This window comes from Balaenoptera ricei, chromosome 5 (genome assembly GCF_028023285.1).
Source record: "Balaenoptera ricei isolate mBalRic1 chromosome 5, mBalRic1.hap2, whole genome shotgun sequence".
Classification (NCBI taxonomy): Eukaryota; Metazoa; Chordata; class Mammalia; order Artiodactyla; family Balaenopteridae; genus Balaenoptera; species Balaenoptera ricei.
The window spans coordinates 109,118,275-109,665,599 of record NC_082643.1 but is presented as its reverse complement, the minus strand read 5'-3'; the positions used below and the strand labels follow the sequence as shown (position 1 = coordinate 109,665,599).

The following is a 547,325-nucleotide window of genomic DNA, read 5'->3' as shown; positions in this document are numbered from 1 at the left end:
TACCTTCAAGTGTGAGGAGCTGTGAATTCTGCCTTGGTAAGCTTTCCCACTAGCTCTGACTTCCTAACTTCAGAGATGCTGTTTTGAGTCAGTTGTGTGGAGCAGCAAGCTGAAATTCCCTTTTAGCCCCTGCCTATTGCCAACATGTTCTCTTGCCTTTATCCTTAACGTGCATGCATTTCCTAAAAGCACAGCGAGTTAACTCTACTGCAGGTGGTGATGGCATGCCTTCCCGGGCACCTCAGCGGGGTAATTTTATCTTGATGCGCAGGTTAGCACATGATTCTGACGCCACTGAGCAACATAAGTGCCGTGATAAATCTTCTTTCTGCTGCTTAATTATTGATATTAGTAGTGAATTCGTATTTTGACTATCTGAGGATTCATGGGCTCAGGTAAGAGGAAAGTAATTTTAATTCACAGCATTGTTGCTCCCTTTCTGTTTCTGTTCTAGAAGCAGTCTAATTGCTTAATCTAAAAAAAAAAAAAAGAAATACACACACAATAATTCCTTGGAACAAGTGTTCTATTGGGACTCAAGTTTAAAAGCTACCTTAAATGTGTCTCTTATTACAAACACTCTTACTAAATAAAAGTGGAGCTAAAAGTTAGCAGGTTAATTGTTTATTTTTATTGTTGCTCTATATCTTTTCTCAAGGAAAAGTACTGGCAGATCATCTAGGAATGTATTCCCTAAGAATACTTTGATACGTTTAAATGCATTTGTAATGGTTGGAGGAGGAGTGACTGCACACTTTGCGCTGACAGGGTGCTCTAACGCGGTGTGCAGAACAGCATGAGGCACTGCAACAGAATGTGTGCATGAGAGTCATGAGAGATGGGTACCTGACTTTCCCCTTCCTGGCTGTGTGACCATTTAATTTAACGTTGCTGAGCTTCTGTTTCTGTATCTGTGAAGCAGGTTTAATAACTATATGTGCTTCACAGGGCTACAGTGAAGATAAATATGATCATGTATGTAAAGCACTTATCAAAGTGCCTAGCACACAGGAAAAGACTCAGCTAATATTAATAATATAAGACACCATGTGCCCATGCTGGTGTGTGCTTTTTCCACATTCTCGTGCTATTGAATGTAAGCAATGGTGAAATTGGGCAAGCAAGATGCATTTCTTGGCTACTAGAAGTAGCTTCCTTTATTCACGGTGTCTACAGACCCAGGAGGGGCTAGAAATACAAAGGAAGGGAGCAGCTGCCAGCAGCAATGCCTTCAGAGGAGTTAGAAGACGGCCACGGGGAGGTCGGTCACTGTGGAGCCAGAACGCAGAAAGCAGCCTGGGTCTGCTGGGGGCAGCGGGGAGACCGTGTTGCTGAAACCTGGTGAGGAGTAGGAGTTTTACTCTCTCAGGCAGACAAGGAGGGCAGGGCCAGCAGAGGAAGAAGAATGCCCAGCTCTAGGAGATGAGGGGAGCAGTGGGGAATGGATGAGGGGGCACACTGCCTGCCCTGAATACTTCCTGGGCCTGTGTAAGGACACAAACGGAGGCCCTTCTGCACTTTGTGCAGCAGGAACCCCAGGGTTCTGGATTTCTGGATTGGGGGCAGAGTGGGAGGTGGGGTGAGGGCACAAGCTCAAGTTGTGCTCGGCCCTCGGGGAGGGGGACTTGGGGGGATGGGCCTGGACTGAAGCATGGAGCAGGACCCAGAGCGGAGGCCACTGATGAATTCTGAACAGCACCACGATCTGATCGATTGTAAATGTTAGACATGTCAGTCTCTCTTAGAGCAGAGAAGAGGGTTGATTGGAGGAAAGACCTGGGGGCAGGGAGTCCAGTGAGGCTTCTGTCCATGTGGGGACAGGGGGAGAGGGGGGGACGGGGATTTAGCGGGGACCAAGTGTCTGAAGAAGAAGAGGAACAATGGGCATGGCAATGGAAGAATAGAGACAGCAGAGAGTAAGGATATGGAGTCAACAGGACTTAGTAATGTTTTTAAATGTCTGTGGGTGTGGGTGAGGGACCAGAAAGGAAGATAGAGAAATCCATGCTGGTTGCCTGGTTTTAGGCTTCTTCAAGAAGCAGTGCTGACCAAGACACGGCGTGGTAGGAGGAGAAGATTGGGTTCAGCTCTGGATTTGAACTGACTGGTGAAAACCCAACTGGAGTTGCTGGGAAGGAAGCTGGATAAATGAGCCAAGGGCTCGGGGCAGCAATCTGGGCTGGACAGACAGGTTTCGGAGCTTCAGCACATTGGCAGTCATTGAAGACATGGATGTGGGTGAAACTGGCTGGGGAAGATGTTAGACTAGAAGGCTGAGGGTGGGACCCGGAACAATACCTAACAAAGGATGGGCAGAGAAAGAGGGGAAAGGACTGGATGGATTGAGAAAGAGATCAGCATAACAAGTGTGTGCAGTTTAGTTGAAGAAGAAAAGAATAGTTAGGAGTGTCAAATGCTTTGAAAGGAATTTTAAAAAGGTTACCTTATCAGTTTAAGTGTCAACTGCTCTAGAGACCATCCTTAACCATTCTATTCAAGAATATCCCCCTCCCATTTTCTTTCAAACACTTACCCCAATTTGTAATTGTATCTCTATTTCTAAGTTAATTTGCTTAAAATCTGTCCCCCCCAACTAGACTGCAGGCTGAAGAGAGCAGGGCCCTGCCTCTCTTGTTTACTCTCTATCTTCAGTGCTTAGCTCAGTGTCTGGCACACAGTAGGTGCTCAATAAATGTACAGTGACTTGGCTGAGAGTAATTTCAGTGGCACAGAAGCTGGTTCCAGGAGTTGGGGGGTAAACTGAAAGTGAGAAAATGGAGAAAGAGTGAGAAAACTGCAATTTCTAGAAACTTGATTGTGAAGGAAAAAAAAGAGAGGGCAGAAGCTAGAGGGAGAATATAAGGTTAAAGAGGAGCTTTTTATTTCTTATTAACTTTTAGAATAGAAGAGACTTGAATCTGTTTATATGATGAAAGAATGGAACTTACGCAGCAGAAGCAGCTGGAGACACAGTGAGAGGAAGGCGGGGATCCAGAGCGGGTGGACAGACTGCCAGCGACAAGAGATGGGATGGTTCCTGGTGGGCAGCAGTGGAGGAGGGCGCCGTGGAAAGCAGAGGAGAGGGTGTAAATCCGGATGAGTATATATAGTTGTGGAAAAATGAGGTTGGAAGAATTCATACCTCGTAGTTTCCAATTTCTCTGTAAAATAAGAACGGGGGATGGTGGCCTGGAGAAAATAAGGAAGATGTGAATTACGTGCTTAGGGGAAGGAGGCAGCTAGAAGGTAGGCTTTGTGAAGACAGGGACTTTTTCTGTCTTTTTACACCTGCAGCCTCAGCACCTAGAATAGTGCTTAGCGTATGAATCCGCTGAATAAATAGATGAACGCTGTTTAGGTTATCAACTGCTGCACGACAACCTCTCTTTACCCTCAAGTGGAAGGAATAAAACTTCGTGGCTTAAAACAACAACCTATTATTATTTATCCCAGTTCTGTGAATCAACCAGGCAGTTCTTCAGCTTCACATGGTGATGGCTGGGGTGCTGGCAGGTGCTGGCTGCAAATAGCCCCGCTTGCTGGCTGGCACCAGATGAAGCTGCTGGCCGGCAGGTCCGCTGAGGCGCTTTGCTGGGGTCCTTGGTTCCCTCCGCGTAGACGTCTTCCTCTGGCTGCTTGGCCTCCTCAGAACGGTGCCTGCCTTCCAAAAAGGAGCGGTCCAAGTGGCAAAGGCCTCCCAGCAGCCATCTTGATGATGAAGACAAGGACCACGTGAAGGGCAGAGCAGAGACCTGGAAGGATGAAGCCTCCCCACCCCAAACTGCCTACCTCTGAACATCTTTTGTGTGAAACAGAAATAAGGATCCATATCATTAAGCCACTGTTTTGCTTTGTTTTATTTTTCCGTTATAGGCAGCCAAACCTAATTCTAACTAGTACAACCAATGAACAAGAAGCGAGCAGATCCCATACCTTTACTATAGTCAAGAAAGGCAGTGTGGCTGAGTTATTTCTATCAAACTGTCCCTCTTTATTATCAATATTTTGCAGCACCTACTTTACTCACCTGTAATGACATAGAGAGTATTACCTTCTGGCGTCAATAATTAAACACACACATATTGCCTTAACTGTAGAAAAAGGATAAATAAAAGAAAAGTAACCCATAATAACATATTTCATCACATAAATGCTAGAGTAGGACCACCCTAGGAGACACAAAGAAGCTTGTCCAGTGCTGACACCTGCATATAATGAATAAGCTTGAATTTAAGGGAGGTAAGAATAATTACTCATATGAATATTAGGTAGGACACTCAAAAAGTATGTGAGGTGGAGAACTATGGACTGTCTGACACATTACGGGACGTCTGACCTTTCTTCCAATTGTCACAACCAAAACTGCCCCACAGATTTCCAAAACAGAGGCAGTGTCCACTCATATTTGAGAGCCTTTGGTCTAAGCAGGTTAGGAGCACCTGGGCTCTTTCCTCGGCACAGAGAGCTCAGGGGCTGGTACCTTCCCCTATGCTCGTTGCCTTCCTGAAGCAGAGGATTGGCCTGCCTGTCACTGAAGGCTCTTACTCTCCTCCCTTCCTCTCATCTCCAGAGCAGCTCTACTCAGGGCTCTCCCAGTTAAGAATGCCAGATTAGCAAATAAAAATATAGGATTCCCCAGTTAAATCTGAATTTCAAATAATGATGAATTTTTTTTTAGTATAAGTATGTACCAAATATTGCATGAGACATGTTTACACTAAATACTTATTTGCTGTTCACCTGAAAATAGAATTTAACTGGGTATCCTGTTCTTTATCCAACAACCTTACTCCCAGTGCACCTTGCTCCCCTCAGGATCTTGGGCAAATCTGTTTTTTTTTGTTTGTTTGTTTATTTGTTTTAATACATTTATTTATTTTATTTATTTATTTTTGGCTGCATTGGGTGTTCATTGCTGCACGCAGGCTTTCTCTAGTTGCGGCGAGCTGGGGCTACTTTTCTTTGTGGTTCATGGGCTTCTCATTGTGGTGGCTTCTCTTGTTGCAGAGCATGGGCTCTAGGCACACGGGCTTCAGTAGTTGTGGCACGAGGGCTCAGCAGTTGTGGCTCACAGGCTCCAGAGTACAGGCTCAGTAGTTGTGGTGCCCGGGATTAGATGCTCCACAGCATGTGGGACCTTCCCGGACCAGGGTTAAAACCCGTGTCCCCTGCATTGGCAGGCAGATTCTTTTGTGTGTGTGTGTGTGTGTGTGTGTGTGAATTTTTAAATTTAATTTTATTTATTTTTTTATACAGCAGGTTCTTATTAGTTATCCATTTTATACATATTAGTGTAGGCAGATTCTTAACCACTGAGCCACCAGGGAAGTCCGGCAAATCTGTTCTAAATGGCATGGATCCAGTGGTGAGTCTTTAAGAACTATGTACATAATGCAGCATTTCCCAAAGGGAATTCCATGGAGTATTACTTCTACACAATGCTCTGAGGGAAAAAAGAGGCTGTCTACCATAACCTCTCCTGGAGATTCATAATATATATCTCATAGTAAAGCTTAAAAGGACTCTACCAAAAAGATATTCATTTAATGATTAACCTAGCATTTCCTAAACTGATCTCACCTAGCACGTGCTAACTTCCTCAAGTACCGGTGGGCCACTGAACACTCTGCAGGAGGCTGGCTTGAGGCAGCTCCAATGCTGGAGCCCCAAACTAGTCCCAGGTGGCCACACTCAGGCTGTGTAGTTATTGATTCTCTGGGCCTCAGTTTCTCATCTGTAAAATAAAGGAGTTAAATGAGATTAACTTGAAGATCCCTGGAGTTCATGAAATTGGGGAGGTTCAGCTTTCACACACTTCCTTTCCCAGAGGTCTGTTCCTGTCCCATTGTTGCCAAGAGCCACCTTAAGCCAAACTGCAAAGTTGGAACAAACCAAAAGATCAAACCTCACACTACATGAACTGTCTCCAGGAGCCTGGCTTCTCCATCCTAACTTCTGCTTTGATCCATCACAGGCCCAGTAGATGCCATAGTGATGAGCTCTTTAATTCCATGGGAAAGACATGGAAAACCCAATCATAACAGCAATAATTCAAGAGCCTAGCAAATGCCAGATTTAATTTGTGCTTCCCCCATAGCATGACAGGTGATAAATATATGAGAGCAAAAGAATGTTCGTCTCTGACAAAAGAGCAACACATTTACTGGAATCTCTAGTTTGCAGCAAGTTGAGTTCCTGCTGGTAGGTAAGTTAGTGTGTGTCTTCCCATGACACAGAAATATTTGACATGGTTTAGACTCCCAGGAAAGTCCTTTTCTCAAAGCCCACTTAATCCATGATGAAACTATAGCTCTGAGAGTACTCCTCAAAGGCTGGACATGGAAGGCATCCATTTAGTCCTCTTTCCCCCATTTCCTCTCCCTGGCTTTACAGCTCTTCTTATTTCACCATTCAGACTTACCACACATCACTAACTTTACCAATTCACCAAGGGAAAAAAATTGCTATCCCCCAAATTAATGCTTTCTGTAGTCAGAGGGAGAAGGCCACACAAATGGTCATTGTCAACATTTTTTTAAAAATATTTTTTAAATTAAATTTATTTATTCATTTATTTTTGGCTGCATTGGGTCTTTGTTGCTGCACGCAGGCTTTCTCTAGCTGTGGTGAGTGAGGTCTACTCTTTGTTGCGGTGCGCGGGCTTCTCACTGAGGTGGCTTCTCTTGTTGTGGAGCACGGGCTCTAGGCACGCAGGCTTAAGTAGTTGTGGCACATGGGCTCAGTAGTTGTGGCTCGCGGGCTCTAGAGCACAGGTTCAGTAGTTGTGGCGCACGGGCTTAGTTGCTCTGCAGCATGTGGGATCTTCCTGGACCAGGGATCGAACCCGTGTCCCCTGCATTGGCAGGCGGATTCTTAATCGCTGCACCACCAGGGAAGCCCCATCGTCAACATTTAAGCGAGAGCCACCCACCCCACCCCCAGAATGGTGTTGGTCAACCACTCATACATAAGCCACATGCAAGTCTGAAGTTCCTAAGTCAAATCCTAAATTGCCAGAATGCAGGCAAGTAATGTCTGCTTTAAAAGCAAAACACGGAAGGGTCAGCTTTTTCTCATCTTCTATGATGGTATTGGAGGCGCCAGCTCGAACCTAAATTGGGCCCTCTGCTAAGATCCACGTATGTCTCGGCATGTCTGTCCTGTTGGTGGGCAGGAGCTACCAGCAAGGTAGTTGTTGGGACGGGGTCCTGGGTCAGCCCAGTGCTGATCTAGAACAGTGGTTCTCAAAATGTGTTCATCAGACCAGCCGCATCAGCATCATGGGAGAACTCATTAGAAATGTAACATCTTGGGTCCCACTCCAGACTTAACTAAATCAGAAAGTCTGGGCTTAAAACGCAGAAGGGCTTAAAACCCAGAAGGGCTTAACAAAGCCTTCAGGTGACTCTAATAAATGCTAACATTTGAGAAGGCTGATCCTCCTACCTAGCCTCCTGAATTCTTATCCGCACCGCATGGAAAGAGACGGCTGCAGGCAGAAGCTGAAAGATGTGTTTTCGCAAGGTCATGCGTGACCTGGTAGCTTGATCGTCGCTACCTAGGAGGTAAAAGCGACAGAACGGGGGAGATGGGTGGCCTCGCCCACTGAGAACTCCGGAAAGTGCAGCAGCTCTTCAGCATCCTGCTAATTTGGGCCACGAGGAAAGGGAAACCTTCCTGGCCCGGGCATCTAGACTGTCGAGAAGAACGCTGGAGCCGTGAAGAGGTAAGGAGAGGCACAGCCACCCTCAGGTGGCTTCTCGGTCCCCAGCCAGGGAACCCTGAACAGAAGAGCATAAAAGGGCTGTTCCTGAGGTCACGGGAGACCCCACTGGGGAGTATCTGAAACTGGATGGGACTTTAATGGAGCTGCAGTTTCTGGGCCATGAAGCTGGGGGGAAAATCTTGTGATATTCAGGCTTTTAACCATTAATCTAATCCTGTTAGAGTGGGGAGGCCTGGGGAAGCTTGAGTTACAGGAGGAATGGAAATTCATCTTTAGTGTAGGGTTTAGTACATAGAAAACTTTGATGCCTTCACCTCTCTCTGATGACGCTGTGATATAAACACCAAACCAAGAAAATTCTTGGCTTGGATTTAAAAGCACAGAGGGGCCAGTCTTCCCCCTATGCCCCACCTCCAACATGTGCACACACATACACAAGGGTCTGCAAGGCACATTGTGGTGAGTAATTACTGAGGGCTTCCTGGCTGACAATGAAAGCCTGCTTGCCCAAACATCAATCAGATGCACAGCTTTTCCTGACAATTACCCCACCAGCTTCAGCCCTGGTAAAATAAATGAGCCATTTAAAGGTTGCTGGAAGCTTCAGAACAAGCAGTGCCTCCTCGGATACAGTGGTTTGGCAATTTGGGTTCTCCCTGGGCTCTCGCGAAAAGGGTGTCACATTTCTGACCACTTTCCCTGTGGTTGGACTTATTCCTCCTCTTTTGAAGGTCATAATTTCTGAAACAGCTCTCCCTTTTCTTTCCTACTTGTTTACTCTCTTGTAACTTGAAGGCAATGAAACCCAAGTCATGGAAATTGTTAATTGCACCCTTCAGTTTCATTGAACAAAAGAACTGGTGAGGGCTTTGGCTGGGGCTGCCAGGAAGTTCAAGGCCTGTTTATTTGGCCCAGGGTGACTGGCGCCCACACTAAATGTCTTCTCATCTTCTGGAGTTGCCTCCTTCCCAAGATGTCAGCTTAGCACTCAAATTGTTACTTTTTAAGTTACTGAGTATCTGGGCATTTCATTCTTCAGAAGGTATTTTTTAGAAAATTAACTTTGGCAGAAAGGGGGTTAGGGGGGGCTGTTCGTGTGTTATAGTAATTCACCCCAGACACCATCAGCTTGGAAGTGAAATCTCCAGGCATTAGTCAGCACTGGTTCCTAGTGAGTGTATCACTTCCCCCAGGGCATCAAGAGATCAGACCCACGAGACAAGCACACTAAAATTCCTGTCAATGGCTCCATGCCCACTACTTTTTATCCCCTGTGGCTTTGTGCCACTGGGTCATGTAATACAAACCTCGTCTTGCTTGCTATCTTTCCTTCCCAACTTGCAACTGAATTTCCTACACTAAGTAGCGGAAAGTCAAAGAATACAAATCTTCTTCAAGGCCAGGATCTGTCTGGAGCTCAGTCCCCAGGGAACTCGGCCTCAAGAACCTTTCCAACTGCCCACCTGCCAGAGGACCCAAAGCAAAAAATCTTCTTCCTGTCATCTACCTTTCAGTCCTTTTGATGAGGGGGCCTTAATGCTGGAAAAATGACAAAATAAAATGGAGCCAGAGGAAGAGACTAAGTGAGCTACCACATCACAAACTCCACCGTTTTGAAGTAGAGACCAAGAGTTGTAGGAACCAGTGAAGGCCACCCTGACAGGGGCAGCCCCTACTATGTGTGACGGAGATTCACCAGAGCCCACGTCCCAGCAGGGGCTGGCCGGGGCGTGTGTAATCTCCAGGCTCCCTGCGTCAGGATGCACTGCTTAGTTCTGTGGTGGAAATAAGTCTCTAAACTGAGATCAGGTGTCTCCTGTAGAGGCTAAAACAGAGTTGGTAACAATGGCTTCTTTGGTGTTCTGGAAAGGGACAGCTGTTGGCATGGCTCACCCATCTCCCTTTGTGAGGGACATTGCTCCATCTTCCCTGTTTCCCTTCCTTCCTCTCCTCATGCTGTGTGATAAACAAACCAAACAGTATCATCCATTTCACCTTGAACGAGCTCTCTTATCCTCCCATATCGATGTCACTGACATTTGATTCCGAGGTATTGCAATAGATGATAAACAACTTTACCTTTTACAGAGGACCTAAGAAGAAAGGATAGTGAGAATAAGCAAGTTCATTGTTGACAAAGAGGCAGCCTATTCACCAGGATTCTTTTCCTTCCTTAGAAATGGCCTTGCTAATCTGGCAGAGCACAGTGATAGAGGTGGGGGGTGGAGGAGGTAGGGAGGTATCTGAGAGTTTGAGAGACTCTATTTAAATTGGCTGTGTTGCCCCTAAGTTGAAAGGTTTTCTGGCCTGATGTCAGTAGTGGTAATGTTAACTAATGGGCTGGGTTCCCATTCTGTGTTTCTCTCCCTAATAAATCCTAATCATATTTTGCTCATTCATGATCTCATATAACCTAGTGGTGAGATACAACATCCTTTGTTTTCAGACAAATAGTGGAAATAATTATCAAGAAATCGATAGTCCCAGTTATGGCTTCCCTTGCCCATTTTGTGGAAACCAGTCTAGACCTTTCCCTGAGACAGAAAGCTTGACCTCATAAATAAAGAAGTGAGTCCTGAGCTCAGAAGACACGATGATTCTTACCCTTTAAACTAATTGACGGGGAAGCCTTATAGGGTCATAGGAAGGACCTGGGCTCCAGAGTTAGCCGGACTGGCCTTCAATTCCCAGCTCTACAACTTACTGACACGGTGACATTGGGCGAGTCACTTGACCTCTTTGAAAGTCAGTTTCCCAATCCATAAAATACTCATCTTGTGAGGATTTGATAATCTAATTTAGGCTAAATTCCAGACACTTTCTCACCAACCATTGCACTTCCTAGACCTTAATTCTGTTCTGTTCTTAGCTCCATGAAGGCAAGGATATTTTGCTTAATCCTATGCCCCATCACATATTAAGCATTCAGTAAAAAATGTTTAAACAAATTATTTAGAGAAAAACATCCCTGGGATTTCTCTCTTCCTCACTCTATACTCCTTTTCTTATCCCATTCTATACTTCTCCACTAGACTTCTGCTTCTGGCCAAAATGGAATAACAGGGGCCCAATTTACTCTTACATCTTGTAATAGGTTGAATAATGTCCACCCAAAGATATCAAGTCCTAATTCCTAGACTAGTAAATGTTACCTCACTTGGAAAAAGGTATTTGCAGATGTATAAACTGAGGATTTTAAGATGAGGAGATTAACCTGGATTATCTAAGTGGGCCCTAAATGTCACAACTGCCCTTATAAGAGAAACAAAGGGAGTTAACACAGACACACAGAGGAAAGGTGATGTGAAGACAGAGGCAGAGCAGGAGGTGATACAGCCACATTCTAGGAACGCCAGGACAGCCATCAGAAGCTGGAAGAGGATTCTCCCCTCGAACCTTAGAAGGAGTGTCATTTGACACCTTGATTTCAGATTTCTGGTCTCCAGAATTGTGAGAAAGTAAATTGCTGTTGTTTTCAGCCAGCCAGTTTGTAATTTTCTACAACAGCCCTAGGAAATGAAAACACACCTTAAACAGCTAAAAAACTGGATGAAATATGTGAAAAAATGAATTTCAGATATTGGTCAACAGACAGTGTAAGACATCGATCGCTGAGAGAAGGGAAACAACTGCCCCAGCTTACCTCCTAGAGAGTTTCCAGGCTGCAACACAGGGAGAAGGTCATGGCTCTCAGAATCTGGCCATTTGGCTAGGCATTCATGTGGAAGGGCTGGGTTGCTTTCCCAGCATTGGTCTGATAAGTTGTCTATTGTATGATCTCCTGAAAGAGTCCTTTTTTTTTTTTTTTTTTTTTTTTTAAACATCTTTATTGAAGTATAATTGCCTTACAATAGTGTGTTAGCTTCTGCTTTATAACAAAGTGAATCAGTTATACATATACAATATGTTCCCATTTCTCTTCCCTCTTGCATCTCCCTCCCTCCCACCCTCCCCATCCCACCCCTCTAGGTGGTCACAAAGCACCGAGCTGATCTCCCTGTGCTATGCGGCTGCTTCCCACTAGCTATCTATTTTACATTTGGTAGTGTATATATGTCCATGACACTCTCTTACCCTGTCACATCTCACCCCACCCCCTCCCCATATCCTCAAGTCCGAGTCCTTTTTTTTTTGCTTGGGTAGTTTTTGATTTAAAAACAAAAACAAAAACCTTTAGTTAGCGTTTTCATAGATTGTGAATCTCATTTAACTTAAATTTGTGTTAAATTTGGCAATTTTTAAAAGGGGAAGGGAAAAGGTTTCTTCCTGTAGGTTATGTTCTTGATTAAAATGTCCATAAAGCTGTTCACGATTTGTTCCTTTAACAGAATGGAAAGAACTTTTAAACCTCTAGTTTGAAATATGACTTGCTTTGGGGCACCAAAGTCCCCTCACCTGTGCTGTTTTCCTACTTCTCCACTAGTATATAAATTTCCTAAGGACAAGATGTTGTCTCATTCTCTGCCATATCCCCAGAGTCTAGACTAATTCCTGCCACATAGTGAGTTCTCATATTTGTTTACTGGATTAAATGGTCAGCGTCATTTAACTTAAGGAAATAAACCCTGTACAGTGCCTGGGACACAAGCACCAAAAATAGAACGTGGAAGATGGTGGCTTCTTGAAGAGGACTGCACAGTGCATTAGTCTGCTCACGCCGCCATGAGGAAATGTCACAGGCTGGGCCACTTACCCAACAGAAATTTATTTTCTCACAGTTCTGGAGACAATAAGTCCAAGATCAAGGTGCCAAAAATATTCAGTTTCTGGGGAGGCCTCTCTGCCTGGCTTGCAGACGGCTTCCTCCTCATTATGTCCTCAGGTAACGTTTTCTCTGTGTGCACTTGGCAGAGAGAGCTCTGGTGTCTCTTCCTCTTCCTTTTAAGGTGCCAGTCTATCAGATGGGGACCCCACCCTTATGAGCTCATTTAACTTTAATTACCTCCCTACAGGCGCTATTTCCAAGTGCAGTCACACTGGGTGTTAAGCCTTCGACACACACATTTGTGGGGGACACAATTCAGCCTATAACACACAGGTTGGTTTGTGTGTTTGTTTCTTCCTAGTAAATATCTAAACCAATGTGAATCTGGTCTACAGGTTTGGAGAAAGGAAAGTATTTTTATACAAAATTAATCATAGTTGTTTAATATCATCAAATATCCAGGCAGTATTCAAATTTCCCTGATTCTCTTGTTAATTTCTTTAATGTCTGTTTTATTTTATAGTTGATACATACAAATTAGGATACAAACAAATAAGGTTCATAAATTGCATGCATTTGTTTGATATGCTCTAAAGTCTCTTTTTTTTTTTTCTTTTTCCTTACAATTTACTTGTTGAGGAAACCAAGTTGTTTGTTCTGTAGTTTCCCACATTCTGGACTTTGCCAATGGCTTTCCCATGGAAAAGCATATTTAACATGTTTCTCTATTCTCCTTATTTCCTGAAAACTGTTGCTTTGACTGTAGGCTTGAGGGAAATGGAACATTTAACTCCTAAAATAGTGAAGAGGACACTAAATTAGAATTAATTAAGTATTTATAAAGAGAGTGAGGGTCAGAGGTTATTCTCCAGCAGCCACAGAGGCTCTGAGGTGGTGGAGGGCAGCCGAGGGGCTGCTCCAGCCTGCGCCGAGCACACGACCCCGGCGCCGTGGAGACCCACACCCTGGCGCCCTGCGCGCTGTGTGCGGCTCCGCTCAGTGTGTGCCTGGCAGAGACCCACCATCTGCAGGGCGGCATAGTAAATCCACCCGTAAGGAAAGATTTGAAAACTTGGGATGTTCTACTGTTGTCCCCTTGAAGGATGCCCTAGAAGACCGGATGGACCCTTTTCTCTTGTAAAACTGCACTTTGTAAAAATGCATGAGGACAGGAAACAAATAAATGGAGCAATTCCCTGTGGGACTGAATGAGACTCGAAAAAACTTCAGAGGATATGGCAAGACCTTCAGGCATACACGTGGCTGTCCTGATGCCCTTAGAGCTTCGTTAGGATCACACATTTATCCAAGAGGCAGTGAGAGCCCTGCAGAACACAGGAATCTTCAAGGAGAGGAAAATGGAAAGCTCCAGGCACAGCCAGAAGTTGTCAAATAAGACCATTACCTTGTCAAGTCGTCTGCATGGTCAGACATTGGATAATCGAAGTCTGCCCTGACATGACTGCTGGACCCAGCAGCAACCATCTGACCCAACATTATCCCAGAGCTGACTTTTATACCAAAGGTTTCTTTTCAGCCTCAAAAAACCAAACTCAAACTGGAGAATGAACTTTACAACATGAGCACTGAACCAATTTTGAAATCACAGGACATGGGAACCCAAATTGACATTCCATTTGCAGACACCTCTACTCAGTCCTACAGTTATAGAGGAAATTCTAACTTCCTGGGCCTAGAAAGGTTTGAAATGCAGCCCCAGACAGACCTAAGCCTCTGGTTAGACAGTAGCCCTCAGCTGCCTCTGGGATGTATTCTGAAAACACTCCAGCTTTTCCATGAGTCTTGATTCATCTGACTCAGAAACTCAACCAGAGGAAATCTTTACTACTAAAGATACACCTGCTCTAGAAAGCAAGGTCCAACTGATAGAAACACAGACAATGAGTCCTGGTTTTGAAAACTTAGGAAGTCTGTTCCTCACCAGCAATGGAACTTCAGCAATGGACGATTTTCTTTTGGTCAACTTGATCTGTTACATGTTGGAATCTCAGTTATGCAGAAACTCAGATTCGTGCGGAGCTACACACAGTCTCTAGCTTGAAGAGTTGAGTCTACCTATGCTATAACATTTACAATCTTCTTTTAAAATTAAAAAAATAGAGAACAGGGACAACAGTATTATTTATATTGAATGTAGTCAGTTATGGTTGCTTTGATTCTTTGTAGTTCTTTGCCTTTTGCACTTGTAAACATGAAATTTGTATATCAATGTGACTGTGTTATAAAGTGTAAGATGCGGATCAATATATATTTTTAAAGGTTTCCAGCTGGAATAATTCTGGTATTTGATAACCTGTGCCTGGAAATTTCTATCCACTTAGAGTAATGAAGCCATGAGGTCCTTAATGAGAGCAATAAAAAATGCACAACACATGTTCATTTATTTTAGTTTTTTATATTGCTTTGTTTGTTTAACAGATTTTGAAATGTAGAAGAGAGTGAAAGGCATATCTCCAGTTTTATTCCTAATCTGCACAAGTAAGAAGCAAAAATATAATCTGTCAGGCAGCCCTCCCCTGATGACTCTGGTTAATGTTTCCAAGTTTCTCTAGAAACAATTACCCTCATTTCAGAAATACTGACTTTCTAGTCTATACCAGATCCCACCAGCTCGTTTTGTTTTCAAGAAACAGGTCATCAAAAAGGAAAGATCTTCCCTCCAGCCTTCCAACCTGCTTTTCAGAGAATTAGAGCCAGATTATCTGATGTATCTGGAAAGAAGCCTTTCCTGGTTATAGCAAAACCAGTTGTGTTCAAAGGTCTTGAATTTAGAGATAAATTAAGCACTTAACAGAGGCTCTTTGAGAAAGATTTTCTCCCTGGAAGTTCATTAGAGAATGATTTTATTAATGATTTGCTCGACAGGTCACCATTTGTTCAGAAGGTCATAGAATTTTTTTTTTAAATTTTATTTATTTATTTATTTATGGCTGTGTTGGGTCTTCGTTTCTGTGCGAGGGCTTTCTCTAGTTGTGGCAAGCGGGGGCTACTCTTCATCGCAGTGCGCGGGCCTCTCACTATCGCAGCCTCTCTTGTGGCGGAGCACAGGCTCCAGACGCACAGGTTCAGTAGTTGTGGCTCACGGGCCTAGTTGCTCCACGGCATGTGGGATCCTCCCAGACCAGGGCTCGAACCCATGTCCCCTGCATTGGCAGGCAGATTCTCAACCACTGCGCCACCAGGGAAGACCCCGAAGGTCATAGAATTTATTTTTACATTTTTTTAATACAGAAAAGTAGATAAAACAAATGTACAATTAAAAACTAATTATAAAATGAACACTTACATCACAGGTCAAGCAATAGGACAGTGTAAGACTCCAGAAGTTTCCAGTGTGTCCCTTCCCAGTCATAATATCCTCCCTCCCCACTCTTCTGACTTTTGTTATAATTACTTCCTTGGGACCTTCTCCTGTGCATATACTTCCCTTTGTTCTTATCTGTCTTAAGATGTTATTCCCAGAACTGAATATTGTCTTTCCCCAGTAATGCAGTGGGTGTGAATAAGATTCGAGGAGAAATTATTCTGAAGCATCATAAAGATGTGTCAAGATGCAGGCTACTTGCCAAGAAAGCAGAAGCAGAATCAAGACAAGGCACCACTAGACTTTGTCTGCAAGGTGAATGTGATCTGACCACTTAACTGTTATAAAATTCTACGTTTTCCCTTCTTCTCAGATGAACTGAAAATTAATGGAACCACTGGTGAAGGGAGCTATGGATGTGTTTCTCCAACCCAGCAAATGGCCAAGCTTCAGTGTCTTCACTTAGTGAGGCTTTGCTCTCCCTGCCACATACTGTCTGTGAGGAAGGGGACAAGGGCGTCCTTTCTACTGCTGCTTGAAGTCTTCAGAGTATGGTCATGCCTCTTTAGAAGAGCACATATGAAATAATGCTGGTGAGATTCAGAAAACCACTTGAGAGTTAATGGAGAACATTCATTCTGAAGCTAGAAATGTGAATAGAGAAATACATGTATTTCAAGGGTTCTAAAATAAGGAAATTACTACCCTTTACAGAGCAGAGACAAATTGCTGGGCACTATATTAACCAATTTGCGTGCATTGTCATAGTTTACTTTCCCAACCATCCGAGACCTGAGTGCCCTTTCCCCTCCCGTTTCCCTGTGCCTACTTCAGCCTGGATCCCTCCTACTCATGGTTCAGGGCTCACCTTAAAATCCAGTCCTCCAGGGAGCCGCCCCTGACACTCCCAGCCCAGGGTGAATCTAACTCCCATGCATTTCCATTGAACCCCTGAACTTCTCCATCTTCGTGTACCATGTTGCTATCTCCTTTTTTGTCTCTGTTTCTCTGCTAGATTATAATTTCCAAGATAATAGAGACTATTATCTGTGTATAGTATTAACTCACTATTATCTCAGTTTATGGTCCAGAATGGAGGCAAAATATATATACATAATGGATGATTATTTTCATTTTAGGGAGAAAGTAGGAAACTAAGGCAAGATTGGAGTCCTGGTCAGCCTGAACTCCCAAGCCTGTGTTCCTAACCAGCACAGGACCATGTTTTCCAGGAGGTACCTTCTTCTCTGTAACTGGTTAGGCTCTAACTAGCTAGACTCAGTGCTGGGTGCTTTATACACTGTATGAATTTCTCTTAACTCACACACGAATTCTGGGAGATGGGTCTCCCCCCACTACCCCTATTACAGATGATGAAATTGAGGCTCAAGGAATTTGACACCTTGCCCAAGAGCCAAGAGTTGAACTCCCTCAGGCTGCCCCCTCCCACCACCATTCTCCTCCTTTCCCCTCCCACACAACTTCTCTCTCTGAACAAACTAGTTGCACGGAGTTTAGCTTTTGCAGAGGAGACCAGGGTGCATGAAGGAGAGAATGTGCTTTGGAACTGTGGCTCAATTCTTTCTTTTCACTTACTAATAACTCTTGGATAAAGTACATCAACTGAGCAATGCACATGTTACCTAATTATACGTGAGAAACGTGAACGGAACCACTGTGAGAGGGTCAGATGGGGACTCTCAAGTCAGGCAGTCCGTGTTCAAACACAGACCAGCCTCTCCACGGTTGTGTAACCTGGGTGGGTTGCTAAACCTCCCCAGGCTGCCCTTCCTTGTTTTCCAACAGAGGCTGACAATGGTGTGTCTATTGTGGGGTTGTGTGAGGATTGAATGAAGTGATACACACGAAGCCGAGACACAATGCCTGGCACACAAGTGCTGGTTAAGTGTGGGTGGATTCATTAGGAGGCTTCTGTTGCCAGTATAAGGGAAACCCATGACTCTACTAGTTTAAACAACAACAGAAAGTACTATGTCAGATAACAAGGCCAAAGCTCAGGTGGTGCTGTCGTTAATTCAGGGTTAATTCCTCAAGGGCTCAGGGGCTCCTACCCACTCCAGCCTCCACTTTGACATCTCCACTTCTTTACAGATGTTAACCTCCCGGCTCCACACTCTGACTAGCCCTGCACCTAGGTCCAGGGCTTGACTTTACCAGGCCAAAGACATGATTCCACTTACACCAACTTCACGGACACTTAACACTAGCTCAGACCAATTGCTGAGATAGACTGTGGGTTCATCTTCCATCCATCCGGTCATCCTCCCTCCTGTCACCAAGAGCAGGTGCACTCCTGTTCCTGCTCCCCTTTCCCATCTCCTTTTACCTCCTTCTAAGATCCAGGATTCTATGCTTCTCAGGCTCTACCCGAGAAGCTCTGTCCTCCCTGAGAGCAGCCCCTCTACGTGGCGCAAATGCGAATCTCCTGCAAGGCCTGCTCCAGGTTTTTCTAAATGGGGGTTGGCTCTTCTTTCTCTAAGCTGTGGGGATGTGAGAGTAGAAATTAGTGGCACTGCCCCAGGAATTCATGTCTTTTGAAATAGTTCTCATCCAGAAAGTGATAATGGTAGAAATTCCAGACACTGAGATAAATCAGTAGGGTGGACATTTTAGTACAGGTAAACTCTTAACTTTTCCTGTAGAATTTGTCTTTTTCATTCTCGCTTTTTTGTTTTGTTTTCATTTTTAATTCTTATTTCAAAAGCAAAATCTCAAACCAGAAAAATTTAAGAATAAAAAAAAACCAGAAACAGGCAAGCATGAAAACACCCACAATTCCACATTACTAGTGATCCTTTGATATATATGTGTATGTCATTGGTTTTTGTTTTGTTTTTGCTGTGCAAATATTTTTTTATTTTCAAACAGAGAATTTTACCCCATATCCAATTTGGTAGCTGCTTTTTCTAACTTAGCAATATAGCATGAAAATCTTTTTATGTTAATAGACATAGGTCCTCAGAATAGATTTTAATGCAGAGTATTCTACTGTTTAGGTGTACTGTAATTTATTTCAGAAAGCCACAGTGTGGAACAATGTTTTGTCGTTACAAGCTGTGTCTTGGTACATGGTTAGGCAAGTGCATCCTTGGGTTTGTTCTTAAATATCGTTGTAAAAATGGGTACTAGTCCTTCCAGCTGTGCAACTTTGAATACGGAATTTCTTTTCTCTGTCACCTGTTTTGTTCATCTTAAAATGGAGATGAGGCCTACCTTTCAGGGTCATAGACTTGACATCAGTGAAGGAATATAAACCGTAGAGCATTTTAGAAAGGAAGCTGATATTATTATAAGTACTCCTGGATACAGTTCTCTTAGAATATAAATTAAGATGACGAGTCCTTGAGGAGCTCTCTGTTTACTTGTGTTAACCTTAAAAATGATTGTGGGTGGTGTCCCACTTTATCTGGGTGAGTGGGTTTGCAGTGTTTTGAAGGCATCTTGCTCACGTGGTTTCTCCCCCCTCTTTCTATTGCTTCATATCCAAGTGATCTCATTTTAGGAGCTCAGGCTGTGTTCACAGACCAGGCTCATGGCTGATGTGCTTTTCCTCCAGAAATCTCAGGGTGTGAGCTGACTTGGGGCACCCTTGACTAATATTTAACCTAGCAGTACAAGCCATAAGTCATTGTCCAAGGCTGGATGGATTGATCTGGAATGTAAAGGTTTATTTATTTACTGGCTCCTTAATGTGTGGGTTATGTTACCAATGGCGTTGTCTTGCCATGCAGGAAATGTGCGCACTCTGAGACCGAGGCTTAAGTCGGGGCCGTAATATTCTGCCCCCAGTGAGTGATGATTTTCCACAGCAGTAAAAAAGGCTTTAAAGATATAGTAGCGGCAAGAGTCCCAGCTGACTGAACCAGAAGCCAAGGCAGAGCAGAGACTCAAACATTAGATTTTATCTTAACTCCCTGAGCCTTCTTCCTACACACACACACACACACACACACACACATGCGCGCACGTGCCAAATCCTTCTTTTTTTCTCAAGCCCTTTATCTTCTGTAAACCTCCCCTGACCTTTTCTACCCTCTAAGTATCCCAGCCCTCTAAATTCTTTCAGCTCTTCACAGTCTATGCCATAGACATTGGCACTTAATTGTGAACTGTCATCTCTGTTACTGTTTCATGCATGTTGGGTTTGTCTCTGCAAACAGATAAGCAATCTGAGGTGAGGGCCAGATAACTGTTGCCTCTACCCTTACCCAGAGGTAGTGTTCAAGCAATTCTTTGGATAGACTGATTCGAGCAGGACTGGCACTTCCCTTCTTGTTTAAATTTCCTTCCACCAACATTTTTGAAGGGCCCATGTGCTCCAGGCTCCAGACAAGGCACTTCATGGAGGAGGGCAATTCCAATCACTTCTGAGTCCCTTGAGGAAAACACCATTGAATATTCAAAATGCCAACTGTGTATAGTAAACAGCTAAGTAATATTAAAACAGAGAACTTTCCTGAGACCCACTCGTGTATCTTACAGAGGAAGATCTGGCCCAAAGAAGTTAAAAGACCCACTCAAGGTGACACAGGTATGTTTCAGGCATCAAAATCACAGGCTTTATGCAAAAAGCTATAAAAACTTTTGTATTCCTCAGAGATGGGCACTAAAAAAATATATACCTTTTTCAGTAAAATAGTTGTATGTCAAGATTCCACCATAGCGATAGACTCTAAGAATTTAATTCCTTTAGTTGTGTAGAAAATTCTAATTAATTAGAAGTTTCCCAAGGAATTCTTTTTAATGTGACCAATTCCGTATAGGGTAAAGAATCCATCAAATAAATAAAAACTCACGGCTTTCTCTGAAAGGCCCCAGTAGTGCTTGATGGGCCAAAATCATTCCTGTTTAGGCTAACACGATACAGCTCACCAGTCTCACTTTCTTTTTGGGCTCTCCACCTGCAGCATTCAGTGTGTGTTAGAAAACTGTAAATATTTTCAGCCTCGTCGTAGCAGATTAGTGCACAGGTCCAGCTATGAAAAACGTTTGTGCCTCAAGGAGAGTGGTAAGCACCACAGGCTGGTTTCACAGATGTACTGAGGGATGAATAATGAAGTACTTTTACTTTGCAAAAGTGTCTTTGCACCTAGTCTGAGCAAAGCACAATATTAGCAGATGTAGAGGAAGCACAGACAAATAAGTCATGGAAGCAGCCTTCAAGGACAGGTGCATAGCCCTCTGTGTTACAGGGACAGAAAGCTGGCTTAGACTACAGAGAGAGTTGCCTGGCTCACATAACTCAAAAGCTGGGAGAGAATTCTGCCTTCAAGTGAGTCTTGATCCAGCAGCTCAGCCATGTCTCCAATGACCCAGGCTCTCTCTGTCTTTCTCTCTGTTTTCCACAAGCTCAAGTTTATCTTCAGACTCCAAAGTTCTTGTGGCAGCTCCAGATGTTCCCCTGATGGTGGCAAGGAGCTGCCACTCCCACGAGACTGTCACCCTCACACCACATTGTCTAGGGAAGGGAGTCGCTGTGTTCGTTTTCTCAGCAATGACTGGGAGATCTACTTAGTTTGGTCCTGCTTGGGTGGAGGGCTCACGTGTGAACCCGTCACTAGAGCAAGGTCACTACGCTGGTCGGCCCGGGTCTGTGTTACAGGCCGGTGCCTGAACCACTTCCTGCTAATTGATTAGCTTAAGTGAGCAGGTCTATCCTGGAGCTCGAGTGGGGTCGGGTCTCCCCGAAGCACTTGTCACAACTGGGGAAAGAGCGTTTTCACCTAATTAGCATCAGGCTTCTGTCGTCTAGAGAAGGGGAAAGTAGGGAAGCACCCAACAAATACCCAGGAGAAAACTCAGGGTGAGGTAGGCGTGAGGAAGCCCCCTGACCAGGAGCTGTTCGTTGCGCTTCTGCAGCCACTGTGCAGACAATCAGCAACGCCACGTGAGCTACGGTGAAGTTACTCACTTGTGAGAAGGCTGTGTTATCTTTCAGCTGGAGGATTAATTTTGCAGGAAGGTTGGTTGTGCTACAAAAGACATGTTTCAGGGACTTCCCTGGTGGTCCAGTGGTTAGGACTCCACGCTCCCAGTGCAGGGGGCCTGGGTTCCATCCCTGGTCAAAGAACCAGATCCCTCATGCCACAACTCAGACCCGGCACAGCCAAATAAATAAATCAATATATTTTTAAAAAAAGACACGTTTCACTCTAACTGAAGTGGTAGCAGTTAGGAACTAAAAAGCAAGTGCCGTCAGAGCCATCTGAAGAAAATCAGATTAGGGGCTGTTACCAGGACCAGCGCCCAGTGGTTCTATGTCCACAACACCTCCCTTGGCAGCTACTTCTTCAACACACGTTAATAACACACTCACAACGTTGGCCCTGAGGCGTGTTAGGAAAAGGTGACATAGTGTTCAGTTCATCTCAGGGAGGAAAGCAGTGTAATGACTGGAAAGGGCTTTGAAATGGCTGCAGAAATCTATGCTTCTAGTCTGGTGTGTGCCCCTAACTTACTCAAAGCAGTGTCAACACGTGGGCTCTCGAGTGAGTCAGTCAGTCAGTCAGTCAGTCAGTCAGTCGGCACAGTTCCTAACTGTGTGCCCTTGGGCGAATTACTTAACCTCTCTGATCCCAAATTTTCTCCTTTATAAAATACGAATAATAATAATCCTTATTGTTAGTGTGGAATCTTGCTATGTCTCAGTTTGCTCCCATGTAAACAAATGAAGGAATGTTTTACATGGCAATTATTAACTGCCTGGTGGATATAAGGGAGTTAGTGTGTCTGTGGAATGGAAAAACATTGGGAAATGAGCGGAGTTAATTGAAGCTCACACAGAGGGGAAGATTTGGAGGTGAACGCAAACCTCCTCGTGCCACGTGTAAGTGACCTGACCGCTCTGCTATTGCCCGGAGGACAGGACAGGATGTGGCACGTGGCCGCGCACCTGCCAGACAGGATCCAGGGTAAACTGAGGGGATCTCCTTACTGTCATTGGAAGATTTCCTGCTTCACTAGTAGCCACTGCTTCTACTCTAAGAGCGCGAGAGTCAGACGCATCAGCCCCCGTGCGAAGTGAAGCCTTTTCAAACAATTACCAGGAGAAATGCTTCCAGACCCCCATCTATTTCTCCTGCAGGTTCCTGCCCTGCCCAGGAACATACCTGCACCTTCGTAACAAAAGTCCAGCAGTGTGGACAGCACTGTAGAGTCCGTGGTTTGGATTTGATTTCTGGTTCCACCCTGTGACTTTGGACAAGTTATTAAAACTCTCTGAGCATCAGTTTGTTTCCTCATCTGTAGAAGAGGGTGTGGGTAGCAGTTTCTTGCAGGGTGGCTGTAGGGGTCACTTCAACGGAAAGTACTTTTCTCCATTCTCGGCACACAGGGTCAGGGAGCGGGGCTTTATTTGCTGAAGCCCTGAGATGTGAGGTATTTAAGTGGAGATATTTCAGACACATGGAATCATTGCTGTATTTTAGAATGTGGACTCTGAAAATTACACTATCTTTGAAATAAGAAATTTATTGAAAATGGAAAGTACAATTGGCCCTCTGTGTCTGCGAGTTCCATATCCATGGATTTAACCAACAATGGATTGAAAAAAATTTTTTTTAATTCCAGAATGTTCCAAAAAGCAAAACTTGAATTTGCTGCACACTGACCACTATTTATATAGCATTTACATTGTATTAGGTATTATAAGTAATCTAGGGGTGATATAAAGTATACAGAAGGATGTGTGTAGGTTATATGCAAATATTGTGCTGTTTTATATAAGGGATTTGAGCATACTTGGATTTTGGTATCTGCAAGGCTCCTGCAACCAATGCCCCTCAGATACTGAGGGACAACTGTATTTAGTGTTGTTGTGTCAGCTTGTCAAAGTGCCCAGGTATTATTTTGAAACATAGCTGATGGGTTGGGCTGACATATATGCTAATGGAAAGCATGGTTCTGGAACCCATCACAGGATTTCTGAGAGGAGAGAATCCCAAGGGCTCATTTGAATGCCCTGTCCATGAGCCCCCACCTCCACCTCTCCCATTCTACACTGCCTCAATTACTGTACTTTAAAGGGGCACTGTCTGTATACAGTACAACCGACTAGAGCAATAATGGTGTTAGTACAATAGAAACCACAGCGGCATATGGTTTATTTGAAAGAGTGTAAACTTCAGAGCCCCACTGCCACGTAAAAACTAGTGTGACTCTGGGAGAGTTGTTTAAACTCCCTAGGCCTCAGTTTCCTCATCTATAGAATGGGGACAACAATATTTCTTTAAAAGTTGTTGTGAAGTTTAAATAAAATAATACATCTCAGCAACAATAAATGAAGAGTTTTTATTCTTTTTTTGTGGTTTTGAGGCTTTCTGATTTTTCTCTGGTTCTTTGCCAGTTGTTGGGTGCATTCACTTTATCCCTATATTATCTTTTCTAGATTCACACAACATGAAAAATGTGTAACTCATTTCTAACACCATGTCTTGTCCTGTTGGTTAATTAATGATTTTCGTTAGTTTGGATTCCAAAGGTTTATGCTCTTTAGGAATCTGAGCCTGTTGCCCCAGATGGAATTTGAATTCCACATGCCTTTTGACTCATGGGTATTGTAAGATGACTGAATATTCAAAATTAAACAGTCATGGTCTCGTAACCACTAGCCAGTGAGGTTTTTTTGTTTTTTTGTTTTTGCCCGAGATCTGTTTCCTGAAGAGAATGTATCACATAATGCTATTTCCACTTATGTTACTTTCTCCATCTTGGAAAATATCCAAATCCTTTGCTGGACTGATCTATATCTAGGTTAGAGACAGCTAAACATGCCTGCCATGGACTGAATTATGTCCCACCCAAAAGCCATATGTTGAAGCCCTAACCGCCCCCCCCCCACCATTTTGACGGTATTTGGAGGTAATTAGGTTTAGATGAGGTCATGAGGGTGGGACCCTCATGATGGGATTTGTGCCATTGTAAGAAGAGATACCAGAGAGCTTTGCCATGTGAGGACACAGTGAGAAGGTGGTAGTCTGCAAGCCAGGAAGCAGGACCTTTTTAGGGAACCCATTTGGCTGGCACCTTGATCTTGGACTTCCCAACCTCTATAACTGTGAGAAATAAATTACTTTTGCTTAAGCCATCCAGTCTACGGTATTTTGTTACAGCAGCCTGGTTAGCCTAAGACAATGGCCATCTTGCTCCCCCAACCTACTGCATGGTGACAATGGGAAATAAAACTCAAATACTGCTCTTGTATGTCAAAACTAGCTGTAGAAATAAAATTTCATTGTATGTTGATCCTGTTGCCCTGAAAATAACAGATATATTCTATACATAAATTATGTGTGCTATGCCTCATAATACAAGTGCTGGTCATTCAAAGATCTAATTGTTTGGATGCAGAAACTAGTATGTATGTATGTGAATATAGTTGACGCTTGAACAATGAGGGTTTAGGGGCACTGACCCTCCATGCGGTTGAAAATCCAAATATAACTTCACAGTTGGCCTTCCTTATCTGTGATTCCACAACTGTGGATTCAACCAACCATGGATCATGCCGTACTGTGGTATGTATTTAGTGAAAAAATCTGTGTATAAGTGGTCTCATGCAGCTCAAACCCAAGTTGTTCAAGGGTCCACTGTATATACATAGCAAACAAATTAGCAGAGGCAATCTAAGCCACCAGTAATGACAACAATAACAGTGTTAATGATAACACTGGTAATAATAATAATAACAATAATAATAATGACTTTTTACTTATTGAATGCCTCTTATGGCCAGATGCTGTGTTAAATGCTACACAAATATTATACAAATTAATCTGCTCATAAATCCTGAAAGAAGTATTATATCTCTTACTTTAAGATAAGGAAACTGAGGATCAGAGAGGTTGATTAATTTGCCCAAGGTCACACAGCTGGTGGAGAGCAGAGTTGCATATCACTGGATTGTGAAAAAAGGCTGTGACAATGATGATAACAAGAAGCCTCCTGGACCCATGAGCCAGGAGGACCTGGGCTGCAGGATGAGGACAAGTCACCATCAGATAGATAGAGGTGAATGAGCACACAGTTAGTGCCAAGAGGGGCAGGCAGCCCTGCAGCCCCTTCTTGCCCACTCCATTTGCCCCACACCCCCTGAGGCAAGCACAGACCTACAGGAGAAAGGAGGGGGCTGCAGAGAGAGAGTCAAAACTGCGGGTCCTATGGGGCTGCGGCTGCTGCTCTTGGTGACATTGTCGTGGTGACAGGGTCTGCCATTTCTCTGGGGGCTCATGGAGGCCTCACTGAAGCATCCAGGGTCAGACACTGCATTTCGTTTGGTTATGAGACATCTCATTCAATAAACTTGCTCCCATCACCAAAGAGGGAATAATAAAGGCCTTCCTTCCCCTTCCTGCCTGCCCAAGACACTTATCTTCGCTCGCCCAAAACCTCAGCCGGTGCTAGCAGGGGGCTGGGGGAATTCTTTATGATGTGCCCCTGGGTGAAGCAGAGCATTTTTAGCTTCTGTGTGGATAGTCTGTTCTCTACATCCTGCTATGGCCATACCACTTTCCTAGTCATATAGGGCCCCCTCCCCTCTTTTTAATAGAAGCCTTGTGTTCACCTCACTGAAGTCTGGGTTGGTCAAAGTCATGGTTCTTAATTTGGAGGATGGCAATCTGAGGACACATTGTTGCTTCTGCCTCAAATACACTGGACATCACTGCATAGAAGCCGTGAGTGAGCCCGCTTCCCGTCACTGCATAGAAGCCGTGAGTGAGCCCGCTTCCCGTCACTGCATAGAAGCCGTGAGTGAGCCCGCTTCCCGTCACTGCATAGAAGCCGTGAGTGAGCCCGCGTCCCGTCACTGCATAGAAGCCGTGAGTGAGCCCGCGTCCCGTCACTGCATAGAAGCCGTGAGTGAGCCCGCTTCCCTCAGGGCTGTGGCCAGCTTGTCCTTTTCTGTCATCATGACTCACTGAGGACGTCCACTTTTTGGGTCTCTGAGCTGTGCCCTGGGCACTCGCCGGGCGTGTTTTTAGCAGGTTTCTCAAGCCTGGCTTCCTGCCCAGAGTCTCCACTGAAACCTTGGTATCCTGCCTGTGATTTGGCTGGAATCAGAAAGAACTAAACTTGGCTTGGTGGCCCACATGCCAAATGCCCTCATTTCACAGGACATCCGGCTTTTTTTCTGCTTTCCTGAGCAGGACCCGTGAAGTTGCTCTCAAGCTCTGCTGCCCACAAGACTCCCGTTGCCTTCCTCCCAGTCTCTCTCCCTGGGAGGCAGATCCAGGTTGATAGCACTTTATTGGTATTAGAGGATATTAATTCATAGCACCCGCCTCTCCTCTAGATGAGGAATAAATGAAAAAGACTCGGTTGTCAAAGACCAAACCACTAGCTGTAGCACTGCTAAACAAGATTCCAGAAGGCAGCTCGGATCTGCAACCTAAATGGCTTCCTCCCCATTCATCTAAGAGTAGTTTTCAGCCAGAGCAGCTGGACAATTACGGGACTGAACCCCATCCCGCTGCAGAGGCAAGATCTTCCCTTGGTGGGTGGGGGGCTTACAAAATTGAGAAAAACATGTGGAGACTACAGGGAAGCAAAGAGAGACAGAAGTTAGGCCCCACTAGCCCCACCCAACCAGGAACCATGGACCGAGAGTCTAACCTGACACCATTCACTACTCTTGAGAAGACAGAAGGGGAAGAAGGGAAAATGCAGTGACTTCCTTGCTCCTTCAGAAAAGGAAGAGTTCCTACATTTGTGGACTGGTGGGAACCCAGGGAAGGGAGAACAACAATCACCGCCCATCCCTACACACATCCGAGAGTTGTATGGACAAGCAACAAAAAAGAAGACTCTGGAGGGAAATAAGAATGGCAAGGAAGAAAAAAGTGGCCCCCGAAAAAGTGTAAGGATAGAAGGAAATATTAGAAATATGAAACATCCTGAAGAATGATTCAAGGATCTAAATATCTACTATCTTGTAGCCAGTTTTAAATTTACTGAATATTATGCACTGAGGTCTAGACACACTAAGGTTACAGAGGAAGGAGTGAAGGAGAAGAATGGTTGACATGCTCAGGTCACAACCTGTACACTCAAAAATATACCTTTCGTGAGTTTTGCTGAGACTGAAATTTTTTTTAATGAATGATACTTTTTGTTAAAGCAGTTAAGAAGTAAGATCATATCTTCATTATTCAATGAGTTCAGGATTTTAAAATTACTAAAATAACCAGATTAACCCATTTTTCAGTATGGCACTTTTCATCTCCTCTGAAAATGCTGTGAGTTTAGAAATGGCATTGCCAGGTCAAAGGGAAATGTTGCAACTTGGATAAAATAGCCAGTGATCTCATATCAGGAGCTGCCAGCAACTCCCACCAATGGGAGGATTTCCTTCATGCCCAAAGAAATCACAGCTTTTGTATAGTAGGAGATCAGGAGGGTGGGAATTGAGCCAGTATTTAACAGTGAGCACTGTTAAATGCTCTGTTAGTAGGCCTCTCCAGGGGTGTTATAATAAGGCCACACAAACTTTGAAGCAAAAAAAAAAAAACTTGTTTAGGACAGCTGGCTACTCTTGGATGAGTCAGGTTGCAACCAACTTGAAAATATATAGACTTGGTAAGAAGAGCAGTGCACACTTGACAGAATTCTCCATTAATACTATTTTTAAAAATACCTAGCAACTTAACATTTTTACAAAAATAACTTGGTATTCTTTGCATACAAATGTGACCCATTAGAGGAGAAATTTATGGCAGCTCCATTCCTCAGTGAGCTCATAAAAATATGAATAGAGACAATTGCTTTTACATGTAGGATTAAAGCTAGCGCATCAAAATGGAAACAATGTTTTGCAAAGCTTTCCTCTCAGGATTAGCATAGCTCTTTGGAAGTCTGTGGTATACAAAGGAACTTTCTTCTGATCCTGGAGGAGATAAATAATTCAAGGCTTTTGATTCCCATGCAGGAACAGGGCAGACACAAATCACATTTAAGCATATTATAGGGCAGGACTTAGGATAATCTTTCTGTATTACAAATCAGATGTGTTTTAATGGACCACTGGATTATTACATGTACATGCTTATGTGATTACATTGTAAAATATTTTAGTACCCATCTTGCTGGTGTCTCTGTCTCCTTTGCTGGCTTTGAAGAAGCAAGCAGTCATCTTGGGGAGCCCCATGTGGGGAGAAACTATGGGTTGCCTCAAGGAGTTAAGGGAAGTTTACAGCCTACATCCAGTAAGGAAATGAAACAGATGCAAGGAACTGAATTCTGCCAACAGCTACATGAGCTTGGAAGTGGATCCTTCCACAGGCGAGTCTTGAATGAGACCACATCCCTGGCTGACATCTTGATTGCAGCCTTGTAAGACCCTGAAGCAGAGAACCCACTTACACCTAGAATCCTAACTCACAGCATCTGTGAGATAATAAATGTGTGTTGCTTTAAGCTGCTAAGTTTGTGGAAATATTGTTAGACAGTAATAGAAAACTAATATAATCTGTTTCCTACAGTGGAATGACAGTCAGTCATTGGTGTTGGGATATTTTTAGGGAAGTCCATGAAAAAGTCAAATGGGCAGTTAGTGGTATAAATACGTCAAGTTATAGTTAAAATGATGCCAAGTGTCTAACTCAAACAAGGACCTATTCACCACGTAGGCTGTAGGAGGGTTGGGCATTTAGAAGGTCTTCATACTCTTGCAGCAATGCATACACACCTTGGAGATACAGAACTCTATACTCCATGAAAGACCAGACAATTGACTCTCTGCAATATGTTCTCATCAAGCTTTGAAAGAACACAAGAAAAGCTCCATTTCCCACATAGTTCTTATTAGACCGAAAAGATACCTTTAAAAATTAACCATAATGCAAATGCAGAATCAGTAGGTACATCTTTCTCATTCCTTAAAACGAAGAACAGACTTCTTCAAAACATAGGTTCAAAGGTCACTACTTTTCTTCTTTGTTAGCAACATAACATGATGTGGAGTGAAGAAACTATAGAAGAAAAAACTGCTTAAAGCAAATTCTCTTCACCCTATTTTGTTTTCTGCATCTGGAGCATGACTTCTCCAGGTTAATGGTGCTGCCGGATCAAGAGGTCCTTGGGAGCAACCCAATACAGCTGCAAACAGCTCTCACTGCCTCCCATGACCATGAGAGAGAGAGGCCCACAGAGACCCTAATCTCACATTCCCCTGTGGGAGAACAGATAGCCAAGCTTTTTTCCTAACCTGAGGGTAGGTATATTACAAAGCTTGACTGAATTCAACTTTCAAATGGGAACCAGGACCTTTGATTTGTAGAGACATCTACTCTGCTTGGAGAAGATCAAACTGTATGTAAATGAGGGAGAATTGTGTGAACTGGCCAGGATAGCCCTGAATCTAAAGTAATGCTGGAGGGTGGGATGAGGTCTCCTAGCTCTTTGAAAGCCACAGAACCAGTTTAGAGCATTGTTTGGAAATCAAAGTACAAACTAGCTCTAGAATGGCTCGTGGGTCTCAGTGTTTAATCCTAGCTTGAACTGATTGGAAAGGCTGGTCTGATTATGGCCTAGAGAAGGAACTTGAAGGTGAATCCACTGCGATGGAAGAGTGATACAGGCCATGTGTGCTTGGAAGCCCAAGGACAGTGAGCCAGTGGCAGGGAGGTATGACTGTCTCCAAGTACGCACAGGACAGCCCTACAGGAAGGGAACAGACTGCCTTCCAAACAATTTTAACCTCTGTTGAAAAAAACTTCTTTTGTTTGACGAACACAGTCAAGGCTAAAAATCAACACCTTTCTAAGCAGAATAAGGCAAGGTGTAATTTGGTTTTGTGTTTGTTAGTTATTTTGCTGGTTTTGTTTTCACATATCACCCAGAAGCCCCTGGACTTGTGGGCTTTTATGAAGAATTCTCGCAACATTTAATCCCAAGCAACGCAATTTTGGCTAACATCCAGCAGTTTAAGTAGCTGTTGAAGAAAAATGCCATTTTAAAGCAAACCAGTGTAGAAAATCATTTACTGTACTTTGCTTATCAGAAGCGCTCCACAGTCATTTAGACATATGATTACAAGTTATTTTTCCAACATTGGCACTGGTCTGGCCACAGATTCACCAGATTTTCCATCTTCAATGTGGCCCCCAGGCATTTTGCCCTCTTTGGTAGTCTTCCAGAACAAACCTGAGTTATCCACAAAGACATCTAAACTTGGACTTTAGCGTCACTATTATAATGCTTTAATTACCAAAACCTTAGAGAAGGAACCCACTGAGCTCAACTGCAAAACCTTCAAATCTACAAATTTCCATTACTGCCCATTGCTAATTCCCCTGCAGGTGGCCCACAGAGCAGCTGGGACGGAGCAACAAATTTTTCTGCCCTTTTTCTTATGCTGTTTTTCAATGAAACGTTTTTGGACCTAAAAAGAAAGATTCCTACTGGCCCGTGTCTTCCCTATTTCTATTTCTAAAGGACTACCAATTACTTAGCCCTGGCTTTTCTAGGAATCTAACCTCCTTGCACTATATCCCAGGGCTTCAGGGAATGTTTCCATGGTTCACTGGAGCAAGTGAAGGGAAGGAAAGAGGCCAGCAATCACAAACAGATTGTGACTCATTTCCTGCAGCATAATTGGGCTCCTGGAGTCCCTAGAGGGCCCGTCCACAGAAGCGATCCAAAGTCCTGGAGAAACAAATGTTCATGGTTTATCAATTCAATTGAATATTATGCAGCCATTCAAATGAGTTGGTAGAGGCATGTCCAACTTCAGGGAAAGCTGTCCACAGAGTGTTGTTAATTATAAGCCTCTACCTGGAAGTTTGGAGAGCATAGGTTCAAATAAAACAAAAAAGTCTAAAAGAATACATACCCAAGTAGCAGCCATGGCTATTTCCAGGTTGAGGTACAATGTCTTCCTTTCTTCCTTCTCTCCCTTCCTCCTTCCTTCTTTCCTTTCTCCCTTCATTTTGAATTTTCTCAATATTTTCCAATAAGCATTTCTGACTTTAGGCATTTTCAAAAATGTTCATTGGGCTCTCTGGGTACCACGGAGTGGATGTTCAGACCCTAAAGCCTCTTCCTGTTCTGGCCTTGCCCTACAGCCCGGTATGGCCTCTGGGACTTGCTACTCTGGCTCTGCAGTAAAATCAGACCTGGTACCGACTGTCCAAGTGACCTTGGGAAATTTGGTTACTCAATGGCCCTCATCTTTCTTGTCTATGAAATAAGGAACTTAACACTCAAGCACTGCTGTCAAACGAGGGAATCGTATATTATCCAATGAGGCCAAATGAGACAGTAAATGGAAAAGTGTTTGTCAGCTGTAACCCATGTGCAATTGTTACCTCTTACCATAATTTCCTTGCTGTCCACACAGGAATAGGAGGGGTCGAGAGGACCCAAGCCCAGCATGGCAGGACTGCTCCTTACAGGTGGCTTAGGGGTGTGTGGTGGTGTAATCATTCATTTTTGACAGAAATGCTGTTACTGAAATCAAATTTCCCTAGTTGTCTCAACAATGTTTTTCTAGTCATTTTTTCCCAATTGAGTATTTAATCATAAAGGCTTTTAGAAACACTAGCTGTGAATCATGAGGAAAGTGGTCTACAAGAAGAAGAACAGCTAATGAAAAGTCCTGAGATGTAGCCGAATGTGGGTCCTGGCTACAAGGAGAATTGTAGCATCAGGGTGGCAACACATTCAAAAGCCAGGTTCTCTGAAGATGCCCCAGGAGTCTCCGTGTGAGACTGGTCTTATGCCTGGGGTTAGACTGAAAACAACCATATTAATAAAAACTGCAACTCAGAATCGCCCCTTTGGCAGTGAATTATTGACCCCGTGAAGAATATTAGCATAAACGAATGAGCTTCACTGCAAAAGAAAAAAATGCAAATAAATCTTGCTTGTTACTCATATGTCTATACCCTGCTTCCTTACAATGTAGCCATAGATAAATTCATTTATACTTAGAAGCTTTTTGACAGAAGTCCTAAAAGCATATGCAATGATAGGTAAGAAGTATAGTGTCTCATCTACTTCAGCACACAGACACACATTAAAGCCCTGTGGATTTTATTTTTCAAAGAAAAGTTGCTGAAGTTGTGCAATGAAAACTCAGAAATCTTTCCTCTAGATTCACCAAATGTTAACATTTTGCCTCATTTGCTTTATCTCTTTCTCTGTCTCTGTTCATAGTTTTGCTGTTGTAGTTGAACCTTTAGAAAGAAAGTTGTGAATTTTATTTCTTATGGGTCTTTCTACATTAATCTCAATGCTGGAAATTTGTTTCCCAAAAGTTAAAAACATTTTGGCGTTTTCAGCTTCCTTTGAAACTCTGCCTCCATTTAACTTTTCAAACAGCTGGTAGAAGGTCTCTTTGCGATGGTGTTCTTGGGTTCCAAGCCTACCCTTGCCCCCTTCACGTCCACGTGCCCTTTAAAAGGCCACTGAACCTTTCTCAAGCTTAATTTTCATATCTGTTGGGGATGCAATTATATCTATGTCCTTGTACTGCAGTGAGGATTAAATTAAATAGCATGGAAAGCACTTTGTAAACTACAAGTTTTCTGTGTATTTCGGAAATGTTATTATTCACAGTGCCAATGAACTCACACTGACTTAGGTTCTCCTGCTTCTGAATTAGCCCTAAACCACGCTGTAGGCATTTGCTGGCGCCTGTAGGAGAGCAGGCATTTGCAGGTGCTCAAGAAGCCACCGGGGAAGGCAGGGAGCTTCTCTGGGCATCTGTGATGCAGAACTGTCGTCCCTAAGGTGGTGGTTCTCTAACATTAGCGTCAGAATCACTGCAGGGCTGTTAAAAGTCAGACTGCTGGGCCTCTGCCCTTAGATTTTGATTCAGGAGGGCTGGGGTGGGCCTGAGAATCGCATTTCTGACTCATTCTCTAGTGGTGCTGACCCCGCTGTTTCCAGGACGACACTGTGAGAACCCACTGCTCTGAACATGGTAAGGCTGGGTAGATTTGTTCACAGGTGCTTATATGTAGGAAAAGCTAAGGTCTATAGAAAAGCTTTATACTCTAAAGCGGTGCTTTGCAAACCCTAATAGGCATGCAAGTCACCTACAGACTCTTGCTATGTGTGGATTTTGCTTCATTAGGTTTAAGGTGGGCTCCTGAGCCTTGTTTCTAAAAGCACACAGGTGATGCTTATGCAACTGGTCCGCTGACCATTCTTTGACTAACAAGGCTGAAAGGTACAGCTCATGGCCATGCATCTGATTTCTATTAAAGAAGAAAGAGGCTGCTCCCTATTTATTCCTAAATATCCCAAGCTTCCTACTCTCAGCCAGTAGCCTGCGCCTAATTTCGGCTAGCATGGACGCCACGTTCAACCCCGCAGGAACCAAGGTATGTCCTGTTGTTTTGTTTTACGTACCTTATGGAATAATATATTAGAAAGAGCTTGTGTGAGAACATACAATACAAAAAGATAACTGAAAAAATTCCACGGTGCATCCATGGCTCTTGCCTGTCAAAGAGACAAAACTAGTTCATGAGAGGGGACCAAGCAGCACTACTTACCCATCATTTAAAATGCCTTCTGAATTAAATCATCATTCTCTCTCTTAACTTAAAATTTTAAAATGTCATCTCAAATATTTTGCATTGTGTGTGTGTGTGTGTGTAACAGAGTCAGAACAATTAGAATTTGTCAGTGATTTGAATAAGTAGAAATAAGAATATATACATTAAAAAAAAAAAAACAGTGGCAGATATCAAGAATTGGTGACCTTGAAAAGATACTGCTTTTATTCAGACAAGGTGGGAATTAGCAAGGGGGAGCAGGTTTGGGGGAAATGACAAGGGAGAGGAAGAATAATAAACTATAATTCATACAGTTTGGGACTTGGTAAGTTTGGGGCTCCTTGGATTTTTTCAGTAATTGGTTGGAAATGTAGGGGTGTAGTTTGTGGAGCCTGAGGGACGAGAATTTCAGGAAAGTCGGTGTGGCAATCACCGTTGCCAAATGCTGCTGGTGTGATGATGCATGTGAGTTGAACAGTGCAACTGTGTACATGATAACGAGCAGGCTTTGAAAGAGCAATTTTGATAGAACGGTTCTGCTAAAGTTCAGAGTTAAGTAGTGGTAGTAAGGCGCTGGAAGGTGGATCTCATGTAAGTCCCTCTTCTCTGTAGTTGGTGGAAAGGAGTAAGGAAATTTAATCTCAAACCAACGCTTATGCGAATCAGCTGGGGAGCTTGTTATATCACAGATTGCTGGGCTCCACCTCCAGGGTTTCTGACTGTACAGGTCAGATGTGAAGCCTGAGAATGTGCAATTCTAATACATTCCCAGTACTGGTGCTGCAAGGTTGGGGACCACACTTTGGAAATCATTGATTTAGATCAGGCTTTTGCAACCTTGGCACTATTGCCATTTTAGAACAGATAATTCTTTGTTGTGTGGAGCTGCCCCGTGCTTTACAGGATGTGTAACAACATATCTGGCCTCTACCCACTAGATGCCAGTGGCACCCCCAAGATGCTACAACTAAAAATATTTATAGGCATTACCAAATGTCCCCTGAGGGTCAAAATTGCCCCTAGTTGGGAACCACAACTCTAGATAATTCAACGCATCTGAAAAGACTGTCTGCGAGCAAATCCAGAACCCCTGAGGGGGCTTGGTCTGAAAAATGAAGATACACGTGAAACAGTGAAACAGAGTAGTAATCCATGCTCTTCGAAATTAAATGACCAAATTATGATGAGGGCTCAATTTTTGGCTTCTAGTGTATTAACCCCAAATAATCAGCTTGGAACTAACCTGCACTGTAATTCCAAGTTGCTTTCAGGTTTCTGCATCCTGGAGCCCTGAAAATCATTTCTAGTAAATTATCCCCAGTTCATGAATGTCCCCTTGTCTTCTAAAATGTGGGCTTCCGGCTTGCTACCTCACTTACATTTAAGTGTCTTCAATTATGACTTTCTTATTCGGAAGGCCCTGCCATTTATTAGACAAAGCAATGTTCTGCACCAAGTTAGTAAGTTTAAATATTCCATGCTCCAAAGTTTTGTTTAATGTCTTTTTTGTGTGTGACTTCTAGGCAGCATATAGTTGAGTCTTGCTTTTTGTTTAATCCAATCTGACAGTTTTTAAACGGGGTGTTTAGACCCATTAGTCCCGTTTATACATAATATTATTACTATTAGAGTTTGGTTTAAATCTACTAACTTGTTCTTTGCTTTCTATTTGTTTCATTTGTTTATTGTCTTTTTCCTTTTTTCTGCTTCATTATTTGAAAATTTAAAAAATATTTTATAAGATGAAACCACCTGACATAAAATTACCCATTTTGAAGTGAACAATTCAGTGGCATTTATGACACTCAAAGCATTTTGCAACCATGACCTCTAGTTAGTTCTGAAACATTTTAATTACCCAAAATAAATCCCTTACCTATTAAACAGTTACTCTCCATTCCCCCCTGGCAACCGCCAATTTACTTTCTGTTTCCGTTGATTTATCCACTCTGGATATTTCACATAAATGGAATAATAGAACATGTGACCTTTGTGTCTGTCTCCTTTCACTTATCATAATATTTTTGAGGTTCATCCACACTGCAGCACGTAGCAGCACTTCATTCCATTTTGTGGCTGATTAATATTCTATGAATTGATGTACCATAATTTGCTTATCTATTCATCTGTTAATGGACATGTGGTTATTTCCACCTTTTGCCTATTGTGAATAATGCTGCTATGAAAATTTGCATACAAGTATTTGTTTAAGTACCTGTTTTCAAAACTTTGTGTAGAGACCTAAGAGTGAAACTTCTGGGTCATAGGGTAACTGTTTAACTTTGTGGAAAAACAGTTTGGCAATTTCTCAAAGTGTTTATACCAAACATTTTATATTCCCATCTGCAATATTCAATTCCTCTATAATTTCAACGACACTTGTTACTTTCCATTTTCTTGATTATCACCTATTTAGCGGGTGTAAAGTGATATCACATTGTGGTTTTAATTTGTATTTCCCTAATGACTAATTGTGATATTGTAATTTATAATAAGAAATATACATTCGGTCTTTGTCCCATTTCTGGCACAGAGCTTCTAAACCCTTAATTTCCTAAGTGAGGTGAGCAATAAAGCTTCTTTTGTTATGAGGTGAATTTTGGACCTCACCTAAGGATGGGGACTGGTTGCCAGGGGAACCAACCAAGTGATTAGAAGGTTGGAACTTTCAGTCCCACCTCCTGACCTCTGGAGAGGGGAGAGGGGCTGGAGGTTAAAGCAATTACCAATTGCCAATAATTTCATCCATCATGCCGTGTAAGGAAGCCTCCATGAAACCCCAAAAGGTCAGAGTTTGAAGAGAGTCTTTGTTAATGAACACGTGGAGGTGCTGGGAGAGTGCAGCCTGGAGAGGGCATGGAAGCTCCCTGCCCCCTCCCCATACCTTGCCCTGTGCATTTCTTCCATCCTTCTGTTCCTGAGTTATATCCTTCTATAACAAATAGTAATCTAATAAGTAAAATGTTTCTCTGAATTCAATGAGCCACTCTAGCAAATTAATTGAACCCAAGGAGGGGGTCGTAGGAATCTCCAGTCTGTAGTTGATCAGTCGGAAGCACAGAGCTTGCAACAGGGGTCAGAAGTGGGGCTAAGGGGGACAGTCTTGTAACACTGAATCCTTAACCTGTGGAATCTGTTGCTATCTCCAGGTAAATAATGTGGATAGATAATGTCAGAATTGAGTTGAATTCTTGGATACCCTGCTGGTGTCCAAGAACTCTTTGTCGGTGTGTGGGGAATGCCCCCCCCCAACACACACACACATTGGAATTTGAGTCTCGGAATGCCAAAAGACTAATTATGATGAGCGTTTTTTTATGTGCTTATTGACCATTTGTATAGATCTTTTTTTGAGAAATGTCTATTCAAATTTTTTACCCATTTTAAATTGGGTAGTTTGTTTTGGTGAGTTGTAAAAGTTTTTACATATTCTGTTTACTAAACCCTTATGAGATATACAATTTGCAGATATTTTCTACCATTCAGTGGGTTGTATTTTCACTCTCTTGATTGTGCCCTTTGACGCACAAAATGTTTTAATCGTCATAAAATCCATTTTACCTATTTATTTTTCTTTTATTACTCATGCTTTTGGTGTCATAGCTAAGAATCCAGTGCCAAACCTGAAGGTCATGAAAATCTACCTGTATATTTTCTTCTCTAAGTTTCATAGTATTAGCTCTTACATTTAGGTCATTGATCAATTTTGAGTTAATTTTTGTGTGTAGTGTTATATCCAGTTGTCCCAGCACAATTTGTTGAAGAGGCTATCCTTTCCCCAGTGAATGGTCTTGGAACCCTGGTCAAAAAACAACTGACCATAAGTATGGGTTTATTTATGAACTCTTAATTTTATTCTGTTGGTCCATATGTCTGTCCTTATGCCACTACTACACTGCTTTGATTACTGTAGCTTTGCAGTAAGTTTTGAAAATGGGAACTGTGAATCCTCCAACTTTGTCCTTTTTATTCAAGATTATTTTGCCTATTTGGGGTTCCTTGAAATTCCATGTCAGTTTGAACATTGGTGTTCCAATTTTCTCAAAAAAGGTCATTTTGAAAGGGATTTTTCTAAATATGTAGATGACTTTTGGTAGTATTAAGATCTTAATAATATTATGTCTTTTAATCCATAAATACAGAATTCTTTCAATTTATTTAGGTCTTCTTATATTGGTAGACAAAAAAATTAATCAGCAGTTGATCTAAGAAAGAGATGGAAAATTTTATTCAGGCCAACCTGAGGATTATAACCCATGAGAAGGTCTTTCAGAAAGTTTGGAGGACTGTTCTGCCTGTTAGAGGTCAAAGCACAATTATATAATTTTTGAGACAAAGGATTATATGTCAAATGATGTATTACTGACAGTTTACATCCAGCTCTACATGTACAGAACGAGTAGTGGATCATGGGTCATTGTGGCCCCTTACAAGATTAAGAAGGAAGGTTATTTCCTAAGGAGGTCTGGTTAATGCAAATGCACACTACATACTAAAGGGAAGGGAGGAGGCCCAAATGGGCAAAGAAAAATTTTATGATTAAACTTTTCTTGTCTTGACAAAAAATATGAATTTTATTTCATCACATTATTTCAGCAATGTTTTTAGTTTTCTGTATACAAGTCTTTCATCTCTTTGGCTAAATGTATTCTTAGTTATTTTATTCTTTTGGATGTTATCATAAATGAAATTGTTTTAATTTCCTTTTCATATTACTCATTGCTAGTGCAAAGAAAAACTGAGCTTTTAGTGTTAATTTTGTAGCTTGCAACTTTGCTGAATTTGTTTACTAACTCTAGTAGCTTTTCTGTGGATTCATTGGAATTTTCTATATGTAGAATCATGTCATCTGCAAATAGAGATAGTTTTACTTTTTACTTTCCAATATATTTCTTCTTCTTGTCTAATTGCATTAACTAGAACATCCAGTAAAATGTTGAATGATGGATTTTCTTATTTTGAACCAATTTTGCCTTCCTTGCATAAATCCTTACCTTTCTGGCATAAATCCTGTCATGATATATAATCTTTTTAATGTGCTATTGGAGTCAGTTTGCTAGTATTTTGTTGAGGATATTTGCACCTATATTCATAAAGGATATTGATCTGTACAGTTGACCCTTGAACAATGCAGGGATTAATGGCGCATTAATACCCCCCAGGGAAATTGAAAATCTGTGTATAACTTTATAGTTGGCCCTCCATATCTGTGGTTCTGTATCCATGGATTCAACCAACCTCAGATCATGTAGTACTGTAATATGTATTTATTGGAAAAAAAATCCATGTATAAGCAGACCCCAACAGTTCAAACCCGAGTTGTTTAAGGGTCAACTGTATTTTTTCTTGTTATATCTTTATCTAGCTTTGGTATCAGTAATGCTGGCCTCATAGAATGAGTTAGGAGGTGTCCCTCATCCTCTATTTCTTCATAGAGTTTGAGAAGAATTGTTGTTAATTCTTCTTTAAATTTTGGTAGAATTCACCAGTGAAGACATCTGGGTGATCCTGGAGTTTTCTTTGTTGGGTGGTTTTGATTACTGCTCCATTCTCTTTACTTGTCACAGGCCTGTTGAGATTTTGTCTTGTTGAGTTTTTGGGTTTTTTTTTTAATTTGTAGAAATTTGTCCTTTTCATCTGGAATATCTAATTTGTCAACATATAACTGTTCATTGTTGGCATATAATTGTTCATAGAATTCTCTTATTTTTATTTCTGTAAGGTTAGTAGTAACAACCCCAGTTTCATTTCTGATTTTAATTATTTAGGGGTTTTTTGGTTGTTAGTCTAGCTAATGGTTTTAAAACTTTGTTGATCCTTTCAAAGAACCAAATTTTCCCTTTGTTGATTCTGTGTTTTTCTTTTCTCTATTTCATTACCTTCATTCATGTCTTTATTATTTTTTTCCTCCTGCTATTTTTGGGCTTAATTTGCATCTTTTTTCTAGTTCCTTAATATCAATTTAGGGTATTGATTTGAGATCTTCTTTTTCACTATTTACTGGGGTTTACTGCAGTCCCTGAGCACTGCCTTTGCTGCATCCCATGTTCATGAAATGAAAGACTTAATATTGTTAAGATGGCAGTAATCTCCAAACTCTTCTATTTGCTGGTCTCATAGAATGAGTTGGAAAGTGTATCCTCCTCCATATAGTTAAAGAGTTGATGAAGACTTGGTACTAATTCTTAAAGTTTACTTCATTGCTTCATTGCAGCTCTTTGGGAATTGGCTTTCTGTTGTGGAAAGTTTTTGATGATTAGCCCAATCTACTTACTTGCAATGGTCTCTTCAGGTTTCTATTCTTCTTGAGGCAGTTTCAATAGTTTGTGTCTAAGCCTCTGTCCATCTAGGTTATCTTATTTTGTTGACATAAAGTTGTTCATAGTATTCCCTTAAAATCCTTTGTATTTCTGTAAGGTCAGTGATGATGTCCCCTCTTTTATTCCTGATTTTGTTCATTTAAGTTTTTTTTTCTCTTTTTTGGTCTAGCTAAATGTTCATAAATTTTGTTCATCTTTTCAAAGAACCAACTTTTAGTTTCATTGATTTTCTATATTGTTTTTCTGTTATTTCATTTTTCTTTTTGCTCTAATCTTTATTTCCTTCCTTCTGCTTACTGCGATTTAATTTTTTCTTTCAGTTTTATAAGGTTGAAGTTTAGATTATTGATTTTTTTTTTAAATATAGGCATTTATAAATATAAATTTATAGGCATATATAATTTATATAGGCATTTATAAACAAAGCTTTAGCTTATCCCATAAGTTTGGGTATGCTTTTTATTAACCTCAAAATATTTCTTAATTTCCCTGTGATTTCTTCTTTCAGCCATTGGTTAGAAGCACGTTATTTAATTTCCACATATTTGTAAGTTTCTCAAATTTCCCTTTGTTACTGATTTCTAATTTCATCCACTGTGGTGGAAGGACTTATTTTATATAATTTCAATTCTTTTAAATTTGAGGTAGTGTCTTATGGCCTAATTTATGTCTGTCAACATCTCTACGCACTTGAGAAAAATGTATATTCTTGTGTTCAGTGGCGTGTTCTACAGATGTTAGGTCTGGTTGGCTTATAGAATTTTTCAGCTCTTCTGTTTTCTTGTTGATCTCAAGTCTAGTTGTTTATCCTTACTGAAGCTTTATCCTTTCCTCAAATTAGATAATCTCAACTGCCCTATCTTCAAGTTGACTGATTCTTTCTCCTACCAGCTCAAATCTGCTGTTGAATACCTTGGTCAGTTTTTCATTTTCGTGATTGTACTATTATAACTGTAGTTTCTGTTCTTTTAAAATAATATTTGTCTACTTACTGATATTCTCTATTTGTCTAAGCCCAAATGTTTTTTGAAGGAAAAAATTCACTGCAACTTAGTGAATATTTGTGAATGTAGATCTTGCAACCAGGGACCTTTATGCCTTCCAGCAATGAATGTTAACAGAGATGAAGGCCCCAGGCCCCTCAGTGTATTATCACTAAGGACCTGTAATCCAAATTTGGCCCCAACACCAGCAGCATGGGCATCACCCAGGAGCTGGTGAGAAATGCAGAATCTCAAGTCCCACTCCAGATCCACTGAATCATAAGCTGCATTTTAACAAGATCTCCAGGTGATTCCCATACACACGCACATTAGAGTTTGAAAGACAATGGGCCAAACGTCCTAGAACCCACCATACTTTCAGAGCCTTCCTTCAAAGTATGCCAGTTTTCAGAATAGCAATTTTGCATTTATATCTATATAAATTTGATAAATGTCCATCTTCCTCTCTAGATTGAAACTCCACAAAGGGGAGTCTGCTTACTGTTGCAGCCCAGAGCCAGGCACATAGTAAGTGCTGTAAAATCTGTCAAGTAAATCGATGAACTGGACTCTGGGATCTCATATTTATCTGCTTCCTCCCACCTCAGTTTCAGAAGAGGTTTAACTTCTTAACGTATTTGGAAAACCTCAGCGTTATCAGATCTCCTGGGGATGATTAGGAAGGACCTCTGAGATAAGGAAACAACTTTGAGATAAGGAAGCTGCAGTTTTTCTTTACCTTTTGCTTAAAGTATGTATTTATCCAAAACTTGAGTTTCCTTGCCACTAAGGGTTCTCTGAGTATTGGAAAGAAAGAAGCCATTAAGCATATTCTCTATTATAATTCTGTAGGAGGACTAATTTTTGATCTTGAATGATTTCATTAATTTTGTTTCCTTATAATTATTTTTCTCCATCATCAGGAAAGGTTATTGGAATATGAGTAAAATGTCATAAATTAACAAAATCAACACTAGTAAAAGACTTCATTTATAATTCATATATATTTATATCTTTACTTATCCTGCCTTTATACAAAAGGATCTGAGGCAACTGTTTACAACTGAATGAGATATGAGAAAACATAACTAAAGCAATACTATAGATGGCTTTTGTGAAAAATCAAATTACTTCGATAATTCTTCCAGTTTAAAAAAAAAAACGAGAGACAGACAACTGGTATTATTGTTTTTATTTATAAAGAATTACTTTTATTTGGCTGTTTGGAAAACCACTAACATTTTTCACTTTAGAAAACATTAAATAATAAACAAGATGTTATACAGTACTTTGGATAACTTCTTCCATCAGTGTAGTGCAATGCATTATTGGCACCTAAAAGTGAAACTTTCTATTATTTTCCCCTTTCATCTCCAGTTGTGCAGTTATATGACCAAAAAGGAAATGAATCATTAAAAAATGGATCTAAAGCCATATTTTCTGGCCGCTACTCAAAGGCTTACTGATTTATATTCCCCCTCTGGCCTTGCATCCACCAAGTTAAATGATGAAAGACCTACTGTTGTCTATTGTACCTATTGTTCCCAAAACAATACCATTTTGTGGGACTTGGGAGAGTCCCATTGATAAGAGAAACTTTTACCATTAGGAGAAGGAAAGGTCCTGGCAGTGGTGTTGGGCATGGCACTCTCTTTTTCAGTCGCCAAATTAAGCTGTCACACATGTTGCAGAGAGAATGCACCAGATAAAAATCTCTCTAAACTGTGTTCTTTGCTATGGTCTCTTTAAAAATCTGAAATATCATCCATTAAGCAAGTGAAAGGGTTATACCTTTACCAAGAAAAGAAATATACACCACCACATTAGGACATTACTGAGATACTAAAATATCTGCCCATCATACTCTTTTGGAACAAACAGATTTTTTTCTGTTTTTTGTTTCTGTATTTTAAATACTGCTAGGTTTGCCATAAAGGGATAGACATTTTCATGACCTCAGCATTTGGTGGCTTTTCCCCTTTTGATTCCTCGCTATTAGGCTCCCAAGAGGGAAGTACCTAAATTAGACCTTAGCCCTGGTCCAAGTTACTTAGACTTTCATTACATAGTAATAGGATCAAAACATCTTTGGGGGAGATTCTGTAATGTTACTCTACCTTGAGGTAAGAATGTCTTTAACCATCTTAAATAGAAAAAAAAGTTATCAAATTTTTAAAAAGTCTCAAAAAAAAATGCACACTTTTTCTTTTAGACAAAGGATTCTAACTTAATAACTGTCCCTGCCAGGAAATGCTCCCTCACACTCCAGTCTAAGCCTGTTTCCTCTTGTTCTGTTCTCAGTGCATATGGACAACAGCTGGCCACCAGCCTCTCTGCACCAGCCCTTCATATACTTGAAAACCAGCAGTGGTTTGCCCCTCAGTCTTCTCTTCTCCACGCTGAATAATCCCAGTTCCTTTAACTTTTCATCATAGATCTTTTTTTTTCCAACCCTTTAATCATCTTTGTGATTCCTGGCAAAAACAGCAGAAAATAGTTTGATTACTTAATCGGAAGTAAAGAAAAGCCTCAGGAATAAGTTGCCTTTTAAAAGTTATGTCTTTTGTTTAAATCTAAAGGTAAACTTTGCAGGGAGGAAATAGGGGTTCATAGATCTTAGAATTCGAATCTTGTCCTGTTGATCTAGTGTGTGTGTGAATCCCATTCCAACACGTCCGGTGCCGCAAAGCATGAGACTCGCTTCCCATCCCTTCCTGACACAACAGCACATAGGCTGTGATCTAGACATGCCTAAATCTATACGCATTGAAAAGTCAGTATGAAAATCTATTTCAACGAAGCTTCCCCCATGCTTCCCCACACCCAGCTTCCACAAACAGAATCTTTTCTCTGAAACAACCAGAACTTTCATAAAGCTTCTTACCTATTACCGGAAAGAACCACGTTGTTATGGTAAAGGCTGTTGGTTTTAAAGTGTAACCTGAAACAGTGAGGGTTTTACATGTTAACTACAGTTTCCTGTCTATTACTTTGTAGTGATCAAACTCAAGGCCGTTAAAAAATTCATCTCCCTACAACCACAGACACCTCTTCCAATTTTCTCTTGCTGCCAATATAAGGTCATGGAACTGGATGCCATTCCACCATGTATTTTTTTAACTCGAGATCATAAGCTGCCTTTCCCTTGCAACTAGAGTCTGTAAATATTAGGAACACATAACTACTTAATACCAATAACACACTTACACAAAACACAGTACTAACGAGGGATTGCGTGCCCACTCTACATAATTGTCTTTAAAAGAAAAATACAGATAACAAGAATAAATGCATCTTGATATGCTACATACCCTTCTTTTATAAAGCGAATGGCAGTAAAAGTCAGAGTTCAGGTCAGACCAGAACTACCAAGTAGAGAGGAGAAACCAATTTCACAAGCACATTGTACAACGCATCTTAGGGGAAGTCAATACTACTCGTGGTACAACACTGAACAGATAACAGAAAGGTCATTTGCACAGATTTCTTTTGAAAACTTCTCCTATAATTTGCTACAAGGAACACCTTGTAACCAGGATGAAGGACGGTATAGGTCACACACACTGAAGGCCTTCTTAAGAGACACAGGATGAAAGGTAACACCCAAAGATGGCTTTGCACACATCTACAGATGCCCCCCTGTATTTCAAGGAAGGTGTCACTGTTCACTGGGATTGCACAAAAGCAGGCCAGCAAGATGTGGGTCACCAACCAGACTTTCTCCTGACCCACTCTTCTCCTAGGCCTGATAAGAGGGAGGAGAGGACAGGAGGTGAAGACTGGAAAAAGAAAAGGGAGCAACACAGGGGTTCATTGCTAGTTCTGGAGTTGCTCGTGTTCTTCAGAGCAGTGGCCTTTTTTCAAGCTCACATCATCCAATCCAATCTCCCCAGTGTGACCACGCCTTTTTTCACCTTTGAAGATGACCTAGGGAGAGAAGGTACACACCGGTCAAGCCTCCTCTGCCCCTTTCCAATGCCTGCTCGTTTAGCAAAATAAAGACAAACTTTCCCCAAAACTAAATAGTAAACTTACTTAACAGAAGGAAAGACTAGAACAGAGTTGCCAGTGTCACTGAGGCTTGCCTTCTGGTGGAAACTTAAGTCATCAGTAAATCGTTAACCAGACCCCATTGCCCACAATCAGTTACTCTTTAAAAAGTCATTCTAAACAATAGACTACTTCCATTTAGGAATGATTATGAAGTGGACACTTTTGTCAAAGATTACCAAGGTCAGAAGTAAGGAGCATGATGGAATATAAAGGTGTAGAAATTAGGAGCCAAAGATCTGAAAGATCATAATCATGCAGCCTAGCTTAGATGTTTTCTAGTTCCTCCTCTGGGTTAATTTAATACAGTTTTGTTGCCTAAAATGGAACAGAATCAAACACCCTAATGCAAACACAGTGTTGTTTCACTTATGTAAAGACCAAAATCTTTCCTGTATTTTATCTAACAGAAACCTACGTTAGGATGTGAAACAACTTATTTTTATATTTCCAAACAATGTAAATATTAAGAAAAATTTTAAGAAAGAAAAACAGAGTAAAACAAAATCCAAGACTCTGATACAAGCTGTCTTCATGGAGTCTATTCTTTCTTTTAAAAAGTTTCTAGACACTACACCTATAGGTAGAGAGGCAGAATTTCCTAATAACTGTTTCATTAGGATCAACATAAAGAAGACACTTTTTCCAAATACATTCACTATTTCAGTGGGGTGTTATAGATCATTTTATTGCTACCTATGACTTGATTACTTAGGATAAAATTTATATATGCAATCAAAGCTTTTCCCACCACCTGTCCTGAATAGGATAATACTTTCCAAGCATAGTGTTCTGGTTCCCACCCAAGGCTGCTTAACTATGATCTCCGAGGCAAAGAGAAAACAAAGACTTTAAAGAAACATTCCCCCCCCCCCCCAACAAAAACCACTTTAGGGTAACTCATGGTGGTCAAAGTTCGAAGTACAAGGAGTTTAAGGAAAAGGAAAAGCAGGTACCCCGTCGCCACCCTTTGAAGTTTCTGTTAACTTTTTTTTTTCACTTTTTCAACTCCTACAATTTTTTTTTTCATTAAAAATAGGGGCTATTCACCAGGGTGGGGAGAGTGACGGTGGTCAGAGGTTGCCATGAAGAATGTGTACGAAGGGGCAGAGGGGGTACAGAAAGAGACAACGCATGGGATCACCACACCCGGCCAAGGCACAAGCCTTGCGCCTAAATTCAGGAAGAGACGGAGGCGTCCACCGCAGACTCCCGAGTTCTCCTCTGAAAGGAGAACCTCCCCGGTTCTGCCTCCCCGGCGGGTCTACTTACGCTCTTGACGTCAGCCCCTCGCAGGGCGATGCGCGTTTGCCTCCAGCTGTGGCCACCATTTCTTCCCCACAGGGCTGCTCCGTGGGCACCGTGTTTTCTCACCAACACCTGGAGCGTGCCGGCGTGCAGCCCCGTCACCTTGTGCCTGAACGACAGGCACAGGTCCCCCGAGTGCAGGAGGTGGCCGAGGGGGAGCAGCAGGCGAGCGGCCTTTGCCGCCGGGCCTTTGGCCGCCGAGACCGTCAGATACCGTCCACCTGCAGGGGGAGAGCAGGGCCGTGTGTGCGCGCGCCCAGGTCCCTGCCGGCGCGACGGCGGGGACGGGCATCGCCCTGCTCTTGTTTTAGTGAACTTCAGACGGTGCCAGTCATCAGGAAAGAATTCCAGATTCCCGAAGGAGGGAAATAGGACTTCGGCCCATGGCTGTCTTAAATTCTACGGTTTTGTATTTACAGAAAACACTTCACTCACGAGGAGTACAGATTATGCCAGGGACAGGCAATAAGTAGTCATCCTAACGCTATAAATATTTCCAGTTAAATATGATCAGACATACACAGGCATACACACATTCACCACCTCTTGACCCTCTTGCACCTAGAATCATAATGTCATGCTGGCTGGCTGGTGTGGTGGTGAAGTTACCAGGGAGAATTTTCTAGGTGGATTTTCTGTCTCCTGGCAGTGATTTAAAGGGGCACTAGATCTGTTTATTCTCTCCTCTCCCCTCTTTAAAAAAAAAAAAAAAAAATCTCTAAAGCAGGGGTCCCCAACCCCCAAGCCACAGACCAGTACCGGTCCGTGGCCTGTTAGGAACCAGGCAGCACAGCAGGAGGTGAGCAGTGGGCAGGAAAGCAAAGCTTCATCTGTATTTACAGCCGCTCCCCACAGCTCGCATTACCGCCTGAGCTCTGCCTCCTGTCAGCATTATGGTGAGTTGTATCATTATTTCATTATATATTACAAAGTAATAATAATAGAAATAAAGGGCACAATAAATGTAATGAGCTTGAATCATCCCCAAACCATCCCCCCTTCCCCGGTCCGTGGAAAAACTGTCTTCCAAGAAACCGGTTCCTGGTGCCAAAAAGGTTGGGGACCAATGCTCTAAAGGGAGAAGGATCCTTTAAAAACGAGTTTGCTGTGCTTCTCATACCTGACCTCAAGAAGATGCAGAAGTGTTCTGGAAACCTGCCACATCTTCCTGGAGCATCAGTAATATTTGGAGGTAAGCAGTTTAAAAGATTTTTATATAAATACAAATCCATAACAATCTAATTAATATATAAATTTTCCATTACACATACATGAACACAAAATGTTAGTAAAATCTTTCCCTTTGGAAAGGTCGCTTTGATGATGTCCTTGGATCCCTAGGGCTCCAGAGTTTGCTTCCCTCTATTGTTAGAGGAATTGCAGTTAAGGGGGAAAAAAAAGTTTGAGCAGCAGTGACATGCGGGACGGTGCTTCTCAAGAGAGACGGAAAGTTGCAAATAGTAGTTTGAAACTCAGTCCAAGTACAAGTGACATTCCCCTCAGGCTGTTTTATTGCAGCCACCTGAAAAACACACTGTAGTCTCAACACTGACTTATCCATAGGAAAAATGTGGTTGGAATGCTGGACCTGTAACTGTTTTGGTAGAAACCCCACTTATCTTTCATTGAAAAGCATTCCTTATGCTTAATCTGTACAAGACATGACAAGGTTTGGGATGTCCTATTCTTCAAGTGACTTCTCCTCTACCAAGTCTCCTCTGAGCCTTTAAAGGCCCGACTGGGTGAGCTGTGTGTACCTGTGAGGGCCAGGTTCTGTACGAGGGCTCTCCAGGGAGCATCTCATTTAACCTTGCTAACAAGCCCTTGAAGTGAACACTTATTAGCTTCTGCACCTGCAAAACAAGCCTAAGGCTTTGAGAGATGAAGTCACCCAAGGTGTCACCCAGCCAGTAGGCAGCAGAGTAACAGTTTAAGTTCAGAACTGCCTGAACCCCTATTCAGCACAGGAATCACTGGTTTACACGTTTCTCTCCCCCCGTCAAAGAGGGTCTCTTACAGTCAAAGAGACTGTGAACTCTTTGATGTCAGAGCCAACCTCTCTCCAAACCCCATTACACTCCTAGCGTATGGTAGGAGTTTAATACCATTTGTTAAATAAATGACGTTCCAAGAATATAGCAAAAAACAACAGAGAAATAGATCCTTGAGTCAGGTACTTGACTCACCAAAAACAAACACAGTTTTTTGTACTCCTTCCACCCCCGTCTTCCCCAATTAATCCAAACAATATTTTGAGCCAAAATATTTAGATGGATTTATAATGTCTCCCCGTTAGTCAGCTTTTTGAATCATCACAGGTATTTTGGTTAAGACTAAGATATAAGGTTATTACAGTTAACCTGCAAGTTTTAAGAAAACAAGGATTATCTTAAATCCCTGTGGAATGTATACTAATATCACTATGCCAGATGCTGCCTGCAGCAAGACAACCTAACAAAAACCAAGACATCCTAATAAAAGAGTCAAATAATCATTTTATATAGATATTTAAAACTCTATAAATGAGGTTACTATTGCGCTTCCCCTATAGGGCTACTCTGTGGCCACTAGGATTTTGTTTCTTTTTACCATGAAGAATTCTTTCCCTTTTTAATAAATGGAAGTATTACAAAGTTGGAACAGTAGCTAAGGGAAAAATTGATCTAGCACTCCAAATTACCTATTAAATAAAAATTTCACTTCTGATTCCAAAATACTGGTTTAAGTAAAAAATTACATTAAATATTTTCATGGATTCAGTTTAAAGCATCACAATATCTAAAGTTGTTTTTTGGTAAATAATAGATGCTGTAACACCTGCCAGATATATAGGTGATAAAATTTTAATTTCAAACATATATGAAATGATATCTGGACAGGGTTACTAACTGCAGCATTGTCTGAACTACCAAAAGGCTGGAAACAACTGAAACATCCCTCAATGGATGTCTGGTTAAATACGTTTAAAAAGTGATGGAGTAACCGCCATTCATTTAAGAATGAAGGTGTTCTGTATGCACTGATACAGAACAATCTTCGACAACAATGGCTAATACTATTTTAATGGTAACTCTGGGACAGGGACTGCTTTAAATGCTTTACATATGTTTACTAGACACTACTGATGACCCCATTTAAGTAACTTGCTCAAGATCAAAGCTCGTAAGTGGTGATGGTGGGTTTCAGCCCAGGCATTCTGGCTTCAAAGTCCACTCACGTTTTGTTTTTTTGTTTTTTTCCTTTGGCGTATAATTGCTTTACAATGTTGTGTTAGTTTCTGCTGTACAATGTAGTGAATCAGCTATATGTATACCTATATCCCCTCTCTCTTGGACCTCCCTCCCACCACCCCATCCCACCCATCTAGGTCGTCACAGAGCACCGAGCTGAGCTCCCTGTGTTATACAGCAGGTCCACACTCAGGTTAACTCTTAAGATAATATTGTTAAGTGGAAGAAGCAAGGTACAGAAGAGAGGGCTGTTGTGAGGAAAAATAGCTCTCTGGAAAGGTAACCAAGAAACTGGTTGCATCTGGGGAGGATGATGGGAGCCAGGGTTGGGAGGGAGCTTTTATTTTCACTGTTGATTTATTATTCCGTTTTCATGTATTTCAAAATAATGTTTCTTAATGCTGCAATAGACATAGTTGTACGTACACGCTGGCATATTTTATATTTAAACGAATTCCTTGTAGCTACCAGTAGCAGACAGAGTGCTGAGTCAGTTGAGATTAGGGTTCCAGGAAAAGGGCCCCAAGTTTAGCCTTGACACTACAGGAGAAGGGTGTGTGTTCAGGGCCACAGCTATAAGTCTGTAGCACATTATCACATCTGTCAGGAGCACAATTTTCCATTCCCTAGAGGATGGATTAATTTCACTATCTCGCAATTAAGTTTAAGACTGAATGTGATAACAAAACCTAACGAGCACCAGGAAGGTGACTAGCAAATGCACTTATTTTGCAGCTGTTTCTCAAAGTTATAAGTTTGTTTAAGGGAGGGTTTTTTTAGAGATTTTAGCATATAAGAATATTTGCAAATCTGGATCTTGGATAAGCAATGCACAACATAAAAATCATATGTGGAAATCCAAACATATGTTCCTTTACAAATGGTAATAATCTAGATAGAATCACGCAAACAACTAGTTTGGTAGTTAGAATGATACACAAAAATAATTGATTAAATTGCTTATAGTCTTCTCTGGCCTTAACATGTGATACATACATAACCTCACCTGAACTTCCTAGAAGAAAAATAGGCCCGGAAAGTGAGCTTCATTAGCATTCTCCATCTGAATATGTCAGAATCTGTATATGGTTAGAATTCCCCGACATATTCTAAAAAGCCCGCCTACGATTCCGCCCTGACATAAGCTATGCCCTCCTACCCCTTCTAACTAAATCTCTGCCATCTTTGGTCTTCCCATCCATTCTCCAAGCGAGAACCCTGCTCACTGAGCTCCTGGGATTACCTGGGACATTCCATTCTGAGTCAGAGGCTCCCAGAGCCGGTATAAGAGGCTTTCTAATCCACCCTTTGTCTAATTCTCAAAACAACATCTTCATACGTCACCCAGTCAAACATCTCCACCAACAGAGAGCTCCCTGCTTCCGCGGCCGCCTGATTTCTCTTTAGACAGCTCTGACTATGGTGAAGTTCTGAGAGGGAGCAAAAATCGATCCCCCTGTAGTTTTCACCTACTGATCCGACTTCTTATTCCCCTTGTGATCACAGAACAACTGAGATAGATGTTGTCGGTCTTGTATTTGAAAAGCTGCCCTGCTCCATTATTTCTTCTCCAGGCTAAACATTCTGGGTTCTTCACCTGTTTTTCTACAGGCTCTGAGACACCTCTCCATCCAGGTCATTCTCTTTTGAGTGACCTACCATTACCTCTATACTTCTCAGACTGGTAAGAACCTACCAAAGTGTATTTTCCATGCTGGAAAAAAATCCCTATTTCTATGGAGATGACCCAGCTTTTGGGCAGCAATGATACAGGGTTCACTCATATTGATTTATTACCCACAAAAAACTCTAAAAGTCTTTCACACTTTCTGCTAAAAGTCACATCTTCCCCCTCCTACAGCTGTGTAGGTGGTTTCTCGACCATGAGCTACACCACGTATTCATCCCCAGCAGATTTCACCCTCTTAAGTGTGACCCACTGATCTAATCTTTGGATGCTGTTCGTGTCAGCACACACAGTCGCGTTCTCCTCTGGCTTTACGTTATCCACAAATTGCTTAGTATGCCTTCAATATCCAGTTCATCCAAGTTGTTGGTAAAAACCTGGAGCGACCCCAGAAGAGCATCCTTGAGGGACCAGAGCCAATCACCAGGAGCTATCCAATCACCCAAGCGGCCACCACTTCCTTTCAACTTGTTCTGTATTATCACAGCCAAAGGACCATTATTTCAAACCTTTTTTTTGTCTACCACTCTGTCAATTCTCTTCTCATTTTTCTATGGGAGAGCAAGTGGATTTGGCGTCACAACAAATTTAAACATTTACATATGTGACGAATAATAGAAACTGTTGAAAAGTGCTAAATTGGTTCTAAAAGATAGTATCTAAGTTCTAAAGGTCAAATATTTTACATAGACTGTCTACAGAGAAGTGCAATGAATTCTTCTGACTTTAGCATGAATTATTCTCCCCAGTGTATACCTTACTTGAAAGAGTTATTCATTATGACCATGAACATTATTCACCGTTCTATCACACATGGTTGCTAAAGATCCTTCCTTCTGTAGCACACTACTCCAGGTCAGTGGTCACTCACATCTACAGGCCCGAGATCTGCTAATCGGATCATGCACACAACCAGGACACAGAGGCCAGACTGGGTAGTGAAAACCCCAGAATAATGCTGCAGATGTTCTGGGCACTGAACTGCTGAGATGGCTGCACAGGCAGTACAGAGAGGCCTGGATGGGGGGGTCCATTCTTCAGCTCGGTGGCCTTAGGAAACTGATGTAACCTCGGGCCCTTTGTGAAACAAAAACAGTATTACCTGCTTCGCAGGGTAGATAAGAGGATTAGATAAAACTGAGATGATGAATGAGTCAGGACTGTAGTTGGTATTAAATAAATGTTGGTTTCTCTCTTATTCACAGTTATCTATGACATTAATAATAATGTGGTCTGGCTCAGGGTTAACCTTAAATAAGTGAGAGGGAGAACATGAAAGTGAGAATGAGAGGGCGTGTACCGGTGTGTGTGTGTGTGGGGGGGGGGGCATTAAAAATTATTTTATAGTTAAAAGAAATCTAAAAACTCCTTTGAGTTTGTTGGATACTCATTTTTTAAAAGCTTACCTCAAATTTTCATTTTTTTAATATCTCTAACATTTCAATATTAGGGGATCTAATGAATATATTTTTGCACTAATTAATTCTTTAATAACTTGCTACTCAACATGTGCATTAAGAACGAGCCCTAAAATTATCCCCAAGGAGCGTGTGAGAAATGCATCAAAATCTACATTTTAACAAGGCCTCCAGCTGACCTGTGTGCACACTGACCGTTGAGAAGAGCTGGTTTTAATAGAGCATATCCTCAAGTTAACTTTTACATGTTTTGTGCTCTATCTGGACACTTGGGATGGTATTTAGGAACTAGGCTTTTAAAAACAAGTAATATACTTTTTTTTCATGTCTTGTATCTTTCATTTCTAAGTCTAGAATCAGGAGTATAAAAAGGAAAAAAAGAAACCAAACTCCTCACCCTTCCATTAAGTTGGACTCACCCATATAAGATTTAACTACTAAAGGGAGGGTAAAAAGCCAACAATAATATGTAGCTTTGCTTCCTGAAATAAGACGACAAAACATATTGTAAGTTCTGAAACTTTATAGATTCATAGGAAGTGTGCAATTTAAAAGTCTTAATTTTCCAAGGGACTATATTTAAATCTCCCTTTCTTATAACATTTTCTTGTGGAATAAGTGGTGGTAATTTATAACTATTTTCTCCAGCATCCAAATTAGACTGAAAATTAGACTGTGAGAGATATTCACAACTTTGCAGGAATTTCCACTGTCTCCTTCTGCTACGTCTTAAAAAAGAAAGACATAATCAAGAAAACAACCACAGGCTACTATGATGGCTGCTGTACCACAATATTATTTTTATGCTTGGGAATGGGGCACTACACGTAACTTGAAAATTATATTTTAGAATGAGTCTATATGTTTTATATATACAAAGCTTTTTTTGAGAGAAATTAGCTGGCCTTTTAATAAACTGCTTGTCTACTTAAAATTCTAATTGATAGCTAACAAATTCAGATCACCTAAAAAAACAAACAGAAGATGAATGCTGGACAAGCTTTCTTTATCTTCTCTATTAAGTAAACACAGAGCTGCGTTATGGTATCCTTGATTAGCAGAACTGTAGTCCTCAGATAGGATCCAACCGAAATGTGTACTGGTTAGATGAATCTGGTTAGATTCTGGTTAGATGAATGGTTTTACCTGCTGGATCCCTCACTGGTTCCCAGTGCAAGTCACTGTCTTTTTCTCGGATCCATCCACAAAGCCCATGGTCAAAATTACAACTGTGTATCAGAACACCTGCAAGGAAATAACCAGGAACATGAGTAGACCACAAACCCAACAGCTAATGACAAAAATGAATTTGTGAACTAGGGGTATCTGTACAAGTGTTCTCTCCTGTCTGCACTTAATTATCCCACCAGAATGTCTCTTCGTGAGATCGAAAGGAAATCATATGAATCCTTTTCTCAGCACAATTGTGTATCAGTGCTCAGCTGTAAAAATAGAACACACAATTGTTGCCAAATTATGACCTCCTTACATCATCACTTATAAAATATGATTTCCTCCTCAGCTTAAATGCTGCTTTTATATATTTTTTTTTTAAAAAGATAATGATGGTTCACTGTTTTTGCTCAACTGATTTAACTACAGAGGAAACCAAGTGGTAAAAAAAAAAATGTATAATTTTCCCAGATGTAACCGAACAATCTACAATTTAAAAGTTATTTTAATGAAATGGAGGGAAAAAATAAAATGTCATTATAACGGTACTAAGAATATAGGGATCTACCTGGATCATCCTTTGCTTCATCATCTGCACTGACTCCTCTTTCAATTTCAAATATTTCAAACAAGTCATTTGAAGGCTGCCGTGGAACTACAAGAGAGAGATGCATTTTGTTTTGTTCTGATGAGGCATTGACAAAGAAGCATTACCTTTACCGATGGGGCAGGGGGAAAAGACCTAGGTATTTCACTCATCTGGAAGAATCCAAAATATTTAATCACATTTCACATGAAGATTCATGAAGTTTGTTCTGCAGAGATCTTATACTGTAACATTTATCTGGGTAGAATTTTAAAAAATGGGTTTCAAAAGTTTCTAAAATTCAACATAAAATACATTAAAAAGTCTTTATCTGGAAAATACATTTTAAAACAGCTACCAATTGCGAGCAAAATATCTCTATGAAATTCTAAAACTTAAAAGAGTTCATACATTATGAACTCTAAATTAAGGCTGTTTTAATGGAAAAAAAAATGCCCGTAATTGCAGCAAATGGTTTGACTTTCTAACCTAAAACATGGACTCCTCTCCAGTGAACCCTACGTATGCTATGGCTTCTGGGCTTAAGCAGGTTCCTTGGCTCCTTTAAGATCAAATCCAAACTCCAAATTGCACAGCATTCACAATCCACCCCCCAAAACACACAATACTGCCCAAATATGCCATTCATGTTCACGTCTCTGACCCCATCCCCAGCTTGGGATGCTCTTCTTCCTGGTAATTAACCAGCCAAACTTCCCCTCTCTGTTCAAGGGTCAGTGTAAATATCACTGCCTGGGTGAAAACTTTCACGTTCTAGGCGAATTCAAATCTTCCCCCTCGTACTCTGATGGCTCATGTTTACATGCCTCTATTACACTCTTTCCTAAAGAACTGCAGTTATTTACACACATGTGTGTCTCTCCCTCTGCTGGTCTCTGAGGTCCTGGAGGGCATCGATCATGTCTTACTCATGTGGCATTCCCAGGGCTTGACCTAGTGACAGGCACTCAATAAGTGTTTACTGAATGAATGGGAAGGTCTTGTCAGAAACCCACGTACTTTGTCAACCCTTTTCCTCAAATGAAACAAGTGGGACAGAGCTGAAAAATACACTTTAAAAAATGGATTCGTATAAATCATTATTTGCTCATTCATTCAATGTACATCTGATTGCCACCCATATGCCAAGCACGGGGGTAGGTCCCGAGGAGACAAGGTAAAAGGGTGAACAAGACCAACAAGGACCTGGCCCCTGTGGAGCTTGCATTCTAATGGGAGAGGCAAACATTAAACATGTAGATAAAAGAACACCACAGCTCTAAATTCTGATGAAAACTAGGATGGAAAAACACCAGATGATGTGAGGGAGAATAGCTTGGTTGGTAGTGGGGAGTGTGTGAGAACGTTGGTGGCAGTGGAGGGGAATTCTTGGCTAAAGATCAGGGAATCCTCCCTTTTCTTTGCCAGAACTTAAATTAATTAGCTCTATTTTTATAAGGCAGGGAGTAAAAGATGTAGAACACCAAGGAACACACATCAGTCAAAACGGTTCTCTTTCATTAATGTTCCAATTATTTTTAGCAGTAATTTTTTAAATTAAGTAAACGAACCCATAATATTTGCACTGATTTTTTGAGCTTACTGCTTTTGAAGTTTTTCCTTTTTGTTGCAAAAGTCCAAACAGTGAACCCCTTCCTCTTCCACTCCCCCCACTCACATATACCCCTCTACACACAGCCTGAGAAAGATGGAAGAAGAGAAGCGGGTCAACGGACAAGATCTGGGGACACAGCCTGATCCCAGGTGCCCTGGGAGAGGCAAACGGCCGCCCTCTTTTACACTCAGATGACTGACAGCAATGGCATCCAATTCCAGCTTTCCTTTCCTCACTTGGAGCTCTGAGAGGGAGACCGCCTCTTATTTACTAGAAATATTACAGAGTTGTAGGCATACATGCTTCATTTCTCATGACAGAGAAAGTTAAAAACACACACACACAACTCTATAGAACAACACTTTTTTGTTCCCTTCTCTTGTTGTAACTTATAGAAATCATCTCTGGATTGTAATAGTTCAAATCTTACAGTGCCATATTTTAGGGGCATTATGTTGGTTTGTCAGCACCCTTTTCTCCAAGTGAAGGATGGTCAAATGGTAAATGGAGTCTTGGTGCAGAGGGAGAGGATCCTAGAAAGGTTTCCTGGCACAGGGACCTGTTTTATAAAAGGAGATCAAGGACGTCTTCTCTGAGCAAGCACCATTCAGTCTGAGAGGGAAAGAACATGGAACCATCCAGGCAAAAGCAAAGTGCTGGAGTGGGGGAAGACGGAGTATTTCAGGCAGTAAGTACAAAGATAGCGCTCGGGAACATTAGAGAAAGGCGTTCACAGTGTCTGGAGGATGCTCAGAAACGAAGAAAGTGGGATGGGAGGAGGTTAAAAGGAAGGAATGAGACCACACGTTTGGAAAACAGTCACCCAGAAAATCAGTTATCTAACAACTTGCAAAGTGCCAGATGGTTATTGGTATTTTAGGCACTTGGTTTCCAAGAACCTTTTAATTTAGCAGTGGACGATCATGCACACCTTCATTGCAATTCACTGGGAAACATGCCAAGGAATTTAGACCTGAAATGCTCAGCAGCTATTAGTTCTTACAATTTTGTGTGCTCCAGTCTGTAGCTCTGCCCAAGCACTGAACGAATCCTCCTTCCTTACACATACCAGTATGCATTGGTAAGCATCCCACTGAAATGTCGAGAGAAGGTTCACTACTCACTCCCTAGTATGTTTTACAGTTTATATAAAAATATTAAGTGAAATAATTTCCACTATGTACAAGAGAAACAGATGAACAAACAAAAAAAACCAGACTAGAAAAAACAGTGATAAGAAATACACTCCCACACTTCACACTTATATGGTCGATTAACAAGACAAAGGAACCAAGAATATACAATGGGGAAAGGGCAGTCTCCTCAATAAATAATGTTGGGAAAACTGGACAGCCACATGCAAAAGAATGAAACGGGATCATTTTCTTACATTACACACAAAAAAATGACAGAATGGGCTAAAGACTTGAACGTAAGACTTGAAATCATAAAACTCGTAGAATAAAAACCATAGGCGTTACGCTCCTTAACGCTGGCCTTGGAGATGATTTTTTTAGATCTGACGCCGAAAGCAAAATAAATAAGTGGGACTACATCAAACTAAAAACCTTCTGCGCAGGAAAGGAAATGATCGACAAAAATGAATGGGAGGAAGTATTTGCAGATCATTTATCTGATAAGGAGTTAATATCCAAAATATATAAAGAACTCATACAACTCCATAGGAAAACAACCAATCTAATTTAAAAAAATGGGAGGATCTGAAGAGAGATTTTTCCGAAGAAGATATACTAAAAGTGCATGAAAAGGCACTCATCATCACTAATCACCAGGGAAATGCACATCAAAACCACGATGAGGGCTTCCCTGGTGGCGCAGTGGTTGAGAATCTGCCTGCCAATGCAGGGGACACGGGTTCGAGCCCTGGTCTGGGAAGATCCCACATGCCGCGGAGCGGCTGGGCCCGTGAGCCACAACTACTGAGCCTGCGCGTCTGGAGCCTGTGCTCCGCAACCAGAGAGGCCGCGATAGTGGGAGGCCCGCGCACCGCGATGAAGAGTGGCCCCCGCTTGCCGCAACTGGAGAAAGCCCTCGCACAGAAACGAAGACCCAACACAGCCAAAAATAAATGAATAAATAAATAAATTTATAAAAAAAAAAAAAAAAAAAAAAAAAACCGCGATGAGATAGCACCTCACATCTATTAGAATGGCTACTATCAAAAAGACAGTGGGCCCCGGAACAACACGACTTTGAACTGTACGGGTCCACGCTTATGCATATGGGTACTTTTCACTGAACACGTGCAACACAGACCCACCACACCGTCCGCAGCTGGTTGACTCCGCCACACAATATGGAACCTTGGATGGGGCGGGCCAAATGTAAAGTTATATGCAGATTTTCAACTGTGCAAAGGGTCAGTACTGCAACCCCTGAATTGTTCAAGGGTTGACTGCCCAGGAAATAACAGATGGTTATTTGCATGCGGAGAAAAGGGAACTGTCATGCACTGTTGGTGGGGATAGGAATTTGAAAACGTTATGGAGAGTCCTCAAAAAATTAAAAATAGAACTACTGCGTAATACAGCAATTCCACTCTTGGGTATATATCTGAAGAAAGTGAACACACTAATTTGAAAAGATATATGCACCCCTGTGTTCATTGCATTGTTTACAACAGCCAAGACATGGAAACAACCTAAGTTCCCATCAATAGATGAATGGGAAAAGAAGCGGTGGTATATATATACACACAATTAAATGTTCCTCAGCCATAAAAAAGAATGAAATCCTGCCATTTGTAACAACATGGATGGATCCTGAGGGTATTATGCTAAGGGTATTATTATGTCAGACAGAAAAAGACAAATACTGTATGATCTCACTTATATGTGGCATCTAAAAAAAAAAAAAGCTCATAGAACAACAGATTGGTGGCCGCCAGAGGCAGGAGGTAGGAGGTGAATGAAATGGGTGAAGGGGGTCAAAGGGTACAAACTTCCAGTTATAAGTAAATCATGAGGGTGTATAATGTATGCATGGTGACTGTAGTTAATAATACTGTGTTGCATATTTGAAAGTTACTAAGAGCAAATCTTAAAAGTTTCCAATCACAAGAAAAAAAAAATTATAACTATGTTTGGTGACAAGCGTTAACTAGACTTATTGTGGTGATCATTTTGTAACATATGCAAATATGGAATCATATTGTACACCTAAACCGATGTAATGTTATATGTCCATATACATCAATAATAATAATAAAGAAATACACCAATATGCTAATAGAAGTAGTCTGAGTACTGGAAATAAAAGTAATGTTTTATCATTTATTGGTTTGTCTTTTGTAATTCTGTATTTTTTAAGATTGTTTATAAAAAGGATTTCTATTATGAAAAAAAAAGTACCTAAAACATTGAAAGAAAAGAGAGTTCTGTCAGAGTATATACACAGTCTCCTACCCCATAGCAGCTATATGTCTGTTATTTGTATTTTGATTGCTTAAAGAGAACTTTGAATAGTCTTGATACCTGTTATTAAATGTGAGGCTATGAAATTGAGATGTATTTGTGAAATTCAAACATATTCTTTGATTCAGTGCAGAAAATGCTAATTAAAATACATGACTAGCCTTATCTAAAAACAGAATTACAACCGGGAGAGATGCTAACACACACACACACACACACACATATATATTTATATTTATAAAGACAAACACATATCTGATATTTTCTGTAGTTGGACCATTAATCCTTAGAATCAGAATGGTGTAATTTTAGAGATTAGAAAAGGATACGAGAAATGCTAACAACACAATTCCTCTACCGTCTGTCTGTCCATCCTCCCTCCCTCTAGTCCATCCACTTATTAATGCTCTCAATCAAGAAACTGACCATCCACTGAGTACGAGGCACTAGGCTCACTTTTGTGAAGCAATGAGCGTACTCTTTCCTTCATGGGATCTACATTCTAGAGGTGAAGACAGGCATCTGACAATCTCCCATGTAATGGATGCTTTAGAGGAGAACTAGAGGATGCTATGTGAGCCTTGGTGGTGAGGGGGAGACGGGGGGCTGTCTAAGCTAGCCCAGGAGGAAGGTGCATGAAAATCCCTGAGAGGTGCTGCTTACACCGCGACCTGAAGGATGAGTCACTGTGAGCTAGCGCCCTAGAGAGTGAACGGGTGTGAACTCAAACATCATTCTAGGTGTAGAGCTCACACGGGGAGAGGGAGGGGGAGGGAAGGAGGGAACCAAATGAAGCTGGAGATGCAGGCAGACTCCGCAGGGCCTTTTAAAGCTCTGTAAATATTGTGGACTTTATTCTGGCGGAAACTGGAAGTCTCAAGGATTCTAACAGAGGAGCGCCAAGATCAGGTACATCATTCTGGCTGGAGCACAGAGAACGAACAGGAGGGAGGAGGGAGTGGCTGTCAGAGGGCAGTTATGACCGAAATTAACATTAAAAAAAAGAATGTTCATATACTCTTTAGAAGATTTATTTCCTAAACATTTTTCTTCCATTAGTTAACGTTTCATCCACCAAGACGTATGTCTTATAATCTTCCGCATGAACTAAAACATAGGGAACGTACAGGCACTGAAGCGAGCAGACAGCCGGATAAAAACGTGGTTGGCGGGGGCTCAGGGGCCCAGTACGTTCCTAGCGGCTGGGGAACCCCGGAGCCCTGGAGCCTGTGAGAAGAACTGGCCACACAGATAAGCAAGAAACTTCTTAAAAGGAACTCCATCCCAGAACATTCTATTAAATATATTTTCCCCAGGGATATAATATTAATCTATAGCCTGCGTTCATGAATGAAGTTTCCCAAAGAGTCGACTGCATATTTTTACCAAAAAGCATTAAAAGTAAGCACAGTGAAGTAAATGTAAATATTATCACACACACCTACCACTGCCAGACTTCCTCCAAACAGTAACTACTATAGCAGAATGTAAGCACAATTTATTAAAGGTAGGTTTAGCTAATTCTGTTTCTGTTCTAGGGTGGCTCCCATGACATTACCCAGGCCAGTTCTGGCATTTGTTGTTGGACTAAAGATGAAAGATAACACGGTCTTAAATTCTTTCTATGCTTAGGGATTTAGTTCATCTGAAGAGAATGGTATGTATGTAACTTCCCTAATATCCTGAAGGCTCTTTCTGGTGGCGAAATGTAGAGATGACAGAGTGGGGATGAGTGGCAAGGGTTTTAAGAGGCCACCTCTTGCATCTCCCCTCCACACTGCTTTCTCTTCTCCTCCTCTCCCTCTGCCCCCCTCCCTTTTCTCCTCTGCCCCTTTTCTTCCCTCTCCAGATGAAGCACATACACATTATAGCTTTAAATTACCAGAGAGAAGCAATAAAAAGATTGGAAAAGAGAGTCTGACATTTCCTTAACTACGTCAGAGAAAATTCCCAGCCATCTACTGATTACTAGCAAAAAGCAAAAGGCTGCTGCGCTCCACAGAAATAAGCCCTTGTGTGCTAAAGCTTTCACTGCGTAGGAAAAATCCAAAAAGTTCAAAAGACACCTTTGGACTGAGAGTACAGAGCACAACTGGGAAAAATTAAGTCTCTAGTGAAAGGTGGAACATACACCCAGCTAACAATAATGAGCCCCAATGTGTGACTCTCCTCTCTCTCTTCTAATAAAGTTTCAGAACAACTTGAAGTACTGCCTGCAGCAATTTCTAAGTGTGGCCATAAAGGTGATGACTCAACTTTTCTAGATCAGGAGATCATTTGACAGCGAACGTGGAGGGACAGAAGAAGGGAGGAGGTGAGAGAGGGGATGCAGGGGGGAGGCAAGAGATGGCATCTTAGACCCCTTGTCTTTCATCCCCACTCTGTCATCTCTAAAGATCCCTGGGTTTTGCCACCAGAACCGTTTTTATCCCCTTGCCCTCTTCTAAGCCAAAGGAAGTCAGAAGGTTAGGCGTTGTCAGGACTGAGTCTGAGCGCTGGAACAGAACGCAGGCGGTGCCATAGCCGACTATTTGACTACAGTATAGCTGCTTGGGTGAGTGTGGCACGAACACCCCCGAGGTGACACAGAAGCCCACCTACTGTGGGGGACAGGGGTCAATGCTCTCAAGCCGAATCACTTTAGAGGAAGAAAGGAAGCTTTTATTTCTGATATTTATCAGACCCATCATGTATGTTTCTCATCTAGACAGATCCATCTCTGAAAAGGCTGTTGTTACTATTCGCTGGGTAGAGAAGTTGAGGTGATGCTGTCTCTGATTAAACATCACAACTGTTCAATTAGGTACCGTAAACACCTAAATAAAACCGGATGTTCCAATTATTTGGTCGTAAGTAAAGGGTCTATGAAATAGCAGCTTTCTATTTTCATTTTCTCTGCTCCCCTAATAGCTCATACTTGCACATCAATTTGTTTCTAAAGGATCTGGTTAGCCAAAAATAACATTTAAAATATTGTGAACATTAAAACTGTAATGAACCATAATAAAAAGCATCAGAAAAATATAAACTCAAAACCAGAACACAAAATAGGGCTGTGTTTTTATGAGTTAAGTAGGAAATGTTATCATTACCATATCAATGAATTCAACAACATCAACAGAAGTAGTATAGCTATTGTGTATTGAGTTCTTATTCTACGCCAAGCACTCTCTCACCTAATTTTCACAACAGCCCAATGTAGTAGATACTATTATTATCACCACTTACGGGTGAGGAAACAAAGTCATAGGAAGATTTAGTAACATGCCCCACATCTCAGAGTGGCTATGGCACAATACTTTTCATTACAACTCTATACAAAAATGTGCATAAAACTCAACAAAAAATCTGATTTCTGACTTTGGTCACGTTCACCAAGAACTCAATTTATACTTTCCGGAAAGAGCTATTTTTTTCTTTACCAGCCATCATAGGATCCAATTAAAATATACATAAAATGCCTTGAAAACTTTCAGAATTCACAGCACCAGAATCTGACCTACAAGGAGTCCTTCAAAACACTCGCTGAAATTTCATCTTCAGGGAGATGTCAGGCATCTTCTCAGGGTCTCTCTAGGCCTTACGGTTTACTAGGAAGCAAACTAGTTTGAAGACCTGTTCACCCCTCAGCAGAAACAATCTTTCTACTCATCACCACATAGAATCAGAAAAGATCATATTTCCATGACTAAGAACAATGTGATCACACCAGCCAGACTCCGTAAAATCCGTAAAAGGGAAATGAGCGAAAAAACCTGTGGACAGCAGGCAGCAAAGCAGCAATCGTTAAAGTGCAAACAGTTTTGTTCTTACTGGTGGTGCTTGGAATTTCAACACATTCTCATGAACATCACAGCAACAATGAGTCTGGTTTTCTGATATGGCCACTGGTGAGAGCACCTGCTACGTATTACAATGTACTCTATAATCTTTACTCTGCAACACTTTTTTTCTTTATATGACCCAGATGCTATATGCTATATTTTAGGCACAATTTTAAACAACCCGCATCTGGCTAATTCTGTCTCCATTCAAGACATGGCTCTGCTGGGTTGGAGCTGCTATTATGGTTGAGAGAGCCCTACTCTTCAATGTACTCAGCAGATCAGCAGTGTTACTTACTTCTGAGCTTGTTAAAAATGCAGAATCTCAGGCCCTAACCTAGACCCACTGAATCAAAGTTTTCATTTTAACAAAGTCTCTGTGTGACCTGTACACACACTAAAGACTGAGACGTACTTCCCTAGAAAGTCCGATTTAGTAAATTGGTGGTAGGCATTAGGCATCTACATTTTCAATAAGCACCCTAGGTTATTCTGGTTCAACTGGGCTTCTGATAACACTTTGAGAAAAATCTACTTCCTGATCCAAGTGCTATTATATTCCTTACAGAGCTTCCTAGCTAAAACTGGACAGATCTGACGTGCTCAATTGTAAAGACATTTTGAAAGGTTAAAAATAAGTTAAAACTTTGAATGAATTTTTAAAAACCAGTAAGTTCTAAATAAAGTTAACATGATTCACGATCAGAATCCCCCCGGGGTACTTTTTCAAAGCACACGACTCAACTCTCCTGCTGGGAGAGCGGGATTCCATTACCCCTGGCCCTTCTCCTAAAGATTGACTACTACAATAAATTACTGTGACCAGTGACAGTGGGAATGGGAAGATTAAAAATCACTGCATGAGGATAACACAAAGACAATGAAAATCACCCCAAATATCAACAACTGGATAGATCCATGGTTACTATTCTGGTCTTTTTTCTTCCAGACTTTTATATTCATCCAGACATACGAAGACGTGTATTTTACACGTAATTGGGATCAAATGGTATGCACAGTTTTGTATATTCTTTTCACTTAACATTTTTATAACCTAGGTACTTTCCCAAGTCATTAAACATTTTTTTAAAAAAAAACATTACTTCATACTATTTCATGGTATTGCTAGACTGGAATTGCATTTTCCCCTAACGTCCTTTACTTTGGATTCTACATAATGTTTTTCTTATGTTCTCTGCTCTGGGATACCTCCTACCTGCTCTTACACTAGATTTTTATCTTTGGTGTTCACTTGGTCTCCAACTTTTTAGCAATCCCCTACAGCATACCTCTGGTGTCCAGACAGGCAGCCCACCAGTTAAATCAGCCTTTCTTGCTCTAAGTCTGCCCAGCACTTTTCTGCTCTCCCCTCTCTCCCAGGCTCTTCCAGAGTCCAAGATCAACCCACTGGTCTCAGAAACCATGCAAATGAGAGCTAATGGTAGAAGGCTGTTCGATTTGTGGAGCATGGTCTCTATAATTCTGAGTTCAGCCCAGCCTGATCTGAAGTGGGTTACAATAAACTCTAATCCCAACAGTTAAATAAACCCAGTTAAATCCACTCAGGAAATGACGCACATTATATACCTCTCCAAGAGATTCACAGTGACCATTAGCATATTGAAAAGTCCCACACTTAACAAACCTATTTAAGTGGCTAAACCAAGGGTCTCTTAAATTTATTTGACCTCAGAACTTTTTTAGGCATACACTTGCATAATATTCCAGAGAACTAATGTTCTATGAAACACACTTTGAGAAGCACTGGTCTGTCCCATTAGTGAAGGAACAAGAATTTCATGCTATATCAGGTAACTTTAGTGTTGCTCAAATCATGTCTATAGGGCTAGCCCTGCAAATACATCTGGTTATAATTCTGTTCACACAATCTGAAAAACCCAGGGTTCCTCAAGTTAAAATTATTTTTAAAACACATGTTTAATATTTCATATCATACATAAAAAGTTATTTCCTTAATCATGTATTATTTAAATGCTCCTGGGACTTCCCTGGTGTTGCAGTGATTAAGGATCTGCCTGCCAATGCAGGGAACACGGGTTTGAGCCCTGGTCTGGGAAGATCCCACGTGCTGCTGAGCAACTAAGCCCATGCGCCACAATTACTGAGCCTGCGCTCTAGAGCCTGTGAGCCACAACTACTGAGCCCATGTGCCACAACTACTGAGCCCACACGCTCTAGGGCCTGTGAGCCACAACTACTGAGCCCGTGCGCTGCAATTACTGAGCCCGCACGCCATGACTACTGAAGTCCGTGCTCCTAGAGCCCGTGCGCCGCAACAAGAGAAGCCACCACAATGAGAAGCCCGCGCACCACAACGAAGAGTAGCCCCCGCTCGCCGCAACTAGAGAAAGCCTGCGCACAGCAATGAAGACCCAGCGCAGCCAAAAATAAATAAAATAAATAATAAAAGTAAAACAGAAAAATTATTTGAGCTAGTTTCAGGAGCTAGGAAATATATACTTTGAAACATTATCTCTAAATTAACATCGTTTTCCTTCTCACTAACTTTGACTTTTCAGATTTAATAATCCACTGAATAGAACATCAATCTCCAAAAAGGAAGGGAGGAAAGGGAGAAAGAGAGAAAAAGATGGTGGAAGCACAATTAAAAACCTCCCCATATTATAAAAATAAGTAACAATCAGGAAAGAATATTTTTTATTTCTTAATATAGATTTAATGTGTTACTAAACTAGCGTTTGTATGGAAATTGATTACATGATAATTTTTATTTTAAAATGTCATGAGTGATTGACCTAATCATTCATTTCTATGTCCCACAAATAGTATTCAATTGCTGATTATGTGCCAGGCATTATTCTAGGTTCTTGAGATATACCAATGAGCAAAACAGAGAAAGACCCCTGCCCCTCAAAAAGCTAATATTCTAGTCAGAAGAGACAAAAATAGACATTATAAATAAGGAAACAAGATAGTATATAGAAGGTGATAAACGTTATTTAAAAAAACAGTAGAGAGTTGTGAGATCAGGTGTGCCAGCAGTGGCTGCAGAGGTCACAGTATTGAAGGGGGGGGTCAGAGTGGCCTCACTGGCAGGTTGAGATGTGCATGAAGAGGTGAGAAAGTGAGACAAGCTGACAGCAGGAGGAAGAGTGTTCCAGAAAGAGGGAAGAGCTGGAGCAACAATCCTAAGATGGGAGAAGCTGGAGGAACAGCGAGGAGGCTGGAGTGACGTGAACGAGGGGAAGAGTGCTAGGAGATGTGACCTGAGGACTTTGGAAGCCGCTGGGAGGGCTCCTGTTCTCACTGAAGGAAGTGGGTGCTAATGCAGAGCTCTGAACAATGACATCTCATTTAAGTTTTCAAAGATGACCCTGGCTGCTGGGTTGAGGAGAGACAGCAGAGGGACAAGGGTGGGAGCAGGCAGATGGGCCGGAAGGCTGCTGCAGTACGGATCCGCGGGTCCTCACCCGTCGTTCTCAAATCCGAAAGCTGCTTCCATAAACTCATTAGGTGGCAAATCTAACCTTCACTTAACCTAACTTAAATGGCTTTAGTAGCCAAATGAGTGTAAATATTCATGTTTCCCTGTAGAAACATTAATATGCTTCAGGGTATGCTATACAGCAAATGCGCCTTATTACTTTTCTAAAATCTAAAAAAAATGCTGTATTACTTATCTGGAAAAAGGATTTTGGACCTGTATACACCACGGGGAAGGATGGCCTGGGCCAGAGTGGTAGCCCTGGCAATGGTTGGCAGTAGCCACACTTCAGATATAATTTGAAGGCAGGGCTGACAGGATTTCCATACAGCTTGGATGTGGGTATAAAAAGTAATTTAAAATGACTCCAAGTTTTTTGGCCTTAGCAATTGGTAGGATGGAGGTGCCATCTCCTGGGGTGGGAAAAGCTGTGGGTAGAATGTGTTTGGGGTGACGATCAGGAATGATTAGACAAGTTGAGTCTGAGACATGTATCTTCATCCAACTAGAGCAGTTAAACAGGCAGGTGATATACAAGTCTAGAGTTTGAGGAGAAGTCTGGGCTAGAGATGTACTTGTGCTATAAGTACTTCCTTGATTTCCTTTTAGAATATCTTTATAGTCTTTTCTTGGGGGGCAATACATACCTACACACACACACACACACACACACACACACACACACACACACACACATTACAGAGGAAAGTTCTGTTTAACAACCTCTTCCATTAAACATATATTATCTTTCAATGTAAAGAAAAACACAACTGAAGTATGGGGCTATTTGGAGACTGCCCAACAGTGGCTGTAATTAACATCACCTGAAAATTCATGGAATGAGGAGAGCCAAAGTCTACTCTCAGACCAGTGGAGAATAAGGATGGCTTAAGAAATTATTATGCCAGAAATGAAGAAAATAGTCAATGAATAAATGGTGTTGAACTAAAATAGTGCTAAGGTTCCTTTCTGTTTTCACCATGAATAAATACTAGTTATTTGTTCTGAATTAAAAACTTAGAACTACTCCCTTATTTGGAATATATGCTAAAGTCTCCAGACAGCAAATTAAGAAGTGTCCAAAATATCCTCATCCATGCTGACATTAACCAGCAGCTAGGGCTGAAGATGAAATGAGAGTGGAATTTAATTTTTGGCAGGAATATCCAGAGGCAGCAATGCTATCTGTGGCATGCAACAGCCTTGGCATGGGATCAAGGTAATTCTTTCCCAGGGCGTGTCTTTAAGATCACACTCTCTTAGAACAAGTGCTCTCAAACATCATCGGAACTCCGTGTCTCCCCAGTTTCATCCTGCTAAATTCTGTTGGTGAACTTCCATGTTATTTTTAATTCATATGTGTATTGGTATAGAGAGGAATAATGGGAAGCAAGAGAGACTTTTAAAAAGAGAACACATTAAAAGGCTAAGAAAGAGGTTGAAAATTGCAAATTTTGTTCTGGTAATAAGGGAACAACCTCTTCCTCCTTCAAATCTTCTTCTTTACCTATAGCCTCTAACACCATTGGTGGTACCCAGTCACCCATTAAAAATCTGGAATCTTTTTTTTTTTTTTTTAAATGACAAGAGTCAGATCATGCGGTCTAGAATTGTGGATTTTTTTTTTTAAGATTGATTGATTGATTGATTGATTGATTGATTGCTATGTTGGGTCTTCGTTTCTGTGTTAGGGCTTTCTCTAGTTGCGGCAAGTGGGGGCCACTCTTCATCGCGGTGCGCGGGCCTCTCACTATCGTGGCCTCTCTTGTTGCGGAGCACAGGCTCCAGACGCGCAGGCTCAGCAGTTGTGGCTCATGGGCCTAGTCGCTCCGCGGCATGTGGGATCGTCCCAGACCAGGGCTCGAACCCATGTCCCCTGCACTGGCAGGCAGACTCTCAACCACTGTGCCACCAGGGAAGCCCCAAAAATCTGGAATCTTTAAATCCAACCTAGCTCCAGTTTAGATTTAACCACCAGTTTACAGTAAATACAAAGGGTAGCTGTCCAGTTTTTCTCATCAATCCTTGGCTCAACCTGCCAGTTTGTTGGTAGTTTATTGCACATGCTGTGCTGCTTCCTACGCTTGTGCCTCTGTTGTGTGGTCCCTGTGAACTATAATGCCTCCCTTTTTTCATCCCCTTTGCCCCATTTCACTCAAGAAGCCTCCCCACTCCCCAAACTGTCCCTGGCCAAAGATGGGTTAGGTACCCTTTCTCTCTACCCCCATAACGCCCCACACAAATCTCTCCCACTAACACAGTACCACAGTTATCTTCGGGGCAACTGTCTTTTCCACCAGACTATAAGGTTTTCTGTTTTACCTTGTAAGCCCAATGCTTAATATAGGGCCTGGCATTCTAAAACACACTAAAAATGTTTACTGATTGAATGAATGAACACTTAGATTAAAAGTTAAATGGCACATGCTATATTAAGCTCCCCATCTCTGAGAGTTTTCAAGTAAATATGAATATGTTAGGAGAATTCGCATACTGGATAGGAGCTGTGATCTACTATATAACTTTGTGATACTCCTTCCATTTCTATTCACATTCTTATTTGCCCAACTGACTGGCTTCTATACAGCTCTTTATAATATTTAACAATAGGGATATATAACTCACACTTTGTATAACTAATTCTTTTTATGAGTTTTATTCTTATTCAAGCCATGTCCTGTGGTTGAAATGCCATCATAAAAAGCTTATTAAAAATGTGCTAACATAAAAGACCCCAAACAGCCAAAGCAATCCTGAGAAAGAACAAAGTGGTAGCATCACACTTCCTGATTTCAAGCTATACTAAAAAGACATAGTCATCAAAGAGTATTGTACTGGCATAAAAACAGACATATAGACCAATGGAACAAAATCAAGAGCCCAGAAATAAACCTAAGCACATGTGGTCAAATAATATTTGACAAGGGAGCCAAGAATACTCAAGGGAGAAAATTCAGTCTCTTCATAAATGGTGCTGGAAAAATTGGATAGTCACATGCAGAAGAATGAATCTAGACCCTAATCTTACACCACTCACAAAAATTAGCTCGAAATGAATTAAAGACTGGAACATAAGACCTGAAACCACAAAACTCCTAGAAGAAAACGTAGGAAGAAAGCTCCGTGACATGGGTCTTGGCAATGATTTTTTGATATGACACTTAAAGCACAAGCAATAAAATAACAAGTGGGATGACATCAAACTAAAAAGCTTCTGCACAGCAAAAGAAACCATCAACAAAATGAAAAGACAACCTATGGAATGGGAAAAAGTATTTGCAAATCATGTATCTGGCAAGGGGTTAACATCTAAAATATATAGGGAACTCATACAACTTAATAGCAAAAAATCCAATAATCCAATTAAAAAGTGGGCAAAGGACCTGAATAGGCATTTGTCCAAAGAAGATATACTAAATGGCCAGCAGATACATGAAAAGATGCCCAGCATCATTAATTATTAGGGAATGCAAATCAAAACCACAATGAGATATCATCTCATACCTGTTAGAATGGCTGTTTACCAAAAGGACAAGAGATAACAAGTGGTGAGGGTGGAGATAAGGGAAGCCTGATGCGATGTTGGTGGGATTTTAAGCTGGTGCAGCCACTATGGAAAACAGTATGGAGGTTCCACAATAAACTGAAAACAGAACTACCATATGATCCAGCAATCCTAGTTCTGGGAATATATACAAAGGAAATAAAAACACTATGCGTAAGAGATATCTGCACCTCTTCGTTCACAGCGTTATTTACAATAGCCAAGACATGGAAACAACCTAAGTGTCCACTGACAGATGAATGAATAAAGAAATTGTGGTATATATAAACATATATACGGTGGAATATTAGTGAGCCGTAACAATGAGAATATCCTGCCATCTGAGACAACATGGATGGACCTTGAGGATAGAATGCTAAGTGAAATAAATCTGACAGAGAAAGGCAAATACTGTACATGACCTCACTTATATGTGGACTATTAAAAGAAGACAAACTCATAGAAAAAGGGATCAGATTTGTGGTTACTAGAGGTGGGAAGGGAGAACAGGATGAAGGTGGTCAAAAGGTACAAATCCAGTTATAAGATACACTAGTACCACGGATGTAGCGTACAACAATATATACAACAACGACTATAGTTATACCTGCTGTATAACTTATATGGAAGTTGTTAGGACAGTAAGTCCTAAGAGTTCCCATACCAAAGAAAAAAATGTGTTTTCCTTTTTCTTCTATTTTGTATCTACATGAAATGATGCATGTTAACTAAACATACTGTGGTAATCATTTCATGATACGGAGAAGCCAAACCACTAGGCTGTACTCAAACGTATACGGTGCTGTATGTCAATTACATGTCAATAAAACTGGAAAAAAAACCCTCAGAAAATGTGGTAACGTTTATGACTTACTGAACACATCTCCTCGGGGTTTCTGAGGCTCTGTCTGTATCCTGTTGTCAACTGTAATCCTTCTTGGAGACGCAGTGGCAACTGGTGCTACACTTGTCAGTCTGGTGGTTGGTCTTCCTGGGGTTGCTGCTGGCGGAGGTGTTCGGAGTTCTGTGGGTGGGGCAGGCTGTGGCGCTGGCTTCAGGGCAGGTCTTGCTGTTGGCTCAGGGGTGGGCCTGCTGGTAATGACAGCAGGTACATAGGGCGTCTTCAGAGGCCACCTAGTACTTCTGACATCAGGGATCCAATTACTGTGTCCTCCATCACCCCTTGAAATGGTACCATTTTCCTTTGGTACATGAATTGGACCTGAAGGTTCAATCATGACTTTTGGAATATCTAAAACAGTAAATGTATTTAAATTAGTGTACAACCCTCTCTCCTTAAGAAATAAAATATCAAATTGTAAAAAACAAACACATCAAAATACCTCATGCCAACTGGCTTACTTTTCACATTGAGAATATTCCCCTGCTGTTAAGTCAGGCTGTTTTCCAAAAAAAATTAATATGTGTGTGTATATGTAATATATATACATATATACTCATACACACATATATCTATTTGGTGGGTATACACAAAAATTATATTGTGTTTCTGTAATGAAATGTATCATTTGAAACACAAAATGTTTTAAGTATTTGTAAAGTGGAAAGAGAGAAGAATCAATGAGATTTTTAAGTGCAGAGACATTCTAAAATTTTAAAATATGAGAAATGTATATTTAGAGTCTACGTTAAGTGTCTCCATGGTATGTGTATATTATAAAATCATGTTTAGAATTGTCTGAAGACTAATAGTTTTCTCTTCCACACTTTATATAAATTCAATTCACACAAATACATTTTCATTAAATGCTCTACTCACTGTTTTATATTTGGTTTTCCTTCCCCTTTACTAATTTATACAATTGCTTTTTAAAAAAAATTTCAGAGGTCACCAAGATCACCTGTGGAAACTCTGTCCTTGACTGTATTCACCAAAAGGAATTAATATTTAATCTTCTTGGAAGCATATATTCCAGACTGAGTATAACTACATGACCCTTCAAAAATCCTTTAATCCTCATGATTTTATGCCCCATGATTTTCAGTAAATATTTTACTCCAGAAATTTAAAAAATGATCTATCGTTGCATGAAATGTATGCTAAATTGTGGCCTTTGGTTTGTGAAACTTTCACCTTGGAGGGTATTTTTTTCATGTTTATCTACTGGCATAGCCATACCACAAATAGAGCTTATAAAAATTTAAAAAGCAAAACAGTTCTGAACGTAGAGAAAATAAATATGGAAATGATTTTTTAAGAGCAGAATTGGAGGCATAAAACAGAGGAACGAATATATTCAGATTATCCCACCATTATAATCTAATGCTAATGACAAACATACATTTAAAATCAAATTCTCAAGGAGGGCTCTATAATTTCGTACCAGCTAAGGAGAAGCTACTGAGAGAGTTTAGTCAAGGAACTGAATGCTTTTAAGAGTATAATGTATTACTGAGTCTTTAATTTTTAAAAATTACGGAGCAAGTGATTTTATTGTTTGTGGAAATCACGGACTAGTATTACTAGATATGAAAAGTGATATTCCTTTGATAATTAATCTTGTTCCTTATCTTTCCTAGTAATGGCCTTTGTGTAATCTTGTACTTCCTGCTGGAATTTAGAGCTGGGAGACAAGCATGACTCACAAACACAATTCAGTCCATCGCCCTGGTATCCGTCTTTACATTTACACTTGTAGGACCCGTGTACGTTGTAACATCGAGCAAAGCTGCTGCATTGATACTGACCAAGGGAGCATTCATCTATATCTGCATCAGGAAGTAGGAAAAGAAGAGGTTTATTTGGGAGATAAATATGATTACACACCAAAAATACACAGTTTCAAATAAAAATTTTCTTTGCAATGTGAAGGTTCACATAAAATTGGCAGATAAAGAGAAGAAATAAAGTAGTGTGCGTCCAGAACTACTAGTGTTTGAGTTTCACTTCTGTTTGTTTAATTTAATGCCAGTACCCTCCCCTGCCCTTGACATCCCAGTCATCACCATAATTAAGAGACCTTTCCGCTCCACAGGATAAAACAACACAAAGCAAGGGTTGGGGTTCATTACCGTGACATTGGTATTTGCCTCCAATGTACATGAGGTCGAAGCCTTTATGACATTTGCAGATGTAACTCCCAAAAGTGTTGACACACTGCCTGTATCTAGGGCAGGAGGCTCTTCCAGTAGCACATTCATCAATGTCTAGAAACATAAGCCAACTGTGTCTTAGGAAGGGCAACAGCATGTTCAGATGGAGTAGCTTTTAAAATATACAACTATCTGCAACGGTTGCGTGGCACGTAGTGGCTCATCATAAATGTTATCCAGCTGGTTGCCCGGACAGGCAACATAAATTCCAGATCTCCAAATTTCAACTCATCCTTCTAACCCAAGCCGTCCTCCTCCTGTACTGTATCCCAGCACGTACTGCACCTGTATCCCTCCTAGTTGTTCGAACTAGAAACATGAGTCATCCTTGACAACCATATTTCCCTTAACCCCAGCGGATTCTACCTCTGACAAATTCTTTGAATTTGTAAATTTGTAAAATTCATTTACTCTGCTCTTCACCCACTGCCATTACCCTAGTCCAAGCCACCATCTCCCAGGATAGACTATTCCAAGAGCCTCCAAACTGGCCTTTTCCTTGCCAATCTTAGCCTCTCCAAAGCATTCCCACTCAACTGTCAACAAATGATTTTATTAAGACATAAGAAGGGATTGTTCCCATGCTCAAAACTCTCAACTGTTTCTACTTGCTTTCTGAATTCCTTCCTCACCACATCTTTGACGACCTTGTAATAAACAGTCCTCACCCACCTCACTGGCTGTATCTCAAGCCACCACCCCTCATACTCTGTACTTAAGGATATGGTTTTCTTTCTTTCAAAACCTCAAACAGACCAACCTCTCTTTCACTGCAGTGCTCTGCAACGTTTTCACCTGCTTGGCTGATACTTCATGTGGCCAATGGTCCATGTCTTACTTCAGGGCTTTCCTTGACCATTATTTTCCAAAATAGATCCTTTTTGTTTTTCACTCTCTTAGTTACTCATATTAACACTTGGCACTGTTTGTAATTTTACTGAATATTTCTTTCTTTTCTGTCTCTTCCATTAGAATATCAGCTTTGTAAGGACTGAAATCTTGTCTGCTTTGTCCATTACTCTATTTCCTAGCACTTAGCACAGTGCCTGGTATATAGAAAGTACTCAGTAAATATCTCTTGAGCCCCCAAATACCTCCATTCATTCAGTGCTTACTACATGTGAGGTACCGTGCTAAGCTCTTTGCATTCATGATCTCATTCAATCCTCACAAGGACATTACTCCCATTTTAAAGATGAGAAGACTGATGCTCAAAGAAAGGAAGCCTCTTACCTAAGGTTACATATCAAGTCAATGGCAGAGCCAGGTTTAAAATCAAAGCCCAGACTCTTAACCACAATCTTTTACTGCCTTCCTAATTTACAGGGGGGAAAAAAAAAAAACTAACCCTTTAGTGCAATACATACAGTCTAGCCCTGTCTACCAGCTCAGCTTCAATACTTATTGCCTCTTACGTCCTAGAGATACTGAGCTCTTCTTGTTCCCTGAATATTATGCTCCCTCTAAACTTCGATGTCTTTGCACGTGTGGTTTCCTCTGCCTGAAGGTCCTCCTGTCCCTCATTTTTTAGGGAAACAAAGTTTCCACGGTCTTTTCACAGAGAGAGGTCCCCTTCTGAGACATCTGATATTGTCTAAAGGATAGCTAATTACCTGATGTTAAGTAACTGCCCTTTTTCCTTCCTGCCATCACATTTCACTTTCTTCCTTATCCTAGAGAGGCTGCTGATAGAGATGCTTGATTTTACAACTCACCCACGCAGGTCCTCCCATCAGGAGCCAGCCGTAGGCCAGGAGAGGGGCACTGGCACCGAATTTGTCCTTTGACAACATCACAGCCATACTGACAGTTTGCCATGGAGCATGTCAGGGCACCTGGAAAGACAGTGACTGTCCGAGAGAGGCAGAGAGCATACTCTGTACCTAATATAACTATGTTTTCTACCTGTTCTGAAATCAGTGACACTGAATCAACAATGCAGATGAAAAGGGCTTAGTTCTCCAACAGTCTAAAGAAAGTAAAAAATAGGAGGAAAAACACAAAGACCTTCTTCCCTCAGGGATAATTAAGAAGTGAACCAGCTCTGTTAGCATCTGGGGAAGACCTTTAACGTATTTGAAGAAATAAAAGACAAATGTAAAACTTTATCTCACAGAGATTATCTGGAAGCTTTTCCAGTGGCCAAGGAAACTGGAGCATTGAGGTATTTTTCCAGATTACTCATGTTAAGTGCTGGTCTTAACTAAGGCATCCAAGTAACTGTCTCAACCATCCATTAAACTTCTCCAGGTACAGCAGATTTCCCACTGAGTTGTACAATGTTAGAGGATTCTAGCATCACTGCCACATGTTAATAAACATGAACTCACCTTATTGCAAAAAGTTCCATGCCAAATATGCAATGATAAATAAAATTAGCTAACCTTTTTTATTTTATAAAATGCAACCCAGTTAGAGAGAGATAACTGATAATTAACTGATTGGTAATTAACTAATTTAACTGACAGTTCAGTAAAATTAAAAATCAAGTCATCAATTGTTGGATATCATATAACCACAATCTCAATTCAATGTTCAGCCTGCAGAGAATTTCAGGCCATTGTCCGTTTTATAAACACATCAAAAACACCATCCATTTCTTTCTTACAAAGACACACATGAAATCTACTTTTATGTTATTATAATCATTTATTTTTTCATTTGAAGTAGGTTTTTTTTAAGAAAAGAGATATAACTTAGTCTTCAGACTATTATAAAGAAATGTAAAAATGAAGTAAGGAGGTACTTATGGACGGATTATACTCAATCACCAGGCTGGATGGATTCTCTACCAGCAAATAATTTAGTGTCCATCCTTACCGAGAGCACATGAGCCCTCAAATGGTCACCAATGTTCTTTTTCTACGTGGAATAGTTCTATGACCAGATAGAAGACAAGCGGAAGACTGCTAGGAAAAACGTTAGAAAATACATTAGTTTTGTGATTCTTGTTCTAAAGACCATTTCCGAATCAATTTAACATTGGCACCCCTGATAAAAGAATGTTAGACATCTACAATGGGCAACTCTTATTTTGATTTCCATTCCTTAGGCACACATACAAACACGTGCTCACATCCTGTTTAGAAGGAGGGCTAGGAGGCCACTTTTCACACACTCCCAGAGCACAGCATGAAGTCAAGCCCAAAGCACTTATAAAGCAGTTAAGATTCTTGACATACTTGAGCAGGATCCATCCGGCATAAGCATGTATCCGTTGAGACAGTAGCACTTGTAGCTGCCGTAAGTGTTCATGCACCTGTGCTTGCAGGGCCGCGGCTTCAGGCCACACTCATTTAGATCTGAAAAGAATGGGGTTGAAGCAGAAATTTGACAAAGCCTCAACATTAATGCAAGCCACTGAAAATGCTTCTCTATTCCGAAGAATGAAGGAGTAGAGTCAGTCAAGCTATAGTAACCAGCCATTTACATAAGAGATAGAGTCTGTTCACAGTGTCTTCGTTTTAATGCTGGTTACACTGGGGGCCACCAGGAGTCTCCTAACAGAGGTGACTGAAAGCCTTATAATAATGGAAGGCCGTGTGAATTTCTGGAGCTTAAGTAATGTAGTACATGTGATCTCTGTTTACAAAGGACAGTTGGGAAGATTCCCCTCACAGACACGTGGCTTATCATCCCTAGAAAGAGTAGACTACAAACCATCTTTCTGACTCCATAACCTCAAAATATCTGGGTGATACTACTAGATTCACTCCTGACAATGTGATCTTCCTATTTCAATTTCTTCCTGTCTCTGTTTAGAACATACTGTGTGAGCCTATCTTAGTTTACAGAAAGTACATGGATTTTTAACATTAGACTGCTTCGACCTTCCCAAAGAAAAGCTCTTTTTCCAGAGGATAGAAGCTCATTGAATTAGAGTGATCAATATTGAGGTTCCTCTTGTTCAATCTTATAGAGTGTATATTCATCTCAGATTAAAGAAATGTCAGTCTCCTACTTTAGTAAAGCATTTGAGTCACAAAATAAACTTAAAAAAAAAAAAGACCCTCCAACATCATATTTTCATTCATCCTGCAGTTAGGAAGGGCATACAGAAATACTAATGGACAGTATATAATAGATTATCATTATATATTTTAGGTTTATTGGTTTAAATATCAATACGAAGTGAGTTAATAAACTTCACTTGAGAATTTTCCAACTCAAGTTGAACATTGCCTCAAGTGAAAATAAATATCATAATGACAAATATACACTGAAACAGTAATGTCCAAAATATAGACTTCATTAAGAAGAAATGACATGTTTATTTTGTCTGCACTGCCAGCATAATTTAATTATCTACTAATCCATATCGTCAAATCAGAAATAAGGATATATCTGGTTGCAAGTTGTTTTCAAATCTAATCAAATTTAAATCTGACCTGCTCACTTATTAAAAATCTATACATATTAATATATATATACTTAATGTAACCACCAAGTTACATTGTTTTTTAAAACCACCAAATAATTATTCCATCTCAAAATTTTTTAAATATTTTACTAACTTGCCAACTTGGCCTTTTTTCTAACCTTAACACAACTGGAAGCAGATCCCCAGCTGGGTGAAGCCTGCGGAGGTTACATAAATAAATCAGATGCCTTCATCATCTCCTATGCTTTCTTTAATTTTAAACTTCATATTCTCTTGCCCAGTCAAGGGTATTCACTTCACTTCTCATATTCTTCTACCTTGTATTTTAATATTTATTAAAAATTAGAGTCAGGGAATCTTTTCTCATGTTCTAAAAGGAGTTAATTATCATGCCTAATATGTCCCTGCAGATTCACATCTGGCTTTGATAAATCCCTGATTGATATTATAGTAAATAGTATTTAAATCTGAATACATTGTTAGAGAAAGGCTTTGTGTTTTAAATATGCTTCTGTACTAAGCAGAAATATAACAGAATAGTACAACAAATAACAGAGTAAGACCGAATTCTATACCTCAAGGGTAGGATACTGATGGATATAAAATGTGTCAATTAAGAACCCTTAAGTTTATTCTTAACGAGCCTCAGAAACTTCTGTGTGTTCCTGATGGGAACTGGTTAGATATTTATAGCTCCAGGCAGCTCACAAACAAGGCGTATTTACACTGATGGAAATTTCTTCAGACACTATGGCCATGAACTAAAGCTGAGGCCACTCTAGCCTTGGCTGATAAAGGGCCCCTTAGGATGGCTATGAGAGTCTTTATGATCCAGACTGGGGTTGCTGGTGGTCTTCAATCCAAATTTATCTTTCCCTTCCCATAGCGAAAGCACTTTGGGGTTAAGAATCATGAAATTGAAAGGAAATGTAAAATCGATAAGATGTCATAACTCCAATAAAAAGACCCAAACCAACCTGAGAATCACCTATGAAATAATATGGAAAAGGAAATAAACATGCAGCATTCAGTGGGCAAATGTAGAGATGCTTGTTGGCTATTTTACTATTAATAAACTGACACGTAAGTAGCCAAATAGGCTGAAAGCAATTTGAGAAATCCGTACTCTAACAGCTGGTGACGGGCTGGATGATACTCCCTGATAGCTGGCTGCTGTCGACGTCCCCCGTGACCGCTACCATTGCCATCGGCCACATGCACCTGTCTCCTAAAAACTTCCCGCTGACCCTTACAAAACCACTGCAGAAACGATGAAATAGGATTCCATAATAATCAACAATGATCAATTTTTACCAAATATCAGAACTTTGCTAAAGCAGGGAGCTTCAAAAGATTAAAAGCATCTGGCGTCCTGGTGATGAACTTTTTCCTCAACATTCTTCAGGGTTTCCAGTCTATGATTATTATATCTTATTTTCTTATTGACCAAATGCCTTATAAAATTGAGTTAATACTTGCTGCTTCCAAAACGTCTTGGATTATAGACCTAGTGACAGTTTTATTACTATCAAATTAAGTCAGAAATTCAAAAATGACACTTTCAATTTATAGTAAATGCTCCTATAATAATAAGTAAAATGTAGAGAACAAGAAAATTACTCTTGATCTCGCTTTCTCAAATCAATCTTAAAAGTTGATAAGAGAACGTAGGAAAGAAAACTTTAGTGTCTTTATTTTAAATTTACTTAAATCTTGCTCTTTTTTCTAGAAGTTTGTAATATAACATACATTATAAGGAAAATCTATGATAAAAAATTAATGAATTCTATCATGTACCTATCTTACATCAAGGACAGAACTTTACAATTAAACCACTTATATTCAAATGCTTAAATTGTTGTATATACAATTCTTAAAGAGCATCTATTACAGTCAGGAGTATATTTAAGCAAGGTGGTGAATTCAGGAGCTTGGGTGGGGGGAGAAGGGGAAGGAGCTGGTTCAGAACAAAAAATGCAAGCTGCGTAGCATTATAATTACACTTCAGGAAGAAGAAAGAATCAGAAATTTTATTAGCATGCAGACACTGGAAAGTGCTTGAAAATCTGGAAGAGATTAATTGAGTATGATAACCCAATGGATTTTTAAGGAAAATAATCTTTCATTCATTTAATGTAATTTGGACCTTTTTTTTCCCTTTGAGGCTTAAACTGTGCAATGTCTCAGAAGTCTAAGCTTTTACATTTTATCTGACTCAAGTGGAGGTCACAGGCAAACAGATCTCAATATGTCAACTGCCATAACTTTTACTCTTTAAATTTTCAATTATATACTTCAATAAAAAATTTTTTAAAAAGAAAAAAAATAAATTTTCAATGATTCTGAAATTCATCCCATTGCCCTAATTTCTTGATCCAAATGCATCAAGTTCCCTATGAGCAGAAACAGCAATTAACAATTTAAATGAGTTTAATTCAGTCATTCTAAGTTCCTAAATCTATGAGTGAGTGAGGAATAAAGTCTTTTAGAAATACTGTAGAGTCATACTGACACCTAATTTTTCTACAAAATCTTCCAGCCTAATGAAGACATTAATACTTTTGGTGTTTCTATTCTCACACCAGCCCTGTAGGTGAAGAGAGCAGGAATTACTCTCCTCCTATTACGAACCGGTTTGCTAAGACTTGCTCTCAGTCATTGAGCTACTTCAGCGCTGTGCTAGAACCAGAACTCAGGCTTTCTAGTACCACAAAATGTTCACCAAAAGAAGGAAGCTAATGTATGGTCTGATTTCCAAGTGACCTAAAAATTCTACGCCCCAAATGTGGTGGTGGGGAAGAGGACTTGAGCACTTCTAAAATCTATTTAGCGAAAGTCATCAAAACCCCAATCTCAGGTGCTTTGGAATTCCTGACTTCACCTACACAGGAAAACAAAAGTTATTTTGTTATCTGATTTTTTAGAAAACATTTTGAAACCCAGAAAAGAAGAAGAAAAGCAACGGATACTTGAGGCAGGGAAAGGACAGCGGAGGCTCCAGGCTTTGTAGAGCACAGAGAATCAGCACCAGGTGACAATTCCTGCTGCTTGCTTCACATGCTCAGGAATGCGGAGGACTGGGCACTCCTGGGGTGAGTCTTCAGAACATTGGCAAGAAGTGACAACACTGCAGGAAGCCGTGCAGGTGGGAGGAGCAGACCACCTGAGATAACGCACGCTCACCCCTTGAAGGTAAACTTGTGGCTTGATGATCCAGGGGTTGTGAAAGAGGCTGTTCACTGCCTTGGTCAAGAGGAGTTGGGTAGAAGTGTTCGTCTTCACACCAGGAAGAAGGTAATAAGAGTCAACTTTGAACTGATGTCATTTTTAGCCCTAAAAATCTTTATAAGTGTATATTAAACAATTACATAAAGTTGGTGGAGTTCAAAAAGAATGCTTTAGATACTTTACAAAAATTAGTTTCTAGTTCTTCTGGTTTCTCTTTTTTAATTTCTATGCTCCTTAAAATTTATCACTGCCATCTTGTGTCCCAAGAACACACAAACATTATAAGTTAACATCCACGTACATCCTCATATCAATTTTTTTAAGCACCAAAAAGGAGATGGTCCTTTTTCAAAAGATGATTTTAGTCATCAACACAGACAGAAAACTCAAAAAAACAGATTATATAAAAACTGATTATTATCAACCTGCTCTGTTTAGGTACACCTAGGTCTTATAGGACCAATTTAAAATCTTTTCCTATATTATTATGTTGTCCAATAGTTTAAAACACTCCAGAGTTATGCATAAATTTATGATTTGCATAAAGCTCTCATTTAAATAACACAATAGATCATGGATGTTTTAATTCAAGTGTAAGAACTTATGTCACATTTAGGTCACACTTAATTAGAATATACATAAGACACCCCATGCAAAGACGGATAGGACTGAGATATCTGGGGCTGGAAAAAGAAAAAGAAGAATATACATAAGATGCTTTCTGCAAAAAATGGTAACTGTGGCCATTATTACCTAACCAAAATATTATAAGATGGGTGAGACCCAAAGTAGAGTCAAAAAGGCAATCCCATCCTGTTTCAAGACTTCATATTATTAACAGCCAGTTAAACTTCCAAATTAAATGAACATTGGTTCCTGGGGTTGAAATCACATATCGTTCAAAAACTAAGGCCTTAAGAAACTACCTTAATATTAGGGTTAAAGCACTTTGACTACTGTGCTAAGGAAAGCAATCAACTGAGGCTTAACTAGCTGACCAAAGTTTACCATCTGGTTCTGTGCTATGAGATACTGAGTCTTTTCCTGGGAGAAGGAATTCAACATGTGAAACATGAACCATGTCAAAACGTTAATAATTGATATTTATAAACTGTTTCCTCTGAAATTATTATAATGCCTGCTGTAAATTCAAAAGAATATCTTTCATTCCTGCAAATATGCAATGATATGGTATATTACATGCCCCAAATTATTCTCTAATGGGAAAGTTATGAAAAAGATTATTATCTATAATAGTATCCCTTTTTGGCTGAGGAGATTTGTATGGGTACAGAGACTCAAGGAGGGGGGAAATCTGAATGAATTAAAATTACCAGAGAAAGTAAGGTGGGAAAAAGCACATCTTGCCAGAGTTCAGGTTAGAATTTCATCTACTGTGAAAGGCACCTTGTGCCTTACAGAATATGGTCAGCCCAAGGCCATGATTCGATACATGATCTGGCTATGGCAAATCCAGAGGATAACTCAGAGGCAAGCAAAAGCCACCACCAGCAGATTCACACTAATCTTGTAACAAGTCTGCTAACTTAAGCCAGTTCCACAGTGGGCCTGCCCTGCTATTCCTGCAGCTCCCCAGGCAGCTCTGAAAGCACTCATCTACTCAAGCTGTTCACTCAGCCAAGCAAGTTCCCAGGGGGTGAGTTCCTAAAGCACACAGCTCGCAACACAATTTTTAGCGGATATAATTTTTGCCTCATACCAAAACTTACTTTTAATCAAATGTTAATTTCCAGTTCTGTGGAAATTAACTACTTCAAGTATACGTCTTCTTAACATTTCTCTCCTCAAGAAAAAAGAAACTAGGGACTTCCCTGACTGTCCATTGGTTAAGACTCCACGCTTCCACTGCAGGGGGCACAGGTTTGATCCCTAGTCGGGGAACTAAGATCCCACATGCCTCGTGGCCCAGCCAAAAAATAAAAAACAAAACAAAAAAACCCCAAAACAAACAAACACCCCCTCCCCAAAACCTCTGTGCTTAAAAAAAAAAAAAAGAAAAGAAAAAAGAAACCTATTTGATTTCCCATATCTCTGAGGCATGTTTTCCATTTTATTAAAATGTATGGTCTGGATAAAAAACTGTCTAAGTTAATTTGTTATGTAGCAGATACAGACAATTTGCTCTAATAACGTTTCTGGGGGTCTCTGGACAGCTCTCCCACTTACCTGGCTCACTCCTGGCTGCCTCTCTCACTCTGACAGACAGTCCACGGATTCAGAGACTAAGGAGCTATACCAGACAACTCCATGGAACTCTTTCCCGTTCCTATGGTGTTCAGGACCAAGAGCCATTATATGAAACAGTCACTAAGCAAATATTTAATGTGCACTTATCATCTGCAAATCATTCTGATAAAAGTTTTTGGGAAACTAGAAATCAGAGGGACCCCACAAAGGGTTCCTGCTCTCAAAGAACATAAACTTTCCCATCAGGAACTTGCCACAATTGCTTTTATGGTAAGGAAGGAAAAGAAACAGATGATTAAAACACATAGGTTTACTGTGGACTGGAGTTTTATATTCAAGACTGAACCTGAAATTACATCTTCAGTGGCAGCACTATTTTTACAGGTGTCAAATCCCATTTTGCCACTAATAAAATCCTCTTCCCCCCCTAACTATATTTAGTTTTGGGAGGCAAGATTTCAACTCAGTATACTTCGATTTTTCTTAAGAGAAATGGGTATGTATTGCAGGGTAGAGTACATGGTAAACTGTGGTTTTCTGAAAATAAGAGATACCCAGAGATGGATCCATGTTCCAATGATAGTTTTAGTCTCTGAAGCACATTAAAGTTGATGTAGTTCCTGCAAATAAATTTAAATGAATTCCTCTGCAAGCTCAACAGTGCCTTCTTTTAATGTCTTCTATGTATACATTCCTGGCATCAGGACAACAAAGTTTTATGGTGTTGACATATTAAGGGAACCTTTGATGGTTTATGTTCAGCACTTAAAAAAAAGAAGCATGCTGGCACTCTCAGATGAACACTGAAAACTCAATAATCAGAACTGAACATGCTGCTACCTGAGAACTTACACTGGAGAGGAAAAATCAAATGGGTTTTTAAAAGAGTGAACTGAGATAATAAGAACCCCACTTATTTTGAAAATACTACCCACGTATGTTAGGTAAATTTCAAGTTAAAAAAATATATTATAAGATAGAAAAGAAACTTTGGAAAATATCAGCTATCAGTCAAGTAGCTGATACTAAAGAACACACTTTAGAATAAACAGCTTGTCCTACCATTGGGCACGTCACATTTTACTAACATGGATTTCATCTGGTAGTTCAGGAACAATTACATATACTTTCAAATTTCAGTGTTCCTAATTCTTGTGAAAACTATGTCTATAAATCACAAGTTTACATGACACACTTAAAGGAGTATCAGATACTGAAGAGTAAGAGTATTTCAACAGGATTATTTCTGTATGAGGTGAGGTCAACTATGTATCTATGGGACAGTTAGACCCTACATAACTCCTTCATTTGACATTTAAAATGCTAGGAAAAGGACTTCCCTGGTGGTGCAGTAGTTAAGAATCCGCCTGCCAATGCAGGGGACACAGGTTCGATCCCTGGTCCGGGAAGATCCCACATGCTGTGGAGCAACTAAGCCCACGCATCACAACTACTGAAGCGCACGAGCCCTAGAACCCGTGCTCCACAAGAGAAGGCATGGCAGTGAGAAGCCCACGCACCGCAACGAAGAGTAGCCACCGCTCGCTGCAACTAGAGAAAGCCCGCGCACAGCAACGAAGACCCAGCGCAGCCAAATAAATAAATAAATAAATAAATTTTTAAAATGCTAGGGAATATTACTGAAAGGAATAAGTGAAAAATTTTACTCTTTTATCCTTGCATCTTTCTAGTGAAATCTAACCCTATCTCTTCTTTATTTCTGTTTTTTTCTTTTTAACACCTAATGGTAGAACGTTTTCGGTTGAAATTAATTAAAGAGACAAGTCTTGTCAGCCTTGTAATGCAGCATGCGTCAGAGGATCACATTTCCAATGACGTTTTCTTCATCCAAAACTACACTGGTAGAAAGAACAGGAGTTATATAGACAACTGCTCTAAGTTGACATAGTAGATCTTTTACAAACTAATTTTGTGATCTTGGACAAGACACTGAATATCCCTGATGTCTCTTCAAATGAAAAATGAAATATTATTTATAGCTTATTATAATAAATAACACTCTACCTCCTAATGCTATTGTAGTGATGAAAACAGATAATATATGTAAAATACCCAAGCACTATGAGGGCTAAATAATGATTTGCTTTTATAAGCATCTGACGCCAATTAAAAATAACTTGCTAAGTTAATCAAAATCCTTCTCAGAGGAACATTACAAACTGGTCAACAGTTGAAGGGAATTTAATCACAAAGATCAAAGAGCTCAGAATTGGAAGGGACCTCAAAATTTAAAGCCAAACCTCCTACCTGACTTTGAGTATTAAAGTGTTTTCATCTAACAGAGATCCAAGGAGGCTATCAATTTGCCAAAGCTTCCCAACTAGTTAGTGGAAGAACAAGGAGGAGCAGAATGTAAGGCTTCTAAGGTTACTGATGCTGCAATTCTCTTTTTCAAAATCCATTTTCATTATTAATAGTGAATAAAAGTATAAAATTATTCCAATTGCACTCCGATTAAATAGATTTTAAAAGGTTTACCCTTATTATGATTTTGTCTTTCAGCAAAATGGCATCTCATATATTTGGTGACAATAGTTATAGAAAAGTGGTTTGCATGAGAACTTAAATTTTTATATCAGGCAGGAGTTGAGAGGGCTTATGACTGTTTACTTGTGTCACACAGTTTCCCTACCTTGATTGCAGGTTTTGCCGGCATATCCAGGATGACACTTGCACTTGTTTGGTCCGATGCATTCACCGTGTTTGCACTGTGGCTGGCACACAGCTGTGAAAAAGGATATCATGCATTATTTCTAGGTCAGCAGCATGTCAACCAAGTAGAATCTACGTCATGTACTAGTTTGATAATAAAAGAAAAGACTAAGAACTTACAATAGAGTAATAGAAATATACAAGATCATTGTGTCCCGGAGCAGTAAACATTGTCTAGACTACAGACTCACACACATGTGTTGTGTGTGTGTGTGTGGTGTATTGCTTGGGGCTGAAAATTTTGCTAAACTTGAGGACAATACTCAAATAGCCAAATAGAAGAAAAATTGGAAAACTATGCATAAACACAACTGATGTTTGTCAATAGTTACCACTTTATAATAACCTGCACCCATACTTTCAAAATCATTTTCTCAAATATGCTTCAAAACATAGTTCTTAATCCAAAGATATTCGTTAAATATGAACTCCAAATAAATTTCCAATTAAATAATATTTTATTGGAAATGGTATTTCCAAGAATGGTTCAAAATGAATTAAAAATTAAAACTAAATATTTTTGAAACCTCAACTTAAGAATACTTCTGTCATTTTGTCCATTCTTAACCTTAAGTTGCATCGTAATTGCTCATCAATCTGTAATACACTTTCTACAGCCTATCACAGAAAATAGAAAGTTCTATTTTACATTTCCAGTCTTCCATCAACTGAGTTTGTCTTCCTTCAAGACCCCAAAATGCTATAAATCATCATCACTCAAATCTTTTCACAGTCTTCAACTCCTACCAAGATACTGGTTACAATTTATTCTGTTTACACAGTGATTCTCAACAGGGGGTATTTTTGCTGCCTATGGGGCATTTAGCACAAATGGAGACATTTTTTACTGTCACACTGGGAAGAGGGTGCTACTGGCATCTAGTGGGTAGAATATTGGGATGCTGCTAAACATCCTACAATGCTCAGATGACCCGACAAAAACAAATTATCCAGCCCAAAACGTGATGGTGCCAGGTTGAGAAATCGCTCCATACCAAATATACATATGGTGCTACACCAGATACTAAAATAGATGAAAAATAACTGTATAGTGTGGTCATTGGTCTCAAAGAGCTTACAATCTAGACGAAGAGACAAAACAATCATGTTTTAAATTCAAGGCAATATTTATTTATGAGCAAAATTGGTGGCACATATGAAATTTGTGAAGAAATCATCACTCAGAGTTGCACAGAAAACCTCGAAGAAGAGATCTTGAGTTGGATCTTGAAGCCAGGGTAGACAGAGAAGAGAGTGGACCATCCAAGGTGTGGAGAAGTGTAGAGCCAAACAGGCCATCGTTTATTTAGAGGACACTGAGGAGGCCTGTCAAGCTAAAGAGATGGGTAAATGCTGGGGGAAGAGTAAGAGTGGACAATCATAGGTGAGTGGTACCAGCCAATGATGTTCCCTAAATTCCAGATTGAGGATTCTATACTTTATCTATAAATGAAAACTTCATCATCATCATCATCATCATCAGGAGGATTACCTGATAAAATAAAAACTCTGGGAACAGGAGCATGGGGAGGATACGTAGGATAGACCAGAGTCTAACTGACATGCAGAAGGCATGACTTGTTCTTGGGGCAGGAGGGGACGGGCTTCAGTAACCCCTGAGTGAAGAGCAGACAGGTCTTGAAGACCAGGTGGAGGGGGGTCAACAGTGACCCTGTGTTCTCCAGTCCCTGACACCTGCTCCCTCTCACATCAGCCCATGCTTTTCTCCATTCTGGGAGATGCTCCCATTTTCGGACAATTCTCAAACATTCCCTTCAAAACTCCAACACTCCTGTGAAGCTGATGTGCATGCTATTTTTGGTGTTTTCTACATTTCCTCATTCAACTCTCACCAACCCTCCCCTCGCCTGGCACTCCACAGGCTTATTTGCCAGTCTTACTTTCAGGCCTTTTCTGCCTGTATATTTGTCACCCCAACTGGACCCTGTACCATGATGAATCCTTACTGCTGCTCTGTAGGTATTTAATGCAAAAGTTTGCAGAGAGAAAGGGTGAGCAGGGTGTAAATGGTACAGAAATGCAATGGGGAAATTCATAAAAATCTGATTTTAGATATGGCATGACATTCAACAGGAAACAATTCTGTTCAGATCTGTGAGAAGAAATGCACTACCTAGGAAGGCCCTCCAATATTATGCTTCAGTCAATTATATACCTGGTAGATGGTTTATATGCAGTTTTAAAAACAAGTCCCAGAAATAAGCCACCTTTTATGTAATTTCCAGGCCCAATCACCAAGAAATGCAAGTTAAAAAGAAATTTCTTTAATCTTAAAAAAAGATGTTCCATAAATTTTAACAATTATATATGAATACAACCTGAATGAATCAAGTTATCACGGAGGCATCCAAAGTGCCATATTTAAAAAGAAAAAGTAGTATATCAACTACACTTGAATAAAATAAATTTTTAAAAAAGAAAAAGAAAAAAAAGAAAAAGTAAACATCTCAAAATAATTAAATGCAAGTCTAGGTAATAACCTCCCCAAATAATCGGAATTTGAAAACATCTCAAAAACATGAAAAAGAAGTTTAGAAAGTGCCACTAAAAATCATGAAAAAGTTTATTTATGAAACAAATATAAGGCGCTCAGGCTGTGTTGCCTTTTGACCTACTGACCAGCTTGAAGATCATCCATTTATAGTACTTTCAGGTGCTTTTCAGGAACAAAGGTTTTTATTGTCACCCTCCCTTTCTCATTGTTTGTTCTCAGTGGAGTGCCCCAATCTGGGGCACATCAAATGCCCTCATTCCAAGAGATCCAGGCTGTTAATGTTTCTTACATGTTTAGGGAGCCAGTATTTTCAAACAAACTGCTGTTTGCACGTCTACCCAACAGACTATCCACTGAAGTAACCAATGACCTATATATTAGCCAACAGGTATTAAATGGAACAGGATACTCACAATGCTGATGTAACCAATTTTTTTTCTCTTACAAAAAGAACAGCCTTTGAAAACGGCTGCACAAAAGACTATCTCCTATTATCTTGCTGGCATTAGGTCTGCAATGTGATGTTCAGTCCAATAAACATGAACTGAATATTTAATAGATGCAGTTTTTCTGCTAGGCAAGTAAGGGTGATGAAGGAATCACAGAGGATTTGAAAATTAACTGTGAAACTTTAATACACTGGCTGAAAGTTAACAAGGGCTATGATAGAGAGATGAGATAAAAGAAGGGGGGAGGGGCAGATCATAACTGTGACTGGGGTCTTGGAAAGGCCTCCTACAGGAAATGTGATCTGAGCAACGCCTTAGAGGTAAGAGGCAGAGATAGTTGGGATGGGAGACAAAGCCTTTCAAACTATGAGCAAAGGATGGGGGAAGGACAACGAAGGGAGTTCTCAGGGAGCACCATGGCTCTGGTGGAGCTACAGTACAAAGTGCTTAGAACAGCGGATGGGAGCAAAAGACAGGCTAAGGCAGGTCATAAAAGGTACTGGTGGCAGAAACTGCTGGGTGCTTACTAGTATCTATTTTTCGCTTCTTCTTTAAAACAGAATGGCTTTTTTTTTTTTTTTTTGGAGTGGATAATGAGTCAGCAGTGGAAAATTACATTCCCTATCCTCCCTGACATATTTGGGTAGCCAAGCGACTAAATTCTGGTCAATTGTATGTAATCAGAAGTTATTGGGTGGGGCTTTTGGAACTTAAAAGCTACTTAAAAAGGTGAGTCTGTCATACAGAGTGAAGTAAGTCAGAAAGAGAAAAACAAATACCATATGCTAACACATATATACGGAATCTAAAAAAAAAAAAATTGGTTATGGAGAACCTAGGTGCAGGACAGGAATAAAGACGCAGACATAGAGAATGGACTTGAGGACATGGGGAGGAGGAAGGGTAAGCTGGGACAAAGTGAGAGAGTGGCATGGACTTATATACACTACCAAATGTAAAATAGATAGCAAGTGGGAAGCAGCTGCATAGCACAGGGAGATCAGCTTGGCGCTTTGTGACCACTTAGAGGGGTGGGATAGGGAGGGTGGGAGAGAGACGCAAGAGGGAGGAGATACGGGGATATATGTAAATGTATAGCTGATTCACTATGTTATAAAGCAGAAACTAACACACCATTGTAAAGCAATTATACTCCAATAAAGATGTTAAAAAAAAACAAAAGGTGGCTGACAGGTGGCTCCTCTGTCTTCTCGCCTGGAATATGGAAGTCATGGCTAAACTACAGCGCTACTTTGTGATCATGAGGTGAATCTTGAGAATGGAAAAGAGGCAAAGCTGGAAGTCATAATATTAACCCTAAAAGGCCATCCAAGTAATTTAGGACACTGGTCTTTGTGTCAGTGTTACTTGCAGCCGAACACAATTACAATACAGTTACAATTACAATTCAATACAGTTACAATTACAATTCCTAACTATCCTTGAGCACAAGGCTGAGGAATCTGAACTTAATCTGTGTTTACCATCAAGCCAACAAATGCTTTCTTTGGATACACACTTAGGACAGAAATGTTATGATTAAATCTTAGTAAAGAAATACAATTTGTCAAAGTTATCTTATACCTATAATATCATACATGTTAGAAGTATCTAAAGAATTTCATTTCTACATCTAAAAATTAGATTAGAAAATACTTAGCCACCTCGAGACTAGAGGAAAATGATTCCCAACTTCTGTGTAAACAGACCCACCTTTTGACAACCCACTTCACTGTAATGTGAGTTCTCAGTGGCCAGCACACACCAACCTTCACAACCTGCTGTGAATAGCAGGTCAGGAAAGAAATAAGTGGACTATCTTTAGTAGTCTATTTTAGAATGATCTTCTCAAAACATCAAAAATAGATGAGACACTGATTTGTAGGAAAGAATGTGTCTGTTGTCGCTATAGTTTAATCACAAAAGTCAGCATTGTTTCTCTGACCTTCACGTGGATCAGTGACAAGAAGTCTGGGCCACATTTGGTCCAGTGGCCACTAGCACCCACATATGGTTTAGCAGCTCAAGAAATAAAGTTCAGGTGAGGATCACAGGTAGTCCATTAATGACAGATTCTTTTCCCCCAAAAATCAGATGCTGGAATTAAGGTCAAATGGGCAAATCACACTCAAAATTCACTCTCTAACATTCCTGCAACACGATCTCCAAAGTGCCCTTAAAATAACCCCTAAGTCATTACTTTAACTAGAAAAAGAAACATGTCTCAACTGGCAAAGCAAACATAGCTCTTTAATGTCACATGTTCCAAGCCTCTTCTGTTTGACTGCAATCTAAGAGATTTTACTCTTAAAAATTCATCCTAACTGATGTAACTGGGGTTCTGAGAGTTGGACAATGTTTTCTGACACTGAGTTGGACAATGTTATCAAATAAGTTGGGGGAAAATTAAACTCCCACATCAGTTCTATATAATATTTTTTATGTAATCTAATCACACTTGGGAGTCAAGTGCCAACATTTGTAAAAAAAAAAATAAAGACATGTTGAGTTGCCCAAGCAGGTGGTGGCTCTGGAAAGTGACAAGGGAAAAGCCAACTCAACCTCAGGTGTTGTTGTAACTTGAAAATGATTTTTTTTTCTTTCTTTTTTTTTTTTAATTTATTTTTATTTTTGGTTGCGTTGGGCTTGTGGGCTTTCTCTAGCTGTGGTGAGCAGAGGCTACTCTTCGTTACGGTGCATGGGCTTCTCATTGCGGTGGCTTCTCTTGTTGCAGAGCACGGGTTCTAGGTGAGCAGGCTTCAGTAGTTGTGGCTTGTGGGCTCTAGAGCGCAGGCTCAGTAGTTGTGGTGCACGGGCTTAGTTGCTCCACGGTATGTGGGATCTTCCTGGACCAGGGCTCGAGCCCGTGTCCCCTGCATTGGCAGGTGGATTCTTAACCACTGCGCCACCAGGGAAGCCCGAAAATGATTTTCTTAATGTAAATAAGATTGTCTTTCGAATCCTAAGAATCATTTGTAATTTTTGCAATCTCCATCATGTTGCTATTCAGACATGGAACACTAAAAGCAGAAAAAAGAACCCTGTCCTCCAGAGTCTGTAATTTAGAAACAGGTGACATAAAGTATGCAAGTTGGCCTTGGGAGAGAAAGAGTAGCTGAAAGAGGCATTAAACAAGTCATTGCTATATTGCTATATTAACGGGACCTGGAAGGAATGGAGGCAGAATTTTTATAGGGCTCCACTGGAAAGGTACCTCGAGCTTCCCTATATCATAGGTATAACAAATCCAAAGGGAAGAATCCTACAGATTCCAAGATCTCCAGAGGAAAACAACCCTCCAGCCTTCCTAATATCCCGTATTCTAGTGTTGAATATCCTATTTTCAAATCTAAATTCCCTCTGTAGTAAAAACTGAAATAAAAGGGCCTCTGATTGTTACCACTATAAAATACTATCTGTTAAACGATCTCATGAATACAGAATGCAAAACCACTTTATATGACTGATTAAATTTACCCTCACAGTATCCATATAAGGCAGGAGAGAGAAAGACATTATCCTCATTTTACCAGCAGACAAGCAAAAGCACAGAAAGTTAAGTGACTTGCCGGATTTCAGTAAAAATTTCTTATCCCAGTTCCATGGAGAATCTGCTAATACTTCTGGTAGTCAGAAAAAGGCCAGAAACCTAGCTTTTTGAGTGGATTTGGAAGAGAGTGAGATTATAGTAATATTAAACAGGAAAGGATGAGAGGGATAGAGAATATCAAAGGTAATTAAAGGCATAAAGGTATTTAGGTTACATTTCTAGGAAGGAAAAGGCGCAGTTAAGAATACAATCTGTAAGTTAAGAAAATTAAAGTAACCCTGCCAGAATGTTTCAACATAAAATAATCTCTTTGCTCTACTGCATGTTTTGTGCAGAACCCAGATTTTGAATCATTAATAAAGTATAGAATTGTTATCTCTTCTGATGTATTACTACAACTATAATTTTTTTTGTTCTCATATTTTAAGTAACATTATTTTTATTAAGAATTTAAACTAATCATAAACTACAGTCAAATATTAAGTCAACCAATTGATTAATAATTTAGAGTATGAAGTTAAAATAAATAAGGATTTCTGCTCTATATAATGTTATCTCCCAAGAGCTGTCTGGCTACCTTATTTTATTTTTGTCTTTGGGAAAATCCAATTCAAATTTCTCAAGTACCTATTTAACCTCTATTTAACTTTTAATTCCTTAAGTAGACCAAAGAAAATAAGTGCCTGCATCTGCATCTTTGAATCTCAAGCTAACTTTTATTTACCATAATTAAGCAATATCCATTTCCACTTAAGAAATCTTCTGAAAAATATTGTCATTTTTGGTTTACTTGAAATTTTAACTTTTCTTTCTGTTTTCATTGTGGTAGAAGAGTGGAATTTAGATTAATGCCAAATGAGACTTTAAGAACACATCAGAAAGTGTTATTACTTATCAGGGAGTGTGAAGTAGATTCTTGTTTTTGTTTTTTTAAGTAGGGTAACAGTAGCAATGAGCAGACATAACACCCAGATCTTTGTTTCTTTTTTTTTCAAGATTTTTTTTTTTGATGTGGACCATTTTTAAAGTCTTCTTTGAATTTGTTACAATATTGGCTCTGTTCTTTATGTTTTGGTTTTTTGGCTGCAAGGCATGTGGGATCCCAGCTCCCCGAACCAGGGATCGAGCCCAGACCCCCGCACTGGAAGGCGAAGTCTCAACCACTGGACCACTAGGGAAGTCTCCAGATCTTTGTTTTTAAATACCGTCCCACAATAAAAGGAATCAGAGCTGGGGCAGAGAGGCTGAAATATTTTGCTGTGACAAAAAGCAAGGACATATTGAAAGAATGATGGAAACAAGTGAAAAGGACACAGGAGCTACTTGGAGGTGTTCCCATTGGGCAAATTTGGGATAATTTGAGCACCAAGAAGAATACAAATAGTAATTGATAACAATTGAATAATAAAAGAATCCACGGGTCCAAAGTGATTCTAAAAAAGAAGAGAACAGAGCTCCTCTTTACAGAATGCCAGTGAACACGCAGAAGGAACGACAGAACCTGAAAAAAACAACTTTATAACCACCATTAAATAATTTGAGTAAAAATTATCCAAAAGTTTGTTGGGGAACAGGATATTCAAGCAGTTTCAATGTATCACCCCATAAATTACTTACTAATTACAAAGAGAAGAAGGTGCCTTTCAGTGGAAAAATCTGGTAGTCAGAACCTTAATCTAGTGATCAAACTTAGCACCACCAGTAATAGAACAAACTGGCATTATGTGCAATGTGAATGTTATAATATATGATCACCTAGTAATATTCTTGCAAAAAAGGTTTAACGAGTATCTAATAATGAGGAAACCTTAGACAAATTTAGATTGTGCAATATTCTACCAAGCAGTTGACCTGGACTCTTGAAAAATGTTATTGTTAAGAAGGAAAAAAAAAAGTAGATCTAGAACTCTTCTAAAACTGTTCTAAATTAAAGAAGACCAAAGAGGAATGTCAACTAAGTGAAATATATAATCCTTGATTGGACCTGGATCAGAAAAAACCATAAAAATCATCTGGAGATAATTTGGCAAATCTAATTATGGACTGCTTGTTACATAACATTATTGTACCTATGGTAAATTTCTTAAGTGTGATAATGGTATGCATGCTGAAGTATGTAGGTACAAAGAGCCATTATGTCTGTAAGTTACTTTCCAATGGCACACTAATATGTGTATATGTGTGTGTGTGTATATGTGTGTGTGTATATATATATATATATATAGAGAGAGAGAGAGAGAGAAGAGTTAGCATACATGCAAATATGTAATATGTTAACAACTGTACATGAAGAGTATATGGCTATTAACTGTTGCGATACTTTCAATTCCTCTGTGGATTTGAAATTTTCAAACACAAAAATGGGAAAAAATTTATAAACATGAGTAGATAATATGTATACTTTGACAAATATTTCTTAACATGTGAGCTGTTGTTCACTTAGTGCACTCTAGAGAAGAGGGTAAGGCACACATGCTGGAGTTAGACTGCTGGGTCCCAGCTCTACCACTTGGGAAATGAATGACCCATGCAGATTACCCAACTTCTCTCTGATCTAAAATGAAGATCATAGGTTGAACCAGAGGAAGTTGTCAGCACTGCCATTTTTTACTTACAAAATAGAAAAGCAACATGGTGCATATAGAATTTACCCATATGTTTATTGGGATGATTAAATGAGAAAATCCAAATAAAGTACTTAGAACAGTACCCATCTCATAGTAAGAGCTCAATAAAATGTTATCTATAATGAGAATTATAAGAATGACAAAGAGGAATAGCTACAGTGTCTAAGAAACTGTATTAAGAACTGGGGGTTTCACCATGCCACTCTCCCCCTTATACTCACTGACTCCTCACTATGTTTACTTATCATCATACTTATCATACCGGTTCAAACTCTCAGTATGGCATTCAACCCCACCTTTCATAATTTGACTCCTGCCTGTCCCACCAGCCTCCTCTCCAATCATATCCACAAACAGACCAACTGATGGCAGTTCCCAGGAAGTAACATACTCTAATACTTGCATGCTTTTACATGGAATGTCATTCTTCCCCTTGTCTGCTGGACTAACATCTAGACAGGCTTCAATACCCAGCTTAAACAGTATTTGCTTTAGCCCCTCCAAGATTTGCTTTAGCTCCTCCTTCTGAGTTTGGAGCCCTCCTCAGCGCTTTCCTAAACCTCTGTGCATACCTCTGCCATAAATTTTATACACATATATTTACATATACACATATATCATGCTTTATTACCACAATCATTCTTCTTATCCTGCTCCCCCACTAGGCTTTCAGCTCTTTGAATACACAGTACCTGCTCTGAAATCTCATACAGTCTCCTGACAAAGACAGACATGACAGGTGTACAAGGTGTTAAAAGAATATAGAAGGAAGAATTTCTCTGCAGACAGGAGGGGGTAGGAAAAATGTCAGGAAAGGCGGCAGGAAGAAATGTGAACTGAATCTTAAAGGATGAGTAGGAATTCACCATGTGGCTGGGTGAAGGGCCTAATTCAGACCAAGCAGCATAAGCAAAGCCAGAGGGGCATGAAGCAGCAGAGGGTCTGGCAATGCGAGGGCAGTCCACTGGGATTGTGTCCACATTGCAAAAAATACTCCCTTTTTAAAATAAGGCAATCATCAGCCTGAAGACTCTCGCACTCAGAGAACCAGTATTCTATCCATAATGGCGAACAATAATGGATTATAAGCAGTAGATGACACAATCAGATTACACTTTATGTGTTTTCAAGCATGTAAATTGATTTAAGAACCTTCATCAAGAGTTAAGATCTCTAATATGTAATAACATCATAAGACAGGCAGACAAATTAAATATATGTATTTTCCCAGTAAACAGTCTTTCCTAAAACTACAATCTGCTTATTAAGATTACATCACGTTCACACTTTTCAGGCCTTTTATATAGAAGTGCCTGGTCCTTATACCTTCAAAGTACTCACTGAGCTAGACTAGGCACTGCAGAAGCTAAAGATGTATAAGACACAGTCCCCAGCTTCCTGGAACTAACAGCCTAGCAGAACAAATGATATAGATCCACAAGTAACCACAACGTAGGGCAGGATGAGATAGGCTCCGTGCCAGTGTTAATAACTAAATGTAGAGAAAGAAGAGACTTCCTGCCGCTAAAATCAGGAAGAAAGAAAGGAGGAGGTGGCATCTGAGCCAGGCCTGGAGGCAGGGCTGATTCTCAGTATGTTCAGCTAAGAAAGAATATAAACTTCAAACATAAGTACAGTCATTCATTCCTAACAGTGATTTACTTTTAGTTGAATATTTGCTTTTAGGAGTGATAGTGATTGGAAACAGAAAAAGCCAACCAAAAGGGGAAAAAAGATAGAATGTTTGTAGAGTGTGATGTTTTTCAGCCTTTGATATAAACAAATGCTGAATTACTCATTTCTTTCGGCTGGAGGCCAAAACGGTAAACTGGAAAGAAAGTTTTTCAAGAATTGAAAACTCTCAGAAAACATTTCAGCCGACAGGCAATATAGTATTTTACCTCTCCCACATTCTTCTGATACTGTGTAACATGGATCCTCTATGGAGGTAGTTGTGAGGATCATTAATGTTGACTGAAGGTGACGGAGGGGAAGGAAAGTTTGGGTAGGACAGGGGTGGAGAGATCATCAAATCACAGCCTGTGCCCCTCTCACATCTCGCCCCTGAGCTCCAGGCCCTGGAATCCAACCACGTATCACATCTCTCCACTTCAAAGTCTCATAAGCACTTCACACATATCACATCCAACACTGAAGTCTTCATCTGCACTTTCTCCCGTGTTCTCCAGCTCACCAATTCCTTGCAGCAATGCAGAGCTACTGATTTATCAACAAAACCTGATACCCATTTTTCCTCGGAAACACTGGCGACTATTTCGAAAAATGTTAGAACTCTCCGTGAGCAAAATCAAATTCACCTGTATGCTAGATCTGACCCACTGGCACCAGCTTATAACTTATGAAACATAAATCTGATTATGTAATTTCCCTGCTTAAAATCTGTACAATTTCCCTCTGCAACTCTGGGATAAACCCTACTCTATTTAAGATGACATCAAAGGCCTTCCATGAGTCAGCCCATTCCTACCTCTCCCACAGCATCTCTCATCAGATATCCTTCAAACACATACCCCAATGCCAAATGAAGGTTCTTACATTTCCTGGAATATGCCTCTCACTCTGGCTTCTGAAGTTTCAGTGCATTTTTCTGTCTGGCCAGGGTGCCCTTTACTTGACTTACTTATCCCTCGGGATTTAGCTAGGCCACCAGCCCATCACTCTTGGGCGGGGATACTGCCCACTGAGACGTGCTCTCACAATATCCTATCTCAAAACACACCTCTCATCCAATATTGTCTTCATCTGTGGGCCTTCAACATTGACAGGGAATGACATAAACGCCTGTAGTTTCATCTTACTGATGTATCTGCAGTGGCTGGCACAGGATCAGACAGGTAATCGCCCTCAGTATGTAGCTATTGAATGAATGAATCAACTGAACACTACTGAGGCTGTGAAATCTTCCTTGATCCTCTCCAGCAGGAAGTCATTCTTCCTCTAAACAGCCTCAACTCTTTATCCTTAACTCTTGCCTACTTTAGAATCCTGGAAGGAATAAGAGACAACCATCTTACCAACTCAGCTCCTCCCAAGTAAGAGTCCATGTTTTACTAATCTCTGTATCTCTGCCAGCCCCTAACTTAGCTCCTTGCCTCTAGTAAACTCTCAAATGTGTGTCAAATAAATGACTAAGTAACTCTACATGTAATTCTACAATTCAATTCTCGATCCTTCCAGTTCCTTTTCCTTGGGTTAGGTAACCAAAACCCTACTTCACTCTGACATTTGCAAATGGGTGCTATTAAAGAAGTGGAAAAGGAATGGTTCAAAAGCACAGACGGTCATCCAATGACAGTTTTTATTTTAGAAATGAGTAATCTGAGAAATCTTCTACTACTTCCAGTGGATTTTTCCCAAACGATGGGCATGGTAAACAAAATGTATTTTAAAACATGCTATACCATGGATGCCACCATGGACCCTAGTAAAAATAAAACACTGTTTCAAAGTTCATTTGTATTCTTTATGTTGACCATACAACAATAATAGCAAACATTTATCAAGAACTGTTCTGCATGAGGCATTCTCCTTACGGCCAGCAACAATCTTGCCAAGTAGGTTTAAAGATTAGGAAATTGTGGCTCAGAAAATTTAAATAAAATATCTAATATGTCATAGTTGGTGAGTCACAGGAACAGGTCCTGAACCCACATCTGTTGGTGACAAAGCCCACATTATACTCTTTGTTTGTTATGACCTCCTTAACCTCTGCCATAGCTCTGCTAGTTAATACTACAGCTGATAGTAAATATAAGATACATATGCTTTGGTGTTTTAAGTGTCCCTGAACAGAGAAATTTCTTAACTTTTATTTCTAGAACTATCAATTTTGTTCCCAAGTGATTTTATTAAAATCTCCCCTTAAAAACATTTTCTCTGACATGTCATAGTATCTTCCATCTATCAGTTTAAAGTACATTGTCTTCTTGGCCCCAACTCCATTAAATAGAATTTCACATATTTCACCAAAAATTTCCACAAAAGTATCACAAGGGTGATTTGTTAGGTAACATTGTTCACTTCCAAAAATATTTAAAACAAGAAACACTTTATGCACCAAAACAATGGCATGAATACTACGAGGTGCTATTATAACATCTTACATATCTTATACAATAAAAATATTTCTTACCTGATTCTTTCCATGGAGAATTAATGAATATGAGATACAATTCCCTCAGGTTAATGATAGGATGGTGTTAGTAATTTCATTTGGTGGACTTTTTTTTTATTTGCTTCTTTAAGTATTAAAAACATAAACTGTCCTTTAAGTTAGAATGGAGGTCAATTTATTAGATTTATAAAACAGGAGAAAGGAATTATAAACTGAAAGGGAAATGTTTAATGTAATAACTGAAATAAAATTATAAACAGAAGAAACAAATCTCTAAGGAATATAGTTCCCCCCCACCAAAAGCAACTCAAAAACACAACTAGTGTTAAGTTTTATTAATAACTTTGTAAAGTTATTATTTAGAAGTACTGTATGTCTTTCAAGACATAGATTAGCCAAAATTATTTCAAAAAATATGTTCATCTAACCTTTGAGCTGGCACCTTATCCTGGCTATTCTCTGCCTTAAGACGTAGAAAGCTGCAAAACAAATGTCCAAAAAAAGAAATTCCAGATCTTTTCTCTGTAAGGAGGCTGGACTTGGGTATTTATCAACTTGTTACATTCCCGGAGACTTACACATATGCAACTTTCAGTGCTTTTCTGAAACAAACAAAAAAATCTAGGACATGTTCAAAATAGTATATTTTAGTCACCATTTTGTCATTAAAAAACATTTTGTAACAAAAATATTAACCAATAATTGAAGTTGTGCTATTCTTTCATAGTTCAAATTCTAAATTAAAATATTTCAGACCTTTTGTGACACTGTACCTTCCAATCCAATTTTTCATTTTCAGAATATTAATTTTTGGTTCCAAGAGACAGTATCCTTTTATTTAAATGAGTGTTGGACAAAATATCTGAAAAAAATTAAAACTTTTGATAAATTAGTAACCAAGTCTGGTAGTTTTTAAATTGATATATCTTTACTTACCTGTTTCTTACATACTGTGTGTTCCCTTTTCTCTCCAACTTTGCAGAGGAAATATTAAGGTTTTTTTTTTCTTTCCTTCCACAGCATTTTCTTCTTGCATGGCTGCTTTGGTTGTCAATAGCAACAATAATTAGTGTGAAAGCTCAGCCATTTCACTTGAAGATACGTAAATTACCCATTTTAATGAAAGTAAATGGAAGAAACTTGAAACACTACTAGTAATAGTCAGCGTCCGACCAACCTAGAGATCCTAGAGGTAAGGGAAGAGATGACTGTATGACTTCTCTTTTGGATTAATGTCTTTCCTCTTTAAAGCATAAAATATGCTTTAAAGAGGAAAGACTTTAACTTTCCATTTGTGTATTTATTTGTGTAATTTAAAATTAGGTGAATGGAGCCTTCTTTTAGGTAATATTAGAAGAAAAAAATTCTAAGTCCAATTTGATTCAGTTGAAGTAATAATTTAACTATCGATCCAGAATGATTGCTCTGTACTTTTAAAGGTACACATTACATTTGCTTGTTAGAGGTTTTTTTGTGTGTTGGTTAGGTTTATAACTTTAAAAGAATTCACCATATCTTGATGTTGATACATTTCTTAAAAAAAAAGTAATGAAATATATCAGGCACAATCTAAGCAAAAAGCTGAAAATAAATCAAAGTATAAATTGCAAATTATATTCTGGATCACATATTAAAGAAAACTGTTTATGACTATGGTTATGTATGAGAAGGGAAAAATATAAAAGGATACCGTTTCTCTAATACTCTTTAAATGCCAATTTTGAAAAATCTAATTTATCAAGAAAAAATATTAAATGATTTTTAAACAAAGGTAAAACAAGCCAATGAAGAATAGCAAACGTCATTGTTTTCTAAGTAGTTATATTAGTACCAAGCATCCAACAGTTCTGTATAGTTTATTTTTGTTCATAATATCTTAAGTTGGGTCACATTTCTCTTACTTAAATCAGGCTTGACACACATAGATTTAGCAAGTTTTATGTTGTCAGTATGTATAGCCATTAAGTAAGACTTTTTAGCATGAAATTTTAGCCAATGCCCCATATTCTAAAATTTGCATTTTAAAACTATACAAAACTGCATTTTAAATCAAAGCAATTTTAAACATGGAGAAGATTATTTCCAGGAAGTTTCTGGAATCTATTCTCTATTGACACAAGGAAATTTTCACAGGCAACCATCACCACGGTTTTTGTGAAAGCTGCCAAAAATAAATGCCCTACATGTATTGTTTTGTGGTAAACCCCACTAAAAAGCACTAAAATAGGATTCATTAGTAGCACATAATATAGAAAAATCTGTCCCATTTTTTCCTGATAACCTGCTTCCCGACAGCCACTGTAAAAAGCCACAGTGGTTAACACATGCAATCTTGCCAGCAAAGCCACCTGGTGAGAACTCACAACTGTAGAACTCTCTCCTGCAACTTGTCCCAGACCACTGCTTCAGTTCACCTGAGGGCTCTCAGTGACACTACACTCTACTGAGGGGTCTCAGTGATTATCAGGCATGGTTAAAGATCATAAGCACCCTAATGATTGTATAAAATTGTGACTAATATAAACCAGAGAAACGGAACTATTCGGGGATGACTTTTCTTGCCTGCTAAACACAGGTTACAAATTTGGAGTCCATCCTGGGCTTTGGACAGAGTTAGGGAAAATGAGGGATAAGAAACCCAAAGGAACTGAGCCTCCTTATTAGCCAAAGGTATCCCTATCTTCTGGCATATCGTCAGACAGTCTCTTAAGCATGATACAGGCACCTCTTTCCAGGTTATAAATGCCAGGTACACAGATGAAAGGGAATGGTCCTCCCTGACACTGTACTTCTACCTTCTAACCCTAATCTCTAGCTAGAAAAAAAGTAATTCTAAGATGTTCTCCATACCCCAACCCTAAATTTCACGTATTTCTCATTGTCAAAAAAGTTAATATTAGCCTGGCAAACTCTACTCATAGACAGCTCTGCAACTCTGCATGTTTATAACACCAACATCCAGGACAACAGATCCCATGCCCACGAATAGCATTTTGAGTAAGAATTTGGATGACCCCAACTTTCAGTCTACTGCTTTATAGGCATTAAAGCTATAGCATTCATCAGACCTCAACACAAGATTAGAGAACAGAACATTTAACAAATCTACAAATAATTTCTTCATAATTTTATATTTTCTCCCCCAATTTACCTGTTTCAAAAAAACACAATTCTGCCTTAATTAGGAAATAAACTATACAGGGGAATATCCTAATTTTTGGCCATACCTAGACACCAAGATGCAATGAACCTTTTAATTCATCAGTAAAAACTCAATTGAGTTTTGATTTAAAAACTCAATCCAAGGGACAAAAGAACTTGAAACCATTATCTATATGAAACACCACGAAATATTTATGTAATCAGATGAGCTTGGGACAATTTACCCAGTAGAAACTATTGCCACAGTAAGTTATATAATATAAAATCAACTCTAAACATCCATGTACATTAAAAAAAACACACTTAAGCATGAGCTGCAATTTGTGTTTTTCTATTATTTGCTATTTGTTGGCATGAAAGCATTCGGCAGATAGTTACTAAGTACCTACAAAATCTTAACATTAAAATAAAATAGAAGGTAACAAAGGCTTTAGCAAAATATTTTGGGTGGCAGGAAGCTTATGTTCGGAAAATCTATCCAAGGAGTTAGTCTGTGTGCTAAACACACACCTTTGACCATTAAGGGATTTTTCACAGAAACTGAGTTTGAAAACTCTGATCTATAAATACAAGGCTAGAGATTTTTGAAAAACAACACTGTTTTTGGCAAGGTAAGCATAAATCCAGAAATGTCTAATAGTTTCTTTTGTGTACATTAGCACAAATTTAAACTGTGATGACATAGTTCTAAAAGTTCAGAATAAGTCAGTAATATTTACAAAAGACAACCTTAACCTTGTGATCTGATGATGTTATAATAGGAAAACAATGTCAGTTTTGGAGAATTTATATCATTAATCTACAGGACCATTAAAGAGATACTAACCAAATGAAGTGTTCAGTTTTAAAATTTATTTGATTCTAGACTATCCTCATGCAAATCACCTACAGCAAATCCTTAGTCTCAAGTTGGCTTTCCCCAGCATCTAAAACCTACCAAGGCTGTCTCCAGCCTTTGGTTAATATATGGCAGAAAATGAGGGCTTCTAATTAAATATAATTAGGAGGAAAACTGTTTCTTCTACAAAATCAACTACTATATTATAAAGCTATGAAACCAATTTGATTATTCATATCTCTTTTTCCTTCTATCAGACCTAAGAATAACAAGTTGACTTAACAGTGTTTCATCAGGTTAAGTTAAAACGAAAATTCTTGAGACTATCTATGAAAGAATATGTAATAACACATGGATATCTACACTATTTTACCATACATAATAATACTTTATCACATCTAGGCTGTAATGTACTCTTTTATGCTGGCTTTATTAGGAATTTTATTAGTATTTATATTATGACCATAATTATCTCAACTAGGCACTAGTAGTAATTACATGATGAAATTGGAAAATTTAAAATGAAGCTTTAGTGCATTAAAATGCACTAAAAATAATTTAAAATGCACAAATATAAATTTCTTTATATTTGATATTACTTAATTGAACTCTATACCTTGTAACACACTGATGATTTTTAAGTAACTAGATATACATTTTGAAACCAATTTTCTCTGGTAGATTCCCAGGGATGCACTGTCAATCACATCAGGCCTATGCTACAGTATTTTTCTATGGTCAGCGATTGATATCACTTTGAAATTTTTTCAAGCGAAATTATCTTGGCTACAGTCTATTATATTTGAGAACTGATCATTTATTTATTCCCACAAAGAAATGTAAGATCTTGGCCCTGGCAATGTAAACTCCTTGGCTCCCCTCCAGGTTGATATAGGGTGACAATTCTTGGACAGGTTAGATTCTTGGTTGGTGCTGATCTCTGGGGAAAGGCATTCAAAGTCCCTTTCTCCCAAGGAGATGGGGCACTTACTGGATTGGGGCCCTCTCCAGACACATCACGTTGAGCCTTTTTCTTTCTCTTTTTTTTTTTTTTTTTTTGAGAGAGAGAGATTCTCCTAGGGCATATGTACCCCAGAGTTTCAGGTTCCATTGCCAATGGAGCTTCAGGAGTGCATGAGGATTAACCTTTCCTCATATCCCAGTGAAAACAAGTTAAGTTTGTGTCTGGACAGTGACATGAGACTCTGCTTTGAGTCTATTCAGGCCTCAGTGGCTTATTTAAAGCAGCCCTCCATGAGATCCAGATGAACTAGAATAAAAACTAAGGGTCATTTGGGCTCCTTTGCACACCTATAACAATCAGGAGCTTTGGGGAAATGAGCACTGCTCAAAGATTTTGTTGTTCCTGGGCTCACTGGCCCTTATTCCATGTAACAGCATAAGCAGGATAAATGATTCCTGGAAGCAATGTTTGTGCCTCACCTCTTACCCCAAGTTATAATTTGCATGAAAATGAGTAAGTACATACAAAATGGTAATGACTTTCTATACTGATATTCAATGAATACAAAAATAATTAACTCATACAAAATTGATACAAAAAATTCTCCCACTGATTTCTTTGCAGAGTCTCCTAATACTGGATCCTAGGAGACACCTATCTGTATTCCATTCCCAATGCCTCTGGGTACCAACTCCATCAACTGCTGACTAATTTTTAAAATACATGGGCTGAAAAAAAAAAAAAGAAAAGAAAAAATATATGGACTAGCTTTGAATTAATATTACAGCAAACTTGACATTGTTAGAGATCTTAACTTGAAACTGTCTTTTGTCTAGCCTGGAATTGTCCACCCAAAGCCCTATACTATACAGTTCACCCATCACTGCTAGATATTCTGGGCTGAATCAAGCTGAGTCATCAGAAAGCTAAGCATGTATAACGTTTCTTAAGCTGCTTGTAAAATAGTTTTCTATGAACCGCAGTTCTAGAGTAAGGGCCTCTTCTTAGGTTGGAGGCTCTTCTATGGAACAGCTTTACAAAACCACCACTTGCTTCATGATAAAAACGTTGCTGTAGCCCCTTCCACTCCATCATTCAACCCCACTCTCTGAAGACCACATGAAAGTCTTTTTTCAGTACTATATGTGGGAAAAGCCATAATTTCCCCAAATAACTGGCTTGATTTTTCCCTAACAAACAACATGAATTATATAAGCAATGAAACTTCCCTTTTTCCTTTGGCTAGCAGAAGCTAAGAGCCAAATTATGAAACATAATTTAAATCCTATGGCTTACATATCTGCACTTATTAACTCACCTCCCAACATCTTACCTTTTACTCTATCCTTTTTCCTTCCTCTAGCCATTGTTAATTCTATCTTCCTATTTTACTGCATTCATTCCTGGAAGCCACTTCACATCCTTTCCCAAACAAGGTAGGGCATAAAAACATAGAAATAAATCCATTCTATTCGTTTTTTAAGGTATCTTCTAAGGAATCAAAAATAGAAAATGACTGAATGGAAGGTTTCCACTCTGTAATATTATCCATGATTTAATCGCCTTTAAGTTACATATTTTATATAAGAAAATCTATAAAAATAAAATGAGAGCTCTTCAACAATTGTACTTACATAAAATAGGATGACTATCTGTCCCATATCTGTATGTATATAACAGTGATGATGAATGTGTAAAGATATTCACTACAGCATATTTTGTAAAAACAAAATATTGAAAACCACCTAAATGTACATAAATAGGGGATTTTTAAATTAATTAATTTAAAATTAATTATGGTACATCCATATTTAAAAGATATGATACACCCATATTTAAAAGAATGAGTCAGGTTTACATGAATTGATAAGGACTAGCCTCCAAAATGTAACATTACATGAAAAAAGAAGGTACAGACTAGTTTTACATTGTGCCATCATTTTATGAACAAGGAAAATTTTTGAAATGCCTAGAAATCTCTGCAAAGATCAACAGGGAACAGTGGTGGCCTGCTGGAGGTTGGAACTAGGTGTCAGGAAAACAGAGAAGTTAGAAAGACTTACCTTCACTGCCTTCTCTCTCTCCCAATCTGGTTCTTTTAATTTTTAACTTATGCACGCATTTCTTAATTTTTAAAAATAAGATGACTTAAGATATAATTGGAATAAGGATTAGAGTAACTAATGGAAATGATATGCCCCTACAGTTTTGTTTTTTTTTTTTTACCCCTTTGGCGGCGCTGCGTGGCTTGTGGGATCTTAGTTCCCTGACCAGGGATTGAACCTGGGTCCTCGGCAGTAAAAGTACAGGGTCCTAACCACTGGATTGCCAGGGAACTCCCACCCCTAGAGTTTCAAAGTCACTTTTTAAAAGTATTTTGGTACAATAGTTTAGTATTTCCTGAAAATACTCATGTCATAGCAGGTGTCCCAAAAAACTTTATTCAGGTATCAAAATTCTACATACTTCTCCCTAACAGGTAATGGGTCTAGTAAAAAAGCAAACACTATATACATAGCTGTAAAAATTACGGCTGAACTATAAACATAATAAAAGGTCAACGAATTAAGCAATTCCTAAAAGAATGTATGAGTCTTTCTTATAAGTAAAAAGGACCTCATATCCATAAAGAGTAGACAACTGACAGGCAGGACGCCAGGTGGGGATCCTGGCTGATGGACAACCTCACCCCATCCTCCCAACCAGTTGCCTCTAGTCCAAGATTAAACAGATGAAAAATGGGGGCAGAGGGACCTTCACTGACTTGTCAGAGGGGTTTTTTGGGAAAGAGTAGGGATTAGAGCATCCTAGAGTCAAGCAACAGATCAGATTCTGGATGTGGAATTGCCAGAACCTTAAGTCAGTATTGCAATCCAGTCTTTCATTTACCTGCTTACTACCAAGGAAGAAACCACTGGCCACCTGGTCAAAATTACAACTGTATATGTCATTTGACCACATATAAAAGTTATCTTGCAGAACAATATTTGTTTCAATGTATGTTTAAGGTTGCTTATTTTAGAATTGTGTTAGCAAAAGATTAGAATCAACATAAATGTCCACCAATAAGAAACTGGTTAACAAATTATGGTATAGCCATACAGTGGAATGCTACACAGCCATAAAAAAGTAAGCAGGCTCTTCATGTGCTGATGATAAAGAAAGTCTTTCAAGATGCATTTTTAGGAAAGAGAAGGTAAAATGCTGTATATAGCATGCTATATATATATATATATATATATATATATATATATATATACAATACATAAGAATTTACCCATAAGTACGTAAAGTATTTCTGAAAGGTATACAAAGACCTGGTAACATTTATTGCTCTAAGGAGGGGTATTTGAGGCGATGAACGCATTTTCTCTTATAAAATATATAGTTTTAAAAGACTGATGGGAAAATTGTTAAGCCTGCACAAAATCGGTGGGAAAGGGGCAAAAGTGTCTGTTATGGTGGTGGGGGAGGGGAGGAGTGATGAGGATTAGACCATTATAACCCGTCTCTCGTTCCCTTTCATCTCCCCCGTGATGAAGGCGCAGCCCCTGTGATGAATATCTTCCATTACTCACTGAAGGAAACTGCAGGGAATCACTCAGCATCTCTGGATTCGCTTTAAAAGCATGCAGTTGATTCAACTGACTGAAAATGCATATAACATGAAAACCACCATTACAATTGCTACAGAAGGGGGTGTGGGAAGCACACCTACATTTTCCAAAGCTTATCAAAAAGTTTCCCAGTAGCAAAGTGCTGTTTCTGGGCTGGAAGCAGCTCCTCAGGACCAGGTGTACGCGCACGTGCGCTTTCAGGCAGCATCTCCTTGTGGCAGGTATTGGAGGGCAGATGGAGAAGCTGAACTTGCAGCCACTGAAGGGCTTCCCTTTACTTGACCTGACCTCCCAGCCTGAGAAGTGCTAAAATTTCTAGTCTGTAAAGGTTAAGACCTGCCCAGATTAATTTATGAGGGGATCTTAGGAAATTAGTAGCTCTCAACAGTATGATATAAAGATCAGTCCTAATGGGGGGAAAAAATGAAGGAACAAGGTAATTTCTGTGAACCTTAACTCTCAAGACGACACATACTCCAAAACTACCTACGGAAAAAGGTCAAACTTCTTCAACACTGATTCTAGTTTGGAATCTGCATTCCAAGACCACTTGAAGTCACCCAAAGTACATGCTGTTCTTAACCTTTTCATGGAAAGTGGTGGTTGGATAATCTTAATCAAAAAACTGACTTCCTAAGGATTTGGAGATTCAGGTTTAGCGCTGAAAGTAGTTATAAGATTGTCCACTGCTCTGCATTTATTCCTACCTCAAAAAATAAAACATGAGATTTTGCATTCTCACCCCTAAATTAGAGGAGGAAGCTGATAAACTTTAAGACAGTGAAGCGTGCTCAGCTCCATTAAGCTGGCCTGGGACCTGCTGGCAATCTGCACCACGGCTCTGAGCAGCACAACCTGCCTTGAGATTCCCAATTACTCCTGGAGCGCGTACGGTTGTATGGATGTAAGAAACTGCTTCATCTATAAAATTCTGATTCATGGCCAGTGGAGGTTGCCATAGTTGTTCACTGCTAATGGAAAGGCACTCACTAGGAATAGTAGGGGAACCCTATGTGTGGCCTTCAAAGTCACTTCCAATATTTCTTGTTTACTCTTAACTATTTTAAAGAAAGTACTCAAAATCCAAAAAATCAAAGAAGGGTGTAATCTATATACTTTTGTGACTAGGGACAGGAAATCAATGACCAACATAGGGAGCAAAAACTTAAAAATCATGTTCCTTTTAAGAGGCTGATTCCTGAACCCAGATATGAATAAGGAATGAAATATGAAATTTAAATGTTTCACTTACCAAATCAAAATTCTCTGCTTAAACTAATAACCATTTCATTTGAAATACAGAAATAAATAATTCAATGATTTGTTCATCATTTTTTCTAGTGGTCCACGATCATCAGCCATAACATACATTATCCAAGTGAAATTATACGACAACTCCAAAACAGTTTCAGAATGAATTACTGTTTCTCAGTCCTTAAGTTGCACTAACCTGTAAGTTTATCTAGCGCTGATAAAAATCCAGAATTTTCACTTTACATGGCAATTGTACAGTTGTAGCCTTTACTAACTTCAGAGAGGAGGGAGGAGAAAACAAGGTTTAGAACTAATAAAGCAAACTCTAGGAGTAGGTTTCACTTCTCACAAAAATCTCCAAAGAAACATAACAAAACACCTGCATTTTGCCTGGTCTTAAGGAAAAATGATCCAAAACCATCTTAATTTATATAAATTCTTTCAAAAACCACAAATTGCTCAATGACAGCCAAAGAACTCAGGAACTGAATAGCTTTGTTGAAACCTAGAACTAGTTGTATTTTGAGTTTTTCTTCATACCTTAACAAAGTGCTTTCAACAGAAACACTATTGTTATAGCCACAGATAGAGCCAAATGTCCAAGTAAACAGAAAGACAACCATACAGAAATGCAATATCTAGACCCTATATACCCTTTTCAATATTAAGGAAGTTCTCAGATGGGGTTTAGAGCTGCAGGGCACCTTAGAGATCCACTTGTAAAATAAGAAAACTGCAGCTGAGAAATGTTAAATAGCTAATCAGGTACAAAAGTCAGGGCTCCACTCAGCTGTCCCAAATTGTTTAGTGCTTTTAGTTAAGAACTGTTTCCACGGAATACATGGCTTTTTAAAATCAGGTATACAAACCCTGAGAAACCTTTATTACAGAGATCTCCACTTGGAGTAGAGAAATTGTTAAAATAATTAAAACGAAATGTGCCATTAACAAGATGGAAAAGTTAAGGAAGTTAAATAAAATAACTACAGAGCAAGAAACAAGTATTTTGTGATAATCTAAGTGATTAAGGTGCTGTGTGCTGTAAATATGGAAGCATCGGTGCGTTACAAACATATTAAGAAATTTTCCCTTTACAATCAAGAGCCATATCAATAGTCAATAAAGGTAAAGCCCAAGACGATTAACTGGAAAACCCAATTTTGAATTCTCAACGTGTAGAGATCTGTTTTTAAGTCAAGAACATAGAACAAAGAATCAAAGGATATTAAGAAGGTACGGGTATGATCTCTAAAAGAACAATGAAAACATAACCTGCCTATGTCTGGAATAGGTCATGCTTTCGCCAGCGGGGCGGGAATATTGGGTGGCAGAGGCGGGAATATTGGGTGGCACAGGCGGGAAGCAGAAGGACAGCTCCTGTGCCTGTTTGGGTAGCAGCTCTGGTCCTTCCTTCCTCAGTCCCAGAGGGAAGGGCGGGAAGTCTGGCTGAGCAGGGCTTTGTGGCTGGACTTGGTGAGGCAGGAGCGAGGCTGGGCAACGCAAGCCCCCTGCCATGTTCGTTGTCTTCTCCCAACAAGTCCATGGAAAGGGGGGCAGCAAGTGAAAATGAAATGCAGTATGTTTTGTGTAAATACATATACTCGACTCACACGAATATTGAGTCAATATGTCTCACGTATGCTCAACCAAATGGAAGTAAACACTCACCCAAGGGTCAGTGCTCTAGGGTGTGAGACCTGACAAGTAGTACGATGAGGGTATGGTCTCCCCCAACTTACACATCTTCTAAGGGATAAATTGGGAGCTTCTACATGCAGGTGGGAACAGTTTCCTTTTGCTTTGCTGTGCTGATTTGAAGGAAAATTCCAAAGTAAATCATTCAGAAAAACGAGAACCAGGGCACTTTTGCTAAGGAAGGGAGAATGCTCCTTATGGGAAAAAGAACTCTGAGATTATCTAAGGGTCAGGAAGGCAAAAACATTTTTCACATTAGATTTTCCAGAAGCTATTTGGAATTTTTATAGGTAATCCATTACCAGATGTAACTGTTAACGAATAGCAAGGTATTTTCCTTGAATAAATATAGTGACAAAGGTTTTAATTTCACAAAAGCTTTCTTTAAAAACTAATCAGGAGTTTTCCATTTGTCCCCTACAAGCCTCGTTTTGCCACTGTTCTTCCTTCCCACTCTGAGGTGACCTCCTCTCCCACATTCCTCTACCTGTTTACAGCAAAACAAAGACAGGGGGATCTCTGAACTGGCAAGAGACATTTGGACCATCTGAGGTTCTGCAAAAATAAAACACAGACAAGGAAGCATCCATCTTTGAACTCATTTTTACAACTCTGCCATCTGTAATATTAATGGTAAAGATCCATCTGGCCCTTTTTAGTTTAAAGGCATTTTGTTTTATTGCAACACAGAACCTTGGAACCATTTTTTTATTTCAGCAGTATAAATGCAAAAATGCATATATCATGCCTAAAGAACAAAGAATCTGATAGCATGGGTATGTCCCATCCCAGAACATTGTGTCAGTAGCAGTAGTCCTTTACATTTCTTTAATTTCATCAAACACACATAACAGTGTTTACTCTGTGCCAGGAGTAGTTTTACGCGCTTTACAAATCATAACTTACTTAAGCTGTGTTGTGGTCCTAGGAGGTATTGTACTATTTTAGATGCATTTTAGTGATGAGGAAAATAAAGCACAGAGGGATTGAATGACCTACTCAAGGTCACACAGCTAATAAGAGGTGGAACTAATTTAAACCCAGGCAATCTAGCTCGAGAGTCCACGTTCCCTCCATTATGCTGCCTCTCAAACTTCCACCAAATCTAAGGTAAACTGTGATTTGTGCAGGATCACCTTACGCATTTATTACCATTTCAGTAATTTACCTCATGCCATGTTGTAGCTTCCTCAGATTCAATAACAGGAAGGAAAAGATAAGTACTATCCAATACTATATTTGACCACTGTGCAGTCTTTTAGAAACAAAATGAAGGTATAGAAAATAACAGAATAGTGTCCCATATCTGCTGGGAAAGCTACTGTGCAGAAAGTGGAATGCTAGGAAATCACTTGGATGTTTAAGTTTTGTAATGCCACTGGACCTTTCAAAGGTCTTTACACTCATTCAAATTCAGAACTGCCAAGTCAGTGTATATTAGGGAAAATTTAATTCCAGGGTAAAGAGACATAAAACAGCTCCTAGAGGTTCCTTCTGGGGAATTCCGCAGTTGATGAACCTCTAAGAGATAGAGTTTTCTCCGCGGAATTCTTTTAGCACATCTGGCAGAGTGCAAATACACTCCTCCGCGTGCGTCTGCCGACTGCCCTGACACGCGGCCTTCGTGGAAGGTGTTCTCCACTGAGCTCAGGGCACTCTGCCAGGCGGACTTGTGCTGGGTGGGGCTGGCGGCCTGTGCACACCCAAAGCACTGCAACATTTGCTCTGGGAGTGTCCTGAAAATGAAGGCAGTGAAGGAGGAGGAAACTGTCTCCCTTCCTGCAAAGAAACTACTTATTTTTTATGCAGGAGAGGTGTGTGTATTGGGTCAAGAGAAGAATCCTCTCTTCACCCTTTGCTTATCAACACCGGATTGCTCTTCAAGTTCCACACCTGTGGCCTCCAGCTGGGCAAATACCTCTGGCCCTGTGGCATAAGACTTTATTTCACCAGGTACCATTCTTCTTTTTTGACCATCTTCCATTAAAAACAATGGGAATAGACTAACCAGTGGGGGCACAGAACCTTTACCTAGTTCTTTTGTTTACTGAAAACTGGAGTTACCACCATCTGCCTTTATAAAAAGCAGCAACGACCCAACTGTGCAAAAAGTCTGGCCCAGTGGCTTGCAGGGAGCAGGTAGACAAACTTTAGTCCCCTTTACCTTTCCGTCCCTAACCAGAGAGGTCAACCTGGGACTGTCACTCTCCCTCCTTCACAAAGGACAGGCATCACACACAGTTCTCAAAGACTGAAATAGCTGAGGGAGTGCCTAGCTTTCCAAACTGAAATTTACCTGATTCCTCATCCTGCCAGCACTTCTCTAAGGCAGGCTCCTACCTTTCCAGCTCCAGACTTAACTATCCTTCCCTCTTTCTCTAAGCCCCTTTCTCATCAGCAGTAAACACTGGGATATATGGCACCCAACTCAGTTCCCACTATCTAACCAGACATGCCAACCTCGTGCTCCAAAGATATCCCAGAAATTTACTTGATAGTTTGTGGATCCTTTTGTTAGGGGGAGTGGGATAAAATTTTAAGATCCAGATAAAATGCTGGGAATGAATTTCTCAAAATACTGGGATGTGGCTCTGATTTCTACCATTAAAATATCCATTTGTGATCATGTAAAATTAAAAATCAGTGTTCTGATTGGGCACTTATTACAGGATGTTGATTACTCATGGAACTTAAAGGTGATGGGTTTTTTCCCAGAGGTATTATTGGATTATACTGGGTGGTCCATTTAGAAGCCAGTCAATACAATCTCACTTCAAAAAAAAGATTTACAAATAGGCCACTTTATACAACAGCCATGGTTTAAGGAATTTATAAGTGCTATAAGGTTCAGAGTTTATTTAGTGTAAATACAGTCTAGACTCATGATCTTACCCACACCTCAGAGCCCAGAGCAAAGAAAAGAGTAAGCCTGATGGGAAAACAAGAGCTGGAAGTATGGGGGACAAAAGCTCAAAGGAGCATCCTAGGTGGCTCTCTGTGAATAACAAAACTGGCACCTTCCTACAGGTGGCTCAGGTTGGAAAGGGGCAGAATAAGAGGTCAGGGACTGCAGACTCTGTCAGAACCACACCACCAAGCCTTGCTCAGGAGTGAGCTCTCCGACGTGCAGAGCGAAGCCATGACGGACGGTGGACGGCCCGCCCTCAAAGGAAGCTGAAGTCCCAGGGGTGATACTCACGCTGACACTGTCCCCAGGACCGGCGGGCCCAGGCCCAGCAGCAGTCAATCCTCCCACCATAACGACACAGGCCAATGGATGACACTATTTGCCTGGGCCACCTACCAAACAAAAAGATTCGAATTAAATAAAGACACTTTTCGAAATTAAAAATAATTTCCTCTTTGTTATTACTTTAGAAAAAAATTTTAATCACACCCAACAATTTTCTATGGACTTCTTCATGCCTGAAGAAATAAAACAATCACACACCTTCAGGGAAATAGTTCTGCCATGATCTAATTTCAAACATCAGACAAACGCAGATACAACCACCCAAGAGTGGGGGGGTGGGGGGGTGGGGGGGTAAGGGAGGGGAAGATCCTTTCTTACAAGGAAAGAGCGCCAGCTAAAACCAAGAATTCTCAAGGCTGCCACTCACAGGATGGTTTCTTAAGCTTGAAATAAAAGATTCCTCAAAGGCCCACACCTGTTCCTGAGAGGAAAGTCAGTTTTGACTGATAACATCTTAAACTGAAAAGTATTAAATAAGACATGTCAAAGCAGAAAGAAAAAATTTTTCTGCCTTATATAACAGGTACATGTGGGAAGGAGAAGGAAAGGAGGTTTCTCAAAATCAAATGAAACAGAACTCTTTTCCAGATATGACTCTTCTTCAGAAAAAGTTCCCAGAAAAAAATGTACTTGAGAAAGAAGACTAAATAAAACCAAGGAGAGTTTAAAGTGTAGCTAACATCTTAAGTGTCCTTGTGGTTTGAAACTTTCCTGCATCAACGATTCGTGTTACCGTCCTCTCTAATGTAAATAAGGACTAAAGCAAGCACTCGATTTCAGGATAAGATTTACTACCGGATTCCACTTTGGCACCTTATTTGGTAAATCGGTTCGTTGTTTAGATTCACGCCTACCTCAATGACATTTTCCCCCTAGAGGATCAATTTTTTAATTGTCTGTTTTAGACATCTTTTTAAGGCTGTATGGAAATCTTATGCATAATCATGTGATGTATTTCTTGTTGCAAATATGTGTGCAAGAAACGCACAACAGACCCGAATGTGGGCAAATTATTACTTTAATAAAAAAATAAAACAGCCTCTGGCCGCTACCCACGTTTTTTTTAGTTCCCTAATCTTTTCAGTTCCCCTTCCTTTCATCTCTCCCTTAGGCCCCCAAGCCCAAAGGACAAATAACCACGAACTTTCCATTTCCTCCAACCAGGTGGTAAACAAGAGGCTGCGCTTCTTCTCTTCAGCGCTCCACTGGCTTCCCTCCGTTCCTTCCAGGTACAAGAAAACCAATCAATCGTGGAATTGATTCGTTCCAAGATTGCAGGAAAAACAGGTGCGGCAGTCTTTCCGGCTGCGCGGGGGCGGGAGTGTGGGTGCCGATCGTTGCCTGAGGGCGACTGCAGGGCGGTGTGACCCAAGTTAAAAACTCTCCTGGATGCTCCTGCCTAGTTTCTGCGCAAGCAGCAGCGAGCGGCGCTCGGGGCGAGTCTGGTCTGCAATTGCACCGAGGTGGGGAAACCGAGCACGCCCTCCCGACACACACACACACACACACACACACACACACACACACACACACACACTCGCGGGAGACGATCCGGCGGCAGGGAAGAGGGCTCCGCGCGCAGCGGCGGGAGGAGCGGCTGAGTGACAGCGGAGCGGAGCAGAGCCTTGGGTTGTTGGAACCTGTCAGAGCACGCAGCAGTCAGGCTCACCCTGAGTCTCGGGAGCTGTGCATGCGTACAGACACACAGACACCACACAGACACACGCACGCACGCACGCAGAGTTCCCCCACCCCCGCCAAGAAAACCAAGAGGGGAGGCAAACAGGTCCCCCCCGGAAGCCCAGTCGCTTCCTCTTCCCCACCCTTTGTGTGAGCAGCCCTGACAGCTCCTAGCCGGGATTTGGTCCCGGCCACCTGGAAGTTCCCCACCGCAGAGCTGTCTAAATCAAGAGCGAGAGTTTCCCAGCCAAGGGATGTCCCGCGCGTCACCTCCTCCGGGGCGGCTAACCCGCGCCCTCAGAACCCAGACGCCCGGCTCCAGCCTCCCTTCTCTCCCAGCCCTCTTTACCGAGCCGGGGGGTGGGCGGCTCGCGCCGCCGCGCAGCCTCTCCCGGGGAGCCGCGGCGGGGTTCCCGGACGCGCAGGGGGCGCGCCCTCCAGGCCTCGGGCAGCCACTGGTAGAGAGGGCGGCTCGACGGCTCTCCTCCCGCCGAGGCTGCGCGGTGGCCCAACTTCTGGACCGAGAGCAGAGAGGGGGAACCCCAGGGCGGTGTGAAATTAGCGCTGCATGGAGCAGGAGAGGGCGCCCCGGGGGCCGACTCACCTCCCGTCGAACTCCGCGGCCGCCTGCAGATAGAGCGAGGACCCGAGCACCAGCGCCAGGAGGAAATCCATGGTGGGCGGCTCAGCTGCGCGCGGCGAGCAGGTTGGGGGTGCTGGGCTCGCAGGAGAGGCGCGCTCGGCTCCCCCGGGGAGCTGCGGCAGCCGGGAACCCCTGCGGCCGCCGCGGCTACTGCTGCCACTCTCGGAGGAGAGCGGCGCGGCGCGCAGCCGGAGCAGGTCTGCGCGCGGCGTCCCGGGCCCCCTCCGGCTCCCTCCGCGAGAGGGGAGGTGCTGCAGGGGAAGCTGCGCCGCCTGCGGGGAGGGGCGGGGGGCGCGCGTGCGCCCGACTAGCCGCTCTCGGGGCCCCGGGTGAGGGGTGAGGGTGCTCGGCCCGGCTGCGGGAAGCTCGCGGGCGGGGGCGCCGCGGGAGGGCAGCGTCTCTTGGGGACCAGCCAAGCGGGGTGGGCGCCAGGCTGGGAGGAAAGTTGCGAGCCTGGCCTGGGCTGGGGAGAGCGGGGTGCTCGGCAGGAAAGTCAGAGCCGGGGAGGAAAGGGGCCCGGGCCGGAGGTGCGCGCTCCGCGGGTTCCTTCCGAGCAGGTGGTGATCGAAGGGGCGAGCCGCAGCTTTCACCGGAGGGCGAAGTCCAAGATGAGAGAGGTTTGTGGGACTGGAGCTGAGCAGTGTCTGCATGTAGTGAAACCGCAGCACGACTTGGACAAATTAGCAAAGGCAAACTCAGGGAGTTTGCTTCTCCCGCAGAGTTGGCAGAGGCAGATTTTTAAAAATTTTGTAACCAAGCGAAAGAAATGCTTGGCTTCTTTTTCGAGTTTTGAAGAAGAGACGTGCAGACTGTTTCCATCTCTGCCAGCTCAACAATGAGCGCATTAGAAGGAGAGCGACGGCTGCCCCTTTAGGGGCACGTGTCCCCCGGAGAGGGAGGGCGGTTACTACTTAGCAGTCCTGTGGTGCCCGATACTGTGGAGATCATTTAGAAAACCATTTTGAACCATCATTGCTCTGTTATTGCAGAGTAAAATGTATTATAAAAGGACTGTGTTCAAATGAAAACACTCAGTGATTAACCTAAAATGCACGTTAAAACATCAGTCCAATCAAGTCACCTCTCTTCCCAAGCCCTACCCGGAATAACTGCCCAGGCCGGTGATCTGGTCTCCCATACCTCTCCTCTAATCCATGGCCTCCGTGCCTTTCTCCCACACTCCAGGCATGCCCCTTGCCTCGGGCCGTTAACTGTTACTTCTGCCTGGACCCAGATATCGGCATGGCTCCCATTCTCACTTCAGTCTTTGCTCATATGTCACCTCTTTGTGGAGACGAACCTTGACCACCCTATTTAAAATTGCAACCTGTCCCTGCCTGTTCTAATTTGTCTTTTCTCCAAAGCACTCATCTTCTAGTTTCCTATATAATTTGCTTATTTCTTGTTTTGCATGTCTTCTTTCTGCTAGAATGCAAACTCTACAAGGGCAAGTTTCTTTGTTTAGTGCCTGGCATGTAGTAGGTGCTCATAAATGTTTACTGAATGAGTTTGTTACGTTACAAACTCCCCGCCCCATCTTTATTGTTTTTTTGAGATTTCTCCAACTTTAAATTTTTAATGGAAAGTTCTGTGGCAGAGGGACCTCATTATCTCAATCTCTTAGTGTGTATAAACACAGGAATTTTCTGCAAGAAAAGGAAAAATAATGGTTTCAAGTTAAATGACTCTTTGATTTCCAAGTTGTTTTCTGTTAGCAAAACAAGTTTCTATTTTAATCTCAGGAAATATCCATTCCATTTCAGGCTTGGGACATTATTTTAGGCAAACAGCTTGGTGTCATCCATTTCAGATCTTTCTAAAAACGTAGGAGTCAAAATATTTTTTCTGCAGAAAATCAAATTTTTGTAAGTGTAATGTAGGCCTGGTTCCAGGTTCCAGTGGCTGCTTCTTAGCCATTTTCTTTGTTTCTAGGTTCCTGGCTTGAGCAATGGATGATTAGAGAGAAAGGGGCCAACCTACAGGCTAAAAACTGGAGATGGAACAAAAGGAGGATGAGTGGTAGGTGAAAATAGGACAAATGTCTGGAGTAAGTGTGTAATACACCCTCTGCCTATCTCTTCTTTTTTTTTCCATATATTTTCTTTGGCCTAGAAAACACTCAATTCATCTTCCTTCTTCTTCTTCTTCTTCTTCTTTTTTTTTTTAAGTTTTATTGGAATATAGTTGATTTACCATGTTGTGTTAGTTTCAGGTGTACAGCAAAGTGAATCAGCATCTTCCTTCTTCATAGGGACACTCTCCACTTACCGTTTGGGTACAAGCTTAGCTGACAGTTACCCAAGAAGGAAGCCTTTGTGATTTTTCGCGTGCCTGGGACTCCTGTGGCATGTGCTTCTATAGCCCTATGCGTCCCCTAGAGTAACTCTTTTTTTTTTTTTTTTTTAAATTTTTATTTATTATTTATTTATTATGTTTATTTTTGGCTGTGTTGGGTCTTCGTTTCTGTGTGAGGGCTTTCTCCAGTTGCGGCGAGTGGGGGCCACTCTTCATCGCGGTGCGTGGGCCTGTCACTATCGCGGCCTCTCTTGTTGCGGAGCAGAGGCTCCAGACGCTCAGGCTCAGTAGTTGTGGCTCACGGGCCCAGTTGCTCCGTGGCATGTGGGATCTTCCCAGACCAGGGCTCGAACCCGTGTCCCCTGCATTGGCAGGCAGATTCTCAACCACTGCGCCACCAGGGAAGCCCTAGAGTAACTCTTAATGTACTGTGGTGGAACTACTTCTCTAATCAAATGTAGTTTCCCTCGAGACACTAATCTAACCAATAGGAGGGCAAGGGCAGTCGTCATTGTATCCCTTGCGCCCAGCACGATGCCTGGCACAAGGCTTAAATTCAGCAAATATTAAATAGATCGCATTGGGTTGGATTAAATTCTGCCTGGTGAACTTTAGCTTCTCCCTTGAGTCAGCCATAGCTAATTATATCAGTCTTTGTTGAATCATGGAGTGAGGAGACTCTAAAGGAATTCCAAGGTCTAACTGGGTAATCTGCTGCCATTATGACCACCCGTGCCCATTCCAAAAAAGAGGTGGAGTTCCTATGGGAGTGACATTTCACTATCTCAGTCTTAAAAACAAACAAGAGGACTTCCCTGGTGGTCCAGTTTTTAAGATCCACCTTCCAATGCAGGGGATGTGGAACAATCCCTGGTCAGGGAACTAAGATCCCACATGCTGAGGGGCAACTAAGCCCACGTGCTCTAGAGCCCGCGTGCCGCAGGGAAAGATCCTGCGTGCTGCAACTGAGACCCAATGCAGCCAAATAAATAAATAAACAAAATAAGAAAGAACCATACCAAACAGCTTTTAGCAATATCTGTACTTTTCCAGTAGGACAACGTTTTGGTTAGGTTTCATACCAGATAATGCCACCTTGCAAGGAGTAATCCCAATTTCCTTGCACACAAATAATCATCTATCACTGGCCACAATGTAATACAGATAAATGGCAAAATAGAGCTAAGCGAACACAACTTCCAATACCTGGGAATCAGAAGCTCTTAATTATTTAGTCTTTTTTTTTTTTTCCCCAACAAATATTTATTGAGAGCCTACCCTGTATTGGCCATTTCTAGGTGCTAGGACTTCAGCAACAAGACAAAGTCATGCCCCGAAAGAGCTTGCACTGCACTGGAGGAGCAAGACAATATGTGCTATAAAGAGAGGGTAAAGGTGTAAATAGAGTAAAGGAAGGATAAGGTGATAGAAAGAGATGGGCTGTGATTTTAGGTGGAGTGATTTGGTCACCTCTGGGAGATGACATTTGAGCAGAGTCAGGATAAAGTGAGGGTGTTGGGTAGCGGTAGTGTTCGGGCAAAGGAGAGAGAAAATGTGTTTTCTCTACCAAGTTCTCATAGTCCGTGTCGTGCAAGCTGTTAAGCAAGCGATTGCTTCTCCTGTCCCATATGCGGCCGTGACACAGGGACAGGGCTACTGCTTCAAAAAGTCCTGTTAAGAAAAGAGAAGGATGAGGAACACACAGCTGCTCATTCGCGGCAGTTCTGGCCCCAGGTGAGCAAGAATCACGGAGATGCTCTTCTCTGGCAGCAGAGGGAGGAGCAGACAATCAGGTCACCCCTGCTTCTACTACCTTGTCCATTCATCCATCCTCTAGGGCCACATCAGAAGTGACTATTGGAGCATATGCCTTCCTTGGGGACTGTACATCACTGACAGTTCTTTTTCTACTGGTACAGATTTGAAGGCCTGAGTGTTGCTTTTAAGGAGCTAAGAGAGACAGCACATTTTCAGGCCAGACTCATGGTTTCTGTGGCTTTAAGATCTCCTTAAAACCCTAATAGACTTCTGATCTAATTGCTTCCAGTCAGTTCCTTGTGCAGATAACATAACCAAAGTCTTTTCCAGTCCTAGTTCTTAAGCCTGCTTTATTTCTTTGATTCCTCGTGTCCATACCTTACTCTTTCATCTTAACGGAGGCCCCCTTGAGGCTAGCTCAAATTATAGGGTTGTTGGGGAGGGCCACACCCGTACCCTGATCCTGGCCACAGGGATCAGATATATATTTATATTAATGTTCAGGGCCTAAAAGCAGTTGTCTTTTTCAACCCTGGGAGGCCCGAAATTTCTGGACATTCTCATTTCCTGCCATTTCTGCTTGTAAAACAGCCAGTTCTTGCCTGAGCCCATCCCCTTCTTAAGATACCTTATAAAAGCAACAAGGAGCAGCAAAGATACTAACATTCTCATTTTCTATAATGATATTCCTTTTATCTGGATATATACTGTACCTTCCAAGTGAGCATAGTAATAATTGTACAAAATAACATGTGTCACAAGCTTTCCAGCCTACACACAGCAGCTGTAGCTATACCACAATCAGAGCATACCACCCCTTCAAAGAACAATTCTAATACTATTTAAATTCTTCTAAAGTATCAAAAAAGAAATGCTTACGAATTATTCCTGAGAAGTCGTTGATATCTACACCTGAAAAAATAGCCTTTTCATATGTGCACAAACATACACACATATACAGATACGAATAGCAATGCAAAAGCCCTAAATAAATGATTAGTAAGTACAATCTAGGAATATACTAAAAGAATCCATTACAGTCAAGTTGACAGAAACCTCTATGTGGGTAAACGGTTAACAAAATCCTTTCCCATTCTTCATGAGAATTTGACCTTATGTTAACTTTTTAGCATTGTTCCCCTGGCAACCTGATAAGGTGATTTGTGAACTGTGTAGCTATGTGGCTGGTAAAAATGGACCCCTGATTGGTAAACTGCATTTAGACAGGGAGAACCAAATATGCCAGATGGCAAACCATAGCTTTGGAACAACCTGAGTTCAGTGACTGCACATGTCCCTTGCAGAGACTGGACACTAGGCCAATAGGGTTGTCACAAAGATGGAACTGAAGGTGGATAACCACTGGTTGAATCTGCAAATGTGGGAACCGGATAAGAGAGGGCCAACCGTACTACACCATTTTTTATTTAAGGAGCTTGAGCATCTGTGGATTTTGGTCTGCGTGGGGGTCCTGGAACCAATCCCCTGCGGATATGGAAGGACAACTGTACTTACTGTCAGTGATTCTCATCCATCTTCAAGTAATTCTGCAAAGACAATGGAAGACTTTATTTGATAGGCCTTCAATTCTATTTTAATATCACTGGAAGAATTGAAATAGGCATGAATGGCTGACCAACACATTAGAAAGCAGTTTCAAGAATTATGAAATAAGTTATGTTTAGTCTCTTACCTTTCAGCTGTTTTAAATTTGTATCTTAATGATCTGATACAAATTTAAAAAATTTTTCTTCATGTTTTTATGTATAAAAGTAGAAAGATTCTTCTTCACTGACAATAAATTTTTAGTATCACAAAACCAAGAGTGGTACCACTAGCCAGCTTCTTTAACACATTACTCCTAATATCTTTGGCTTAACACAATTCAGTTCCTTTCATTAGTGCAAAATTGTAATGCAAGTTGGACAGCTCTCCTAAGAGATCCTTTGCAAGTGGCTATTCAGGCAGCTGGCCTCCTTCCATCCTGTGATTTTATCTTCCTGGAGTTCTCCTGTAGCCACGTGGCCAAGGGAGAGAGAGAGCCCAGGCAATTACACCTGGGGGGTTTGTGGCATTCCACTGGCCACTACCTAGTTACATGGCTCCAATTTAACTAAAAGAGAATTTGGAAAATATATTTTTCCAGTGTGCCAAGGAGGAAAATGAAAACTTTTAATTGAATATCTAGCATTGTCTTTGCCGTAGCCTCAAGAAATCAGTAAACTTAGTATTTAATTATTGCCAGAAAGAAAACTTAACACTAATTATGACATCACTGAAAAATCATTGTACTTGAAAATCATTCTCCAAAATTCACTTAGTCTATGATTTTCATCATACAGTAAGTCAATATGTTTATTTGGTAATTCTTAACGTATAATTCACCCAATTAAATTAGGTAAATTGTGTAAAGTACCTAGTCAAGCACATGGTACATGTAATAAGTGCTCAACAAATACTGATTGGTTTTACTGCTGGGAATTAAATGCTTCTCTAAGATTTTTCTGTGTCTAAGACAGGCAACTGTAAACACTTGCCTGAACATCTTCTATGCCTAAACCAGCTCTGACAATGCTGTGTTGTGAATCTCTAATCTCAATTTAGCTTTTATCAAAGTATTTGAGGAAATTCAAAGTTGCCTAAAATACTCTTGCATCTCACTGCCACACAGGGGAAGTACTAGTTAAGCTTTTCACCTTTCATAATAAACTATCAACCTACTCTTCTGGTCTCTAAAGCATGGATCTGTTCTCAAACAACATGGAAGACTAATTCTTTAGGCAAAACTTTAGCGCTTATAAAAATCCTTCTTAAAATAAATGATATTTATGGAAGCCAACCTAGATAAGGGGATGTGCTATCTAACAATTCCTCTGGATTTCCCAAATATTAACCTTGGATCAAGTTAGTCTCTTGGAACTTAACTTAGAACCTGGAAGATTCTTCTCTTACTAAGTTGGACCTACAGCTTAAATGAGATTATTATAAGATATAGTTAAATAAGATCTTCACCTGCACTTTCTGGAAGATTGTTGTGGATGTTGTCTGATGTATCTGTTTTGATCCCATAAAGTAATTTCTTATAGAATTTCAGGCCAATAAAAATTTTGTTTCTTTGGAGAAAATTTTACGTCTTCTATTTTCTGATGAACACTTACTATATCAAGTTTCCCTTTTAAAAGTGGCTTCCAGAAAACTATGGAGACAGCAAAAAGATCAATGATTGCCAAGTGTTAATGCGGAGAAGGGGATGATGAGCAGAGCACAGAGAAATTTTAGAGCAGTGGAACAATTCTGTGTCATATGGTGATGGTGGGGATGCATGCCATTATACATTTGTCAAAACCCATAGAATGTACAATACCAAGAGTGAACCCTAGTGTAAACTACGGACTTTGGGGCTTCCCTGATGGCGCAGTGGTTAAAGAATCCACCTGCCAATGCAGGGAACACGGGTTCAAGCCCTGGTCCGGGAAGATTCCACATGCCGTGGAGCAACTAAGCCTGTGTACCACAACTACTAAGCCACAACTACTGAAGCCCGCACACCTAGAGCCCGTGCAGCACAACAAAGAGTAGCCCGCACTCGCCGCAACTAGAGAAAGCCTGCACGCAGCAACAAAGACCCAACACAGCCAAAAATAAATAATTTTATTAAAAAAAAACTATGAACTTTGGGTGATTATAATGTGTCAGTGTAGGTGCACTGATTGTAACAAATGTACCACTTTGGTGGGGGATGTTGATAATGGGGGAGGCTGTGGGTGTGTGGGAGCAGGGGAGTGTGTGGGAAAACTCTGTACCTTCCATTTAATTTTGCTGTGAATCTAAAACGCCTCTAAAAAATAAATCTATTAAAATTTGTTTAAAAGAAAGGGTTTATATATCTTACCATTAATTTTCCCCAATAATTTAAATTTCATATGGCAGTTGTGTTTAATGTTATTTACTTTAAATTATGGACAATTAAAATTTTCATGTAAACTTGGAGGATAAATAAATAAATAAATAAATAAATTCATATATATTTTCTAAAGTGTCTACCAGGAAGCTCTGAGTTAAATTCTTTCTTTTCTTTTTTTAAATTTAATTTATTTATTTATATAGCAGGTTCTTATTAGTTATCTATTTTATACATATTAGTGTATATATGTCAATCCCAATCTCCCAATTCATCCCACCACCACCACGACCCCCGCCCTCCGCTTTCCCCCCTTGGTGTCCATACGTTTGTTCTCTACATCTGTGTCTCTATTTGTGCCTTGCAAACCAGTTCATCTGTACTATTTTCTAGATTCCACATATATGTGTTAATATACTATATTTGTTTTTATCTTTCTGACTTGCTTCACTCTGTATGACTGTCTCTAGGTCCATCCATGTCTCTACAAATGACCCAGTTTCGTTCCTTTTTAATGGCTGAGTAATATTCCATTGTATATATGTACCACATCTTCTCGATCCATTAGTCTCTCGATGGGCATTTAGGTTGCTTCAATGACCTGGCTATTGTAAACAGTGCTGCAATGAACATTGGGGTGCATGTGTCTTTTTGAATTATGGTTTTCTCTGGGTATATGCCCAAGTAGTGGGATTACAAGGTCATATGGTATTTCCATTTTTAGTTTTTTAAGGAACCTCCATACTCTTCTCCATAGTGTCTGGGGAATTTACATTCCCCCCAACAGTGCAAGAGGGTTCCCTTTTCTACACACCCTCTCCAGCATTTGTTGTTTGTAGATTTTTCTGATGATGCCCATTCTAACCGGTGTGAGGTAATACCTCATTGTAGTTTTGATTTGCAGTTCTCTAATAATTAGTGATGTTGAAGAGCTTTTCATATGCCTCTTGGCCATCTGCATGTCTTCTTTGGAGAAATGTCTATTTAGGTCTTCTGCCCATTTTCTGATTGGGTTGTTTGTTTTTTTAATATTGAGCTGCATGAGCTGTTTATATATTTTGGAGATCAATCCTTTGTCCCTTGATTCATTTGCAAATATTTTCTCCCATTCTGAGGGTTGTCTTTTCGTCTTGTTTATGGTTTCCTTTGCTGTGCAAAAGCTTTGAAGTTTCATAAGGTCCCATTTGTTTACTTTTGTTTTTATTTCCATTACTCTAGGAGGTGGGTCAAAAAGGACCTTGCTGTGATTTATGTCAGAGTGTTCTTCCTATGTTTTCCTCTAAGAGTTTTATAGTGTCTGGTCTTACATTTAGGTCTTTAATCCATTTTGAGTTTATTTTTGTGTATGGTGTTAGAGAGTGTTCTAATTTCATTCTTTGACATGTAGCTGTCCAGTTTTCCCAGCACCACTTATTGAAGAGACTGTCTTTTCTTGATTGTATATCCTTGCCTCCTTTGTCATAGATTAGTTGACCATAGGTGCGTGGGTTTATCTCTGGGCTTTCTATCTTGTTCCATTGATCTATGTTTCTGTTTTTGTGCCAGTACCATATTATCTTGACCATTGTAGCTTTGTAGTATAGTCTGAAGTCAGGGAGTCTAATTCCTCCAGCTCTGTTTTCTTCCCTCAAGATTTCTTTGGCTATTTGGGGTCTTTTGTGTCTCCATACAAATTTTAAGATTTTTTTGTTCTAGTTCTGTAAAACATGCCATTGGTAATTTGATAGGGATTGCATTGAATCTGTAGATTGCTTTGGGTAGTATAGTCATTTTCACAATATTGATTCTTCCAGTCCAAGAACATGGTATATCTCTCCATCTGCTTGTGTCATCTTTGATTTCTTTCATCAGTGTCTTATAGTTTTCTGAGTACAGGTCTTTTACCTCCTTAGGTAGGTTTATTCCTAGGTATTTTATTCTTTTTGTTGCAATGGTGAATGGGATTGTTTCCTTAATCTCTCTTTCTGATCTTTTGTTGTTAGTGTATAAGAATGCAAGAGATTTCTGTGTATTAATTTTGTATCCTGCAACTTTACCAAATTCATTGATTAGCTCTAGTAGTTTTCTGGTGGCATCTTTAGGGTTGTCTGTGTATAGTATCATGTCATCTGCTAACAGTGACAGTTTTACTTCTTCTTTTCTAATTTGTATTCCTTTTATTTCTTTTTCTTCTCTGATTGCTGTGACTAGGACTTCCAAAACTATGCTGAATAATAGTGGTGAGAGTGGACATCTTTGTCTTGTTCTTGATCTTAGAGGAAATGCTTTCAGTTTTTCACCATTGAGAATGATGTTTGCTGTGGGTTTGTCATATATGGCCTTTATTATGTTAAGGTAGGTTCCCTCTATGCCCACTTTCTGGACAGTTTTTATCATAAATTGGTGTTGAATTTTGTCAGAAGCTTTTTCTGCAACTGTTGAGATGATCATATGGTTTCTATTCTTCAATTTGTTAATATGGTGTATTGCATTGATTGATTTGCATATATTGAAGAATCCTTGCATCTCAGGTATAAATCCCACTTGATCATGGTGTATGATCCTTTTAATGTGTTGTTGGATTCTGTTTGTTAGTATTTTTTGAGGATTTTGGCATCTATATTCATCAGCAATATTGGTATGTAATTTTCTTTTTTTTAAATATCTTTGTCTCGTTTTGGTATCAGGGTGATGGTGGCCTTGTAGAATGAGTTTGGGAGTGTTCCTTCCTCTGCAATTTTTTGGAAGAGTTTGAGAAGGATGGGTGTTAGCTGTTCTCTAAATGTTTGATAGAATTCACCTGTGAAGCCATCTGGTCCTGGACATTTGTTTGTTGGAAGATTTTTAAACAGTTTCAATTATATTACTTGTGATTGGTCTGTTCATGTTTTCTGTTTCTTCTTCGTTCAGTCTTGGAAGGTTATACCTTTCTAAGAATTTGTCCACTTCTTCCAGGTTGTCCATTTTATTGGCATAGAGTTGCTTGTAGTAGTCTCTTATGATGCTTTTATTTCTGCGGTGTCTGTTGTAACTTCTCCTTTTTCGTTTCTAATTTTATTGATTTCAGTCCTCTCCCTCTTTTTCTTGATGAGTCTGGCTAAAGGTTTATCAATTTTGTTTATCTTCTCAAAGAACCAGCTTTTAGTTTTATTGAACTTGGCTATTGTTTTCTTTGTTTCTATTTCATTTATTTCTGCTCTGAGCGTAATGATTTCTTTCCTTCTGCTAACTTTGGGTTTTGTTCTTCTTTCTCTAGTTTCTTTAGGCATAAGGTTAGATTGTTTATTTGAGATTTTTCTTGTTTCTTAAGGTAGGATTGTATTGCTACAAACTTCCTTCTTAGAACTGCTTTTGCTGCATCCCATAGGTTTTGGATCGTCGTGTTTTCATTGTCATTTGCCTCTAGGTATTTTTTGATTTCCTCTTTGATTTCTTCAGATCTCTTGGCTATTTAGTAACGTATTGTTTAGCCTCCATGTGTTTGTGTTTTTACGTTTTTATCCCTATAATTGATTTCTAATCTCATAGCATTGTGGTCGGAAAAGATGCTTGATATAATTTCAGTTTTCTTAAATTTACCAAGGTTTGATTTGTGACCCAACATGTGATCTATCCTGGAGAATGTTCCCTGTGCACTTGAGAAGAAAGTGTAATCTGCTGTTTTTGGATGGAATGTCTTATAAATATCAATTAAATCTATCTGGTCTATTGTGTCATTTAAAGCTTCTGTTTCCTCATTACTTTTCTGTTTGGATGATCTGTCCATTGGTGTAAGTGAGGTGTTAAATTCCCCTACTATTATTGTGTTGCTGTCGATTTCCTCTTTTATAGGTGTTAGCATTTGCCTTATGTATTGAGGTGCTCCTATGTTGGGTGCATAAATATTTATAATTGGTATATCTTCTTCTTGGATTGATCCCTGGATCATTATGTAGTGTCCTTCGTTGTCTCTTGTAACATTCTTTATTTTAAAGTCTATTTTATCTGAAATGAGTATTGCTACTCCAGCTTTCTTTTGATTTCCATTTGCATGGAATATCTTTTTCCATCCCCTCACTTTCAGTCTGTGTGTGTCCCTAAGTCTGAAGTGGGCCTCTTATAGACAGCACATATATGTGTCTTGTTTTTGTATACATTCAGCAAGCCTGTGTCTTTTGGTTGGATCATTTAATCTATTCACATTTAAGGTAATTATTGATATGTATGTTCCTATTCCATTTCCTTAATTGTTTGGGATTTGTTTTTGTTGGTCTTTTTCTTCTTTTGTGTTTCCCACTTAGAGAAGTTCCTTTAGCATTTGTTATAGAGCTGGTTTGGTGGTGCTGAATTCTCTTAGCTTTTGCTTGTCTGTAAATCTTTTGACTTCTCCGTTGAATCTGAATGAGATACTTGCCAGGTAGTGTAATCTTGGTTGTAGGTTCTTCCCTTTTATCACTTTAAATACATCATGCCACTCCCTTCTGGGTTGTAGAGTTTCTGCTGAGAAATCAGCTGTTAACCTTACAGGAGTTTCCTTGTATGTTCTTTGTCGTTTTTCCCTTGTTGCTTTTAATAATTTTTCTTTGTCTTTAATTTTTGTCAATTTGATTATTATGTTTTGGCATGCTTCTCCTTGGGTTTATCATGCCTGGGACTCTCTGAGCTTCCTGGACTTGGGTGGCTATTTCCTTTCCCATGTTAGGGAAGTTGTTGACTATAATCTCTTCAAATATTTTCTCTGGTCCTTTCTCTCTCTCTTCTTCTTCTGGGACCCCTATAATGCGAATGTTGTTGCGTTTAATGTTGTCCCAGAGGTCTCTTAGGCTGTCTTCATTTCTTTTCATTCTTTTTTCTTTATTCTGTTCTACAGCAGTGAATTCCACCATCTGTCTTCCAGGTTACTTATCCATTCTTCTGCCTCAGTTATTCTGCTATTGATTCCTTCTAGTGTATTTTCCATTTCAGTTATTGTATTGTTCATCTCTGTTTGTTTATTCTTTAATTCTTCTAGGTGTTTGTTCTTTAATTCTTCTCGGTCTTTGTTAAACATTTCTTGCATCTTCTCCATCTTTGCCTCCATTCTTTTTCTGAGGTCCTGGATCATCTTCACTATAATTATTCTGAATTCTTTTTCTGGAAGGTTACCTATCTCCACTTCATTTAGTTTTTTTTTCTGGGGTTTTGTCTTGTTCCTTCATCTGGTACATAGTCCTCTGCCTTTTCGTTCTGTCTATCTTTCTGTGAATGTGGTTTTCGTTACACAGGCTGCAGGATTGTAGTTCTTGCTTCTGCTGTCTGCCCTCTGGTGGACAAGGCTATCTAAAGGCTTGTGCAAGCTTCCTGATGGGAGGGACTGGTGGTGGGTAGAGCTGGGTGTTGCTCTGTTGGGCAGAGCTCAGTAAAACTTTAATCCGCTTATCTGCTGATGGGTGGGGCTGAGTTCCCTCCCTGTTGGTTGTTTGGCCTGAGTCGACCCAACACTGGAGCCTACCCGGCTCTTTGGTGGGGCTAATGGTGGACTCTGGGAGGGCTCACGCCAAGGAGTACTTCCCAGAACTTCTGTTGCCAGTGTTGGGTAGAGCTGGCTGTTGAGCCATAGTCACCCCCCGCCTCTGCAGGAGACCCTCCAACACTGGCAGGTAGGTCTGGTTCAGTCTCCCCTGGGGTCACTGCTCCTTCCCCTGGGTCCTGGTGTGCACACTACTTTGTGTGTGTCCTCCAAGAGTGGAGTCTCTGTTTCCCCCAGTCCTGTCAAAGTCCTGCAATCAAATCCCGCTAGTGTTCAGAGTCTGATTCTCTAGGAATTCCTCCTCTAGTTGCCGGACCCCTGGGTTGGGGAGCCTGACGTGGGGCTCAGAACCTTCACTCCAGTGGGTGGACTTCTGTGGTGTATGTGTTCTCCAGTTTGTGAGTCACCCACCCAGAAGTTATGGGATTTGATTTTATTGTGATTCTGCCCCTCCTACCATCTCATTGCAGCTTCTCCTTTGTCTTTGGCTGTAGGGTATGATTTTTGGTGAGTTCTAGCGTCGTCCTGTTGATGATTGTTCAGCAGTTAGTTGTTATTCCAATGGTCTCGAAAGAGGGAACAAGCACACTTCCTTCTACTCAGCCATCTTAAACCAATCTCTCTGAGTTAAACTCTGCCACAAGAGGTATTTAAATTTTTTTGTTTTGTTTTGTTTTAATTTTTTTAAATTAATTAATTAATTTATTTATGGCTGTGTTAGGTCTTCATTTCTGTGCGAGGGCTTTCTCTAGTTGTGGCAAGCGGGGGCCACTCTTCATCGCGGTGCACGGACCTCTCACTATCGTGGCCTCTCTTGTTGCGGAGCACAGGCTCCAGACGCGCAGGCTCAGCAATTGCGGCTCATGGGCCCAGCTGCTCCGTGGCATGTGGGATCTTCCCAGACCAGGGCTCGAACCCATGTCCCCTGCATTGGCAGGCAGACTCTCAACCACTGCGCCACCAGGGAAGCCCGGTATTTAAATTCTTGAGGTGGATTAGCATGTGTGCTCTTTTTTTTCTTTCACTAGTCCCGATTTTCTCTTTCTGTTTTATTACCTAACATGTTGTGATATAATAAGAAATATATATTTGGTCTTTGTTCTGGCTTCTGGCACAGAGATCCTAAAACCTTTGTAATTACCTGAATGATAAGGGTGAGAGGAATGTCTTTTCCTATTCATAATAAGCCCCTTTTGACCATTCTTGTTTTTCAGTTAATGAGGTGACTCTCCTTGGGACCCTAGGTAGCCTTAGGATGGGGGCTGGTTGCCAGAGGAACCAACCGTGCAATTAGATGGTTGGAACTTTCAGCCCCACACCAAGACCTCTGAGGAGGGGAGAAGGGCCAGAGACTGAGTTAATCACCAATGGCCAAAGATTTAATCAGCCATGCCTACGTAAGGAAGCCTCCACTGAAGTCTTAAAGGACTTGGTTCAGAATGATTCCAGGTTGTTGAACACATCCACATACCAGGAGGTGGTGGTCTGGAGAGGGCATGAAGCTCCTCACCTGTTCACACATTTGTTGCCCTGTGTATCTCCAGTTGGCTGTTCCTGAGTTGTATCCCTTATAGTAAACTGGCAATAGTAAGTAAAGTATTTTTTTGAGTTCTGTGAGCCATTCTAGCAAAGTATTGAACTCAAGGAGAGGGTCATGGGAACCTCTGGTTTATAGCCTGTTAGTCAGAAGTACCAGTGACAACGTGGGACTTGTGACGGGTGTCTGAAGTGGGGGCAGTCTTATGGGACTGAGCCCTTAACTTTTGGAGTTTGTGCTAAATCTGGATAGTTAGTGTCATAATGAATTAAATTGTAGGACACCCAGACGGTGTCACAGAGAACTGGAGAACTGCTTGGCGCGGAAAACCCACACATTTGGTGTCAGAAGTGTTGTGAGTAGGAAGAAACAGAGTTTTCTTTTATTACCCTTATTTTATATTGCCATATCTTTAGGCTTTTCTCCAAGTCCATTTTGGAAAGAAGCAGGACCGAAATAAATTCAATAAATAAAAAGATAAAAACATAGTCTCCCAACTATTAAGATTTAGGCTTGATCTAAAAGCTGTAGCTTAGTTGCTTGTTAGTTTGTTGTTTTAGGATTTCCCATCAAAGTTTTTTTTTCCTGCTTCTAACATTGAGTTGTTCCCAGAAATTCTTTAAATTTCGAATTGTACTATCTTACCTGTATGTATATAGTTCACATTCTTTATAACAGTTTACTTTTGCTCCTTCTGTTCAAACAGTAAAATCTGTCTCCCATAGCATAGATTGCTTTTTCCTAAATGAAGCTGCAAAATACAATTCCAAGACCTCTCAGCTCTTTGTTGGAAAGTTTCTTATATATAACCTAAATCAGTGAAGACCATTTTTTCAAAATTAATTAATTAATTTTTGGCTGCGTTGGGTCTTCATTGCTATGTGTGGGCTTTCTCTAGTTGCGACGAGTGGGGGGTACTCTTTGTTGTGGTGCGCGGGCTTCTCATTGCGGTGGCTTCTCTTGTTGCGGAGCACAGGCTCTAGGCACATGGGCTTCAGTAGTTGTGGCGTGTGGGCTCAGTAGTTGTGGCTCACAAGCTCTAGAGTGCAGGCTCAGTAGTTGTGGTGCATGGGCTTAGTTGCTCCACGGCATGTGGGATCTTCCCGGACCAGGGCTCGAACCTGGGTCCTCTGCATTGGCAGGCAGATTCTTAACCACTGCGCCACCAGGGAAGTCCCAGTGAAGACCATTTTTACTTGCCCTGTCCCAGCTGGAGAAAACAAAACACCATACAGCTCAAGCTATATGGTCTATTGAATGAGCAAAGCCCTACTCCCCAGTGCAAATAACATGAAATATAAAATTTGTTAAAATTGATCAGTTGAAGAATATTGGTTGATGAATGTTTTTAATTACAGAGTGTCTTCAAATCTGATAACTGTGCATATTAACTACAGTTAATTTGCAAAATAATCCATCAAAGAAATCAAATCACTCTAGCAGTATTGTCTCATTTTTCTAAATACATATCTAGAAATACTATGACTTGGAAGAACTTAAGAGAAAAATTAATGCAGGATAGCAATTAACGGTCATTCAGACTTCAAAATTAACCTTACTCTGATAAATACCAGTGGAGCTCTAAATGAACCTCTCTGAACCTCAATTTCCTCTTCTGTTATATAGGAATACTAATATATTGTGTAGACATAATTTCTTGTATATTATGATGTTTTGACATCATAAGAAACCATTCTAGCTGCAGAGAGACTGCCCCTCCCTGGGCTAGCTGATTCTTAGAGATGGCAAAAGGCCCAGCCTGGAGCATGACTTTGTTATGCAAGCTAACCTATCCTGAGCCCTATCTCTTCTATCTGGCATGTACAGAGGCAATATTCCTCTGCCTTAATCATCCCAGGGCCAGGTGCCAGGCAACTGGTGACCACCCTTATAGGCCAGAGCCAAATGAAATGATTCAAACTCACCAATCCTAAACTGTTTACCCTGCCCTGCTTTGCATTTCCCATGGAAACCTCAATGAAGTAGCTTAAGCGCTTCCCCACCCCCCATACCATCTTCTGCCTTCTGACCACCCTGTTTTTTTCCATGTGGCCCTGCCTGGTGTGCCTCCTGCCTCTAGGACCTGTGAGTATAATAAACTTTGTTTCTTCCTAAGCTTCTCCTCTGACTCCTCTTGTGGCCTCACCTGACTGACCATCTCATTAAAGAATATAAAACAACCAACATGTGTCTTGCAGACTTACTGTGAAAATATAATGAGTTAAAATATAATGCCGTCATTACAGCGCCTAGTATGTGGAAAACCTTCAATGAATGGTAGCTGTTAGGAAAAGTAAGCCTAATTAGGAGGTGTAACTCCAACGTTATGATCTGGGTCACTGTCCAATGCTCATGCTTTATCTAAATATAAAGCCATGGAGTGTCTGCCCCTCTATCTCTTGACGTAGCATCTGGGATGGAAAGGAATGCTGACCATTTCTGCATTATTATGAGCACATCATTTTTTTTTTTTTTTTGGCTACAGGGATTTCCTATCTCTTACTGTAATAGAGGCTAGAAGCGGAAGACCTCCTGTCTTTCAACAACAGGTATGAATTCTGCCAACAGACTAGCCAACTGAAGCTTCCAGAGAGGGAAGGATTCACCTGGACTAGAGACATAAAGAGTTTATTATTTTAATGAAATAAAGATGAAAGTGACACATACCAACTCAAAAGAATGAAAAGAAAGCGCCGCCTGGATTTGATATCCAGGTTCAGTTTCTAGGAGCAGCGCCAAATGCTCCCTGCCTGGCGGGAGATGTCCTCTCAGCTCATGTCACCCCTTGGTGAAATCAGCTCAAATTTCTTTATAGTCTAGAAGAGAGATTTATTTTTTTCAATAAATAATTCAACAGGTATCTATTGCATAACTCTCGTGTGTGTTGTACTGCGATACATCTAAGTCCTATCCAACCTTTCAGTCTGGGATTGAAGACAGCTTCATCCCTTACAGTCATTTAATTTGGTTTCGTTTTCTCAAACTACCCCTCCCCCCCCCCGCCCCCGCCGCCCCAAACCTGTAAAACAGATTATTGTGACCATGCTGTTGCCTTTTGTATGGTAATGAATCAATCTTTTTTACTCATCAAAAGTAACCTTAGAATGGGCTAGGAGAAAGGAGATTAAAACTTCATGGGTCAGATGTAAGCTATTATATATAGAATGGATAAACAACAAGGTCCTACTGTATAGCACAGAGAACTGTATTCAATATCCTACGGTAAACCATAGTGGAAGAGAATATTTAAAAAAGAATGTATATATATGTATAACTGAATCACTTTGCTGTACAGCAGAAATTAAAACATTGTAAATCAATTACACTTCAAATAAATAAATAAATAAAAATTTTAAGATGTCCAAAACAAAAACAAAAACAAAAAAACTAACAGGTCAGGAACAAAGGCTCCCAAGGAATTTAGAAACATCCTGGAAACTAAAGGGGTCACACAAGATTCCTCAAGGTATAGATAATGTGATTTATAACCTGAAGGAATATGTTGGCCTTACCATCTGTGGTAAAGATTTGGATCTCCTTAGAGATGCTTCCATCTTTTCCCATTGACCTACCTATGTCTTTAAAATTCATTTTCTCCACTAAAGGTTTATTTGGCAAGCTGTTTGGAACTTTATCACTTTATTAATATTATTTTTTTAGAAATCTGCATGCTGCTTGAAATATGAAGAGTAAGATCATCAGATTTTCAACAAAAGCATAGTCAAGAGTTCTGCTTCTAGCAATGGTGAACTACAATGTTTTGAACCAACCCTCTCTTCAAGAATTAGAAAAGCTACCTAGGTGGTAAGGACCTGGGTTAGTGGGGTCTGGACATGGGAACAGAGGGAACCCCCAAAAAATGAGCCTGAAATTCCCCGCTTTGCTTCTTCAGGCAAATGTCAATTCTACAAGTGGGAGCTGAGAGGTAGGATCCCGAGCAGAGCTCTCAGCAGATGTATGGTTGGGGGAAGAAAAATTAGAATTCAGAGCTTGCCGAGGAGGATGGGACCTGGGAAACCCCCCAGATGTTCTTTTGGAATCTCAAAGGGGTGTACCCGAGGAGTAAAAGTATGCTGGCTACAGACTAGCCTCACAAAGGTCAGAGCCTAATTGATTAGGTGATCTCTATCTGCTACCGCTCTAGCCCAGCTGCTCGCCAGAGGCCAAACAAACCCTCTCTGGAGGAAGACAACATCATCTGTGGTCACAAATCCTCTCTGAATGTTTTATATCAAAGTCTGGCTATCAATTCAAAAGTATCAAGCGCATAAAAAGATGAGACTGAAAGAAAAACAGAGGACGGTAGAAACAGGCTTGTAGGGAGTATAGACATTGGAGTTATTCAATAGAATTTTTGAAAATTAGGATAATATGTTTAAGAAATTAAAAGGCTGGATTGAGAAATTTGGCAGAGAACGGGAAATGAAAATAAAAGTTAAAAAAAGGCAATTCTAGAATTGAAAACACAATAACTGATACTAAGAATTCGATGAATAGGTTTAAATAACAGATTAGATACAGTTGAAAAAGAATCAGATGAGTCAGAAGACAACATCTAGATTGAATCATGGAGAGACAAACGGATAGAAAATATACAAAAGAGTGTGAGCGACATCTGGGACAGGTGAAAAAGTCTAATACATATGTAATCGTATTCCTAGAAGGAGAGAGACATCAGGACAAAGAGAATGGGGCAGAATAAACGTATGTAGAGATAATGGCTGAGAATTTTCCGAAATTTTTGGAAAAATATCAAGCCAGATTTAAAAAGCGTCACGAATCCCAAGCAGGATGTATACAAAGGAAACCACACCTAGATGATGCTGGTAAGATCAAAGACAAAATCTTAAAGCAGGTAAAAGAAAAAAAAGACATAAAAAATTCATTGGCTATTCCTACTTCCTTTCTTAGGGTGGGGCTAAGAGGAGAGCTTTGTGTGGCAGGCCTGTACAGACCATAGGTGGTCAAGTGAACTTAGCTTTGCTTTACTCTGTGTTTCTGTCCATTGTCAGTTACTTTGGGGAAGTTGAGGCAGCATTCCTCATTTTCAAAATCCTTATTGTGTTTTCTTATGACAATGGATATTCACTTGGTACTTAAATCCTGCTCTGCACCATATATATAACTAACTTTGAGCACTTGTGATGTGGTAGCCCCTATTATTATGCCCAATTTTAGGTAAGCGAACCAAGGCTTAGAGAAGTTAAGTCATTTGGCTAAGGTCAGAGGGCTAGTAAAGCCTGGGTCGTATGGTAGTTCTATTTTTAGTTTTTTTAAGGAACCTCCATACTGTTCTCCATAGTGGCTGTATCAATTTACATTCCCACCAACAGTGCAAGAGTGTTCCCTTTTCTCCACACCCTCTCCATCATTTATTGTTTGTAGATTTTTTGATGATGCCCATTCTGACCGGTGTGAGATGATATCTCGTAGTTTTGATTTGCATTTCTCTAATGATTAATGATGTTGAGCATTTTTTCATGTGTTTGTTGGCAATCTGTATATCTTCTTTGGAGAAATGCCTATTTAGGTCTTCTGCCCATTTTTGGATTGGGTTGATTGAACTACTACCATACGACCCAGCAATCCCACTACTGGGCATATACCCTGAGAAAACCATAATTCAAAAAGAGGCATGTACCAAAATGTTCATTGCAGTTCTATTTACAATAGCCAGGACATGGAAGCAACCTAAGTGTCCATCAACAGATGAATGGATAAAGAAGATGTGGCACATATATACAATGGAATATTACTCAGCCATAAAAAGAAACAAAATTGAGTTATTTGTAGTGAGGTGGATGGACCTAGAGTCTGTCATACAGAGTGAAGTAAGTCAGAAAGAGAAAAACAAATACCGTATGCTAACACATATATATGGAATCTAAAAAAAAAAAAATGGCCATGAAGAACCTAGGGGCAGGACAGGAATAGACACAGATGTAGAGAATGGACTTGAGGACATGGGGAGGGGGAAGGAATGGACATGGGGACGAAGTGAGAGAGTGGCATGGACTTATATACACTACCAAATGTAAAATAGATAGCTAGTGGGAAGCAGCCTCATAGCACAGGGAGATCAGTTTGGTGCTTTGTGACCACCTAGAGGGGTGGGATAGGGAGGGGGGAGGGAGACACAAGAGGGAGGGGATATGGGGACATATGTATATGTATAACTGATTCACTTTGTTATAAAGCAGAAACTAACACACCATTGTAAAGCAATTGTACTGTAATAAAGATGTTAAAAAAATAAATAAATAAAATCAACAGGAAAAAAAAGAAGTAAAGCCTGACTTCATGGCCCTTGTTCCCCTCACTTATGTCATCCAGTAGAAAGAGTAAACTCCTGTTGGGAGATTATGACTCAACTTTCCATTCTCTTTCATACCGCCTAGGCTTGACTTGCTCAAATAATACTAACGACAACCCTCATAACGACAGCTGACTTTCTTGAGCACATACAATACAGCAGGACTCATTTACTTCTCACATCCTTCTTGTGAGGTAGGTGCCAGTATTCTCCCATTTTACATATTAAAACACAGAGAGGCACAGAGAGGTGAAGTAACTTGCAAGGTCACACAGCTGTTCAGTGGTGGAGCTGGAGTCCAAAACCAGGCAGTCTGGCTTTAGAGCCTGTTTGTAACCATCACATTTCCTGCTCTTGCTATACTATTATTCATTAATAAGAGAAGTAGAGGGACAGAGAGTGGACTGTTTCCACCAGGACAAGGTTGGAAGCATCCTAATCGTGGCTGTTAAAAATAGCACACACCTTGGCTGTGAAAGACCGTTTCTGTAGAGATGTCCAAGTGAAGGCAAATGAGCACATAGGAAACTTCAAGCTATTCCATTTGGCTCTAAGGACTTCTTCAGAACCTATGCAGTCATGTGTATTTTCCCCACAAGGTAAATTCTTAACTCATCTCTTTACCACAATTATTTTTATCACGTATTTTTCATTCTCCTATTTCTGTATCTCCCCAAGTTCATTTTACTTTTACCTATCCCTTAGGTTAAAAGGTAAATGAACTGGCTTTCCATCAGAAATAGTCCTTTGCTGGGTCCCAAATAAGTTGAAGTTGGAGAAAAAGGCTAAGGCCCTCAGAACTCGTTTAGCAATGTTTAGAAGGAGAAAATCACCATGAAAAGAACAGGCCTGCTGCTTGGGGAAGATGGTAAACGTTAACAGATGCCAGGAGGAGGCAAAGCCTTTCAATAGCTGCCGTTCTTCTTCAAGGAAAATGGAGCATCTTCACATTGAAAAGAGTAGGGCAAATGTAAAGCGAGTCTTAATTTTACAACTCACTCTCTACAAAGGAATTAAGTTATAAAATATTATGGTCTGATTTTCTCTAAGGCCATATATATCTAATCCAATAGTGTAATTAACATTGAGTTGTAAATGTCATTAGTCTCAGAGGAGTGAATCCACAACTCTTTGGTGGAAGTATTTCAGAGAAGATGCCATTATCAAATGCTCCCTTGCTGTCAATGGGGTGAAACATGAACAATTTCTAAAACAATAAGGCTTCACTTGGTCTTAGGGCTCATTTGGTTGCAAGGAACAGAACCTCGCTCTGGCCACTACACGTAAATGAGGATTTATTTTACAGCAGCTCTTCATGGGATTCAAGACAGGAAGGAGAGTCGAGCCACATGGGGAATTAGACTTGGAAACTGAAAAGACTTCAGGACTATGCAGCTGTTCTCGGGTTGCAAGTTCTCTTGCCTACAGTTTCTGTTTCTCCTGCCTTGTCCAGTCTCTCCCTGCAGACTGGGTCTCTGTGTGAGCCCCTTGCATGCATGGCCCTTAATAACTGTCATAGCCTCTCATTCCACAAGACCTTGAAGCTCTAATGACCACCGGCACCTGACCACCAGCCTGTGTCTCTCAGTTCAAATTCTCAAGAGAAAAATAATCAGACTTGTCTGGTTCATGGGTCAGGTGTCCACCTTTTATCTAATCAAGGAGGGTTGGGTTTATTTGGTATAAACATAGGAAAGAAGGGCCCAGGGCTGGTGCTCTAGTTGCCCGAGGGAGAGAGGTGTTCTTCAAGAAGAGAGCTGGGAAGAAATCTCAAAATGTGTCTCTAATCACTACAGTCTGGACCCAGGGCTTCAGTGTCCTGGAACTCTCACAGTATCGTAAATAACTTCCAAGGACAAGTTCAAATATTGGGGCAGGCTTTGGGAGAAAAGCCATTAAAATGGAAAAAGTAATATATATGTAAATTATTTTCCACCAAATGAAGTTTAAATTCATGAATTACTCTCCACCAATGAAATGAAATTCTAAAATTGAAATAAAAACTTTTAGTGACACATTCGAACATTAACTGAAGATTTTTAGGACAAACACGGATGGAGTTGTGTATCTAAGATCAACATAATGTGATACATAAGGCAGACAATATCCAACTCAGGTATATGCAATAAATATTTATCAATACATGATTTTGAAGCAAAATGCCTCTTTATTGTGCTATAGCTTGACTGAGACAATGTGAACATTTTCAGGAGAGTCAGCAGAGAGTAGAATTTTTCATTTTTTCTCTGATACCTTCACCTAACCTGGTTGAAGTTTGTTTCTAAATCAGAGAAGGGCCAGGATCAAGAATTTCCTAGACAGACAGCTTCTGTTGCCTCCATCACCCCCAATAGGATCAAAGCCAGAGCCAAATCCTAGCCCTGCCCAGATTTGGGGGCCAGAGAGAGGGGACTTCACAGGATGTAATCAACTGGCTTGACTCAACTTCCTGGGGCCATCATTTCAGATCAGAATTTATCTCTGGCAGTGGAATAGTTTAATAGCAAAATATTCTCATTTTTTGAATATTACATTATTTTTAATTTCAATTTTTAACTAAAATGTAGGATATGCAATCTTTTAAATATTCAATGTTTATATCCACTGTTTTAAAAAAATGGTTGTACATCCTATTCAAGCAAAAAAATAATCATTTGATTATGCAGTTATATATATTCTTTAGAAAATTTTGAAACTTGGATTTTTTTATTTTAGTTTTTCGGTTATAATTAAAGTAAAATTTTTATTTTTGTCCATTACTTTGATTTTGTATTGTTTGACGCATGTGTGATTGATCTTTTTTTCTTTTGAAATCCAGTTTCCACATCACTTTGTCACTGTATTGTTATTTTGTTTGAACCCTTTTACATTAAACTTTTGTGTATAATTGAGTGGTTGTCATTTTCAGCCAAAAGTTAAAAAAAAAGAGTTTTATATGGTTCTAACACTTGAGGATATCTTATTTTAAACCCAGCTATAGTTTTTAATGAAAGACAACATTCTTCCAGAGGGGAAAGAAAATGTATCTGCAATTAATTGGGCATTGGCACTTGGCATACACTACTTATTCCTTGGCCTTTTTTTTTTTTTTTTTAATTTATTTATTTAGTTTATTTACTTTTTGCTGCATTGGGTCTTCGTTGCTGTGTGCGGGCTTTTCTCTAGTTGCAGCGAGCGGGGGTTCCTCTTTGTTGCAGTGCTCAGGCTTCTCATTGTGGTGGCTTCTCTTGTTGTGGAGCATGGGCTCTAGGCGTGTGGGCTTCAGTAGTTGTGGCATGCAAGCTCAGTAGTTGTGGCCCACGGGCTCTAGAGCACAGGCTCAATAGTTGTGGCGCACAGGCTTAGTTGCTCCGTGGCATATGGCATCTTCCCGGACCAGGGCTCAAACCCGTGTCCCCTGCATTGGCAGGTGGATTCCTAACCACTGCGCCACCAGGGACGCCCTCTTTGGCCTTTATTTGCAGAGAGGGAAAGGAAGTTGGACAAATAAGCAGAATTTTTCAGTTACTTTTCCAGGAAAAACAACAGCGCTGGTAGGTCAGCACTATTCCTGGTTTTCAGATGAAGAACATGAGACTTAGAGAGATTAAATAACTCACCCAGGGTCACACGGCTAGTAAGTGACAGAGTCTGGTTGCTAATTCAGGTGTGTCTGATCCTGAAACCCATGCTCTCTCACACCGTGTGGTCTGATGGTTCCACAAACTTGGATTCACAGCAGGTATTCCTAGGGCAGACAACATGTATGTTTGAATTAGTTACAGCCCACTTCAATTTAAAGCTCCATTTTAAGTGTCTGTATATGTAGAAGCATGCTAGGGCGATAGGAAAGTGATTTTCTCACTCCATCATTACAGAATTACACTCACTGTAACGTTATGACAACCCACTTTCTCCTGTAAAAGAGGAGAAAATAGCTGATAATATATCGGCTATAGAGCCTTGTTCAGTAACCTCTCATTAGGTTTGAATTATTATATCTAGAAGTAGACCCACAGACATTGCACTGTAATTACACGAAAAGAGCAACATCAAGGCTTTCTTTTCTCTTTTTTTCCCCAGTCTCAGTCGGTTCTCAGAACACACCCCTCACCTGATCTCCAGGATGCGGACTGCACAGTGGTCACGGCATTGTCCACCAGGGCTCACGGTCACGGTGGCAGAGGGCTCCCTAAACCTCCCTCATCTCTAGTTTAACCCACTGTCCCTAATCTCCCCCACCCCGGTCCCCTGGCCCTACTTCACCAGACACACTTTTGTAATCCTCTCAGGCTCCACGGCAATAAAGAAAATACTGTGGGTTCATCCAGGTGCATCTGGGACCCAGGGGGCACCTCTCACACTCCAATTTCCTTCCTCCCACCTGGTGGGGCCCGGGTCCCCCCGCGGACCAAGTGGCCTAGGGCTCTGCCTCTGGTCTGTGCAGCCAAGGCTACTCTATTTCTGAGTGTTCTAAGATTGATGATTATTACAGTTATGGTAAAAGGAACATTGTTTTTTCCTGGAGGATTCTGGAGATTTTCTTACTGGGAAAAGGTCTCAAAGCCATTTATACTCAGCTGACTGGGTAAAAACTGAGATTAAGAAGAATGGATATGTCACAGCATCTTCTGTAAGTTAAGGTAAAGAGTCATGGATGGAACTAGTAAAAATCAGGGCATTCCTTTGGCTTCCCAAACAAAATGTACCATCTAAGTGAGCACTGAGGTGGTGTATCAGACCCAGGAGGCTGGCGCCAGGAAATGCCTTATCCAAGCACTGTCTGCACAGGCGTTTTGAGCCGGAGACTTAGTTTCTTCCTCCTGATCTCTCCTCAGAGCCTCCTTTAGGTTTTCTGTTACCTTCTTCCTCTTAAGTAGTTCCCCCAGAGAGAGAACCATGCACATCTGTTTTTGTGAGATGATAAAAAGGAGCTCTAACCATGACAAAGATGCCATGTAGAAGCTACAATGGAAACAGTTTCAATAATTTTTTTCCTTCACTGATGAGAAAAAGAAATATTTTAAGTTCATCAATCTAAAATTTCTTATTTGTGATTTTAAGTAGTGAGGGTATTTAAAATAATATAAACAAATAAATAATAGATTTATGGTTATTTCATCTATATCCCTAAAAGTTTTTTTTATTTTTTATTTTTTTCTGGCCTTGGCCGTGCCATGCGGCTTACGGGATCTTAGTTCCCCGACCAGGGAAGGAACCCGGGCCCTCTCGGCAGTGAAAGCACAGAGTCCTAACCACTGGACCTCCAGGGAATTCCCTATATCCCTAAAAGTTTATATGTACAAGTGGGACCAAAAAATTGGGAGAAGGACTATCTCATGGAAAAATGGGGATCCCATCATTTGTCATTAAACGATTGATTTTTTAATCTCTCCATTTGTTCAAATGTTTGTTTCTATCTCTCAGTAAAACTTAGGTAGGGGGCTTCCCTGGTGGCACAGTGGTTGAGAATCTGCCTGCCAATGCAGGGGACACGGGTTCGAGCCTTGGTCTGGGAAGATCCCACATGCCACGGAGCAACTGGGCCCGTGAGCCACAGTTACTGAGCCTGTGCGTCTGGAGCCTGTGCTCCGCAACAAGAGAGGCCGTGATGGTGAGAGGCCTGCGCACCGCGATGAAGAGTGGTCCCCACTTGCCGCAACTAGAGAAAGCCCTCGCACAGAAACGAAGACTCAACACAGTCATAAATAAATAAATAAATAAATAAAAGAACGTGAATGTCTTAAAAAAAAACTTAGGTAGGGAATAATATGATGACAAATAAGAAAGATTATTATGCCAGCTATATGTAAATGACCTGGAGAAGTGGAGATCTGGAAAGGAGGATACCGTAGTTATAAAAGAGCACAGGGAACTGAAAAAGAAGTGAGGTTTTCAAGAACTTTAACCAAGAAAACCTCAACAGGTCTTGATGACAGATCAGGTGTAGAGGATGGCATTATGAATAATGAAGTCAATGTGATGCCGAATTTGAGGACTGTTCCTTGGGAAGGTTCACAGGAGAGGCAGTATTAAGACTGGCCTGGCTCTGATTGTCTTGATCCTGATTCTTCACACTCTATCCATCTAATTAAATATTGCTGATGAGGATGGGGATGTTAGCTCTTGGTGATGCAGTAGTTTGTCGTTTCTCTAGGCGGTAGTATCAGAGAACCAACTTCTGTTCAATTCCTACACCCTCATTTAAGGGAGAAAGAAGCCTGAGATGTGAGAGCTCTGAGGAGAAATGGGAAGGACATAATGGATTCCCTGGCAAGCCTAGTCCCCAGAAATCCTGCACGAGTACAATCCTAACCCTTCTCCTAGGCTGATAGTTGTTAAATTGATGTTAGTGTCAATTGGGTTGTACAAAGATAAAGGTCCTTTCTTGGAGAAATTCCAGTGAGAACTTGAGCTCATGTTGCCTGATGCTTCAGCCCTTCTTCCTCATCCCGGTCAATGCATCTACCTGGTATAAATATCTCCTGACTCATCGTAGCCCCAGCTAGTGGAAGCAACTCTTCATTCTCACTCTGTTACTCAGAAAAAAACTGTGGGTAGGAAGTAAATCCCAGTAGACACACTAAACATCTCCCCTCCAAACACATGCTAGGGAGATTCATACTTACATTGTTTGGGAGATACACAAACACTCACAAATATTGATAGTTTGGAAAGAAGGAGAATTTGATGTTAAAATTCAAAATTAGCTAACTGCTCAAATACTCCAAGTGATTGCATATATGAATGTTGGTGCAAAGAGTGCCTGGGTATAAATTGTGAGCTACTGAGTTGGGGTACTATTTAAAACATTATGGCTCTCAGTTTTCTCCAAATTAATATACCAGTTATTCAGAAATGCAATTTTTAAAAAATTAAATGAGTTGTTTTATAATTTTGAAGTATTGCCCATACATGGTAAATCAAATTAAAGCAGCAGAAAGCAATACACAATCAAAAGTAAGACACTGTTCTCCCTTCCTGTACCCTCAATCTCACTCCCCAGAAGTAACTGTATCAGTCATGAATACTTTGGCTGCAAGTAACAGGAACCCCTATTAATATTGGCTTTTGTTAACTTATATGAAATTCAGAGGTAGGTGGTATCAGGGTTGATTCTGTACTTTCTGACGTAATCAAGAAGTCACCCTCTATTCACAGTGTACCAGCAGTGTCACACCTCATTGCCACAAGGAGCCTAACACAGCTCTAGGCATTTTCAAATCAAAGTTTCCTAAGCAGGAGGGAATGGGCTAGAAGCAAAAAGACCTTTCTCCTCATGCACATCCTTGTTTCCTGAGGCGGGAAATCCTCCTAGAAGCCCTAAGCAGACTTCCCCTCATCTCTCATGCCCCAGACAAGAACTGACTCCTATCCCTAGAGCCACCATGGGCAGAAGAGAATGAGACCCGTGACTGATTTAGGTTCATAGTAACTCCTCCCCTGGGCCGGCACATGGCTGCCTCAACAAAACCAGTGTTCTGTTGGCAAGAAAGAAGGGCGATGGCTATTGGGCAGGCAACCACCAGTGATGGCCAGAATGAAAATGATCAACTGTGTCTTAATATCTGCCCAGAAATTTTCTGTATGTATTTAAGTAAATATATTGTGAGTACTATATACTGTATCATATGTATGGATATGCCATATATATGGTCAGATATGTATATATGCACATACACACAAATATTCACACATGATACTTGCCTAAGTATCTTACATTTTTTTAGATAAATGAAGTACTCTATGCATATTGCTTAGCATATAACTAGCATATAGTAAGTGCTTTATCAATGCTAATTACTATTATTCTTACTTATAGTTTTGTTATTATTATAGTCTTTAAGACAACATACACCCTTTTTAAAAAGAATGAGGCTCATTTTCTAGCAAATGCTAAATTTTACTTTGCCAGTACTTTAAAAAATTATGCCAGCACTTTTATTTTGGGCTATTGAATACTCTTGAAGATATGAGCTGCATAGCTCCTTTTATGAGAGATAAGAATTACTGTGGTCAGCAGTAAATTCCATTGAAACATAGTGAAATAATTTTGTGAATAATAGCTAGGTGACTAAATGTTTACTTTCTGATGACTATCGAAACACAAATATTTTCTAATCATGTTAATATGCAGGCAGAAGTAAAAAGGTTAGGTATTAAACATTTTTTGGTGTATTTGCACAAAATACTATGTTAGCAAGTGAATTTTACATTATTGACAGATTTTTTTGGAAGAAAAAAATAACTTCACAACTATTTGCCTAATTTATGCAGCACAGAGAACATGAGAGTTGTTTGAGAAATTCTCATTGGAAGAGAAGGCCATTATAGATACTTCAAGCAAAAGCAAAACACTTTTCTTCAAGGATTTGACATAACTGGATGAAAGTCTGTGGGAGTGAAAGGGAGCAGAGGAGGGAAGTCTCCTTAGTTATCCCTGAAACAGGATCCTGACCAAGAGTCTCAGGTAGGTGAGTGCCCTTCAGCTGACCTCTTATAGTCCTTAAGGCCAAGTTGTAAAATGGCTTGTCTTGAAGGTAAAAGCAATATCTTTTAATCCAAAATATATAAACAGCTCATACAGCTCGATATCAAAAAACAAACAATGCAATCAAAAAATGGGCAGAAGACCTAAATAGACATTTTTCCAAAGAAGACATACAGATGGCTAACAGGCACATGAAAAGATGCTCAACATCACTAATTATTCGCTAATTATTAGAGAGATGCAAATCAAAACTACAATGAGGTATCACCTCACACCGGTCAGAATGCCTATCACCAAAAAAAAAAAAACAAACAAACAAAAAACCCCACAAATAACAAATCTTGGAGAGGATGTGGAGAAAAGGGAACCCTTGTACACTGTTGGTGGGAATGTAAATTGGTGCAGCCACTGTGGAAAATAGCACGCAGACTCCTCAAAAAACTAAAAATAGAACTACCATATGACCCAGCAATTCCACTCCTGGGTATGTATCTGGAAAAAATGAAAACACTAATTCAAAAAGATACATGCACCCCAATATTCACAGCAGCACTATTTACAATATCCAAGATATGGAAGCAACCCTTGTGCCCATCAGCAGATGAATGGATAAAGAAGGTGTGGAATATTACTCAGCCATTAAAAAGAATGAAATTCTGCCATTTGCAGCCACATCAATGGACCCTGAGAATATTATGCTTAGTGAAATAAGTCAGACAGAGGAAGACAAATACTGTATGATACTACTTATGATATGATACTACTTATATATGTAGAATCTTAAAAATAACACAAATGAATGTATATGTGAAACAGAAACAGACATACAGACATAGAAAATAAACTAGTGGTTACCATTGGGGAGAGAGGGGTAAATTAGTGGTATGGAATTAAAAGATACAAACTGCTATGTATAAAATAGGTAAGCAACAAGGCTATATTGTATAGGACAAGGAATTATAGCCATTATTTTATAATAACTTTTAATGGAGTATAATCTGTAAAAATACTAAATCGCTATGCTGTACACCTAAAATTAGCATAATATTGTAAATCAACTATACTTCAATTAAAAAAAAAATCTTTACTCTAGCCACATTGGCATTTTAACACACACACAAAGAAAAAGTGTATCTTTTAGTCTCCCTTTCTCTTTGTTTCTCATCATGTGTCCTAAAATGTGTTGCTAAGTATGAAAATATTATGATTATATATGTTATTTAATCTCTCAGACTTCATGTTTTTCCATTTCCAAAGTAAGTGTGTTGAATTAAATGCTGGCTAAGATCTCCTCCAGGTCTAAAATTCTAAGATAAAGATCAGTGTTTTGGGCTTCCCTGGTGGCACAGTGGTTGGGAATCCGCCTGTCAATGCAGGGGACACGGGTTCGAGCCCTGGTCCGGGAAGATCCCACATGCCGCAGAGCAACTAAGCCCGTGCGCCACAACTACTGAGCTGCGCTCTAGAGCCTGCGAGCCACAACTACTGAAGCCCGCGTGCCTAGAGCCCGTGCTCCACAACATGAGAAGCCACTGCAATGAGAAGTCTGCGCACCGCAACGAAGAGTAGCCCCCGCTCGCCGCAACTAGAGAAAAGCCCACGTGCAGCAACGGACACCCAACGCAGCCAAAAATAAATAAATAAATAAAGTTATTAAAAAAAAAAAAAAAAAAAAAAGGTCAGTGTTTTCCAGAAGTGATTGGTCAGCAGAATCACCTGGAGGCCCTTACAAAAATACAGGTTCCTGGATTCAACCTTCAGACATTCTGAGTCATTCATTCATCAAATGATTACTGAGGGCCTTGCATGACATTCTGGATACACAGTGATGAATGAAACAGATATAGTCCCATTCTGCCCTAGCCTCCACAGAAGGACTGAGATTGCAATCAGTAATCTGTGGTTTAAAAATGCTCTCCAGGGCCTCCCTGGTGGCGCAGTGGTTGAGAGTCTGCCTGCCGATGCGGGGGACGCGGGTTCGGGCCCTGGTCTGGGAGGATCCCACATGCCGCGGAGCAACTAGGCCCGTGAGCCACAACTACTGAGCCTGCGCGTCTGGAGCCTGTGCTCCGCAACAAGAGAGGCCGCGATAGTGAGAGGCCCGCGCACCGCGATGAAGAGTGGCCCCCGCTCGCCGCAACTAGAGAAAGCCCTCGCACAGAAACGAAGACCCAACACAGTCATAAATAAATAAAATTAAAAAAAAAAAATGCTCTCCAGGCAATTCTGACAAGTAGACACTTTAGAGAAGCAATGTTTCAGACCAAATGCAAACAGGAGACATTTCTGAGGGACTGTTTTAATTTTACTTGGGATGAACTCAAATCTACACTCTAGAAACACTTCTATTTTTCACTGAAAAAACCTTAAATAGCTTCTCTAAAACATGTGTGTGTGGGTGCCTGTGTATCTTACACCGAGACATAAATGTTAACAAGAAAACACGCTTAACAGATGTAGTTATAGTATGCTAGTACTGGGTGAGGTTTTAGCAGATTAACATTGCTAGTTGGTACATTACTACAGACACCTGCACAAGATAAAAGAAATTAGTATTTGATTTGGAATATTGAGAGTTAAAGTTCAGATTGCTTATGCAAATAAGTGAGTTATTCATTTTGAATTCTATTACTGACTTTGATTTGATCTTTGAGGCATTTTAATGCCCTACCTACTTTAATGTTCAACATTTTGAAACTTATGCTAAAGTGTTTGACTTTATGACCAATGAATGCTGAGATTTACTAATAGACATTTTATGCTTGCTATGGTCATACAACTCTATTTTCCTTCAAATAATACCAGATTGAGAAGTTACCAAATTGAAATAAATGAAAGAATCCCTGTTTCTATGCTACTAAATTATAAACACGATGACGATCTGACCTAACTTCAGGAAGTGTAATTCTAGGAGGCCACCATGATAAATGGTTAACAAAGGAGCTATGAATAGCCAACCCTTAACTGTTTGATCTGTAAATTAGTCAGAGGCTTGATCACAAGATTTTTTCCCCCCCATGCACACCTACATTCCAATATGGCCAGTAAAAAAGAAAAAGATACCATTCAAAGCACTCCATGGCTATTCACTGTAGTTTCTTCGTATCAATCAGGGTTGCAGCAGGTGGTTCAAATGAAGAGGTTTTACTGCAGGGACCACAAGCATGTGAAGGCCTGGGGAAGGGAATAATGAAGGGACGTGAAAAGCTAAAAGACCAGCAAAAGTGGGAAGCAGGTAAACAGCCTTGTGTGTAAAAGGACAAGAGGAAACCATAGCCCAGACTGGAACCATGGAGGAAGAGGAAGGGCCCATCAGAAGGAGCTGTACTTTTTAGGGCAGACAGAGTACTGGAGAACCCTCCCTGAAGCAGCAAGTAATACCCTTACCTCTCTCTCCCTTCCTTTCGACCTTCAGAATTTCTGCGCATGCTCCCCCAATGTCAGTTTCCTGGGGGCACTGGCAGGGCGGGAAGCGGTTAGGGGGTGTGTGGACGATATAAGGAAAACCCTCACTAAAAAGACAATTTATAGCGGGCGTTTAAAACCATGCTCCATGCTTTAGGCATAGACTGTTTACTTTGTGGATCTGTGACTTTTCAAATTTAAACTCTGTTTTTGATTCCACTTTTTTATTTTCTATGTGTTTACTAAATTCTAGCTGCAAGAATTAACATGTTTTTGTGCTGCCTCCTCCTCTCATTAGTTATTATGTTGTTAGTAGTAAATTGTAACCGAGAAGCCAAATCTAATACAAAAAGGATATTTTGGATTAGCTGTAAATTGCTCCTCTAATATAGGAAGGATAATCCAGAATTTTACTTTGGTGATTAAAATAATAGATTAAATCACAATTCAGTTTATGTGTGCATTCACTCTTATTACAGGGAGTTGGCTGTGTGTTTACAGAGCCTCTGTCATTAGCGTGGGTGTGGGCCTGAGTCAACACACACAAAAGCTGTCTCCTTGAATGCTTGGGTAATTGAAAATGCCAAGACACATTTTACAGATTCAGCAAGGGAAAGAGTAATCAAACCTGGAGGAAAAATTGGCTTTGAGACGCTGCAAGATGAAACAGCACCGCACAAATGTTATTGCCTAGAGGAGGACAACCAGAATTAGGGTAGCTGCCACTCATGTGACTTCACAAAAGGTTACCCAGAAGGGACAGCACCCACTTCAGGAAGCACAGATGTCGTTGCCAGGACCTGATGTTCTTGGAGTGCAGTGACATAAAAAGACCAAAGGCAATTTGATCCAGAATGATCGATTGAGCATCATATAAATGATTCGTACATTCAGAAAACAGAATACCTTTCCCAAGAAAACACTTGTAAAGGAGAGCATCGGAACATTAGTATCACAAAGAAAGATGCTGGTTACTAGTTTTAAAGGGTGATTTAACATATTAGTGATTTTACAGTGGAAAAGCTACAATTTCCAGTGTTTCATTTCTTTTTCTCACGTGTAGAAGGCACCAAAGGTGTAAGGTAGAGGGTGGGCAGTAGGAAAGCCCATTCAATTCCATTCTATTTGCAAGTTACATTTTAAGGTAGATTTTGGCCATTTGTGTATTTGCACCTATTTTCAAGTAACCTCAGTAAACTTTATTTCACAGTAATTTTATTGTGAAATAATTACATTGCGAAAAGTCTAAGGCTTGATTCTAAGTTTGCAGCAAATATGTGTTTCCCTTTTCTTAAAACAATGCTTCCATCCTTCACTCCCCTCCACAAAGAACCAAATGGCTTCTCATTGCAAATAAGACTGTCACATGATAATGTATTTATAAATTAGTTTGTGGTTTGGTTCTCTTTACCTAAATGCACTTATAACGCTCCCACTCCACACACACACATGACCAAGTTTGTATTTTTTTGGCATAAAGGTTTGTTCAGGGTCTAAAACAGACGCAACTTGAAAATAACTCTCTCTCTTTTTTGAAAGCCTGAATTCATTGCTAAGGCAAAGCTATGTATCAAAGCCAAGGAGGGGGTCTTCCCTGGTGGCGCAGTGATTGGGGGTCTGCCTGCCAATGCAGGGGACACGGGTTCGAGCCCTGGTCTGGGGGGATCCCGCATGCCGCGGAGCAACTGGGCCCGTGAGCCACAACTACTGAGCCTGCGTGTCTGGAGCCTGTGCTCCGCAACGGGAGAGGCCGCGATGGTGAGAGGCCCACGCACCGCGATGAAGAGTGGCCCCCGCTTGCCGCAACTAGAGGAAGCCCTCGCACAGAAACGAAGACCCAACACAGCCAAAAAAAATATTACAAAAAAAAAAAAAAAAAAAGCCAAGGAAGGGAGAGAGAGGAATGACTTTGAGGAAGGCATTGGTGAGAGGAAAATTTTCCCCAGACTGTGGAAAGTCAGTGAGTTCTCTGAAGAGAGTAGCCATCTACTCCACTCTCTAGAGGTGATCTGAGTTCAGAGGGAAGAGTTGTATAATATTCCTTGTGGAAATGGACCTCAAGCATTGGGCTTCCCAGTAGAGCAACAAGTGAAGATTTTTCTCAATTTAAAACGAGCATTAAATTCCTTAACAACATGTCATAGACAACTTCTGATAATGTATGAAACTTTGGTGAAAAGGGTGTGTGGTACACAGTCTTAGGAATCATATGCTCTTTCAAATCTTTACTATTACTTGACAATAAATTATGTATCCTTAGTGAGCCTTAGTTCATGCTTCTGTAAAATGAGGGGTTAATACCCATCAGGCAAGGTCATGAAAACTAGACATTATGAACAATATGTGGCACATAATCAATAGGAATAGATGACTTGGACTTAACTCTGGAGAGTTATAAAATTCTTTCTCTTGCACACAAAATTCCCTTAGCCAACAGTATTTACCAACTTCCTCATTCTTTCAAAAAACTCTTTGGGTCAGTTTTTTAATTATTATTATTGTGGTAAGAACACATAATGTGAAATCTACCCTTTTAACAAAATTTTAAGTGCACAATACAGTTTGTTAACCATAGGCACAGTATTGTACATCGCATTTTTTGTACATCGGATTTTTAGAACTCATTCATCTTGCGTAACTGAAACTTTATACCCATTGAACAGCATTGCCCCCGTCCCCAGCCCCTAGCAACCACCATCCTGTTCTCTGTTTCTGTGAGTTTGACTATTTTTGATAGCACGTATACGTGGAATCATTCAGTATTTGTCCTTCTGTGACTGGCCTATTTCCACTTAGCACAATGTCCTCAGGTTCATCCATGTTGTCACATATCACAGGTTTTCCTTCTTTTTTAAAGCTGAATAATATCAATATCACATTCTCTTTACCCATTCATCAATTGATGGTCATTTAGGTTGTTTTCATAGCTTGGCTATTGTGAATAATACTGCAATGGACATGGGAGTGCAGCTATCTCTTTGAGCAACTGATTTTATTTCTTTCAGGTATATACCCAGAAGTGGGATCGCTAGATCATATGGTAGTTCTATTTTAATTTTTTGAGGAACCTCTGTACTGATTCCGTAGGGGCTGAAACAGTTCACATTCCCACCAATATTGTACAAGGGTTCCAATTTCTCCCCATCCTTGCCAACACTTATCTTTTTTTTTTTTTTTTTTTTTTTAATAATAGCCATCCTAACAGGTCTAATGATATTTCATTGTGTTGGGTCAGTTTTATGAACTGCTTTTTCTTCTAGCCCATAGGCCTTCAAAAGAACAAATAAACAGTAGTCACCTAAAAGTTAGTTCTTAACACATTTTGGATCACAAGACCTCTTGGAGTATCTGATGAAAGATACAGGACTCTCTTACCAGTAAAATGCACACATACAATAAATAACACAAATTATTTCTTGGAATGACGGACCCCGGATACATATTTATGAAGGCCAGTTTAAGGTCACTTGCCTAGATTAAGTGATTCTCCAGCTTTTTTGACACCTAATGATTTAACTCAGGGATTAGCAAGTGTTTTCTGTGAAAAGCAGGAGGTTACATATTTTCACCCTTGGGGGCCAGTCTCTATTGAAACTGCTCTGCACTTGTAGTGCAAAAATTGTTATAGAAAATACATAAACAAATGAGCATGACTGCTTTCCAATAAAATTTTATTTGCAAAAACAGGCTTTGGGCTGGTTTGGCCCTTGGGCTGTAGTCTGGCAATCCATGAATTAATTATTTCAAAGGATTGAATGGGTTGCAGTAGTTAGGAACTGGGAAACTCTTGAATACACACATACACACACATACACAGACACACTATAAAGGCCATACAAATCCACAGTAAGAGTAGCAGCAGCTATATAGCCTTTCCTCTGGAATGCCTAAGATGGGATAAGATGATCTTCCTCTCCTATTATGTTTGATAATAACAATCTTTTAATCTGCATCTGATGGCAGCTGGTGTCTTCTTTCAGTTGTTTTGGAACATCACCAGAGCTATCCATTAGTGCTTGTTATCAGTGACATAAGTCATAATATATTTAATTTCTGACTGGGGAGGTAGCAAACGCTCAGGATTTAGTACACATTTCTCTATACTGACATCCCACCTTGTCTTCTTAAGGACAAGAGGCCTCTTTAAGGAATCTGTTCAGGGTTCCATTCCATTGTCTATTATTACTGTTTCTAAAATTTGTTCTTGGAAACCACTCTTGATGACATTCACAGTAAAATCCTCCAAAAACTGTAGCAATGTGAGTATAAATTGTATACAGTAAATGTCTGTACATTTAAACATCACTGAAAGAAAAACTTGCAAGCATCTTGCTGATAGCTGCCAACAAGTCTTCGTGAAGAATAAACATTGTCAGACTAACCTCATCTATTAGGATAAAAGTCCCAGGTAGATCAAGAAAAAGAGATAGTTCTAATTTATCTTGGCTCTCGGAAGGTTAGGTGATTCAGTTGTATGAGGCAATAAATTTAGAAAACGTGGTCTGGACAGCATAACTATTAGATGAGGATACAAATTGCTAGAGGGTCAAAAAATAATACAAGGTGTTTTTCAAAGTCAAGTAGGAGCCTAGATTTTTTTTTTTTTAAAGTTTTATCACCAACCTATAAAGAAATAAAAAAGTCAACCCAGACAGTGTCTTAGAAAAATACACTTTAGGAAAGTGATTTAAGAAGAAATAGAAAATCTAAATATACCAATGATCACCAAAGACATTTAATAAGCAGCTTAAAATCTAATTCCTATTATCCTGTCCCCAAATATACTGCACGGTTTTGCAGGCCAGTGAACCAAACATTTGAGAAAGACAATCTCTAGGTTATAAAAACTGTACTAGAGAACAGAAACAATATTTTTCATATCAGTTAATGGTGCTAGAATAGCCTTGATCCTGATACCTAAACCAGATCAGGATAACATCAGAAAATGACAATCACATGACAATAATGCTTATGAACAAAGATGATAAAATTAAAAATAAAACATTAGTAGCTAGAAAAAAACTTATCTTGAGCAATTTATGTTTTTCCCAAGAGTATAAGGACAGTTTAACATTAGACAATATATTAATGGAATTAGCCTCATTAAAATACTAAAAGGGTTAAAACAGATGATCACCTCAGTGGACACAGAAAAAGCATTTGCTAAATCAGCAATCTATACACAATAAAGTTGGAATTGAAGGGAACTACCTTGTTCATATACGCCAAGCTCAGAAATAAGAAGGCTGGACATTGTTAAGATGTTAATTCTTCTCTACGCAATCTCTAAATCCAGTAAAGGCTTTTTCGTAGAACTTGACAAGTAGATCTTAAATTCTAGATGGAAGAGAGCAAAAGGGCAGGAATAGCCAAGATTATTTTGAGGAAGAACAAGGCAGGGCTTCTCCCTGCCAGATATCTAGACTTAGAAAGCTGCAGGTAATTAAGATAGTAATTAGCATTAATGATTCTATTCAGGTAGCTTCTGTAAAGCATCCAAGATTTACAGCCAAGGAGGAGGTGGAACTTGAGCTAGGTTTGGGAGGGAGCCTTAGGAATATTGAAAGACTTACCCCTAAGACTCAAAAGGTAAAATTAGGATGGTTCATTCCGATGATAATTCTAACAATAGCATATAAGCAATAATAAACAGGTAAAAATAATACTTTTAAAGTATATTCAGATTTAAAACAAAGAAAGTTAGTTCATAGCTCCTGCTCCTTTCCACTGACATAAGCACCTGAGATGCCTTTTAAATGTAGCACGAAGAATTTGGTTAAAACAGAATTTCCTTGAGGTGAGATATGGAAAATATACTAAAGATTTATGGAGAAAGAAGCTAAAATCTCCTGCTCTGGGTGTCTTCAAAAATCAGATTGGGGCTTCCCTGGTGGCGCAGTGGTTGAGAATCTGCCTGCCAATGCAGGGGACACGGGTTCGAGCCCTGGTCTGGGAAGATCCCACATGCCGCGGAGCGGCTGGGCCCGTGAGCCACGACTACTGAGCCTGCGCTCCGCGACAAGAGAGGCCGCGATAGTGAGAGGCCCGCGCACCGCGATGAGGAGTGGTCCCCACTTGCCGCAACTGGAGAAAGCCCTCGCACAGAAACGAAGACCCAACACAGCCAAAAATAAATAAATTAATTAATTAAAAAAAAAATTAGATTGACTTTAGTCTGTCGGGAAATTTGGGTGCTCAATTTACTAAAGGTGTTGAAATTCATGTTTTGCTACATCACCTATTTCTAGTTGTGTAATTCTAGGAATAACGTGAAGATGCTCTCTTATGGGGAGATTGAGGGGGAAATTGAGCTGTATTAATTTATATGCATTGTTTCCTCTCTCCCCATGACCTTCTTTCACTTCCCCAAATTACACACACAGATGTTTTCCCAAAGTAACTATCTGCTCTCAATTCAGCAGCAAACATGCCTCCAAGTACTCAGTTAAAAATCCAATCAAAGTGTATCATTGTCATCCCTGCATTGTGGAAGTTCTAAACTCAAAATATAATAAAGGAAGAACAGTCACCATTTACCTAGGAATGTACTTATATATTTTTAGTCTCATTAAATTCAAAGTAAACTGTGGGATGATTTATGAAGGATCTAATAGAAATAATAGACAGGTTTGAAACAAAGAAATGAGTCATATGATCATTTAAAATTTGCAGTTAAAGTAAATTTGGTTATACAGAAAAGTCACCTTTATTACTATTATATATAGTCAATGCCTAGTTGGTTATGTGTATAAACCATGGTCTTAACTGTGTATGGTAAATTTTTACCCTTATGCTGTGTTTCCTTGCCTATCCAAGAAGTTCTAGCTTACTTTTCTTAATTACTGAGAACTTCGTAAGGGATAAGGCTGTCGTTCTCAACAAAATACGTGGTGCATTCCAAAATTATACTGGGATATCTATTATTTTCAGATAATTGAGCGAGCTATTCTGTGCAAAGGAGGAAGCATCATACAAGGAAAGTAGTCTGTGAGACTCCCAGGCTGTGCATACGGTCCCCTTCTGACTGAGAGGCAGGCAGATGGTGAGACCTGATCTGTAACTGAGCCCAGTCATCAGACATGTGAAGAGCAAGCATCTCTTTTCTCATTGAAGCAGCCCCGGTGACAGAGAAATACCCTCTCCCTACAGATTACACATTCCACGGTTTTATTTCTTTAATGGTCGTTCAGTAACACTCATTTAACAGATATTTACTAATCACTTTGAGTGAGCCCTGCTCTATGCTGGGACAGGTTTATAACGGTAAACATCCAACTGACATTTGTTGAGAACCTTTTCTTCTCACTTTAGCTTAAGCATATTCCCTTTTGCCTTTTCCTCCTTGGACAGGGAAAATAATTTACCAGTATTTTCTGCATAAAAGCTATTCAGATGACATAGGCAATAACTGTCACTACTTATTCTTCTTTACGCTGGATTTGCTAAATGTGTTTGCAGAACAATAAACAAAATAAAAACAACATAAACCCAAACAGTAAGAAAAGCCCACACATCTGATGCTTGGATGTATGTCTACAGATGGGAAAGGAAAACCTCAGATGCATTTTCACCCCACATGGAAGGTGTTAAATATATAGTATTCATTTTATAAACATTCACTGAGTTCCTACTATGTGCCTGACACTGGACTAAGTACTGAAAGTATAATGGTAGATAAAACAGATTGCTTGGAGCTTAAATTCTATGGAGGGACAAATAATAAACGTACACAAACGTATTGTGGGGAGATAGCGAGTAACCAGGAGAGGCCACTTTAGTTAGGCAGAAAGCTTCCTTCTAGAAGGTGACAGCAGCTAACAACAGTATCTGACTCACATTATGAAAACGTTCAGGATGCTTTAGATCAGTCATCCAGTAAATATTCTCCTCTGTTTGCTGTTGAACTTTGTTTTCTTGCTCGATTATAAACTGTTGTTATTCAGGTCAGATAAACTAGACCTACAAGCAAACAAACAAATACAAGTGAACAAGACCTGGCTTCTTTAGAGAGCTATGAAAAAGGAATCCTGCAAAAGCAAATAATGATTCTTTTATTGTAAATATTGAAAAAAGATTCTAATATTTGGCTAATTCTCTAGGGCAGAACATTGAATTCTGTTACATTTTTGCTTCCTTTAGATCAGTGATAATGTTATTTGGGGTCACGGATCCTTTTGAGAATCTAATTAAGACTATGGCCCCTCTCTCTAGGAAAATGCGTGTCTATTTGAACCATAGGGTACAATTTCAGGAGAGGGTCACACATTCTCTGTCTCAGGTCACAAACCCTTGAAATTATTACCAAACATAAAACTTACTTGCTAGATGTCAAAATGTCTTATAAAGCTGCAATAATTTAGTGAGTATGATTCTGGTACAAGAATTCAATAGAAAAGAATAAAAGTGAAGAAAGTCCAGTGCATACTTAGTATTTTAAAGGCATCTGGAATCAATGGAAAAAGTTAGATTTTTATAATAGTATGGTGAAAAGTAACTAATAACATGAAAAGAAATATTAGATTTCTACCTCAAACCACCCACCGAAAGGAATTCTTGCTGAGTAAAAGATTTAAATGTAAAAACTAAAATTATTAAAGAATTAGAATACCAAAAATATAGGTGAGTATTTTTTTTATCACTGGGTAGGAAAAATCTTTCTAAGCAGAGATCACAAGAAAAAGAGTGACATATATAATAAAATGTGTATTTTAAATTTTATAACAGCAAAACAAAAACAGACACAACACCTTCCCCCATAAAGGCCAATTTAAATTGTAATGTAATTAACAAAAGTCTTTAATCCATAAATAAACATTTAGTGTAAATCAACTATACTCCAATAAAAATTAAAAAAATAAAACAACTCAGAAATAAATACATATATAAATATATATTTTAAAAAACTCTTTACTAATCTTTATATAAAAGATGAAAGTACCAGATGAAAAATGAGCCAGAAATATGTACACAATACTTGACCTCAAAGCAAGAGGTCAATATACTTTGCTTAAATGAACAAATTGATGAATTGGCAGAATGTAAATGGCCAATAAACATATGAAAAGTATGCAATTATAGGAATAATTTCAAGAATGAATATCAAAACAAAATAGGAGTTTTGACCATCAAATTGGCCAAGATTAAAACAAAATTCTGATAATGCCTGTGTTGGTTAAGAGTACAGGGATATAAACAATCATACATTCCTAGGCATGTAAACTCATACCTTCCTGAAGGAATATTTGGCATTATAGATCAAGCACTTTAACACAGGAGGCAGAATTTGCAAATTTGAAACTCCATTTAGTAGAAGTTTCTCCAACATTCTATAACAATAAAAACAACTCCTTTGAGCATCTTCTGGAAAATTCCTTTCTGAAAGTAAGTATGAAAAGTCCACAGAGCAATGTCAGAAAAGCTTGTGGCACATACATGCCTTTTCTCTCTTTGATGGATCCAGTAAAATGCCCTACACCAAGGCAATAGCATTCAGAATCTGTTTCTAAACTGGAAGATACAATGGCCTTTTCTTTCTGTTTTCTTCTTCCTTCCTTCTTTTCCTTTTCTTCTCTTTCTCCTTCAACTACATTGTTGGTAGTACATTATTGTTTGCAATTATCTGCAACCCGCCTTGCCCCGCAGCCCCCCACCAAGGTTATATACACATCCCCACCCTGTTAAACTCAGGAGTGGCTATGTAATTTGCTTCTGTCAACAAAATAAGGGAAGTGCAGTGTAACAGATCTGAGCAGAATCTTCAGTAGCCAGCTGATAGTTTGCCATGCCTATTTTTCCTTTGCCATGAGACAAGCTATGTTCCTAGTAGAGGCTGCCTGGTCAGGTGTGAAGATAATGTAGAATCAGCGCTAACGTGGATATGTAGTGTGAGCGGAAAAATACATCTTTCTTGTGTAGAACTTCAAAAGGTACAGGGATTTAGTTAGTATAGGCTGTTTCAGCCGATCCTAAGAGGAGCCTGAATTTGAATATTATCTCTGCCATTCACTGGTTAAATTCAAATCTGGGTCTGCTCTTACTATGAAACGTTGGCCTTGGTTCTGTAAAATGGGATTACTAATGGTGTCTAGCTTTTAGGGTCATCATGAGGATTAAATAACTTAAAAAAAAGACTAAATAAGTTATTATTTGTAAAGGGTTTAGAATAGTACCTAGCAAATACTAAATACAGTGTTTGTTAAATAAATCCGTGTGTGTGTGTGTTTGTGCGTGTGCAGAACAAAGTCTAGGAAGGAATACAACACAGTATTAAGTTACTTTAAAATGTTTCCTCTTTTTGTTTAGCCACATCTTCTAGTTTTTCCTCAACAGGCATGTATTTCTGGTGTAATCTAAAAACCTATTCAAAAACTCCTAACTACTTTGCATTCAGAGTCTGTTTTAAAAAAATTGTACTTTAAACAAAATGTATGCCTTATTACAATTCCATGACTTCCACAGGAACGTATCTCTAATTATACTATGAAAGTCAATAGAAAAACAGGTGTCAGTATGTGGAAGTTCTATTAACAGCAATTTTCTGGAACCACGGAGCTGGCAACACTTGTAGCCAAAATCTTGAGAATGAGGTAAAATATTTAACTGTTGTTATGCACATCTTAACTTTGTATGCATGCTCTGAAAATATTTTGTTTTCTAATATGACTGAAATTTGTCTCCTTAAATAAGATAAAGTTGTTCCCTGCTTCTCCGGGCCAGGCTCAAAAGTCAATGAACGATAAGCTCTGGCTTCTAATATTACAACCATGGGGGAGACAAATCATTGAGGAGCAGCGTTGCTTTTGATGGACAAGGGTAGGGGTGAGACCAGGTCACTTTCTGGGATTGTTGTCACTGCAACAACCTTCTTGCTGCCTGCATCCAACCCCTTTTATTTGCTCTGGCTGAGAAGAAGCCTTGGCAAGGATTTACGCAGAAAAAATCATGACCCAAGAGCAATTGTTAATACCCATGTCTAGGACTGGCCACAGCCATCACAGCTGAAGGATTCCATGCCTGAGAACAAGGGTGGGAGAACAGTGGGATCACTTCCTTTTTTATTCTCCATATTCATCATATGGGCTTTTTTTTTGTGGGTGGGGAAGGGGTGCTTTGAGTCACTTGGGGAGGATGGAGAAGACTCCTCTGGATGGTGCACATTCTATAACAGGTACCTAACTCCAGGGAAGTTAGGAAAGGCGTCCCTCAGGAGGTTGAGTTTAAGAACAGAAGGATGAATGAGATTATGTTAGTGGGAGGGGTAAAAGAGGCTATTCTGGGTAGTGGGAACAGCATGCAAAAACTCAAGGTAACAGCCTGAGAACTATCAAATAATAATAAATAAGACATCTACACTGAAAATTACAAAATATTGCTGAGATTAATTAAAGGAGATCTAAATGCACGGAAAGGTACATTATGTTCATGGATTGTAAGACTCAATATTGTTAATGTGTCCATTTTCCCTAAATTGATCTAAAGATTCCAGGCAATACCAAAAATCTCAGCAGCCTTTTTGTTTTTAAAAGAAATTGATAAGCCAATTAAAAAATTTATATGGAAAAACAATGGATTTAGAACAGCCAAAATAATCTGCAAAATAAAAAGTGAAATTGGAAGACAAACTACCTAATTTCAAGACTTACTATAAAGCTCCAATAATCAAACAGATTAATGGAACAGACCAGAGAATTCAGAAATAGACTCATACCTATACGTCTATCAATTTTCAACTGAGAATTCAGTTGAAAGTCAATTCAATGAGGAGAGGAAAGTTTTTTAAGCAAATGGCACTGAAACAACTGTATATTCCTCAAAACCTACCTCTATAAGTGAATATTGATTTGAGATGAATCATAGACCTAAATGTAAAAAGCTAGAACCATAAAGTTTCTGTAAGAACATAGGAAGAATTTTTATAATCTTAGCGTAGGTAAAGATTTATAAGAGAGGACACAGAAAATATTAACCATAAAAGAAAAATATAAATTAGGCTTATTAAAAATTGAAACATTCATTATAAAAATGAGTAAGCAAGCCACAGACTGGGAAAAATAGTCTCAATACATTTATATGACAATGGACTTATATCCAGGATGTATAATCAACAATAAAAAACCCCAAATTACCTAATTTTAAAAATGAGCAAAAGACTTGAGTAGACACTTTATAAATGACGCTTAACGTACTAGTCATCAGAGAAACGAAAATTAAAACCACAATGAGATACCATTTCACATCCACCAGAATGGTAAAACTTTAAAAAACTGACAACATCAAATGTTGGTGAGGATGTAGAGAACTAGACCCTTTATACGTTGCTGGTGGGAATATAACATGGTACAACAACTTTGGAAAATTGTTTGGCAACTGACATTCACTTCTTCAATGACCCAGCAGTTCTACTACTGGGTATTTATCCAAGAGAAATGAAAATATATGTCTACAAAAAGACTTATACAAGCATATTCATAGACCTTATTCATAATATCCTCAAAGTGAAAACAATCCAAATAAATACCAATAGGAGAATGGATAAACACATTTTGATATATTTATATAACGAAATACTACTTAGGAATAAGAAGAAAGCATTGATACACACAATGAAGTGGATATTTCTCAAAAAATACCATGTTGAGCAAAAGAAGCCAGACACAAAAGACTATATACTAAATGACTTCACTTATGTGAAGGACAAAAATAGGCAAAACAAATGTAGGGTGATAGAAATCAGAGAGTGGTTGCCTTTGGGGTGGGGGAAATTGAACTGAAAGCACATGAGAGAATTTTCTGGACTGACAGAAATATTCTATATCTTATTTCTGGTGGTGGTTGCATGAGTATATACAGTTGTCAAAACTTCTCAAACTGAACACTTAAAATCTGCTATTTTTATTGGCTGTAAATTTTTCCTCAATTGAAAAAGAAAGCCCTGGATAAAAGAGCATGGTGTGTGTATAGGTGCAAATGACTAAGATACTCAGGGCGGATGCTTAATTCTTTTCTTTAATTTTATCCCAGAAAGCAAGAGTTCAAACCCCCGTCCCCTTTATAAATTATTCCTGTATTTTAATCCACAGTGATGAAAGAGTTATTTATTAAAGCCCTTTCTCCTCATGATATGTGTCATACGGGGGGTTGAAAACATCAAAATTGATGAAATAAATCTTATCTCAAGTGGAATAACCCAGGACACGTAAAAAATAATTAGCAGCATGTGAGAAAAGACCTGCCATCTGGTTTTAAAAACTTTGGCTGGTGGAATAAGGACAATTTGGGTGGAGAGAACTACTCAAATAAGCTTCCATACTCCAACTCCTTCCACCTGCAATTTATACTCAGTACGTTTTACCAAAAAAAAAAATAAACAAATAAAAATAAAAAATGATTGGTGTCTGAAAAACAAATCCTGTGACCATACATTATATTATGATGTAAAGAACTTAACTAATTCATGAACCTTTCTCTTGTACATGATTTACTTTTACAGGCAAGGCACTGTGTCTGTTGCAACTCATCTTTGTATCCTTAGACAAATCTAGGTCAGGATTTTGAAAATAATGGATCTGCGACAATTATTTATTGACTTGAATTAATAAATCAATGTATTTACTGATTAGTTAGAATTTAAGTCCAAATTACATGTTCCTGTAATGGGAAATTTACTGAAATTATTTAATATCTTCATATAAAATGTTTGAACCAGCAATGATCTTATTTGGTAATTTATGAGAAATATCTTTAAAAGGAGTATATGAAATGATACCTAAGTCCAACTCACCCCGGCTTAAAAATATAAGCATACTGTAACTATCTGACTAGATTTTTGAAAAAATTATTTAAAAAGTACAATTGCTAAAAATATAAAAAACCAACCAACCAACCAACCAACAAACCCCACTGAGTCTAGTTTTGGTCTCCACTTGAATCTCTAAATGATTTTAAGGCTGCAAGTACATTCTTTTGAACTGAACCCCACACTGGCAAGATCAGAAAAGCTGCGAACTGAGAGAGAAATCGTTATTCCAGTAACGGAAACTCCTCTCGTGAGTATCACTCTGCTGGCAGCTGAGGCTTCAGGGGATTCTCACTATGAAAACCAGCAGTCCTTTAATCACAATTACAAGAGCATTTGTGACACTTTGCAGGCAGCCTTCCTCCAAGACTTTCCTGCTGTGTTCTTTCCTGAGCACAATAGGTTCAAGATGGCTAATGCTGTCTCCTAGTTATGCCAAGACCCTCCTGAATGCCACTGGGCTTTCATCACAGAGACGGATGGCAAAACATCAAACGTGGAATATCTCATGCTAAATGGGGACTCCCACGATCATGTTATTTTTGGGAGAGCAGCTCTCTGGCTCCATGGATATCACTTGGATGGAGTAGCCACATTCTTCTGCAGCTCTTGCTCGATCCAGATCCACCAGGAACATGCACTGTTTTCCTGAAATACAGTAAAATGGTATCATGAGACACCCTTCAGCTAACAGTGCAGCTTCAATTTGTTTAAGGGACTCTATACAACGACAAAATCTACGAGTACGATGCAGAATGATGTTTGCCCCCAAGTCCTGTTCCGTCTCTTTCGATTTAGTTCTTGATCAGTATGGACAGAAGACAATTACAAATATACGACATTTCACAGATTTGTTTCTGCTAGTAATTTAAAGAATGTTAACCTTTAAAAATGTATTTATAAATAAATCTCAAATAAAAACTACAGATTCCATTTCCCATTTTGGTTAAAAATCCATTTTAACACCTTTCCTCTTCATGCTCTATGAAAATACATTATCTGCAATATTGTAAAAAAAAAAAAAAAAAAAATCTGTCTTTAAGAATGTCTAAAATAACATCCAGACAAAGGGATACCTGAAAGACATATTACATTTTGCACATGGAGTTTTTAGGACAATGAAGAAATAATAGAAAATATTTGAGAAAATTCTCAATTGTGTGCTGATTATTTCAGGTGGATGTGTAATGTTGAGTGTAATATAATCTTAATTTAATAGAGCTCCTGTACCCTTATGAAATAGCGGTAATTCAATTTTCTTTCTAATCTTGGAAAACAAAAGAGGAAACTTGACTGGCAAGCAAAGCAGTTATTTTGTGTCCTTTGGCAAATGCAAACTTCTATTTCAAAGGAAAAAAAACTGATTTGGGGTTGAAAATATTCAAAGCTAAGGTTTACTTTTACACTTTCAATTTCTTTAAATTCAATATATAAACTTTTTCATCTTCTTGGAAAAAGGTTACTGACTATGCAGAACTTCATTCGTTCCATTTTTTCCTCAATAATTATAATAATTCCTATACATTATTTTAAAATGATTTATTTGAATGACAGCAGAAATTGCTAAGCTAAAACAGCTTTAAAAGTAAAGACGTAACTGAAATAGGAAAGTTCTTCTGTGGAAGACAGATGAATCCTCCCAGAAAAACAGTGGAAGGTGAAATCAGTAGGTAAGAAATTGACAACGAAAGATTCAGATTTAAAATATGTTGTACATTTCCCCTAAAAGGCCCCATGCCAAAAAGGATGAACTGCGATAGAAACGATATAAAAAGAGATGTCTAGGATTCTATTTAGGCTAAATGGCCCCCTCTTCATCAACAGCTGCATGGCTGACATTCTTTTTTTCCTTAAAATATTGTTCCTCCTTTAAGACATCTGTAAATGTCCCCCCCTCCACCCTACCTACCTTTCAATTTAAAATGAAACATTCTCTGTCAGAATGGGATGCTCTACATTCCTTCAGTACCCACCCTGGGTTTACACTGCAGCTCATTTACCCTTGCCTTTGACCCCAGTCCAGTTAATTTTTCCTTTTGCATTATGTAGAAGAGTCTCATGTTTTTACATGTTGAAGAAGTGTCTTCAAAACTGAAAGTCAGTTGTTGGTAGTCTACCTTTCGGGGTCTGGGAAGCTTCCTAAAATGTTCACAGAACAAAAGTATGATTCAAAGAATAGATGTAGACATTTCATGGAGTCTGTGACTTTGAACCTGACTTTCCCTCACTTCATGCCAGCGATCTTGCCAAATGCTCCTCCTCCTCCACTCTAGCAATTTCCCTCCCAGCCACTCCTTTCTGGTTTGATGCCTAAAACATCAACATATACACCCCCATCCATCACACCAATTATGCCTTCATTGACTCTAGTGGAGTTGTAGCAAATGTAACTTGATATACACACACACACACACACACACATATGTAAATTATACCTCTCTCTATATATAGATTCAACTGTGCATTCAACTACTCAAAATGTTGGGAATGGGAAAAAGAGGAGGAAGAGGGAAAGAATGAAAGAGGTTGCATGCAGGAAAGAGCAAGCTTCTTCCGTATGTTTATGCTCCAGGGTGTAGAAAAAGAAGGAAATCACTTGTTCCTTCAGACTCAGGTCTCAAATGCCTCTCCAACTGTGATTATCTTGCTATGCTGACCTTGAGTTTACAGTTTAAAGGTAACTATTTCTCATACAACATGGTCCCTGAATGCAAGCTAATTACTACACCTGGTGCTGAGCCAAAGAAACAGCAATCTGTTTTCCACTATATCATGATGGTCTCCAATGCGGGGCTTTTCTGAATAATTTTTAAGGTTAGTTTTGACTTTATTCAATCATGTTAAGCCCTAATTTTGGAACCTGACTTTCCAGTGATGTGACTCTATCATTGGGGGTCATTGCAAAAATGGAGCTTTATGTCTGGAATCAAATAATTAGGGTTTACAGTGTGGCTTCACCATCCACCAGCTGAAGGATCCTGGGCAAGCTCTCCCATCCGTAAAATGTAAACAACAGCACATACTCCATAATTATTTTTATAAGAATTTATTGAGATCATGGGTGGAGGAGATTTAGCTCAGAGCTTAAATGTGCAATAGCTGTTAGCTGCTATTATCCTTCCAAATGTGATTACCTTTTCTAAAGCAAAGTCTTGGATAAATTCATTACTTAAACTTGCAATGCTATTTTTCTTCTAAGTTAGGTAATGTTTAATATTACAAATGTCAAATAAATTGGTCTATGATTAATAATATACAAGTATACTTTTTTCTGAAAAGAAAACATTATCATCCTTGTTTATACATTTTATAATATATCAATTTTGGCATGCACAGCTGATTTTTCCATCTTTAGTATTTTCTTCTATGGCTTTTGATAGATTCTTCAGTTTCTTTGTAACAATAAGAAATTTAACATAATAATTCTACTTAATGTACAAACATTGAAAATACATTTGAAAGTATTAATGTTGACAAAAATGGGACAAAATATTGTTATAGTTAGAGCCCTTTTCAAGGCAGATTTTTTTTTTCTGGGAAAAACAAACTTTAGTGCCTTGTTGATAAATGGACAAAATAGAGGTTCCCTATTTTCCTGTATAGAGTTGGTCCATTGATTCCTAGGCATCTTGTACATAATCTACTCAACAGCTGCTCTGTGAAAACACATACCTATGAGCCTTCGTTGGGGTGGAAGCTGGACAGCTGTCTGATCTGCAAATCTGCATAGAATCATGTGTTCCTAAAAGAAAAAGCAATAGACTGTAGCTTTATTTAAATCTGCTTCAAAATTAAAAAACAAAAAACTAACTCCTTTTTCTGGAACTCTACATTGTTTAACTGCACAAAGTGCTACACAAATAGTATTTTTGAAAGAAACACATTTTCAGAAAATGGTACTCAATAACTTTTTCTCCTTTCAAGTAGACTGTTCTTCAGATATAGTTCTTAAGAACAGATGCATGGAAGGTCCTCAGGGCTCTTTAACCAGCTGCTTTTAGCCAAAATATGCTTACAATTTTGTGGTTATAATGTGTTAAACTAAAAGACCTAAAAGTCACTTATATTTTCCTTTGAATAAAATTTGAGTCTCAGGAACATGGCTCCAAGAAGACATTCTAAGTGGCTTTGCCTCCACTAGGAGAAGGAAGGGAAGTACTACAGAAGATCACTACTGTGGCCTCTGCAGTTCTCCCACATCCCCAGCAGGGTGCTGGCTCCTCTTCTGCTTGGCTGGACCCTTCCATTCACTCCGTCCCTTCAGAGGAGAGGAGGCTGGCCCACTCCCTCCTCCCACTCCAGAAGGATGCAGGAGGTGCATTACAATTTTAGGAAAGATTAGATTAATGCAAAGAACAAGGCTTTAAAGGGACAGAGAGGTGACGAGTCTGCACTGCACTCTTAGATCTGCAAGCAGCCCAAGGTGAGTGATCACTCGAGTTGAGACGACTGCAGTGCTCCCGTGACAACTGTTCATTCAGAACAGCTGCAGTTTCCAAGTGTGTAAATGATCTCACCTGTCAGCTTAGCACACGGTGTTGAACTCAGATCAATCATTTGTCTCCTTGGTCTTTTGTACGTTCAATTTGAGGCCTACATTTTTTTATAAGGTTATCATGATTACCTTATTAAATAAGTGATTTGCAATGTTGGTTCTTTTTGAAGGGTTATTTTTGTCTCAACTTTTAAATAAGGTTATTCTGATTACCTTATTAAATAAGTGATTGTGTGATGTTGGTTCTTTTAGAAGGGTTACTTTTGTCTCAACTCTAAAAAAAAAAACAACTTCTTTAATGGTCACTATAAAATTTAGTGGCAATGGGTAGGATACTAATAAAATGATTCGAATGAATAACATTTATTAAGCTCCCGTGAACTGGCATAAAGAGACCAAAGAATTTAGAATGATATAATTTGAAGAAAAGCATGCTCTTTGTCCTCATGTTTGTAAGTTAAGGTTCACTTTAAGTAAAGGTAATGTCAAGGCAATCACAACCTCAGATGAGGTTTGTTTCCCTTGTCCTGATAAGTCTCATCATATTTTATTGGAATTAGTTGTGTAAGTGTTCTCCCCAGTAGAAGTTAAATTCTGAAAGGGGAAGGCACATAGTAGGTACTCAGTAAAGGCTTGCTGCCTAAATTGAACTATGGAGAAAAATACCTCCAAAGTGACTCTCAAGATATCTGGGCACTAGGTCCATTTAGTTCTGCTTGCCACTCCACCCACCATGGTTAAGAGATACTGAGATACCACCTTGCAATAGCACCCGAGAGGTTAAGACTTCTCTGTAGAGCATTTACACCTAAGACACTCAAAAGGCGGGGAGCCAAGCAGCTCTGGGGGGTGTGGGAGAAAGAGGAGATAAAGATGAACGGAGGTACCAGGGAGTTTTATGCTCTCTGAAAGAGCCTGGGTGTCCCACCTCTCCCAACTCTAGAAAGTTTACATTTTTTCCCCAGCCAGTGAGGCTGTGGCACCCTACCTCCTCACTGCCCTAGGTTTTTCCCATATACCCTCTTAGAGTTTGCTTTACCTAGCATCACTCAAGGAGGGATTAAAAACAAAGGTCTAGTTTTTGGTTTTTGTTTATTTACTTTTTGCTCAGACTGGTGACTCAAAACTATGTAATGTTGTGACTACCGCTGGAAGACAATTCTCTGTGGGTCTCTTGTGTTTCTTCACATCTTGTGAGCAGAGGCACTGTCTTTGTTCCAGACCAGGGGCTGGCAAACTATTACGCATTGTCCAAATCTAGCCTATGAACTGCTTTTGTATGGCTTGAAAGTTAAGAATGGCTTTTACATTTTTAAAGGGCTGTAAACCAATAAAAACAATAACAAGGACAATGTAGAGTATGTGGGAGATTTGCAAGTGGCTAGCAAAGCCTAAAATATTTACTATCTTACCTTTTACAGAAAAATTGGCCTCTGTTCCAGATTATCTTTTCAAAGACATTTGTATAGTGAATGGCCTTGGAAACTATACAGTGTCTCCCTCTAGAGAAAAGGGGAGGCATGCTTACTTAAAGACTACATCTTAAAACATTTTGAGTTTCCTAAACTCAGGTTTCCTCCCCTATAATGCAACTCACTGTATATATGTAGGTGTCAGCTGGCCCTGTTTGTGCTGTCCTGTGGGAACTGGGCCTCGGAGAGTCAGTGTAAAAATGATGATAGTCTGGCTACTCCTACTGCTGTGAGCAATTCTATCCTTTGTCTCTGACTCAGGAGTTTCCTATCTTCTGCCAGCATCCATGAAACTGTGGCAGGCTAACTTGTTAGCTTGTGAGTCGGGTAAACTCTCAGACCTTTCACAAATCTTGTCAACTACTTGAAGATTAATCTTGATTTGCCAACAAGAAAAAAAAATCCGTATTAGATGTTCACGAGTAATTCAAGTATAACTGTAGATTATATACTCCATTACAAATTTGAGAGGGAAAATAAAGAAGGAATAAAAAGTATATGAGGGGGGCTTCCCTGGTGGCACAGTGGTTAAGAATCTGCCTGCTAATGCAGGGGACACGGGTTCGAGCCCTGGTCCGGGAAGATCCCACATGCCGCGGAGCAACTGAGCCCATGCGCCACAACTACTGAGCCTGTGCTCTAGAGCCCGCGGGCCACAACTACTGAAGCCCGTGCACCTAGAGCCCGTGCTCCGCAACAAGAGAAGCCACCGCAATGAGAAGCCTGCGCACCACAACGAAGAGTAGCCCCCGCTTGCCACAACTAGAGAAAGCCCGCGTGCAACAACAAAGACCCAACGCAGTCAAAAATAAAATAAATTAAAAAAAAGAAGTATATGAGGAAAACATCTAGATCTTTTTAAAGTTACCTTGTATGATAAAGTTTTCTTGAATTGTTCACTGAAATAGAAAACAGAAAGGAATTACTCATTTTAAATACCAAAGATTAAGAGTAGAAATAGTCTTGAAGAATTTAAATTATTAACAAAAATATGTATTTTATCTGAAGAGTATATAATACTGTCCTGAACTAAAAACTATGCCAGTTTGAAATATCTTTATAAAAAGACAAAAGTATACCATCGGTATGTAATTAATTTTAAAGAATTTCTTTCAAAGATTGTTTACACTATTAGAGAAGTGTAACTTTTTTCTCTTCCCCACATGGGTGCACACAGATTCAGGCACTTTAAAATGTAGGTTTTATCGTTATTCAGGTGTGGTGAGGCCGACAAATCAGGAGAGGACTGCCACTGAAAAGAAAGTTCGTTATTCACAGCTCCCAAGAAGAGGGGGCAAGCCATGTCATACAGGGTCACATGGGGAAGCACCCGGTTGATCAGTGGGGTAAAACATGGTCTATAGCCTTTATTACGTATTCCATGGGAAGGAATGGCAGGGCAGAGTGATCAAGCTTAGGACTGGCCGGTGTGAACAATGTCAGCAGGTTCTGCAGCACAGGGGCTGTCCTTAGTTGTCTGGCACCTGGCCCTAGGGTGATGAGGGCAAAGGGATAGTGACCTGGGAGTGGTCCTCTAATGACAAAGGGGGCAAATGTCAGTAAATCTACAGAGATGTGAAAAAGCTGACAGTCCCTAAATTGAGACTTTAAAATCAGTTAAGTGAGATTGCAGGCTGAACAACTCAAATTACCATTCTTAAGAATCTTTATAGTGCTAGACTTACAAATTTCTTGATGGGTTGTAAACTACACTTTTTATCTGTATAGATTTAGAATAAAATAAAATTTCAAGTATTCAATAACCCTCAAATTATATTTTATCTTTTGCTTTTCCATAGATCCTTTGTTTTTCTCTCAACAGTTGCAAGTTGTAGGAAAGAACAAAATAATGAAATAAAGAAAAAGAAGGCTATTATTTTTACTTTATTTTAAATTACTTAGAAGCTCTTAAGTACAAATTCAAATGGAAATTTCAAAGGTTTCTTAAAAGCAATGATGAAAATGATCAAGAAGTCTTTTTTGACACATGATAGGATAGACTTTCCATATTTAATCTCTCCTATAATTAAAATGATCAGCTGGATTCTCCGTAACTATAAGTCAGAGTGAGATGTCATAAACACCAAGAATGGCCCTCCACTAGGTTGAGTGAAAGTGGTGAGAATTAAAATGTCTCCCTTTTCTATGTGGGATAAGGAGGACTGTAAAAATGGCCACTGAGCTTGCAGGTTCACCACCACCACCCGCGGGCAGAATTTAGAACTACTACTGTTACTGCTGTAGTTAGCAACAGCTCACATTTATGGAGTGCTCACTCTGTGCCACTTCTAAGTGATTTACATGTATATCATTCAATTCTCATACAAACCTTGAGGTAGTTACTATTATAATCCCCCTCTTGTAGATGAGAAAATGTAGGCAAAGAGTTTGAGTAGATTGCCTCAGGTGAAACAATTTACAAAAGCATGAGGAGTCAATACTTGCATCCAGGTGGAATACTTCCAGGTCCTAAGCACTTAACCACTACACCTACTGCCTCTCATAGGTGATGATTTCCATTTAGAAGCACACAGAGAAGTGCTGAAGCTGGCAGACTTCCAGTCAGCTGACTCCTGGATACACTCGCTTCTGGATTTCAGCAAGAGCTGGATTTAGGAGAAAAAATCAAGGGCAGACATGGAGGAGATCCTCTCTTCCTTATACAGCTTATAAACAACACTTGCCATTGTGGAAAAAGGAAATGAGCTCAAAACTGAAACCTCCTTGCAACTTTATACCAAATGAGTTTTGTGTACCGATTTAATACCCATATTGGTGCCTTTGGCAGAATACAAGATTTCACCTTTTTGGAAAATTAAACTTTGAGGTGTTCTGAATGAAACCATAACAGCAAGGGCACGTGACAAAGGAAGCCCGTGTTTTGATGCAGTGCTCAATCACCATGTCTGTTGCCACTCCACAAGCATGCAACGCCACCTGGAAAACAAAACCAGACCTCAGCACTAAGTTCTTTTTTAACTAACAGTGCTACCTTGTGCCATTAAAAAAAAAAAAAAAAAACCTTTTGTGAGGACTGTTCCTTAAGAGGTTTCAAGTTACCAGAATATTATTTCATAGTAGTTTAAATAGTTCTCATTTGGACATACCAAAGGACTAATTAGCTATCCATATTAATTAAGAAAATTAAGCAAGAGGTTGAAAGATTACAAATGGAACATTTGTAATGAAGCACAGGATTCATTCAGTGGAAAATCTTATGTCATGTTAAATATGGAGAATTCAATATGTATGCATGTCTAAACTAATGCTCTTGCTGATTGAAAATTTAGTTCAGCTGTAGCACTGCGGCAAGAACTCTACATTGGAATCAGAATTTCTAGTCCAGAACTGCAACTGGCTGTATGATCCTGGGCTGCTTAAAATTGAACTTCTTTGGGCCTCAGTCTCCTCAACCATAAACTATGGTTAATAATACTGACAAAGCTGTTGCAAAGATTAAATAGAAGTGTATTTGAAAACAGTATTTCAAATGCTGTCTGAATAGACTCTAATCAGTGTTGTCTAAAACTGATCAAATCATATTTATGTAGCGCCTGTTCATATTCATATAATTACAATTCTTAACACTGAATGATGAACTGTATGAAATATTTTTAATGGGTTTATTTAAAAAGGAAAAACATTACGGATTGAAGTCATGATTAGCGCATCAATAATTCATGAAAAGAAAAATAACTTTAAAATGATTTTAAAACATGTTTTTGGAACAAATGCCTTAAATATATCTATACTGTTTTACAATCTAAAGTAGACAATTGTGAAAATTATTAGGCTAAATAAGGAAAACTAGAACACTGAAAGAAAATCAGATGTAGGGATCTTGAAAGATGAAGCATTTCGTCGGAAAAATGCTCAGATCTCCATTTCATTCTGAACAGAGGCAAATTGTATTGGTTAATAATTGTTCTTTCTAGACACAAATCTCTCAACTTCAGGGTAAGGAGGCGCTTTTAGGGTAAAGACAAAGAGATTTTCTGGAAATTTCTGGATGTTAAGTATAAGTCAGATTCACCTTTTGAACTGGAAAACCAAAAACAAAGTTGTACCGAGAAGAGAAAAGCAAGCTCTCTGCTCTCAACCCTGCTCCTGAATTCTCCCCTCCTACCAGGCTTCCATCACCTCCATAGAAGTCAACAATCCCTATGGCTGCTGTCAACCACCTTTCCTGTCTCACTGTGAAAAAAGAGCCTAGGCAGGCTGCTGTCCAGTGAAGGCAGCACCAACGACTGGAGAATGAAAGAATCTTGATTTCTCATCTGCCCCTTTATTTAACCAGCTTTGCAGGGTAAAAATCGGGCTAGTTCTTATTTTCATGAGTAGCTGGAGAAAACCTCATAGTAAAAATTATAGATGCATTTTTCCCTGGAGGGAGAGAGAAGAGAACCATCACTCACCTAGTGCCCTTTATGTGTTGGCAGCTATGCTGGGTGACGGTACGCAGATCCTTCTGTGCTCACAACAGCCCTGAAAGATTTTATTATCTCCATCTGAGAAGTGAGGAAACTAAAGCTCGGGGAAATGAAGAACATGCTCACAACATAGCAGCTCCTGAAGGGTGGGATCCTGACCCAGAGCCTGACCTCAAGTGTTAATCATATCAGGCTGCTTCCCCATGAAACCCTCTTAAAGAAAAGTTTTGACAATTTATTTTTATAAATCTCTCTTTACTTAGGTTCACATTCCTTTTGCTACATGCTAAAGAGTGAGTTTATTTCCCTCATTTAAACAAAACAACTAATTCTAAGAACTATTTACATGATGGATTTTATTAGGTCTAAAAGGTTTTATTGCATCACGTGCTCCTAATTTCCATGCCATCAAACGCAGGTCAGAAAAAAACAGGCAAATAATGATGAGAGATATAGATGAATGGAACCATATGAATACAAAAATTTAACATGCAACAAAGGTGGCACTTCAAACCACTGGGGACAAGATGGACTTTTTAATAAGTGACGTTGGGTTAACCTGATAGCTCTATAAAAAATAAAATTAGATCCTTTCCTCTCACCACACATAAATTTCAAATGGGTTAGAGATTTAACATGCAAGAACAAATTAACAAATAAAAGGACATGAGTAAATTTCTCCATAACCTAGGGGAGTGGGAAATAATTTCCTAACTATGTCTGAAAGTCCACACATAATAAGGGGTAAGGTTAATAAGTACGTCAAAGTAAAAATGAAAAAAAAAAAACCAAAACCCTTTCAAATGACAAAAACCAAAAATTATATGTAAAAAGACAAATGATAGAGAAAAAGATTTGCAATTTATAGTGCAAAGGGTTAATATCCCTAATATATAACAGACTTTTAAATATAAAGAAAAAGCCTAATAATCTCACAGTAAAATGGGCAAAAGATTTGGACAATTCATGAACAATAATATGCAAATAGGCCATAAACCAAAGTTGTTCAATATTGTTCAAAATAAGAGAAATAATTATTGAAATTATACTAAGATAATTATCTAATGATCACCTATTACTGTGGCAAAAAATCCTAAAATTTGATAACAGTCTATCAGCCAGACTGTGAGGAAACAGACACCATCATATATTGCTGGTGGGAATACAAAAATGTCACAACCCTTTGGAGGAAGAACTTAACAATATTCAGCAAAATTACGTGTAATTTGTGCTTTCACTTGTAATAAAATCTATCCAGTGGACACACTGACAAACATATAAAAAGATTTATTTGTTGAGGCAATATTTGAAATAACAACAAAATGGAAACAAGCCAATTTCCCACTGACAGAGCACTGGTAGAATAAATGTAATGGAGTACTCAGCAGCTATAAAAAGTAATGAAGGGCTTCCCTGGTGGCGCAGTGGTTGGGAATCCACCTGCCAATGCAGGGGACACGGGTTCGAGCCTTGGTCTGGGAAGATCCCACGTGCCGCGGAGCAACTAGGCCTGTGAGCCTGCGCTCTAGAGCCTATGCTCCGCAACAAGAGAAGCCACTGCAATGAGAAGCCAGTGCACCACAGAGAGGAGTGGCCCCCACTCGCTGCAACTAGAGAAAGCCCGCGCGCAGCAGCAAAGACCCAACTCAGCCAAAAAAAAAAAAAAAAAAAAAAAAAAAAAAAAAAAAGTAATGAAGAATATACATGGCTATGGAAGATGCTATTGTATAAAAAATAATGTTTAAAAATTCTCAAAAAAAAAATTCTCAAAACTATTTTCAGTAATCATTGTTACTGTTTGTTGTTTTAGAACTCTAATGTGCATATTATGAGATAAAATAAGTAAGAAACATGCTATGTCATTAGGAAACAGAATTTTTTTTAGCATAGAAGAAAATATAAGGATAGACAAGTGAGGTTAGGTTAAAATCCCATAGTGCTGAATTTAAGTTGGAAGTATCAGTATGAACCCATGAAGATTTTGTTTAAAAAATAAATAAATAAATAAATAAATAAATAAAAGGTATTGCCTAGTTCAGATCACTGAAAAGCCTAGAAACAAAGACCAAACCAGTAGCAATGACCATCCCTAGTACCTAGACTGTGGTAAATAACAGCATCTGCTCTTAAAAGAATTTTGAGCTCCATGGAGACATAGCTGATGTCAGACATGAGGCAGGAAATATACAAGATGAGCTGGAACATCTTGTTATACTGAAAGCATGGATGCTATCAGATACCATTGAAGCCTTGTCAAAAACACTCAGGAGTCAATGGGAATATCTAAGCATGAATGAGAACTGTAACATCAATGGATTGAAGCATTTCAAATATTAAATTGGTGAGTCAATAATAATTATACTAAAAAAAAAAAAAGCCTAACTGGTCACTTCTGGCAGATAACCAATTCACTTTGAAAACTGGAAAATATAGAAAAATAATAAAGTTTTCTCTGGCCTTTCCTATGTGAACTGTACCTCAGTGTAATCAAATAGTTGATAAAGGAAAGTAAATGAAGGCAGAATATTAAAATAGAATGTCAGCAATTTGCAATCCTTATTGAAGTAATGAGCTGGGGCAATGACCATGAATGCTGCTCACATTACACAAGAGACAACCAGACATGGGCCTACTGATAGAACACACCACCACCTGTGATGTAGTCTTATCCCAAAAGTGAACCTGGATCTGATTATGTCGCTACAGTCTAGACCTAAGTAGCAATCTCTAGGCAATACAGGGAACAGGGTAGTACGTGAAACAACACCAGGGGGATGAAATCAGCAAAATCCACACTGCAGGAAACTCTAAAGGACAAATGACATGGTTATGTAAACAAATAAATTGCAAAAAAAAAAAAAGAGACAGGGATGGTATGGCAGGCAGAATGACCTCCTAAAGATGTTTGCATCCTAATCCCTGGAATCCAGTCAACACAGCAAGAATTTTTTGCAGATGTAATTAAGATTAAGGACCTTAAAATAACAAGATTATTTTGGATTACATGGGTGGGCTCAATCTAATTATGTGAGGCCTTAAAAGTAAAGAACTTTCTCAGGCAGGAAACAAGAGACGAAATAGAAAAGTCAGAGAGAAGGACTTGACCCACCATTGCTGGCTTTCATGGTGAAGGAGGCCATGAGACAGGGAGTGTGGGTAGCTGTAGAACCTGAGAACGACTCCCCTCTGACTCAGCAAGGGAACCTTAGTCCTATAACTGCGTGGAGTTGAATTCTACCAACAACTTGAATGGTCCTGGGACCACTCCCTCAGAGACTTCAGATAAGAGCCGAACCAAGTCAACAGCTGATTTTGACCTAATGACACCTGGTGCAGACAAACTAGTTGAGTCCACCTGGATTTCTGACCGACAGAAATATGTTATTTTAAGATAACATTTGTTATATGTTGAGATAATATAGGTTATTTTTAAGCTGCCAAATTTGTGGTAATTTGCTACAGCAGAAATAGAAAATGAATGCAGATGAAAACCTATAGATATTAAGCCTTAAGATTCACATCAACCATTTCCATTTTTGTATCTTATTTAAATCCTTAGTAAAATAAATACACTAAAAAAAAAAATCATGAGACAAGTGGCATGGAGAGCTTCTGCAGCAACATGAAGTTGAGTGATTTTGTTGAGGAATTTGTTATTCTTTCTTATTGATCTTTAAAGGTCTATAATTATTAATAGTTCTAGAAACTGCACAATTCATTGATTCATTAATCAGTTCATTCATTAATTCATTCAGCAATCACTGGGCATTTCCTATATATCAGTATTATGGTAGTGGCTTGGAATACAGAGGTCAAAAATATGATCCCTTTTCGATGCTCTGTCAACAGTGACAACTTAATCCAAATCATGTAATACATTAATTAACTCATGTGCAAATGGTATAGGTTTAAGCAACTCACAAAGTTCTGGTTATTTCATGTGCTAACATGTGTGACTCACAGGGGATACAAAGAAGAGTAAAACACTACACACCAACAGCATCCAAGTAGTACCCAAACCTGTATCATACAAGACAGAATGCATTAAGTGCCATTAAAAAAGTACAAATAGAAACATCAAAGGAGGGAGTGGGATATTCAGATGGGGAAAAATCAGGGATGGTGAACTGGAGGAGGTGGTGTTTGAGGAGGGCCTTGTAGGATAGAAAGGAATTCCAAAAGCAAAGGAGCAAGAAGCACAGAGGCAAACAGTAGAAAGCATGTTCATGAAACATGGAGTGATACTGATAATAATGATAATAATAATAATAATATAAATTTAATATTCCTGAGTAATGCTAAGTGCTTATTCTAAGTGCTTTACATGTATTTACTTGTTTAATGCACAACACTATGAAGTAGGTACTATATATATATATTTTTTTCTACCTATTTTATTGTCGTAAAAAAAGAGAACATAAAACTTACCATCTTAACCGTTATAAGTGTACAGCCCAATAGTGTTAAGTATATTCACATCGTTGTGAAACAGACCTTCAGAATTTTTTCATCTTGCAAAACTGAAACTCTATACCTGTTGAGCAACAACTTCCCTTTCCTCCCTCCCTCCAGCCCCTGGTAACCACTATTCTACTTTCTGTTTCTATGAATGTGACCACCTTAGATACTTCATATAATGGAATCATACAGTATTTGTCTTTTTGTGACTGGCTTGTTTCATTTGGTATAATGTCCTCAAGTCTCATCCATGTTGTAGCATTTGATAGGACTTCTTAATAATATTCCATTGTATACACTCATCCCTTCATATCTGCAGGTCCCACATCTGCAGATCAGTCAATCTCAAGCTGCAAATATTAAAAAAAAAATTCCAGAAAGTTCCAAAAAAGCAAAACTTCAATTTGCCATGCACCAGCCACTATTTACATAGCATTTACATTGTACATACAACTATTTACATAACATTTACATTCTATTAGGTATTATAAGTAATCTAGAGATTATTTAAGGTATCAATATATGAAAGAATGTGTGTAGGTTATATGCAGATACTATGCCATTTTTTATAAGGCACTTGAGCATCCTCGGACTTTGGTATATGAGGGGGTCCTGAAACCAACCCCCCATGGATACCAAGGGACAACTGTATATATATGTACCACATTTTGTTTATCTATTCATCCATCCATGGACATTTAGGTTGCTTCCACCTCAGCTATTGCGAATACTGCTGCTATGAACATGGGTGTACAAATATCTTAAAGTAGGTACTGTTTTAAGATGAGGAAATTGAAGCCCAGAGAGGTCAAGTAACTTGTTCCAAGTGACACAACAAATTAAGGGCCCCAACTCAGAGAGTTTGGAGTCTTCCATCCTAGATAACTACTCTATACAAATACAGTAGTCCCCCCTTAGCCACAGGGGATATGTTCTAAGACCCCCAGTGGATGCCTGAAACCAGGGATAGTACCAAACTCTATACTGACCCTTAACCAATGCGGAGTTTGGGGTCTTTGACATCTCCCCCAACACCCCCGCCCCACGCAGCCAAAAATCTGAGTAAAACTTTAGAGTTGGCCCTCCTTATCCATGGTTCTGCACCTGTGGATTCAACCAACCACAGCTCATGTAGTACAGTAGTATTTACTGAAAAAAATAAGTGGACCCATGCAGTTCAAACCCATGTAGTTCAAGGGTCAATCAACTGTACTATGCTTGTTCCTATACTGGGGATGGGGGTGGTGGCTGGTAGGGGGAGAGTGTATACAGCACGGAAACCCTGGACAAAGGGATGATTCATGTCCTGGGCTGGTTGGAGGAGAGTGTATAATTTCAAACTTATGAACTGTTTCTTTTTGGAATTTTCCATTTAATATTTTCGGACCATGACAGACCATAGGTAACTGAAACAGAGGAAAGCAAAACCACAGATATGGGGGGACTACTGTATACGTCCTCTCATTTTATTCATCTCATTGGTCCTACTATCTTCTGGAATTACAACACCTTAGGGGACTAGCATGTATGCAGTGTCTGCTAGATGTCAAAATCTTTACATAGATTTTTTCTTGATTTAATCATTTAATTCTTTTAAAAAATTTTTTAATACTTTAAATAGCTCTTATTATCTCTTGCAATAACATGACAAGATCACCTAGCCAGCAAACATTCCAGATGAACTCTGAATCCAGGTCTGACTCCAAAGCTCACAGGCTTTCCATTACATCATGCTATGCCTCCTCTGACCAACATACTTGGAGCTGGAAGGAAGCTTAGAGACCATCTTTTTTAATGAAGAATTTCTGGGTATCACTCTTAGGTTCACCACTGATTTAAGAGAAGAAGGAATGGAATATGTGCTGGTTACACATAAAGGAAGTGACAAACAATGGAAAGGACGAAGAGAAATACATCTAAATTTTTTTCTTAAACCATTCCTATCTACAGAAACTGGTATGAAATCTAATTTCTAATTACATTTAAAGCATCCGACCCAGAGAGTTTGTAATATAATACACAATGGATAGATTTATTAATATACACACTGATAGATCTGACAACTGTAGAAAGAGTATCAAAACATAAACTATGAGTATCTAATAAAGGTTAATGTGCTGGTGGAAAAACACCCATATTTAATCAATGGTTCGCTGACAACATAGCAAACAAGTGTTTCACTGACTGACCCCCAAAATTCGGTATTGTGGTTCTCTGTACACACACTGAATTCTAATAAAGGATAAAAATTGAATTGTAAACTTATCTATTGGCCAAGGTAATGCATATTCCAAAGTAAATGTAAATATTTTTGATCTAAGTAAATGCTGTAGAATCCACGGACTATAAATTAAGGACCTTTCCTTCACATTTCTACTTCAATTAATCTATATGTCATAAAAGTTTTAACTGTAACACACCCTATGACGTAAGCCAATGAAACATAACCGAACAGCCAGGAAACCTCAATCCACGTATCTCTGCTATATGTGGTGGTAAATAAACAAAATTAATCATCACTCACTCTCAGAATGTCTTTCAACTGGCAGCTTCTAAAAAACAAGGCAAGATTCTAGACAAACTGATTGATTCTTCTCTAAGAAAATATACGTTGATAAAGATACCAATATAGTCTAAGAACATATATGTTGGTAAAGATACACATGTGGTCTAAGAACATATATGTCGGTAAAGAGTGTGTATTGATTTTTAACGTAAGACATATTTTGAAAGATAGGAAGACTGTGCCTTGTTCACACCCCAGAACTAAGCTTTGCTCGATGTATTTATGACTCTACTAGGCATCCTGCCCTTGGGGGTGTTTGTTTGTTTACTTTTTAAAGATTCATTTAACATTTATTAGCCTTTTCCTAGTCCAAACCATGCATATAGGTGTTGTTACTCCCCATTTTACAAAAAGGCCAAGTGGCTGGTCCAAGGTCACAAATGATGAAGACAAGATTTAAATTCAATCTCTCTGACACCAAAAGTTATTCTAATTCTCTATGTTCCCATTTACTCCTTTCTTTAGATGTGGGGAGGGAACAGGAAGTCAATGACTGGATTCTAGTCCCAGCTCTCACATTAACTTGCTACGTTCCTCTTCCCCAGGTGGAGCCTCAACTTTTATATTTACAAAATGAGAAGGTTGAACTGAACGATCTCTAAATTTGCCCCAAGCCAATCATGCTCTGAGCCTTTGCTTCTCAAAGAAGGATTCTTAACCAGATATCTTAGAAGCAAGCTTGGTCCCAGTTGTGCGCTCCTGTTCCTCCTCTTTAAAAACTTTCACGCAATCATGTTATAGGTAATTGGCTTTAAAATTCAAATAATGCTAAAAGGCATGTAATGGCTCAAATAATGCTAAAAGGCATGTAATGACAAAAAAAGTTCCTTGTTCTGTACACACTTCTCTACCCCGAAAGAAAATTTGGTGACCAAAGCTAATGCTTTTCAACTCATTGGTTTTCTTTCCTGAAATCCATCTCTGTTTTTCTATATAATAAATGTATATTGCTCTTTCAAATCAAAACTAATTGTGCCGTACAATTTTTTTTTTTTTTTTTTTTAACATCCAAGACTTTCCCTGCACAGAAGTTCTATAAAATGCTCTATGGTAAAATTTTCTATTGTGTGAAAACTGTCAAATAATTGGCCAGCTCCATTTTTTTTTTCCTGAAGACATCTTTCCTGGGCCTCCTGACCTTTTAGTAAAACATGGGCTCACTGCTTTCTATGCCTGCTACCTAGCTCTGTCTGGTCCTGTGACTTCCCTTTGCCATCGTACCAAGAACTCTCTTCACCCACTCTTGATTAGATACCACTTATTCCTTTTTATTATCTACTCTCTTATTTTAGTGAAGCACAACTTTGACATAACTATGCACATTTTCTTGAGACATTTTCTTTATTACTTTCATACATGATTGATTGATTGGTCAGGCATAAAATTTTAGGTTGGAAACTTTCCTTTAGAATTTTGAAGGCATCGCTTCACTGTCTTCTAGCTTTCCATGTTGCTATTGAGAATTGTGACGGCATTTTGATTCCAGATTTTCTCTATGTGACCTCTTTTGTTTTTTTCTCTTTGGAAGCTGTTAGGAACTTCTTTTTTTATCACAACACTTCTCCTTTTTAAAAAAATTTTTATGCTTTTCCCCCCACAACAATGTGCCTTGCTTTAGGTCATTTTTTAAGTGGGCTTTTTCAGTCAAGAGAAACACATCCTGACACATGGTCATATATTAGTTCTTTGATATTTTCCTCCCCACCATTTTATCTGTTTTCTCTTTCTGGTTCTCCTATTATTGAGAATACTGAGGTATTGGATTCATGGACTAAATCTCTATTTGAGAAAAAAAAAAAAAAGCTTCTTTCAGCTCCTATCTCTATGTCTTTTTTTTTTGGTCCTGTTTTTTTCAGGTGATGTCCTACACTTCATCTTTTAGATTTTCTACTTGCTTTTTATTTTGGCTAACATGTTTTTAGAAGTTCTTTCTTGTGCTCTGATGGTTCTTGTTCTCTGATGGTTTTTCTTTTTCATTCTATCCCTGTTTCATTAATGCAATATCTTTTCTAATTTCTCCTTTCGTTGTGTTTGTTCCTTTGGTCTCTTCTATTTTGGAAGTTTTCCACGTTTTGATATTCCTTGGTTGTCAGTTCATATAAGAGTGAATCACTAAAAAGTTGATCGGAAGTCTGAATGAAAGGCTTGAAGGTGGGCTTCCTTAGTGACTGGGTGACCAGGTGGCCAGCTGGCTTTTTTAAAAAAAATTACAGCTATCGTATTTTCTCTGGGGATAGTTCTGATTCTGTAAAGAGACTCTTTTAATCTCTGATTGAGGAGATGATTCTGGCTTCTGAAGGAATTCTGGAATTAAGGGCACTTAGTTCTTATTTTCGGTGTCACATCATTCTCACCCTTCTCTCCCTATACTTGGAGAGTCTCTATTACACTTTTCTCATAGAATAAACTTCCGGTCTCTTGCAGGAGTTGGGGGAAATAGTTACTTGCCTACACAAGGTGGTGGTGGGAATCTGGGTCTCTAAATAAAATTTTTAATTAAACACGATTCCAGCCCCTTCTTATACCCTTCCTCTGTGGTTTCTGGTATCCTGAATTCCTGAAATTTTCTGGGATTCTGTGAGAGCAAAGTGACTTGCTTCCTGATAGCCCTCTTGACCCTCCCTCTCCCCAAGCATTTAAGTCTGATTTTCTTCTTCTCTACTCAATAATTTTTTCTTCAGTCAGTCTGCTTTCTATCTTCAAATATTGTAGTTCAAGTTATAGAATCTTGAACATTGTTTCATTAAAGATGGAGGATGATTTTTCTGGTTCTTGTTCTCTTTGTTATTTGGGGGTCTGATCTCTCTTGGGGAGAAGGGGGTTGCAATACCTCTATTTGTCAACTTCACCTGGAAAGTCCTTCATTGCCTTAATGATTTTTTAAAAATTGTGTTTGCAGAATATATAATTTCTCAAGTTCCTTTCCCTTTAAAACAAGGATTACATAAATCATTCATCAAAAGTGTTACTGAATTACATTCTATAATTGTATATGCTTCTTCTAATTACATAACTAGAAATGAGCTTGTAATTAAGCACTTAGCACTGATGAATCATAAACAATCATATTAAAAATTGTTATGGGTGAAATAGAAAAAAGTAAAAACAGATAACTCAAAAATAAACTGTTTTAGAGATTTTGATATATATTGATAAATAGAAAATATTCACCAATACTGTTAGAAATCAATACCTTATCACCTGTTTGAGATGACTCTATGTTACTATTGAAATTACCCAACTAAAACATTTCGGTGGGCAAGTTGTTCAGCACTGACACAGTTTTTGTTTCTTAATGCAAAGTGTGTTTTTCCATAGTCGTGGCCCTTTCAGTAATACTGTTTGACAACAAGGTTTTTGTCATACTGTTTGAGAGCACAGGTATTACTACACATAATAAATTAGGTCTTAAAAAGTAAAATCTTATAAAGTAAGTTTTCACAACAAGGAAGATTATTTATCTTGCACTAGACAAGAAGGTGATAATAGACTTCTTAAAAAAATAGGCTTAAAAAGTCCACTTTTAAAGCAATCTTTTCTAAGTTGCCCTTTAAGGGTATGATAATTGATATATACTGTTTTAGTTTGGACTGCTCTTAAAAAACTATCATAAACTTGGTGGTTTAAACAGCAAACATTTTTCTTAGTTCTGGAGGCTGGGAAGTCCAAGATCAGGGTGCTGGCAGATCTGATGTCTAGTGAGGACCCCCTTCCTGGTTTGCAGATGGCTGTCTTCTCACTGTTTCATCACATGGTGGAGAACTAAGAGGGGGCACAGCTCTTTTCTTATAAGGGCACTAATTCCACTCAGAGAGCACCACCCTCATGACCCAATTACCTCCCAAAGGTCCCACCTCTTAATACCATCACATGAGGGGTTGAGGAATTCAACACATGAATTTTTTGGTGGTGGAGGTGGGGCACAAACTTTCAGTCCATAACACATATTCAATTCAGGGTCATACAGCTGCATACATTCAAACTGGAAGGAAAAAAAACCTTCTCGGATGTTTCTCAATTTTGAAACGAGTTTTGTATTTAAAAACAAAACCAAAAGGTATTTCTAAGATAATCAAATACTTGTTTTAAAAGAAATTATATATACATATATAATTATATACGTATCTTGTATGTTCAGAATTCTTTTAGATACCTTATAGTAATCCTTAGGGTCCTATTAGCCTTTCTTGGCTAAATAAGCTAGGTATCTATCCATAAAATATTAAGCACATATATTTATTTCTTCTATTTTTACTGCTTACAGTATGTGAATATAAAAATGATAACATGTTAAATATGGAATATTCTGAAAATTTTGAATAAAGAAAAATATTATTACATAGTATCTAGAGATAGCCACCTTAAAAAAATACATATTAGCATAATTTCCTCTCATCCTTTTTAATGCAGTTTTCACATGGTTGAGATCACACTGCACAGAGTAAAAAGAGGCCCAATTTTTTGAGTACTTCCTAAATGCTAGGCAACTTGCTAAGTGCTTCATGCACATTGTATCAACATCCCATGAGCCAGATATGTTACGTCCATGTCATAGATGAAAAAACTGAGGATTGAGGATGAGGCCATACAACTAGTAAGTGGACAAGCGGAGACTTTAGCACAAGTTAAATTCAATGTTAAAATGCATACTCTTAACTATTATGTTTATATAATTTTCTCTGTTTACCATTATAACTAACATTCCATGTCATTAACAAATCATTACAAATATCATGTAAATGAAAAATTTCAAAGCTCCCATATGATTAGGCCCCCTTCACTGAAGCCTTACAGTCAATAATATTTTAAAAGCCTCACAGTAATAATATTTAAAAAATCTTTGCAAATGTTAAGAGCAAGAATGGAATATCTTTGTTGTTCAAGTTGAAATGCATCTGGTTACTAGAGATTTTGAATGTTATTTATAAGCTTATTGGACATTTGTATTTCTAAAGAAATATATTTCTCAAATAAGCACAACGTAAATCAGAAACTACAAAATGCTCTTTGGAACAAACACTGTATTACCTCATTGATTCTGGTTACATGGGGGAGGCACAGCCCTTGGGGGTGATGGAAGACCTTGTTTAAAGACCTGAAAATATTTAGATTTGTTCTCTTCCATTATTTCAAGTCACACTAGTTTAACAATGTTAGTAAATCTATTCATTTTTACCTGATATAGGTTGTTGTATTAATGGAGATAAGACTAATAATTAGTATTTCAATTCTCATGTATAATTGATTTGTTTTAAGTTCTGCAAGATAGTTGGTTCGAAGACTTTAAAATTCTCCCCTTAAAATCTTGTTTACATCATTAACTTTTATGTCTAAAGAAAAACAGTAGAAGAAAAAGGCATTTACTAAGCCAAGATAAATGCCAACTAAACCCCTATTTGAAATACCACAAAATTGTGAATTAATGGAGTTTTCATGCATTTCTGATACCTGTTATTCTGATTTCCTCTCTAGTTACAGTATTTTCATTGGAATCTATTTAATACAAGAGTTAGAGCCACTGGTGCATTTAGTTTGATTTATCTAGTGACAATACTACAATTATCCTCCTAGGCAAATTATATTCTTTTTTTAAATAAATTTATTTAATTTATTTTTGGCTGCATTGGGTCTTCGTTGCTGAGCATGGGCTTTCTCTAGTTGCAGCGAGCGGCGCTACTCTTCGTTGTGGTGCGCAGGCTTCTCATTGCGGTGGCTTCTCCTTGCGGAGCATGGGCTCTAGGCGCACGGGCTTCAGTAGTTGTGGCACACGGGCTCAGTAGTTGTGGCTCACGGGCTCTAGAGAGCAGGCTCAGTAGTTGTGGTGCACGGGCTTAGTTGCTCCATGGCATGTGGGATCTTCCTGGACCAGGGCTCGAACCCGTGTCCCCTGAATTGGCAGGCAGATTCTTAACCACTGCACCACCAGGGAAGCCCACAAATTATATTCTTTTTTTTTTTTTTTTTAAAGAAATTCACGTTCTTTTTTTAAATTAATTAATTAATTAATTAATTAATTTATTTATTTATGACTGTGTTGAGTCTTTGTTTCCGTGCGAGGGCTTTCTCCAGTTGTGGCAAGTGGGGACCACTCTTCATCGCGGTGCGCGGGCCTCTCACCATTGCGGCCTCTCTTGTTGCGGAGCACAGGCTCCAGACGCGCAGGCTCAGTAATTGTGGCTCACGGGCCCAGTTGCTCTGCGGCATGTGGGATCTTCCCAGACCAGGGCTCGAACCCGCATCCCCTGCATTGGCAGGCAGACTCTCAACCACTGCGCCACCAGGGAAGCCCCACAAATTATATTCTTGAGAGTAAATCTAATTTTGGTTTAATCCTCCAAGTGATTTAAATTCATTTTCCATATATCTTGACAAAGTAATTATGAAAAAAAAAAACACCCATTATGGATACATTACTATGATATTTGGGAAAAATATCACTTCCCAAAAGACATATACACTGTTAGTTGGTGTTAGTGAATTATATGACTTTGAAAGTTACAAGAATATGCCAGAATGATTTATCACTTTTAAGCCACAGAAGGGTAAAGAGATGTATGGCTGATAGGCTGGGAATTTTGTGATTTGAGAGGTGAGTAAATAGGCAGCAATATCTTGCTACCTTATACATTCTGCCTGGTGTACTGGTAACATGGGCATTGGTTTAATGGTTTGTTTTGTGGGAGAAGCTTTATCCTCTACCTCATCATTTATGTAAAATTTAAGCAGCATATAAATATATATTTAATTTGAATTTGCTGTATGAGATGTCTATATTTTCCTGAATATCCTTATTAACAGTTTTCTTAAAAGTTTACTTCTCTTTCTATAAGCTTGGCTTGAGATAACCAATCTATATTATATCTACAAAGGAAACAAACTATATACTTTTTAGGCTATAAAAATAACAATAAACCCCACAAATTTGCAGTAGTTGGTATTTAAGAAATGAATTTCATTGGACAAAAATCATAAGTACTACAAAAGGTCTGAACTTCTGAGACTGGACAAGAACTCCACCTAGACAAGCCCATTGTATATGTTATATGAACATATACAGTTGGGAATGCAAATTAGCACAACCTTCCTAGAAAGTGATTAGGCAAAGGTATCAAAAATCTTAAGTGATGCCTAAGATATACATAATAGTAACAATTACATTATAATAACAACAAAAAAGAAATACGATTAATGAGTAGGGAAAGTATTTATGACAATTTCAGGTAAAGCAGGACCTATGTAGTATGACCTCAACAATGTTAACACGTGTGTAAACATGCATTTGTTTGTGTGCATAAATACATAAAGACTAAAGGGTTTTGACAGTATTTATCTCTCACTAGCTGAAATACTGGTGATTCTTCCTTATACTATTATGTAGTTTTCTATATTGAGCACTTAGTCCTATAAAAATAAGAAAAAATTATTTAAAACAGATACAAGAACAGCAGCAATGTTAACATCTTAATGAAACTCAAATTCCACCAGAGCATACAACCCTGGGTTTAAGGGAACTGACAGAATCACTTTATCTTTGGTCTTTTTAGTAGCATCAAACAGTAACAATTTGATCTGAAGGTTTCAGAAACATCACCAATATACTTTCTGTCTATTGGAAACTTAAAATACATGTAGATATCAAATCCTTGCTAAAGAAAGTATTATCTAAAAGCAACTCTAGTATTTACAGGCTGTTAACAAGCTATTTTTTTCCTATTATATTCTCTGTTTTTCTCTTCTTTCATTATCTTCTAAAAATGTAGAATAAACCAAGCGAAGTCATCTTCATTAGAATTCATTTATTCATTCAATTAGTAACTATTTTTAAGTACTTGCTATGTGTCAAACAATTTTTTAGGCACTGGAGATTCTGCAGTGAAGAAAATAAAGTTCTCGTCTGGTAGAGGAACAAATATTATCTCTACCATGTAATGATGAAATGCTGTGAATGAAGTAATATTCGTTAATAGGCTAGACTTTATAGACAGTAGAAAACAAAAGTTATAAATTTCTTGTTTAGCAAAGAAAATAAAAGTATCACCTTTTTATTTTTCTTATTTAGTTAATTAAAGAAATTGAAGTTGCTTGATTACTTACCCCAATATTAAATGTCCCTGTAAAATACTCCATATTTGCTTGAATGAACCAAATGTTGCTTAACCCTAGTTCGTCACTTCTCTTCTTAGCACGAATTAATGATAATTCCTTGTTTTCTATTAATGTAACCTAGATTGTACCCAGGAAACAATAGTATATTCAGTAACATAATTCAGACATTAGGGTAAAGTATTATTACTGTGTTTACTAGCTTTAATAATGTAGATATTATATTGATCCTTATCCTATGCCAGGAAGTAGGCCAGATAATATAGTACAAAAATGAACAAGGTCCTTGAACTCTTGAAGCTCCTAGATATAGTGATATAAGTGAAACAGGCAATTATAATACAGTGAGTGATGTGTTTAATGAAAGACATATAATGTGTTATCAGAGCACGCAGACTTGATGACTAAGGGAGGTTTTAGTCATTTAATATGAAAGAGTAACATATTAACTGAGGCCTGAAAAGTGAATAGAAATCAGCTGCGGGAATAAAGGTGTGTTTCTAGCAGAGAGAAACGAATGAAGGCCCAAGATAAGAAAGATACGGTGTATTTGAAGAACTGAGAAAACTGGTATAGCTGGGGTACAGTGTGTGATGGTGACAGTGGAGGTAGGGAGACACGGTGTGGGGTGTAGGAATCAGGCTGGAGAGGTAACAGGGGCCAGATCATGTGCAATGAAAGGAGGTCTGGTTGCTGCAATGCATAGTAGATTGGTGGGGGAGAGGCAGAAGGCAGGGCAACAAGTTCAGACCTTCTAACAGTAATCCAGGCCAAGGAAGGTGGGAGACCATCACTGGTTCAGATGGAGAAAAGCGGGCCAAGTTAAATCACTTTCATCACTATCATTCCTAGTTTGGTCCTTATTTTGTCCTTATGCTTGTCTTTATGGAAAAATCCTGGATCCCTTTGTATAAAAAGCCTGTCAGAGGATACTTGGGGTCAAAGGTTTTCCAGCCTTTATTCTAGTCAAGACTTCCTTTTTCCAGTTTCAACATTTCTAAGTTTCCAGAGCTGTTGGGAAGGGTAAAAAAGACACCATATCCCTGCCTGACTCTACATCTCCAGGATTCTGCTCTATGAGCTTTATTCCTCTTACTCCAACCATGAAATTGTTGTTTTCCTTAGTGATGAAACGAACATCTGCCTGTTTCTCCCAGTATTCCTCATTTATTTTGCTCTTTATTTTCTAAGAAAGATAAAGAATAATACTCTCTACTCTCTATCATTCTGCTACATATCATTCTGGCTAGTCTATGAGTTCTTCCACATTTTTTCTTCTGAAAATAATCACTTTAATTATTTTGTAATTTCCGGAGAGCTCACAAACAAAGGATCTGCCCCAGTTCAATCATCAGATTCTAGACTTCTATGCTGAAAGATGGTCACTGTGAGGAAATGATTTAATATTACAGAAGACTAAAAGCAGCACAAACTTCTAACAAATGGTGGCAACAATCGTATAAATTATGGTACATTTACTTAAAAACATATTATGCAGTCACATTTTAAGTGCTATTTTAATGGTGATATTTGAAATTATCTGCAATAGCGAAAAACATTTATGATATAAGATTGAGTGAAAGCAGGGGACTGAAATTGTACTTGCACTTTTAGAATTTGCAGCAATAAGCATCCTCATGAACAATGACAAAGAGAACATGGGGAGAAATGCATTTGGTGGATCAGTTGGTAGATTTGGGGTTTATCTTTTTCTTTAAAAAATGTTGTTGTTACAATTCTGATACAATGAATAAAAATCAAGCTAGCAAAGAATATGCTCAACAAGTTTCAGAAGCTAGTATTTCCAGTATGAAACTATGTTGACAATTAAACTGGCTTCATTATTAATTATTTTATTTAAGAGTGGAATAATTATTTCTTTTAAAAATTATTTAAAACTACAGCCCTTTTATAAAAAATAAAAAATGTAGTGGTCCTACTTACTTTTCTTCCCTATGATTCTGAATCTTAGAAGTTTAGTTCAAAGAAATATAAAATGCCTGTGCCACATATTTGACCTGGGTGAATGATTATAAACTCAAAGGGGAGGAAAAAGCCAGACTCAGCTAACTGAATTGTGTAGTTTCCTTTCGTCTATTATTCAGACTTTACCTGGCATGATGGCAGCATGTGAGCAAGGACAATCCCAACATGGCCCTGAAAAAGGAAAAAAAAGAAACAAGTTAACTTTGGTTTCTAAGGCTTTTGTTTATTCTGAGACAATAATCTTGCCAAATAAAAACATGACATTTAATGTAGTATAGTAAAGTCACATCATCTTGGAAAGGCTAAAGAGAATAAAGGAGAGATAGAATACCCCGCCGCTGCAGAAATCCACAATTCTGTCACCAGGTTTGGCCTGATTTGTCACCACATAAACAAGGTTGTTTAACTGTTGCTGCTTCCTCAAAGCTCGATCACTGGACATTTTACCTGGGAAAGACAAGAGATGAAGACAATGACACGTTATATGTTGTAGGGGACTGAGACGGCACTCGTGGGCTAGACTAGCAACCTACAGGAAGAGCGGTACAGATGTAAGTGGATTACACATTCCATGTAATCCACCATGAGAGGATTAGAGAACTGGAACCCAGAGGTGAACTCTATTTTGTTTCTTTTTACTTTTATTCCTACCCAACTTTTCTTTCAATAGTCATTAACAGAAAATCTATGAAAAAATGTCTTTGAAAGAGAGGAAACAATAAGTGAAACATTAATTTCAGAGTCATAAACAAAGTGTTCAATAAATGTTTACTGGATGAATAAAAATTAACAGTAATAATCTCTTCCCTCTATCCCTTTCAGAGACATAGTGTAAAGATTACCTAATTTCAGCACATTGCTTAAATCGCCTTGGATTAAAGAGACCTATAATAATAGAAACATTTTTATTATTTAACTGGCACATCCCTGAACTCTTAATTCTTCTAGTTAGGACACTTGGAACACAGGTGTCACATTGTGTAAAATATATCAATGGTTATTGTATTTAGAAATAAATTAGATTTTCTTATTTCTGCTTTGAAACTTCCTTTCCTCATGAGTGTGTCAGACACAGAAATTTAATGCAATTAGTGATTGAGGATAGGGCATTTCCAAGTACAAAATGCCTTGGGCCTAGCAGCATGAAAACATCTTAACTTTTCTTTCAAAAGCTACTAGTTAAGTCCACTAAAATATCTTCAGAAGAATGCATAAAATTATTTGTTTTTACATATTTCAAATGTACTGTTTGTAAGAGCAAGATTAAGAAAACGTAAGAGAGTAGCTCTCAGTGATATAGATAAAAGAAAAAACCCAGATAATCTTTTTGGCTTGATCAAAAATTATATACCTATACAAAGTTTCCCCACTCCATTTTCACAGAAAAATTGCATGGCTTTTTTCTTTTCTGTTTTCCTTCTTTCTTATGTTACTAAAATTAAAACATTGGGAAACTTTTAGGAAAAAATAGAAAATGTGGATTTAAAAAGATCTATATGAGAGAAGAAGTCCATAATCTCATAATTCATAGGTAATATTTCTGTATATATGTACTTCCAGCTATACCCGTAAGTTCATAATTTTCTAGATGGCATAGGAAACATTATAATATAAATCTTTCTGTGCCCATGAATTTGTTTCTACACTACAAGTTTTAATGGCTGCATAGTACTTTATTAACTATCTATACACAACTTATTTAACCAATTTCCTATTGTAACAATGCGGTCATCATCATACAACTGAATCATTGTGTGTATTCTTAATTATTTAGCATGGCCTAATGTGAATTTCAAACATGAAAAGCATTTAAATCAATCGTTTGGTGACTTCATTTGTGAAGACAGTTTCATGTAGCTTTAAAAAAATTATTTTCACTTTCCTCTAATAATATAATGGCAAAATATTTACACAGAGTTAGTGAAAGCCCTTGTGATCCCCCCTTCAGTGGATAGCCACTCCTAAGAGGTTTTATTATGACAATTTTCAAACACAAGGCAAAGTTGAAAGAATTAAGATTCAGTGAATGGCTCTATACCTTCCACCTAGATTCGACCATTAACAACTTACTAGACTTGGTTCATCACACTTCTATCTATCTATCCATCCCTCTATCCATTCAGTCATAAATCCACCTAATTATTTATTTTTATTATGGCAATGAAGTTTTGATTTGGAGGAAGAAGAATAAGAACACGGAAGGGGAGGAAGAAGGGGGGGATCAGAAGGCAAAAAGGAAAAGTACTTTTGACGCCCTTAGGAGAGTGAGAGTCACAAAAGCTGCTATTAAATGGAGCCACCACGAGGCAAGAAATGAGCACAAGCATTTTAGTCTTTGCTCTGTTTGTGGATTTCTTAACAGTTCTTAGACAAAGGATTTTCATAAAACAAAGTCAAAAGAAATTATCACTTTGTTATAAAGCAGAAACTAACACACCATTGTAAAGCAATTATACTCCAATAAAGATGTTAAAAAAAAAAAAGAACAAGGAGATAAGAAAATAAAACTTATTTAATGGAATATCTAATAGTAAGTTCTGTACTGTACTTCTATTAGATATTTAGAATGACCTAACTTTCTTAGGTCTGTTTCAAAAGCAAATGTTTATGAAGGTCTGTTTTTCTTGCTAAGCCTGCCTCTTTGCATATGAAGAATCTGTGCTTAAATGAAGGTTGAAGGCAAAGAGGTACCTTTCAGGTTTGTGTTTAAATAGAGAGACTATTAAGCTGCCCATAATATTCACAGGTTGGGCTAAAAATACACTAGCATGATGGCTCAGTGCTTTATGGAAAAACTGCCTCTAATAAAGCATTCCTCCTCACCATTCTAGTTTTATAAGTAAATAGAGTCTTAAACACATTGAACAAGAAAGTGGTACTTTGAGACACCGTATTCATTTAAAAACCAAATCCTACTTTCTATTTATATCCAACATTCTTGTGCCTGACACTATTTACAAGCATAAAAATATTTACATATTTATTTATTTATTTATTTTTGGCTATGTTGGGTCTTTGTTGCTGTGCATGGACTTTCTCTAGTTGTTGTGAGTGGGGGCTACTCTTCGTTGCGGTCCGCAGGCTTCTCATTGTCGTGGCTTCTCTTGTTGTGGAGCACGGGCTCTAGGCGCGCGTGCTTCAGTAGTTGTACACAGGCTCAGTAGTTGTGGCTCATGGGCTCTAGCGCGCAGGCTCAGCAGTTGTGGCGCACAGGCTTAGCTGCCCGGCGGCATGTGAGATCTTCCTGGACCAGGGATTGAACCTGTGTCCCCTGCATTGGCAGGTGGATTCTTAACCACTGTGCCACCAGGGAAGTCCCTATATTTTTAACTTGACTAAAAACGATGGTTCTTTAGGTGTCATCATGGAAAAACAAAACTCAAGAATCAAATGTTTTAATACAAATGATCTTATTTGTCCTGCAACGTAATCCTCCTGTAGTGGAGTCTTCTCCTTGTCTAATTCAAGTTAGGAGGAACCTGATTAGACAACTTCAATGTTGTTTGCATTACCCAAAAAGAAAGTACAAGGAAAGGTAAAGGAGACAATTTTTAAACTAAGGAAGAGCCATACTAGGACACCCGCATTTTTGGTCAGTTCAAAGCATCAAATAAAGCAGAAAAAAAAAAAAAGCCATGGATGGAAAATGTGCAGCCAGGACACCTGTTCAGTCTAGTAAATTGTGCTTAAGATCAGGCAGCTCTTAATTTATTCTTTCTTAGTCTGAAGCAACAAAGTACCTTGAATATTATAATTTACTGGTAAAAGGAAAATGGTTGGGTGTTTGGATACATATTAGACATTATTTGCTGTTTTGTTTTCCAAGTATTTCTTGGAGATGTAGTATACCACCCACATTCTGTGAATTTTTAAAAAATATAATTAAACATGGAGACAAAGAAAAGGGCTAAAACTAATGGTTCAGAGATTTTTAAAATATGTTTTTGTTTGAAAAGCTATAAAACCAAGAGCAAGAGTAAATTTCTTCAACAGTGATAGGTGCAGTACAGAGGTTGTAGAGAAGGTGTGAGACAATTGAATACACAAGGTGGCACCAATAGAACCTTTGGCAGGTGAGAAGGAAGGTGACAACCACAAATTTTAATGTTTTTAAGAGGCCTGATTAACAACATTAAGACAAGCTGATGAACGGTCACTTACCATGTTTCATAGGGCAATGGACAGTGAAGGCCAAGCTCCACCTTCCAGGTAGCTATGGTTTTCATGGTTGGAACCGTCACTAAGCTCCTACTATATGCCCAGCACTTGTCCAGGTACTGAGGACACAACTCAAAGTGAATAAGACATAGTCCCTGTCCTTCAGGAGCTAAGAAGGTATCTAAGAAGAGGGTATGGTGTGCATTGTGTGCAAAGGTATGTGCACTGCAGATAAAGAACTAACTGAGACATCACAGAGGATTTTGCAGAGATGTGGGGCATTTCAGCTGAGTCTTTAAGGAGGAACAGAAACTTGCCAGGTAGAATGGCAGGGAAAGCATGATATGATATGGCATACTTAGGGGGAAAATGCAATTAGCTCACTTGTGCTTGAAAATGAGGATCAATGGGAAAGTGGTAGAGCATAAGATAGAACTGAAAATTTGGTAGGGACAGATGGGAAAGGGCATTGCTTGTTATCTTGCCTCTCTGGGCTGTACAGAAGACATGGCCTTGCTTTAATACTTAATATGTATGCTTAGAGCTCCTTAGAGACAAGTTCTCTTTGAATAGACAGCTCTGTTATTTTTACATTATTCCATACTAAAGATGTTCTTTTATATTGCTAGCCTGCATCATTTTTATTCTGGATAGAGTATATCCTCAAATTAGAATTATTCATAAAATTATGTGGAGCATTCAACCTCAACTGATGCTAATGTCATTAAATGATTTAATTAAGAAAATGGAATTGAATAAATTGAGCTCACTGAATCATTTTGAGCTCTGCTGCTCTAGATGAGAAAGCCTTTGGACTCCTTATTGGATTGTCCTTCCCACTCTCCTTCCCAGGCTCCTCTCCCCATGGCAGTCCCTGAAATGCTGTGCTCACCAGGTTCTGTCTCTGTGCCATAGCTCATCACTGAGTGTGATTTTCTTGAGTATATTACTAAAGTCCCTTCCAAAACTGCCTACAAAAATACCTGTCCTTGCTTAAAATACTTTTAAAGGCTCCCCTCTGCCTTATGAAAAAAGTCCTGACTTCTTGGCAATGGCCTTTAATGATCTGGGCCCTGTTAATTTGCCGACCTTACCTTCTGCTACTTTCATAATATATCCCCTATGTTCCAGCCTCTCTGAACAATGGATATAGTTCCTTGAATTTATCATGGCTGGTGAGTCAAGTTGCTTTATAAATTTGTTCTCTTTGCTTGAAACCTATTCCTCACTCCTGGCTACATTGACATGTATTCTTTTTGTAATAAGTTTTTTTTTTTTAAAGACAAAAGAGAAAAAAGTTACTTTTTCAAACTATTTATTATATTTCCTGTTATTATTAACTACTGAAGAAGTTTTCTTATTATAGAATGATTTACCTAGGCATTATTCATTATAACAACTACCCAAAAAGGACCGTTAGCTGAAATTGCTTCTGTCTGCATGAAATAGATACAGATGATTTTTCCTGGAACTACATAAACTTGGGCCCAATTAAATGGATAGAGTATTAGGAGACTGACAGGCACATAACAGGAGCTTAATAAAAGTTTAATGGATGAATTTTCTCTATAATTATGACTTAGCATTTCAAGGCAGTAAGTTAACTTTTGCACATATTAAGTATGAAAACAAATTCAACTGTATTTGAAAATATACTGTATTGAAATAGAAAAGGAAGTCAACTATGAAACAATATTAAAACTGGGGATGGAAAAGTTTCCAAAAACTTTAATGAGGGAATAAGAAAGTTGCCTTTAAAGCTATACCAAAAACTAGAACAGCGTAAATAAAATTCCTGTAGAAACTCCTGAGAAGCATGAAACTAAGCAGCAATATAAAGTTTACATTTTAGGTTAGGGCAACCTTGTTTTAAATTTTGGAAATGACTTCTTGGAAATACTGAAAATTTAGAATAGGAGGAATTTACATTTTTTAAAGCCAGTTGCAGGTTGCATCACTAATCCTCTTAGCCATACTGACCCCAGAGTGACAATACTCTTGCAACAGTGGATACCTTTTCCCTCTCTCCCCCATCCCCAGCCCATTCACACATCCCACAGTGCAGTCTATGAAATCAGTAATACTGTAACAGTGTGATGGCATTTTCACTAGTTTTGTTATAGATATTATGAGTTGTCAATAATTATCAATTAGAAATTCAAAATTCAAAAGAAGCCAATTTATTCCTCTCTAAATTGAGGAACACTGACCTCATAAAATCTCTTTCTCAATCAATCATTCAACCAACAAATCAACCAACTAACTTGACCTACACTGAACCGTTCTACACAATGTTAGGGTCACAAAGATGTCTATCACTTGATTTCTGTCCTTAATGAACTTAAACCTAATTTAAAATAGTACAAAAACATTATATATGACCTTAGAAGATGTATTTTATTAACCACATTGTACAGTATTTTTAATGACATTTTAACAGCCCTAACTTAAAAAAATCCATACTTCTTTCATTAAAGCTTCTAAAATGATTGATAATTGTTTATATGATGCTTTGCAGTTTTTAAGCACTTGCACATTTGACACATCATCTAACCTCAATATTGTCAGGTTGCTAGGTGGATAACCTGTTCCTTGTTTTACAAATGAGGATACAGCACTGAAGAGGTTGCTCAAACTTAGCATTTGTTTAAAGACACACAGCTGGTAGGCAGTGAACATGGGATTGTAACCAAGGATTTCTAACTTTAGGTTCAGTCTTCTTTGCAATATGGTCGGCCATTTCTTAAGCAGATGACTTTGTGATTTCAGAATTTCAGGGCTGGTCCTTTTTTTCTTTTACCTGTTCAAGGAAATGAGGTGCTTTCTAGCAGGGAAATGAGGGATATCCCTAACAATTATATCTTAGGGAAAAAAAGTGAATTCTTCAGAATCAGTCATAAAATGCATTTTATTTCAGTTTTCCTCTAAATAAAATTTCCAAAAGCAGGCTTACCAGTAGAAAGGATCAATTTAAGTACTGAACTTCAATATTTTGGAATATATCACTAAGGCATTATCTGCAGGTCTCATAAGTCACTCTGTTTAATGAATTGAACTTTTGAGTGTCACCCTTTCCAGAAAAAGACCATTTCCTCACCTTGGAACTGTAGCAAACTTTTAAATTTTATAGAAAAGTGATCTGGGGAGGTTGAGCAATCAATTTGTTGCAAAATTGGATTATCCAGGAGGAAAAACTGAAAATAGATTGGGATGATCTTTTGCGTTTTAGTACTGTAGGTGCTGACAAATATAGCATGCACCTTCACCCTTCCATATCTAATTCCAGGGCATCTTTTAAAAAAACAATTAACTACAAGTACTTAGGCAAGATGCACAGTTGAGGAACAATAGTTGAAGAAAGTATAGCCACATTATTTGCCAAATCAAAACTTCTGTTTGTTTATAAAAGAGCTTGGATACATTGAATAGTGGAAATTTTAAAACTTCTTATTCCTGCTATTTTTTTTCCTCTAAGATGAATAAAACATTTTGACTTCAGAATACCAGACACCAGAGTTAATTGAACACATATATTTTCATTTCATTCAAATGCTATTTATACCACACAAAGTAATTGTTTCTTTGCCCTGGAATTTAGTTAAAAAAACATTTCACAATATCTTCCAACTTGCTCACAAGACCAAATTGAAATGCTTTAGAACAAAAAAAGCTAACTCTAGAAAATAGGTATTTATTTCTTCTCCCTCTTTTTTTGGAGGCTTAAGTTAACAACAGTAAGGTATTTTAATAGTTCCATTAACTTTTGAGATCCTTCAAGTAATCCTCAATTTGAGTTCTAATTTGATGTGTTTCACTGTTTTTCGGTTAAATGATAGTAGCCTGCAATGGTGAGTGTTAACTTTCCTGGAGTCTACTGATTTTCTAAAAATAGCTTCTCTTATATACATAGTATTTTAATTTCTACTATGATATGACCCATAGGTTTTCTTGTTTGATTTATTCATATATTTTATTCTGATTAAAAAAAATGAAAATGAATATATCTAAGGTGACACGGCTCCACATTCTTTGATAATATTAATACTATATTAATATACAGTATTCCCATCAAGGGGTGGCATCTGTGTCTGTTCCCTTGACTTGAGCTCTATGACCACTTGACCAGTGTAATATAGAAGAAAGACTGTGCCCATTTCTGGTAGCTTCCATGTCCTATCTTTTGAGACACTTGCTCTTGGAACACAGCACCATGCTTTAGGAAGCCAGGCCTCCCCAGCTGATGCTGTATGAACAAACAAGCTTTCCCACCAAGTCCTACCTAAGTTGAAGATTTGTGAATAAGATAGATAATTGTTATTTAAATGCACTAAGTTTTGTGGTGCATTTATGCAGCTATAGATCATCTGAACAACATCCTAAATTGGGCTTGTAAGGATTATCATCACTGAATAGTATTTATTAAGTCATCTACCTATACATGGAATGGTGCTGGATACTATGACAATAACCAAAATAGAAAATAGTTATTATACCTAAGAGTTAAGAGGTCAAGGCAGTGGTATTCATTGCAAGTTACAGAGGGACTCCTCTATAAACCTGAAAGGCAGTCTTGAATTCCAGCCCTACTATTCCTTTTCTCTTTCTAATGGTCCTAAGCCTCATGAGCCTAACTGTAAAGACTGCTGGGATCTCAGCAGCAAGGGATGGTGCAAAGAAAAGGATTATGGTAACTAACCCAGGTACAGGCATGGGTAGGGATGGGGACCATGATCCAAATAGGTGTTGCACATGTGGGTGGCAGGGCTTATACTAAATCATAAGAGATGACAGATCTAAAAGAACAAGGCTGCACTGAAACTGCACCATTTTGGAGGTTGGCGTTTACTGATACACGGACACACTGATTCAGGGCCTGGGTAGAGCAGGGTAAGACAGGTACTGATCTTTTTTTTCCTAAACTGGAATTTTGTATCTTCCTCCCATTCTCTGGTTCTTTCATTATAACCTCTACAGAGTAGTTTATTAATTTAGCAAAAGTTTTTTTTTTTTTTTTTGACCACGGTTAAAGATTTAATGAAAGTTCATAATAATGCAGTTGACAAGAAAATTAGTTATTTCTGAGATATACATTTTAAAGTAATAACTAGGATTATTACTTATAACATTATACCAGAACATATAAGATTTTTAGAAATTTCATGTAATGTCTGAAACATTTATATTAACATATTTCCATACAAATAACCCAATGAAAGTTTAGTATTAGTTGTTTTGTTTGTTTTTTTATACTGCAAGTTCTTATTAGGCATCAATTTTATACACATCAGTGTATACATTTCAATCCCAATCGCCCAATTCAGCACACCACCATCCCCACCCCACCGCAGTTTTCCCCCCTTGGTGTCCATACGTTTGTTCTCTACATCCGTGTCTCAACTTCTGCCCTGCAAACTGGCTCATCTGTACCATTTTTCTAGGTTCCACATACATGCATTAATATATATTTGTTTTTCTCTTTCTGACTTACTTCACTCTGTATGACAGTCTCTAGATCCATCCACGTCTCAACAAATGACTCAATTTCGTTCCTTTTTATGGCTGAGTAATATTCCATTGTATATATGTACCACATCTTCTTTATCCATTCGTCTGTTGATGGGCATTTAGGTTGCTTCCATGACCTGGCTATTGTAAATAGTGCTGCAATGAACATTCGGGTGCATGTGTCTTTTTGAATTACGGTTTTCTCTGGGTGTATGCCCAGTAGTGGGATTGCTGGGTCATATGGTAATTCTATTTTTAGTTTTTTAAGGAACCTCCATATTGTTCTCCATAGTGGCTGTATCAATTTACATTCCCACCAACAGTGCAACAGGTTTCCCTTTTCTCCACACCCTCTCCAGCATTTGTTGTTTGTAGATTTTCTGATGATGCCCATTCTAACAGGAGTGAGGTGATACCTCATTGTAGTTTTGATTTGCATTTCTCTAATAATTAGTGATGTTGAGCATCTTTTCATGTGCTTCGTGGCCGTCTGTATGTCTTCTTTGGAGAAATGTCTATTTAGGTCTTCTGCCCATTTTTGGATTGGGGTGTTTGTTTCTTTGATATTGAGCTGAATGAGCTGTTTATATATTTTGGAGATTAATCCTTTGTCCGTTGATTCATTTGCAAATATTTTCTCCCATTCTGAGGGTTGTCTTTTCGTCTTGTTTATGGTTTCCTTTGCTGTGCAAAAGCTTTGAAGTTTCATTAGGTCCCACTTGTTTATTTTTGTTTTTATTTCCATTACTCTAGGAGGTGGATCAAAAAAGATCTTGCTGTGATTTATGTCAAAGAGTGTTCTTCCTATGTTTTCCTCTAAGAGTTTTATAGTGTCCAGTCTTATATTTAGGTCTCTAATCCATTTTGAGTTTATTTTTGTGTATGGTGTTAGGGAGTATTCTAATTTCATTCTTTTACATGAAGCTGTCCAGTTTTCCCAGCACCACTTATTGAAGAGACTGTCTTTTCTCCATTGTATATCTTTGCCTCCTTTGTCATAGATTAGTTGACCATAGGTGCGTGGGTTAATCTCTGGGCTTTCTATCTTGTTCCATTGATCTATGTTTCTGTTTTTGTGCCAGTACCATATTGTCTTGACTACTGTAGCTTTGTAGTATAGTCTGAAGTCAGGGAGTCTGATTCCTCCAGCTCCATTTTTTTGCCTCAAGACTGCTTTGGCTATTCGGGGTCTTTTGTGTCTCCATACAAATTTTAAGATGATTTGTTCTAGCTCCGTAAAAAATGCCATTGGTAATTTGATAGGGATTGCATTGAATCTGTAGATTGCTTTGGGTAGTATACTCATTTTCACAATGTTGATTCTTCCAATCCAAGAACATGGTATATCTCTCCATCTGTTGGTATCATCTGTAATTTCTTTCATCAGTGTCTTATAGTTTTCTGCATACAGGTCTTTTGTTTCCCTAGGTAGGTTTATTCCTAGGTATTTTATTCTTTTTGTTGCAATGGTAAATGGGAGTGTTTCCATAATTTCTCTTTCAGATTTTTCATCATTAGTGTATAGGAATGCAAGAGATTTCTGTGCATTCATTTTGTATCCTGCAACTTTACCATATTCATTAATTAGCTCTAGCAGTTTTCTGGTGGCAGTTTTAGGATTCTCTATGTATAGTATCATGTCATCTGCAAACAGTGACAGTTTTACTTCTTCTTTTCCAATTTGTATTCCTTTTATTTCTTTTTCTTCTCTGATTGCCGTGGCTAGGACTTCCAGAACTATGTTGAATAATAGTGGTGAGAGTGGACATCCTTGTCTTGTTCCTGATCTTAGAGGAAATGCTTTCAGCTTTTCACCATTGAGAATGATGTTTGCTGTGGGTTTGTCATATATGGCCTTTATTATGTTGAGGTAGGTTCCCTCTATGCCCACTTTCTGGAGAGTTTTTATCAGAAATGGGTGTTGAATTTTGTCAAAAGCTTTTTCTGCATCTATTGAGATGATCATATGGTTTTTATTCTTCAATTTGTTAATATGGTGTATCACATTGATTGATTTGCGTATATTGAAGAATCCTTGCATCCCTGGGATAAATCCCACTTGATCGTGGTGTATGATCCTTTTAATGTGTTGTTGGATTCTGTTTGCTAGTATTTTGTTGAGGATTTTTGCATCTATATTCATCAGTGATATTGGTCTGTAATTTTCTTTTTTTGTAGTGTCTTTGTCTGGTTTTGGTATCAGGGTGATGGTGGCCTCATAGAATGAGTTTGGGAGTGTTCCTTCCTCTGCAATCTTTTGGAAGAGTTTGAGAAGGATGGGTGTTAGCTCTTCTCTAAATGTTTGATAGAATTCACCTGTGAAGCCATCTGGTCCTGGACTTTTGTTTGTTGGAAGATTTTAATCACAGTTTCAATTTCATTACTTGTGATTGGTCTGTTCATTTTTTCTGTTTCTTCCTGGTTCAGTCTTGGAAGGTTATACCTTTCTAAGAATTTGTCCATTTCTTCCAGGTTGTCCATTTTATTGGCATAAAGTTGCTTGTAGTAATCTCTTAGGATGCTTTGTATTTCTGCGGTGTCTGTTGTAACTTCTCCTTTTTCATTTCTGATTTTATTGATTTGAGTCCTCTCCCTCTTTTTCTTGATGAGTCTGGCTAATGGCTTATCAATTTTGTTTATCTTCTCAAAGAACCAACTTTTAGTTTTATGGATCTTTGCTATTGTTTTCTTTGTTTCTATTTCATTTATTTCTGCTCTGATCTTTATGATTTCTTTCCTTCTGCTAACTTTGGGTTTTGTTTGTTCTTCTTTCTCTAGTTTCTTTAGGTGTAAGGTTAGATTGTTTACTTGAGATTTTTCTTGTTTCTTTAGGTAGGCTTGTATAGCTATAAACTTCCCTCTTAGAACTGCTTTTGCTGCATCCCATAGGTTTTGGGTCGTCGTGTTTTCATTGTCATTTGTCTCTAGGTATTTTTTGATTTCCTCTTTGATTTCTTCAGTGATCTCTTGGTTATTTAGTAACGTATTGTTTAGCCTCCACGTGTTTGTCTTTTTTACGTTTTTTTCCCTGTAATTCATTTCTAATCTCATAGCGTTGTGGTCAGAAAAGATGCTTGATATGATTTCAATTTTCTTAAATTTACTGGGGCTTGATTTGTGACCCAAGATGTGATCTATCCTGGAGAATGTTCCGTGCGCACTTGAGAAGAACGTGTAATCTGCTGTTTTTGGATGGAATGTCCTATATATATCAATTAAATCTATCTGGTCTATTGTGTCATTTAAAGCTTCTGTTTCCTTATTTATTTTCATTTTGGATGATCTGTCCATTGGTGTAAGTGAGGTGTTAAAGTCCCCCACTATTATTGTGTTACTGTCGATTTCCTCTTTTATAGCTGTTAGCAGTTGCCTTATGTATTGAGGTGCTCCCATGTTGGGTGCATATATATTTATAATTGTTATATCTTCTTCTTGGATTGATCCCTGGATCATTATGTAGTGTCCTTCCTTGTCTCTTGTAACATTCTTTATTTTAAAGTCTATTTTATCTGATATGAGTATAGCTACTCCAGCTTTCTTTTGATTTCCATTTGCATGGAATATCTTTTTCCATCCCCTCACTTTCAGTCTGTATGTGTCCCTAGGTCTAAAGTGGGTCTCTTGTAGACAGCATATATATGGGTCTTGTTTTTGTATCCATTCCGCCAGTCTATGTCTTTTGGTTGGGGCATTTAATCCATTCACGTTTAAGGTAATTATCGATATGTATGTTCCTATGACCATTTTCTTAATTGTTTTGGGTTTGTTTTTGTAGGTCCTTTTCTTCTCTTGTGTTTCCCACTTAGAGAAGTTCCTTTAGCATTTGTTGTAGAGCTGGTTTGGTGGTGCTGAATTCTCTTAGCTTTTGCTTGTCTGTAAAGCTTTTGATTTCTCCATCAAATCTAAATGAGATCCTTGCCGGGTAGAGTAATCTTGGTTGTAGGTTCTTCCCTTTCATCACTTTAAGTATATCATGCCACTCCCTTCTGGCTTGCAGAGTTTCTGCTGAGAAATCAGCTGTTAACCTTATGGGAGTTCCCTTGTATGTTATTTGTCGTTTTTCCCTTGCTGCTTTCAATAATTTTTCTTTGTCTTCAATTTTTGCCACTTTGATTACTATGTGTCTCGGCGTGTTTCTCCTTGGGTTTATTCTGTATGGGACTCTCTGTGCTTCCTGGACTTGGATGGCTATTTCCTTTCCCATGTTAGGGAAGTTTTCGACTATAATCTCTTCAAATATTTTCTCTGGTCCTTTCTCTCTCTCTTCTCCTTCTGGGACCCCTATAATGCGAATGTTGTTGCGTTTAATGTTGTCCCAGAGGTCTCTTAGGCTGTCTTCATTTCTTTTCATTCTTTTTTCTTTAGTCTGTTCCGCAGCAGTGAATTCCACCATTCTGTCTTCCAGGTCACTTATCCGTTCTTCTGCCTCAGTTATTCTGCTATTGATTCCTTCTAGTGTAGTTTTCATTTCAGTTATTGTATTGGTCATCTCTGTTTGTTTGTTCTTTAATTCTTCTAGGTCTTTGTTAATCATTTCTTGCATCTTCTCAATCTTTGCCTCCATTCTTATTCCGAGGTCCTGGATCATCTTCACTATCATTATTCTGAATTCTTTTTCTGGAAGGTTGCCTATCTCCACTTCATTTAGTTGTTTTTCTGGGGTTTTTTCTTGTTCCTTCATCTGGTACATAACCCTCTGCCTTTTCATCTTCTCTATCTTTCTGTGAATGTGGTTTTTGTTCCACAGGCTGCAGGATTGTAGTTTTTCTTGCTTCTGCTGTCTGCCCTCTGGTGGTTGAGGCTATCTAAGAGGCTTGATGGGAGGCTCTGGTGGTGGGTAGAGCTGACCAGCAAAAGTTTTTAAGAACTCATTATATGTCTAGCCTTGATCAAGGAGCTAGGACACCATGGTGAACAAGGGAGATTCTTTTATTTCAGAGAAGGGAGTTTGACATTAAACAATTAAACCAAGTGACAAATGATATGCAGAAAATTAAAATAGAATGATATGGTTGAAATTGACTTGGTGAATATTTTAGATTGGGTGGTCAGGAAAAGCCTTACTGAGCAAGCAACAAAACTGAGATCTGAATGACAAGAATCCAGTCATGGGAAACAGGAGGAAAGACACTCCACATAAAGAGAACTGCTGATGTAGTCATCAGGTGGAGAGGAGCTAAAGAATGCTTGAGGAAGATAATTATAATTTTATATGTATATATTTATCCTTATCACTAATATATAAATAAAGTCACTGATTGAATATTCTTATTTGCTGGTATTAGCACAACTGAAGGATTATTATGTGCTAAGCATGTTTCATTTATTGTTTCAATCTTTTGTCATGAGGTTGGTACTGTTACTTCATTGTCAGATGAGTAAATTTGAAAAAAAAAAAAAAAAAGGTAACTTGCCTTGGTCACGTAGTTACTCCATGCTAAAGCCAGGGTTTGAATCTTGCCAGTCTCATTCCAGCGCCTGTGCTCCTATCCACCACCCCAGGAATCACAAATCTGTATTAGTAAAATTTTTTTGAATAGGACACAAATATATATGGGACTATCAATTTGTCTGTTAAATATCTGTCTGTTAGTTTACTGTCTTTTTTAGAAAAAACAAATAGAACTTATTTTCTATTTTAGTATACACTATGCTGTTTCCTCTGTGTGGTATAGATATATGTTTCATCTGTATTTCGACAGCAGAGACATTTTCATCATTATCAAATATCATTCTTTTGTATTTTGGTAATATACTTAATTCTAATCCCAAAATCAGCATGAAAGGCATGCTAAAGTCAACTTTTCAGGGAACTGTCATGCAATGAGAATGCTGGAGTTGAATTATATGTGCATAAATGGCTTTGACATAGTAAAAAAGACTAATTCAGGACTTATCTGGGTGGTTACAGTATATTCAGGGCAAGTGCTCCTTTTGGTCACAACCAAAGTTCAATAAATATGAATACTCCTATATCTTCATTGCTTAGACTTTTAAGTGTAAAAGTAATGGCCAATAGCAAATTAAAAACTCTAGTGTGTGAGTATGCACAAATGTACATAACAAAACCAACCAACCAACCAACCAAATAGCCAAAATAATCACAGCATTCTTGGCATTTACTTGGTAAAGGAATGTTTCCCAGATTCACACGATCATTAAAAATAATTTTCAGAAACCCAGAACAGAAGAACCTGGAAGTAAATTTGAAGTAACAGGATGGGTAGACCTTTCTTATTAGAAAGAAGTTTTTTTCCTCTCCCTCCTCTAGTGGTTTGAAATACCATATCTATAGCAAAGACACCCAAATCTATAATTCAGCTAACACTGCTCTCTGGAACTCTACATCGGATCTAGATCAGGTTTTCCAATTGCATCTTTAATATCTCTGTTTATGCCAGTCAGGGACCTCAAACCAAACATGTCCAAAACCCAAACTCATTTATCTTCCATTATGAAAACTGTTTCTTTTCTGGAATCCTCTCTATTTGTTAATGGTACCACCATCTATTCATCCTCCTCCACCCAAAGCCATATCCTCAGCTCACAGTCTTTTTATTTCTCACTTTTACTACTGCAACTGTCTTCTAATTAAACACTCTGTCCTACATTCTCACCTTTTTGTACCCATTTTTCAAAAAATGCAAATGTGTTCATGCTACTCCCCTTCCTGCAAGTCTTCAATGGCCCTCGGCTGACAGACCAGATTTTAAACACTGAGACGTCATTGTCTGACCCAGCTTACTTCCTGCCGCCTCTTTACTCCTGCCCTTTCACCACTCTTTGGTCAGATATAACCACCAGGTATTCTCCAAATGCACCAGGCTCTGTCACTTTTCTGAGGTTTTAAACATATTATTTGCTTTGTCATGCATACCACTGTCCCAGAAATTACAAACTGTTTTTAGAACACTAGCCCCTTAGGATATTAAGAGATATTGGGAGGGAAACAAAGTGGCTTCCATCAGGTAGCCTTAGCAAATTCATATATTATCTAATTTTTTAGAGAATCACAATGCCCATTAGCAGAGTAAAGACTCTAAAGAGTCTCATGGTAGAAATACAGTGCTTCGCAAAATTATCTGACAACTGACTGCTTTGACTATCTAATTCTCCTTAGGGACTATTTTAGGAACCCACTTTAGAAAACATTGCTTTACCCTCCTTGCTTAAAAATGCCTACTCATCCTTCAAATTCACTTCCAATGAATGCAGTGAGACAACAGAGACACAGACCAGATTCTTCAGACTACACATCCTTCTACCTCAGGACAAGAGTATTTCTCAGGGACCTCCATAAATTTCTTAATATACAAAACCCAGTCACATGCTAGTTAGGCTCAAGTCAATGAGCCAGCAACAAAAGGCACCAAAACATTTTTCTTGAAAGTGAGTTATGAAAGCTGTGTTTAGAAGCTCAAAGACATTAGCTATCAAAATATTTCTTCTTGAATATTAACTTAGAAAAGAAAATGACATGACATATTAATGTAAACTTTTGAAATATTCTGAGAACAGAGTCATAAGTAGTGTTCATCACAGTTAAAATAGATGCTCTGTTTAGTTATATACAGAAACAGCTAATTGCTTATGAGAATTCTAGAGGAAAATGCTTCAAACTTAACATTTCTAGATAACCAATGAAATATATAATATTAACATCTAAATATCTTCGCTAATGAATAGCCCTAAAATCTATCATCTGATGTTTGTGATACTTACATGGTAGCATAAGGGCATTTATGAATAACACCTACATATCTCTATACCCACAAAACAGGTGAGGAAATTTCCTCACTCTTTAAAACAGGGAAACATATCTTGGTCACTTTCAAGCCTGTTAAAGTCAGATTTGAAGTCACATACATTTCCTCCCATTATTTAGATCCTACATATATGATACGCTGAGACACCAAACATATAGAACAAAAAACACCTGGAGATGGTAGTTAGTCAAAAAGTTCCATCAATTTCTACTAGTTTACTCAAATCTTACAAACATGTAATTAGTTTTTACTTTCAAGTTAATAAAAGAAGCAAGAACTCCTCTCTTCATAAGCTAGTAGAAAACAGGTAGACTTCCTGGAGAATAGGACATTAAAATAAACACTTGTACTGATGGGCTTTAAAATCCATATGTGGATGATTCAGCAAAAGACTTTGTACTTTCATTTATAGTAAAAGAAACAACACTAGGTTAACATATGAGAATTTTAGTTGCCTTTTAAGGAATCATATCCAAACACTGAGGAAAAACATATTGGGATTAGGAATAAGAAGCAGCAAAACTATGAATAACCCATTAATTTATACAACCCACACACAAAAATAATATTTTTGCTAAAGTATACTTTGAAACACCGTAAACAACATTTCAAGAGGAAAAGGAGAGCAGTTATAAAACTAAAACTTTCACTAGAAGTGGGAAAAATTTTTTTTCTTTCTATCATTAACAGAGAAGTAAGAGGAATTTCAACAGCCAATTAATAAATATTTATTAGGTGCTAAGCACTGCTCTCAGGGTTGGGGATATAGCAGTCCCTGCTGCCACAGAACACATATTCCAGTGAAGGTAGACAGATGATACACACAAAACAAACATATACTACATCAGGGGCTAGGAAGAAAAATAGAGAAAGGGGGCAAAGAGTGAGGGAGAGGAGACTTATTTTAGATAGGATGATCTGAAAGGGACTCTCTGATAAGATGACATTTGAGATCTAAATGAAGTGGTTGAGTCAGGCATATGGATTGTCTGGGGGAAGAGTTTTCCAGGCAAAGGGGATAACAAATAGAGTTAGTAAATAGGAGACTGGCAGAAGAAAAGATCAAAGAAATAGCCAGGGGCGAGAGTATGCACGGCTCTATAATCTATGTAAGAAATTTGGATCTTATTTTGAGTTAGGTGGATTTTGTGGCATTATTTGACTTTTTAGAAAAAATTTCTATAGGCAAGCAAGGGTAGAAGCAGGGAGTCTGATTAGGACACTACTGTAGTAGTCAAGGTCAGACACGATAGTTGCTCAGACTAAGGATAGGGCAATGGAAGTGGTGAGCAGTGACTAGGTTTGGTGTATATTTTAAAAACAGAGCGGACAGAATTTGGTGATGAATTAGATGCAGAGGGTAAAAGAAAGAGGAGTCAAGCATGACTCCAGAATTTTGGGCCCAAGCAACTAGAAGAACCAAAGTGTCACATGTTGAATTGCAGTAGAGGTAGAGGTATGAAGTCTAAATCCTGATGTTTTTCCATGTTTAGTGTTTAGAGTCTGAAGAAGAACCAGTAAAGGAGACTGATAAGGAGTCATTCTATGGTTTCTCAGAGGTCAACTGAAGAAAGTATATCAAGGAGAAGGGAATTATTAATTTTGTCAAACGCAGTTGATAAACCAAGGAAAATAAGGACTGACTGAGACTTGTCCATTGGATGTACTAAATGGAAGTCATTGGTGACCTTGACAACAGCAGTTTTGTAGGAGTGGTAAGGCAGAAGCCTGATTTTCATGGGTTCACGAGAGAAGGACAACTAATAAATGTACAAGACCTAAAAGAAATAGAAAATCACCATGTTACAATAACTATAGTAATAATTGATTTGAGTAAGAATCATCAGTGGATGCTAAAACCATTGGTGAAAGACTACTGGGGAATAAGACAGTCTCAAAGTAGCTTCCCAGAGATTACCTATTATTACAAAGGAAAACGAGTATCTCTGCAATGGAGAAATGTGAGAGACACCACCTTAACCTAGTGATAAACTTATCATGAATAATGTGTCAAACTGATACCATGTTCTCCCTGCTATGGTGCACTCAGAGGGATACAACATCCACTCTGTAGCATGCTTGCCAAAAATGTTTAGGAGTCACTTTATTGCAGACCTGCCAACAGTTTAGCCACCATTTAATAAAGGAAACATATAAACCCAAATTGAGAATATTCTGTAAAACACCTGGCTGAGATTCTTAAAAAAAAAAAAGAGGCAATGTCATAAAAGACAAAAATTGGGGATAGAAAAACATATTCCATGCAAATAAAAATCAAAAGAAAGCTGGAGTAGCTAAACTCATATCAGATAAAATAGACTTTAAAGTAAAGAATGTTACAAGAGACAATGAAGGACACTACATAATCATCAAGGGATCAATCCAAGAAGAAGATATAACAATTATAAATATATATGCACCCAACATAGGAGCACCTCAATACATAAGGCAACTGCTAACAGCTATAAAAGAGGAAATCGACAGCAACACAATAATAGTGGGGGACTTTAACACCTCACTTACACCAATGGACAGATCATCCAGACAGAAAATTAATAAGGAAGCAGAAGCTTTAAATGACACAATAGACCAGATAGATTTAATTGATATTTAGAGGACATTCCATCCAAAAACAGCAGATTACACTTTCTTCTCAAGTGTACACGGAACATTCTCCAGGATAGATCACATCCTGGGTCACAAATCAAGCCTCGGTAAATTTAAGAAAACTGAAATCATATCAAGCATCTTTTCTGACCACAACGCTATGAGATTAGAAATCAATTACAGGGAAAAAAACTATAAAAAACACAAACACCTGGAGGCTAAACAATACGTTACTAAATAACCAAGAGATCACTGAAGAAATCAAAGAGGAAATCAAAAAATACCTAGAGACAAATGACAACGAAAACATGACGACCCAAAACCTATGGGATGCAGCAAAAGCAGTTCTAAGAGGGAAGTTTATAACAATACAATCCTACCTCAAGAAACAAGAAAAATCTCAAATAAACAAACTAAACTTACACCTAAAGGAACTAGAGAAAGAAGAACAAACAAAACCCAAAGTTAGTAGAAGGAAAGAAATCATAAAGATCAGAGCAGAAATAAATGAAATAGAAACAAAGAAAACAATAGCAAAGATCAATAAAACTAAAAGCTGGTTCTTTGAGAAGATAAACAAAATAGATAAACCTTTAGCCAGACTCATCAAGAAAAAGAGGGAGAATCAATAAAATTAGAAATGAAAAAGGAGAAATTACAATGGACACTGCAGAAATACAAAGCATCCTAAGAGACTACTACAAGCAACTCTATGCCAATAAAATGGACAACCTGGAAAAAGTGGATAAATTCTTAGAAAGGTATAACCTTCTAAGACTGAACCAGGAAGAAACAGAAAACATGAATAGACCAATCATAAGTAATGAAATTGAAACTGTGATTAAAAATCTTCCAACAAACAAAAGTCCAGGACCAGATGGCTTCACAGGTGAGTTCTATCAAACATTTAGAGAAGAGCTCCATCCTTCTCAAACTCTTCCAAAAAATTGCAGAGGAAGGAACACTCCCAAACTCATTCTATGAGGCCACCATCACCCTGATACCAAAGCCAGACAAAGATACTACAAAAAAAGAAAATTACAGACCAATATCACTGATGAATATAGATGCCAAAATCCTCAGCAAAATACTAGCAAACAGAATCCAACAACACATTAAAAGGATCATACACCATGATCAAGTGGGATTTATCCCAGAGATGCAAGGATTCTTCAATATATGCAAATCAATCAATGTGATAAACCATATTAACAAATTGAAGAATAGAAACCATATGATCACCTCAATAGATGTAGAAAAAGCTTTTGACAAAATTTAACACCCATTTATGATAAAAACTCTCCAGAAAGTGGGCATAGAGGGAACCTACCTTAACATAATAAAGGCCATATAGGACAAACCCACAGCAAACATCATTCTCAATGGTGAAAAATTGAAACCGTTTCCTCTAAGATCAGGAACAAGACAAGGATGTCCACTCTCACCACTATTATTCAACATAGTTTTGGAAGTCCTAGCCACAGCAACCAGAGAAGAAAAAGAAATAAAGGAATACAAATTGGAAAAGAAGAAGTAAAACTGTCACTGTTTGCAGATGACATAATACTATACATAGAGAATCTTAAAGATGCCACCAGAAAACTACTAGAGCTAATCAATGAATTTGGTAAAGTTGCGGGATACAAAATTAATGCAAGGAGATCTCTTGCGTTCCTATACACTAACAGCAAAAGATCAGAAAGAGAGATTAAGGAAACAATCCCATTCACCACTGCAAGAAAAAGAATAAAATACCTAGTAATAAACCTACCTAAGAGGTAAAAGACCTGTACTCAGAAAACTATAAGACACTGATGAAAGAAATTAAAGATGACATGAACAGATGGAGAGATATACCATGTTCTTGGATTGGAAGAATCAATATTGTGAAAATGACTATACTACCCAAAGCAATCTACAGATTCAATGCAATCCCTATCAAATTACCAATGGCATTTTTTATAGAACTAGAACAAAAAAATCTTAAAATTTGTATGGAGACACAAAAGACCCCGAATAGCCAAAGAAATCTTGAGGGAAGAAAATGGAGCTGGAGGAATCAGACACCCTGGCTTCTGACTATACTACAAAGCTTCAGCAATCAAGACAATATGGTACTGGCACAAAAACAGAAACATAGATCAATGGAACAAGATAGAAAGCCCAGAGATAAAACCACACACATATGGTCAACTAATCTATGACAAAGGAGGAAAGGATATACAATGGAGAAAAGACAGTCTCTTCAATAAGTGGTGCTGGGAAAACTGGACAGCCACATGTAGAAAAATGAAATTAGAACACTCCCTGACACCATACACAAAAATAAACTCAAAATGGATTAAAGACCTAAAGGTAAGACCAGACACTACAAAACTCTTAGAGGAAAACATAGGAAGAACACTCTCTGACATAAATCACAGCAAGATCTTTTTTGACCCACCTCCTAGAGTAATGGAAGTAAAACCAAAAATAAACAAATGCGACCTAATGAAACTTAAAAGCTTTTGCACAGCAAAGGAAAACTATGAACAAGATGAAAAGACGACCCTCAGAATGGGAGAAAATATTTGCAAACGAATCAAGGGACAAAGGATTGATCTCCAAAATATATAAACAGCTCATACAGCTCAATATTAAAAAAAAAAATAACCCAATTAGAAAATGGGCAGAAGACCTCAACAGACATTTCTCCAAAGAAGACATGCAGATGGCCAAGAGGCATATGAAAAGCTCTTCAACATCACTAAATATTAGAGAAATGCAAATCAAAACTACAATGAGGTATCACCTCACACTGGTCAGAATGGCCATTATCAAAAAAATCCAGAAACAATAAATGCTAGAAAGGGTGTGGTGAAAAGGGAACCCTCCTGCACTGTTGGTGGGAATGTAAATTGATATAGTCACTATGGAGAACAGTATGGAGTTTCCTTAAAAAACTAAAAATAGAATTACCATATGACCCAGCATTCCCACTATTGGGCATACACCCAGAGAAAACCATAATTCAAAAAGACACATGCACCCCGATGTTCACTGCAGCACTATTTACAATAGCCAAGTCATGGAAGCAACCTAAATGCCCATCGACAGACCAATGGATAAAGAAGATGTATTACATATACACAATGGAATATTACTCCGCCATAAAAAGGAATGAAATTGGGTCATTTGCAGAGACGTGCATGGACCTAGAGACTGTCATACAGAGTGAAGTAAGTCAGAAAGAGGAAAACAAATACTGTATATTAATGCATATATGTGGAATCTAGAAAAATGGTACAGATGCACCAGTTTGCAAGGCAGAAATAGAGTCACAGATGTAGAGAACAAATGTATGGACACCAAGGGGGGAAAGCAGGGGTGGTGGTGGTGGTGGTGGGATGAATTGGGAGACTGGGATTGACATACATACACTAGTATGTATAAAGTAGATAACTAAGAAGAACCTGCTGTATAAAAAAATAAAATAAAATAAAATTCAAAAAAAAAGACAAAAATTATAAAGATCAGCATTCTAGATTAAAGGAAACTAAAGATATATCACAACTAAAAGCAATGCACAATCCTTGATTGGATACTGGGTATTAAAAGAGAGAGAGAAAGTGTTATTGAACAATTGGGAAAATTTAAATATGGTTAGTAAATTTGATAATATGGTTGTACTAGTGTTAAATTTCCTGTAAGTATTGGATTATGGTTATCTAGGAGAATGCCCTTGTTCTTAGGAGATACTTTTATTCTGTGAATTAAGAGAGAAGGGGAGGAAGTATAAAAATTTGAAGAGAGAAGATATATGGAAAAGTTATACATACTGAGTTGACTCAGAAATTCTTAGATAAGGATTATTAGTCCTAAGGACCCAAAGATCTATATAATTGTAAAAATGGAAGAAATCCTAGAACGCATCATCTAATCCTGTCATTTTGTAGATAAAGAAATGGAGACTTGGATATCTTTTTATAATTGATAGGTTGAGAGCAGGAAAAACAGAATATGTAGAGATAATGAACACGGTTAACTGGCCAAATATAACAATAGTACTAAGAATATAAACCATTTATTGGAATCTCCTTACATGACACTACCATGATAAGTACTTTGTATACGTTATCTCCTGTATCGAAAACTACTTATATAAAAAACGTATAAAAAGTATACATATTAACTTCCATTTTCCATATGAATAAAAGAGGTTCAAAAAGTTTAGATACCAACCGCAAAGTCATATAGCTATTTTCATCAGTTGATGGAATTTACATTTTTACTGCAGTTATCACAGTCTTATTTTAAGGAATTCTCAATGAGACTTCAAACTCTTATATCTTATCCAGCTCTATACTGATTTCATACTTCCTTGTACCAAGTAGATTATCAAATATGCTTATTGAATCAAACACTTTAGTAACCTGAAGGCTATTAAGAAATCTAAGACTATTCAGGGCATAGTGCTGATCATCAGATACTTAAGAGAAAAGGAGAGGTGAATGAAGAAGAAACAGCAGCAGAAACCGAAGAAGTGAATATTATGCAAAATCAACCTGAGTTTCTCCAGTGATTAAACACACAGATGAAGCAAACTGGACTCAATGTTGCTTGATATTAAAACATTTCTAACAGAAGCAACGAAAAAATTTCTAAGAAAACAATGTTTCATACATATATGAACAATTAAGGCTTACCTACTGAGAGGCAAGCTAGAGTAGGCAGAAGGAAGGGGTCTGAATTAACTGGTAATTTATGAACTCTCACATAACAAGGGAGAGCTTTAAGAGTGAAACTCATTGCTTTACTTTACTGCAGTGCCAGCCTTTTAATCCCTTCCTGACCTATTTTTATTCAGCACTGAAAAGGGTACATTGTTTGATTTGGGTATTAGCTTTTAAGGAGATTAGTTTCCAGGAGTAAAGCATTTTGCATATAAAGAGAGACCCTCATACAAGGCATCTGAGTGTACTCTGTTCCGAAATCACCTGTTAAAAAGAAATAAAAAACAACGTAGAATCTAATATTCATTCCCTCCCAAAATTACAGATGAAATTAAAATTATTGTGTATGAAAAAATATTTCTCCAAGAAATATTTGAAAACCTTTCAAAATATATATGTGCCTTCTATAGTTTTAACCAGAAGGAAGCTGAATCCTTTTATTCATAAGCAAGAAATGAAAATTAATAGGTTTTTCTTCTTAATCATGGATGTCAATCTGCATTAGATTATTAATTATGGATTATAATGCAATTAAAATACAAACACAATGGGGAAATACATAAAGCTTCCTAAATCTTCACATAATTTAATTTTCCTTAGAGACTTCTGGCTTGATCTTACCCCTTCAGAAAAATTTGTCCATATATCCAAGTGAGTACAGATTATTTTTTTCTCAGCCCTAATAGTTCTAATACCCCTTTTATAACAATTGTTTCATAATATTCTCCTTCACTATTCTGAAGTAAAATGCAAAGATAATATAGCTTACCTACCTATATAATCTAAATAAAAATAATCACTTAGCTATAATATAAAGAAGTAAAATATTTTATAGAAGGATAGTACTGTAATATGCCTAGTCATTACTAGAGGACCAAAATGTCCACTCAAATTTCTAAAACACTCTCAGGGCTTAACATTAAATATCACAACATGTAAATTCTCTGAATTAGGTGAACTTTTCTCTAGAATTTAAGGCAGTGTTTTGTTACTGGAATTTTGCTCTTTATTCACCCAAAGCACCATAAGTTTTAGGAAACAGGTTTTCACAGAGCATATCATAATTTAGGGGATTTGACTTCCACTTGAAAAATTCCCCCCTATAAAAACCATCTTATGTACATTAGTACCCAACATTCCAGTATAAAGGAGTTTCTTTAGGTAAGTAAACTCATAAATTTTGGTTTTTAAATGAGCTCCCTGATATAGCCATCTGGTTATTTTTACGTTTCTTTTTAATAATGATAATGAATCACATATCTGATATCTTTGGAAATATTTCTCATAACTAAAATTTTCTAGATAACTAAAACATAATTTTCTTAAGAAGTAAAAATTTTTATTATTAAATATTTCATATATACAACTGTATTTTATATATGTATATTATAAATACTACTACTGGTAATAAAATGAATACTGGGGTATCCAATACCTAACCTAAGAAATAGAACATTACTATTTCTCTTGAAATCCTATGTATATTTCACTACCCAACTGTAGCTCTCACCTTTCCCTGCCCTAAGGCAATCAGTATCCTGAATTTTGTGCTTGCCATTGTATTGGCTTTCTTTTTAGTTTTGCCACATAGATGTATAACCCTAATACTATATTATTAAGTTTTGAATACTTCTAAATTGTAGGTAAATGGAATTATATTTTATAAATTATTTTTGCAAATTGCATTTTTCACTGTTTTCTAAGGTTCATCCATGTATACATATGAAGCTATACTTTGTTTTCACTATGCTAAGTATTCCACTGTAGAGCTGTAATATAATTTATCTATTTTCCTGTTGCTAGTCATTTGGAATGCTTCATTTTTTTTGCAATTACAAACAACTGAAAACATCTTCTACAACTTTGGAATTTCTTAAGATGGCTGCATATTTGTTAGCCCTCTTTTAAAAACTTGAATACAATTAAAATTTTCCTTACTGAGTCCAAGACATACTTATGACTACCAATTATATACGATCCAGCATTATAATAATGCCCTCAGAGGTTATAGAGATGTATATTCTATACATATGTGTATTTTTACTAGAATTAGTAAATTTTGTTTGCTTTTTATAGTACTTCTCTCTTACTCTCCAGCTATTGGAAAGAAACTTCTTGCTGCTACAATGTTTATTCTAACATTCTCTATTTTCAATTTCCTCCCTGTAGGCCTGGAGCCTAGCCAATGAAATCTGAGTACAGTGCCAACAAGAAGAAAAAATAGATTATGAGTGAAAGACCAAATGGGAGCTTTTCTAGAGTGAATGTGATAAAATGGTATTATGGAAGGAACAAAGGTTTTGGTATTTCAAGTCTGGCTCAGGCATTTATTAGCTGTCTGACCTTGTCAAGTTACCAGATCTTTCTGAGAGCATTTGCTTTCTCATCTGTACAATGTACATAACAATCCTATCTGATAGGATTATTATGAGAAATAAATCGTACCATAGCATAGTCCCAGCTAAGCCACTGGCCTTCAGTAAATGTAGGTTGCTTTTCCTTCATATCTACTTTACATTAGAGTGTGGTATTTGCCCAACTATTGTACTTCAAGAGACCAGTTAGTTTTTGGCTTAAACCCAGCTCAGAGATGTGCTCTATCCAGTTCCAGACATATGACATCCATGGAAGTGGGGCATTATTATAGCTTTAAAAATCACAGCAAGCACCTCATAAATGTTAAGAAGCAGAACTGCTACTGCAGAAAAACTGGTTTATGACTTAAAAACTTCTCAAATGCAAAAAAGATAGGCAAAGAAAAAAAGTTAAAGAAAAGAAAGAACTGAGGAATGTGGTGAAGAGACAATGAAAAGTCAATTTGTGGATAACCAGTGCTCCTGACAAGAAGACCAGAATAAACGGAATGAAAATTTTATTTGAAGAAATATTGTCTGGAGGGAAATAAATCTTCCTAGACAGATTATGAATTATACTTGAAAGAACTCACCTGCTACTGCAAAGTTAATAAAAGTCTATTGCTTTTCCTAAGAAAAAAAATTGAACTTAAGACGGAATTTGATAAGATGAAAAACTTTAAGTATTATGGCATGAAGGCAGGATAACTGTTTATCTACATATATACAAAAGACAGTTCGCCTTCAGATTTCTCTACAGGATTACATGACACATAAGAGAGCAATATTTGAAGAGTTTTGAAAGAAGACAGTTGTGGCTTAAGAATTCTTTACACAGCAACTTTTACCTATATGAAGGCAATAGAACCATCTTCTCTAATATACAAGTGTTTAGAGAGTCTACTACCCTCTCTGGGGAAATGAAGAAACAAAAAGCAATGTCAGGCTCTAGTTAGTCCGAATAGTTTTTATATAGTATCTCATTTCATCCTCATAATATTATCTTCATTTTACAAGTGAAGATATTCTCATTAATATTATTCTTATTTTACAATTGGGGAAATCCCTCATTATCCTTATTTTACAATTGAGGAAATAGCATGCTCAGAAAGTTAAACTTGCCCAGTCACATAGCTAATAAGTACAAAAAACAAGTACTAGAAACCACGTCCATCAGACTCCATCAATTTGGCTTTGTAGGCACCCACTGAATGTCTGCTGGAAGAGAAAATTATAAAAAGAGAAGATAGAAAAGTAGACATAAATTATTATAAGAAAATGACAGGTGGTTTTATGTAACCTTGGTGTGGATAGCCTTTCTAAATCTGGCACCAAAAGCTTGCTTCTAATTGTATTTACTTTAAATTTTTGTTCCTGACATAATATCCATTTCTCTCTTTGTTAAAAAATCAGAGACTATTTCAGGAGTGTGAATCAAATAATATATTGATGAACTTCATACAGAAGTCCTACCACCCATAATAGATAACTATTTACTTCTTAATTCAATGTTATAAAATTAGATTAGATGTGGTGGCCCCCAAGCTGTAAGCTTATTCAGCTTTCTGCTTTCCGGAGAACTGCTTGTCTCTTTCTTGGTATGCACTCCTGACGCTGCGGTATTGAGCATAAAAAAGGAAAATGGCTTGCGGCCAGTTTCGTTCCAGGTGCCTGCTCTGGATCTAAGAGCCCCTGGTTGTTCCCCAGAAAAAGGACGTGCTGCCCTGAGGGGGAAGTCTGTATCTCCAAAGAATGGCCCATAAGGCATGCTGACGCATAGATAGTGGCATAGATAGTGGCGCATAGATAGTGGCGCATAGATAGTGGCGACAGAATTATGTGGAAATACAAGGTTTACTGATTTATTGTCTAATATTCGTTCCGTACTAAACCTATATATACATTCATGCTCTTTGAATAAACTTGCCTTGCAACCATCAGTTGCCTTGGCCCTTCTGACCCCATACTGGTGCTTTTCAGTTCCTTACCCCTCACCGCCAGGAACTTCTAGCTTTCTGCAGCCGGTCTGCGGCAATTAGAGTTTAAACTTGTCATTTTATCTTGTCATTTTATTAAAGAAATTTTGAAGAAAAGATGAAAAAAGAGGGAGAGGAGGAGGAGGAAGAGAAGGAAAACCATCTTAATACAAAATCCCTAACACAATCCACTTAATAAGGTCTGCAAACATTCATCTTGATATCGCTAAGGCCTGGCATAGAATGAAAACATCAAATGGAGTCAATTCTCATTATTCACAGATTCTGTATTTGTCAATTTTCTTACTCACTAAAATTTATTTGTAACCTCAAAATCAATACTTGTGGTGCTTTTGTAGTCATTTGTGGACATGCACAGAGCAGCAAAAACAATGAGTTGCCTGATACACACGTTCCCAGCTGAGGTTGAACGAGGCGATGATCTGCCTTCATGTTTCAGCTATCATACTGTAAACAAGTGTCCTTTTCATGTTCTATTTGGTCCCATATTTTCATGCTTTTTTGTTGGTGATTTTGCGATTTAAAATGGCTCCCAAGCATAGTGCTGAAGTACTGTCTAGTGTTCTAAGTGCAAGAAGGTTGTGATGTGCCTTATGGAGAAAATACGTGCAGTAGATAAGCTTTGTTCAGGCACGCATTATAGTGCTGTTGGCTGTGAGTTCAAAGTTAGTCAACAGTATATATTAAATAAGGTGTCTTTAAACAGAAACACACATAAAGTTATGTACGCTCAGCTGACAAAAATGTGACCAGAGGCTTGCAGGAACCTAATCCTATATTCTTCCAAGAGCAATGGTTCAGTTTCTGCTAAACTGATTGCAGTGATTTTTATAGAACATAACTACTATGAATAATGGAATTTACTGTCTTTATTGGGCAAATATTATGCATCAACAGCAACTGATATCATTTTTGAATATTCCCTTCCACACTTTGCCTCTCGGTGAAATAATTTAAAATATTTTAGCATTTTGTGTTGTGAATTTATAAAAATCATTACTTTACTTTATAAGAATAAAATGGATATTTCTAATTTTTCTTCATGTCCATGCCTGAAAGAAATTTCAAACTCAAGATTCTTTAAACCTAGAAAAGTCCCCAAGAAATCATAGTGACAGGAGGCAAAACTGCTTACATGGTATTTACAAATTTTTACATAAGGTCAAAAAAAGGGATTTTACAACCTTCTGTGAAACCTACTTCAATGGCTAATATCTCTTGCTTCTAATTTAAATTTATTCCATAAGCATTTATTTCTACCATCGACCATGCACTGTGATATATCCCAGAGGTCACAAAGATGAATATGATATAGTCACTACCCTTTGGGATCTCAAAGTGTAGGGAAGGCTACATATAGGAACAGGCAGGTAAACAGACCATTATAATGCACTGTGGTAAGTCCTAAAACAAAACTACATAATGAGTGCTATGAAAGCATATATGAGAAGTACTCTCCTCTGGGTATCTCTGTGTGTGTGTGGGTGTGTGTTTGTGCGTTGGGGGGATGAGAGAAAAGGAGGGAAGTCTGGGAACAACTTCTGAGGGTGACTAAACCTGAGCAGGTGACAGCTAGACAGAAAAGTGGTAGAAGGGATGAAGAAGAGATGAAGAATTTGAGAAATAAGTAGAATGGTCAAATGAGAATGAGGGAGAGGGGAAGAACTGAAGATGCCGCCCATGTTTCTAACTTGGGAAATTAAGGAGATGTTAACACTGCACTCTTAATAGAAGAGAAACAGTTTTAAAAGGAAGGACAGACCACAGGAATGGAATTGAGCATATGGGCAGAGGAAATGATGGGTTCAGCTTTTGGCATGTCCAATTTTTGGTACAATGGGACCTTCACCAGAGACAACAAAACACTCTTGGAAATATAGATCAGGAGCTCAGAAGAGAAATGAATTTAAGAGTTAACAGCACATATGTGGTGATCGAAGCCATGGAAGTAAGATAAAGTGTCCCAAGTAGAATGTGGGATTTAGAAGAGAAGAAAGTGGAATCAGACCCTAGGGAATACTAATATTTAAAGAGCACAGCAAGGAAGAGAAGTCACTGAAGAAGACTGGGTAAAGTCACAACCAGGAGAGCATACTGACACAGATGCAAGAGCAAGAGCCTGGATTATTACCAAGGAGGGGCTGAACAACAGTAATACATGCCACAGAGAGGTTTAGTGAGTTAAGAACTGAAACATGTTCAATGAATTTGACAGAGGGGAGGTCATCCTAGAGAGATGACTCTAGGCAGCTTAGTTTCAGCAAAGTGATGCAAAGAGCGGGCAGACTGCAGCAAGTTTAAGAGTAAAAGAGATGTGAGGAAAGAGACACAGCGTAGACCCACTTTCAAAGAGCTAAGCTTTGAAGCCAAAGGGGAGACATGGGAGAGAAGAGGTTTTATGGTAAAGACACTCAGGAAATGATAGGGATGGGATTAGCCTAAGCCAGTAGAGACAGTATCTTTCTGAGCTAAGATTGCCATGAAGTTGAGGGAGTTCCTGTTTTCCAACATGTGAGTTTCATGCTCCGTACTCTTAGCAAACTTTCTTTAGAATTCCATTCCTTTCTGAAGTACAGTACACTAACATAACATGTGATATTACCCCAACTACTTATATACATATTCCAAAGAGAGAGAGAGAACAGGAAAGTAAAAGGCAAGAAGAAAGGTGAAGTAGTGGGAAAGAATATGAGTTACATTTTCTAACAAACTATCTAATAAGTCTGAGCACCAAACTCCTGAGAGACATGCTGCTGTCTGTGTACCTATACTGACAAACTAGGCCTCCTTTGCTCAATCCCAAACACAACCCACGTATCTTCATCTCTTACTGCTCCCTCCCCAATCTTCCTCCATACCCTAATGGGTCTTTTTGAGGTGATGTAACCTTTCTTGCCTAGAAAGAAATGGAGTCAGCACAGTGGGCTGTAAGAACTTCTTTGAAGGCACTCTTCTGCTGGGATGGCTGGCAAGAACTCTACTATACATGAAAGTGACTCTAAGCCACATAAATATAGACCCCAAATCCAAACTAAATGTATATTCAATCCAATTTCCTCTTAGCCAGGTCCAAAAAATACCCATATACAAATCTGTAGCTTTTTAAAAGTTGGCAAATAATTTAAAAAGTGTTTTAGCAGTGTGTGGGCCAAGGAACACAAGTGTGTTTTCATCTGGCTTAAGGGGCACCAGTTTGTGACTTTCACACCACAAACCAAAAGTAAAAAGGTGGGGAGGGGGCAAGAAAATGTGATAAAGCTAGCAAAATTCAGAAAAAGAGAAAACTAAACATAATAAGAAACAATGATCAAAAAAAAAAAAAAAAAGCTAGATGGCTTAAATAAGATCAAATGTGGTAAATGTTATATCTGGCTACCATAAGATATGGATGTTCAGAATTAACAATAATAAAAAAGACAACAATTCAACTAAAATAAAATGATAGGGGAAAATGGAAATAAATGGGTGAATAACAATATTCCAGGTAAAAAGCTAGCAAAAAAAAAAAGGAGTTGCAATATTAATGTCAGATAAAAGAAGTCAAGGCTAAAATAATCAACAAGCACTCTAATGAAAGGTAGACTATATGACATGCAGCAGTTTTGAATTTTTATGAACAAATGGCAAAGTATCGAAGTATATCAAATAAATAATTTAGAATGAAAGAAGACTTTGACAAACCATTATCAAAGTGGAAACTATAACACACATTTTACAATTTAATCAATAAAATATAAGTAAGGGGACTGAATGTTTAAATAATGAACCAGGTAAACTATCTATAGGTATATGTTTATATGTATGTGTACATATATAGGCAATTGGCTGGAGCCAAGGAGTGAATGACCTCCCTATCTAAGTGTATGTGGGGGTAGGCTTCTTACTCAGCTTCACCCAGCTATTCCCAGGGAGATTATAGGCCTAATGTTCCTAGGTATTTCAAAAGAATCTAAGATATTTTATTTATGAACACATACATGTGCACACATATGAACTTTCTGTCCAGCATAGACAGAATACACATTTTTGAATGAGCATTGAAAACTGATCATGCACTGGTTTAGAGATTCTGATCATAATGCAATAAAAACTGTCATAAAGTCATCAAAACAAACAAATACTAAGCAAGCACCTGGAAATTGAAAACACTCCATAAATAACTATAGTATGGTATGCAAAAACCTCATGGTAACCACAAACCAAAAATCCATAATAGATATAAACACAAAAAAGAAAAACGAATCCAAACACCATGATCCAAAACCTGTGGGACACAGAAAAAGCAGTTCTAAGAAGGAAGTTTATAGTGATACAAGCTTACCTCAGGAAACAAGGAAAGTCTCAAACAACCTAATCTTACACCTAAAGCAACTAGAGAAAGGAGAACCAACAAAACCCAAAGTTAGTAGAAGGAAAGAAATCATAAAGATCAGAACAGAAATAAATGAAATAGAGGCTAAAAAAAATTAGAAAGATCAATGAAACTAAAATCTGGCTTTATCTTTGAAAAGTTAAACAAAATTGATAAACCTTTAGCCAGACTTATCAAGAAAAAAAGGGAGAGGGCCCAAATCAATAAAATCAGAAATGAAAAAGAAGTTACAACCAACACCACCGAAATACAAAGGATCATAAGAGACTACTATGAGCAACTATATGCCAATAAAATGGACAACTTAGAAGAAATGGACAAATTCTTAGAAAGGTACAATCTCCTAAGACTGAACCAGGAAAACATAGAAAATATGAACAGACCAATTACCAGTAATGAAATTGAACCAGTAATTTAAAAACCCTCAAAAAACAAAAGTCCATGGACCAGATGGCTTCACAGGCGAATTCTATCAAACATTTAGAGAAGAGTTAACACCTGTCCTTCTGAAACTATTCCAAAAAATCGAAGAGGAAGGAAAACTTCCGAACTCATTCTATGAGTCCACCATCACCTTGATACCCAAACCAGACAAAGATGCCACAAGAAAAGAAAATTACAGGCCAATATCACTGATGAACATAGATGCAAAAGTCCTCAACAAAATACTAGCAAACTGACTCCAACAATACATTAAAAGGATCATAGACCATGATCAAGTGGGATTTATCCCAGGGATGTAAGGATTTTTCAGTATCCACAAATCAATCAATATGATACACCACATTAACAAACTGAAGAATAAAAGCCATATGATTATCTCAATAGATGCAGAAAAAGCTTCTGATAAAATTCAACATCCATTTACAATTAAAAACTCTCCAGAAAGTGGGCATAGTGGGAACATACCTCAACATAATAAAGGCCATATATGATGAACTCACAGGTAACATCATACTCAACAGTGAAAAGCTGAAAGCATTTCCTCTAAGATCAGGAACAAGACAAGGATGTCCACTCTCACCACGTTTATTCAACATAGTTTTGGAAGTCCTAGCCACAGCAATTAGAGAAGAAAAATAAATAAAAGGAATCCAAATTGAAAAAGAAGAAGTAGAACTGTCACTGTTTGCAGATGACATGCTATACATAGAAAATCCTAAAGATGCTACCAGAAAACTACTAGAGCTCATCAATGAATTTGGTAAAGTTGCAGGATACAAAATTAATACACAGAAATCTCTTGCATTCCTATACACTAATAACAAAAGAGCAGAAAGAGAAATTAAGGAAACAATCCCATTTACCATCACATCCAAAAGAATAAAACACCTAGGAATAAACCTACCTAAGGAGGCAAAAGACCTGTACTCCAAAAACTATAAGATGCTGATAAAAGAAATTGAAGACAACACAGCAGATAGAAAGATATACCCTGCTCTTGGATTGGAAGAATCAATACTGTTAATGACTATACTGCCCAAGGCAGTCTAAAGATTCAATGCAATCCCTATCAAACAATCAAAGGCATTTTTCACAGAACTAGAACACAACGTTTTTTTAATGTGTATGCAAACATGAAAGATCCCGAATAGTCAAAGCAATCTTGTGAAAGAAAAACAGAGCTGGAGAAATCAGGCTCCCTGATTTCGGACTATACTACAAAGCTACGGTCATCAAAACAGTATGGTACCAGCTCAAAAAGAGACACATGGATCAATGGAACAGGATAAAAAGCCCAGAAATAAACCCACACACTTATAGTCAATTAACCTATGACAAAGGAGGTAGGAATATACTATGGATAAAAGAGTCTCTTTTGAGACTGGACAGCTACATGTAAAAGAATGAAATTAGAACATGTACAAAAATAAACTCAAAATAGATTCAAGGCCTAAATGTAAGGCCAGATACTATAAAATTCCTAGAGGAAATCATAGGGAGAACACTCTCTGACATAAATCACAGCAATATATATTTTTTATCTGTCTCCTATAGTGGAAATAAAAATGAACAAATATACAAATGGGACCTAATTAAACTTAAATGCTTTTGTATAGCAAAGGAAACCATAAACAAACTGAAAAGACAACCTACAGACTGGGAGAAAATATTTGCAAACAATGCTACTGACAAGGGATTAATTTCCAAAATATACGAACAGCTCATACAGCTTATCAAAAAATCCCCAAACAACCCAAGAAAAAACTGGGCAGAAGACCTAAATAGACATTTCTCCAAAGAAGACATACAGATGGCCAACAGGCACATGAAAAGATGCCCAATATCATTAATTATTAGAGAAATGCAAATTAAAACTACACTGAGGTATCACCTTGTACCAGTCAGAATGGCCATCATTAAAAAGTCTACAAATAATAAATGCTGGAGAGGGTGTGGAAAAAAGGAACCCTCCTACACTGTTGGTGGGAATGTAAATTGGTGCAGCCACTATGGAGAACAGTATGGAGGCTCCTTAAAAAAACTAGAAATAGAGTTACCACATGATCCTGCAATCCTACTCCTGGGCACATATCCGCAAAAGATGAAAACCCTAATTCAAAAAGATACATGCACCCCAATGTTCATAGCAGCACTACTTACAACAGCCAAGACATGAAAGCAACCTAAATGTTCACTGACAGATGAATGGATAAAGAAGATGTGGTATATATATACAATGGAATACTACTCAGTCATAAAAATGAAATAATGCCATTTGCAGCAACACAGATGGTCTTAGAGATTATTATATTAAGTGAAGTAAGTCAGACAGAGAAAGACAAATATCATATGATATTACTTATATGTGGAATCTAAAAAAATGATACAAATGAACATTATTTACAAAACAGAAATAGACTCACAGACATAGAAAACAAACTCAAGGTTACCAAAAGGGATAGTTGGGGTGTGGGGGGAAGATAAATTAGGAGCTTGGGATTAACATATACACATTAATATATAAAACAGATATACAACAAAGCCCTACTGTATAGCTCAGGGAACTATATTTAATATCTTGTAATAACCTATAATGGAAAAAAAATCTGAAAAAGAATAAATATATTTATATGTATAACTGAAAAAAACCCCTCTAGGATTAAATATTAATTAAAAATGAACTGCATACTATTAAGAAATGGATAACAATGAGAACACTATATAAAAATTTATGAGATATAGCCAAAGCAGGTCTCAGAAAAAAAGTCTAGAGCCTTTATTAGACATAAATCTATTGGAAAACAAGAAGCATGGAAATGTAAATGACTGCATTTGACCCATGAAATCAAGTAAATAACAATCATAATATATAAGGAAGAAAATAGTATGATAAAAGCAGAAATAATAAACTAAAAAACATGGTAGAAAGAAAAAGAAAAAGCCAATTCAAATTTTGAAAATGCAAAAGATTTCAGTAATTTTTTTTTCATATATGAATCTACTTTGCTGGTGGGGATATAATTTACAATAGAAGACATTCTATAGATCCAAGTTGTTAAAAATTTGTGGGCAATTCAGGAAAAAATACACTAAAGATAATTATAATTTTGTGTTTTTAGCAGTTTTAGGTTTGCAGCAAAATTAAGCAGAGAATACAGAGTTCCCATATTCCCTCTACCCCTCCACATGCACAACCCCCGCCCCCACTACCAACATCCATACCAGAGTGGTACGTTTGTTACAAAGATGAACCGACTTGCAGGGCAGAAATAGACACAGATGTAGAGAACAAACATACAGACACCAAGGGGGGAAAGCCGCGGTGGGGAGTGGTGGTGGTGGGATGAATTGGGAGATTGGGATTGACATGTATACACTAATATGTATAAAATAGATAACTAATAAGAACTTGCTATATAAAAAATGAATAAAATAAAATTCAAAAATTCAAAAAAAAAAAAAAGATGAACCTACATCACTATAGCCCAAAGTCCAAAAGGTTCACTCTTAATGTTGTATATTATATGGGTTTTGACAAATGTAAAATGACATGTACCCACAACTGTAGTATCATACACAATAGTTTCACTGCTCTAAAAATCCTCTGTGCTCCACCTATTCATCCCTCCCCCAACTCCCCCCCGCTAGAACCACTGATCTCTTTACTGTAGCTGTAGTTTTTCCTTTCCCAGAATGTCATTTAGTTAAGAAGTGTTTTTAATGTTATATTTCAAGAACATGAATAAGAAAATATTATCGTATAGATTAATGAGGATTAAAATACCTCATGAGATGCTAATTTTCTATATATTTTTCAAATCCCCAGAGTATAAACAAATAAATCTTTTTTGGACATAGAAGGAAAAGCAGCTCATCTCTTTTCATATCAAATTAACCCACAAACACAGTTTCACAGGAACATAAGTTCTCAAATTCTTTCACAGTAGAGCTAATCCTACTAAAACCCAAAATATTGGCAGTATGTGTTTCCAGGATTCAAGCTTTTCAACATTATAATTTAATGGGCACACCCTGCTTAGTGTACCCTTAATCCAACTTCAAAAAGAGCACAGCATAGCTCTGTCAGGGTGGGCTTTATGCTACACTCACATAATTTATACAGGTAAAAAATACCCAGAAACCAATTAATCCCTTTTACTGGCTAGTGGAAAAAGGACAGATTTTTACTGGGGTGGGTAGGAGTGGGGGGGCGAGAAGCAAGATTATGTAGTATACTGAGAAGTACTGGAATGAAATCTTTCTAACTACAGTTCAGCCAAAGAAGTAGACACTTCAAGCAAGGCACAAGTCTTGGTGCACGAAACAGAGTGTGATTCCATAGATTTTCATGTTCTTTGATCTTCTCTCAAAAGCACTCTTGCACATACCCAGTTAAGGAAATATATTTTACATGATTCGGGTATAAGAGTTAGTCCTAATAAAATATATTGAAATGAACTAAAAAACTAATGGTTAACTATTTTTTAAAGTCCAAATCATAATTAGGACTTCCGAGAATATGTCTGATAGTCCTTTGTCACTGTATTCATGAATAAATGTACTTTTCAGAAAGTCTGTGAGATTGCAAGAGATTTAAAAAGCGTTTGGAAGATGCAAATGAAATAACTATAAGTGAAAAAAATCACAACATGTATTTTGTCTGTATGACTGCATCATATGCAGATAAAAAGACTGGAAAGAGTGATACACAAATGATATCAGTTGTTTGGTTTACATAGTTTTCTCTTTTCAACAAGCTTCCTGTTATTATGTCACTTTCACAATATTAAAATTAAACCTAAGATAAATTTTTTTAAAAAAGAAAATATTCCCTTTGGAAAGGATATAAAATAGCAGCTAGGCTTAATTTTTGAGTTGACTGAAGGTCTTGAGTAACATTTTCCACAATATTTTTATCATGCGTCTACAGCTTTACCATATAGGAAATTAGCCCCCTCATGAGAATTTTCTCACCTGAAAATACAGTCACATCTGGTTCCAGTCAGTGATGCTTTGGGCACTATAATTCCCTTTCACCATGCAGTCCCATCTGTTCTTGTTTTTCCTTCCCCACGTTAACCATGATTTTGCCTATTCTCTATTTTGTTCTATTTTTTTCAAAATTAAACTTGAAGATATAAAGATTACACACAGAGAGAGGTTTTGGAAACTAACTAGATAGGAGGACATCTTCATATAAGGATTTTGGTCCTGTTCTCTACCAAGAAATATGGGGTTGTCAAAGAAAAACCAGACATCTTCTACCAAAGAATGCTACAGAAAATCTGAGGTGAGACTCTTAACTCTGAAATCGTCCAGCGGTATAAATTAACTTTGCAACTAATAACCGCCAACAACCATGATAAATTTTTTGCTGGGAGAAAGTGGCTAACATTGTTTCTCAATTAAAAAAAATAGAAATGAGAATTTAAAAACATATACAAAAGTAGACAGCACAGTATAATGAAATTCTATGTTACTTATAACCCAGCTTCAATAAATAGCGCAATTCTGCAAATCTTGTTTCATCTACCTCCAACCTGAATTTTCCCCCTGAGGTAATTTTAAAGAAAATTCCAGACAATCATTATTTTACTTCTAAATATTTCAGTATGTATCTCTAACAGATGAGGGCCTTCTTTTTTCTAACATATTCATGATATCATACCCAACAAAATTAGCAATAATTTCTTAATATCACCTAATACCCAGCTTGTGTGCAAATTCCTCAACTCTCTCAAAGACGTATTTTTGCAATTTATTTACTTAAATCAAGATTGAAATGGGTTCTTTATTGATTAAGTCAATATGTTTCTTACATCTTTTATTCTATAACAGTTACCCATTCTCTTATTTCTTTTTTTTTCCTCACAACAGTCGCTAGCTTTATCTATTCATTTTCCTTCTAGATACTTCTGACTGATTTCATAAAAGTAGATTATACTGCTAAGAGGAACCTACTGACAATAACATCTCTTGCTGTTGCCACTCACGCTTTCTAATTATTTACTCTTCCAGTTCTAGTTTGTTAATCAGTTGGCATCCAACTAATTTATCATTTAGAGAAGAAATCAAGGCAAAATCTTAAACAAAGTGTTATTAAATTCTTTGTTCTCCAGAGGATGACAATGGAGGTCTTATTCAGAGATTCTCTCAAAAAACTGGGGCTGGGGACAAGAGCTCTGAATTTCCAAGTATAAAGAGATATGTGGAGGAAAGCTGCTACTTTCCAACCTTTCCACATCTTTTCTTGCTGTATTTTACCAAGCTACAAGGTAGGTAGAAAGAGGAATGGCCAGGAACCTGTCCATGTAAGAAAAACATTCAAAATATATTTGTTTGCTTGAACACATTTTGATTAGAGATAGAATTTAGAAAATAAGCTAACAGAATACAAGGAACCCTTTATTAAGATCTTGCTAAATTACAGTGTCATGTATGCTAAATACACTAGCAGGCATCTTACTGTTATAGGTTGTTACAAGTTAGGGATGTTTCAACTCCAATTAATTGGTGGTGGCTGATTAGAAGAGGGTTAAGAATTTGATAACAATTATAAAGCCTAGCCTATGGTAAGATTTTAATACATATCAGTACTGTTCTTATGCTTTTATAAAAAGTGTTCACCATAAGCTTGCTTATTTTAACCAATTTTAATTTAAACTTATATACATTAAGATTACAGATTTTATTATCTCAATGATCCCAATATTTAAAAGCTTTATGTCATGAAAACTGTAGGCTTTTCTTGTTCAGAAAAACAAGCTTTTTGAGTTTTAGTGTGATTGTTTCACCTTTGTACATAAAACTGACTCCTGGGCTGAGCGTCATTATAATTAGAATAACGGAGAGGACGTTTAAGGAGATGATTTCAAAGTTTCCTTCTAGTAGAAAAGATTCATAAGCATAAAAATATTGCCATATTATGTAGATCATAATATTGTGATATTATGTAGGTCATTTATCTAAAAGAGATTTACAAAGGATCCTATGGGTCATCTGGCCCAATCTCATTTTCAGGGCAGGGGAACTCTCCTCATAATATTATATACTCAGACTAATAATATTAGTCTGACTATATATATATATAATAATATATATATATATTATTATATATATATAAATATATATAAATATAAATTATATTATATATATATAAATATATATAAAATAATATTTTGTACTCAGACTACAATTTTGATACTAAAAGCATTATCTTGTTTGATATTCCCAATAATTCTATGAGGATACTATTAGCATGTTCATTTTTACAGGTATGAAACCGAGACTAAGAGAGAGAAAATGGCTAGGCTGAACCACACAGTGAATAAATGGAAAAGAATGTCATGTATCAATATCAAATTCTTCTGAGTTCATATTCTATGTCATTTGTACAACACATGTGCAACTTTTAAAAAATTATTACAACAATACTGTGAAGTAACCAAGGTAGGAAAACTATTCTGATTTTTACAAATGAGAAAAATTATGCAAGTTTACAGCCATGCCCAAGGTTATGCCACTAATGAGCACAGAGGTGGGGTAGGACATGGATTTTCTGTCTTCTACTATGTTTTTTCTACCACACCAGTGTGTGTCTACCTGAAAATTCTAATTTGGGAAGTTCTTTTTTTCCTAGCTAAAATACATTTCTCACTTGACTCTTTGGGAAAGAGTTAAGATTATTTCACTTGCCTTGACTCAGTGCAGTTGAATCTTTAAAATACTACATATTTATGAGTCATATTTTATTCTTAGAAAAGTTAAGATATACATTAACCTAAGTTCATATAGATAAGTTAACACAATTATTAAGATATACACTAACTGTTAAAGACTCTTTGGCAATTAGAAGGGAAAGAAATGAAACTATAAATAGCTTAAAGTGCTTTGAGTACAAAGCTGAATATTTATTTGACATTTTATTAAAACTGAAAATCAAAGAGAGGCAAAAAATATCTTGAAATGCACTTGGTGCTGTACAGTGTTTAGAAATATAAACTATTTAATTCTATGTTTTGTAAACAATTTTAATCTGTATCTATCTTAATCCTCATCACAAAGGAAGATCCTATAAAGAATCTTGGGAAATACCCAAAAAGAGCCAGAGAAGAGAGGATCCATTAGGAGGTGAAGTGCTAGGCCCTCCTCTCAGCTGCTGATTGAAAAACAACAGAATTAGCCCAGAAGTCTTTTTATTATACAAAGGCCAGTGAGTTTACACATCTACCTATCAATACTCTGAATTATGATATTTCACCCACTTCTAGATCTGACTTTAGAGGCTCTTGAGTTGTTTAGCAGCCTGACTCTGCTCTACAATTATTTAATATGCCCTGATTCTAATTACTTAGGTATTTACTATGATTGATTCTTCTAGGTCGATGCATCAGACCCTGATCTGGTAATGACTCTGATGCTCTCTGTACTTCATGGATTCATAGGAATAGACTGAGCCTCTTTCCTGGACATCCAAGCTTTCAACTTACGCCATTAAAAAATGAGATGAACCATTTTAGATTATGGTTCCCCAGGGAGCTATAGTGAACTTACAGCAGTATTGTGGGATATTTTAAATTTTTGAAGGAAACACAGCTATACTGAACATCTATTCGATACCACACAAATTACTAGATGAGATAGTTCACAGTTTCAACTGTAAATCACGCTCATTAAATTTCACTGGTCTAGGGGTGCTGTGAAAAAGACTATAGGCACTCTAAAGGTGAAAGTTTGGAAAACTCTGACATATAGATTCTTTTGCTGTATGTGTTTGGAATACTGTATTCAACAAATAAGTATTAAATATCTACTATATTCCAGGTAGTATTTTAAATTCTGGGAATCCAGTAGTGAATGAGATAGAAAAAGTATCTGGTCTCATAATAGACAATTTTTAAAAATAGATAAGTGCTATGAACAATTACACGGGATAACCTGATAATGACAGTAACAGGGGAAGGAGTAAGTTTAGACTGGGTGGTCAAGAAATATCTCTCTGAAGAAGTAATTTTTGCACTGAGACATATCAGTGACAAGAGGGGGTCATTCAAAGCATCTTTTTTTAAAAAAAAGTTTTACTCATTAATAACCAAGTAAGTTCTATATCTTAACATTCCTTGTTCTTTTTTTCTTAGCAGTCCTCACAATCTGTAACAGAGGAATGTCTGTCTTCTATTTTTGTTATGGACTGTATTTTAGACCATAAAAAAAAAAATCTCAAGCACTTGAGAGAGACATAACAAATCCTTGTTTGCTAGGTGTATATTAGCTAGCCATGCTTTACTACAGTGATAAAACAGTAAGTTTGACTGGATGTTGATTCTTATCACTTCCTCTTGAACTAACAACTGCTCTAAGAACATAAAATTAAGAAGGCAGCAGTAGCGATAATTTGTGTTGCTTATTTTTTAACACATCTATTCTACAAATCACAAATCGGGGGTGTCCTCCTTTGTACTCCAACCCCTGGCACACTATAAGGTTATTCCCCAGCATTTGATGGCAATAGCACCAACGGACCCAAGCACACTATTACTGATGCCTTTCATATTTTTAAATCTTATTAACACCACTACTTGCCTATAATATATTGTATTAGTACTGTAATTTAATTTATGTAAGGACTTGCGGAGCATACTAATGTTCTCATCAATCATTTTCTTTTAAAATGTGAGCCTATTATAGAAGTGCCCAACTAAGAAATATGGGTCTAGCTGCATATTTTGAAGGCTTAGTTGGGAGATCTCTAAGTTCTCCCTTACAACCTTGCTTCTAAACTTGGCATGATTTCCATTGAGTAGAAAGCAAAATCAGTAATATTATGCTATGCTTCCCTCTCTGCATCTTTCCCCTACTGCAATATTATAAGTAATCTCATGAGCTGGGGGAAATTAAAAGTCATTTCTCCTCTCAAAGAGAAAGAGTTATGTCATCAACTCCTTCTCAATGACTAAAATGCAAAAGCATAGTGGACTGGGAATTGAGAAATCAGGAAGCTGACCCTACTTTGCCACTAAGAAACTGTATGTATGACTTTGGATACTTCACTTCTCTGGATCTGTATTGGGAGGCAGCTTCCAAGATGGCTCTCTATGATCACCCCTCCTAATATTCACACCTTTGTGTAATCCCCTGCCCTTGATTGTGGGCTGAAACTAGTGATTCACTCCTAATGAATAGAATACAGTAAAGGTGACAGGATGTTACGTCAATACTTAAGTCATAAGAAGACTGTGATTTCCCTCTTTAGTTTGCTTTCTTTCTGGCTCACTCTGAGAGAAGCCAGGTGCCATGCTGTGAGCTGTCCTATGGAGAAGCCTATGGGAAATAAGGTCAGAAGTCAGTGATACCTCATTCCAGTAGTAGTTGAGAACTGAATCCTGCCAACAGACATACAAATGGGTAAGGAAGTGAAACGTCTCCAAGTTGAGCTTGACGTGAGACCACAGCCTAATTGACATGGTGACTGCAGCCTGTGAGAAGTTCTAAGCCTGAAGACACAGCTAAGTTCCATCAGGGTTCCTAAACCACAGAAATTGTGAGATAATAACAATAAATGTTAGCGGTTTTAACCCACTAAATTTTGGGATGCAGCAATAAATAAATAGTACAGTCTCTGTTTTCTTCTCTGTTAAAAAATGTTTAGTGATTTTTTTTGAGTCCCTTTATAGCTTTGTTTGAATGACCATATTATGTTGGTAGCAAATGCATAGAGAAATCACATATAGACACACAAACTCCAGTTTCATGTTCTTATTTTTAAACTATAAAAAAATCCACGATAGTTTTAAAGTAAGATCTGTTTATTTGCCTTTGGGCATGCTATGGCCCCAAGTCTGCTTAGCAATACTGCAGTTAAGAAGAAAAACTTGAAAAAACCTTTCCTTATATAGTATGGATTGTTAATGGATATGTCTATAAAGGCTAATTAAATATTCCAAAATTCACATTTGTCCACTTCAGAAATTGGATTAAGGAACAAAGCAGGTTTGTTAGCCTCTGTATTAAAAAAAAATCGGGAATGATATGAGAAATACATTTACTTTATTATTAAGTCAATAATGTAGAAAATGTCATATCTACGCTAAATCAATAAGATATATTTGTTATGTGCCTGAATTTATTTTATTCTAAAGTACTTTTTGAAAAAAGTATTTGCAGAGAGACTACAATAAACTAAAGATGTATATTTTAAACCTTAGGAAAACTACTAAAATTTTTTAAAAAGTGGGATAGAACCATCAAGTCAATAGTGAAGATAAAAATGGAATCATAAAAAATACTCAAAATATCCCAAAGCAGGTTAAAAAAAAAGGAAAAAAGAAACAACTACCAAATGGGACAGATAGAAAAACAACTAGCAAACGGTGAATTTAAATTTAATGTTATTTCTAGTCAATTTTAAAGTACACAGCATAACACTGGAATAATCAGTAGCATAGAAGTGAGAAAATAGGTTTTAGCACTATCTCCACCACTTTTTAACTTTGTGACGTAGGGAAAGACACTTAAATTATCCATAAAATGGGAAAGTTGAAAGTTCCAATTATAATATTCTATGGGTCTAATGAAAATGTATGAACTGTAACTCCTAAATATCTAAAAATGTAAAATAAATGGTGATACAGCTATAATTCAGTAGGTCATACTTATAAAGTATTCACAAAACCACAGGGAAATTATTTGTGACAAATAATTCAGAGGGAGAAAAGGAAACAAAGCTGCATATACAGTATCATCACTAATACAAAGTAAAGACACCAAGAAATCAAATAACAACAACTCTGCATTAAAAAAAAAAAAAACTGCCAAGAAATTCAGAAGTTTTACAATGATAGTGAGATCAGGATGAATATTTTTTTCCTTTCATTTTGCCAGTTTTTTTAGTCAATAAATGTATCTAATGAAAAGAAACAGTTGTAAATATATGTAATAATGGTACAAAAAAGGTACTTTACGTAATATCTACAGTCTTGAAAAAGTGTTTGCAAATAAAACTTAAGTATAAATCTAGCTTGCAAGGAAAAAGAAAAGCTTCTAAATATTTCTACTTTATTGAATGCTTTACACTCACTTACTCATGTCTTTTCTATCAAGGTCCTTTAACAGGAAATCTAAAGAGAATTTTCCTGACTCTGAACTTATTCCTAGCCCACGAGAGTATCTGAATAACAGTTTTCCAATTCACAAAAAGGACAGCGCTGCTCCTCCCTGCCTGACGCCTGACATCCCACCACTCTACTCTGCAAGCCCCAAAGCAGTATTTCTCAAAAGGTGATGATCCTCAGGGCTACTGAGTCAGAATCACCTATGGTCACTGTTAATGCAAAATCTGAAGCCAAACCTCGCCTAATGATTCATAATTTCTAGGGACGGGGTCTGAAAATCCATACTTTAACAAGCCTCCTAGGTAAGCTTTAGAATAAGAAGGACAACTAAGTTCTCAACGAATGACCCCTGCACCAGAAGTACTGGCATCACCTGGAAATCGGTTAGATGCAAATTTTCAGGCCCCATCCTAGACCTACTGAATTAGAAACTCTGGGGATGGGGCCCAGAAATCTGTGTTTCAACAGACATTTCTATTGGATGTGATGCGTGCAAATGTATGAGAACCATTGCTCTAAGGCCACGGTCTCCAAGCTTTTTTGAACACTTATTTATTCCTTATCAGTAAAAAAATATTTTGAGCATGTTTCCAGTTCTCAATATTTATAAGTTACATAAATATATCACTGTTAATCCATATATCACATATGTCACACATATGAACATTCATTGCATAAATTTTTATGTAAATATGTTTTCATTTCCCTTGAATATAGACGTAAGAGTAGAATTGCTAGGTCGTATTATCTTGTTTAACCTTTTGAGGAACTGCCAAACTGCTTACCAGAGTGGCTGCACCATTTCACATTCCCAACAGTGGTGTATGAAGATGCCAATTTATCCATATACTCACCAATATATGCTATTATGTGTCATTTTTGTTTGTAGCCATTCTGTTAGGTGGGAAGTGGTAGCTCATTGTGGTTTTAATTTGCATTTCCCTTGCGGCTAGTGATGTTAAGCACATTTTCATGTGCTATTGTTCATCTATATATCTTGTCTGAAGAAATATCTACTCAGATTCTTTGCCTATTTGTTTCTTTGCCCATTTTTAATTGGGTATCTGTCTTTTTATCATTTGTATATTCTAGATACAAGTCCCCTATCAGATATATTACTTGCAAGAATATTCTCCCATTATATGGGCCACCTTTCTACTTTTTTGATGATATTTTTAGAAGCACACAAATTTTAAACTTTTGATTATGTTCAATTTATTTTTTTCTTTCACTGCTTCTGATTTTGGTGTTGTATTTTAGAAGGCTCTGTGTAATTCAGGGTCACAAGTATTTATGTCTATGTTTTCTACTAAGAGTTTTATAGTTTTAGGTTTTACTTTTACACCATTGCTCCATTTTGAGTTAATTTTTGAATATGGTTTGATGTAGGGTTTTTAAAAATTCTTTTTGATGGTATAGTAAATGGAACTGCTTTCTTGATTTCATTTTCAAATTGTTCATTGCTAGTATATAAAAGAATAACTAACTTTTGTATATAGCTTTTATACCCTGCAACACTGGCGAATTCACTTATTAGTTCTAATAGTTTTTGAGTGGATTTCTTAAGGTTTTCTATATATAAAATCATGCCATCTCCAAACAGAGATAGTTTTCCTTCTTCCTTTCCAATGTGGATGTCTCTTTAGTTCTTTCTCTTCCTAATTGTTCTGGAAAGGGAAGACATCCTTGTCTTGTTCCTGATCTTAGGGAAAAAGCATTCAAGACTTTCACCATTAAATACGATGTTAGCAGGTTTTTTGTGGATGTCTTTTAACAGGTTAACGAAGTTCCTTTTTTTCTCTAGTTTGTTGAGTGTTTTTGTCATGAAAGCATATTGGATTTTGTCAAATGCCTTTTTGTGTGTATGTATTGGGACAATTTGAATGTCAAAGTAAATTATGACAATAATGGAGTATACTCCACTGAATAAGACTCCATGATGAACAATGATATAAATAAATGTCCTGTGTTCTCTTGATATAGTGTATTACATCCACTGACTTTTGGATGTTAAACCAACCTTGCCTTCTTAGGGTGGGGTGGGAAGGGGTGGGGGTGGTGGTAAATCCCATTTGATTATGGTACATAATTCTTTTTATACTCTGCTGCTGAATTTGGTTAGCTAATATTCTGAAAATTTTCACATCTATACTCTTAAGAGATATTGGTCTGTTTTTTAATTTCATGTGATGACTTTATAGTAGGTTTGTTTTAAAAGTGTTACGGGTTAGCAATTTTGAAACTACATTCTGTGTATTCTACAATTGAGCAAATGACTAAATATATTAAGAATAATAGCATTCTCGGGTTTCTTACTGTTGGAGAAAGCAAATATAAACATAGAGAAGAAATACAAACGTGAGAGAACTAGAATGAATTCCCTGCTGCTGGGTTAGAACCGGAAGCACATCTGTTCGATGTAACACACACATAAACTGACACACATATATCCTAGCTGTGGCCACTGAGAAGGCCTAGAAGCAGTGGCATCCCAGTTTCAATTATTATACATAGTAACCAGATCTCAGAATAAAGGCACCTTCCAGGGTTGGGTCAGGAAAATGACAAGATGATGATCTTGGAATATTTAGTTGTGCTGGAAATTAATGAAGTGCTCAAAGAATGATGGAAACATGTCAAAAGGATGTAGGAGTCAGTCTGAAGGGGTGCCTACTGGCCAAATCTGGGACAGTTTGAGTATCAAAGTCAATAATAATAGTAATGGAATGTAACCCATTGAAAAAATAGGAATCCAGAAATCCATACTGATATAGAGAATAATAAATAAACAAACGAATGGGGGAGAAGGGAAAATTTTTCCTTAGTTTGCCAACTAATAAATATAGAAGGAATGATGAAGGCTAGAAAATCACCATTTTGTAAACATTATAGTAATTAATAGTAATTGATTCAGGCAAGAATCATTAATGGATACTAAATGAAATATGAGGAACAAGATACATAATCACAAAGTACTTCCCCACAAATTATTTGTTAATTACAAAGGGAAAAAAAGTAACTTTATAGTAGAGATACCTGCATGTGCCATTTTAACCCAGGTAACCAACATCACCATTACCAATAATGGGATAAACTGACATCATGTGCCTTTTCTGTGCCCATCACTTCTGTGGTATTTCTGCCCCAAATTTATAACCTGAATCTAATTATGACGAAATGTCAAACAAACCAAAATTCATGGAAATATTCTTCAAAATAACTTGTCTGGTCAAAAAAAATGTCAAGGTTATAAATAACAAAGAAAAGCCTAGTAATCATTCCAGCTTAAAGGAAACTAAAGAAACACACAAACTAAATACAATATGATCCTGGACTGCATTCTGAACCAGATAAAAAATAAATATAAAAGATATTATTGGGACAATTGATGTAATTTGAATATAGACTATGGAGATAATAATACAGTATCAGCATAAAAATTGCTGATTTTGATCATTGTACTATGGTTACATAAGAGAATGGGTTATATAAAAAGGGGCAAAACATCTACAACTTACTTTTAACTGGTTCAAAAAAAAAAAAAAAATATATATATACACACATATGTATACACACAGATACATATATAGAGAGAGAACTAGAGGGGCAAGAGAGAGAGAGAGAGAGAGAGAGAAGTGAGCACGAATGATAAAGCAAATGGGGCAAAATGTAAACAATTGGTGAATCTGGATATTTCTTGCACTATTTTTGCAATTTTCTGTAAGTTTGAATTATATTAAAATAAAAGTTTTAAAGCATACATATCAACAACTACCAAAAAACATTGAATTTTATCAAGAACATACCAAGAAATTAAGTTTCAGAAAGTGTGTATATCATTTCGATAAAGCAAAAGGAAACTACTTTTTCGTAAAACCAAAAGATTCTATGTAGCAGAGGTAAGTTAAAAAAATAAAAAACAAAAAAGCTAACACTGTACCCAACATATTTATTTCAGAAAGCTGTTTGTTCTAAAGGGTAAAAAGAAGAAGTTCAATTTCCTGAAGATGTAATCTAGTCTTATCCACACCAGGTGCAATATCCAGTCTTATCCAAATAAATCAGTGCAAACTTATGCCTCTAAGAGCAAGAAAGGTCAAAATTCGAACAAATTGTCCATCTCAAACAAAAAGAAAGAATGTGAGAGGTGCTCTGTATAAATAAGGTGCACTTATGTTCTGGCGCAGTTGCTATTAGCAACAAGATGACTGACATTAAAGAAAAAATTACTTGAGGTTAGGCTAAATGGGTGCAGTTTTTTCTTTTTATACACAATATACAAACAAAAACACAATACTTCTTTTTATATAACTTAAAATGAAAAACCTGAAGTAAATTCTTTGTATATTTATTAAGACAAGAGATCAGAGGTGATTATTAAAAATTCTGAAGCAATCATAATTTCTAAGTATTATGAAGCCATGAAAGATTTGTCTGTCTCCTTTTTTATTTCTCTTTCTCTTCCCCTGTTCCTCATATTCTCTCCCTTTTTTTTTTTCTTTCAATCACCCTGCCCGTGCAGGCTAACCTGCACGGCTTAGTGTTGCCAGGGGCAATCAGAGTACAGAGGTTGCTGACCTAGTACAAGGCGGGCATAAGAAGTGGCACGTTTATTCTGACAGGGCATTTAAATGAAGTAAAACATCTTTCAAAGCATCTTACTGAAAAACAGTTCCTGCTGGGAAGAGTCTCCGGGCTTCAGAATGTGAACTGCCCCCCACTGAGATACTACACACCTTCCAGAACAACAGCACCATGTCAGTCAATCTCTGACAGCTGTGTAAGGTGCATTTTGATTTACAGCTACTTTCCCCAAACCTGTATTCTCCTTGTCAAAGAAAAATTTAAATAGTTTAAGAAACCAAGAAACAGGGTCATAAATTACAAAAAAAAATCTGAAAATTTAGATTTTATCTTTAACCATCTTACCAAAAATACATTTCTGTTTTAGTCCTTCCTTCCCTTAGTAAAAGAAATATTCTCACCTTTCCCTGCTTATTCTACTTTTATTCTGCTGCAGAATACTTCTTAAGAATGCTAATAGATCCACAAAGTTATTTTTGTTTCAGAGAAAGGAAAATCAAATTTAAGAAGTTCAAAGAAATGGAATCTCATGATAAAATAAAATGCCAGGTAATGTTAACATTTCTTTTCCATTTTCTGTGTCTCAACAAAAATACCAAAGTACTGGGTGAGAGGAGAAAGTTGAGCTAGGCACTGGGCAAGATACTTTACATACTATTTTACTTATTGATGTGAGGTAAATATTATGATTCTCTGAGCACTAAAGCTTGGAGAGATTAGGTAATTTACTTGAGATTATACAGCTAGGAAATGACTCTAAATTCAGTCCTGATTGAAAACTAAGTTTACACTTGCATGTCTCTCTCCTGCCTCCCTGGAATTTTTCTAATACTACAGTAACATAAGAATATCTTGACTTTCCAAATAAACCAGGGGGAAAAGAACTCTAGAAATAAACAAAAATTTTTGAAATGAATTTTAGGAATATATATACTGGCCTTTCAGACTCTCTGACAAATTAATCTATATGTAATTTGACTAATTGATCAACTTCATAAGTCAAATAAAAATTATAAATTAACCCTTCTTATTGAAAAATAATGTCCAGACTTGTGTCAACTGTATGAATCACTAACAAATTTGTAAATTTTTTTTTTTAAACATCTTTATTGAAGTATAATTGCCTTACAATGGTGTGTTAGCTTCTGCTTTATAACAAAGTGAATCAGTTATACATATACAATATGTTCCCATTTCTCTTCCCTCTTGCATCTCCCTCCCTCCCACCCTCCCCATCCCACCCCTCTAGGTGGTCACAAAGCACCGAGCTGATCTCCCTGTGCTATGCAGCTGCTTCCCACTAGCTATCTATTTTACATTTGGTAGTGTATATATGTCCATGACACTCTCTCACCCTATCATGTAAATATTTTTAATAAAAGGGTAGGAGGTGATAACAGTACATTTTCTCCTCTGATGTCTATAATATCTTCCTTGGTGAAGACTACGCTCCCTCATAATGACTCACTCAAATATTTCATCCATTTGTTCTCTGTCCAATCAGCTTTTATATGGCTCAGTCTTCTTGTTATCAGCTGGGGAACAGGATATAGTAAAATTTCCTAAAAGCTTTAACCTAGCAATCTGGTTGCTAGCCAGATACAGTAGCACATATGTTAACCTAGCCAGGAAAAATTTTCCAGAGCATCATGAAGAGAGGCCTTAGGGGAAACCAGTGAGCCAGTGAACACAGCAGTTGAATATTATAAGACAGCTCTTCCCTAGTCTGGAAGGCTCAGATCAAATTCCCTGCAGAGCCATCAATTTCACACTTCATCATCTAGAGCAGGTTGCCGTTAATAAGCCATGGGCCACCAATGTGGTGAGGACACCATCTCTGAAGCAACCCTGGGTCTATCCATCATGGGAAATGGCAGAAACATATTTTGTGCTGCCCTTGTTAAGCAAGGTTGATTATTCATTATTATTAACATGTATTTGTTGGCAAGGAACAATATGGAACATGTAATTAGATACAACATCTGTGCAGCAGCTTTTGTATTCAGGCACTACTCTTTTCTCTGTAAGGGGAAAATAAGGAAAAAAGAAAGATCAGGTTTAAAGTCTGAGTATTATATATTTATCTATATAAAGAGCACCGCTGATTTAAAATGAATTTTGACCTAACAGAAAACAACTTTTCTCGAACGTCTTTGAAAAGCTAACCAATACTAAGTGAACATTAATAGGAGATGCCTCAATTCTTTCCCTATCAGTGGCCTCAGACTTTGGTGGCAAAATTTGGTAAAAATATATCTCTCAAACCACTTACTTACTTCAAGCTCTTTGTCTATATCTGACAAAAAAAACCAAACAAACAAAACTTGCCATAATATTCTGTTTCATCTCAAACTCATGTCATCACTTATTGCCAGAGATACTACATTTCTTACTAAAGAGTCTCTGCATTTACCTTCATTTAACAATAAAGATACTTGACAAACTGCAATAATTTGACAGAGAACATTGCAGGGAGAGTGTTATACAATACTGAACACTTTACTGATAGGCTAAAAAATAAAAATATGAAATAAAAGAATTGAGAAATATAAATTTGCAAATATTCTAAAGAATTATAATGGTGTTTCTTTTCCATACTAAAATTCATCTTTTAAGATTTCTAGTGTCCTCTTGACATGACGCACTGAGAAGAAAATAATATCACTTCTGTGATATTCGTTCTCAAACTGCATCATCTGAATCTAATCATAAAAAACATCAGACAAATCCAGATTGAGGTGCATTCTTCAAAGTAACTGGTCTGTGTTTCTTAAAATTTTCAAGGTCAAGAAAGACTAAGACTGAGGAAGTGTTCCAGATTAAAGGAGAGATAGAGATATGACAACTAAATACAATCCAAAATATGGAATTTTTCTGTTATTATAAAAACATTATTGGAACAAATGGCAAAATCTGAATAAGACCTGTAGTACTGTATCAATGTTAATTTTCTAATGTTGATGATTATTTTTTGGTTATTTAAGAAAATGTCCTGGTGTTTTCTTGTTTTTAGAAAATACATTCTGAAGTATTCAGGAGTAAATAATGGGCATCATGCTTGCAACTATCTTAAATAGTTCAGAGAGAAGGGAAAAAGAGAGTGAGAAAGAGAAAGAGAAAGAAAAGAAAGAAAGAAAGAAAGAAAGAAAGAAAGAAAGAAAGAAGGAAAGAAAAAAGGAAGGAAGGAAGGAAGGAAGGAAGAAAGAAAATATGGCAAAATGTTAACATTGCGTAAAGGGTATTTGAGAATTGTTAGTACTATTCTTGCAACTTTTGTAAGTCTGGAAAGTATATCAAAATAAAAGGTTTAAAGAGACTATAACAAAAATAAACTGTTACTATAATTCAAGGCAATTTTAATTAAAATAAAGTGACCGTGGGCTTCACATAATATATATCCCTTGATTGTTTTCACATATCATGCAGTTGCAGCTGTTGTAAGCTGTCACTTAAATAGTTTTTTCTCAAATTTAGCTAAACCAATGGGGAACAATGGCATGATAATCCCTAACAGCTGATAATTTAAAAGCCATTTGCAAAGTATTATCTCACTAACTCAAACAAACAGGAAGAATAATATATAGCTGGTCACAAAGCACCGAGCTGATCTCCCTGTGCTATGCGGCTGCTTCCCACCAGCTATCTATTTTACATTTGGTAGTGTATATATGTCCATGCCACTCTCTCACCCTGTCACATCTTACCCCTAGAGGGGTGGGATAGGGAGGGTGGGAGGGAGGGAGACGCAAGAGGGAAGAGATATGGGAACATATGTATATGTATAACTGATTCACTTTGTTATAAAGCAGAAACTAACACACCATTGTAAAGCAATTATACTCCAATACAGATGTTAAAAAAATATATATATATATATAGCTGGAATAAACAATATTTTAAAATAAATGTTATCTTGTTACTTTCTAACAGGTATTGCAAACAAAAATATTAAGGAAATGTTGCCATATAGAAGTCCTTCAAGCTTGTATGAAAGAATGTGTGTGTCACACACATACATATATACATATGAGCTTTTGTTATTTAACATATAGTCTATATATGGGTTATTAAAACAACAGCTAATACTCACTGCATTCTTACTATGCCAGTACTTTTAGATGCATTTATTCTCCAAAATAATCCTATGAAGTAGGTTCTATTATTAATGTTATGCTAAGACTGCACTTCTCTCTGAAATTGCATGTTATTGTCTTGGCTTCAAATGCCCTTTTTTGCGCATTTCTTCCTGTCAGAATCATACCTCAGACATGAAAGTCCAAATGCCAACTGCAATCAAGTGTTCCTCAGTCCCACAATCAGAATTAATCACTCCCTCTTCTGAGTTTCTATAAGCCTTTATTCAACAGCATTCATTAAAATTTTTCTAAAAATATGCATTAGACACTTAGCTATTTGCAAGAGGTCACAGGGAAGAAGGAGGGATTATTAACATAATTTTAATTATATAATAAAACAATGGTGTTATTAAGAAGGCTTTGAATTTACTGGACACATCAATATGCCCAGCAGGGTACAAATCACCTTATAAAGAAGTCATTATTAACATCTCCCTTTTGCAGATGAGGAAACTAAGGCTTAGAGAAAACAATGAACTTGTCTAATTAGGCATAACTGATAAATGACAGAGCCTGGTCTGACTCTAAAGGCTATGCTCTTAAACTACTTACTGCCCTCAAAGGTGATAGTCTAATGGAGAAGAAAACATGCACCTAAATAAATTATAGCACAAGGTGAAAAAGTAATGTTCTATAAAAAGAGAAGGAAGAGGTTGAGAAAAACCTTGTAGGTAACATCTGAGTATTGAAAGATAAATAGATACATGAGAAAGGGAGGAAAACCATTCCGAACAGGCAGTGATGGGGAGGTGTTGGGAATTCTGGGAGTGTTATGTTTGGAAGGTCCATAGTCTGCATTAGGAATAGTAACACTAGAAAGACAAGCATATATATCCCCTATGAAGGTTAAATACAAAATTATAGGATTTGAACTTCCCCTTAGTGTGAGATGCATAAATTTGAAATCAATTCAGTACCCCTAGTTCTAAGAATGTACCAGACACAAAAACGTGTCAATATATTTTTGCTTAACAAGTATTTAGTAGGCTTTTAATAAATCATATTCCATAATAATCCCAACACATGAAGAAAGCTACTATCATTTTAGTCTTTTCCATTCCAGAATAGCCGTTAGATTTGATCAGAGTTATACACCATGAAAATAAATCTGGCAGCAATCTTAGAGTGGGTTGGAGGAAAGTAGAAAATGAAGGCTAGGGGAACAATTATAAAGAAATACAACTCCCTAAATCGTACTGTAGCATATTAGAGACAGATGGCCCCACAAAGATCATCCAACAAAATTTCCTTATCCCAGAGATAAAGAAACCGAGACAAGATAAACATAGAATCTTTAAGATTATAAATGGCAGATAGTTAACTGTTGTCAAGCAAGTAATTCTCAGAAAGGTATATATGGGGAAGTGCTAAAATAAAATATGCTAAGCACAAGAGACTAAATAGAAGAAAAATATAAGAAATAGAACAGAGAAAGAACAGCTATACCTGTGCTGAACTTTTAAGACCTGCCTGAGCTTCACATTCAATACAGTTTGTCACTCTGAAGTTAGGTTAAAATGGACTTTTACACAAGTTTTTTTCTTCTGACAATCTCTGTTATGCCCTGTAAAAATACAGATGTGAATAAACAAACAAATTAAATGTTTTCTGATTGTAAAAGTTACATATATTGATACATACCAGTGGTAGAAAATTTGAAAAACCAACCAACCAAACTAAAAAACAAGTGAAAGAATCAACTATAAAATTCACCAGCCAAAAACAGCTACTATTAAAAATTTGGCTTAAAGAATTGATAACAATTCTGGGGACCCTGGGACGAGAAAACAGCAGTTGCAAAGGCACAGAGGCAAGAAATCATATGGGGACTTTCAAGGATCTAAAGACAGCAAAAAATTGGAATACAAATCGGGGGAAGACAGGGTGGTGGTGAAAGATGAGGCTGCAACAGATAACAAACTGCATCTTCCAATTGTGGATTCATAAAATGTCGTCACCAAGGGTATGTCAATTTTGCCCATGCATTACGGGCTGCTTCCTTCATCATCAATAGACTATTAGTTCACAAAGATTGACCCTCTGTGGCTCTCTGCCTCATGACAGGGAGTGACAACTGGCTATGTATAGTGTATGTATACATTTTTATTGAGGTACAATTGACATATAACATACAAGCTTCAGATATACAACCTAAGGATTCCATATTTGTATATATTGCAAAATGATCATTACACTAAGTCTAGTTACCATTTTTACCATACATAGTTACAGAAAAAATTTTTTTTTGTGATGAGAACATTTAAGATCTACTCTCTTGGCCACTTTCAAATATGCAATACAGTATTATTAACTATAGTCACCATGCTGTACATTACATCTCCATGACATTTATAACTGGAATGTATTTTTCGTACCTAGAATGTATTTTTTTAAATGACATAGATTGTACTTTCTGGGATAAATTAAGTCTGTTCTTAACTGAAAACAGCTGAATTGACTAACCTTTCAAAATCTATAATTTCTATTTACTTAGAAACATGAAGGAAAGAGTAAAATGGAAGACATTCGTCAACAGATATATTTCTCTCAAGAATAAAAATGTTCAGACAAATTTAAATAACCTTATCTGAAATAAAGGCATAAATCAACTGAAAAAAGAGTCAATTTTTAAAAGCTTATGTGGGTCTGTAAGTAAAAAAAGCAAAAAGTTCATCAATAGAAACCAGTCATTGTAAATGGCAACCTGGAGCTCTGAAATGTCAATTTCACACTGCGCTAAGCATATCCTGCAAAACACGACCAAACTGCTGTTCGGAAAAATAGCAACACCTGATGCTACATTCCTTGAAGTAACAGGTCAGACATATTAGCCAGGTCGGGTACAAAACTGCATCCACTAGGACCTACCTGCTCAGGAATCATTTTCTATTTGTTTCAGTGTTTATCACTTTTAAATCAGATGTGTTAATTGACCTAGAAAAAGCAGCTAACTCCAAGTAACTCCATAGTTTGGCCCAGTACAAGTAAATGCTAAGAATATCCTAAAAAAGCAGGTGGGGGAAACTTAAATGAAGTAGAACATATTCATCTAGGATTTCAGGCTGAAGCCTGAAATATATAACCTACTGCCATGATCTGCCACTCACATGCCCTCTTCAGTCAGGTGTCCACCATAGTGCTGACAGCCCCAATCTGAATCACTTATTTGGGGATAAAAATTATTCTGGGGAGGGCTGACTATTTTCCATATGAGAAGTTCTTTTGGGAAAACACTTGAAACCTGGCCTCAGGGACTGAAGGCAAAGATACTTCCAATCTGACAACAAAAGAATATGTTGCTGTCTTACTCAGAGCCTCTGGGGAATTTTCTCCCTCAGGGAGATGGGGTTGTGGCATACCCAGCACTATCCAGTCTGTCCCTGACATGAGTAAATGAGGTCTCTCAGTGATGTGCAAGTAAAGAACAACTCCCGAAATACAATTTTCAAATTCAAGCAGATTTAATTGAGGGTGATAAAGCACACAGACACAAAAAAGGTGACTTGAAACAAAAGGAGGAGATTAACCAAGATGGCGGAGTAGAAGGACGTGCTGTCACTCCCTCTTGCGAGAGCACCAGAATCACAACTGACTGCTGGACCATCATTGACAGGAAGACCCTGGACTTCACCAAGGAGGATACCCCACGTCCAAGGACAGAGGAGAAGCCACAGTGAGACGGTAGGAGGGGCGCAAGCAGAGTAAAATCAAACCCCGTAACTGCTGGGTGGGTGACTCACAGACTGGCGAACACTTATACCACAGAAGTCCACCCACTGGAGTAAAGGTTCTGAGCCCCACGTCAGGCTTCCCAACCTGGGGGTCAGGCAACGGGAGGAGGAATTCCTAGAGAATCAGACTTTGAAGCCTAGTGGGAATTGGATTGCAGGACTTTGATGGGACTGGGGGAAACAGAGACCCCACTCTTGGAGGGCACACACAAAGTAATGTGTGCATCAGGACCCAGGGGAAGGAGCAGTGAGCCTGGGGGAGACTGAACCAGACCTACCTGCTGGTGTTGGGGGGTCTCCTGCGGAGGCGAGTGGTGGCTCTGTTTCACCGTGGGGATAAGGACACTGGCAGCAGAGGTTCTGGGAAGTTCTCCTTGGCGTGAGCCGTCCCAGAGTCTGCCATTAACCCCACCAAAGAGCACGGGTAGGCTCCAGTGTTGGGTTGCCTCAGGCAAAACAGCCAACAGGGAGGGAACCCAGCCCCACCCATCAACAGTCAAGTGGATTAAGGTTTTACTGAGCTCTGACCGCCACAGCAACAGGGAGGGAACCCAGCCCCACCCATCAACAGTCAAGTGGATTAAGGTTTTACTGAGCTCTGACCGCCACAGCAACAGTCAGCTCTACCCACCACCAGAGCCTCCCATCAAGCCTCTTAGATAGCCTCAACCACCAGAGGGCAGACAACAGAAGCAAGAAAAACTATAATCCTGCAGCCTGTGGACCAAAAACCACAGTTACAGAAAGATAGAGAAGATGAAAAGGCAGAGGGCTATGTACCAGATGAAGGAACAAGATAAAACCCCAGAAAAACAACTAAATGAAGTGGAGATAGGCAACCTTCCAGAAAAAGAATTCAGAATAATGATAGTGAAGATGATCCAGGACCTTGGAATAAGAATGGAGGCAAAGATTGAGAAGATGCAAGAAATGATTAACAAAGACCTAGAAGAATTAAAGAACAAACAAACAGAGATGACCAATACAATAACTGAAATGAAAACCACACTAGAAGGAATCAATAGCAGAATAACTGAGGCAGAAGAACGGATAAGTGACCTGGAAGACAGAATGATGGAATTCACTGCTGCGGAACAGACTAAAGAAAAAAGAATGAAAAGAAATGAAGACAGCCTAAGAGACCTCTGGGATAACATTAAACGCAACAACATTCGCATTATAGGGGTCCCAGAAGGAGAAGAGAGAGAGAAAGGACCAGAGAAAATATTTGAAGAGATTATAGTCGAAAACTTCCCTAACATGGGAAAGGAAATAGCCACCCAAGTCCAGGAAGCGCAGAGAGTCCCATACAGGATAAACCCAAGGAGAAACACGCCGAGACACATAGTAATCAAAGTGGCAAAAATTAAAGACAAAGAAAAATTATTGAAAGCAGCAAGGGAAAAACGACAAATAACATACAAGGGAACTCCCATAAGGTTAACAGCTGATTTCTCAGCAGAAACTCTGCAAGCCAGAAGGGAGTGGCATGATATACTTAAAGTGATGAAAGGGAAGAACCTACAACCAAGATTACTCTACCCGGCAAGGATCTCATTTAGATTTGATGGAGAAATCAAAAGCTTTACAGACAAGCAAAAGCTAAGAGAATTCAGCACCACCAAACCAGCTCTACAACAAATGCTAAAGGAACTTCTCTAAGTGGGAAACACAAGAGAAGAAAAGGACCTACAAAAACAAACCCAAAACAATTAAGAAAATGGTCATAGGAACATACATATCGATAATTACCTTAAACGTGAATGGATTAAATGCCCCAACCAAAAGACATAGACTGGCTGAATGGATACAGAAACAAGACCCATATATATGCTGTCTACAAGAGACCCACTTTAGACCTAGGGACACATACAGACTGAAAGTGAGGGGATGGAAAAAGATATTCCATGCAAATGGAAATCAAAAGAAAGCTGGAGTAGCTATACTCATATCAGATAAAATAGACTTTAAATTAAAAAATGTTACAAGAGACAAGGAAGGACACTACATAATGATCCAGGGATCAATCCAAGAAGAAGATATAACAATTATAAATATATATGCACCCAACATAGGAGCACCTCAATACATAAGGCAACTGCTAACAGCTATAAAAGAGGAAATCGACAGTAACACAATAATAGTGGGGGACTTTAACACCTCACTTACACCAATGGACAGATCATCCAAAATGAAAATAAATAAGGAAACAGAAGCTTTAAATGACACAATAGACCAGATAGATTTAATTGATATATATCGGACATTCCATCCAAAAACAGCAGATTACACGTTCTTCTCAAGTGCGCACGGAACATTCTCCAAGATAGATCACATCTTGGGTCACAAATCAAGCCTCAGTAAATTTAAGAAAATTGAAATCATATCAAGCATCTTTTCTGACCACAACGCTATGAGATTAGAAATGAATTACAGGGAAAAAAACGTAAAAAGGACAAACACATGGAGGCTAAACAATACGTTACTAAATAACCAAGAGATCACTGAAGAAATCAAAGAGGAAATCAAAAAATACCTAGAGACAAATGACAATGAAAACACGACGACCCAAAACCTATGGGATGCAGCAAAAGCAGTTCTAAGAGGGAAGTTTATAGCTATACAAGCCTACCTAAAGAAACAAGAAAAAGCTCAAGTAAACAATCTAACCTTACACTTAAAGAAACTAGAGAAAGAAGAACAAACAAAACCCAAAGTTAGCAGAAGGAAAGAAATCATAAAGATCAGAGCAGAAATAAATGAAATAGAAACAAAGAAAACAATAGCAAAGATCAATAAAACTAAAAGTTGGTTCTTTGAGAAGATAAACAAAATTGATAAGCCATTAGCCAGACTCATCAAGAAAAAGAGGGAGAGGACTCAAATCAATAAAATCAGAAATGAAAAAGGAGAAGTTACAACAGACACTGCAGAAATACAAAGCATCCTAAGAGACTACTACAAGCAACTTTATGCCAATAAAATGGACAACCTGGAAGAAATGGACAAATTCTTAGAAAGGTATAACCTTCCAAGACTGAACCAGGAAGAAATAGAAAATATGAACAGACCAATCACAAGTAATGAAATTGAAACTGTGATTAAAAATCTTCCAACAAACAAAAGTCCAGGACCAGATGGCTTCACAGGTGAATTCTATCAAACATTTAGAGAAGAGCTAACACCCATCCTTCTCAAACTCTTCCAAAAAATTGCAGAGGAAGGAACACTCCCAAACTCATTCTATGAGGCCACCATCACCCTGATACCAAAACCAGACAAAGACACTACAAAAAAAGAAAATTACAGACCAATATCACTGATGAATATAGATGCAAAAATCCTCAACAAAATACTAGCAAACAGAATCCAACAACACATTAAAAGGATCATACACCACGATCAAGTGGGATTTATCCCAGGGATGCAAGGATTCTTCAATATACGCAAATCAATCAATGTGATACACCATATTAACAAATTGAAGAATAAAAACCATATGATCATCTCAATAGATGCAGAAAAAGCTTTTGACAAAATTCAACACCCATTTCTGATAAAAACTCTCCAGAAAGTGGGCATAGAGGGAACCTACCTCAACATAATAAAGGCCCTATATGACAAACCCACAGCAAACATCATTCTCAATGGTGAAAAACTGAAAGCATTTCCTCTAAGATCAGGAACGAGACAAGGATGTCCACTCTCACCACTATTATTCAACATAGTTTTGGAAGTCCTAGCCACGGCAATCAGAGAAGAAAAAGAAATAAAAGGAATACAAATTGGAAAAGAAGAAGTAAAACTGTCACTGTTTGCGGATGACATGATACTATACATAGAGAATCCTAAAACTGCCACCAGAAAACTGCTAGAGCTAATTAATGAATATGGTAAAGTTGCAGGATACAAAATTAATGCACAGAAATCTCTTGCATTCCTATACACTAATGATGAAAAATCTGAAAGAGAAATTATGGAAACACTCCCATTTACCATTGCAACAAAAAGAATAAAATACCTAGGAATAAACCTACCTAGGGAGACAAAAGACCTGTATGCAGAAAACTATAAGACACTGATGAAAGAAATTAAAGACGATACCAACAGATGGAGAGATATACCATGTTCTTGGATTGGAAGAATCAACATTGTGAAAATGAGTATACTACCCAAAGCAATCTACAGATTCAATGCAATCCCTATCAAATTACCAAGGGCATTTTTTACGGAGCTAGAACAAATCATCTTAAAATTTGTATGGAGACACAAAAGACCCCGAATAGGCAAAGCAGTCTTGAGGCAAAAAAATGGAGCTGGAGGAATCAGACTCCCTGACTTCAGACTATACTACAAAGCTACAGTAATCAAGACAATATGGTACTGGCACAAAAACAGAAACATAGATCAATGGAACAAGATAGAAAGCCCAGAGATTAACCCACGCACCTATGGTCAACTAATCTATGACAAAGGAGGCAAAGATATACAATGGAGAAAAGACAGTCTCTTCAATAAGTGGTGCTGGGAAAACTGGACAGCTACATGTAAAAGAATGAAATTAGAATACTCCCTAACACCATACACAAAAATAAACTCAAAATGGATTAGAGACCTAAATATAAGACTGGACACTATAAAACTCTTAGAGGAAAACATAGGAAGAACACTCTTTGACATAAATCACAGCAAGATCTTTTTTGATCCACCTCCTAGAGTAATGGAAATAAAAACAAAAATAAACAAGTGGGACCTAATGAAACTTCAAAGCTTTTGCACAGCAAAGGAAACCATAAACAAGACGAAAAGACAACCCTCAGAATGGGAGAAAATATTTGCAAATGAATCAACGGACAAAGGATTAATCTCCAAAATATATAAACAGCTCATTCAGCTCAATATCAAAGAAACAAACACCCCAATCCAAAAATGGGCAGAAGACCTAAATAGACATTTCTCCAAAGAAGACATACAGATGGCCACGAAGCACATGAAAAGATGCTCAACATCACTAATTATTAGAGAAATGCAAATCAAAACTACAATGAGGTATCACCTCACTCCTGTTAGAATGGGCATCATCAGAAAATCTACAAACAACAAATGCTGGAGAGGGTGTGGTGAAAAGGGAACCCTCTTGCACTGTTGGTGGGAATGTAAATTGATACAACCACTATGGAGAACAATATGGAGGTTCCTTAAAAAACTAAAAATAGAATTACCATATGACCCAGCAATCCCACTACTGGGCATATACCCAGAGAAAACCGTAATTCAAAAAGACACATGCGCCCGAATGTTCATTGCAGCACTATTTACAATAGCCAGGTCATGGAAGCAACCTAAATGCCCATCAACAGACGAATGGATAAAGAAGTTGTGGTACATATATACAATGGAATATTACTCAGCCATAAAAAGGAACGAAATTGAGTCATTTGTTGAGACGTGGATGGATCTAGAGACTGTCATACAGAGTGAAGTAAGTCAGAAAGAGAAAAACAAATATCGTATATTAATGCATGTATGCGGAACCTAGAAAAATGGTACAGATGAGCCAGTTTGCAGGGCAGAAGTTGAGACACAGATGTAGAGAATGGACATATGGACACCAAGGGGGGAAAACTGCGGTGGGGTGGGGATGGTGGTGTGCTGAATTGGGCGATTGGGATTGACATGTATACACTGATGTGTATAAAACTGATGCCTAATAAGAACCTGCAGTATAAAAAAACAAACAAAACAACTAATACTAAACTTTCATTGGGTTATTTGTATGGAAACATGTTAATATAAATGTTTCAGACATTACATGAAATTTCTAAAAATCTTATATTTGTATTTGTATGGAAATATGTATGGAAATATGTTAATATAAATGTTTCAGACATTACATGAAATTTCTAAAAATCATATTTGTATTTGTATGGAAATATGTATGGAAATATGTTAATATAAATGTTTCAGACATTACATGAAATTTCTAAAAATCTTATATTTGTACTTGTATGGAAATATGTATGGAAATATGTTAATATAAATGTTTCAGACATTACATGAAATTTCTAAAAATCTTATATATTCTGGTATAATGTTATAAGTAATAATCCTAGTTATTACTTTAAAATGTATATCTCAGAAATAACTAATTTTCTTGTCAACTGCATTATTATGAACTGTCATCAAATCTTTAACCGTGGTCATTTTTAAGTCTTTTGTCATTTACAGACAGTTCTGGGTGTACTCTGATGATTTTGCAAATATGTTCCTATAAAAGGGTTTCATCTTCAAGAAATACATGGAAAAGACTCTGACAAGTACAGGTTTCTGGTAGCGGACTGTACTGCTGAACTGAATGAATAAGCATTTTCAGAACTCTAATGAAAAACTGATGAAGTCATAAAAGTGCTAACAAAAGATCAAGATGAAAAAAAAAAAATTAATTACATGGGACTGAGTGAACTGATGAGGATGAGTATAATTTTTGTGACTTTCTGTCTGAATTTAAAAAAAAAAAAAAATTCCACAAGGACTCAGAGGCAAAGAATATACAAATCAATTTTCACTGCAAAGTAAAGGAGCTGTTACAGTGGAGGATTACTGGACTGAATGTCAATACTATGACATAGTATGAGTGTGTTTCATGTTTGGTAATTGCAATCATTGTTGCTTTTGTTGTGGTCATCCATGTACAATGCTTGGTGTCAGTCGATTTATCTCTTGTAAAAATAAAATACAGTGTGTGTGTGTGAAAAAAAAAAAAAAAAAAAAAGGTGACTTAGTTAAACCTAAGGCACTCAAAAAGGCTAATATACCTTTAGCAAAAGTAACAGGTGGAATTCTCTCCATGAGCTTTTGGTCAAGTTTCTTTCCATGGTGTGTGCCCACACTGCTACACTCCAGACACAAATGGCAAAACAAGCCAGCTAGCTGCCCATTGCACTGAAATACTAGGTTTTTATTATATCATAAACAAAATCATGGTCAAGGAGGAGTTCATAAAAATGCTTTAGCCCTTAAGTGAAAGACAACAGGCAGAGTCAAATAAAGGTTTGGAGAATCAAGAAGCCAGATAAACACCACTTCATATTCAATAAATATAGTAAATTTACTGCAGTCTTCTCGCAGAGAAAGATAATCTATTCCGCTCTTTTAATAGACTAGTCACAGGTCTCTAGTACTGATACTCTAGAATGTCACTTATTAATGTCCAGAGGTCCAGAAAACTAATAGATTATATCGATACTGGTGCATCTGTTTCTCTACTGAAAGCTCATTTTTAGGAATTAACACGCAAACATATAAAGAGATACATACAATTGTTAGTTGTTATTTGTCCTTAAGAAGAGTTCTGAAATCATAAAAATTGTTTTGAAATCAACAGAAAACAGCAAATAGGGACCTTCAAGATGGCGGAGGAGTAAGACGTGGAGATCACCTCCCTCCCCACAAATACATCAAAAATACATCTACATGTGGAACAACTTCTACAGAACAACTACTGAACGCTGGCAGAAGACCTCAGACTTCCCAAAAGGCAGGAAACTCCCCACATACCTGGGTAGGGCAAAAGAAAAAAGAAAAAACAGAGACAAAACAATAGGGGCGGGACCTGCACCTCTGGGAGGGAGCTGTGAAGGAGGAAAAGTTTCCACACGCTAGGAAGCCGCTTCACTGGTAGAGACGGGGGGGTGGAGGGGTGTACGCTTCAGAGACACGGAGGAGAGCGCAGCAACAGGGGTGCAGAGGGCAAAGTGGAGAGATTCCCGCACAGAGGATCGGTGCCGACCAGCACTCACCAGCCCAAGAGGCTTGTCTGCTCACCCGCTGGGGTGGGTGGGGGCTGGGAGCTGAGGCTCGGGCTTCGGAGGTCAGATCACAGGGAGAGGACTGGGGTTGGCTGCGTGAACACAGCCTGAAGGGGGCTAGTGTGCCACAGCTAGCTGGGAGGGAGTCTGGGGAAAAGTCTGGACCTGCCTAAGAGGCAAGAGACCATTGTTTCAGGGTGCGTGAGGAGAAGGGATTCAGAGCACCGCCTAAACGAGCTCCAGAGACAAGCGCAAGCCATGGCTATCACCACGGACACCAGAGACCGGCATGAAACACTAAGGCTGCTGCTGCAGCCACCAAGAAGCCGGTGTGCAAGGACAGGTCACTCTCCACACATCCCCTCCCAGGAGCCTGTGCAGCCCGCCACTGCCAGGGTCCCGGGATCCAGGAACAACTTCCCTGGGAGAACACATGGCGTGCCTCAGGCTGGTGCAGAGTCACGCTGGCCTCTTCTGCCACAGGCTCGTCCTGCATTCTGTACCCCTCCCTCCCTCCGGCCTGAGTGAGCCGGAGCCCCCTAATCAGCTGCTACTTTAACCCCGACCTGTCTGAGTGAAGAACAGACACCCTCAGGCGACCTACACGCAGAGGTGGGGCCGAATACAAAGCTGAACCCCAGGAGCTGTGAGAACAAAGAAGAGAAAGGGAAACCTCTCCCAGCAGCCTCAGGAGCAGCGGATTAAATCTCCACAATCAACTTGATGTACCCTGCATCTGTGGAATACCTGAATAGACAACAATCATCCCAAAATTGAGGCAGTGGACTTTGGGAGCAACTGTAGACTTGGGGTTTGCTTTCTGCATCTAATTTGTTTCTGGTTTTATATTTATCTTAGTTTAGTATTTAGAGTTTATTAACATAGGTAGATTTGTTACTGATTTGGTTGCTCGCTTCCGTTTTTTCTTTCTTTTTATCTATAAATATATATATTTTTTCCTTTTTCTCTTTTTGAGAGTGTGTATGTGTATGCTTCCTTGAGTGATTTTGTCTGTATAGCTTTGCTTTTACCATTCGTCCCACGGTCTGGCTGTCCATTATTTTTTTTGTTTGTTTTTGCTTTTTTTTAAAGTATAGTTTCTTGCACTTCCTATCATTGGTGGATTTGCTTTTTGGTTTGGTTGCTCTCTTCTTTCTTTCTTTTTTTTTGTACTTTATAATTTTTATTTTTAATAATTTTTAATTTTAATAACTTTCTTTTTTTCTTTCTTTCTTTCTTTTTTTCTCCTTTTTCTTCTGAGCCGTGTGGTTGACAGGGACTTGGTGCTCTGGCTGGGTGTCAGGCCTGGGCCTCAGAGGTGGGAGAGCCGAGTTCAGGACATTGGTCCACCAGAGACCTCCCGGCTCCATGTAATATCAAATGGTGAAAGCTCTCCCCAAGATCTGCATCTCAACACTAAGACCCAGCTTCACTCACTGCCCGGCAAGCTACAGTGCTGGACACCCTATGCCAAACAACTAGCAAGACAGGAACACAAGTCCACCCATTAGCAGAGAGGCTGCCTAAAGTCATATTAAGGTCAGACACACCCCAAAACACACCACCAGATGTGGTCCTGCACACCAGAAAGACAAGATCCAGCCTCATCCACCAGAACACAGGCACCAGTCCCCTCCACCAGGAAGCCTACACAACCCACTGAACCAACTTTAGCCATTGGGGACTGACACCAAAAACAACGGGAACTATGAACCTGCAGCCTGCGAAAGGGAGACCCCAAGCACAGTAAGTTAAACAAAATGAGAAGACAGAGAAACACACAGCAGATGAAGGAGCAAGGTAAAAATCCACCAGACCAAAAAAATGAAGAGCAAATAGGCAGTCTACCTGAAAACCAATTCAGAGTAATGATAGTAAAGATGATCCAAAATCTTGGAAATAGAATGGAGAAAATACAAGACATGTTTAACAAGGACTTAGAAGAATTGAAATGCAAACAAACAATGATGAAAAACACAATAAATGAAATTTAAAATTCTCTAGAAGGAATCAATAGCAGAATAACTGAGGCAGAAGAACGGATAAGTCACGTGGAAGAAAAAATAGTGGAAATGACTACTGCAGAGCAGAATAAAGAAAGAAGAATGAAAAGAATTGAGGACAGTCTCAGAGACCTCTAGGACAACATTACACACACCAGCAATCGAATTATAGGGGTCCCAGAAGAAGAAGAGAAAAAGAAAGGGACTGAGAAAATATTTGAAGAGATTATAGTTGAAAACTTCCCTAATATGGGAAAGGAAATAGTCAATCAAGTCCAGGAAGCGCAGAGAATCCAATGCAGGATAAATCCAAGGAGAAACATGCCAAGGCACATATTAATCAAACTATCAAAAATTAAATACAAAAGCAGCAAGGGAAAAGCAACAAATAACATACAAGGGAATCACCATAAGGTTAACAGCTGATCTTTCAGCAGAAACTCTGCAAGCCAGAAGGGAGTGGCAGGATATACTTAAAGTGATGAAGGAGAAAAACCTACAACCAAGATTACTCTACCCAGCAAGGATCTCATTCAGATTTGACGGAGAAATTAAAACCTTTACAGACAAGCAAAAGCTAAGAGAATTCACAAAACCAGCTTTACAACAAATGCTAAAGGAACTTCCCTAGGCAGGAAACACAAGAGAAGGAAAAGACCTACAATAACAAACCGAAAACAATTAAGAAAATGGTAATAGGAACATACATATCGATAACTACCTTAAATGTAAATGGATTAAATGCTCCCACCAAAAGACACAGACTGGCTGAACAGATACAAAAACAAGACCCGTATATATGCTGTCTACAACAGACCCACTTCAGACCTAGGACACATACAGACTGAAAGTGAGGGGATGGAAAAAGATATTCCATGCAAATGGAAATCAAAAGAAAGCTAGAGTAGCAATTCTTATATCAGATAAAACAGAATTTAAAATAAAGACTATTACAAGAGACAAAGAAGGACACTACATAATGATCAAGGGATCAATCCAAGAAGAAGATATAAAAATTGTAAATATTTATGCACCCAACATAGGAGCACCTCAATGCATAAGGCAAATGCCAACAGCCATGAAAGGGGAAATCAACAGTAACACAATCATAGTAGGGGACTTTAACACCCCACTTTCACCAATGGACAGATCATCCAAAATGAAAATAAATAAGGAAACACAAGTTTTCAATGATACATTAAACAAGACGGACTTGATTGATATTTATAGGACATTCCATCCAAAAACAACAGAATACACTTTCTTCTCAAGTGTTCATGGAACATTCTCCAGGGTAGATCATTACTTGGGTCACAAATCAAGCCTTGGTAAATTTAAGAAAATTGAAATCATATCAAGTATCTTTCCCAACCACAACACTATGAGACTAGATATCAATTAGAGGAAAAAATCTGTAAAAAATACAAACACATGGAGGCTAAACAATACACTACTAAATAACTAAGAGATCACTGAAGAAATCAAAGAGGAAATCAAAAAATACCTAGAAACAAATGACAATGAACACACAACAATCCGAAACCTATGGGATGCAGCAAAAGCAGTTCTAACAGGGGAGTTTATAGCAATACAATACTACCTTAAGAAAAAAGAAACATCTCAAATACACAACCTAACCTTACACCTAAAGCAATTAGAGAGGGAAGCACAAAAAAACCCCAAAGTTAGCAGAAGGAAAGAAATCATAAAGATCAGATCAGAAATAAATGAAAAAGAAATGAAGGAAACAATAGCAAAGATCAATAAAACTAAGAGCTGGTTCTTGGAGAAGATAAAGAAAATTGATAAACCATTAGCCAGACTCATCAAGATAAAAAGGGAGAAGACTCAAATCAACAGAATTAGAAAAGAAAAAGGAGAACTAACAACTGACACTGCAGAAATACAAAGGATCATGAGAGATTACTGCAAGCAACTATATGCCAATGAAAAGGACAACCTGGAAGAAATGGACAAATTCTTAGAAAAGCACAACCTTCTGAGACTGAACCAGGAAGAAATAGAAAATATAAACAGACCAATCACAAGCACTGAAAAGGAGACTGTGATTAAAAATCTTCCAACAAACAAAAGCCCAGGACCAGATGGTTTCACAGGCGAATTCTATCAAACATTTAGAGAAGAGCTAACACCTATCCTTCTCAAACTCTTCCAAAATATAGCAGAGGGAGGAACATTCTCAAACTCATCTACGTGGCCACCATCACCCTGATACCAAAACCAGACAAAGATGTCACAAAGAAAGAAAACTACAGGCCAATATCACTGATGAACATAGATGTAAAAATCCTAAACAAAATACTAGCAAACAGAATCCAACAGCACATTAAAAGGATCATACACCATGATCAAGTGGGGTTTATCCCAGGAATGCAAGGATTCTTCAATATACGCAAATCAATCAATGTGATAAACCATATTAACAAATTGAAGGAGAAAAACCATATGATCATCTCAATAGATGCAGAAAAAGCTTTCAACAAAATTCAACACCCATTTATGATAAAAACCCTCCAGAGGGTAGGCATACAGGGAACGTACCTCAACATAATAAAGGCCATATATGACAAACCCACAGCCAACATCGTTCTCAATGGTGAAAAACTGAAACGACTTCCTCTAAGATCAGGAACGAGACAAGGTTGTCCACTCTCACTACTAGTATTCAACATAGTTTTTAAAGTTTTAGCCACAGCAATCAGAGAAGAAGAAGAAATAAAAGGAATCCAAATCGGAAAAGAAGAAGTAAAGCTGTCACTGTTTGCAGATGACATGATACTATACATAGAGAATCCTAAAGATGCTACCAGAAAACTACTAGAGCTAAGCAATGAATTTGGTAAGGTAGCAGGATACAAAATTAATGCACATAAATCTCTTGCATTCCTATACACCAATGATGAAAAACATGAAAGAGAAATTAATGAAACACTCCCATTTACCATTGCAACAAAAAGAATACAATACCTAGGAATAAGCCTCCCTAAGGAGACAAAAGACCTGTATGCAAAAAACTATAAGACACTGATGAAAGAAATTAAAGATAATACAAACAGATGGAGAGATATACCATGTATCTGGATTGGAAGAATCAGCATTGTGAAAATGACTATACTACCCAAAGCAATCTACAGATTCAATGCAATCCCTATCAAACTACCAATGGCATTTTTCACAGAACTAGAACAAAAAATTGCACAATTTGTATGGAAACACAAAAGACCCCAAATAGCCAAGGCAATCTTGAGAAAGGAAAATGGAGCTGGAGGAATCAGACTCCCTGACTTCAGACTATACTGCAAAGCTACATTAATCAAGACAGTATGGTACTGGCACAAAAACAGAAATATAGATCAATGGAACAGGACAGAAAGCCCAGAGATAAACCCACGCACATATCATCACCTTATCTTTGATAAAGGAGGCAAGAATATACATTGGAGAAAAGACAGTCTCTTCAATAAGTGGTGCTGGGAAAACTGGACAGCTACATGTAAAAGAATGAAATTAGAACACTCCGTAACACCAAACACAAAAATAAACTCAAAATGGATTAAAGACCTAAATGTAAGGCCAGACACTATAAAACTCTTAGAGGAAAATATAGGCAGAATACTCTATGACATAAATCACAGCAAGATCCTTTTTGACCCACCTCCTAGAGAAATGGAGATGAAAACAAAAATAAACAAATGGGACCTAATGAAACTTAAAAGCTTTTGCACAGCAAAGGAAACCATAAACAAGATGAAAAAGACAACCCACAGAATGGGAGAAAATATCTGCAAATGAAGCAACTGACAGGATTAATCTCGAAAATTTATAAGCAGCTCATGTAGCTCAATATCAAAAGAAGAAACAACCCAATCCAAAAATGGGCAGACAGCCTAAGAAGACATTTCTCCAAGGAACATATACAGGTTGCCAACAAACACGTGAAAGGATGCTGAACATCACTAATCATTAGAGAAATGCAAATCAAAACTACAATGAGGTATCACCTCCCACCAGTGAGAATGGCCATCATCAAAGAATCTACAAAGAATAAATGCTGGAGAGGGTGTGGAGGAAAGGGAACCCTCCGGCACTGCTGGTGGGAATGTAAATTGATACAGCCACTATGGAGAACAGTATGGAGGTTCCTTAAAAAACTAAAAATAGAACTACCATATGACCCAGCAATCCCACTACTGGGCATATGCCCTGAGAAGATCATAATTCAAAAAGAGTCATGTACCACAATGTTCATTGCAGTTCTATTTACAATAGCCAGGACATGGAAGCAACCTAAGTGTCCATCAACAGATGAATGGATAAAGAAGATGTGACACATATACAATGGAATATTACTCAGCCATAAAAAGAAACGAAATTCAGTTATTTGTAGTGAGGTTGATGGAGTTAGAGTCTGTCATACAGAGTGAAGCAAGTCAGAAAGAGAAAAACAAATACCGTATGCTAACACATATATATGGAGTCTAAGAAAAAAAAATATTTCTGAAAAACCTAGGGGCAGACAGGAATAAAGATGCAGATGTAGAGAATGGACTTGAGGACATGGGGAGGGGGAAGGGTAAGCTGGGACGAAGTGAGAGAGTGGCATGGACATATATACACTACCAAATGTAAAACAGATAGCTAGTGGCAAGCAGCCAGATAGCACAAGGAGATCAGCTCGGTGATTTGTAACCATCTATAGAGGTGGGATAGGGAGGGTGGGAGGTAGACACAAGAGGGAGGAGATATGGGGATATATGTATATGTATAGCTGATTCACTTTGTTATAAAGCAGAAACTAACACACCATTGTATAGCAATTATACTCCAATAAAGATGTTAAAAAAAAAGAAAAAAGAAAGAGGAAAACAAATACCATCAGCTAACACATATATATGGAATCTAAAAAAAAAAGAAAAGAAAATGGTTCTGAAGAACCTAGGGGCAGGACAGGAATAAAGATGCAAACATACAGAATGGACTTGAGGACATGGGGAGGGGGAAGGGTAAGCTGGGACGAAGTGAGGGAGTGGCATGGATATATATTCACTACCAAATGTAAAATAGATAGCTAGTGGGAAGCAGCTGCATATAGCACAGGGAGATCAGCTCGGTGCTTTGTGACCACCTAGAGGGGTGGGATAGGGGGTGTGGGAGGGAGACTCAACAGGGAGGAGATATGGGGATATATGTATACGCATAGCTGATTCACTTTGTTCTAAAGCAGAAACTCACAGATCATTGTAAAGCAATTATACTCCAGTAAAGAAGTTAAAAAAAAAAAAGAAAACAGCAATTCCACTCCCCCCTCAAAAAAACCCCCACAAAAACTGGCCTTTATTATGAGAGGAAAAAAAAGCATAAAGTATGACATTAAAGGCTCTCAATGAGCTGATTCCTCTTAACCAATCATCCCTAGTTGGTATTACATCATAAAACTAGTTTTCTGACATTCACCTGAAATTTCCTTTCCATACCCATTTTCCCTAGTGTTGTTAATGCTCTTCCCTCTCACTAGAATACTTCACATTCTTCTTTCTTTTAATCTAAATTTTACTCTGTTTCAAGGCCAAATTCAAGAACTGCTTGATGTGCTTGACATCTTTCCCAACTAAAAATCAACATTCTTTTTTTCTGGCCTTTTACAACAGCTACTGCTTCAGTGTTTCCAATTCAGTAATCCTTTCACTGCAGAAATTATGTTCCTAAAATGTAATATGTTTGGCAAAACCTAGCTGGTAAGATCAAAGTCTCACAGTAAACAGGGGATTAAGAAAAAAATTAATTCTTTTAAATCTGTTTTCCTTAAAAAGAAGGTTCTAGAAGACATCTATTCTAAAACAATATAGATTTACTGGAGCTATCTCCTCCTATGGGCTTCCAAATAGGAAATCCTGCTGCTGAAGCTGCCTCTCCAAGTTCAACATCAGGCGGCTTTCATCTCTTGAGAAAGCCCTTACTGACCTAGAACTCTGTATTTTGTACATGAAGTTTCCCTTGTTTTTTATTTCTTTGTTTCTTTCTCTCCGTGTCTTTTCTTTCTTTCTTTCATCCTTTCTTGTAAATCTTAGCAAAATGCTTGTGCTATTAACTGACCAAACTACTAGGTTACACAGCAGTTTTCTTGACTGGTCTTCTTCATATTGTGAAAGTAGAGAATACACAGGCTTCACAGATCCAGTGAGATGTCCTGCTGAGGAGGATGTACAAAATCTATCATGCTCTGCTGTTTGGGGACACAATTATAAGAATGAGTTATCTCAAAACACTGGTTTCAAAGAATTAATGTATCGCACTTCATTGACCATTCCATTAAAAAACATGAGTCTCACTGTAATAATGAAAAGAAAAACGTTCATTTTTGTTCTGAGTCCATACAGATATTTGCAAATATTGTTTTCAGTAAGTTAAAAAAAATCAGAACTTGGATATAATTTTTTATTGAATTATAGTTGATTTACAATATTGTGTTAATTTCAGGTATACAGCAAAGTGATTCAGTTACATACATATATATATTTCAGATTCTTTTCCATTATAGGTTATTACAAGATATTGAATATAGTTCCCTGTGCTATCCAGTAAATCCTTGTTTATTTAATATATATAGTAGTGTGTATCTGTTAATCCCTTACTCCTAATTTATCCCACCCCCCCTTTCCCCTTTGGTAACCATAAGTTTGTTTTCTATGTCTGTGAGTCTGTTTCTGTTTTGTAAATAAGTTCATTTGTATTATCTTTCAGATTCCACATGTAAGTGATATCATAGGATATTTGTCTTTCTCTGTCTGACTTACTTCACTTAGTATGATAATCTCTAGGTCCATCCGTGTTGCTGCAAATATTATTTCATTCTTTTTTATGGCTGAGTAGTATTCCATTGTGTGTGTGTGTGTGTGTGTGTGTGTGTGTGTGTGTGTGTGTTTGCAAATATTTTCTCCCATTCTGTGGGTTGTCTTTTTGTTTGGTTTTTGGTTTCCTTTGTTGTGCAAAAGCTTATAAGTTTGATTAGGTCCCATTTGTTTATTTTTACTTTTATTTCTTTTGCCTTGGGAGACTGAGCTAAGAAAATATTGCTATGATGTAAGTCAGAGACTGTTTTGCCTGTTTTCTCCTCTAGGAATTTTGTGGTGTCATGTCTTATATTTACGTGTTCACGCATTTTGAGTTTATTTTTGTGTATGGTGTGAGGGTGTGTTCTAACTTCATTGATTACATGCTGCTGTCCAGCTTTCCCAACACTACTTGCTGAAGAGACTGTGTTTTCTCCATTGTATATTGTTTCCTCCTTTGTCTAAGATTAATTGACTGTAAGTGCATGGGTTTTTTTTCTGGGCTATTTTGTTCCATTGATCTATATGTCTGTTTTTGTGCCAATACCATGCTGTTTTGATTACTGTAGCTTTGTAGTATTGTCTGAAGTCTGGGAGGGTTATGTCTTCAGCTTTGTTCTCTTTCCTCAGATTGCTTTGGCAATTCTGGGTCTTTTGTGGTTCCATATAAATTTTAGGATTATTTGTTTTAGTTCTGTGAAAAATGTCATGGGTAATTTGACAGAGATCGCATTAAATCTATAGATTCCTTTGGGTAGTATGGCTATTTTAACAAGGAGATATTTCTTATTTTCTTCTTCTGAGGATGCTCAGTAGTCAGAATCAGTATTATATTTTAAACTCCAATTGCCTCTCATACTATTTTCCCCCATTTGATTCATTCATTATTTCATTCAGGAATTCATTAAATCTCTGCCTTCTTTGTACTGGTCCCTCAGCCAGGCAAGAGTTACAAACACAAATACCTGATTCTCTCTCAAGGAGCTGTCTCTGGGGAGAGACAGTATCTGGGAAAGTAATCACCTTCTTTACTGAACTAAAACCAACTACTAACATTTAACCCTCCAGGTTTAAGACGACTGGACCAAGTAGCCTCCCTTTGTCCCATTCAGCTTCACCTTTTGAGTGAGTTTCACTTGAATTGCCACCTCCACCTTCATGCTGCCTTCTCAGGGTATGTTATTCTCTTTCAACTAAAAATAATAACAACAATAATAGAAAAATCTTTCTTGCGCTCCCATTAGCACAGTGGAGACAGGCTGGGATTTTAAAAAGACTTTTTTAAATACTCGAGGTAGAAAAAATAGGAAATTAATAAAGTAAAATAACACACAGCTTAAGAACAAAATAATGCCATTTGCAGCAACATGGATGGACCTACAGATTGTCATAATGAGTGAAGTAAGTCAGACACAGAAAGACAAATATACAATATTGCTTATATGTGGAATCTAAAAAAAGGGTACAAATGAACTTATTTACAAAACAGAAGTAGAGTCACAAATGTAGAAGACAAACTTATGGTTACCAGGGTATAAGGGGGGGAGGGCTAAATTGGGAGATTGGGATTGACATATACACACTACTATATATAAAATAGATAATAAGAACTTACTGTATAGTACAGGGAACTCTACTCAATACTCTGTAATGGCCTATATGGGAAAAGAATCTAAAAAAACTGGATATATGTATATGTATAACTGATTCACTTTTCTGTACACCTGAAAGTAACCCAACATTGTAAATCAACTACACTCCAATAAAAAAATTATTTTCAATGGGAAAAATAAACACAAACAACTTAAAAAATAATCTCAGATTTCTGACCTTACCATTGCTAGCTGACTTCTAGAGCGTAGGCTCTGTGCTCGTGTTTAGCCTGAGACTGTCACACTCTTAAGGACCTACAGAAACTGCCCACTTCTGCTACAGTTTTCTGTATACAAAATAGAACTAAAACATAAAACTGGAATTCCTCAGCTTTAAGAAAAACATGTTGCTAACTAAAATAAAAAAGGCAAACAATACTCTGAGAAAAATATCTTTAGCAAATAAATATAAGATTGATATTTTTTTTGAGGAACTCATTCAAATTGGCAAGAAACAGATATTAAGCAAAGTAAATGAAAATATTCAACCTTGCTATGATAAAATAACACAAAATAAAACAAGTTATGTCTATTAGCCTGTAAAAATTACCAAAAAATATTTGGTGAACTAATGCCAATGAAAGTAGAAGTGAAGTGGGGGCTCCTGAATAGTGCTGGTGGTAAAATAAACTAATTAAAACCCTTTCGGAAACCAATTTAACAATTTGCATCATAAGCAACACTGACCCTATCATCTCACTTCTGAGAAATAATTCAAAATATAGGAAAAGCTATGTGCAGGATATTTTCAGTGTAGTGTTATCTGTAGTGTGAGAGTTGAGAGTAATTTTATATTCAACTGCAGATAACTAAGGAAAATTAAGCAAAATTAAGTCTACTTGGTGAAATACAGAATCATTAAAAATGAGCAGTTATATTAGGGGATGGTTGTATTATTTTTCAAAATTTAAAATTTTTTTCAAAAGCAAACCCTATAAATATGTAAAGTACCTGAACTCTTTAACGTGGTTTGACATTAAATGACAAGATCTAACATACTATCTGATAAAAAGAAAATGTTTAAAGATTCGAAGAAAGTACTTACGAAGCTAGAACAGGCTTTAGCTAATTACAGTTTATTGCATTCTAAAAAAGAGAAAATGCTGCATTCATATCGAAACAGTTTTTTTTTTATTAGAACCTTTTATATTCTACAGGTATTCAAACCTAACCAGTAGAAAATCAAGGGAATGTATCTCCTTGTAAAATAGGTTGGGTACAATGCAGCATTTACAATTAAATATTACAACCACAGATGCAGCAGGAAAGCCCAGCTTTTGATCAATGACATTGATCATTTCCACTCCTTGATACAGAGATATAAAAAAACTTAGCAACAACCTACTGTTTTGGTTTGGTTACTCATTATTGCTAACAACACAAGCAATATGAGAAAGGAGGAAGAGATCTGGATGCAAGGAGACCATTTGTGTGAAAAAAAGCACACAATTTGCTGTTCACAAAAAAGATTCTAATTTCAGAGTAAGCATTGCAATCAAGGGTTTCCAGAAAGTGAGGAGAATTTGAAGTGATGCTACATAATCTCCCACTTTTACCTCTAGTATAATAGAAATGCATTCAACATTTGGAAAAAAAAGGAAAACTACTTGGTATTATATGACCAGACGGTATTAACAGAATAGCGAAGAGTAAGGTAAAAAACAGCTGAAAGTGTTAAAAGTAAGCATATTCCAACAATGAAGGACAATTCATCTTGGGAATGGATATTCTTAATATATTAAGAGTTTTATAGACTGCTTTTAATTTTAATCAAATGAGTTCCAAATTTTAAACCTCTAAAGCAAAGATTCCAATAGCTAGAGGGTTATTCTAATTCCTCTCCCTATCTTACCTCCATAACTCTAGGATTTAAGAAAAGTCACATTAAACAGCAATTTTCTATAGCAAGTATGGTCATTGAAAGTAATTTTCAGGCAATTATAGTATGGGCTGATATAAGATTTATGGGATGAAGTACTATTCCAAAACATTTCCTCTAATAAGTGCAAATCCCACCCACCAGGTTAAAAAATTTCAAATTTTACTAATTTTGTTAACAGCAGTACAAATCAGTGTAACTTCCCACATGAGATGTGCACAGATGCTGTAAGAGGTGACTGTGGCATAATTACAAAGCATAATGGATGTAGAGCTCCAGTTCTGGGCACAGCTGACTGACAGACAATGTGTCTCCGTTGTGTGTAACACAATGCAGGCTGCTTAACCTCTCCACAAACCTCAGATTTCCTCATTCTAGATTATCTCTAGTGTCTCCTTCAGCCCTGAATTCCATAATTACTCTGCCAGATATCTTAGGTTTGCCTCCTCCAAATTCAACTAGCTCTGCCCTGGTGGTGACCTGCATAGGGTACATCAACAGGCTTCCTTGCCCTCTGGCATCTGGATGGGTTTGGTCAGGGAGAAGCCCCAGCAGGAGATCAGATAGATGGTAATAATAAAGGAGAATGAGGGCAGGGTAATTTTACTCTCCTCTCATCCCTTCAGTCACTTGAGGCTGCCTCTGTCTCTTGCCTGAAGGTTTCTGCCCCTCTCAAAGCAGCTTGCTCTATGGGCTTTCTCTCTTTTCTTTTTCCTCTCTGTGTCCAATCAGGCCTAGAGATAGAAACAGCTTTGTGGCTACTAATTCCAAGTTCCTGCCCTACCCGTTTATAGTTAAGACATCCTGCCTACAACTGTATAATTAATGTCTCTACATATAAACCCCCTCAAATATTCCCAATTTGAATGTGTCATCTTTTCCTTTCTGGAATCTGACTCATACAGTCACTTTTTATAGAATTTGATCAAGAATGTAAGTCAGAATCTAATATCTGATGAAAAGTAACTATAAATGTGAATATTGCTTATTAAAGAGATTTAAGGTCACTTGAAAGAAACTTATCAAAAGCACTTCTTTCATAAAGAAAATTATTTTAAAACACTTTTTGGTTAGATCATAGTAATCCAACAATTACCTGATTTTATAGTAAACCATCTAGATTAGATGAAAGCAGAGAGGCGTGACTGGGAAGTCATTTTCTTTAACACTGCCTTTGACAGCTTGGTTTTCCTTCCTTTCCTCGTTGCTGAAAAAAATTTAAGTATGAATAGGTACCCTGGGCATGAAAGTATTTAGTTAATAAAGTTGTTTTAGAAAAAAAAAAAGGGAGGGCTTAGCCCTATCTAATCTCTCCCCTGCAAAAAACCCTGTAGTTTTTCATGCATGTCTAGTTTGTTAGATGCGCACACTGCCACAAAAATATTAATACTTTTGTTTTCTCATTGCAGTAGACATAGAGTAAAACTGTCATGTAAAATAATTTGTTTTAGAGGACATTAAACTAAATGGAATAAGTCAAAGGCAAATACTGTGAGATCTCACTTATATTGAAGTATTTTTAAAAAACTCAAAAAAATAAATTATTTGTTTTAAGATAAGGAATTGTCCTGGGAATTGAGTTTACCCTAGTATTATAAAATATTTGTTATGTGATCATATATGTATATGTATAGCTGATTCACTTTGTTATAAAGCAGAAACTAACACACCATTGTAAAGCAATTATACTCCAATAAAGATGTTAAAAAATTTTAATTTTTTTAATAAATACGTAAATAAAACATCAAACCCTGTTATTATAGTACCCATCAGAAAAATTCTGAAAGAAAAATACGGAATGAAATTCTTAGGAAAAGATCTTAAAATGGGTACACATCTCCAGCCATAAGAGAACTTGGTGCTACTAAAAACATAGCAGGACTAGAAAGGTGCTCCAGATCTACTGACCAGGTAAGTTTTGTTGAATTAAAATGGTCCCATCCCAACTACATTTCAACAAACTAAAGAGATCTGAACCTTTGCCTAGTACTGGTTTTCAGAAATAAGTACTTCATTACTCACATAAACCTATTTCAATCTGTTGAAGCCATTTGATCTCTGAAACATACTAATAAACAATATTCACCTAAATGGATAATTTGAGGTTTCTTATCAGTGAATTCATAATATTCCTAAAACAAACCATGGTAACTTTCAAACTTGCCTAGTGCTATAATAAATGACTTAGTGAAGTTAGTAATAGACCCAACTCTCCTTGATTGTTCAATAAATTCTCAATTTGTTCATTTGTACACAGACAAAAAAATTTCCAAATAATTTCATACTCTACATATGACCTAATTAAATTAAATTCAGATAAATTTGCTTACTCACATAGATACTTCCTCACATCAAACACTTTTATTTATTTTGTTTTAAAAAACAACACTCTTAGAAGATTCCATGTAATCCACCTTAGATAAACTGGCCATTAAAACCTTTCTTGGTAACCAGTCATCATGGGCTCTGCTTGCAAAGTACCTAAAAACATGGTCTATACATAGGGTTCTTGAAGTCTAATCCTAAAGGATAGAACAGAGCATAACATAATACTGGGAGGAATTACAACAAATCTAACTCCAGGAGAAAAAAAGACTTTTAACTTTTTCTTTAATCACATGCCATGATTAAGTACAATTAAAAAAAAAAAAAAAAGCATTGTATTTTCCTACAAAGACAACCCAGTTTCATGGCTTAAAAACAGAAAAGGAAAAAAAAAAAAGAGATAAGAAACCCAGTGAGCCCAGTGCTATGTGGATATAAGGTACCAAAGCTGTGAGCCCATTTTACCAATGCTCCCCTAGTTAAAGAATTTCTGCCTCTCTGGTAGATACTGGCCCTGCACTTATTTTTGTTGCAGACATGGAAGTAATAAAACTTGAACTTAATCTTGCTACTCTTTTTTCAGGCCTTGTTTACAGAAAAGTGGTTCCAGATGATTTAGTTAGTAGTACAACATTATACACCTGGGTCATTTCCACACCTGAGCTGATTCAAAGTTCAAAATAAACTTAATCACTCAACCATTTTGACAGCCAAAACAAAACACTCAGTCCTACGTTTCAGTACTTTGAAATACAAATGTATAATTGAAATTGGACACGACTAAACTTTCAGTATGAAAGACCTTTCTCTACTTCTCCTCATGAACATAGCATCCCTCTCTATCACCATAAAATATGTAACACCATGACAGCTTCAAGGAACCCTGAAGTTTTCTGGTGGCAGCCAGGAGCCCTCGTGCAAACTATCAGCCAGGATTTATACTAGGGCTATTCCTAGATCATACCAATTAATATTCTGAAGCAATGTTGATATAAAAAGACTCAAATTATGTTATGTTTGACTCTCCATTTCTCTAGGAGCTTGAGAATAGCAACCTGTGAAATGGACTGTCTGTCAAAGTTAAAGTCAAGGTTTAACTGTGTATATTAGCATTGCATTGTTACTCATTTTGTAGTTCTTGCCTTGTATCAAACTATCATTTGATTTATAAATAGTCTCTAGAAGTTTTCTGATATTTTTGAAAAAGATGAGCTGAGAAATAATTTCAGTATTCTTTATTTTCTTGATCTTTTCCAATTTCTACTTAAATTCTATTTTTAACTTTTTATTTTGAAATAATTATAGGCTCACAGGAAGTTGCAAAAATATTACATAGAATCCTGTGAACCCTTCATCCAGCTTCCCCAATGGTGACATGTTACATAACTACAGTACAGTACCAAAGCTGAGAAATTATTTTTAGCACAATACTGTTAACCACAGACCTTGCTCAGTTTTCACCACATGCCTTTATTTGTGAGCACATGTACAGTTTTATGCAATTTGATCCCATGTATAGGTTCATATAACCACCTCATCGCCACAATGGAACTCCCTTGACAGTAGCACCCCTCCATGGCCATTCCTGTTGCCTGCCAACCATTAATCTGTCTCCACCTCCCTAGTTTTATCATTTTGAGAATGTTAAATAAATGCAATCATATAGTACAGGTAACTTTTCGAGATGGGCTTTTTTTCATTAGTCATAATGTCTTTGAGATCCGTCCAAGTTGCTACAAGTATGACTAGGTCATTCCTTTTTATTGCTGAGTAGGATTCTATAGCAAGGACACACCAGAATTTGTTTAATCATGTACCCATTGAAGGACATTAGGGTTATTTCCAGTCTGAGGTTATGATGAATAAAGTTGCTATGAACATTCATGTGCAGGTTTCTGAATGAATATAAGTTTTCATTTCTCTGCGATAAATGCTCAGCAGTGCAACTGTCTTGTGGTAATTGTATCTGTAGTTTTGTAAGAAAGTACCAAACTATTTTCCAGAGTGGTTGCACCATTTTACATTCTTACCAGCAAGGTATGAGTGATTCAGTTTCTCCACATCCTTGTCAACATTTGGCCTTGTTACTTTTTTAATTTTAGCCATTCTGATAGGTGTGTAATTATATCTCACTGTAGTTTTAATTTACATTTCCCTGATGGTTAAGAAGCAGAAATTTTTTCATGTGCATAGTGCCAACTATACATATCCTCTTTGATAAAATGTCTGTTCATGTCTTTTGCCCATTTTCTAATTGGATTCCTTGTTTGTTTGTTTTTTACCGCTGAGTTTTGAGAGTTCTTTATACACTGCAGATTCAAATTCTGTGTCAGATTTGCATGTATTTCTGGTTTGCAAATATTTTCTTCTAGTCTTTAGCTTGTTTTATCATCCTCATAACAGAATCTTTGGCAGAGCAAACATTTTAAATTTTGATGAAGTCCAACTTACCAAAATTTTTTTACGGATTGTACTTTTGGTGTCATGTATAAGAATTCTGTTTCTACTCCCAGCTCCCAAAGTTTTTTTATATTTTTCCACATTTTCTTCTAAAGTATTATAGTTTAAAATTTTGCATTTAAATTTATGATCCTTTTTGAGTTAACTTTTACATAAGGGATGCATTTTGATATTCATTTTCTTGGCCTATGGATGTCCAATTGATCCAGCAACATTTGTTGAAGAGACTGTCCTTCTTACAACTGAGTTGCTTTTATGCCTTTTTTAAGGTTCTCTATTCTGTTCTATTGATCTATATAATGTCTACCTCTCCAATTACCATAGCTATACAGGAAGTCTTAACATTGAATAGAATGACTCTCTCTACCATTTTTTTTTCCAAATTCTTTTTTCCATATAAAACTTAGAATAAGCTTGTCTATATCTACTAGAAATCTTGTTGGGATTTTGATAAAAGTTACGTTGAACCTATAGATAAATTTGAGGAGGATTTGATTAAATTATTTAAAGTGCTACTTCATGTGAAATTTTAACAGGTATATCATTTTTTTTAAAGGTTTAAATAAAAAAGGCTTAAATAAATAAAAATCAATGAATTATTATTACACATTTACAGTTGACCTTCCAACAACTTGGATTTGAACTGCATAGGCCCACTTATAGGTGGATTTTTTTCACAGTAATACTATAGTACTAACTCAATCCACAGTTGCTTGAATCTGTGGATGCAAAACCGCAAATATGAGAGGACCCTTGTATACCAAGGGCTGACTAAAAGTTATACAGGGATTTTCAACTGCAGGAAGGATTGGCACCCCTACCCTTGCGTTTTTCAAAGGTCAACTGCATAATAAAAGTGTGTATTTTACATAGTTCTCTTTTTCTTATTTAAACTTTTAACATTTCACATGAAGAAACTTTAAACCTTTTAAAATTCCACATGAAGAAAGTAACACTGAAAAATAAAGATAACTTTCCACTAGTTCTCTACCTTTTTATATTACCTTTCTTTCAAATAAAGATTACAACACAGTACATTAATTCTTTTTAATTCAAACATTCACCTAATGGTTACTCATTCAAACTTACATAAAAATATTCCTACCATCAGTATAACCTCTCTTGATTACCAAGTACAATTAAGTAGTAGTTTATAAAAGACCACTATTTTTATATAAGGAGTGTCTAATGCTATAATAATAGGAAGAATTTGCCTAGTAAAAATGTATACATCTCTCTGCCAGTTTCAATTCCTTCTACTATTACTTTAGCTGACTCTAACTTTCTACTAGAAAAGGAGATGAATTTAACACATGGTCTGCTTTATATCATTTGTATACATAATATATAATAATATAATACATATGTGATATATCTCTCTATCTCTTTCAGTCTATCTATATGTATTCGTGTTTGGCACTAAATCAAAAGAGCACCACTAAGCAAATAGCAAACTTGTTCTTTGCAACTTTGTTATATTTTAAAACATTTAACATAAATTCTGTCTATATTTATACATACTATGTCTTAGAGGCTTTTAGCTTCAGATTAAAATGCAGTTTAAATACAAGATTGTATTACTTTTGGTAAAGCACCAAAATGCTTGTTGAGAACCTCACTCTTGAAAGAAGAGAAAACAGTTATAAATTTGTAGAGTTCTGAGTCAAATATGGTCAGGTTTTGAATTTCACAGCTAAGTATAACTTAGAGAAATGAAAAACATTTATGTTAGAGAATTTTTTTCTCCAGAAAAGTGGGGAGAAAAAAACCCCAAAAAACCTTTGATCTCATTCTCTTGGTGTGCTTTTAGTATTTTAAGTGCCAAAAAGTTCAAAATGTAACAGCCTTATAGTCTAAAGTTATTCAATATAAATAAAAAAGTGTTGGAAACTATATCCTTACATTGTCTCACTGGAGAATGATTTTTTAAAAGTAGGAAAACAAATATGCTAATTTTGAGTCTCATCGTAAGAATCTAGGACCAGTATTTCAGAAAAAAAAATTTCTTGAAAGAGACAGTTACTTTTATTTACATTATCAAGATGCTTCTACTTCCACTTATATTTGCTAGCATATTTGGCTTAAAGTAGAAGTTTTCATAGTTACCAGATGGTCCAGAGTTATGCACAAATGCTTATATTTGATGTACTCCATGCTAAGGGCCAAAAAATAATTCTTTAGGTTGTAAAAAAGAAAAAAAAAATTAGAAAACTTTGGTCTTGTTCATCTTACTTTGGTGGCAATCAAAGCAGCCCACGCATGCACTATACCAGTTACCTGAGGTAAAACTTTACACCCTGTGGTCCCCAAAGCAGCAGAAGCAGCATTAGTTGATACTTTTTAGAAATGAAAATTCTAGGGCCTGTTCTCAGACTCTGGGGTAGGGCCCATCGATCTGTTTTAACAAGCCATCCAAATGATTCCAATGGATGTCCTAGTTTGAAAAGCAATGGTTTAGGACAATGTAGCATTCTTATACTCTGACTAGAGACCCTAAAACAAACTTTTATGTTTTATTTTCCCCAAAGGAGGGCAATGCTTATATTACAGATGAGACAAGTCTTCATTATGGTGAACTTTTAGCATCCCTGGTCTTCTGGCACAAACAGCAATAAATAATGCTATTTACCATATCCTTTAGCATTGGTAAGAACGTTGTTAAGAATCACTGATAAGAGGAAAAGGCTCTGTTTAGTCCTTCCATTCTCCACATTGGATACAACTCTCTCCAAAGACCTTGACCACGCCCTTCCCTTCCATCACTACTGCTGGAAAAAGAAAGGGTGATCCTGTTGGTTTATAGAAGCATATAACAAAAGGGTCAGGGGAGGGCAGAGACTTTGCATTGAGGCCAACTTTTACTAGTTATATCATGTATCACTATCTTATTTTATATTTTTTCCTAATGTCAAGGATCAATCATTCTTTTACACCCCAAACACTCTACAGGAAACAAATGGGGGAAAAAAAAAAAAGGGTATTTACATAAATGATCCTCATCAGGATAAGCTTTTAAATTTAAAAACCTCAGTTATCTATAAGTGCTGTATATAAAGGTTGATAAAAAGAAACATCTCACTACTAATTTAATAATCTGCCACTAGGATTGAAAAATGATACATTCCCTTAGAACCATAAATTCAATCAGTGACTTATATAACAGGAACTAAAATATAGCAGTTTGTAATTCTTGTTCTAAGAATTCATACATACCTGTCCCAAGCAAATGAAATCTACTAGGTTTAAAACCCTCTTGAAAGGTGAGATCTTACTACCTCCTTCTAGTAAAACTCTGCCATTAAATTTTTCTTTTATCTCAGCTGATAAGTATATACTCTAAACTGGGTGGCAGGGGGTGAGGGTGAATGAGTGGTTATGTTTAAAGTTTTTAGATACCACCCTTATATCAGTATCCCTAGGAGTTAGTGCTCTCACGTAGCTCAAAAGCAAAACCAAGGCCTTATGTATACCTAAGTGGGCCATATTTCGAAGACAGTGGAACTCTGAATATAAGAATAAAAGAGATTGAGGGGGCTGAGCATCCTCCCCAGGTACAGAGTGCTGAGCACCTCCATCATCACAGTGATCCAGAGCCATGTGGCTGACAGGGTCTTGGTGCTCCGGCCTGTTTCAGGCCTGAGCCTCTGAGGTGGGAGAGCCGAGTTCAGGACACTGGACCACCAGAGACCTCCCAGCCCCACTTAATATCAATCAGCAAGAGCTCTCCCAGAGACCTGCGTCTCAGTGCTAAGACCCAGCCCCACCCAATGGCCACCAAGTTCCAGTGCTGGCCGCCACATGCCAAACAACTAGCAAGACAGGAACACAACCCCACCCATTAGCAGAGAGGCTGCCTAAAATCATACTAAGGTCACAGACACCGCAAAACACACCACCGGATGCGGCACTGCCCACCAGAAAGACAAGATCCAGCCCCACCCACCAGAACACAGGCACCAGTCCCCTCCACCAGGAAGTGTCTACACCCCACTGAACCAACCTTACCCACTGGGGGCAGACACCAAAAACAACGGGAACTACGAACCTGCAGCCTGTGAAAAGGAGACTCCAAACACAGTAAGTTAAACAAAATGAGAAGACAGAGAAATATGCAGCAGATGAAGGAGTAAGGTAAAAACCCACCAGACCAAACAACGAAGAGGAAATAGGCAGTCTACTTGAAAAAGAATTCAGAGTAATGATAGTAAAGATGATCCAAAATCTTGGAAATAGAATGGAGAAAATACAAGACATGTTTAACAAGGACCAAGAAGAACTAAGGAACAAACAAACAATGATGAACAACACAATAAATGAAATTAAGAATTCTCTAGAAGGAATCAATAGCAGAATAACTGAGGCAGAAGAACGGATAAGTGACCTGGAATATAAAACAGTGGAAATAACTACCACAGAGCAGAATACAGAAAAAAGAATGAAAAGAATAGAGGACAGTCTCAGAGACCTCTGGGACAACATTAAATGCACCAACATTCAAACTATAGGGATCCCAGAAGAAGAAGAGAAAAAAAAAGGGACTGAGAAAATATTTGAAGAGATTATAGTCGAAAACTTCCCTAACATGGGAAATGAAATAGTCAATCAAGTCCAGGAAGCACAGAGAGTCCCATACAGGATAAATCCAAGAGAAACACGCCAAGACACATATTAATCAAACTATCAAAAACTAAATACAAAGAAAAAATATTAAAAGCAGCAAGGGAAAAGCAACAAATAACATACAAGGGAATCCCCATAAGGTTAGCAGCTGGTCTTTCAGCAGAAACTCTGCAAGCCAGAAGGGAGTGGCAAGACATATTTAAAGTGATGAAAGGGAAAAACCGACAACCAAGATTACTCTACCCAACAAGAATCTCATTCAGATTTGACAGAGAAATTAAAACCTTTACAGACAAGCAAAAGTTAAGAGAATTCAGCACCACCAAACCAGCTTTGCAACAAATGCTAAAGATAAAGCAATCCTGAGAAAGAAAAATGGAGGTGGAGGAACCAGGTTCTCTGACTTCAGACTATACTACAAAGCTACAGTAATCAAGACAGTATGTACTGGCACAAAAACAGAAATATCGATCAGTGGAACAGACTAGAAAGCCCAGAGATAAACCCATACACATATGGTCACCTTATCTGTGATAAAGGAGGCAAGAATATACAATGGAGAAAAGACAGTCTCTTCAATAAGTGGTGCTGGGAAAACTGGACAGCTACATGTAAAAGAATGAAATTAGAACACTTCCTAACACCATACAAAGAAATAAACTCAAAATGGATTACAGACCTAAATGTAAGGCCAGATACTATAAAACTCTTAGAGGAAAACATAGGCAGAACACTATGACATAAATCACAGCAAGATCCTTTTTGACCCACCTCCTAGGGAAATGGAAATAAAAACAAAAATAAACAAATGGGATCTAATGAAACTTAAAAGCTTTTGCACAGCAAAGGAAACCATAAAGCAGACGAAAAGACAACCCTCAGCATGGGAGAAAATATTTGCAAATGAAGCAACTGACAAAGGATTAATCTCCAAAATTTACAAGCAGCTCATGCAGCTCAATATGAAAAAAACAAACAACCCAATCAAATAATGGGCAGAAGACCTAAATAGACATTTCTCCAAAGAAGATATACAGATTGCCAACAAACACATGAAAGGATGCTCAACATCACCAATCATTTGAGAAATGCAAATCAAAACTACAATGAGGTATCACCTCACACCGGTCAGAATGGCCATCAAAAAATCTACAAACAATAAATGCTGGAGAGGGTGTGGAGAAAAGGGAACCCTCCGGCACTGCTGGTGGGAATGTAAATTGATACAGCCACTATGGAGAACAATATGGAGGTTCCTTAAAAAACTAAAAATAGCACTACCATATGACCCAGCAATCCCACTACTGGGCATATACCCTGAGAAAACCATACTTCAAAAAGAGACATGTACCACAATGTTCATCGCAGCACTATTTACAATAGCCAGGACATGGAAGCAACCTAAGTGTCCATTGACAGATGAATGGATAAAGAAGATGTGGCACATATATACAATGGAATATTACTCAGCCATAAAAAGAAATGAAATGGAGTTATTTGTAGTGAGGTGGATGGAGTTAGAGTCTGTCATACAGAGTGAAGTAAGTCAGAAAGAGAAAAACAAATACCATATGCTAACATATATATATGGAATCTAAAAAAAAAAAATGGTTCTGAAGAAATAGGGACAGGACAGGAATAAAGACGCAGATGTAGAGAATGGACTTGAGGACATGGGGAGGGGGAAGGGTAAGCTGGGACGAAGTGAGAGAGTGACATGGACATATATACACTACCAAATGTAAAATAGATAGCTAGTGGGAAGCAGCTGCATAGCACAGGGGGTCAGCTCGGTGCTTTGTGACCACCTAAAAGGGGTGGGATAGGGAGGGTGGGAGGGAGACGCAAGAAGAAGCAGATATGGGGACATACGTATATGTATAACTGATTCACTTTGTGGTACAGCAGAAACTAACACAACATTGTAAAGCAATTATACTCCAATAAAGATGTTAAAAAAAAAAAAGAAGAAAAGAGATTATAACTGGAACAACACCTAAGCAGCTATCTTCTTAATGCCTTTCTCTTCTATAAGGTTATGCTTCTGACTCTCCTCCCTTCTATATGATTGATATGGTTTATTAGGGACTAGAGCCACTCCTAATACAGGAACCAGCCACGTAAAAACTACTGGAGAAGAGAAAGGCCGTAGGGAAATAGAGCAGCTCTATTCTAGGTCTTAAGGCAAAAGACTATATCCATTCTTTCTTTCCTACTCAGAGGGCAAAAATTCAAAGGTCAAGAACAGAAGGTGTCTCTGGACTTAACAAAAGGAGTCTTCAGGCTCACAGTATTTATCCTAGTTCATTAGAGTAAGAAATTGCAGGTATTTGAGGACAACGGGTAGTAGAGTACATGCAATTGCCTGGATCTTCTCAGTGCAGGGAAATGGTTGAAGATTTTCTATCAGGGGACATGATTAATACTAACTTAAACATTTCATTTTTCACTTTTCATAGTTCATCTTCTGTAGAACCATCTGATCACAGTTACCTACATGAGAACTGTGACCATATACCCTCAATTCAAAGATGAAAATAACTGCAAACAAACTGGAACTCAACTTAGTAGGTGTATTTTTCACAGAGATATGGGTAAAGCAACTCTTAAATTACTGTCCATATATTCTAGGACTGAACAAATGAGCAAATACATAGGTGATATTTGGTGCTATAACTTTTACTGTTGGAAAAGGTAGATACAGATACTGAATTCAGAAAAACTAGGAAGAATCTTGTGGTATTGGATTGGAATTAGAGGTATCAGCATAAACTCATGATTTTCAATATATGTAGATAATAGACATAGATATATAGATATAGTAGATATCGATGTGTATGATTATGTATGTGTGTCTACACAGATGTATGTATACATACAGCTATTTCCTAATGGATCTATCGATATATACATCTCTCTACTGAGAGAACCTAGAAGCAATACTGTTAGCAATGAGCATACCTAGTGCCCAAATCTTAGTTTCTAAATACTATTCTCTACTAAAAGAAACAAGGGCTCCTTGGAGAAACAGCTGATTCTAGGGCTGGGGCAGGGACATGACAAAATGAGCCTGTAATTATTTTGTTATGCCAGAAATTAAGGACATGATCATAGAATGATTGGGGTGTTTCCAAAGGATCAGGAGCCAGCTTGAAGGCACCTACAACCTGGGACAACTTGAGCACTGAAATAAATAATGACAGTGATGTATTATAACTTATTTAATAAAATAAAAATTAATGAGTCAAAAGAAGAAAAGAAAAGAAAGAAAGAAAGAAAGGGAAGAAAGACAAAAAGGAGAAAGAAGACTTTCTTACAGTAGAGTGGCAACTAATAAATATAGAATATGATGGAGTTGAAAAATCACTATTTTGCAACTGTCACAGGCAAGAAAGCATCAAACGAATATAAATTGGTGAGTGAAAGTTTGAAAAGAAACAAGTTATTATGTAGTCTGGAATATCTCCCCATGTACTACTTATTAATTCAGTAGAGCAAAATAGTAACATTAGAGTAGAGACACCTGGCAGACCCCACCTTAACGAAATGATTAAAGTTAACGTCACTGGGCCCAAACAGACATAATATGCCTCCTGATAATGAAGCACTGAGAAGGACACAACATCATTTCTGTGTTGTTCCTGCCAAAAATGCGTAACTTTAATCTAATCATGAGGAAACATCAGACAAATCCACGCTGAGAGATATTCTACAAAAAACTGGCCTGAACTCTTCAAAAAAGTCCATGGTATAAAAGACAAAGAAAGGCTGAAAAACTGTTTCACATTAAAGGAAATTAAAGAGACATGACAACTAAATGTACTACAGTCTACTGAACTGAATAGTAGACAATAGTATGTACTGAATTAAATATCCTATTTTGATCATTGTACTATGACTATATAAGAAAATGTTCTTGTTCTTAAACGAGACAGTTAAGTATTTAGAAGTGAAGAGTAATGATGTCTGCAACTTACTCCTAAAAAGTCCATTTAAAAATATGTAATAATATTAATAATGACAACTATAAGAATGATAATGTAAATTAAATATTCAGTTCTGTTTTCTTAAAACTAAATAATCCCAATTATTTTAGTCTTTTAAATCTATGAGACAAAAAAGTTGCATGGTTTAAGTAGAAACTTGGGAAGTTAAAAAAAGGATCTATAGTCTCAATCCAATTCAATTTAATAAAAAATTATTGAGGACCTATCCACAGAAGTCCTATATTTAAAGAGCTCACAGTTTATTGGAGAAGGAAAACATGCATGTAAACTAGTGTAAGAGAAGTATTCTATAAGTATCAAAATGAAGTATAAGAAAGTAATAAAGGAATGTTGAGAGAACGTGATTGACTACTGACTACTCTGACTACTATATTAGTATTATTTAACATTTACTATTTATAGTTATAGTTAGGCACTGTACTGTTTTATATATTAATTCATTGAATGTACTAACAATCTCATGAGGTAGGTAGTATTATTATCCCCATTCTACAGATGAGGCCATTGAGGTACAGAGAATTGTCAGTTGAGAAAACAGAGAATTCAGACATTCTCAGTAGAGAATCTGGCCATAGGTTACCTAGCTAGCTAGTAGTCCAAGTTTCAAACTCAGGCAGGCTGACTCCATAATCCATGAAGAAGGCTTAATGAAGGAAGTAGCATTTGAGTTAATCCTTAAAAGATGATTATAATTTCAGTGGAATGGGAAGAAGAAAGAAGACTATGTAAGGCTGGAGGAAAAATAATCGTGAAGGCACAGAGACAGTAAATATAGATTGTATAAGGAACAGCAAAAAGTTCAGGGGATGTTATGTAAGATGTAGGGAGAGAAATGGGTGAGAGCAGAGGATAAGAGACTAGACAGGCTTATGAAATATATTAGACTCCATCATGAGAATTAATATAGTCTTTGATGGTAAAGAAGCTGATTCATATAATATGCACCACAATCTTGATGTAACTCAATACAGTCAGTATAAGGAGTCAGTCTGTGAAACATCCAAATGAACCAAGTACCAATAATACCTTATTACAATTCAATTTCTCCTAAAAGACAGTACCAGAGCACAAATCATGAGAACACATTCATAGTGACTTCTGCACCTCTATGTGAATAATTTCAATTCACAAAGATCCTATGACTATGCAATATTGAAACTGCCAGAACTGAAAACAGAACATCTAAAATGCCACAATTCTACCTTAGTTTAACAAGACTATAAACCTTTAGGAAACAGTAAATGAAATGTGAGTACACCATGTAGCTTTGCTGTTATAGCTCCCTCTCTGTCATAATATTTATGAAAACAAGGTGATCCAATTAAAGGGATATAATGAGTAATATATTCCATGAGCTCCATTAGATATGCACTTCTAACCAGTAAAATGACTAGACACGGATGCTTAATGTCAACTTTGAGTTGTTAGCAGATGTAATTGAGTGCTCACATTAATAAGTGAAAATATTATTTTGCCTTCATAGTAAATTAATTATAGATAAAGCAAAGCATGTGGCACTTAAAAGCTGTTTTAATCTTTAATATAAATATTAATAAAAATATGACTTTTATTTAGTAAACTATAGGTTTAACCCGTTCGGAATCTATACTATAACTGAAGAGTATAGAAAATCTAATTGCACATAAAAACAAACATTTAAGCTTTGTAAAATGTCAAAAAATTTTTAAAGTAAAACATTAACAAATTCATTAGTGACTATTTTTCATATATTTAATAAAAGACAAAAAATAATTTCATTTTTATACAAATATATTTGCAGCAGAGTTCTTAACTATCCAACATAATTTTCTTCCATTTTGGAACAATACTAAAATATTTCCTCGATTGACAGAACAGAATTGATTAGTAAGATACAGGCAATATCAGGAAGCATCATAGAAGAGAAGAGTATGAAAAAGGAAGGCAAATGATTTCAAAGAGCATTTGAAAAATCAAAACATATTTGGATTAGTATAAAACTAAAGAATACATGAACAATTAAAGAAATAGAACATTGAGCTAAAAAAAATTCTTCACCTAAAAATACCTAAAATGGCATTTAAAATTCAACAATCATCCTTTACATGTCTAACTGGACTTCTGAGAGTAAGGAAAATCCATAGGGCCTTAAAAAGGGGGAAAGGAACTAAAAAATAGTGTAATAATCTTGAACTGACACCATAGCTCCCTGGAGGGTATTTGCTGATAACAGAGATCTAGGCTTTAACAGCAAGACAAAGAAGATAGGCTAGTCCTTGATCCCTAGCATGGTGGAGAGTTGAAACTAATATCACTACATGAAAGCAGAAACCTTGAAAAGCTATATTCATTATGAAAAAATGCATTAAAAAAAAAAAGAGTTCTACCCAACAGCAAAGGAAGGAGATAAAAGTTAACTTTTCTGTTTAAACCTCAGTTCCAGACAGAAGAGGCTGAAGGAATCTCAACCTGAAAAAATAATAATGTTAAGTTCTAGTGCCTTAAGTTAAATACTTTAAGATGTCTGGCATAAACAAACATAAATCCTTTCTATGGGAATTCATTCCTATCCCAGGCCCCACAAGATCCCAAGATTTAAATAACCCAAAAAATGAATTTATAATCTAAAATTACAGAACTAATAGGGATATGAGACACCGGCAGTGAAGTCAACAGAAACAACAAACAGCAGAATTAGACCTCTATGGACATCAGCTATTAGAAATAATAAATACAGAATATAAAATCACTATGTTAAAATACAGAATATAAAATCACTATGTTTAAACAATTATAAAAAGAGGAAACTGAAACATGAACAAGGAAAAGTTTATTATCAAAACAAACCAAATACAGTTTTTAGCAATAAAAATATTATTTAACTAAAAATCTAACTATCAAAATATTTTTTCAAACAATATTTTAAACAATTGGAAATGATTATGAACTGGTTATTAGATGATGAAGGAATTTTTGTTGATTCTTATAAAGCGTGATAATGACGTGATTATTTAAGACGTCAATATTTTTTAGATGTGTGTACTATAGTATGACGTGTTATCTGGGATAGGCTTCAAAATACTTCAGCAAAGGAAAAAAAAGGAACAGATAAAGCAGTGTAGGAAAATATGAGAAATATTAAATCAGAGCAATGTGTATATGTAAAATTTTGTAATAAAAATAAAATGAAAACTCAGTGGATAGTATGATCAGAATATTAGATATAGCCAAAGAGAGAACTAGAGAACTAGAAGATGGATCTGAAGAGGGTATCCCGATTATGAGTAAAATTTAAAGATTAAAAAAAACCCAAGACTTACCTTCCTTTGGGCTCACTGCTGCAGGAAGAGTATCCCAATCAAGGGTCCAAGTAGGGCAAGGGTGGGGAGAAAACATCACTTCAATGCCTTTTTCCTAGAAAAGGAGATAGGCCCTTTCCAAATTAATAAATTAACAAAATCCTGTTATGTTCTAGAAGAGCAAATTTCTATTTTCTATACTGGCAAGGAGGGACACAGATTTTAATAATCATCAAGTATTCCTCAAAATATTTAGTTACATAAGAAATATATGTTGAGTTTCTTAACAGCACGGTTACTTTCCTATTAAATTATTATTAAATTTCCTATTTAAATTATTACCTGAAGTGACACAGAAGTAATAAGCTACTTAGAAATATTGCATGTCAAAGAGAAAAGTCACCTGAGAATAAAAGTTTCGTCAAAAACAATCCACATAATCAAAACTGACTCTGCATATGTCCATTAAGTTCTGTCTTGGATTATACAAAAATTGCCACAGCCTAGAAGCTATATTTACAGAATCAAAAAATCCCTACTTTAACATTCACCTCAAAATATCATCCATACTAGTCTTTTACAAGTACCTACAAAGTCTCTAGAAAAGGATCCCTTTGTTTTAACCAAATGGTTCCCAACATTTTTTTTTCCACCATTTAAAAAAATGATCATCCCTCTTCCATATATAAAACAATTCTCAGGTTTCTTCCTCATGTTAGAAGTTATTCATTTATTTATTTGATCTACAGACAGTGGCATGGCATACACATGGATTCCCAGAACCTTTCCAATCACATTCTGTGTCCACAGCCTACAGGATAGATATCCATGGTTCTGGAATTTTTTTTATCTGCAGGAATATCTTATTCAAAAGAAAAATCCCTGAGAATCTATCATTAACCCCTTTGTATCAGTTAGTTCGTGAGATTACTTTCCATTATGAAAACTAGCTGAATTTCAGTGCCAAAGGAAATAGTACAAAGATTCTTTTGTTGGGGTAGAGCTATAGCTACAAGTATAGAGGTCTAGAGTACCTACCTCCTCCAGAAAGATAAACACATCTCTCTGACATGATCTACCTCTCTCCTATCTCCCTTAGTCTAGTCTAGCCATATTGAACTTCCCACTATTCCTCATTTCACCACACTTATTCTAACTTAGAGTCTTCCATAAAATACAACTATATTGAGATATAATTTCTAGGCCATAAAAATCTGTCCCTTTACGGCATACAATACAATGGTTTTTAAAATATTCACAGTTGTGTATCACCACTATCTAATTTGAGAACATTTTCATCACCTCAAAAAGATGTCCCATACTCATTAGCAGACACTCTCCATTCTCTCCCCAAAGCTCCCTGCTCTAGGCAACTACTGATCCACTTTCTGTCTCTGTAGATTTGCTCAGGGTCTTCTTACTAGCTGGATCCTCTGACTAGAACACTTCATCCAAATCTTCAAGTGTTCATTCAGGTCATTTGCTCAATGTCTTCACCTAGTCAGATAAGCCTTCCTGACCACCTTATCTAAAAAACGATCCTGACCTCAATCATCTGCACCCCCCTCTCATCCCACATTATTTTTTTATAGCATTTATCACTACCTAATGTGTTATACATTTATTTGTGGTTTTTCTTTATTCACCTCCCCCACCAGAATGTAAGCTCCATGAAGGCAGTCCAATTTGTTCTTCATACATCCAACATTCAGAACAATGTTTGGCGTTTAGTAGACACATGTACATTTTTTGACTGGATAAATAAATAAATTTAAAACCTCTAGAGAATAAGGGAGATTTTGGAGGCAAGATTGTGTGTAAGAAAACAGAAGCAAAAAAAGGCGAGATGTGAGCGTTCCTAAGAAAAACTTTCCTACTTTACACATCTGCTTAGGGCCAATTTCATGTGTCCTCATTGCAACTGGCAAAAAAGAAAAAAAAAAAAAAAAAGCAAAAACACAAAAAAACAAAAAAAAAACCCCTGACTATACAGAAATGAAAAGTTACAGTATAAAAAAAATTAATACATTCATAGAATATGTTAATTTGATATAATATTGTCTTTCAAATATATGACAATAGAGAAACTCGTAAGTAGCAAAAACAATGCCCTATTAAAAAGGAAAATGTTACTATGGTGAACTTCTTTAATAAAGTTGGAAAAGTGAAAAAGAAAAAAAAAAAGAAAATGTATTGTATCCAATATACACTATCAAGTTAGAATTACATGAAAATTGAAATTATAACTTTTTAGATTTGAACATTCCGTGCTTATAAAATTGCAGATGTGATGTCCTAGTCAACTCCTATACAATCGTAAAATTTAATGACTTGTACAGAGTGTGTACTACACCCTCTTAATTTATAAAAGGAGAAATTGAGACCCTTTGGTTAAGTGACTTACTCAAGGTAATAATGTTAGCTTGACTACAAAGCTGGGACTAGAACCCAAGTCACCTGGTCTCTAGTATAGCCTTCCCATGGACTGTTCTCAAGCCAATGACTGACAGTCTCAGTCTCAGAGACTGAGTGGCAGACCATTTTTGAGAAATATGGAACTCTCTTGACAGATGACTCAGGCTCAAGGATTCCCCAATAGCTTGACAAAACTTTCTAAGAACTGCACTGAAGTCTGACTTTTCTGACCCAACCTTCCTTCCTTTCCCGTTTTCACGCACAGGGATCCAAACTGCACCGCGTTCTGAAGGCTCCCGCAGCCTCCTCTGGCTCCCTCCCCACTTTCCCTCACAGATGTTTCCCTCAGTATACCTCTTGCCCATCTAACCCCATCTTGGAGTTTGCTTCTGGAGGACCTGAACTAACACATCCCCTGTAAATTAAAAATTCAGGATTCCTTTATATTTTTTATATTATTACAAAAGGGCTTATTTTTATAATTTTTTAATTGTCCATATGTATTTTATTTATTTTTTTTAATTGGGGTATAGTTGTTTTACAATGTTGTGTTAGTTTCTACTGTACAATTGTTTATTAACTTTTTTCTGAATTTAAATTTTAGTCACCTGTCTCTTTTTCATAAATATTTTAAAATGTATCAAACGCAAATGTCTTTCCTAATGTCATTTTATTGCTGGAAAAGCATAGGTAGAAAAGTTTGAATTACCAATCTTTTTTTCAGGACTGCATAAGTATGAATTAAAATAAAAGCACAGATTTTTGGTTTGTTGAAATTTTTAAAATTAGTATTTTAATACAAGAGTACTCTCCTGACAATTATTTTTTTTAAAACACTCAGGAGGTAAACGAGAGATCGCTGAGCAGTATAACCATCTGATCAAGACACATCAAACTTTGGACCTGCTTTGATATCTTCTGTAATCAACTGTACCATCTGCTTCATTGTTTCATCACTAGGCTAACAAAGCTTAGCTGAAGAGATAAGGGGCTGGTGTCACTACTAAAATCTTCTGCTTTTCTAAATCAGCAAACTTTCTGTTAACTGTAGAACTCAAATACTTCCTAAGCCAAGTAGAAAAATATAATGATTTTCTTTCCAATACAACTCAGATGACTCGCTCAAATTACTTCATGAATTTTCTATTCGAATAAATCTTCAAACAGTCTAAGTTAAAAGCAAAACATCTTTGCAGATTGTTTTGAATGATAGAGAAAAGAAAGCCTATTGGTGAAAACTTTTACACTTAGTAGTATTAGAAACAAATTATGCTGCAAAGAGAGAAAAATAAATCATGTGCTCTTACTACATAAAAAGTCATAAAATCAAAGAATAAAGTAAAAACAGAATTCAAAGAATTCAAAAATCTTAAATTTAGACAAAACCTTGGAAAATATATTGAGATAATCATCTTCATATTTCTTTAATTCAAATCATCACCTCAAAATTAAGAAACTGAGAAACCAGTTCCTTGCAACAGAAAAATATCAGGTTAAAACAATAAACTTGACCAGGTGTGATATGACTTTGGTGTCTCGAATATAAAAACAAAAAATTCTGAGAAAAATACTCTTAAAAATATATATTCTAACTTGTTTGGCTCCAAAGACACATAATATTAAAAATCTTCAATTTACTATATTTCACTTAAATCCAAAGACTAGCAGAAATATTAATTGGTCAAGAGAGATATAAATAAAATTTATAAAATGTTAAACAAGTTGGGGTAAAATGCTCAGCAACTTTATCACATGGAATCTTTCAAACAAAATTTTAATAAAAACAATTTAATTACCATTAACTTCGTCATAGTGGGTCTTGGTCCTCCTATAAATGAAGGATCATTTTGCTCCTCTACACATGGGACCTCATCTAAGCTTGGCTGCTGTTCATTCGAGGTGGTCTGTAATTCTGGTAAATGGAGAAATTGGATCCCACACTGAGAAGCTGTTGTTTTTACTCTTGGCACTTCCTGAATTCTCTGGTACCAGGCAGCCAGCAGTGGAAATTCTACCAGCTTTTCAGAAAGTTTCTTGCAGATAATTACCTAGGCAATTACAAAGAACAAAACACATTATTATATATTTTTTGTTTGTTATAAGAGCTGATTGAGGTAACTTTACATACCATAAAACTCACACATTTAAAGAATGAGTTTTAGTAAATTTATACAGTTGCACAACCACCACCATAATCCAGTACCATTATGCTCAACGTCACACCAAAAAGTTCCCTTGTGACCATTTGCAATCAGACTCTGCTCCACAGTCAGTTGTAGGCAATCAATGATCTGCTTTTCACGTGTATAATTCTGCCTTTTCTAAAATTTCATACATTTAAATGGAATCACAAAATGTGGCTTTTTTCACTTAGCAATATGATTTTGAGATTCATCCATGTAGTTGCATTTATCAGTAGTTTGTTTGTTTATTATGATGCAGCATTTAAAGTAAGGCTTTTATTTATTCAGATTAGAAGCATTTGAAACCATTACCCCTGATGTAAATTAATATGTTTATTTTCTCTTGGTCAGATGCTTTCTCTCCAGCACCACCACCAAACTTCAATTTCTTTAAAAATTAGAATGTTCTTGCTTCTTTGTGAGACACTGAATGTTGTTTCCATAGAAACAGTTATAATGTTATAAACAGATTATGACTTATGAACAGATAAAATGAAAAGTTCAAGTCACAGAAAATCTCTACAAATATATCTAGCAATAATCAGTGCCAAAACAGGAGCCAGAAAGGATGAAAATTAATGAAAAATTTCACACATATATATAGTCTATTTTTAACTGGACTTTAAGGTTAAATAAGAATTGATTATAAGAACAGGGTTTATGTCTAATTCTCTTTGTATACTACAAGCGCTTAAAACACTGCCTTGCAAAAAATACTCTGAGTGAATGAACAAATGAACAAGAAACCATTTATTGACCTCAAAGAATAATCCCCTAAATTAGTGTTTTTCAAACTGCTGCTTACAACCCATTAGGAGATTTAAAAATCAATTAAAAAAAAAAATTTTTTTTTTACAAAATGAAATTAAATAGAAAATATCAGAGTACATAGCATGTAGTAAGGTGGGTTATTTTCTGTTTATACATCTATATTTATATATAATATAAAGATGTATATTTGTATTTGTATGTTCAGTCACCTTGTAAAATGCAATTTACTGTGTAAAGTAAAAAAGTTTGAAAAATACCGTCTAAATGGTACTCTGGGAGCCAAAGTTTCTAATTCTCAACAAAATACTTAATTGCCTGGAAACAGATTATGTGCTAAGGGAATTGAGCTTTAAGCCATGATAAATTAATCAAATAAGAAATTTCTCATTTCCTCACCTTTCCTTTACTCCCCTTGGTAGTGATTTATTCTTACTTGTTAGACGCATATGACATCTTTCCCTCCTCTTGAAAATAAGTTGATTAAACAACAATAATTCATGTTTAAAAAAATTGAGGAGTTTTACTCTGCATGACAGGTCATCCCATTTAATCACTATGCCAGGCTGCTCTGCTAATATCCAGACAGCTCAGGAGATATGGCACCACATTCATTAATTACACTTGAGAAGATATATTTAGGGATGAGGCTAATGATAAATGTGTGAAATGAAAATTAAATTTGTTCCTAAGAAATGATTTTTAAAAGCTGTTACCTGGCTGATAAGATCAAAACATTATAAATACCAGAGTTACTTAAGGACAAGAAAATAATTTATTCTCAAAATATTGGTAAAAAATTACTATCAAGACCACAAACTGAAATTCTAGTGGCTTTGTATTTAATTATAGCAAGAGGCAGAAAAACTTGTATGAATAAAAAGAGAAGCAAGATATTACACCTGTCCAAAAGATCTCCTCCTCTGCATTACTTTCCAATCACTTATTATATACAGTATTTTGTAATTCTTTTATGTCATTTCCTCAGTCATGTCTACCCTTTCAAAAACACATCATAACCAACAAATGTTTAGGTGAGCAGTGTAAGCAGTATAAAAAATAGTAAACAACCCGTCTAAATGGAAATATAATCCCAGTTCAGGGTCTTTTCTTACCACCTAGAACTGGTGAGTTAAAACTGAAAATTCTAAGGACCTAAGGAATAGGACAGGGGATGGAAAATATAAATCAACTACGGCATCCATAATTTTTGCAATATGCCAGCCAGTAGTGAGATTCCCATTTTATTCTCAATTTTATGCCAATAGGACCAGTGAAAGAGGTACTTAACATAGGTATTTTTGCTCAAAAATCAATTTCTATAATGATTTTACTTTAGTAATAAATGCATCATACTTTTAAAAAACTAAATTCAAAGCATTAGAAGTTAAAATGTATTAAGTTAAATCATAAATGTTCAAGTTACAAAAATATTTCATAAAATGTCAACTTCTCTGTCTTCCAGGAGTAGAATCATCTTTTAAATAGTTCTATCAAAGTGTACCTGTTTAGTAGCAGTAACTTAAAAATAACTATAAAATTTTCTGGTATCAGAGAGAAGCAAGATTTTGCCTTAGTATGGTTATTCATTGTTATTTCTCCCATCTGCTTCTTATTCTGTGTACTAGAAGGTTCTAGCAAATAAATTAAAGGGAGGGGGGAATCATAAGAAGCATGCATTTTAATTTATTCTTTTTTAATCTATTCCTGAAACTTTCTAGAGGAGAGGATTTTATCAGGCACCTTCCAGGAAGAAGTGTTGGGCTATCAGTGGTTAACTTTGCAAACTAACATCCTATGAAGAGGAAGAGAAGCTTGGAGCAGAGGTTTAGATATAACACCTCAGCCTCTCTCCCTGTTGTTGTTTTGCATATTTGGCTTTATTCTGTTTAGCAAAACTGGGCATTTTCCCTAACTCTTTCTCATTTTGACCTCTGGTATACCAAACCTTGAATTAGCAAAATTGACTGCTCTTTCATATTCTTGATCTTATTCAACTCCGTGTTTCTGATCCAAACCTAGTAACTTGAACTTCATTTCTGATGATGAACTTGATCTTAATTCTGATCATTTGGACCACTACTCCATCACCTCAATGTGTGTTAATACAAGTATAAAGGCTCAGCATCCTAGCCACCATCTGAACTAAAATGGCTGCTTCATAACCCAAGATGACGTACAAGAGGAAAATAAATACAACAGAAATAACATCAAAGCTTTGGCAAAGAAAGATTAACTCCTGAAAGAAAATGTGATGATCCAGGAAAAATACAAAGAAAGAAAGGAAAATATTTAGAGAATTAGTTTACATAATGTCAAAAGAGAAGAATTTAATTATAGAATACATGTAATAAAAAAGTTTTCTGCTATTTTGAACTGAGATGAAAACAGAGTTCATTAGTTGTATCAATATTAGGTAGATTTACTCAGCAGCGGTCAGGCTGATGTCCCACCTGACTGAAGGGGGAAAAAAATCCTCTCAATTGGGAACACCTCCACCTCAATTGATCCTCATCAGGTAAACAGTATTTAAATTAAGCTAAAATTAAATGCAATTTAGCTGAAGATGGATGTCTGGAATGATCTAAAAATAACCTTTATGCAGGTGAATCCAATTTTTTATGTTTTGTTGCCTTTGAAAGCAAATAATCAAGTCTTCTCTATCACCTTGTTTTATTTTCTTTGTGGCACTTACCATTATTTAAATATGTATTATTTATTTGTCTACGTGTTCATTTCTATCTTCCCTGTTCTTCTATTTCTATTAAAATATTAACTCCATAAGGGCTGGGACCATTTCTGTCTTGTTCATCACTGTATTCCTAGTGCATACAACAGGGCATGACATATACAGTAGGCTTTCAATAAATTTCTCAAATGAATGAATTAATGGTTGTGCCGCTTTGATTCGATTTTTATGAAATTAGGAACAAATAGTTATCCAAGAAGACCAAGAAGCCATGAATACCAACAGTATTTCCTAATATGTACCAAATGACTGCTCTAATGATTGAAGTCGGTAATAACAGCAGAGGTGGGGGACTGGGGGGAGTCAGGGACAAAAGAATTTAGAAATCGTTTGACGAGGAAAAAGAAAAAATCTACGTTTTTCTCCCCACCCAGCCCCATGCACAATATGAATACACATGACATTTACAATACTAATCAACATCTAAACGATTCCTAGATCTCTTGTTTTCACATCCTTTGATTCTGAAGTTATTTTGGTTTCTAATCTTGTTTTGTTTACATTTTAAAGAAAAGAGAAATGTTCTTTAAGAAAATGCCAATTGATTAATGCCACTGAACTTATTAGTGAAGCCTGGTCTCCAAACATATAGATTTTCATTAGAAATCTTTTCTCATCTGTCAGTAGAGATGCCTGAAGTGTTGGTGATATATAATCAAAATGAAATCTGATATCTGATTCCTTAGTAAGGGAAAGGGTGAAATGCTTCAAAGTGAGAAAAATGCAGCTCTGGAAAACCAACTGGAAAGCTGCAGAAAGCTCTAGCTTCCCATGTTCACTCTCATACTACTTTTACCTTGTCCTTTTTCCCTCCACAGACAGAAAAAAAACACATACATACATACATTTATATATGTATGTATATAAATATGTATATATATGTACACACACATATATATACACACGCACATATATACATATATGTGTACCTGAAATGAAAAAGGAAACTTTCCATATATAATCTCCCACAGCATTGAATAGTACTGCCAGCTATGTAACATAACAGAGATGAGGGTAAAATATTTCTGATTTAAAAATATCTAACATAATGAAATTAGCATTTGAAGAGACTACATAATTATAAAATACAGCTGACAAGAGTTTTTAGTATTTTAATACTGGAACCTCTAGTATTAGAAGGTGATCACCACAGCATTTTAAAATTAATAATCATAACAAATGCTAATGTTTTAGCAACTCAAAACTAAAAGTCATGATAATTACTAACACGTATTGAAAGCAACTATGTGCCAAACATCGTTCACAGTTTACACAAATTGTCATTTATTCCTCACACTGATCCTATTAGATGGGCACTATTATCATCTCTATTTTACATACAAGAAAACGGAGACAGATATTAATAACTTGCCCAGGAGCATAATGGTATTAAGAAATGAAATAGGGATTCAAACCTGGGCAGTTTATAGACTGAAACCTACAGCAATGTATCCACTCCTGATAAACCTTACCAAAAAATGATGGATACAGGGCAAGAGCACAATATCTGCCAAAGTGAAGTACAGGCCTTCCACAAACACATGGTCCAGCGGGGGAAGGTCAGAGGCTCTCGCTTTTCTGACGTGAGCAGGCTCCCTGTTGGCAGGAGCTGGTTCCTCACGTACTGTGAGCTCTGAGAACGCCACTCTCAGTTCCAGGCTCGCCGACGAAGAGTCCACCTCTTCAGATGTTTCCTGTCTATGGGCCTTGCTCTTCATTTCTTCCTTATCAAGGGAAGGCCTAACCCCAGCAGCCTTCTGCTGCTTCAGCTTCTGCCGCCGGAGTTTGTCATCATTATGTACCCTAACGGGCTCACTAAGCTTCTTCTCAAGCTCTAGTATTTCGGCAGGGATAGTTGGGGGCTGGTCAGAAGATTCTTTGAGAAAATTCTCAATAGCTAAAGGGATGGTAAGTTCGCATAGCCTGGTCCACTGACTAACCTGCAAAACAAAACAAAACAAAACAAGAAATGAAAGGATTCTTTACTTTCAACACAGCTTGAAGAAAAATAACTTTCTATTGGGAAATAAGACTGGTTTAGAGAACTTAAGTCTTGAGCTACACCATCTCTGGGCTAGGCTTTTACGCTCTATCACGAGACACTACAGTACTTCAGAAGTGATAACGTTAAACAATGGAGGTTCAGCATTCCTGCACCTGGAATATATGCTATTCTCCTGTATCCACTTACCGAATAAATCCTCACTTCCCGAAGCCTTTGAAGTACGCTCCCCCTAAAAAAGCTGGGTTTCCGAAACATTGCTACTTTGAGCTCCTGTTCATATGTAAAATCCCCTTTAAAAATCCTCAACGTAATTAAAATAAAAGGGAAAGAAAAAAAAAAAAAAGAGAAATCTTTCCCTAAAAATAATGTCTCTAAACCTCATAAATTAAATCTTAAATTCTTATCTTCCAATACTGCGCAGAAATATCGGTATACATGAAGGGCTATTTTAACTCTTTCATTGGTTACTGTAGTTCTTTTAAGTAAATTAAATTTTATTTTCCAACAGAAAGTTCAAACAAATATTCAAGTGAATGTGTTGTCACTTAATGGCTTTAAATAACAGAAAAGAGACATTATACTTACTTCAGCACAGGCTTTCAAGCAAGTCTTCTTAAAACCCAGAAGTTCCAAAATTTCCTTCTTTGAGGGGTCTGCTTCATATGATTTCTGGATTATGTGTCTCAGAACAACAGCAAGTCCTGCTCTACAGAAATTGTCTGGTCTTTCTACTACCGCAGGTAAACAGCAATTCTGGACTATTGGTGGAAGCTCTTGCCTTGAAATAATCTGTATTTCAACATCCTCAGACAGTACATTTTTAAGTAGTGAAATACCTGTGCTTTCTTCAGTGAGGACTAAGCAAACTTTAAAGATTTTGCAGTCACAGTATGATAACAAAAATAAAGTTATAGATGTATGAAGAGGAAAGATGCACCCTTCTTTTTGGTGAGAAAGGTCCAAGTATAGATATTCTTCTGTAAGACTTTTCTTAATGCCTTTCATTTTCTTCTTTCATTGGGTTACCTGAAGCATAAATTGAAGTGATTATAGGTCTTAGAATATAGAAATTGCAAAGCTAAAATAAAAGATGAACATTTTAAAAACATTTTCTAGAAATCAGCAGGGATTTGTGATAGATATGATTCTACAAGAATTGGTTCTTGGAATGAATAAACGGCTTCCAAAAGAAAGATTCCTACCCTGTGCAATTAACTAGTCTTAAGGGTGATTTTATATCCAGCTCCTTTAAAAAGAGCATACCTCAGGTGCTTTGCAATAGAACTCTCCCAGTGAAGTATTGATACTTTGGGGTCTCAATACAGGTGAGAACAAAAGATGAATAGGGCTTCTCTGGTGGCGCAGCGGTTGAGAATCTGCCTGCCAGTGCAGGGGACACGGGTTCGAGCCCTGGTCTGGGAAGATCCCACATGCCGCGGAGCAACTGGGCCCGTGAGCCACAATTGCTGAGCCTGCGCGTCTGGAGCCTGTGCTCCGCAACAAGAGAGGCCGCGATAGTGAGAGGTCCGCGCACCGCGATGAAGAGTGGCCCCCGCTTGCCACAACTAGAGAAAGTCCTCGCACAGAAACGAAGACCCAACACAGCCATAAATAAATAAGTAAATAAATAAATTAAAAACAAAAAAAGAAATCAAGGCACAGTTATATAAGTTTAAAAAAAAAAAAAGATTAATAGAATGGGACATACGAAATAACCAAGAATACCTAGAGTTGTCTGGGGATAATAGCTCTGAGAAGCTTGATGATGCTGGTCCTTCCATACTGCTTGTTTTATGCCCCTAAAATATAATAATTGAGGGGGGGATATATTCATTCTCTCACAAGAAATGGATTCTCCTAAAGTGGATTTTGATATGTGATGAGCTATTGTATGCTGAATCACAATAGAAAAAAATATTTGAAATTCTCCATAACTTAGATGTTGATAAGTGAGATATCTCAAAGTTAACATGTCCAAAATCAAGTTCCTTATTTTCTCCCTACCCCAAAACCTGTTCCTCATGTATCTTCCCCATTTCAGTTAATGGAACACCATCCTTCTAGCTCTTCAGGCCAAAAACCTGGACAATCATTCTAAATTACTCTTTTCTTTCACACCCCCATAACTAATCCATTAAAAATTTATTTTGGCACTACATTCAATATATACCTAGAATCTGATTATTTCATTCCATCTTCATTGCTTCCACTGTGATCCAAGCCACCATCACCTTTCTTCTTAATTACAGCAATTGCTTCCTAACCCTGCTTTCCATCCTCTAGTCTATTCTCAACATAGTAGCGAAAATGATACTGTTAAAAATGAAATAAAATCATGTCACTTCTCTGCTCAAGCACTCTAATGTCTTCCCATCCTACTCAGAGAAAAGGCAAAGCTCCTGCAAAGGTCTACAAAGATCTCCTTGATCTAATTCTCTATGTCTCTTTGTCCATCTCATCAGCTCTCATTTTTGCTCACTGCTTCAGCAAAAGTGGCTTGTTGTTCCTCTAAATCACTAGGTACATTCCCACCTCAGTGCCTTGGCACTTGATATTTCTAGTGCCTAGAACACATCCATACCTCCTTTAAGTACCTACTCAAATATCAACTTTTTGAGATGTTCCCTGGCTACTGTATTTAACTTGCGAACCCCAACTCCCACTTTCCCTGAAAAAACATTTCCATCCCCTTCTATGCTTTTCTTCACAGCATTTATCACTATTGTAACATACTATATTATCTATTTTGGTCTTCGCCCAATAGAATATTCCATGAGAGTACAAATTTTATTTTATTCACTGCTATGCTAAAACAGGGCCTGCTATATGTATATGTGTGTGTGTGTGTGTGTGTATATATATATATATATATACACACACACACACATATATATACATGTATGTATATATATGTATATATATATATAGTCAAGAAATATTGAGTGAATGCATGGACAAATAGACATGTTGGTTATTTTAAAGATGCAAACATACACAACCTGTGGTCAAATTATTGATGGTTGTTTTCAAGTCAAAATCCTTAAGACTTTTGTCAATTATGACTTTTTGTTTGATTTCTACATTTCCTGGGTCTAAAATTCCCCATGTTCTAATCCATAAATCAAAATTCCAAAACTGACACTAGATGGCACTCTTTAAAAGCATTCGCCATATAACAGGAAGATGGTATATTGGAGAAAAAATTATTTTAAATTATTTAAAACAACGTTAAAAGCCTTTAAAAAGTACACATGCAACTCTTTCTTTTAAGTGTATTTGAAATATTAGTGTACCTGAATTTTAGGGTGCTAAAATTTACTAAATTTCCTTTATATTCTAAATTCCTTAGTTTTTTTTTCTTTTAATCAAAAGCAAATAGTTAAGTACTCTTTAACCATCTTGGTCCTCAACTTTTTTATTAAAGGGCTAATAATCCATTATAACAAAGGGATATAGTTAGTAAAGTACTGTCGTGGAAAACTTCTTGATAATGCAAGTGATCACCAGTGTTTTATCTTATACTTCTTTTGTTAAAACATAACAGATCTGCACCATGGTTTGTTACTTATTTAAAAGATTATCTACGGGAAAATTATTTCATGTAATTTAAAAGCAACAACCCTTTAACCCATGGAAACCATTTTCTCCCTGGGCTAACTTAATTACCTTTTGGATTTTTTTTTCCCCCACCTAGAGCTGATTTTAAAACAAAATATTAAAGGGCATTTGTTAAAGCTCACAGGCAAAAGAAACCAACATTTTGTAGAAAATTGATAGTCTCTTTGGAGAGTTTATCCCTATATATCTACTGCTGATTAATTTACCAATCCTCTTAACTCCCTTTGTTGACGGTGGGATGCTATAAAGAAGATCCCTAAATGCTTCCCTAAGAAGCAGATTTGAAAGAAAACATAATCGATTTCCTCATTTGCCCAGCAGTCTAGGAAATAGTAGAGACTAGTCCTGCTAACACTTAAAAAAAAAAAAAAAACACACAAACAAAAAACTAAAAACATCATACTATTTTACAGCTTTTGATTTAGGATATGCAGGAACATTTTTTTAAAACTTAGAGTACGTGTATATCTGCCACTTCCCAAGGCACATAAGAACCTTGAGAATTAACTTTTACACATTCTATAAACTTTTTTTTTGCTGTGAGCACTTAATAAATGTTAAATGTCAACAAAATAGAATAGCAATAATCTGCCCTTGGAGATATCTAAAAATTAATGAGATGCCGAAGAGAAAATGCAAAGTACTGTTGATTCTGTTTAAAGATTTTTTTTTGTTGATATGGACCATTTTTAAAGTCTTTATTGAATTTGTTACAATATTGCTTCTTTTTAAGTTTTGGTGTTTTGGCCGTGAGCCATGTGGGATCTTAGCTCCCCGACCAGGGATCGAACCGTCACTCCCTGCATTGGAAGGCGAAGTCTTAACCACTGGCCCGAGAGGGAAGTCCCAGTACTGTTGATTCTTCACATAATTTATTTCTTTAAATATAGATGTTGGGGTTTTTTTTTCTTCTTCCCCTTAAAGATTAAAAATGTTACTTAATGATCTTAGAGTTAAAAAAAAAATTACTCTCCCTGGGCAATTTCTCCACATTAAATACTACTGTAATTTCCAAAATAAATATTAAGTATTAGCAAACCTGTACAAATTTGATATCTGTTTTTGGCTTGTACTATGTCTTTAACTTTTCAAGAAAGTAGAACACAGTTTTTGCTTAAAGTCTGCAAATACCCTCAAAAGAAACCTTTTTTTTCTTCTTCTTCTCCATTTCTACCTAGAGAATTCCTTATTTTATTACTTTTATGTCATGAGCTTTAAAAAAGGTAGGTGCTGTAGGATCATCCTCTGGGTCTCCAACACACGGAGCTGGGGGCATAGCTCTTGTTAGTCCAGACTACATTCCTGCCAAGCACAGAAGTGCTGTATGTCATTTGCCCTTTCTCAGCTTTGACAGGTGCCACGCTGCAACTATTCCTGTGCTGGAGTGCGGAAGCAGCGGACAACACCACAAACCTGAGATGCTGAACAGAGCTGATGGAGTGTGCATCTCCTCCCTGGAAAGGCCAGCTTGCTTGGGAACGTTGCAGAGGGAATAAAAACAGGTAAAAAGAAAATACTTAAGCCTTGGTTTCATTATTTGGGAATCTTTAAAGATATTTTTAAACAAAGGAAGTAGTCACAGGTTTAATTAGGAATTTAATCTTTTTTTTTCATTCTCGTTCCAATTAATATATCTTGGTGTTGATAAAATGAAACATTTCACACATGAAAGGGGAAATGAGTTTTATAGGTGTTTTTGTATCTAAAACCATTTTACTACTTTATTCCTTGCATATATATATAGAGAGAGAAAGGAAAAAATAACATAAATAAGTATAAAAATAAGCATACTTCTCTGGAAGCTGGAAAAATAATTTAAAACTTTTGTGCTCAAAATTCAAGTCTGGATCTATGGCAACTAAATATTACATAATAGATAAATAAGTTATATATTATATATAAAGACCAAAAAGTACACAACTGCAACTAAATATTAACCAGTTGATTGTTTTTTTTAAAATAAGAAATTATCACTGGGCCTGGGATTTCATAGGAGCTTAATAAATGTTAAATGAACAAAGAATACAATTCTAAATAATATTATGTACATTTTATTGTCCAGCAGCTATGTGCTAAGCACACAGAACTTTTGTGTACTACTTCAATCCTAATAATCCTTAAAAGTACATTTTACTCCCACTACATAGATAAGAACTGTACTTCAATCCAAAAGCATTATTTGAATCTATAAAGGGATCTTATTGGAAAACATCAAGGAATAGGTATTTTTCTAACATAAATAGCACTACTTTACAAACTTCATAAATTGAAGCATATTGCAATTTTATTGCAGCAACAATTTCACCGGAGTGAAAATCATCAGAAATTATGTTATTCTAAGCAACTGTCCTTGATAAAAACCTCCATGCTAAAGGCAGAGTTATTTGACAATTCTCAGCACTGGATTAAGTTTTTTGATAGTTCCTTCCTATTTCCCTTTATTGGATCCTCCTCAGACCTCTTAGTGACCTGTAGTTCAGTACTTCACCCTATTCTCAACTTACACTCACCCCTCTGATTATTGGCTTTCAAAATTTGATCATGCCACACAATAAGAAATAAAGCTTATAATGAAAGTCATTACATACTGAATAATACTGAAACAAAAGAATCGCCAAGAAATATCCTACCACATGAGATACAACTGACAGTTCACTCTGTTTTTTCTTTCTTCTTCTTCTTCTCCAGGGTTGTTTTATTGTTTTTAATGTTGGTTAGTACTCACTAAAGTGAGTCCATGACCTATGGGCCACCACTTACACTACAACGGCACTACCTGAGGTGATTTACGGTGCCATAGGGTTAAATATCAGCTACAACCTTTCCCCTGAACTTCAGACTCCTATACGTGTATCCTACTTGACATCTTCACTTGGACATTTTTCTAAACCTGTTCCTCTTTCCTCAAGTAGTCCCCATTCTTGATAAAACAGCAACACCATTTACTCAGATGCTTGGGCCCATAATTCTGAAGTCTCACTCAACTCCTTTTTTTCTCTCTCTTACCTTACTATTTCTACCTTTGAAATACATGCTAAGTCTAACTTCTTAGCACCCCTACCAATAACACCTTAATCTAAGTCATCACTAGCTCTTACAAAGACTACTGCAAAAGCCCATTAACTATTTTCCTCCACTCAACACAACTGTCCATTCTGCAACTGTACTCAGGGTGATCCTTTAAAAACATAAATCAGACCATGTCCTCTGTTCACAACCATCCAATGGCTCCCCAGAACATTTAAAATAAAATCCACATTTCCTATCATGGTCTCTAGGGCCTGATGTGACCCTAGCTGTGTTTCTTTTTTGACCTGATCTTCTAACCCTCTTCCCTCTTGTTCACGTCCCTCCAGCCAGTTCTCCTTGCTGTTCTGGGAAGACGCCAGCAATGTCCTCATGCTTGAGAATTTTGGTACTTGCTATTCCCTCTGCCTAGAATGCTCTTCTCCAAGATATTCACATGGCTTGCTCCTTCATTTCACTGAGGTCTCTGAATATTAACTCAGAGCAGTCTATCCTGAGAAAAAGGACTCCCATCACTTCCTAGCCCTTTACTCTGCTTTCTTTTTCTTTACAGCACTTATTACCTCACATATCTCCAATGCTGAAGAGTACTCAAATTTTAGTTCAAGGAATGTTTAGTTCAAGCCTTAAATTATGCTTTATACTTCCAAACTTCTCAGGGAAAATAATGGATCTGTGTTGAATTGAAAAGATTTTCTCCAACCAAATATTCAAAAAATCTGTTTGTTACTGAGGCTGAAAGCTGGAGAGTCACAAAATGCTGGAATATAAATGTGACACCCTAAGTCCACTTGAATATTAACTGCTTATATTGTACAGAATAGTTCAAAGCAGTTTACAAATACGAAAAAATCACAAACTCTTATTTTTCTTAAAGATTCAAATTTAAACTTAAACCCATTAAAATTCCCCACTACATCAAATGTTCAACATTATGAATATTAGAACTTAGCTTGTGTTTTATACATAACAATAACAGTATTTGGTTGCAAATCTCACTACTTTCTTTCAATAATATAGATTAAACAAAGAAAAGCCTGCCTCTACAGAGTTAGATAGCAGCTTATTACCTTAGATAGTAAAGTTTAAAAAAGGGAAGAAAACACTGAGCCATTTCAGTGCTCACTACATTATGTAATGTGAAGACACATATCGTTAAGTCCTAGAGGACAAAATCCTATGATTAAAATTAGCTGCTTATCTGGGCAAGAAGTGGGGAAAAAAAAAAAAAAAACAGTTTAAAAAAGCTTACTGTAACCTTAGCCATAAGGGAAGTGTGTCCTCTGGAGAATCAGGGAATCATCTGTTGCCATAGAATCATAATGCTTGCAGCTAAGCCTGACCTCATAACTGATAGGGATCCACAGCATGAAAGGCTAACATGTTAGAAACATCGGCAAGCCTGAAATAAAATTACTGAATCCCCACAGCAACCAATACCTGTGCTTATTATGAACTATATGGTTTAAATCCTTGCTTTCCAAATACTAATCATAACAGAATTCAGTAGGCTACTTTAAAAACTTGAAGATAAAAACAACATATGCTAAGGAACTGTGTATACTACAGATATTTTAGTTGACTGGCCTCAAAATTTAAGTTTCAAAAAAAATTTGTTAAGTTTCAAGGTCTGCTAAATTGTTGCTGTTACCCACTTGCATACTCAGTATTTATTCTTATTTCAAATTACAGGTGATACAAAAGCTACAAAGTAAACACAGTTTAAAACAAAAATAAAAACAAACCCCCCCCAAAACCCTCGATGGGCCTTCTACTACAGAAGTTAAAGTTTGAGCTTTGTTTAAAGCAGGCAAACATGTAACAGAAGTGTAAAAAAATAAAAGAATTGATAAAATAAATGTCAAATCTCACTGAGTTTTTCAGATTTATTTTTGAAGTTAGGACTCTTAAAACAATGCCTTCAGGTATAACTCAAACATAATTTCAAGTAATAAGTATGCTTAAGGCAATCCTTTCAGTAGTGTATATTCCCCACCAGGCAGCTGAAAAGTCACATAGCTTAATGTTTGATTTATTAAATATGATAGCAAATCACTCAGTTGTATTTATAACAAAGAATTTATTTTCACAATACTTAAGTGACCATGGTTAAAGCTTAAATTGTCACCACTAGTTTTTGCCAGCTTTTGCATTTTCTCCTTTAAACACTGTTTCTAGATAAGCTTAGAAAAAAGTAGAAGTACTCTATCTTCTCTTACCAATAATTTAGCAGAAGACATTATTAAATGCTGGCATTTTCTTGATATTCAAGAACTTATGACAAGGAATGGGATCATGGCATTAAGGAATCATGACGTTAAGAATAAAGAGGGGGAGTGGGGGAAACAAGTCACCTAATCCCAAACCAGGTAGAGAAAGTACTCGTATCAGTAAACGTTTTGGAAGTCAAAGCAATTTTCATGCAAGTTAAACTCTAACTTTCTGTAGAAGTTTAAAACCAAAGTGAAACACTGCTTTGATGGTGTAACAGAAGCAAATGGCCCCAAATGAAGCAAGTTCATTAGAGCAACTGTTAGGTAGTATTCACATACAACTGCTTTCTCCAATGAGGAAGGGCTGGAATAAAAAACTAACTGGAAAAAAAAAAGTTAAAGCGCGATCCAAGAGGTCTTAAAACTACACCTAGCAGCAAATGGCAAACGACCCCACAGACTGCTGCAACTGGAAGCTGCTCCATTCCCCCATCAGTAGAGGAAGCCACGGGGATTGGTCTTGGAAAAACTGAGACGGGGCCCGGACCCCTCCACCCTTCCCACCCTTCCCGTCCTTCCCCACATCCTCAACCCTGTTTCCCCAGATGCTAAGAGGCGGCTTTACGGCGTCTCGGGGACTGCGGAGCCGGCGGCCCGAGCGCCCTCCTTACCTGGTCGCAGAGGCGCGGCCAGGCAGGGAGGGTGCGTGAGCGTGTGGGTGACACGGACCGCTAGCGCATTCCCGCCCCGCCCGAGCCGGGCTTCCCGAGGCCACTTCAGGAAGTCTTCGCCCGCGGGCCACACGCAGCCAACGAAGCCGGGAGAGAAACAACGAAGACCGCACCAGGGAAACTGCGGCCCCCGCAATCATTCATAATCCGGCGGACCGGAAAGAATGGGTTACGTCACTTCCTACCGTCGCACAGCCAATACGTTCCCCAGTCGACCCTGCTGCGGGAACCTTTGTTTTTCCGCTCTCGGAGCCGGCTGCTGCCGGGAGCGGTTCGTCAGGCCACCGGGAACGGACGGGGCAGCGGGGCGGAGTGGTGAGTTGTTACCAGCTCACCGGCTCCCAGCCGACTCTGGGAGGCTCAAGACTTCTGCGAGGGGCGAGGTGGGAGAGTAGTTCCGTGCGGTCTTAAGTTTCCTCGCTCCTTGTGGGGACACCTCGTAATTTGCAGGCGGTCCAGTGCCCAGGCTGACTGCTCTCCCCTTAAGTGAGGGTAGTGCTTCCTCGGAGGTTGTGGCGGGCTGGGGCACGCGGACCGAGGGCACAGCCCCGAGGACTAGGTCCTTGGAACCCTGTCTCCGACCTTCCTCGGAAGGTTTTGGCGACTTCTCTCGACAGCTCCCTCTGTCGGCCTCTCACCTTCTCTCGAGCTCACTTGTCAAGGACCTTCCCCTGTGCTAGGCCTTGGGTGTGTTATGACTTTGATCAAAAGATTGGCAGTCCTTGTCTGAGTGTCTCTGGTCGCTTTTCAGATTCACTATCACTTGGTTGGTTTGGAATCAGGGTCTTTCCGCTTCCCTTATGTTTCCGGACGTATGCCTAAGGTTTCAGTGTAATCCAGGGCCAAGAACTCAGTGAGGGAATGAAAAGGGCAGCATCTTTAAAAGGTTGTTTATTAGAAAGGGTTGCAAGAACTTGCAAAGACATAAAGGGCAAAGCTTTCTAGAGCTGTTATGTGATGGCAACCCTAATATTGCACTCTGCGTGAACAGGGTCGATTTCCTTCATCTCGTTCACGTACAGATGATCAACTTTGGACTTCTTTTAAGATTCGCATGTAGGGTGGGAAATGAGATCTAGAGGAAAGAATATATTTATATATGAGTACCCAATTTGGGTTGGAGAAATCACAGAAGCCCTAGAAAGTGACATTTAAACGCAACCTAGTTCATTCACTCTACAAATACTTTTGAGAATCTGTGAAGTTCCAAGCACTAGGTATATAACAGTGAATAAAACAAGTCCCTGCTTGCATGGAGTTTACAGTCTAGTGGGATTAATGAATTTAAATCAGATGAAGGATTGGGAAGAGAGTATTGCAGATAGGAACATTGTACAAGTCCCCCCCGTCATGAAAGAGGTGTTTTTGTTTCGTATTGCTTTTCTTTTTTTGATGTTTGAGGGTTTGTGGGGCAGGGCAGTTGGGTGGGGATGGCTTGGAATTTCTTTTTTATTGCTTTTTGTGAAGGGATTTTGGACATGATTAGAATTGTGTAGAAGGAGAGGAAAGACCTTTATACTTTGATCTCTAATAATTCCAAAGCCATTATTTTGTGGTACTTTGCAAAATAGCAGAGTGGTAGGCAAAAAAGAGAGCCTCTCCCCTTAAAGTACTCAGAGTGTTATAGAGAATATACAAATGTACAAAAAAAGAGTGTGGTTCAAGGTAGAAAGTTCCAGTACCATGAGAATGCACTTTGAGATATCCTAGGAGGACACGATTAGTTGTATAGGGGGTAGAGAAGAACACTGTAGCTGTGAGTAAAGTTCTCATGAGAAGGAGTATTTGAACTGGGTCTTGATAGCATTTGGAAATATAAAAATGGGTAAAAAGCTTGTCAGAAAAAATGAGTAGAATTAGCAAGCCCAGCTAATGGCTCTGCGCTACAGAAGGTCTGGGGATGAAGGATTAAAGTTTTTGTGCCAGTTACTGAATCTTTTTAAATGGTAGGCCAAGAAATTCGGCTTTATTTTAAAGGCAGTGGGAATCCTTAATTTTTGAGGAAAAAAATGAAAAAAGAAAGAAAGGAAGGAAGGAAGAAAAAATGTGTTGCAGGAACATTAATATGGCAACAGTGCTGAAGTCAAGGAGAATAACTAGATTGTTGCTGTAGTACAAAAAGCAAATAAAGACCTGAATCTGAATAGTAGCTGTGGAAATGAAAAACAGGAATAGATGTGAGAAACATTGCAGAGTCAGAATTCACAGGAAAGGCCTGCTGATTGTTTAGATATAAGGAATTGGGGAGGACTCGGTGAGGCAGAGATTTAGGCCTCAGACCTGATCAATGGAGAGTGTGTCATTTATTGAAAGAAAGTGCAGGACAGGGAACTTTTGGGGGAAGATATTCATAATCTCAATTTCAATCATAACTGAATTTGAGATACCATTAAGGCAGCCAGGTACACATGTTTACTAAGCAGTTGGAAATGTGGGGTTTGAGCTTAATAGAGATTGGAATGGGGATAAACATGTGAAATCAAGTTGAAAACATGATATATATAAGATTACCATGGAAGAAATTGGTAGCAGAACTAAAGAAAATAGACAAGAATAGATACTTGGGCAATACCAAGAGCAATGGGGATGAAAAGATGACCCAGAGAAAGAGTAGCCAGAGACAGAAAAAGAAAACCAGGAAAGCTGAGTATTACTCGTGGAGGAGGAAGATTTTTGAAAGAGAAAGTGAATAACATGTATTCACTTGGCCAGCATTTATTGAGTGCCTGCTATCTGCCAGGCACTCTGCTAGAAACAGGGATTACAGCAGCAGATAAGGTCAGTGCTGGCCCTCGTGGAACCTACGTTCTAGTGAGAAAGACAAACCCTGTTTACATAATTAACAGTGTAGTAGCTATGACGTGTAAATACAGGATGTTTTAGGACCATATAACAGTAAGACTCCTTATTTTGTTAGGGGAATGTGCAGAAAAAAATTGAGACTAGAAGGATGAATAAGATGAGGCAAGGGACGCTTTCTACTAAAGAGCTGGGGTAAAAAAGAGTATATGTTGAAAGATTTGAAATAAGTCATGTGGTTACAACAGAAAGTGGGAATAGCTTGAGATACTAGGTAACATTTAATGAGCAATTGTGCTCTGTGCCAGGTACAGTTGTAACTGCTTTACATGTATTACCAGATCATGTAGGGCATTAGAGACCTTTTTAAGAATCTTGTTCTTTAACCTTTGGACAGTAAGAAGTGAAAAGGAGTATTTTAAACAAGTGGATGATATAAAAATATTTGGAAAGGGGCAAGAGTGATTTTGAGGGTTTTTTTTTTTTGGCTGCATTGGGTCTTCGTTGTTGCGCGGGCTTTCTCTAGTTGCAGCGAGCGGGGGCTACTCTTCTTTGCAGTGCACAGGCTTCACATTGCGGTGGCTTCTCTTGTTGCGGAGCACGGGCTATAGGCACGCGAGCTTCAGTAGTTGTGGCACGTGGGCTCAGTAGTTGTGGCTCACAGGCTCTAGAGTGCAGGCTCATGAGTTGTGGTGCAGGGGCTTAGTTGCTCCGCGGCATGTGGGATCTTCCTGGGCCAGGGCTCGAACCCATGTCCCTGCATTGGCAGGCTGATTCTTAACCACTGCGCCTCCAGGGAAGTCCCGATTGTGGGGTTCTGATTAAGCTCTTACAGTGGGCCAGATAATAGCTGCATGATGGTAGCTTGGTCTAGGGTGTGGTAATAAGGATTGAAAAAGGTAGATGAATTTGAAATATGTATAAGAGGTTTGGTGATTGAATGGGAAGCAGGGGTTGAAGTGGAAGGAGTTAAAGCTGATTCTCAGGTTTCTGGCTGGAGCAATGGGATAAGTATCATTTGAGAAAGGGGAGATTAGGAGAAGAACTGGTTGAGAGAAGAGTCTATGAGTGGTTCTGTTAGGGGCATGTTGAATAGGTGGCACCAGTGAGATATCCAAGTCAAGCTGGCAGTTGAATCTTGGAAGAGACGCATGGGCTGGAGAGATAAATATGTAATTACTGGCAAAAGGGGATAGGTCAAATTGTCTAGGGCAGTAATTCTGAAACTTTTAGAGTAGATCAGAACCATCTGGAAGATCTAATGCAAATTTCTGGGCCTCACTCCCAGAGCGTTTTCATTAGTAGGTATGGTTGTGGAGACCGAGAGTTTGAATATCTAACAGGTTCCCAGGTGATGCCTATTGCTGCTGATCCAAAGGGGACATTTTGAGAAGAAGGTGTAGAGTGAAGGAAGAGACCCAGAACCTAATCTTGAGCAACTCATTTTTGATTCCTCAAGATTTTTGAGGAATCTACAAGGAAGACCAAGAAAGAAGTAGGAGGAAAAAATAGTATTTATTATACTTACCTGACTAAAGCTGTGAATACTTTGGTATTTGGTATTTGTATTTCCATGGAATGGTGGGACAAAGGCCAAATTGCAGGAAATGCTATATAAGCAGAAGGAATGAGGAAAAAGTATAAAATGTAGAAGAAGTTTTGCTATAAAATGAAGAAGATAGGATAGAAGATATTTAAAGGTCAATGAAAAGATGCCAGTAGAAAGAAAGAGGCTGGGGGAGGGAGGTTTGTGAGTGGCGGAGAAGACATAGGAATAGTTCATAGCTCAAGGTTTCAGAGCGGGAGGAAAAAGATAGGTTCCAGGCACAGGTGGCATTACATGGAGAGCCACCCTCTTATTTAAAAGGTGGGAAAGAGGAAAGGATTGGTGCAGGTATATTTGTAGATGTGTCAGAAAGTTGATGTAGTTCCTCTCTGACAGTTTCTGTTTTCTCTGTGAAGTAGATGAGGACATCTACTAAGACAGAGAAGCAGTTTCAAGGAAAATGGAGAAAATGTGACTGGTCTTTGCAGAAAGTGGGGAAATGAGTTGACCAGAGAAACATGATAGGATTGCTAAGTTGTGTTGAGTGCCTAGATGGGATTAGTGACTCTGAAGATACAGAGTGTGTGTATTCCTCTCAGCTGCACTTAGATTTTGGGTGCAGGCAGGGAGAAGGTAAATAGGATGGATGACTATAAAGTAGATGAAACTGTAGAACTATGGGACAAGGATGCTTAGAGTGCTAAAAGAGAGTCTCTGAAAGGCTGGACCATGAAGGATAAAAAAGATGGAGAAAAAAGATGATTATTTAGAAGTGGGAATTTCTGTGTTACTTATATACATTTACTGTATATAACTGAGGTATATAAGTCTTAGCTCCTAACGTGAGCTAAGACTTTGTTCCCACCAACACCACTATTGCCACCTTCCTAGGCCACTGACATTTTTAAAAGTGGTGATTATTATTAGTTTTCTGCATTCTTCTTTTTTTAAAGCAACATCTAGATTTGAAATTAAATCTACATTTAAAGCATTAAATTTCTGTATATATTTGTATCTATACCTACACACACCTAGGACTTTGTTTTCTAGAATTCTAATCCACAATAAGAAAGCTCTTTTACAATCTATTTTGATCATGAGTTTTAGAATATACAGGAAAGAACTATATAGAAGTAACATGATTTGGTGTAACTCCTGGAAAATATTCTTGGAAATAATAAAGGAGATAAAGTGACAAATTTACACCACAGTTGCTGACCTCTTTAGGACTTCAGTAGAAGGTAATAAATTTCTTTCACTATTCATTCCCCCCTTATCCATGTGGGATATGTTCCAAGACTCCCAGTGGATGCCTGAAACCATGGATAGTACCAAACCCTATATATACTGTTTTTTTTCCTATACATACATACCTGTGATAAAGTTTTATGAATAAATTAGGCACAGTAAGAGATTAACAACAATAACTAATAATAAAATAGAATGATTATAACAACCTATTATAATAAAAGTTATGTGAACATGGTCTCTCTCCTTAAGTTCTTCAACTCTGCCAGAAATGTGACAGTGGCTTCTTCATTGGCAGACACAGCCTCTCCAGTAATTTTTTTATTTTTCAGTCTAAACCTATTCCTGAATCTGTGTAACCATCCCTTACTTGCAGTAAATGGCGTGGTGTCACTCACTTCAGGGGATCTCTTGCTGAAGTTTTTGTAGATGTTCAATGCTTTCTGGCCCAACACATTGCTGTCAGTTGGAACATTCTGTTCATGTCCTCCACCCACAAATTTAATGCCTTTTCCATTCTAACTAAGCACTTATGCACTGTGGCTATAACTTTTGCAGTCTGAGGTACGACAGCAAAACTAGCACAAATTTTCCTTCTTCACAATTTCACAGATAGAAGACTCGTTCTTACCATAGATTTTAGCAACCTCAGCATATGAGCATACAGTTTTTTTCTTATTAAGTTTAAAACTTTCACTTTTTCACTTAGAGGAAGCACTTTGCAACTTCTTTGGCATATCTGAATTGCATGCATCACTACTCTGGCTCTTTGGGAGCATTAAATAAATAATAATAAGGTGACTTGAACACAAGCACTGCAATACCATGACAGTCAGTCTGATAACTGAGCTGGCTAGGGACTAACAGACGGGATTCACTGGACAAAGGGATGATTCACATCCCAAGCAGGATGGACTGAGCTGGCATGAGATTTCATCATAGTACTCAAAATGGTGTGCAATTTAAAACTTATGAATTGTTTATTTCTGGAATTTTCCATTCAGTATTTTCCAACTGCAGGTAACTAAAATGTCAGAAAGTGAAACCACAGGTAATGGGGGGACTACTGTATGTGCGTTTGCCAGTAAGAAAGGAGAAGTAATAGAAACTGGAGAAGGCAATAGAAAAGGGGGAGGGAAAGGAGGATAGAAAACTAAAATATAAAGGATAGAACACATAACCATGAGTGTTTTATTTTAGGCCCAACTCCTGTTTTTTCTGTTGGACAAGGAAAAGAAGTTTGGTCAAGAAGGTGCCAGTAAGGAGAAAGCAGAGGGACCAAGAAGGTGGAGGTCTCTATAAATTCAAAGGATAAATGAATGGGAGTAAAGAAATTTTTTAAAAGAAAGATTGACTTGGTACCCTGAAGAGGCTCCTGGGTCAAAGCAGTAAAAGAGATAGAGTGATGGAAAATTGTAGTTAAAAAGGAGAATTGACTGTGGTCAAGCAGGAGAATAGTTGTGTCAAGTTTCAGGTCTCAGTGGCTGAAGATGAAGCTCCTTGAGGTTGAAGATCTAAATAAAACTAGTGCAGGAAGTTGGAGAAGAATGTCAATATAGATGCTAAAATTACCAAAGATGATGGCAGGGGGAGAGGAAAAGATGAGCCTGGTGCAAATGTTCTGTTCATTAGCAACAATGAAGATGCAGGTGTGGATTTCAGGAGAAGATGTTGATAAATGGTGATCGTGGAGTATTTTTCCGAAAACAGCAATATGGAGTATTGCTCTTTGCTCTTGGCTCTTTGAGTAGGGACAGCTCACTACTTGGGAGAAGGCTGTGAAACAGGTGATGTCTGTGTGGATGAGTGGGGATAGTAAAGGTAAAGCGATAAAAGGACTGCTTGAGAAAAAAATGGAAAATATAGGGGAATATGTTGGTAATGGGTAGGGGCTAGAAGACGATGGGCAGCTAGCAATGAAGTTAATGTGGAGAGGGGGAAGGGCTGAGCTGAATGAGTGCCGGAGGGACTTTCAAGGGGAAGGTAAGTTTGTACCTTAAAGCAGCCATTATGTATATATAATAGGGAAAGGGAAACTGGAAGTTGCTAGAAAGGCTAAAGCATTGGTCTCCAAAGTATTCTCATCATTCATTCCATGAGTTAAAAAACTTGAGCTCACTTCCTTATATGTGTACTTAGTTGACAATTATATGCATATACTGCTATCACTATGTATATTAATAGTTTTTTTAATAAAAGATTAAAAATAAAAAGAAATTCTAACATTTTTTTTCTCTGTATTCTACTGTGGAGACCACTGGCTAGAGGAATATGTTAGTAATTTAGGGCAGGGTATAAAGTCTGTTCAGTTTTATAATTGCAGGATCATATAAAAAGAACTGACTCCAAATTGGTGTTGATGACGTGATCTGTGGTCTGGTCTCGTAATCTAGGTGCTGACTCTTGTCACCTAATCTGTAATATAAACCTTTTATCTGTGATTATGGAAATACATAACCATAAATACTTGGCCTCTAATTTTCAGCATAGAAATTTCAAGTAATGGTTTTTCTAGTATATTAAAAGGATTCTTCTAAGTTTCAATATTTTCAGTACCTCATAATACAGATTGTTAGCTCTTTAGCTAAGCAAATAAGTTAGGTCAGTAGAAAGACTGGGCTGTGTTCCCTTGTGCACTCACAAGGAGCGGCAGCTTTACTCCTTTTCATCATGGACATTTTAACGAGGACCTCTTCTCCTCAGAATGTATAGGATGACCAGCCTCATGAGTAAATTTAAAACAAAAAAACCCCACCTATCATTATATATAGATGATGTATGTAATAGTACAATCTTAGGAAGTGACAGAGGTTGCTTCTCAATTTTTATTTAATTATTACCAATTTTTAACTGTTTGAGGTAGATTATTTTTCTTTTAGTATTGGCCTTTAGACCCCTTCTCATGGGTGATTGAGTAGAGCACAGAATTTGACAATAATTTTGTGGCTATCAGGTAGATATCTAATACCTTCTTTAAAACTTAAAAAAAAAAAAAAAGGCTAGTGGGGTGTGTGTGTGTGTGTGTTTCCTGTGAGAGTTGGAGAAATATTAGGGGGGAAGTGGATGGGGAAGGAACAAACAAAATCCATTTTCAGGCTGAGCTTTCATATGCCAAGATTCAATCTACAGCAAGTTTTAACGGCTTTATAAACCCCTGAAAATGAGAGATTACCGAGGAATTGCTGACAGATCCTTAACTGTAGCAGTGCAACTGTGTTGCATCATTATATTAACCTTGAGGATAGAAGACAATTTCAAGCCCTAGAACGTTGATCAATGGTTTGGCACCATTTCTCAGACACCTTGCTTTTCAAAAACAGGTTAATGCATGAGATACCACAATCTAAATGTGATGCAATAACATTATCATTAGTATGTTTCTGAGGCACTCAGAATTGGGACTGAGGACTAAGGAGGCAAAAAAAGATAGTTGAGGTAAAGGTTTCAGCACTGACCTTTAAAGCTTATTGCTTAATGCGTCCTCTAACCATTGTCCTCCAATGACACCCTTCCCCCAATCGTTTTCTTTTTTTTTTTTTTTTTTGGTGAAAATAAAGTTTGAGAGAAGAAATTTTTTGACATATACTAAACTTGACCTAAACACATCAAGTTCCTGTGTACTGGATTATGTGTATTATTTTATAGATTTTTTTTTTTAAGTATTTATTTATTTATTTATGGCTGTGTTGGGTCTTCGTTTCTGTGCGAGGGCTTTCTCTAGTTGTGGCAAGCGGAGGCCACTCTTCATTGCGGTGCGCGGGCTTCTCACTATCGCGGCCTCTCTTGTTGCGGAGCACAAGCTCCAGACACGCAGGCTCAGTAATTGTGGCTCACGGGCCCAGCTGCTCCACGGCACGTGGGATCTTCCCAGACCAGGGCTCGAACCCGTGTCCCCTGCATTGGCAGGCAGATCCTCAACCACTGCGCCACCAGGGAAGCCCATGTGTATTATTTTAAAATGGTGTTAGGGGACTTCCCTGGTGGCTCAGTGGTTAAGAATCCTCCTGCCAATGCAGGGGACATGGGTTCAAGCCCTGGTCCGGGAAGATCCCACATGCCACAGAGCAACTAAGCCCGTGCGCCACAGCTACTGAGCCTGCACTCTAGAGCCCGCAAGCCACAACTACTGAAGCCCTTGCTCCTAGAGCCCATGCTCTGCAACAAAAGAAGCCACCACAATGAGAATCCCACGCACCACAAGGAAGAGTAACCCCTGCTCGATGCAACTAGAGAAAGCCAGTGCACAGCAACAAAGACCCAAGGCAGCCAGGTGTTAGGAAGGGGCTCTGTGGTGGGGAGGAGTTTATCCGGATTTAAAATTTTGCCAAGGATATGGATACAGAGAAAACTGGTAACATTCTTGCTTCAGGAGAAAAGACCTAGATAATGCCAGTTAGGGAAAAGAAGAAAATTTACTTTTATCCGTAATAACCTTTTGGACAGTTTGAATTTTGTATCAGGTACACAGTATTACCTATTATAAACAAAAGACCAAGATAAACTTTTACAGATAATTACCCATTGTCTGTAAATTACTTTCCTCTCTTTTTTTTCTTCAGGTGTTTGCAATGGCTGCTACTGTGAACTTGGAACTTGATCCCATTTTTTTGAAAGCACTAGGCTTCTTACATTCAAAGAGTAAGGATTCTGCTGAAAAGCTAAAAGCACTACTTGATGAATCTTTGGCTCGGGGCATTGATTCAAGTTACCGTCCATCTCAAAAGGTACCTACCTACCTGGATAAGAAGCTTGGAGGAAGTTTTGTAAAGCCTGTAGTAGAACAGTGTTAACATTTAGACCGTCTCGAAACAATCTCTCTGCCAAATCTTTCTTTGTGGCATGAAGAAATTTATAGTGTTCTTTTCTTCCTTCAAGCTTTCAGAGAACTGTTACACTATATAGAAAAGTTAGCTGGGAGTGGGGGATATTCTGTTCTACTACTTTATTCGTATAGAAACCCACTTAAGATATATTTCAGTTTCTAATTCTTTATGATCAGAATTTTTTTTTAAGCTGCTGAATGAAACTGTAACCTGTGTTATAATTATTCTCTAATGTTTTGGGGCAAAAAATAAAAGGACAGGGATTTTGCAATGAAGTGAATTAAATATGTATAGGATAATGTAGGGAATAAAGGAGGTATAGATGAAATGTGAGAACTGTGTAGCTCCCATCGTGATAATAACAAAGTGACCAAGTAGCTTTATGTGAAAAGAATATACATTTTGGAACCAGACAAACCTGTTTTAAATCCCAGCTTACCTCTTACTAGTGTGGTGATAGATAACCTATCTTGAACATTTACTGTGTCCTAGGTACTTTTCTCAGTGGTATATGTGTATAATTAATTTTAATTGTGATAACGATCCTTTGAGATAGGTATTATTTATTTTTATTTTACAATAAGGAAGTTAAGGTACATAGTAACTTCATTTCACCCAGCCTCTGTTTCTTTATTATTAAAATGAGGATAATAAGAATTACCTTACAAAGTTGTGAAAATTAAGAGATAAAGTATGTCAGCCACCTAGTGCAGTGTCTACCTGGTACATAATAGACTTTTAGTGAATGATAGCTCTTATTATATTCTCTAATACCTAAGACATTCTTTCAAACCTTTCTAAAGCTCTAGCCTTGAAACTTCATGTCACCCAGGTCTATGAACACCTAGATACCAAACTGAGAAGGAGAGGACAGAACTACATGACTAGCTCAGTCTAATCCAGAATCTCAAACTCAAGACAGGGCCAAGTCCCAGACTCAGTGTCCAAGTGATCAGTGATATTTTGCTCCCAGCCTTCTTTGAAAACTAGCTCTAGTATTCTCAAACCTTTTTATTGTCTTTTGAGTAGTAGAGCCATTGTGACTTCATTTCTTTCACCATTCGCATTCTGGTAGGTTCAAAGAGCTCAAGCCAACCAAATTAATAAAACTCAACAAAGTATACTAACAAATTCATTCTGCTCTGAGTATTGATAGAGGCCAAACAGGAAATTCCTATTATTACTAAAGAAGCAGTATTTTGAGATTCTAAAACAGAAGGAATTTCATCTGTTAAAGTACATGAGAAGTTTGTTACAATTAAAAAGCCTCCTGCCCTTAGGTTTCTAACTGGAAATGACTTCTCATGGTCAGTTTAGAGAAAATGCTCTGCTAGGTGTTTTTAAAACACAGATTCATTTAATTTTATTCTTTAACTGAATGTTTCCATCTCTAGAATTGTGTGAGAATCACCTAGAAGCAGTGGTGTGCTTATAAACACTATCAACTGGGGATAATTCCAAGGAGCTACTATATGCATAAGCTTTCTTTACTTTTAACAACAACAGATAACAAATATATATACATATCAGCAAAGAGTAAAAATAACAAGGGTTGCAAGTTTAAAACAGAAGGGAAAGATAAGCCACAGACTGAGAGAACAGGTTTGCAAATGATGTATCTGATAAAGGACTTGTATCCAGAATCTACGAAGAGCTCTTTATACTCAATAATTTAACAAATGCTTCACCAAAGAAGATAAATGTGTGGCAAATAAGCACTTTAAAAAAATGTTTAACATCATTAGCCATTAGGGAAATGTAAATTAAATCTACAGTGATATGCCACTGCATACCTATTAAAATGTCTAAAATTAAAAAGATTAGCCATACCAAGCATTGGTGAGGATATGAGGCTGTGAAGGAACTGGGACTCTCATATACTCCTGATGGAAATATAAAATGCTATACCACTTTGGAACATGGTTTGGCGGTTTCTTAAAAAGTTAAGCATAAACCTACCATGTGATCCAGACATTCTGCTCCTAGATGTTTATTCTAGAGAAATGAAAGTATATGTCCATATAAAGATTTGTACCTGAATGTTCATAATATCTTTATTCGTAATAGACCAAACTGGAAACAACCCAAATGTCCATTAATAGGTAAATGAATAAACAAATCATGGTGTATTTGTTCAATGGAGTACTATTCAGCAGCAAAAGAAATGAACTTTTGCTACACTCAACAACATTGATGAATCTCAAAATAAATATTGCTGAGTGAAAGAAGCCAGAAAAAGAGAGTATATACTGCATGATTCCATTTATGAAAACTTCTAGGAAATGCAAACTAATCTATAATTGCAGAAAGCAGATTTGTGGTTGCCTGAGACTGGGTGGCTTAGTTTTTCTAGGATGTCTACCTCTAAGAGTGATTACAAAGGGCAACAAGGACACTTTGCGAGATGATGGATATGTTCCTTATATTGATTGTCGTGACAGTTTCACAGTTGTGAAACCATAGAGCGAAACTTATCCAATTTTACTCTTTAAATAGGTGCAGTTTGTATATCAGTTATTCCTCAATAAAGTTGTTTAAAGAAGAAGGCAACACATTGGTCACAACATGATGTCTTAATTTTTAACTGATAGTTGTTTAGATTTATGATCTGTTTTTTTTTAACAGTATATTAGATAGTCTGAATATTTAATTATGGGTATCTTTTTAATTTCACCTATAGGATGTGGAGCCACCCAAAATTTCAAGCACAAAAACTGTTTCCATTAAGCAAGAGCCCAAAGCATCATCCAGTCTTCCTTCTGGCAATAATAATGGCAAGGTCCTAACAACTGAAAAGGTAAAGAAGGAAGGTGAAAAGAGACCTGCTGATAAAGTAAGATTTTGTTTTACTCTAGTCAATCAGTCAATGAATCAATCAGTTTATAGGCCAAAAAACGTTTTGTGCTTACTTTTTGTATATAATAGTGGGTAAAAGTACATAATAACCCCTCAGTAAATATATTTTGATAATTATGGGTGTTGGTTTTCTGAAAAATTAAAATTTAGAAACATTTTAAAACCATTTACTGAAGTCGTTGTCAATAAATATTTGAGCTCTAGAAGATGTACTAATTTCATGTATAACTCAAGTATTCTAGATGGAACTGTTGTTGAAAAGAAAAGATGGCGAGGAAAGAATAAACATGTAAATGACTAAACATGAAATTTGTTACAGAATGGTGTGTACCTTAACAGGGTTACAGATAACTCTTGGATTGTCTATTTTGAATGATTTCTGCACATAGTTAATTATTAGGATTTTAGCACTTAGTAAAAAATACATTTAAAAAAACTTTAGTAACCCCTTCCCTTAAGGTGGGGTGTTTTCATACTTTTTTCTAAATATTGGCTATTCATAAACTATATTGCATTGTTTTATATAAATTTAAAAGCACAGAAAACAGTATAATTTAGTTTATGAATAGCCAATATTTAGAAAATATATCTGTTTTCCATATATATATCTCATATATATCTTTTAGCAACTTTTTCCACTCAGCAATGTGCTTTTGAAATTTACCTATGTTGATACATGTAGATTTGAACATTTCTTTCAGCTAACATGTGGAATATTCATTCTATAAATAAACCAGTTTATCCATTCTCCTGCTGATGAGCAATTAGCTTATTTCTCCTTTTCCTCTATTACGGTGGAGTTTCAGTGAGCTGCTTTATACGTATGTCTTTGCCCACATGGTGGTAGTTTCTATCGGATGTATACCTATAAGTGGATGTAAACCTATAAGTGGATGTAATAGGATGGGTACATCTTCAACATTATTAGACACAGTGGATGTACTAAACTCATACTCTCACCAATAAGGTATAAGAATTCCAAATTCTCCATGTCTTATCAGACTTTTTAATTTTTGTCAGTCTGACCAGGTATATCTATAACATATCTTAAAGAGAGGGACCAGAATTTGCTTTGAAGCAAATATGGCAATGTGTTAAGCCTGAACGACTGATAGAAGTTCATTATTTACTTCTTTTCAATATAAACTATCACTACTTCATTATTTAAAATTTTAAAATAGCCTTAAAAATAGCCTTAGTAGTACTATGGCTTCTCAATTCAAAGCATCCAGTGGGGGGTTGGGAGGGCAGTGGAAGTAAATCCACTGAACTTCCAGGATTCTTTAATGGATAAAAGAGTACAAAGAGAAATACAGATGCATGCTAAACTGTTCTGATTTATTTATTTCTATCTTGTTGGATTCTTTTAACATACTGATTATGAATTATTATAAATGTTCTCCAGGTCTTTAGTGTGTACATCTCTCCCTAACTATGTGAAAATATCTGTTGAGTGGACTTGGTCATTGCACATTGTCTATCTTATCTTGTGATAGATGTGACTATCACACCTCTCAGTGATTTAAAGTTTATTCTAACGTGTTACTTTCTGATTGGGTGCTTTTTATAGATGAAATCAGACATCACTGAAGGAGTTGATATTCCAAAGAAACCTAGATTGGAGAAACCAGAGACACGGTCCTCTCCCATTACTGTCCAAACCAGCAAGGATTTAGCTATGGCTGACCTTTCCAGCTTTGAGGAGACCAGTGCTGATGATTTTGCCATGGAGATGGGATTGGCCTGTGTTGTTTGTAGGTGAGTTGTACCTTGCCACAGATTCTTTTGTTTCTTTGTAAAGAGCAAACAACTTAAAAAAAAAAGACCAATTGTTGGGTGTTTTTTAATTTTGTTTTTATAATTTGGAGATGGGTAGGAGATAAGTAGATCGATAAGTAGATAAACCTTCCATATGGCAATTTAGTGTCTTAAAAATTGTCAAAATTTTATGTTCTTGACAGGCATCTTTAATCAGTTATGTTGTAGTAATATTTTCTGCGTTCTTGGCTTCTAGAGGGAAAGCAATTATTGCCTTATTTTTTAGTGCGAAAGAGTCTGTTCAGCAGACTTAATTATTTTCATCTTTCTTTTTAAGACGACTATGTTGCTTTTTTTTTCCTGAAGTGTTGATAGTATTTATAAAGTAAATGGTTATATATCATTTTCTAAAATACCATTAAATCTTTTCCTAAGGATAATGGAAATGAAATTAATGGATCATGTAGGTTATTCTGAGTGTTGTTTTGAAACATGGATACATAATTATAGAAACATAGATAATTCTGCTTAGTAGAAGATGCATCTTAAAAATCAGAATAATTAGATTTTAAACTCCTTGATGCCAGGAGCTATGTCTTTAATTGTTAATGACTTTCATTGCCTAGCACAACAGAAAAAATTACCACCTTTGTTGCTGTTTTCTTCATGAAAATGTTAAATTCTGGTGCATTGGGACTGAGTACATACCTATAAACTTTTGTGAACCTTATAGAGAATCAGTTAATGTACTTCTGAATAGGATCATTTTGTTAGAGCTTCATTGTTTTAACATATATTTGTTTATTTCAACTTTTATCTACTATAAGAGTTATCATTTTTATATAAAGAAGTAAATGGTAAAGTAATAAGGGGGAAAGAACTAGTAATTGGAACCCTCCATAAGGAGACTTGTTATGATAGTCTAAGGCTGTTGCTGTTGGAATTTATACTTTTTTGATACACATATTACTGCATTCGATTTAGTTGATTAAGACATTTATTTATTGAACACCCTGTGTCTGCTCAGTAATGTGCTAGGCCCTATAGTTAATTAGGTCCAGTTTCTAACTTTAGGCAACTCATATATTAATGAAGAAGATAGAATATGTAGGCAGCAAATATAAAGGAATTTAGTAGAAGTACAAAGAAGATGTTATGAGACTGTTGGAGGACTAGCCAAAGTCTACTATGTACCTTCTGGGAGAAAGAAAAAAATTGCAATGAGAAATGACAAGGAGAATATAGCCAAATTTAGTCTTTAAGTCACCTTATACATTTCTTAATGGCTGAGCATAACCTTTAAAAGAAATGAATTGTTTATGCAGGCTACAATGTTGGGATTCGTTATTTTGCTCTTTGGCTTTTCTGGGGTTTTTACCTTCTTTAATATATCAAACTTTACCAGAACAACCCTAAAATGGCTTTAAATTGTTGCATTCAAATAAGTGTAATATTTAATGGTATATTTTCTTAGGCAAATGACAGTGGCATCTGGTAATCAATTAGTAGAATGTCAGGAATGCCATAATCTCTACCACCAAGATTGCCATAAGCCGCAGGTGACAGACAAAGAAGTGAATGACCCTCGCCTTGTGTGGTATTGTGCCCGATGTACCAGACAGATGAAAAGAATGGTAGGAATCATTTTTCTCTATTTTAAACAATTTCTGTCAATTTTTTTGTTGATATGTGCTTTTTAAGATAAAAATTTGAACATTTATGTTATTGAAAAAAAATCATATAAGCTGATGATTTAAACGTTTATGTATATGTGTGATTTTTGTGTCTATGCCTAAATGGACCAGACCGTGTATATGCATTTTTCTCTGCTCAGCTTTTAACTTGTTCTATTATAAACAAACAGAATTGGAGACCCACAAAATATAAATATTCCTTACTGGTATGTCAGTGTATTTATAAACATTTAGAAATACTACAAAGCACTGTGGGAAGTGGTGAGATACAAAGCCCCAGACTCTGCTGAGTCTGGTAGGGAAATATTGGAAATATCTATTCCTGAGTGAGTGTAAACCACAAACTGTGTACAGAGGCAGTATTTGTATGTGCACCTCTGTCTTTCCTCCTGTGTTTCTCTTTCTGTTCCTCAGTCTTTCCTTATCATTGTCTTCAAGTGACCATTTATCCTATGTTCCCCAGTACTTTCTCAGTTTACTGCTCACAAACATAACTGCCTTTAATTTCATACTGAAACATGTTTTCATTTGTTATATTGGATAGTTTTCTAACTTTTACTCATTTAAATAGTAGATGGATGAATGTTATCATTTTCCTTTTAAAGAAATCAAGTTGTTATTTACTTCAGTGACTTGTTTGCTTCCCCCATCCGCCCTCCCCTGCCTTAGATTAGGGACTCTTTTTTTGTTTTTTTTTTTAATTTTATTTTTTATTGAAGTATAGTTGATTTACAATGTTGTGTTAGTTTCTGGTGTACAACAAAGTGATTCAGGATATTGAACATCCCTGTGCTATACAGTAGGACCTTGTTGTTTACTCATTCTATATATAATAGTTTCTATATGCTAATTCCAAACTTCCAATCCATCCCTCCCCCACCTCTCCCACCTCCTTGGTAACCACAAGTCTGTTCTCTGTGAGTCTGTTTCTGTTTCATAAATAAGTTCATTTGTGTCACATTTTAGATTCCACATAAGATATCATACGGTATTTGTCTTTTTCTTTCACTTAGTATGATAATCTCTAGGTCCATCCATGTTGCCACAAATGGCATTATTTCATTCTTTTTATGGCTGAGTAATATTCCATTGTATAAATATACCACATCTTCTTTATCCATTCATCTGTCAGTAGACATTTAGGTTGCTTCCATGTCTTGGTTGTTGTAAATAGTGCTGCTGTGAACATAGTGGGTGCATGTATCATTTTGAATTGTAGTTTTCTCCAGAAGATTAGGGACTCTTGATAGAAGAGTTCTCATATTGTTAACCAAGTGAGTTTCTACATAAATTTTTCTGACCAAATATATCTTTTTAAAATTAGAAGTACTTAGTTAAAAGTAAAAAAAAAAAATCAAGGTACCTACTTTACTTTTTAATCACTCAAATCAGAAATAGATTATGTTTTTACTCCTATGAAAAGTAGTGACATTTCAGTAGTATTTATACTTTTTGTTTGTAATGGGAAATTTCTTTGACATGGTACAATTGTTTTCTGCTCAGTCTGATTTTTATTTAGTTTATTACTTAAACTAGCCCCCCAGGACCTCAACCAAAGTAATTATAGGTGAGCACAACAGTACATTCCAGTGCCTTGACCCAAGTAGTCACTAAGAATTAGTAGTCAAAATAAATAATTTGTGACAGTAATCTTTCTTTAGTATAGCTTCAAAGTTTATTATTATTTTATTGTAAGTCTCTTAATAAAGTAAGTACCGTTCTCTCCTAAGTTTTTACTCCCTTACATTTTGTGACTTAGTTTACACTAGGTCTATATTTATAGTTCTAACCCTCTTCCTGGAATGAATTTTGGCAGCTGACCAGATATCCTACAGTTACTTTAAGTTCAATATTTTTAAAATTAAAATTGTTTTCTTCTCCACTCAGTTTTTCCTCAGTTGCCCGAACTAGAAAACATTATCCTTGATGCCTCTCTTAATTCCACATCCCTTTGTTTACCAAACTTGTTAATTCTACCTCTTATGTATTTCGCAAATCTGTTCATTTCACTTTTGTTACCCTGTCCCACAAACCCCTCACTTCTTGTCTACTGCTTTAGCTCCTTCAGTCCACTTTACACACTGCAGTTAAAATATTCTTCTAAAGTAATTATCTAACTTTATCTGTTTAAGTGTGCCCAGTGGCTCTCAATTACCTATATAATGAAGTTTTCCTTGTTAGGGTGGATGTATGGACCTTCTCTCTTTGACTCAACTCTACCTTTGTATCCTTCTCTCACACCACTTCATCATATACACCCACATACTGTGGCCATACCAGACCAAATGGTTCATTCCCTGAGTATGTGGTGAACTTTTCGTGTTCCCATATGTCCTGCTTCTCAGCTTCTCCTCATCTGGCATACCTTTTATTCTTTATCAACTTTGCAAATTAAATGTCTAATTAATTTGTCATTAAGACCTAGTCTCATTCACTGGCAAAGCACCAGAGCAAAGCTCAGGACTGGACACATCCCACATTCTGTTGTTCTCATTTTAAGATACATAAATGGAGGAAATATAGATTCGCACCAGAAATCAGCAGTCAGTAAGTTCAGTCTGTATGCCCAAGAGTCAAGTGCTGAATAAGGGGCCATGACTAATGTCAGAACATGATTAGATACACCAAGAGTGGACCTGGAGAAATACCAAAAGGCATGATCTGAAGTGAGCCTGAAGATCAGGATCCGGTAAACACAATGTTTAGTGAGAGAAAGGAATTTGGAAATGGTGGGGATGCTAAATCCAGTCATTCTTACTATAATTGCTTTCAGTGAGGTTCTCATATGTGCATTGGTTATTGGTCCAAGATATGTCAAAGATACCATAAATAACATCTTATATCCCCTTTCTCCTTGCACTAATTTCTTAACTAGGGCAGGTTCTGCAGTACACATTATTATAGGAAGATGGGAAGACAGAGTTAAGAATGGTGGGTGGCAGGGTCCAAGATTATTCTTTTGTTTTGTAATTTTCTGTCTACCAGGTAATGGGTTTTGCCCCAGCACTAGGTGAGAGACTCATGACTTACTGCAGGGGTTCTCAATCTAAGGTGGTAACACACTCCTACTCAGCAGTAATAGAAATACATGGTATTTTTGATTGCTGCCATACTGGCAACTATTGCCTTGAGTGGTGAATGTCATATATTCTGCACTATGTGAGGCAGTCACCCAGTGAAAAATTATAGTGCCTTTGTTGAGCAACACTGAGTCAGTGATAATATCCTAGTTCCCTAAACTAGTACTACCAGCGAAGGACAAAGGGTTTTGGGTATTTCTTACTCAGCTTCTAAGATGGCTAGGTGAAATAGAGGAAGCAGAAAAAGATCCAAATATGATCTCCTAGGCAGAGGTTCTTTCTGGGCTTCACTGTAATGAATCTTCATCTGCTGAAGCATACAAGTTAGGTGGGTCTTCAGAGTCTAACCACATCTACTGATGTGCTTAGAGGGAAGTATAAGATTGAAAGCCATGGGTATGGAACCATGTATTTCTGATTTACTCTGAAGGCTACATTTTCATAATGTGGTTTGCAGTAGAGGGTAAGATAATCTTTCTTGGTCGTAAGAGATATTTTTATCATAGATATCTTCCAGCATCCTTAATAATATTCTTGATCTGAGTGTTGCTTTATAAGTGATGTCTGAAATTAGGTGTACTTTCATGTGGAAAGTATGTAATATAAAAAATGGTATGAATTGAGACTTAAGGCTGAAAATTATATTGTATGGCAAACCATAGCACAAGAAAGTCTAAACAAAGATAAAACAGCTGCATTCAAATTTCCAGAAATGGGAACACATTATTAATAAATTTTCTGGTATTGTCTTGCATGGCCTTATTAGGATTGTCAAGGACAGTAGAATAGCAGGGAGCATCTTTACCCATCCAGTAGAGATGGGTTCTTTCAGATTCAGTTTTCTTACCTTTTGTAAATAATGATGATGAATAAATAGTAACTATTATTGTCTGCACTTAACATGTGCCAGACACTATGTAAAGGCTTACGTAATCACAATTCATTCTCATAACCCACCTTTGAAACAAGATATTATCCCCATTTTGCAAATGAAAACGAAACTTTTAGAGATTTACATATTTTACTTGAGGTAACTTAGCTAGGGAAGTAGTTGAGCTGGGTTTTAATTCTAGTTCTGTTTGACTCCAAAGACTGTCCTCTCAAACACTGCCCTATACTGTTTATATATTTAATATTATCTAGCTGGAGAACACTAAAGAACAAACTGAAAAATGATTAGAGTTCACAAGAGAATTTAGTAAAGTACCTAATATAAAATAAAGGAAAAAGTCAATTTTTGGTCAAAATAAAACTGAAAATGCTTATATGATTTTTTTTTCTTTTTCTTTTTATCAATTTGGTTTTGTTAAAATGACATTTAATTAACCCTAATCTGCATAATTTTAAAGTTTCATATTATCTTTACTGTTTAGAAACTAATAAAATCTATGAAACCATTAATTAATATGATGATGATAAAAACAATTTGTCCAAGAATCTATATTTTCAGTGTCATCACAGTATTTTTTTAATGTTCATCTGTATTTCAATTCAATGAGGAGTCCTGTGATAGATTTTTATTGTCCTTTTGTGCATTTAACTAAGATTTTGTAGCTAATTTAATCTTAACACTGATTTTTGCAGGCTCAAAAAACTCAGAAACCACCACAGAAACCAGCCCCTACAGTTGTTTCTGTAGCTCCAGCTGTTAAAGATCCATTGGTTAAGAAACCAGAAACTAAACTCAAGCAAGAGTTAACTTTTCTAGCATTTAAGAGATCAGAAGTCAAGGTATAGTACATTCCATTTTTATCTAAGATTGGATTTAAATTTAGTTGACTTAATAGTTACTTGGAAAAAAAAATAATGAGAAACTTTGTATACTAAATGGCCATATGTTGGAAATTACGACTACATTAAGACTACATTACTATTAACATTAAGTAGAAAGAGAATATTTATGTAATTATTTAATCTTGAACTCTGCTATTTCTCTTTTTATGGTGATTAGGAACTATTTGTGAGCATTCCAAGATAACATTCTTTACCATTCCTGTGTAGTCAGCCACTTCTCTCCAATTGGGAATTTGGTTTAAATTCTAAATACCTTTGTCCTCAGTAGCAGTAGTTTTGCTTCTCACATTATTTGTGCTGATTGGCCGCATAGCTTTTTTCTTTCTGCTTATTGGCTATTGAAGTTTTCTTCTTTGTCTTATTTTTTTCTATTATTATCATGAATTTTCCCCATGAATTGGCCCTCTCTTATACTAAGGAGCCAGATTATCTAGTGAGAGTATCACCTTTCTCATTCCTAGGTTTTCATCCTTGACATCATGCTACATTACTATTAATATTCTGGCATTTTGATATCATGGAATAAAATATTTTTCTACTCTAATTTTATAACAAAAAGAATGCTTTTATTGAGTTTCACATTCCAATTTTAAGCAGAAGATGGAATTTTAAAGATGGAAGAAAAAAATGTTAGCCCCAAATTCTCAAAGGTTAACCCCAGAAAATTCTAAAGCTATTACCTTGTCCAAGTGGCTGTAAGTAGCAAAGATCAAGAACATTGGTTTGATTATCAAGAATATGAGTATAAAATACTCTGAGAAGGATACTGATAATTTTATTTGCAGATCATTTTTAATTTAATTTACCAGGGAAGAGCTGATATCCAAGGGATATCCATTATTGATTTGTCACATAGAAACTTGGTGAGCTAGAATAGAAGTAAGAATAACTTATTGAAAGTAATTAGAGTTGCTATATTCTATACTTAAATCACTTTTAGGTAGATTTTTATACTAACCTGTTACTACTAAAGTTTATTTTTAGGAAACCAATATGAAATTATTTTACAGCAAATAAATTAAGGCCTTGGCTGTCATGTTTGTTCTGATTAAGAGGTTTTGATGTTTTTATGATAAAATACAATAAATTTTTACTATGAAAAAAATTGTTCCCATTTATATATAAAAAGCAATTTAAAAATATCTTTCTAACTAGGATAATAGGCAAGAAAATATTTTTAGTTGAGAACAGTTGTGAAATTTATTTTCTGCACTGGAATAGTAAGAAATTACTTGGTCTCTGTTGTTTGTGTTATTTTACTTTTGTGCATCCGGATAGTATTATAAGCCATCTGTCATTCAGTTGAAAAGCAATACCAGTAACAGCAAACCATTAAAATAAAATGCCATACACACAGAACTTGCTTTGTACTTCGTAAGTGTTAGTCTTTTTGATTACTTCAGATGGGTTTTCTTTTGTGAAGTTTGTTGACAGATCATTTAGCCATGTAGCAGGCAGTTTTATGTTTAATAGAAAGAAAAGAAAAAATTAGATCTTTCATAACTGAAAATTAAAAGTTTGCTACACCTGTGTCCTTTTGCTTCCTTGACTAACTTTTTTTCATTACCTGTATGCATATCTCTACGAACTTGTAATTTATGTAAAGTTTATCTTCTTTGCATAACCTTATGAGATAGTCATTGTATGATGTTACTGTAAAAAATCCTATCATTTTTCGGAGTACGTGAACAATAATCTGGACCCTCCTCTGATAAAGACCTCAGAGCACTCTATTTACATTATTTTTCACATTGGTTTAAAATGTTTAATGCAGACAATATTGATGGCTACTTTGTAAGAACTAAAAACGTTTTTATCACCTCGTTCAGAGTTCAGTTCTAAAATATAACTGGGTATATTTTAAGCATGATAACCACCATATTTTAAAGTAAGATACTATTTGTAAGACTTTATCTTTTACGTATTTAACACTTTTGTGAATCTCAAGAATATGAAGGTAGAAAAAGTGCCAGTGAGAAATTCAATCCATAATTAATTTGAACAAAGTGCATTTTCCCCTAAACGTTAGGTGAAAAAAATTGTTCTTATATGAATAAGAACAATATTTACGTAGCGACATTGGTATCACTGTTAGCTTTTGACTGGCCAAGGAAGTTAATTAGAGAAATTGAAGTGTTATACCTTTAAGAAATACATCTGGGAGTGAGTCAGGCATACCCAAAATGTCACTATGCAGCTTATGAGGCAGTTGATTAAAAATCTTATACAGAAGCAGGGATCTCTTTGTGATAGTTTCAGTGGAAACATGGACAAATTGTGAAAATAAAGTCATGAGACCTTCTTAGTATATTTAGACCTTTAGAGTTGTACAATTCCAAGTAGTTAACATGGTGTATCTGCATATATTTTGCAATGCAGTAGCTATTTGCTCAAAATTTGGGGGGAATTTTTTAAAAATAGGTTCAAAATTTTATGTATTCACTCAGTATTTATTGAGTGAATCTTCATCTCAGACATCTCCTACATATCCTGGGTGTGAGCATTTTTGTCCATTAAGAGTGGATTCTGTTTTTGAAATGATCCACAAGTCATTTGGAACAAAGCCTAAAGAATTAGATGTTTTACTGAGCTAAATAGTAACCTTTTTGGGTGAAAAACAAGTTAAAGCATTAAATCTGATTTTCTGATATGGCTTGTAACCGAATCTAGGAGCAGTCCTCAAAAAGGAATTCCATATATTTTTTTTCTGCAGTGATTAGTAGAAGAATATGACATCCCATAATTTCTGCTTTATAAATGGTAGCACCCATTAGCTATGGATAGGTTTTGTTGTATGTGTTTTTTCAGATCAGTTTAGCAGAACTTAATTTTGGTGCTGTGCTTTAAATTTCCCAGATCATTATTTTTGTATAAAAAGTCTTAACCAATAAACTTGTTATATATTTAAGAATATTATATTAGGTGTTAATTACACTTGGCTCTAATATTTATATTATGTTTTTTAGGCATCCACGGTTGTTTCAGGAAATTCTTCTAGTACCAGTGTTTCCTCTTCAGCAACTAGTGGCCTAACCGGATGGGCAGCTTTTGCAGCCAAAACTTCTTCCGCTGGTCCATCAACAGCAAAATTGAGTTCAACAACCCAAAACAATAGCGGGAAACCTGCTACCTCATCAGCTAACCAGAAGCCCATGGGTTTGACTGGCCTGGCAACATCATCCAAAGGTGGAATAGCCTCCAAAATAGGTTCCAGTAACAGCACTTCACCCACTGTACCATTGAAGCCACCTCCACCTCTAACTTTGGGCAAAACTGGCCTTAGTCGCTCAGTTAGTTGTGACAATGTTAGCAAAGTAGGTCTTCCCAGTCCAAGTAGTTTGGTTCCAGGAAGCAGCAGCCAACTAAGTGGGAATGGAAATAGTGGGACATCAGGGCCTAGTGGAAGTACCACTAACAAAACCACTTCAGAATCAAGCAGCTCTCCCTCAACATCCCTTAAAGGTCCAACTTCACAAGAATCACAGCTCAATGCCATGAAGCGATTACAGATGGTCAAGAAGAAGGCTGCCCAAAAGAAACTCAAGAAGTAATGTGGCCAAGTAGGTTTTTATATCATATTACCCTAAAGATTAAAATCTTATTATTAAGACATAAACTGTAGTATACTATAATTTAATAAAAATCTTCATAATGAAATTTCTATTATTTCTTACCTTAAAATGCTAAATAGTAGTTAATGAAACTTGGAAATGTTTATTTTAAATCTGTTTAGCATTTTTATTTTGACAGTTTTCATAGTATGTGAAAACAACGATTAGAATGACTAATTCTTGATGAAAACTTCTGGAATCCCAGAAGACTGATAGCATATGTGAATTTTTAAAAAAAAAATTCGTCTTCTGGCAAAGTCCCAATAATTGATCCTGCTGAATAAGATGCCTTACAAAGAGCCAGGGATGACCCAATAATAAAGTTTTCTACTCCCTGCCCTGCCATAGTCTGGATATTCATTGGCAGTCCCAGCCTCATATCAATTGATTCTCCCTCTCCCCCCAAATATTTCATCTCCCCCTTTTCAAAATTAATTTTTCATAATTGATTTCTCATATCCCTGTATTATGTTTTTACCTTTTTGTCACCTCATATCAGTTATTTAGGGATTTATCTCTTCCAATAGATTGTGAACCCCCATGCCCTTTCAGTGCAATAGTTTTCTCACATTTCCCAGTTTCCTCACATTGCCAGTGTAACATATGCACATAGTATATGCTTAATAAATGTTGACTTTTGATTTTTCCTGGTTACACACATTTCCTGAGAATTCTTGAGGAAAATACCCATTCCAAGAGTCTTTGTGGATGGATAATTTCTGATTTGTTTACGTACTGATAGCATCTTCATATACCATGAAAAAAAAGGCAATTTTATTTTTACTGCCCAAAATATTACAGCAATTTACCTAATTTTAGTTAACTTTGTATAAAAGAAGTTTTATTAATTGATTAATTTTTTTTGATTAATTCCTGAGATTCTTTTGAAGTGTGTGTGTGTGTACATTAAGTCAGAAAGTATGAAGGGTCTGAGTTGTTGACTTTTTGCAAGCTAGCAAATTATCCTGCTGTTGTTTTACATACATACTCTGACAGAAGACATGAGGCTTTCTGGATCAGAGAAATAGCAAAATGTAGCAGCCATTTTTATACATTTTATACTTCATGAATACCTCATTTCATCCAGAAACTAGAAGTCCAGCAAATTCCTACATTCACTAGACCGAGCAGCCTTGTTCTTTGAGCTTTGATGTATGCTACTAACACTTCACTATAAACCTCTAAACTCAAACCCATTCCCTTAATTCCTATATTTTTCTCATGTTATTATTCTAAAATATATTGATAAATGATTTCTGTGAAGTTAAAGCTTTTTAAAGTAAGCTTGGTCTTTTTTAAGGAAAGATATTTTAAACTGCTTTGTTAAATAATGGCACTAAATTATTCATGGTAAATTACAATTCAAAATTGAAATAATCCATTGCTTACAAAGTGGAGTAAACATCTATTTACATGTTTAAAATCTGCCTGCAGATGTTTTTGTTTTGAGAAACTCAGATTTCTGTTGAATAAATATCAATTTGGCATCAACTCCGAGTCCCCTTTAGCGTCAAAAGACCAAAAAAAAAATGTATATTCATCATTATTTGCTTATAGTTCAGGGCCAGTTTGGACTAAACTGGATAAAATGACAGTGTGACACAAGTTCAGCTCAACAACTATAACAGTTAATATAACCTCAGTACCTACAAGAAATTAAAGCAATAATGCAGACAGTTGCACATTGGCACCTGAAATGGAAAATTTTATCCCATCATAGTCAAAACATCTGCTGAATAGAGTTGAAAAGAGAAGCAGTTATTTTACTTTCTATAGTATTTCAGAGAGGACTTCAGAGAACTTGTTTAGGAAGTAATTTAACTTTTATTGAGCATGGCTCTTTGTATAGATTATATATGTGTATAAATATATATTTAGAATCTTCACATATGTGTAGGATGCATACATCTAGTAATGTATAACTCACTCAGTTTGGTATTTTATAGAGGTATATTTGGTATTAGAGTTTATCCTCAAGTAGCTCTTAGACCTTGATTTTACCATATCATTAAGTGAGCTACACGGCTTTTTAACTGAGCATGTGATGAAAGTGGCCAGCTTTATATTAATAGTATTTATCACTTGTTTTATTCTGTTATGTATCGTTTGTTTTTCCCATCGAATTTAAATTGTGCGAGGGCAAGGATTTTGTTTGTTTTGCACACCGTGGTACTCCCACTGCAGCTTTCGGCTCAGTGAATGAATAGACAGATAAATAGCTGAGCCAAAAAGCAAGCTTTTAGGATTGTAAGTTCAAATCCCATTTTAGTAGAAATTTGGTCAATATCACTTTTCTGTTTTGTATATCGTGCTTTCCATTAGATTATTTAATCAGATATTTTAGTGACTTAAAGAAAACGCTAAAAGAACACTGGCTTAAAGTCAGAAGACCTGTTTTTGAATCCCAGTCCCTCCATGTATTAGCTGTGTGATCTTGGTTTCCTCCTGTATGATGATAATGAATGAGATCAAATGAAAGACCTCTAATATTCAAAGGTTAGGTGATTCTGACTCTTAACAAGGATGTGGTAGTACTGTTTATTAGTAACAGATTATAAACTGTGATGACCATAGGTTATATAGGAAATACATCATTTTATAGAAATACATTTGGTGCAATAATTATAAAAATAAATATAAAAATTATATAAGCAAGTAGAGAAAGCCATACATTTACATACCATAATATTATTTCTTTAAAGTAAGATAAGCTGTATTTAATTAAGAATACATTCCCTACATTTTTGAACAAGAACATCTTGTCCTGGTATATACTAACATGACTTATTTTCCTGGAAAATTAAAGCAAATTTTGTCTGTATCTAGAGTGTAATATTGTGTGTGCAGTAACTGGCTTACAGAGACTCAGCTTGAATTCCTGGAGTAAAGATTTTTATATTGGAATACTTTTGTAGATCACAGAGAATTTAATGACTGCCTTTTAATATATATACTATTTAGTATATATAAGAAGAGGGAGATAATTTAAAAAATTTTTTAAAATAGACTTTAAAAATAGTAGCATTCTATAAATAGTAGGATATCTCTAGAGAGTATAAAGTCTAGTGTCCTTCCAATCAATGAAATTTAATTCCTTCCTCATCAACTATAATGTAAACCTATATGCCTAATTTAGCTTAAATTTCGTGAGGTTTCTAGATGTATTCAGTATTGAACGGTGCACTGAGTGCCTTAAGAAACCATAGTTATGACAAACAGGATTTAAATAAAGTGGTTTTGCCATCTTAGAATATGAAGATTTCCTCTTTACTCACAGAACTTTAAGAGGTTTTTGCAATTGACAAAAGTCCAAGAAGTTTATGGAAAAGTGAAGAGTTTTTAACTCCATGTTTACTGATTTTTGTAAATCATCTAAATATTCATCACAAGTAGTGACAAGCATCTCTAAAAGTCCAAGTTATAGTTTAGGGAAGATATGGAATACACCAGCACTTAAAAGTATTCCATGCAATGCTGCGTTTATATGATTAACAATGTGCGTTATATCTCTTCTGCACAATTCCTCCTTCATAGAATTTTTATACTAATAAATACTAAGACCAGATATTTTTCTAAAATATAAGGAATGTTCAAATAGTGGCCTTGTGACTTTCTCACATGACTTAAGCACCCATGGTAACTTTGTATTACTGGATTTTTTATAATTTCTAAACTTTATTATGTGTATAGTTTAAGGCATCTGTATTTAAAAATAAATACTAAATAAAATGTATATATACTCCTGTTTATTTGTTTTGTGAAGAAAACTAGCCACAAAAATTTCCCCTTCATTCTTGGTAAAAATACCTATTTCAGAGAATTCTATACTATATAATAACATTTAATTTTAAAGATATAAAGAAAGAATATATAATTATATTAGCATACCTTGCCTAAATTGTAATGATGTCACCAACAGTTTTATCTTTTTAAACTTCTTGAAGGCTTATATACATCATAACTGTCTTGGGATTTTATTTCCCTTAGACCCAACAAAATAATTCCTGACCTCAAAATTACAGTTACTTGATTTTAAATAACATACTTAGAAAACAAATGTATCGTATAATGTTTAAAAAAAAAAAAAAGCCTAAATGGCATATGAAATATAGGTTGTATTTTTAAAATAGCAACAATGTTGTTTTATAGTAATGGATGTTCTCCACAATAGTGGGGGGCTGCAGAAGGTTGCTTCATTTCAACTCTTGCTCAGCAACTAACTGCAGCTATGATTTTAGTGGTGTGGTTTCTTGTAAGGTCAGACAGGAAGCGGCAATCCTAGAACCACACAGGTAGACAAAACTTCTCATATACATCTAGTCACTTATATCAGCCAGAAAAGCAGATATGTGTTACTTTTATAATTCTTCACTTTGGGGGTGGTGGGGGGAGTTTTTAGGTCACAGCTAATTTAAATTATATAAAAATTCTCCACGGGTTGCTGGGTATATTCATAGTTGGCACAAGTTAAAAGACAAAAAGTCCCTGTACATCCAGTCTTCTTTTGGTACCCAACTCAAAAAAATATTTTATGTATAAAACAACTATACCCCAATAAAAAAAGTTTTAAAAATAAAAGAAATATGCCTCCTTCTGTAGTGAAGACAGCCACTGGACCTTTTGCTGGCTCCAATATGGGGCCTTTCCATGGGTGATATTCAAAATACTTAACAATAAGCATGGTAACGTAAATTAATATATAAATCCAATATTTACATTTTTTTCTATTTTCTAAATCAATTAAATGATGTAGCATACAACTACTCACTAAGCAAAATAAATTGTGCAAATTATTCATCAAAAAAAATTTTATGCAGAAACAACTTATAAGTAGAACTTTATAAATCCATGTTTAAATTAAGAATTTTAGAAACAATATCATAAAATATAAATTTTTTTGTCATGTAAAGCCTTATCATGAATTTCTGTGGTTGTCCATGTCATATTATGCTAAAGTCAACAGCTCTCTGAGAAGCAGCATTCTTCATTTGTTTTTTGTATTCCTCAGTAATATAGGTAACGATATATATTATAGAGATCAAATCTTTGAAAGTAATTTTAATTTTAATCTTAAAATTTAATGTATTAACACATTTTATATGGACAATGAAAATCCACCTTATTTTTGGTGCTTAAAGGAAACCACCAAGTCAAATTTAATCTTTTTTCTGTTTCAAAGAAGCATCTTTAGTTCAATAAAATGTCTTGGGACAAAATATGCCTGAAATCTTAGGGGACAGTTCTGAGCTATTCCTAAATTAAAGTTCAGTGTTCCGGGACATTGTGTTACAGCAGATGTTATCCTCAATGGCTACCTTGACTAAGTACAAATCAGCAACTAAAAATATTTACATCTTAGCTCAGAACGTGGAACACACATTCCCCGTTCATCATCTACATAATTGAGTGATCCAAAAATATTTTCTCATCAAAGTATCATTAGTGATCACATAGGATAGTTTTTAAACAATTATACTTTCAAAAATGTTTAAGCAAAAAATAAAAATAATAAACCTAGGTACTTCCTTTTCTCTAGGGTTATCATGGAAGTTCCTATAGCCCTTGATTTTGAAAGACTTCTCAATACTTAAATATGGACCTAAGAGGAAAATGGTCCTCATCAATGTTCATTATTTTTATCACTATGTTCTTTGCTCATAGTAAATGTATACCATGTAGTGGTTAGGGGTATGGACCGCAGAACCAGACCTGGGTTTGAGTTTCAGCCCTACCACTTACTAGCAGTGTAACTTGGGCTAAATAGATTACTTCACCTCTTTAGGCAACAGTTTCCTCATAATGTTGTGAGTATCAAGTAAGTTACCACATATAAAGTGTTTATAACAATGACGTGGTATGCATTCAGTAAATGTTAAGTATCACTATTATGTTATTCAGGTTTTTTTTTTGTTTTTTTTTAAGTTCAGAACTTACATTAAAGAGAGGGTCCAGGGACTTCCCTGGTGGTCCAGTGGTTAAGACTCCACGCTTCCAATGCAGGGGCGTGGGTTTGATCCCTGGTCGGGGAGCTAAGATCCCACATGCTCTGTGGTGTGCTGTGTGGCCAAAAAAAGAAAATAGAGGGTCCATATCAGACTTCTAGTTGACTGTTAATTAAGTAATCAATTTCTATTCTTATGTCTCTTTAGTACACTCCCTGGTTCATGCATATGTGTGTATAATCTATACCATATAGTACACATATATGTGTGTAAACCGTGTAATGTATATGGTATATGTTTGTATGTATACATGTGCATGCGTGTGCAAAAGAGAGAATATGAAAAACAAAAACATTTAAGGCAAAATATATAATACAGAAAAATAAAATACAGTAAATTGAAAAAACCTTGTCCTTAGATCCAACATTTCATGATGATAAAGAATACATTTACCCTTTCAGAAGATTACTTTTAAGTAGTTGATAGTTGGAGCTTTGACTGTTTGTTTTGCTATTTGTTTGTTTAGTGTTTCTTTCAACATGTATTCTTCATAATACATTTTGAAATAATCTTGTTTGGAAGTACAGTCTTAAAACCTGGTATGGTATCAGTTCATGTAGTTTGGAGGTTTCTTGATTTCTAGGCCAACATTTTGTAATGTCGGTTTTATGAGGTAGTCAATCAACAACTTGCCAGAAAATAAAAGTCAAAGGCTTATTTTCTTAAGCATAAGTCATCTTCCCAAGGTAGTTAGCTGGAACATAGCCCTTCTGCCCTTGAACTTCAGCTAACCACCACTCTCTGTTGCCACTTAGGTCACAAAATCTAAGTATATGAACTCTTTGGTATTCCTGAAGGCTGAGTTCATGGTCACTCCGTGCCTGAAAGGCATGAACTGCATAGAAAATCTAGACACAAAAGCAAATGACATTATTAGAAGCAGAGCCTAAAAATTTAGACAAACATAATAAAGACTTCCAAGCTTTTAGAAGAAATGCTGAAGTTTTCTTATTTTTTCAAAGTCACTCCCCAGCTCCTTTGTTGGATTTATTTTGCTAAAGTATGGCCCAAGATGAAAATAGAGTGAAATTTCCATTCTTATTGTTCTGTTGGGAGGAGTCTAAACTGTTCATCCTTGAAACCAATTTGGCATTTTCTATTAGATTTTTTAAATGTTAACTCTTTTTGATTCAGTAATAGCTCTAAGAGTCTCTTCTATGAAATAGAAACATTGGCACAGATTATTGCATAATAATGTTACTGCGATACCCACTTACTTATAAGGTGAAAAGTGGGAGGGAAGTTGGAATAACACTAAAGGTTCAGCAAAAATTAAATTCTACATGCTTACATTAAGGAAATTTGTAGTCATAAAAATAGTGTTTTCTGAGACTAATAACACAGGAAAATGCTTATGATAAAATGCTCAGGCTCCCCCACCAAAAGATACAGAATCAGATGTGCAATATGTGTCTAATATTGTTAGATGGTTTTCTTTGAGTAGTAGAATTAGAGGTGATTTTCATTTTTATTTGTTGACTCATTTTATAAACTTTTATAATGACAATGTATTAAATTTATAATTTTAAATTATTTGAGTGACCTAGAGAGACTAATAAAATATATTTCAGTCAAAAGAATTTTTCTTTAACCTCAAAAGAGCACTTCATAATTATTAGATGCATAAGAAGCCTCTAAATAAGTGATTAGTCCCTCCTCCACTAAAATCATAAGACTGTTAATAAAAATGTTTAGTTATGGTATAAAATTTAGCAATCAACTAACAACATTTATTCATTCATTTAATTAGAAGTTATTAAGTATCTATTAATTACCAGATATTATGTTATCAGAGAACTTATAACCCAGCTAGGAAAAACAAATGCCAATAAAAAGGGGCACATGCAAAAACAAAAAACAAAACAAAACAAAAAACACCCTACAAATGCAGGTGATATATATATCAGCTAATTGTGAGCTGTGTTTTGGAAGAAGTAACCTTTTATAGGTGACAAAGTTGATAAAGGGGTGGATATGTCTTATTCAAAGGTACAGAGATGAATACATGGAAACAGTATATGGAAAAGGCAAGCAGATTAACTTTCTCAAAATTGAAGGTCAATATAAAAAGGAAATTATGAGAAAATAAGGTGACTCCACTGAGCAGGAAAGAGACTGGGTAATGTGGAGGGGGGACTACAGTTGACCCTTGGACAACACCCAACTGAGTGGGTCCACTTATAAGCAGATTATTTTCAATAAATTATTGGAAAAATTTGGGGAGATTTGCAACTATTTGAAAAAACTCACAGATGAGCCACATAGTTTAGAAATATCGAAAAAATTAAGAAAAAGTAAGGTATGTCATGAATGCATAAAATATATATAGATACTAGTCTACCCTTACTTGCATAGGCATAAGATGAGTGATATTTAACATAAAAAATAATGTGTTAGTTTTCTTACTGTTTTATAACTTTTCTTTCAAAGAATTATATTACTGTTCAGTATGCCTCTTCCTCATAATTGGAGAGACTGCGTATCAGCCTATCATCACAGGTAAGTGGTTTTTTTTTTTTTTTTTTTTTTTTTTTGTTTTTTTTTTTTTGTTTTTTTATACTGCAGGTTCTTATTAGGCATCAGTTTTATACACATCAGTGTATACATGTCAATCCCAATCGCCCAATTCAGCACACCACCATCCCCACCCCACCGCAGTTTTCCCCCCTTGGTGTCCATATGTCCATTCTCTACATCTGTGTCTCAACTTCTGCCCTGCAAACTGGCTCATCTGTACCATTTTTCTAGGTTCCGCATACATGCATTAATATACGATATTTGTTTTTCTCTTTCTGACTTACTTCACTCTGTATGACAGTCTCTAGATCCATCCACGTCTCAACAAATGACTCAATTTCGTTCCTTTTTATGGCTGAGTAATATTCCATTGTATATATGTACCACTTCTTCTTTATCCATTCGTCTGTTGATGGGCATTTAGGTTGCTTCCATGACCTGGCTATTGTAAATAGTGCTGCAATGAACATTCGGGTGCATGTGTCTTTTTGAATTACGGTTTTCTCTGGGTATATGCCCAGTAGTGGGATTGCTGGGTCATATGGTAATTCTATTTTTAGTTTTTTAAGGAACCTCCATATTGTTCTCCATAGTGGCTGTATCAATTTACATTCCCACCAACAGTGCAAGAGGGTTCCCTTTTCACCACACCCTCTCCAGCATTTGTTGTTTGTAGATTTTCTGATGATGCCCATTCTAACAGGAGTGAGGTGATACCTCATTGTAGTTTTGATTTGCATTTCTCTAATAATTAGTGATGTTGAGCATCTTTTCATGTGCTTCGTGGCCGTCTGTATGTCTTCTTTGGAGAAATGTCTATTTAGGTCTTCTGCCCATTTTTGGATTGGGGTGTTTGTTTCTTTGATATTGAGCTGAATGAGCTGTTTATATATTTTGGAGATTAATCCTTTGTCCGTTGATTCATTTGCAAATATTTTCTCCCATTCTGAGGGTTGTCTTTTCGTCTTGTTTATGGTTTCCTTTGCTGTGCAAAAGCTTTGAAGTTTCATTAGGTCCCACTTGTTTATTTTTGTTTTTATTTCCATTACTCTAGGAGGTGGATCAAAAAAGATCTTGCTGTGATTTATGTCAAAGAGTGTTCTTCCTATGTTTTCCTCTAAGAGTTTTATAGTGTCCAGTCTTATATTTAGGTCTCTAATCCATTTTGAGTTTATTTTTGTGTATGGTGTTAGGGAGTATTCTAATTTCATTCTTTTACATGTAGCTGTCCAGTTTTCCCAGCACCACTTATTGAAGAGACTGTCTTTTCTCCATTGTATATCTTTGCCTCCTTTGTCATAGATTAGTTGACCATAGGTGCGTGGGTTAATCTCTGGGCTTTCTATCTTGTTCCATTGATCTATGTTTCTGTTTTTGTGCCAGTACCATATTGTCTTGATTACTGTAGCTTTGTAGTATAGTCTGAAGTCAGGGAGTCTGATTCCTCCAGCTCCATTTTTTTGCCTCAAGACTGCTTTGCCTATTCGGGGTCTTTTGTGTCTCCATACAAATTTTAAGATGATTTGTTCTAGCTCCGTAAAAAATGCCATTGGTAATTTGATAGGGATTGCATTGAATCTGTAGATTGCTTTGGGTAGTATACTCATTTTCACAATGTTGATTCTTCCAATCCAAGAACATGGTATATCTCTCCATCTGTTGGTATCATCTTTAATTTCTTTCATCAGTGTCTTATAGTTTTCTGCATACAGGTCTTTTGTCTCCCTAGGTAGGTTTATTCCTAGGTATTTTATTCTTTTTGTTGCAATGGTAAATGGGAGTGTTTCCATAATTTCTCTTTCAGATTTTTCATCATTAGTGTATAGGAATGCAAGAGATTTCTGTGCATTAATTTTGTATCCTGCAACTTTACCATATTCATTAATTAGCTCTAGCAGTTTTCTGGTGGCAGTTTTAGGATTCTCTATGTATAGTATCATGTCATCCGCAAACAGTGACAGTTTTACTTCTTCTTTTCCAATTTGTATTCCTTTTATTTCTTTTTCTTCTCTGATTGCCGTGGCTAGGACTTCCAAAACTATGTTGAATAATAGTGGTGAGAGTGGACATCCTTGTCTCGTTCCTGATCTTAGAGGAAATGCTTTCAGTTTTTCACCATTGAGAATGATGTTTGCTGTGGGTTTGTCATATATGGCCTTTATTATGTTGAGGTAGGTTCCCTCTATGCCCACTTTCTGGAGAGTTTTTATCAGAAATGGGTGTTGAATTTTGTCAAAAGCTTTTTCTGCATCTATTGAGATGATCATATGGTTTTTATTCTTCAATTTGTTAATATGGTGTATCACATTGATTGATTTGCGTATATTGAAGAATCCTTGCATCCCTGGGATAAATCCCACTTGATCGTGGTGTATGATCCTTTTAATGTGTTGTTGGATTCTGTTTGCTAGTATTTTGTTGAGGATTTTTGCATCTATATTCATCAGTGATATTGGTCTGTAATTTTCTTTTTTTGTAGTGTCTTTGTCTGGTTTTGGTATCAGGGTGATGGTGGCCTCATAGAATGAGTTTGGGAGTGTTCCTTCCTCTGCAATTTTTTGGAAGAGTTTGAGAAGGATGGGTGTTAGCTCTTCTCTAAATGTTTGATAGAATTCACCTGTGAAGCCATCTGGTCCTGGACTTTTGTTTGTTGGAAGATTTTTAATCACAGTTTCAATTTCATTACTTGTGATTGGTCTGTTCATATTTTCTATTTCTTCCTGGTTCAGTCTTGGAAGGTTATACCTTTCTAAGAATTTGTCCATTTCTTCCAGGTTGTCCATTTTATTGGCATAAAGTTGCTTGTAGTAGTCTCTTAGGATGCTTTGTATTTCTGCAGTGTCTGTTGTAACTTCTCCTTTTTCATTTCTGATTTTATTGATTTGAGTCCTCTCCCTCTTTTTCTTGATGAGTCTGGCTAATGGCTTATCAATTTTGTTTATCTTCTCAAAGAACCAACTTTTAGTTTTATTGATCTTTGCTATTGTTTTCTTTGTTTCTATTTCATTTATTTCTGCTCTGATCTTTATGATTTCTTTCCTTCTGCTAACTTTGGGTTTTGTTTGTTCTTCTTTCTCTAGTTTCTTTAAGTGTAAGGTTAGATTGTTTACTTGAGCTTTTTCTTGTTTCTTTAGGTAGGCTTGTATAGCTATAAACTTCCCTCTTAGAACTGCTTTTGCTGCATCCCATAGGTTTTGGGTCGTCGTGTTTTCATTGTCATTTGTCTCTAGGTATTTTTTGATTTCCTCTTTGATTTCTTCAGTGATCTCTTGGTTATTTAGTAACGTATTGTTTAGCCTCCATGTGTTTGTCCTTTTTACGTTTTTTTCCCTGTAATTCATTTCTAATCTCATAGCGTTGTGGTCAGAAAAGATGCTTGATATGATTTCAATTTTCTTAAATTTACTGAGGCTTGATTTGTGACCCAAGATGTGATCTATCTTGGAGAATGTTCCGTGCGCACTTGAGAAGAACGTGTAATCTGCTGTTTTTGGATGGAATGTCCGATATATATCAATTAAATCTATCTGGTCTATTGTGTCATTTAAAGCTTCTGTTTCCTTATTTATTTTCATTTTGGATGATCTGTCCATTGGTGTAAGTGAGGTGTTAAAGTCCCCCACTATTATTGTGTTACTGTCGATTTCCTCTTTTATAGCTGTTAGCAGTTGCCTTATGTATTGAGGTGCTCCTATGTTGGGTGCATATATATTTATAATTGTTATATCTTCTTCTTGGATTGATCCCTGGATCATTATGTAGTGTCCTTCCTTGTCTCTTGTAACATTCTTTAATTTAAAGTCTATTTTATCTGATATGAGTATAGCTACTCCAGCTTTCTTTTGATTTCCATTTGCATGGAATATCTTTTTCCATCCCATCACTTTCAGTCTGTATGTGTCCCTAGGTCTAAAGTGGGTCTCTTGTAGACAGCATATATATGGGTCTTGTTTTTGTATCCATTCAGCCAGTCTATGTCTTTTGGTTGGGGCATTTAATCCATTCACGTTTAAGGTAATTATCGATATGTATGTTCCTATGACCATTTTCTTAATTGTTTTGTGTTTGTTTTTGTAGGTCCTTTTCTTCTCTTGTGTTTCCCACTTAGAGAAGTTCCTTTAGCATTTGTTGTAGAGCTGGTTTGGTGGTGCTGAATTCTCTTAGCTTTTGCTTGTCTGTAAAGCTTTTGATTTCTCCATCAAATCTAAATGAGATCCTTGCCGGGTAGAGTAATCTTGGTTGTAGGTTCTTCCCTTTCATCACTTTAAGTATATCATGCCACTCCCTTCTGGCTTGCAGAGTTTCTGCTGAGAAATCAGCTGTTAACCTTATGGGAGTTCCCTTGTATGTTATTTGTCGTTTTTCCCTTGCTGCTTTCAATAATTTTTCTTTGTCTTTAATTTTTGCCACTTTGATTACTATGTGTCTCGGCGTGTTTCTCCTTGGGTTTATCCTGTATGGGACTCTCTGCGCTTCCTGGACTTGGGTGGCTATTTCCTTTCCCATGTTAGGGAAGTTTTCGACTATAATCTCTTCAAATATTTTCTCTGGTCCTTTCTCTCTCTCTTCTCCTTCTGGGACCCCTATAATGCGAATGTTGTTGCGTTTAATGTTATCCCAGGGGTCTCTTAGGCTGTCTTCATTTCTTTTCATTCTTTTTTCTTTAGTCTGTTCCGCAGCAGTGAATTCCATCATTCTGTCTTCCAGGTCACTTATCCGTTCTTCTGCCTCAGTTATTCTGCTATTGATTCCTTCTAGTGTGGTTTTCATTTCAGTTATTGTATTGGTCATCTCTGTTTGTTTGTTCTTTAATTCTTCTAGGTCTTTGTTAATCATTTCTTGCATCTTCTCAATCTTTGCCTCCATTCTTATTCCAAGGTCCTGGATCATCTTCACTATCATTATTCTGAATTCTTTTTCTGGAAGGTTGCCTATCTCCACTTCATTTAGTTGTTTTTCTGGGGTTTTTTCTTGTTCCTTCATCTGGTACATAGCCCTCTGCCTTTTCATCTTCTCTATCTTTCTGTAACTGTGGTTTTTGGTCCACAGGCTGCAGGATTATAGTTTTTCTTGCTTCTGTTTTCTGCCCTCTGGTGGTTGAGGCTATCTAAGAGGCTTGATGGGAGGCTCTGGTGGTGGGTAGAGCTGACTGTTGCTGTGGCGGTCAGAGCTCAGTAAAACCTTAATCCACTTGACTGTTGATGGGTGGGGCTGGGTTCCCTCCCTGTTGCTGTGGCGGTCAGAGCTCAGTAAAACCTTAATCCACTTGACTGTTGATGGGTGGGGCTGGGTTCCCTCCCTGTTGGCTGGTTTGCCTGAGGCAACCCAACACTGGAGCCTACCCGTGCTCTTTGGTGGGGTTAATGGCAGACTCTGGGAGGGCTCACGCCAAGGAGAACTTCCCAGAACCTCTGCTGCCAGTGTCCTTATCCCCACGGTGAAACAGAGCCACCACTCGCCTCTGCAGGAGACCCCCCAACACCAGCAGGTAGGTCTGGTTCAGTCTCCCCCAGGCTCACTGCTCCTTCCCCTGGGTCCTGATGCACACATTACTTTGTGTGTGCCCTCCAAGAGTGGGGTCTCTGTTTCCCCCAGACCCGTCAAAGTCCTGCAATCCAATTCCCACTAGGCTTCAAAGTCTGATTCTCTAGGAATTCCTCCTCCCGTTGCCTGACCCCCAGGTTGGGAAGCCTGACGTGGGGCTCAGAACCTTTACTCCAGTGGGTGGACTTCTGTGGTATAAGTGTTCGCCAGTCTGTGAGTCACCCACCCAGCAGTTACGGGGTTTGATTTTACTCTGCTTGCGCCCCTCCTACCGTCTCACTGTGGCTTCTCCTCTGTCCTTGGACGTGGGGTATCCTCCTTGGTGAAGTCCAGGGTCTTCCTGTCAATGATGGTCCAGCAGTCAGTTGTGATTCTGGTGCTCTCGCAAGAGGGAGTGACAGCACGTCCTTCTACTCCGCCATCTTGGTTAATCTCTCCAGGTAAGTGGTTTTTTAAAAGTAAACAATGTTTCCAATATTGTACTATGAATGTGGCTATAATACTGTATGCCATAAAAATTTGATAATGATTCAGTCATTAGTGTATAGACTAGCCTACCATGAAGCAATCATATTGATTACACTAGGCTACCATAAAGCAATCCTATTGCTGCTGCTTTGTTTTCAATGCATGAATCATTATACCTGTAAATAAATATGAATTGCTTTTTCATATTATTTTTTCATTTCTGATGTCTAGTGTTAGCAATACCTTTAACATCTACAGTGTTTTGTATCATATAATACAATATTGAAGTGGGTATTAAATGATTCATTTTGTAAACAGATGACATAAACTTACAGTATCGATAAATACAGTACAGTACTGTAAATGTATTCTTTTCCTTATGATTTTCTTAATAACCTTTTTTTCTAGCTTACTTTATTGTATGTATATATAATACATAAACATACAATATATATGTTAATCAAGTATTTATATTATCAGTAAGGCTTCTGGTCAACTGTAGGCTATTAGTAGTTAGGTTTTGGGGGAGTCAAAATTTTTTGTAGATTTTCAGCTGCCCAGGGGGTCAGCACACCTCACCCCCGAGTTGTTCAAGGGTCAACTGTATAGGTACAGTGTAAGCTATTCTTTAGATCTTGAACTATTTAGCTTTTGATGGTATTCTGATACCACTGACTTACATATCATCTCATCAACTCTAGCATGAGCTCCACCTCAGAGAGAGGAATCACATTTCAACTTTGTTCCATTGACCACATCGTGGTATACAGTAGGAATTCAAATATATGTTGACTTGATTTGAAAGTAAGGCTGAAGGGCTTGGATATCATACAAGAACATTCAAGAGATCATCTTGTGTCATACAAGATACATACAAGACAGATTGGTGGACATGGGTTATTTTGTAATTTTAAAAAGTAAAGAGAAAACAAAAAGGGAGATGCCATAAATTCTTGAGCAATGGAGTGGTAGCAATAATGACCACCTTTTATAACTCTCATAACAGTTTACATGTCAAATGTGCTTTATCCTCAACAACCCTGTGAGCTGTGACTTAAAGAAGTAACAAGCTCATAATCATAGAGCTAGTTGGTACTGCTAGGACCATATCTTCTAACTCCAAATCCTGTGCTTGGTCCATTTCTCATAGTACTTTAGGAACCAAACTCTTGTTCTAGCAAGGATGTGCAGAGTGTATTCTTGTGGAAAGGGACTGGAATCTCTAATATGTTTTGTTCTTTAGAAAGTGAAGACATTGAATATATCCACAAGAGCAGAGTGGAGGATTTGGTTTGCAAAAGCTTTCAGGAATATCATGTATCATAACACAGCTTCTGAAATAATCTTAAGAGCCCACAGTAGCAGTTGCTAGCCATCTTTTGCAATTTTTATACATAATGTATATACTTTATCAGTGCAGCTATAGATTTTTTAGCAGGTCAAATTACCGGCTAATATATGATTCCTAAATATTTGTGGTGGCCTTTCAATTTGGCACATATACTCTCAAGGGCAATATAAAATCTTCTACCTAGATCTATTTGGTATGAAATTATGGCAAAGCTTATATTTTAAACGCTCAATATAGATTCTCATAAAATTGTAAACTTAAAGTACAAAATTATAATATATACTTTCAATACTTTAGATGATCATAGTCCAAAATTAACTTAGGATGTGCATTTTTCAGTTTTTATATATGTTTGTGCTTCCACTTAACTTAAGATAGATACTCAAAATGGAAGTAAGTCTGCTTTTAAAGAGACGGTAGTCGATCACGTTAGACTACAGGTTAGAAGTTTTCAATCTGTTATGGATTTAAAAGCTAAAGGTTTTCTCTCTTTTTTAAAATATTTTAATTGTTCTAGGCTGTTGGACTTTCAATGTTATTATGTTTTGGTCCAGACACATTAAAGTTTTGTTAATTTAAGACATAATCATCTAATCCTTTTTCTTCCCTTGGCATTTATGAAAATATATTTTATTAGTTGCTTCTTTGCAATCTGTAAAGCTCTGGTGCATTTTATGGACAATATTTTATGACTACAACCCAGTTCTCCACAGCATTTACTTTTTTTAAATAACACTCTGTATTACTGTATTATTGACTCATACCCAATTTATTACCTACTGTTCATAACCACCAGCTCTTTCCTTGTGGTGCCATTGCCAGTTCAGCATTTCCTTGTTCTATATTTGTGCATTTAATTATTCTCCCTTAGTGAGCCACATTACCTATCTTCACTGAATTTCATTTTATTGATTTCATCCCTGTTCTCCAATTAGCAACAACAAAAATCATAATATATTTTAATCTTTCTTTCCAAAACTAAAAAGCTACAAAACCAGCATTTACAGTATTATATCATATTAGCTCAGGAAGCCAAGATAGTTATATTGCATGAAAAATGCTCATTCTTCTCTCTTACCCATCAGGAGCAAGCTTTCTTGTTCTTTAGTTAACAATTATGAATTGTTATTACACAAGTAATTTTTGTAAAAAACAATTTTAAATAAAGGTAAACACAAAGAAATTTACTAATTTTTATTAATACCTTGTTTTCCTTTTATCCTTTCTTCCTTTTCTTCTTCCTCTTTTCTTTCTGTCTACCTACCTACCTAAAGTGGTAATAAACATGTAATTATTGTACACATAATTTTTGCAACCTGCTTTTTCACTTCAAAGTATATTTTAAAATCTTTTCATGTCAATAAATAGCTCTCTAAAGCATCATTTAATGACTACTTAAATATGTTACAGCCTGCTGACTTTTGAAGCACTTTAAAAATAATGACATACTAGACATATAGCATTATCATCATAAGCAGTTGAAAAATGTAAAGAGGAGGGACCGGACAATGAATCTAGAATTAGTGCAAAACCACTTTTTAGATGTCAAAAATTATGTTCTCAGTATTATTTATGTGAAAAAAGAAAAGACACTGATTCTCAGCCATTACTTCCCTCTAAAACTTGGTTTTAGCCATTATTAAACTTGGTCCTCTTCGAGAAGTACCAAAGATTATCACATTAGTCCAACATCCTGCTTGCCAAACAAGGCATCTTACATACTGTGGTAGGCAGAATTCTAAGATGGACCCCAAGATTACCACCTCCTGCTGAACTTGTTCTGTATAATCCCCTTTGTGAATATGATGGGATTTCACTCCTGTGATTAGGTTACATTACATGGTAAAGGTAAAGGGATCTTACAGGGGTGCCTAATAAGGTCCCTAATAAGTTGACTTTGAGTTAGATGAACACTATCCTGAGTGGGCCTGACATAATCAGGTGAGTCCTTTCAAAGAGAGTCCAGTCACCTCTGAAGGGAGAGATTTGAAATCAGAGAGATGCTCTCCTGCTGGCCTTGAGCAAGCCAACAGCCATGTCGTGAACTGCCTATAGGGACAGCCATGTGGCAAGGATCTGAGCACAGCCTCTGGGTGATGAAAGTGGTCCTTGGTTGATAGCCAGCAAGAAAATGGCGACCTTGTTCCTACTGGAACAAGGAACTAAGTTTTGCCAACAACCATGAGCTTGGAAGACAACCCTCATTTTCAGAAAGAGGCACAGCCAAGCAAACGTCTAGATTTCAGTTCTCTGAGATTCCAAGCAGAGCACCCAGCTAAGCTGTTGCCTGTACTTCTGACCATGGAAACGGTGAGATAATAAATTTATGTTGTTTTAAGCTACTTAGTTTGTGACAATTTGTTATGCAGCATAGAAAACTAATTCAGATCATGCCATTATTATTTGATCAGAAGAGACCTGCAATTTGGGTTGGGTTATTTCAACTCAAAGGAAAGGTATAGGGGATACTATGTGGCCGCAGGTCCAAGCTGCATTTTCTAATCCAGCTATATTTGTAGTAATGTTTAGATTTATATCCCTGACACCAGGGTCTGTTTTGAATTAGTTCAAAACTCAGAGGAGAAAGAAAACAAATAGCACTTTATGGAGAGATATCATTAATATACTTTCTGTTTTGAGCAAAAAAATTATCTCATTTTTTTCCCTCTCAGTAATGGAAACTTCTAATGGATCTAATTCTCATGATATATATTAATAGGTTTACTCAAAGACAGTTACTCTGCAGTAGCAGCTAGTAGGCACTAGATGCAGTTTTAGACTACACAGTTCATGCTGAAAGAGCCTAAGTGAGGTGCTTAATCTAAAAGTCCCTGTAAAGCCAAGTAAAACCTAGAACTCAACATCAAGCCAGCTTTAGGTCATCTTCACAAATTTGGTCCTCCAGTGTCTGTCCTAGGTTATTAGGATAACTTAGAAAGTTATCTTAGTAACCTAGAAGTTATTAAAAGTCAGCCAGGACATTTAATCAAGTATATAGATTTCACTGATAAAAATTCATTTATCAGTTGGTATTTTTTTTTTGAGTTGTTTTTTAAGTTAATTAATTAATTAATTAATTAATTAATTGTATGACTGTGTTGGGTCTTCGTTTCTGTGCGAGGGCTTTCTCCGGTTGTGGCAAGTGGGGGCCACTCTTCATCGCGGTGCGCAGGCCTCTCACTATCGTGGCCTCTCTTGTTGCGGAGCACAGGCTCCAGACGCGCAAGCTCAGTAATTGTGGCTCACGGGCCCAGCTGCTCCGCGGCATGTGGGATCTTCCCAGACCAGGGCTCGAACCCGTGTCCCCTGCATTGGCAGGCAGATTCTCAACCACTGCGCCACCAGGGAAGCCCTATCAGTTGGTATTTTAACATTATATTGTCTTATAGAAACTCTGAATAAACTAAGAGAGTGAATGAGTAATAGAAAAACAGGGTTTTTGAAACTTCAAGACAGAAAAGTAGTAAGAACACATAGTAATGTATAAATGAGTTTAGAATCAGTAGTGACTGGGAGAAAGTACTTGCAAATTATATATCTGATAAAGAACTCTATGCAGAGTATATAAAGAATTCTTAAAACTGTATAATAAGAAGGGAAATGACCCAATTTTTTAAATGGGCAAATATTTGAAAAGACCTTTCACCAAAGAAGATGCAGGAATGGCCAATAAGAACATGAAAGATACTCAATAGCATTAGTCATTAGGGAAATGTAAATCAAAACTACAATGAGACACCACTTCACTTCCATTAAGATAGCTGTGATAAAAAAGACAGACAATAAGGCAAGGATGTGGAGAAACTGCAATTCACAGTCCTCATACATTGCTGTTGGGTACATACAACGGGGCAGTCACTTTGAAAAACAGCTTAGCAATTTTTTAAAAACTTAATCTTACCAATAAGCAATTCCACTCCTAGGGATCTACTCAAGAAAATGAAATTCACACAAAGACTTGCACACAAATGTTCATAGCAGCATTATTCATAATAGAAATTACCCCAGATGTCCATCAGTTGGTGAATGGATAAACAAAATATGCTATATTCATAGAGTAAAATACCGTTAGGCAATGAAAAGCAATAAAATACATATACATACTACAACACGGATGAACATCAAAAAACATGCTAAGTGAAGGAAGTTGGCTGTAGAACACCACATATTGTATGACTCCATTAATACAAAAAATACAAAGAAGGCAAATCTATGGAGGAAAAAAGTGATTAAAGATTTCTTGGGGCTAAAAGTGAGAAAGAGGAGGAACTGCAAATGGGTTCAAAGGATCTTTTAGGGTGAAGGAAATGTTCTAAAGTTGGATTCAGGTAGTGGTTGCAAAACCCTGTTAATATACTAAAAGTCAGTGAATTGTATACTTAAATTGCATAAATTGTATGGTATGTAAATAAGAACTTAATAAAACTATTTTTTAATGTATCAGTCATGAATTGGACAGCAATCAATGTATTGTTGAAAGAAGTTGAATAGACAAAATATTTTTGAAGAGCAGTATGGCAATGTATATCAAGACTTTATATATCCTTTGACACTCCAATATTTTCAGGAACTTGCCCTACAGATATACTCATATATAAGTGTATAAAAATAGATGAACAAGGATCTGGCCTGAAATATTGTTTGAAATTTTAAAAACCTCAAAATATTCTGAATGTCTATTATTATGGTAATAGTTACATAAATTATGATGTATCCAGATAATGAAATACTATGCAGAATTTTTAAGGAAGAAGGTAGATATTTAGGTACTGTTTTGTCTAAGATATATTGTTAACTGAAAAAAATTATGTACCATGTATATGTTCCCACTCATCTGAGTATAAATTCACTCATGTAAATACAATATCTGAAAAGATATACCTGCATATTGTCTCTGAAAAGTAGGACTGAGGAGAGAATAAAGACCTTTACTATTAATTTACGTATATCTTTCTACTATTTCAACTTTCCACAAAGAACATGTATTAACCTTATTTTTTAAAAAGAAGTTAAAATTAATTAATAAAAAGCCACTAGGGGCTTCCCTGGTAGCTCAGTGGTTAAGAATCTGCCTGCCAATGCAGGGGACACGGGTTCAAGCCCTGGAAGATCCCACAGGCCCTTACACCACAACTACTAAGCCTGTGCTCTAGAGCCCACGAGCCACAACTACTGAGTCCATGTACCACAACTACTGAAGCCCGCGCACCTAGAGCCTGTGCTCCGCAACAAGCCCCCGCAATAAGAAGCCTTCACACCACAACGAAGAGTAGCCCCTGCTCACCACAACTAGAGAAAGCCCACGCGCAGCAACGAAGACCCAATACAGACCAAAAAAAAAAGCCACTAAAGAAAAAAAGCAAATTTAAAAAAGGAACCAGTTAGTTGGTCACCACTTGGGGATTAACAGTTAAATATATTGAAACTTTCTGAGGTAGCAAAAAGGAACCCTATATTATAGTTAACTTACCATTTTGGGAAAGGGTTATGCCAATAGCCTTTGCACTGGTTAAGTGAGGGAAAGGTAGCTTTTAAAAGTTTCAGTATATATCAATAGTATATGTCATCATGCAAGAGATTAAAAATGACTGATTCATAGATAGCACAATGAAGATACTGCTCTCAGAGGAACTATGGTCAATTTTCCACATCCTACTGATGGCGGTGATCTGTTCAGTATTGAGCTATTTTCCTCTCATGGGGGAAGTATAAAGAGACCATCTTCACTTCACTCTAAGTAGTAACAGCTACTATTTATTCAGTGCCTACTCTGTGCTGGGTACTTTACATATAAAATTATCTCTAATATCTCTAATATCTAATATCTCTAATATCCACATATCAACTCTGCAAAGTAGGAATTGTTGTCCTCTTTTCTTCATTTGAGGAAACAGGCTCAGAGAATTAAATTCCTTGCAAGAAGGTGCACAGAGAGGAAGTGCTAGAGAGAAGTGCTACAGAGGAAGCTGACGCTTCCACCAGGTCTCACAGTAAGACAGAACATCTCTCATGATTCCAACAGCCAAGCATCTTTACATCAGGTTCAAATTCTTACCTGTTCATCTACCTCTTGAAAACTGTCAACATCAGTACCGTTTGTTTCAGACTTCCCACATGTTCCACTAAGAGATGAGCTGCTAGCACTTATGCTACTTTCTGGGGTGCCTGTGACACTGTCACTGGCTGGTCGTGAAGACACAAAGAGGCTGATGTTATCAAAATCATCATCACAGAACCTGTTCTCGGCGTCCACCTTCTGCACTTTTGCTGGAGTGTAGGGTTTTAGGAAGGAGGAATACACATATCCTTTTATAACTGGATAGGAAATAGAAAGAAGAAACATGGTTATTTATAACTCTTTCCAAACAGTTGCATTTAGAGAAGGACACAGAGGCCCCCTGGGAAAATCTCAACTAGAAGAGAGGTGGAAGTTCTTTGCTTCTTATGCAAAAAACTTACTTCCTGTGTCAACAAGCCACCTGCTGGTACTCCCCAACGGATCCTTCTGTTCCATCACAGCCACCAACTCCCCTTCCAGAAGATTGATGTCATATTCTTGTGTAGCGTTGCACTTGCGCTTAGCTTGGTAGAGTTCCTCTGTACTGTACGTGGATAGAAGTTTGCAGCGGTGAGTGTCATTCTGACGTGGCACTTCCGGCTGAGAGAAGTAAGGAGAGATTTTGGTTCAGATAGATGTATAATAAAATCCACACAGATAAATATTGGTAGATATTTCTTCTCTGGAGATTTTTAAAATGTTGAAGCCATACATTGATTAAGGATTATTTCAATGTTGAGGCATAGATCAGGTTATTATGTGAAAGTATTTAGCTGAGTTATGCAGGGAAAGATTCTCTAGTTAGCACATGAGGGCAGTGTTGTAGAGAAAAAAGAAAATTTGGCTGAGAATACGAAGGCAGAGGTTCTAATCCTTCTTCGATGTTGAACAATTTTTTAATTCTTTGCCATGCTGTAGGCAATCACTTGTGTATTACGCACTTGATAAATAATATTTAATTAAGTAAATTGTACATGTGCATGTATTTTTCCGGGAGATAATATCAGTAAATTAGGCAGGAGTCAAGAGGCCTGGCCCCTGTCCCAGCTCTGCCACTAAGTGACTTTGAGAAAGCCACTTCATCTTTGCAAATTGGGATTCCTTATTGAGAAAAATGAAAGGTTTGAACTGTAATGATTTTGCTCTATAAAATTCTGTTCACTCATCCAACAGATATTTATAGAGTGCCTACCTTGTGTTAGGCACCATTTAGGCACTTGTTTTGTACACATCATGTACAAAACAGATAAAAAAAATCTATGACCTTATGGAGTTCATAGTATAGAGGCTAGAAATAGACAAGAAATTCTACATATAATAAGTAGGTAAACTATAGGATATTAGAATGACATAAATGATTTGGAAAATAATATATTATGATTTGATCAAGGCAAAAAAGTGATAGTCATCATTGTTATTGAATGCTACCAAACTCACCAGAATTTGCACAGTCTTCTTCTTTTCAAAACTAAGTTTCCTCTCAATAAATGTAGCACTGTTATCCTTCACAAAATTCAGATTTTGAACCTCTTCTAGCACTCGATTCTGAATTTCAGAGATGCTTGAAGCCAGCAGTGGTACCTGTAGTAGAAATATGACGTTCCCAGACAAATACTTAACCATATTAGGTATTGAATTTAGTAGATCTGTGATGAACAGTGAAAAAGTATACCATATTCCACAGCGAAAAATTAGGGCAACATTAAAACTCCTATATCAAAACCATCTAATTTGTTGTCTCCAGAAACCCCACAAAAATGACAAGGATTTTTTTTTAAGTTCAAGCCTAAATAAAAGGAAACAGAAGAGAAAAAATTACAATAGCAATAAAATTTTTGGAAGAAAGACTCAGTAATTGATGGCAGTAGTCCCCTCCAATGTGGTGGGGTGGTACAGTAGGAAGGAGAAAAAGGCTAAAACAAGAAACATTGGTTAAGATCCTGTGGTGGTTAAAACAAATAAGCAAATTCTTTGATATGTTTCCCATCAAGAGGTGGAGTCAATGTCCCCTTCCCTCAAAATTGGGTGGGACTTTATGATTGCCTCAATGAATAGAATGTTGAAATAAATAGAATAATGGAAGTGATGCTGTTTGACTTTCAAGATTAGGCTAAAAAAGATCATGCAGTTTCTGCTGGTTTCTCTTGGGACACTCACCTTAGGGAGACTTTAGTTGCTATGGAAGAAGTCCAGTTGCACTGTGTCCACCATATCAAAAGACCATGTTGAAAGATGGAACGGGGAGTGGTGGGGGTGGCAGTGGGATGGGTGGGTGTCTGTGGGGCCCCAGCTACTCCAGTCCCCAGCTGTTTGAGTCTTCTGTCATCTTCCCACCACCACTCTTAGAGGCCTGAGAAAGTCTTTGTGACGACTTCAGCCTCAGCTATTATCTGACTGAGACACTGAGAATGATTACCTGATCCCAGTGAACCCCAGAACTATGAGAAACAATAGTAAGAAATGACTATTGGTTGTTTCGTACCACCATGTTTGGTGTAATTTGTTATGCAGATATAGACAACTGGAATTGTTTTGAAGCAGTTGTATCCCCAGATTCTTTCTCCATTTCAGTGAATCTTGGTGATTGCTTCTTCCCTACCTTAGCAGAAGATGAACTTTTCTTTTCTGCAAATGGTAAAACAGAGAGTATCTAGACTGGGGACACTAGGAACAAATAATGGTGGGGAACCCATGTTAGAAAGAGGGTAATTAAGTGAGTGGATATAGACTGGACTCAGAGACCCTGCCAACCAGGCCTAGCAGTCAACCATTACCCTTTAGGCAGAAAACTTGAAGGGACATCTCTGGAGACTCTGACCAGCCTAAGAGGAAAGACCTAATGGTGCTATCATCAGGAGTTCCCAAATGAAATTGCAGTCAAATTGCTCTACACAGTAGTGGATGCTTAGAATTTTCAATGCCTATCTAGGTGCTCAATGCTGCCAATTAGTCCTCAACTCTTTATCAGTGGTGAATGATCAAGTATATCAGACATTTAAGGCATAACTATAACAAGAAAGAAAGAGTCTTATAAAAATAAAAGCAAACTGTTTTCATCTTAAGAAAGCCAAAAAGAACTTTCAAAAATTGAAATCATGGGAACAGAAATAAGAATAAATCAAAAGATGGGTTTGAAGATTAAGTAGGAAATTTTCTTAGGAAGTAGAGCAAAGCAATAAAGAGATAGAAAATAAGTGGAAAAAGATATAAGATTAGAGGAACAACCAGGAATTTCAGAAAGAGAGAAAAGAGAAAGGGAAGAGAGAAAAATCATCAATGAAATGTTCAAAGTTTCTAGAAGTGGAAGACATAAATTTTCAGGTTGAAAGGATCCCACAAAGCATCTGACACACCAAGGTTCATCATCATTAAATTTCTTTTGAATCTTGTATCAAGATTCTTGATACAAAGAATCAAGAACCAAAATGCACCCAGAGTTCTCAACAGAAACAGTGGAAGCTAGAAGACAATGGAACAATGGAATGCTTTCAAATTCAGAAAGAACAACTTAAAATTTTACACCTAGCCAAACTATCAATTAAATATGATGATTGTATAAAGACATTTTCTGATATTTGAGGTGTCAAAATATTAACCTTCCAATTTTCCTTTCTTAAGAAACTACTCAAAAATTTGCTCCCCCAAATAAAGGCAGAAAGCAAGAAAAAAGGTCAACATGGGATAAGGAAATGTGAGATCCCACACAGAAGAGAGGTAAAGGGATTCCCCAGAATGATGATGAAGTGTAATCCCAGGATTACAGTTAATTATGAGATAAAAAGGATAACCAGTTCTCTGAGAGATTTCTGCAAGAAGACACAATTAATAGAATATATCACACATCTGAATGTCTTAAGAAGTGATCTAGTCAAACTGGCAGATAAAGTTAGGCAAATGAAAATTAAGCTGATAAAAGACAAACACAATTATTAACTTTAAGAAAAACAGAAAAACTATACATAAAAGAAAAAATAATCATAGAGTTGTATTGCTGAGCTCTAACCAGCATTCACTTTGTGTGCTGAATATCTTTTGTTTTTCCAAATTTATTCTTTTTCCATTTCCATCCTGCTCTGTGCTCTGGAAGGCTGACCAGTATAGAGTGTATCAACAGCTTCCTTGCACTCTGTTTTCCAGATGGGTTCTTGCAATGAGAAGCACCCATAGGAAATCAGAATAAGGGAGGAAAGTGAGGTAAGGATATTTATTTCCCAATAAATTTCTTTAGTATTTATTGCTTTCTGTAGTATTGACTGATAGTCACAGATCCTGTCAGGTAAACCTTTTCACTTAGCTCTCTCTACACATTCCTATAGCTACTCCTTCCCCTTGTCCCTTTGAAGACTGGGTGTTTTAAGGCTCCTTCTTTTATTTTACTGTATATAATCTTTTAAGTTACACTTCAACTTTAAAAGTTTAAAAATAGGGGACTGATCAGAGAAATGCAAATGAAAACCACATGAGATATCACTTCATACCCACTAAGATAGCCATAATAAAAAAGACAGATGTGAGGAAATTGGACCCCTCAATCATTGCTGTTGAGAATGTAAAATAGTGCAGACACTTTGAAAAACAGACTGGCAGTTATTCAAAAGGTTAACATAGAGTTACCATATGATCCAGCAATTCCACTCCTAGGTATATACCCAAGAGAAATGGAAACATACATCCACTAAGAACTTGAATGTTCATAGCAGCATTGTTCATAATAGCCAAAAAGTGGAAATAACCTAAATGTTCATCAACTGATGAATGGACAAATAAAATGTGACATATCCATACAATGTAATATTATTTGGCAATAAAAAGAATTAAGTTCTGAAACACACTGCAACATGGATGGAACTTGAAAACATTATGCTAAGTGAAAGAAGACACTCACAAAGAACCACATGTTGTATAATTCTATTTATGCCACATGTCCAGAATAAGCATATATGTAGAGACAGAAAGTAGATTGGTGGTTGTCTGGGACTGGGGAGGTTAGGGGGAAATGTGGAGTCACTGCTAATGGTACAGAGTTTCTTTTGGGGGTGATGACAATATTCTAAAAATTGATTGTGGTGATGGGTTTCACAACTCTTACGAATATACAAAAAACATTGAGTTGTACATTTTAAATGGGTGGAGTGTATAGTATGTGAATTATATCTCAATAAAGTTGTTACCAAAAAAATGAGGCTGATTACACACTATTGTACAACTATGCAGTGGACTAATATACAGCTGTAAAAGAAATGAGGAAGCTCTCTATGTACTGACATGCATGTTAAAAGCAAGTTGCAGAATGGTACTATACTTTGCTAGTTTGTGTAGGAAACAAAAATATATATTTGCATTTATGTTTAATGGCACAAAGAAACTCTAAGTATATAAAAATGAACTAATATCAGTGGGGATGAGAGCAGGAGTTGGAGTGGTTTGGAGACAATGAGTATGGGACTGCTTACTTATTTTTATATAGTTCTTCCTTTTGAGCCAAGTAAATGTAGCACCTCTTTATTCAACTTAATTTAATTCAGAGGATAAGTTAAAAGTTAATTAAATATACAGTAAATAGTAAAGTAGGGACAATTAATTTTCCTCCAAATGTTGTCCATTAAATATCACACGAGCTGAATGATAAGTAATACACTTGAAATGAAGGGCCAAGAAATGAAGCTGATTTTTTAAAAATTGATATTAGGTTGTAAATATCTTTCTTCCTCTTCAGAAAATAATTATAAGGACTTCCCTGGTAAAGAATCCGCCTTACAATACAGGGGATGCAGGTTCAATCCCTGGTCAGGGAACTAAGATCCCACATGCCGCAGGGCAACTAAGCCCACGCGCCACAACTACTGAGCTCTGGGTGCCTCAGCGAGAGAGCCCACGTACCACAAACTACAGAGCCCACGTGCCACAACTACAGAAGAGAAAACCTGCACGTCACAGCTAGAGAGAAGCCCGCGCACCACAACAAAGAGCCCACGCGCTGCAGCAAAAGATCCTGCATGCCTCAACGAAGATCCCGTGTACTGCAACTAAGACCCAAGGCAGCCAAAAAATAAATAAATAAATAAATAATAAATAAATCTTTAAAAAAAAAAGAAAATAGTTCTAAAATCATACCCTAATGGAAAGCTAAGATATATACATATATTTATACATATATATATATTTCTTTTTTTTTTTTTTTTTCCACATGCACATCAGGCTTCTCTTCCTTGGAGGAAAACAAAAGCAAAACAAAGACTGGTTTGACTGATATCCTATTTCTGTCATTACACTGAGATGACCTTATTTTGGATCCATGTCTCAGTCATGGTTAACATTTAAAAACGGTTGAATGGGAAGAGAATACAAAATATAAGTTGATAAGCTTCAACATAGCATCAGGCAGATGGAGCTACATTGGTTCCCTCAATGAGGGGAGCAAAGCTGAAAGATGTTTGGTGTTTGAAAAGGAATTTCCAAAAAGAGCTCCAAGTGTATAAGTCACAGCACAGCAGCACTAGGAAAATTGATTTCACCTTCCTGTGGAGAAGAGGGATGAGGACCAGAACATTCTCTGACTGGCTTCAGCTAACATAGAAACCACACGCATGCACCACACTCGGGCACGCTATGAACAGGCTGCTTTGCACGGTGTGCTTTCTGACAGATTCCGTAGGCCAAGGTAGCCAAGTGCGGGCGCTGTGCTTACCGGCACCACCGTGGAATAAACCCTCTGGGCCACGAGCATCAGGTCCCTGAGGAGGGTGATGAAACTGCACAGGCAGTTCAACAGAATCTTCCGCGCGGCCCGGTTGAACACGTGGAGCTCTTGCACAAGCTGGGCGTTGAGGGCCTCATATTCCCTTTTGGCCAAGTCCGACTCATCCGCTGCCACCCGCTGCAGGTGGCTGTTGTAGTCCAGAAGTTTGTCATAGCGTTTCTGGATTAGCTTCTGGGGCCCTGGGAATAGGGACCGCAGGGCTGACAGGGGCATCAGGACAAGCTTCTGTAAATGAGCTGCCTGCCAAAAGAGCAAAACAATCCCATCACAGAAGGAGGAACACCCAATACCACATCTGGAGTTGTTATCAGTAGGCTTCCTTCCTCCCTGCAGGAACACAAAGGAAGGCAGGAAAGTATCTAGACAAGTTGAAAGAGCATGGGATCATTTTTTTGTCTAGCTAAACCTGTTCAGGGACTTAAAACAGCAACTCTAGACCCTAACGTTGAACCTCAAGAGTGAACAGGAAGAAGAATACAAAAGTTGAAACCTGCACACCCAAACTATGCTCCACCCTTCTCTCTACAGCCGTTGGTTTTGTCAGTGGGGTCACTTCCCTCAACACTTTCCCCTTCCCCTTCTTTCTCATCCCAGAGCCAACTGGAGCTTCTCCAGAACATGGGCTAGGGGGTAATCTCCACCTTTGACTACCAAGACTGCATAAGTTATTCACATATCATTCCCTTCCTTTGCTAGTAATAAAAGGAAGACAATTGGTCTTAGGAGAGGCTGTATCTTATTCCTCCCACATCTACCCCAATTCCCTGGCTACCCTGGTGGCTGATTTTGGTAGTGGAATCCTATCCCCTATACAGATAGTCCCCCCTTATTACGGGTATTTTGTTCCTCTTATAGAAATGACCAGAGAGTTATTGCTTCCTCTTTAAATACTTTGAAGGATTAAGCTGATGCTGATTCTGTGTCCTAAATTGTTATATTTTTAGGTCTGAGTCATTGAAAATGAACATTGTATTAATGCCTAACTCCATGCCAGCAACTGAGCACCCTAGATTTAATTTCTTCTATTTCTCTTTCCTCCCCTCTATTCTGAAGTATACTAGTATCTTACATTTGCTGACTGCCCAAATTTATCATATATGCTTGGGTGTCATGATTATGTTATGGCAATTTGGAAGTAGTTTTCTCTTTCGTACCCTGAAAGATGTTCTAGGGAATCAGCATCTGAGCAGCAGCTTGTATTAATTAAGTGACCTCTAGTAACTTTGTCTGAACTCATGGGAAATCTAGAAGAGGAGGGAGACCAATCTCTTATTGGCACCAGCAATAGTCAACACAGATTAAATTTGATGTCTAGCTTATAAAATAATCATTATATACCTGCAGACTATTTAATGAGTCCTTCAACTAAGCAAGGAATCTGTTTACTGTTCTGGGATAAATTACTGTGTTTGTGACATACTTGAATTCTACAGGTAATCTAATTACAAAATTACAATATAATTACAATATATAAGTCCTATGACCCACAGACATGAACCAGTTCATCTGTACCTGGGAATTATGGTTGGAACGAATAAGAATTGGATTTTATTCTAATATTCTGTGCTATACAAAATGTGTAGATAGGTACCTCTCATGATTAGATAAAAATAATTGCTCTGCCTTTAGATAGATTCGAGCTCTTAATATTTGATTTTTAAAAAGAGTTCAATATACCGTATCATAAAAAGGTACTTTTATATTGAGCTTTCTGATAATTATTTTAATTTAGCATAATTTATCATCCTGTGGTTTTATGCAAGGTAGGGAAGGACACCTTTCTTCATTCTGTCAAGTTCTGGGGCATGCTTGATGAAGGAGAAGCTATATACCATACTCTTCATGGTGTTCAAGAAATAGTTATTACCTTAACTAATGTCAGAATTAAGCTAGAGAGCAAACCCTTAAGAACTTTTCTAAAATGTGCTTACTGTAATTAAGCCCAGAAAACATATAAAGAACTAGGCACACTTTTTCTATTTAACATGTTGTAAAAACTGACTTTCTCCTTTCTCTCTCTCCCTTCCTTCCTCTCATCCATCTAATCTACCATGTTAGTCCAGATGTAATCGTGACTTTCCATTCCCCAGTGCCAGGAAAGCTAGATGCTTCTGGGTATTTTTCTACTGGAGTGGGCACTGTTGCAGTATCCCTTCCCAGGATTTGGAAATATGAGATGGGGGACGTTACTGGGATTTAGAGCCTGGTAGGAAAGCTAAACGTCCTCCAACACAAGGGTCACTCAATGAAGATTTGTCTGACCCCAAATGCCAATAATACCATTACAAAAATGCCAGTTTCAAGGATCTTCAAGATGATGGAGTCTATTATATCTTTTATATAATACTTGAAATACTACTATGAAATAATAATACCTGTGGAACACAAGATACTAAATTTAAGTTAGTATTACTTGGACTGGTTCGCCACCCAAATACTTTCTTGGCTCAAGCATGTTTTTAATGATTCCCAATCTATGTTTTATGATTCTGTATATTTTACAGAACTCTCAGAAAACAAATATTTTACCACAGAACAGAAGACATAATATATGACTCAAATAAAGCACTTTCTGAATAGGAAGGCCTTACTATCCAGTGAATAATATGTTAATAAAAGTCACATCCTCAGAAAGTATCTTTGCTCCTCATGTAAAAACTCTAGGTATTTCCAGAGACTCTTCTAAGAAAATCACATCTTTCTAACTTAATAAATCCCTGATACACCGTATGCAGACTTAAACTAAATATTGATTTTAAAAGCTGCACAGACACTGACTACCCTAGAAACACAGTCTGGAGCCCTCTTAAATTTTGATTATAGTAAAATCCTCACTAATCCATTTCAAAATATTTAGTGATAAAAAAATCTCCTGTTTAAATCTACTGATTTTAACATTAGTATTTGCTTTAGTGCATGTTTTATTTTTAACTCCAAAAAAATAAATGAAAAGCAGCTTTTCTCTTAACCCTACTATTTCATTTACATTCATCTGCGGGTATAAATAACTTACAAAGTCATCAGAGGGATTTGGGGCATTACTTGGAGCCTCTGAATAGCCCCTCTCCTCCTCATCTTTGTTGTGTGAAATCTCTTGGAGCTCCATTACACTCTGCAGAGCTAAAGGCATGGCATCCTGAAACCCAAGAACAAAGTTACCAAAAGGGCAAAGTTCTGAAGTGAGTACAATTAAATGTATCCCAAAAGTGCACTTCATCAACATAACTATTACCACTGAGAGAAAAAGAAAAAAAGGAAGGAAAAAATTTTATGAACACTTTGTACAATCAGGTTACCTATAACAATCTATTTCCTTACTTTTCCCCCATGTCACTTTCTCATACTGTTCTGTAGGTATGACATCCTCTTTTTTTTTTTTTAACATCTTTATTGGAGTATAATTGCTTTACAATGGTGTGTTAGTTTCTGCTGTATAACAAAGTGAATCAGCTATATGTATACATATATCCCCATATCCCCTCCCTCTTGAGTTTCCCTCCCCCCTCCCTATCCCACCCCTCTAGGTGGTCACAAAACACGGAGCTGATCTCCCTGTGCTATGCGGCTGCTTCCCACTAGCTATCTATTTTACATTTGGTAGTGTATATATGTCAATGATACTCTCTCACTTCATCCCAGCTTACCCTTCCCCCTCCCCGTGTCCTCAAGTCTCTTCTCTACGTCTGCGTCTTAATTCCTGTCCTGTCCCTTGACACCCTCTTTTATTAAGTGGAGTCCATCTTAAATTCCCTCTTTGGCCATTCTTCATCATTCAATTCTTACAGATCTCTTATTTTAAAAATCACTCTTCTTTGACTTATGTCTTTAGTTGTCTTTAATGAATTTAATCTTCTCTTTAAGAGAACATGCTCATACTTTTTCTGAATCAATTAGTGGAAATGGAAGACTTTTCTGTAGATATTCCCAAGAGGCACTGACTCCCTGAAAAGTGTATCAGGGACAGGGTTCTCACTGCCCTCTGTATGTTATAGCTATGTTTTGGTTTTCCTTTCACAGAAGGCAGTGCTTTCGGAAGAGATTAGCAAACCTGACTGCAAAATCAGCCTTTGCATCAGTTAATAAATAAGAAAAGAATGTGGCTTGTTGGTTATGTGACATAGAACCTTGTCTCCAAATCACTATGCCTGTCAACTTAATCTTCTGTTGGTGTGATAGTCTATCAAAGAATGCAAACATCTTCCAAAACAGACATCCAAGAGAAAAACTGGAAAATAGAAAGGAACAATTTATTAACTAACTTACATGTAATTCTACTCACATTCCATGTCTCATAGTCGTGACCATTGTCAGGATGTTGTTAAGGACACTATGTCCCCTTTATGAGATCCATCAGAAGAAACTCCTGACTGGTCTTTCTACTGAATATAATTATACTGTACTCCAGCTGGTTTGTCTAAGAAGTCAGTGATTCTCAACAAGGGCAGGAAAACCTAGGGGACTGGAAATTTGTGGAGGTGTTTTTGTCTTCTACTCTGATTGTGTGGGGATATTTGCATATTGTAGTTTATGATATTTTGTTAGAACATGTTTTCCTTGATATTGATTTTCTTTTATGTATACCTACCTACCTAAGGTTAAATTATCTATGAATTTCATTCAGAACTGTAAAGGGGGCATTACAAAACACTGGTTATAAAATAAATAGAGGTGTTTGGTTTGTCTTAGAATTGTGTGATCATATACCCCTTTTTGGGTTGGCTGATAGGTAGCCTACAGCTAAATTTAAGATGCACATGCGGGTTTTTGTGGGTTTTAGGGCATTTATATTATGCACTTTTAACTTTTTAACTCCTCTAATTTTATGTTATGTCTCCTTTTGATTTTCTTTTTTCTTTCAGGTCTACTCTTAAATTTGCAAATAGGTGTTTCAGGTACTGGAAAGAGATAATGTTAGTATAATCAAACAAATCACATTTCTGCCTTGTCTGCCGTTTTGTGTTAATTAACGCATCTCTTTTACAAAGAAAACATGCTGATGGTCCAGCCCTACGTGGCAATCATATGAACAAATGCCCCACCATATGGCAATTTGGATTGGGGGAAGGATGGAAGAGGTAAGGGAACAAAGAGCAAAACCCAAGTCTTTATATTGGCTTCCTTCACCAGCAGCTTGCAGCCTCCCAAACTTGATACAATAAGCGTCATCATATAAATGATGAACAGTCACATTTACTCTTCATAATAACCAGAGACATCAAGACCTTTTTGTGGAAACATTGAAAACGGTTGTGCCTTACCCACCTGTACGTGTTGAAGACAGAATGAAATGTTCTTCACACAGTGCCGCACAGTCTTTTCTAAAGATCTAAATAGTTTTTCTTCTCTATTAAAGGTATTGTCTTTCACCTAAAATATAGATGAAATTATTTATTTTTATAACTCAGAGGAATCTGGTACTTAAAAAAATCACAAACCGTACTGGCCCAGCACATTACAAAAAACTCCTTGTTGAGATGAAAACATTTCATGCTATGTTCTCTTTTTTTTAACATCTTTATTGGAGTATAATTGCTTTACAATGGTGTGTTAAGTTTCTGCTTTATAACAGAGTGAATCAGCTATACATACACATATATCCCCATATCTCTGCCCTCCTGAGTCTCCCTCCCACCCTCCCTATCCCACCCCTCTAGGTGGTCACAAAGCACCGAGCTGATCTCCCTGTGCTCTGCAGCTGCTTCCCACTAGCTATCTATTTTACATTTGGTAGTGTATATCTGTCCATGCCACTCTCTCACTTCAACCCAGCTTACCCTTCCCCCTTCCCTGTGTCCTCAAGTCCATTCTCTATGTCTTACGCTGACTGTCTTAACACAGAACTTTCTGTGTCCAGCACATGGCACAACTGATGTTCAAATAGTATAACAAAACCTCATGGTGCCGCTTAATTTGCTGTTCAGTTTTCACATTGCTTCACCTATGTCACGGTAGCTGTGGGATGTAAAACTTTTCTCTGCAGTTTTTAATAGCATGTATTATGTGTGTACTCAAATGACACTGCATTTGTGGCTCTATAAAATAATTAATAAAATTAAAATGAAAAATTAAGTTAAAATAAAAATTTGATCTATTGATTAGAATTTATTGTTTTGCTGATATGACTCATCCCAATTTATTTCACAGTGGTTATTTAGAAAATATTCTTAGGGTCTTGGCTAAAGAAATAATGATAATTCTTTATCAACTCAAATTTGAAAGATGATGAAAAATCTTAACAAAAACTGTTCTTCTGTTAGGAAAACTCTGCAGAGTTAAGATAGTGATCACATGTGTTCAGTTATTTTTTCGTTATCTTACATGTATACCTACTAGCATTCAGAAAAATATGCTTTTTTTATATGCTTGTGGCAACTTCTAGGAAGACACATTATTCTATCAATGATGAGAGGTATTTCTTGGTGTTCAAAAAGGCTACAAAATATCAGAACCAGCTTTGTGTTGGCAAAATCTGTGTGAACACACATCTGTTTTGTGGAATATTTTGTGTATTCTTTAGTTTGGTACTGGCTAATAACCGTAGCTGTTCTCAGTTCCTACATTTGTTAATTTAAGGTGGTTGACCTTAGAACTGAATGCATAGACTATGGTGACATTTTACTTTAGTAGTTTAAAACCCCTTAATATTATTTATCTAGAAAGCTTTTCATTAAACAGGCAGCATAGTTCTTTGTAATCCACACAAAATTCATCACCCTCTGCCTTAGCATCTCTATGCTCTGACCCAGTTTGAGGCATATAACAGTATGCTGGGCAGAGTTTTTAAAAAGCTGTTTTCAAGGACCAACTATTTTACTTTGTATATCTTGGCCGAGACCCACATGATGCTAAAGTAAGAGGTTCAAGGATCACACGATGAAAAATACTGCCTAGTTCTACTTCTTTATTGCCAAGCCTTCTCTTGTTGCTTTATTTTGTTGGAATATGCTGCTGTCCCTTTTCTGCCCTGCAAAATCCTGATTTTTTTTTTACGGACTTGCTCAACTGCCACCCCTGCTACAAATCCTCCCTCTAGTTCCTATTCTTTCCACTTCATAAAATTAATTGTACCCTCCTATGTGCTCTTACAACACTAATGATTTAAGTAATTTTCTCCACTGATGGATTGCAAACATTGGAGATGAAGTATTTTTTCTTAATATAATAATCACTAACATTTATTAAACACTAACTATGTTCTGGACACTTGTGCTAAAAACCTGTCTTCCATTTTCTCATTTTAATTCTCATACAACCCTATGGGTTAGATGCTATGATAAATCCCATTTTAGAGATAAAGGAACAGAAGTTCCAGGAGGTGTGGCAGAGATTGTGAACATTCCTGCTATTGACCTTCTACCAATGGTACCTGCACCTCTAGTTTAAGGTGGACACGGCTGTCCTGCTAGAGACAACCCTTTCCAGACTCCCTTGCAGCTGGCTCTGCCTTTGTAACTGGGTTTGGGCAAATAAGTTGTGAGTGAAAGTGATATGTTTCATTTCTGAATCTTAGCCTTAGAACATTTCCCTTGGGACTTTGAATGAAGACATGGCAGTGACCCAGCTTCAGTGAGGCAGATGAAGACCATATGTTTAGGAAACATCGCAGCGCAAAACTGGGGAAAACTGGGTTCCTGAAAGATCTTGTGCAGCACAGCCCATCTGAACTATTTTAAGAGAGAGAAATAAATGACTATCTGACTTAAGCTGCTATGTTTTGGAATCTCTTTGTGACAGCAGCATGGCCTTTACCCTAACTAATATAGAAAGTTAAAGAAACTTACCCATGTTAATAGTTAGGTCCAGGATTCCAACCCAAACCATCTGAATTTAGAATCTCTCTGCATTTGCAATCTCTAACAGTGTCGAGTAAGAGTTCAATACATGTGTGATGAATGGAATAGAATCTTCCTCTTGGGTAATAGTTTTATACCCTAACTCCACCAAATATTTCACTTGAGCTGCTGACAAGTGCAAAATTGACTGATTTGAGATTTATCTTTTCTACAGTCCAGCCTATGCAGCTGATTTTCTGATTAACAGTGAAATGCTTCATTGCTGACAGGACATCCTCTCGAAAGATTAAGGGGAAAAAATCTAATTAATATCCCTTCAGGCGACTTTAACTACAATTCACTTTTAGTTCACAATTGAAAAATATCAGAAGCTGATGATAAGTACATTAAAGACTGTAACAGCTTCTACAAGAGCCTGCTCAGAATTAAGACGTGCCTATTGTTCCTCAGTAGTATTGACTTGGGTCAGAAGCAATATCCCAAAGAGTAGGGGAGAATTGTTTAGACTACATTTACACATGCCCATGGAGGCTACAGTCTCTTCTTCGAATGAATTCCCAATTCAATTTTATTACTGTAGTCTTTAGTTGAAACGTCTGGATTTTCCTTTTCCTGATCTATGACCACACACCATAAATGTCCCAAGCTTCCCACGTTATAGTTCTACATTGAGAAGAGGAGCCTGGAGTTACCTCCTCTATGCAATAGGCCCAGTGAGCCCCTAGAAGTATATCAACAAATAAGTACAAGAATCATACAAGCCATGTGTTCTAAGAATATCCATCCTGGGTATGGTATGGTACAGACAGTACAGCCACAGGAGGAAAAGAGAGAAGCTTGGAAGAACTTATTATACTCACAGGTCCTAGATAGGGGGTCATGCAGGGCCACAGGGGAATCACTAAGTTCTGGTCATTTGGCAGAAAGGAGCAAGGGAAAAGTCAAGGCCAGAGCCTTTATTGGAGTTTCTGTGAGAAATCCCATAGAAAGAGCTGGGGCAGGGTAAAATGTTTAGGACTAGCCAGTTTGAGTAATTCCAGCAGGCTTTGGGCTCTGGAGGTAGTCTCTGGTTGGCTGGTACCTGGCCTTGGCAGGATTTAGGGCAGGGAATATTGGCTTCACGTGTGAGAGTTAGATAAGGAGCTGGTTGGGGCTATAGACCCAGGATTGGTTGGTTTGCAAATGAAAGAAGTGATTCCAGCTGAGTCCTTTGCCCTCTATAAGAGTGGGCTAGCCCTACAAGCGGTGTCTTTCTTCAGCCAGGAAGCTTTTTTAAGATGTCAAAACATCATAAAATACAGAAAGTAGAAGATACGATTAATACACCATGCATAAAGAAGTTTTTATCCACGTGGGAAGTAAGAAGTCCGCACATTAAAAGGTAAATAACAATATTTTATATACAATATAAAATAATGATGATGATGATAGCCAATATATTGAATGCTTACACTGTGTTAAGTCCTTTCTTTATAAGCGTCATTTCACTGAATCCTCACAACCACTTCATGTGTTAGGTCCTACTATATATCCCAATTTACAGATGATTACATTGAATTTAAGTTATGTGCCCAAAGACAAATATTTGTTAAGTGGCAGAAGTGAGATTCAAACCCAGATCTGAATGACTTCAGAAACTTTGCTCTTAATTTCTGTGATGACTCCTGCAAATATTAACAGTGCCAAGACTGAGATACACTGTGTTAGGCATTCAGAGGAGGAAGAGGCCACTTCTAGATTAGTGGTCCAAAAGCAGGAAAGACTTAATGAAAAGCCAAAAGACCACAGCAGCCAAAGGGTAAGGTAGATAGGAAGAGCTGTCTAAAAGCAGAGCTGAACCAGTTGCATCTAGTTCAAAGTAAAAGCCTTTGTTAGAGATGTTAACATAACAAAGGATGAAATCACGCACAAGAGGGGGGCAAAAGTACTATATAGTGTCTTAAGAATTGTTCTGCTTACTTTTGGTTAGAAGCCCACTGTATTACCACCTCTGGGCCATGAACTTATTATCTTGTGATTCTCAAAGTGTGTTCCATTGATCACTTATTTCCAGATCTATTAGCTTAAAAATACCTGTAGTCTCTGTAAAAATACAGACGTCTAGGTTGCACCTTTGAACCAGGTAGAACCCTGGAATCTGTTTTAGCAAGCTCCTCAGGTGATTCTTATACACATTAAAGTTGGAGAGCCTTTGCTAATCCATTCACTCTTTATTAGGGGTGAGATGCAAATGGTTCAAGCCAGGCTAAACAGCTAACACCAAAGAGTTACCCAGTGATATAATGTGCACCTGGGGGTAGGGGAAGAGGAAAGTGATAACAGGTAGGAAAAGTCATGCTAAGGTATGCACCTAAACATTATTTTCATAGGTGAAATAAATATAAGATGACCATCAAGGGAACTAAAAGAAATGAGGTTTTTTAAAAAGCAGAAATAAGACAGGGATGAAAGGAGGGCATTGCCTTAGGTGAGAGTATGTGCTATTTGATGGTGTCAGAACTCCTGGGGCATCCCTTGTTGATCCCTGTTCTTATTTCTTTACCTCTCCTTTGTCCTCCTCCTGAATGGAAGCACCATAGCTAAGACAGTGTCAGAACAACCCCCACTCAATATCCCGCAAAACGGAGGGGGAGAGAGAGAGAGAGGGAGAAAGGAACAGCATCGAGGGCAATTACCTCGATTCTCAGTGTGTTCTAGAAACAGCTCTGATAACGATAAAACAAAATCTCACAAAAACGTCAGCATTCGTGTTCCCCAGGAAAATGTATGTGGCCCAAGAAGAAAAATTACCTGTGATTCTCCTCTGGTCAGAATCTTTAGATGATTTGTCACTCTTTTTGATTTCTTGCTAATTGAATGAATATTTAGTTTAGACAATTTATCTTTAAGTGATTCATCCTCATCGTTCTTCTTGTATTTTAGAACTGAAACGGAAGAATGCAATAACATATCTGAACATGTGAGGCACAGAAAGTGTGTGTTCCATCCAAAGTATTCAAGATTAATATTTAAATTTAAGATACCGCTCTGTATGATTTTCGGACCTCCGGTACCGATGCAATATGCTCCAGCCCCTCCGCCCAGTCACAGCTCCAGACGCCCACCCCAGTGACCTTCAGAAACTGTCCTAGGACTTGAGCTCCTCAAAGCCCAAGGTTCATTTACCTCGCACATTAAAGAAATTCCTGATACTGGAAAAAACTCTCTCTTCTCAGACAATACACTTGTTATCTGGGGTCTCTAGAATGAAGCATCAAGACCTAACTAATGGAAAGACAACTGCAGCCAACATAAGAAGACCTCGGATCCATCCCAGGGTGGTCTCTCTACCAGCTGAGAGATTTGGGGTAAGGTGAGTGACCTCTCTGAGGTGTACTTTTTTATCTTTAACATGATTTTCACCTCTCATATTGTTCAAAATGTTAAATATTCCTAACATTCTGTTTGGGTAATGGTGTGGAGACAGGAGCATTCTTATACGCTGTTGACATGGATTAAATCAATATAGTTTTTGTAGAGAACAATTTGGCAGAGTCTTATAAAAGTGAAAATATTTATAGTCTATGACCAGGAAGTCCGTGTAGAGAATCTGTTTTCCATAATGAGGCATACAAACTTTTGTTTGCTATAGCGTTTTTTTCTAAGAGCAGAATGTTGGAAACAATCTAAAAGTTTACTCATGGAGGTCTGGTTTAATAAATTATGATACACTCATGAATGGGATACTATGGAACCATGAAAAAGAAGACCGTATTAACCTGAAGAATGTTCATGATATAAAATTAAGTTTTTAAAAAGCCCCAGCAAATTGTAGTACCATTTGCAAAAGGAAGGAAAGAAGGAAAAAGAAGAAAAAAATAGAAAAAAAGACATAGAAATTCTGAAGAGAACTTACTAAAGTGTTAGCTATGCAAACTGGAATCATGGGAGTAGAAAAAATTTTCCTCTTTAAAACTTTGAAATTTTAAGTTTAAGCAAACAGAAAAGTTAAAATAATATTACAGCTATTGTCCATCTCCCAGCTTTGTCAAATCTTAACATTTTGCCTTGTTTCCAATCTTTTTATTTAAAAAAATCACATAACAATTGAAACTTCTCGGAGCCCCATCTTTGATCCCTAAAGGGATCTGTGATCCAAAATTATGAGGTTTATTATATCTGTATCTATTTTCACGCCTTTACTTTGTAGGTATGTAGTCATACAGTGTATAGTATTATTTTCAATCCTTGTAAAAATGGTACCATATTGCATTCATTCTTCTGTCACTTGCTAATTTACTTTTTAAAAAACTCAACATTGTGTTTTCGAGATCTGTCTAATTGATACATGTACTTTAATTAATTTTGTGTTTTCATGGTATCATAGTGTATAAAACACAGTTTATCCATTATCTGGATTAATATGCAAGCCACTATCCATTTCTTTGTCTGCTTGTTTCTTTTTTTTTTTTTCCTTTTTTTTTCTTTTGCTCTTACGGACAATGCTAGTTACTAGTATACCTCTCCACGAGCATATGAGCTAGTTTCTCAAATATCTAGAAACTGATTTTCTGCATCTTGGGTATGTGTATCTTCAATTTAATAGGTATTGTCAAATTGTTCTCCCAAGTGGTGATTCTAATTTACATTCTCACCTGCAAACTGAGATTCAGCACTTAACATTCTCCACTAAAAATCTTATTGCCAATCTGGTAGGCTGGGAACACTTTGTCATTGTGATTTTAATTTGCATTTCCCTGATGATTAGTGAATCTTAGCATTTAAAAACTTACTGGTCTTTCTGTGAATTGCTCATTTTTATTATTAACTTTTTTGTATTAGAATGTTTTTACTGATTTAATATCAATAATTATATATTCTAGATAGTAATCCTTTGTCTACGGGCTATCTTTTCATTTTGTTTATGGTGTCTTTCACTCTACAACTTTCACTTTTCTTTATAGTTACAATTTATTAATACAAATATATACAATTTTTAAAATAAAAAATTAGAAAATACAAACAATAAAAATAAACGAAGTGGTTGGACCAATTAGCTCCACAGTCCTACCATTGCTTTAACTGTTGAATTGAGATTTAACGTTAGAAGTACAAAGCCAATCAAGAACTTATGGACACAAATCACACTGAGAGAGGACCCATGGTCTATCCCAATGCACTACTACATATTAGATGATAGGAACCATCTAATTGTGCCTCCTGTTTTGAAACCTACATTCTACTTTAGAGGTGAACTTTACATCTTAGCTAACAAATAGTTAACAATAATTAGTTAATTTGAGAAAGAAATATACTTTCTCCCTTCAGTGGAGCAATTAATTGCCAAAAAATACCCATTCTTTGTGTTCCAGAACCAAATAAGCCTGATGTGTTAGCTGGGCCATATTACCTGTATCTGCCCTTCTCACCACCCCTTTTCAGCTCTAGCTTTTCACTGCTCCCAGCTACCAGGCCATGCCTCCTTCCTACCATGCATAACGCCAAGAACAGGAGGATCATATGCTATGGGTGTCTTCAGCCCACAGTATGTCATCGGGCATGCAGTGGTCAAAAGAGGTTGAGTATAGGGCTGTTCAATAAAAGGTTGTCAATCTTTTGCCTCATGATCTTCTCCTGAAGCTAGCTGGCAAGGCAAAACCATCCTCTCCTCCCTAGCCTCTAACTTTAAATATCAAATGATCATTATCACTGCAACTGCTGTAACTACTGAGACATTCTGATTCTCCGAAACATGAACAGAATATTACAACGCTGGAAGACCCCCAATTGATCATATCTCCTCTTACCTAAATCCTTCCGTCTTTTAAGTTCGTTTATGTTTACATTAATATCTTTCACTGCAGCAAAGGCATCCTCTAGTGCTCTAAAGTCTGGGTGAGAGGGAGGGGTGGAATTCCGGAGTTCACGCAGTAATAGGGGGTACTTCATCACTCTCTGAATTGGTTTGATCATCAAAGAGCCCATGTCCAGTAAGTTTGGTTTGCCTCTGCAATAGAGATAAATTAATATCTGTTTCACAAACATTTGTCTTATTACCTTCTTTTTATTTTTGTGATTTTGTTTTTTTATGATTAATCCTGAAACTGTTTTTTCACCCTTTTCCCCTTCCATTTGGCTATGTTCAGTTTCTAAATGAAAGCAAGGGCAATGGATGGCAAAAAAGAAGCAAGGCTGAAAGATCCTACTACTAAACAAAATTTAAAAGAAAATAAGTATATTTGTCCACCTGAAAGGACTCAAAGCATGATTTCCAACCATGTTCCACCTAACAGTTTTTTTAATAACAGGCTTTATAATAATAGTGGGAAACAATTCTAGACTGCATTTTCCCATGACAATGAATAAAAATGCGTTTTCCTGATGGTATTTTTGTGAATATTAAGTGAGGAGAATAAGCTCATCATTTAAAAATCTAAACATAATTTGTCCTCTTTCTTCTACCAAATTGAGAAGTTGAATTTATAGTGTTTCAGAGGTTCTATCACACTCCCCAAAAGAGATTTATAATAAATGCAACAGTCTCTAGATATTGTTAATATCATCACTATCACTAATCATTGCTATTACACAATGACTTTCCATGACTTTCCATGTGGAACTCTTCTTAGCCCACAGATCTTCAAATGGCTACACAAAAGTGAGCACTCACCCCTGACTCTTCCTTTCGGAGCTTCTGAGATGAGACTAGAGCCATTCCAACTGGCCAAGTAGTTCACAGGAAATGAAAAAGCTACCAGCTTGGTCATGCAGTTGTCCAACCCACTGTATTCAATTCATTCAGCCAGAAAGCAGTGATGTCTAATAGCCTCTTTATGCAAGAGGCAAATAAAGAGATACTGTAAATGGAACATGGATGAAAATTGTGTTTTGAGTCCCTTCTGATACATGGATACACTCATTTGTTTTCCTTTAGGTTTTTATTTAGAAGAGAGAGAATATAGACACTGTTTTCAAATCCTGATGGGTGGATTTTTCATTCTTTAATTACTATGTTTCAAATACTATATGGGTGGACAATAGACCACATAATTGAAATGGTGAAATGGATCTAAAAAACATTGAACAAAATCAGAAAAGTTGCATCATTAGAAAAGACCTGAAGGTACCCTAGAGACCACCTGTTTGAACTCTTCATTTGATGAATGAGAAACTAAGGAACTTTGATTATCACATGTAAGTGCACACATGCAGACACACACACACACACCCCCCCCAGTCACTCTGTCACATGTCCCCATTTTATTTTCATTATAGCACTTATCACTATCTGGAATCATCCTTTTTCTTTATTTACCAGTTTATGTTCAATTTCTCTGTCACCACTATATCTCCAGCATGACAAATAGTATTCTCTCAATGAATATTTGTAAACCAAAGTGACAGATTTCTCAGATTTTCTGTAATGTGTTGTTATTTTACATTCCACATTTTTAAAAAAAAGAAATTGCACAATTGTCCTGAATTTTATTCATATGTTGAGAAAATGATTATACTGTAATAGAGACAAAGACTGAATCAAACCAAACGGCAACATTTTTCAAAGGAAAATCAAAATAAATGATAAAGGTTTGCGAGGGAGTAAAGAGTTGCTTTTTTTTTTAAGTTAAAAAAATTTATTGAAGAATAGTTGATTTACAATGTTGTGCTACTTTCTGCTGTACAGCAAAGTGACTCAGTTATACATATATATATTCTTTTCCATTATGGTTTATCGCAGGACATTGAATATAGTTCCCTGTGCTAAACAGTAGGACCTTGTTATTTATCCATCCTATATATAATAGTTTTCCTCTGCTAATCTCAAACTCCCAATCCTTCCTTTTCCCTACTCTCTTCCCCCTTGATAACCACAAGTCTTCTCTATGTCTGTGAGTCTGTTTCTCTTTCATAGATATGTTCATTTGTGCCGTATTTTAGATTCCACATATAAGTGATATCATATGGTATTTGTCTTTCTGACTTACTTCACTTAGTATGATAATCTCTAATTACATCCATGTTGCTGCAAATGGCATTATTTCATTCTTTTTTATGGCTGAGTAATATTCCATTATATTCCATATATACTGTATATACCATATATATTCCATAAATGCCATATCTTCTTTATCTATTCATATATTGGTGGACATTTATGTTGTTTCCATGTCTTCGCTATTGTAAATAGTGCTGCTATGAACATAGGGGTGCATGTATCTTTTCAAATTATAGTTTTGTCTGGATATATGCCCAGGAATGAGATTGCTGGATCACATAGTAGTTCTATTTTTAGCTTTTTGAGGAACCTCCATACTGTTTTCCATAGTGGCTGCACCAATTTACATCCTCAGCAACAGTGTAAGAGGGTTCCCTTTTCTCCACACCCTCTCCAGCATTTATTATTTGTAGACTTTTTAATGATGGCCATTCTGACTGGTGTGAGGTGGTACCTCACTGTAGTTTTGATTTGCACTTCTCTAATAATTAGCAATGTTGAGCATCTTTTCATATGTCTGTTGGCCATCTGTATGTCTTCTTTGGAGAAATGTTTATTTAGGTCTTTTGCCCATTTTTTGATTGGGTTGGTTGCTTGTTTTTTTTGTTATTAAATTGAGCTGTTTGTATATTTTAGAAATTAATCCCTTGTCAGTTGCATCATTTGTAAATATTTTCTCCCAGTCCATAGGTTGTCTTTTTGTTTTGTTTATGATTTCCTTTGCTGTGCAAAAGCTTAAAATTTTGATTAGGTCCTGTTTGTTTATTTTTGCTTTTATTTCTATTGCATTGGGAGATTGACATAAGAAAGCATTGGTATTATTTATGTCAGAGAATGTTTTGCCTATGTTCTCTTATAGGAGTTCTATGGTGTCATGTCTTATACGTAAGTCTTTAAGCCATTTTGAGTTTATTTTTGTGTATGGCGTGAGGGTGTGTTCTAACTTCATTGATTTACGTGCAGCTGTCCAACTTTCCCAACACCACTTGCTGAAAAGACTCTCTTTTCTCCATTGTATATTCTTGCCTCCTTTGCCAAAAAAGAGTTGCTTTGATAGACTTTATCTTGTACTTCCTACCCATTTGCACCAAATCTACTAAGGAAGGGGGAAGGGAAATAAGGAGACAGGGTGACAAAGAGGAGATGAGGGAGAGAGGGAGAGAGAGATATTACTGGTTTCCAAGAAGACTGGGTGAAGTGGTTAGGAAAAAATGTAAATCTATTATGAATACTGAAAAAATAATGACAAAAAACATATTTTCTCACTGATGGTATATCAGTAGCCAAACCTTTGAATACGAAGGACAACACCTTTCTACATCTTAAACATAAATTCTTCAACAATTTAGACACTTAAGTAGAAATAATTCCTTAAATAAGAACAAATCAGGAATATGGAAGGTATTAACTTGATTAGAAGAAATCATTATCCTTATGAATAAGATCAGATTTCTTCTGAGTTTTCCTTTTTACTATCACCAAATAATAGTTTATTTAGTCTTATAAAAATCACTGAAAATACCATCAAAATATAGATGTAATCACACAATTCAATCAAACAAAACTCAATTTTAATAAGATAGCTTATCAGTGTGGCCTATTATTATATACATATTTAAAAATTTTTAATTACAAAAAAATTCCCAGGTATATTAAAGAATATACTTGTATCTTTGAACTGCTCTCCTTTCTTGCTTATCAGGATCCGTCAAAAAACCAACCTAGAAACATAGGCAGAACACTCTATGTCATAAATCACAGCAAGATCCTTTTTGACCCACCTCCTAGAGAAATGGAAATAAAAACAAAAATAAACAAATGGGACCTAATGAAACTTAAAAGCTTTTGCACAGCAAAGGAAACCATAAACAAGATGAAAAGACAACCAGAATGGGAGAAAATATTTGCAAATGAAGCAACTGACAAAGGATTAATCTCCAAAATATACAAGCAGCTCATGCAGCTCAATATCAAACAAACAAACAACCCAATCCAAAAATGGGCCAAAGACCTAAATAGACATTTCTCCAAAGAAGATATACAGATTGCCAACAAACACATGAAAGGATGCTCAACATCACTAATCATTAGAGAAATGCAAATCAAAACTACAATGAGGTATCACCTCACACCAGTCAGCATGGCCATCATCAAAAAATCTACAAACAATAAATGCTGGAGAGTGTGTGGAGAAAAGGGAACCCTCTTGCACTGTAGGTGGGAATGTAAACTGATACAGCCACTATGGAGAACAATATGGAGGTTCCTTAAAAAGCTAAAAATAGAACTACCATATGACCCAGCAATCCCACTACTGGGCATATACCCTGAGAAAACCATAATTCAAAAAGAGTCATGTTCCACAATGTTCATTGCATCACCATTTACAATAGCCAGGACATGGAAGCAACCTCGACAGATGAATGGATAAGAAGATGTGGCATGTATATACAATGGAATAGTACTCAGCCATAAAAAGAAATGAAATTGACTTATTTGTAGTGAGGTGGATGGACCTAGAGTCTGTTATACAGAGTGAAGTAAGTCTGAAAAAGAAAAACAAATACCGTATGCTAACACATATATATGGAATATAAAAATAAAAAGTTCTGATGAACCTAGGGACAGGACAGGAATAAAGACACAGACGTAGAGAGTGGACTTGAGGATATGGGGAGGGGGAAGGGTAAGCTGGGACGAAGTGAGAGAGTAGCATTGACATATATACACTACCAAATGTAAAATAGATAGCTAGTGGGAAGCACCTGTGTGGTACAGGGAGATCAGATCGGTGCTTTGCGACCACCTAGAGGGGTGGGATAAGGAGGGTGGGAGGGAGATGCAAGAGGGAGGGGATATGGGGATATACATATGTATATAGCTGATTCACTTTGTTATACAGCAGAAACTATCACAACACTGTAAAGCAATTATACTCCAATAAAGATAAAAAAACCCAACAATGTAGGCCCTTTAGTTCTGTCCAGATCTTATCATTACTTCTTTTTCTATCACTCTTTGGCATCAAAGTTCTATTCTCTCCCTTTTACGTTTCAAATGACAATAATAACAATAATAAATGATGACTCTTTCTCTTAAAAGCATCACAGATGCGAATATTAAAAAAGCTTTTCTCAAAAATGAGAAATCTCCCAGACACCTTTGTCTTCAGATAAGCACGGTGGACAGTTGCCCAAGTGATGAGCAATGATGCTCTGCCATCTACATCACACAGACAAGGAATATGGTAGGAAAGATAGAGGATGTGCTCCTAGATAACGACACTCCAGGCATTCAGCGCCACAACGCTCACCCCATCTAATCCCTCCCAGTAAGACTGAGTTCTGACAACTGTGCCAGGCAGATGAGTCTTACGTGTGATATAACCCAGTGCAGCCAAGCAGCCAATTATCACACGCCTCCCCCGCAGAAAGTAACCAAATGCGTAACAATTCCCCATACATATTGTGCTGAAAGCTAAGGTAGTTATTAATTTGTAATTCTGTTTCATATTCCTCTATCTTATCATGAATACTTTGGTAAATATTTAGTACCGAAAATAGCTACACTAATCTCATTACAAATTATTATTGGAACATTACAAAGTCAAGTAAACACAGCTGGCTTTGTTTTAGCAGGATCCAGTTTTGCTATAAAGAGCTTTGCATCAAATACAAGAAAACAGTTGCACAATGAAAATTAAAATGATATTTAAACAATGTAAAAAACTGTGATGAAAACAGAAAAAGTCAGATATACCTCAACATTGAGGTATATCTATATTTCTTAATTTGAGGGAGAAAATGAAGGAAAACTAATCATGTAACTATTGATCATATTACTTTGAATTTCCTCTATTTTATGGCCACAATATCTTAAATTTAATATTTAGCTTATAGAAGCCACAAACCATCTATACTGTTATTGAATTTTTTTTCAATTTACTCTCCTTTTAAAACATCACAAGTCAACTTTAGAGGAAACTGCATATTGCTATGCAAATAATAAGCAAATAACACTTGTCATAATTTTAAAATTGCTTTGAAAACAAATACAGAACTACTAACAAATTTTAGAGGCTGTAAAGGAGATGAGCAAATGGTAATTGATATAGCAGACCAGAAAGAACCAGTAATATGGAGAAGCAATTATTTAATCACTCCTCCAAAGTTTCATTAACTAGAGTCTTTGAGACCTATGGAAGTGAAGGGAGAGGGGCGTGGGAATTAGAATAAGAAGGAATAGTTAAAAACCTGGTTAAGAAACAGCGTAATTCTTAAGGTGCTACACAAATGGCACCTTGAGATCATTTGGAGGACTAAGGAAGAGCTCTTGGAAATTAAAAGGATAATAGCAGAAATAAAAACTCACAAGTGTTGGAGAAAATGTTCAGGAACTTTCCAGAGAGAAGAGCAAAAATACAAAAGTGGAAGAAAGTATAAGAAAATTAGAAGACCAGTCTAGGAGTTCCAATATCAAAATAATAAGAGTCTCAGAAAGAGAGAGCAGAACACATGGGGAGGAAATCATCTATGAAATAATTCAAGGAACATGAGTTAGCAGGTTGAAAGAACTCACTGAGTACACAGCACAATGGATGAAACGGACTCACCTTGGAATCCATAAAACTGTAAATTATCGGGGACAAAGAGAAAAGCCCACAATCTTTCAGGGAAACATATAAACTAAACAGTTAAAAGCAAACAATTAGGAATCATTTTCATTTCTTGTAGCAATACTGAAAGTTAGAAACAATGAAGAATTACCTTTATATTCTGAAGATGAATGATTTTCAACTTAGAATTCTATACGAAATCAAACTATATAAATCAAGTGTGAGGGTAAAATACGAAATCAAACTATATAAATCAAGTGTGAGGGTAAAATAAAGACATTTTTGATATAAAAGTTCTTAAAATTTTCCTTCCCATGCATTCTTTGATGAATAGGGGAAACTATTGCAGGATGTCCTCTACTAAAAACAGGAAAGAGGCAAAGAGAAAGTCTAGATGATGGGAGGGGAGTTCCTAAAAGACAGTGATGCCCAGTGTCATCAGTCCAAACTCAAAAGGTCAGAAGGCTCTGGGAGAGGCTTGTACAGGGAGATGAAATTGATAGCATACAAAATTCTCCTGGCTGTCTTCAAGATGACTGGCTGTGAGTTCAGCATTAATGATTAATACAAAGAAAATTAAGGCGGGAAAAAAGGCAATAGTTAACTCCCAGAAAAACAAGTAATCCGTTTATTCCAAGGTTTAGCTCTGAAAAGAAATTTATTCATGTATAATAATTCAAGCACTGATTATTGTTCTAATTCAAATTACAATGTAACTACATAGGGAGAATGGTGAGATGGGACTGGTGTGTGTGTGTGTGTGTGTGTGTGTGTGTGTGTGTGTGTGTAGTGGAGATCGGGTAGGGAAGAGAGAGAGATTCTTGTCTTCCATAGGGGGAAGTCAATACATAATACCTAAAAAGGAAGAGCCAAATTTTTTTTGGAGTCATGAAGATAAATACCAAAATAGTCAACTAAAATGTGTGAAAATTTTGTGTTCTGGTGAGGAGCATTTAGGGGCATGTAGAAGAGGAGACTACTATTTTTTTCTTTCTAATTAAAAGAAAAATTTTATTGGAGTATAGTTGATTTACAATGTTGTGTTAATTTCTGCTGTACAGCAAAGTGACTCAGTTATATACATATATACATTCTTTGTTATATTCTTTTCCATTATGCTTTATCTCAGGATATTGAATATAGTTCCCTGTGCTATACAGTAGACTACTATTCTTCTTAAATCCTGTAGAACTACTTGGCTTTTTAAACCATGGGTAGATATAATTTTAACAAAAGAGAAAGTTTTTAAAGAAGGAAACATGCAAGAATATTCAAGAAAATTCTGAAAAGGAATAATACTGAGCTGAGATTAGTTATACCTGATATTAAAATATAAAGCTGCAAAAATGAAAGCAGTTTGGTATGGGTACATATATGGGCAAATGGAAATCAAACACAAAATAGAAAATAAATAAATACAAGTAGGTATGGAAATTATGTGGTAAATATGACATTCCTACTCAGTGGAAAAAAGGAACCATTCAATATCAGGTATTGTGATAATTAGCTTGTCATATAAAAAAATAATAAAATTGGATTCTTTACACCAAAATAATTTCTAGATAGATTAAAGATTTAAATGTTAAAAATGAAATTATACAAGATCTTGGCGAAAACAAGGGATTACGGTTTAAAACAAACTTGGGGTTTCTAAGTGAGATACAAAATCCAAAAGCTACAATAGAAAAAAGTGATAAATCTATTTTAAAATTTAGCTCTGTAAAACTGTATGTATAAAAATGAAAACAGAAGCAACTATACACTATGTTAAAAGTCAAATGATAATCTGGAAAAATTATTCATAGTACATAAGATAGAAAAAAGGATAATATACTTGCTAATTAAAGAGCCATTATCAATCTTTTAGAAAAAGATAAACATCTCAGTAAAAGTGAACAATCAATAAAAAAGATAATTCATTAGAGGTGAAATACAAATGGTTAAACACAAGATTATTTTTAATGATAATGAAAACAATACAATGCTACTTTTGGCCTATTACATTGCCATAAGTTGTAAGGATACAAACATTAATTTTATCTAGTGCTAGCAAGTAGTAGATAAATGGACAACTTATATATGATAGTGGGACTATAAAGTAGTTCAACTTTTCTTTAATTATCTGGCAATAAGTATCAAAAGCCCTTTGATCTAGCAATTCCACTTTTAGAAATTCATCCAAAGAAAATAATTAAACTATTATTCAAAGATCACGTATAAGAATGAACACGTAAAGTCAATCTTTGCAAGACAGACACACTTCAAGTTTCTGTAAGGGTTTGGTAAACTAAATTATGGTATATACATCAGATAGAATAGTATGCAGTCATAAAGCAATGTGGATTTATGTTTACTGACATAGAGAGATGCTCATGATGTATTGATAAAGAGATAGCAAGTTGACATACAGGAAATACATAGCCGTCCTAGTTTAGTCAACAGGTGTCTGTGTAGAGAAAACAATTGCAGGGAAGTAAGGGACTCATGTGATGTTAAAATAGTTCACTCTGGAATGTGACTACCAATTGTCTTCCGTGTCCTCATTTCGATTTTCTATGTTTTCAGTGTTTCTTCAATAATTTTAAAAATACAAAACTTAAGAAAAAAATAACATAACATTTTGAGATTGATTGAAACCCTGAGATCCAAAGGTGGAAATAACTGGTCAGGCAGAGAAGCATATAGAAAAGTACAAATATTGAAGATAAAACAGTGTATTTCTGGAGGTAAATTTAGAATAGGTATATTTTTCTTGCTTTAGAACATGGGACTTGTATCCCATGCTTTGGGGGAGACCCTTTGGTGGAAGATTCTATGATTCTTGTCACTTTAATACTGTTTTGATGTTTGCATAAGATTATAATTCAAAGTAAACATTTTAGAAATTTTAAATGTCTTTGCCTTTCTCTGTACTTTTTAAAATGCAGATTGTGAAAAAAAGACAGTTTTCAGCTTCCATAAGTAAGACATTTTTTGGAAGCCATTTTAAAACCCACATCTCATAAATGCACTACTCTGGCTGCGACATTCTTGGCCTTAGTTACTAAGGAGCCCAACAATTACATAGCATTTGACATTGCCTTTTGCCCTTTCAGGTAGCAGCGTCTGTGCCTCCTGCCCTGAATGAGAGAAACAGGAAGGAAAATAACTCATGGCAAACGTGGCTTTGGTGTTCATGCAGCCACATGCTATGACTCTTCTTCCTATTTTCGAGTTCTTGATGTATAGAATGGGTTAGAGGGGGGCATAAGCAGCCTGCTAACACCCACACAGCAGGACTGCCGCAGAAGCCAGTGCAATTTTTTAAGCAAGCATTTCAATACAAGGCACTGTTTGTTTTAAGTATTCTGTATGTAGGAGCCTGTGCATGCTAATGTATTAAAAGATTTGCTCACTTTCCTTCTCTGAATCTCTCTCTCTGTCTGTCTCTGTCTCTCAGTCTTTGGTTATAAAGACCTAAGCTCTAGGAAAAGAAATCTAAGTATTGGGTTGGCCACAACATTGTTTTGGGTTTCTCTGTAGCATCGTTATGTGTAGCATACATCATATGTGTAGCATACATCGTAAGCGTAGAATAGATGTGTAGCATATGAAGTTCTGCTCTCATCCCCAGCTCTGTGAATCTCCAGTCCTAGGCACAATGCCAGGGCCACAGGCTTTATAATGAGACAGCAATCCCCCACCCCTCCAATACCATCAACTGTCATTGAAGAGAAGCCAGGAAAGCTCTGGTGTGTGAAAGGACCAAAAGGCCCTATTCTATTATGCTCCTCTTCAAATTCAAATGGTCTTGAACAAATCTAATCATATCTGTTTATACTGTAGGATATTTTTTTTCCTTTTGAAAGAAAAGGCTTATAAAGTGAGAGAACTGGGTGCTTGTTTGGTATGCCAAAAACTAACTTCTCAGCTTGGCTGGGGTATAAAACCTTAGTCTACAGGTCTCCTGTATGATACCTGATTCTTCCACCTCACCCTGGAATTTTGTCTTTCCTCAAGGTTGCTCTGCACCAAAGCATGAATGGCAGATATTTACAGCTTAAATTAATATAATTTTTATTTCGTAAATTTTGTGTTTCTTGTTGTAAAGTTTCAGGAGTTTAGAATGTATACACACACACACACACACACACACACACACACACACACACGCAGACTAGGAACTCAGGACTTCAGATAGTTCCTGGCCATGCTAAGGCAAACACGTGCTTTATTAAGTCCTGGTAAATTTGACTTCATATTCAAATCAACATCTTCTTTTCAATGTTAGTCAGACTAGACATGCTGTTCTTCTATAAAAATGGACATCTTGCAAAGTATGTGTATGTGTGTGTTGCTTTTATAAGATAATTTCTATATTGTCCTAGTAACCAATTATTTCATCTTAATATTTCATTTTCATGCTATGTATGTGTGTGTATGATTTTTTTCTCTGTAAATCAGAGTCCAAATCAGAAGAAACAGAATATTTTACTGTAATGCATAAGGAAGCTTTTCTTTTATACATTAATCTATGTAACCTTCAAAAACATTATGGTATTAATCTGAGACTTTTTAGACTAATGCTGTCCTTAGGAAGAAACATTTTTGGACACATTAAAATGATTCCTAAACATATGTGTGATAAGCAGTTCCCAAAGAGTTCCTGGCACCAGCAAACTTGTGATTTAAGTAAATTATACCCCAAGATTCTTCTAAAAAGTTTAATAAGGTACACATAATAATAATTTAATATGTAAGATCATCTCAGACAAATTGGAAATAAATGCACCAATAATATCTAGGGTAAATGTCTTTGGAATCTTGACTTATTGAAAGCAATAAACATCATTGTAAAAACTAAAAATTCTGATTTGCACAGAAATATTCATCAGCTTTTTCCCATGATTTTAACATTTGATATCTATTATTTAAACAAAAGTACTTACTCTTGCATGTATATTTTCCTGTAAGAAAAGGAAAAGCAAAAAGTAAATTCATGTAAATCTAGATATTTGAGGTAATAAGCAAACATTATATATAAGTTTTAAAATTTTATTATGTAAAATAATGCAATAAGTCATTTTCATGAAGGTTTTATAGAATTAGTTTTATAATAGCCCTAAAACTTTTAGTATGTATCCACCATATTTGTTTCACACTTTATATAAGGTTTAAAAACTGTTGATTCAGATTATAGTTTGTAAATTTTAGTCATTTGAAAATAGATTTAAATGTTAATCTTTGTTTATATTATGAAATAAAAATCTATTAAACATAGTAATTAGGAGAAATTGAGATAACAAGGTTACAAAGGAAAGTGTTACTGACTTGCAGAAAACTACTATCAAGTGCTTTATAATATCTCTGTCTATAGTGTTTTTTATATAGATAGATTATAAACAATTCACCTATTCAATTAGATAATTCCCATAAAATCTTTCACTCGGCATTGCTAGCTTTTGTGGCTTCCATTTTGCTCAAGCAAAATTAAAGTCCTTCCAAGGCAACGCGATCTGCCTCTACTTCCACGTCTTCTCTACCTCATTTCCCATAGTTCAGCTACTTCCCCCATCTGCGGCGGCAACTGCGCGCCTCCTTGCTCTTTTCAAAGCCTGCAGGCAGGCTCCTGCCTCGAGGTCCTTGCACTTGCCTGACTGCCCTTCCTCCAGATATCTATATGGCTCCTTCCTTATCTCCTTCAGGTCTTTGTTCAAATGCCCCTGCCCAGTGAAGCTTTCCCTGACCAACCTCTTAAACATTGTACCTGCCTCCCACTGTTCCCCCCTTTTTTTTTATTTTTAAAAATTTTTTAAATTTTTATTTTATTTTTTTTTAACATCTTTATTGGAGTATAATTGCTTTACAATGGTGTGTTAGTTTCTGCTTTATAACAAAGTGAATCAGTTATACATATACATATGTTCCCATATCTCTTCCCTCTTGCATCTCCCTCCCTCCCACCCTCCCTATCCCACCCCTCTAGGTGGTCACTGTACTCTTTATTCTCATTCCCTGCTTTATTTCTCCCCATAACGCTTTGTCACTTTCTAATATACTATATGTTTATTTGGTTTCTGGTCTATCTCTCCACCTCCCGATGCCAAGGAGGGCAAGGATTTATGCTTGCTTTGTTCTCCGTTGTAGCCCCAGTACCTGAAAAGCGGACTGGCACACAGTAGCACAAAACGTATTTGTCAAATTAATTAATTTAACAATAAAAAAGTGGGAATCTTTCAAGTTAAATTTCAAGAATAAAGGAGATAGGAACTTATCTCTGAAAGCCTCATGTGGCTATAGAGAAATAAAGTAATAGCCTGTATTAATAAACTGATCACCTTGACCTCTGGTTTCCAGTCTTTTGGAACACAATGAATGTTTTCAATACAAAAAAAATGTCATGATCCCATCACATCATAGTAGATGGTCTTTTCATATTCAATGATTGAGAAAAAATTCAATAACTACCTATGCTGAATTTCATAAATTTTCATGGGCTTAATTTAAAAAAAATTAATCCCAGTACTTTATATATGTGGAAAACAATGGTATACATATATGTATAGCAAGTATCCCTTCACTCTCCAGACAGTGTACGAATGGATCCCTAGACATCTTGAAATAACTAGGTTTTGCTGAATCCAAGACCTCCCAGTTGGGAATCCAATAGAGGGTTATAAATTTTTAAAAATCAGCAGGTGCTACAATTTCAAACAATTATTAACTGCTGTTTGAAGAATGCTTCTATCTCAATGAAAGAAAGTACACCACCACTACCCTCCTGCCCAGTATTTCTTTCCATTCATTTTCTTTAAGCTCACATTCTTTCACCAATTTCTATCCCCTTCTATTAAGGAATTTCCTTTTCTTATTTTGCTCTGCAAGTCATAGATCAGAAAATTTGGGACAGAAGTTGAATAAAAATAAGAATGCAGTTTTCTATGAAAACAAACAAATGAAAGATGCAATCATTTTGGAACCAAAACACATACTTTGAAGTTGAAAGAAAAGATTGTTCTTCTAACTCCTAGAGAAGACATGGAAAATTTTTTTCTCTTTCTATTCCACTTACTTCAACCAAATAAAACCTACATATTATAACATATATTAAACACTGTGTTTAATGTAAATATAACATTTTATGAAAAGGAACCTGAGGTTTTCCAACAGTGGAATAGTGGCATTATGTTATAACATCTCCTTTTTATTTGCTTATCATTTTTAAAAATCTCCCTTTTAGGCTAAAACTTTCCAGAAGTTAACCCCAGCCAAGGACATTTCAGGAAGGACAAAGTTAAATTGGGTCCATTTACCCCTTTGGGGGGTAAAGTAACAATATATCCACCACCCCACCTTACACCCTCATGGGGTCATTATAATTTGACTCACAGTTAACAATAGTTTTTTCGTGTCTATTCCGTTAAGGATTATCGTCTTTTTTCAAACATGATATCATGTAATAAAGAACTGAAAGAGTTTCCAAAAGTGATTTTAATTTTTACTTGGAACACCCCACTAGAATAATATTAAGAAATATAAACTGTGGTGGACAAATTGAAATCTATTCCTTTGATGTCGTGTTGCATGAGCTTTTAGCTTCCCTGAATGGAAAAGCTATAGCAGTAATATGAGCAGCCAAAGCACCCAGATGACTAGAAGTTAGAAGTTTTCCTCCTGAGGATGGTGGCCTCAGTTAAGAAGAAGAAAAACGTAGATAAATTTATAACAGCTAGACGTGAAGTTAGAAATGCATCTTCCAGTTACCTACCAAAAAACTTGGAAAAGCCTCTTCATTCTTTTTCTATTACAAATAAACAAATCTCTAGGGCCTCTGGAAGGCATCAGGGATTTGGTGGTATTTATAACTAGAAAAACAGATAAAGGAGGCTGCAGACAGCCTATTCTAATTATAGCTACACTTGCATTCATAGCTATTCTATTTTTCACTTTCCTCATGCAGAGCAGAAACCTTAAATAACCCCAAAGAGGTTAAGTAACTAGGTATTTAGCAAATAATTTCCATAAGTTTAAAAACTGTATTAAATCAGTATTTCATGTAATCTTACGGGTCACTAATGTGACGCTGTAAATACTCCTTGTTGAATAAATAAAAAACTTGCAGACTTCCAATTTATAAGCTGTAGATGCAGATGTGGGATTGTGCTTCTGGATTGTTTTAGTTTTTTCTTTCTTAAGGTTTCTGAACCCTGAAATTACTGCTTAGATTGTATCTATAGTCATGAAAACAGCCTGTGTGCTTCAGGGAAAGCAGTGAGTGGGTATCATGGGCATGATTTCTCCTTCTAAAGTAGGTCTTCACTGGAGTGTGTGTCCACGATCACCCAAGGGTGCTTGTTAAAGTGCAGATTCATGGAGTGGACCCCCAGCAATCCTAATTTTTTTTGGTCTGGAGCAGAGCATAGGCAGTTGCACTTTTATTACACATCCCTGGTGGGTGCAGTGAAGGGAAACTCACACACCAAGAAACACTGCCCAAACGTTTCAAAGGGATTCAAAATTATTTTCTGGATACCAATATGATTTGCTCTTTTGAAGGATAATGGGCTTCAAAGAATAGCCAAATGTTATGAGCTCAAGACTCTTGGTTACAGAACCGGGAAATCTCTCTACTCTCCTTTTGGAAGTTAGTCTTGTACCTCACCGTGACAGCTTCTGGTGTGTTATTTAAATTAACTCTTGTATTATTATTAAGCTTTCCAGATGGTTTTGTTTATCTACCACCTAGAAGGTATGTTCCCAGGAGGCAAGAACTATGTTTATATATTTGAAAAAAGAGATATTTTCAACATTATCTAGTACCTATAATAAATATTTATTAGGCCCTCAATAAACATTATAATTTTGGATAAAATGCAACTTCTGTTGCTTTAAAATCTGCTTTAACTTCTGAGGCACGGAGCCACCTTCTTCATGGATACTGCTTCAAATCCAGTTGTTCCAATACCCCCCAGCATGGTAGAAAATGGAGGCCACACCTAATATTCATTAGAAATTGGCAAGTGTGCTTGGGCTCCGTTATTTAGCCACAAGGAAAAGGCAGAGCCCCAGTAATAGCTTTGATTACTTGGCAAGGGAAACCAAGCCCTTGGGGTGTTCCAGACTCTCTTTGGCCTATAAACCTGTTTGAAAACCTGTTTCTCAGAATTTAAAGCTTAACTCAATTGAGGTCAGTATCATACTAATGTCAATAATTCTCCTGCTTTCAGTTATCAGGCAGACCAGTACAATTCATCATTAACTTTATTTTCATGGAAAGGCAACTTTGGGAAAAACAGCTCTAACTTAAACTATTTTATTTTGACTTTCTTTCCCTTAAGAAATAGTCCTGCCAATATTATTTCCTTTGGATTTTGTGTTTTCCTAAACCTTAGCACCTTCCAATGCCTGAAATGATTCCCTAATAGCAGAATGGGGCAGAATAGACAATATTTGGGACATCACCAGGACAAGAACTTAAGGCTTTCAGAAAAAGATCAAATAAGCCTTTGGGTCTGAAAGTAATTTTCAGTAATTGGGATTTTATGAAGTTTCCAAATTACTTCTGCTTTAGCTGTTTTAGCGGGGTATGGTACTGAGCTACACTGCCTGATGGAATATTCTGGCATGGTTAATTTCTTTCTCTTAGGAGTCAAAAGCTTAATGAATAATAAACTATTGTTCATCTCCCTCTGAACAGACAGCTCCACTTCTGGTCAGCTGTCAGAAGCACATGCCAAAATAAATTAACTACATCCTCTCCCTGAGTGGACCTCTAGCCCTGGGGCTGGGGTTAGAGTGATGATTCAAGGTTCTACTTGGTCACTTGCTATAAGATTTCTCTCTTTTATTTCTGGAAACTGAAGAAGGAAAATGGCTCAAGATAGACATTAATTAGATTAGATCTTGCCACTAGTTTAAGGTAGGAAAGGTATTCATTCACACCCAGGATAACACTATTATTTCTTCCTTGGCAAAAGCACCTGTAAATTTAGAAGATGTTGCTTCTAATATGTGAATTTATTAAGATGGATACAACTTCAAACTTCATGGTTTATCTAAATTGATTTGCTAACATTGAACTAAACAGCAATAATGGAGAAATAGTGAACTGGAGCTATTCCTCACATATTATCTTTAAGAATCACCTGATCATATTGAGCTGCTTGGGGGCAGGGTCTAAGTATGATTTATTTTTGTATTTTCAGGACCCAGATCTATGCTCGTTACAGCACAGGTGCTAAATAAATGCTTGCGATTTAGTGACTTGCAATTGTTATTTTTCCGCACCATGAACATGGTTAAAGAACTGCAATAACTTAATGGCCAGTAGAGGGCAATAAAGTTAATTTTAAGAAATTTGTAGGGTCCAGTTTAAACCCATCTTCAGTCCCAGTTCTAGCCTGGAAAGGCTTTTCTCCAGAGTAGTCTCATTTAGCCTCCTGATTTTACCTTAATTCAGTGGTACCACATTAGACCCCCCTTTCTGCCCCCCCTGCAATAGAGTATATAAAAGGGGAAGATCAGACTGGTCGGTGTGTGTTGATTTATACACCATAGCTCTCTCTGCTTGGTTAATTCTTAGCTTAATCAAGACCATTTGACAATGGATAACCTTTAGAAGTGAAAAACCACAATAGAACCACTGGGTAAGATGTGGAGTAGGGAAGACATTTTGGCTTTAAGCTTCATTCGGTAGAAAACTGGAGGTACAGTAAGATACTAATTCCATTTAAAAGAACCCAAACACATGTTCATATTTATGCATATAAATAAGATCAGAAAAAAAATACAAACTATGGTTTTAAATTCATGGTTAGCAAGGAATTAATACATGGAATAGTAAGGGCTTTTATCTTATTCATGCTTTCTTATATTTTTTTTCAGATTTTTTTATTTTTATTTTTGGCCGTACCCACGGCTTGAGGGATCTCAGTTCTCCGACCAGGGATTGAACCCGGGCCACAGCACTGAAAGCCCGGAATCCTAACCAGTAGGGCACCAGGGAACTCCCTTTTTCAGATTTTTATAGTGAATAGATATTTCTCCCAGATTAAAAAAATTACATTAGGTAGCACTTCCCACCAACAATTTAGAGATGAGGAAGGAAGGCGTGACTAACTTTCCTGAAACTAACTTTAACAGGGCCTGACTTGTCTTTGCCAATCTCCCCTCCTTCCCCACAGTGAGTTTGGGGGATGGCAAGGGCCATTCAGAGGGTCATGGGACATCCCACTAACTTTGTTATTCCACGTGCTCCCGTGACCACGGTGACACAGGCTGTTTCACATGTTCCTTGACCTAGGTGGGAGCAGGCAAGTAACAACAGCTTTAAGAGGGGCCTTTCTTCTACATTTCATTTTTTGATATTGCATTTTTCTATCTCGACAGAGCCCCGTATCTTTCCCATGTTATTTTTAGTCATCCTTGCAGGGAAAAAAAACCAAGTCAATCAGGGTTTCTGGCATGTCAGCTTTTCATGAAGAGAACACAAAGTAGAGCTCCCAGCAAGCCTCATAAAACATAGGATTTATGGGAGACCTTTCATCTACATCCAGTTAAAATGTTCCCTGCTAGGCGACTGAGAGTGCATGGAAATCATCATTTGAAAAGGCCTTACTTTAAGGACTGAATACAGAGGCTCAAATGTTGCTTCACCTCCTCTTCCTTTTCATAGGACTCCAGTACACTGTGCGCTTCATCGTGGTGATAGCAGTAGATTTTATAAATATCTTCCAGTGGCCCTTTAATCTGCAAGAATACTTCTCCTGATAAATGCAAAACAAAGGCAAGATGACATCAAGTCAGACCAAACTGGCACTTCACATATTTATTTTGTGACAACATTGATTAGTGTTAAAAAGTTGGATGGGCCCCATTTTATACCTAGATTGTTGGGGGGGGGACACCAACCTAGTGGATGACGCTGAGGGGCCTTCTTTCCTCCCTTTTCTTCCTTTTTTTCTTTCCACCCTCCTCCTTCCCTTCTCCCTTTTTCATTCCTTCCCTCCTGTCTTTTATAAAACAAAGGATAATGAGCTTAATGGAGGTGGGCAGAAAAAGAAAGCTGGCTTTCTTAGATTATGCCCTTGGTTAGTGTGCAGGGTTCTGGAGTAAACAAAGATACACAAAGAAAAACAAAGGGCATCGCTCACTACCTGGTTCTATGAGGGCTAAGTCATCACCCACTGCAATTGCCCACCCTGAGAGGAATCCAGGATGAAAAACAGGATGAGGCACTCGTCGCTTTGGATAAACAGACCCTCAGAGGGTTGGGTGTATGTCTCAGGAAGCCTTTCAATCACCCCAGATTCTTGCATCTTCCCATACAGAGAAAAGCACTAAAATCATTAACTTGGGATATCTGTTCTTTGTGACCAACAGTAATCTTTCAGCAAGATGTATGTTTGATTGCGTGTATTTCCTAGCCCAAAAAATCATATATAAACTGGCTTCTCCTCCACCTCTTTGGAATCGTTTCCTCAGAGCCACTGAGAGGTCGTCTCTTATAGTCCTCAGTAAGTCCCTGAATAAAACTTAAACACACAACTCTTACACTGTGAGTTTTTCTTTGACACCAGTTAAAGGCTGTACTTTAGAATCAGTCTGTATGGGTTCAGGTCAGGCTGTGCTACAGACTTGGACAAGTTAGTTTTTGCTCTCTGAACCTGTTTCCTCATCTATAAAATGTGGACAATAATAGATCCAATTGCACAGGGTCATTATAAAATTAAAGAGATAGGGTATGTAAAGTTCAGATTACAGTACATACATAGTAAATGCTCAAAATGGAGCAGTTAATGTCAATTTGTTAGAGGCATGAAGAGTGAAATTTCGGGTTCTAGGTAAATTATTTTTCGCTATTTATTTTACTAACATTTCCTGAGTTTGTATGAAAGGCAAGCAGTGGATTTGAGGGAAATAAAATATTCTCTTTCATGTGATAATAGAAAGAACTGGTCATTATTCCTGTTAAAACTCAATTGGATAATACTATGAACCAGTGTTATGACTGTTCATAAAGCAACCTGGGCTAATTATGTCCAGGTATTTAAGGAATCCTTTTTGATATATGATAAAATTGGGTCTATAACTGATGACTCAAGTACCTATTGGAGAATAGTTTGATTTAATCACCACTTCATCACATAAAAATGCATCCACTATCCAACCCAGAACGTGTTAAGATGATTTGGGAGACACAGAAGAAAGATGTGATAGATCTGCTCCCCAAAACATTGCCAGTTTGGGGTTGATAATGATTTGGGACTGAACTGATTGGAAGTGATAATGGACCTGCTAATCTGGGTCTATTATAGTAACAAGTCATTCTTCCTACAGATATAGAAGTGCGCTTTATATTTTCAACAAGTTTTGCATATATTAACTGCTTAACCCCTTATACATATTAGGAGATAAGAGGTTATTTATCCATATTAAATAAGGATGGACAAATCTGACTTTAAAACAAAGAAATGATTTTTCCAAAGTCCTGTCAGGAGATGGAGAGCCAGGATTAGAGGCCATATTCTCCTCATTTTTCCCTTAGATTTTAGCCCTCCCCACATCAGAGTTCTGCTGGACCCTGGACACAGTGATGCAGTTGCCTGGAACACTGGACTCAGAATCAGAAATCACTGTCATTTAGGATTTGTGAAGTAACTTCGGGAATGACATTTAAAAATAATTCTTTGAGCCTCAAATCTCTCACTTGTAAAATGGAAGTAATAGTTACATTTGAGATGAATTTGAGAATTAAATGAAATGTGGACGTTAAATCTCCTGGCACTGACAAGTTCCTCAATAAATGTCACTTGCTTTCTAATGCTGCTCTACTATCTCCAGAATTATAACACTAGTACTTTTATTTTTTCATTTTTTAAAATTTATTTTTAAAGATTTTTTTTTTATGTGGACCATTTTTAAAGTTTTTATTGAATTTGTTACAATACTGCTTCTGTTTGGCTTTTCAGCCACAAGGCATGTGGGATCCTAGCTCCCAGACAAGGGATTGAACCCGCGCCCCCAGCATCGGAAGGCGAAGTCTTAACCACTGGACCGCCAGGGAAGCCCCATTAAATTTTTATTGGAGTATAGTTGATTTACAGTGTTGTGTTATTTTCAGGTGTACAGTTAAGTGAATCAGTTATACAGATATATATATATACACATATATACATTCTTTTTCAGATTCTTTTCCCATATAGGTTATTACAGAATATTGAGTATAGTTCCCTGTGCTATACAGTAGGTCCTTGTTAGTCATCTATTTTATATATAGTAGTGTGTATGTGTTAATCCCAATCTCCTAATTTATCACTTCCCCCCACATTTCCCTTTGGTAACCATAAATTTCATTTCGAGATCTGTGAGTCTGTTTCTGTTTTGTAAATAAGTTCATTAGTATCATTTTTTATTAGATTCCACATATAAGTGATATATGATATCTGTCTTTCTCTGTCTGACTTAATTCATTTAGTATGATAATCTCTAGGTCTATCCATGTTGCTGCAAATGGCATTATTTCGTTCTATTTTTAAGGCTGAATAATATTCCTTTGTATATATGTACCACACCTTCTTTATCCATTCATATGTTGATGGACATTTAGGTTGTTTCCATGTCTTGGCTATTGTAAGTAGTGCCACAATGAACATTGGGGTGCATGTATCTTTTCTAATTATAGTTTTCTCTAGCTATATCCCCAGGAATGGGATTGCTAGATCATATGGTAGTTTCTTAAGAAATTGTCATACTGTTCTCCATAGTGGCTGCACCAATTTACATTTCCACCAATAGTGTAGGAGAGTCCCCTTTTCTCCACACCCTCTCCAGCATTTACTGTTTGTAGATTTTTTGATGATGGCCATTCTGACCAGCGTGAGGTGATACCTCATTGTAGTTTTGATTTGCATTTCTCTAATAATTAGTGAAGTTGAGCATCTTTCATGTGCTTTTTGGCCATCTGTCTGTCTTCTTTGGAGAAATGCCTACTTAAGTCTTCTGCCCATTTTTTGGTTAGGTTTTTTGTTTTGTTTTGTTTTGTTTTTAATAAATTTATTTATTTATTTATTTATTTATTTATTTATTTATTTATGGCTGTGTTGGGTCTTCGTTTCTGTGCGAGGGCTTTCTCTAGTTGCGGCAAGCGGGGGCCACTCTTCATCGCGGTGCGCGGGCCTCTCACTATCGCGGCCTCTCTTGTTGCGGAGCACAGGCTCCAGACGCGCAGGCTCAGTAGTTGTGGCTCACGGGCCTAGCCGCTCCGCGGCATGTGGGATCCTCCCAGACCAGGGCTCAAACCCGTGTCCCCTGCATTGGCAGGCAGATTCTCAACCACTGTGCCACCAGGGAAGCCCTGTTTGTTTTTTTGATATTGAACTGCCTGAGCTGTTTGTATACTTTGGAGATCAATCCCTTGTCAGTTGCTTCATTTGCAAATATTTTCTCCCATTCTGTGGGTTGTCTTTTTGTTTTGTTTATGGTTTCCTTTGCTGTGCAAAATCTTTTCAGTTAAATTAGGTTCCATTTGTTTACTTTTATTTTGTTTTTATTTTCATTAAAACACTAGTATTTTTAAAGTATTACATTATTTCCTAATTTCCATCCAGCCAATAAAAGATGTTTCTTTCCTTTCATTTATGGGATTTCTCTGTGATTAAAGTTAGACTCTGTGTGTGTGTGTGTGTGTGTGTGTGTGTGTGTGTGTGTGTGTTTTGCTTGGTTAGTTTTTGTTTTAGTGCTTTTTTGGACTTGTAAGGAAACGCAGTGACTGTGAACATTTTTGGAACTGAAGGGATAAGGAATTCTTGTTAGGTTCCTGGGATTTTACTGAATTGATCCTTCTGCCAGTGGAGGTCTTACAGATTCACTCTTCACGACAGTTAGCAACACAAATAGTAAGAAAGAGAGTAGTTACAAGAGGAGAAAATAAAATAGGACAGTGGCTGAATTTAGAGTTGGGCATAAGAGGAGGCGAGCCTCCCAGTCACAGAGGCAGGTAGCAAACGGGAGTGAGGGCTTTGGCTGGGCAAGGGAGTCAAGGCTCAGATGAGCTCAGCAGCAAGTCAGGAAGAGAGGATCTGAATACCCGCAGCCCAACACGAGATGAAATTGTAAATATGTGTGTTCACTACAAAGCAGCTTAGAGTAGAGACAAAGGATGAAAGAGGTCTGGACAACCTCATAAATCCACAGTAGGATCAAGTCAGATAGTCAAAACACAAAGGACAAAGGCATTTATTTTGCACACAATGAAAACATTAATTGTAAATTCCCTTATATTTTCTTTAACAGAAGTGGTCTAGTTTGAAAGAATTTATAGCTCTCTCCTGAACAGCAGAGTTGAATTTTTTACTCTTTTCCAAGTAAAATTCTGTTGGGCCTCTAATAACAATGATTAAAGTTAAAAGATATTTAAGCACTCTAATTGAGAGTCATTTATTCACCCAGAGGCCAAGTACAATACTGGGGGGCAGAATATTTGATTCCCCTCCCAGCCCTACCAATGTATGCTGCTTCATAATAGTGCGGATGAAGTGATATGTCTTGCAGCAAAAAAAAAAAAAAAAAAAAAAATTATTCTGTTTCCACGGTAACGTAACTCTCGGCTGCATTTCTTCAGTGGTGAAGGACAACTGTTCTGTCTACTGTATGTGGGTTTGAAAGAATGATTAGGATTGGAGAAGGGACTGAGCCAAGACCAGCTAAGGTAATTTCCCTTCTGGCTGCCTGTCACAAAATCACCAGAATCCTCTGAAATAAATCTAACTATCGTGTGCTTCTTTTTCAAAATTCTACAACCCAAGACTTTCTGCATTGACTTCCCCCCAGAATATCTGCCATACAAAAGGAGGGGAAAAAAGCGCACCTTTTAAAATGCCCTTAGTTACCTCCTTTAAAAACAGCTTCCAGGGATATTGAACACATTTTATATCCTGGCATCTAATGTAAACTGTCACTAATATAAACACATATATGTTCCTCTTCTTGGCCCACCTCTTCTTTACTTGCAGACCCTCATGTCCATCCCCAAGGTGTACCATACCAAGTGATAGGCTTCTATATTATTCTGACCCAACTACAAGATGAACTTCCCCTACAGGTAAGTAAGCCAGAGTGAAACCAATAATATCCAAGAGACCTCCCTGCTGTAGGCCTTGTTTAGGAAAATGGCATAAAAGGGAGTGAAGTAATTATAGTCTTTATTTAGTTCAGCCATATTTGATAACCATTTAATGAGTGACTATTATGCACTGAGTACTTTGGTAAGTACTGCAGACACAAAGAACCAACACTTCCCTCAGGTGACTTATGGAGGCCCGTAAGGGAGAGAGAAGAGTAAACTCTCATTTCCCATGCTATGTGAAAAGTATGACAGTAGCTACAAAACACAGAGGGTGATCCGTTCTGCTCTTGAGAAACTTTGAGCTCTTTCCCTAACAGTCTGCCCTTGAAATAGGAGTTATGAGTGAGTGCAAAAGCACAGAGATGCATGGAGGGAGCAGGTTCTGCTCAGAAACTGCAAGTGGTCTCCGATGGCTGGCTGGTGCCACACCTGGGGGGGAGGTTTCAGAAGAGGCTATATAGGTAAGTAGGGGCCAGATCATGAAAGACCTTGTGTATAATTAAGAAGCTGGAACTTTAGCCTGAAGGTGATGGAGAAGCACTGATGGATTTTAGGCAGCAGATTAATATGATTCGATTGTATTTTAGAGTGTTTACTCTGGGGTTAATCATATGAACAATGGAATTTGGAGGAGGAGTTAGGGAGACTGGAAAAGAGAAACCAGTTGAAAGGCTTCTATAATAATGTAAGAAATAAATAAGGAGGGCTAAAACAGAAAGTTACGGCAGTCAAGAGAGAGTACTCTAAAATCCACCGCCTGGTTTCAGATTCTGGTTTTACCATTTACTGTTGTGACATTTGGGAAAATTACCTGATTTCTCTTTTCCTTAATTTCTTCATCCAAAATATGGAATAATCATAATGGTAGGGTTGTTTGAAGATTAAATGAGTTAAAATATGTAATGTAGTTATATCAGAAGGTGGCATGTGCAAATTCTCATTAGATGTTAGTTTTAACCACTAAAGCAAAAGCAGGGAGGATGGAGAAGAGAGAGAGAAAAAAAAAAGGACATTGAACATGTGAAAGATGAAGAGGATAACTACACGCATATCTCAGGAATTCAGTTTCAGTAAACATGTGGATAGACAATGAGGACAAAATAGAGTGTTTTAGTGGGAAGACAACGAGTTGAATTTTAAATGTACTGAGTTTGTCACCCATAGTATATTCAAGTGGAGGGCCCTTCATGAAATTGGATATATGAGTCTGGGATTCAGGAAGAAAAAAGATCTGGAATAGAGATGTATGTATGTAAAACCTGAGTAGTAGAAACCATGAATTTGATATGGTCATGCAAGAAAGTCCATGGAGTGAGAAGAGAAGAGGGCATGAGGACCAAACACTGGGAATACTAACACTGAGGGGAGCCCAGAAGAAAAAGAGTCTGCAGAAAAGTTTGAGAAGTTACAGCCAGAGAGAAGGGAGAAAAACTAGGGTGGGTGTAAGCAAAGCCAAGGATAAAATAGGGAGAAATCCTTCAGAGAGAGTGAACAAGTTTGTGAGTGACAGAGCCTGTTATCTTCCAGTACCAGTACTCCCCCTTTTCTATAACGATGAATTTTGGGCTGCCCCAAATAAAAACTACATTTCCCAGCCTCCCTTGTAATAGTAGAGGCCATGCAATTAAAGTCCACCAATGGGATATATGGAGAAGTGTCCTATGACAATATCCAGGAAATTTCTTTATGAGGTAGCTAGCTCATCCTTTACGTCTTCTTCTACATACTTTCCTTTGTTCTGCTACCTGGAACTTGGATGCTACCTTGTCCATGAAGGTAAGGCTGAGTGGAGCTGTGAGCCAGAAGAAGCTTATATCCCAGAGGACTCTGTGGAGTAGAGTTGCCATTCAGGTCTAAAATACATGCCTTTATTTACTTATTTATTTTTTAAATGCAAAAGCTATTTATTGAAAACCACAACAATAGAACAGAATAATTTCTAGCTAAAGGAAAGGGAACAAAGCAAAGATACCTGTTCTTAAGTATTAAATCTTATCTTCATGAGTTATTTATGTTGCTTTGCTTGTTTATTTTTTAAATTTTATTGAAGTATAGTTGATTTCAAGGTTGTGTTTAATTTCTGTTGTACAGCAAAGTGACTCAGTTATACATATATATTCTTTTTTATATTTTTTTCCATTATGGTTTATCACAGGATATTGAATATAGTTCCCTGTGCTATACAGTAGGACCTTGTTGTTTACCCATCCTGTATATAATAGTTAGCATTTGCTAATCCCAAAGCCTTTAGACTTTTACATAATAGAGAAATAAATATCCATATTATTTAAGGTAGTAAAGTTTTGTTTTGTTTCCTGTTTCTCCCAGCTGAACTTTATTCTAATCAATACAGTTTTTCTCTTCTCCTGTAAAAAAAAAAAAAAAATATTTTGAGAGATACCAGTTGAAGGCTCTCCTCTTTACTATAAAATTTTATTCAAAAATTTTATGAAAATATTAAATGAGCTGTTGCATATGAAGAGTGTTATGAACTGAATGTTTGTTTCCCCCATAAAATTCATATGTTGAAGCCTTAACCCCAAATGTGATGGTATTTGGAGGTGGAGACTTTGGGAGGTAATTAGGTATATATGGGGTCATGGGAGGGGGAGCCTATGATGGGATTAGTGCCTTTTTAAGAAGAGGGAGCTTTCTCTATCTGCCATATGAGGATACAGTGAGAAGGCAAACCAGCAAGAGAGCTCTCACCAGGAAACACATCTGCTGCCATCTTGATCTTGGACTTCCAGACTCCAGAACTGTAGGAAATAAATGTCTGTTGTCTATAAGCTACTCAGTCTTTGGTAGTTTTTAATGGCAGTCCAAACTGACTAAGACAAAGGGTTTAAAGTAAGAAGTTACTTGTTTTAGCAAGAAAAAATATGTAATAAATTCAACTCTAAAAACCAACTACAATGATGGTAAAAGAGAATTTTAGTTAAAATCTTAAGCAGTCAAAAGGTACAAACTTCCAGTTATAAATAAGCACTAGGGATGTAATGTACAACATGATAAATATAATTAACACTGTTTTATGTTATATATAAAAGTTGTCAAGAAAGTCCTGTCAGGAATAAAGACGCAGACATAGAGAATGGACTTGAGGACACGGGGAAGGGGAAAGGGTAAGCTGAGATGAAGTGAGAGAGTGGCATGGACATATATACACTACCAAATGTAAAACAGATAGCTAGTGGGAAGCAGCCGCATAGCACAGGGAGATCAGCTCTGTGCTTTGTGTCCATCTAGAGAGGTGGGATAGGGAGGGTGGGAGGGAGACGCAAGAGGGAAGAGATATGGGGATATATGTATACATATAGCTGATTCACTTTGTTATATAGCAGAAACTAACACACCATTGTAAAGTAATTATACTCCAATAAAGATGTTAAAAAAAAAAAAGTTCTGAGTTCTCATCACAAGGAAAAATTTTTTTCTATTTCTTTAATTTTATATTTATATAAGATGATGAATGTTCTCTAAACCTATTGTGATACTTCAAGATGTATGTAAATCAAATCAGTATGCAGTACACCTTAAACTTATACAGTGCTATATGCCAAATATATCTCAATAAAACTGGAAGAAAAAATTCTCAAGCATCGATTATGATCTAAGATATATCCCAAAGAAACTTCTGTAGTTCTAAGTAAAACTTGATTGTCAAGACAGAGCATTCAGTATACAGAGAAGGGGGTGGGATGAACCTGAGGACAGAGTGTAGATATGACCCACTCCCGGGAAAGAGGGTCTGAGATCTGGGCTATGAGCCTCTGGCTGTCACTTCCCTGAGTGAGTAAATATGCCACCCCCAAATGAAAGAGCTTTCCTGGCAGCTTTCACCCGGACTGACTAGGAGAGCTCCCCATGGTCTGCCTCTCCTCCGTGGATGGGAGCCCAGCCTTCTTGGATGGGACTAAACAAGGCAGCAGCTCAGCCAGCCAAAATGCCAGATCATGTACATGTTGTCTTCCTTTCATGCTTAGCCTCCTGTTCTCCAGGGGAGGGCAAAATGAGGAGGGGTGTGAGAAGAAAGAGGTTGGAAGAGTAAATGCTGCTTACAGAAGCCACTATCCTTTGCCTTTAGTCTCATTTAGTTCCTGCCTCACTTGGGGATAACACTGGCTACTAAGGGATACTCAGGGGACCCTGGTTAGGGTTATGAAATTCAAACCAAGCCCAGGTGCCAAGTGGAACATGCAGCCATGGGATTAAAACAAGCATGTCCCTTGAGTATCAATTTTATGAAGATATTTGAAGAAAAATTATTTTCATGTGAAAAAATAGAATGGAAAATTTACGTGAATTCTTAAGACAAAACAAGACTCCAAATTATTTCATGCCTGTGGCTGGGGCTTTGGGTCAGAACTCCACGTTCCCTGAGGCTCATGATATTTCTCTTTTGGCATCAGGAATCTTTCGGTAAAAATTTTTCAGACGCACTACAGTAAGATAAATTCAGAAAAATGTGTTCATTGGATTTGACATTTCTGAGGTCTCTGGTGACATGCTAACAGCAATTTCAGAGAAGTGGTTTTAGGAGGGAATGGTGTGAGACCAATAAGGGTAGCTCGACCATGAAAAAGAAAAAAGAGAGAGAAAGGAAGGGAGCCAGAGTGAACTGTGGGGTCTTGGCCCATGACCACTGACTGCTGTGTCTAGTGCCAGGGAGGAAAAAGGCATAATTGTGGTGGGGTCTCTCAAAAGAGAGGCCATTCCATCACTGAGGCACTACCCACCCAGCACACTGGGAGTAGCGGGTGGCCTGGTAGCTGGGCAGGACAAACTGGGGAGCATTAGTGGGTGGTAGAGATGGACGGTGTATAATACGTAATAAGACCTGTATTAGGAAGAGCTGGAGTCCCCTTCTGCGTCCAGAAATAGTGATGCTATTTGGAGAAAGTCAGGCTCTTACCTTTTTCGTCTGAACAATGAGATGGTTGGATTGGATGCTCTTTAAATATTAGTCCAGCACTAACATTCAAGAATAAAGCTGTTTATTTTGATGGTAACTCGTGCTCTCTTCAGGAACATTTTTGAGTTCCTGGATACTTTACCTTCAGGTGGGAATCTTTATAACAACCAGCACGTTAAGAAAATGTTGGTTCTCTGAGAGTTGAAAGTTAAAAGGTTTCCGCTGGCTAGATTGGAAAAAGGTACAACAACTTTTCCCTCCTCAAGATTTACAACGCCAAGGACCCCGTTCTTAGACCAACTCATGACACCCCATCTATCCACCTTAGTAAGTACCTCTCTTAAGAACGCTTGCCTCTGCCAGTTGCTCTACACTACCTACCAGCCTCTGGAAGTGACACGGGAAAAACCGCAGGCAGACCTGGTAACAAGAAGAACAACGACAATTTCTGCGTTCCCTCGGCATGCCAGCCAGTGTCCTGGATACCTATCAATGTATCTGTCATTCATGTCTTTCATTCAGGAAGTACTTACTGAGGACGCTCTTCTAGATGCTGGTGATACAACAGTAACAAAACAGACAAGAATACCCCCTGCCATTGGAGCCTGTGTCTTAGAGGTGGACACCCTCTGTCTCACCCTTCTGCCATGGAAGGCTGGCCATCCCCACTGGAAAAATGAACAAATGAGTCTGCCTTCTGTTGCCAGTTGCTTATCCATTCTTCCATCTTCCAAACTAATACAATTTGGACCAGCAATGCACCCAGTTAAAACTACTGACCTTTCCCCCAGTCTCTGGCAGTTAGAGGTGGTCGAATGTGTGTGTGTGTGTGTGTGAGAGAGAGAGAGAGAGAGAGCAAGAAATGGAATAGTGTGTGTGTAAAATGAAATCGTGAGATATAGGTAGAAGTCACTGGGAAAGATTTCTATTCCCCCAACATGAAAAAAGCCTCAGGAGGAGGTGCTTTTGCTCTCATTACCAGCAGGAAGCATGCTTGCCAGTGGACTAACCATCTTGAGGCCGTGAAGCCAAACACCACAAGTTAAGTACTAGGAAGGAAAAAGCTGGAAGGAGCCAGTAAGCAGCTGTCTCAGTCCTGGCCTATTGAGTTATGGATTTCTTGTTATGTGAGAGAAGAAGTCCTCTTTTGGTTAAGTCCTTTTGGTGAAGATCCTATTCCAGCCAGGCCAGGGCAGTCCTCACGGATCCAAGTGACCTGCCCCAGCCACGGAGGTAGCGGTGACAGAGCCAGAGTTAGGGCGCAGATCGGTCTCCCTCCAAAGGCCGAGTTCTTGCTGGGCTCTTGTGCACCCTGAAGCTCTGCATTCCTGCTAATGACTTCTCCTTCTGGCTTCCTAGCAATTGGGAAAATGTTCAGGGACTCACAGGGCTCTTACACTCGCAAGATTTCTTTCTTTCTTTTTATTGCTGGTCTTTATGTGTATTCTGTGCAATATCTGACTTTTCACAGCTCCATTCAAATCTGACTGCACAACTCAGCCGCTGACCCCAAGGAGCCAGCTCCACAGCCCAGGACTTCACTTTCTCCTCAGAGAACAGCACTATAGAACTTGTTACTTAGCCACCCTGGTTTTCTTTTTATCACAAGAAATAAGTCCTAGTAGTGCTGGGACCCAACTTGACCTCTCTCAGGAGACTGGAGGTCCAACCTTCAAATTGTATCCTGGTGACTTCCTTCTGCTGATCTTTCCTTGCCTGTGTGGATTTGTGTATACTTGACCTTGAACCCCTCGCCTTTTTTTCTATCATGTTTTCTAAAGCTGACAGCTTTCCTGTTACTGCCAATATTTGGAATAAAATGCCCTGACCTTTCACTGCTGTGTCTGGGTCTCCCCGCTGCTGGCCTCACACATTCCAGGGAGCAGGTGTGAAGCTCCCACCCTGCCCTCGTTGGTCAGGATGAACGAGGCCAAGCCAATCTGTGTCCTGTGTAAAACACACACACACACACGTGTACAATATAACAATACTAGAACAATGATTCAGGTGAGCTACTTTGTGGCATCTCCCACATGGCATCACTGTCAGTGACTAACCTCTTTTCACAAAATCACCGCTAAAGGCACAGATTCCTGCTTCAGGGACATACAAGAGACACTGCTTTAGGAGAACAAAGCACGGCCACAGAACAACAGTGCATCACCCACTCCACCTTCAAAGAACAGAAAGCTCTAAGTTGTCTTTGTCTCCAAGGATAAACTCACCCTGGGGAAAAAGCATGTGAGAAACTGTAATTTCTGTACCTTAACCTTCTTTCTGTTCTGGTTCTCTTCACGGTGTGTGTGAGGTAAGCAGACTTAAACATATTCATAACTCAGTCTTTTTGAAATACTTTGAAACATTGTAACATTGTTGCAAAGGCATAGAGGAGGACACAAGCCCCATGTTAGTTCTCTATCACTATGTAACAAACCACCCTAAAAGTGAGTGCCTTATCACAACAACCATTTTGATTTTCTCTCATGATTCGGTGGGTTGGCTGGTATCAGCTCAGTGGTTCTGCTCTGCTTGATGTTTGCTGGGGCTGTAGTCATTCAGGGCTTAACTGGCTGAGCGGTCTGAGATGGCTCCTTCCCTAGTCTGGTACCTTGGAAGGGACAGCTAGAAGGCTGGCCTCAGCTCGTAGGCTGGGACAGAGGGACCACTTTCTCACTAGGTGGTCTCAGGTCTAATCTCTTTCCATGTGATATTCCAGCAGGGTAGCTGGATTTCTTAAATGGCAGGCTCCGCAAATCAAAAAAGTAGAAGTGTCCGGCTTTCTTAAGGCTTAGGCCCAGTCAACTGGCACAGTGTTTCTTCCACTACGTTGTACTATTTGGTGAGTGTCAGGGCCAGTCCAGAGTCATTATGGGACTAGAGTACATGGCAGCATGAATACCAGGAGGCCGGGTCCGTTGAGGGCCGTCTACTGCGATTGCTGTTCACTTTGTCAAACGTGGAGATGATACTTGACATCTCAAATCACCCTCCATAAGAGAAAACATCTCACCATGTTAGATAGATGAATCATCAAGATGCACACATATTGGGAACACCTGGAAACCACACATGTCCGTGAACCTGATTTGTTTGAGAAACATGATCAGGACCTCTAAAAAAATTCACATGTTATTCAATTATTACATACATAAGAAATCAAAGTTTGATAATGGATGGGTACATTTAATATTATCAGGATAATAAGTTAGTAATACCATGTGTTGGATACTAAGGGTGGGCACTGGCTCTCATTATTTATACATGATTTTATTTAATCTTCATAAATGCTCTGTGGGGTAGGTATTATTGCCTCAAATTTCAAGATGAGGAACTGAAGTTCAGTGAGGCTTTGTAACTTGCCTGAGATCACACATTTAACAACCGATGGGCCAGGATGTAAACTAAATCAACCTGAGACTGAAGCCTGTGTGTTCTTAAACTCTACACTGTCATCTTACTTGTTTTGTCCTTTCTCACTATTCTATTGTTACAAAATGATCTTCAGTTTAAGTGGAAACAAGAGCCACTTCTCACACTCCCATTCCTAAAGACTTAGAACCCATTTCCTATCTAGGCAGCCTGCCTAAATCAAGATTTTAAAATCCAGTTTCTATCGTGGCATGATAGTCTAGACAATTCCCCAGAGCTCTCAGACATATGCCTCTGTGCTTAAACTTGAGCCTCGACCAAACCCCAAGGTTTTTATTGAGTAAAATTCTCCTCCTGGCTGATCTAGGTATCAGGAAAGTTTCCCCTCTGGCACTAGAACTGTGAATCACAAGCTCATTCATGCCATCTAAGGACAAAGAAATGGAACACCTGTGCTTTTCATTTTGTGGCAACAGGACTTTGGCAATCTCACCCCAAATCAGTTTACCTCATGAAATCTAAGATGAAAGATTTTGTGATGGAAATTGCCAGTGAACTCCATTGATACGGCTACCCTGTATGGGTCATGGATACACCTCCTTGTCACTATGCTCCAGACACATTGAATTGCTCTCCTTTATAAGAGCTTCCCACACTCTCCTGTCTTGAGGCCTCTGTGCCATTTGTCATTTGGGAAGTCTTTTGCTCAAATCTCCACCTTTTTAAATCCTTCAAGTCCAAGTTCAAAAGTCACCTTCCAAATCAAGTTTTTCTTCATCATCTGAGTTGAAGTAATTAATCTCTTCACTGTGAATCTGTATTAATTAGCTATTGCTACAGGAAAAAAAAAAAAAATCCCCCCTCCAAAACAAACTTAAAGGCTTAAAACAACACTTTATTTGCTCACGATTCTCCAGGTTGATAATCTGAGTAGAGCACAGCTGGGATGGCTTGTCTCCATGTGGTGTTAAAGGGGTTTTATTGATACATTTGTAGTCTGTAGCATGAGGCCAGCTGGCTGAGGAGGGCCTTACTCACGTGTCCAAGGCCTTGACTGTGTTGTTTGGGATGACTGGGTAGTTTGAGCCTTCTCTCTTCCTGAGCAGAGAGTGGCTGTCACAAGGCTGTTGTAGAACATCATTTTGCCACATTTTATTGGTCAAAGCAAGTCATGAGGCTAGACCAGATATAAAGGGTAGGGAAATTAAAATATGCCTCCAACTTTTTCAAATATGGCCTTACTGGCTTAATTTTTTCCATAAATTTTCTACAGTCTTCCTCAATATTGCAATTTATAATTAGAAACTTGAAATTGTGAGCATCTTCAATTGCGTTTTCTCTGCAAGCTGTAATAATTTAAATGTTTTAGATTAATTTTTGCTTATAGGAAAGTTGCAAAAATAGCACCAGTAGTTTCCAAATGTCCCTCACTTGTCTTCCCCAGTGTTAACATCTTACATCACCATAGTACAATTGTCAGCAAAAGGAAATGAACTTGCTGTAATACTATTAACTAAACTGAATACCTTGCTTGGATTTTGACACTAATGTCCTTTTACTGTTCTAGAGTCTATTCAGGCTCCCACTTGCATTTATTTGTTAGTCCTCCTTAGTCTTCTGCAGTCTTTAAGAGTTCCTCAGTCTTACCTTGTCTTTAATGACCTTGGCACTTTAGAACAGTGTTGGTCAGTTATTTTGTTGAGTGTCCCTCACTTGAGTTTGCTGCTGTCTAAGGTTTTCTCATGACTGGACACGAGAGCACATATTTTGGACAAAAGTACCACAGATATGATGTTGTGTCCCCCTCAGTGCATTGTATCACAAGGCTCATGATGTGAATGTGTGTTATTTCCTGATACTGCTGATCTTGATTACTCACTTGGTTAACGTAGTCTTTGCCTGGTTTCTCACTGAAAAGTTACCATCTTTCCCTTTGAGGTTAATACTTACTTAGGAGACTCTTTGAAACTATGAAAATAAATTTCTCCTCAAACTTTCATCCACTAAATCTAGCATCGATCAGTGGATTTTTCTGTAACAATTATGACTATATTATTTACCTAATGGTAATTTTCTATTTTCTTCTTTCCTTCTATATTTATTCATTGAAATTTACTGTAAGGAAGAGCTTTCCTTTCTCCTCATTTATTTATATCCGTATGGACTCTATTTTATTCTATGGGCTAAAATCCAATACTAGCATTATTTATTTGGCTGCTCAAATATATAAACCATAATACTTTTAATTGTGAAAATACTCTCCTCCTAGGACAGAGACACCTAATAAGCTCAGAGAAAATTCTACTAAATGGAAGATATTAAAATTCTGATTATATATCTCTCTATATTAAAATGTATAAATATTTGAGCGTAAATATTTTCAAAGCTATTGTCTTCTTGCCTCCATTTTGATTTTTCCTTTCTTTCTTTTTGCAAAATAAAGCTCATCAAATAAGTTGTTTCTATTCATGATTTTTGAATATTTTTCCAAATATAGATATTGTAAAATCTGGTACAGGATATAACTTTATCCTATTAAACAGGAGCTCTGTCTAAAGCTTCTTTTCATAAGTCAAGTCTTCCAAAATACAATTTAAAAATTTCAAAATTAAATCTTTTACACAGTATGAACTCTCACTGTTTAATTATTTTTAAGCTAATTCCTTGTTTTCATAGGGATAAATTTCAGTGTCTTCCCATCTGCAGTTTTGTTTTCAATAACTGCAATTATAAAGACTAAAAAGCTGAAGTTACTTTTCTGTCTGTTTGTTGAATATCTTAGCTAAAGACTTCTAGCTGATTTTGAACAAAATGCAATTTCTAAAAGCTGATTAGTGACCAACACCAAAAAAAGTGTGCATATCCTCTAAATATTATATACAGTTCACTCTAATTTTTGTATATGTAAAACTATGTGTGAATTTTGACTACATTTGAATTAATAGAATATCACGGCGTTACTACATATGCACCACAATCAATCCCAAGCACATTTCTGCTCCATAGATTTCTTACTTTAGTAAGAGCATTCTTTTACTGTGATGCTCCACCAAAATCTGTATTCATATTATAATTTGCATTCATAAATTTAATTTTTAAAGTTATAGTAGCATTTACAATACAGTCAGAAAATTCACCTTTGACACAATAACCTTCCAAAAGCTTTTCTTTGATTCTGTGAATTGGATTAAACATTTTGAATCAGAATTGGAATTAATTGATTTTCTGTTTAATTCATCTGCTCACACTATTATAAAACTGTCATAATTTAACTGTTTGCAAAATCTTCTGCTAATGGTGTCAACTCATTAATAGCCATTGCTCACAGGCCCAAGGAAACTTGGAATTAAAAATGAGAGAAATTAACTTAGGATAACTGTCATTTGACACAAGTGAAGCCAAGATGCATGGAGTGATATGTACTTGGGCTTAAAGGTATAGGTCAGATTTCAACAAGTAGGTTCAGGTTGGGAAGAAGGTTCCAAGTGGAAGTAGCAGCATGAACAAAAGCATGGACAGCAAATGCCAAGTGCCAAGTACAATCAGTCCTCCACATCCACAGGTTTCTCATCCACTGATTCAACTAACCTCAGATAGAAAATATTCAGAAAGAAAAAATCCAGAAAGTTCCAAAAAGCAAAACTTGAATTTTCAGGCACCAGCAACTATTTATATAGCATTTACATTGTGTTAGGTATTATAAGTAATCTATAGATGATTTAAAGTATACGGGAGGTTTGCATAGATGATATGCAAATACCACACCATTTTATATAAGGGACTTGAGTATCCGAGGATTTTGGTATCCAAGAAGGTCCTAGAACCAATCCCTGTGGATACAGAGGGACTACTGTATGTTTTAAAATAACGAGCATGTTTTTTTAAGAATAATGACTAACTTTTGATGTAGATGTTGCTACTTCTTCTGCAGATTTCTGTCTTCTGATTGTCTTATGGGTCAGTGACAGCATTAATGACCCCCTTGTGAATGGTATTTTGTGTGTTATATGTTGACCATCAACTTTCTTGAGAAATAAAAAATCAATACTTAATTTTTATTAAATGTGCATACATTAAACCCTTAACTTTTGAAAGGGTTTATTGCAAAATAAGATAAGCATAACCAGACAATAAAAAGGTGATAGATTTATATCAAACAATAAATAACCAAACTACTGTAGCAACAGCATCCACATACTCTGTAGCAGGACAGTTCAGCCGCCACTTCCCACACATATTTCACTTGCACTTAATCTTTAATTCCCTACATGTCCCACTAAGCCCATTGACTGTCACCCTTGTGGCTTCCTGCCTCCCACTGCTCATGGCATGGGCCACCCAGCATGGGTCATGACATCACTAGCTGTTGCACTTTGGACAGCAGGATTTGTAGCATCAAATACATCTCCCACCACCATCAAAACAGGAAGCAGCTAGCTGTTGCTAGCTGCTCATGCCCAAAGTCATCATTTTATCAGCCAGTACCCTGTATGCCGTACTTCTAAGGAAGATGTAAGCACTGTTGAGACTAGAAAGGTCGGGAAAGGAGAGATGGGCTCTCTTTCAGAGGTTACCATGTGAGAACTCTGGCAAATGCACCTGCCTCTTACACTCTGCTAAGAGAGGCCACGTCAGAAATTGAAGTATGATATAGAGGTCTTACCAAATCTCTTGTGATGCAACTATTAATAATGATCCTCCTCTTAAAAGGAGAAAATCCAGGACAAATGCTAAACTGGACTGAATGCTTGAATAGGCTAAAACCAGAATGTTCTAGGCAAATCAGGATACATGGCTCCTTAAACCTGGAATTTCTTTTGACTCCAGCAAATACAACCAACCCCTATATTTTGTTTGTGCTTTTTTCCACATTTCTCTTGAATCTGACCCCGTTTTCTATTCTCACATTATCCACCTTAGCCTAGATGCTTGTTACCACATGGCTAAATTATCAATAATAACATATTTACTCATTTTCTCCTTCCATCCATTCTCTTCATACCTACTATAGTTTCCTTTCTCCAGAAACTTTTGTGTCTCATTACATCCTTGCTGAAAAAAATTTTAATGGCTCCTCATTACCTGCAGAGTAATTTCCAAACTTGGATTCCAAGTATGGTCTGTCCCTATTCTATACTTACAGATTCATTTCTCACTCCTCCCTTACACGAGTCCTTCACTCCAGCTTGACTTGGTCACTCACCATTTCCTAAACACTTGGCACTTCCTCTCCATGGTTTTGTTCATGCTGTTACTTCTACTTAGTCTTCCCAATCTGGACCTCACTTGCTGAAATCTGACCTATACTTTAAGCCCAAGTAACATCTTTAAGAATTCTTCTCTGATTCCCCATCTAGAAGTAGTCTCTTTATCCCCTGAAGTTCTGCAATAGTGTAGAAAATACTCTGATGATGTATTACACAAGTGTCTTCAATTCAAGGGGTTATTTGCAAACTTTTGGAGGAAACGTGATCTCTTTCATCTTTTAATCCCTAATAATGTCACACAACACCTTAATTATTGTACACGCTGCTGCTTGATAACTATTCATTGAGTGAATAAATAAATGAATGGCCAATGAATCCACACTAGAGTGATAATGAAGAGTCCTTCCTTTAGAAATTATTTTCGCAATTTTTTGGAAACTATATAAGTCAGCTTGGGCTATCATAACAAAATAACATAGATTGAGTGGCTTAAGCAACAGACATTTATTTCTCACAGTTCTGGAGACTGGGAAGTCCAAGATCAAGCTGCCAGCAGATTCAGTTCCTGATGAGGACTTCCTTCCTGGCTTGCAGACAGCTGCCTTCTGGAGTCCTTACATGGTGGAGAGGGAACTCTGGTATCTCTTTCTCTCCTTATAAGGACACTAATTCCATCATAGATCAACCCCCTCATCACTTCATCTAAATATGAAGTCCCTCCCTAAGGTCTCACCTCCTAATACCATCATGTCAGGTGTTAGAGCTTTAACATATGAATTTGAGGGGAACACAAACATTTCATATATAATCGCAAGAAATGACTGAATTTAAACCTGTCAGTGGGAGAATCTTTTTGAGTGGGCTGGCCTTTGAGCATGTAAAATACTACAAATAGCCAGGTTGTTTCACCTTTGTATAAGATCAGCTTTGCTTATTAAACTTTGGGCCTTCCTTAAATATGAAACAAAATCAATTTCATGCCATTTTTATACTCTGATTCCCATTAACAAACAAAGACATAATGAGGATGAATAAAGATATAAGGTGTAAATGTGTGTTTGTGTCTCTGTGTGCGTCTCAAAGAAAGGATCCACATCAAACCAATAACAGTGGTTACTTAAGGGGATGTTAGTCACATTGGAGGGGTGAATTACGCTGTGTACTCCAGAACTGTTTTAATATTTTGTAATGAGCATATATTGAGTATTATGTGTAAAATAGAAAAATGATTACAACACATTTTAAAGAATTCTTAGCCTCCATGGCACTGTGTCTGTGATATCTTGGTTGCGGCAGCTGCCTTCAAGTTCACAACACAATATTCCCTTTGAAGCTCCCAAGAATCATCGCACATACTGCTGCTTAATAGCTATTCACTGGGTGAATAAATAAATGAATGGCCAATGAATGGAGAAAATGGAGAGAACAAAAATTTGAGCCAACACTTTTCCAGTAATTTCTTTATATTTTTTTTCAAAATCTTATCAGAGTGAGAAAATAATCTATGACTGTCTAGAAACATATTTGGAAAGCAAATAATACAGAGAAAAAAGGAAAAGCATGGAAAAAGTAGTTGTTAAGTGTTTGAATGATCGTATAAACTTTCCATGCAAAAAATTACAATCCAAAAATCAATGGATTCCTAATCATATGATGAATAAGAGACATTGTGACTACAATCAGTAAAGCTATTAATGTATTTAAGTGTTTAATTCTTTAAGAATCAAGTAAGTGTTAGCCATAAAAGCAAATGAGAGAACATCTGGAAGGCAAAGAGGTTGAAAGATTGGAAATTAAAAAGCAAATGGTGTGCTTAGTGCTACTGAGGGACTGCAGCAAATGGATATAAACTCGTTTGAAAATAAATACAGAGTTTGTATAATTACAATGAGCCTGAAGATGGGTTTAGCATTTATATATCTCCTGGGAATCTTGGTGAGTCAGAAACATAAAACCAAAGCAACGGGAGGCCATTAAAATATTATTTCCTGTCATATTGGAGAACTCGAGAAGAGAATAAACATACCGATTACTTGCATGGCCGGTTCCACGTCTGTCGTGGCCTCTTCCAACAATGACAGCAGCTTGGCTGATATCTGACGCACCGACTCAATGTTGCTAAACAAGCTATCCACGTCCAGCTGATCAACCTGAAGAAACACAAACACTGAGCACCAGCTGATGGAAGGAGATGCACAGTCTTTAGGATGTTTTCTCCTGCTAAACCGTAAGCGTTTTATATGCCAGCCCATGCTGTTTCCATCAACCGTTTCTGTAAACATTCTTATTTGGTATTTCCAGAGGAAATGTGCAGTTTTTCATGCAAGAAGTTGGATGGTGCATCTGTTGTTACCTCCCTCTTTTTCTTTATTTTGACTAAGTTTTAATGAGTTGAGTGTACATCTACATATTCCTGTAAGAACCACAGTGTGAAGAAGATTTGGGCTCCCTAATTAGCATTTTATTAACTGCCCTCTATGAGGGTATGTACTAGTGCATATGCATTTAGAACGCCTTACTGCTTATACAGCAGAAGTCAGAACTTACTCTGTGTAAGTGACTATTTTCAAAGCTGTTTTAAAACCACAGATGTTCTCAAAGTGATGACAAGTAGATTTGCTGAGTTGTTTCCTGCTTTTTTTTTTCTAAAAGAAATGTGAATGGAAATCTTCACCAAACGTATTCTACTAATTAAAGATACATCATATTTTATAACTTGATGCATACCCACAAAAACCAATGTAATCATTCCTAGATTTTATAGCTGGTGTTTATAATAATTTATTCATTCACCCATCCTTTCACTAAATAATTCCTGAAGTCCTTCTATGTACCAAGAATCGTAGTAGAGACCAAACTCTGTCACAGGCATTGGATGATTTGTAGAGGGTTGGCCAACGATCCTAAGCCATCCAAGAAGAGTATGATGAGCTATGTGCCCAGATTTTGCTGGATCTTACTCAATATCTTTCTCCTGAGTTTAAGTCAGATCTCCTTTCATAATCAAACAGTGTCTAGTGGGTCATGAACAGCTTGGCCCAGGCTCCACTGGGTTGCCACAGGGAATAGGAGCAGGTGCCTTTTATTCATGACTTATTGTGCATGAGGTCATAGGTGGATAACCAAGTCATCAATAATCGTCATGGAGAAGCTTCAGAGATGAAAAGCAGAGTTACTGGTCCAAAACGAGGTTGGCAAAATTAGGGGTGAGAGAGAGACAGGGAGTTCAGCTAAAGATCAGAAAAAAGGAGCGAAGAAATTAAGGGAAATTGGGCACAAGGTATATAGGATAAGAGACAGACCTGGAAGAATTCTGGAGATGAAGGTCAACAACTGCAGCTTCTTTTTTTAGGCTCTCAGCTAGCTCTATTTAGGAGTGGGGGAGTGTCGTGGTCCGAATGCGGGTTGGAAAAGAATTTCCACACATAAGGCAAAATGTAAAGAAGACAGAATTTATTAGAGGGAAGGGTCGCTGCTGGAACAGCAGGCCGACTTCCTAGTAGTCTGGGAAAGTCCAGCCCAAACATGTGCTATTGATCACTTTTTATAGCCAGAAAACAAAAGAATGGTTCGAGGTGAAAATTTCGACTGATTGGTCGAGGCACATATACCTTCCTTCTATAGGGTTGGAGTGGGACAGGACATATGCCTTTCCTTATTTGGGACAGGTCCCGTTGCCCAGGTGGGCGTCGCCCAGGTGGGCGCAGGGATTTCGTAACCATCGCAACATGGTGAGGAGGGCGATTAGGAGTCCGGTAGGGGGTGTGACGCTGAAACTTTTTCAGGCAGGGTCGTCCTTTGTCCTTGAAGCACCATTGTCCTTGGAGCACCACAGGGCGGAGGCAGGCTGCTCATTATTTTTTTATCCCGTCCTTTTTTGACATTGACCCCATTCTTGACGTTGTTCCCCATACTGGACATGGCTATTATTTTGATCAGGGTGTTCTGTTATTCAACATGGAAGCAATACGTCACATTGTACCTTGTTTAAAATTTTGTGACTGTGTCAGTTGTTTCCTATGCAATATAGTCTGGCTGGATATATGTCCTTCAACCATCTTGGGAAATTCCTCACCTTCCTGTCATCAGTCTGGTTCTCAAGAAAACTCCCAGCCTCATTTGTAATCAAATTCTGTGTGATTGTATGTAGTGGGTTTATTTATAGGACTACACAACTTTTTTTTTCAGTTTTTTAAATGTATTCTGAAATTATCTATATATTCATACCTCATTAGTAATAATTCAATCGTTATTAGCTCTTAGGGTCTTTAACCCAGTATCTCACAAAATGTTTCTTTGTTAAGCACTCATTCTAACAGGATAGGGCACACATGGCTCTTCTGCCTAAAATCTATGGATTTTCAAGACTTCTAATTTCTGTATTAGTAAGTATGTTTAGTATTATAGATACAAAGTATCTAAAAGGCAGATAACAGTTATATGGCTCTTTTTGTTTATCATAATTTTAAATGGCTCAAATGCCACATATCTCTGAGTACCACTGATTTAACACATTATTTTCTTTATGTATTGGGTATTAATTAAATCACAAAGGCATAACTTTGCATAGTGCAAAATATGTTTTACAAAAGTTTTGTATGAGTCAAATTTTTCTAGATTGATTTATTTTAGATGTGCTAGTTTAATATTTTTTAAAATCATATTTTGAAATGAATCCTTCTAAAGTATAAAATTTCATCCCTAATTTACTTGCTTTGTAAGCAAGTAGTTCATATGGTGTACCCTATTATTATTACATTTTGTTGTGGAATCTTCATTCTGAGGAACTTCATATTTATTATATCATATACAATTCCATCTTCTCTGTAAAATATGAACCAGTTTGAAGATAGGGAAACTCATGCAGAGTGAAGAGAGGTGCCATGCCCCAAATTATGAAGTTCAAGACAGAGCTGGAGCTGGAAACTGACCTTTTAGTCCTATTTCATAGTCCATTACCAGCAATAACTAATAATAGAATACTTTGCCATCTATGTTTGAATTTTTTAGTTTGTTCCTGAGTTTTTCGCTAGGTTTTCAGTTCTACAATTTATTTCTCAAGGTCAGAATCCTGTATATTTGTCTAATTTATATTTTAAATTCATTTAGCAAGGATCTAATTCTGTATTCTATCTATAATCTTAGTGCAATGCCACAAATACTAAATAACAAAAGCATAGGTTTTGATTTCTTTTCTTTCTGAAGGACAGAAAGGATTAAAACATCAGTTGGCCTGGTTTCAATCACCTGTATCACCACAGGCCCATGGGGATTCTGTGAATCATGAAATGAATTCACATTTAGTCACTGATATGCCAAGGAACAAATGTCTCATCCAAATAGGCTTTTAAAACTGGTAGATGATTTTCTAACTATTGATGTAAATTCAAGGAAGCATTTATATACATTTATTAATTATTTACTAGAAATGGGCAATACTCAGCTTAGGTTGAGTTATATTTTAAATGAAAATAAATTCATTTTTTTGTAAAAAGATTTCTTTTAAGTATACATTATTCTAAGCAAAGTCAATATATAATAATTTGAAAGTACAAAACAGAGAAATTAAAGGTCAGTATTTTGGGTGGCAATTTAATTCTTTGCTTCACAAAAGTATTCACAGGATATACTTCATATAGCAAGTTCCCATTGCATTTAAATAATTTCTGATCTTACAGTTGTATGTATACAAAACTACCAAGGCACAAATGTCTAAGTAAAAGAAAACACACCTATAAAACTTTATCAATTCAGAGACTGTAGTAATCACTGGTATTGGATTACTCTGTTACCACCAGCACCTTATACTCACTGTTTTCAAAAGCTTTCGTTGCATTTTCCTGCATTCACATCCCAGCCCAAGGTCTTCCCTTTGCTTACAAACGCTTTGCCCCCAAATAACTTAAAACATTCTACCCATCTGAAATGGAATATGGTAATGGTAGTGTCTGTCCAGTAGTTTTGCCCATCTTTCTGTCCTTTCTGTTGCTTTTTTGGGAGAAGCCACAGCTCCCCAGCTCTACCTGATCTGGTGGAATTGTCACTCGTGGTGCCTGACCCCTCCCTACTCCCTCCAGTGGTGGGCATGTGACCTGCTGGCCACAGCAATTGGCCTAGGATGACAGGTGCCAAAGCATAGCAAATGAGAAGCTTCACTGATTTTTTAAAATGGTTGTTGGGAAACAGAAGGGCCTGGATTGTCAGCCCTAAATATGTAAATTTTTGTCTTCAGCAGTCATCTTTGTGGAGAGCTTGACTGTAGTAAAGTCAACACAGAGAGGGAAGCTAAGTGTGACATCGTCATGTGAGCTCCTGGGTCTACCTTGCCTAAACCAAGACATCCTTATTACAGAAGGTAATAAACGGCCTTTTCTTTTTTTTTTTTAAACCATAATGTATTTTATTTTATTTTATTTAATAGATCTTTATTGGAGTATAACTGCTTCACAATACTGCGCTATCCTCTGTCTCACAACAAAGTGAATGAGCCACATGCACACATAAATCCCCATATCCCCTCCCCCTTGAGCCTCCCTCCCACCTTCCCTATCCCACTCCTCTGGGTCCTCGCAAAGCACCACGCTGATCTCCCTGTGCTATGCAGCTGCTTCCCACTAGCTATTTATTTTACATTTGGTAGTATATATATATGTCAATGCTACTCTCACTTTGCCCCAGCTTCCCCCTCCCCTCCGTGTCCTCAAGTTCATTCTCTATATCTACATCTTTATTCCTGCCCTGCCACTAGGTTCATCAGTACCTTTTTCTTTTTTAAATTTAGGTTCCATATATAAGTGTGAGCATATGAATTCTCTTTCTGACTTACTTCACTCTGTATGACAGACTCTAGGTCCATGCACCTCACTACAAATAACTCAGTTTCGTTTCTTTTTACAGCTGAGTAATATTCCACTGTATATATGTGCCACATCTTCTTTATCCATTCATCTGTCGATGGACACTTAGGTTGCTTCCATGTCCTGGCTATTGTAAACAGTGCTGCAATGAACGTTGTGGTACCTGACTCTGTTTTTTTTTTTTTTTAATCAGTCATCAATTTTATACACATCACTGTATACATGTCAATCCCAATCGCCCAATTCAGCACACCACCATCCCCACCCCACCGGGGTTTTCCCACCTTGGTGTCCATACGTTTGTTCTCTACATCTGTGTCTCAACTTCTGCCCTGCAAACTGGTTCATCTGTACCATTTTTCTAGGTTCCACATACATGCGTTAATATACAATATTTGTTTTTCTCTTTCTGACTTACTTTACTCTGTATGACAGTCTCTAGATCCATCCACACCTCAACAAATGACTCAACTTCATTCCTTTTCATGGCTGAGTAATATTCCATTGTATATATGTACCAAATCTTCTTTACCCATTCGTCTATTGATGGACATTTAGGTTGCTTCCATGACCTGGCTATTGTAAATAGTGCTGCAATGAACATTGGGGTGCATGTGTCTTTTTGAATTACGGTTTTCTCTGGGTATATGCCCAGTAGTGGGATTGCTGGATCATATGGTAATTCTATTTTTAGTTTTTTAAGGAACCTCCAAATTGTTCTCCATAGTGGCTGTATCAATTTACATTCCCACCAACAGGGCAAGAGGGTTCCCTTTTCTCCACACCCTCTCCAGCATTTGTTGTTTGTAGATTTTCTGATGATGCCCATTCTAACTGGTGTGAAGTGATACCTCATTTTAGTTTTGATTTGCATTTCTCTAATAATTAGTGATGTTGAACATCCTTTCATGTGTTTGTTGGCGATCTGTATATCTTTGGAGAAATGTCTATTTAGGTCTTCTGCCCATTTTTTGATGGGGTTGTTTGTTTTTTTCATATTGAGCTGCATGAGCTGCTTGTAAATTTTTGAGATTAATCCTTTGTCAGTTGTTTCATTTGCAAATATTTTCTCCCATTCTGAGGGTTGTCTTTTTGTCTGCTTTATGGTTTCCTTGCTGTGCAAAAGCTTTTAAGTTTATTAGGTCCCATTTGTTTATTTTTGTTTTATTTCCATTTCTCTAGGAGGTGGGTCAAAAAGGATCTTGCTGTGATTTATGTCATAGAGTGTTCTGCCTATATTTTCCTCTAAAGGTTTTATAGTGTCTGGCCTTACATTTAGGTCTTTAATCCATTTTGAGTTTATTTTTGTGTATGGTGTTAGGGAGTGTTCTAATTTCATTCTTTTACATGTAGCTGTCCAGTTTTCCCAGCACCACTTATTGAAGAGTCTGTCTTTTCTCCAATGTATATTCTTGCCTCCTTTATCAAAAATAAGGTGACCATATGTGTGTGGGTTTATCTCTGGGCTTTCTGTCCTGTTCCATTGATCTATGTTTCTGTTTTTGTGCCAGTACCATACTGTCTTGATTACTGTAACTTTGTAGTATAGTCTGAAGTCAGGGAGCCTGATTCCTCCAGCTCCATTTTTCTTTCTCAAGATTGCCTTGGCTATTCGGGGTCTTTTGTGCTTCCATACAAATTGTGAAATTTTTTGTTCTAGTTCTGTGAAGAATGCCATTGGTAATTTGATTGGGATTGCATTGAATCTGTAGATTGCTTTGGGTAAAATTCAAGCTACTTGGAATTTTACTTGTTGCCTCTAACCAACAGGGGACTAATACACTTCTCTTTATTTCTAGCCAAAATCTCACTTCCTCTAAGAAAACTTTCTTGCTCCCTTGGTTGGAATGAACCTCTCCCTCTCCTATGCTTCCACGACTCTTGCTTTGATTACCCAATGCTTACATTGAAGCCTATTTTATACATATGAGTTATTTATTAATTTATCTGTCTTTATGTAAAAACTGTGAGTCCCTCCAGGACATTGTCTTTGTGAGTTATTTGAATACGACCCTGTGTCTAATACAGTGCAAGGCTCACACCTAGCACTCAATAAAAGTTTGACAGTTTGAATTGAATTGAATCACTATAATTCAAATGATCTATTTTGTCTGTGGGAGCCATCAATAAATGTTCTTGTTCTTTACTGGGCTCTGAATAACAAGTATGAGGAAATCAAAAGTGGTTTAAAGAAAAAAATCAAAATCACCTAATTTCGTTGTTCAGAATATCACATTAAGTGGATATTTGATAATTTTCTGCTTAATTTTATCTACAGAGACAAACTGTTGTGCTCAGTTTGGCTGTTAGTATACTGAAGATTTGCTGACAAAGGCTCCACTTCCCCCTTCGTTTACACTTGGGAAACCCCTGTTTACTGTATTCTGCTTAATGAGCCTTGGGACACTCATCCTAAACCTAGTCACAGACAGGAATCACCAAACATTCTTAGGTATTGTGCAGACCCCAACCACAAACACCTTTAAAAGTGGACATTGAAAAGAAGCTAAGAAACAAACTAAAAAAAAAATAAGCTATTTTCATAAAAGTAGTTCATGTTTATTGTAGAAAATTAAAGATAGGTAGCTAAGTAAAAGAAAGAAAATACAATTGCATATTATTCTACCACACAGAAATAACCATTGATATTGTGAGGTATGTCCTGCTTAATTGTTGTTCTCTCTCTGTGTGTGTACATCTGTACAACAGATTTATATACTTCAAATAATGTTTTAAAATTTTAGTTTTTTTAACTTAGCATAACATGAACATCTTTTCATGTCATTAATTTTCCACAATTGCAACATTTTTTTTTTCACGTTTTTTTTTTTAAATTATTAATTAATTAATTTATTTATTTATTTTTGGCTGTGTTGGGTCTTCGTTTCTGTGCGAGGGCTTTCTCTAGTTGTGGCAAGCGGGGGCCACTCTTCATCGCGGTGCGCGGGCCTCTCACTATCGCGGCCTCTCGTTGCGGAGCACAGGCTCCAGATGCGCAGGCTCAGTAGTTGTGGCTCACGGGCCTAGTTGCTCCGTGGCATGTGGGATCTTCCCAGACCAGGGCTCGAACCCGTGTCCCCTGCATTGGCAGGCAGATTCTCAACCACTGCGCCACCAGGGAAGCCCCACAATTGCAACATTTTAAATGTCAATATTATGTGGAAATACTGTAGTCTAATTAACCAGTCATTAAATATTTGAAATCTAGATAAATTGCCTTTTTCACTATTATAAGCAGCTCTCCTGGCTAAAACCTGTTCACACCTATGATTATTTACTTATGAAATTAGGAAATAAGTGTAATTGTTGAGCTAAAGTTATTAATGTTTCTTAAGGCTTTTAACAAGTCTTGGTAAATTGTACCAGCAAATACAAACATTATTTTCTTCTAATAACCAATGCATTAAAAACCCTCAGCTGGATATTACTGCCCTGACCTCAATTTGGAAATACGTTTTTAAGCTTCTAATTTGATGATCAAAATCACAGAACTTTAATGTTCCAGACATATATACAACAACTGTAGAAGAAGTAAGAAAATAAATAACATTGCTTTTGAGGACCATGGTGATTCCCACCAACCAAACTCTTCTCTGGAAATTGTTTCTAGAAAAGACTTCAGTATTTCTGTTTGGTATGGTTTGGCAGTAAGTCTAGACTCAATATAGCGTCCAATTTTGGACCCTATATTAGAATTCATATAGGAGAAATCCACCTTGGACATCATCTGACTCAGTCTAACAAAACCTGGGTCCCATCTATCCTTTCTATATGGCACTTCCATGCACAGCATTGTGGTGAGACCTGGATGTATTCACTAAGTTAGTTTGCTCCATTATTAATGTTGAAACCTAAAAGAGCAATGATATTAAGATTTTAACTGTAACAAGTAAGGTGAGAGTGGAGGAATGGTGAAAATGTGTTAAAAAAAAAAAAAAAACAACCCTAGGAAGTGGGGACCCAATGGGGATGTTATGAGAGGGAAGAATCAGTTCTAGTTTTATTTTTTAGTGAGGCAACTGAGGAGAGGATGGCTTGTGAGACAGAAATTGCAGCAAGTGGGAAAAGAGGATGTTGGCAGAAGGCCCTGGCACCCACAGGGCTAGGATAATTATCTAATTACGATGGCATTCACTCAGACAGTTGGCTTCTAGATTACAAAGCTTTTCAGGGTAAACTAGCCATTATTTCATCAGTTTTCTCTAAACTACTGATTTGTCTGTGTGAAATTTCCTGCTGTGAAGCTAGATTCTAAACTGGCTAATTGAGTCAGACTGCAAGTTGAATCAATATCACAGCTAGACAGCAAGTCTTTTAACCAATCGTGCAGCTAAATGCCCAAGTAGGGGGAACCTTCAAGATGGCGGAGGAATAAGACATGGAGATAACCTTCCTCCCCACAAATACATCAAAAATACATCTACATGTGGAACAACTCCTACAGAACACCTACTGAATGCTGGCAGAAGACCTCAGACTTCCCAAAAGGCAAGAAACACCCCACGTACCTGGGTAGGGCAAAAGAAAAAAGAAAAAACAGAGACAAAAGAATAGGGATGGGACCTGCACCTCTGGGAGGGAGCTGTGAAGGAGGAAAAGTTTCCACACACTAGGAAGCCCCTTCACTGGCGGAGACGGGCAGTGGGCAGCAGGCGAGAAGCTTCGGAGCCACGGAGGAGAGCGCAGCAACAGGGGTGCGGAGGGCAAAGCGGAGAGATTCCCGCACAGAGGATCAGTGCCGACCAGCACTCAGCAGCCCGAGAGGCTTGTCTGCTCACCTGCCGGGGTGGGCAGGGGCTGGGAGCTGAGGCTCGGGCTTCAGAGGTCAGATCCCAGGGAGAGGACTGGGGTTGGTTGCGTGAACACAGCCTGAAGGGGGCTAGTGCGCCACAGCTAGCTGGGAGGGAGTCTGGGAAAAAGATTGGACCTGCCTAAGAGGCAAGAGACCATTGTTTCGGTGTGCGCAAAGAAAGGGGCTTCCTTCCCCATCTGCCCAAAGAAGGCAGAGCACCGCCTAACGAGCTCCAGAGACAGGTGTGAGCTCAGGCTATCAGCTCACATCCCAGAGACGGGCATGAAACGCTAATGCTGCTGCTGCAGCCACCAAAAAATCTGTGTGCAAGCACAGGTCACTCTCCACACCTCCCCTCCTGGGAGCCTGTGCGGCCCGCCAGTGCCACGGTCCGGTGATCCAGGGACAAGTTCCCCGGGAGAACACACGGCGCGCCTCAGGCTGTTGCAACATCATGTCGGCCTCTGCTGCCACGCCACAGGCTCGCCCCGCATTCCAATTATAACTACATTACCCCTCCCTCCCCCCAGCATGAGTGATCCAGAGCCCCCTAATCAGCCACTGCTTTAACCGCATCCTGTCTGGGCGGGAACAGATGCCTGAGGGCGACCTACACGCAGAGGTGGGGTCATAACCAAAGCTGAAACCCAAGAGCTGTGCAAACAAAGAAGAGAAAGGGAAATTTCTCCATGCACCCTCAGGAGCAGCGGATTAAATCCCCACAATCAATTTGGTGTACCCTGCATCTGTGGAATACCTGGATAGACAACAAAGCATCCCAAAATTGAAGCGGTGGAATTTGGGAGCAACTGTAGACTTGGGGTTTTCTGTCTGTGACTGACTTGTTTCTGATTTTTATGTTTACCTTAGTATAGTTTTAAGTGTTTGTTATCATTGGTGGATTCGTTTATTGGTTTGGTTGCTCTCTTCTTATTTTTTATTATTATACTTCTTACATTTTTTTATTTTAAATAATTTTATTTTATTTATATTTATTTATTTTATTATTTATTTATTTATTTATTTTTTCTCCCTTTTCTTCTCAGCTGTGTGGCTCACAGGGTCTTGGTGCTCTGGCCTGGTGTCAGGCCTGAGCCTCTGAGGCAGGAGAGCCGAGTTCAGGACATTGGACCACCAGAGAACTACAGCCCAACATAATATCAATCAGTAAGACCTCTCCCAGAGATCTCCATCTCAACGCTGAGACCCAGCTCCACCCAACAACCAGCAACCTACAGTGCTGGACACCCTATGCCAAACAACTACCAGGACAGGAACACAACCCCACCCATTAGCAGAGAGGATGCCTAAAATCATACTAAGTTCACAGACAACCCAAAACACAGCACCAGACATAGCCCTGCCCACCAGAAAGACAAGATCCATCCCCACCCACCAGAACACAGGCACCAGTCCCCTCCACCAGGAAGCCTACACAACCCATTGAACCAACCTTACACACTGGGGGCAGACACAAAAAACAACAGGAACTACAAACCTGCTGCCTGGGAAAAGGAGACCCCAAACAGTAAGTTAAGCAAAATGAGAAGACAGAGAAACACACAGCAGATGAAGGAGCAAGGTAAAACCCCACCAGAGCAAACAAATAAAGAGGAAACAGGCAGTCTACCTGAAAAATAATTCAGAGTAATGATAGTAAAGATGATCCAAAATCTTGGAAATAGAATGGAGAAAATACAAGAAATGTTTAACAAGGACCTAGAAGAACTAAAGAGCAAACAAACAATGATGAACAACACAATAAATGAAACTAAAAATTCTCTCGAAGGAATCAATAGAAGAATAACTGAGGCAAAAGAATAGATAAGTGACATGTAAGATAAAATCGTGGAAATAACTGCTGCAGAGCAGAATAAAGAAAAAAGAATGAAAAGAACTGAGGACAGTCTCAGAGACCTCTGGGACAACATTAAACACAGCAACATTCGAATTATAGGGGCCCCAGAAGAAGAAGATAAAAGGAGAGGGTCTGAGAAAATGTTTGAAGAGATTATAGTTGAAAACTTCCTTAACATGGGAAAGGAAATAAACAAGTCCAGGAAGCACAGAGAGTCCTATACAGGATAAATCCAAGGAGAAACATGCAAGACACATGTGAATTAAACTATCAAAATTAAATATGAAGAAAAAATATTAAAAGCAGCAAGGGAAAAGCAACAAATAACATGCAAGGGAATCACCATAAGGTTAACAGCTGATCTTTCAGCAGAAAATCTGCAGGCCAGAAGGGAGTGGCAGGACATATTTAAAGCGATGAAAGGGAAAAGCCTACAACCAAGATTACTCTACCCAGCAAGGATCTCATTCAGATTCGACAGAGAAATTGAAACCTTTACAGACAAGCAAAAGCTAAGAGAATTCAGCACCACCAAACCAGCTTTACAGCAAATGCTAAAGGAACTTCTCTAGGCAGGAAACACAAGAGAAGGAAAAGACCTACAAGAACAAACCCAAAACCATTAAGAAAATGGTAATAGGAACATACATATCAATAATTACCTTAAATGTAAATGGATTAAACGTTCTAACCAAAAGACATAGACTGGTTGAATGGATACAAAAACAAGACCCATATATATGCTGTCTACAAGAGAGCCACTTTGACCTAGGGACACACACAGACTGAAAGTGAGGGGATGGAAAAAGATATTCCATGCAAAAGGAAATTAAGAGAAAGCTGGAGTAGCAATTCTCATATCAGACAAAATAGACTATAAAACACAGACTATTACAAGAGACAAAGATGGACAATACATAATGATCAAGGGACCAATCCAGGAAAAAGATATAAGAACTGTAAATATTTATGCACCCAACATAGGAGCACCTCAATACATAAGGCAAATGCTAACAGCCATAAAAGGGGAAATAGACAGTAACACAATCATAGTAGGGGACTTTAACACCCCACTTTCACCAATGGACAGATCATCGAAAATGAAAATAAATAAGGAAACACAAGCTTTAAATGATATATTAAACAAGATGGACTTAACTGATATTTATAGGACATTCCATCCAAAAACAACAGAATACACTTTCTTCTCAAGTGCTCATGGAACATTCTCCAGGGTAGATGATGTCTTGGGTCAGAAATCAAGCCCTGGTAAATTTAAGAAAATTGAAATCATATCAAGTATCTTTTCTGGCCACAATGCTGTGAGACTATATATCAATTACAGGAAAAACTCTGTAAAAAATACAAACACATGGAGGCTAAACAATACACTCCTAAATAACTAAGAGATCACTGAAGAAATCAAAGAGGAAATCAAAAAATATCTAGAAACAAATGACAATGAAAACACGATGACCCAAAGCCTATGAGATGTAGCAAAAGCAGTTCTAAGAGGGAAGTTTATAGCAATACAATCCTACATCATGAAACAAGAAAAATCTCAAATAAACAATCTAACTTTACACCTAAAGCAATTAGAGAAAGAAGAAAAAAACCCCAAAGTTAGCAGAAGGAAAGAAATCATAAAAGTCTATCAGAAATAAATGAAAAAGAAATGGAGAAAACAATAACAAAGATCAATAAAACTAAAAGCTGGTCTATGAGAAGATAAACAAAGTTGCTAAACCACTGGCCAGACTCATCAGGAAAGAAAGGGGGGAAGCCTCAGATCAACAGAATTAGAAGTGAAAAAGGAGAAGTAACAACTGACACTGCAGAAATACAAAGGATCATGAGAGATTACTACAAGCAACTATATTCCAATGAAATGGACAACCTGGAAGAGATGGACAAATTCTTATAAAAGCACAACCTTCCGAGTCTGAACCAGGGAAGAGATAGAAAATATAAACAGACCAATCAAAAACACTGAAATTGAAACTATGATGAAAAATCTTCCAACAAACAAAAGCCCAGGACCAGATGGCTTCACAGGTGAATTCTATCAAACATTTAGAGAAGAGCTAACACCTATCCTTCTCAAACTCTTCCAAAATATAGCAGAGGGAGGAGCACCCCCAAACTCATTCTACGAGGCCACCATCACCCTGACACCAAAACCAGACAAAGATGTCACAAAACAAGAAAACTACAGGCCCGTAACACTGATGAACAATGATGCAAAAATCCTCAACAAAATACTAGCAAACAGAATCCAACAGCACATTAAATGGATCATACACCATGATCAAGTGGGGTTTATCCCAGGAATGCAAGGATTCTACAATATACACAAATCAATCAATGTGATACACCAAATTAACAAACTGAAGGATAAAAACCACATGATAATCTCAATAGATGCAGAAAAAGCTTTTGACAAAATTCAATACCCATTTATGATAAAAACTCTCCAGAAAGTAGGCATAGAGGGAACTTACCTCAACATAATAAAGGCCATATATGACAAACCCACAGCAAACATCATTCTCAATGGTGAAAAACTGAAACCATTTCCTGTAAAATCAGGAACAAGACATGGATGCCCCACTCTTACCATTATTATTCAACATAGTTTTGGAAGTTTTAGCCACAGCAATCAGAGAAGAAAAGGAAATAAAAGGAGTCCAAACTGGAAAAGAAGAAGTAAAACTGTCACTGCTTGCAGATGACATGATACTGTACATAGAGAATCTTAAAGATTCTACCAGCATACTACTAGAGCTAATCAATGTATTTGGTAAAGTAGCAGGATACAAAATTAATGCAGAGAAATCTCTTGCATTCCTATACACTAATGATGAAAAATCTGAAAGAGAAATTAAGGAAACACTCCCATTTACCATTGCAACAAAAAGAATAAAATATCTAGGAATAAACCTACCTAAGGATACAAAAGACCAGTATGCAGAAAACTATAAGACACTGATGAAAGAAATTAAAGATGATCGAAACAGATGGAGAGATATACCATGTTCTTGGATTGGAAGAATCAACAATGTGAAAATGACACTACCCAAAGCAATCTACAGATTCAATGCAATCCCTATCAAACTACCAATGGCATTTTTCACAGAACTAGAACAAGAAATTTCACAGTATGTATGGAAACACAAAAGACCCCAAATAGCCAAAGCAATCTTGAGAAAGAAAAACGGAGCTGGAGGAATCAAGCTCGCTGACTTCAGACTATACTACAAAGTTACAGTAATCAAGACAGTATGGTACTGGCACAAAAACAGAAATATCGATCAATGGAACAGGATAGAAAGCCCAGAGATAAACCCACGCACGTATGGTCACCTTATCTGTGATAAAGGAAACAAGAATATACATTGGAGAAAAGAAAGCCTCTTCAATAAGTGGTGCTGGGAAAACTGGACAGCTACATGTAAAAGAATGAAATTAGAACACTCCCTAACACCATACACAAAAATAAACTCAAAATGGATTAAAGACCTAAGTCTAAGGACAGACACTATAAAACCCTTAGAGGAAAACATAGGCAGAACACTCTATGACATAAATCACAGCAAGATCGTTTTTGACCCACCTCCTAGAGAAATGGAAATAAGAACAAAAATAAACAATGGGACCTAATAAACTTAAAAGCTTTTGCACAGCAAAGGAAACCATAAAGATGAAAAGACAACCCTCAGAATGGGAGAAAATATTTGCAAATGAAACAACTGACAAAGGATTAATCTCAAAAATTTACAAACAGCTCATGAAGCTCAATATGAAAAAAACAAACAACCCCATCAAAAAATGGGCAGAAGACCTAAATAGATATTTCTCCAAAGAAGATATACAGATGGCCAACAAACACATGAAAGGATGCTCAACATCACCAATCATTAGAGAAATGCAAGTCAAAACTACAGTGAGGTATCACCTCACACCAGTCAGAATGGCCATCATCAAAAAATCTATAAACAATAAATGCTGGAGAGGGTGTGGAGAAAAGAGAACCCTCTTACACTGTTGGTGGGAATGTAAATTGATACAGACCCTATGGAGAACAGTATGGAGGTTCCCTTAAAAGCTAAAAATAGAGCTACCATATGACCCAGCAATCCCACTACTGGGCATATTCCCTGAAAAAACCATAATTCAAAAAGAGACATGTACCACAATGTTCATTGCAGCACTATTTACTATAGCCAGGACATGGAAGCAACCTAAATGTCCATTGACAGATGACTGGATAAAGAAGATGTGGCACATTTATACAATGGAACATTACTCAGCCATAAAAAGGAATGAAATTGTGTTATTTTTATTTAGGCAGATGGACCTAGAGTCTGTCATACAGAGTAAAGTAAGTCAGAAAGAGAAAATCAAATACAGTATGCAAACACATATATATGGAATCTCAAAAAAGATGGTTATGATGAATCTAGGAGCAGGACAGGAATAAAGATGCACACATAGAGAATGGACTTGAGGACATGGGGAGGGGGAAGGGTAAGCTGGGACGAAGTGAGAGAGTGGCATGGACATATATACACTACCAATTGTAAAATAGCTAGTGGGAAGCAGCTGCATAGCACAGGGAGATCAGCTCGGTGCTTTGTGACCACCTACAGGGGTGGGATAGGGAGGGTGGGAGGGAGACACGAGAGTGAGGGGATATGGAGATACATGTATATATGTAGCTGATTCACTTTGTTATACAGCAGAAACTAACACAACATTGTAAAGCAATTATATTAACATATTTTAGTAAAAATGTTAAAAAAAAAAAAAAGGAAGGCAAGGTAACAATAACAAACAATGCCCAAGTTACCTGATACCTGCCTGGAAACGTTCCAGGCCAGAAGACATTGATGTGGACAGACCTATATCAGTGCAGGGATGTCCATCCCTTTGCAGAAAGTAAGGCTGGGACCCTGGGACAGACTTCTCAGCATGAACAAGAGGAGAAACAGAGCCAAGAGAGGTGAGTGAAGGCCAGACCAGAGACTGTGGACAAATCTGAGAACTTCCGGAGGCCTCTGAAAAAGGAGGAGGATTGAGAAGTTCGTCCCAAACTTTGTTTTGACTAATAATAGAAAAGGAAGGTGCTTATATTGATATCCTCGGATAAAAGGTAGAGAGTAGACCAAGGGTCCCTGCTTTGTTTCTCTTACTTGCCTTAACTCAGGGACAGGCAGGAAAGAGTTCCTTGGTGGCGGTTGGAGGTGGTGTTCGGGCTCCCTGTCCTTTCCTACTTAGAATTTTATATGAAATGCTCAGAAGACAAATAGTACCGCAAGGAATAGCCCTTCTGAGTTGAAGATTCAGTAGGTTTTGTGACTCTTTAGAAATTCTTTTAGCATAAACCCTGAGTTACATTGTGGAAACACAGGAAAAAATAATTTGGAAACTGTTTGAAACAATCAATGAGATTATAAGTAAAATATGTAAATTTTTTATGCACCCAAGTCAGCCACAAAATTATATTTAAGGGCTCTGGCTGAGCACAATAAATGGGGTAAACATTTTTGTGCTTTGATCACTTGAGTATTTATTGTGTGTGTGTATGTACTCGTGTGTGTTTATCCTTTTTCTCCCTGCATACTTAGACTCAGAGCTTATGAGGTATAAGAACAAACCAGCAGAAACAAACCAACAAACCAAACTGTTATCTTTTTCAATAGAACATCTATTTCCTTCAGATATAATATCTGAAAAAAGTTAGTGATATTAGAAAGAACTGGCTCAACATTTACCAATTCTTTTTTTTTTAAATTTTATTTATTTATTTTATTTTTGGCTGCATTGGGTCTTCGTTGCTGCTCACGGGCTTTCTCTAGTTACAGTGAGCGGGGGCTACTGTTTGTTGCGCTGTGCGGGCCTCTCATTGTGGTGGCTTCTCTTGTTGCAGAGCACAGGCTCTAGGCACACGGGCTTCAGTAATTGTACCACGTGGGCTCCGTAGTTGCGGCTCACGGTCTCCAGAGTGCAGGCTCAGCAGCTGTGGCGCACGGGCCCAGCTGCTCCACAGCATGTGGGATCTTCCCGGACCAGGGCTCGAACCCACATCCACTGCACTGGCAGGTGGGCTCTCAACCACTGCACCATGAGGGAAACCCTGGACTGAATTTTTTTAAAAAATTTGTTTTCCCCATTTACTAGTTTGGAAAATGTGTATTCTCTTTCTTTCTTTTTTATTTTTTTGTATTAGTTTTCTTTTTTAATTTTTGAATTTTATTTTATGTATTTTTTTATACAGCAGGTTCTTATTAGTCATCAATTTTATACACATCAGTGTATACATGTCGATCCCAATCACCCAATTCATCACACCACTATCCCCATCCCCCCATGGCTTTCCCCCCTTGGTGTCCATACGTTTGTTCTCTACATCTGTGTCTCAACTTCTGCCCTGCAAACCAGTTCATCTGTACCATTTTTCTAGGTTCCACATACATGCGTTAATATACGATATTTGTTTTTCTCTTTCTGACTTACTTCACTCTGTATGACAGTTTCTAGATCCATCCACATCTCAACAAATGACTCAATTTCGTTCCTTTTTATGGCTGAGTAATATTCCATTGTATATATGTACCACCTCTTCTTTATCCATTCGCCTGTTGATGGGCATTTAGGTTGCTTCCATGACCTGGCTATTGTAAATAGTGCTGCAATAAATATTGGGGTGCATGTGTCTTTTTGAATTTTGGTTTTCTCTGGGTATATGTCCAGTAGTGGGATTGCTGGATCATATGGTAATTCTATTTTTAGTTTTTTAAGGAACCTCCATACTGTTCTCCATAGGGTCTGTATCAGTTTACATTCCCACCAACAGTGCAAGAGGGTTCCCTTTTCTCCACACCCTCTCCAGCATTTGTTGTTTGTAGATTTTCTGATGATGCCAATTCGAACTGGTGTGAGGTGATACCTCATTGTAGTTTTGATTTGCATTTCTCTAATAATTAGTGATGTTGAGCAGCTTTTCATGTGCTTCTTGGCCATCTGTATGTGTTCTTTGGAGAAATGTCTATTTAGGTCTTCCGTCCATTTTTGGATTGGGTTGTTTGTTTCTTTAATATTGAGCTGAATGAGCTGTTTATATATTTTGGAGATTAATCCTTTGTCCGTTAATTCGTTTGCAAATATTTTCTCCCATTCTGAGGGTTGTCTTTTCGTCTTGTTTATGGTTTCCTTTGCTGTGCAAAAGCTTTTAAGTTTCATTAGGTCCCATTTCTTTATTATTGTTTTTATTTCCATTACTCTAGGAGGTGGATCCAAAAAGATCTTGCTGTGATTTATGTCAAAGAGTGTTCTTCCTATGTTTTCCTCTAACAGTTTTATAGTGTCTGGCCTTAAATTTAGGTCTCGAATCCATTTTGAGTTTATTTTTGTGTATGATGTTAGGGAGTGTTCTAATTTCATTCTTTTACATGTAGCTGTCCAGTTTTCCCAGCACCACTTATTGAAGAGACTGTCTTTTCTCCGTTGTATATTCTTGCTTCCTTTATCAAAGATAAGGTGACCATATGTGTGTGGGTTTATCTCTGGGCTTTTTATCCTGTTCCATTGATCTATGTTTCTGTTTTTGTGCCAGTACAATATTGTCTTGATTACTGTAGCTTTGTAATATAGTCTGAAGCCAGTGTGTCTGATTCCTCCAGCTCCGTTTTTTCCCCTCAAGACTGCTTTGGCTATTCAGGGTCTTTTGTGTCTCCATACAATTTTGAAGATTTTTTCTTCTAGTTCTGTAAAAAATGTCATTGGTAATTTGATAGGGGTTGCATTGAATCTGTAGATTGCTTTGGGTAGTATAGTCATTTTCACAATATTGATTCTTCCAATCCAAGAACATGGTATATCTCTCCATCTGTTGGTTTCATCTTTAATTTCTTTCATCAGTGTCTTATAGTTTTCTGCATACAGGTCTTTTGTCTCCCTAGGTAGTTATATTCCTAGGTATTTTATTCTTTTTGTTGCAATGGTAAATGGGAGTGTTTCCTTAATTTCTGTTTCAGATTTTTCATCATTAGTGTATTGGAATGCAAGAGATTTCTGTGCATTAATTTGTATCCTGCAACTTTACCAAATTCATTGATTAGCTCTAGTAGTTTTCTGGTAGCATCTTTAGGATTCTCTATGTATAGTATCATGTCATCTGCAAACAGTGACAGTTTTACTTCTTCATTTCCAATTTGTATTCAGTTTATTTCTTTTTCTTCTCTGATTGCCGTGGCTAGGACTTCCAAAACTATGTTGAATAATAGTGGTGAGAGTGGACATCCTTGTCTTGTTCCTGATCTTAGAGGAAATGCTTTCAGTTTTTCACCATTGAGAGTGATGTTTGCTGTGGGTTTGTCGTATATGGCCTTTATTATGTTGAGGTAGGTTCCCTCTATGCCCACTTTCTGGAGAGTTTTTACATAAATGGGTGTTGAATTTTGTCAAAAGCTTTTTCTGCATCTATTGAGATGATCATATGGTTTTTATTCTTCAGTTTGTTAATATGGTGTACCACATTGATTGATTTGCATATATTGAAGAATTCTTGCATCTCTGGGATAAATCCCACTTGATCGTGGTGTATGATCCTTTTAATGTGTTGTTGGATTCTGTTTGCTAGTATTTTGTTGAGGATTTTTGCATCTGTATTCATCAGTGATATTGGTCTGTAATTTTCTTTTTTTTGTAGTGTCTTTGTCTGGTTTTGGTGTCAGGGTGATGGTGGCCTCATAGAATGAGTTTGGGAGTGTTCCTTCCTCTGGAAGTTTTTGGAAGAGTTTGAGAAGGATAGGTGTTAGCTCTTCTCTAAATGTTTGATAGAATTCACCTGTGAAGCCATCTGGTCCTGGGCTTTTGTTTGTTGGAAGATTTTTAATCACAGTTTCAATTACATTACTTGTGATTGGTCTGTTCATATTTTCTATTTCTTCCTGGTTCAGTCTTGGACGGTTATACCTTCCTAAGAATTTGTCCGTTTCTTACAGGTTGTCCATTTTATTGGCATAGAGTTGCTTGTAGTAGTCTCTTAGGATGCATTGTATTTCTGCGGTGTCTGTTGTAACTTCTCCCTTTTCATTTCTAATTTTATTAATTTGAGTCCTCTCCCTCTTATTCTTGATGAGTCTGATTAATGGTTTATCAATTTTGTTTATCTTCTCAAAGAACCAACTTTTAGTTTTATTGATCTTTGCTATTGTTTTCTTTGTTTCTATTTCATTTATTTCTCCTCTGACTTTTATGATGTCTTTCCTTCTGCTAACTTTGGGTTTTGTTTGTTCTTCTTTCTCTAGTTCCTTTAGGTGTAAGGTTAGATTGTTTATTTGAGATTTTTCTTGTTTCTTTAGGTAGGCTTGTATAGCTATAAACTTCCCTCTTAGAACTGCTTTTGCTGCATCCCATAGGTTCTGGATCATCGTGTTTTCATGGTCATTTGTCTCTAGGTATTTTCTGATTTCCTCTTTGATTTCTTCAGTGATCTCTTGGTTATTTAGTAACGTATTGTTTAGCCCCCATGTGTTTGTGTTTCTTATGTTTTTTCCCTGTAATTGATTTCTAATCTCATAGCATTGTGGTTGGAAAAGATGCTTGATATGATTTCAATTTTCTTAAATTACTGAGGCGTGATTTGTGACCCAAGATATGATCTATCCTGGAGAATGTTCCGTGCACACTTGAGAAGAACGTGTAATCTGCTGTTTTTGGATGGAATGTCCTATAAATATCAATTAAATCTATCTGGTCTATTGTGTCATTTAAAGCTTCTGTCTCCTTATTTATTTTCATTTTGGATGATCTGTCCATTGATGTAAGTGAGGTGTTAAAGTCCCCCACTATTATTGTGTTACTGTCGATTTCCTCTTTCATAGCTGTTAGCAGTTGCGTTATGCATTGTGCTGCCCCTGTGCTTGATGCTTATATATTTATAATTGTTTTATCTTCTTCTTGGATTGATCTCTTGATCGTTATGTAGTGTCCTTCCTCGTCTCTTGTAACATTCTTTATTTTAAAGTCTGTTTTATCTGATATGAGTATAGCTACTCCAGCTTTCTTTTGATTTCCATTTGCATGGAATATCTTTTTCCATCCCCTCACTTTCAGTCTGTATGTGTCCCTAGGTCTGAAGTGGGTCTCTTGTAGACAGCATATATATGGGTCTTGTTTATGTATCCATTCAGCAAGCCTGTGTCTTTTGGTTGGAGCATTTAATCCATTCACGTTTAAGGTAATTATTGATATGTTTGTTCCTATGACCATTTTCTTAATTGTTTTGGGTTTACTTTTGTAGGTCCTTTTCTTCTCTTGTGTTTCCCACTTAGAGAATTTCCTTTAGCATTTGTTGTAGAGCTGGTTTGGTGGTGCTGAATGCTCTTAGCTTTTGCTTGTCTGTAAAGCTCTTGATTTCTCCATCGATTCTGAATGAGATCCTTGCTGGGTAGAGTAATCTTGGTTGTAGGTTCTTCCCTTTCATCACTTTAAGTATATCATGCCACTCCCTTCTGGCTTGTAGAGTTTCTGCTGAGAAATCAGCTATGAACCTTATGGGAGTTCCCTTGTACGTTATTTGTCGGTTTTCCCTTGCTGTTTTCAATAATTTTTCTTTGTCTTTAATTTTTGCCAATTTGATTATTATGTGTCTCAGCGTTTTTCTCCTTGGGTTTATCCTGTATGGGACTCTCTGCGCTTCCTGGACTTGGGTGGTATTTCCTTTCCCATGTTAGGGAAGTTTTCGACTATAATCTCTTCAAATACTTTCTCTGGCTCTTTCTCTGTCTCTCCTCCTTCCGCGACCCCTATAATGCGAATGTTGTTGCATTTAATGTTGTCCCAGAGGTCTCTTAGGCTGTCTTCATTTCTTTTCATTCTTTTTTCTTTATTCTGTTCCACAGCAGTGGATTCCACCATTCTGTCTTCCAGGTCACTTATCTGTTCTTCTGCCTCAGTTATTCTGCTATTGATTCCTTCTAGTGTAGTTTTCATTTCAGTTATTGTATTGTCCTTTAATTCTTCTAGGTCTTTGTTAAACACATCTTGCATCTTCTCGATCTTTGCCTCCATTCTTTTTCTGATGTCCTGGATCATCTTCACTATCATTATTCTGAATTCTTTTTCTGGAAGGTTGCCTATCTCCACTTCATTTAGTTGTTTTTCTGGGGTTTTATCTTGTTCCTTCATCTGGTACATAACCCTCTGCCTTTTCATCTTGTCTATCTTTCTGTGAGTATGTTTTTAGTTCCACAGGCTGCAGGATTGTAGTTCTTCTTGCTTCTGCTGTCTGCTCTCTGGTGGATGAGGCTATCTAAGAGGTTTGTGTAAGTTTTGCAACATTTACCCATTCTTTTTCCACTTAATAACACAATTTCAAAGTTTTAATTTTCAATAGCACAACCAAAGACTAGGAGCACCCCCTCAAGCAATGTCTTACAGGAACTGGTAGGTGAATACCCTGCACATGGGACAACCCTCAGATGTGTTCTGTATAGCATCCTCAAGCTCCCAGTGGGTCATGAGCCCCAGGTGGCCACAAAGGTAATCTGCTCACAAATATACCCTATCTTGTGTTCCTTTCCTTCTCTGTCCCATTTCCCCATTCCTTTATTGCTGTTTCAGGGGTCTTCTCCCCAATAAATGACTTGCTCTAAAATCCTTCTATATGGATGTTTTTCTGATGGAACCCAGTGTAAGACAGAGTGAGGTGGCCAAGGAATATTTTCCTGAGCTTGAAGGAGGTGAAGGAGCAAGCCATGAAGTTACCTTGGGGAGGAACATTCAAGGAAAAAAAAAAAAAAAACAAACTCCAGCAAGAGCACAGGCTTGAAACAATTGTTGCTCCTGGTTTGTTTAAGGAACACTGAGAAGGCCAGAATGTGGAAAAGGGTGAGGTCAGAGAGAATGAGGGACCAGCTCATGTAGGACCACACAGGTCACATAAAAATGTTAAGTTTTGATCAGAGTGAGATGAGAAGCAATTTTGGTTGGTTTTGAGTAGAAGAGGGACATTATCTGACTGACATTTTAAAAAGAATCACTCTGGCAGCTTGGTTGTGACAAGGATGGAGAAGAGAGATGGGTCAGGAGGCAGGTATAATAATCTAGGTGGTTATTGATGGGTTTTTGAATCAGAATGGTAGTAAAGGAAGAGGTGAGAAGTGGTCTGATTCTGGATAAATTTTGAAGGCAGAGCTAATAGAATATGCTGATAGATTCGATAGAGGCTTTGAGAGAAAAAGTCAAGAATGACTCCAGAGTTTTTCCCAAGCAACTGTAAGAATGGAGCTGAAACCTAAGTGTCCATCGACAGATGAATGGATAAAGAAGATGTGGCACAAATATACAATGGAATATTACTCAGTCATAAAAAGAAACGAAATTGAGTTACTTGCAGTGAGGTGGATGGACCTAGTGAAAGTAGGTGAAGTAAGTCAAAAAGAGAAAAACAAATGTTGTATGCTAACACATATATATGGAATCTAAAAAAAAAAAGATCATGAAGAACCTAGGGGCAAGATGGGAATAAAGACACAGACCTACTAGAGAATGGACTTGAGGACATGGGGAGGGGGAGGGGTAAGCTGGGACGAAGTGAGAGAGTGGCATGGACATATATACACTACCAAATGTGGAATGGATGGCTGGTGGGAAGAAGCCGCATAGCACAGGGAGATCAGCTCAGTGCTTTGTGACCACATAGAAGGGTGGGATAGGGAGAGTGGGAGGGAGGGAGACGCAAGAGGGAAGAGATATGGGGATATATGTATATGTATGGCTGATTCACTTTGTTATAAAGCAGAAACTAACACACCATTGTAAAGCAATTATACTCCAACAAAGATGTTAAAAGAAAAAAGAATGGAGCTGAGGTGAGAAAGACTACAAGGGGAGCAAATTTTAAAGGGGAAAGTAGGAACTCTGTTTTAACATGTTAAATTGGAGATGCCTTGTAGACAATTACGTAGAGGTTTGAGTGCGGAGCTGGATACCAGCAAAGAAAGCCTTCAGGGAAAATGTCCAGGCTGGAGGTACAAATTTGTCAACCATCAGCATGTAGATGGGATTTAAAGGCATGAAACCAGATCAGATCTTCAACAGAGTGAAGGGAGACAAAGAAAAGAAGAGGCCCACAGACTGAGCTCTGAGCTATTTCGGTGTTTACAGGTTAGGATCAACCAGCAAAGGAGATGGAGGAGGAGCCATTGGAATACTAGGGGGCAAACTGGGTTTATGTGCAGTCCCAGGACACAGAAAGAGAAAGCTTTTCTGTCAAATGCTGGTAACAGGTCTGAGAAAGGAGAGCCTCCTTCTGCTAACGTCTAAAGTAATTATTTGCTGCATAAGTAATTAGCATAACTAATCACAAACTCCCTTCTGTCGTGATCATTTCTAGAAACACCTTGAAATGTATCTTTGATTGTTACTTGGCTTTTTATGTGTTTATGAGTCATTTTCTTGACCATATTATAAACTCTTTTAGGGCAGGACCATGATATAAATTTCTATGATTTCCATGCAGAATTTAACAAAGGGCCTTGCATAAAGTAGACACTAGACAAACATTTAATCTTTTAATTTGCATATTCAACTAAAATATTACATTCTCTATGAAATATTGCCTACTTAATCTATCTGGAAGTGATCTGTCCCTTCTGTGAACTCAACCGCATTTATTGTCTACACTTATCAATTGTTGCTTTGCATTACAAGTTATCTTTTTTTTTTTTTAAATGTCTGAAACATTTATATTAACATATTTCCATACAAATAACCCAATGAAAGTTTAGTATTAGTTGTTTTGTTTGTTTGTTTGTTTATACTGCAGGTTCTTATTAGGCATCAATTTTATACACATCAGTGTATACATGTCAATCCCAATCGCCCAATTCAGCACACCACCATCCCCACCCCATCGCAGTTTTCCCCCCTTGGTGTCCATATGTCCATTCTCTACATTTGTGTCTCAACTTCTGCCCTGCAAACTGGCTCATCTGTACCATTTTTCTAGGTTCCACATACATGCATTAATATACGATATTTGTTTTTCTCTTTCTGACTTACTTCACTCTGTATGACAGTCTCTAGATCCATCCACTTCTCAACAAATGACTCAATTTCGTTCCTTTTTATGGCTGAGTAATATTCCATTGTATATATGTACCAGCTCTTCTTTATCCATTCGTCTGTTGATGGGCATTTAGGTTGCTTCCATGACCTGGCTATTGTAAATAGTGCTGCAATGAACATTGGGGTGCATGTGTCTTTTTGAATTACGGTTTGCTCTGGGTATATGCCCAGTAGTGGGATTGCTGGGTCATATGGTAACTGTATTTTTAGTTTTTTAAGGAACCTCCATATTGTTCTCCATAGTGGCTGTATCAATTTACATTCCCACCAACAGTGCAAGAGGGTTGCCTTTTCTCCACACCCTCTCCAGCATTTGTTGTTTGTAGATTTTCTGATGATGCCCATTCTAACAGGAGTGAGGTGATACCTCATTGTAGTTTTGATTTGCATTTCTCTAATAATTAGTGATGTTGAGCATCTTTTCATGTGCTTTGTGGCCGTCTGTATGTCTTCTCTGGAGAAATGTCTATTTAGGTCTTCTGCCCATTTTTGGATTGGGGTGTTTGTTTCTTTAATATTGAGCTGAATGAGCTGTTTATATATTTTGGAGATTAATCCTTTGTCCGTTAATTCGTTTGCAAATATTTTCTCCCATTCTGAGGGTTGTCTTTTCGTCTTGTTTATGGTTTCCTTTGCTGTGCAAAAGCTTTGAAGTTTCATTAGGTCTCATTTCTTTATTTTTGTTTTTATTTCCATTACTCTAGGAGGTGGATCCAAAAAGATCTTGCTGTGATTTATGTCAAAGAGTGTTCTTCCTATGTTTTCCTCTAAGAGTTTTATAGTGTCCAGTCTTATATTTAGGTCCCTAATCCATTTTGAGTTTATTTTTGTGTATGGTGTTAGGGAGTATTCTAATTTCATTCTTTTACATGCAGCTGTCCAGTTTTCCCAGCACCACTTATTGAAGAGACTGTCTTTTCTCCATTGTATATCTTTGCCTCCTTTGTCATAGATTAGTTGACCATAGGTGCGTGGGTTAATCTCTGGGCTTTCTATCTTGTTCCATTGATCTATGTTTCTGTTTTTGTGCCAGTACCATATTGTCTTGATTACTGTAGCTTTGTAGTATAGTCTGAAGTCAGGGAGTCTGATTCCTCCAGCTCCATTTTTTTGCCTCAAGACTGCTTTGGCTATTCGGGGTCTTTTGTGACTCCATACAAATTTTAAGATGATTTGTTCTAGCTCCGTAAAAAATGCCATTGGTAATTTGATAGGGATTGCATTGAATCTGTAGATTGCTTTGGGTAGTATAGTCATTTTCACAATATTGATTCTTCCAATCCAAGAACATGGTATATCTCTCCATCTGTTGGTTTCATCTTTAATTTCTTTCATCAGTGTCTTATAGTTTTCTGCATACAGGTCTTTTGTCTCCCTAGGTAGGTATATACCTAGGTATTTTATTCTTTTTGTTGCAATGGTAAATGGGAGTGTTTCCTTAATTTCTGTTTCAGATTTTTCATCATTAGTGTATTGGAATGCAAGAGATTTCTGTGCATTAATTTGTATCCTGCAACTTTACCAAATTCATTGATTAGCTCTAGTAGTTTTCTGGTAGCATCTTTAGGATTCTCTATGTATAGTATCATGTCATCCGCAAACAGTGACAGTTTTACTTCTTCATTTCCAATTTGTATTCAGTTTATTTCTTTTTCTTCTCTGATTGCCGTGGCTAGGACTTCCAAAACTATGTTGAATAATAGTGGTGAGAGTGGACATCCTTGTCTTGTTCCTGATCTTAGAGGAAATGCTTTCAGTTTTTCACCATTGAGAGTGATGTTTGCTGTGGGTTTGTCGTATATGGCCTTTATTATGTTGAGGTAGGTTCCCTCTATGCCCACTTTCTGGAGAGTTTTTACATAAATGGGTGTTGAATTTTGTCAAAAGCTTTTTCTGCATCTATTGAGATGATCATATGGTTTTTATTCTTCAGTTTGTTAATATGGTGTACCACATTGATTGATTTGCATATATTGAAGAATTCTTGCATCCCTGGGATAAATCCCACTTGATCGTGGTGTATGATCCTTTTAATGTGTTGTTGGATTCTGTTTGCTAGTATTTTGTTGAGGATTTTTGCATCTATATTCATCAGTGATATTGGTCTGTAATTTTCTTTTTTTGTAGTGTCTTTGTCTGGTTTTGGTATCAGGGTGATGGTGGCCTCATAGAATGAGTTTGGGAGTGTTCCTTCCTCTGCAATTTTTTGGAAGAGTTTGAGAAGGATAGGTGTTAGCTCTTCTCTAAATGTTTGATAGAATTCACCTGTGAGGCCATCTGGTCCTGGACTTTTGTTTGTTGGAAGATTTTTAATCACAGTTTCAATTTCATTACTTGTGATTGGTCTGTTCATATTTTCTATTTCTTCCTGGTTCAGTCTTAGAAGTTTATACCTTTCTAAAAATTTGTCCATTTCTTCCAGGTTGTCCATTTTATTGGCATAAAGTTGCTTGTAGTAGTCTCTTAGGATGCTTTGTATTTCTGCGGTGTCTGTTGTAACTTCTCCTTTTTCATTTCTGATTTTATTGATTTGAGTCTTCTCCCTCTTTTTCTTGGTGAGTCTGGCTAATGGCTTATCAATTTTGTTTATCTTCTCAAAGAACCAACTTTTAGTTTTATTGATCTTTGCTATTGTTTTCTTTGTTTCTATTTCATTTATTTCTGCTCTGATGTTTACTATTTCTTTCCTTCTGCTAACTTTGGGTTTTGTTTGTTCTTCTTTGTCTAGTTCCTTTAGGTGTAAGGTTAGATTGTTTATTTGAGATTTTTCTTGTTTCTTTAGGTAGGCTTGTATAGCTATAAACTTCCCTCTTAGAACTGCTTTTGCTGCATCCCATAGGTTCTGGATCATCGTGTTTTCATGGTCATTTGTCTCTAGGTATTTTCTGATTTCCTCTTTGATTTCTTCAGTGATCTCTTGGTTATTTAGTAACGTATTGTTTAGCCTCCATGTGTTTGTCTTTTTTACGTTTTTTTCCCTGTAATTCATTTCTAATCTCATAGCGTTGTGGTCAGAAAAGATGCTTGATATGATTTCAATTTTCTTAAATTTACCGAGGCTTGATTTGTGACCCAAGATGTGATCTATCCTGGAGAATGTTCCGTGCGCACCTGAGAAGAATGTGTAATCTGCTGTTTTTGGATGGAATGTCCTATAAATATCAATTAAATCTATCTGGTCTATTGTGTCATTTAAAGCTTCTGTCTCCTTATTTATTTTCATTTTGGATGATCTGTCCATTGGTGTAAGTGAGGTGTTAAAGTCCCCCACTATGATTGTGTTACTGTGGATTTCCTCTTTTATAGCTGTTAGCAGTTGCCTTATGTATTGAGGTGCTCCTATGTTGGGTGCATATATATTTATAATTGTTATATCTTCTTTGTGGATTGATCCCCTGATCATTATGTAGTGTCCTTCCTTGTCTCTTGTAACGTTCTTTATTTTAAAGTCTATTTTATCTGATATGAGTATAGCTACTCCAGCTTTCCTTTGATTTCCATTTGCATGGAATATCTTTTTCCATCCCCTCACTTTCAGTCTGTATGTGTCCCTAGGTCTAAAGTGGGTCTCTTGTAGACAGCATATATATGGGTCTTGTTTTTGTATCCATTCAGCCAGTCTATGTCTTTTGGTTGGGGCATTTAATCCATTCACGTTTAAGGTAATTATCGATATGTATGTTCCTATGACCATTTTCTTAATTGTTTTGGGTTTGTTTTTGTAGGTCCTTTTCTTCTCTTGTGTTTCCCACTTAGAGAATTTCCTTTAGCATTTGTTGTAGAGCTGGTTTGGTGGTGCTGAATTCTCTTAGCTTTTGCTTGTCTGTAAAGCTTTTGATTTCTCCATCAAATCTAAATGAGATCCTTGCCAGGTAGAGTAATCTTGGTTGTAGTTTCTTCCCTTTCATCACTTTAAGTATATCATGCCACTCCCTTCTGGCTTGTAGAGTTTCTGCTGAGAAATCAGCTATGAACCTTATGGGAGTTCCCTTGTATGTTATTTGTCGTTTTTCCCTTGCTGCTTTCAATAATTTTTCTTTGTCTTCAATTTTTGCCACTTTGATTACTATGTGTCTCGGCGTGTTTCTCCTTGGGTTTATCCTGTATGGGACTCTCTGCGCTTCCTGGACTTGGGTGGCTATTTCCTTTCCCATGTTAGGGAAGTTTTCGACTATAATCTCTTCAAATATTTTCTCTGGTCCTTTCTCTCTCTCTTCACCTACTGGGACCCCTATAATGCGAATGTTGTTGCGTTTAATGTTGTCCCAGAGGTCTCTTAGGCTGTCTTCATTTCTTTTCATTCGTTTTTGTTTATTCTGTTCCACAGCAGTGAATTCCATCATTCTGTCTTCCAGGTCACTTATCCATTCTTCTGCCTCAGTTATTCTGCTATTGATTCCTTCTAGTGTAGTTTTCATTTCAGTTATTGTATTGGTCATCTCTGTTTGTTTGTTCTTTAGTTCTTCTAGGTCTTTGTTAATCATTTCTTGCATCTTCTCAATCTTTGCCTCCATTCTTATTCTGAGGTCCTGGATCATCTTCACTATCATTATTCTGAATTCTTTTTCTGGAAGGTTGCCTATCTCCACTTCATTTAGTTGTTTTTCTGGGGTTTTTTCTTGTTCCTTCATCTGATATATAGCCCTCTGCCTTTTCATCTTCTCTATCTTTCTGTAACTGTGGGTTTTGGTCCACAGGCTGCAGGATTGTAGTTTTTCTTGCTTCTGCTGTCTTCCCTCTGGTGGTTGAGGCTATCTAAGAGGCTTGATGGGAGGCTCTGGTGGCGGGTAGAGCTGACTGTTGCTCACAAGTTATCTTTTTATAGCTATGAGTCTTGTCACCTCTAACTAGGGATTTTCAGTCTTTTAATGGCAAAAGATGAGTCTCACATGTCTTTGTGTACTCCAAATGGCATAAAATTAATTATTAATTAACTCACATAATCAACAACTTGTCTGTATCTTAAGTGCCCTAAATAAGTGCTTATTAATAAATATGTGTTTCCCTGATATATGCTTCCTTTCTGACCTAGTATTTATTCTTTGGAGTCCAGGATTCATGGCCCTGTACTGATATGCACAGCAATGTTCATCTATGCTTAGTTCATCTATGTGTAAAGTTACCCCACATCTCTGGCATTTCATTAGAGAGGTTTATAGCACCATTATAATAATCACAGCTACTGAAATTTTGTTGCTTATTTTAACAGATAAAAGCAAATTAAAATAGTGGTTTATGCATCTCAGTCCTGAGAAGTGAGGTGATGAGCACGATCTTGTTACCCAGGCTAAAGGAATGACTTTCCTAGATATTAAGACAGATTTGTATATCACATCTCTCTTTTTCAAGTTTGAGCTTTCCAACCCCTGCACTGAAATGGAAAATGCATTCATTTATCTCCTCCCTTGGCCCAGCACTTTTTGACCTGGACTATAGATTATAAAAATTAAAGAAAACTGGAGTCACCCTGAAATGGAGATTATGAGGTGCTTACAAATGTAACAACATGGGGGAGAGTTTCCATCATAAAACTGTAATTCAAGGATTTTTAAAAATCCCTTATTTTTTGAGCTGAGGCCTTCTGAACAAGCAAAGATAAGAGATTTTCTTACCTATAAAAAGAAGTTTCACATACTAGAATATTGATGTATCACCATACCCAACTTAATCTGAATCCAATCTGACAGCAAACTGTCTTCCAAGATGACAAAGCAGAAAGGTCCCTCCCAGGGAAAATCAGAACATGAACAGAGATGACTCAATGTCAGTTACATCTTGTATATTAACACAGTGACAGTGATGACTCAATGTCAGTTACATCTTGTATATTAACACAGTGACATTGTGCTTGGCAGCACCATTTACTGATGTGATTTTTATTTTTAAATTTAATGTTCCACAACTATAGACTTTTCCAACCTGATTGACAAACTTCTTAAAAAGTAAGGAAAACTTCATTGAGTTTGCTGGGTTTTTTTACTTTTCTAATGTAATATCAATTATTTGACCTTATAATGGAGGAACAATGCCTCAGACTATGTAATAAATGTAGAGATTCCACAAAGAGAGTGAAAATGAAGTCTTTGATCTTAAAAAACATGGAGTTCTAACCTGGCCATATAGATCATGGGATTCTTCATTGTGATGTGATCGTAGTAACCATGAAATTCAGTATTTTTAGAGGACTGAAGAATATATGTATCAATGTTTCAAGAAGATTTCCAGCAAGAGTATAGTATTTTAAAGTCAGCACATTAGCTCAGAAAAGTCAGTACAAAGCAGAATCAGAAATTCAAGTGCATTTCTGAGTCATTGCTCCCAGCATCTCAATTATAGTTAGCAGGAATTGCTTTGATTTTTTCCAGACTTTTATTTAATATAGCAACTAAAATAAAGTGCTGTGCTTTCTGACTTTCTGGGCAGCATTTGTTTTCATATTATCAGCCTGGCTTTTATCTCTGCGCTCACTCTGTGAAGTCCTGTTACTGAGAAGTTTGACCACAGGAGCTGCTGGACTCTACAGGGGAAAGGACTAGATTGAGTAGGAGGTGGAAGTGGAGAGAGGGACTTAGTTGGCTTTTTCCTCCATTTGTTTTACAATCCAGAAAGATTTCTGGTATTCTAAACATAGCACGAGAAAGAGCCAAGATACTTGGGAGATTATTATATACTACAAAGATTCTTCTAAACAACTTAATGTGTATCCTTATGCTAAAAATGTAGTCTCTTCCTCCCTGAAATCACAATAAAAAGAGAATTAATTGGAAAGTTTGGCTGAATAAACAAGGTAGACTCATAGGAAAGGTTTTCATTCTTGCATATAAAATTTTACATGTATATTTAAAAGGAAAATATAGTTAAGGAGAGAAAGGAAGAGAGAAAGAATAAGGGCATTATAATTTTAAATTAAACTTTTTATTTTGAAATAATTGTAAATTCACATGCAGTTGTTAAACAAAAAAAAAATTAGAGGGATCCTGTGTGCCCTTTACAAGTTCCTCCAACTGCAATATCTTGCAAGACTATGTGTGCATTGAATTTTGATATGATATTATAGAACATATTATGAATGGAGTATGGTGATTGCTTGCATAAATAAGACATGTCTGTGAGAAATCAACATCTTGATTCTACTTAGTCCACAGAAATTTCATGGAGGAGACAGGGTTGATTTTAAGAAAGTTATGCTTAGTGAACTAAGGTGGAATATATTTGAGGCCTAGAATACAATCTGAAAATTTTGGGAGTTAACAGAGACAGAAAGAGTAGCTGGGTGAGTCTATGAGACCAGAATTATCCTAATACCAAAACCAGGCAATGACATTACAAGAAAAGAAAACTATGGACCAGTATCTCTCATGAATAGAGATGCAAAAATCGTCAACAAAATATTAGCATATTAAATTTTAAAATGTACCAAAAGAATTATACACTGTGACTGAGTGGGATTTATCCCAGGTATGCAGTGACAGTTCAACATTCAAAAAACAATTAACGTAATCCATCACATCAGATTAAAAAAAGAAAAAAAATCACATGATCATGATAGATACAGAAAAAGCATTTGACAAAATCCAATGCCGATTCATGATAAAAAAAAACTCGATAAACTAGGAATAGAGAAGTATTTCCTCAACTTGACAAAGAATATCTACAAAAAGCCTACAGCTAACTTAATGGTGAGAAACTTGAAGCATATTTGCTAAGGTCAGGTACAAGGCAAGGATGTTCCCCCTCATCACTCATTTTCAACATTGTACTGGAAGTTCTAGCTAATGCAATAAGACAAAGGAAATATAAGGTATACAGATTAGGAAGAAAGACATAAAACTGTCTTTGCTCATAGATGACACTATTGTCTATGTAGAAAATACAAAACAATCAACAAAAAAACATCCTGGAACTACTAAGTGATTATTGCAAGGTTGCAGGTTACAGGGTTAATAGACAAAAGTTAATTGCTTTCCATACCAGCAATGAACAAGTGGAATTTGAAATTAGTAACACAACGCCATTTACATTAGCATCCCCCCAAATGAAATATTTAGATATAAATCTAACAAAATATGTACAAGACCTATCCAAGGAAAGCTCAAAACTCTAATGAGCAAAATCAAAGAAGAACTAAATAAATGGAAAGATATTCCATGTTCTTGGATAGGAAGACTCGATATTGTCAAGATGTCAGTTCCTCCCAACTTGATCTATAGATTCAATGCAATCCTAATCAAAATCCCAACAGTTCTTTTGTGGATATTGATAAACTGATTCTAAAGTTTATATAGTTTATATGAAGAGACAAAAGACCCAGAATAGCCAACACAATATTGAAAGAGAAGAACAAAGTTGGAATACTGATACTACCTGACTTCAAGCCTTACCATTAAGCTACAGTAATCAAGACAGTATGGTATTGGGAAAGGGACAGACAAATAGATTAATAGAAGAGCTCAGAAGTAGATCCACACAAGTATAGTTAACTTACCTTTAACAATGGAATAAAGGAAGTACAATGGAGCAAAGATAGTTTTCTCAACAAATGGTGCTGGGACAACTGGACATCCATGTGTAAAAAAATGGATCTAGACACAGACTATACACCCTTCACAAAACTAACTCAAAGCGGATCACAGAACTAAACGTAAAATGCAAAATTATTAAGAAAAAATCCTAGAAGATAACATAGGAAAAAACCTAGATGACTTTGAGTATGGCAATGACTTTTTAGGTACATCAACAAAAGCGTGATCCATGAAAGAAATAATTGATAAGTTGGACTTTATTAAAATGAAAAACTTCTGCTCCATGCAAGACAATATCAAGAGAATGAGAAGACAAGCCACAGAATGGGAAGAATATTCTCAAAGACACATCTGGCAAAGGACTGTTAAATATACAAAGAACTCTTAAAACTCAATAATAGAAAAACAAACGACCCGATTAAAAAATAGGCCAAAGATATTAATGGACACCTCACCAGAGAAGATATACAGATGACAAACATATGAAAAGATGCTCCACGTCATATGTGACTGGGGAAATGCAAATTAAAGCAATGAGACACCATTACAAACCTATTAGAATGGCCAAAATCCAGAACACTGACAACACCAAATGCTGGTGAGGATGTGATGCAACAGAAACTCTCATTCATTGCTGGCAGGAATGCAAAATACTACAGCCACTTTGGAAGACAATTTGGTGGTTTCTTACAAAGCTAAACATATTACCATATGATCCAGCAATCATGCTTCTTGGTTTTCACCCAAGTGGAATGAAAACTTATGTCCACACAAAACCTGTACATTGTTGTTTGTAGCAGCTTCATTCATAATTGCCAAAGCTTGGGAGCAACCATGATGCCCTTCAGTAGGTGAATGGATAAACCGTGGTCCATCCAGACAATGGAACACTGTTCAGCCCTAAAAGGAAATGAGCTATCAAGCCATAAAAAGACAAGAAGGAACCATAAATGCATATTACTAAGTGAAAGAAGTCAATCTGAAAAGACTGCATACTGTGTGATTCCAACTATATGACATTCTGGGAATAAGAGGGGATTTTTAGGGCGGTAAAAATACTCTCCACGATACCATAATGACGTGTCATTATACATTTGTCAAAACCTATAGACAACACAAAAGTGAACCATCATGTGAACTCTGGAGTTTGGGTGATAACAATGTGTCAATGTAGGTTCATCAGTTGTAACAAAACTAACACTCTGGTGGGGGATGTTGATAATGGGGGAAGTTATACCTGAGCGAGGCCAAGGATTATATGCAACATCTCCCCTCAACTTTGCTGTGAACCTAAAAGTGCTCTAAGAAAATAAAGTCTTAAAAAAAAAGAGTAGCTGGGTACAGTAATAGAAAAAACAGAAGGGCCAAAATTGCATGGTTGCCTATTAAGCAAAAGTGAATGACTATTATTTCTGACAACAGTAAAAGTCTTTTAGTCAAAGTGACAGCTAGAGAAGACAATTTTGACAGGAGTCCTATGACACTTAAAGATTTATGACAATAGATATTTGCTCACCTATGATTTCCTCTATTTGTTATGCAGGCAAAGCTTTAGTAAATAGCTTTGAGAAACCTAATTTATCTACCTATCTATAAACGAAAGCTGGGTATATTTTAATAATTACCAGATAAAATATTTCTGCCTTGGTTCTTTTATCTTGTATTTCAGTGAATTATCATGACTGTAATTCTGTTCTTTGTTCAGTGAGATTGGCAAAGTTTCATTTCACTTCATTATCTGAATTCCTCTTTTGGAGAAGTGGGCTGAGAGCTGGGCTGAGGAGGGGATTAAGGAGGCAATTCAGACAGAACTAAGAGTAATCCCAGAGAGTGCATCCAAGGAGCAAAACTAAAATTGTGAGACAAGCAGGCTGTCCAAAGGGTCTGCTGCACAGCCTCTGTGCTCTGTATAACTCCTGGGAGCAGCTTTCATGTAGAGAGGCAGCCAGGCCCTGGATATTGAGGTAGACCCCAGATTTGAGAGGTCAAGACAGACACCAGGAACGTCCAACCAGAAACCTCAGATGAGAAGGCAGAAAATGGAAGCCTGAGAAATTCCCAGAACATGTGCTGAAGCTACAGTCCCCTTTATATAAGACAGCAATGGACTCATTCTGGTGAGGAGGGAGCCATTAAAAATACAGCAAACTCCTAAGGAAAATAAAAATCATTCACTAAACTAAAATGTAGTAACTATAGCTTCAGATTCATAGGACATCAATTGGGCCATGGCCATCTTTCTGTTATGTACAGATTTTCATGGCATTACAGTATTTGAACAGTATTTTTATTATCGTTATGTACTTACACCCTCCTCCTCCCTGTCCCCCTTCAGAGATACTTTGATCTGCTCTGTGCTCTCTCCTCACACATAAGCTTCTCTATCAGGGTTGATATCATAGTTTAAGCTATAGCAACTTCACTCAAGTAGGGGACAGGAGCAGGAAGCTGATTCCCTGGGCCCTGTGGTCCCTTCCATCCCTTGCCCCTTTGAAAAAAAAAAGGACAAGTTAAAGTTTTGTCCTCTCTAATTCCCTGTCTTTCATGTTCTCCTATTCCAGGCCTCCCCTCACCCACTTTGGACACTGAGGGAGAGGGTTTTGGTAGGATGTCAATACGGTGTACTATAGGTCACATATATCACACAGAACAATTGCCATCATGACACATAGACTTGCATGATAATACTTGTGGGCACCCTTTTCCATCAAGGGACTCTGCATACAGAGAGAGCTTGATATTGTTCTCCTCAAATTTATGGTCCCTCAGTAAAGAAAATAAAATATTTTCCATTTAAATTACTTCTTGTTATTTATGGCTTAAAATAAAACATGTAAATATATTTTTCAGGGGGAAGAGTTTCCATAAGGGTATATATGGTATGATTACAATTTCACAAAATATTTGGGTATATCTGTATATACCTAGACAATAAACCAAAATATTTATAGTGCTTATTTCTAAGTGGTAAAGCTATAGGTGATTATTTTCTTCTATATATTTTTTCTAATGAAAATTACTTACAAAATTGCTGCCATAAAGGGTATCCAAATTTTAACAGAAAATTCCAATTGAGCTCTTGTCAGTACAAAATTATTTGTCCTTTTTTCAGAAAACACAAAACGTCGATTATAATTCATACAATTAGATCAAATATGAGTGAATCCAAAATAAATACATATAACTTTCTTATTACATAGATGAAAATTGACTAAATGTGTATTCAAATATATATACATAAATAGAATACCCTTGGAGGGGCTGGTAATGGTGTTTGCCTCTAGAAAAGGAAACTGAGTAGCTATAAGATGTTATCGTGTCCTTGAGATCTTTGGTATTTTTGTATTATGTGAATTTTACAAATAAAAAAATAATTAAAAACTAAGAAAAGTAAAAACATGTATTTAAATTCCTCTAACTACCATTTTCAATCACTTTTTGGTCCTTTCTTACACATAAAACCATTTTCCATGGTTAGGTTAATTTTCTCTGGTTTTGATTTAGTTTGATTCACTGCCAAAAATGTAGAGTCTCTTCTATAGCCCTATTTGGATAATAAATAACTAGGACCAGTTTCCCACCAAATGTCTCAACACTGAATGTTGTGGGTAATTTTTGTCTTCTTTGCAAAACCTCTCACAATGCTGTCACTAAAGAAGATGTAACTGCTGGATTTGACCTTGCTTTCAGTTAGGTGAAGTTTTGTTTATAGAAAAGCCTTGAGATTAAGATCAAGTTTTGTAACTACAATTATCACAAAACAGGTGTCGGTCAAGCGCTGGGTACAGACATTCATTTGTATCCTGATTCATTCATGCAAGTTCCCTTAGAACAGTGCTTTTCTCAATTTTCAACTTCCTTCTTCCTGTATTCACTTTTATAAACTGACTTGTTTCTTCTGGGACTGAAAAGACATGGATCAGTTGCGTAGAGAGAAGACATGGAGGAAATACAATGCAGAAAAGACAGTCTTCTCAACGAGAGAAAAGACATCCATCAGATGACATCCCAAAGTCCCTTCCAGCCTAACCTGTACATGTAAAATATTTATTTATGTTGCCTCTGGTTTAGCTAAGCACGGTTTGCAGACCATTTCCATGGTAACATGAAAACTGTATGTGTTAATTTCTAAATTTTGACACTAACTGATGACAGGTGGGTTGTGTGCAAAGCCCATGGTATTGAAATGCTTAGGAGGGAAGGAGGACATGAAAAACCTAATGAACAATGAAAAGGTGGTAAAGTTAATGAACTGGTGGCATAAATTAACTACCTCAGCACGCATATAAATGTTTATAAGAATCATCTGAATTCCTGAGCATTTATTTACTTAACCAAAGCTTAAAAGCATTAAGAAGTGGGGGAAAGCTTGATCAGACATGAGACCTCAGAAACCTCCCACTGATTGCTATTACAACATTAGTGGAGAGGACATACAGATTACTGGACTGAAGTTAAATTCCACAAGGAGGAAGGCAGAGAGCACTGAAAGATAACTAAACAAAGGGAAGTGCCAGATGTGAAAAATCAAGAAGCTATAAGCAATCCCAATGGCATAACAAAGGAAATATGAGTTAGAGTTACGAGAACGGTAATTCAAAGTATTGAGAGCCAAAGTTAAACATGCCAAATAAATAAATGACATGTCACCATAACGGAAACATTTTATTTTACATGGTCTGAAACACCAATTCTTAGAATTGCTCCTAAGAGTTACATAGGAAGCAAAAAAATAAGAAAGACAACAAAAGTGAAAACACAAACAAAAATTAGAGAGCATACATAAGAGTATAGCTCAGCAACGGCATGTATATTTGTGACACCAGTTTAACACACCAGTGTAGTAGATGGTGTAAAATTGAGAACCTTTCCATTCTGAATAAACGTCTTATCCATTTGATACAAATATGGATTATGAATTCAAAGGAAGGTATTTTCTTATATATGTAGTCTTTTTATTTATTTTTATATATTTATTTTTGGCTGTGTTGGGTCTTCGTTTCTGTGAGAGGGCTTTCTCTAGTTGCGGCAAGTGGGGGCCACTCTTCATCGTGGTGCGCAGGCCTCTCACAATCGCGGCCTCTCTTGTTGCTGAGCATAGACTCCAGACGCGCAGGCTCAGTAGTTGTGGCTCACGGGCCTAGTTGCTCCGTGGCATGTGGGATCTTCCCAGACCAGGGCTCGAACCCGTGTCCCCTGCATTGGCAGGCAGGTTCTCAACCACTGCACCACCAGGGAAGTCCGGGGGCCACTCTTCATTGTGGTGCGCGGGCCTCTCACTATCGTGGCATCTCTTGTTGCGGAGCACAGGCTCCAGACGCGCAGGCTCAGTAGTTGTGGCTCACGGGCCTAGCTGCTCCGCGGCATGTGGGATCTTCCCAGACCAGGGCTCAAACCCGTGTCCCCTGCATTAGCAGGCAGATTCTCAACCACTGTGCCACCAGGGAAGCCCTGTAGTCTTTTTTATATTGATCACTAACTCATCACAGGGACAGAATTTTGGTAAATTGTGCTTATTTTGAACCATGTCTTAATCACCTTTGATTTTATACATATTAAATACTTCATATTCAACTTAAAAAGAGAAAGAAATAAAGATAGAGAATATAGACGATTCTTTTAGGATCAAGAGAGAGTTTTTGTTTTTGTTTTTTAAGATAGCAGACAACGATGAGAAAGACCCAATAGGGAGAGTAAAATCAATTATGCAGGACAGAAGAAGGACACTGTCAGGACTAAAATTCTGGAGTAAGCTTGAGGGGATAGAATCCTGCATTAGTAGAGAAGTTTTCAGGCCAGGTTATATGGGTAGAGATGCAGATAGGTTGGTAGACTTGGTGATGGGAGTGTGTGAACCTTCTTACTGTGTCTACTTTCTCAATGAAATGATGGAAAAGTGTGTTAGCTGAGAGTTCAAAGAAAAGAGGGAGTGTTTGAGATGTGAGGAGCAAGAAACAGATGTGAAAGAATACTTTCAGAGACATTACTGGGGGGCCCACTTGAAGGAAATGGTCATGAATTTTAAGAGATTGGTTCAGCTGCATGGATAAAGGTGGAAAGTAGGCAGACAATGGAACTTCACGGAGGGCAGGTTTTTTCAGGCAAGTAAATGGAAAGAGAGTGAAAAGGGAATTGAGTTCATCTGCAAGGAGTGATTTTTAAAATGAAAGACCCATGGGAACTAAACCAGGTGTGGGCTTGATGAACATGTGAAAAGGCAGTGGTGAGCTCAGTAGGGTGGAAGTCCTGGCGGCATCAGGAAATTGTTGGCTATAGAAGCGGGAGTGAGCTGAAAGAGAGGACATGGGGGTTAGAGAACGGTAAGCCTGGAATTCTGATTCTGAGGGTGTGAAGTTATTGGTAATGATGGTTGTAGGATGTGGCCCTGGAACGAGTGGCTGAAACGGGGTTGAGGAAAGATCGCTGGATATAAACAAGTCAAGGAACTGAGTGAGAGGCTGGGAGGCTGCGTGGATCATTTGCCTGAATGTTGAAATTACCAAAAATGGATGGCAAAATTAGGTAGAGAGAGAGAGAGAAGTTATGGAGACATGGAGCTAGGTTTAAATTTTTTCAAAGATAGGAGTGACTGGTTGGGACTGTACCATAAGGGAGGGTAGATAGTGGTAGAGTCTAATGCCACGTGCATTTAAAATCAATATTTGAATAATTCTGTAAATGAACATTTTATTCATAACCATGGATATCTGCCAGAATAGAGGTTGCATCAATGCAGCTAGTTTATATTAAATGAAAAACACACCAAAAATATTTTTATATATTTAGCAATGAAACTTGAGAGCAAATTTTTATCAGGACCATGAATGCTATTCCTACTTTTACAGAATTACTAAGAAATTTCCAGATTCAGAAAGTTGCCTTCTAACTTGAGAACTGCGAGAGGATTAAATCAGAATACTAATGAAGTGTTTGGAACAGGACCCAACAAATAGTAAGTACCTAATAAAAAGTCATGAGGGAAGAAAACTAAAGATGACTCCCTATGAGGAAATATGCCAAGCCTGCTTTGCCACTTTTCTTTATACATTGTCCTAAACCAAACGAAGAAAAAAAAACCTTTTATATCAAAGGTCACCTTGATCTACACTGGTTTTCCCTGATTTGTAGACCAGATACTTTTTCTATTATTTCTGAGAAGAGTCTTGTGCTAAGAAATATAAACTTTGCTTCTGGATGTTGTAAGTACTGGGGGAAAGATTTAATAATTGATGCTGGAACTATTGACTCACCATATTTTTCTAATCATGGGGTACATGTTAAGATGCCAAACCCAGAATCCACAAAGTTGGATATATCCAACCACTTAAACACGGCAAAAACAAACGAATAAACCATAAAGAAGCTTTTGACTTTTTAACCTTAATCAAGGTTAGAAGGCAAAAGACAAACTGAGAATATTAGCTTCAACATGTGAGGTTGAAAAAGAATATCCCTAATGTAAAAAGAGGTTTTATAAAACAATAAGAAAAAGACAAGCCGTAATTGTTTTTAAAGGGCAAAAGACATGGATATGAATAGGGATTAAATGAGTAGAAATGGCTGATGAATATATAAGAAGATATTTGTCAGAAGAAATCGAAGGCACCTGGTCTTCATTGTTGTTTGTAAAACCAATAATGCTCAGCTTTAAAGAGGAGGCAGAGGAGCACCCTCTCAAGCAATATTAATGGGAATGAAAATTAGAACAGTATCAAGTTTTTGGTTGTCAGTTGGCAATTTTTATCAAAATCCTAAATATGCATATCCTTTGACCTAGCAATTCCACTTATAAGAATTTATTCTATGCAGATAAGGTGACAGTCCCCCAAATATTTGTGTCTCAGCATCAGTAACAGTAGAAAACCACTGCAAAGTGTTTGTGGTCATGAAAAGATACACCCAACAGACTGCTGAATGAAACAAACATGTTACAAAGTAGCATGTGTGGTTCTGATTACATTTATGTAAAAATATATATGTGTGTGTTGATATGTAAGTGTCCAAACTGATGTCTGAAAGGATGTTCCCAACCATGTGAATAGTGATGATCTCTGAGTAGTGGAATTTCTGATCATTTTTACTTTGTTTATGTTTTTGTTTATGGTTTATGTTTTTTGTATATTGTTTGAATTGTATATGAGGACCACTTGCCGCCCTAGTGACCATATATATATACACACACAAACATCCTTGTACCTTTACTCTAATTGCCTGAAAGAAATTCCCTGAAAAGGCCTTGATTAAAAAGGAGAATGATTAACTTACACCTCAAGTTTTGTCCGAGGCCAGTCCTATCAAAGAGAAATTTTTTATCTTACATTCAGGTTAATTTCTGTGTTGAATTTTACTTAGTTAATAGTCATAAGTTTAATTGAGCTCTCAATGTAGGGGAGAAAATAAACCCCCACATTTTTCTCTTCTGAAACCTTGACTTCTTTGGGTCAAATTAAGTGCGTTGTTCCTAAACTGTTAAAAACTCATTGCTCACATTTTGTTAGCAGTTCCACAGGAATCCAAGAAAGAACACATTGAAATTTCAAAATGGCAAAAACTGAGTTTCCTTTCGCCCATAGTTTAGAATACAGTTTCCTTGACTCTGGGTGTCCCTGTGCTGACGGAAGTCTGAGTCTGGGGATGCCTCTACTAGCCCACACCCAGGGCCTCAGGGGAAGGGGCCCGTCACTCCACCGTCGCTGTGGCAGAGGGTACCCTGATGCGCTTGAGTGCTGATTTCATGGTGCTGGTGATCCTATTTAGGATATGGGTGGCGGCAGGGGGGACCCTCAAAGTTGCATTTACCTGTTTGTTCCTCAAGGGCTGAACCACTTCTCGAAGGCACAGGTCTAGATCATTGAGATAGTCCTTTTCCGTCTGTATCAGCTCCTTGATGATTTTCGAACGCTTTGCCATCATTCTCTGATGTTCCTTCTCCTGAATTAGGGTCTCAGCCGTGGAACACCCAGCCTGTGGGGTCATCTTTTCTGTTAAATGAAAACATGTATGTATGAGGCATTCTGTTGAGATTTCTGGTTCCTTCATTACAAACAATGCCACTGCAGGATTATTATTAGCAAAGGAAAAGGCTTAGAGTGTCTTCACGTGTGTTCTTGGGAAAGTGATGTGTGGAAGTTTCCCTTAAGGTTGGAATCCTATGAAACTATGAGAGGGAAGAGGTGTGAGAATGAATACTTCTAACAGGTCAGTTAAAAAATACTTGACATGTCTAGTCTTTAAAATATCCCATTGCTACTATATTAGGTTACAAACCTGGTCTTCAGCTAGAGATAAAATGTATAAAATCATAGTTCAGCACTTCTTCTGGACACATTTAAGTCAAGGGAAGATTTTTAATTAGTAAGTGGAACACCTTCCAATTTTGTCTCTATTATTAAAAATAATTGCCCCTCATTCTCAGTGGGTGGTACACAAATCTCCATGAAATGGAAAACAATTGTACATGATTGAGATTTGTCTTTCAGTTCACAGTTAGAATCTCTGAGGAGTGAGGCAGTGGTAGGTTAAACAAATTTCAACTAAGATTTTTCACAGGGGCTTCCCTGGTGGCGCAGTGGTTGAGAATCTGCCTGCTAATGCAGGGGACTATGGGCTCGAGCCCTGGTCTGGGAAGATCCCACATGCCGTGGAGCAACTGGGCCTGTGAGCCACAACTACTGAGCCTGCGCGTCTGGGGCTTGTGTTCTGCAGCAAGAGAGGCCACAACAGTGACAGGCCCGCGCACCGCGATGAGGACTGGCCCCCACTCGCCGCAACTGGAGAAAGCCCTCGCACAGAAACGAAGACCCAGCACAGCCAAATAAATAAATAAATAAATAGCGTTCCCTTTTTAAAAAAAAAAAAAAAAGATTTTTCACAGCTCGTCTTCAATGGGATGCATATCTTGTTATTTCAGAATTCTTGAGCTGCCAAATGGAAATTTTTAATTAAAAAAATCACAGTGCTGAGGAGATGTTGAGATAAATGGGAATCCTCACATGTAGCCAAGGTTTTATATAAAGTAAAATGGAAGAAAGCTAAATATCTTCAAGAATGAGCTTCCCCACGGTGATGTAAAATTTTGGAAGCCACAACTAGGTCACAGATGAAATCAGAGCAGTGACAGATAGTGGGGCAGTGTGTATGTGTGTGTGTAAATGGATTTGCTTCAAGCCTGATGTCATCACAAACTTAACTTTCATCGTAGTCTCTAGTTGCAGAAGTAATTTTATTTCCTTTAAAACTAATATGATTCTAGTAACTGACGTGTAAGACATCTCTAATGCTGACACTACTTCCTGAGAATGTAGAGCTTTACAAAAGGGCTTAGAAAGACTCTGTATGGGGGAAAAAGGGCACAGATCTCACTTATGGAAATGGAAATAAAGAGAGGATGTTCTCTTGGCTGAGCCCAGAGCTAAGACAACTGGAGAAATACTATCATAGCAGAGTTAATGGTTCAATGTGAAGAGACACTAAGAATAGTGAGCATTCCTCTGTCCCTGGCCCAGTCATTTCAGGAGTCCCGACAGAGGCTTCATAATCCAACCTCGGGAAGCATACTGTGGTGGTAATTCCAGCATTAGTTTGGAAGGTGCACCAGATTGGTCTTTGGACAATCCTGACTTGCAGGTGAATATGCTTCTGGGTCATTTGCCTGGAAACTATTCTTCCTTCATCAGGAAAGAAGAAGGATTTGACCAATAGCACTTAACAGCACATGGTTTTACAAGGCTTAGGCCATTCAGTGCCAGAGAAATAATCTACATAAATTATTGAAGAAGAGAATCATGTAAGGAGCCTTCATATCCTGATCTATGTTATGAGAACTTGGGAGTTCTTCCTAATTTATGATACTTTTATTGGAAGGTGTAAAAAGCCTGTCTCTCAGCACCCCAAATTCGACAGGAAGAGTTACAATTAGGCGTCACTATTATGAACTCTTCTGGATATAAAAGAGAAAGGCAGGTCACTGGTGAGGAGAGATGCAGTGAACAGGTTGTATTCACAAGTGGACCTTGTGACCTTTGGGAGCCTACCTTTGGCTGCTCCTTCTAAAAGGTTGGGGGCTGGAAGTCAGAGGGCAGAGGGGGGAGTGATGGGGCTTCTTTTCTCCTGGGATGTATAAAATAGCTCACAGACAGAAACTTCACTAGTAGAGAGCTGGGAAACCAGTATGGATAGTGTTCAATTATTATTTAATATTACCTCAAAAATAAAAGGGGCACTGCTGAAAAACTGTTCTAACTGATGTCTGCTTTTCCAAGTTCTAAACATTTTGTGCCTTACAAATAAGGGGGGTCTAGCAAGGAGAAGGGAGCCTTTCCTGATCTTTGGCCAAGAAATATTCCAAAAATACATTTTCAGGGTCTTTTTAGTTCTCAATTCCAGGACTCAATTACTACATCAATTTAACTTATTTTACAGATTTCTCCAGTTGCTGCACTTGAAATGTACAATATCAGATTTTATTAATTAAAAATTAGATTTTCCAATCCTGCTCAATATCTTGTTAGGAATCAAGTTAGGGGGTCACAGGGTTGGAAATAAAGTGTCAGTCAAGATACTCAACTTCAGAAACTTCTCCCTTCAGGGATAAAAACCTTCTTAGAGAATTCAGAGTGGAGCAATCTTGAGAGCTACCTTTGTTTGTTCTTTTGACTCAAATTTATTGTGGGAACAAAGACTTCCCGTCATTCTCCGATTGTTTCCGGAAAACAACAATTTTCCAATCCGGTCTCTAAACACGGGTTCTGTTTACATTTCTTAAACCAACAAACTCTCCGCAATGTATTGTGGGCACAAGCTTTGTTTTATTTTTTTTTGTTTTTTTTGTTTTTTTAAACATCTTTATTGGAGTATACTTGCTTTACAATGGTGTTAGTTTCTGCTTTATAACAAAGTGAATCAGTTATACATACACATATGTTCCCATATCTCTTCCCTCTTGCATCTCCCTCCCTCCCACCCTCCCTATCCCACCCCTCTAGGTGGTCACAAAGCACCGAGCTGATCTCCCTGTGCTATGCGGTTGCTTCCCACTAGCTATCTATTTTACATTTGGTAGTGTATATATGTCTATGCCACTCTCTCACCCTGTCACATCTTACCCCTCCCCCTCCCCATATCCTCAAGTCCATTCTCTAGTAGGTCTGTGTCTTTATTCCCGTCTTGCCACTAGGTTCTTCATGACCTTTATTTTCCCTTAGATTCCATATATATGTGTTAGCATACTGTATTTGTTTTTCTCTTTCTGACTTACTTCACTCTGTATGACAGACTCTAACTCCATCCACCTCACTACAAATACCTCCATTTCATTTCTTTTTATGGCTGAGTAATATTCCATTGTATATATGTGCCACATCTTCTTTATCCATTCATCCGATGATGGACACTTAGGTTGCTTCCATGTCCTGGCTATTGTAAATAGAGCTGCAATGATCATTTTGGTACATGACTCTTTTTGAATTATGGTTTTCTCAGGGAATATGCCCAGTAGTGGGATTGCTGTGTCGTATGGTAGTTCACTTTTTAGTTTTTTAAGGAACCTCCATACTGTTCTCCTTAGTGGCTCTATCAATTTACATTCCCACGAACAGTGCAAGAGTGTTCCCTTTTCTCCACACCCTCTCCAGCATTTATTGTTTCTAGATTTTTTGATGATGGCCATTCTGACCGGTGTGAGATGATATCTCATTGTAGTTTTGATTTGCATTTCTCTAATGATTAATGATGTTGAGCATTTTTTCATGTGTCTGTTGGCAATCTGTATATCTTCTTTGGAGAAATGTCTATTTAGGTCTTCTGCCCATTTTTGGATTGGGTTGTTTGTTTTTTTGTTATTGAGCTGCATGAGCTGCTTGTAAATCTTGGAGATTAATCCTTTGTCAGTTGCTTCATTTGCAAATATTTTCTCCCATTCTGAGGGTTGTCTTTTGGTCTTGTTTATGGTTTCCTTTGTTGTGCAAAAGCTTTTAAGTTTCATTAGGTCCCATTTGTTTATTTGTGTTTTTATTTCCATTTCTCTAGGAGCTGGGTCAAAAAGGATCTTGCTGTGATTTATGTCATAGAGTGTTCTGCCTATGTTTTCCTCTAAGAGTTTGATAGTGTCTGGCCTTACACTTAGGTCTTTAATCCATTTTGAGTTTATTTTTGTGTATGGTGTCAGGGAGTGTTCTAATTTCATACTTTGACATGTATCTGTCCAGTTTTCCCAGCACCACTTATTGAAGAGGCTGTCTTTTCTCCACTGTATATGCTTGCCTCCTTTATCAAAGATAAGGTGACCATATGTGCGTGGGTTTATCTCTGGGCTTTCTATCCTGTTCCATTGATCTATATTTCTGTTTTTGTGCCAGTACCAAACTGTCTTGATTACTGTAGCTTTGTAATATAGTCTGAAGTTAGGGAGCCTGATTCCTGCAGCTCCATTTTTCGTTCTCAAGATTGCTTTGGCTATTCGGGGTCTTTTGTGTTTCCATACAAATTGTGAAATTTTTTGTTCTAGTTCTGTGAAAAATGCCAGTGGTAGTTTGATAGGGATTGCATTGAATCTGTAGATTGCTTTGGGTAGTAGAGTCATTTTCACAATGTTGATTCTTCCAATCCAAGAACATGGTATATCTCTCCATCTATTTGTATCATCTTTAATTTCTTTCATCAGTGTCTTATAATTTTCTGCATACAGGTCTTTTGTCTCCTTAGGTAGGTTTATTCCTAGATATTTTATTCTTTTTGTTGCAGTGGTAAACGGGAGTGTTTTCTTAATTTCACTTTCAGATTTTTCGTCATTAGTGTATAGAAATGCAAGAGATTTCTGTGCATTAATTTTGTATCCTGCTACTTTACCAAATTCATTGATTAACTCTAGTAGTTTCCTGGTAGCATCTTTAGGATTCTCTATGTATAGTATCATGTCATCTGCAAACAGTGACAGCTTTACTTCTTCTTTTCCGATTTGGATTCCTTTTATTTCTTTTTCTTCTCTGATTGCTGTGGCTAACACTTCCAAAACTATGTTGAATAATAGTGGTGAGAGTGGGCAACCTTGTCCCTGATCTTAGTGGAAATGGTTTCAGTTTTTCACCATTGAGGACAATGTTGGCTGTGGGTTTGTTATATATGGCCTTTATTATGTTGAGGTAGGTTCCCTCTATGCCCACTTTCTGGAGAGTTTTTACATAAATGGGTGTTGAATTTTGTCAAAAGCTTTTTCTGCATCTATTGAGATGATCATATGGTTTTTCTCCTTCAATTTGTTAATATGGTGTATCACGTTGATTGATTTGCGTATATTGAAGAATCCTTGCATTCCTGGAATAAACCCCACTTGATCATGGTGTATGATCCTTTTAATGTGCTGTTGTATTCTGTTTGCTAGTATTTTGTTGAGGATTTTTGCATCTATGTTCATCAGTGATATTGGCCTGTAGTTTTCTTTCTTTGTGACATCTTTGTCTGGTTTTGGTATCAGGGTGAGGGTGGCCTCGTAGAATGAGTTTGGGAGTGTTCCTCCCTCTGCAATATTTTGGAAGAGTTTGAGAAGGATAGGTGTTAGCTCTTCCCTAAATGTTTGATAGAATTCGCCTGTGAAGCCATCTTGTCCTGGGCTTTTGTTTGTTGGAAGACTTTTAATCACAGTCTCAATTTCAGTGCTTGTGATTGGTCTGTTTATATTTTCTATTTCTTCCTGGTTCAGTCTCAGAAGGTTGTGCTTTTCTGAGAATTTGTCCATCTCTTCCAGGTTGTCCATTTTATTGGCATATAGTTGCTTGTAGTAATCTCTCATTATATTTTGTATTTCTGCAGTGTCAGTTGTTACTTCTCCTTTTTCATTTCTAATTCTATTGATTTGAGTCTTCTCCCTTTTTTCTTGATGAGTCTGGCTAATGGTTTATCAATTTTGTTTATCTTCTCAAAGAACCAGCTTTTAGTTTTATTGATCTTCACTATTGCCTCCTTCATTTCTTTTTCATTTATTTCTGATTTGATCTTTATGATTTCTTTCCTTCTGCTAGCTTTGGGGTGTTTTTGTTCTTCTCTCTCTAATTGCTTCAGGTGCAAGGTTAGGTTATTTATTCGAGATATTTCCTGTTTCTTGAGGTAGGCTTGTATTGCTATAAACTTCCCTCTTAGCACTGCTTTTGCTGCATCCCATAGGTTTTGGGTCATCGTGTCTCCATTGTTATTTGTTTCTAGGTATTTTTTGATTTCCCCTTTGATTTCTTCAGTGATCACTTCGTTATTAAGTAGTGTATTGTGTAGCCTCCATGTGTTTGTATTTTTTACAGATCTTTTCCTGTAATTGATATCTAGTCTCATAGTGTTGTGGTCGGAAAAGATACTTGATACGATTTCAGTTTTCTTAAATTTACCAAGGCTTGATTTGCGACCCAAGATATGATCTATCCTGGAGAATGTTCCATGAGCACTTGAGAAAAATGTGTATTCTGTTGTTTTTGGGTGGAATGTCCTATAAATATCAATTAAGTCCATCTTGTTTAATGTATCATTTAAAGCTTGTGTTTCCTTATTTATTTTCATTTTGGATGATCTGTCCATTGGTGAAAGTGGGGTGTTAAAGTCTCCTACTATGACTGAGTTGCTGTCGATTTCCCCTTTTATGGCTGTTAGTATTTGCCTTATGTATTGAGGTGCTCCTATGTTGGGTGCATAAATATTTACAATTGTTATACCTTCCTCTTGGATCAATCCCTTGATCATTATATAGTGTCCTTCTTTGTCTCTTGTAATAGTCTTTATTTTAAAGTCTATTTTGTCTGATATGAGAATTGCTACTCCAGCTTTTTTTAAATTTCTAATTGCGTGGAATATCTTTTTCCATACCCTCACTTTCAGTCTGTATGTGTCTCTAGGTCTGAAGTGGGTCTCTTGTAGACAACATATATATGGGTCTTGTTTTTGTATCCACTCAGCCAGTCTGTGTCTTTTGGTGGGAGCATTTAATCCATTTACATTCAAGGTAATTATCGATATGTATGTTCCTATTCCCATTTTCTTAAATGTTTTGGGTTTGTTATTGTAGGTGTTTTCCTTCTCTTGTGCTTCTTGCCTAGAGAAGTTCCTTTAGCATTTGTTGTAAAGCTGGTTTGGTGGTGCTGGACTCTCTCTGCTTTTGCTTGTCTGTAAAGGTTTTAATTTCTCCATAAAATCTGAATGAGATCCTTGCTGGGTAGAGTAACCTTGGTTGTAGGTTTTTCTCCTTTATCACTTTAAGTATATCCTGCCACTCCCTTCTGGCTTGCAGAGTTTCTGCTGAAAGATCAGCTGTTAACCTTATGGGGATTCCCTTGTGTGTTATTTGTTGTTTTTCCCTTGCTGCTTTTAATATGTTTTCTTTATATTTAATTTTTGACAGTTTGATTAATATGTGTCTTGGTGTGTTTCTCCTTGGATTTATCCTGTATGGGACTCTCTGTGCTTCCAGGACTTGATTAACTATTTCCTTTCCCATATTAGGGAAGGTTTCAACTATAATCTCTTCAAATATTTTCTCAGTCCCTTTCTTTTTCTCTTCTTCTTCTGGGACCCCTATAATTCAAATGTTGGTGCGTTTAATGTTGTCCCAGAGGTCTCTGAGACTGTCCTCAGTTCTTTTCATTCTTTTACCTTTATTCTGCTCTGCAGTAGTTATTTCCACCATTTTATCTTCCAGGTCACTTATCCTTTCTTCTGCCTCAGTTATTCTGCTATTGATCCCATCTAGAGTATTTTTAATTTCTTTTATTGTGTTTTTCATCATTGCTTGGTTCCTCTTTAGTTCTTCTACGTCCTTGTTAAATGTTTCTTGCATTTTTTCTATTCTCTTTCCAAGATTTTGGATCATCCTTACTATCATTATTCTGAATTCTTTTTCAGGTAGACTACCTATTTCATTTGTTAGGTCTGGTGTGTTTTGACCCTGCTCCTTCATCTGCTGTGTGTTTTTCTGTCTTCTCATTTTGCTTATCTTACTGTGTTTGGGGTCTCCTTTTCACAGGCTGCAGGTTCGTAGTTCCCGATGTTTTTGGTATCTGTCCGCAGTGGCTAAGGTTGGTTCAGTGGGTTGTGTAGGCTTCCTGGTGGAGGGGACTAGTGCCTGTGTTCTGGTGGATGAGGTTGGATCTTGTCTTTCTGGTGGGCACGTCCACGTCTGGTGGTGTGTTTTGGGGTGTCTGTGGCCTTATTATGATTTTAGGCAGCCTCTCTGCTAATGGATGGGCCTGTGTTCCTGTCTTGCTAGTTGTTTGGCATAGTGTGTCCAGCACTGTAGCTTGCTGGTCGTTGAGTGAAGCTGGGTCTTGATGTTGAGATGGAGATCTCTGAGAGATTTTTGCCGTTTGGTATTACGTGGAGCTGGGAGGTCTCTTGTGGACCAGTGTCCTGAAGTTGGCTCTCCCACCTCAGAGGTACGGCCCTGATGCCTGGCTGGAGCACCAAGAGCCTTTCATCCACACGGCTCAGAGTAAAAGGGAGAAAAAATAGAAAGAAAGAAAGAGGATAAAATATAATGAAGTAAAATAAAGCTATTATAAAGCAAAACTATACAGACAAAATCTCACCCAGAAGCATACACGTATACACTCACAAAAAAAGGAAAAGGGGAAAAATTAATATATCCTGCTCCCAAAGTCCACCTCCTGAATTTGGGATGATTCGTTGTCTATTCAGGTATTCCACAGATGCAGGCACATAAAGTTGATTGTGGAGATTTAATCCGCTGCTTCTGAGGCTGCTGGGAGAGATTTCCCTTTCTCTTCTTTGTTCGCACAGCTCCCGGGGTTCAGCTTTGGATTTGGACCCGCCTCTGCGTGTAGGTCACCTGAGGGCGTCTGTTCCCCGCCCAGACAGAACGGGGTTAAAGGAGCAGCTGCTTCGGGGGCTCTGGCTCACTCAGGCCGGGGGGAGGGAAGGATACAGATGCGGGGCGAGCCTGCAGCGGCAGACGCCGGCGTGACATTGCACCAGCCTGAGGCGCGCCGTGCGTTCTCCCGGGGAAGTTGTCCCTGGATCACGGGAGCCTGGCAGTGGCGGGCTGCACCCGTTCCCGGGAGGGGCGGTGTGGAGAATGACCTGTGCTCGCACACAGGCTTTTTGGTGGCGGCAGCAGCAGCCTTAGCGTCTCATGCCCGTCTCTGGGGCCCGCGCTGATCGCCGCGGCTCGTGCCCGTCTCTGGAGTTCGTTTAGGCGGCACTCTGAATCCCCTCTCCTTGTGCGCCGTGAAACAAAGAGGCAAGAAAAAGTCTCTTGCCTCTTCAGCAGCTGCAGACTTTTTCCAGGACTCCCTTCCGGCTAGCACCGAAGCCCGAGCCTCAGCTCCCAGCCCCCGCCCGCCCCGGCAGCTGAGCAGACAAGCCTCTTGGGCTGGTGAGTGCTGCTCGGCGCCGAGCCTCTGTGCGGGAATCTCTCCGCTTTGCCCTCCGCACCCTTGTGGCTGTGCTCTCCTCCGTGGCTCCGAAGCTTCCCCACTCTGCTACCCGCAGTCTCCGCCCGCGAAGGGGCTTCCTAGGGCGTGGAAACCTTTCCTCCTTCACGGCTCCCTCCCACTGGCGCAGGTCCCATCCCTATTCTTTTGTCTCTGTTTTTTCTTTTTTCTTTTGCCCTACCCAAGTAGGTGGGGAGTTTCTTGCCTTTTGGGAGGTCTGACGTCTTCTGCCAGCGTTCAGTGGGTGTTCTGTAGGAGCAGTTCCACATGTAGATGTATTTCTGATGTATCTGTGGGAAGGAAGGTGATCTCCACGTCTTACTCTTCCGCCATCTTGCCCTATTCCCCATTTGTGTCACAAGCTTTGTTTTTATAAGATCCTTCTCAACCTTTAAAACTTTTACATTTCAGTTATACTACGTTTTTACACATAAAGCTACTTGTAACACACGAATATGACCAATATAGATCACCCAAATCAGCAGTCCGCCATAATAATCTTTTATTTCTAGATAAAGCAACAGAGGAGCTAAGTATTTAGGAAAGAAGGAAAAATAAATCTTTAGGAATGACTATTTTCCAGTAGTTAGCATAAACTAAAAGACTGTGTCAAAACTAAAGGGAAATGGAGGCTAAAAGGACATTTAGATAGTTTTAACCAAAATATGCTACTGTGAATGAAATCGGTACCACGTAAGTGACCTCCCCTTGCCCAACCTCTTTCTTTTACCCTCGAGCTTTATTTTTCCAGCAGTGATGATAAATTTTAACTATTCTAGCTACAGATTTCATGAGTAACATATGTGGTAATTCCTGGCCAAGAAAGTTTATGTAAAAGGAGTTTGCTGCAGTTTGGGGAAAGGATAACCAGACTTAAGATCACCTCTGCCACTGTTCACAGTGAGAACTTGGTGGATTAAAAAAAAAAAAAGTACTTATCCTCACAGAGCCTCAGTTTCCTCATCTGTAAACTAGGAATGAAAACCATCACAGGGTTATCATAAAGACTGAATTAAATGAGCAATGGTATGTGGAATCTCCTTAAGGTCTTTAAAACCACATAAATGTTAGTTATTTCCACAGACATGGGAATGACAGGGTTCTTTCTCTCAACTCTTGAACTTTTCCACCCCTTAGGGCAAACAGTTATCTCATTATTTTATAGTTATCAGCTTGTCAAGAAAAATGCATGACTCCGAAGTGGATGGACAGCTATGTTGGGAGAGGAAGAGAAGGAAATATAGGGGCGCCACCCACGGAGGAAATGCAGAATAGAGCTGGCGATTGGAATCCTGGGTAGCTCTTCTGGGCTGGGAGTATGTGTGGGGAGAACCGTGGTCTTCTAGAGAGATGAAAAAGCACCCGAAGGTAAGGGCATGGCTGGGGAGGACTGATGACAGTCTTCACTGAGAGCCCACGTTTTGCTTAGAGTTCATGTGCACTCTTTCTGCTTTGCTGTTGTTGCTATTGCTGCTGCTGTTTTGGGGTGGGTTTTAAGGAGAGGTAATTGATTTAATTTTATCAAGTTATAAAATTATATATAGTTTCAAGGTTAAGTGCCTAGACTTTGCACCACACTTCCTGGATTCAAACTCCACCTCTAACATTAGGTATGTGACCTTGAACAAGGTGTTTAACTCTTTGTGCATCCATTTCCTCATCTGTAAATTAAGGGTAATATTAGTAAAACATTATAAAGTGTTTGTGAAGATAAAATGAGTTAATGTTTGTTAAACACAACAGTGCTTGGAAGAATAGTAGATATTGTGTAAATGTTTGTATTCTTATTAGATGCAATTCCTGTTTATTAGCTGTAATATAATTTTCACTGTATTTTTAGCTGCATTCCAGTTTAGTGTATAACCTTCCCAAAATATTTTCATGCATGCATATATATACATATATCAGTTAATTGTTTTTTTTAAACAACATATACTCATATACACGTTCCTCTACAACTTGCTTTTTCAACTTTAGCATTATATGGTGGTAATTTTGTTTGGTAAGCATGTATATATATACATATATCTTTATTCTTTACAATAGCAATATAGTTGTCAGACACTGCTATTTGCCTGTCCAATATCTATTCTCCCATTTGTCTTTTATAAATTGAACACTGAATAGATAAAAATGCTTACTTCTTAGATTCTTTTTAAAACTATGTCTCATTTATGGCAAAAGAGAGATGTAAGCAAAAATCTCTGAGAGGGGTTTCAGGAGTCTGTAAAAAGGCAAACTTGGTTGGGATGCCCCTTCTTCCATCCTTCACCCCTTAGGTTTCTTGCCTCTTTTTTATTGCCTGGAATGTGGATGTGAATCCTGGAGGTGCAGCAGCCATGCTGGAACCATGAAGTACTAGCCACAAAGATTAAGACCTGTACACAATGGATGGCAGTGTATGGAAAGATGTAAAGAGCCTCCTTACTCCTAGACTTCTTGCATGAGACACATAAATTTCCATGTGTTAAGCCACATTTTTCTGTTGTTTTTAGGAAAGTTTATTAGTATATGACAGAGATTTTGGTATCTAGAAATTTAAGTGCTGCAAATAATGCAACCTGTAATGTGAAAATGGCCTAGTGGGGGAGGAAGGATACCAGGAAGACATTTGTAGTCTGGAGAGTTGGTGACCATTACCATCCAGTGGCAAAATATTTGGTAAATCTATATTACCGCATACTAAGGCATATAATTAGAGGAAATGGTAGAAAAAATCAAAATGTTGGCATGTTCTGATTCTTCCTTGCCACGTTCAGCAAAAGCATACAAATGAGATATGAACTCAGACCATGGCTAGGCAATCTATAAGGAGAGATAAAAGAAAACACCTAAAAAAGATATTCTGCTGGTGGCCTGTAATTTAAATAGGCTGAAAGCCTCAAAATTGGATTGAAAATGCCAACCACTTCCAACCTCAAAGGGAAGACCAAGAGATAGCTTTAGGAGGAGATAAGACTGGTGCCTCAGGGCTTCCTCTTCCTTGAAGAGTTTTCTGTCATTCCAGAGAGGGAAAGCACACCAGCCTGGGTAAATTTGAGTGGTGTCTGAAAGACTACCAGTGGCCATCAGGCCAAGGGCTTTCTATTAACATCAAATCCCACCTGCTTGAGCCTCAGCTGTGAGTCTGATTCATGGATATCTGCTAATGTCCTGTTGCATGTCTTCATGGAGAAACTTCTGGGCTTCAGAAAATATCTCTGGACATCAGTGGTCTTCATATCTGGACATTAGTGGTCCTGACTTCCCTTTCCACTATTGATACACTTTCTCCTGGTTTCTATAATCTGGATTCTTGCTCACTGTTATAGGCAGAAAATGGCTCCCCAAGGATGCCTACACCCTAATCCTTGCAACCTGTGAATATGTAACCTCACATGGCAAAGAAGACTTTGCTGATGTGATTAAGGTTACAGACATTGGGATGGGGAGATTATCCTGGATTATCCTGATGGACCCAACCTAATCACATTAGCCCTTAAAAGCAGAAGAGAACACAAGGAGAGGTGAAGACTGAGAGGGACCTGATCCACCAGTGCTGGTTTTGAAGATGGAGGAAGAGGGGCTAAGAGCTAAGGAATGTGAGTGGCCCTTAGAAGCTGAGAACAGCCTTTGGTTGATGGCCAGAAAGGAAATAGGTACCAACAACCTAAAGAGCGAGGAAAGGCTCCCCCCCTCAAACCTCCAGAAAGGAGCACAGCTCTACTGACCCCTTGCTTTCAGCTGTGAGACTCTAAGCAGAGACTCGGACACTCTGGACTTCTGACCGACAGAAACTGAGATAATACATTTGTGTTAGTTTACACCACTAAATTTGTGGTGATTTGTTACAGAGGCAATAGGAAACCAATATCCCCACATAATCTAATCCCTGAAAGATCGCAGTCATTGTTTAGATTGCCCCTCTTAAGAACTTGAACTACATGTAAGTTTCCTCCCACCTTTCAGTGTTCGTTAGGGAATCTTCCCAAGCTACTAGTCAAAGATTGCCTGTGCCACAATAGCTTGAGTTTCAGTAGTGAAATAAACATGAGATTGTCAGTTAGGCTTTTTCTTTCAATACATTTTTTTTTATCTTTGTCTAATGTCTTGGTTTCCAGTACAGGCCAGAAAAATCACACTTGGAGGATAGGTACAGGATTGTACAAAAGTTTTCAGTTAGAGAGACATCAATAATAAACCAGATAGTCCTTGTGTTCTAATGCATTATTGTCTTGAATTCAGTTTAATAGTTTCCCTAAGCAGCCACACAATAGCTCAAGTGGTAGTTCCAGCTGTGGTAGTGGCTCTGAAGGTCTTGGCAGTGACAACAGCAAAGAGAAGAAATAAATGACTATAGAAGAAAGGCACACCGCTCCAGGTGTATTTCACAAATCATGAAAAATGAATCCCAGCTTGACTGGTAGAGATTCAGAGACATTTAAAAACACCAGATAAAACATTTAAAAATATTTTAAATGAATGACTAAGGCTTCAAAAATGTGTAAAAATCCTCTGAGGGCTGGAGTAAACTTTAAGTGCAGTCCAAGGAATTAAGTGAGGCTGAAACCACCAAATACCCTGGAGACATCTACAGACACTGGTGTCCTAAGAGGATGAGAACTTTGTGTGTCCACAACGAGGAGACAGGACATGGTGGAGATGAGATCTGGGCTAGGTTTCTGAGCAGTGGGGAACCTGATTAGAGAAATAGCATAAAGCCAGGAACAGAAAGGAAACACTCAGAAAAAGGTGAACTAGTTCAGTACAAATAATGCTCCAAAGGGAGAGACATCAGTAAAAATTGTCTCAGCTGTACCTCTGGGTGATGATTTAAAAAAAAGGGGGCAGGAGAGAAGGTTCCCTAATAATTCAGGGACAATAATTGGCTCTCATATGGGTTTGGGGCCTGGATTCATTGAACATTTCACAAATGATTATTAAGGGCCTACTATGAGCCTGAAAGTGTTCTAGGAGCTGAAGATACAGCAGTTTAAAAAATATCAAAAAAAAAAAATCCCTTTTCTCATAGAGATTAAATTTTAGTGGGGAAAGAAGAATATAAATAAGTTATTTAGTATACTAAAAGGTAATAAGTGGTATGGTAAAAACAGTACAGCAATGAGGGCCTCTAGGAAATTCTCAAAAGGTATGCAATTTTAAATAAGATGGTGGGGAAATTTTCATATTAAGCAAAGACTTGAAAGGAGACAGAGAGTCATGCAGGTGTCTGGGGTACATAGTTTTCCTCAGAGGAACCAGCCAGTGGAAAGCTTTAAGGTGAGAGTGTGTGTGCCCTGTTCAAGGATCAGGAAGGAGGCCGGTGTGACTGAGGTGGGTAGATAGCTGGGAGGGAGTAGGAGAGATTAGAGGAGAGGGCAGCTTTGCAAGTATTTTAAGCATTTAAACATCTTTGTAGTGATGCAGAAAAGGTAAAGGCATTGGAGTAATTTAGATGTTTTTCAATTAAGAATGCATGTTAACATTTCAAGACCAATCATCACAATAATAGAAATAGTATGTAAATTTTCAAAACCAGTAGAGGCAAAATGTAATGAGGAAAAAGTAATTCAAAAGAAGAAAAGAGAAATATAAGGTACATCCAAATATATGAGCAATTATAATAAATCAAATAACCAGATTATCAAGCTGGATTTAAAATAAAAAAAAACAGCTACAGCTATGTGCTGTTTACAAGACAGAGAACATAAGCACATAGAAAGTTTGAACGTAAAAAGTAAAAAACAATACTGAGCAAATACTAATGAAGAGAAAGATGGTAAAGCTATCTTTATACCAGACAAAATAAACTTGAAGGCACTCCATAATGATTAAATGTTCATCAGGACGATATGAAAATTTTAATTTTGTGTGTACTGAATAATATGGTTTCAAAACATATGATATAAAAAGTGAGATGTAAGCAGAATTTGACAAATCTTCCATAATAATGGTATTATAAACATAATTCAATGACAGGCCAGTTAGGATGGAAAAATGTGTGCTCAAGAATTGGAGATTTCACATTCTTTTTAAGGACAAACATAACCTTTATGAAAATACACCATATTGTAGACCATAAAATTTCAAAGAATCAGTACATAAGAATCACAACTACAATGCAATTAAGTTACAAGTAAACAACAAAAATAAAACTTAAGCTTATTTGTTTAGGAATGTTAAAAAAACCCACTAAATAACTAATGGGCAATAGAAGAAATCACAAAAGCAAATAGAAGATATTTATTCTGAAAGATAAGAAAAATATTACATGTGGAATGTCACTTAAACATTGCTTATGGAAAATGTATAGCCTTAAATTTATATATAAGAAAGGAAACAAGACTGAAAATTAATGATTTAAGTAAAGAAGTAAAACAAGGGAAAAAATATAAGCCAAAAGAAAACAAAAGAAAAGAAATTAAGAACAAACTTTTAATGAAATTGAATAGGTCTTCAACTCAGGCTTCAAATAATTCCCACAGATATATTGCAAGGAACATGAGATCACAAAAAAAAAATATATATATATATACAAGGAAACGAGGTATCATGAGTCAGATACAGGAAAAAAAGAGACACAATTTTATGCACAAAGCATTAAAATATTGGAATTATTAGAGATATTTAAAAAGTGTATTTAGTAGGTCTATAGAAACAGAGTGGTTTGAACTTAAAATCAAGAAACAAGAGACTAACTATGGAGAACAGTATGGAGGTTCCTTAAAAAACTAAAAATAGAACTACCATACGACCCAACAATCCCACTACTGGGCATATACCCTGAAAGAACCATAATTCAAAAAGAGTCATGTACCACAATGTTCATTGCAGCTCTATTTACAATAGCCAGGACATGGAAGCAACATAAGTGTCCATCGACAGATGAATGGATAAAGAAGATGTGGCACAAACATACAATGGAATATTACTCAGCCATAAAAAGAAACAAAATTGAGCTCTTTGTAGTGAGGTGGATGGACCTAGAGTCTGTCATACAGAATGAAGTAAGTCAGAAAGAGAAAAACAAATACTGTATGCTAACACATATATATGGAATCTAAACAAAAAAAATGGTTCTGAAGAACTAGGGGCAGGACAGGAATAAAGACTCAGATGTAGAGAATGGACTTGAGGACATGGGGAGGGGGAAGGGTAAGCTGGGATGAAGTGAGAGAGTGGCATGGACTAATATATACTACCAAATGTAAAATAGATAGCTAGTGGGAAGCAGCTGCATAGCACAGGGGGTCAGCTTGGTGCTTTGTGACCACCTAGAAGGGGTGGGATAGGAGGGTGGGAGGGAGACACAAGAGGGAGGGGATATGGGGATATATGTATACATATAGCTGATTCACTTTGTTATACAGCAGAAACTAACACAACATTGTAAAGCAATTATACTCCAATAAAGGTGTTAAAAAAAACAAAAACAAAACAAGAGGCTATAAAAATGATGAAGTAGATTTTAAAAGAATGAAATAAAACTTTGAAAAGTAAAACTCATAATAATTAAAATTTAAAAGCTTAATGGACTACAAAACCCAGTGAAAGGGTAAGACGGTAAATTAGACAAAGCTGAAGAAATTAATGGAACCAAGCCAAAGAAATTATACACAATGCAACAGAGTGAAGTGAAGAGATATAAAATATGCAGCATAGGTTGGGAGACATTGAGAACTGGATGAGGTCTAACAAATGCTTAACTGGAGATCCACAGGGTATGACAGAGAATGTAAGGAAGAGGAAATATTCGACGTGCCAATTACCAAAGACTTCAGAAATTGTGAAAGACAGTAAGCCTCAGAATCAGAAATTTTAATGAATTCCAAACAAGATAGATAAAATTAGAAAACCACACCTAGACACAGCATTTTGAAACTTTGAAACAATAAGAATAACTAGATCTTAAGAGCATGCAGTAAGAAAAGACAAATTACCTACAAAGGGTTAACAATCAGACTAATAGCTGCCCTTACAACGACACTGACACAAGCCAGAACATAGTAAAATATGCCTTTAGAGAACTAAGAGAAAATAACTGTCACCTTAGCCTAGCAAAACTTTCTCAAAAATGATGGTAAATAAACACATTTTAGAAAAACAAGATCTTAGTTTACCACCAAAAGAGCCTCATAAAAAGTAATTCTAAAAGATGTACCTTACTCAGAGGGCAAATGGTCCCAAATGGAAGATTGAAATGCAAAAAGGAATAAGATGGAAACGAAGAGGGAAAGATAAATCATATGGAATATTAATCCAGGAAGAAGGACACCTGAACAGGTAGAGAGAAATAAGCATGTGTTAGAACAATAACCAACAAAATTAACAAAATTTTCTAGTCTTTCTAGTTCTGAAATATTTAATTGCCTTTTACACTTTACACGTCATAAAAAGGAGCACACCTAAACATATTATAAAGAAATTTCTAAATTCCAAGGATAAAGAGAAACTCTTACAAACTTCCTGAAAGAAAAATTTCAGGTGAGACTAAGACTTTAATTAAATTTCTTATGTGCAACACTGGATGCTAGAAGACATTGGAATCATGTATAAAGAATTCCGAGAGAAAAAGATTTTGATCTTGGCCCCCTTGTTAGTTATAATTTAGGTTAAAAGACCACTGCTTTCAAGTACAGGAGAATTTGGCAAATAGCCACCCTTGTAATCTCTCTGAAAACATTACTTTAGTAAGAGTGCCAGTTAAATGGAAATAGGACCCAAACATCTCAGTATAGCAGAAGACAAAATATATAAGAAAAGAGGTTTCTTGTAGAGACTCACTCTCTTCAAACTCCCAATGAAAACATTCAACAAGTAACAGGATCCTGCTAGAAAGTTTAGAAATATTCGTGCTTTGGGGCTAAGAGCTCTCTGGAGAGAGCAGGGATGGATAAATACCCACTATTGCGTCTAGAGAAAAAACAAGGGTTTAGAGGAGCTTAGAGCAAAGATCGGAGACGAACAGCTCCTTCCGCTGCCCAGGAGGGTCCTATGTAAGTCAAGGAAGGGAAACTAAGGTGAGCAATTAGAGCTGGTATTTTATCAAGGCAGAACTAATGCAAGAGATAAAAGAGAACATTGATAAGTATGAATGTAATGAGACTGAAACAGATGCAAATAGAACAGACACACACACAAGACTGTCTGGGTCTATTAAATTTGTTTTCTCAAAATTTAAAATTTATTATAGTAAATTTAAAAAGAAAAAACAGTTTCAATGTCAGAAGCAAGTCAGCTTTCAAAATTCAAAATGGTTTGGATTTGGAGCGCAAGACAATTTAAACAAAACGGACCTTCTCTTAAAAAAAAAAAAAAGCCTTATGGGAGTTAAAAAAAAACTCACATAAAAAGGAAAGCTTATAAAAATGAGGAGGTGCAGTATAAACAGCATAACTGAATACATCTTTGTTCCAAATATTATACTGGTGATGGAATGACCTTCATAGTCAATTATATCCTTGTATCTCACTGGCATTTGGCCTGTACATCATGTGCAGTGCACATAACTAATGCACTTTAGCTTGGCTTCTTTCTATCATGTCCCACATGTGCACTGCATCAAATTTCCTGGCAAAAATGTTATTTCAAGGTCATGTGTAAAATAAAATGTTCTCTTGGTGTCACAACAATATTATTTCTCCACTGACAGTATCATTAGAATGATTTCTACACTGATTAACGCTCACCTGCCAATTCAAATAGAAACATATGTTGTGGATAAAAATAAGTCACGCACACCTTCTCCCTCATAAAATATAAAGACTAAAGTGACTTCTTGGTGGAACTCAATATAAAACATCAAAATATTGCTGAAGAACCAGGAGCTAATCTGAAGACTGTGATTCTCATTTCAATCATTTTAATAATAACGTTTTCCTCTTATACAAAAATGTACTTTTTTCTCTCATTTTTTTTATTGTGGTAAATATATGAAACATAAAATTTACCATGTTAACTATTTTTAAGTGTGTAGTTGAGCAGCATTAAGTACATTCAGATTGTTGTGTAACCATCACCACCATCCATCTCCAGAAATTTGTCATCTTCTCTAATGGAAACTCCATATGCATTAAACAATAACTCCCCATCTCCTCCTCCCCCCGGGCCTCTGGCAACCACCATTCTACTTTTTGTCTCTATGAATTTGGCTACTCTAGGTACCTCATATAAGCAGAATCAGAATATTAGTTTTTTGATGAATGGTTTTTTTAACTTAGCATCATGTCTTCAAGTTCATCCATGTAATAGATGTCAGAATTTCCTTCCTTTTTAAGGACGAATAATGTTCCATTGTATGTATAGACCACACTTTATTTATAGAAGTATATATTCTTAAAAAATAATTTTTACCCTGTGCTACCCTGGTGGCACAGTGGTTGAGAATCTGCCTGCTAATGCAGGGGACACGGGTTCGAGCCCTGGTCTGGGAAGATCGCACATGCCGCGGAGCAACTAGGCCTGTGAGCCACAATTACTGAGCCTGCGCGTCTGGAGCCTGTGCTCCGCAACAAGAGAGGCCGCGATAGTGAGAGGCCCGCGCACCGCGATGAAGAGTGGCCCCCGCTTGCCGCAACTAGAGAAAGCCCTCGCACAGAAACGAAGACCCAACACAGCCAAATAAATAAATAAATAAAATTTAAAAAATAATAATTTTGATATTAAAGCATTATACACTATGCAGTTATACTAATTATATTGTGATAGCCTATGAGAGCAAGTTATCAAGCATCTGTTATGTACCAACTTAAAAATATATACATTATCTATAATCTTCCTCATAACACTAGAAGTGGGATACCACACTAATTTTACAGATGAGGAAACTGAACACAGTGAATGTGAGTAAAAGTTATCCAGTGGCTCACAGAGTATGGAGAAGTGATGGGATTCAAACCAGACATGCTTAGCTCTGAAGCCTGGGCTCTCTTCCCTCCTCAACCTGTCTGCTTATGCTATGATCAAGGTACATTGTGTTGTGTGTAGTGGAATTGTGCTAGACAGGTAAACATACAGTTCAATTCTGACTTTGCCATCCACTAGCTGTGTGACCTTGGCCAAGTCATTTGGACTCACTAAATTGCCTCATCTGCAGAGGGAGAATAAGAACAATCGTGATAGTAATGATAATAAAACCTAACATTTTGAGTATGGTCAGCCCTCTGTACCTGCAGGTTCTGCACCCAAGGATTCAACCAACTAAGGATTGAAAATGTTTTTCTTAAAAAAATTCCAGAAAGTTTCATAAAGCAAAACTTGAACTTGCTGCATGCCCTGCAACTATTTACATGGCATTAACAATGTATTAGTAATCTAGAGATGATTTAACATATACAGGAGGATGTGTAAATACTATGCCATTTTATATAAGGGACTTGAGCATCTGTAGAGTTTGGTATCCACATGGGTCCTGGAACCAATTCACCATGATTACCAAGGGATGACTGTTCTCACTTTGTGCTAAATACTGAGCCTGTCTGTATTAGCTCTTCAATCCTCACAAAAAACAATACATAGATTTTTTTATTCCCTTCCTTTTATTTCCATGTGAAGAAGTGAAACACAGGTTAAGGTTAAGGCCTAAGGTCACACCACAGTAAGTGGATTCAAACCAGAAACTGAGTCAGTCTGGCTCCTAAACCTGCATTATAACTATTACTCACGGCTAGGAGGTTGTAAGAATCCAGATAAAGCAGGCCAATTGCTGAACTCAGTGTCTGACACACAGAAACCTCTCAAAAAATGTAAGTCATTCTTTTCATGACCATGATTTACTTGCCATTTTTCTATATCTGGTTCTGAATGGCAGCATCTGCTTTTCCTCCTTTTTTTCCCTCTTGGAAATGTTCCAAGGGTGGGAGGAGAGATGGAGCATCCATCAGGAGACTATTCTTCTGGGCTCTGGACCTGCTCTAGAAAAAAAAAGCACAAAACAGCAAGGACTTCTACAAAATGGGTTCAATACCAGGCCTAATGTTCATTCTTCTTATTCAGGCTGAATTCAGATTCAAATCTGAATACAAATTCCTTGTATGTTGTTTGACATAATAAAAACCCTTGAATTTTTAAAAAATCTGATTCTTTCTCATTTACCCTGAAGCTAAATCACCAGCACAAATAAGTTTCTGAGAAATTCACTGAAAATGTTGTGCTTCTCAAGAAAGTTGAAAAAGCAAGGTAACTAAAATAAGATACATGTCCTGCTAACATACACAGTTTATTATTAATTTTAACATTCTAGGTCTTTATTAATTTGGATTAAAGTCCCTAGCTGATATTATTCATCAATAGCTACCAATAAATAATCATGGATTTTGATTTCCATTATGACGTTGAAATCTCATGTATCTCTTAATAAAGGAGATTTGGAACTAATATTTTCATATACTGAGCTTAATGCCTTGCTTACCAACACCTGCCCTCACAGCCACTCCTCACCCCCAAGACCAGATTATGCAAGCACACATACACCATTCAACACTTATTTATTGAGGAGCTCGCTCGCAGAGTCATTTGACTGTGGAGGATACAAGGATAATACAGTGCAAGAACCCGACCCTAATTCATAATTTTGTCACAACCATACATATGTTCATTATTAAATAAGAGTAAGAAAAATCAGAATTTGAAGGTGAGCAATTTTATGAATTTCATAGTTTTTAAAGAAATCTTGTATCTAATTTAATATCAATTTCTTAAATTATATATTGGTTTTGAGTTGGGACTACTCTTTATGTTGGATATATAATAGTGACTAAAATAACAGTCCTTTCTGTCAAGAAGTGTACAATCTAGATGTAAAGATAGGGTATTAAAGTAGCAGGATAAATCAGTACCTTCCATTCTTCCCTAAGACGTACCAACTGATGCCTGTGCACTTATTCACTTAATGATCAAATTGCATCTTCTCCAAGAAGTAGTTGTGTTCAACAGCAAACCTCATTATGTCAGTTGTACTTCTTATTGTAATTACATTAAGTTAATTTAAACTTACATAAACTGATGACCTGTGAGTGTAAAAGAGTATGTGTGTTTCCATGAAAACTGCTTGAATGCTTTGAAATGATTTGATAAAGTTAAGTTGCCAGAACACTGCTGCTCTATTAGGAGTTGAATGAGACAACTGTAAAAGAGGAGAAAATTATTTAGAAAGATTCTGCAAACAAATCACTTTGCAATTTTAAAATATCAGTCAATATTTAAAAACTGATGCACAAATATAATTACAATAAACCATGGCCTATATGCTAAGCAGAGTGCAGCCTAGCGGTCAGGCCTACTGGAGAAGACCCACCCGAATGAAATCCGGAAGAGAGTAGCACTGGTGAAGAGAGAAGCCCAGCGGTTCTGAGCAGCATGTCCAAAGGCTTGGTGACAAAAAAAGATTTGCAAAAAGCTTAGCATGATGAAAATACAAATGTTAAAGAATGCGGTAAGGAGATGAGTCTAGAGAAATGATCAGGAGACAGATCTTGAAGGCCTTGTTAAGGAATCTGAAATTTTTAAGAAGAATGGGAAATCAGGGAGCCATTTGTTTGTTTGTTTGTTTTTTTAACATCTTTATTGGAGTATAATTGCTTTACAGTTGTGTGTTAGTTTCTGCTTGATAACGAAGGGAATCAGCTATAAATATACATATATCCCCATATCTCCACGTGAGTGACATGATCAAATTCTCTTCACAAGATCACTTTGGCCTCAGTAGAACCAGGTTTCGAGGAAGAGGGTGGAGAGCAAGGATGAAGGCAAGGAGACAGGAAAGTGGCCATGAACCGAGAGGGTCTAGTTGCTATGGGAGAGAGAGAGGCAATTAAGCTTTGTCTAGTTGCCAATAGGACAGAGAGAACTGAACAGATCAAGAGAAATTTAGGAGATGAAACTGACATAAACTGGTAAGCAATCAGTGTAGGGGTAAAGGAGAAGAAAAGTCAAAGTTGACTCTCAGATTTCTCACTATTAATGGGACAGTGGTGTCATTTAAAGAAATAGGGAACAATGGAGAAAGAACAGGTAAGGGAGATAAGGTGATAAAGTCTGTCCAATTCTATCTCATTATATAGAGGAGGAAGCTAATTTCTAGAGAAGGTAAGTATTTTACCTTAAATAACAGAGTCAGAAATTGAGTTCAGATTTTCTGACCATCACCCCCGCCGTCCAATCCCCTTTGTACCCATACAGTGCAAACACCCACCTATAATTCTACCTAGGGTTTTATTTCAAATAGATCATTACCAAACCCCCAATATGATTAAACATGTTCTTTTGTCCCCCTCCATGCTGTATGTCATATCTGCCCCCATAAACCTCAAAACCCTTGGCTTAGCATTGCATTGAACCCTACAGATTTAGTTTCACACAGTAAAATCTTTTATCAGTTTCAGTGGAAATCTGATCCACAGAAAGATGAATGGAACTGGCCTTCTGTGAAATAGGTTAAGAATAATTGCATGTCAGGCAGGTGTTGGAGAGGAGCCAGTATTAAGTATTAAGTGAAAATGTGGAGGCGCAGACTCTCCACTGCTCTGAATTTGAAAGCTCAAACATTGGGGCAGGGAAATATTGTATCCTCATTCGAAGGGCATGTGATTTATTTCCTCTGACTGCTAATTGCTACAGAAAGCAGAGAAGTGGATTTCAAAAGGGAACTCAACAATACTTACCTGGCTTGAAAAATGCTTAAGTGGCATTGGTTTGAATTTATATGCTCCTTTGGTGATCAGTATAGGGCAGCCAAAACAATTAGAGGCTAAATAAATGGGTACTTTCTCGAAATGTCTTTATTTAAAGTCTTTAGCAGGAGAAGACAAGTAAAAGAGGACAAATTTTAAGCCCTGAATAGAAACGGAACTTTACTTGGGAAAGTCCTCTCTGTATTTAATTTTTCTGTTGTAATTGTTCTATTGCTGAGAAGGAAAACTTTTGACTGGATGAGATATACTGATTTTATCCATTTGTTTGTTCATTCAACAAATATTTATTTAGTGCTCATTGTGCCAGGCATTGTTTTAGATCAGTGGTTTTCAATCCCAAATTTTGCCTCCCCCCGCCGCCTGCCTGGGATATTTGATAATGTTTGGAGTCATTTATGATTGTCACCATTAGGGGATGAAGGTGCTATTGGCATCTAGTGGGTAGAGGTGAGGGATGCTGCTGATATTCTACAATGCAAAGGACAACACCCCGCAACAAAGAATTATCTAGCCCAAAATGTAAGTGGTGCAAATGTTGAGAAATCGTTTTGTAGGTAATGTCAATACAGCAATGAAAAAACTGAGAGAAACATCATCTCTTATGGAACATTTTAGTGATGGAAGAGAAACAAAAAACCAATTAATAAAGAAATATATAGCATGCCAGAACGTGGTAAGGCACTATGAAAGAAAATAAACTAGCGGGTGGGTAGTGGTTATTCCGGCATAGAGAGAAGTCAGAGAAAGCCTCACTAATAAGGGGACTTTTGAGCAGAGCCCTGGAAAGAAGAAATAAGGTCTGGGTATGGGGACTGATCCCATCTTGCCTTTTTAAAAAACTATATGTGTGCTAATCATGTATGAATTGGGGATAAAGATAATTTTAAGGTAATTTGTGGACAAATTATAGGTGTCATTGCTTTTTCCTCTCTTTTTATTGCCAAAATCTTTATGCTGGTTTAGATATAGAGTACACCATGCTCCAATTTGTAAATATTTTAGACAAATGAGAAGGTTGCCTTTCTTCACAACCGATTGAAACAGACTCTTTTAATGCAACTTAATTATTGCAGGCCACAGGTTCCAAGCAGCATATACAAAGCAGTGATCAGTGCAGCATTATATATGTATACAGGCATACCTCAGAGATATTGTAGGTTCAGTTCCAGACCACTGCAATAAAGGTAGTCATGAATTTTTTCATTTCCCAGTGCGTATAAAAGTTATGCTTATGTTATGCTATAGTCTCTTATGTGTGCAATAGCATTATGTCTAAGAAAACAATGTACATATCATAATTTTAAAATACTTTATTGCTAAAAAATGCTGATCATCATCTGAGCCTTCAGTGGGTCATAATCCTTTCGCTGTGGATGGTCTTGCCTTGATGTTGGTAGCTGCTGACAGATCAGGGTGGTGGTTGCTGAAGACTGGAATTTTTAAAAATTCCTTTTTTTAAAATTTATTTTTTATTGGCGTATAGTTGATTTACAATGTTGTGTTAGTTTCAGCAAACTGATTCAGTTATACATACATATATACATCTACTTTTTCAGATTCTTTTCCCTTATAGGTTATTACAAAATATTGAGTATGCTGTGCTATACAGCAGGTCCTTGTTGGTTATCTATTTTAAGTATAGTAGTGTGGATAAGTCGATCCCAAACTCCCAATTTATTCCCCCCCCCCCATCACCTTTCCCCTTTGGTAACCATAAGTTTGTTCTCTAAGTCTGTGAGTCTATTTCTGTTTTGTAAATAAGTTCTTTTGTATCACTTTTTTATATTCCACATATAAGTGTATCATATGATATTTATCTTTCTCTGTCTGACTTACTTCACTTATTATAATATAATAATCTCTAGGTCCATCCACCTTGTTGCAAATGGCATTATTTCATTCTTTTTATGTCTGAGTAATATTCCATTATATATGTATGTACCACATCTTCTTTATCCATTCATCTGTCAATGGACATTTAGGTTGCTTCCATGTGTTGGCTATTGTAACTAGTGCTGCTATGAACATAGGGGTGCCTGTATCTTTTCAAACTAGAGTTTTGTCCAGATATATGCTCAGGAGTGGGATTGTTGGATCATATGGTAGCTATATATTTAGTTTTTTTTAAGGAACCTCCATACTGTTCTCCATAGTGGCTGTATCAATTTACATTCCCACCAAGAGTGCAAGAGGGTTCTCTTTTCTCCACACCCTCTCCAGCATTTATTGTTTGTAGACTTTTTGATTATGGCCATTCTGGCTGGTGTGAGGTGATACCTCATTGTAGTTTTGATTTGCATTTCTCTAATAATTAGTGATTTTGAACATCTTTTCATGTGCTTTTTAGCTGTCTGTCTTCTTAGGAGAAATGTCTATATATATCTTTTGCCCTTTTTTGATTGGGTTGTTTGGTTTTTTTGCTATTGAGACGCATGAGCTGTTTGTATATTTTGGAGATTAATCCCTTGTCAGTTGCTGCATTTGCAAATGTTTTCTCCCATTCTGAGGGTTGTCTTTTCATTTTGTTTATGATTTCCTTTGCTGTGCAAAAGCTTTTCAGTTTCATTAGGTCCCATTTGTTTATTTTTGTTTTTATTTTCATTACTCTAGGAGGTGGGTCCAAAAAGATCTTCCTGCAATTATGTCAAGGAGTGTTCTGCCTATGCTTTCCTCTAAGAGTTTTCCTGTATCCTGTCTTACATTTAGGTCTTTAATCCATTTTGAGTTTATTTTTGTGTATGGTGTTAGGGAGTGTTATAATTTCATTCTTTTACATGTAGCTGTCCAGATTTCCCAGCACCACTTACTGAAGAGACTGTCTTTTGTCCATTGTATGGTCTTGCCTCCTTTGTCATAGATTAATTGACCATGGGTGCGTGGGTTCATTTCTGGGCTTTCTATCCTGTTCCTTTGGTCTATATTTCTGTTTTGTGCCAGGACCATACTGTTTTGATGACTAGTAGCTTTGTAGAATAGTCTGAAGTCAGGGATCATGATTCCTCCAGCTCCGTTTTTCTTTCTCAGGATTGCTTTTGCTATTCAGAGTCTTTTGTGTTTCCATACAAATTAAAAACTTTTTTGTTCTAGTTCTGTGAAAAATGCCTTTGGTAATTTGATAGGGATTGTATTGAATCTGTAGATTGCCTTGGGTAGTGTAGTTATTTTGACAATATTGATTCTTCCAATCCAAGAACATGGTATATCTTTCCATCTGTTTGTGTCATCTTTGATTTCTTTCATCAGCATCTTATAGTTTTTGGAGTACAGGTCTTTTGCCTCCTTGGATAGGTTTATTCCTAGGTATTTTATTCTTTTTAATGAGATGGGAAATGGGATTGTTTCCTTAATTTCTATTTCTGATCTTATGTTGTTAGTGTATAGAAATGCAAGAGATTTCTGTGTATTAATTTTGTAACCTGCAACTTTACCAAATTCACTGATGAGCTCTAGTAGCTTTCTGGTAGCATCTTCAGGATTCTCTATGTATAGTATCATGTCATCTGCAAACAGTGACAGTTTAACTTCTTCTTTTCCAATTTGGATTCCTTTCATTTCTTTTTCTTCTCTGATTGCCATGACCAGGACTCCCAAAACTATGTTGAATAAACGTGTTGAGAGTGGGCATCCTTGTGTTGTTTCTGATCTTAGAGGAAGTGCTTTCAGCTTTTCACCATTGAGTATGATGTTAGCTGTGGGTTTGTCATATATGGCCTTTATTATGTTGAAGTAGGTTTCCTTTATGCCCGCTTTCTCAAGAGTTTTTTTCATAAATTGGTGTTGAATTTTGTCAAAAGCTTTTTCTGCATCTATTGAGATGATCATACAGTTTTTATTCTTCAATTTGTTAATATGGTGTATCACATTGATTGATTTGTATATATTGAAAAATCCTTGCACTCTGGGATAAATCCCACTTGGTCATGGTCTATGATCCTTTCAATGTGTTGTTGAATTCAGTTTGCTAGTATTTTGCTGAGGATTTTTGTGTCTATGTTCATCAGTGATATTGGCCTGTAATTTTCTTTTTTTGTGGTATCTTTGTCTGGTTTTGGTATCAGGGTGATGGCGGCCTCATAGAATGAGTTTGGGGGTATTCCTTCCTCTGCAATTTTTTGGAATAGTTTCAGAGGATAGGTGTCAACTTGTCTCTAAATGTTTGATAGAATTCACCTGTGAAGCCATCTGGTCCTGGACTTCTGTTTGTTGGGAGTTTTTTAATCACAGTCTCAATTTCAGTACTTGTGATAGGTCTGTTCATATTTTCTATTTCTTCCTGGTTCAGTCTGGGAGATTGTACCTTTCTAAGAATTTGTCCATTTCTTCCAGGTTGTCCTTTTTATCGGCATAGAGTCACTTGTAGTAGTCTCTTATGATCCTTTGTATTTCTGTGATGTCAGTTGTAACTTCTTTTTCATTTCTAATTTTGTTGATTTGAGTCCTCTCCCTTTTTTCTTGATGAGGCTTGCTAAAGGTTTATCCATTTTGTTTATCTTTTCAAAGAACCATCTTTTAGTTTCATTGATCTTTTCTATTGTTTCCATCATTTCTTTTTCATTTATTTCTGCTCTGATCTTTATGATTTCTTTCCTTCTACTAACTTTGGGTTTTGCTTGTTCTTCTTTCTCTGGTTGCTTTAGGGATAAAGTTAGGTTGTTTATTTGAGATTTTTCTTGTTTCCTGAGGTAAAATTGTATTGCTATAAACTTGCCTCTTAGAACTGCTTTTGCTATGGCCCATACGTTTTGGTTTGTCGTGTTTTCATTTTCATTTGTCTCTAGGTATTTTTTTTATTTCCTCTTTGATTTTTTCAGTGATCCATTGGTTGTTTAGTAACATATTATTTAGCCTCCACATATTTGTGTTTTTTACAGGTTTTTTTCTTGTAGCTGGTTTCTAATCTCATAGCGTTATGGTAAGAAAAGTTGCTTGATGTGATTTCAGTTTTCTTAAATTTATCAATTGTTGCTTTATAAACCAACGTGTGATCCATCCTGGAGAATGTTCTGTGTGCACTTAAGAAGAATATGTATTCTGCTGCTTTTGGATGGAATGCTCTATAAGTATCAATAAGACTATCTGGTCTAATGTGTAATTTCAGGCCTGTGTTTCCTTATTCATTTTCTGTCTGGATCAGCTGTCCATTGATGTAAGTGGGGTGTTAAAGTCCCTCACTATTATAGTGTTACTGTTGATTTCTCCTTTTATGGCTGTTAGCATTTGCCTTATATATTGAGGTGTTCCTATGTTAGGTGCATATATATTTACAATTGTTACATCTTCTTCTTGGGTTGATTCCCTTGATCATTATGTAGTGTCCTTCTTTGTCTCTTGTAATAGTCCTTATTTTAAAGTCTATTTTGTCTGATATGAGTATTGCTACTCCAGCTTTCTTTTGATTTCCATTGCATGGAATATTTTTTCCATCCCCTCACTTTCAGTCTCTATTTGTCCCTAGATCTGAAGTGGGTCTCTTGTAGACAGCATATATACAGATCTTGTTTTTGTATCCATTCAGCCAGTCTTTGTCTTGGTTGGAGCATTTAATCATTTTACGTTTAAGGTAATTTTCAATATGTATGTTCTTATTGCCATTTTGTTAATTGTTTTGGATTTGGTTTTGTAGGTCTTTTTTTCTTCCCTTCCTCTTTTGTTCTCTTCTCTTGTGATTTGATGACTATTTTTAGTGTTGTGTTTGGATTGTTTTTCTTTTTTGTGTGTGTATCTATTGTAAATTTTGGTCTGTGGTTACCACGAGGTTTTGATATAGCAGTCTATATTTATATACAAGATTGTTTTAATTTGCTGGTCTCTTAATTTCAAATTAAGAGAAATTTCAAATTTCCAATATCCTGCATTTGTACTCTCCTCTTCTCACAATTGCTGGTTTTGATGTCATACTTGTGTGTGGATGATTTCCTGCCTTTACTGTATGATTGCCTTTACTGGTGAGCTTTCCCATTTATAATTTTTTTTGCTTCTAGTTGTGGCCATTTCTTTTCCATCTAGAGAAATTCCTTTAGCATTTGGTATAAAGCTGGTTTGGTGCTGCTGAATTCTCTTAGCCTTTGCTTGTGTGTAAAGTTTTGATTTCTCTGTCGAATCTGAATGAGAGCCTTGCTGGTAGAGTATTCTTGGTTGTAGGTTATTCCCTTTCATCACTTGAAATATATCATGCCACTCCCTTCTGGCCTGAAGAGTTTCTGCTGAAAAATCAGCTGATAACCTTATGGGGATTCCCTTGTATGTTATTTGTTGTTTTTCCTTTGCTGCTTTTAATGTTTTCTCTTTGTCTTTAATTTTTGCCAGTTTGATTAACATGTGTCTTGGTATATTCCTTCTTGGGTTTATCCTATATGGGACTCTCTGTGCTTCCTGGACTTGAGTGAGTGTTTCCTTTCCCATGTTAGGGAAGTTTCTGGCTATTATCTCTTCAAATATTTTCTCAGGCCCTTTCCCTCTCTCTTCTCCTTCTTGGACCCCTATAATGTGAATGTTGGTGTGTTTAATATTGTCCCAGAGGTCTCAGACTGTCCTCATCTCTTTTCATTCTTTTTTCATTATTCTGTTCCATAGTAGTGATTTCCACCAATCTGTCTTCCAGCTCACTTATTCGTTCTTCTGCCTCATTTATTCTGCTATTGATTCTTTCTAGTGCATTTTTCATTTCAGGTATTGTGTTTTTCATCTCTGTTGTTTTGTTCTTTAAATCTTCTAGCTCTTTATAAAACATTTCTTATATCCTCTTGGTCTGTGCTTCCATTCTTTTTCCAAGATTTTGGATCATCATTACTATCATTACTCTGAATTCTTTTTCAGGCGGATTGCCTGTCTCTACTTCATTTAGTTGTTCCTCTGGGATTTTATCTTGTTTCTTCATCTGGAGCATATTTCCCTGCTGTCTCACTTTGTCTACCTTTCTATGTTTGTGGTCTCCATTCTTCAGGCTGCAGGATTGTAATTCTTCTTGGTTCTGGTGTCTGCCCCCTGGTGGGTGAGGTTGGTCTGGGGATTTGTGCAGGCTCCTGGTGGGAGGGACTGGTACCTGCTCACTGGTGAGTGGAGCTGTATCAAGGAGTGTGTTTATTGGCAGCTGTTAATTCAGGAAGACTTTAGGCAACCTGTCTGCTGATGCGTGGGGCTGTGTTCCCACCTTGTTGGTTGTTTGGCCTGAAGCCTCCCAGCACTGGAGCCTGCAGGCTGTTGGGTGGGGCCAGGTCTTGGTGCCAAAATGGCAACCTCCAAGAGAGCTCATGTCAACGAGTATTCCCTGGGGTATCTGCCACCAGTCCTTGCCCTCACAGTGAGCCACAGTTGACCCCTGTCTCCCCAGGAGACCCTCCAAGACCCACAGGTGGGTCTGGCCCAGGATTCTATGGAGTCACTGCTTTGCCCTTGGTCCCAGCGCATGTGAAAGCTTGTGTGCGCCCTCCAAGGGTGGAGTCTCTGCTTCCCCCAGTTCTGTGGAACTCCTACACTTAAGCCCTGTTGGCCTTCAAAGCCAAATGTTCTGGGGGCTCCTCTTCCCAATGCCAGACCCCCAGGCTGGGGAGACTGACGTGGTGCTCAGAACTCTCACTCCTGTGGGGGAACCTCTGTGATGTAATTATTTTCCAGTTTGTGGGTCACCCACTCAGCAGATATGGGATTTGAATAAATTGCGAAAGTGCCCCTGCTACCATCTCATTGTGGCTTCTTCTTTGTCTCTGTGTGTAGAATATCTTTTTGGTAGGTTCAAGTCTTTTTTGTTGATGGTTGTTCAGCAGTTAGTTATAATTCTGCTGTTTTCATGAAAGGAGGTGAGCTCAAATCCTTCTACTCTGCCATCTTACTGCTCCAGAAGCCTGACGGTCAGTGTGATATAATGGCAAGCGTACTCTATTTGAAGACTTGGGGCCAGGTCTAGGCTTCCTTTTTACTTTCCCTCTGGCCCCAGGTAAGTCATTTAATTTCTCTGGGTCTTCCTCCAGTCTTAAAATATCACTGACTCTAAACAGAGAACTTTGGGTTGTGCACGCCCAAGCATGGCCACACAGCCTGGGCCTCCTCTTTGCTCCCCAAGGAGCAGTCACTACCTGCTCTGAAGGAAACTGCTACCAGGCCTGGCAATTTCTTAAAATAAGACAATGATGAAGGTTGCCACATTGTTTGACACTTCCTTTCACGAAAGATTTCTCTTTAGCATGCAAGGCTGTTTGATAGCATTTTACCCACTGGAGAATTTCTTTCAAAATTGGAGTTAATCTCTGCAACCCTGCCGCTGCTGTATCAACTAAGCATTTGTAATGTTCTAAATCCTTTATGCTAATTTCAACAATCTTCACAGCATCTTCACCAAGAGTAGTTTCTATCTCAAGAAACCACTCTCTTTGCTCATCCATAAGAAGCATCTCCTCATCTGTTGAAGTTTTATCATGAGATTGAAGCGATTTGGTCGCATTTTCAACCTCAACTTCTAGTTCTAATTGTCTTGCTATTTCTACCACCTCTGCAGTTCCTTCTTCTGCTAAAGTCTTAAACCCCTCAAAGTCATCCATGAGGGCTGGAATTAACTCCTTCCAAAATCCTGTTAGTGTTGATATTTTGACTTCTTCCCATGAATCACAAATGTTCTTACTGGCATCTAGAATGGTGAATCCTTTCCAGAAGGTTTTTCCATTTACTTTGCCCAAATCCATCAGAGGAATTGCTATTGATGGCAGCTATAGCCTTATGAAATGTATTTCTTAAATAATAAGACTTGAAAGTCAAAATTATACCTTGATCCATGTGCTGCAGAATGAAAGTTATGTTAGCAGGCATGAAAACAACATCAATCTCATTGTACACCTCCATCCGAGCTCTTGGGTGACCAGGTGCCCTGTCAATGTGCAGTCATATTTTGAAAGAAATGTTTTTTCTGAGCAATAGTTCTGAACAGTGGGCTTAAACTATTCAGTAAACCATGTCGTAAACAAATGTGCTGTCATCCAGGTTTTGCTGTTCCATTTATAGAACATAGGAAGAGTAAACTGAGATCATTCTTAAAGACCCTGGGATTTTTGGAATGGTAAATGAGCACTGGTTTCAAGTTAAAGCTACCAGGTACATTAGCCCCTAACAAGAAAGTCAGCCTGTCCTTTGAAGCTTTGAAGTCAGGCACTGACTTCTCCTCTCTAGCTATGAAAGTCCTAGATGGCATCTTCTTCCAATAGAAGGCTGTTTCATCTGCATTGAAAATCTGTTGTTTAGTGTAGCCACCTTCATTAATTATCTTAGCTAGATCTTCTAGATAACTTGCTGCAGCTTCTACATCAGCACTTGCTGCTTCACCTTGCACTTTTCCTTAATCCTCATTAACCAAGCGCTGCTAGTTTCCAACTTTTCTTCTTCAGCTTCCTCACCTCTCTCAGCTTTCACAGAATTGAAGAGAGTTAGGGCCTTGCTCTTGATTAGGCTTTGGCTTAAGGGAATGTTGTGGCTGTTTTGATCTTCTATCCAAACCACTACAACTTTCTCCATCTCAGCATTAAGGCTGTTTCACTTGCTTGTCATTCATGTGTTTACTGGAGTAGCACTTTTAATTTCCTTCAAAAACTTTTCCTTTGCATTCAAAACTTGGCTTACTGCTTGGTGTAAGAAGCCTAGTTTGTTTTGACATGCCTTCTTCACTAAGTGTAATCATTTCTAGCTTTTGATTTAACGTGAGAGATGTGTGACTCTTCCCTTCACTTGAACATTTAGAGGCCATTGTAAGGTTATTAACTGGCCTAAATTCAACATCCTTGTGTCTCAGGGATTAGGGAAGCCTGAGGAGAGGGAAAGAGACAGGGGAACAGGCTGTCGATGGAGCAATGAGAAAATACACAACATTTATAGATTGTTTGCCACCTAATATAGGTGCAGTTCCTGGCACTCTAAACAATTACAATAGTAACATCACAGCTCACCATAATAAATGAATACTGAAAAAGTATTATAATTTACTTTGTGAGAATTGCCAAAATGTGATACAGAGACACGAAGTGAGCAAATGCTATTGGAAAAAACGGCGCCAATAGACTAGCTTGACACAAGGTTGCCACAAAACTTCAATTTGTAAAAAATGGAATATCTGCAAAGAACAGTAAAGTGAAGCACAAGAAAATGTAGTATTCCTGTATAGTTAGTACACGTAATTGTGTAGTATATATACATATAGTACATCAAGTGAGTATATGAAAATGCTCTTCCTACACGATATAATCTGAGAGTAGGAAAAGTTATCAGGGTTTGAACACAGACATAAATATAGAGAAGAATATTTTGAAAATAAGATCAAATTGTGGTTTGAGTGTTTTGTTTGGTATGATTTTTTTGTTGTTGTTGTTAATTTGTACATACATATAAGAATGTATAGAAGAAAAGATACAGGACCTTAGCTTCTCTGGTAGGTTTATTCCAATCCAAAATCTGATTTGATTTATAATCCATTGAAAGAAAATTTTAACTATAATTATATGTTGATTAAACTCTCTGTGTGAAATGTCAAATACATAAAAATATTTCATTTGCAACTGCAATATACTGAAGCTTCAATTTTGTCAGAGAAGTATTGGCTTTGTTTTCCAAGAATTTATTGATTAAAAGAAATCTAATTTCACATTTTAATTTAATATTTCACTTTTACACAGAAGTGCTCAGAATAAAGAAGCAAACAGTCTATGAGATTATAATTGCATTATTTAAAAAAATGTTTCATTGTTTTGAATATTTTAAAAACAGTAGCACTGTTGTAACAGAATGTCCATTCTAAATGACTGGTGTGACATTAACAAACAAGTCAAACTCTAGAAGAGTATTTATTTTCAAGCACACTATTTCTATTTTTTGATGTATAGATTTTGCTAATAAAAAAAAGGAGGAAATAACTCAGAATCTTCACTTAGCCCAGAATGAAAATAATTTAATTTCTTTATCTAACTCTGGTTATAAAAATGTAAGATTACATTTCAAGAGATAACATATACATTCTCCAGGATGAGGTAAGTCTGATTTTTGTATGCCCTTGCTAATGAGAACAGAATTGTAAAGGGTGACCAAGAAAACACAATATGAAGAAGATAAATATGCGGTATGACAAAAATTAATAAATAATTCCCTTGTCTGAGTTAGATCCATAACCAGGAGCTGTGACCCTGAAGTCAGTGATTTGATTTGGACCTGGCTTCGAGGGAGCCCACTATGGGGAAGGGTCTCCTGTATCCATTCTGGATGTTCACTGCCCAACTGCCACACCATCCATTTATTGTTCATTAATTCATTCATTTACCCACTCATTTACATAACAAACAGGATTATTGCGTACAGGCCATCCTTTCCCTAGCTGCTGACGATACCAATGCTCCTGTCCTCGAGAAGTTCAGCCAAATGTAAGAGACATTGGCATGTGAATAACGAATATGAGAAATGTATACAGGATGGGACACTCAAATATATTTTGGGTGTAACAACAGAAAGATAGAATTGAAAAGGTAAATAGGCAGTTATAAAACAACCAAGATGAGGGAGAACACTCCAGGCTAAGGAAACAGCAGGTGTCAAGGCAAGACAATCCGAAGTAAAACTGTCCCTCAGGCCAGAGATGGAAAGATAGAGTCATGGTGTGAGAGGCCTTATACCCATTTTAATGTTATAACATGGGGTCTCCAACTTTATTAATTTTTTTATCATGGTAAGATATACAGAACATAAAATTTACCATGTTAACTATCTTTAAGTGCACAATTCAGCTTTAAGTACATTCACATTGTTGTGCACCCATCACCACCATCCATCTCCAGAACTTTTACATCTTCCCAAACTGAAACTCTGGACCCATTAAACACTAACTCCCTACTCTCCTTTCCCCCCAGCCTCTGGCAACCACCATTCTACTTTTTGTCTCTATGTATTTGACTATTCCAGGCACCTCTTTTAAGTGGAATCATATAATACTTGTACTTTTGTGTCTGGCTTATTTCACTTAGCATCATGTCTTCAAGATTCATTCCTGTTGTAGCATGTGTCAAAATTTCATCCCAGACTGTTTTGTTCATGGGTCAGTTAAACTGTTTTGAGGAAGTACCTCCAATGCATGGGTAGTATTAATGTATCACATACATGATAAAGAATACACAAAATAGATATTTTCAAAGGATAAGACTAAAAGATTAACTTATTTTTTTCTTTCATAATGAATTTTCTTGAAACCCCCCTCTGGGCTGCCTGTACCTCTGTTTGGACACTACTGCTAGAGAACATGGAAAAGCATTGCAGAATATTAAGCAGAGGAGCAATATAGTTTGACACTATGACCCAGTTTTCCATCAGACATTCTCCTCCTGCTGTGTGCTCTATAGTTAGTGAGGAAGGGCAGGTTTCAAAGACTAGATAATTCAAATCACTAGGTTTGTATTATTTTTTTTAAATTTATTAATTAATTAATTAATTTATGGCTGTGTTGGGTCTTCGTTTCTGTGCGAGGGCTTTCTCTAGTTGTGGCGAGCGGGGGCCACTCTTCATCGCGGTGCGCGGGCCTCTCACTGTCACGGCCTCTCTTGTTGTGGAGCACAGGCTCCAGACACGCAGGCTCAGCAATTGTGGCTCACAGGCCTAGTTGCTCCGCGGCATGTGGGATCCTCCCAGACCAGGGCTCGAACCCGTGTCCCCTGCATTAGCAGGCAGATTCTCAACCACTGCGCCACCAGGGAAGCCCTAGGTTTGTATTTTTAGAGTGGAATGTTCTAGTGAATCTAAGTGTACCCCTCATTCATTGTAATTGTATATCATTCTAACTTCATTCCACATAAAACGTTTTGTTGAAAAGCATAAAATAACACAGCTACTGGAAAGCACTTGCTGGTCACTGTTGATTTTAAGATTGCAGGTGAATGTGCTGGTAGAATTTAAGGGTATCTTGATGTTTTGGAGTATTGTTCAAAATTGTATCAAAGTAAGCCTATTCCTTAAAAACAAACCACAAAAGAGGTACTACTAAAATCTGGGGTTAGAACAACAGAGACTGCATAGTGGTTGAAAAAGCATGGACCTTGGAGTCAAGTAGACCTCAGTATAACTCTGACGTTACCGCTTACTAGTTACATAACGCTGGGCAAGTGTCTACACCTCTTGTAACCTTAATTTTATTATCTATAAATATTTGACAATAACTTCTTAGCAAAGTTGTTAAGAGCATGAAATGATGTAATGTACCCACATGCCTAGTACAGATGCTAGTTGGTGTTAGTGTCATCTTTTTCAGCTATGAACCCCAGACAGGAAAACCAATTTTATTACCTTGTTCCATGCACTAGGACATGTTTAATCCCTCTTTCTGGAATGCCCTCTTCCCCCCAGAAAAAATCCAAACTGGATTTCAAGATTCAGATTTCAGTGTCTCTTATTTTGACATTTTAGAGGTCCAATTAAGCTCTTTCTCATCACAATTCCTATATGGTTTACTTGCGTCTCTAATATATTAATAACCACTAATTTCGGGTCAGTGCTGTGATGAGCTGACCAGTTTCCCTTCAGGAAAAAAAGGACTTATTGCCCTACTGCTGGGAGTGTCACCAGCAGACAGCTCCTTTTCAGGAATTATCTCAGATGAGAGCACCTCTCAGGTCATGCTCCCTTTCCAAGGTGGCCCCATCCAATAACCTGAAGGGTGATGATATAAGGGCCCAGGTTCTTCACAGCACTGTGACAAGTCCAAAGGATCATCTCATCTTCAGAACTTGCCTTAGAGTTGGCTAAGGCTTTCTCTGAGACCAGATCACAGCTCAACCTCTCTCTCTTTCTCCCGATCTTCTGCCTATCCCTTCTCTTCCCCAGGTGGTGATCATAAGAACATTCCCTAATAAACCTCCTGCACCCAAATTTCCACCTAAGAATCTGCAACCCAGGAACCCAAACTGCAGCCTTACCTCAGGCACTTATTGCTACAACTATTGGTTCACTGCCTGTCTCACTCCATAGGCTGGGTTCACTTCTGGTTACTTTAACATTCTCAGAATCTAGTTAATACCTGGTTGGTATTAACCAGGTATTAACTTGTTGGATAAATGCTTCTTGGATAAATTCATTAAAACTGAGATTTCATTTTCTTTGGCCAAGAAATTCTATTTTCTTGTTTAATTAAGTTTATTTATTTATATTCTCTATGTTTACAGAAAAAGAAGTTAGAGGAGTTAACTCAAAAATTGACTCCAATTAAATAGTGGGGAAATGGGAATGACAGAATTGTAAAAGCCAATATACCAATGATACAGATCAATATAGTTATAATGAGTCATTGAATAGTTTTAAATCATTGAGTAAGTAGTCCTTGAGCTGAGCATCTACCATATACCAGGCACTGCTTAAGTGTTAAAATAAGACTAACTCTCTACTCCCAAGGAAAATTATGTTCAAGTGGAAGAGAGGGGCAAAATAGATTAGAACAGCATAATTCCAGAGAGCAACAGGTAATATGAAGGTCACTGAAAGGGCTTAGAAAATACCATCCCAAAATATACCTCTCTGGCATGTTGATTACTTTGAACTGAAGGCAATTGAGAAGCAGCAGATTCAGGAAGAGCTCTCTGCCCTCCCTGTATCAGGAAGAGGAGGGAATTCTTATCACCAGAGATGGGGAGTTGACATCAAGATGAGTCTGTACAAACAGATCTTACTGAAATAACCCTTATATTCCATTAGTTTCCCCTGTATGTTTCCTGTTCACTTCCCCACAGTTTAATACCCTTAGCTCAAACCCCCTTTTCCTTTGTCTTGCCACATTTCCACAAGTTATCACTCTTTGTTAAAATGATATATAAGCCCCTGGGTCTAACTGCTTTGGGATTCTTCCTTCTTTCTGTGAAACCCTCTGTGCCATGTACAAATATTAACATCAAATGAAATGTGCATGCTTTTCCTCCTGTTTTCCTGTCTTTTGTGAGTTCTACTCACATGTCCCAGCCACAGAACCTAAGAGGAGAAAGGAAAAGTCTTTCCTCCCCTCCATCGCTGTAGGTAGAATGGTCAGGAAGGACTCTCCCAGGAGGTGAGCAGAGATCTCAGTGATGAGAATCCATACGTGCAGATATTTGGAAAAAGTTTGTGGGTTGGGGGGAGGTAGGTAATAAAAGGCCAGGCATTAGGTACAAAACTGACTCTAAGTTTCAGGCAGCTAAATATATACGCTAAATTGCTTGTTTTTATCTGGAAAGGTGACATATTCTAATTCTTAAGAAGAGCCAAAGTTTTTCCTTGAATAAAACTGGATGGCACTGAGAGAAGTAAACAATGTCTTCATCAACTATTTCACAACAAAGACAGAAGCAGAAATCTGTGCCAACTTTTATAGTGACACTGGAGACCTAACATTAAAAAGCATTCAGGAAAGACAATTTCTGTGAGGGGTACAATGGCTCAGCGTGCTTAGAGCAGCAGCTAGATGACGTGACCTTTAGGTTTTCTTCTTTACGGAAGAGCTGGATGTCAGACAGTCAAGATTATATTTGCTCTCAAGGGCCTCAGTCCAGGTATCACAGAGTATTCATTTCTTCTCTGACTCATTAATCAAGAAAAGAATTGTTCAGAACAACCTGGGACAAAGGCTTTAATCATAACACTCTATTTTCCTGCTGCATTTAAGACTCACAATTTAGGCTGACTTCATAGAATTCTATTGAAATATCACCTACCTAGATAAAGAACTACTTGTTTCCAGTATATAATTCCATTCTTTTCATTTGCAAATGTATACACCACCATCACCACCACCTACTGCTATAAAATAGGGTTTTCAGTTTTGTGGATGCATGTTAAGTTTTATTGAGATACCAGTAAATGACAACAGGCATAAAATTAAGGAAATAGTGTCAAGATATCCAAGGAAGTGGGAAATGGAGATGATTAAGCTATTACAATAGGGCAGGTTTGCTTAACCTAACTTTGTAATTTTGTTTCCTGACAATTAAACCAAAAGATAGCATTTATTAAACAGCAACAACACACCAGCAGAGGCATGTCACAATAATGTCACAGAAAGAACGTGAATTCCAAAGTAAAAAATTTAGCAGGTCGAGTTTTATCATAGTAGCAGAGGAATGTCATCACATCACAAAACATGCATTGCAACCCTCAAAGTGCTTTGACTTCTCATTACTAATATACCCTACAGATAAAATACCTACTAAGTCAATGAATGAGATGCATTTAATTTTGCAAATATTTAAAACACCTATGATCAAATCCAAGCTCTACCATCTGAAGGAGTTTAGGACATGGCACCCCCAAATTTGTTACTTTGGTACATTGATCATTTTGAGCTGAAAGCACTTGAAAAGCAGCAAATGCAGGGAGAGGCTTTCTCTGCACTCCCTTATCTGCCTAGAGACAGATCCTCCAAAAGGAGCTCAACTGTCAACCACGGGACGTTGAGTCCCCTCACAGGACAGGAGACTAGAAGTGACACCATAGCCAGGCAGACTTTGTCACCAACTCTTATGTATCCCTGCGATTCTTCTAAGGGCCCATTCAACTTTCCTAAAATTATTTACTCTCCCCTAAGTGGCCTACATTTCTCCTCTCCTTCCCCTATTAAGATAGTATATAAGCTCTCTAATCCTAACCTTTTTTGAGTTATTCACTTCTTTTTTCCTGTGATGCTCCCCGGCATGTAATATTCAAAATGAATACCCTTGTATACTTTTTCTCCTGTTAAGCTGCCTATTGTTTGTTTAGTTCATAGGCCCAGCTATTGAATGTAGGAGGGTAGAGGGAAAGTCATTTCTCCTTTATATACCTAATTTTTCAACTACATAACCCCAACTGAAAAGGTGTTGGGATCAAATAACAATGTGTGAAAGCCCCTGGCTGACACGGCTTCTGGCGGATGACAGTCACGATGTCTTTCCTTCCCTCCACTTCCCTTCCTTTCCTCTTTCCACAACCTAGTATAAAAGGAAGGCTATATCCTGAACGTAGATAACAGTCATAAGTAGCCTCCTTTCTGGGCCTGGAGCAGGTGTATAAACGGAGGCTGCATACCTTATCTACATATTTAAAAGTTGTAAGTCAAGCTGGCAAACTGTTAAATAAAATATGTTATATCCTTCCATCTTGTTAAATAGACCTTCATAACAATCTGGAAGGCCAAGTTCAAGATTAGATCTCTCAGGTCCCTCAGAGTTTCATGCCAAAATTTAGCAGGAGGCCCTGGGCACAATCCCGCTCCCCAGTCATGAGGCCTGTATCCCTACCCTTCCCTCCACCAGCTCCTCCACCCACAAAGGGCCTGGTAGGCATGGTGTGAACACCCCAGCATGATCGAGCTCCAGACACACCTCCATAACCAACTGGCCCTGGAGCCAAAGGGTGTGCCCACCAGCAACCACAGTCTGTCCTAAGGAGAAAGGGATTGGGAAGAGGTCCCAACAGGCCTTGGTGGCAGTGATTAGGGCCTGTTGAACAGAAAATTCCATGGTCCCAGATGCCCTGAACTTAGTCTAGAAATGAGGTTAAGAATCCCAGGCAGCCAGGAACCTTGGCCCCAAGGACTCCTCGCCTGCTTGGTGGAGAGGGGGCCACAGGGGGCGCTCTAAAGCTCCACCTGAAGCCAAGTCTTGCCTGGTGCTCAAGGTGATACTGCTGACAAGTTTAGCAATTCTTGCAATAATCCACCATCACCAGGAAATCAATACCCACAAAAATACTGAAGTTAATATGATTAGGGTATCAAGAAAAAGTAATTCTATAAAAAGGCCGTTTTCCCTTTTCCTGCATCAACAGAAGCAAAGATGAATGTAGCTTGAGTGCTTTTCTCTCACTCATCTTTTTCCCAACTATATCACTATTTTAAGGTTCACTTCTATCTGTGCTTAGCACATCTGAATTTTCTCTCTCCCTCTTCCTCTCCTTCCTTTCTTCCATTCGCTCATCCCTCCCTCTTGATTTCTCATTTTGTGTTTTGATAAACCCATCATTTTTATGGACAAAAAATAGAATTAGAAGCTGTGTTTGCTACCTTTAAAAAAGTTATATCTAGAGGTACATCAGTTAAATATGGAAGGAATAAATTTTCCCATCACAATGTGGTAGTAGTGGAATAGCTCAAACTTTCTTGATTTCTGGGACTCACTTTATTTGATCCAATGTGTCCTCTAAAAACTGCAAAATACCTTTACTGGAAAAGAAAGAAAGTAAAATATCATGCTTCTTTTGGGTGTCTATGAATGCAATGAGAGAGGAGTTACTTAGCTTTAACATGGCCTTTACACTGTTAACAGTCACATTACTGATCCAAGTACTTCCCGTTTCACTAAAGGCAGGTAAAGGGGAAGGAGTTACTTTCTACAGTACTCAAAGAACAGGCAGGAACAAAAAGGACTCATAGCACCAGGGGAGAACCGTGCACGAACAGCTGGACAATTCCTTTTATTCCACCCTTCATTACCCCTTGAACAAAACTCACCAAATCTTCCAGTGTTAGCAGCTCATACTGCCCACTTACAGATTAGTTTGTATTCTTAAAAATCATTACAAATTAACTGTTCCCATAATCTGACCAAGTCTAACTTAGTCTTTGAGCCATTTGTCCTCATACTGCAAAATATCTTATTCAGTATAAAGTCCATGCAGGAGAGTGGTTCGTTTATTGTCACCATAGTGAGAACATTTCAGGATTTCATAAAAACAACCGATCAATCCTTTCATAATGAAAATGATATGATAGCCTTTGCAAAAAAGAAAACATCGCAGACCTAACATGAATTGGAGATGTGATTTTTTTGTTGTTGTGTTATCTGCAGCTGTGAGGACATTTAACCCACCCACTCTCACTCTTTCACCTGATACTAGCGAAAATATGCATTGGCCAAAAAATTAACCAGAAGCTTAGCGTGGCCATAGAGGATAAAAGTAACTGACCAACTATCTGGGCTGCTGTTACAAAAATACCATACACTGGGTGGCTTAAACAACAAACGTTTGTTTTTCACAGTTTTTGCAGTTGAGAAGTCCAAGATCAAAGTTCAGGGTGCTGGTAAGGACCCCCTTCCTGGTGGACAGATGTTGGACTTTTTAAATCCTCACATGGCAGGGAGCAGAGAGAGGGAGCAAGATCCCTCGTGTCTCATTAGGGCACTAATCCTATTCATGTGTGCTGGGCACGATTCCAAGCGCAAAGATGGAACAGTTAACGAGAATGAAAGGGTGCCTTTCATGGGCTGGCGGGGGTGGGCGTGAGAGATGGGAGGGGAAATGGGTCGATAATAGACAATAAATAAGGAAACAACATAATTTCAGACAGAGATAAGCCCAGTGAAGACGTTAAAATACCCTTCTCTCCCCATTCTGCACCTCCACCCCATCCCCACTTATCATCTCTGAACGACAATGTTTTCTGACCACCTCTCCGCCCAATCCTGAATAGACCATTTCCTCCTGTGGATGCCCTGATCCCATGTCTACCTCTAGCCTGCACCTTTATTGTATTTGTTTACCTGTCTTATCTTTCCCTACGAGACTTCAGGCCCCTTTGGAGTAAAGGTCAGACACTTTTTCTTAATGATTTTGTAGTTGTTATTCCTGGCACATATTCTGTATTTTGCTCACCATATAACATATTCAATAAACGCCAATTAACTGAACGAACCTGTTGAAGGAATAAGGATGCCACTAACTGTAGCTCGCATTGAACTATTATTGTGCAACTTGAGGCTTAGTAGGAATGACTACATTGATGTGATCACAATCTTTTACAAAGATTTTATGATAATCTCATTAGAATCATGTTCTATTGTTTAATTTAGTAGCTCTCACCCCCGTACTATTTAAAAAATATTACAGCTTAGGATTCACTCTACTAAAGCGACGTAGGTCAGAAATTGAATGAAACAGATAAACTGTGTAGTTAAGAGGTGAGCCCAGGGACACCGAAGAACGATGTAACATTTCCCAGAACCCTAGAGAACTTGCTTCCAGAGACAGAACAGTAAATTGTATTACTCAGATAGCAACACAGCACTGAAGGACAACCAACTAAATAATTTGAGGCTGCTTTCCAGTATTGGAAAGCACACTGTGACCTCACGATGGCTTTGCTTTGGGGCCATCTGTCTGAGGGCTGTAACCAGCTCAGGTCTTTATTCAGTGCCTCCCAGGGAACTGCCAGTTCCAAGGTAGGCAGAGGAAAACCTCTTGGCATTGCAAAAACAAAGAACCTCTTAAGGTGATTTAGGACTCATCTGCATGATAATGGGTAGAGTATACATGAGAGAGTGCAAACCACAGAACTGATTGCTTCCAACATTAATGAGAAAATGCCTTCTATTGTTGCCAAACCAGTTACAGAAGAATCATACTAAAAGCTCTATTAGGCATTAGGTATCAGCCTTGGACTTTATTAAGAGTTACATCTTTAAAATGTTACTTATCAGGAGGCCAGCCTATCTTTACAGCTCTGATGTGCTCCTCTACGCTCCCTGATGATTTTTCTCCAGCACAGTCAGGTCTAGGACCATGGATTAACTCCTGCGTCTTTCCTTCCACCTTCAGAGACAGGATCCAACAGAGCACAGGAAAACCACAAATCCAGTAGAGTACATAAGAAGCCTGAAGTCTTCTGCAAAGTAACCAACAAATATCTACTGTATTCTGTGGCCACAGACATTTTTTTTTAAGCTATGTTTAGGAAGAGAACAGCAAAAAGTATTCCCCTTTTTATTTTACTAATGGAAAATCTGGATCAAAAAGATGCTGAATTAGTGAATCTCAGAAAGAAGAAACATGTTATTAGAGATAAAGCAGTAGGCTTTTCCTGAATTTCTTATTTGCGGTCTCTTCATCAAAAGACAGAAAAGAGTTGAAACAGATTAGTAGATTAGTAAATTTGGGCTAACACAAGGCAAGTCCTGTTCTAACATTATGGTACCCATCATTCCTAAAATTAAAAATAACTACTATTTATGGAGCACATGCCATGTGTCAGCCAATATTCTAGGTGTTTCATGTACTTATCTAATTTCATTCTCCCAATAACACTGTGTGGTAAGTATCATTATCCTATTTTCACAGATAGAGAAACTGAAGCTCAGAAATTTTAAGTGATTTGCTCAGTCTTATAGGTAGTAAATTGAAGAGCCAGGATTGGAAACCAAATATGCGTGACTTTAAAATTTGCATTTTTTCCAATTTATACATGGCCTTGAGAAAATTAATTTCAAAGCTCAAATAATACCCCTTCTCCATTAAAAAAAAAAAACAATCTTTAAGGACAAGACTTGACTTTGCATTTTAATCCTGAGCTATCAGGATTTTTTAAAAGCATTAACTCATAGTAGGAATCTTTAAAGATTTAATTTAAATGTATTTAACTTACTTAATTTAATTAATTTGCATCACTAAGTCCAAGCACATTTTTTGAGGAAAGAGACCTTCTAAGTACAAACTTGTCCCATTGGTCTCTCTAGCCTCATTGTAGTTTTTCAATCCGGAATGACAGCTCATGGTAGGATTATGAGAGCTTAAACACAGTGTGCCTCAAAGTGGGAGAGACAGGTTCTGGGGGATCACATAACAGGTGCTGCAGTGGCTACTTAAAACCTTGCACAGCCTCCACATCAAAATGATGTTTACTAGAACAAACGACCTTTGAGAGAAAGGGAGATGTAAAAGAGAGGGTGGATGGGAAGGGATAGCAATTCAGGGCCTGAAACAGGACATGTTATAATAACTGTGCCAATTATCTGACGACCATCACAAAATAAACTGCAGTTATTTCCTCAACAGTCATTCAGTCCAAGCGTGCTAAACATCTCTTACCATATTTGCATGTTATTCGATTCACTCTAAAGGAATGAACACCTATGTGATTTTCAAGAAATCCTATTATACTATCCGATGACTATAACATTCCTTATTTTCCCAGACATGATTGTAGTTTCAGGCCCCTTTTTAAGATAACCACAATCACAGTTCAGTACAATCACCTAGATAGATCTCCTGGTGTGAAATCTCACACCTGTCTGTTGAGATAAACTATCTTTTGTAGGTTTCTAAATCATTTGCTTTCTAGTGCTTCCCACGTCTTAAATTGGGTGCAGGAGGGAGAAGGAAAGAGGGATGTAGCAGGAAAAAAAAGACATGGCAATATTAAGAATAATTCAGAATTGGCTTTTTAACTATGGAAGGACATAATAAATTTCTCCTACAATTTGTGAATTACATTTACTTTCATTTTTCTTATTTTCTTACTTTCCTCCTTATAGAGGAAGGTAATGTTTGATTTTCTCCTCTGCCTTAAGTGCTTCCTTTGCAAGTGGAAGAGTAAGAGGAAAAGAGCTGGGAGTGCAGGAACCGGGGCCATGGGTTTCTTGTAGGTTACCTTGTAATTTCTGGTTGTACTCGGTCCTGTGAGACTGGCTCCTCGTCCAGGTACCAGAGTGGTCCCCAGGGACACTGCTCTCAACCACAGTGTCAGTCTTCCTTCTCTCCAGCATATAGAGCCTGGGCCTCGTGAAGGGCAGACTCTTTTTCCTGGTGCCCAGAGTTTCTTTCCCGGGGGCTCCTTTGGGCTCCATCGGAGGCAGAGACCAGCTCTAGGGGCCAGCGGGCAATGGCTGGCTGCTAAAGGGCCTCAGGGTAAAGGTTAAAGCCACCAGCCTGAGGAGCTTAACTGCCCCCTTCTAAACAACCGGCTTCACTCCAGGGTTACCTAGCTGTGACTGCCACCTCCACGGAGTCCCAGGGCTCCACCCCTATGAGGTCATTCTTTTTTATACCTAGAAGCCAACAGGGGAAGCTGCCACCTGTTAACCGGAGAGACCTGCCGCACCGAGCTAGGCAAAGCAGCACTGCGCTGCAACATGCTGCTGAAGCAAACAAAAATCCCATTGTGTGGGCCGAGGGCTGGGAGTCAGGGGAAAGGAAAGTGAACAAGGTGAGGCGGGAGGAGGGGAAGCGCGCGTGTGTGTTCCCTGCGGCTTATGGGTTTAGTGTGTGCCGCTGGGTGTGTACAGGTGCGCTGGGACACTGCGTTGCGGCTCTGCTGCCCCGAGCCAGACGGGGCTCGGCTGTGACACTCAGCTAGAGTCACCCACACGTGACCGCGGAGCTAGTGTGGAGCCATGAGAATTTGCATTTGCATGACAACAGTGGGGACAGAATCGTTTTTTAAGGATTACTGCGCGCCCTCAAAGTCATGCTTCCGCCTTTAAACACCGAACATTCAGAGATTATTTGCTAAAAAACATACTTGCCAAACCCTGATCCGCATTCCGGAGGAAACAAGGGTTTGCACTAGAGAGGGGTCCCGCGGCAGGCGCGAGAGGAGGGAAAGGCCTGGAGTCTTTCCGATTTCTTGCTCTCCACGAGCTGCCCTAGGCTGAAATTAGTCTTTTCAGTCCCAACCCCGTCCTTCTGGGTCCTGATCCTTGGGAAAATAAGCACTGGGCCAGGGTGTGACTTCTGTAAGATCTTTTCCCGACCCTTCCGCAGATGGAGTGCCCGAGAAAGACAGCTCACCTTGGGAAAATAAGCGGAGGGAAAATGTTTGAAACTGAGAAGGGACTCTAGACAGCAAAGGCCTGGGGGGCAGGGAGGAGGGTAGAAAGGCAAATAGTGATGGGCCTTTCATTAGTTTTTTTGAAGTTGTTTTTCCTCGTACTTACTGAGATTTCTCAAGGGGAGAATTCTCAGAAGCTCTGGGAATGTGCCAAGTGTTTTGTATGCCCTCGTTAAAGAAAAGAGAGACCCTGAGGAGGAAAATAGATTCTTTTTTATTGCAGTGGGACTGCCAAAATCTAGCTTTGTGCTGCCCATTCTGAATCATGGTTAACTCTTGTTAGACAAGGTTTATAAATGAGGAAAAAGAGGGAAATCCCATTTTTCCAACTCAGGATGTGTGGGCTGAATACAATTTGCATAATTATCTTAGAAGATAAATGACAAATCTTCACCCACTATAGAGACATCTATATATAGCTTGGCATATTGAATGGCTTGTATTTAATATAATTGATAGTCCCTTTTTTTTTCTTAAACCCTCACAAATACATTTAATAAATGCTTTTCAAGGCACATTCTCTGCGAAGATGTAAAATCAGCTTTTTTGATTCACATTAAAAATGTCTCAATTGTATTCTAATATTATATATACATATATGTATGTGATATGTTTGTGTGTATTTGCCTGGTTACTCACAGACATATACTCTTAAATATAGTACTACTGCAAAATTGTGCAATTAAAAATACAGGACTTATGGGAAATATGGGGTTAGGGTTAGAGCACTCAAAAACTTTGTCAGTGATCCATTTTTTTTTAAAAAGGTAAAAAACTTAAAAAAATGGTAGCACAGTTTTACATGTGATAAATGGTTAAGAAATACACAAATATTACAATAAATGTGGCACTTTGTGTTGAAGAAGCACTGAAGTTTGCTTGTGGAAGTGGGTATTAGAAGGGTTACAGCTTCTGAGTCATAATAAAATGATGGAAGAAGTGATATTTGAAATCAGATGGAAATGTACATCACCAGATGGGGATGGGTGTGGCTAGTCCCACAGGCCATGAACTGAAGTCGCTGGTAATCTTGAGGGGTGTTCACGTGTGAGTTTTGTGTCCTCCCCTGTAGCTCAGGGCACCTGGGTACAGTTTTCTGCATTCATCCAGTGTTTCAAGTAGATGAAATCACACATAAGCAAATGTGAAATTGTGTTATGCTCAAACAGTTCCCTAATATAACAGTTTTGTTGGAACAAACTTATGTTTTCAAAACAAGCATTATAGCAGAACTGACTGTAGTAGCTTTATTATATTTTAGAAACTTCATCAATTGAGAAGATACATAATATAGCTACCATGAATTCAGTAGTAAATATATTTTTCAATTTATTCACAATAGTTTCTATGTCAACTTTAAAAATAATAGATAAATTCTTTCAAAACCACCTTTTAATCAATCAGTGAATGGCACAGACCTCGTTAGTTGTTTTCTCAGTATTCATTCCTACCACCTCCCACTCCATGCCATTCCTGGCCAACAGACCCTTATTTTGTTCAGGGTAACATTAGGCTTGGCCAATCATAATGATAATTTTGTGTCCATTTTCTAGTCTCTGTTGTCACTAGAGGTGGCCATGTAACCCTAGTCCTGACGAATGAGACCTCAGTGGCGGTCTGCTAGAATGGGGGTAGGAGTTGATTCTGGGAAAGCTTTTGCTTCTCTAATAAAAGGTGTAGAAACAGCTGGCTTCAACCTTCCGCCTTTGTCCAAACTTGATCACAGGTGTAATGCATGGAGCAGTTGCAGCCACCTGTGTCCATAAGAAAAGACAGGAGAACCATGGGCTCTGATAACATTGAGCTACTGAACCAATATTAGTGACCATCCGCCTTTAGAGTTTTTGTTAAGAGGATAAAAAAGAACCTCCCGTCCTAAAGCCATTGTTAGTTGGAGTTCTTGTCAGTACATTTCTAAGGAATTCAACAGAGAGTGCTTGATATAAAATGAATTCACAGTTCTTTTGCTTATGTGTTTGACACTGTTCAAGCCAATGTGTTTAGAATCACCAGCATAAAACATGGTTTACCTTTGCTGCCAATAAAAACAGCTGGGTTAAAAAGATTTTGGGTGTTTTGTCACTGAAGCATTTTCTAGAATATGAATGAGACTGGAGGAACAAGGCTTCTAATTTGTCTGTTTTATATTTTATGACAGAGGTACAAAAGTATTTCCATTCAAGGATTTTATGTTACTTAATAAAATATTGATATTAAGACTCTTAAATTAATTTTACTGGGCATAAAGAGCAAGCAGTTCATGGCTCATTATTTTAAAAAATACTGGGTAGTGAATCCAAGACTCAGTTTTAATTTTGGCTAAATCAGCTTCATGACATTACAAGTGACCTAGTGTCTCTCAGTCCCAATTTCTTCATCTGCAAAAGGTAATAATGAGTTAGCCATTAGTGCTATTCACTGAATATGTTCACAGAGTGCTGCACTGCCCTGCACCCTTTCAACTTAGGTGTGGCCGTGTAAGTTGCTTTAGCCAAAGAAACTGATTTAAAGTGATGTGTGAGCTAAATGAGGAGGAAATCCAAAAAAGAGGGAATATATGTATACGTATAGCCGATCCATTTTGCTGTGCAGTAGAAACTAACACAACATTGTAAAGCAACTGTACTCCAATAAAAATTTTTTTTAAAAGTGATATGTGTTACTTCTGGAAAAGTGTTAAGAACAGGTGTGTGATTTGCTACAGCCTTCTTTCCCTTGTCCATGGTGGCTGGCAAGATTCCAGGCAGCGGATGAGTCCTGGAAGGAGGATGATTTGGAGCAGGGCCCCAGTCACCCCATAATGGTTGTGTAGTTTGAGCATGAAAGACTTCTTTGCTCCTTTAAGCTACTGAGACTTGGGGCTGTATTTTTCTTTTTTTTACTACTTCAGCATAAGCCTAGACTATCCTTATTGATGTAGGGTGTAGAGTAAATGATTCATAAATCTTTTTCTGGTCTGGCATTATATGATTTCCAGATTCTAAGATCCAGTGCTATTAGGTTGTAAAACTCCTAATTCCAAAACAGAAATCACATCTCTTGAATATAGTCATAAATAAGTTGGACTGGAGGAAGGAAAAGAACTTACTAGTTTAAGTTAGGAACTTATTATAGGAGTCCAGGCAAGAAATGCTTGGACTAGGGTAGTGGTGGTAGAGATGGAGAAACGCTGATGGATTCAAATACATTTTAAAAGTTGAGCTGACAAAACTTGTATATAGTTGATTGAGGCTAATGGGTAAGAAGAGGAATGAAAGGTGAATTCCAGGTTTTAATAGTGACTAATTGAGAGGATAGTGGTGCTATATGCTAAAACAGGAAGAAAGAAGGACAAGAGGAAGAGGAAGTTTGGTGGGGTTGTCAAGAATTCCATTTAAGAATAGACTAAGTTTAAGATGGCTGTAAGATATTCAAGAGAAATGTCAGGTAGACTTTGGATTTGTAAATTTGGTGTCACTATTCAGATCTTAGGTTAAAAATTGGGAGTCATCATAATATATATAATATTTAAAACCATGCATTGATGAGACCATTTAGGAAAAAAATATTTGCAGAAGAGAAGGACCAAAATCAACTCCTGAAAAACTCTAAGTTTGAAGGTAGGGTTGGAGGAAACCCAGCAAAGCAGGCAGAATAGCCATCGAGGTGGGAAAAAAGCAGGAGAATGTTGCATCACAGAAGTCTGGAAGCAAGTTTTTCCAAAATGAGGGAGTAGTCAGTCTGCTGAAAGGCCAAACAAAATGAAAATAGGAAATGATTCTTTGAATTTGGCACAATGTTGGTCATTTACAAACTTTTCAAAAGCAGTTTCAGTAATGGGGTAGAGGTATAAGCCACAATGGAAGGGACTCCATGAAAGGAGGTAAGGAAGTTGGAACACGTGGGAATAACACTTCTGAAGAAGTTTGCAATAATTTGTTATTATTAGGTAACTACTATATATAAGGATTATATAAAATAGTGAGGAAGGAAGAATCATATCCATATTTACAAAATTGGAAACAGGTTCAGAGAAGTTGAGTAATTTTCGCAAGACGACACAACTCATAAATAATGGAGTAAAGACTCAAATTCAGGCCTTTCTTTTATAGCAAAGCCTCAGGTCTTAGCCACTTTGCTACATGTAAAGTGCCAGCAAACTGCCTGACATACAGCAAGTACACACATGCACTTTTCAGCATCAGAGGCACCTAGGAACAATTCTCATTACCTATCCTTTATTCTTTGGGATGAATCTGAGGGATCTGAAATCTTATCAACATCTCAAGTGATTTTCACGCACAGTTAAACTTGGACAATTCCTGCAAGCATTCTCCTTGTCTCCAGTGTCTCTCTACTCCAATTCATCTTGCCCAATACCTCTTGAATTTCCTTTCTAAACCATAAATCAGATCATGTCATTCTTCAGATTAAAAAGCTTGATGGATGGTTTCCCACCGCATGTAGAAGGAAATCCAAACATTCCCTGGGCTTCAATCAGACTGTCTAGTTTCATTTCCGATTACTTACTATTCTAGTTATTGATTGCTGAATAACCAATCACCCCCAAAACAGTTGCTGAAGGCAATGATTGTCATTGTGTTAGCACTCACAATTTCTGTGGGTCAGGAATTAAGGGAAGGCTCAGCCAAGCAGTTCTGGCTCAGGTCTCTCATGTCCTTGTAGGTAGATGTTGGCAGGAGGTGAAATAGCAGGCAGTCAGAACAGCCGCGGGTTGACCAGGCAGACTTCTCTTCTCATATGGTTTCAGGGCCTCTTTGATCTCTCCACGTGGCTAGTTTGGGCTTCCTTTCCAGCATGGCAGCCTTAGGGAAGTCAGATTGCTTACACCGTGGCTCAGGGCTGCAAAGGGGAGAGTGTCCACCCTTAAGACATACCCTATGAAGTCACATAGTGTCACTTCCAACCTAGTCTCAGAGCCTACCCAGATTCAAGGAGAGGGAACACAGACCCTACCTTCTCAATGGGAGGCGTATCAAAGTCACGTATGAGAAAAGCTTACAGAAGGGGAGAAAGTGCTGTGGCTGTCTTTGGAAAATGCAATCTGACTCATACATACCCATCACATTCGCCATATTCTAGTCTGTTTTAGGATTGATTTTATTCAAGCTGTTTCTTTTACTTGGAATAGCTCTCCCCATCCTGTGAAGTCCTACTCATCCTTCAAGCCCCAGCTTAAATGTCCCCTCTTCTGTGACATTTCCCTTCTGTCCCCTGAGAAGAGTCACTCACACCCGCCTCTGGAATCACATAGCGGCATACCTCTATCATAGCAGAGGGAGCTGTGTATATTTTGTGACTTGTTAGATTATGAGCTCTTCAAACTATTTGCCTTTGAAATCTCATGACTAGCAATATGAGATCAATGAATGTTTGTTGTCGTGGGGGTCAGGAATAGCAGCTTAAGGTCTTGTGCAACCTGCTAATTCATGGGGAGAGGCTTAGCTGTGAGTTGCAGTATTTTTTTGCTCTCTGTCTGATTAGTACTTTCTTTCCAAGAAAAGGAGGATATAGATCTGGAAACAAAGGAGAAAATCAGGGAATATTAATTCCTCAAAGATGAGGTCATTAATGCATTTGTGAGATGACCATAATGCCAGCTTTGAGCGCTCCCTATTCAACTATAAATTGTTCATAGTGACCCGGTTATCTTGTAGGTGTGTTTTTATACCCACCTCTATGCTTCCTGAAAGCAACAATTTCTGTCAATGCACTGACCAAGCAGCAGCATAATGATCCTGTCAGCAAACAATGGATGGGAGCTGAGGTTTGGAAGGAGGTAAACCTTCTAATGTTTTTATCCTTTGGACTGAAGTAATTTTAGCAATGATATATGATCACAGTTGGGCCTTTGTCTCAGCTGTAATGAATCATCCATTACAAGATTTTCAAGGTTGTCAGGGGGGACATCTATCTTGGGAAAGGGAAGAATCTTTGCAAGTGGCTGAGATAGCCTGGTTATGGCCAAACCCAGCTGCATAAGCAAGAAAAAGTGTCAGTGGAATCTGAAAACCATCTATTTAATGATGCCAGAATCTAAGTCAGAGCACAGGGCTCAATTTCCAACAGTCCATGCTCTTCAGACTACATCTAACAGTTATTCCAGCAGAAGAGCAACTTGGGTCAGAACAATCGATACACGAGATGAGCTGGTCTCATTTTCCAGGGAGAATCCAGAAGACATTTTTTTTTTGCCCCCTCTCTCCAATTTCTCCCATCTTTATTCCCTAAAAACTGGGCTTAATTGGTGTTAACTAGCTTCTAAGTATGAGATAGTACTATAGAGACTTTTAATTTTAGTTGTAAGCAGCCAGCTTTCTGTTTCTTTATTGTAAATATGAATAATTCAGAAACCATTTATTGAAAAATAAAATCTTGATATTATAGTTGAATATTTAAATTTGCTGTCATGGTACCATGTTTCATATGCAGGACTATAGGCTGCAGATTCATAATACATGGCCATTAAATGATCGTAGAGATTCAAGTTAAAAGAAATGATCTTTTGTTCTTCTACCTCCAAGGCATTTTCTTTTTTATTTCACTCGTTTTTCATTTGTGCAGAAACCTGTTTGTTGTAAAAGCTCAGTATATTGACTCCAGGCAGCTGCTTGTGCTTTCTTAGTTTGGAGGTGAAAAGCAGTAGTGGTAGATAGCTAGGAGAAAGAGTGTATTTTTAATAAATGTAGCAAGGACTCACATAAATCAGTTAAGCTAAGAAGCATTTTTCATGGATTAAGTGACTTTTAAAAGCACACTGGCCACTGAACTATCCAGAAACATTAGCCTCATGAATTCTGAAATTTCTCCATGACTCTTCCAGTTTCTCTCTTGCCATGGGATAAACCATTCAGCCTCCCTGAATAAGTTTCTTCAGCTTTCAAGGTTGAGATTCAGATCAGGCTCTGCATTTTATGGATCTATATTGCTATTCCTTCAGAGAATATTATTAAATTCAAAATTATAGTATCCATAGCAACCATAACTAGGTCAGTTTGCACTTGGAGTAACAAATAACAGCAGAGCTTCTATATCCTTTTCCAACCAGCCTCTGTGCTTGCAAAACTTTGTTAGGCTGCTGAAAGTAAGTGACTTTGCAGGAAAAGGGCCTACTAGCATCTGGGAGAGTTATTTTCTTATTTGTGATCCACACACTCAGAAAACTTCATGCAAATTAGACAATGTGTATATGATTTTACTTCACTCAACCAACATGATTCTTTGAAAAATGAGTTTTAGTTGTGAAGCTTTATTTCTTTTAAAACATTGTGATTAATGTCTAATAAAAACAACACCTGCAGAGTTCTTGTAAAAAGAATTGGAGTGACATAGGGGTATCTTCTTTCCACTTTGGTCACAGCTAATGTTTTACCCCAAAGCTACTGTTTTCTTATTAAACCGAGAAGTAGTCATTGTTCCTTCCCATTCACCATTCAAGTATTTTTATCTAACAGTATATATAATGTGATATATTTTTATGAAAGAAAGCAATTATATTTATGTACATATAATTACACATTTGGAAAAAATCTGGACAGATACATACACAGACAGTGGACCTGGAAGGGAGAAGAGGGGAATTTTCCCTTTTCACTTGAAACATTTAAGCATGTCTGTGTTGGACATATTTTTTAAATTTTATTGAAGTATAGTTGATTTACAATGTTGTGTTAATTTCTGCTGTACAGCAAAGTGATTCAGTTATACATATATATATATACATTCTTTTAAATATTCTTTTCCATTATGGTTTGTCACAGGATATTGAATATAGTTCCCTGTGCTAGAAAATAGGACCTTGTTGTTTATCCATCCTATATATAATAGTTTGCATCTGCTAATCCCAACTCCCAATCCTTCCCTCCCGCACCCCCCTCCCCCTTGGCAACCACAAGTCTGTTCTCTATGTTTGTGAGTCTGTTTCTGTGTCTTAGATAGGTTCATTTGTGTCTTCTTTTAGATTTCACATATAAATGATATCATATGGTATTTATCTTTCTGACTTACTTCTCTTAGTATGATAATTCCTAGGTCTATCCATGTTGCTGCAAATGGCATTATTTTGCTCTTTTTTATGGCTGTGTTGGACATTTTTAAACAACCTACTAGTTACTAAGTCCTTTATAGCACTGAATTCTTCAAGTCATCCTCACTATCAAAATACTATCTTCTTTCAAATCAATAAGCTGACAACAATACCAAGACTAGCTACCATTTATAGAGCACCTATTATGTGCATGTTATTTGCATACTGTAACTCATGCACTCCTCAAAACAGCCCTCAAATATTGTCATTCTTGTTACACAAATGCAGATCTGAGACCGAAGGAAGTTACTTAACTTCGCTCTAGAACATCTGGTAGAGGGCAGAAATGAGATTCTAGCCCAGAAGCGTCAGGCTCTCAAACCTTTGCCTTTCCCATCAAAGTACATTTTTCTTCATAAAAAGAGAACTCTCCACCTTTTCTGTAGTCTCTGGGTGGGTGATTCCAAAAGAAAAATAATGCCTGATTGCCAGAGCCAGTGAATATTGAATAGATTTTCAGCTTTAACCTACATATTTCACATCTTAGGAAACGGATAACCAAAAACCTTAAGTGATTGTGAAAGTTCATCCAGTCGATTAGTTGCAAACCCAGAACTAGAACAGAGTCTCTTGATGCCAAAACCGTTTTCCTTCCTGCAACCTGTTGTTAATCCAGACACAATTTCTCCTCTAATTCAGAGACAAACTTAAGAACAAATATGCCATTTGATTTTAAATGTGCTAAATGTTGCCCTAATATTAGTATGAATAATGTATAAACAAAATGTGCAGACCACTTTGGGGTGGGATTAGAAGGCTGGAAATGAGCATAGTAAAGAAACAAAAAGTTTTTAGAATGCAAGTGGCTTGAGAAAATAGAAGGAACTTTCAGAAGGCAATAATAAGAGAGTTTAGTGAGACCATAAAAGGCAAGAAGGGAGAAATGGCTCAGAAACTCTGAAATGGGACTGTGTACACCCCAAGAGAGAAGTTTGTGCAGGGAAATTCAATAAGAAGACTATTCAACAGGATATTTAATCCAATCTTGGGCAGACTATGGGATAGCTGCTTTAACCTATTACCAAGGAAAGAAGCTTCATGGAAACAGAAGGAATCTTGACTCCTCTGGCAGGTTATAAGAGAAACATTGAGTATATAGTTATGGCAAGATGTAGGACTGTGTGTGTATCAAGAGGAATAGGAGGAAAGTGAGGCTGCTCAAGAGTAGATAGAAAGACGGGTGTGACAATTCATGTGATGATTTAGAAAAAGTCACAAGAAGTAGTAATTGTAAACTTGCAACAAGGTCAATTAACCAACAGGTATCTATGTACTTTATCTTATCACTTTTACTGAGACTCATTTTGATTTTAGTTTCAAGAAATTATTTATGTCATTTAAATAATTTATTCTGAAGGTAAATTAAGATGAAAGGTGAAGTCACAAAATCAGTCTCTGAATACTTACCCAGTGCCTCCTATTTGTCTCCACCCAAAGTGGAGATAGGCGAGATACCCAATTTTATACAAGTTCTATTAACTGTTTTTTGCCTGCTTGCTAATAAATGTTGTTTAGTAAATGTGTGTGTGTGTGTGTGTGTATGTGTATGTCTGAGAGAGAGAGAGGGAGAAAGGGAGAGAATTTGGTGTAAGATCTGTTTTCATTATAAACCTTTCCACTTCTAGTTATTGGTAACTATAGAAACTGAGAAAGAGCCTAATAGTTTTAGATGATTAAATTTCCTTTAAGGTATATTTTTAAAGTTATTTGAACTGTTAAAGTAAACACACAAAATGGGGTACGTCTAACTTTACCAGTGAATATGTGTATAACCCTCATATAAGACATTTCCAGAAGTGTATTGTTATATTAAATTCAAATCAGTACCTTTCTTTTAGTCAATAAAAAGCTTGTCTTAAATATAAATGCTGAGTTACCAAGTTTCATTTCATATTAAAATATAGACTTTAATTTTAGGAATTCCCTTCTTTGGGATGATTTATTTCTCAGAGTACAGTCACCAAGGTCTCATTTCTTCCCTTTAATAATGTAGAAGAAGGCACTGTTTTAATTGTAAATGGAATAGAGAAGAAAACAGTTATCAGACTGGTAGCTTCTCTCTCTCTTCATCTTGTGACTTGAAGACAGGTACTCTACATATTTATCCACAAAAAGGACAATAAATAGACTTACATATAAACTCAAAGGAAAAATAAATATTTTCTGAAATACCATCTGATTTGAGTCCTGGACAAAAGCAATGATAGGTATTAGGACAATTACGAAAGCTTGAGATAGAGAGAATAGAAATGAAAACTTTTCATTCCTGAAAGTTAGTATCTCAGTTATCTTATTACATGAAAGCATTGTAATAAAAAAAACAAAACAAAACAAAACCAAAACTATCAGTAAAGAACAGCTTTCAAAGCTCTCATCCTCTTTGTCAGTCTAAACATTCCAGATAAAAGAAAGAAGGTGTCTTCACTATGGCTTCAGGACCCCCTAGAAAATAATGGCTTCAAGTTGGCACCTGAACTGCAGTTTCTTAGACCAGAGTATAGAATTTATTTATTTATGGTGTGGAGTGGAGGTTAGGGTAAGTTTTTTTCCCAAATAAAAATTCCTGTGCACACAATATATAAAACAAGTAGAAGAGTAGAATGGATCTCTAGGGCAGGCTAAAGTTTTGTTTTGTTTTTTTTTAATTGGTGGAAAAGATTCCATTGTTGCAGAATCCAGGAGCACATTCTCAGAACCCTGTGTATCATATTCAGAACTGTCCCATATTGAGTAAGTTCAGTTTGGATGGTTTGACGATGTTAAATCTTTTAGCCCAGATCTAACTGCTGGAGAAAAATCACAAGAGCTTTTAAACTTGCCAGAGAATGTTAATGTCTTACCTTTTCTGTTTAGTACATTGCATACCGAAGAGGGAGAAAAGATATTCTGTAAGCACGTAATGGAATAAAAGAATCAAAACATAAATTGAGGGCTTTATGCTTCCTTCTATATTAGATGGCAAAGGTGCTATGGAAATGTATTGCTAGTTAAGATTTATTGAGCATTTACTATGTGCAAGGTACTAAGTGCTTCTCATGGTTCTCACAAGAACCTCATGAGGTAGGTACAATGACTCTTGTTTTACAAAGAGGGATACTAATGTTAGGGAGTTTAAGTAATTTCCCAACATTATAAACAGTAAGTAATGGAGTCAGAATTCAAACTCAGGTATAAGTTTCTAACCATTATGCCACATAGGCATAACATTATTGAAAAAGAACTTATCTTTTAAAGAAATTATGTTCTAATTGTTTTGGCCTAATTAATTTCTCATAATTATACCTCCCTCAACACCAGTGTGACACTGACACATAATTAATGACAAAGAAATATAGTTAGTACTATGATTTTCAACAAATCAATACATCACATCTTCACTGATCACATATTTGTCATCTGTGAAAGAAGAGAATACTTTTTAAAATGTTAGAACTTTACTTTTAAAATCAGAACAGGAGCTAACAAAGACAAATTTTGATAGCCCATTTCTAGGCAACATTACTGACAGAGCAAAGGTCACCTTGATTGATAAATGCTAATCTGTATCTGACTGCTAAACTGTAGTACAAGAGTAGGATACAAAAAAATACTCCTTAAACCAATAATAATTCAATCTTAATTATCCATCACAGAAATCTTTTAAAGTTATGTCCTAAAGTTCATCCAAAGGTGAACATGTTTAATTCAAATTATGTGCTATGCTTTTAAAAGTTGTTTATTCAAAATTGAAGGCGGAAAAATATTTGAAATTTTGATTGCAAGCAGAAGTGCTTGAATCTGTATAACACTTTCCCTTAGTTTTTTCAAACGTTTATCCAATAGATTAAAATCCAACATCATGGCTCTCCTTTATGAGACAAGCAGGCATTCTTTGTATTTAGCTTTGACTTTTCATTTAGAAACCAAAAATTAGAGTTGAAATTCTGTAAGTCCATTAAACTATTAAGGGATATGTTTATTCCCCAACCCCTGCAGCTGAAATTTACAGTGGTTACAAAATGAGACATGGTTACAAAATGGTTACGAAATGAGATATGGTTTCTTATGGTTACAAAATGAGACATGTTCATTATAGACAGTATTGGAAATATGGGAAGAAATAATAAAAATTAACTACAATTCTGGAACCTAGAAAAAATACTGTTTTTTCACGTATAGTATATGCTTCTGGTGATTTCTCTCTATATATTTCCATACAAATATGAAACCATACTTTGCAGATTTTTGTAACCATTTCAGTTAAGAATATATATCTCTCTAGTCACATATTAATATGTGTAATTTACATAACTAGTTGTGCCAAGTTAGAGTTTAGGTATTCCCATTTTTCTTTATTGTAAATGATATGACATTAAACATCCCTGCACATAAATCTTTGAGTGCATGCTCTTCTTTTTTCTTTCCACAGATTAGAGATATTTTTCATAAAATTAAAATATGATTCCAGAAAAACTAATCCATTAACCCAATGATATTTTATAAATTATTTATTTATATTTATAGTTCCAGGGCATCCTTCCTCTGAGCATTTTGAGAAGTTTTATATACATTAAAACTTACTTCCTATTGTTTGATGGGTCAGTTTTTGTAAATGACAGGATTGAAAGAAAGTGGCAAGAAAGTTTAGCAAATGAGAGGACAGAGAAAGAAAAAAAGGGGGAAAATTCTTTTGTGCTTCATTCTTTTTTTTTTAAAAATTAATTTGTTTATTTATTTTTGGCTGTGTTGGGTCTTCGTTGCTGCACACGGGCTCTCTCTAGTTGCAGCAAGCCGGGGCTACTCTTCGTTGCGGTGTGTGGGCTTCTCACTGCGGTGGCTTCTCTTGTTGCAGAGCATGGGCTCTAGGCCAGCGGGCTTCAGTAGTTGTAGCACGCAGGCTCAGTTGCTGTGGCACACGGACTTAGCTGATCCACAGCATGTGGGATCTTCCCGGACCAGGGCTCAAACCCGTGTCCCCTGCATTGGCAGGAGGATTCCCAACCACGGCGCCACTAAGGAAGCCCCTGTGCTTCATTCTTTTACTTACTGTTTCCTTTTTCTAGAATACTTGTCCCTGCCTTGTCTACCTAAGTAAACTTTATTCAGCCTCCTAAACTTACTTGCAACTGTAACATCATCTCCCACGTGTATGTAGCAGTTCTATGTGTGAGTTCTCTTAGCCACTTTTTACAAATCCTGGTTCTTTCCTTTATGTATATTATAATATGTTTGATATCACTGGCAATAATATTTTGTAGCTCAGACTTGTCCTCTGGAAAGGACTCAAAGGCGAGGCCTGTATTCTATTCATTTCTATGTCTCTGGTGACTAAAAGACAGCTAGTATATGAAAATTACTTAATAAATGTTTATAGAATGAATGAATAAGTGAATTGCAAAGTCTACCATTTCCACAAAGAAGTTATATTTACTGTTCCAGGAAAAGGGGAAAAGGTTAGGAGAATTTATTGCCTGGACTCCTGGACTTTGAGTCCCTAAAGGGAAAGAAGGAAGGAAGGAAGGAAGGAAGGAAGGAAGGAAGGAAGGAAGGAAGGAAGGAAGGAAAGAAAGAAAGAAAGAAAGAAAGAAAGAAAGAAAGAAAGAAAGAAAGAAAAAGAAAGAAAGAAACAGAAAGAAGGGAGGGAAGGAGGGAGGAAGGAAGGAGGAGGGAGGGAAGGAATGAAAGAAGGAAGAAAGGAAGGAGGGAAGAAGAGAACGAAGGAGAGAGGGAAGGGAGGGAAGAGAGGGAGGGAGGGAGGAAGAAAAAGAGGGAGTTCTATACCTGCAGTCACAAAAGCAGACTACAATGGCTCTCATTGTGTGTGCCCAGGGACCTGATAAACAATATGCTCAGTTAAGCAGACATAATACAAACCTCAACAATACAAACAAAATTCATCATGCTAGCAAATGTATGGAGGTTTTAAACCTAGGTAAAAAATTGTTTATCTGGGTCGTTTGGACAAATTTGTTTCCCTTTCATCTTCTCACAAAGAAAACAAAGACCAGCAAATACTAGCAGCCAAAAGCTACCCTATATCTGCCTTTGTGTGCCTGCCAAGCTTTAGAGTGGTCCCTTGATTGCAGAAAACAATGCGTTGTATGATATTGTAGAGATTAGTATTAGAAGGCCCATTAATGCTTTCTTGTGGAAACAGCTGTTTGGTGGGTTTGTGTTTGCAGAGGAACTTGTATTAATAAAGCTATGTTAATATAGATTTCCATAATACTTTTCTTTTTAATATATTTATTTATTTATTGGCTGCATTGGGTCTTCGTTGCTGCGTGTGGGCTTTTTCTAGCTGCGGCAAGCGGGGGTTACTCTTTGTTGGGGTGCGCGGGCTTCTCATTGTGGTGGCTTCTCTTGTTGCAGAGCACAGGTTCTAGGCTCACAGGCTTCAGTAGTTGCAGCACGTGGGCTCAGTAGTTGTGGCTCACGGGCTCTAGAGTGCAGGATCAGTAGCTGTGGCACACGGGCTTAGTTGCTCCGCGGCATGTGGGATCTTCCGGACCAGGGATCGAACCCATGTTCCCTGCATTGGCAGGCGGATTCTTAACCAGTGCACCAATAGGGAAGCCCCTCCCTAATACTTTTTAATGAGTTTGCTATTTGTTTTTCTAGACAACTAGACAAATCATGTCTGACATATAGGGTTGGTTCATATTGTCCCTTCAGTCACCAAAATACTATGCCACACTTTCCATGTAAGTTCTAGATCAGTGCGATTTCCTCTCGATTTTAGGCAGAAGGGGCATGGGAATTCAACAGAGGCAACAAGCCTCCCTTTCTCTTCTCCTTCAAATCCAAAACACCACGCCAACCTGGAAAAATGAAAATCTCTATTGAAAACACACAGATACACACACAATCTTAAACAATGCTATAAACAAACTGAGAAGGCATGAAAAGTGGAGGAAGTGTTGGTTTAAATCCAGGATGATTTTTGCATACCATGTTATCCTGCTCTCTGCTTTGTGCTTTATGCATGTCTGTATTGTTTGAATTTGCTATAAGGAACATATATATTATATTTACAATAAAAACAAAGACTCAGAAATACAAAAGTAAAATCATAAGACAAATGAGAAGCTGGGAGAAAATTAATCACAAAAATGAAAAAGAGGAGGAGGAACCAAGATGGTGGAGTAGAAGGACGTGCTCTCACTCCCTCTTGCGAGAACACCAGAATCACAACTAACTGCTGGACAATCATCGACAGGAAGACACTGGAACTCACCAAAAATGATACCCCACATCCAAAGGCAAAGGAGAAGCCACAATGAGATGGTAGGAGGGGCGCAATCACAGTAAAAATCACCCACAGTAGGAGTGGGTGACTCACAGACTGGCGAACACTTATAGCACAGAAGTCCACCCACTGGAGTGAAGGTTCTGAGCCCCACGTCAGGCTTCCCAACCTGGGGGTGCAGCAACGGGAGGAGGAATTCCTAGAGAATCAGACTTTGAAGCCTACTGGGAATTGATTGCAGGACTTCGCCAGGACTGGGGGAAACAGAGACTCCACTCTTGGAGGGCACACACAAAGTAGTGTGCACATCAGGACCCAGGGGAAGGAGGAGTGACCCCAGGGGAGACTGAACCAGACATACCTGCTAGTGTTGGAGGGTCTCCTGCAGAGGCAGGGGGTGGCTCTGTTTCACCATGTGAACAAGGACACTGGTATCAGAAGTTCTGGGAAGTACTCCTTGGTGTGAGCCCTCCCAGAGTCTGTCATTAGCCCCACCAAAGAGCCCAGGGAGGCTCCAGTGTTGGGTTGCCTCAGGCCAAACAACCAATAGGGAGGGAACCCAGCCCCACACATCAACAGTCAAGTGGATTAAAGTTTTATTGAGCTCTGCCCACCAGAGCAACAGTCAGCTCTACACACCACCAGTCCCTCCCATCAAGCCTCTTAGATAGCCTCATCCACCAGAGGGCAGACAGCAGAAGCAAGAAGAACTACAATCCTGCAGCCTGTGGAACAAAAACCACATTCACAGAAAGATAGACAAGATGAAAAGGCAGAGGGCTATGTCCCAGATGAAGGAACAAGATAAAACCCCAGAAAAACAACTAAATGAAGTGGAGATAGGCAACCTTCCAGAAAAAGAATTCAGAATAATGATAGTGAAGATGATCCAGGACCTCGGAAAAAGAATGGAGGCAAAGATCGAGAAGATGCAAGAAATGTTTAACAAAGATCTAGAAGAATTAAAAAAAAAAACAAACAGATATGAACAACACAATAACTGAAATGAAAACTGCACTAGAAGGAATCAATAGCAGAATGAGGCAGAAGAACGGATAAGTGACCTGGAATACAGAATGGTGGAATTCACTGCTGTGGAACAGACTAAAGAAAAAAGAATGAAAAGAAATGACGGCAGCCTAAGAGACCTCTGGGACAACATTAAACACAACAACATTCTCATTATAGGGGTCCCAGAAGGAGAAGAGAGAGAGAAAGGACCAGAGAAAATATTTGAAGAGATTATAGTCAAAAACTTCCCTAACATGGGAAAGGAAATAGGCACCCAAGTCCAGGAAGCAAAGCGAGTCCCATACAGGATAAACCCAAGGAGAAACACACCGAGACACATAGTAATCAAATTGGCAAAAATTAAAGACAAAGAAAAATTATTGAAAGCAACAAGGGAAAAACGACAAATAACGTACAAGGGAACTCCCATAAGGTTCACAGCTGATTTCTCAGCAGAAACTCTACAGGCCAGAATGGAGTGGCATGATATACTTAAAGTGATGAAAGGGAAGAACCTACAACCAAGATTACTCTACCCAGCAAGGATCTCATTCAGAATTGATGGAGAAATCAAGAGCTTTACAGACAAGCAAAAGCTAAGAGAATTCAGCACCACCAAACCAGCTCTACAGCAAATGCTAAAGGAACTTCTCTAAGTGGGAAACACAAGAGAAGAAAAGGACCTACAAAAGTAAACCCAAAACAATTAAGAAAATGGTCATAGGAACATACATATCAATAATTACCTTAAACGTGAATGGATTAAATGCTCCAACCAAAAGACACATGGTTGCTGAATGGATACAAAAACAAGACCCATGTACATGCTGTCTACAAGAGACCCACTTCAGACCTAGGGACACATACAGACTGAAAGTGAGGGGATGGAAAAAGATATTCCATGCAAATGGAAATCAAAAGAAAGCTGGAGTAGCTATACTCATATCAGATAAAATAGACTTTAAAATAAAGAATGTTACAAGAGACAAGGAAGGACACTACATAATGATCAAGGGATCAATCCAAGAAGAAGATATAACAATTATAAATATATATGCACCCAACATAGGAGAACCTCAATACATAAGGCAACTGCTAACAGCTATAAAAGAGGAAATTGACAGTAACACAATAATAGTGGGGGACTTTAACACCTCACTTACACCAATGGACAGATCATCCAAAATGAAAATAAATATGGAAACAGAAGCTTTAAATGACACAATAGACCAGATAGATTTAATTGATATTTATAGGACATTCCATCCAAAAACAGCAGATTACACTTTCTTCTCAAGTGCGCACGGAACATTCTCCAGGATATATCACATCTTGGGTCACAAATCAAGCCTTGGTAAATTTAAGAAAATTGAAATCATATCAAGCATCTTTTCCAACCACAACGCTATGAGATTAGAAATGAATTACAGAGAAAAAAACGTGAAAAACACAAACACATGGAGACTAAACAATATGTTACTAAATAACCAAGAGATCACTGAAGAAATCAAAGAGGAAATCAAAAAGCACCTAGAGACAAATGACAATGAAAACACGATGATCCAAAACCTATGGGATGCAGCAAAAGCAGTTCTAAGAGAGAAGTTTATAGCTATACAAGCCTACCTCAAGAAACAAGAAAAATCTCAAGTAAGCAATCTAACCTTACACCTAAAGGAACTAGATAAAGAAGAACAAACAAAACCCAAAGTTAGCAAAGGAAAGAAATCATAAAGATCAGAGCAGAAATAAATGAAATAGAAACAAAGAAAACAATAGCAAAGATCAATAAAACTAAAAGCTGGTTCTTTGAGAAGATAAACAAAATTGATAAACCATTAACCAGACTCATCAAGAAAAAGAGGGAGAGGACTGAAATCAATAAAATTAGAAATGAAAAAGGAGAAGTTACAACAGACACCACAGAAATACAATGCATCCTAAGAGACTACTACAAGCAACTCTATGCCAGTGAAATGGACAATCTGGAAGAAATGGACAAATTCTTAGAAAGGTATAACCTTCCAAGACTGAACCAGGAAGAAATAGAAAATATGAACAGACAAATCACAAGTAATGTAATTGAAACTGTGATTAAAATTCTTCCAACAAACAGAATTCCAGGACCAGATGGCTTCACAGGTGAATTCTATCAAACATTTAGAGAAGAGCTAACATCCATCCTTCTCAAACTCTTCCAAAAAATTGCAGAGGAAGGAACACTTCCAAACTCATTCTACAAGGCCATCATCACCCTGACACCAAAGCCAGACAAAGATACTACAAAAAAAGAAAATTACAGACGAATATCACTGATGAATATAGATGCAAAAATCCTCAACAAAATACTAGCAAACAGAATTCAACAACACATTAAAAGGATCATACACCACGATCAAGTGGGATTTATCCCAGGGATGCAAGGATTCTTCAACATACACAAATCAATCAATGTGATACACCATATTAACAAATGGAAAAATAACAACCATATGATCATCTCAATAGATGCAGAGAAGGCTTTTGAAAAAATTCAACACCCATTTATGATAAAAACTCTCCAGAAAGTGGGGATAGAGGGAACCTACCTGAACATATAAAGGCCATATACTACAAACCCACAGCAAACATCATTCTCAATGGTGAAACACTGAAAGCATTTCCTCTAAGATCAGGAACGAGACAAGGATGTCCACTCTCACCACTATTATTCAACATAGTTTTGGAAGTCCTAGCCACGGCAATCAGAGAAGAAAAAGAAATAAAAGGAATACAAATTGGAAAAGAAGAAGTAAAACTGTCACTGTTTGCAGATGACATGATACTATACATAGAGAATCCTAAAAATGCCACCAGAAAAGTACTAGAGCTAATCAATGAATTTGGTAAAGTTTCAGGATACAAAATTAATGCACAGAAATCTCTTGCATCCCTATACACTAATGATGAAAAATCTGAAAGAGAAATTAAGGAAACACTCCCATTTACCATTGCAACAAAAAGAATAAAATACCTAGGAATAAACCTACCTAGGGAGACAAAAGACCTGTATGCAGAAAACTATAAGACACTGATGAAAGAAATTAAAGATGATACCAACAGATGGAGAGATATACCATGTTCTTGGATTGGAAGAATCAATATTGTGAAAATGTCTATACTACCCAAAGCAATCTACAGGTTCAATGCAATGCCTATCAAATTACCAATGGCATTTTTTTAGGGAACTAGAACAAAAAATCTTAAAATTTGTATGGAGACACAAAAGACCCTGAATAGCCAAAGCAGTCTTGAGGGAAAAAAACGGAGCTGGCGGAATCAGACTCCCTGGCTTCAGACTATACTACAAAGCTACAGTAATCAAGACAATATGGTACTGGCACAAAAACAGAAACATAGATCAATGGAACAAGATAGAAGGTCCAGAGATAAACCCACGTACCAATGGTCAACTAATCTATGACAAAGGAGGCAAAGATACACAATGGAGAAAGGACAGTCTCTTCAATAAGTGGTGCTGGGAAAACTGGACAGCTACACATAAAAGAATGAAATTAGAACACCCCCTAACACCGTACACAAAAATAAACTCAAAATGGATTAGAGACCCAAATGTAAGACCAGGCACTATAAAACTCTTAGAGGAAAACATAGGAAGAACACTCTTTGACATAAATCACAGCAAGATCTTTTTTGATCCACCTCCTACAGTAATGGAAATAAAAATGAAAATAAAGAAATGGGACCTAATGAAACTTCAAAGCTTTTGCACAGCAAAGGAAACCATAAACAAGACGAAAAGACAACCCTCAGAATGGGAGAAAATATTTGCAAATGAATCAACGGAAAAAGGATTAATCTCCAAAATATATAAACAGCTCATGCAGCTCAATATTAAAGAAACAAACAACCCTATCCAAAAATGGGCAGAAGACCTAAATAGACATTTCTGCAAAGAAGATATACAGATGGCCAAGAAGCATATGAAAATCTTCTCAACATCACTAATTATTAGAGAAATGCAAATCAAAACTACAATGAGGTATCACCTCACTCCTGTTAGAATGGGCATCATCAGAAAATCTACAAACAACAAATGTTGGAGAGGGTGTGGAGAAAAGGGAACCCTCTTGCACTGTTGGTGGGAATGTAAACTGATACAGCCACTATGGAGAACTGTATGTAGGTTCCTTAAAAAACTAAAAACAGAATTACCATATGACCCAGCAATCCCACTACTGGGCATATACCCAGAGAAAACCATAATTCAAAAAGACACATGCACTCCAATGTTCATTGCAGCACTATTTACAATAGCCAGGTCATGGAAGCAACCTAAATGCCCATCGACAGGTGAATGGATAAAGAAGAGGTGGTACATATATACAATGGAATATTACTCAGCCATAAAAAGGAACGAAATTGAGTCATTTGTTGAGACGTGGATGGATCGTATATTAACGCATGTATGTGGAACCTAGAAAAATGGTACAGATGAACCGGTTTGCAGGGCAGAAGTTGAGACACAGATGTAGAGAACAAACGTATGGATACCAAGCGGGGAAAACCACGGTGGGGTGGGTATGGTGGTGTGCTGAATTGGGCGATTGGGATTGACATGTATACACTGATGTGTATAAAATTGATGACTAATAAGAACCTGCAGTATAAAAAAATTAACAAACAAAACAACTAATACTAAACTTTCTTTGGGTTATTTGCATGGAAATATGTTAATATAAATGTTTCCGACATTACATGAAATTTCTAAAAATCTTATTTGTTCTGGTATAATGCTATAAGTCATAACTGTAGTTATTACTTTAAAATGTATATCTCAGAAATAACTAAATTTCCTTGCCAATTGCATTATTATGAAATTTCATCAAATCTTTAACTGTCGTCATTTTTAAGTCTTTTGTCATTTACAGACAGTTCTGGGTGTACTCATGCTTTTGCAAAAATGTTCCTATAAAAGGGTTTCATCTTCAAGGAATTCATGGAAAAGACTCTGACCAGTACACGTTTCTGGTAACTGACTATACTGCTGAACTGAATGAATAAGCATTTTCAGAACTCTAATGGAAAACTGATGAATTCATAAAAGTGCTAACAAAAGATCAAGATGAAAAACAAAATTAATTACATGGGACTGAGTGAACTGATGAGGATGATTATAATTTTTGTGACTTTCTGTTTGAATAAAAAAAAAATCCCACAAGGACTCAGAGGCAAAAAATATACAAATCAATTACCACTGCAAAGTAAAGGAGTTGTTACAGTGGAGGATTACTGGACTGAATGTCAATATTATGACATAGTATGAGTGTGTTTCGTGTTTGGTAATTGCAATCATTGTTGCTTTTGTTGTGGTCATCCATTTATAATGCTTGGTGTCAGTTTATTTATCTCTTGTAAAAATAAAATACAGTGTGTGTGTGTGTGTGAAAAAAGAAAATGAAAAAGAATTAAGATCATTAATAATACTTTAATGGAAAGAATTCAAGCAAATTGATAAGAAGGACACTAGCACCTCAATAATAAAATATGGGCAAAGGTCATGAACAGACATCTCACAGAAAAGGAAATGCAAATTGTCATTCTGCTACAACCGTGCTCTCTTTAATCTGTCCTCCCAATGAACAGCAGAGTAATTTTTCTAAAACAGGATCATGTTTACTCCCTTGCTGAAGTTTTTTCTCCATTTTCTGTGAGATTATTTTAAGTACTTTTCAACTTTTGTAAGAAGAAGGGAGTTATACTATCACAAATTGAGAGAATGTTCATTAGAAAGCAGTCTGTGATTGGTGAAGATCGAACATCATTTTCAGAAGAGTAGAGTGACATGAGCCCAATTTCAGGGGCTTATAGAGAGAATTGTGGAAAACAACTGCAGGATAAACATCGTCCATATATTCAAGAAGCTTGTCAAGGAAAGGGAGTGAAACATGACAATAGCTAGGAGGGGAAATGGTTATTAACCTACCCATGTGTGGAACAGATATTGACTGTTGATCTTGTTTTGACTTCTTACATTCCTGTTTGTTTGTTTCTGTGCTTTTTTAGAGGGATCATCAATGTAACATTTGAGAAATACAGATAAGTGTAAGGAGATAGAAAAGACATCATCCCAAGGCCCCACCACACAGAAACAGTAGTGATATTTTAGAGAATTCCTTTTCAACACCTTTTATAGGATACCTTTGTTTTTTAATATGTATGAGATATTACATTTCTCTATAAATTTGAGGTAATATAAAGCCTCTTTTCATTTTGTGCTATTTATATCCCTTTTCATCCAAACTGGTGGTGTATCTGCAATGCAATTCTCCTAAAATTTTTTTGTCTCCCATGAATCTCATTGAAATTTGGCTCATTAGACAAAAGCCACACAGAAATCTTTTTGAGATAAACCCTTTTCTACCTTAAGCTTCTGCTAAGACTGCCTAAGAACAATACTATGTGCTTCTTGAAAGCCTGTTGTTCAACAGAAATATTCCCCTTAGACTTTTCTGAGGTTTTACCAAAGGACTTTACATTCACACCCTTAATTTTAAAAATTAATTAATTAATTAATTTATTTATTTATTTATTGGCTGCGTTGGGTCTTTACTGCTGCGCACGGGCTTTCTTTAGTTGCAGCGAGTGGAGGTTACTCTTCGTTGCAGTGCGCAGGCTTCTCATTGTGGCGGCTTCTCTTGTTGCGGATCAGGGGCTCTAGGTGCGTGGGCTTCAGTAGTTGTGGCATGCAGGCTCAGTAGTTGTAGCTCATGGGCTCTAGAGTGCAGGCTCAATAGTTGGGGAGCAGGGGCTTAGTTTCTCTGCAGCCACCCCCTCAATTTTATCTTTAGAACATGTTTTACTGAGACTGATTTGGATTTGATATTTGCCCAGAAGCTATTTCCTAATTTTGGTATCATTTTAAAAATCATAGTTATCATTATACATCTATTATCACTATATATATCCATTGATATTCTATCATATACATATTTTCTATATACATATATATGTAAAATAATTAGTGCTAAAAAATATCCAGTTTCCCATGTCATCAATATTTCATAAACAATATTTTGATTGACTTTTTTTATCCTATATGCTGTTTTTCATCTAATCATTCCCCAGATGTATACACGGGGGTAGCTGTTTCATAGTTTTGTATTTATAAACCACATGTTGAACAACTTGGACATGGATTTTTGTTTTCAAATATCAAGCTTTTTCCTTAGAATTGTTCTTAAATGTAGAATAACTGGATCAAAGGGTATTTATACTTTCATTATTTGTTTAATATTGCAATACTACTTTCCAAGGACATTGAATTATTTTTCACCTTTGCTTTCTTTCTTACTTCAGCCTTATTACTTATATGTCATCCTTTTTTTGTTTTCCCTCAAAAATCTTCCTACTTTCAGCCTTTCTCTGGCTGTTTATTTTTCTGGTTCTTTTTTTTTTTTTTTTAATTGTGATAAGAATACTGTTTCTCTGGTTATTCATACTCTCTGTGTTGCTCTTCTTTCCAACTAAAAAGTCAGTCACCACTGCCTTTATCCCAATAAATATGTATCAGGAGGGAGCCAATATTATGCCTTGGTCTCTTCTATTTCCTCCAGTGTAGGAAATAGGGTAGGTACTTTTGGGGGTTTTTTGGTTTGTGTTTATTGGCATTGTCATTCTACTAAATTGGTTTTGTTTTCATGGAGTGAGATTATTTTCAATATGCCATAATATATGTCCACATAGCGTCACCTTGAAAATGTAACATTTCAAGCTTTAGTCATATTATTTCTTTTTTACATTCACCACACTACTATTTCCACACTACTGCCAAAAGCTTTCTCAGCATTTGCTTTGATTTCAGTGCATTTCTGACTGCTTTTGCAGAGATCTGGGAGTTTGAGATGTAGCTGAGCCCCACCTGTTACCAACTCATCCACTGTAATGTCATGAGAGCACTAGTGTGTTGGCCCAAAGCAGGAAGATCTATTCAGTGGTGGTCAGGCATCCACGTAGCCAATCTGTTGGAAGGTCAGGAGCTGGAAAAGTCAATAATAACGAAAACAACTCTTCTTCAGTTGAGGTTAATAGAATGGTAAATTATAAATGCTTCAGTGAAACCTGATAAAGTGACTGGTCTATATTTAGGTGTCCTTAGTATGTTAAAATTTGCAAATAAGAAAGCATAATAGATTTAGACATTGAACATCAATGACTGTAAACATCACAAAAAGAGAGGCAAACAGGAAATATGTCTTCCTGATGGAAGAAAACAATTTGGCACACACACACAAAATTTAACATAAATCTTTTTTTTTTAAAACATCTTTATTGAAGTATAATTGCCTTAAAATGGTGTGTTAGCTTCTGCTTTATAACAAAGTGAATCAGTTATACATATACAATATGTTCCCATATCTCTTCCCTCTTGCATCTCCCTCCCTCCCCATCCCACCCCTCTAGGTGGTCACAAAGCACCGAGCTGATCTCCCTATGCTATGCGGCTGCTTCCCACTAGCTATCTATTTTACATTTGGTAGTGTATATATGTCCATGACACTCTCTCACCCTGTCACATCTCACCCCACCCCCTCCCCATATCCTCAAGTCCATTCTCTAGTAGGTCTGTGTCTTTATTCCCGTCTTGCCACTAGGTTCTTCATGGCCTTTTTTTTTTTTTTTCCTTAGATTCCGTATATATGTGTTAGCATACTGTATTTGTTTTTCTCTTTCTGACTTACTTCACTCTGTATGACAGTCTCTAACTCCATCCACCTCATTACAAATACCTCCATCTCATTTCTTTTTATGGCTGAGTAATATTCCATTGTATATATGTGCCACATCTTCTTTATCCATTCATCTGTCGATGGACATTTAGGTTGCTTCCATGTCCTGGCTATTGTAAATAGAGCTGCAATGAACATTTTGGTACATGACTCTTTTTGAACTATGGTTTTCTCAGGGTATATGCCCAGTAGTGGGATTGCTGGGTCGTATGGTAGTTCTATTTTTAGTTTTTTAAGGAACCTCCATACTGTTCTCCATAGTGGCTGTATCAATTTACATTCCCACCAACAGTGCAAGAGTGTTCCCTTTCCTCCACACCCTCTCCAGCATTTATTGTTTCTAGATTTTTTGATGATGGCCATTCTGACCAGTGTGAGATGATATCTCATTGTAGTTTTGATTTGCATTTCTCTAATGATTAGTGATGTTGAGCATTCTTTCATGTGTCTGTTGGCAATCTGTATATCTTCTTTGGAGAAATGTCTATTTAGGTCTTCTGCCCATTTTTGGATTGTGTTGTTCGTTTTTTTGTTATTGAGCTGCATGAGCTGCTTGTAAATCTTGGAGATTAATCCTTTGTCGGTTGGTTCATTTGCAAGTATTTTCTCCCATTCTGATGGTTGTCTTTTGGTCTTGTTTATGGTTTCCTTTGCTGTGCAAAAGCTTTTAAGTTTCATTAGGTCCCATTTGTTTATTTGTGTTCTTATTCCCATTTCTCTGGGAGCTGGGTCAAAAAGAATCTTGCTGTGATGTATGTCATAGAGTGTTCTGCCTATGTTTTCCTCTAAGAGTTTGATAGTGTCTGGCCTTACACTTAGGTCTTTAATCCATTTTGAGTTTATTTTTGTGCATGGTGTCAGGGAGTGTTCTAATTTCATACTTTTACATGTATCTGTCCAGTTTTCCCAGCACCACTTATTGAAGAGGCTGTCTTTTCTCCACTGTATATGCTTGCCTCCTTTATCAAAGATAAGGTGACCATATGTGCGTGGGTTTATCTCTGGGCTTTCTATCCTGTTCCATTGATCTATATTTCTGTTTTTGTGCCAGTACCAAACTGTCTTGATTACTGTAGCTTTGTAATATTGTCTGAAGTCAGGGAGCCTGATTCCCCCAGCTCCATTTTTCGTTCTCAAGATTGCTTTGGCTATTCGGGGTCTTTTGTGTCTCCATACAAATTGTGAAATTTTTTGTTCTAGTTCTGTGAAAAATGCCAGTGGTAGTTTGATAGGGATTGCATTGAATCTGTAGATTGCTTTGGGTAGTAGAGTCATTTTCACAATGTTGATTCTTCCAATCCAGGAACATGGTATATCTCTCCATCTATTTGTATCATCTTTAATTTCTTTCATCAGTGTCTTATAATTTTCTGCATACAGGTCTTTTGTCTCCTTAGGTAGGTTTATTCCTAGATATTTTATTCTTTTTGTTGCAATGGTAAACGGGAGTGTTTTCTTAATTTCACTTTCAGATTTTTCGTCATTAGTGTATAGAAATGCAAGAGATTTCTGTGCATTAATTTTGTATCCTGCTACTTTACCAAATTCATTGATTAGCTCTAGGAGTTTTCTGGTAGCATCTTTAGGATTCTCTATGTATAGTATCATGCCATCTGCAAACAGTGACAGCTTTACTTCTTCTTTTCCGATTTGGATTCCTTTTATTTCTTTGTCTTCTCTGATTGCTGTGGCTAACACTTCCAAAACTATGTTGAATAATAGTGGTGAGAGTGGGCAACCTTGTCTTGTTCCTGATCTTAGTGGAAATGGTTTCAGTTTTTCACCATTGAGGACAATGTTGGCTGTGGGTTTGTCATATATGGCCTTTATTATGTTGAGGAAAGTTCCCTCTGTGCCTACTTTCTGCAGGGCTTTTATCATAAATGGGTGTTGAATTTTGTCGAAAGCTTTCTCTGCATCTATTGAGATGATCATATGGTTTTTCTCCTTCAATTTGTTAATATGGTGTATCACATTGATTGATTTGCATATATTGAAGAATCCTTGTATTCCTGGGATAAACCCCACTTGATCATGGTGTATGATCCTTTTAATGTGCTGTAGGATTCTGCTTGCTAGTATTTTGTTGAGGATTTTTGCATCTATAACAGAAATCTTGTTCAATTTTTAGGAAATATTGATGACAGAGAAATATATTGAATTACACCAGCAATCAGGAAAATAAGGACTCGATTTATTTAACAAAAGAATTATTAGAAAACACAAATTGGAGGAGAAACCTAAAAAGTTAAACAGACTTAGAGGATATATTAACTAAAGCAATGTTGTAACCTTATTTGGATCTTGATTCAAAAGAACTGTTAAAAAATTATTATGTATATGAGATGGCTGAAAATTTGACCACTGACTAGATATTTGATGATTTTAGGGAATTATTATTAGTTTTGTTTTGGTTTGCTGTGATAATAGTATTGTGATTATGCTAAAACAAAATAGTCCTTAACTTTTAGAGATACATACTTAGATATTTACAGATAAAATATGATGTTAGGCATTTGCTTCAAAATAATATGGGGGGAGGGAATGAGTAAGGCTATAGATTAGACAAGACTGATCTTGAATTGATAATTGTTGAGGCTCAGTGATGGGAATGTAGAAAATTGCTCAGAAGAATTATGTAAATAAGATTGAAAAGAATCTCACCATTGAAACTCAAGCAGAATTTACATTTCTCTTGAGAAAAAAGTGACATCTTTCAAGTTTGGTGGAAAGAAGGAACTCCAGAATGAATGTGCCTGGCTCAATGGTGTTTCAAGAGTGAGAGTAAAATAAAGATTATCTAGGTGCATGACAGCTACTGCAAGGTGTACTTCATGAAGAAGAGTATAATCTAGAGGGAAGGAGAGGCATATAAAAAATTTCCAGCAATGAAATAAGCGAAGTATTTATAAATATAATTAAAATTTTATTGTAAAATATGATAATTATTTTGTGTTTAAAATGTTCAATGACAAAATGGCGCTATAACGATAAGGAATTAGGAGGAGTGTTGAGTGGGTAATTAAAGTATATTAAAGTCCTCTTTTTCAGAAGGAGAATAGAAATAATGAATAACTAGAATGTATTGGAAAATTGATATTTGAGTTTCTTAGTTAAAAATCTAAGGGTAATTGTTATAAGAACATAATTAAATCTATATATTTGGAACCAACAGAGTGGGAAAAAATGAAAGATTTAAAAAACTTTATTAATGTAATGGAAGGCAAGGGAAATTTTTAAAAATGAAACAAAGAATAAATATAGTAAATAGAACAATAAAATAAGATAATGGATAAAATCCCAAGTATATCAGTACTCAAAAGGTATTAAAATGGAAATTTACCTATTAAGAGATAGAGATTATTACCTAGTTACTAGAAAAAAATTGGTATGAGCTCCTTATAGGATGCCCACTTGGAAAAACCACCACAACAGCAGAGAATTGTTGATTATGGAGGAACGGGGAAATATACACATCAGCAAAATTATAATCAAAATGTAGATAATGAACCTCTGTTTTTGGTAATTTGCAGTTTAGATAACGTGTAAAATCTTCTGCTACAAAATATCTGGAAATGATAGATAAAATATGGTAAACAATATTTTAAATATATATCTCAGTTTACAAGAAAGAGAAATACTCAAGACCTTAACTAAAAAAGAATAAGGAATAAAATGTTACATATGTGGCTGTCTCTAGAAAAGTCGCCAATCTCAGTAACCAAAAACCAAAGAACCTGAGTTTCAATAGGGTGAAAATCTTGAATTCAAGAAAGAAGGAGAGTTGGTACGCAAATTTGAAACCCCATCTCCACCCCACTGTCTTACATAGAGCTGGAACTAGAAGAGCCACACCCATTGGCAAAGAAAGACAACGGAAAAGCTTATCTGTCTTGGCCTGGACTCCGAATTAGAGTTTTCAAAGTCTCCTTTAAGAAATTGACATCTCAGTTTACCCTCAAGGAAACTTGGGGTTAAAATTTACTCCCAAACAGAGAAATTAAGATAAAAGGTGGATCCAGGTGGCAATACCGTTGGATGACCAAAGAGGAGCAAATGTAAGAACTCTCTGGGAGTTCATAATTCCAGTAGTCTCCACACAGGACTGCCACAGAGATACCCTACTTAAGATGAAATCAGTCTTTTCACTGATCTTTCCAGTTCAGTTCTCTCTAGTACCCAGAAGCCAGCAATCCTTCAACCCCACCAGGATCTCTGATCCATTGATCCCATCACCTTTCCACAATCCCACACCCCCTAGATATCCCAATCATTCCTCTCCTTAACCAGCTTAAATCATGGACAGGCATTACATTTAGGCATATATTGTCAACTCCATCGCCTCTATCTACCTTTATGGTATTCACTAGGCAGTCAAATCCACCTGTCTTCTCTGCACCTGCACGTTAAAGCTGAACATGGCTGAGAATAATACTGAAACACTGACTGGTTCCTACTTTAAGTTAATAACCAGAGCCTCCAGTGACCTAGTACTGCCAAGGAATCTGACTATACATCCTAGTCCGTTCTCCATTCTTCCACTCTCCTACTCCAATGTTCTGTACCTTCTCTCTTCGAAAACCCTCGGTACCTTCTCTCCCATCCTCTCAGATGATGACCTTGCTTCCTACTTCTCTGGAAGAGTTGTGGCAGTGAGAAAAATAATTTCCACAATCTTCCATCATCCTATCTACTCATACTTGTCAGATTACCAGCCTTCCTTCCCTAACTGTAGATGAAAAGTTTGTGCCTTGATCCCAGACTAACCCTTTGAATCATGCACTAGACACCATCCCCTCCTGACTAAATACATCACTTCAATACGTTTCCTTTCCCTCTCCCACACCTTCAGTTTTCCACTCTTCATGGTGACTTTGAGGAGCAAATTTGGTATCTCGCCTATCTTAAAACACACACACACACACACACACACACACACACACACACACACACACACACACACACGAAAAGATCTCTTGACTCTACTTTTCCCTCCAGATCCTGACCCCTTTTTTCTGCTCATTTTTTGCAACTAAGCTCCTAGAAAAAGTTGTCTTTACTCACCTGTTCCAATTCCCCTCTTATCATCCAGCTTTTGCTCCAACTGCTCCATCATAACTGCTCTTATGGTTACTTGTGGTCCCCCATAACTAAATCTAAGAGTCAGTTTTCAATCCTCATCCTACGTTACCTAACTACAACATTTGATACAGCTGGGCATTCCCACCTCCTGGAAACACTCTCCACTTGATCCCAGATTCCACTCTCTCCTGATTCCTTTCTTATCTCTCTGACTTCTCCTGTTAGTCTCTTTTGCTAATTCCTCCTCTTCTACAGTCAACCTTAACATGATAGTACCCCAGGGGTCAGCCTTTAGACTTCTCTTCTCTGTTTATACACACTCCCATGGGGAGCTCGTCTAATCCCTGGCTTGATATTGTCTATATGCCATGACTACCAATTTTAAATCCCTAGCCTGCACCTCTCCTGTGAACGCCACACTTATATTTTGAATTGCTCATTTGAAATCTCCACTTGGATGTCTAACATACATCTCAAACTTAACATATCCATTACTGAACTCCTTTCTCCTCCACCCTCAAACATATTCTATATAGTTACTTAATGGAAATTCCATTTTTTAAGTTGCCAGGCTCAAAACTTCAAAGATATTACTGACTCCTCTTTTCTCTCGTACCTCACATCCAGTACTTTAGGGAATCTTAATGGCTCTACCTTTAATATAATCTTTATTTGATTATATTATATTTGATAATTCTTATCATCTCTGCTGTTTCTACTTTGGTTCAAGTCATCATCATAATTAGGTAACAGCAATAGTCTCCTAAATGCCCTCCATGCTTCCGCTGTCAAACCCTTTAATCTATTTTCAAATAATATTCAAAGTCGATATTCTTACTAAGGCTTATAAAGCCCTACATGATCTGCCTACCCATTACACCCACTCCATTCTCTGGCCTCTCCTACTCTTTCCCCAAACTCCCTTTACTACAGTAACACTGGCCTCCTTGCTGTTCCTTGGAGATGCCAGTCATGCTTCCCCATGAGGGTTGGAAAAGCTCTTCTGGAGAGCCATGTGGCTCACTTTCTCACCTCTTTTAAGTCTCTGCTCAAATACCATCTTTTAAATGAAGCCAAATGTGACAGCTCATTTATTTTCAACCACTCCCACTATCACTGTGCACCTACCAAATCCACTTGCCCTGTTCTATATTTTTCCATATGACTTATCATCTTATAAAATATAATAAAATTTACCCTATTTATTATGTTGTGATTCCTACCACTAGAATGTAGACTCCATTGAGAACAGAAAATTTAATCTGTTTTCCCCACTGATATACTCTCAGCACCAAGCAAAAGACCTCCTACTTATAAGAACTCAGTTAGTATTTGTTGATAGAATAAATAAACCTAAAATTACAAAACATTTGGGGATTTTAAGTTATAGAATAGTTGAATAGCAACTACAAAATAAAGCATGTTTAAACTGATTAAAGACACAAAATAAGGGGGAAAAACAAATGCAAAGAATAAGAAAAATGATATAGTGCTATCAATATCAGACACAAGAGTATTTTTTAACATCTTTATTGGAGTATAATTGCTTTACAATGGTGTGTTAGTTTCTGGTGTATAACAAAGTGAATCAGCTATACATATACATATATCCCCATATCTCCTCCCTCTTGTGTCTCCCTCCCACTCTCCCTATCCCACCCCTCTAGGTGGTCACAAAGCACAGAGCTGATCTCCCTGTGCTATGTGGCTGCTTCCCACTAGCTATCTATTTTACATTTGGTAGTGTATATATGTCCATGCCACTCTCTCACTTCATCCCAGCTTACCCTTCCCCCTCCCCGTGTCCTCAAGTCCATTCTTTATGTCTGCATCTTTATTCCTGTACTGGCCCTAGGTTCTTCAGAACAATTTTTTATCATTTAAATATAAATAGAAAAAAAATACTACATTAAAAAACAGTCCAAAAAGAAGATCATACTACATGAACTTGTATGCACCAAACAATATAGTTTTGAACAATTAAAAGCAAAAATGTGCAGAATCATAGGAAGGAATTAACAATTACACAATTGCAGAAAAATTTTTATAAATTTCTGTTAGAAAAATATTGATAAAGGAGGTGAAAAAGTTATTAAGATATGGAAGAGCCAAACAACAAAATTATCAGGTTTTATCTAATTTTAGTATATTCTCTATATATTATGTACTATTTATAATATATAGTATTCTCATATATTTATTTATGCTATTTAAATTATGTATTAAATATATTATTGATATTATTAATAGAATATACAATAATGTATTATATTACAGTATTATATTACAACTAGAATATATAAATATGCTATTTCTATATATTTCTATATATTTACCTATATAGAAAAACATGCAGTCAACAAATAGCATACATAGATCATTTTTTTAAATGACCACATACAAAACCATAAATTTTTTCAAAAAGTTGATAAGATGCATACCATACTCTCCAATTTCAATGCAATTAAATATTTTTAAAGTTAAAAATCCTTCTCAAATTTTGGAAACTAAAATATGAAAAGCTTAAAAACAATCTATATAAATGTGTATGGGGTAAAGGAAAAAAAACTGAAAATTACAAAATAGAACTGCTTGAAAATATTAGATGTCAGACCTTATGGAGTACAGCTAAACTATTTCTAAGGATGAAATGTATAACCTTAACTACATTTCTTTGAAAAAAATGAGAAACATTTAAGATAAATTAGTTAAGCATTCAAGTCAAGAAGGTATAAAAACAGCAACAGAGTAAACATAATTAGAAGGAAATCATTTTTTAAAATATAAGAACAAGAATTATTGAATAATAGATAAACCTTTAAAAAGTTGATCAACAAAACCTATAGTTTTTTAAAAGATTAATAAAAATAATTTGCTACAGCTAATCAAAAGAATGAAGAAGCTACAAATAAATACTTTCAGAAAAATTGAAATGAATAGATGTTTTTAGAGTCACAAGAGAGTACATTGAACAACTTTATGCCAATAAATTTGAAAATGTTCAAATTTCATTTTTTCTAGAAAATATAAATGATAAGAATTGATTCAAAAATTAAATCAGTAGCCAGAAAATCTCTTACCCAAAACTGAAACTAGACAAAGATTGTCATAGAGGTGATTTTTACCAAGTTTTTGAGAAAAAACAGATGTTCTATAGCTCATTTTAAGAGAAGAAGAAGGAAAATTACCTTGGTTACAAAAACTGGCTAAGGACAGTACCAGAAAAGAAGGTAATGGAGCAATCTCATTTATGAATATAAATGCAAAAATTCCTAAATAAAATATTAAGAAATAAATGTCAACAGATATAACCAAATAATAATATATCAAGGGCTTCCTTGGCGCAGTGGTTGAGAATCTGCCTGCCAATGCAGGGCACATGGGTTCAAGCCCTGGTCTGGGAAGATCCCACATGCCACGGAGCAACTGGGCCCGTGAGCCACCACTACTGAGCCTGTGCGTCTGGAGCCTGTGCTCCGCAACAAGAGAGGCCGCGATAGTGAGAGGCCTGCGCACCGCGATGAAGAGTGGCTCCCGCTCTCCGCAACTAGAGAAAGCCCTCGCACAGAAACGAAGACCCAACACAGCCAAAAATAAATAAATAAATAAATAAATAAATAAATAAATAAATAAATAAATAAATTTATTAAAAAAATAAAATAAAATAAAATAATATATCATGACCAAGTAGAGTTTTCTGAAGAATGAAATGATATTTAAACATCAGAGTTTATCAATATAATCCACCTTATTAACACACAAAAAGGAGAAAAACCAAAACAATCATTTTAATAGAGATGCTGAAAAATATTTATTGGGCTAAATTGGGTACTCATTTATGCTAAAATATTTTAGAAAACTAGAATAAAAGAGAACCTCTTTAACTTGTTAAAAAGATATTTACCAAAAAAAAATACACACTATAATTAATGGTGAAACTTTATAAGCATTTCCTTTATTTATTTATTTATTTATTTTTAACAAATTTATTTATTTAATTTATTTATTTTTGGCTGTGTTGGGTCTTCGTTGCTGTGTGTGGGCTTTCTCTAGTTGCGGCGAGCGGGGGCTACTCTTCGTTGCGGTGCGCGGACTTATTGCAGTGGCTTCTCTTGCTGTGGAGCACAGGCTCTAGGCGCTCGGGCTTCAGTAGCTGTGACTGGTGGGCTCTAGAGCGCAGGCTCAGTAGTTGTGGTGCACGGGCTTAGTTGCTCCCCGGCATGTGGGATCTGCCCAGACCAGGGCTCGAACCTGTGTCCCCTGCATTGGCAGGAGGATTCTTAACCACTGCGCCACCAGGGAAGTCCAAGCATTTCCTTTAAAATCAGGAATGACAGAAAAATTATTAAAAATTTAGAAACAGACAAAAGAGAATAGTAGGTATTCCTTCAATGCAGTGCTGAGTTTGCATCTTTGATTTTTCTATTGTCTGTGCTGTTTTACAGCTGTGTAGATGCAGAGGTTAACTTGTAGCTATTTGTGTGGTACAGGTGAAAGTAATTTCTGTCCAGTATAATGCAATCCTAAAGTATAGTTTATTGCTCTGTAGGATGTTAACCAGTTCTGGACCTAACCCAGCAATCTTATCCTAAATTTCCTTTATTAAATTAACTCTGAAGTATTCTTTGAACCAGTTTTAATATATTCCTGGTTCCCTCATTAATTAATGAGTTAAATAAAATCCTTGACATACATCCATTTTACACTTGCTTGAGAGCTATGATTTACCCTTTTGACAAGTACACTTGAACAAGAACAAGTCAAGGATGGCTGTAATTACTTCTTCTATTCATCATATACTAGAAGACCTAAATAAGTAACTAGTAAAAATAAATAATATGTCTGAGTATTAGAACAGAAGATTTAAAAAATGCTGTGATTTTCAGATATGGTTGTCTATATAGACAATCCAAAAGAATTCAAAGGACAACTATTAAAGCAAATATGTGAATTTAACTAGCTTGCTGAAGACAGAAAAGCTAATAGTCTTCCTATACGTTTAGCAACATTCATTATAAAATTTAACTTGAAAAGACACAAATTACAAAAGCAACAACAGCCAAAAATGTACCTAGGAATAAACTTAATAGAAGGTGTGCAAGATCCCTTTGGAGAAAATTACAGAATATTATCGAAAGATATGATAGAATACCTAACAATTATATTATGCCAATAAATACGAATGGTCAAATCAGAAAGCTGCCTATTCTGTGAATTACTCTGTAAGTCAAATTAAGTTTCATTAAAATTCTGTAGAATATTTTTTGTGGAAATAGATTTTAATATTTATATGGAATAATAAAGCACCCAGAATAGCCAAGACAATTTTGAGGACTTGTCTGACCAGATATCAAGAGGATATCATAAAATTTAAAAGACAATGTGACATTGGCTCAGAGACAAGCAAACAGATTATTGAAATAAAATAGGAATTCCAGAAACAGGTGGAAGCATATAAGGAATTTGGTATGTCGTAGAGAAAGCATTACAAATCAAGGAGAAAAGTGTTAGTGTAATTGGTTTATTATATGAAAAAAATAATTTCCCTAATTTACACCTTAAGAAAAAAATAAATTTCAGATGGGTTAAATATTTAAAAGTGGAAAACAACACTTTAAAATTATTGTGTTTTTTAAAAAGGAGAATATATTTATTACATTGGGGTAGGGAAGGAATTTTTAACTAAAACCAAAAAAAAGGAAAAAAACAGCTCTACAATGAAGAACTTCTAAATAGTAAAATTTATCATAAACATACCTGAAAGATAATTGTCAGACAAGGAAAGACATTCATGACATAAAAAATGAAGGATTAGTATCAAACATATATGATAAATTATTACATATAAAGAAGAAAAACAAATTTTTAAGTCCACCCCCCCAACCCAGAGTTGGCAATAGGCAATGGATTTGAGCAGATGAGTCGTTGAAGTATAAGAAAGCATACTGATGATTAAATACATAAAAAGATCATAATGCCACTAGTAATCTGGGCAAAAATATTAAAATGATAATAAAGAATCATTTCACATCCAACAGATTAGCAAAAAGGTAAAACTTCTAATAATTCCAAGTGTTAACAATGATGTGGATTGATTACTCTTTTAGATTATTGGTGAAAGTATAAATTGGTACAACTACTTTGGAAAACAATTTTATAATACATAAAAATTTGAAAGTTTGCAGCCATTTTGGAAAGAAGGGAGTTTGGCAATATCCAGTACACTTGAAAATGTGCATACCCTGTGACCATCAGTTTCTTGTTTAGGCCTATTAGCATAGAAGAGCTCTCAGAGAAGACATAAACAAAGATGTTCACTGAAGTATCATTTAATAGTGAAAACTGGAACCAACGCAAATCTCCACTAATAGGTGACTGCATAAATAAGATGTGGTACCTTCCTTTGATGAAAAACTATGCAGCAGTTAAAAGGAATGAGCTATCTATGTGGATTAACACTGGTAAATGTCAAGAACACATATGCTGAGTGTCAAAAAATAGGTTGCCTAATATTATATATAGTATAATGTTTTTGCATACATTTTTAAAACTATACAAAAGAATATTATCCTAAAAACCTGGTCTGCCTAACATGGCAGGTAATGATAATATTTTTTTCTGGATAAAAAGAGAGAAAAGACCCCAGTTACTGAGCCGCCGCCGAGGACTCAGCAGCCTCCCCCTCGAGCCCCCTCGCTTCCCGACGCTCCGTCCCCCCCCGCCCCCCCCTTCTCCAGCCACAGCCTTCCGCAGGCCGTTTCCACCGAGGAAAAGGAATCGTATCATATGTCCACTATCCAGAAACTCCACTCTTTCGACCCCTTTGCTGATGCAAGTAAGAGTGATGATCTGCTTCCTGCTGACACTGAGGATTATATCCATATAAGAATTCAACAGAGAAATGGCAGGAAGACCCTTACTACTGTCCAAGGGATCGCTGATGATTACGTTAAAAAGAAACCAGTGAAGGCGTTTAAGAAGAAATTTGCCTGCAATGGTACTGTAATTGAGCATCCAGAATATGGAGAAGTAATTCAGCTACAGGGTGACCAGCGCAAGAACATATGCCAGTTCCTCGTAGAGACTGGACTGGCTAAGGACGATCAGCTGAAGGTTCATGGGTTTTAAGTGCTTCTGGCTCACTGAAGCTTAAGTGAGGATTTCCTTGCAATGAGTAGAATTTTCCTTCTGTCCCTTGTCACAAGTTTAAAAACCTCACAGCTTGCGTAATGTAACCATTTGGGGTCTGCTTTTAACTTGGACTAGTGTAACTCCTTCATGCAGTAAACTGAAAAGAGCCATAAAACAAAAAGAAAAAAAAGAAAAATTAGGGAATATGCAATACAAATATACATGGATTTATGTGGTTTTCTGTATTGTTTATTATAAAAAAAGAATCAATGAATGAAGAAAAACAGTGCATAGTAAGTGGAAGAAATCAACTAATATAAGGTCCCTTGACAGCATAATTACTTCTTACACATTCAGCAAATACCTGAGGCGTGTAAACCCTACTGGCACTATACTGACTGAGTATAAATTGGTATACAAGATAGATACAATTGCTGCTTAAAATTTAAAAAGGATACAGACTAGTGAATTGATAATCACAATACCACAAGAAAAATGCAGACATAGAGAAGTACATAGTACTAATGCAGGTACGTGAGAGGACCACTGTGCTGGTCAAGGTGTCTTTGGGTGTAAGTAACAGAAAAAACCTTACACAATTACAGGGATGTATTGGTTTAAATAACTGGTAAGTTTAAAGATAGATCAGGATAGGTTTGAGTCAGCAACTAAAAAACATCATCCAAGAGCAAGTTTCCCTTCCTCAATTCTACAGTTCCCCGGGGGGTCAGGTCAGCTTCACTCTGCTGTTGGCTCCCTCTTGTGGTGTCACATGGTTACCAAATACTCCAAGTTCAATGTTTCTCCAGTTCATGACCAGGGAGAGACACAGAAGCCTTTTTGTAAGAAATGAGGAAGCTTCTTTCTTTAGAAGCCTCCAGAAATCTCTTTATCACAGCGCCTGTGTACTGCTGTATTCCCAGCACTGGGTAAAGTGGAGGCCCTCGATTAAAATTGTTCAATTGACCTGAATCTCCACAGATAATAAATTCACAAAACACTTAGCAGGATATCAAAAAACCCAATATTTGTTAAGAACAAAATACGTTTATCTTCATAAATATTAGCAAATATATGCTAATTTATTCACGTGTTTTCTTAATTTGCACCTTTTTTTTTTTTTACTAGAAGTATTGTCTATTTCTCAAATGATGCTTTTTAAGTATTTCTCTATTTTGAAAGTTATAATCACAAATTACATATTCTGCTATTATGTTACTTGGAAATTTATAGTGATTTACTGGAGAATAAATGTGTAAGCAAGATTATTTTTAAATATGAACTTACAATGAAAAATGAAAAGAATAAGATGTTAGGGGGAAATATGGTTAAATAATTTTATAGCTCAGTTGGTAAAATTCTACCTAGGCCTGACATAAAAATCACAAATTATAAAAGAGATAAATTTAACTACCTAGAAATTAAAATCTGTGTATAAAAAATACCCTAAAGAAGGTAGATATAGAAGCAATGAATTGGGAATTAATATTTTAACATAGGGACTTCCCTGGTGGTCCAGTGGTAAAGGATCCACTTTACAATGCAGGGGACGCAGGTTCGATCCTTGGTCAGGGAATTAAGATCCCACATGCCGCGGGGCAACTAAGCCCGTGTGCAACAACTACTGAGCTCACGCGCATCAACTAGAACCCACATGCTGCAAACTACAGAGCCCACACGCCCTAGAGCCCATGCACCACAACTAGAGAGAGAAAACCTGCATGCCACAGCTAAAGAAAAGCCCGTGCACCACAATGAAGAGCCCGTGCGCTGCAACAAAAAAAAGTTCCGGCATGCCTCAAGGAAGAGCCTGCGTAGGCAGCCAAAAATAAATTAAATAAATAATAATTAATTTAAAAAATATTTTAACATATGTGATTGACAGGTTAATTGCCATAAGTTACGAGGAATTCTACAAATCAATACCAAGTAATCAAACAAAATAAGGAAAAGGCAAAATTCATTTAAAAAAAATCCAAAGAAAAAGTGCAAACAGCCACCAAACATATGAAAAGAAGTTCCAGCTGACTATTAATGAAAGAAATGTGAATTCAAACAATGAGATATTTTTCTTGGAAAAGATTAAAATCAGTGATGATCTTAGTGATGGAAAAAGACCATTTTAGGAGATGGGAGTGTAAGTTAGTACAACTTTATCAAAAGAAATGTGAAACAATCTATTTAAAGTAAAATCAAATTCAAAATTAAGATATTGACAACTTTAGATTCAGAAACTCTATTTCTAAGAATTTTTCCTGAAGAAATAATTTCACAGATGTAGAAAGAAGTATGTACATAGATATTCATTACAACTCTGTTTTCAGAATAAAAAATTGGAAACTACTTACTTGTCCATCAGTTGTAATCTAGTTAAGAAACATAATACTAGTCATCTATGGAATATTACACAATTCCTAAAATAATGTTATGTCTATACCTAGTGACAAGGAAAGATAAAGATAACTACATAAATGATTTTTTAAATTGCCAAAATGTGATATAATGTGATCACAGTTTTGTGAAATACATTATATAGGTGTTTGAACATGTATTTAAGAAATCCAGAAGAGAGTGTATCAGAGGAAAACCTGTGATTATCTCTTGGGGGTGGGATTATGGAAAAGTAACGTTCTCAACCTGTGCATTCTATATTGCTTAGATATTTTACAGTAGGCATGTTACACTTTTGTACCAGAAAAATATACAATTTTATTTTATATATTTAAAATATAGCACATAATTTTTAAGAAAGAAATTAGTACTGTTAATGCTGTTGAATAACTCATATTAATATATTTACCTGACACTTCATTGACAGCTAACTGAGTAACTCAAAATTGTTTAAATGTTCATTTCAAGTTATTTGTAGGGTGATATATTAGTAGACAATATAAGAAATAGTAGACAAGAGTAGAAATTTCTAAATGAAGGGAATGAAGGCAATAAAAAATAGAATATTGAAGAAAGGTGATTATTTGGGAAAGCTGAATGGTTAAAGAAAGTGGAAAATGTGACATTCAAGGTAATTTATAGCATCAGTGCTTAGTACACCCAATTTGCTTACTGATGATTCCCAAAATTTATAAAAAATCAGCACCAATCAACTTCTGTGGTTCTCTATGATCAAATAACCCATATTTCTTGTATCAAATAAGAAAAGATGTTCCATTTAGTGATGGATATAAGAGAAACCAAAACTAGCTGAGTAATTCCCCTCAAAAATCACTGTTCTTCTTTTTTTCCTCCTTTAGCAATCTTTGATACTGTGTCTGGGGCTGAGAATCCAGGGATAAATAACATGTGTACATGCCTTCTCAGGAACTTGAACTCCAGATGAGAAGTCAAACAAACAAATGAAAAAGAAATGGAAAAACAGTTCTAATACATTGAAATAAGGTGTCGGGTAAGGCAGTGTAAATAGGATTCTGTGTGTTGGGAGTGCTTAAAAATAAAGCTGGCCTCCCCTGTATTTAAGGGTGGAGATTAGATGTCACTTTTAGATAAATCTTTATTCTGTGATAAAGCACCTATTATGGTTATCCCTTGGTTATCAAATTAGGATGAATACACTCAGGAAAACTGGAGTTTGCAATTTTTATGGAGAGCTCAGAAGGTAATACTGTACACAGTACAAAAATTAGGAGGACCAAGTATAGGAGTCACCCGGGGAGTTACCATGATTGGAGAGACTGCAGGCAGCCCAGGTACAGTGTGTGGTTGACTGTGAACTTCTATGGATTCAGCTATTCTGACACAGCACTGGACCTTGAGAAAAATACCTGAGTCTGGATATAAACTAAAAAGTGATAAAATTGGTGTCCAGAGTTGACCCTATGGGACCTGGCCATTGAACTGACCCAAGAAGGGCATTCTTGCAGTATATGACAAATTGACAGGACATGTCCTCAAATGGTTACATCCTGAGCTGATAAGAAGAAACAGCATGAGTGGCTTGAGGTGTGGACTACATGAATCTGTGGAATCCCTGGACAACTAGGAATTAGAGAAGTTAATAACATATGGAGACTTTGAGATTGATTGGAAAAAAATTAAACAAAGTGACGACATTTGGCAACTATTACACGATCTAAGAATGTCCAAACAATGGCAGAAAATGAGTAGCTGGAGAATAAGGGAATCGTGGAGTGAAAAGAGTTTTGGACTAGGATTTGGAAGATTTCGGATTAAATATTACTTTATTTATTATCATTATGCCAATTTATTTATTTATTTATTTAACTTAACATCTTTATTGGAGTATAATTGCTTTACAATGTGTGTTAGTTTCTGCTTTATAACAAAGTGAATCAGCTATACATATACATATATTCCCATATCTCTTCCCTCTTGCGTCTCCCTCCCACCCTCCCTATCCCACCCCTCTAGGTGGTCACAGAGCACCGAGCTAATCTCCCTGTGCTACGTGACTGCTTCCCACTAGCTATCTATTTTACATTTGGTACTATATATAAGTCCATGCCACTCTCTCACTTCGTCGCAGCTTACCCTTCCACCTCCCCGTGTGCTCAAGTCCATTCTCTACGTCTGCATCTTTATTCCTGTCCTGCCCCTAGGTTCTTCAGAATCATGTTTTTTTTTTAGATTCCATATGTATGTGTTAGCATACAGTATTTGTTTTTCCCTTCCTGACTTACTTCACTCTGTATGACAGACTCTAGGTCCATCCACCTCACTACAAATAACTCAATTTTGTTTCTTTTCATGGCTGAGTAATATTCCATTGTATATATGTGCCACATCTTCTTTATCCATTCATCTGTCGATGGACACTTAGGTTGCTTCCATGTCCTGGCTATTGTAAATAGTGCTGCAATGAACATTGTGGTACATGACTCTTTTTGAGTGATGGTTTTCTCAGAGCATATGATCAGTAGTGGGATTGCTGGGTCATATGGTAGTTCTATTTGTAGTTTTTTAAGGAACCTCCATTCTGTTCTCCATAGTGACTGTATTAATTTACATTCCCACCAACAATGCAAGAGGGTTCCCTTTTCTCCACACCGTCTCCGGCATTTACTGTTTGTAGATTTTTTGATGATGGCCATTCTGACTGGTGTGAGGTGATACCTCATTGTAGTTCTGATTTGCATTTCTCTAATGATTAGTGATGTTGAGCATTCTTTCATGTGTCTGTTGGCAATCTGTATATCTTCTTTGGAGAAATGTCTATTTAGGTCTTCTGCCCATTTTTGGATTGGGTTGTTTGTTTTTTTCATATTGAGCTGCATGAGCTGCTTGTAAATTTTGGAGACTAATCCTTTGTCAGTTGCTTCATTTGCAAATATTTTCTCCCATTCTGAGGGTTGTCTTTTCATCTTGTTTATGGTTTCCTTTGCTGTGCAAAAGCTTTTAAGTGGCATTAGGTCCCATTTGTTTATTTTTGTTTTTATTTCCATTTCCCTAGGAGGTGGGTGAAAAAGGATCTTGCTGTGATTTATGTCATAGAGTGTTCTGCCTATGTTTTCCTCTAAGAGTTTTATAGTGTCTGGCCTTACATTGAGGTTTTTAATCCATTTTGAGTTTATTTTTGTGTATGGTGTTAGGGAGTGTTCTAATTTCATTCTTTTACATGTAGCTGTCCAGTTTTCCCAGCACAACTTATTGAAGAGGCTGTCTTTTCTCCATTGTATATTCTTGCCTCCTTTATCAAAAATAAGGTAACCATATGTGCATGGGTTTATCTCTGGGCTTTCTATCCTGTTCCGTTGATCTATATTTCTGTTTTTGTGCCAGTACCATACTGTCTTGATTACTGTAACTTTGTAGGATAGTCTCAAGTCCGGGAGACTGATTCCTCCAGCTCTGTTTT

At 37.7% G+C, this 547,325-nt stretch overlaps 5 protein-coding genes and 1 non-coding gene across 11 annotated transcripts; 2 read left to right on the top strand and 4 right to left on the bottom strand.

The window, feature by feature from the left end:
* Positions 1–44,875: 44,875 nt before the first annotated feature.
* On the bottom strand, positions 44,876–117,211 carry NPNT (nephronectin). Of its 4 annotated transcripts, XM_059923370.1 has the most exons (14): positions 116,923–117,211; positions 114,585–114,685; positions 100,284–100,334; positions 86,500–86,592; positions 81,594–81,686; positions 77,212–77,331; positions 75,745–75,864; positions 73,949–74,083; positions 73,523–73,645; positions 71,790–72,167; positions 55,015–55,101; positions 54,420–54,518; positions 46,903–47,159; positions 44,876–45,507 (listed from the first exon to the last, which is right to left on the bottom strand). In XM_059923370.1, exons 1-14 carry the CDS (start codon positions 116,991–116,993, stop codon positions 45,397–45,399), a joined length of 1,839 nt encoding a protein of 612 aa, XP_059779353.1. In that variant the 5' UTR covers positions 116,994–117,211; the 3' UTR covers positions 44,876–45,396. The 4 variants fall into 4 exon arrangements, with proteins under 4 accessions (XP_059779353.1, XP_059779354.1, XP_059779356.1 ...); XM_059923371.1 differs by lacking the exon at positions 100,284–100,334 and having other exon boundaries at positions 116,923–117,210; XM_059923373.1 differs by lacking the exon at positions 81,594–81,686 and having other exon boundaries at positions 116,923–117,209.
* A 25,080-nt stretch (positions 117,212–142,291) lies between these two features.
* Positions 142,292–142,373, bottom strand: LOC132366787 (small Cajal body-specific RNA 18). The gene has a single exon (XR_009503514.1). It is a non-coding gene; the product is annotated as a small Cajal body-specific RNA 18 (non-coding RNA).
* A 21,512-nt stretch (positions 142,374–163,885) lies between these two features.
* On the bottom strand, positions 163,886–306,648 carry GSTCD (glutathione S-transferase C-terminal domain containing). 2 transcript variants are annotated; one of them, XM_059923366.1, is made up of 12 exons: positions 306,421–306,648; positions 297,477–297,917; positions 296,359–296,826; positions 290,983–291,234; positions 286,793–286,886; positions 191,744–191,859; positions 191,539–191,583; positions 189,418–189,546; positions 172,673–172,806; positions 170,738–170,768; positions 167,575–167,644; positions 163,886–164,550 (listed from the first exon to the last, which is right to left on the bottom strand). In XM_059923366.1, the coding sequence occupies exons 2-12, from the start codon at positions 297,894–297,896 to the stop codon at positions 164,414–164,416; spliced, it is 1,896 nt and encodes a 631-aa protein (XP_059779349.1). In that variant the 5' UTR covers positions 297,897–297,917; positions 306,421–306,648; the 3' UTR covers positions 163,886–164,413. The 2 variants fall into 2 exon arrangements, with proteins under 2 accessions (XP_059779349.1, XP_059779350.1); XM_059923367.1 differs by lacking the exons at positions 163,886–164,550; positions 167,575–167,644; positions 170,738–170,768; positions 172,673–172,806 and adding an exon at positions 189,181–189,262.
* INTS12 (integrator complex subunit 12) lies at positions 306,607–335,422 on the top strand. 2 transcript variants are annotated; one of them, XM_059923368.1, is made up of 7 exons: positions 306,607–306,863; positions 316,633–316,797; positions 319,577–319,729; positions 321,323–321,510; positions 322,985–323,144; positions 327,869–328,015; positions 331,045–335,422. In XM_059923368.1, exons 1-7 carry the CDS (start codon positions 306,645–306,647, stop codon positions 331,627–331,629), a joined length of 1,617 nt encoding a protein of 538 aa, XP_059779351.1. In that variant the 5' UTR covers positions 306,607–306,644; the 3' UTR covers positions 331,630–335,422. The 2 variants fall into 2 exon arrangements, with proteins under 2 accessions (XP_059779351.1, XP_059779352.1); XM_059923369.1 differs by having other exon boundaries at positions 306,718–306,795.
* Positions 335,423–338,296: 2,874 nt separating this feature from the next.
* ARHGEF38 (Rho guanine nucleotide exchange factor 38) lies at positions 338,297–503,185 on the bottom strand. The gene is made up of 14 exons (XM_059924208.1): positions 502,990–503,185; positions 456,332–456,513; positions 413,394–413,517; positions 392,369–392,516; positions 385,701–385,718; positions 373,969–374,168; positions 370,973–371,106; positions 365,652–365,756; positions 363,403–363,525; positions 360,318–360,629; positions 355,067–355,210; positions 354,031–354,229; positions 353,627–353,886; positions 338,297–338,539 (listed from the first exon to the last, which is right to left on the bottom strand). The coding sequence occupies exons 1-14, from the start codon at positions 503,183–503,185 to the stop codon at positions 338,354–338,356; spliced, it is 2,331 nt and encodes a 776-aa protein (XP_059780191.1). The 3' UTR covers positions 338,297–338,353.
* Positions 503,186–541,136: 37,951 nt separating this feature from the next.
* LOC132366606 (eukaryotic translation initiation factor 1-like) lies at positions 541,137–541,637 on the top strand. Its single transcript, XM_059924207.1, has one exon. The coding sequence runs from the start codon at positions 541,151–541,153 to the stop codon at positions 541,490–541,492; it is 342 nt and encodes a 113-aa protein (XP_059780190.1). The 5' UTR covers positions 541,137–541,150; the 3' UTR covers positions 541,493–541,637.
* The last annotated feature ends 5,688 nt before the right edge of the window (positions 541,638–547,325 follow it).

Coding starts and splice junctions, on each gene's coding strand:
- GSTCD (XM_059923366.1), bottom strand. CDS start 297,896: ATGAAAGGCATTAAGAAAAGTCTTACAGAAGAATATCTATACTTGGAC. Junction 172,807..189,417: donor CAGGGACATTTAATATTGGG/GTAAGTAATCAA, acceptor TTTGTTTTCCAG/GTGGCGTTGCATGCTTGTGG. Junction 170,769..172,672: donor AAGTTTAATTTTCCAAAAAG/GTGAAATCTTGT, acceptor TTTCTATTTCAG/TGAACAATTCAAGAAAACTT.
- INTS12 (XM_059923368.1), top strand. CDS start 306,645: ATGGGTTACGTCACTTCCTACCGTCGCACAGCCAATACGTTCCCCAGT. Junction 321,511..322,984: donor TTGGCCTGTGTTGTTTGTAG/GTGAGTTGTACC, acceptor ATATTTTCTTAG/GCAAATGACAGTGGCATCTG. Junction 323,145..327,868: donor CCAGACAGATGAAAAGAATG/GTAGGAATCATT, acceptor TGATTTTTGCAG/GCTCAAAAAACTCAGAAACC.
- ARHGEF38 (XM_059924208.1), bottom strand. CDS start 503,185: ATGGAGCCCAAAGGAGCCCCCGGGAAAGAAACTCTGGGCACCAGGAAA. Junction 413,518..456,331: donor AGCCCTTGAGGAACAAACAG/GTAAATGCAACT, acceptor GTGTTTCTTCAG/GTTGATCAGCTGGACGTGGA. Junction 338,540..353,626: donor TTCAAGAGGTAGATGAACAG/GTAAGAATTTGA, acceptor TTTTGTGTCTAG/ATTTTCTATGCAGTTCATGC.
- LOC132366606 (XM_059924207.1), top strand. CDS start 541,151: ATGTCCACTATCCAGAAACTCCACTCTTTCGACCCCTTTGCTGATGCA.
- NPNT (XM_059923370.1), bottom strand. CDS start 116,993: ATGGATTTCCTCCTGGCGCTGGTGCTCGGGTCCTCGCTCTATCTGCAG. Junction 114,686..116,922: donor GCCGCGGAGTTCGACGGGAG/GTGAGTCGGCCC, acceptor TTTGTTTGGTAG/GTGGCCCAGGCAAATAGTGT. Junction 73,646..73,948: donor AGGCAAATACCAATGTCACG/GTAATGAACCCC, acceptor TTCCTGATGCAG/ATATAGATGAATGCTCCCTT.